General features: G+C 46.2%; 4 protein-coding genes across 5 annotated transcripts; 3 read left to right on the top strand and 1 right to left on the bottom strand.

The window, feature by feature from the left end:
* Positions 1 to 6,140: 6,140 nt before the first annotated feature.
* Positions 6,141 to 38,401, bottom strand: GALNT12 (polypeptide N-acetylgalactosaminyltransferase 12). The gene is made up of 10 exons (XM_068974419.1): positions 38,037 to 38,401; positions 27,595 to 27,764; positions 22,049 to 22,238; positions 18,913 to 19,098; positions 17,605 to 17,722; positions 15,711 to 15,887; positions 13,540 to 13,671; positions 10,498 to 10,611; positions 8,537 to 8,683; positions 6,141 to 6,481 (listed from the first exon to the last, which is right to left on the bottom strand). The coding sequence occupies exons 1-10, from the start codon at positions 38,399 to 38,401 to the stop codon at positions 6,341 to 6,343; spliced, it is 1,740 nt and encodes a 579-aa protein (XP_068830520.1). The 3' UTR covers positions 6,141 to 6,340.
* A 16,521-nt stretch (positions 38,402 to 54,922) lies between these two features.
* ANKS6 (ankyrin repeat and sterile alpha motif domain containing 6) lies at positions 54,923 to 103,660 on the top strand. The gene is made up of 15 exons (XM_068974604.1): positions 54,923 to 55,269; positions 61,383 to 61,873; positions 66,583 to 66,627; positions 67,314 to 67,518; positions 68,280 to 68,386; positions 70,022 to 70,170; positions 71,470 to 71,668; positions 72,471 to 72,520; positions 75,417 to 75,620; positions 76,642 to 76,795; positions 79,361 to 79,530; positions 88,553 to 88,736; positions 93,761 to 93,828; positions 96,156 to 96,272; positions 103,446 to 103,660. Exons 1-15 carry the CDS (start codon positions 54,923 to 54,925, stop codon positions 103,548 to 103,550), a joined length of 2,595 nt encoding a protein of 864 aa, XP_068830705.1. The 3' UTR covers positions 103,551 to 103,660.
* A 38,281-nt stretch (positions 103,661 to 141,941) lies between these two features.
* Positions 141,942 to 509,299, top strand: GABBR2 (gamma-aminobutyric acid type B receptor subunit 2). The gene is made up of 19 exons (XM_068974355.1): positions 141,942 to 142,262; positions 263,827 to 263,964; positions 294,895 to 295,065; positions 331,941 to 332,042; positions 344,808 to 344,873; positions 360,630 to 360,830; positions 375,964 to 376,200; positions 412,400 to 412,460; positions 427,518 to 427,598; positions 431,225 to 431,375; positions 433,841 to 433,973; positions 450,179 to 450,286; positions 457,111 to 457,233; positions 497,941 to 498,051; positions 500,702 to 500,926; positions 502,730 to 502,912; positions 503,290 to 503,419; positions 506,316 to 506,433; positions 509,134 to 509,299. The coding sequence occupies exons 1-19, from the start codon at positions 141,942 to 141,944 to the stop codon at positions 509,297 to 509,299; spliced, it is 2,826 nt and encodes a 941-aa protein (XP_068830456.1).
* Positions 509,300 to 533,142: 23,843 nt separating this feature from the next.
* Positions 533,143 to 575,632, top strand: TBC1D2 (TBC1 domain family member 2). 2 transcript variants are annotated; one of them, XM_068974455.1, is made up of 13 exons: positions 533,143 to 533,517; positions 536,159 to 536,300; positions 540,613 to 540,760; positions 546,275 to 546,408; positions 550,277 to 550,473; positions 558,408 to 558,782; positions 563,299 to 563,409; positions 565,057 to 565,250; positions 566,580 to 567,056; positions 571,275 to 571,395; positions 573,730 to 573,915; positions 574,672 to 574,760; positions 575,372 to 575,632. In XM_068974455.1, the coding sequence occupies exons 1-13, from the start codon at positions 533,143 to 533,145 to the stop codon at positions 575,577 to 575,579; spliced, it is 2,757 nt and encodes a 918-aa protein (XP_068830556.1). In that variant the 3' UTR covers positions 575,580 to 575,632. The 2 variants fall into 2 exon arrangements, with proteins under 2 accessions (XP_068830556.1, XP_068830557.1); XM_068974456.1 differs by lacking the exon at positions 575,372 to 575,632 and having other exon boundaries at positions 574,639 to 574,764.
* The last annotated feature ends 1,084 nt before the right edge of the window (positions 575,633 to 576,716 follow it).

The raw sequence follows: 576,716 nt of genomic DNA, 5'->3' as shown, positions 1-576,716 counted from the left end.
TACAGGAATGAACAAAATAAAGCTCTTGAAAACGAAACTCTGAAGTTATATATAAGTGAGAAATTTGATGTGTGGTGCATTGACTCTCACAAATATTAGGAGACTGTAAAAGGCTAATATTTCCAACTCTACTTGCTAAATAAACATTGTGGCTATGATACAAGAAACCATGCAGCAAAGTCTGTAGAAGTTTTTATCAAGATAGGAAACTAACTTTCCTTTAAAATTTAATTTAGCAAAGCCAATATTTGAAGATACAAGGTTTAAGAGTACCAATTTTACACTTTAAGAAAAACACACCCAGGCCAAATTTAGAACACTGATTACTATATAGAATGAAAAGTACTGACAAAGAAAATGCTGTCCCTAACTTGCTATGTGATCTCATGCAAAGCCCTTCCCTCATGGGCCTCGTTCCCTACTCCATCAGGTACACTGGGCACAGAATGATCTCTGGGTGCCATCCAGGTCTGCATCCCATGGACCCAAGACAGGAGGATTTTTTTAGACCAACAGACATGTCCACAACTAAGGCATTGTATTTCCTGAGCTGACACCCCCACCTAGTGTGCGCGTGAGAACAGACACCAGTGACCAGCCAACCAGGACCTTCTTATTCTCTCTTGAATAACTTGCTACTTAAAATTTGATCCACAGACCAACAGCACTGGCATCATCTTGGTGCTTGTGAGAAATGCAGAATCTCAAAGTCCATCCCAGACCTACTGAATCTGAACCTACCTTTTGACAAGATGCCAAGGGATTCCCAGAAACATGAAATTTTGAAAAGCACTCCTTTAATAGGAGGAGAAAAGGGAAGCTAGTCAGGACAGGAAATTTAACTTTAATATACATTCAGAATTGACCCATATAAATAAAACAGATCCTTCCCAACTGACACTTAAGAAGACTATCATGCAATGAAGGTTTAGGTTCTTGGGAATTTTTACAAGTTTTCAAAAACAAACCTCCTGGAATGGTAAGTAAGCATCTGATATGGGCATCCCTGAACCAGAGTTTCAAATGCACTTGCACTGTCTACATTGTTATTAATGGAATAATCATACTGATGAGTCTCTGCTTCCAGAAATTCAAAATTCAAAACTCAACCATTCTGAGCTCCCAGAGGCCATCTCAGGTCCTAACCACATGGCCGATCATGACATGACAGCTGATTTCTTCAAAGCCAGCAGGACAATCTCTCAGCAGGTGACCTCTAGAAGCTGAGGTTCTCAGTCCTACAACCTCAAGGACTTGAATTCTGCCAACAAACTGTGTTTGGAAGAAGAGCCCCAGTCCTGGCTGAGACAGCAGCCCTGGTCAACACTTTTGATTTCATCCAGTGAGACCCAGAGCAGAGAACTCAGCTAAGCCATGCCCAGACTATAACCTACAGGAACAGGGAGACAATAAATTAAGCTGTTTTAAGCCACTCAGCTTGTGGCAATCCATTACATGGCAATAGAAAACTAACACAGATTTTGGTACCTGGAAGTGAGATGTACTATAATAAACACCTAAAATGTAGGAGCAGCTTTAGAACAGGGCAGTAGGAGGAAGCTGGAGGAATTCTGCAGGACAGGATAAGTAATAAGTAAGTAAAGTCGCTCAGTTGTGTCCGACTCTTTGCGACCCCATGGACTGTAGCCTACCAGGCATCTCCCTCCATGGGATTCTCCAGGCAAGAGTACTGGAGTGGGTTGCCATTTCCTTCTCCAGGGGATCTTCCCGACCCAGGGATCGAACCCGGGCCTCCCGTATTCCAGGCAGACGCTTTAACCTCTGAGCCACAGAAAGCTTAAATTTCCTTGATGAGATTGTTAGTAGAAATATAAATGTTGAGGACATTGCTGCTGAAGGTTATGAAGGAAGTGAGAAACATGTTACTAGAAAGTGGGGAAAGAGCCTTATTATATAGTGGCAGAAAGTTTAGCAGATTGTCTCTGGCAGTTATGAAGAATTTTTGAGATGAACCTGATTAGATAGCTAAGGGAACCTAGTTCTGTAGCTAAGGAGATCTCCAAGAAGCGCTGAAGATGCTGCCTGGTTTCTTCCTGCTGCTTATGGTAAAGTGCAAGAGGAGAGAGAGAGACGGGAAGTCATAACACAAAAATTAAGCAGGACTGAATTATTTAGGAAAATTTTCAGCCTCTCCAGTTGGCAAAAGATGCTAAAAGTCAGAATGGCTGCTGAAAATGTGGCACAGAGAAAAGGCTGAGTATGTGACTGTATAATCTTTCGTTAAGACCTCAGACACATCAAAAGGTCACAGTCACACAAAGGACCTTTCTAAGAGATCAAGAGTATGTGCACGTCATGGATCTTCTCGACTAAACTGGGGGCATCCAGGAAGCTTAAGGTCATTATCGCTCAGCCAGCTAAATAGGAGGCCAAGAGGAAAAGGGGATTTATTTGAAACGATCTGTGGATGTGGCTTCTGTCAAGTGGAGTGAAAAGCAGTGAATCCATGCGACTCACCAAGTTCTTGGGGATTATCTCAGCAGAAATACTGCCAGCTTGGACCAAACGGAAGAGAGGAAAAGAAAATAGAAAGAGACGGCTGGACACCCAAAATTCTACTGGCAAGAAACAGGCTCAGAAAACTACTCCACTGCAGATGTGTTACTTGTCATAAAATAGGAAGGATGACAAGAAGGTGGAACCACATCCCCAGAAGAAAGAGCCAAGAGCCCCCAAGGATTATTCCCAGGTCTTGAAACTGAATCAAGAAAAGTCAAACACGTACCTGATTTCAAAACCATTATGGACCTGTGTTTCCTTTTGACTTTCATTTCCTTTTTTTGAGCCAGAACATCTATAAACATTATCCTATTCCTTCCCATCACTGTATGTCAGGAGTGTTGGGGTGGATAAATGGCCTCTTCAGTGTAACAAGTCCGTAGATGGAGAGCAATTGTGTCCCAGTAGCTGCATACGCTGAAATGATACCCAAGAGCCACACCAGGACCTGAACCTGATTTAGACTTTAGACTTTTTTCTGATGAGATTTAGATTTAGATGATAGAAATATGGACTTTGAAGTCATACTGTAATAAGTCATACTGGAAACCTTGGGAGGGAATGAATGTATTTTGCATGTAGAAGGGATGTGAATTATTGGGGACAATGTGAACTGCTAAAACTGTACGGTAACACATTTAATGTTTTAAGTTGCTAAGTTACAAAGGTGTCAAAGCAACTATTAAAAGTATATTCAAATAATTAAAAAAACTAAAATTAAAGAACTAAAGGAAAACATGCTAACAATAAGTCAGTATTTAGGAAATCTCAACACAGTAACAGACACTACCAAAAAGAACCAAATGGATATTCAGATTTGAAAAATAATTGAAATAAAATAACTACATAAGCTCAAGAGCAGTTTTGAGTTGGCAGAAGAAATCAATGAATTTAAAGACAGAAATTACCCAATTTGAAGAACAGACGGGCAGAAAAAATGTTTGAAGAAATAATGGCTAAAAACTTCCCAAATTTATTTTTTAAAACATTACTTTCCAAGCTCAATGAATTCTAAGTACAATAAATACAAACCACATTTAGACATATCTTAAACTGCTGAAAGACAAGGAGAAAATCTTAAAAGCAGCAAGAGAAAAATGACTCATCACATACAGATAGCAAAATGATTAATGGATGATCTCTCATCCAAAACAGTGGTGACATCCCAAATTCATAGCGCTGAAAGAAAAAAACCTGTCGGCTAGCATTCTATATCCAGGTAAACTATCTTTCAAAAATTGAAATCAGAATAAAATCATTCCCAAATAAACAAAAACAGAGAATTTATTGCTAACATATCTATCCTAGATGAAATACCAGGGAGAGGCCTTATACTGAAAGAAAATTGTACCAGAAGGTTACTCAGATTTATAGGAAGAAATGAAGAGCATGGAGTATGGCACATTATGTGGGTAAACATTAAAGACTGTGTGTATTTTGTACATATATATTTTTTCTTTTTTTTGGTCTTACTAAAACAATAGGCAAACCACTCTGTTAATGAGTTTATAATAGCATAAGCTCCATAATAGCACAAGGGAGGAGATAAGAGCAATACTGCTACAAATTTGCTAAATTTTATGGGAATTAACATAATATTAAGAGTGAAGAAGACTGCAATAAATCCAGGAAGCATAATGTAATCCCTTAGGGCAAGCACTAAAAATGTAACTTAAAAATATAACTGAGAACTTAACAGAGGACATTGTTCTCCCTATTATGCAAATGAGAAAATGAGTGCTAGCAGGTGAAACAACCTACCCCCACTGGGGCTGGCCCCCAGAATCCTGACTCCACACACCAGGACTAGAGGCCAATCCACACCTTCCAGTGGGGCAGGCGGAGACCTACCCAGGCTGAGACTCCTCATCCATTAGACAAGGCAACTATCCTAAAAACATTAAAAACTGTTTTCCAGTCTGTGAAAATAGTTTTCTTGACACTCTGAATATTTTCATTAGGTCTTCCACCCTAAAAATTACCAAGTAGGAGCTGCTGGCAAGAGTAAGAGGGATGACTTCAAGCAAAGCTAATTACCATCAGTGCCCAGTGAGCACACACACAAACACTTGTGTAGCCTCCCAGCACTCATGATGAGTTTGACTGGCATTCATTTTCTGTCTGCCTGAACTGTCTTCCTATACCTTGGGAGGGGTTGACTCTTCAGTGGAGCTCGGACTGACACTGCAGGAAGCGGGGGAGGGGATGCAGGGCAAGACTTCTCACCTCCATTACAGGCTGAGAGGGCATCTCCCCTGTTTTATAAGTTACCCCAGTGGAGAGGGAAGCTTTGGCTCCACAGCATTATTACATTTACAGGAGAACTGAGCTGTGCTGGGAGGAGCTCATCCTGTATTCCTGCCTGCTGAGGAGCTATTTAATCCTGTAAAGATAAAATAACTAAATTATTTAATACTTATTTTTTAATAAACTCCTACTGATATTTATTGTGCTTCACATTTTATAAAGTGCATTTGTGAAAATGGAAATTTAATGAATTCGTACTGTATGCCAGGGACTAAGCTAAGTCCTAACCTGTTCTATGTTATTTAGTCCTTGCAACTACTGCACAAGCTTGCTTTCATTATTCTCATTTCACAGATGAAGTGAAGTTCAGAGTGGTTTAAGATGCATCAGATTGATCCAAGTCAGGTCAGCTGGATTTGTTCCTGGTTAACTGGTAAACTGGATCTCTCAGAGGGAAACATGTGAGAAAGAGCCTGAGACAAAAGTTGAAAGTTGATGCTTTTTCATCAGTTGAAGACATGCGTCTTCATCTCTCACATCTGCCTGATTGCAAAAACAAAGATTAGCAATGCTCTTGCTTTTTTAAAAAAAAAATCACTCCTCTTGACTTCATCAGGATGACAAGATCTCAGAATATCAAGAGATCTGAAATTGCTCACAAATCATAATTATGAAGAGAAACTGTAGCAGTTGCTGCAGCACAAAATCCAATATGGATTTCAATGACCAATTATTATTAATGAACAAATTTGAAAACTGAATTTCACAAACAGCATTAAATTTCTCCCTGACACTAATGGGTGATAAAAATAAAAAATGATATAAACATGTTTTAAAGTCATCCTGGTGGCTGCTAAAAGTAGCCATCCATACCGCGGTTAGGCATTGCCAGAAGCCCACTCTGTGTGGTAGAAGTTCATATTAGCCTACTATGTCAAACTGTTCCCTTGAAATTTCAGCTTTGGTTAGTTCTCTTTGGCTAACATAAACTTTAACAGCAGTTTTGACTACGGCAGCAACACATAACCAAGGAGCATTCTTAAATAAATGTAGATTATCTCAAGGACCTGAAGGAATCAATATGTTCCCAGTGTCCACACACTTATACTGAGAAAAATCTAACCCAAAGTTAAAGGTATTGTCAGTTTATGCAAAGTACATTACATGAGTCTATTCTCCAAGCAGACATTCATATCTGGGGATCCTTTCAAATATGAAAATAAAATATTTACCTTTTTGCTATGGGGAATAAAAAGACATGACAGTAGAAAATACATCCTGATAGAAAAATAGTTAAAGTTTTTAATTCTTTAAATACCAAGAGTTAACATTTTGTGACTACCCTTTGAAAACAGGGTATTTGCGAACAATTTTGTTTTCAAAATCAATACGAATTGTTATTCACATTTTTACTAAAACCAACATTCCTTTCACAAATCACAAAATGATTTCCTTATAAAAAGAAGAGCAGCCAAGTGTTTGGTGGGTCTGTCTCTGTGCTCAGCTAAGTGTCTGTTAAATACAGTCCAGGGTTTCCCATCTACTCTGACGGGCTCCATCGTAGGGTGACGCTTCACACAATGTGTTCCCTGAAGAACCATTTCTGATGATCCGAGTTGATACAGTCTCGTAAGAGTGGTACAAAACTGTCACTCAAGTCCTTCCTCTCAGCCTGAACGCATTTCTTGGACTGTACATGAAATAGAGAACCATCCTACAAAAGATAATACACATTGCACGTTCAAGAGAATTACAAGCAATTCCTGAGAAAGCATCTTTTCCTTAAAATATGTTAAGTGCTCAGGGTGATTTTTATCATTTCAGAAACACTTATTGAGCAGTAAGTGTCTGCAGGTATGAAGGCAGCCCACGACCGTCTGTGCACACAAAAGAGGCGTGTGGAGGCGTGTGTCACGCTTGCCTGTCCCGGGAGCTCTTCAGGGGGTCCTCGACTCTACCATCAGGGCCGATGGTGCCACCTGCTGGCTGTTCTGAGATCAGTCAGACCCTATATCTCCTCCCTCTTATTCTTTGCAACCCTGTGGACTGTAGCCCATCAGGCTCCTCTGTCGACGGGATTTCCCAGGCCAAAATACTGGAGTGGGTTGCCATCTCCTACTCCAGGGGATCTTCTCAACCCAGAGACTGAATCCGTGCCTCTTGCATCTCCTGAACTGACAGGCGGATTCTTTATTGCTGCGCCACCTGGATCAGGACCCTATCTCACCCCTACTGATGTTCTTTTCCTTCAGAGTGATCAGGTCCAAAGGTCCTTTATTAATCTCTTCTGCTTCCCTTAGGTCTCTGGAGGCCTCTTTCTCCTGTATTTAAGTGGAGAATGAGGGAACTTGGCTTTAGTCCCAGCTCAGACACAGACCAGCTGGGTGAGGAGACAGGTCGCCAGAGAGGAAGTAGGGCCTGCAAACTATGCCAATTTCCAAACCCCAAAGGACAATGACCCTCTCTAAGTCCTCTCCACCTCTTTTTTTCCCCAACTGTTGCTGAGCTAACTTTCCAAGTCTCTCCCCAGTTTCTGGAGTTTATCTTTCCCTCTATCTCTCTCTGTTGTAAGCTCAATAATATTAATCTGGAAAGCCCTTAAAGGTGTTCACGAGTTGCCTTCAGAATGATGTGAAAGTAAACAAATAAGGCATCCTTCCTCACACCCCTCTAAAGAAACTTTCTTAAACTTTCACTGAAATTTAAGATTTTTAAGATAAAATTTTAATGACATTTCAAACCAATTTCGTGATTTCTACCTTGCATTACTCTTTATTGAGGTCTTGCAATGGCTTCCTGTTGGAAGAAAGAAGGGAACAGCAAAACTTTTGGGGTTTACAGAAATATTTTCCCTATTATTTTTTGTATCATATAGCACTGTAATGCCTGGCTTTTCCAGGAAACCTGAGAATTTCATTGCTGATCATAACACTTTCTACAACAAAACATATTCTAACTTATAATTATACTTAGAATTAATTCATTTATAAGTAGTACAGATGGATCTTTCCATCCCTGGGGCCAGGCTGGGAATGAAAGCTCTTCATGGAGATAAAAGTGAACTAATTCTTTCTTTTGAATTATTTTCTTCGGATTTATGTCCTCGAGTGCTTTTTAGTGAGTCACCAGATATGACTGATGGATGAGTCCCACCGTGAGCTTCTTACAAATGTGTAAGAGGTAGTGCCTCTCAGACCTGAAATAACACCCAGTTCCAAACCGGCAGTGACTCTTCTGATGGAGAACCAACTCCATCAGAGAGGTTTCCTTGGTTATTGCGCCACAAGTTAACAATGTAGAGCTTTACAGCCTCCAAAGACTCTTTCTGGCTGCACATCTATTCACTAGAGGTGGATAAGGCTTCGATTATTATCCCCACTTAGAGCTGGGAAAGATGAGCCTTAGACAACAGGAGTGGCTTAAACGTGGGCCTAATCTCATGTCCTTACACTTGGTGGTTTGTTTCATTCATCTGAACCCCAAGTAATCCCCAAATGCACTGGGGACAGCACCTCTTCCTATTCCAGTCAGCCCCAGCTCAAGGTGTAAGGGGGATAGGAAAACTGGCAGGGAGTGGACAGGGAGGAAAGAAGGGAAGTGGTACCGGTGCTGGATGCCGTGGGACGCCTCGGGTTCACTGTGAAGTGCCTGGTCTCCCGTAGGGGCCGCATCCCTGAGACGCACTAGGGACTCACTTCACCTCCACAACCCCCTCTGCAGTCCACGGGATGGCGAGCCACAGAAGGAAGGCGTGAGATGGGCCGCCTACCTCCTGAAGGATGAACTTCTGGTCCTCTGGGGTGGTGTTCTCACACAGATGCATGATGAGGACGTCTGTTCCTTCCACCACTGCCACGCAGCCTTCTGGCTGGTGGGTGTTGTAGCGTATTTCATTCTGGGATGTGTATTCGAAAAACTAGAAATGGAGTAGCCAACATGCACCAGTTAGCCTCTGATGTGCAAAGAGGGCAATCTTTAGAGAGAGGAAGGAGTACCTGGGGTTATCGGGACATGGGTGCTGGGGTCCTCACACCAGCCTGCGTCCCCGGAGCACCCTGTACACCTCTGGAGAGGCGTGTAGCCAGTGTGAATGGAGGGGCCCTTCTCGTTGGCAAGAGCATGAGGTGGGGGATGGCCCAGGTCACCCCGCACCTGCTGTGCCTAACCCCGGGCTGGTGCAGAATGGCAGGAAAGAATATAGACTGGTTCCAGCCCTTGAGGGCTCTCTGTGCCCTTGACCAGCTACTTTCCCTCCTTTTCTTCAGTCCTTTCCTCCTCCTTCCCCCGAAATAGAATGGATGCAACCATGCCTCGGAGACCACAAAGTGCTGTACGCAGCAGACGAAGGACGGCTAATGGGAGGACTTGCTCTGCAGAGCAATGGTTTTCTTACCCTAGGTGCCTAGGGAAAATGCTGATTCAGGGTCCTGGTCCCAAAGAGGAAACGAGGGTTCCCTCTGTCTGAGGTGGGGCCGAAGAAGCTGCACTTTCACACTTCTAACAAGACACGTGGCTGCCCATCTGCCCCGCTCCATCCCCTTGCTTCCAGGAGATTCTGACGCAGGTGACAGGTTCCCAGGGCACATGGAGTAGTGCTTCTCAAATTAATCTCCCTTGAAAACCAGTCAAGACTAGAGGTGGGCTGGGGAGAGATGGGGTGGGTCTGGGAATCTGCATTTCTAAGCTCTCAGGTGATGCTGATGGTACCACCTTTGAAGAGTGCGGTTCTAAAAGGGGTTGAAGAACCTGAAAACCTTAAGGCTGTAGAGGTCTGAATTATGAAAGTTTACTGTTGAACATAATGGGGCCTAATATTCAAAAGGAATCGGAGTGACTCCAGGTTAGAGGAAAATCTGAATGCCCATCCTTCGTCTCCAGTATCTCACACTTTACTTGGGACAGCAGGCTTTGAGTGTCTAGAGCCGACGCTTTGCTCTCTCCTGCATCCTTCCTGGCTCCGCCCGGGCAGTGTGCCTGCCAGGCCAGGGTCCTGCTCCGGTTCTCAGACCTTCCAGGTTTTGCTTCCCTGCCAGCCTGCAGTTTAGCACTTAACCCAGACATATCCACCTGGGCCCTGACTGAGGAAACTGCCCTAAAAATTGTTCTGCAGTGCGGCACTAAATATCAAATCCTATAATTCCATGTAAGATTTAATTCTGAATAAGTCATCTGAAATGCAGATCTGCTTTCCTTCGTTTTTTCTTTCTGACCAAAGATGTTAGCAGCAGGGTTATTTATAATTACAAAAACAGGGAGGAAGGAATTGATTACCTCAACAGTAATTAATACAGTCACACAAAGGACTAGCAAGAGGCTGTTATGGATGATGTTCTCAAAGGATGTCTTAACAACACATGAAAAGTATGATTAAGTAATGGACACGATAGACTATAAAACATGTAGATATTACAACAACCATTTAAAATACATAATCCCAAGGTCATGCATTAAAAAAGATGGGAAGTAAATATATCTTAATTATAATGGTGGTCATTCTGGGTCTTGTCATTTACTACTTGCTTCTACTTTTTATATTTCCTAAATGTTCTATGATGAGTACATATTACCTTTATAACAAGAAATCACATATTAAATGTTTTAAAACCACACAGATTTCCCCTCATCTCCCTCTTTAAAGGCCCACACCGATGATCCCTTGAGCACAGGGCTTCCCGCTGTCCATTGTCCTTCAGCCTGAGAAGGTCAAGCTGTTAAAGCAGCAGCCCCTACCTGGTTCTGACCCATCCCATGACAGCGGTACAGAATGACCTGGTGTCCTGTGATCTCGTGCTCGTTGGGAGGGTTATAGTCAAAGCAGTAATCTTTCAGTCCTTTGTTCTGGAGCTAAGCAAAACATAAAGGTGGCATTTGGTCCAGGTTTATACACAACAGATTCCACCCAGGGCTGTGAAGGCAGGTAAATGGAGTGAGAGCAGTGGCTGCCTGAAGAACCAGACTCAGAGCTAAAAGCCCCTTCCATTTCTAGTTTTAAACGTCTTTCCCGTTCTATACCATAGGCAGGAATCATAACCCCCATGTTTTAAAATTAACTTTTCCTGGAGTATAGTTAATTTACACTGTTGTGTTAGCTTCTGCTGCACAGCAAAGTGAATCAGTTACACATATGCATATATTCAGTCTTTCTTAGTTTCTATTCCCTCATAGGTCATTACAGAGTACTGAGCAGAGTTCCCTGTGCTATATATAGTAGGTTCTTATTAGTTATCTATTTATGTATATATAATAGTATGTATATGTCAATGCCAATCTCCCAATTTATCCTTTACCCTGCTCTCCCTACTTGTAACCACAAGTTTGTTTCCTACATCCGTGACTCTATTTCTATTTTGTAAATAGGTTCATTTATATCATTTTTTTAAGATTCCATATCTAAGTGATACCATATGATTCATACACATTTTAGGAAGATAAATTTGAGGAGCAGAGAGATGAACTCTTTATGGCCCGAGAGCTCACACTGCTTCATGTCTCATTAGTGCAGCCTTATTGCTTTACTAGTCCAACATAGCTGGGTTGTCACCTCACATATGCACCAAGTGTGTGCTCAGTCCTGTCCGACTCTTGCGACCCTAAGGACTAGGCCCGCCAGTCTCCTCTGCCCGTGGAATTTTATAGGCAAGAATACGGGAGTGGGTTGCCATTCCCTACTTCCCGACCCAGGGCTCGAACTGCATTTCTTGGGTCTCCTGCACTGGCAGGTGGGTTCTTTACCACTAAAACCACCTGGGAAGCCCTGTGTACCAAGGAGTTCCTGATATCACATTATCTTCAAAGGATACCCCAGTTAAGAGACCTGGCACTTCTCAGAAGTCCACCACTGTAGATACAAGGACAGTATAATACAGAGCCAATGGTTTGCACACAGGTTATACAACACATAAGTGGAGACACCTGAGCCTTGAATCCAGGACCTCAGACTCCAAGTCCAGTGCGCTATCACTCAATATTCTCTAATCTAAGGTCATCTCTAAGGTACTTTTGGATCTAAATCCCTTTAATTTATTCTAAGAGCAAAAAGCCCTGGAAGGTTCCATGCTCCAACCTCCCTTCCAGGAGCCTCCAGAAAGACACTCAGTTCAGTTCAGTCGCTCAGTCGTGTCTGACTCTTTGTGACCCCATGGACTGCAGCATGCCAGGCCTCCCTGTCTATCACCAGCTCCTGGAGTTTACTCAAACTCATGTCCATTAAGTCGGTGATGCCATCCAAACATTTCGTCCTCTGTCGTCCCCTTCTCCTTCCACCTTAAATTGTTCCTAGCATCAAGTACCTTCCAAATCCCTTTCTGCAGGGTTTAAGGAACCTTCCCTGGTGGCTCAATTGGTAAAGAATCTGCCTGCAATGCAGGAGACCCAGGTTCCATCACTGGGTCAGGAAGATCCCCTGGAGAGAGAAATGGCAACCCACTTCAGTATTCTTGCCTGTAGAATCCCATGGACAGAGGAGCCTAGTGGGCTACACAGTCCATGAGGTTGCAAAGAGTGGACACGACTGACTGACTAACACTTTCACTTTCAAAGAACCTTCACTGGCTTCCGAACTCCACTCTGGCCCTGGCCCTTGTCCACCTCTGTCTAGCTTGGTTCTGGGACTAAGACTCAGCCATACAGAAAGAAGGAATCCATAATCCACTGGCTCATAAAACAGAGACCTCCGTGTTCTTGAGGTCCCTTAACTTTGTGAAGAAACCTGGGAACAGGATAGGTGAATAATCAGGGCATCTTAGGTTTACAAGAACTCAAATGTTATGAAGCCAAGTTGGCACTCTTGACCTCCAAAGGACCTCAACCTCAGATGAGTTCCCTACACTCAAAAGAGTCTGGAAAGAAAGAAAGAAAGAAAAAAACTAAAGAAGAAAAGGGAGAAACCCCTAAAGATTAAAACTTAGATTAATTAAGCTAACTCTATCAAGTTGGTGATAGACTTAACGAATGATTTTGAATGACTTTAGAGCATAGTGTGTTTGACTACACCTCCTTAGTGAAATATATTCTATAAATAAATAGAGCTGCAAAGGAATCTTTAACTTTATTCAGGGTCACACTGTCAGTGGGAGGGTGGAGCAGAGGAAAGGGAAAGCAGAAGAGGCAACATCTTCTCAGTAAATGCAGAATCTCAGGGACAGAGTTCATTATATCACTCTTTCTCTCTGCATTTCTGCATGTTTAAACATTTTTATAATGAAAACGGAAAATACCCTGCTTTGCAGTTATCAAAACTTGCAGAATGGAACACTAGCTCTTCTGATGAACACCACAGAGCACAGGAGGGCTCCCTAAGTTGGTGGAGTTCCAAGCAAAAGCCAAAGGTGCTGGACACTTGAATTGACCTCATCCCACCAATATTTCTTCTAGGTTTTTTGAAATAACAGAAGTGACTCCTCTTCCTTACTATGGCTTTTGTGGATTCCTGAGTTGGGAATTAGTAACTGGTCCAGTTATTGAGATTTGAAGTCATGTGATAAGGAGTTAGTTTAAAAAGACTTGGAAACACCAACTGATCCTCAGTTTCCATCTATAAAACAGAAGGCTGTACTCACCAACTGTGAGATGCTTCCAGTGCTGACATTCTGGACCTGAGGCCCAGACACTCAAGGGGAGACAGAAGGACACTGGATGAGAAGGGGGAGGCATATGAGAGAAGTCAGCGGTCCCCACAAAGGGGCCTTTCTTTTGCAGGGTTGGTCACTCAGGAGACCAGGTCACTCCTGGAGGCCAGAAGCACATTGCCCAGCACAGGCCCACCTCGCTCACCATCCCAAAGAAGCCAGGCCTGTCTTCGGGCACGTGCAGCTCTGGATACACGGTATTCAAGAACCACTTGAAGTCCTTACACCCAAGTCTTGCACGGAGCTGTCTCCTCTCTGTCACGTCCCCAAAGGGCTCCTGAGAAAAGGACAAAATGGTGAGCCCCTGCAAGCCACAGTGCTTCCTATTAAAGACTTTCATTCACCCAGTAAGCCTTTATTGAGCACCTATTGTGTGCAGAGCCTGCACAGGACAGAGAGGATGAGAAATAGACATAGTGGCAGCACCCCAGCAGGAGATACTGTTGCTCAAACAACGACATCCCCGGGTGCTCTTGCTGCAGAGAGCTGTGGCCAGGTGCAGGAAGGAAGGACACAAAGCTGCTGCTGATGGGTCAGGAGCTGAATCCAGGGGCTGCAACAGCATCCCTGGCCCCCTGTGGTCACAGACCAGCGGCATGTCAGTAGCACACGTATGTCATGGTGTTCTGATAGTTTTACCACCAATACCTGGACACTCACTTCTAAACAAAGAAAGCTAAGTATTCTAGAGGTAATTATGAATGAAAACTTTCTTATGTGCCCAATCTATTCAAGTCTAAATATATTCTTCCAATAGTAGGAGCATGCTACAATGATAATGCTACAATGATAAATACTTGTTTTATGGACGAAACCAGTGATTACGAATTTTTGAATAATCAAATAAAGCAAGCACCTATTTAGCACAGCAAATGTACAACCATGAGGGCAATGCTAAGTGCAGAGATAGGACTGTCCCTGTGTTACAAGTTAAAATATTTAACAAAATGATAACAATAAGGAAAAAGTCTGAATAAAATTTCAGGTTTCTCCTTGTTTTCCAGAAGTTCATTTTTCAATGAGAGTCATTGTGACCTCATCTTCAATCAAATCTCCATTTCAACTCTGCCACTGGGCATTCAGACAAAAGGCGCCTGAGTGCCCCTCTTTCTAACATATTATTCTTTGGGAACCCTCAGAAAGAGGGATTGATCTGTGGGTTTTAGAACGGGTGACAGGGAAGAGCGGATATTTCTACCCCGCAGCCTTGGGCAAGACAGAGGAAGCAGTGACCCTGTAGCCCAGAGGCAGAGAAAGGGCACAGTGGAGGTCAAAGTGAGTGTCCACAGGGCTCCGCAGAGCAGAGAGAGTGCCACTGGGGTGGACCCAGTTCTTCCCACATCTGCTACAAGCCCTTGGACAAGTTCCTTAAATCACTCTCTCTCTGAACTTCAGTTTTCTCATCTACAAAATGAAAATCTCCAAGTTACTCGGAAGGACTGCTGTCAAGATGCACAAGAAGCAATTTACATCAAGTGGCCAGGAAAGAGGCCTTGGAGCCAACTTTTTTGTCTTGCCACGTGGCCCCTTAGTTACATGAAGACAGGTCAGTGGGAGCCCCGTCCTGGCATGTGCAGAGGGTGGCCTGTTAGTGGCAGTGGGGCTCTCTGATAAAATGCTATTTTTAACACTAAAATCAATACTTGTGGTGTCTTCACACTTTCATGGTCATTCTCAGACATGAGGGTCCCCCAGCGTGCACATTCCCAGTTGAGGTTACATCTCAGCTCTCGTCCTGAAAGCAAGTGTCCTGTTTACTACTCAGCACCATGGTTTTCAGCCTGTTCCTTACTGTGTTGCTGATTTCACTGTTTAAAATGGCCCCCAAGAGTAGTTAGTGCTATCCAGTGTTCCTAGTACAAGAAGGCTGTGATGTGTTGGAGGGAGAAAAGAGGTGTGTCGGATGAGGTTCACCTGGGTGTGAGCTCAATGCAACCAATCAACAGTATACATTAAATAGATTATTTAAACAGAAGCACACATAAAACCAAGTTATGTGTTGATCAGTTGATGTGTACCTGCAAGAGGTCTACAGTAACCTAATCCTGTATTTCCCCCATGATCAATGGCTAAGTAGTGAGTCCCAAATTCAGTGACTGTGGTTCAGTGACTGTATGGAGCGTTAATTATGGTAAGGAGTGAGAATTAACTGTCTGTTGTTTCTTATAAGTGAAGGAATACAGTTTTCCTCTTGGGTTGTGAGCACCCAATTTCGTCTCTATTTCTGGAACCAGATCTACCACAGTAGGAGGCCAGAATCAGCTGCTTTTGTTTGGATGCGGCCAGAAGGAGTGTGGGTGTACAGGGGGGACTCACCAGGCGGGCCTGGGGATTGCGATGGTAGTAGAGCTCTTTAAATTCATCCATCCACACTTCAGCTGCACGGACACTGTTGGCCAGGGCCTTGTTGCGGGAGTAGGGAGCTTGCCTGGGGAAAACGTGGCCAACGTGCGAACACGGGTGTATCTCCAGGGTCCCCCCGCACTGCCAGATCTGTGCACAGAGTGGGGAGGAGGTGGGGTGATGGGGCTGAGCAGGGAGTGAGCTGCTGGTCCACAATGCCTACAGTAAGGAGGCTGGGCACATAGAGGTCATGGTGAACACTGCCAAGACCTCACCCTCCATGAGGCAGGTGGCCACTTCCCCAGAATAGTCAGGACCCAGGATGCAGTCAAAGAGCAAGAAAGGAGCCCCAAAGACAAATAAGCCATCGGAACCCAGACCCCAGAATCCATGCACGAAGGCTCATGCACTTGACGCCTAGGAGCACCCACAGTAGGCCTCACTGGGAACTCACTTATTTATTAGGTAAAGCACATGCTGATTACCTGGTCTCCTAGCCACAGAAGATAGGAAAGCAGCAAGTAAGAAAAGAGGTTTGGAAGGGGGAAAGGAAGGGCTTCTAGAGGCAGGCAGAGCAGCCTGACACCTAGGGAAGAGGCAGAAAGACTGTTAAAAGCACACCCCAAAACTCAGCACACAGCCCTCTGGAGCCCTTTCATGGACATATGACCAAAGATAGCTGCTGCTGCTGCTAAGTCACGTCAGTTGTGTCCGACTCTGTGCGACCCCATAGACGGCAGCCCACCAGGTTCCTCTGTCCCTGGGATTCTTCAGGCAAGAACACTGGAGTGGGTTGCCATTTCCTTCTCCAATGCATGAAAGTGAAAAGTGCAAGTGAAGTCACTCAGTCGTGTCCGACTCTTCGCGACCCCATGGACTGTAGCCTATCAGGCTCCTCTGTCCATGGGATTTTCCAGGCAAGAGTACTGGATTGGGTTGCCATCTGGTGCTTATAATAGGGGGCAGGTGTGAGTCTTCAGTGGAGGGCCAAAGTGTTATTTATTAATTCTTTAAAGCAGCAGACCATATAAGATATTCTTCAATTTGAAAATTTTCCGTTTAAAAGCACAAACATCGACATAAGGTTTTGATACTTAAAATGCAAGATTCAGTTAACTAGGAAATCTACCAGAATGCTAAAGCTTTCCCAAAGGGGCATCTGTGTATCACACGCAGCAGAATCAATGTATGGGCTTGTTACAAAATGCAGACATCCAGTCCCTACCGTAAGTCTATCAAATCTGACTTTCCAGAGACCGTGCCTATGAATCTGCCTTTTTAACAAGTTTCCCTAACAAATCTTACAGATGTCAAAGTTTGAAAGTCACTGTGCCCAATAAATGGAGAAGAAAATGGCAACCCACTCCAGTATTCTTGCTGGGAGAATCCCATGGACAGAGGAGCCTGGTGGGCTACAGTTCATGGGGTCGCAAAGAGTCGGACACAACTGAAGTGATTTAGCAAGCATGTGCCAAATAAAGAGGCTACTTTATCAAGCAGCCAAGCAAATCAAGGCTCCAAAACATGGGCTCAGGAGGCAGGCGCCTGTGTTTAAGTGCAGTGTCTGTCACGCGCTCTTTGAGTGATCTTGGGCCAGTCACTTCCCCCTCCACCTGCCATCCCACCCCTCAGTACAGTAAAAGAACTAGGTGACTTCCAAGAACTTTAGCAGCCCCAAATCCATCAAATGTGTATTTTAAGAGTATTTACAGGATGAGTGTGCCACTGTATTCTTCCAGGATTATTGGATAAACTGCCAATATAGAGGAAAAGTCTACCAGGCTCTCCTACCAAAGCCATCATTACCAGAGAGGGACAAAAAAAAACAGGTTAAGAACAAGTGGGAACAGAAGACTGGAGTACTTACCCTAAAGGAGAATTCGAGGTTTTCTCCACCCCAAACTTCCATTCCTATATCATAAGACCCCAGGTATTCAAAGTATTTCTTACTCACAGCAAACAGCCCACCAGCCATGGTTGGAGATCTAGAAGCATGTGAACCATAATTCGAGGTAAGCAGCAGGAAGTCATCACAGCTGGTTTTTACCACAAACCTTAAGTCCATTCACTCACATAAGCACACCCCGAGTTCACGCTCTCTGCCTGGAGCTAAGATGGGCCAGCAGCTGGATGTCCCCCACAGCCCCTGCCCCATAGCCCCTGCCCTGGGGAAGCTCATGGATATCTCACTAGGCAACACAGAACTCTGTGGGTGACTAAGGTCAACCCAGGACCCTGTGGAAATACAGAAGCCATGAGATGGGGAGGGAGGCAGGCAGGGCTGAGTTTCTCGGAGGAGGCACAGTCTGCAGAACAAAGGGGAGTTAGCCCAGAAGAGAAATGATTGATTCTCGGACAAGACAGGAGCATGACCACAGGCCTAAGGGTGAGAGAAACCCTTGAACTTCTAGGAGCACAGACAAGAGAGAGAGATGAGCAGTGAGAGACCAAGGTCTGAGAGGACGGCAGGAGCCAGGCTGGGTGGCACTGCCCAGAAAACTCCTTAAGGAAAAGAAACAGGACAACAAAGGATGAATATTGTGTGATTCTACTCATATGAGGTGCATAAAATAGGGAAATCCAGAGATGGTGAGTTAACAGGGGTTGGAGGAGGGGAGGAAAGTGAGGTATTGCTTCATGGGTACAGAGTTTCTAAACAGGACTTCCCAGGTGGGGCAGTGGTAAAGAACCCACCTGCCAAGCAGGAGACCCAGGTTCAATCCCTGGGTTGGGAAGATTCCCCCAGAGAAGGAAATGGTAATCCACTCCAGTATTCTTTCCTGGGAAATCCCATGGACAAAGGAGCCTGGCCGGCTACAGTCTATGGGTCACAAAGCGTCAGACATGACTTAGCAACTAAACAACAACAACACTGGGTGATGGAAAAGTTCTGGAAATGTATAGAGGTGATGGTTGTACAATACTGTGAATGTGTGTGACGCTAGTGAATTGTGCATTTAAAAACGGTTAAAAGGGTAAATTTTATGTTATACATACTTACCAAAATTATTAAAATATAACAATATAAGTCCACATGTATAGCAAAGATTTTTATCAAAAGTAAACAAATACTCTGGAAAATGAAAAGAGAGGCAACAGCTAACCATCCCTCCCGAGGGCCTTCACTGACAAGTTAGCCAGATGCAGTGAGGCACTCAAAGAAGTAGCCCCCGACCTGATGACATCGATGGGGGACCGCATGCGGATCCTCTCCTTTTCAGGAACCACGTGCCACGTGAACACCAGCCGCCAGTCAAAACCGCCGATCTGGGGCTCCCCAGCATTCCCCAGGTACTCGAAGGTGTTCCAGTCAATGACATCAATCACAGGGCACACCACTGCCGACTCCTTTTCATGGATCCTGGAAACAACCAGAACACCCTGACATTCTACCATGTACGGGCAGCAGGAGGACCACCAGGAAGCCTGAGAATTGAGTCTCCTCAGCCTTCCACCGAAAGGAGGAACACCTGTGTGAGAAAGGCCCGCTTCTCTTATTCCAGGTGTCTACAGCCAGCTCAGCCCCGGCAGGTGAACATCATGGGGGTGCTGGGCAGATGCGGGGCAGGCACAAGGATTCTAGCCCTGATATGTAAAGTGCTATAGCTTTAATAGTCTGATTCCGTCTAAAGATATTCTGGTTAAACTTGAATCCTTCTATGAAAGTCACAATGTCAAAATCCAAGCTAACTTTTAAAACAGAAAGCAGACTTTCAGTTTCTCAAGACTATAAGTGATTTCTTCCTGTAATCACAATGAAACATCTTAAAGTCAAGAAGTAATTATTTCCTTATGAACAGAGATGCACCCAGACCAAAGGGTCTGCTTTGGAACTAGCAAATAAATTTTAATCCTGCCCCTTATTTGCTGTGTGACATTAGTGTTGTCATCTAACCACTCAGAGCCTGTTGCCTCTGAAACAATAATACATACTTGGAGGGTTAACGTGGACTCCCTAACAGAACGTTTGTAACAGGCTGGCAGAGAACCTGGAACTACAGCTATACTTTTCTTTTAGTCTTCTTTGTGACTAAATGTTACCTATAGTGGGAAATGTGCTATTTCTTGTTGCAGCCATCAGCCTGTGCATAGGTGTCAGTGATTCTCTCCACAATCACTCTTACAAGCCCAGCCATCTTTCAGCAGGCTTCCAGACTGTGTTTCTTTGCATCTGACAGCACACCAGGAAGCATGAACTGGACCACATGTGAACATTAGATTTCTCTGGATCATATTTTGGGGGCAGTTCTCTAGAATCTGACACCTATAAACCATAAACCTGTGACTTGCACCCAGCGGGTTGGAACCAGGGGTAGTCTAATTTCTACAAGAAAGGGAAAACTAGGGGGAGCCAGTACTGGAATAAAGGATTCTAAATCACGGTTAGAGAATGTGCTGGCCCAGTTGTAGCGGTTACTGGCTAACTGCTTCCTGGCATCTTGGGAGCCAAGGACCAGGGATACCAAACATCCCACAGTCCAGTCCTACACAGCAAAGAATGCTTCTGCCCCAGATATCAACAGCAGCTCATAAGATGCCAGGAGCACAACCTCATTAATGTGACAACCAAGAACATCTTCCACTTTCAAAAGCCCCTAAAGGGAAGGGATTACTGTGCCTGGCTGAGACCACACCTGAGGGACAGTCTACAGTCCAGGGTCTCAACTCTGAGGCATACCCAATTCCCTGGGGAGCTTCTGAAACATTCAGAAGGCCAGGAACCACCCCAGAAATTCGGATCCAAATAGTCTGCTACAGGACCAGGACTTTTTAAAGTTCCCCAGCTATTTCTAATGGGTAACTAGGGGAGAATCCCCCTGACTCCAGGTATGGAACAAGGATGTGATTATGTGGAATGCCACCTCAGTCTCTCCAAAGGGTGGACTGGAATGGAATGGAATTCCAGATGGCATTTATGTATCAGCTGAAGGGGAAAAGCATACACCCCGCCTATGATTTTAGGTAGGACTAGAGGTGGCCCTCTGTAGGCAAAGTGCAGGCAGGAGGGAAGGGTGAACCCATTAGGCCAGATTCCAGAGGGAGCACCCAGCTGTCACTATGTTTTAAGTGATCTCAAGATTCTAGCACTAGCCTGAGGAACCCTGAGTCCTTGCTGCTGTTGAAGCCCACTAGAGCTGAGCGAGGAGAATGAAGCATCGAAGGTCCAGGATGGCAGAAGTGTCACAGCAGAGCCTGGTCTCATGCAGGAAGGAAGGTGAGGGGCTCCCCAGCTCTTCCAAATAGATCTTGGCAACCAAGCACTGGGGGCCAGGGGAAAGTACTTTTCCAAATGCACAAACTCTGATCTTCCAGCCCTCTACCCACTCCCCACAGTGGGGACCAAGCAGAGAACCTGCCCCTCCCTAGACATTCCTCTCGTACCTGGAGGAGCTCAGGGCTTGCGAGCTCAGCTCCTGATGCAGAATCAGTAGGACAGAGAGGGAAACAGGGAAGAGAAGAGAACAAAAGTCAGTCGAGGGTGAGCCGTAAGAGGCTGTGGGACAGCAGGAGAAATGGCGTTGAAGCTGTGGTTGTATTTATGCTTTCATGACTCCATAAAAATAGATATTTATGACTATGGTGGTGGTGGTGGTTTAGTCACTAAGTCGTGTCCGACTCTTGCGACCCCATGGACTATAGCCTGCCGAGCTCCTCTGTCCATGGGATTCTCCAGGCAAGAATACTGGAGTGGGTTGCCATTTCCTTCTCCAGGGGATCTTCCCAACCCAGCAATCAAATCCAGGTCTCCTGCATTGCAGGTAGATTCTTTACCAACAGAGCTACAAGGGAAGCCCATATTTTATGACTATATTATAGGTATAAAGACAAACACAGCTATATTCATTATTGCGATATTCACTTTCCATTCTGATTTTAAAAGAAATTATCACAATTTTGGGGGGGTCCCTTAAAGTTTCACAGGTGGGCCCTAGGCATTGTTGGTACTGGGTGTAATGGATAAGACAGCTGGCTTGAAGGAAATACATCAAAACATATTCTCTAGGAATACAATTCTATGTGACTTTTTTTCTTGGTTGATCATACTAAGTTTTCTATGATAAATGTGTAAAATAAGCAGTAATAAAAGCAAACACTCATCTGGGGCCTCTTATCTACTGGTATGTTCTAAGTGCTGGCTATATATTAACTAACTAACTTAACAGCCTCTACAGCCCCAGGACATCCCCTCCACATGGGAGGACACATCCCCTCCACGCCAGGGGACAGAGGCTTTGGCCAAGGAGCATCCGAGCCCAGCACCCCTACCTCCCATGCCAGTTTGTTGGGGACCCCGCCACCCACAGACGCACCTCTGCAGCAGCGGCTCCAGCCACCCCTCATGGCACTCGCAGTGGCAGTCCAGAAAGGTCAACACGTCACCCTTGGCCACGGAGGCCCCTAGCAGCCGTGCTCGCACCAGGCCCTCCCTCTTGTTGGCGCGGATCAGGCGGACCTTGGGCAACCCCGCCAGCTCGGTGGCCAGGCGCTCCTTCAGGTGTTCTGCAGAGGCAAGCAGGACAACGAGGGTCACACCACACATCCTCAGCTGTGTCCTCACAGGACCTCCCTGTCCTGAAAAGAAGACTAAATAGACACGAGCCTCCTTTGTTCAGCACCAGGGATATCCTCACTGCACCAGGAATCAAGCCTGGAAGGCCCCGGAAGGCTGGGAGGCAGGGATGGAGGATTCTAGAACCACTGAAGAAGGGCTCCCGCTCAAAACACAGGTAGGTAGATCTGTGCTCTTGCAAGGGGTGAATGTGGCATGTGGATCTATCTCAATAAAGCTGTTCCCCCCACCAAAAGGACCTTGACTTGTGAACATTTAAATAAAAGCACAAGAGCCATCCATTCACAATTTTTCCAAAAAATTCTTATATAAATGTTAATATGTAGTACATCATAAAATTTTAATTTACATGGAACTATGTTAACACAGATTTTATTTATAATTACATTAATCCAAATTTTCTCAGAAGCACAATTCAGTTGACACAGTAATAATAATAATGATAATAATAATAGTAATAATAATAATAACACTAAGCCAACATTAGAAGGCTTAGTGTGCTAATTACTACTGTCCAAGTGAGCCACATAACTCACCCTATGAAGTAAGTACTACTGTGTGTGTGTGTGTTCAGTCACTCAGTCACATCCCACACTTTGCGACCCTAAGGACTAGAGCCTGCCAGGCTCCTCTGTCCATGGGATTTTCCAGGCAAGAATGCTGGAGTGGGTGGCCATTTCCTCCTCCAGGGGATCTTCCTGACCCAGGGATCAAACCTGAGTCTCCTGTGTCTCCTGCACTGCAGGTGGATTCTTTACCACTGAGTCACCTGGGAAGCCCCTACTACTACAGTACTACTACTGTACCCATTTTATGGATGAGAACACTGAGGCTAGAGAGGCTAAGTGATGAGCTGGGGTCCCAGACAAGAGAGCGGAGGGGCTGTGATTTGAACCCAAGGACTCAGGCTCGAGTCCACAGCCTTAACACTGCCTCCAGAGCTTTCTCCTACAGTTTCTCATCCTTATTAAACAAATCCAAAATTTGTCAGGAGGACATGCTTACCCCATTTTGCAGAAGAGGAAATGAGTCCTTATGAGCTGAAAGGATGGGCACACAGCTAGAACTGGCCCCTGGACTCCTGATTCCACACACAGGCCCTGGAACTAAAGACGCCAATTCACACCCCTCAGTGGGTCAGGTGGGAACCACTCAGCAAAATAAAAAGGACAGCATCTCCCCACATTGATTAATACATGGGCTTTGTCTCAAAGTCATCCTCAGTCATCAGTGAAGGGGAAAACCTTGTAAAATGTCCTAGGTTGCTTTGTTGTTGGTGAAATGTTTCTCTAAATATTCTTGATACTCAAACAAAACACAAAAACAAACATTCATTGATTGATTTTTCAACCCTAAATATAATTGCGTACAAGTGGATAGCAGGAATAAGGGAGGAGACTTCCCAAGCAAAGCTAATTAGTAGCAGGGCCCAGTGAACATACAGGAAAATGCTGGTGCAGCTCTCCACTACTCATTATGGGTTTGGTCGGCATCAATCTTCTGTCTGCCTGAACTGTCTTATCCCATCCTGGAAGGTGCTGACAGCTCTCATTGGCTCAGGCTGACACTGCAGGAAGGGTGTGAGGAGGGTGCAGGAAGGGTGGGAGGAGAGCGCAGGGCAGGACTTCTTCCTCCAGTACAGGCTGAGGGGAGAATCCTGGTTTATACATCATTACCATGGGGACGGAGAACCTTGGCCCCACAGAACCTTGTATTCACAGGAGAACTGAATTGTGCTGAAGGGGTTCATACCATATTCCTGCCTGCTGAGCAGTGGCTTCGTCCCATAAAAGGAAATAATCTGATGTCTACTTCTGAATGAATACATTTCTGAAAGTTTCAGGCACTTTACAGTTTTTAAAGTATTTCCTAAAAACAGAAGTTATCATTGAACAAGTGCCAGCAATGTCCCAGGTCCTAACAAGCTACCACCTCATTTAATCCTCACAATGACCCTGGAAGGTAAGAACTACTATTATACCATTTTATAGGACTGGAAGCCAAGGTTGAAACTGGTTAAGCTCCGTGCTCAAGGCTATACGGCTGCAAAATGTTGGAGCTGGGATTCTAGGCTATGTGGTGTGACTCAGAACCAGTGTCTACACAGGCATATTTAAAACAACACTGGGAGGAAAGAAAATGGAGACACATCCTACTAATATGCTGGCTGCTACGTGAGGTTCTGTGCTACACGTGATCTCATTCATTCCTCACCACAAATCTCAGATTTAAATATGCTGTGCTAACTCACTGCTGCTGCTAAGTCACTTCAGTCGTGTCCAACTCTGTGCGACCCCAGAGACAGCAGCCCACCAGGCTCCCCCATCCCTGGGATTCTCCAGGCAAGAACACTGGAGTGGGTTGCCATTTCCTTTTCCAATGCATGAAAGTGAAAAGTGAAAATGAAGTCACTCAGTCGTGTCCAATTCTTTGTGACCCCGTGGACTACAGCCCACCAGGCTCCTCCGTCCATGGGATTTTCCAGGCAAGAGTACTGGAGTGGGGTGCCACTGCCTTCTCCGAGTCATGTCCAACTCTTTGTGACTCTATGGACTGTAGCCCACCAGGCTCCTCTGTCAATGGGATTCTCCAGGCAAGAATACTGGAGTGGGTTGCCATGCCCTCCTCCAGGGAATCTTCTGGACCCAGGAATCGAACCTAAGTCTCTTATGTCGCCTGTACTGGCAGGCGGGTTCTTTACCACTAGTGCCCTCCAGGAAGCCCTGATTTAAGTGTAGATGAACCCATTTACAGATGAGAAACCAAGAATCAGAAGACAAGTGACTTGCCCGAGGTGCCGTGACAGGTTATGGTAAAGCTCACCTACAGCCGCAGACCCCGTACCTCAGTGCCTTGTAGACTACAGTAGGCCTCGGCCTCCAGCCCTGCTTGCGTGCTGCCAGGGGGAATGCCAGCTGCCCCCTGACTCACTCTCCCCATGCTTTTCAGCTGAGCACATGGCCACCCACCATAGAGATGATATTCCCAGTCTCCCTCACAAGTAGCTGTCGCCAAGTGACCCTGTTCTACTCAATGGGATGTCAGGGTGACTTCCAAGTGGACTCCCAGTTCCCTGGAAACCCTTCCACTGACAGGAGTAAACAGGAGGTGAAGAGCCAGCCTGGGCCATGCCATCCTTGAGAAAGGGGAAACTCAGGGCAGGAGGAGCCGGGCCCTAACACCACGGAGCTGCCACATTTGCCCTAGTCTATTATCCCAGATTTGCAACAGGAGAGAGAAATTAACTTTTATCTCATGTAAATCACTGTTATTTTGCGTTTCTGTGAGAACAGCACACCTACCAGTCAGGACAGATACACAGGCTCTGAGGTCAGACAGACCAGCCTCAGGGCCTGAAGCGGCAGATAAGCAGCAGATCTACCCTGAAGGGGGTGCCCAGAGGTTGGTGACTGGGTCGGAATCAGCCTCAGCACCACACCCACAGCTTTCCCTGTGGTAAGGCCCTGACATTTCCCCTCACTTAAGCTTATCTGACTACTGCTTCACTGACACCACTAACCCCAGCCAGGCAAGGCCACAGCAGCCCCTCACACATCCTCCTTCCATCCTCACCCCCATCCCTGCTCCCCAACCCCCAGCATCAGTCAGCCTGTCTCAACAGGGCAGCACAGAGAGTCCCCAAGACCTAGCAACCTCACAGCTCTCCCAGCAGCCCTCAGGCAGCTCCCTACAGGCTCCTACTTAAGCTAAATTCCTTCTATTGTCCACCAAGGCCCCACCTGATCTGGCCTCATCCACCCCGAAATCCCATCCCCAGGTCACCCTCCACTGGCTGGTGGTCTGACCCTGAGAATGGCTGCTTGTTTTAGCTTCTGCACCTGCTGCTCCCAGCCCGGGCCCCCTGCCCAGACCTTCACTGGGCTGCCTCCTTCTTCACACTGTTGTTGTTATTCAGTCGTGTTCGACTCTTTGCAATCCCATGAACTGCAGCACACCAGGCTTCCCTGTCCTTCACTGTCCCTGGAGTTTGCAGCTTTTGGCTTTAAAGAGGCCTCCCTGATCTCCATCAGCTAGAGCAGTCCTGGTCCCCAAGCTCTAGGCATTCTCCTATTCCCATTATTCTTTCAGGGCACTTTCTACTCATGCTGTAGTATAGTATCATGTTCCATTATGTAAGCTGTATATTGTATTACGTGATGTATGTGTGATATATATATATATAGTGTTGTATTATGTGATGCATGTGTTATGTTCTTCGCGTGTTTATTGACCATCTCAACCCACAGCTCTAGAATGTGAGTTTTATGAGGGCAGGGATTTATCTTGTTTCCCATAGAATCCCCAGCACCCAGCACATGCTCAAAAAAAGCTTCCTGAATAATAAAGGGCCAGCCTCAGCCTGCACGTGAATTGCTGGATCCCAGGTCACTGGTCAGGCCTGTAGGAACACCGACCATCCTTTCAGTGGAATGTCTCACCCTGGCTTCAGTTCTTCTTCTGTCTGGACTGCCCCTTTTCTATTTCATGTCAAAGTCAGTATCTTAGGCCAAAGCCCTGAGGTTTTTTCAGTTCAAGGAGGGCACCACCACTTACCCGGAGACCCAGGCCGGAAGCCCGAGTGTCCTCCTCGCAGCTTAGCCAGTCTCCAGGCCTGTAGACGCTGCCTCCTGAACACCCTCCTCCCACCTGCCTGCCCTCCCCGCCCCTCCAACCTGGGTCACCTCCACAGCCCCCTCATCTCCCTGCAGAGCTTCCCAGTACCCCATTCTCCACACTCCAGTCCAGAGGGTTTCCCCAAAGAACAGACGGCTCTTGCTTGAAATTCTGCCTTGCTTTCTCCCTCAGGACAAAGCCCCAACTCCTCAGCCTCGCGTCTACGTCCTGCGCCCTCTTCCTGCTCCTTTCCTGCTCCTCCCTGCGGCAGCCAGCTCTCCGTCCTTCCTGAACTACTTGCAGATCCTACACAGTCCACACAGCACTGCAACTCCTTTCCATACCCGGTGCCCTCCACTTGAAACACCCTCCCTCCTCATTTGCAGCCCACAAACTACCCAGCCTTCAAGACTATGGTCAACCACCTGCTCCTGAGCGCCCAGGTGGGTGAGGGTCCCCCCTCTGCCTCCTATAGCACCGAGCGGTAGAGCACTCTGCCATCACGTCTGCATCCCCCTACCCAGCTCCGAGCTCCCTGAGGGCAGGGGCCAGGCCAGGGAGACGCAGGAAGCCCATCCTTCCTGGCCTGTTCTATGCACCCATGTCACACCCGCTTCGCAGGCACAGTCACCAAAGGGCAGGCTCCTCCAACAGCCCAAGTCAGGGGCTCACCTCGATCACTGTAGTCATCTACAAGGATAACTTCTTCTAGCAGGGTGTCTGGGGATGTCTCGAGGACACTGTAAACTGTCCGAAGGAGAGTTGACCAGGCTTCATTATAAAACGCTATGACGACCGACGTCGTGGGCAATTGATCATAATTGTATTTCTTCTCTTTGCACCTGCAAATACAACACAATTTCAGGAATTAGGACCCTACTGGTGACTTGTATACCAGGCCCAGGCTGGTGCTGGGTTTGGAGTGAATGGAACACAGGTCATGGTCTCAGGGCCTCCCTCTGGGAAATGGTAAATAACCTGCTGGGATCTTCCAGAGTCACCCATGATCCAGTAGGAATCCCAACAGATTCTTTAAAAGATTCTAAAATGATACCTACTGAGCTTGACCTGCAGGATGCTGTTTCTAAACTTTAAAGCAATTTTCAGATTTCTGCAACATTCAAACTCAGCAGACTGAGAAAGGAGGGGGTACTGTCAGCTCTCCCCGCCTCACGCCTACCTCTCCCATCTGTCCACACCCTTCCAGCCCCACTGCTGGGCCTCTGCTCAGACCGCATCCTTCCTTTCTTTTTTTAAAAGACTTTGTTTGATGTGGACCATTTCTAAAGTCTTTGCTGAATATGTTCACCCTTTCTTTAAATTGAATAAATTTCATTTTGAAAACCTCACTGTCATTATTTCCACCATTTCTCTTTGGATCTGTGCACATGTGGAACTAAATGTTAGCTTTTCTTTGTTTTAAAAATTAAAAAAAGTCTTTAACTTTAGGTTTCAGAAAAACACATTTTTTTCATGTAGTACAAGCAATTAGTTCTTTCTGATGCTTCTAGTGGGCTATGGCAGCTTTTCTATGCAACCTGTCTAGCACTCAGAGGTATGCTAAATCCAGACATAATTAAGCACTCGCTGTGTATTAAATCATTTAATGACCTCCACAGTCTCAGGAGGTAGGTACTATTACCAGAGAAACACAAATATCACTTATATGTGGAATCTAAAATATGACACAAATGAACTTATTTACAAAACACAAACAGACTCACAGACATAGAAAACAAACTTATGGCTGCCAAAGGGGAAAGCGGGAGAGGGAGGAATGAATTAGGAGTTTGGGATTAGCACATACAAACTACTATAAATAAAGTAGATAAACAACAAGGTCCTAGTATATAGCGCAGGGAACTGTATCCAATATCTGTAATAAACCGAAATGGAGAAGAATAACGAAATCATTTTGATGTACACCAGAAATTAATACAACACTGTAAATCAACTATGCTTCAATTAAAAAAAAAAGATAAACCATCCTTTAAGTGCATTCTCCTTCATGAATTTCAATATATCCTCCTGAATATCTCTAAATTTGCATCCAGGAAAAACATTTCCCTCTTTTTCTGGGCAATAAAAAGCTGTGTATTCTTCAGTTAGACAAAGGCAGACATGTATTACTCAGGGTTTCACTTCTGGAAAGACAAAGAGAGCTCAGAAGCAAATTTACTACTAAATCATAGTAAGCCATCTTTTCCTTAACGTTCTGGTATAATCCATATGCTTTGTGAAGGCAGGGGTAGAGTTGTGCTTTACTCTGTATTTTCTGCATGCTTTGCACTGTATCTAGTAATAATAGTAACATTTATTGAGTGTTTACTATATGATAGGCAGTGTGCTAAACGTTCCACAAGCATTATTCCTTAAAATCTTCTTTAAAGGTCTTCATAAAAACCCTTCTGGATGAGGATACCATAATCTCCACCAGTACAGTATATGTCTATGTATTTTATGGTTATGAATAAATGGGTGTGGCAAATACCTCCTGATCTTTTATGTTTATATTTAGGTTATCACATAAACATCTTTAAAACAATGAAAATTTGCATCCTTTGGAGAACAGGCCAAGAAGGTCCCAGTGGGCACAGGTGTGTTTTATTGGCCCAGAATGCTTTCTCCTTTCTTCACCTTACTGTACTTTGATTTCCCTTTCAGGAACCATGCCTCCTGGACTCTCAAGCTGTATGTTTTGTGCAGGGCTGCACATATACACACATATGGATACATACACAAATATACACATCCCTTTGGGAAGGTTACATGTCCCAGGCCCGGCCAATCAACATTTTCCTGATGACATAAGTTGAGTCCCTATATCCAGAGCCCAGAATAATCTGAATCCAGTTCAAATCCTAGACCTTTCTGTCATAGAAGTCAATATATTTTCTTTTATATGTAAGTCAGTCTGAACTGACTTAAATTAGTCAGTTTAATCAAAAGAACCCTATCTAAAAGAGAACTTTTTTTTTTTTTTAAGTGAATATAGGACTTCCATGAGCTTCCCTGGTAGCTCAGATGGTAAAGAATCTGCCTGCAACACGTGAGATGTGGGTTTGAATCCTGGGTTGAGAAGATTCTCCTGGAGAAGGGAATGGCAACCCACTCCAGTTTCTTGCCTGGAGAATCCTCATAGACAGAGGAGCCTGGCAGGCTACAGTCCATAGGGTTGCAAAGAGTCAGACATTACTGAGTGACTTCATTTTCATTCTTTCACTTTCTTTAGGACTTCCACTCATGGCAGTATGGAAGATTAGGCTTTCCTGGTGGCTCAGATGGTGCCTCTGCCCGGATTTGATCGCTGGGGCAAGAAAATCCCCTGGAGAAGGAAATGGCTACCCACTCCAGTATTCCCGCCTGGAGAATTCCATGAACAGAGGAGCCTGGTGGGATACAGTCCATGGGGTCGAAAAACAGTCAGACACTACTGAGTGACTAACACTTTCACACGTAGTAAAGGACACTTAAAAAATTCTTAATACTTTAAAAAAACTTTTAAATGTATGGATCAGCTTACAGAAAACAAAAGAAGTCCTCAGAGTCCAGGAACAACAAGAAAATATATATATCTGGATATTAGAAGTAGCAGACACAGAACATGAATAAGTATGCTTCTTATGATTAAATAAATAAGAGAACCTCAAATGAAGGACAAAGAAACAAAAATGACAGGAAAATTTAACTCAGTATAGACATCTCACAGTGATGGAGCAAGCCAGGGGACAGTGGAATACTATCTTCAAATGCCAAACTGTCAACCTGGAATTAAATACCCAACCTAACTATTTTTCAAGAACAAGAACAAAACAAGAAAACATTTTCAGATAAGTAAAACTGATTGTCTACAACAATAACTTTGTCTATAGCAAGAAATACATGATATATTTCAGGAAGAAGAAAAGAATTCCAGAAAGATCTCCAAGATACAAAGACCACCATTCAGGAAAGAATGATGGGAAGAAAAAATAAACTTGTGGATAAATGTAAACAAATATTGCATTAAAAAAATGTTTAATGTGTTGATTTAAAAAGCAAGACAGAATTAAAATACTGGAATAAAATGACATACAAACTGGGAAAGAAAGTGATCAATGTTAAAGCATTCCAAGATCCACTGATTAATTTAGATCTTTTGAGTTGAATATATAATTATATACTTTCTTTTTGTTGTTTTTTAATTTTTTAAAAATTTAATTGGAGGCTAATTACTTTACAATATTGTGGCGGTTTTGCCATACATTCACATGAATCAGCCATGGTTGTACATGTATTCCCCATCCTGACCCTCCCTCCCACCTCCTTCTCCATCCCATCTCTCAGGGTCATCCCAGTGCACCAGCCCTGAACACCCTGCCTCATGCATCGAACCTGGAATGGTGATCTATTTCACATATGGTAATATACATGTTTCAATACTATTCTCTCAAGTCACCCCACCCTCACCTTCTCCCACAGAGTCCAACAGTCTGTTCTTTATATCTGTATCTCTTTTACTGTCTTGCATATAGTCATCGTTACCATCTTTCTCAATTCCATATATATGCATTAATATATTGTATTGGTGTTTTTCTGACTTACTTCACTCTGTATAAATAGGCTCCAGTTTCATCCACCTCATGAGAACTGATTCAAATGCATTCTTTTTAATAGCTGAGTAATACTCCATCGTGTATATGTACCACAGCTTTCTTATCCATTTGTCTGCCGATGGACATCTAGGTTGCTTCTGTGTCCTGGCTTTTGTAAACAGTGCTGCGATGAACACTGGGGTACACGTGTCTCTTTCAATTCTGGTTTCCTTGATGTGTATGCCCAGCAGTGGGATTGCTGGGTCATACGGCAGTTCTATTTCCAGCTTTTTAAGGAATCTCCACCCTGTTCTCCATAGTGGCTGTACTAGTTTGCATTCCCACCAACAGTGTAAAAGGGTTCCTTTTTCTCTGCACTCTCTCCAGCATTTATTGTTTGTAGACTTTTTGATAGCAGCCATTCTGATGGCATGAGATGGTATCTCACGTGGTTTTGATTTGCATTTCTCTGATAATAAGTGATGTTGAGCATCTTTTTATGTGTTAGCCATCTGTATGTCTTCTTTGGAGAAATGTCTGTTTAGTTCTTTGGCCCATTTTTTGATTGGGTCGCTTATTTTTCTGGAATTGAGCTGCAGGAGTTACTTGTATATTTTTGAGATTAATTGTCAGTTGTTTCGTTTGCTATTATTTTCTCCCATTCTGACGGCTCTCTTTTCACCTTGCTTATAGTTTCCTTCATTGTGCAAAAGCTTTTAAGTTTAATTAGGTCCCATTTGTTTATTTTTGCTTTTATTTCCAATATTCTGGGAGGTGGGTCATAGAGGATCCTGCTGTGATGTATGCTGAAGAGTGTTTTGCTTATGTTCTCCTCTAGGAGTTGTATAGTTTCTGGTCTTATGTTTAGATCTTTAATCCATTTTGAGTTTGTTTTTGTGTATGGTATTAGAAAGTGTTCTAGTTTCCTTCTTTTACAAGTGGTTGACCAGTTTTCCCAGCACCACCTGTTAAAGAGATTGTCTTTTCCCCATTGTATATTCTTGCCTCCTTTGTCAAAGATAAGGTGTCCATAGGTGTGTGGATTTATCTCTGGGCTTTCTATTTTGTTCCATTGGTCTATATTTCTGTCTTTGTGCCAGTACCATACTGTCTTGATGACTGTGGCTTTGTAGTAGAGCCTGAAGTCAGGCAGCTTGATTCCTCCAGTTCCATTATTCTTTCCCAAGGTTGCTTAGGCTATTTGAGGTTTTTTGCAATTCCATACAAATTGTGAAATTATTTGTTCTAATTCTCTGAAAAATACTGTTGGTAGCTTGATAGGGATTGCACTGAATTTATAGATTGTTTTGGGTAGTATACTCATTTTCACTATACTGATTCTTCCAATCCATAAACATGGTATATTTTTCCATCTATTTGTGTCATCTTTGATTTCCTTCATCAGTGTTTTATAGTTTTATATATACAGGTCTTTTGTTTCTTTAGGTAGATTTTTTCCTAAGTATTTTATTCTTTTCGTTGCAATGGTGAATGGAATTGTTTCCTTAATTTCTCTGTCTTCTCATTGTTAGTGTATAGGAATGCAAGAGATTTCTGTGTGTTAATTTTATATCCTGAAACTTTACTGTATTCATTAATTAGCTCTAGTAATTTTCTGGTGGCATATTTAGGGTTTTCTATGTAGAGAATCATGTCATATGCAAACAGTGAGAGTTTTACTTCTTCTTTTCCAATCTGGATTCCTTTTTTCTTTTTCTGCTCTGATTGCTGTGGCCAAAACTTTCAAAACTATGTTTGTTGAATAGTAGTGGTGAGAGTGGGCATCCTTGTCTTGGTCCTGACTTTAGGGGAAATGCTTTCAATTTTTCACCATTGAGGATAATGTTTGCTGTGGGTTTATCATATATGGCTTTTATTATGTTGAGGTATGTTCCTTCTATACCTGCTTTCTGGAGGGTTTTTATTATAAATGGATGTTGAACTTTCAAATTTACCACTAAAGATTGGAAATAGATAATTTTCAAATCAGTAGAGTGAGAAAAATGGAAGCAGAAGGGGAGGAAAACCTCTATCAATTAAAAAAAGCAGTATAAAAAAGGAAAAAAACATAGAAAAAGCATAATAAGCAGAAAGCATAAATAAGATGGCATAATCAAACACTGAAGTTTCAGTAAGCACTGTAAGTATAAATGGACATAAATATTTAGTTAAAGATTGTCAGTCTGGATTTTTTTTTTCAGTGACAACACAAAATCCAGCAACATGTTGATTAGAGACATGCCTAAAATCTAAGGTCACAGAAGAAGTGAAAGGATAGGAGAAGGCATCATGAAACTTCTAACTAAAAAGAACCTGTTCTATAGGCTTAAAGTACTGATTCAAAGAATGGAACCATACTGACAACCACAAGATGGGTCTAATAAGACCCAGTAAAACAGCCTCAGTTTACAACTTTACTGGGGAAGCAGAGAAACAAAAGTCTAATAAGCTCCACCCCATGTGTGATGTGTTTTTCCAAAGGTATTGTTGTTAAGAGAACAGACAAGCAGGCTATCTCTCGCAAAAAGAGAAATCCCAACTGACTCCCTGCAAGACACAAACTTTATACTTTTGCTGAATTATCTGCTTGGAGCTATGTTGAAACTCTTCACCATCCTAGCACCCAAGTCCTAGTCCTTAAACTCAGACACACACCTGCAACTATAGCATTAATGAGGCTAAAACCAGGGCAAAACATTTGAGAAATGCAAAAACCTGTGTGTATTATTTACACACTTTTCTAACCAGTGGCTCACAACTCATTAGCGATGGCAGAAAACAGCTGATATTCACACGCGTGGCATCTCCATACGTGTGTGGTGGAACTGCACAGCCCCAAGGGTGCCGTTACTGCAACTTTCTATCCTGCTAAAATAACAGGTCAGAATGAAAATGAGAATGACAGATGATTATCTCAAGAACTGATCAATGAAAACGAAAACTTTCTCCACGTATTGGTACATTATTGGCCGCCATCTATTTTGTAAACTGGATGTGATTTCACCACTAGTTTCAACTGCATTTAACTTGTTATCAATCCCCATTTTATCTAATTCTGGTATTCTCCCACACCCTCAAAAACACCCATCCTTCCTCTTCAGAGCGAGAAATTCACAGGCTCTAAGCTTTCAACCCTAGTTACACATAAGCCCCAGCCTCAGCCCAACTCAAAACTCTTCCTAATTTTTCTGGGGACGGTCCCTTACATAACTGTTCAAAGTTTCCCAAGCCCACAGACCTAGCTACCTGATTCCCCACTTTGGCCTGTCACCATCTCAGAGTGAAAATTCCCTCTCTTTGCCAGGCTCAAATAAAACAGTATTTGTGAAAGAGTTTTTCAAACTCTATACTTTCTAAACTACCATGCAAGGACGTCCTGTCATCCTCCTCCTCCTCCTCGATTCAGTGCCATAACTAAAAATAAATAAATAAATAAAAGTGTGAGCTAATCCACTGGCGTGCAAATAATGAGCCTTGCAGAAGGGCGGGGGTCTACGTCAAATCTCGAGGACTTAGAGTCAATACTTCAAAGTTTCTCTAGCAGCTATCAAGGCTTGCAGACACCAGAAGAACCAAGCCAAACAGTCCCATAGTAGCTTCTAACTCTTTGCCTATGATAACAGGTTTATCCCCTGTTGGTTAAAAATGTGTGTGGGCCTTGTATATACTCATGTCTGAGTATGTTCTCACTCACACACCCATATATGTCTTTTTCAAAATCTATTTTGTATACCTGAAAGTCTAGAAGGATACACAGCAAAATGTTAACAGTGGTTCTCCTCAGGGTGGTACGTTAATGGATGATTTTTTATTTTTGCTTCCCTGTATATGAAAAATTTTCTAGAGTGAACATGTATTGTTTGGGTAATTAAAATTAATAGATAAATAACTGCCTCCATCTTGAAAGGGAGGAGGGAATAAAAGATTCTGACTCTGCTCCAGCTCTGTGTTACTTTGGGGGCACAGATTATCCTCTCTAGTAAGACTGGATGCTCCCTCGGCCATTTCTGCTATGACATTCAAGGATCCTAACCACACCTCTGCTTGTTACTAATTATAGTTCCAACCCTCTCCCTACCATGACCCTGACTGAACTTCTAAGCTGCTACTCCAGTTTCTCAGGCTAAAATCTCAAGACCTTATCAGGTCCTCCATGCCTGTATGGAATAAACAAGTGAATCTTCATGAAAGGCCCTGACACTACTGGCTACACCTCAGTTATATCAGAAGGCCTGGCTGGGCTGAGACTAACACAGACGGAGCTCACCTTTCTCTCCAGCTAGGCAAGAATGACCCAACAGGCCTTGTTGCAGGAATTAAAAGGCCAGAGGCCTTCACATTCCTTATCACGCTGGGTTTGGATTAACTTCCCAGGGTCAAAGCAACAGCAGGATCTATAAGCAAATCCTGACAGGACACAGGGCAGCTGTGTCACCATGGAGACGGGATACCATAAACCCCACAATGTTTCAAAGGGATTTCACAATCTCGAATGATAAAGGAAGTCAGAACCTGGAAAAGAAAAACTTTATGACCAATCCCTGGATGACTCTTAAAAGCAACCTCCTGAGGGTACTGTTGGCAGTAAAAACAAGAACTGAGTACATAGTGTGATCCCAGGTATCAGGTGTTTCATCAACTCCTAGCTTGTGTTATTCCTACTCATCCCTTATTTTGTAGACTGGGAAGCTGAGGCTCAAGAGAGGCCAGATAACTTGCTCAACATCACAGAGCTGATGAGCGAAAGAGCCACGGTTTTATCTCATAGGAACTGGGTCTGAACCCTGAGTCTGACCTGAAAGCTTCCCCTAGACCTTGCCTCAGTGAGCACCCTTGGAGTTTCAAGGAGATAAACATGTGTTTAACCATTTGGTTGAAGGGGAGGAACTGCTACCAACCCTAACAAACAAAGCTCTACTCAAAAAGATAAACACTGAAGATGCCTAAGGTAAAAGCATAGGCTATGGCACCCCACTCCAGTACTCTTGCCTGGTAGGCTGCAGTCCATGGGGTCGCTAAGAGTCGGACACGACTGAGTGACTTCACTTTCACTTTTCACTTTCATGCATTGGAGAAGGAAACGGCAGCCCATTCCAGGGTTCTCGCCTGGAGAATCCCAGGGACGGGGGAGCCTGATGGGCTGCCGTCTATGGGGTCGCACAGAGTCGGACACAACTGAAGCGACTTAGCAGCAGCAGCAGATACAAGTAGATCCTGAAAAGCAGCAGAGACAGTGAGGTGCCAACCATCCACACTTTGCCGATGGCTGCAGAGCTGGGTCTCTCCCTGCAGACATCCATGCTCTCTCTGGCCAAGAATCCACAGGGCAGTTCCCTAAAAATCCTGAAATCAGCACAGTGCCCAAGGGGCCAGGAGGGCCACGTCCCTCAAGCCCAGTTAGTCACTTTCCAGCTCTGGGCCCTTGAGTGAGTCATCTGACCTAAGCCTATTTCCACACCTGTAAGCAGGAAGGACAAGGAGCAGGGAAGGGTGGTGCCTGGTGCACACTGGAAGCTGTCTCACTCCCAGAATCTCCTCTCTGACCCCTCTTTTCCACCAAGTCTTTCAGGAGGGGACTCCAGCAGGGACCTGAAAGACCCCTGCCAAAAGAGGAAAGGCGATAGGCCAGGTTCCACCTGCCAGCCTGTTCCCTTTGCGCTGGGCACAACCCCTCCAGCCAACAGCTCCAACAGGAATGAGGCCTCTGACCACATAGGTCCCACAGCTGTGTCACCCACACGAGCAAGCTAGGCTGAACCAGTGCCAGAAGGAGCCCTTCCCACCAGCTGCTCCTCCCTGTCTTCCTATGGTAAAGCTGAGGAATCCAGCTCCCAGAGAGGGGGAAGGAGGCTTGCTGCTTCTGACCTGCCCTTCTTGCTGCCCTGACCTTTCACCTCACCTGCCCGTGGTTCCCTTCACTCCTGGTTCATTTATGGGCCCCGGCGCACACAGGTGCACACAGGTAAGTGAGTGAAGCCTGTCTGAAGCCCACGGGTCCTTAGCTTAGCCAGAGCAGAAGGTTTCAGGAGGAATTAGACTGGGGGTTGGGGGTCCCTTACAACCCAAGAAGGGCGCCCTAAGGGTCTCATATTAAACCTGTCTGCAGATTTGTCGGTTTCCGAGATTTTTTTTAGGGGGGGGAGGTCACTTTTTAAAACTTTCCTGGTACTCACTCGGTATAGAATCTGTCTGCAGTGCAGAAGACCCGAGTTCGATCCCTGGGTCGGGAAGATCCCCTGGAAAAGGAAATGGCAAACCACTCCAGTATCCTTGCCTGGAAAATCCCATAGACAGAGGAGCCTGGTGGGCTGCGGTCCATGGGGTCGAAAAGAGTCGGGTACGCTGAACGACTAATACTTTTAAAACTTTCTTCACTCCCACACCCCTATGAACTTTCACTGCCCACTTGCGAGTGACTCAACAAGACACGAGCTCCCCAGGTCTTTGGCGAGTCGGGTCCTACCCCGCAACTTCCCCGCCGCGAAAACTGAGACGCGGAGACTCAGAGGGCGATGCTCCTCCCGCCACCTGCGGACTCACAGAGGGTTCCAGCGCTCAGGCAGGCGGCGGTGCAACGAGATGCGGTCGCTGAGGTAGATGTTGATCTGGTGTAGCCGCACGCTCTCCTCCTGCAGCCGCAGTTCCTCGCCCTGCAACTGCAGCCGCACTGCCTCGCCGTGGGCGCCCAGAGCGTCCTCGGGCACCGGCGGCCGCGGCAGGACCGGGTCGCGCCGCCCGGAGCGCTGGGTGCGTCGAAGTCCAGGCTCGGCCGCCCGGGCCCCGCGCCGCGCCCGCAGCACCGAGCCCAGCCCGGCGAGTGCTAGCAACACCAACAGGGCCAGCAGCGCCTCCCGGCCGCGCCGCAGCCCTCGCGGGCAGCGTCTCCGCGCTGCACGCCCCAACATACGCCCGCCAGCTCCTGCCAGCGCCTGGCGCGCCCCAGGCGGCGGCGCAGCCCGAGACCCGGATTCCGGAACCGCCACGCCGCCCCGCCCCCTCCCCGCCCCACCTGCGCCCCGCCCCCTTCCCGCCCTGCCCGCCTGCAGAGGAGGCGAATATTTGCAGGGTACGGACCGAGGAGCCTGGTGGGCTACAGTCCACGGGGTCGCGAAGAGTCGGACACGACTGAGTGACTTCACTTGCACTTTTTCACTTTCATGCATTGGAGAAGGAAATGGCAACCCACTCCAGTATTCTTGCCTGGAGAATCCCAGGCACGGAGGAGCCTGGTGGGCTGCCGTCTATGGGGTCGCACAGAGTTGGACAAGACGGACGCGACTTAGCAGCAGCCGCAGCACGCCGGCTAGCTGAGACGCGGACCTTCCTCACCGAACTGTGGGCTTTATTAAAAAGGTATAGACTCAGTTCAGCTCCTGGCACGTCGCAAGTACTCCGTAAGTGTTGGCCGAATGCGCAGTGCTGCTGCTGCTGCTAAGTCGCTTCAGTAGTGTCTGACTCTGTGCGACCCCATAGACGGCAGCCCACTAGGCTCCTCTGTCCCTGGTATTTTCCAGGCAAGAATACTGGAATGGGTTGCCATTTCCTTCAATGCATTAAAGTGAAAAGTGAAAGTGAAGCTGCTCAGCCGTGTCCAACTCTTAGCGACCCCATGGACTGCAGCCTACCAGGCTCCTCCGTCCATGCGATATTCCAGGCCAGAGTACTGGAGTGGGTTGCCATTGCCTTCTCCGATGCGCTGTGCAGGGCGCTACAAATTTCACTGCCATTATCTCCTCTGACCTTTGTGCTGTTCTGTGCTTAGTCGCCCATCGTGTCCGACTCTTTGCGAGCCCATGGACTGTAGCCCACCAGGCTCCTCCATCCATGGGGATTCTCCAGGTAACAATACTGGAATGGGTTGCCACGCTCTCCTCCAGGGGATCTTCCCAACCGAGATTGAACATAGGTCCAATAAGAGAGGATTGGACTACTCCGTTTTACAGATGAGGAGACCCAGGCACAGTGAGGCTAATTGACTCCAGGCTATTTCATTGAGGCCTGCAGGTATACCGACCTAGGACATATTGCTTCCATACCTTGCATAACAAACCCTCCACTGGCTCCCTGTTACTCAATGCCTACTCTGTTTCTTATTCCTCACTTTACAGATGCCTCCAAGAAATTGATCAAAGGAATGAACTATCCCTTAGAAAAACATGCATAGGCACCCATAACCTGATTGCACATATCCCCAGGCCTTCATGTTAAGTACCCTGGGCCTTGGCTCCAGGTTTTCCCTAGGGAGGCTTGCTGGAAATATTTAATAGGGTCTTGGCCACCTCATGCAAAGAGTTGACTCATTGGAAAAGACTCTGATGCTGGGAGGGATTGGGGGCAGGAGGAGAAGGGGACGACAGAGGATGAGATGGCTGGATGGCATCACTGACTCGATGGACGTGAGTCTGAGGGAACTCCGGGAGTTGGTGATGGACAGTCTGGCGTGCTGCGATTCATGGGGTTGCAAAGAGTCAGACCCGACTGAGCGACTGAACTGAAACTATAGTGAGGCATGAGGCTCTCTCCAAGGTGGAAAATTCAAGTGTGGGCCAAATAAACCTAAGTAATCAAAATAAACAATAGTTTTCAAAATCAAAATGAATGCCAAAAGTCCATGATGAACAAAATATCAAAATCTTAAAAGCAAAATCTGACCCTGTGCTTACACGGTTCACCTCACTCACCTCATCCTAATCCCAGCCCAGATTCTATATCTTGATTATTGTGGGGATTACATGGATATATACATATGTAAAAATTCACCAAGTTCTTCTTTAAAACCTGTGCACTAGACCTATGAAAATTATATCTTGGTGTTTAAAAAGAAAAAATAAAGAGATACATGAACAAATAATAAAGGAGACTCCCTAGCCTCCAGGACAAGTGCTGAAGTCCTCAGCTTGACAGGAGAGGCCACCAGAATGTGACTCCAAATTCTGTAAGCCTATCACTGAGGGTAGAGGAGGCATGGTTTCCAGGCCTTTGCACAGGCTGTTTTCTCTGTTGGAAAAGCTTTTTCCCACCTAACAAACTCCTACCCATCCTTCAAGGCCCTGCCAAAAGCCACCTCCTCCATTAAACCTTCAGCAATTCCATAGCTTTTTAAGTAAACGTATTTGAAGTTCACATCATCCTTTTGTATATAAGTCAGAGTTCCACACAAGAAACAAAGCAGTAAGAGATATATTGACATTTATTGCAAGAAACTGGCTTATGCAGTTGTGGAGACTGGTCAAGCAAGTTCAAAATCTGTAGGGCAGGCCATCAGGAAGGACAGGTTGAAACTCTGTGACAGTCCACAAGCAGAATTTATTTTCTAGGGCAATCTCAGGTCTGCTCATCAGGGCTTTAACTGATGAAACCATGCTCACCTAAACAACCTCCTTCCTTAAAGTCAACTGATCATAAATGTTAATCATATCTACAAAATGCCTTCAAGACAACATCTAGATTATTGTTTGATTGAATAACTGAGGATTAAAGCCTAGCCAAGGTGACATGTCAAACCGGCCATGTCTATTAGTTTCCAAGAACTGCCATATCAAAGTACCACAGACTAGGTGGTTAAAAACAACACAGATTAATTCCCTCAGTTCTGGAGGCTAGAGGTCTGTAATCAGTCTTATTAGCAGGGCCACAATCTCCCTGAAGACTCCAGGGGAGAATCTCTTCCACCCTTGTCAGCCATCCTTGGCATTCCTTGACTGCCTTACTCCAATCTCTGCCTCCATACTCATATGACACTCTTCTGATTTTGCCTCTTTGTCCCTTCTACTTATCTTCTAAGGGCACTGGTCATTGGATGTGGGCCACTGTAATAAAGGCAGAATCTGACCTTGTGCTTACACAGTTTACCTCATTCATCTCACCCTAATGCCAGCCCTGATCCTCTATCTTGATTGTAGTGTGATCTTAACTTGATTACATCTGTAAAGATCTTTAGTGGGGAGGGACACAATTCAATGCTCTTGCTACACTGTGCGCTAAGTCACTTCAGTTGTGTCTGACTTTTTACGACCCTATGGATCTTTACGACCCTACAGACTGTAGCCTGAATACTGGAATGGGTTGCCATGCCCTTCTCCAGGGGATGGAACTCACATATCTTATGTCTCCTGCCTTGGCAGGTGCGCTCTTTACCACTAGTGCCACCTGGGAATGGATTGTACTTAATTCACAACCTGACCTTGTAACAAAAAGAATGTAAAGGACTAAGGCTGAGACTTCCCTGGTGGCTCAGATGGTAAAGTGTCTGCCTACAATGCAGGAGACCCAGGTTCGATCACTGGGTCAGGAAGATCCTCTGGAGAAGGGAATGGCAACCACTCCAGTACTCTTGCCTGGAAAATCCCATGGAGGGAGGAGCATGGTAGGCTACAGTCCATGGGGTCCCAAAGAGTCAGATACGACTGAGCGACTTCACTTTCACCTTTCATTAAGGCTGAGGACACTTTATGATCCCAGAACTTGGTTCAGTGTCAGACACATAATAAGTGCTCAATTCATGGCTGACTTTGTGTCTCACACTCACTTCTGCAGGCACCTATTTGAATTTAGTGGGAAAGTATTAATACTTGATGGAGGGCTCAGCCTGGTTAAGTGTAGAGAGAAGTTACTCCCAAAATGTAACAGACATGAATTCTTTAGGTCTTCTTGCTGGAAAGAACTTAGCAAATCTGTTTGGGAGTTTTCAAAATCTGCTCCCAGAAATCCCAGGGGAAAACCACACAGAAAAGTAGAAAGGAGGCTGATTGGGTGGTGCTCCAGTTCTTCTCCCTGAGATGAGAGCCTTGACACTTTATTTGTTTAATCTTTTCAACTTCTTTATTAGATTGCAGCATCCTCCTTCTTAATTACCAGAGAACTTGGTAACCAGGCCAGAGGAAGCATCTTGTTCAGGCCCACTGCTGATCAGTAGCAGAACAGGAAATAGAACAGGATAAAAAGATGTGGCAGAGACTGCTAAATATCTGCCAACATCCAATCTTCTCATTTTCCTTAACAGTAGAATCCTTTTTTTTTTTAATTGCTTATTTTTCTGGACCTATGATCTTCCAAAATAAAGACTAGATTTCCCAGCCTTCCTTGCAGCTAGGCATGGCCAAGTGACTTAAGTGTGCCACTGATGGGCCATAAATGGTGGTGTCAGATGGGGCTTCTGAGTCATGTCCTCAAAGGAAACTTCCTTACCTTTTCTTCTTGCTGGTTGGATTGTGCCTATGAAGATTGGAGCTCAACCAACCTCCTTGGGTCATCCAGTGAAAATGGTGAAACACCATGGCAGGAGTCCAGTTCCTTAACATTGTGGACACTGAACCAGTCGAGATGGCTTCCTTCCAGGCTTTGTTTATGTGAGAGAGAAGGAAACTTCTATAGTACTGAAGCCACTGTTTCTATGGATTTTCTGTCCTAGGCAGTCAAGTCTAATCCTCACTGATACAGAGGATTAGTTGCAAGAGAATTCTTCCCAAATCTGACTCTGATACTATGATGATTTTAAAACCAGGTTGCAGAACTTCCCTGGTGCTCCAGTGGTAGAGAATCTGCCTGTCAATGCAGGAGACATGGGTTTGATACCTAGTCTGGGAGGATTCCGCATGCCGCAGGGCAACTGAGCCTATGCGCCGCAAACCACTGAACCTGCACTCTCGAGGCCTCAAGCCATAGCAAAAGAAGTCCACATGCTCTAGAGCCCAGAGCATGCTCTAGGCCAAGTCCCACGCTCTACAACAAGAGAAGCCACCGCAATAATAAGACCGTGCACCACAAGACTAGCCCCCGGTCACCACACCTAGAGAACGTCCACATGCAGAAACAAGACCCAGTACAGCCAATAAATAAATAAAAATAAACAAACCAAGACTGCAAATTCTTTGAAACTCCCTCCCCTTGAATCAAGGCAGACTTATAAGTGCTTCAACCAATAGAATATGGTAGCAAAGAGGTTAGGTTTATACTAGAAAAGAAGTTAGCAAAAAAGTTAGGTTTAACTTCTTAGGTTAGGGATAAAAGGCCATGAAGTTTCCACCTTGGGAAACTTCATGGGCCCACTGTTCTTGGAGTCTTGAGCTGCCAGGAAAGAAGTATGACTATCCTGATGCCATCATGCTAGAGAGGCCATAGGCAGACACCCATTCAACAGTGTCAGCTGAACCCAACCTTCAGCCACCCCAGCCAGCCCAGGCATCAGACAGGTGAGTGAAGAAGCCATCTTGGAAGTGGATCCTCCTCAGTCATTTCACATCATCTCAGCTGTGTCCCCAGACATCAGACCAGAGAAGTGCTGTCTTCAAACCCCTGACCCACAGAATCCATGAACATAATATTGTCTTACACCATGAAGTTTTGGGATGGTTTGTATCACAACGATAGATAACTGGACCAAATGGGTGATTTTAATCAACATATTTCAACAGGAAATATTATTGAGCATCTGTGATATGCCAGGTACCATGCCAGGGTATAGGCACCCTATAATGAGCACATGTCAATGATAAACAAAGCTGGACACTAGTTAAAGTGGGAAGAACAGATTTGAATCAGTAACACACTATTGCACTAGGAAAGAGGGTCCAGTATGAACTCATTCAACTTTGATTTGCACAGAGGTTCAGTTCAGTTCGGTTCAGTCGCTCAGTCGTGTCTGACTCTTTGCGACCCCATGAATTGCAGCACGCCAGGCTTCCCTGTCCATCACCAACTCCCGGAATTCACTCAGACTCACATCCATCGAGTCCATGATGCCAACAAGCCATCTCACCCTCGGTCGTCCCCTTCTCCTCCTGCCCTCAATCCCTCCCAGCATCAGTCTTTTCCAATGAGTCAACTCTTTGCATGAGGTGGCCAAAGTACTGGAGCTTCAGCTTTAGCATCATTCCTTCCAAAGAAATCCCAGGGTTGATCTCCTTCAGAATGGACTGGTTGGATCTCCTTGCAGTCCAAGGGACTCTCAAGAGTCTTCTCCAACACCACAGTTCAAAAGCATCAATTCTTCGGCACTCAGCCTTCTTCACAGTCCAACTCTCACATCCATGCATGACCACTGGAAAAACCATAGCCTTGACTAGACGGACCTTAGTCGGCAAAGTAATGTCTCTGCTTTTGAATATATTATCTAGGTTGGTCATAACTTTTCTTCCAAGGAATAAGCGTCTTTTAATTTCATGGCTGCAGTCACCATCTGCAGTGATTTTGGAGCCCCCAAAAATAAAGTCTGACACTGTTTCTACTGTTTCCCCATCTATTTCCCATGAAGTGATGGGACCAGATGCCATGATCTTTGTTTTATGAATGTTGAGCTTTAAGCCAACTTTTTCGCTCTCCTCTTTCACTTTCATCAAGAGGCTGGGAGTTTTAAGTAAAGTCGAAGAAGAAAAAAATTACAAAGGATTGGTCAGTGTAAATGATTAGCCCAGACATGTCTGTTGGCTGGCAGTCATCAAAGTCAGATTCTATGCTCCCGCTGTGGCTGGGAAACGAAGGCCCTGTTCTTTCTGACGATTGCATTTTAAAAGAATGGCTTTCAGGTCTTTGAGAAAGATACTCCTGAATTTTAGGAGATATATACACATCTTAAGGGACAGAGAAAGATTTACAACTGTAAGCCCCTTTTAGTAAATGCTGTAAGAAAAGGTGGTCAGGGGCCTCTGGTTAGGTGTTGGACAGAACAAACAGCAAATTCTTTGGATAGCCTTGAGATTTCTCAGGCAGGCACTTAAGGGATCATAGTCTTTTTTTTTTTTTTGCCTGATCTACATGGCATGTAGGATCTTAGTTTCCCTCTTAGGGAATCAAACCTGCTCTCCTTGCAGTGGGAACCTGGAGTCTTAACCACTGGACTGCCAGGGAAGTCCCACGGTCATAGTCTTTGAAACTATGTTAGTGTTTAAGTCTTTTTAATGTGAGGGGAAATGGGTGAATAGAATCATTTGTGTTGAGTCTATAGCTTTCACAGCCCGTGATTGAGCCCTAGTCAAGAAGAGGGTTTGGAGGAACCTGTCTAGAGTTTGGTCATGGAGAGAATCTTTGTCATAAGACAGATACTTTTGACATCATGGTGTTGAGAGTGTGTTGGAATGGATAGATAATAAAAAGATAACTTATTAGAGTTTTGATAAGTAATTTAAAGAAAAATTACAGGGTGCTAAAAGGACTTATACTAGTAGAATCTGGTTTAGGGGTTTAGGAAGGCTTCAGGGATGGGGGGGCCTGGTGGGCTGCCGTCTATGGCATCGCACAGAGTTGGACACGACTGAAGCGACTTAGCAGCAGCAGCAGCTATGAAGAAGTTATGTTTATATGGATACCTGAGTGTTAAAGTGATATGAGAGATTTTAAATCATATATTGGTTAATCTGGAACTCCTTCTGCTGGTGCCCAACTCAGGGAAATTGATAGTCTTATATCTCCTATAGAAAGTTAGAGTGTGTAAATTGGTAAACTAGTCCAAAGTTTTTATCAGATATTCTCTATTTTCAAAGGGATCACAGCCAAAAAGTTAGGAAGCAGAAGTCTGGTCTGATTCTCTCATTTTACACATGGGGAGCCTGAGACACAGAGTGGGGAGATGGTGTCCAACAAGTTGATGGCTCAGGCAGAGTAGAATCTAACTTGCCATCTGCTTCGATTTACAGTCTCTAGTAACTGGGCTCCCTGGAGAGTATGGCTCTTCCATGAGCATCTCCCCCAGGGCTCCAGCGGGGAATGGGGTTTGGAGTGAGCCAGGGAATGCAGCTCCGACCCAGAACTGCTGCTGGTATCAGACTAGTGGGAGGTGACTCCACCCACAATAGAGTCTGCTGGTTGGAAGGCAGGTGTGATAGGAAAGGCTTGGAGCTGTGTCTTTTGGCCTCTGTCCAAACACTCAACACAGTTAAGATCTGTGGTCAGATTAGAAAACAGACAAGGGTTACAACTTGGATTCGTTTACCAGATTGGAATACTTCCCAATAGAGGTTCAGTTGCAAAGAAAAGAGTGATGGAATTAGGCCTTATAAGACCTAGGTTCAAGTCCCGGGTAATGCATACAAGTTGTCGCTTATTGAGCATATATATATATATATATAAAATATTGAGCACCTATATAGATTATATATATATGTATATATATTTTCCCAGGTTGCACTAGTGGTAAAGAACCCGTCTGCTGATGTAGATAAGAGATATGGGTTTGATCCGTGGGTTGGGAAGATGCCCTGGAGGAGGGCATGGCAACCCACTCCAGTATTCTTGCCTAGAGAATCCCATGGGCAGACAAGCCTGGCGGGCTATAGTCTATAGGGTCAAAAAGTGTTGGCCGTGATAGAAAGGACTTAGGCAGGCATGTTTATATATATATGTATCATATTATAAAGTCTATGCATATATATGTATATATAAATTGTTAAACTTTATATAAACTGCTGCTGCTGCTAAGTCGCTTCAATCGTGTCCGACTCTGTGCGACCCCATAGACGGCAGCCCACTAGGCTCCTCTGTCCCTGGGATTTTCCAGGCAAGAATACTGGAGTGGGTTGCCATTTCCTTCTCCAATACATGAAAGTGGAAAGTGAAAGTGAAGCTGCTCAGTCGTGTCCAACTCTTAGCGACCCCATGGACTGCAGCCTACCAAGCTCCTCCGTCCATGGGATTTTCCAGGCAAGAGTACTGGAGTGGGGTGCCATTGCCTTCTCCAATATAAACTGCTAGACCTTATCTATATCTGCATATATATTTATATATAAATGGACTGCTAGACTTTATTTTTCATTTATAATCTCACTTTACCCCCTGACAACCTTGCAAGGTAGTCAGATGAGAAAACTCGGGTTCAGAGAAGTGAGGTAGTTTATCCATGGTCACACAATACACAAGTGGCAGAACAAGGATCTGAATCCGGGTCAAGGACCTAGTTCAGGATTTTCTACCACACACCTCAATGGCAGGCAGCTGTGAGACCACAGGCAACTTAGCCTCGTGGGCAGGGGCACCTCCTCGGGGCCCACTTGCTTGAGCTCAAACCCCAGCCCTATCACAGACTGCTGTGAGGCCTTAGGAAAGTTACTTAACCTCTTTCAACTCAAAGTGCTGACCTTTAAAATGCTGGTGATAATAATAGTACCTGAGTAAAGTGTTTGGAAAGGTGGAAAGAGCTTTTGCAAGAGCAAATGGAAAATGCCTAGTGTTTTGCTACTCAAAGTGTGGTCCTTAGATCAGCAGCACTGGTACCACCTGGGAACTATTAGAACTAAATAGTGTGTTAATAGAGGTAAAGTAACAAGTTACTCTGCTTACCCAGAGTATTATGTAAATATTACTAATGATGATAAGTTGGCACCCATAGAGGGCAATTTCAGTGGGGACCTTAATTCTTCTCATACCTCTTCCCAATTGAGTAGCTTACCCTCTCCTTGGGCTTCTTGTTAGTATGAGGAGCTTATTTGTTCTTTGATTACACCATCTTATTTGCTGCTCAAACAACAGATTTCTGTAGAAGGCACTTTTGATTTGTCATATTAGTTCCCTTCACAGAGGGTCATTATATTTCTTTTAGAGTCTAGTAAGATATATGGTAATGGTAATTCAAACATTAGTGGGAAAAGACAGCTGATACAATCAGTGATCAGGGCAACTTGATAAACATTTGGAAAAATAAAGTTAAATGCCTGCCTCACACCTTGCATGCAAGCTAAGTCTCTTCAGTCTTGTCCGACTCTGTGTGAACCTATGGACTATAGCCTGCCAGGCTTCTGTGCATGAGGATTCTCCAGGCAAGAATACTGGAGTGGACTGCTCTGCCCTCCTCAATGGGATCTTCTGACCCAGGGATCGAACATGCGTCTCTTTTGTCTCCTGCATTGGTAGGTGGGTTCTTTAATACTAGTGCCACCTGGAAAGCCCCAACCTCACACTTTACACCAAAGCAAATTTCAAATGATCTAAGAATGTCAAGGTAAACGAAAAAATAAAATCCAATGATGAAAGTATTGGATGAAAAAACCCAGAGATCATTACGGAAAAGATTTATAAATTTGACTACATAAAATTTTTTAATTCTGTAAGGTCCAAAATAATATAAGCTCAAGAGAAAAGACAAGTCAGATAGGCATATTTGCAGATGACATTTATTCAATATATAAATTAACAGAGAAATAAAAAGAAAAAATAGAAATAAAAATGACCAAAGGATTTGAATAGATAGCTCCCACAAAAAAGAGATCTAAAAAGTCTATAAATGCATCAAAATATCTTCAACTTCTCTACTTAAAAAGCATGCAAACTAAACTTACTCCAAAATAGTTTTTCACCTATCAGATTGGAAAAGATAAAACAGGTTATTAATTCCAGTGTTGTCAAGGATGTGAATAAACAGGCACTCTTATCCAGTTGGTAGGAATGCAAACTGGTATAACCTTTTGGAAAGCAATTAGGCAAGATTTATTTGCAATGTTAGTATTTATATCCTGTTGATTCTGCAATTTCACATCTACCAATTTATTCAACAGAAATAGATTCAGGAAGCTTACAGGAAGCTTATTGGAGTATTGTATGTAAAATCAAAAAGTTGGAAACAACCCAGATATCCACTAGAAGGAGATTATAAAACAAAGTCCTGTACATCCATACAGTGTCATTAACAAGAATGACATTAATTCTAGGTGTTTAACATACAAATGAGCTTAAGCTGCATTGTCAAGTGAAAAAAAGCAAGTTGTCGAGCTGAATGAATAGTATGATCCTGTTTGGGTAAAGTATGTTGATATGAACAAAGGAAAAACTCTAAAGAAATATTCACCAAATCATTAATCATGTCATACTTATTTCTGATCAGTAAGATTCTTTGGCCCTTTCATTTTCATTCCATTTACTATTTTTTCAACAAATATTTATTGATCACCTACTACTTGACAGCCAATGTACTAGATTCAAGGGATATGACGGTAAATACCCAAAGTCATGGAGCTAAAGAAGCCAATATTCTATATTTCTACAACACTGGAATTCTTACAACAAATATTATCATCTTATCAGGAAAAAAAGATATTTTAAGGTAAATCGATATTCTTTAGAGATTATTTCCACACTTCTTACCTCCCTGCTAATCCACTGCACCAATCTCTGGACCCCTGTTCTCTCTTTCCAGCGTTATTTCCTCCCTTTTTTTACAACTACCCAGATCTTATCCAGTCTTTCTGCCCAACTTGTGGTCAAGCTCTCCCATGAAGCTGTCAGTGACACCTCTGAACTCTGACACTTTACTCTGAATTGATGATGAAAGATTACAGTCTGCCCTGTTCCACAAGCATGTGGGATTCCCTGGGGACCATCTTAACACACATAATGTGTGGCACACAGGAGGCACTCAAAGTGGGCTGAACAGGGATTGTGTCTGTGATGCAGGTGCACCACTCAGCTGGCCCTTCAAGAGAACCTGCTTCTGGGAGGACAGCTGACTGAGAACCTCTAGCTGTGACATTCTTCCTGAGGCTACGCTTCCTTTGGCTTCTCCCAGTGACCAAGCATGGTGGGGACACCAGAACCCAGCCATTTCTGTCTGATGCACGAAGCCTTAGCAGACTCCCTTTGCCTGGGCACTCCCCATTAGCCTGTTTGAGTCATCCCCAAAATCTCAGGGCAATATGAAGCTCTTTCTACCCAAGCCTCCTTCCCTCCCACTCTCTTTTCCCCATTATACCTGCATCTTGGTCTGAAGGCACTCCTTCTCTTTCCCGATTCCTTCCACCTTTATCCTATACAAGCATTTCTCCCAGGCAAAAACCATTATGGCATTTGATTCTCAGAGGACCCAGATCAAGATAAGGGTCAGTGAAAAAATCCTAGAAGAGAGTTCATAAATAATAAGACTATAGATATACTTGCAGAAGAGATTTATGTACCAAGATGTGCTGGATCCACTCTTCAAAATCTTTGTGCACACAAATCACCTGGGAATGGTGTTGAAATGGATTCTGGTTCAATAGGTGTCTGGTAGACCCAAGAGCTGTATTTCTAAGAAGCTCCTAGGAGGTACTGATGCTGTTGGTCCAGGGACCAGTGTGAGCAGCAAGGGACTGGATTCTTTATTTGCCCCCTCAGTCTCTCCTCCCTGGGAGGGGCTGACTGTGAGGACCACGTCAGTAGGCTCTGAACCTCTGGCTAACAGTTAGGTTTGGCCAATGAGGAGCACTGGCAAGAGATCAGGGGGCAGGAGGAGGATGAGGCCAGAGGTTTTATTCCTCTGGGGATTGCTTCTGCTGGGTTGCCATAGGACGGCTGCGCCCCTCTATTAGAGACCACAACTCCCATCAGGTACACTTCTCCAGTTTTCTCTCCTGCAGAACTCCAGTAACTGCTCTCTCCCCTCCCCCTGTAGGCCTGGATTGGTAATGGCTCCCTACTGTCATCAGCCTCTGAGTACTGCATCATCCCTTGTGGCTCTTCGTATCTGCCCACATATCTGTAATCAGTCCGTTAGTAAATGGTCCTCATTTCCCCAGCCAAATGTACCATCTGTCACCTGCTGGGACCCTGACTGCTACAAGTGCCATTCAATGCAGATTTTTTTTTAATAACAGCAGAAAACTGGAAACAACCTAATTGTGCATCATTAAAAAATGATTAAATAAATTATGGTACATCTGCTTAATGGTGTTATATGTAACCATTAAAAAGGATGCAATAGATCTATATTCACACGAAAAGATGCCTAAGCCACTAGTTCAGTGAAAAAAAGGGTGGGGGGGATGTTCAAAATAGCACGCATAGTAGGAACCCATTGCTTTAAAAAGTTAAAAAAATTCATCTGTTAAGGCTTGGATTGCAAGTAACCACCACCCTGCTCAAGACAAACCTAACTGATAAGAATTGGGAGATGGTGAGCAGTTCTGGCTCCATCTTTTTCTATCACTTGTCTCTGCTTTTCTGTATAGTGGCTTCACTCTCAGGCAAGACATCTTTAATTGGGGACAGAGCAAGCCCCAGCCTACTTATGACAGCTGAGGACCTCAGCAGAGAGGGTCTTCTTCCCATCTGCTTTGACAAGAAATCCTGGGCTGAAGGAATTGGAATGGGCTTGGACATACAGTAATCACTAAACTACTCAGACTGAGAGTGGAGGAAGGAAGCTCCCCCCAAAAAGAGGGTGTCTCTTTCCTGAGTAGGAGAGGCAAGACAGGTATAAACAACAGAGATCTACCCTAGAGGGAATATTTGTAGTAGACCTTTGTTATCCTTCTTGGCTGCCCAGCATCAAAACCTTCTCCTATGGTGGAGCCTGCCTCCCATTATGCATGCTGAAAATGCCAGAAATGCACTTTCCCAGCTCCCGTTCTGCAAGGCAAAACACACGACCTGGCCAGGCCACTCAGATGCTCCCATCTCTGGCTCGGACTCTGAAGACAGTGACACCAAAAAGGGCCTGTGCAGACTCCATCCCGGTGTAAGATGCAGCTTGACATGATTTGGGGCACTGTTCTTGGTTGTGGAGGCTTCGGGCTGGTTCTCTGCCCCTTGTGGGACCTGTGAACTATGAACAAAACCTCATATTAAATCCCCTTTCTTCTTAAATTATCCAGAGAGTTAATTTCTGCTGCTTGCAATCAAGAAGCTTGATTAATGCCTATAAATAGGTGTGCATGTTAGAATACATATGAAATGCCTTTGTAAAGATAAAATAAATGTGAATATTGGTTACCTGCGGGAAGTAGGACTGGGAAAGTGGAAAAGGGAAAGAAGCTTTTGCTTTCGCTTTATGCCCTTTTGTACTGTTGGAATTTTCTTTTTTGTACCATGTATCTTACTTCTATAAACAACTAGTTAGTAAAGTATAAGAAAAGACACCTTAATAAATAGAATAATACAAGGAAGCAGTTGCTCGGGATTTTCAAGGAACTAAGTCTTCATTAGACATTGAAAAGGAAGTTGTTCTCATCTGTATTGGTGAATGAAGCCAAATCTGGAAATGAGTGACTGTGTACACTCACACCTTGTTTTATTTTGCTTTCCTTTATCGTGCTTCCCAGAGGTGGCATCTTTTATAGAGTGAAGGTTTGTGGCAACCCAGCATGGAGCAGGTCTATGAGCACCATTTTCCCACCAGTATTTGCCTACTTTGCATCACTGTCACATTTTGGTAATTCTTGCAGTATTTCCAACATTTTCATTATGATTTCATCTGTTATGGTGATCTGAGATCAGTGATTTTTGACATTAACTATTGCAAAAAGATTACAACTCACTGAGGGCATAGATGATGCTTAGCACTTTTCGCAATAAAGTATTTTTAAATTAAGGTATTTACATTGTGTTTTCAGACTATGGCACACTTACTACAGTACAGTGTAAACATAACTTTGATATGCACTGGGAAACCAAAAGTCACACAACCCGCCTTTCTGCAACAGCTTGGCACTAAACCCACATTATCTCTGAGATATCACTGTACCACCTCCAAAACTGCCAAAGTGATTGGCTCTCTCCCTGTTAACTCACCTGCTCAAACATGTTCCATGATTATCCATTACTCACAGAATAAATCTCTGGTACTGAAGCATTTTGCAACCCGAGCCCTGTGTACTTTCAAGACGTCCCCTCATTTTACTCTTCACCTAAAAGACTCTCTTCCAGCCCACAGGCCCAGACCCTAAGGGCATTACCACCTTCTTTTGATCTGCCAAAGCCACGACCCTTATTCCTTCCTCACGCCCTCATCCAGTTTTGTTCTGTATTATAATTCTACATACACAACATAGTCCTTTTAACAATAATGTACTAAACACCTACTCAACATCTAGCTTTTTGCTAGACTTTGGGGCCACATCTCACAGTTTATGGAAACCAATTACCCCAGTCAAAATGTTAACCTCTGTTATTGTGATGAATGGGAACGTAGGGTAAAGCAATTTGCTGGCCAGGCTGCTCTTATTAGAAACTTTGTCTTTTCCTCTGCCTGGATTGCACTCTCTCCACATACAATCGTTACTTGATCACTCAGTTCCTTCAGGTCTCTGTGAAAACGTCACCTTTGCAGTGATTTCTTTTCTACCCAATCTATTATAAAACGACATCCCAGCCTTTAGTCCATTTACTTGGATTTTGTTATGTTCTGTTTCTTGTTTAAAAATACATCATAATTTAACATACAAGTTACTTACTTGTTTGCGCCTGTCTCTTTCCACTGTCAGGCCCAGAATCGCAGGTAATTTTATTTTCCATTCCCTGCAGTTTCTCCAGCACCTAAAACAGTGCCTGGCACATAGTAGGCACTTAATAAATACTTCTTGAGATAGAGAACTGGACTAGATGTCAGAAAACCTGGGTCCCAGTCACAGCTTTCCAGCATGACAGTTGTGTGGCCTTTAGCAAGACAAAATGTCTTCAAGCCTTAGTTGTACAGTTGCTAAGTTGTGTCCAACTCTTTGTGACCCCAAGGACTATACCAGGCCAGTCCTCCCTGTCCCTCACTATGTCCAGAGTTTGTCCAAGTTCATGCCCATTGAGTCCTTGATGCCATCCAACCATCTCATCCTCTGTTGCCCTCTTCTCCTTCTGTCTTCAATCTTTCCCAGCATCAGGGTCTTTTCCAATGAGTGGGCTGTTCATATCAGCCTTAGCTACGCCGTAAATTGGAGGTGATAGTCTGGGCCCTTCCCCGTGGCCGACAGCATTGCAGTTAAGGATCAAACAGTGAGTCTCAAACTTTAACGTGCTTTAGAATCACCTAGAGGGCTTAAGATACAAGTGACTGGACTCCATATTCGGTTTCCGATTCAGGAGGTCTGGGTAAGATGAGAAAACTTGCATTTGTAAAATGTCGCAGATGGTGGTGCTTCAAGAACTACTGATGAAGAGACATGAAGGTATAGGAGGTGCTTGTAACCCTAACGCCTGTCCCAGACAAGAACGGCACTGATGGCCGGGCAGGACATTGTGGGAAGACAGAGTGGACCCAACTGTACCTTAACTCAGTCAACGACCATTTAGGAGGCGCCGCGTTAGTGCCGGGTGCCGAGGGTCAGCGGCGCGTGCCACAGGCCTATGAGGCTGTGGTCTCAGACCTCGGCCCAGTTGTCGGGAGCTCGCAGCGTGAGGAGGGCTGGAGAGGCCGCTCCGACCTCCGTACGGGGCAGGAAGTCTCAAGAGCTGCGAGGAGGACCCCAAGCGGGCGCCGAAAACTCAAAGCCGAACTCGCAAGCTCGGCGGCGGACGCTGCCTGGAGCTTCCCGGAACCCGCGGTCCACCCCCGCCCGGTTCCCCGCCCCCGGTGCGGGCTATTGAGGCGCGCTCTCGCCCCGGGCGCGCGCCGGGCACACAGTAGGCGCGCGCCCCGGCGCTCCGCACACGGTCAGCACACAGTAGGCGCGCGGGCCGGCGGAAGTGGGCGCCGGCGTGCGGTATCCGGGGGCGGAGCTGGCGCGGCCCGCCCGGCAGACAGACCCGGGCCGCGGGCCGCGATGGGTGAGGGCGGGTTGCCCCCGGCCTTCCAGCTGCTGCTGCGCGCCTGTGATCAGGGCGACACGGAGACTGCGCGGCGGCTGCTGGAGCCGGGGGCTGCGGAACCCGCGGAGCGCGGCGTGGAGCCCGAGGCGGGCGCGGAGCCGGCGGGGCCCGAGGCGGCTGGGCCCGGGGCGGCGGCCGGAGCGCCGGTGCCCGTGGACTGCTCGGACGAGGCGGGCAACACGGCGCTGCAGTTCGCGGCGGCCGGGGGCCACGAGCCGCTGGTGCGCTTCCTGCTGCGACGCGGCGCCTCGGTCAACAGCCGCAACCACTACGGCTGGAGCGCACTCATGCAGGCGGCCAGGTGAGGGGGTCGGGGGTGCCATGGAGCCTGGGTGGTGTCTAATGACCCCCTGGGCGCGGGTGGGCTCAGGCGGTCGAACCTGCCCGGCGGCCTCCAGCAGACGCTCCGGGAGGGTTAAGAGTGAAGTACTGGTTCGAGAGAGTTGAAACTTTGAGCAGCTAGGGATACGAGCTAGAAGCGGACGCGCTTTTTAATAACGTAAAATCAGAATCCTAAAAGCATCGGCCTTTCAAACACAGAATCTGGAGACAGCAAATAGAATCTTAGCGACTTAGAAGCTCAGTGATGTTCATGGCAGCAAGGGTTTCCCAAAGAACCTACCTACCCACCCTGGCTTGGTGTTGGGGATGCTGCGGTACTCAGATAAAGTCCCCACGGAAGCAGTATGCCAGTGGGCGGGCCAGGCCAAGGAACAGACTTCACGGGGGACAATCTGAGGGAGTTCTTGGAGAGCCGAATTAGTTTCAGGAAGTGAGGGAAGGTTTCAGGTAAGGATGAGGTATATATTGCTGAGACCTAAGGATACCTAAGAGTTGACCTGGTTAGAGGGAATGAAAGATGGGTGATAGGTGCAAAGGTTTGGAAGCTAAAGTGCATTCGTAGGACTGCTAGAACAATGCTGTGGCTGGAGGGGGTTGGGAGTAGTGGGAGATGAGTCTTCTCTGGAGAGAAAGAGGCAGATGCCTGGTGGCAAGGCTGGGAAAAGTGACAGTTCGTAAGGGCACTGGGGAGTAATGGAGTGTTCTAGGAAGAGCAAGAGACAGAATGAGATTTATGTTTGGAAAGATCACTTGTACTGCAGTTTGAGGATGGCTTGGAGGAGTGAGCTAGAATCAGAACGTCTGGTTAGGAAGGGATTGCAGCAACCCAGAAAGAGGTGATGGTGGCCTGGACAAGAGCAGAGATGGCTCTGGGAGAGCAAAGAAATGAGTTTGAGATATATTCAGGAAATAGGATGAACCAGACTTGAAATTCTGGTATAAAGAAACTCTGGGGGGACTTCCCTGGTGGGCCAGTGGGAGGCCCAGGTTCAATCCTTGGTCAGTGAGCCAGTTCCCACATGCCACAACTAAAGATCCTGCGTGCCTCAACTAAGGCCCCGTGCAGCCAAATAAATAAATAATTTTTTTTTTTAAAGAAGATTCTCAGGTATACTGTGAGGTCTCACTCCTGTCAGCCATCTACTTAGATCCTACCCAGTTTCTTGGAGAAATTTCCCAAGGAAGCAACAGAGGTCATTTGTGATTTTGATGAAAGTGAAAGTGAATGTCGCTCAGTCCTGTCCGACTCTTTGCGACCCCATGGACTATACAGTCTGGAATTCTCCAGACCGGAATACTGGAGTGGGTAGCCGTTCTTTTCTTCAGGGGATCTTCCAAACCTAGGGATCGAACCAGGTCTCCCGCATTGCAGGCAGATTCTTTACTGGATGAGCCACCAGGGAAGCACAGGAATACTGGAATGGGTAGCCTATCCCTTCTCCAGAGGATCTTCCTGACCCAGGAATCGAACCGGGGTCTCCTGCATTGCAGGTTGATTCTTTACCAGCTGAGCTATTAGGTAATTTTGATGGATATTGCCAGATTGCTGTCCATGCAGGTGTATTAACTTTCCAATGGCTGCTGTAGCAACTTATTACAAAGCTAGCAGCAACCACATCACTCTGACTCCTGCTTTGTCATCACATTTTCTAACTCCTCTACCTCCCTCTTCTGCTTTTAAAGATCACTTGTGATTCCATTGAGCTCATCTGGATAATAATCTCCCCATCTCAAGGTCAGCTGATTAATTTCCCCTTTCCCACAGAATTTAACAGGTTCTGGGAATTAGGATCTGGACAACTTTGGGGAGCCCATTACTCTGCTGACACAGTAGTGGCACCAGTTTACCCTCCCTGAAACAGTGTCTATGAGTGCCTGTTTTTCTACAATCTCTCCAGCAGAGTATATTATTAAACTTTTGGATTTTTGCGTCTGATGAATGAAGAATATTTCAGTGTGGCTGTGATTTGTACTTGTTAAACTGAGTGAAGTAAAACATCTTTCCATATGTATAAGCCATTTGATTTTCTCAAAGGCATTGAAATCACAACATTCTTACCCATAATCTTCTCATTATGACCCAGTTATATTTTATTTCTGAGTTCATTTCCAAGTGTCACACGGTTGTTCCAATCTAATTTGTATTGCAGGAAAATTTTTATTGTGCATTATTTTCAAATATGTCATTTTCAACTGCTTTGTGATACATCATCCACGGGCAGTACTGTGCTTTGCTTAACCATACATACCTTAGCCCTCGGGCATTTATTTCAGTCTGTAATCACCTAGGGAGCGCCTCCCAGCCGTAACACTCCGCTGCCCATTCGCATGGGTAATGCAGTGTGTTATGCATCTATCAGTCAGGGACCCTTTGTGTTAAGACACCTGATTTCTGGCCCAGCACTCCCTGGGGGTGCCCATAATGTCTTTTGGGCTATGGACCTTACTTCTGAGGTTCCCTGTCTCTTTTTGTGGCCCCATCCACTCTTCCAGGCTTTAAAACTCCAGGTAAGTCCTCATTCCAGTACCTGTCTGTGCCATCCTGTCTCCCTTTCCCCTCTGTCTTAGTCCAGGGCACACATTTATAAGTGGCTTCCTACTGCTCTCTCTTCTTCCAAGTGTGCCTGCTGTAATCCCTCCTCTGTAGAGCTTCCAGATCTTTCTGAAATGACTGTCTGGTTCTGTGTGTCCCGCAGTGGCTCCCTTGATCGGGATGGGCAAGCACATGGCTGCGTGCTGACACATTCCAGTCTTGTGCTTTGCCTCCGTGACAGCAGACGTGCCTCAGCAATGGTGCTCCCGGCAGCCACCACTTTCAACGAAGTGCGCATCTATTTATTGTCACAGCACTCCGTGTTCCAGAGCTCATCATTGGATCAGGACCACCAGAGACCCTGTGCCTGGACTGCATTTGGGTCTCTTGTGAATGTTTCAGCATCAGAGATGGTGTCATTCATGTTTTTTTTTTCCTGTTCTTAAAACAACCTTTATTGAGTACTTATTTTGTGTCAAGCTCTGTGCTAAGTGCTGCAAATTAGTTAGTTCTTTCAGTCTATGTAAAATCTGAGGAAATACTACTGCTGTCTTCCCCATTTTACAGATAAAGAATTAAGGCTCAGAGAAGTTAGTTCACTTGTCCAAGGCCACACAGCTGTGAAGGGATAGAGTCAGATTCACACCTAGGCAGGTGCTCCAGAGCCTGTGCTCCCAGCTATGAGTCCCTTAACTCACTGTTTTCCTCTTGGTATTGGCCACAGGAAGCCACTCACCAAATTTGCTTAACACTAAAGGGACAGGTTGTGTGGTGTTTATTTTGGCTCCAATTTTACCCTCGACTTCCTTACTTTCCTTCTCCTGCCCTTCACTTCTCTGCCTGCCAGCGTGGCAGAGCTGGCCTCTCCACCCAGGGCTCTCTGAGAGTGGGAGTATATGCCAGGTCTTTCAACACAGGTGTTAATTGCTGAAATTAATTGATAATCGTAACAGCTGCTCAGAAAGCCCCAAGCTTCCCTGTCTTCAGTAATTACCTGTTAGAAAGTTAGCATCCCCCAAATTATCTCAGCCTTCATTGAATCATTTTTTATATTTTCAGCCTAATTCTTAGTGGACTCTTGGGCTACTCCTGAATTCAGAAAGCATTCTGAGTGTAGGCATCCTGCTCAGATTTAGGCCTTTCCTTCCTCTGTGAGTTTGTTATACCGGAAGAACTGGAGTTTCAGATCTTAGGGTCTAGGTTCAAGTTTTGACTCAATCGCTTCCAAATTGAGAGATTCTGGATTATTGCTTTCCATTGTAATCTTCAGATTCCTCATTTGTGAAATACATTATTAGCAGTTTATCTCAGGGCTTACTAAGATCTAATAAATAAAAACAGGATAGTATCTTGTTATCTGCTGCTAGATTTTTATCTCATGCTTGATGACTAAATAGTGTAATCTTTTATAGTTGTCTAACCCATTCTTCAGCTATTTCTGTTGCCTGTTTTGACCATCCTCTTTGGTTATGCCAAGTGTTCATTCACCCATTCATTTGACAGAATTGCCTGAGCTCTGCTGGAGTGCAGTCTAATGGGAAGACATAATTATAGAAGGAGGGCCCAGGCACATCAGTAAGGGTAAAGACAGGGGATGGTGGGTTTTCAGGTGAGCTGCACCTGAGCTGATGTGGGGGAAGCCACTCAGAGGATGTGGGATCTGAACCGAGTCCTGCAGCAGGATAAAGGATTTGCTTAGTCAATAAGGACAGGAGGGTCAGAAAGGCAGGATGGCAGAGGCATGGACAGAGAATAATTGCCGAGTGTAGGTGAGCACAGCTGGAGTACAGCGTGGGATTTGGGAAGAAATGAGGTTGACAAAGTTGGCAGTCCTTTCCGGGCAGTGGGATGTGGGGCAGTAGCCATGAGATTTAGGTTTGGAGAATATCATCATGAAGGACGGGCAGGGAGACAGGCTGCGGTTATAGCTCTCTGCCTTTTTGTCAGATTCTGTCCACTCTTGGGAAAGGGGAAGGACAGGCCTGGCCCCTCTGCAGCTAGGGAAGCCAGTTCACCAAGCGCTCCCTCCACACTCTGCAGGTGGGGTGACCCGGTGCTGTTAAGGTTCATGGCCCAGAAGGTATTTGTAAGTTCAGAACATTGTTCAGCCTTGGCTCTGCCTCCACAGGGAGGAGGGAGGAACCTGGGTTTAGATGAGAGACAAAACCGCTTCCGGAAAGGAGGGAGCGCCACAAGGGATTCATTCAAACGCTGCTGCACAGATGCTGGCCTCCTGCCGACATTACCGTCTTGTAAAACCTGGTAGGGGGGTGGGTAGGGGTAGCTTCCAGCTCTGAGCCCAGAAAGAACACACTAGAAAGAGTGTATTTGCGTTTGCAAATGCTGCAAAACAGAATTCTTCTGCCCTCTAGTGGCAGAAGAAGGAAGAGATTTTACTGGGAGTTGTCTGTTTTCCTCTCCTGGTATCAGAGTTGGTGGGTACATTGTCTGTCTCCCCAGTAGGGGAGGTTGCTCAAGTTTCCCTGGAGAGGGTCTGGCCCGGACCAGATTCTCAGCCGCCAGTAAGGGACATTCCAGCCAGCAGAGGGCATCAGGCCTCTGGGGAGAGGTGCCCCAGCCCGCCTCTGCTGACCACAGCTATGCCACTCCTCTTGGCATGGGGTCTGTGGACTTTCTGTGCATGTGTGTTTGGGGCTGGGGAGGGTAGATGTGAGTCAGACGTGGGCCCTGCCCCTGGGGAGTGAGAGCACAGCCAGAGAGGCAGCTTACCCAGCTCTGAAGCAGAATCACATGAACTCTCTGCCATGCGGGAAGCAGCGAGGTGTGGGGCAGCAGGATTCAGACAGACTGGGTTTCTGACCCTGTGGATGTCGCTCACCAGCTGGGTGACCTTGGCACATTGTGTAATGTAAAAATGTTTAAATGATTGCCGTTCTAATAGCTGACATTTATGTAGTGCTTCCTGTGGACAAGCACTGTTCTAGGTGCTTTATGTATATTATGTATTTATATATATTAACTCATTTAATCCTCCACAGCTCTTTTAGTAGACACAGTCATATCCCCACTTTAGAGATGAGGAAGTGAAGGCACAAAGAAGTTAAAGTTCTTTGTCCAGGATATGCAGTGGATGGCAGAGCTGGATTCGAAACTAGACAGGGCAGTGTCTCGCCTTTGTGTTGGTGTAGACACAGGGCCAGCACAGTGCCTAGCACCAGAGGAAGGCCTTTCACTATAAGCAGCTATTACAACGTTAAAAATTAATGATTCAATAATTAATAATTTAACAATGGATGCTCAGTCACTCAGTCATGTCCAACTCTTTGCGACCCCATGTATTACAGCCTGCCAGGCTTCTCTGTCCATGGGGATTCTCCAGGCAAGAATACTAGAGTGGGTTGTCATGCCCTCCTGCAGGGGATCTTTCCAATCCAGGGATAGAACCCAGGTCTCCTGCGTTGCAGGAGTATTCTTTATTGACTGAGCTACCAGGAAGCCCTGACAGTTTATAAGTAAGTGATTGCATGGGCTTCTCCTCATCGGGTGTCTTGCGTCACTAATTGTCCGTCTCCCGGCAGATTTGGGCACGTGAGCGTGGCACATCTTCTTTTGGATCATGGGGCTGATGTCAATGCCCAGAACCGCCTGGGGGCCAGTGTGCTCACCGTGGCCTCTCGGGGTGGACACCTGGGCGTGGTAAAGCTGCTCCTGGAAGCTGGTGCCTTCGTGGACCATCACAAACCCTCAGGCGAGGGGGACAGCGGGGACGAGCTGCTGGACATCACGGCCCTGATGGCTGCCATCCAGCATGGACATGAGGCCGTGGTGCGTCTGCTGCTGGAGTGGGGCGCAGACCCCAACCATGAGGCCCGGACTGTGGGCTGGAGCCCGCTGATGCTGTCAGCACTCATCGGGAAGCTTGGCATGGCTCAGCAGCTAGTGGAGAAGGGGGCCAACCCCGACCATCTCAGCGTGCTAGAGAAGACTGCCTTCGAGGTGGCACTTGACCGCAAACACAGGGACGTGGCCGACTACCTGGACCCGCTGACCACCGTCAGGCCCAAGACAGGTCAGGCTGTGCCACCACCAACCTACCCACTCATCCCACCGTGGCTTCTCAGAGGACCCCGATTTGTGTTTAAACAGTAAAAGCCAAGGGTTGCCCAAACAAAAGGGCCTGCAGAAATCATAGTCCAGCCCGCGGGGCAGGGGAACTTAAAACGTGGCATGCAGGTGCCTGGCCAACCCTCCAGAGAGTGATCTGTAGCTCTCGGAAGAGCCTGGACTCCTGCACAGCAAGGCCTCTCCCTCCTAACCAGTTGATTCTGGTGTAGGAGGTTCTGGGACCCTTCTAGAAAGTGGTCAGCAAACTTTTCTGAGAAGGACCAGATAAACAAATATTGTAGGCTTTGTGGGCCGTACAGTCTGTTGCAACGCCTCAGTTTTGCTAGAGTAGAAGCAGCCTACGTGATATGTCAAGGGTGGGTGGGGCCGTGTTCCAGGAAAACTCTAATTCTAAAAACAGGCGTAGGGGCAGGTTTGGCAACCTCAGCTCTTAGGGCACCGTGCCTAACCTCAGCTGCCAATGACCAGTCCCCAAAGACTAATTCACAGAAAATTCAGCCTACTTTTAAGTTGTGTTTTTTCAGCATCTATTAGTGTGTCCTGTTTCTTTTTTCTTTTTGCCATCTTTCTGGCATATAAAGAGCTGTCTAAGCACTCCTTAGCAAATCTGCCACAGAACATACCATGTTTTAAAACCCCTAATTCATCATGTGTAACAGCGCATGTAATGTAGAGTTGCACAGCCGCAGTGCCCTTTGTCAGTAATGGGTCTGATTTCTGCATCACTCCTGAGACAGCCCGAGCTGTAAGGCCAGGCTGCAGCATGTGAGCATTTAAGGCTGAAAGGTAAAAATTGGAAGAAAAGGTCTTCAGACAAACTGGCTAAAAAGACTTGAAAGTGTTGCAGAGTTTGATGCCATCCAGAGAATACGCAAATAGTCCCGTCAACGAAATTGTAAATCAGCTACACTTCAACTTAAAAAACATTCAGGTGGCCCATTAAAAAAAAAAAAGAAAACCCATCAATCAAAAGATGTTGCAAATTTGAGAAATGCTTATTAGAAATACACTGTCCGGTCAGAAAACTCTGAAATAAACATGTTGTAAAACCACGTAACAACAGAGATGGCAAAAATGAAGAGGACACCAAAACAGAAGGGAAAAAGAAGTAAAGTCTAAGAAAACCTGCCTGAAGCCAGGAGACCTCTTTCCTTTGCACGGATGGGAACAGTGAGGGCCAGAGAGGAGTGGAGGCTGGTCACAGGTCACTCACCTGTTAAAAGCTGTGTGACACTTAAAGGGTGGGTGGGGTTCTGTGGGAAAGCACAGGGATGTGACCCCACCCAGCTCCAGCCTTTGTGGGGCCTCTGGGATCTGGACACGCTTGGAACTCTCTCTTAGCCTCCCTGTGTCTCTTGTGTAGAATGGAGTCAGTGGCAACTACCAGGAGGTCATGAGCAGAAAACAAGCTGGCCTCTGGTGTGTGAGCCCTCTGGCCAGAACATGGCAGTTCAGCATCAGGTCCCGGGCAGAGCTGCAGTTAGAAGTTAGGGCTCCAGTCTCACCCAGGGTGTTTTTCTTGACTCAAGGCCACTGCCCTCGTTTAAAGGCTTTGGGTGGTGTGATTATAGCTGAGATGGGAAAGGGAACTGCCTCCTCCCGTCCCTGCTGTGCCTCCACGCCTGACGGGCAGGCTCTTACCTCCGCCTTGGGGGCGTTCATCCATGTTGCAGGTGAGGGAGGTCAGGCGACTTGCTCAAGGCCTCTGCCCTGGGAGTGGATGGTTGGGGACGTGTGCCCCACCTATGGGTGCTGAGCTGTACCTCTTGTGCAGTTGATTCCTCCTTCCTCAGATTCCTCCAGCTGGGTTTCTGGGCTCTTCACTCCCCACGAGCCTCGTTATGGACTGCCCTGGCACTCTGGGGAAGCAATGCCCTACTCTCTTCAGAATGTGGAGGTGCAGACACAGTGGTGGGTATAGCCAAGGTCACCCTCTACCTGGCTCCACCTGGCCTTGACCGTGCTGGCTGAGGGACCTTGGACCAGTTGCCTCCATCCTCCAAGCTTCCATTCTGTCTCCCATAAGTGAGGGGCAGGAGTAGGAAAGTAGGAGTAGGATGAGGTCATCCCAGCCCAGAGAGAGCACATGAGAAGATGCCGGCAGCTGCTGTCACCCGTTACTGTCACTTCGTAATTGACAGGACCAGGTCACAGTTATGAGCAGACTTCCCTGTCGAGCAGACACAGGTTTGAGGCTCAGCTCTGTCCCTCTAGGACTCCAGTGTCCTCTTTCATAAAACAGCTGTCACGAATGCACTTGCCTTGTGAGGTCCCATGAGCAGTAGGAAGATAATGCTGGTACTACCCTGGAGTACCCCAGAGCCTGGCACATAGAGAGCAGTGAGCGGAAGCCACCAAAATGGATTTGTATTCACCATTCATTCATTCCAGGATTCTGCAAGTATTTGTTGACTGCCAGTGTACCAGGTACCATTCTAGGCACCAGTGAACAAACCAGATCCAACTTCTGCCCTTGAGGATCTTGGCTTCTGGAGGAGAGACAGCAAGAAATAGGAAATAAGCGTGTTAAATAAGTTACATAGTATGGTAGGTGGTAAGTACTGTGGTGAGAAAGAAAACAGGGGCGAGGTGGAGGATTTGGGCGCAGTGGAGGTACTGGGTGGTGCAGGCCACCATATGAAGCAGGGTCATTGGGTGGCCCCCGAGAGGAGCTGGGAGTTCAGCTGCGTTGCAGGAGCTGAGAGAGTGCTCCATTTTCAGGCTCTCAGAGAAGAGCCTTCAGAAGAGCCATGTTACTAATAGTGACAGATTATTAAACAAATAGTATTTGGCCCCAGCTCTTTTTGTGAGGTGCTAGGAAACCCGCTGCCTGCCCTCATCAGGGCCTTGGAGACTCCCAGCTCTCTCCCTCACATTAGCTGCAAGACAGGGTACCTTGAGGCTGTAATCGTCACTGTGACACCCTCCTCACCCCCACTGTGGTCATTCCCTGGGCTGTGGAGGGGTCCCTGGAGTTGCTCTGATATTGATGCAATAATTGGAGCCCAGAGTGAGGAAGGGACCAGCCCAGGGTCAGTGGGCATCGAGCATAGCCACACCAGCCTCCTGAGGTCAGGCTAGACTGTCAGTGATTCGTTTGTACCAGATGGTTGCTTAGCAACAAACACTAGGCCCAGTTGACACATTCTTTTCTGTCGAAGAGTCTTGGCATGAAGGAGGCTGTGGGCTATAGCAAATTAGGCTCTTAAACACTTAAAAGGAATGAGACATATTTTTTAAAATGAAGTTTCATAATAATTTCCTTATAGTATCTCAAAGGCAGAATTAGGCACTTGGTTCCATGGCCCTGTCTATACTTTGCTATAAGTGCCCTGGAGTTAACTAGTACCCTTTCTGGGGTGGGTGCTGGTCACTAGGAAAGATAATAAAAATTGTTGCTTGTGTGGTGGTGGTGATTTAGTCGCTAAGTCGTGTCTGACTCTTGCAGTCCCGTGGACTGTAGCCTGTCAGGCTCCTCTGTCCATGGGATTCTCCAGGCAAGAATATTGGAGTGGGTTGCCATTTCCTTCTCCAGCGGATCTTCCCGACCCAGGAATCAAACCTGGATCTCCTGCATTGCAGGCAGATGATTTACCAACTGAGCTATGAGGGAAGCTGTTTGTATAGAGCTTAAAATTTTCTGGAGTGTTTTCCCATCTATATTATCCACCCCTGCAACCACCACCTGCTCTCCATGTTAGCATGTTGTCTGCATTATCAGTGATGAGGAGACACATTTCTGGAAATAGGTGGATCCGGATATCCTGGCTCCAGACTCCTTGTGCCACCCTGCACCTTCTTCCAGCTGCTGGCGGAGGCTGATCGAGACCAGGGATGTGGTCCAGATATCCCAGGTTTTCTCCTGCAGCTGCTCTATTGTCTGGTATTAGTCAAAGGAAGTCCTGCATTCGCTCTTAACGAGCAAAAAGACTAGTCATGAGAGTGGCTACTTTCTGAACAGGAGGGAGCAGGTTACCCACTAGCTCTAGCTTCAGGGAGGGTGATGTAGAACAGATAAGTAAGGGGCTGGCATTGGGTGGGTGCAGCGAGGCCCAGCATGAAGACATCAGAAGGAAGCATCTGCAGGTCTGGGTCATGGGTGGCCTTCAGAATCACTCAGATGGCTGCTTATTTGGGAAAGAAAGCAAATATTAGCATTGGCAACCATGACCTCCTCTGGATTTAGCTGCCCAGTGTCTTAGGTATTAGAATGAAAACCTGCTCTGGAATTACTTCATGGTTGTACATTTACTTTTTAGAATAAAAGAATCATTGTTTCTTCTTAAAATCTTCATAGGAATACAGATTTTTCCAAGACTATACTTTTCCATTATATCTGAGAAAGGACATTCCAAAATTTGGAATGCCTAAAAAAGACTGCTTTATGAGTTGCAGGATCCGGAAATGGTCTGCTCATTCCTGTTTTCCTGGCCAGATGACCTCCCACAGTCTGTCTCTGAAGCGTTTTCAGACAGTCTGATGATAACCCTTCCAGAAGGGCTGCTGGAGTTAGTCCATTACCTAGGTCTCTGACTAGATTGCTTGTGAAAAGTAAATCATTTTTAAAAGTAGGCTGGGTCGTTACACCCTTGTAACTTTTCTGTTATTTTGCACTTTTCTGTGGTTAACTTTTAAAAATCTTTGTTTACCCAGATGAGGAGAAAAGGCGACCTGATATTTTCCATGCATTAAAAATGGGTAAGCACTTTAGAAAATCTTTGGATATTTAAGAATAACAGTACTGTTTCTCCCAAACTAATACTGATAGTCCTTTTCAAGGCCACCCAGAGTATTTGGGAAAGAAACAGGTGTTTTGTTGTTTCCTGACTCTGGTTTCACCCAGGGAGGTTCAGACCCTGGAGGCTGGTAGTTATGGTGCTTTGCACACAACTTCCAGGTTATTTTCTCAGGCCCCCTCTGCCTCTCCTGCTAGACCCTGTGGCTATGTCCTAACTTTTACTTACCTCTGAAATGCCTGGCTGCCCACCTCCCTACTCCACTCTCTTCGTAATGAAGAGCTATTTAGTCTAGTATTGCCTCTCCTGAAACAGACCTCCACCTCCAGGAAGCCCACCCTGATCCTCACCTCTTAGGGAGACCTGGGCTCTCTTTCTGCATGTGCATTGCCCCTCATCATCACTCTTCTTTTAAGACAGCAATAACACATCTCTCTTTCAGTAAAGCTATTTGCGTGCTTGCCTCCATCCCTCATAGACTGAAGGGTTGGAGAACGGGGGCTACCTCTGACTCATCTTTGTAGCCCCTGCGAGGCGCAGCCACCCAGTACAGAGGCCAGCTCAGCACATTTGTTCTGGGAAGCCACTGGGTAAATCATCCTGCAGTGCCAGGCCCGTGGATCACCAGGACTTCTGCTTCTTTGGCAGGAAACTTCCAGCTGGTCAAAGAGATTGCTGATGAAGACCCCAACCATGTGAACCTGGTTAACGGGGATGGGGCCACCCCACTGATGCTGGCAGCTGTCATGGGACAGCTGCCTCTGGTGCAGCTGCTGGTGGAGAGGCATGCCGACGTGGACAAGCAGGACAGTGCCCACGGCTGGACAGCCCTCATGCAGGCTACCTACCACGGGTCAGCATCAGCCCCACCCCCTCAGCAGGGAGCCTAAGAGGATGCCCCGGGCTGAAATAGGGTGCCTGATGGGTTGCTGGTCCTGAGATGCTACAGATAAGCGCCCCACCCATTGTGAAGATGCTGAGACACTCAAAACGATGCAGGCTTGGTCTGTCCTGCATTCCTACCCTTTGTGTCCAGATTTCCTATTGCCTCGGCAGTGTTACCTGGTGCTTCCGCATCCCTTCTCGTCCAGTCACCCCTCTCCCTTCCTGGACGCCTCCTCCTTGGGGCAGGCTGACCAAGGGGCAGGGATCTGCATATAGCCTTGCGTCTGCTCGGTGGTGATCTGATTCCAAATTAGGGGCTCCGTCCTTGCCCCGCTTCAGGTGATGAGAGCACTCTCCTGTGTCCTCTGAAAGTGGCTTTCTTCCTCATTTGATCCTCTGACTTCCACATCAAAGACTCTGGCCTGCCGGAGGACTTCAGTCAGGTCCCAGTGAGGGGCAGAAGGGGTGGGGTCTGTGTGTGGTCCTGGGAGCCAGTGGTTTTGGGGCAGAGCCTTGTGTTTTCATTCTATTCGTGGAAGGAGCACTCAGGCTTTGATTTCTGTCGTGACTGCCCGCAGGGTAGGGAACAAGGGCCGGGGGACAGCTTTCCGAGCCCTCTCTCACGTGCACAGATGCTGCTGGAGTTAAGGCACCGCTCTTGTTGCCCAGGAGCAAGGCCACACTTTCCCTTTCAGCTGATCTCACTCTGGCTTTTTGTTTCTTCCACAGGAACAAAGAGATTGTCAAATATCTGCTAAACCAAGGAGCTGATGTTACTCTTCGTGCAAAAAATGGGTACACAGCCTTTGACCTAGTGATGCTGCTGAGCGATCCTGGTGGGTTGTTTTAGGAAAAGCGTTTTAAACTTGCTGGGTTTTCTGGCTGGGAATCCAGATCATCCCCTATGTGTAAGTGCTTGCTTATTTAAGGCGGAAGCCACTCTCAAGCCCCTAGAGCTCCCCACACACCCTCAGGCAAGTCTTCACTGCTCCCAGGTGAAGGCCATTGGGGAGAATGGGCGCAGCTGGGACCAGCTAGTCCCCGAGGCCTCTTCTGGCTCCAGCCTTCCAGGAGTCTCCAGGCAGGAAGGCCTTGGCCATCCACACAAATCCTGGAATGGTATCTGTGCCTCTCAGCTAGAAACTGAGTGACTCAGGAGGAAACAGGCCCCTGTGGACAAGGAGAATAGACAAAGCAGTGACCGCCTTGGCTTACTGTGTAGGTGGAAGCTCCAGGTCAAGGGTCTTGTCAACATTACTAACCCCTAGCTTGTACCTGCTAGGACCTCAGACCCTCTGCTACTTTGACAGGCCTTCCTCTGGAACCTGTGACTTTCCATTAGCTAACTCAAGGGGTAAGGGGTCTCTCTACCTGTCATCTCTCTTGGGACCCCCAAGTTTTAGCCCAGAGAGGGAGAAGCTGGGAGGCTTTTCTGACCCACAGCCTCTGAGTCCTGAGCTGGATCCTACCCTGCTGACTTGGGAAGGGGAGGATTCTGACTCTGAGTGGAGAGGCTCCCGCTGCCTCTCTCAGTATGGGGGCAGCAGGCCAAGTGTCCTTCCTCAGCACCAGCACAGCCACCCCCTCACTCTCCCCTCCTGTGGGACCGCCTTGTCACAGATACGTGCTGGTTCCATCTTATCCTCGCAGAGAGGATGTGCCCAGGAGTAACTGACCCTGGCTGGAGAGGTGGGGCCCTCCACCCAGGTCCCATGGTCTCACTCCTTGCATGCAGTGTGGTCTCACTCCTTGTGTGCAGTCTGCCAGGGACCCTGGGCTGCATTGCACACAGGCTTTTCTCCAACAGCTTTATTTCTTCCACTGTGTCTCTTCCTTCCCCCCATTCATCCTGCCTTTCCCAATAAAACAACCTACCCCAGTGGATTTTTTTTCCTAGTGGGTTTTCAAATGAAGTTTTTGCCTGAAATTTTCAGAGACACATGCTGGAGAGAAAAAAAAAAAAGCATATTCATAGTTTGTAGTATTTTCTTCTCCATCCTGCTTGTTGCTTTTTTAATAGCCTAGTTGAGTTAATAATAACTAATACTACTTAATCTTTCTTAAGCACTTACCATATGTTAGGAATTCCCTCAGATCCTTCAGACACCTTTATGTGGTGGGTACTGTCACCCCTTCATTGACCTGCAGTTACACAGCCTGGGAAGAACAGGGGCAGAATTCCAACTTCAGTCATCTGGCTGTAGCGCCTCTACTTTTTAAACACTCCACCCCTCTGTCCTCCTGGTAGGACAGGGCATCTGGTTTTCATTTCTGCTTAAGTGGGTTAAACCCTGCTGCCATGTTTGCCCCTTCTGAAGAGCCAGTGGAGAGGCAGGGGCACCTTGATCCTGGAGTGACGCAGGTGCTGCGGGACTGAGTTCTCAGGCTACTGGGGGGGTCATCTGGAGACCCCTCCCCCCATGGCCCCACAGACATATTTGCAGGTAAAAGGCTGCCTTTTGTGTCCATAGACACGGAACTTGTTCGACTGCTGGCATCTGTCTGCATGCAGGTGAATAAAGACAAAGGCCGGCCCAGCCACCCGCCACCGCTGCCCCACTCGAAGGTCCGACAGCCCTGGAGTGTCCCGGTGCTGCCTGATGACAAAGGCGGGCTCAAGGTTTGCCTTTTCCTGTCTTAAAGAGCATCAGAGAGTCACGCCCGAGCAGGCGAAGCAGGAAGATACTTGCCACTTTCTTATTACCCGGAGCTGCTTTAGGACAGGGTAGCAAGTAGGGTTAACAGTAGGGGCAGGAAGTAAGCTGGAGGTGAGCAATGAGGAACGGCGGTGACCAGGGAAAACAGATGATCGTAACCACTTAGTGGCAGTAGTGGCTCCTTGCAAGTGTGTGGATCCATGTTGCTACATCTTCCCATCGTTTTCAGGAGAAACTAAAAACCCAGATTTTGATGCAGAGCCGCAATTTATAAATGTAGAGAACGGTTAACACTTTTTGCATGATGTAGTGCTGAGCCGGCTAGCCTCAAACACCTCTCCTCCCTGGCCATCTGTCTGTGGCCTGTGCTTCAGTGTGGACAGTATTTGCTGACTGCACATTCTAGGGCCTCTCTGTGGTCCACAGGCCCCCATCAGCTGCTACTGGAAGCCCCAGAACCAAGCTCCAGCTGCTTATTTCTAAACTGCAAGTTGAATGTTTCTCTTTGAATGTCTTATCCTCCCAGCCCCCCTCTGCTTGTTGAAAATCAAAATTATTTTTTCCCTTTTCCTGGCTGGGGTTCCAACACTTCCTCAGATCTGCAGACTTGGCATTCTTCTCATGTCTGTTGCTCACCCAAGGCCCTGGATCCTTCTTCTCAGTGTTGTTTGCATAGATTTCGTTGTGCTTGCCTCGCTGCCATCTCTGTAGACCAGGGCCTCGCAGCCTCCCCTTGGTGCCATGCCAGTAACCTCTGAGCTCTCGTGGGGTTGTGTAGATGCCCTGGGGGTGGCACCTGTCCTCTCTCTAGCTGAAGAGGCATCAGCTGCAGGAGCAGATGGCCCAGGCCTTGGGGTGGACAACCTGATAGCTCTCACATTGTTACTGGAATGGGGGAAGGAGGTTATGCAGTTTGAGATGTTAAGGTGTTTGGTGTTGCCTCTGTGTCCATCTGTCCATCCCTGTTGGACTCTAAGACGTCCAGCAAGTTGACGTCGCTGGGTCTCTGTGTCTCAGACTGTGCAACGTGGAGACTGATGCAGAGCGTTAGCAAGTTGGGTTCCCTGCCACCTCCAGACTATTGGAAAGGCCTCCTGCAGGCTGGGTCAGGAAGGATTTAGAGAGAACTAAGGGTACTGTGGTCGATGGGTAATGCCTGCAGTGGGCCCAGGAGAGGGGAGGGGGGCACGTGTGGAGTGTGGTTGCTCTCCCTGGGCTCCGTGTGGTTGGGGCTTGACCTCTGCTCTGCATTCCCTTGGCAGTCCTGGTGGAACCGAATGTCCAATCGGTTTCGGAAGCTTAAGCTGATGCAGACACTGCCGCGTGGGCTGTCCAGCAACCAGCCATTGCCTTTCTGTGATGAGCCAGAGCCAGCACTGGACTCCACAATGAGGGCGGCACCCCTGGACAAGACCAGCCGCTCTGGGCTCCCCGATGTGGCCCCTGTGACCAAAGACAATGGTGAGGAAAAGTTGCATGTGTGGTAGGATTTCCAGAAGGGCCAAAGCCTGAACCTCGTTGCCCTCTTCCTCCGCCCTTCGTCCCCGCTCCTGGGCTGATTGATGGCAGACAGAAGAGGATGTTGGGGTGTGACACTGGCGCAGAATGGCCGGTTTGGTGGAGACTTAAGGGACAGAAGTTCATCTAAGGGACTGACTGCTAAGGGTAGCATGGGGAGGCTGGCAGCAAGTCCCAGCTTCCTGTCCTGCCTGCACTGTTGAGAAACCTTTGGCCAGTCACTCTCTCCCTTGCCTTCGATAGGCGGTTTTCCTGCTTGCCAAGTGTGACTGGGCTGCACCCACCAGCAGTGTTCTGAAGTGGAGTGAGTTGCTGGGGTTGGAGTGGGGATAGTGAGCGCCCCACCCCTGGAAATATTCAACAGCTTGGATGACTTTGCCAGGGCACTGAGGAAGAGTCCCACACTGGAAAACTGATTAGGTCAGATCCGTTCTAACAGTCCGACTCTCCACACCCAGACTAGTTCCTTGGGTACCATTGTTTGAGACAGACTATTGAGCTCGACATACCACTGTCTGACCCAGCATGACAATGGTTTATAGAAAAGCTGCAGACACACTCTAAGATAGCTTTTAAATGCTTCCCTTCTCTTCAAAGATTGAATACCAATTATTATTAAATATTTAATCACTCAAGAGAGTTGGTTTTCCAGGATGAAGGCTGACCTGGTCACCTGTCCTCATGCTGTGAATTCGTGGTGGTTGGGGGAGGGGGTCATTTCAGGAAACTTCCATTTGTTTCTCAGGTACTGGGAGCACAAGAGGAGAAAAGGAAGATGTGTTATTGACAACCATGGTGAGTGTGGGGCTTTTCTGAAAGCATTTCCGGTCTCTTCCAATCGTTAGTGGATTGACTTATAAGGAGGGATGTGGGCACATTTGGCTTTCTTTGTGGTGGTTACAGATGGGGTCGATGTCAAAATGTGTAGCAATGGGTATATCTCTGGCACCAAGCAATCAGAATAGGTGCCAGTCCTAAATTCTGGGTAAGGCTGTGCTGGTGCTTAGCAGCCGGGGCTAAGCCCTGATTGTGTTATCAGGGAGGCAGCACTGAGTACAGGGGCCGTGTTGGTGTAGGGACTGATGGTGACATTGGACTCACCTTTTTGGTCAGGGAGAGCCAAGGAGAGAGGAGTCAAAGAAGAGAGCATGTTTCCAGCTTGAGAGAGGCCTCAGTGTCTCCATCTGTAAATTAGAGATGTATCAGCTTTAGGTTCAGCTGTGAGTAACAAAATCCCCAAATGATTGGCATGAATTTGACAGGATATTTCTCTCAAGTAAGTGAAGTTCAAGACTGGTTCACTGACCCATAGAATTAGAGACTTAGGTTCCTTTTACCTGTTGGTCTCCCTGGCATGGCTTCTACTACCAAGGTTACCTCTTGGTCTAAGATGGCTGCCAGAGCTCCATCCATTACTGCTTCATTCCAGCTGACAGCAAAGATGACTGGAGAAGAGGTGACCATGGGCACAGGCCAGGAGTCTGTAAAGAAGTTTCCTGGAAATTCACACATCACTTTTTGCTGACATTAAATGGGCCAGAATTTAGTCACATGGCCCATTCACACTGTGTAGAAGTCTTTGTTCCAAGTTGGTCATGTGCTCCTCTATCAGGCATGTCTGTGAAGAAGATATGGAGGATGGATATCAGGCAATAGCTAGCTAGCCTTCTCTTACGTAGGAGATGCTATTCCGCATGGTTGTGGTTTTTAAGTATCATCTCCAGGAAGATCTTAACATAACATCTGACCCAGGGTGAACTCTTATTTATCTGCTGTGTGACCTTGGATGTGTTACCTCACTTCTCTGGGTTTCATTTCTCTTCTCTGAAAGGAGAGTCTTCTGGTTGGTGTCAAGTCCCTTTAACTGTGAGGCCCTAATCTGGAGGCTGGCCAGGAGAGGGCAGTGTTGGAGAGAAGAAGGGAGCAGAGGTGCCCCCAAAGAACTAAGCTGCCCCAGGATCTTTGGGGCCCTGATGGAGTCTGTCTGCTCTGCCCTGCTGTGAGATAGGTATAAATTGGTGTCTGCACACTGACCATGGGGCATACAACATTTGATAATGTTAGTGAATAGCAATAATTGCTTTCAGTATGTAGACAGAAATGCTCTTATTGAATTTTTGGAAGATGCAGTAAAGTATAAAGAAAAAATCGCCCTTGGTCACACATCCAGATATAAGCATGATTGACATTTTGTGGCATATATCATTTGAGTATTTTTCCTAATCATTTTTTTGTATCTATGAATATGATATCATGCTATATATAATAAACAAATACTTAGCACAGCACTAAATATAATGCTTATTAAGTATTGGCTACAGTTTACATATATTCACTCACTTATATCCCAAAAAACCATGCCAGGTCAGGCACTTCTGTTGTTGTTCAGTTGCTAAGTCATGTCTGACTCTGTGACCCCATGGACTGCGACACGCCAGACCTCCCTGTCCCTATTCTTCGCTATCTCCCGGAGTTTGCCCAAGTTCATGTCCATTGAGTCGGTGATGCACTGTTATCTTCCCCCACTGTGTTGAACCTGCTGTTTTAACAGTTTGTCATGAATCTTTTCTGTGTCAGAAACACTCTTTGGCCTCATTGCATCCAATGACTAAATGATGTAACATTCCATCATCTCTTTATCCAAGACTGATCTGCTGGACTTTGGGGTTCCTAGTTTTTGTTTTCACAGCTCTGATGAATTATCCTTATGCCGATGAGGTTGTTGAGGTCCAGAGGGCTCGGCCCTTATTCACAGACTCTCAGAAAAGCAGGACAGTGCCTGGGTGGGAACCCAGGAGGCTCCCCACTTCCCATCTTGTTGCTCTCCTGTCCCACCTCCTTTTGCCCTGTAGAGGGCGGCGGTGTGCCCACCTGCCCGGTGGCAGATGGAGGATGGCCAGGGTGCTCTGCTGAGTAGGCGTTTGCAGCCATCCTCGCGGAGATGCCCGCCTGCCCGGCTCCCGAGGCAGGTTTAGCTGTGGGATGCCCTTCCCTGCAAAGCACCATCTGGCACCAAGTTCAGTGTCTTTTCTTAATTAAAGTTACTGTGGACCGTGTGAAAGCTTTTCCTTGACGATCCACCAGTCATCATGGTGTGGATTTTATACTGACCCCAAATCGCATTTTCAAAATTTAAAATAAAATTGCAGTTAAAAATGTCAGCAGTGGGAGGTGTGGCTAGAGCAGGAAGGAGGTGGTGGGATGGGGGATGGGAGTGTCTGCTTTGCTTGCAGAGAGCCAGCCTGGGCCTGCCAGTGGCCTCATCCCTGCCTCCTGGAACCCCAGCTCTGGCCACACCAGCCTCCTTGCAGTTCTGCACACTGGTCTTGCTCCTCTTGTCTCCAGTCCTTCCTGCATTCCATTCCCTTGGTCTGCAGGGCCCTCTCCCAGCACAGCACACCCAGCACTTACAGGCTCCCCCATGGCTCCCTGCAGCCCCTCCCCCTGTGCTAGTCTTGTTGCTGTGCACAGACCCGAGAGAACCTGAGCGGGTGGAGCAGAGCAGACGAGGGTATCCCTTGCTTGCTGGGAGGAGAGCTGAGGACATCACGTGGGTTTCTGGCTTGGCCGTGGTGGGGGATGGGGTTTGGGGGTGCTGCCATTCTCTGAGAAGCAGGAGAGACCTGGAGTTTTCCTCCCAGAGCTAGGAGCCCTCCTGGGACTTGCCTAACCCACAGCCTGTCTTTTTCAGCTTCGAAATGGAGCCCCCTTCACCAGACTCCCGAGCGACAAGCTGAAGGCAGTCATCCCCCCTTTCTTGCCCCCTTCCAGCTTTGAGCTGTGGAGCTCGGATCGGTCCCGGACATGTCGTAACGGGAAGGCAGACCCCATGAAGACTGTGCTGCCTCAGAGAGCCAGCAGAGGCCACCCCGCAGGTGGAGGGAGCACGGACAGTGTAAGTTGTCCAGTTCACACACTTTGACGTTTCATCTACCACTCTCTGATGTCATGATGGGTTGTAGGCAGAGGGACCTCAGATCCCTTCTGATCTAGGGGGGCTGTAGCTTTTTATTTTCTTTTAAGTGAGTAATACTCCTTTGTCTAATGAAACCCTACAAGTGAATTAAATATGTAAGCAGATTAGAGTGAACGAAAGTGGAAGCCCCTCTCCCTGGAATCCTGGAGCTCTGAGGAACACAGGTTGAAGACCTGATCTAACCCAACATTCCCTTTAATAGATGAAGCAACAGCCCAGAGAATGGAGGTAGTTGCTGAAGGTCACTGAGCCAAGTGGGGTTGAGGATGCTGGGACCAAAAATCAGGTTCTTGGCTCTAATCAGGCTCCACACTACATTATTGCACAAGTTCAGGACCAGACTCAAACACTGGAGACCGCTCTGTGTGCTCCTAGAGTTTTCTTGCAACCAGAGTGTGACTTCTGTCCTTCTGACCTGGTGGCCCTCAGTGTGTTGCTGTGACACACTGAGGCGGTCTCTCTCGATGTGGGATCTGATACCCACACGAGCAGACTGTAGACGGTGGAGACTCAGGGAGGCCCTGAGCCTGCTGCTTTGTGTTGAGTGACTGGAGCCGCTCAGAGCCCCCGTCTCTGTCTGACCCCCTGGTGCTTGCTGCTGCCTTCCTGGACTGTTGTAAATGCCAAATCACTAGTTGGAGACCAAGGCCTTGGTGCCTGGAAGTGTTTAAAATGGACGGAGTGGGTTTATGTTAGTCCACCACATGGGAGGAGGTGGGTGACCTGTGGGAAGTGGTGTCACAGGTGCTTAGCCTGAGCTAATGGTCGGTCGAGTTGTCAGCAGGTAGATGTGCACTCCCATCCCTTGGGGGCCTCCTAGCAGGCTGAGCAAGGATCGGCTAGGATGGGCCAGCTGAACTCCAGGGCCCTCCCCGTCGTGACCTGTGTCAGATGTAATGAACAGCACACTCTAACTGCCATATCCGCCTTATTCTTGCAGACTCTCGTCAGGCCGGTTAAATTTCCATCTCTCTCCAGAAGCCCAGCCTCCCCCGCCAATTCTGGAAACTTCAACCACTCACCTCATTCCTCTGGTGGCTCCAGTGGGGGAGGAGGCATGAGCAGGCATGGTGGGGAGCTGCATAACCGCTCAGGTGGGTACCCAGGCAGCCCACTCCAGGAAGGTAGGAAGATCACTTAGGGTTGAGGGTGTGAACTGCAGACAGTCCTTGAGACCACTGCATGTACACCGTCTTTCTCCTGGATGTGTCTAAAGGATTTTTCAGTGAATTCACAATTCTAAGTTTGTTTTATGCAATTTCTTAGGGCAAGGGGGTGGGGAGTGGTAAGGGAAGAGATAGTCTGTAATGGTCTATTTTGTTAGAAAATTTTGCAAGAAACTAAGAGAAGTGAATAGTGTTTTTGCGGTGTTTAAAATCCTTGAAGGTTAAACCTTAGGTATCTTCTCATCCTGAATGAAGGAACTGAAGCTCAGAGTGGTTGATGGATTTGCCCAGGAGTGCACAGCAAGGAGGTGACAATTAAAACTCAAAGCCGTTTGCCTACCGTTATTTTGGGCTGATGGCATACTTTCCTTCTCTTTAAGTTTACTTGTTTTCAGTCATTACATTTATTTACCATATTCTTTCAGAAAATATTACTGGCCACTTATTAGATATAAGCCAAAGTCTAGGTGATAGAGCATGTAGCAATAAAAAATTCAAAGTCAGTTTTGCAGGAAGTTGTATTCTGGTGCAAACAGATAATTCTGAATAGATGTTTAACTGGGGGCTTTCTAGGTGATGCTAGTGGTAAAGAACCCACCTGCCAGTGCAGAGGATGCAGGAGATGTGTGTTCAGTCCCTGATCCGGGAAGATCCCTTGAGGAAGGAAATGGCATCCTGCTCCAGTGTTCTTGCCTGGCAATTTTTTTTTTTAATCTGAGAATAGTAAATACTGTAAAAAAACACAAACAAAACAGAATATGGAAAAAGGTAATGAGGCTGGTTACAGGATGCTTTCTAGTCTTCTCCTAAGGCATCCAGGATTAACTAAAGCGAGCTTTGCAGGAAGGCACCATGCTTTATGCCATTACATAGGAATGTAATGCATGCTTCTTGTGGGAAAGCTTGAAAACCAGCTAAAGCAAAAGGCAAAAAAAAAGTATAATCTCACCCACTAGGAATCATTGTTAACATTTTGATGTATATCTTGCAAGGTACATTTCGCTTCTTTATGAAAGAAGAATACATTTTTGAGCACTTAGTATGTTCCAGGCACAGTGCCCTTTAAGTGTATTATCTCCTTCAGTCCTCCAGCAACCTGTGAGGTATCCTCCCCAATCTCCAGAAGGGGGAACTGGGGCTCGGGGGAGTTAGATTAATTCAGCCAGTCACACAGCAGCGAAACAGCAGGGCCAGACCCACTTGGAGGCAGGCTGACTTCTGAATATACTCTGCTTTGTAACCTTTTCCCTCTTTGTCCCTGCTTCCATGTTGTAACCACTTTTTTATGCCAATGCACCTGTATCTACAGATTCTTTCATTTTCTAAACTTTTTACTTTATATTGAAGTAGCACTGAAGGAGGGCATGACAATCCACTCCAGTAATCTTTCCTGGAGAATCCCATGGACAGAAGAGCCTGGTGGGCTACAGTCTACAGGGTTGCAAAGAGTTGGACACGACTGAAGTGACTTAGCACATAGCCAGTTAACAATGTTGTGATATGTTCAGGTGGACAGCCATACACATGCGTATATCCATTCTCTCCCAAACTCCCTTCCCATCCAGGCTGCCACATAACATTGAACAGAGTTCCCTGTGGACAGCATCTTTTAAATAAACAAACAGCCTTCCACTCATGTGAGGTGTCACAATTTTAATTAACCAGTTCCCTCTTATTGAACACTGAGGCTGTTCCAGGTTTTTGCTCCTGTAGATCCCACTCTAAGTAATGGCTTGAGAGCACTGGGCTTACACACTTGCTTAGTGATTTGCTTAATGTAAGTGCCTCTGAATCAGGGGGGCAGGGTCAATGTGTTTGCCTGTTTTTGAAGCTTTCCATTTTGCCTTCCAGAACGGCCCTGTTTATACATGTAAAATATTTCCGGCAGTGCCTGACACCTGGTCAGCGCCCTGTAAATCGTAGTTATCAGTGTTCCCCCTCTGATGCCCTCCCTAGCCCTGGATATTATCATTTTCCCCTTTCCCTTCATCACAATTCAAGGTTGCTGGTAGGTCTGGAGAAACAGGGAGGGGGAACGTGGCAATCAGGATTCCATGGAAGCCGAGCCCCTGAGTGTTATGGAGTGAGAAAGCTGTTGACACAACTGTGGGAGCAGCTGGGGATGTGAAGGCTTAGAATGGGGAGCTGGGGAGGGTGTTGGATGGTGCTGGAGGAGCCCCGGTGGGGCAGTGTATGCAGCTGTCAGAGGGCGCTGGGAGGGGCTGCTGTGGTAACCCAGGGCTGGCCTGGTGTCTGGCCTGCTGAAGGCTGACTCAGTTGGCCATCGTGTGGTGGAATGCGAGGACAGACTGGAGCCTCGGTGGCCTGTCCACCTGCCAGTTGTCATACGCGGTCCTGTGGTCAGCCCTGACCCAGAGCCAGGGGATGGTCTGGGCAATGTGGTTTCGGCTCAGCTGGGTCAGCCCCTGACATCCACTGCCCACGCTGCAGTGCTTTGGACCTTGTAAGTCATTCCTATTCCTCTTTCCTCAGGTGGCAGCATAGACAGTGTCCTGTCCCAGATCGCTGCCCAGAGGAAAAAGGCAGCCGGATTATCTGAGCAGAAGCCCAGCCATCGGTCAAGTCCTGTTGGGCCAGCGCCCAGCTCCAGCCCGTCTGAACTCCCAGTCTCCCCGGCAGGCGGCAGTGTTCCTGGTGGCAAGGTGCTTGTTCTGTTTCCGTCTCCTCCTCTGATGCTCTTAGGTCCTGTCCTAGCACTGTTGACACCCTGGGGAGTGCGGGGAAGACCGCTGTCATGGGACAGACTAGACCTTCCATCCGGCTGCCCTCGGGCTTTCCAAGAAGGGTGGTTTCCAAGGTCACACCCCATGCCCTTGGTGCTGTGTGCACTCGTGTTCACCTCCCACCTGATCTCCAAGACACCTCCAGGTGGGATGGCTGCAGAGGTGCGGGGTGCTGCTGGGGTGAGCACCAGGTTTGCAGCCCTGTGCTGGTCATCCAGTCTCACACAACACATGTTTTTGTTCATTGATTTAGAGCAAAAGGGTTCCTAGTGGTTTCAGGAGCAACTGCCTGGGTTCTAATCTCAGCCTCCCATTGTAGCATTTAGAATGGGGCTGGTACCTGGTATACCTGTGTAAGTGTTGGGTGTTACTGTTGACAGTTGCAGCAGTAATCACCCTCCTACCTTATCCTTCCACCAGCCACATCTTTGGAGTATCTGCTCTGTGCTCACTTCCAGCAGTGAGGATCCAGCAGTGAATGAAGGGGTTGGTGACTGTTCTCTTGGTGTCACTACAGACACAGCAATGTGTCTCATGGAGAAGGGAGGATGCTATGGGGCACGTGTCCTTGCCGATTCTGGAGGGCACCAGTGACATCTCAAGATCTGAAGGGAAAGGTGAAAGGGTCAAGGGTGGGATGGGGTGAGACTGTCCCAGGGTGAGGTGATGGCACATGCAGGGCTCCAGAGGTGAATGTGTGGCACAGGAAAGGAGCTATAGGAAGGATGGTGAGCAGGACAGAGCTGAGGACTCCATTAATGAGCCCCAGAGCAGTTACCGGGCTTCGTAGGTGGCCCTAGGGGTAAAGAACCTGCCTGCCAGTGCAGAAGACATAAGAGAAGTGGGTTCCATCCCTAGGAAGATCCCCTGGAGGAGGGCATGACAACCCACTCCAGTTTTCTTGCCTGGAGAATCCCATGGACAAAGGAGCCTGGCAGGCTACAGTCCATCGGGTCGCAAAGAGTCAGACACAGCCGAAGCAACTTAGCATGCAAGCACAGAGTAGTTACCACATTGTTAGCACCTGTGGGGTTTGCAATGGATGAGAAACCCCACATGCCTCAGGGAGTGGAGGTCTCCCAGTGTCTTCAGAATCTGCCCCCTCTACATCCTTAGTCCCTCCACCTGAGTTGACTAATGGAGTAAGCCCCAGAGTGTGGGTCCTAGTCATGAACATGAACTGGCTCCTTTAACAGGTGGTTCCCTGGATTCTCCATAGGGGTGTCATAGCCCATTCCCTCTTCTGAGAGGACCCCAAGTCCAGGCACAACCCCACTTTTCATTTTATTTTCTAGATGTCTTAAGCTTTCTCCCTGGGAAAAGTTAGATCATCTGAAGGCCTCAGCCCTGGACCTTTGCCCAGAAGTGCTTTCAGAGATTAATATCGTAATGGATGTACGAGAAATAGTCTTTGTTTTCTGTCCAACCATTGTTAGTTATACAGCTTTCTTTGTTATTCAAAGTCCCTTATGCAACTGATCCCATATAATTAGTTTCTTTACAGTGTAGCTCCAGAAAAAAAAAATCTCTGTATATGGTAGCATATTTTCTATTATGTTCAAAATTACTTGTGTACTAGGATTTATGAAATTAAGTTCCTTTTAGAATTCAGCGATAGGTACAAAATGTCTATGGATACTTCAATATGTTTTATTTCATCCGATAGTAAAAATTCTGTAATTAGCATATTTCTTTTTTTGCCTTTGCTGCTAGGAAACTTGGCTACTCATTACAGTAAATCTGCTACTCTAGAATTTTGATTTAGTTTTCCTCTTCTCTGTTGTCTAAAATTTTCTGTTTCTATTTGGATGGTCTTATTAGGTGTGTTACATATTGTTAGCTTCCTTTCATTGGTGTTGGAAATAGGGAAGTATCTAAGTTATAAATTATATTAACCATTGCATCACCTGGATGCACCTGTCATATTTAAGATATGTACAAGTGTGTTCTGATGAAAGGAAATTTTGTCAGAAGAAGCATTCAGGAAACAGAAAACTGGAGAAATAATCCAGTTCAATGATCACCTGATATTCCTAGCATAAGAATATGCTGTAAACTTGGGGAGCTACTTAAAAACTCAGATTTCTGGACTCGACGCAGCTTAACTAACTGAGACTCTCAGGGTAGGGTCTGAGGAATCTGTTTTTCTCTTCCGAGAGTATTGCAGCCAGCCCAGCCCAAGTTCTTAGAAATCACTGCCCTAAATCAAAGGACACAGGAGTGGGCTTTCTGTCAAAGGCTCTAGCAGCAGAATGGAGACAGGAAGTGCTTTTCAAAGACTCCCTTAGGAAGAATTAGAAATTAGTATTCAAAATATGAGCCTGATGATTCTGGGTTTTGCACTTTGCTTAAACCAAGCACACTGCAGTGGTAGAATATTTGTAAGGCATGACTTCTGACGTGAAGTGTGCCTTAGCAGATACAGAATGGAGTTGGGGTGGGGCTGGAGTGTGCTGCACTTCCCACATCTCAGAAAGCCCAAAGGCCCCCTGGGAATATCAGCTTTCTGTTCCCACCCAAAAGCACAGTGGTTGAAAACAATGCATTTCTTACGCTTGCACATCTGTGGCTGGGCAGCCTGGTCTGGACTTAGCTAGGCAGTGCTTCTGGACTGAGGGGAATCTCTTACATGTTTGACTGTTGGCTAGGGTGATCAGAACAATGGGTCCATGTGTGTCCACAACGAGTTTGGACATGTTCTCATGGCAACAGTCAAAGGCATTAGTTGAGAACCAATGAAGTTTAAGCAAGTCATCACACCCACTGCAGGAGACCACACAGTTATGTAGCAAAGAGTATAGGTACAGGAAGGGTGGAGATGGTGCCACGACATGATTAACCTGCCACATTGGAGATGAAAGGAATAGTTCAAATATTTCAGAGCACCCCAAATCTTATATGTACCTGCCTCCTCCCCAATAATGTTGCCTACAGGCCTAGAGTATTGTGTTTCTTTGCCCTTGACTGAAATAGAATCTGTTTTGTAGGGATATCCCAGTTGTCTCCTGCTTAATCAGAAGCTTTATTATGGAATGGCTGTCTTTACAGAAAAAGCAGAAGGAAGAATCCATTAATATAGACAGCTTATTGACAAAGTTTTTTAACGTCTAAGAAAGGGACTTCTGTTTCCACTCTGGGATGTAGTTAGCAAGAAGGAACATTAAAGTCTTAGCAGAAGGAAAGGTGTACCCATTTCTAGGCATGGAAACTATCTTGGTCTCTACTATCCTATATGAGATGTCCAATTTTTAACATAAACTATAAGACATGTAAAAAGGCAAGAAACACCAGACTCCCAACAAACAAGGCAGTCATCAGAATCTGATGTAGATGTGAAACAGGTGTTGGAATTATATAACAGGAAGTTTAAAAGAACCACAATTAGTATGCTGAAGGCTCTAGTGGACAATCTGAACAGCATGCAGACTCCTATGAGTAGCAATTTTAGCAGAGAAATGGAAACTATAAGAGCCAAATGGAAATGCTAGAAATAAAAAACACAGAGATGAGGAATGCCTCTGATGGGCTCCTCAGTAGAAAGATTCTTTCCCTGACACAGCCAAGGAAGGAATCAATGAACCTGAAGATAGGGCAATAGAAATTACCCAAACTGAAACATGAAGTAAAAAAGAAATCAAAGCAAAAACAAAAGCTGAGCACCCCAAAGTTGTGAGGTAGTAACAAATGCTCTCATACAGGTAATTGGAACCCCTGAAGAGAGAGAGAGAATGGTGGGGCATAAGGAATATATATATTTTTAATGGTCAAGAATTTCTCCCCCAATTAATTACAGGTGCCAAACCACAGGTCCAGGAAGTTCAGAGATCACTGAATAGGATAAATACTGAAAAAGAGCACTTCGTTAGCATAATTCACCAGGTTAATAGACTGAAGAATAAAATGCAGAAAAAGCACCTGGCAAAATTCAGACTCCATTCATGATCAGAACTTTTGGCAAACTAAGAATTGAAAAGAACTTCCTGGGCCTCATTTGAAATACCTGTACTTAGAATTGTACTTGATGATAAGAGACTGAGTGCTTTTCACCAAAGATCAGGAACGAGGATGTTGCCTCTCTCAACTTTGTACCAAAACCTATCCTATAGCTAGTGTGATAAGGTAAGGAACAGGTTAAAGGCACACAGATTGGAAAGGAAGAAATACAATTATCTCTAGTTCTAGGTGATATGTTTGTCTACTCAGAAAGTGCAGAAAAGTTACACAAACCCTCCTAGGACTAAAAAGTGAGTTCAGCAGGATCTGAGGATACGAGGTCAATATACAAAAGTCAATTGTATTTTTATACAGTAGCAATGAACAATTAGAATAATTAGACTTTTAAAATTTGAAACTGAGAGTATCATTTACAGTACATTAGAAATGTATTATATAAAAATTAAATTATATGAAAATGTATTATGAGAGTGAAATCCTTAGGTATAAATCTAAAAAAGTATGTGCAGAATCTATAGGTTGAAAACCACAAGGCATTGATAAATAAGCTTAAATAAATGGGGCGACAGAAGGCTCAATATTGTTAGGGTATTGGGTTTTTTTGCAGTTTGATCTAGAGATTCAATATAATCCAAATTAAAATCCCAGCTAGCTCTTTTTGTAGAGATCTAGAAAGTGATTCTGAAATTTATTTTAAGATGCAAAGAAAGTATAAGCAAAAGAATTTGAAAAAGAATCATACTATCAATACCTAGTTTTAAGACTTACTGTAAAACAGTATGGTATTAGGGAAGGACATAGGTCACTGGAACAGAAGAGAGAGGCTAAAAATAGACCTAACAAGAATAGTCAACTAAATTTTTTTTCACAATGGTGCAAAGGCAGTTCAACAAAGAACAGGTAGTCTTTTCAACGAATAGTGCTGGAACGATTGAATATGCAAGAAAATGAACCTCTACATATATCTCACAGTGAATTCAGAGATTAACTCAAAATAGATCATAGACTGAAATATAAAATGAAACACTATAAAATTCCTCAGGGAAAATCTGTGTAACTTTGAATTTGGCATGGAGTTTCAGATATAGTACCAAAAGCATGATCCATAAAAGAAAAAATGTTAAATTGGACTTCATAAAAATTCAGATCTTTTGCCCTGCAAGAGACAGCATTAAGAGAATGAAAAGACAAGCCACACACTAGGCAAAATATTTGTAAATCATGTATCTGATAATGGTTTTGTATCCAGAGTAAAGAACTCTCAAAACTCAACAGTAAGTAAACAACCAACAAATTTAAATATGGACAAAATATCTGAACAGTTTGTTCATCAGAGAAGACATATAGATGGCATGTAAACATATGATAAAATGTTCAACATCTTTATTTAGGAAATATTACTTAAGGCCACAATGAAATAGCATTCTACACCTGTTATTAGACTGCCTAAAATTAAAAAAGAAATTAAGTTACAAGAGCTGTGAGAATGTGAAACTATTGGAATTCTCATTCATTGCTGATGGGAATGCAGAAATGATACAGCCACCTTGAAAATGTTTGTTTCTTATAAAACAAAACATACATTGAGCATGTGACCTGTCTCTCTCCTAGATACTTACCCAAACAGATTTTTTTTTAAATTATATTTATACAAAAGTCAGTTTGTGAATGTTTACAGCAGGTTTTCATAAATACCCTAAACTAGAAATGTCTTATAACAGGTAAATAGGTAAACTAACTGTGGGAATACCCATGCAATGGAATATGTGCATGCGTGCTAAGTTGCTTCAGTCATGTCCAACTCTGTGCAACACTATAGACTGTAGCCTACCAGGCTCCTTTGTCCATGGGATTCTCCAGGCAAGAATACTGGAGTGGGCTGCCATACCTGCCTCCATGGAATCGTCCCCACCCAGGAAGTGAACCCATGTCTCCTACGTCTCCTGCATTGGCAAGCAAGTTCTGTACCACTAGCACCACCTGGGCAGCCTGTACAGTGGAATACTACTCAGCAATGGAAAAGAATGCACTATTGACACACGCAGTAACTTAAATGGATCTTAGAAGTGTTATGCTGAGCCAGACAGAAAAGTGTACATATTATTTGATTCCATGTGTATGACAGTTTCTTCAAAATGCAAAATTATAGGAATGGAAAACAGATCAGTTATTTCCATGGATTGGAGTGGGGGAAGAGTTAATGAGAAAGGGACAGCACAAGGGAATTTGGGGGATGATGGAACTGTTCCATATGGTACTCTTGGTAGATACACAACTCTACTTATTTATCAATACCTGAAGAATTGTATGCAGAAGTTATTTTTACTGCATGTGGATTTTAAATCAACCAGGAACTAAGGATGTATGCAGACTGTGACAACAGATCTAGCTGTATTACAAGTGAATGACATACCTACACTGTAGGAGGTGGGCGAAAACATGTCAATGGAGATTGTAAGAGTAAAGACAAAAAGAACTGTACATAAGCATTGTATTCTAGTTGAGTTTTTTTTTTCCTTGTAGGTGCTATAGGCTAGCAATTCTGAAGCTGCTTTACGTGTGTGTGTGTGTGTGTGTGTGTGTATATATGTATGTATATATACACTTTACACATATACTAAGGTTGAACAAATAATGAGCTCAGTTTTTTAACTGTCAGAGATTGAGTCATAGGGGAAATGGTGGAACTAACCCTGTGGATATTGGATTGGCGTCAGAGCTATCAGTATGAATCAGTATGAATGCATGCTTATAAGTATACATGTATACACAGATTGATAGAGGACCAAGTGTGGCTATATGTGTATGCATAGGTTAGTAGACTTCATATATTTCCTTGCTCTGTTCGCTGAGAGGACCTAGAAGGAGTGACATCCCAGTAGGCATGAACAATCTACCATCCAGATTTTAGTATCTAAATACCACCCTCCAGTAAAAGGGACCAGGGCATGACAATAGTATTGGATTATAGCCCAGAGAATAAATATCCACAAGCCCATACTGATCTGAATAAATAAATGGGGGAGAAGGAACAACTCTTCTGGACAGAATTCTAAGTAATAACTGTGGAAAGAATAAAGGAAATAAATCACCATTAGAACATCACGGTAGTAATTGCTCCAGAGAAGATGCACCAGAGAATGTTAAAGTTAACAGACAAACAGGAAAAAAAAAAAAGATGTTTAGCTCAAAATGTCTCCCCAGATATTGACTGATTATAAAGGGAAAAATAGTAACTTCATAATGGAGAGATCTGACAGACCCCACCTTAACTAAATCATCATCACTGATAAGGTATTGGTGCTTTGTACCTGCTGGTGTAATGTGCTGAGAATGGCCCATCACCTCTGTGATGTACCTCAAGATCCATACGTAAATCTAATCATGAGGAAACAGGACAAACCCACCACGAATATCTGACAAATACCTGACCAGGACTTTTCTAAAGTAATGAGGTCATAAAAGACGAGGCAAGACCAAGGAGTTATCACAGGTTGGAGGAGTATAAGAAGACAAAATGGGTCAATGGAGCATGAATCCTGGACCAAAGAAAGAATCAGTGAAACAACTACAGATATTTGAGTACCATCAGCAGTTTAGCTGATGGTTATCATCCCAGAGTTAATTTCTTAGCTCCCATAATTGTAAGTCTAGAAGTACTCACAAACAGAAAACAAACTTAAGGTTATGAAAGGGGGTGGGGAGGGACAAATTAGTATGGGATTAACAGATGTGAACTATTGCATATAAAATAGATAAATAACAAGAATTTACTGAATAAGCAGTAAATCCCTGTGTATAAGCACAGGGAATGATACTCAGTATCTTGTAATAACCTATAATGGAATATAAGCTGCAAGAAAAACCCCACCTGAATCACTAATGCTGTACACCCAAAACTGGCACAACATTGTGAATCAACTATACTTCTATAAAATAAACAAAAGTATTTCAAAATAAAAGGCCATTTTTGTGTGCAACACATAAAAAGGAAAAATAATAAGTCTTCTGTGGGGATGGTTGAAAGTGACTGGTTTAGATGAAGGAACATCCAGAGCAGAATGGGCCTACGGTGTTAATAAGCCACACTTTCATTTAGAGCTGGTCAGTGAGCAGTCATCAGGCTTCCCAGGTGGCGCTAGTGGTAAAGACCCACCTGCCAATGCAGGAGATGCCAGAGAGATGTGGGTTCAAGGACTTGCCCTGGTGGCTCAGACGGTAGAGAATCTGCCTACAATGTGGGAGACCTGGGTTTGACCCCTGGGTTGGATAGATGCCTTGGAGAAGGGAATGGCACCCCACTTGAGTATTCTTGCCTGGAGAATCCCATGGACAGAGGAGCCTGGTGGGCTACAGTCCATCAGGTTGCACACAGTCAGACATGACTGAATCAACTTAGCACGGCACGGCAGTGAGAGGTCAAGGGACTCAGCCAAGGACATGACGCTGGCCGCTATCTGGACAGGACTGCTGCTGCTGCTGCTAAGTTGCGTCAGTCGTGTCCGACTCTGTGCGACCCCAAGACGGCAGCCCACTAGGGTCCTCCGTCCCTGGGATTCTCCAGGCAAGAACACTGGAGTGGGTTGCCATTTCCTTCTCCAATGCATGAAAGTGAAAAGTGAAGGTGAAGTCGCTCAGTCGTGCCCGACTCTTCAGGACCCCATGGACTGCAGCCCACCAGGCTCCTCCATCCATGGAGTGGGGTGCCATTGCCTTCTCCGGACAGGACTAGGACCGGGCTTTTCTGGCTCCTCTTGTGCCACTTTTTCCATCCCCTTCCCTGTCTCTTCTCAGGGGAGGATTTTCCTGAAACTGTTTTGATATTATGGTTTCTGCTTTGCATGTTTTCTATGAAGTAGATTTCATAGTTCTGGTTAGACATCTTGTTGAGTCATATATCACCCGTGTTCCCTATTGTGGGTGTCTGTTTGAATCATGTCTGCCCTCCAGGTGATGGCTTATGTATTTGTCTTACTCTTTTCAGCAGAAACTGGAGACAAGCAAAAGGCCTCCATCTGGAACCTCCACTACCTCCAAAAGCACCTCCCCCACCCTCACGCCTTCTCCTTCTCCCAAGGGGCACGCGGCCGAGTCCTCCGTCTCCTCTTCCTCATCCCACCGGCAGTCCAAGAGTAGTGGGGGCTCCAGCAGTGGCACCATCACTGATGAGGGTGAGTCCCCCTGAAAGGTCCTGAGACCCCACCCTTCCCTCTTGCCAGGGTAACCTCGCAGGTGCCCTTTATTGCTATAGCTATCCTGGGTCAGGTGTTTTTTTTTTCAGTCAAAAATATCTTTCCCTTCCCTGATTATACCTTGCATGTTTGTTTTCACTGAGCTTATATACCTAAAAGGTATACAGTAGTTTCTGAATGTAGGTTGGTTTTGTTTAAATACACAGATATACACCTGTAAAACTGCTTTTCCACCACCCATTATGTACCTTTCCCTGAACCTTGTACAAATCAGAATTCTATCAGTTGCAAGGGATGAAATCTCCATTCAAACTGATTTAAGCAAACAAAACTAAAACACTGATCATCTGTGGGTTCATAATGGAAGTATCTAGGGTGTGCTTCAAACATGTCTAAATCCGTGTGCCTTGGAATGTTTCACTCCCATCTTTCAGGTAGGCTGTCTTCAAGCGGTGGCAGGGATACCCCCTGCAGCTTCATGCTTCTTCCTACTAACCGAGACACCCCAGTAGAAAGTGTGCTACTTTCTTAGCAGCTCCGGCAAAACCCCACGGGTAAAGATCATTGTCCTGTCTTGGCTGTATTGATAATGACTTGGGTTGTTTGCCCATCCTTGATTATCTCTGTGCCCCCAAGGGCAGAGCGTGTCTGCCTTTGGAGCCAGGGTCGGTTAGGGTCAGATTGTGTGCATTGGGAGTGGGAGGGAAGTAGCTCCTTAAAGGAAAATGGAAGTGGATGGAGGGCAAGTAAAAGCAGGAACCTGCGTGAGTGGGGGTGATGAGGAAAGGGAGATGGATCAGGCAGCAGGGAGGGAGTTGGAGGCACTGTAGTGAGATCCCAGGTGTGAAGACGTAAATGATAAAGGAGAGAAGCTCATCCTTTTAAAAACTGCCCTCTGGTGGCTCCTGGGAGCAGGGGTGGGAGACGAGGGAGCAGAGCTTTGATGAGAGAGCAGCAGCAGGGGCCAGGCAGGTGCAATCAGTATGAATCTGACAGGCGAGGAGATTCTCACTGTGTGTGTGGTTTGCAGGCGTCTCACTGCAGCTGCTGGGAGGGCGTGCAGAGCAGATTCTGCCCAGCAAGTGATAAGTTGAAATCAACCGCACAGGCTATGGTCTGTACTGCGTTGATACGTGTACACTACCACTGGCATCCTCTTTATTTGGGACTGCTTTCATTGTTTTGTACTATCAAGTGCGATCATTTATGAAAGCTTCAGAGGCTGGCTAGCAACCCCATTCCTCCCTGTGTTTTCTTTATATATATATATATATAATGATTTTTTTTTTTCGCCACACCACGTGGCTTGTGGGATCTTAATTTCCCAACCAAGGATTGAATCCGGGTCCTCTGCAGTGAAAGCGTGGAGTCCTAACCACTAGACCACCAGAGAATTTCCGTGTGGCATCTTAAGTTCCCCGTCCATGAACTCTCTTGCCTCGGAAGGCCTCAGGAATCTAAACTAGTGGTTCAGTTTGGGATTTGTGCCCCACATATTCCTCCCAAAGAGTTAAGACAGTGGATATCTGATTACTGGTCTGTGCCCACTCTTCTCCCCTCTCATTCATTATTGGAAAAAAGCTTTGCAAAGCCTCGTTGGGATAAAAAAACAGAGGACTTGAGAGCGCATATTTTTTTTTAAGGTTACCTTCTCTGGCTTAGAAAGCCTACTTTTGCTTCCTGGGGTTCCTGGGTCCCGAGGCAGCAAGAGATAAGTTGCCCCTTGTCCTGCGGGCATTAGATTATCACAGATCAGAGCCTGGAGTCCATCACTAAAGAGCCATCCTTGATGATATTTTTGTGGAAAACCTGTAGCCTCGGTGAAGGGTCACATGCGAGCCTTTGCCCTGCTCCTGCTGTGTCCCTCTGTTCACTCCTCCTGAAGGAAATGGTGAGGTGGCGACAATGTCGTGTAAGCTTCACACACACTCTGTGAAGGTGCCTGGGGCAGCCCTGGGAGCTGTAACCTTTGCTGGTGTCCTGGTCATTCATCAGGCTGGGGATTCAGATACATTCTGCATGACAACATCAAATGATTATAGCGCAAGGTGGGATTAAACCTGTGTTACCAGCAAGGCAGGCAGCATCATCGTGGGCTTCACTGAAGAGCGGCACTTGGGCCGGGCTGCAGGGACTGAGCAGATAGTGTGCAGCTGGGCCAGAGCTGATTGTTAAATTTATAGGAAACATATGCTGCTGCTGTTGCTGCTAAGTCGCTTCAGTTGTGTCCGGCTCTGTGCAACCCCATAGATGGCAGCCCACCAGGCTCCTCTGTCCTGGGATTCTCCAGGCAAGAATACTGGAGTGGATTGCCACTTCCTTCTCTAATGCATGCATACATACTAAGTCGCTTCAGTTGTGTCCGGCTCTGTGCAACCCCATAGACGGCAACCCACCAGGCTCCTCTGTCCCTGGGATTCTCCAGGTAAGAATACTGGAGTGGATTGCCATTTCCTTCTCTAATGCATGCATGCATACTAAGTCGCTTCAGTCGTGTCTGACTCTGTGTGACCCTATGGACAGCAGCCCACCAGGCTCCTCTGTCCACGGGACTCTCTAGGCAAGAATACTGGAGTGGGTTGCCATTTTCTTCTTCAAGGAAACATGTAAGCTGGCAACTAAACACAGCTGTTAAAAGTCAAGTTACAACAACAACAAAAATATGTGTTAAAAAAATAGACAAGTCAAATTACATGAACTTATAATTAAGCTGATTATGCTACATGTTAAGGTATGTGGCATTTAAATCAAAATATATTATTTTCTAATCTTTTACTGCATTCTAATATCTGTGCTCTTGAAGTTCTTTATGTCTCTTTTTCCTTCGTGGTGGGAATACTGTGTACTGATGTGTTACTTCTCTGCGTCTTTCCCAGTTCCGTTTCCAGGAACATGACATTGGCAGGTTGAAATCAGCCATGGTGATGTATTTACACCGTGGAAATCAGTAAATACCCACCAGGACTTGAGTTAATGTTTTATTGATCATCTGGATATCATCTAGACAATGTTAATTATGCAGGCTAAACCTTAAAGTGTCATGTCTATAGCTGTTCCAGCACTGAAAATTGAGAAAATAGTCTAAATAGTCTTCCAGGATTTGAAAACTTATCTGATTGAGCACAGTTGCTCACATGAAGTTCCAACATTTGTCTTCGTTGTTTCATTTCATCTCACGTTTTCACCTAAACAGAAGCATCAGCAAGCGTTCATGTAGGAACTCTACTCATTCGCTCTGGCTACAAGAATGATGCAAAAATCAGTGAAGACATTCAGTGAAATGCCTGATAACCAATGAAGGCATTGGCTGTATGGAGTTTATAATATAGAGTATCATGTAATTGATTATCATATATAAATTGTGCACATACAGCCTTACATGAGTAAAATCTGCTGTAAGGTTACGTGTCTACATATATGTGTACATTCCCCCTCCCAGAAAGCCAGCACGCAAATGTGAAGAGAGACTCACGGAGGGAACAGCATTATAGGTGTCATGAGTCTGTAATGGATTATGTGTGGGCTGGGACTCATTTAATCTCATAACACCGTTGCTCATTAGCAGCTCTTCCGTGAAGCTTTTCTGGTCCCCTGGGCTGGTCGGCTGTCCTCTCTGTCCCCTTAGTCATGCCCTTCACCATGTGCTCACCACCTGTGGGAGAGGTGGCAGAGTGGCGTGTGGCACAGGCCTGGTAGCTAAACCACTGGGTTTGAATCCCCACTGTGCTGTGGACTAGTGGTGTGATCTCACCTAAGATATGGTGCCAGCTTTCTGTGACTTCCTCATTGTAGTGGGAGCAGTAACAGGGTCTGCCGCGTGGGGTTGTTAGGAGCAGATGGGTATCCAGTACAGGGTGCCTGATGGCGAGCACGGGGCATCATCCGTCGCCCCCTTCGGTATATCTTCCCAGTCGCGCTGAGTTCCTTTACCACAGGGACCTGTCTGTACTTGCATTCCCAGCAAGTAGTAGGCACAGTAGCCCTTGCTGGATGATGAATGAGTGGACCTCTGGCCACCTAACCTCCAGTCCGCTCTTCTGTAAGCTGCACCCACTGCCCCAGGACCTTTGCACTTGCGGTTCTCTCTGCCTGGATGCTGCTGGTGCTCTTTGCCTTGGTATCTGCACAGCTCACTCCTTCATTTACTGCTAAAATGTCACCTCCTGAGAGACCTTCCCTGACCACCCTCTATAACACAACATTCTCACATCCCCTGTCAACCTGTCCCACCCTGCTCTATTTTTCCTTACCAACCTGTCAGCTTGCTTGTGGTCTGTTTTGGTCCCTGTTGAGTCCCCAGTGCCTAGTCTGGTAAACTCCTTTTGAATGTGTGAATGGATGTTTCTCTAAGCCCCCCAGATGCTGGTCTTGTCTCCTTCCCTGTCTCCCTCCCTGCTCTGATAACTTGATACCCTAGATCTTCTGTTTTCCCCTGGTTTGTGTCCATCTGGCTCTCCTGTTCCACTCAGACCCGCCTTTTCTTCAGGAAGCCCACAGTCTCCAAATGCTTAAACCAAACCTTGACTCTGAGGCCCACCTGCCTGTTCTCTCCAGGTCTTTCTCTGTCTAGCTGAGGGGTGCTAGTCTTAGTGTTTATTCCAAGTGTAGCTAACAGCAGTTGAGAAATCATAATTTAAAATTGTTCTGGGATAGAGTGCAGGGTTTTGGGCCCAGAAGCTAGAACTCGAAGAACTTGGTGCTTGCAGCCATTGGAGAGTCAGCCTAGCCATGAAGCTCCCCACCTCTGTCTTCACAGCCCGATCTGGGGTTTGGGGAATGCTGGGAGCCTGCCCTGAGGGAGGAGTATGACCAGCACGTGGCTTGAGACCCACCTGCAGCCACACCCCAGGAGTGCAGTGCAGATCTGCTTTCTGTGTCGGGGCTTCTTGTAGAATTTCATTTGAAATAAGATTACCACGACTTTATGAAAGTTTGAAGATCACTCTTGAGGCAATTTTACCAAATTCTAAAATATCTTATTTTACATTCTTTCCTTCTTGAAGATGAACTGACTGGAATCCTTAAGAAATTATCACTTGAGAAATATCAGCCCATTTTTGAGGAGCAAGAGGTAAGAATATTCTTTTTGAGTGTCCATTTAAATCTTAGCATAAAACAGTTGTCTAAATATGTAGGTTGTCATTCTTTAAGCCTGGATTGATCTTTTTCATTGAGATGGCTGAAGAAATAGAATTTGTGTTCAGCACATTTGGCTCATTCATAACAGTGAAATCCTGGGGACCTTCTGGCTTGTTGTGTTATAATAAAATTTTGTAATTTTGAGCTCTGCTCTCTGTGGTAAAGTTTGTGTCTGTTCTGTTCTCCTTTAGTTGAAGGGGATTACCTAGCCAGTTTTTAGGTTTAAAGTAGGAAAAAAGCAAAGTTTAATGAATCTGTGTTAAGTATCTGGACATAAAGAGTCTGTATTAGTCTAAGAGAGTTCCTATTTGCTCTCACTCAAAATCCTAAAAGCACTCACAATCACATTTTTAAAAATTACTGTTCTGCAGTTTGGCAGTTTCTCAAAATGTTGAAGAGAATTACCATATGACCCAGTAATGCCACTCCTAGGTAGGTATATACCCACAATAATTGAAAGCATACATTTGCACAGTGTTCACAGCAACACTGTGCATAATAGCCAAAAGGCAGAAATAGCCCAAATGCCCATCAATTGATGAATGAGTAAATAAAATGTGTTATCACTCTACCTTGGAATGTAGCTTGGCCATTAAAAAGAAAGAAGTACTGATACACTCTACAAAACAGATGAGCCTTGAAGACACTGTGCTAAGAGAAAGAAGTTAGTCACGAAGGGCCACATATGGCATGACCCCATTTATATGCAATGTCCAGAATAGGCAGATCTGTAGAGACGGACAGCAGATTAGTGGTTGCCAGGGAATGTGGGGAGGAGAGAATGGGAGTGATTGCTAATGAGTACGGGTTTTCTTTTTGGGGGTGATGAAAATGCTCTAAAATTAAGTGTGGTGACGATCACACAACTCTGTACTAAAAAATCATTGAGTTTTACACTTTAAATGGGTGAATTGTATGGTAGATGAATTACATCTCAATAAGATGTTAAAACTTTTACTGTCAGCGAAATAAAACTTGTCAGTGGGCCCGTTAGCTACCAGGGTACAGTCACTGGCTTAGAACATTCTAGTGCCCAGTTTAGTACATGACAACGGTCACAGTTAATGTAGCATGAGAATCCCTCCTTGACTCCAGCAAGCTTGAGACCCAGTTAAGGAGTATGTTTCGGTTCAAGAAGAAGTCAGGGGTGCCACGACTTTCTTCCTTTTTTTTTGCTTTTCTGCCCCATCCAATCTGTCCTTCTTACCTTCTCGATGCCTTAAACTTCAGTGGCAGTTTTTCTTGTTGTCAAAAAAATCTTTACTGTTTTCAGATGGCTGCATGCTTTTATTTCATGTGTTCCACGCTTTCTGAGGAGCTGGCCACGGGGACCCACACGCAGGCTAGGGGTGGGGTCTCTGCCTCAGGTCTGGGATGGTGGGGGAGGGGAGTGTCCAGTAGGGTCAGGGGGCAGGTGTTTTCCATCAAAACCACGTCACCTGTTCCTTCAGTCTGTCAGTGTCTTGTGATCTGTAAAGCCCAGAAAGATGCAGGGAGCTTATCGTTATCACAGGGGCCCTCTCTGCATCTCAGAGAGAGCATGGTGTTGGGTGCGGGAGCAGACCCTTCCCCACTGACTCAAACTTGGCTCAAGATTTTTTTTTTTTAATCCAGGAAAGTAAAATGAAAATTGAAAGAAAGGGGAGAAACTTCTCCTGGAGCTGAGGCCCCGGCAGGGATGCCAGAAATGTTAGAATTTCTCCAGTAAAAACCAGGGGTCGAACAGCTTTGAGATGCCCATTTTCTGAGCCCGTCTCTGCCTCGGTTCTCCAGTCTTTCTTGCCTTTATTGCTTCTGCTTGTTTCTCTTCTCACTCTGTCTTTCCACAGTCTGCATCTCTTTTGTCCTTGAGGGGTAAACACGGTGAGTACCGCCATATACTCATATTTTCTGTACAGTATCCCATACTGTTCAAAGTGCAGCAACATTGCCATGAACTTTCTATCAGCAGGACTTGGCTTTCTACCATTCTGGTCGCCCAGATTACTGTCTCAGAGACTTCCCTTACTTATTTTGTTTTCAGAGTCTTTCCAGAATGCACTTCTAAATATTCCAGGGTAAGAGCTGAGGAGAGTTTTATTTTTAATGATATTTTCAAATAAACATTCAGGATAAAGCCGGGAATTGAAAGTAGTAAATCATCATTAATTCACTACTAATAAGCACTAATAGCTCATAATCATGATAGTCCGGTTGTGGTTGGGAAAAAAGAGGTGTGGCACCGAGCAGATGGTAGCAAATCCCCCTCTCTCTCCCCAGGTGGATATGGAAGCATTCCTCACACTCACCGACGGTGACTTGAAGGAGCTGGGTATTAAGACAGATGGATCCAGGCAGCAGATTTTGGCAGCAATTTCTGAACTGAATGCAGGCAAGGTATTGTTCCCAGTCTTTTTTTTTTTTTTTTTTCTGTTTCAAACAGCTGAGAGCTTCACTAGGATCCTTGGCCCTGGTGTTCCAAGGACCTTCATGGTCTGATTTTGTCTCCCCCACATGCCTGGTGGAGGCTGGCCCGCTCACACACTTCTCAAGGCCAGTGGGTCACTACCTTCCAGTATGTCTGTTCCTTTTCCAGGCCTCTCTTCTCATAAGATGGTTTCTCTTTAGATCCTGCTTAAATATTCCCTCCAATCATCTCAACCCACAGGGCTGAGTTTTGCCCTATGGAGCACAGTGGAAGTTGATGAAGACAGGCCCCCAAGTCAGGCTGACCCAGCTCCTCCACTTACAGTGACCCTGGGCAAGTCGCACCCCTCTCTGAGCCTAGCTTTCTGCTCTGGAGGGTGGGGGTGATGGGCTGACTGCCAGGACTGAGATGCTCAGCAGAGCACCTGGCACACAGAGATCTGCCAGTCGCTGTTGCCATTGTTGGCATCCTACACTTTTGTCGTCAGCTTTAAAGCTAAAGATTAGCAATGCCCCCACCCAAAGGCACATACGCAAAAAGCAAGCAAAATACAGAAGCGAGGCACCAGTCACTCTGCAGCTGTACAGTTGCTCTTGGGCTGTTCACATTCCTTTGCCTTCTGCCTTTTCTTCTACTGTGGGCTGGATATTTTTTGTCTCTTATTCCATAGCAGCTTACTGAAAAACCCAAACAAAGTTTTTGGCCAAACCAATAAACTTGCTTACATGATGCTTCTTCACACTTTGCCTTACCGCTCCTCACTCGCTGGGCAATAATGGGATGTTACCATTATAAATAGTACCGGAGTGGACTTCTCTGCCTTTATGCTTTTTCTTCTGTTGTCTTGTTCCTCAGGCTGTGTTCCATAACATGAGGTTATGTCAGAGATGGTGACTGTTTTATGGTTCTGCCTATATGTTGCCGGGTAGGCACAAAAATATTGATCAGACCTGTAGTGACAATGGCAAGGGAATATCCATGTAGCATTTTGTCATTCACAGATCACTTCACGTACATTTCCTTAGTTAATTTGGGCGGCCGGTACCCTCACACTTCCCTTGTTCAGCCCAGGAGCAGAGCTGGGGATGGGGAGGGCGGATCTGTATGGAGGCAGCTCCTCCTCCAGCCAGCCCTGCCACCCTTCCCCAACCCAGCCCTGGCCCACTCAGGTTGGGGGCTGGTTTTATTGCCGTTGTTGTCATCACTGTTTTGCTTGTCTGTAGGCTGTGGGGTGGGTTTCCCTGCTAGCTCAGTGGTAAAGAATCTGCCTGCCAATGCAGAAAATGCAGATTCAATCCTTGGGTCAGGAAGATTCCCCTGGAGAAAGAAATGGCAACCCACGCCAGTATTCTTGCCTGGGAAATCCCACGGACAGAGCAGCCTGGCTGGCTACAGTCCATGGCGTCACAAAAGAGTCAGACATGACTTAGAGACTAACCAACAATATCAAGGCTGTGAAGTGGGCCTTCCAAATGTTGTGGTTGGCATTGCTACCCATGTCTGTGAGCCTGAGCGTTTTCCTGCAGGTCTTTGCTGTGTGCTCTTTCTGCTCTGTAAGGTCTCTTCCTTGATTCTGGTCACCTGTTCAGGACACTCACTGCCTCACTTTACAGAGAGGGAAGCAGAGGCTCCGAGAGGGACTGTGAGTCCTGACTCCCAGACCAGCACCATTTCTGCTCTTCTCTTAGACGTGAAGGGCAGGAGATGGGCAGGTCTTGGCTGCTGGGAAGGGTTCATCCAGGGAACAGAAACCTCAGGGTGGCTTACTGTAGGTGGATCACCTGAAGCCAGCACTAAAGTCTTTGGACCATTGATTTATTCATGAAAAAACTGTCCTTTGACTCTCTTCCATGTGTGAGTGCTGAGCATGGAGAATCACTCTGAGCACATCATGTCTAGTCATTAATGTCACCCTCACAGAAGGCCCCTGAAGTTGGTTCCAGTTTACAGATGTGGGAACTGAGGCACAGAGAGGTCAGAGAACTTGCCCATAATCACCCAGTCAGTAAGTGGCAGAGCCAGGATTAGAACCCAGTGTCTGTTTCCTGACCTGTGTGCTGTCCTGTCTTGGTGTAATCCACAAGCACAGGAGAGGCGAATTGTGCTGTGAGAGCTCCCGGTGAGAGGGTGGGGCCTGGTAAGGCAAGGGCCTGGAAGACATCCCCGGAGAAGGGCAGGAGAGCTGCACAGGAGAGGCAAACTGTGCTGTGAGAGCTCCCGGTGAGAGGGTGGGGTCTGGTAAGGCAAGGGCCTGGAAGACATCCCTGGAGAAGGGCAGGAGGGCCGCCATCTGAAGGAAGATAAGAACCACCTGGCCCAGGGGTAGAAGAAGGGTACAGGCGGAGGGAAGCATATGTGCACACGGCCTGCACTGACATGTGTGGTGTATTTAAAGAACTAAAGGAGACTTCCCTGGTGGTCCCTACGACTCCAGGCTTTCACTACAGGAGGCACGGGTTCAGTCGCTAGTCAGGGAACTAAGATCCCACATGCTGTGCAGTGTGGCCAAAAGTTTAAAAAAATTAATTAACGAAAAGAACTAAAGAAGTAGCTGAATCATGGAGCGCAAGGAACCTGGTGTGAGAGGAGGCCAGAGGGGACAGATTGGGGCTCCCAGCGTGGTCGGGGGTAACCCAGTCAAGTACACAGAGGCTTGTGTGAGAGGACAAGGTGGGTGATAGTGAGGAGGCTCTAGCTCAGGAGTTAGGACCCTTCCTTCTTCAGGCCTGCAAGAGCCAGACGTGTGAGCCAAGGAGAGGATGGAGGTGAGGAAAGCCAAGCCTAGACCAGTCAAAAAGGAAGGACAAAAGAGGTTCTATATGGAGGGCCAGTAAGGACCTTAGAGGGCGTGGAAAGACCGGAGCTGGGTGTCACTGGAGCAGGGTCTGAGTCTTGGTAGATGATAACTGCCAGCATTTCTGGAACCTCCCCTCTGCCGTCTGTGGCCATGGCCTCTTTGGTTCAGAATCACAAAAAGAATACACACAGGGTTGGTCTGCAAATCTTAGGCAACTTAATAGTCATCTTCAGAGTGGATGATACGACGTCTTGAGCCCCACTCCAAAGGAGGATATTTTTCTTAAAGTCTGTAGAGACTAGGACATTTTTTATAGTTTTCTCTCAAATCCATTGGCCTCCCCCTTCTCCTTATTTACTAAACAGGGCCCCATCAAGAGAAGCAGAGTAACAGCTGTTGGTGATTGTCATAGTTCAGGCTGCAGAACAAAGTACCTTAGATAGGGTGGCTTATAAATTGAAGTTTAATTCTCACAGTATGGAGACTGGGAGTCCAAGATCAGGGTGCCAGAGTGGTTGAGTTTGGTGAGGCTCCTCTTCCAAGTTGCACGTAGCCACCTTCTCAGTTCCTCATGTGGCCCAAAATAGAAGCAAAATCTCTCTTTCTCTCTTTTCATAGGGACACAGATGGCATCACGGGAGCCCCACCCTTATGACCTCACCTAATTCTAATCACCTTCCATCACTTGAGGGGTTAGGGTTTCAACACAGGACACAAACATTTAACCCATAACAGTGATCTTCCTTGGGGCCCTCAGCTGACCACCTCCCAGCTGAAAGATCCCAGATGCTTCCAACATGCCAAGACGTCCATGTCCTCCCCACAGGCAGTGTCCACCCTGCAAAGTCAAGCAATTCCCCATGGAGATTGGTGCAAAGGGAAGGGGCTGATCTGAACCGATCGCTGTAATAGCCCTGTTATTGGAGGGTCAGCTGTGCCAGACAGAATCCTGTGGAAATGAGGACCATGTGTATCAACTGTATCTGAGAGCAAAGATGTGATTGGGAGAAGCTGAATGTCACAAAAGCAAGTGTATCTTCCCTACTCTAGGTCACCATTGCAAGTCTGTGCTGCTTCTTAGAAAGAGCAAAGTATTTCTCAGACTGAGTGTGGCTTCTAAGAGCTCTTTGTATGCCCGGGGCTGCTTCTCTTCTGGGCTGCACCTGCCTGACCCCGACTCCTGTCTCTTTGATTGCTCCAGGGCATGAGCTTCTCCTAACGTTCATCCTTTTACTTCTGAAACCCAACCTTGGCCAAGAAAGTACCCACTGTGGTTCAAATACTCTGTACGTATCTGAGAACTCAGGACACGTGGGAGAGGATAAGCCCAGCTCTCCTTGCCCCCTCGCCCCCATGTCTTTCTAGCTGTGGTCCACAACACACTGGGGGCTTGTGGAATCAATTTTTTAGTAGTTCATGAGCAGCATTTTAACAAGGGAAATAGAATAGAGTAGAAAATATCAACATTCTCTGCAGGCAAGAACACTAAAGCTTGTTTCAGTTGCATCAATTTACATGGGTTGTGATGTAAAATGTGTTTCTTACATAATCAAAAATGTTTGAATATTTTAGCCAAAAAAAATTTTGTCTTAATGAATATTCACCCAAAACCTGGCTCAGCCATATGAATATTAGCAAAGCAGTGTGGCCCCTCAGCCTGTAAGCCATTTGACTTCCTGATGAACCCACCTCAGTATTCGAGTTACGAATAAGCAGAGTCTGCTTATTAGTTTGTTAGTTTCAAACGAGTGGTATATTGGAGAAGGTTAACCAGAAATGATAGCCGGAGTTTCACCTTTAATTGGTCCTAAGCCATTGCTTCTTTCCATTCCTGTTTTTTTGTGATTATCAAAGCTGTGTATATTCATTGTACTAAATTTATGCAGTACCAGAAAGGGGAAAAGAACTTACGAAGGAATCACAATCTAGCCACCCAGAGGCCAACACTGTTGGTATTTGGGAAGATCACTCTGCAGTGTTTTGTGCTGAGTATTTTTCTTAAAGTGGCTGAGATAAATTTAAATCTATAATTTTATATTCTACTTACTGCATTTAATGTTAAATATATGCAGTTACCCATGTCATTAAGAACTCTTTTTTAATGTAATAAAATAAATTTGCTAGGATGTACTAAAATTATTTTTCTTTAATCCCTACTTGTTGGATATGTAGACTTCCAAACTATTATAAATAGTGCTGCAGTGGGCAACTTCATGTATGAGCCTTTCTAATTATCTCCTCAGAATAGATATAAAAAAAAAAAAGTGAAATTGTGGAGTCAAAAAGTCTAAATCGAGGTACATAGTACTTCATCCTGAAATACCTTCCAGAAAGAGCTACTAAACATCTGCACCAGCTGTGGATATAAGTTCCAGGGGCACCCTTGCCAGCACTGGGTACTATCCATTTGCTTTTTAATTTTTATTAATTTGGTAGGCCAAGAAGTATGCCTTGTGTTAATTTGCATTTCTTTAACTACTAGATAGACTGAACGTGGTTTTTTTTCCTACTTTTAATGGCCATTTGCTTTTTTCTTTTGAGAATTATCTGGATGGTCCTTTGAAGCCAGGGGTTTTTAAAGGGCAATTATCATTATCAGCTTCAATCAGCTGTGGATGCGGGGAGCGATTATGGTTTTCATCATCTACGGCTCACTCCTGAGGTTAGGAGCGCACTGGAACCCTGTCTCACCCTGACCTCATTTCTCAAGCAATTAAGGCTAAGGTGGTCTAATAATAACATGGCTGTCATCCCCTCTATTTATTTTTTAGCCCTCTGCAGTTTGCACAGTGTCACGCCCACTCATTATCTCAGGTTGAGCCACATCACAGCACCAGCATGCAGTGCCTTCCCCCGATTACAGATGTAGAAACTCAGCAGCATGGGCTCACCCCTGGGACAGAGTGAGTGGTGGAGTAGGGATTCAGGGTCCTCTGACCCCACCTCTGATGTTCTGACTTTTGCCCCATAGCCTTTAGGTGTGTGTTGATGGAATCCTGAAGGCACTTTTCCAGGTGTCTGGGATGGATTGTGTGAAGGGAGACTCCTCTTGCCCTTCCGGGTGTCCAGGAGCCTCATCAGCAGTAGAGGTCCCTGCTTGGGGATCTGGAAATGGCAGTCCATGAAATGAAAGAAGAGGAAGGTTAAGGTCTGGTCATGTTTGGCAGAGGTTTTTTACCCCCCCTACTCTTGGCAGGGAATAGTTTCCCAGAGATTATTCACTTTTAATTTGCTTTATTTTTGAAAAAATTTATTGAAGGATACTTGCTTTACAATATTGTGCTGGTTTCTGCCATACGTCATCATGAATCAGCCACAGGCATGCATATGTCCCCTCCCTCTTGAACCTCCCTCCCATCTCCCACCCCATCCCACCCCTCTAGGTTCTCACAGAACACCGGGTTGAGCTCCCTGTGTTATACAGCAAACTCCCACTGGCTGTCTATTTTACTTTAGATCTTGACCACATGTATTTGTTGGTTTAAAAATAAATTTTTTTAATTTACACTGGTGCCCTCTGAGGTCAGGACATGCCAACCTCCTGCTACCCACTCACAGCCCAGTGTCAGCAGCACCCTTTGAGTTACGATTATCATCTTCATTTTATAGAAATTAAGTTGCAGAGAGATGAAGTACCTAGCTCAAGGTAACCCAGCTTGTAAATGGGAGGGGTTGGGATTTGAACCCAGGCTGTTTGATTCCAGTCTCTGTTGTTAATCTCTGTGTATTACAGCCTCTCAGTTATGTGTTCAGTGAAGATGTTCTTTGGACTTAAAGAAATGTCCACATCCCCCCTCTTTTCCCATCTTAAAATGTGTGTGTAAAGGGTGGCAACTAGGAGGGGAATCTGCAAGGATGGGGTGAGAAGTGAATCACTATGGAGACGGACCTGTCATCTTTTGGACAAGGGGGAGTCAAGGCAGTTCAGACTCTTGAGTCTGTATCAGAAAGTTCGGCTCCTGGAAAATTCCCTGGAAATATGATGTCTGGAAATATGATGTCTGGAAATATGCACAGAGCAGGGCAGGGTAGGAGATGTCCTTTCTGGGCCAAATGACCCAGGATAAGTCATGCCTGCTCTCTGGGTTCTGCTGCCCATCCTTCTCTGGGAGATTGGACCTCTGCATCTTGAGGGGCTCTCCAGCCCTGGCATGCTGTGTTTGTGGGTGCTGACTCAGAATGTTTTTATTAAACCCAGTGCTCTTTCAATTAGGTAATTTGTTTTCCCCAAGACGCCCATGGGTTTTTCAAGTATGAGTTAAATGTTAACAGGACTGTGTCAACTGAATTAATGGTTAAAAGATTTAACAAGACTTTCTGTGTCTGTTTTCAATTTCCTCCACAGGGACGCGAGAGACAGATTTTACAGGAAACCATTCACAATTTCCACTCTTCCTTCGAGAGTAGCGCCAGCAACACCAGGGCCCCTGGAAACAATCCCTGTACGTGACCCTCTTCCTTGTGGTCAGCAGCGTGAGCTTTCTGAATCTCAGTATCTTCTTCACATGGCCGATGCTCCTGCCATCATCAAACCTTCCCCATTCCCTGAAACACACTATGCCTTGACACACCACTGTGCCTTAGTCCCGAAACACCCATTTCCCCCTCCCTGCTGTAGTAGTTGGTGATGCTTGTTGCTGTAACAAAAATCCGACACGGTAGAGACTTCTTCTCCCATGAAGTCCAGTCTGGCTGCTTCTGCTTGGCAGAAGCACGTGGTGATTCAGGGACCCTGCTCTTTTCATCTGTGGCTTTGCCGTTCCTGGGAGCTTCCGAGTCTTTGTTTCTGGCTGGCAGAGGGGAAGGGGATGGTGAAGAAGGCATATAACCATTTCTTAGCTGTCTTGCTCTTAACTGCTCACATTCCATTGGTTCCTCCATCTTATGTCCCATCGGCCACTCATAGTCATGTGGCCCCACCTGGATGCAGAGGAGACTGGGAAGTGTAGTCACTGTTCAGGTGGTGGCCTCACAATACAGAACTCTGTACTTAGATGGGGGAACACATATTTGGGGGCAAGATTAGCCACTCTTCCATATCTTCCCTTAGACCTTCTAACATATCCCTAATGGTCCTTAATGTCACCTATCAAATAAATGAAGCCTTTCTCAGCTCCCTTACACAGAACTCACTCCTCCAGCCACTGGGGGCCCTTACTGTTCTGTGTGATGACTCTGCTTTAGCACGTCTCTGCACCTGCTGCAGACAACACACAACAGCTGTTCAGGATGTGTATGTTGAATGCATTTTTCTTTCTTTCAAAGGCAGCCTTTTATATAGGAAAAAGGGGGAGGCCCAAGGTGTCACCTTGAGGAATCTCTTTTCCTTCCTGACCTTCAGTCTCCTTGTCTGTGGTCAGGCAAAACAATGTTCTGATATTACACGCTGCTCACCCCATAGCACTGTAGGGCTTTTCCACTTTGAGTGGGAGCAGAAGACTCTTATATTACATTGTAGAAGGACTTAGGTGCTCACATTTTCTAGGCGAATTTGGAATTTTTCCTCAAGCCACATTCCTCAGGAGGGAATCAGCTAGTGTAGTTTTCTACTGTGTCATATTCTGGGAAAGGGACTTTGACTTTTAGGTCCAACAGATGTCTGAAATGTTTTCAAGCATGTAATTCATTCGACCAACACTTGCTGCATTTCTGCCATGTGCTGGGGGTGCTGAGATGAGTCACATCCAGTCCCCACCCTTGAGGACCCAGACAGTAAGAGAAGATGTGAATGGATGGTCCTGTCCTGAGGGGGAGCACGGACAAGTGGAAAGAGCGTGTGCCCTGGACTCAGGCTCAGGGTTCTGGTCCAGTCCCGTGGCTGGCCAGCTGTGTGGCCAGGATCAGGTAACTTGGCTTCTCCGCTGGTGCTTAGAGCCAGCGTGCATCCAATTCCTGATCTGTAGGACATGCACAGTGGATGGGAGCCTTTGCAGAGCTGTCACCTTTACTGTGATCTCTGCTTGGCTGCATACTGGTCTCCTTAGGAGGTACAGCTTCTCATCTCTCCCTCTTCTGGCCATGAGCGCCCCTTCCCCCTCTACTGGCTGCTAGAGGCAGTCATGACCATGCTTCCTGGAGTCTCATCGTGTTCTCCCTCCCGTCCATTGATCCAGCAGGTGGTATTCCTCCTTCATCCTCTCATCCTCCCACCTGTAGAAGCCAACTTCCCACGTGACTAGAGAAAGAAGTTTTGTTTTAGACATCACTGACAGACGCCTTTATAAGTGTTCCTCGCATCCCAACCTTCTCTAAGGAGACACAATCATTGAGCACCTATTTTGTGCAGCTGCTGGACTCCAGTGTCATCTCTCCTCATCACCAGCCTGGGGGCTGGCATGGTTTAACCTCATCCTGAATGCTGGGGACACAGACACAGAGGAGTGGAGCTGCAGGCCAGTTCCCCAGCCAGGAAGGAACGGAGCTGGCTGAGACCTGCGTCTAGTGGGCTTCTGGGCCCATGCTTTTGCCGACTCTCATAGACTCCTGGGGCTCTCATAGGCACCAGGGATTCTCATGGTTTTAATGTATTCATATCTTCAGAGCCTATCAGTATGTGTGGGGTTGTTTGTCCCTAAAATACGCGTGGACCCCTGAGTTAGGTGCTGTGAGCTTGTGTGTCCGTTCTTCGCTCTTCTCCTGCCCTTTTCATCACTCCTGTGCACAGCTATCACTTGGGTAAGTTTAATGGAATCTGTGTGACACGCAGGAGCTGTGCTGGGGGTCAGCTTTCCACAAATGCACACCTCCAAGGTCTCATCTAGTGACCCCAGACAGTCTGCTCATTCTCATTTGGCAGATGGGAAACAGGCTCACAGCAGCTGCTTCCTTCGTCTTTTTCACTGGACTGGAGGTTCTGAGTCTTTTCCTCCTAGGAAGTTTGTGGACTGGTTGGCGAGAGATCCTTGGCACCCTTTCTGGACCATGGTCACCCACTTCTGGTGGCCCTATGACGTGACCCGTCAGCATTTCTCAAAGTATGTTCCTTGAAACCCTATTTCCATAGAATGTTAACAGGTTTGGTTTTTTTTTTTATAAAAAATAAAGGGAGAGGGAATGTATATGTGACAGTGGGGGTGAGGCTCTGTATTTAATAGGTTAGGCAGATACTGGGTCAGAACCCAGTCACATAATTTTTGCTATATACACCTCAGAATCTTTAGAACGCCACACATGGGAGAATCTCTTCAAGGGGGTCATACTATCATTGTTCAGTAGCTCAGTCATGGCCAACTCTTTGCCACCCAGGCTGCAGCACACCAGGCTTCTCTGTCCTTCACTGTCTCCTGGAGTTTGCTCAAACTCATGTCCATTGAGTCAATATGACTGGTAGCATTTCCCACATGTTTGATCACAGAATGCTGCTTCACAGCACTCTTGCAAGAGTGTCCCTTGAACACTGTCAGGGAGACCCTGCTGTGACTCGGCAGCAGCAGTCATGAGGCCTCACAGCAGCTGGGGGTGGGCCCAGGGGGCACTCAAGGCCCTCAGCTGGGCCAGGGTCTTTGGTAAACTGCCTCTTCCCAGCAGCTCTCTGCTTGGCAGTGGGACATCATGGTGAGGGCATCCTCTGATGGAGAGGATCTGAGCGGGATCCTGCTCAGGGGGTTCTGCATCCAGGGCGTCTCCTGCAGGGTCAGAGCATCATTTCCCAGTGCTGGTACAGTGTGCTGTCTGGCAAGTGCTGCATGTCTGAGCCCTGTCCCCAGTGGCCTGGAGAAGGCTCCCGCCTCCTTGCTTCAGCACTAGACCATTACATGGAGGCCGCAAGTTTTGCAAGAAGACATTTCCTTTTTCATTCACCGTACATTTACTGAGCATTTACCCTGTGCCCATCCTCTGCTTGTGCTTTGCATTCAGAGATGAAAAACACCTCTGCTCTCAAAGAATCCACAGTATCTTAGAGGAGACAAGCACGTAGGTGCCTATGAGGAATCATCATAAAGGTGTGTGCTTTATAAAGGTGAGGACATTGTGGGTGACAGCTCAGGTTGGCTTGGATGCGCCCTGTTTGAAAGACTGGGTCCAAAAGGGTGAGTCAGCACAGCTGGCAGGTGGGGAAGAGAAAGTGCTCCCCAGTTGGGGGGACAGTGTGTGTGAAGGCAGGCAGTGTGACATTTATGGGTTTAACATTGTCTGGGGTATGTTCAGTTCAGTTCAGCTGCTCAGTCGTGTCCGACTCTGCGACCCCATGAATCACAGCACGCCAGGCCTCCCTGTCCATGACCAACTCCCGGAGTTCACTCAGACTCGCGTCCATCGAGTCAGTGATGCCATCCAGCCATCTCGTCCTCTGTCGTCCCCTTCTGCCCCCAATCCCTCCCAGCATCAAAGTCTTCCCAATGAGTCAACTCTTCGCATGAGGTGGCCGAAGTACTGGAGTTTCAGCTTCAGCATCATTCCTTCCAAAGAAATCCCAGGGTTGATACCTGTCATTCCAATTTTTGATTCCTGTGAATGCATAGCACCGAATCTATAGCCAGTCCTGGCACTGGGTTCTGGCTCAGCCTCATCTTAATGGGTGCTGTGTTTCTTCCCCTCCCTGGGCCTCAGTTTCCCTTTTGGTTCCCAGGGGGGAGTGTTCTGAGGGTCAGATGAAGGTGAAGACCCTTTTCACACTATGTGGAGCTCTCCAGATGTGAGAAATCTCCACGATGGTTGCCTATTTGAAATCCTCTCTGTCTGTTAATCCCTCTGCCTACTCCTGCTTGCCCTGGTGTAGTCGGGCCAGGTGGGTGAGGCCGGAAGCAGCAGCATCCAGGCAGAGATAGCCGCAGCTTGGGTGGCTCTGCTGGCATTGGAGCCATGAAGCGGTGAGGGTTGGAGGTGGATCCCCACCCTCCAGCTGTGGCCAACTCTGGCGTTTATGTCACTGGGGTTCCCACCAAGGTGGACAGAAAGCAGCAGGAAGGCCTTCCAGTCTGATTGCAGGAGCTGATCCAGGGCAAAAAGGAAGCAGGAAACCCCTCCAGTTTGTTCTTGCCTCAGAGCTGCCTATGGACACTGCCAAGCAGGCCAGACCCGGGCTAGACAGTTGTGGACATCTACACTGACCTTCCAAGAAAGCACATTTCAAGGGCTTGGGACCCTTCCTAGGAAGATTCTGCAGCCCAGACTGAAGGTGTTGTAAAGCACCACCTGTACTTTTTTCAGGCGAGATAATCAGACGACAGATCCTATTCAGCATATCAAGAGACCTGATTCTTTCCCTGTTGAAGTGAAGTGAAGTGAGCTTGCTCAGTCGTGTCCGACTCTTTGCGACTCCATGGACTTTAGCCCACCAGGCTCTTCCATCCATGGGATTCTCCAGGCAAGGATACTGGAGTGGGTTGCCATTTCCTTCTCCAGGGGAACTTCCCGACCCACGGATTGAACCTGGGTCTCCCGCATTGCATGCAGGCGCTTTACCCTCAGCCACTGAGGAAGCCCCTGTTGAAGTCGATACCAAATTCTGCAGGACCAGCCAGGGACTGAATCTCCTCCCTAGGGGAGGTAGGTGGTAAGTCCCCTTTTCAGCTTCCTTCCCAGGGCCCCTCCTCAGAGTCCTTCCTGCCCAGTAGGTTGAGCCAACTCCCTTCCGTGTAAGGTGCTTCCCAGTTCCCACTGGAACTGCCTCCCTGGGGCTCACGGACACACGGCATGGCCATCTTTTGGGAGACCTTGTTCCCACTGTCCAGGTGGCGGGGACAGGGTTTGACCTCAGCAGAGCCACTGGATCCTCTGATAAGAGACCAAAGTGCTGTTTCGTTTCAGCCCTGTTGTGTGTTCCCATGTTCCTTACCGTCAAACACTTCTTTCTGTTATTGTTTTTTCATACAGGGACTTGATTCTTTGAAGGATTTTTGTTTGCCAAATGTATATGAAATAATGTCTTCTCACTTTGATTTTGCTCATAGAAGCTATAACATGCTGCTCAGATTTCTTCCGTTGAGAACTGTTATGGAGCAAGTACCTATGGTGTGCTGGGCACTTCTGTAGCCTCACCTTCATGGTAATCTCATGAGTCTGCCTTAAAATCCCTTTTCCGCCAATCTGGTGAGTGTGGCACACATATTAACCTCACCAAGGTCACCCTGTAATGGGGGAAGTTTGATTTGAATGCAGGCCTCAGCTCTGAATTTTCCCCATGCTATCTTGCTGACTTTCCACACAGAAATGTTGAACTGGGATAAGCCAAGCCAACCACAAAACAAAACTTTGTTAGTCTTTATAGCTTGTTCACAACTTTTCTAGGAGGAGAGGTGTTTATGAAATACTATAATACTATATACACATACACACATGCACACACACCCATACAGCTTGGAGATTCAGAAATGCTGAGAATCTTCACAAATTGGGGGACTCCCTCATGTCCACCTCCTCTGCTCTCAGTGTCTCATGTTGGCTGTGTTCAGCCCTATAGAGCATTTGGGAAACAGAAAGTTGCACAGGTCCCAGTCCCAAAACAAGTGAAATGAGGCCAATGTCTGTGAGACCCCCAGAGTGGGGAGCAAAGCCTGGGGAGACCATGGGAGTAGGACCAACTCTCCATGAGGAAGAACATTCCAGGGACCAGGGCTACCTAGAAGGGAGAGCATCCCCCAGATGGGCCCCCAGAGGCTGCTCAAGCCCAGGGCAGCTGGAGAGGGAAACTCAGACTTTGGATGCAGATTGGACCAGGCAAGTGTTTGCCAAACGACCCAATGGTGGAGGTGATAGGAAAACAAGTACAAGGCAAAGAGTTTACCTGACTTGAAATATACTCATTTTATGAGGTTGGCCTTATTCCGGACACAAGTTGCCATTACTTTGAAGGGTGGGGATGGTGGTAATGGTAGTTTTAGTTTTACAGGTGTGTGAAATCCAAAATCTGAGAAACATTTTTCTAGCTCACTTCTGAGTCCCAGCCTCCTGAGTCTGTGAAAATCTGTAAAAAGAAGGGGAAGTGGTTCCTCAATAAATATCAAACTTCCATATGACCCAGCAACTCTACTCCTACCCCAAAGAATTGAAAATAGATAGTTGAGCAAAAACCTGTATGCAGATATTCATAGCAGCACAATTCACAATAGCCACAAGGTAGAAATAACCCAAATGGCCATCAATAAATGAATGGATAGGCAAAAGTGGGATTAACCACACAATGCAGTGTTGTTCAGCCATAGAAGTAATGATCCACACTACAACATGGACAAAATTTGAAAAAAGCCAAGTAAAGAAGAAACCAGACATGAAAGACCACAATAGTATGTGATTTCCATTTATATGAAATGTATAGAATTGGTCAATCCATAGAGATGGAAAGCTGAGATTTGGGGACTGAGGAAATGGGGGGGGGGCACTGCTTAATGTGTAGGCAATTTCCTTTTGGGGTCAGGATAAAGCCCTGGAACTAGATAATGGTGATGGGTGTATCAATACAACATTGTGTATGTGCTTAGTGCCACTGAACTGTACACTTTAAGAAATGGTTAAAATAGTAAAATTTTACATATTTTTTGCTGTAATTTTTAAAAAAGGAAGAAAAGGAGAGCTCATGACCTGGCTGGTCTTCCACCCTTCTGTCAGTGTTCACCTTCTTGCCCTTGCTCTTCAGTGTGAAGGACAGGTAACCACCGTAGGGTCTTGCGCCCTCCCCTCCGCCCCCTGCCCCCCTCCACATATGTACACACACCTTTCTGTCCCCTTCATCAGAGGTGTCTAGATGGACTGTAGGTCCCAACCAGAGCCCCGCACAGAAAACAGGCAGAATGAGGTGGGGCTGCCCTTGTCTGGGGTCTGGGGGAAGCGAGCCCCTGGGGAAGGTGGGCCTGCTCCCTGAGGCACTTCGTGCTCCCTTGCCCTCCAGCCTCTTTTCTTGGCCTCATTTCCTATCTCCAACGGCCTCGGGGCTTCTCTGCTTCACTTGTTTGTAGTTCCTTCAACAGAATAATTGTCTCCACTTTCCTCACAATAAGAAACACTCCCTTTGAGTCACAGATGAGCGTTTTCAGAAAAGCTTCAGCACTGGCTTGGACGCTCACTCCACCGACGGGCCCCAGTGCCTCTGATGCCCACTTCCACCACCAGCCTCTGCGCTTCCGGTGACAAGGCCCCTGCCGCCGTCTGCCCAGTTCCACTTTCCCTGCCCTGCCGGGGGTGTCCACCCCCAGACCATTGCCTAAACTAGGCGCTGCAGGCCAGTGTGTACTCAGAGTCTGCGCCTACGGAGGCCGGCCTCTGAGCTGGGGCATTATGAGTGTGAGGCTGTGCGTGTGTGGAGAGGAAGTTAAGCTCTAAAGAAGAACCTAGAACTGGAGACTATACTCCAGAGTTCCTGAAGCTTCTGTAGGTTCGCTTCATTGGTGAGGTGGTTTCAGGGGAAACTAACTTTACTATTCATAAGGGACAGTGGCCGAAAGCCTGAGTCGGAGGGAATCCTCTGGGGGAGTGTCTGTCAGGCCACCTGAGGCGGCAGACTTGCCAGCATGTTGTATACATGGTGGCAGCTTCCTCAGGTAAGCGAAATCTGTGGGATTTTGTTGTTGTTTGCCGCGTGACGCGGCTAGCGGGATCTTAGATTCCCTAACCACACCCTCCCAACCCCCAACCACACCCTCACACCCCTACCGCGGTGAAAGCTGGGAGTCTTAACCGTTGGACAGTCGGGGAAATCCGCTGATGGAGCACTGTCCTAGGCACTGGGGGTGTCCAGAGGGCAAATCAAAGTTTCTTGGCAGAGCTATGATCCACTGGGGTGGTGACAGTCCTGGCTCATAAGGCAGGGCAAGGGTTAACTTCGAGTCCAGTGCTCAGTACTATGCTGGGCACTGGATAAGTGTCTGGGGGTCACCAGCTGTTGTAATCGCTCATTTCCTCTCGCTGTTCCTGGAGGGTCAGGGCCACATGAGCTCTTCCTCACTAACTGAAGTGCAGAGAATGTTTGTGCTCTGCTGGAACTGCAACTCAGCACAGCCACATTAAGGAACCCTGAGCAGCCAGAGGAGCTAGGTTATGGAACTGCAACAGGGCCAGGGATGCACCGTCCAAATGAACTGAAAGAACGATTGGAAAATATTTGTTAATCGCATAGCAAGGGGCTTCCCTGGTGGCTCGGTGTTAAAGAATCCTCCTGCAATGCAGGAGACATGGGATCTATCCCTGGGTCAGGAAGATTCCCTAGAGAAGAAAGCGGCAACCTACTCCAGGATTCTTAGGGCTTCCCAGGTGGCACTAGTGGTAAAGAATCCACTGGCCAATGCATGAGACGCAAGAGACATGGCTTGGATCCCAGGGTGGGGAAGATCCCCTGGAGTAGGAAATGGCACCCCACACCAATATTCTTGCCTGGAAAATTCCACGGGCAGAGGAGCCTGGCAGGCTCTAGTCCATGGGGTTGCAAGACACAGCTTGGTGACTAAACCACCACCACCATTATTGAATAGCAATAAATTTAACCCACATAATTCAGTTTGCAAGCTACAATCGTAAAGAAAGAATTCAGAGTGAAGAAATAATTGGAGGAAAAAAGCATAAGATACAGACTGCATTTTTTTTTTTTTTTGGTAAATAATTTTATTTATTTATATATTGGCTGCGCTTGGTCTTTGTTGCTGCATGGGCTTTTCTCTAGTTGCACAGAGCAGGGGCTGCTGTCTAGTTGCAGGACACGGGCTTCTCAGTGTGCTAGCTTCTGCTGTTGCGGAGCACAGGCTCTACAGCACAGGTTCAATAGCTGTGGTGCACACATTTAGTTGCTCCGTGGGATCTTCCCAGACCACGGATCAAACTCATGTCTCCTCTGTTCTTTAGACCCATGGAATATCTCTTTCTACTTTGATCCACTTCACTTAGCATTCTTGGATCACATTGATTTTTTTCTAATTTATTTTTTAATTGAAGGATAATTGCTTTACAGAATTTTGTTGTTTTCTGTCAAACTGCAACATGAAACAGCCATAGGTGATTTTTTTTTTACTTAAAAAGTTTTAGTTTTATTTTTAAACAATTGCACAAGTCATTAGCAATGAGTATATTTTGATGTACTTGATATAACACACTGACTTTTTACATCCTCTGTTGAGCCCCAAGATTAGATATATCTTTCCCAAGAGCCCTGTGGGGGTTCTAGGATGCACAGAGCCTGGGGCTGTGACCCCTGAGGAGCCTTTCTCCTGAAACGTCCCACCTGGAAAAACCTCCAAATGGGCTCCTGCTGACACTTCCAGTGGGCTTTCCAAGTTTCTTGAATTTTCAAGTAAGTTTATAACTGGAGGCCTATGGGCATGGCACTCTGCTTTATTTGTTTGTTTATTTGAAGTATAGTTGGTTTACAGTGTTGTGTTAGTTTCTGGTATACAGCCAAATGATTCAGTTATTCTTTTTCATATTCTTTTATTGGATATAGTTCCCTGGGATATACAGTAGGACTTTGTGGTTTATCTATTTTATGTATAATAGTTTATATCTGCTAATCCTAAACTCCTAATTTATCCCTCCTTCCCCCTTTCCTCTTTGCAAACCATAAGTTTCTATGTCTGTGAGTCTGTTTTTGTTTTGTAAATAAATCCATTTGTATAATATTTTAGATTCCACATATAAGTGATATCACATGGTATTTTTCTTTCTCTGTCTGATTTACTTCACTTGGTATGAAAATCTCTAGGTCCATCCATGGTGCTGCAAATGGCCTATTTCATTCTTTTTTAATGACTGAGTAATATTCTACTGTATATGTATACACCACATCTTCTTTAGCTATTCATCTGTTGGTGGACATGTAGATTGCTTTCATGTCTTAGCTATTATAAATAGTGCTGCCATGAACATAGGGGTGCGTGTATCATTTTGAATTTGAGTTTTCATCTTTTCTGGATATGTGCCCAGAAGTGGGATTGCTCAGTCATATAGTAGCTCTATTATTAATTTTTAAAGGAACTTCCATGCTGTTTTCCATAGTGGCTATACCAATTACATTCCCACCAACAGTGTAGGAGGGTTCCCTTTTTTCTACACCCTCTCCATCATTTATTATTTGTGGACTTTTAATGATGGCCATTCTCATCAGTGTGAGGTAATATGTCATTGTAGTTTTGATTTGCATAATTTGCAATGTTGAGCATCTTTTCATGTGCCTATTGGCCATCTGTATGTCTTATTTGGAGAAATATCTGTTTAGGTCTTCTGCTCATTTTTTGATTGGGTTGTTTTTTTGTTTATCAGTTGTATAAGCTGTTTGTGTATTTTGGAAATTAAGCCTTTGTTGGTCACATCATTTTCAAATATTTTCTCCCAGTCTGTAAATTGTCTTTTCATTTTGTTTATGGTTTCCTTTGCTGTGCAAAAGCATATAAATTTGATTAGGTCCCATTTGTTCAGTTTTGCTTTTATTTCTATTGCCTTGGGTGATGGACCTAAGAAAACATTGCTGTGATTTATGTCAAAGAATGTTTTGCCTATGTTCTCTAGTAGGAGTTTTATGGTGTCATATCTTATATTCAAATCTTTAAGCCATTTTGAGTTTATTTTTGTCTATGGTATGAGGGAGTATTCTGACTTCACTGGTTTATATGTGGCTGTCCAGCTTTCCCCCACCACTTGCTAAAGAGACCTGTCTTTTTTCCATTGTATATTCTTATCTTCTTTGTCAAAGATTAATTGATTATAGGTGTGTGGGTTTATTTCTGGGCTCTCTGTTCTGTTCCATTTATTCATTTGTTTGCTTTTGTGCCAGTACCACACTGTTTTGATTACTGTAGCTCTGTGGTATTATCTGAAATTTGGGAGTGTTATATCTCTAACTGTGTTCTTTTTCCTCGAGATTGCTTTGGCAATTCTGGGTCTTTTATGGTTCCATATAAATTTTAGGATTATTTGTTCTAGTTCTGTAAAGAAATGTCATGGGTAATTTGATAGAGATCCCATTAAATCTGTAGATTGCTTTGGATAGTAACATAATAATGGAATGACAAGAAAGCATGAGGTAGCAATACTCACATAACAAAATAGACTTTAAAACAAAGGTCATAAAGAAAGAGAAATAAAGACTCTATATAATGATAAAAGGATCTCTATAAGAAGAGCATATTACAGTCATTAACATATGTATACCCAATATAGGAGCTCCTTAATACATAAATACTAACAGACATAAATGGAGAAATTGATGGGAATACAATAATAGTGAGAGACTTAAACACATCACTGACATCAAAGGACAAATCTTCCAGACAGAAAAGCAGTAAGACAACAGATTCTGGGTGATGCAATAGAACAGTTAGGCTTAATTGATATTTTCAGGACATTGTGTCCATAAAAACCAGAGCACACATTCTTTTCAAATGCATATGGAACATTCTCTAGGATAAGCCACATTATAGGAAACAAAACAAGCTTCAACAAATTTAGGGGGATAGAAATCATTTCAGGGATCTTTTCTGACCACAAGAGCATGAAACTAGAAATCAACCACAGAAAGAGAAAAAAATAAATGGTTACATGGAAACTAAACAACATGCTACTAAAAAAATCAGTGAAGTCAAAGTGGAAATTTAAAAATACCTTGAGACAAATGACAATAAAACCTTAGTCCTGCAAAATCTGTGGGATGCAACAAAAACAGTGCTAAGAGGGAAGTTCAGAGTGATACAGGCCTTCCTCAGAAAACAAGAAAAATTTCAAATAAGCAACCTAACGTACCACCTAAAAACTGGAAAAAGAAGAACAAAAGAAACCTAAAGTCAGGTGAAGGAAGGAAATAATAAAGATCAGAGAGGAAATAAACAAAATAGAGATTAAAAATTTAATAAAACCAAGAATTGTTTTATTTTTTTTTAAACAGTAAATAAAATCAACAAACCTTTGGCCAGGCTCACCAAGAAACAATGAGAGAATATGCAAATAAACAAAATAAGAAATGATAGAGGGGAAATCACAACCAATACTGCAGAAATACAAAAATCCCTAAGAGAATACTATAAATAATTATATGCCAACAAATTGGGCAACCTAGAAGGAATGGACAAGTTTCTAAAAACATACAGCCCACCAAAACTTAATCAAGAAGGAATAGATAATTTGAACAGAGTGATAACTAAAAGTAAAATTGAATCTGTAAACAAAAGTCCAGGCCCGGATGGCTTCACTGAGCACTATGCATTACTGATCGTTAATAATACTTGTATGGTGGTTTTCTCACTATGGCTTTGGTTCTCAGAGTGGTCCATGGACCAGGAGCTTTGGCATCCTCTGAGTGCCTGTAAGAAATGCCTTCCTGAGCCAAAGCTGCATCTTCACAAGGTCCCCAGAGAATCCATATATGTGCTGCAGTTTGAGAGAGAGTCCCTCCAAGGCACCTTCTGTGCAACTAATCTCATCACATGTGAATTCCATATCAGCACCATGATGCTGTCACCTCTTACACAGAAGGGGAAACAGGAGCCAGCAAGCAAAATGACCCACCCAAGGCCACAACATGGTTAAAACAGAACTGAGACTCACCCAGGCTTCTCAGCAAACATTTACTGTGGTTTTGTTGTTTAGTTGCTGAGTTCTGTCCAACTCTTTGCAATCCCATGGACTATAGCTTGCCAGACTTCTCTGTCCATGAGACTTCCCAAGCAAGAATACTGGAGTGGGTTGCCATTTCCTTCTCCAGGGGATCTTCCTGACTCAGGGATCAAACCCATATTGATAGGCAGGTTCTTTACCACTGAGCCATCTGGGAAGCCCTACTGTGGTTTTGCTAATTCAATCTTCCCGTCCATCTAGAAGGACCACTATTACTACCCATTTTACAGATGAGGAAAGCGAGGTACAGAGAAGTTAAATAACTTTCCTAAGGATGTCACACCTTGATCTAGATCCCTATATGTATGGAATTGACCACAGGAATCCTAAGTGAGTAGGTGGTCTGATGGGTGGGGCACACTGGCACAGTGGGCCCCACATGAGGTCCAAAGTTATAAAACCTGGGTTTGAGTCCTGATGACACCACTGACAGCTGAGAGGGCAGATTGCCTCATCTCTGAGTCTTTGGTTTTCCCATCTGTGAAATGGAGGAAATAGCAAGTGCTGTCTGGCAAGGCTGTGGTGAGGAGTAAATCAAGTAATAAATGCTGGGGTGCGTTGTAAACTGTAAAGTCCCATGCACAAGCTGCTAGTTAGTGGCTTTATTCTCCGGGGACCCTGGCACAATGGTGGAAGAGGAAGAAGCTCAGAGAATGGAGAAGTTGCAGTAGGTGGAACTTGGAGGTTGTCATGGGAACCAAAGCTCTGAGGCTGATCAAGGCAGGAAATACCATCTGGCTTTAAACACACCAAAAAGCCTCAACTCACACTGGACTTATTTCTGTAAACAGCAGAATTAACATCATCTTATAGCAGCAGCGTCAGCCAGAGCAGTCTGGTGATTGTCTTTTCCCTGATTTCCCTGGTTAGATCTGGACAAGGCACCTCAGGAACTCCTTATGCATCAGCTATCACTTCCTGAGAAAAGTGGACAAGTCACTGAATAAATCTGATTTTAAATGGAGATGCAACATAGCTGGGAGACACCCTCTCACCTCTGCCCAGGCTTTGCAAGCACAGAGGGAAGGCTGGAGGTGGTGCCAAGGGATAACAGGAAGAGACTTGGGACTCCAGTCAGAGCTGATGCTGGAAGGGTGTTTAGAGAGCCTCTTGTTTTCATTCCTCCAAATTATTGGTAATGAATCAGGCATGGAATGGGATGGTGTTTGCCCAAGGTCGCAAAGAACATCAATGACAAAACTGAAACTTGCACCTAAATCTCTCAATTCTTAAATCACTGTTTTTCCACTTTGCCAGTTGCATCTTCCTTTGATATTTGTTCCAGCATCATAGTGCTACTCCCTGGGAAACATTAGGCTTGGGATTTCTCTGATTCCCCACAGACTCTGTGAGATGAGGAGCAGAATGTTTCTTGTGTCCTACACCTCCTAGAGATTTGACACAGGGCGCCATCATTTCTTTGTTATTTTTCTTGCAAGAAACAAGGTTTCTGTAAACCACATGAACCCAAATGAATCAAGATGAAATTTTAAAAACAAGAGGGCTATGCCTTTGAATTTTCGAAATCTATAGGAATATCCTGGTTTCATTGCAGCCCCCATCCAGCAGAAAGAAAAAAGAAAATCTCCTGTGGTTGAGGACTTTTTCATGGGGGCTGCTAGGAATCATTTGAGCAGAGAACACTACTGGGAATCTAGGCCCAGGGTGGTTGCTGCCAGTTGGCTTGCCCTCTCTGAGCCTGTTTTTCCCATATGTACCATAAGGCAGGTTTGATGTGACTTTTCATCTCTGACGTTCTGTGACTTGATAGCGATTTTCTAAGAAAGGAAAGGAGATCCAATATTCCTAAAGCTCTATCACCCTGATGCCTTGTTTATCAGCTGCCCAGTTATCTGAGTTGAGAGACATCAGCACTGGCACTGCAGCTCCTTTCTGGCTAGGTCCTGGGAATTTTCTGTGAATAAGCTTTGGAGGGAAACACTCTGTACAGTCTAAAGGGAAAAAGGCTGCTGCTCTCAACCAAGGCTCCAGGACCTGTAGCCTAAGCTTGCAGGTGACACCAAGGGTACCAATGCCAGAGCACATGCCCATGCTTACGTTTACCTCCAACTCACCCCATCACACCCTCAGCCATCCCCAGACTCTGCCCTCAGATTTCTTGATCCTGTGTCCCACCATGGGGTTGTGGGCAGCTTCATCTCCTAGGAGTGGAGTTTGGGAAGCCTGACTCCTGGGGGATACCCCTGGCCATTTCTGGGTTCTGTTGTGTTCACTGGAAGCTGCATCTCCTGGGGTTCATACTAGCTTTCTGCCCCTTGGGGTAGGTGAGTCCTCCCATCTTTTTTCCACTTAACTGGAGCCATGGGAGCCACTTCATAGCTATCTCAAGGGAGCTCCCAAGCCTTGGCAGCTGGGTTTGGGTTTCCCTGGGGCTGCTGGGGCTGCTAGAGTGCCCAAGCTGCAGAGGATAGATCTGGACAGCACCATCTGCAGTTTGTTTCCATCCTGGTTCTCAAGGCAGGAGAATGGGAACTGTAGCTCCTTCACATTTCCCAGGAGTTAGTGGTTCAGTCTGAAAGAACTGGAGAAATATCTAATGGAAGAGCTAGTCTTCACACCAAATAGCTCCATGTTTCCAGTCCACCTAAGGACAGGAGCAGAGTAATCCTAGCTGCTTGATCCTTGAGAACTGAATCTCTCTGAAGCTCTGAATCTCTCAGTGTTTCCAGCTGTAAAATGGAAATAATAAATTTCCTGTGGTGATTGTGAGAATTAAATAAGAAAGAGTAACTCCAGTGTCTGCTGCTGCTGCTAAGTCGCTTCAGTCATGTCCGACTCTGTGCGACCCCATAGACGGCAGCCCACCAGGCTCCCCCGTCCCTGGGATTCTCCAGGCAAGAACACTGGAGTGGGTTGCCATTTCCTTCTCCAATGCATGAAAGTAAAAAGTGAAAGTGAAGTCACTCAGTCGTGTCTGACTCTTCGCGACCCCATGGACTACAGCCTACCAGGCTCCTCTGCCCATGGGATTTTCCAGGCAAGAGTACTGGAGTGGGTTGCAACTCCAGTGTCTAGGTGCTTTTAAAAAAACTATAAAAGTTGCAAAGCACTTCCACTTCTATTCTCTGATTGACACTTCTTAGGAAAGAGATACACAGTACATCTCATTTTCCAGTGCAGCTCAAAGAAGTATGATGACTTGTGAAAAATCACAAATTAGCTGCTTGTTAGAGTGGGATCTATTGAACATCTAAGTCCAAAGCCTTTTTTGTCTCCCCACAACCGTGAAATATATCACTTTCTAAACCCTTTGAAGAAATTATGGAAATGAAAATAAAATTGGGACAGGTATATTTTGTTGAGACATGACACCTGAGGAAAGTGAGAACTGAGAAATGCAAACTTTCAACTTTGATTTACTTCCTTTTCTTGCCATTTCCTGAGAGGGACCTGATTTGGAAACCAGTTCTGTTACATGCATCTTTCTTCATATTCTGCCTTGCTATTTCTGACTTTGGTGTTGTTCGTGAAGATGATGTCTAGTATGTTCTCTGGAAAGTTAACACCCCAGAAAACAAAGCCTTCTTTAGTGGTGAACACTCAGCCTTGGGAACAGAGCAGAGACTCTCCCTGAGGCAATAGCTCAAAATTGGGCCATGCAGGTAATCTGGAGAAAAGACCAATTTTCTTCCTCTCTCTCTCTGCAGTTATAGGTTTATAGAATTGCAGTATAGGAAACCAAAGGGACATCACCTGCCCAGGGTCAAAGACCTGGTACGTGGGGAGAAATTTTTAATATGATACAAAAAGCAAAGAGCCCTAATTCAAAAATATATATGTGCCCCAATGTCCATAGCATCATTATTTACAATAGCTAAGACATGGAAGCAACATTAAAAAATGCTCGACAGATGAATTGATAAAGATGTGATGCATCTGTATAATGGAGTACTACCCAGCCATAAAGAGAGTGAAATTTTGCCATTTGCAACAACATGGGTGGACATGGAAGGTATCATGATAAGTGAAATAAGTCACCCAGAGAAAGAAAATACTGTATGATATCGATTATATATATCACTTATATGTGGAATCTAAAAAGTGAAAAAAAAGACTAGTGAATATAACAAAAATGAAACAGACTCACAGATGTAGAAAACAAAGTAGTGGTTACCTGGTGAGAAGGAAGGGGAGGCAAGCTAGGGATAGAGGATTAAGATGCACAAACTTCTTTGTATAAAATAAATAAATGACAAGGATATATTCTACAATGCAGGTAATAGAGCCAATATTCTATAATAACTATAAATGGAATATAACCTTTAAAAATTGTGAATCACTATGTTCTACACCTGAAATGTACATATTATTGTGCATCAACTATACCTCAATAAAGAAAGGGGGGATCAAAAAAATAATAGTGGATTTGACTACATGAAAAATTTCTTTTTAAATGAAGGTCACAAAGTTAACAGGAAGAAGATATTTGTCATATTTAAATCTGACAAGGGATTTATGAGAAATATTTGTAAACCAAGAAAAAGCAGTTTCAGAGAGGTAGAATCTTGAATGGTTGACAAAGGTATGAAGAGATGCTCTGCCTCACCAGAGATTGAGAGAAATGCAAATTACAATAGCAAGATTCCATTTCATACTCATCAATTAAAAAAATTAGAAAGGTGAGTAATGCTTAGTGTTGGCAAGCATGTGGGCTGTGTTAAACTGACATAGCCATCAAGACAGTGTTCTGAGAGGTTTTAGAGATGCTGGGTATGTAGCTTATTTAACTTATATGCAAAGTACATCATGTGAAATGCTGGGCTGGATGAAGCACAAGCAATCAAGATTGCTCAGAGAAATATCAATAACCTCAGATGCGCAGATGACACCACCCTTGTGGCAGAAAACGAAGAACTAAAGAGCCCCGTGATGAAAGTGAAAGAGGAGAGTAAAAAAGTTGGCTTAAAGCTCAGCATTCAGAAAACTAGGATCATGGCATCTAGTCCCATCACTTCATGGCAAATAGATGGGGAAACAGTGGCAGACTTTATTTTGGGGGTTCCAAAATCACTGCAGATGGTGACTGCAGTCATGAAATTAAAAGACACTTGCTCCTTGGAAGAAAAGCTATGACCAGCCTAGACAGCACATTATAAAGCAGAGACATTACTTTGCCAACAAAGGTCCGTCTAGTCAAGGCTATGGTTTTTCCAGTAGTCATGTATGGATGTGATAATTGGACTATAAAAAAAGCTGAGCACCAAAGGATTGATGCTTTTGAACTGTGGTGTTGGAGAAGACTCTTGAGAGTCCCTTGGACTGCAAGGAGATCCAACCAGTCCATCCTAAAGGAAATCAGTCCTGAATATTCATTGGAAGGACTGATGCTAAAGCTGAAACTCCAATACTTTGGCCATCTGATGTGAAGAACCGACTCACTGGAAAAGACCCTGATGCTGGGAAAGATTGAAGGCTGGAGGAGAAGGGGACAACAGAGGATGAGATGGTTGGATGGCATCACCAATGTGATGGACATGAGTTTGAGTAGGCTCCGGGAGTTGGCGATGGACAGGAAAGCCTGGCGTGCTGTAGTCCATGGGGTCACAAAGAGTTGGACAAGACTGAGCGACTGAACTGAACTATACTGAAGGTGCCAGCCCCAGATTTGTGTGCCCTGAGATCTGTTCCTGTCTTTCTGCTCTGCTCTGTATCATGGGAGTCTGGTTCCTGCAGGTTATGTTTCTGAGGCTCCTCATCAGCTGACTTCTAGAGAGGCACTGGCAGGAAGCTGAGGGTGGGAGAAAGGGAGAAGACAGGGTATCTCTCTTCCCCTCTCTCTGCCTCAGGTCTTCTGGGGTCAGATCGGGTTAGGATGATTTCAGCTTTACCAGGCAGCCCCTCCTCTCTCTGGCCCTCCAGCTAGGAAAGGCAAAAGTTTCCTGCTCTTGCTCATTCCTAACTGCCTCATTCTCCCCATGTAGCATCTCACCTCTTTCATTCTCTCAGTAACCGATTCCCCGCATTGAGTATTTTAAGTACTCAAGCAGTTCCTATTTCTCTGGTCAGACAGTTCACAGCCCTGTGATCCAGTAGTCCCCACCCCAGGTATATACTTTAGAGTGACTCTCCTGCAGGTGTCTAAGGAGAGATGTACAGGGACATTTACAGAGTGGTATTTGGAAAAATGGAGAATTGGAAGTAGCATGGACACCTGTTGCCAGAGGAACAGATGTTTTATGAGGATAGATAACGTGTGATCTGTGTCAGGCATATTGGTGGAGTGGCCACGTTGGTGTGGGGGGAGGCAGGGGGATTGGGGATAAAGGGAAAACAAAACGGGAGAAGAATGTTGCATGGAATCCATGATGAGTGTCTCAAGGTGAGGAGACAGTCAACTCACCCTCTGCAAATGAAATTTTAAAAATGTACATTATGTCTTGAAAGGATGAGTGAAATAAGAATGTGGTAGTCCAGCTAGAAAGAATAGCATATGAAACAGTGCAGAGGCCTAAAAATGATCCATCTGGGGAACAGCCAGAAGTAGGGTAATCAGTACTGTGCTGGTGGAATCATGGAATGTCAGCTACACCCAAATGATCTTAAAGATCTGTCCAAACTCATGGTACAGATGGGGAAACTGAGGTCCAGAGAGAGGCAGGGACTGGCCCAAAGTCACACTGTAGTAAAACTGGTCCAGAGCCCAAGTTTCCAGACTCCTGTTTGGGGAATTCCCCCTTCTGTCTTCTCCATTAAGTCCTTTGCTCTGTGAGGGACACTGTGCTGGTCCTGGGGAAACAGTTTCTGCCTATTTATGGGAGAGGGACAGACACAGAGTCATATAGTCCTATATGATGTGTGGTGTGCTGGTCTGTGATGCTGGTAGCCACAATGAACCATGTCTCCTGGTATCCATACTGTTTTTATGTCACCCCTGCCACCCGCCTGGAATCTGGGCTGGGTTTGTGACTTCCTTTCCAACATAGTACAATGGAAGAATGACATTGTGCCAGTTCTGAACCTAAAACTTAAGAAGTTTGGGGATTTTGCCCTCTGAAAATCCTGAGCTGCCATATAAAAAGTATAGCTTCCCCGATGAAGACACCATATGCAGAGGCTCCCGAATGCCCACACTCCCTAGCTGACCTGCCAACTGAACATAGCCACATGAGTTACCACTGGCAGGACCAGAAGAACTGCCCAGCTGAGCCCAACCCAGAGAACAATCATAAGCAAACAAAGTGGCTGCTATTTTAAGCTGTAGAATTGTGGAGTAGTTTGTCATGCCAGCAATAGATTACCAGAACATACGGCATCAAGTGAAGTGTGAAATAAAATTGAGAAGGTTATCATAGGTTGAGGGTCAGAGGGAGTAAGAATCAATCTGATCCAGAGGAGTCAGAATGCTGAACAGGGGAATAGGAGAAATGATAGACAATGAAGATGATGAGTTTGGGGTTTCACCAGTGTGTTCCAACAGATGTCTTACTGAGGACCACTATGTGCCAGGCCCTGGGCAGGGACTGAAGAGGAGTCAGAGTAGGATGGACACAGCCTTTATGAAGAGACAGCCTTGAGCATCGGCAGTGATAGTGCAAGGTCAGACATGCTTAGTGCCTGCAGGAGGTTAAGGGTCAAGGGCGAGTTCAGAAGATGGAAGGGTCACTTCCTTGGGGGAAAAACCAGGCATGGCTTCACAGAGAAGATGGGATTTAATTTGGACCCTGAAAACTGGATGCAGTTTAGAGTTGGAGGGAAAAACTTTTCAGGTGGAGAGTTTTGTGTGCACAAGGCACAAAATTGGGCTGTTTGGGCTATTAGGGAAATGGAATTGGCCAATTTGAAAGCAGGTCAGATCATCACAATGAAGAGGGTAGTCCTACCTTCTGTCTTGGGTAAATTTCTCAAATTTATGTGTATGCAGAAATATTTTAGAATTAAAGCGGACCCTAGAAACACTCTGGTTATGTGAGTTAGGAAGAAAATGAAACCCAATGGGTAGAATTTCTCCCGCAATAGTTCACATTATCATCATGGATTGGGAGACAAATAAGTACCTAAGAATAGACACAGAATGTGAATTTTTAATTGATCATGCTGTCATTTTCATGAGCACTTAAAGTGCATACCTGTAGCAAGAAATACTTTTCACAAAAAAGAGATAAAAGAGATATTTGGAAGAGTGTGGCATCTCTTTTCAGGTTCCTTTGATCTTCTGCCCATCAGTTAGGAACTGTGGTCCTGTTGGGGTATCATAGTACAGTGGGTAAGGTATAGTGTAGAAAGCCCTAGAGCAGCGGTCCACACCTTTTTGGCACCAGGGACAGATTTTGTAGAAGACAGTTTTTCCACAAACCAGTGGTGAGGGGAGTGCTTTCAGGATGCTTCAAGCACATTACATTTGTTGTGCACTTTATTTCTAATCTAATGTCTGTGCTGATCTGACAGGAGGTACCAGTCCATAGCCCAGAGGTTGGGGACCCCTGCCCTAGAGGCTCTCAGACCAAGATTAGATTCCTAGCTTTGCTCATTTCTAAATTGCTGAGCACAGGATGAGGGATGTGGTAAATGCCCAAGACGTTTCTTGTTAAAATTGCTCACGATCATTTCCCCTGTTGTAAGAAGAGAAAGTTGGAGCCAAGGAGCTTTCCAAGTGCCAGCATACTGGCAACAGAATGCAGTTCCCATGTCTCTGTCTCTCCTTTGTGACCCCCACTTCCCTTCCCTGCTTTACCTGCTGTTACATGCCAGGGGTGCTGAGATGAGAAAGGTTGAACTCTGTGACTTCTTCTGGGTTGTTCCTTGAGAACCTTCGAAGTGATACAAAGTCCAGTGACCACCCTAGAGACTCACACCCAGCAGAAAATCATGTCCAGAGAAAAACATTCAAGCCACAGGGGAACTTGCCAAAAGAAATGGCAAGGAAAGCAATATGAGAAGCTAGGAAATCAACAGTCCACTTAGTCTTGAAGCTATGGTATGAGGGAGCAGACCAATTGGTCTTAAGTCCAGAATGGCAGCCCATAGTTTGTCTCTTTCCCTATGCTTGGGCAAATTATTCAACCTCGCTAAGATTCCAATGTTCTCTTCTGTAAAATGGGCCAAAAAATACCTTATAAGAATGGTTAATGAGATAATTAAATGAGGTAATATATGCAAAGGGCATTGCACCATCTGTTACATTGAATAGATATTCAGGGGTGTACCCCAAAGCTGTATGTCTATTCATTCCCTTGCAGAGGGGGTCTGTAGTTCCCCCAGATTCCCTTAAGGGTCCCTTGCTATTGTTGTTAGTCACTCAGTTGTCTCCGACTCTTTGTGACCCCATGGACTGTAGCCTGGCAGGTTCCTCTGTCCATGGGATTCTCCAGGCAGGAATACTGGAGTGGGTTGCTATTTCCTTCTCCAAAAGGGTCACTAACTCTCCCCAAATAAGTTTATTTTTGAGACATAAGGGTTTTATTTTGTTTCTATAATAAGATAAAATCTAATATTGGGTAAAAAATCAGAGCATAAATAAAAAGGAAATTGAAAAGGGAAGGCAATAGTAAGCAATAGAATCCAAATGTAGTTTTTTAAAAATCATTTTGTTGTTTGGGTGTATCTTTTTTAATGAACTGAGTCATCTACAGGCTGAATTTCTCAAAATTAAAGTATACGGAGAAAAACAGAACTAAAAGTAATAACAAAACAGAGAGCAAAGTGATCTGAGAAAGGTTTTTTTTTTTTTTTTTTTAATAAAAGGAATACATGCTCATGGTGGAAAAAAAAATCAGTACAGAGGATGTAAGGTGAGAAATAGGTTTCTTTTCACCTCTCCGTTATTTCTCACTCCTGGTCCTATTTGGAGACGAAAATGGCAACCCACTCCAGTATTCTTGTCTGGAAAATCCTATGGACAGAGGAGCCTGGTGGGTTGCCATACATGGTGTCACAAAGAGTGGGACACGACTGAGCAACTAAACAACATTTGGTCCAGTAGCTAGAGGTTGCCACTCTTGACTATAAGAATCTTTTTATTTGTTGTTTTCACATTACAAGTGATATGTCCATCTTTTGAAGGAGAAGATGAAATTTAGAAAATTCCCAGAGGCATCTAATTTGCCAAAAGAGAATGAACTTTGTGTAAAAGGATTAAGTGCTTTCCAAGATCCTGACAAAATAAAGATATCAATCAAACTCCCCAAAGGAAGTCCAGATGGCCATGCAATTGAACTTTATCATGCTCAGCAGCCTGGCTGTCTCTATGCCCTTGAAATATCCAGGAAAACCATCCAACAGAAAGCAGCGTCTCATACATATAGTGACTTCTTTATCATAGTGAGCTAAAATTGGAAAAAAAAATCCTATAAAACTGTTACCTGATGAACAAAGAAGCAGACTATTCCAAACCCATCCTTTAAACATAGACATGGATCCATTTGAAATCAAGGACTCTTTAGGCTTACACACTTGTGCAAGGTGGTATAATATCAGAAAAAGACAGTATCATTAATCACATAAAGTGGATCATCCCAAAGCATTTGACAATGTATGATGCAGTTCCAAATTTTGGAAGCACTTGAAAAAGTATATGCTGGATTTTACTAAAATCATCTGTGAAATTTGAGTGGCTGGACTATTAAGAAATAGGCAGAGAGTAACTAGAATATTATTTAAAGTGGATGCCATCTTTTCTTTGTCCTTTGCTATTTAATATATTATAGAGCTGGGTTGGCAGAGCAGAGGGAGTAACAGATTTCATTAGCAAAAAGCAAATGGAAAGACTCACTGTTGTTCTTCACAGAAGAGGCTTGGAACAAGATGGCGGGGTAGGATGTTCTGCTTCTGCTCATAGTGTGCTCCTGATAACCAGGCTGTAAATCAGATCCTTGAAAAGCAAGGCATATTTACCCAATAGGAAGGGTGTTATTCTTTGATGATCAAGGATTTGTCACTAAATTAGTCCTTTGTGACTTTTCCACTCCCAAGCTATGCCAGCCACAGGAAACAAGACCTCTGTGGCTGACTCCATCCCTCCCTGGCCATCACCTGGCCCTCAGCACCACTACAGAAAAGGATAATCCTCTCCTCTTTGTAAGGAAACTCATGAAAAGCCACACTGGAAGGGCTTCCCCATGCTACCTCCTCTCCTCAGTATAAAAATATGTGCAGAAGTCATCCAGGTAATAGTGAATAACACACATATTCTTTCAACAAACATAGATGTGTGCTTATGGTCTCACACAAGGACGTAGAAAACTAACTGTACAATATAGAGTGATACCATGGAGTCCTTCTAGAATATGCTGAGGTAAAAAGTGAAATACTGTATTTTGTCAAATCCAAGACAGCATCATGTTGGGTATCACCAAGAAAGAAAGAAAGAAAAAAAATACTGCCAATTATAAAATGCCATCAGTGGAAAGGTGCATCCTTATTCCAGAGATGAATAAAAATGTGTGTCTTCGAATGAGTGAAGTGTGGTAATTAACTTTTAAAGAAGTGATAAGTGATATCTCTCAGCATGAGCCAAACCTTGCTACAGAAACTGAGAGAAGGTAGCAGTTATTTCTGCTGGAATGACTGGAGGAGTTCTCATAGGGATGTAATACATTTGATCTGGGCCTTGAAGGATTTTGCCAGTGGGAGAAAGAAGGGGAAAACATTCTGGGTTGAAAGAATAACATGGGCAAAGGTATCGAGGCAGAAAAGGGCAGGCATTTTTACGGACCAACTAATTTATTCTGAGCAACAGAACGCAGAAGATGTGGGGAGGGAGAGCTAGCTACTGAAGGAGGAAACACTGAAACCAGATTGTAAATAGCCCTAGTCCCAGTTCTGGGGATTCATACTCATAGATGATAGAGAACCATAGATTATTTTGAGCTGGGAGAGACTTGATTAGAGCCAAGCTCTGGAAAGGCTAGTCTGGCAGGGTGGATGAATGTTAGGTTGGAGAAGAGTAAGAATCAAGGCAAGGCTACAAGTTAGACTACTGCAACCCACCAGGTTGGGTGGAGAGAAAACTGAGGGGCTGCACATAGGCCCATGAGAGGAAATCAGATTGAAAAGACTGAGGCAGCCATACAGCTGTGAGAATAAAAAATCCACAACCAACACAACATTGTAGGAAAATGTCACAAACACAACACTGAGCCAGACACAAAGAAAGGAAGCCAGACACAAAGGAGGACAAACAGTGATTCTATTTATATGAAGACAAAAAAAGGGCAAACCCAAATATCAGTAACCTCAGATTTGCAGATGATACCACCCTTGTGGCAGAAAGTGAAGAGGAACTAAAGAGCCTCTTGATGAAGGTGAAAGAGGAGAGTGAAAAAACTGACTTAAAACTCAGCATTCAAAAAACGAAGATCATGGCATCCAGTCCCATTACTTCATGGCAAATAGATGGTGAAACAGTGGAAACAGTGACAGACTTTATTTTCTTGGGCTCCAAAATCACTGCAGATGGTGACTGCAGCCATGAAGTTTAAGGATGCTTGCTCCTTGGAAGAAAAGCTATGACAAACCTAGAACACATACTAAAAAGCAGAGACTTTGCTGACATAAGTCCATCTAGTCAAAGCTATGGTTTTTCCAGTAGTCATGTATGGATGTGAGAGTTGGACCATAAAGAAAGCTGAGTGCTGAAGAACTGATGCTTTTGAACTCTGGTGTTGGAGAAGACTCTCAAGAGTCTCTTGGACAGCAAGGAGATCAAATCAGTCAATCTTAAAGGAAATCAGTCCTGAATATTCATTGGAAGGAATGAAACTGAAGCTGAAGCTCCAATACTTTGGCCACCTGATGTGAAGAGCTGACTCATTAGAAAAGAACATGATTTTGGGAAAGATTTAAGGCAGGAGGAAAAGGGGACGACAGAGGACGAAATGGCTGGATGGCATCACCGACTTGGACATGAGCTTGAGCAAACCCTGAGCGATGGTGAAGGACAGGGAAGCCTGGTGTGTTTCAGTCCACGGGGTTGCAAAGAGTCAGACATGACTGAGCGACTCAACAACAACAACAGCAACAAAATCTATAATGTTAAGGGTCAGGACTGTGACTACCCCGAGGGAGGGTAGTGACTAACGGGGCTTCTAGATGCTGGTAATGTTCTGGTTCTTGCTGCTGTTTATATGGGTGTGTTCACTTTATGAAAATTAATTGAGCTGTGCACTTAAGGTTCATGCATTTTTCTATACATATGTTGTTCACTTCAGTCACTCAGTCATGTCTGACTTTTTGTGACACCACGGAATGCAGCACGCCAGGCCTCCCTGTCCATTACCAACTCCTGCAGTTTACTCAAACTCATGTCCATTGAGTTGGTGATGCCATCCAACCATCTCAGCTCTGTTGTCCCCTTCTCCCTCCTTCAATCTTCCCCAGCATCATGGTCTTTTCTAATGAGTCACCTCTTCACATCAGGTGGCCAAAGTATTGGAGCTTCAGCTTCAGCATCAATCCTTACAATGAATGATTTCCTTTAGGATGGACTGGTTGGATCTCCTTGCCGCCCAAGAGACTCTCAAGAGTCTTCTCCAACACCACAGTTCAAAAGCATCAAGTCTTCAGCACTCAGCTTTCTTAATAGTCCAACATTCACATCCATACATGACCACTGGAAAAACCATAGTTTTGACTAGATGGACCTTTGTTGGCAAAGTGATATCTCTGCTTTTTAATATGCTGTCTAGGTTGGTCATAACTTTCCTTCCAAGGAGTAAGTGTCTCTTAATTTCATGGCTGCAGTCACCGTCTGCAGTGATTTTGGAGCCCCCAAAAATAAAGTCTGACACTGTTTCCACTGTTTCCCCATCTATTTCCCATGAAGTGATGGGACCAGATGCCATGATCTTCGTTTTCTGAATGTTGAGCTTTAAGCCAACTTTTTCACTCTCCTCTTTCACTTTCATCAAGAGACTCTTTAGTTCTTCTTCACTTTCTGCCATAAGGGTGGTGTCATCTGCATATCTGAGGTTATCCATATTTCTCCCAGCAATCTTGATTCCAGCTTATGCTTCCTCCAGCCCAGCATTTCTCATGATGTACTCTGCATATAAGTAAGCAGGGCGACAGTATACAGCCTTGATGTACTCCTTTTCCTATTTGGAACCAGCCTGTTGTTCCATGTCCAGTTCTAACTGTTGCTTCCTGACCTGCTTACAGATTTCTCAAGAGGCAGGGCAGGTGGTCTGGCATTTTCATCTCTTTCAGAATTTTCCACAGTTTATTATGATCCACACAGTCAAAGGCTTTGGCATAGTCAATAAAGCAGAAATAGATGTTTTTCTGGAACTCTCTTGCTCTTTCGATGATCCAGTGGATGTTGGCAATTTAATCTCTGGTTCCTCTGCCTTTTCTAAAACCAGCTTGAATATCTGGTAGTTCATAGTTCACATATTGTTGAAGCCTGGCTTGGAGAATTTTGAGCATTACTTTACTAGCATCTGAGATGAGTGCAATTGTGCAGTAGTTTGAGCATTTTTTGGCATTGCCTTCCTTTAGGATTGAAATGAAAACTGACTTTTTCCAGTCCTGTGGCCATTGCTGAGTTTTCCAAATTTGCTGGCATATTGAGTGCAGCACTTTCACAGCATCATCTTTTAGGATTTGGAATAGCTCAACTGGAATTCCATCACCTCTACTAGCTTTGTTCTTAGTGATGCTTTCTAAGGCCCACTTGACTTCACATTCCAGGATGTCTGGCTCTAGGTGAGTGATTATCTGGGTTGTGAAGATCTTTTTTGTACAGTTCTTCTGTGTATTCTTGCTACCTCTTCTTTATATCTTTTGCTTCTGTTAGGTCCATACCATTTCTGTCCTTTATCGAGCCCATCTTTGCATGAAATGTTCCCTCAGTGTCTCTAATTTTCTTGAAGAGATCTCTAGTCTCCCATTCTATTGTTTTCCTCTATTTCTTTGCACTTATCACTGAGGAAGGCTTTCTTATCTCTCCTTGCTATTCTTTGGAACTCTGCTTTCAAATGGGTATATCTTTCCTTTTCTCCTTTGCTTTTTACTTCTCTTCTTTTCACAGCTATTTGTAAGGCCTCCTCAGACAGCCATTTTGCTTTTTTGCATTTCTTTTTCTTGGGGATGGTCTTGCTCCCTGTCTCCTGTACAATGTCATGAACCTCCATCCCTAGTTCATCAGGCACTCTGTCTATCAGATCTAGTCCCCTAAATCTATTTCTCACTTCTACTGTATAATTATAAGGGGTTCGTTTTAGGTCAGACCTGAATGGTCTAGTAGTTTTCCCTACTTTCTTCAATTTCAGTCTGAATTTGGCAATAAGGAGTTCATGATGTGAGCCACAGTCAGCTCCCGGTCTTGTTTTTGCTGACTGTATATGTATGTTGTATTTCAAAACAATTAATGCCCTGCCCCCCTCCCCCCCCCCACACAAATTAGGTCCATGGAAAAAAACATGGAAGTAGAGGTCTAGACAGGAAGAACCTGCTGGAACACACAGGCACTCAATCTCAGAATGAGCTGAGGCTTTGGAAGAACATCACAGACCACGCTAGGGGCTTTGCAGGGTGCACTTGGAGCAAGCAAGGGAGAATGATGAAGGGAAAAACACAGAATTTTCTCACCTCCAAGGCTTGTGACAGGGAAACATTGGACATTTTGGTGGAGAATGACCAGCAAACAGAAATATCAGTACGAGCATGGTTAAGAGCGGATAGATGAAAAGACTCTCGGGGGCACCTAGATGCTTTCAATGAGCCAGGTCCAGATGAAGTGCCTGTGAGGGCCAGGCATGAAACTGTAGATGGGAATCAGAGAGAGCATCTAAGGATCTCTGGGGGATGAAAGGAAGTTAGGGGTTAGGCAGTGGGGGACACAGCAGAGTTTTGATATTCCGAGAGACTAAAAGGGTGACCTCAGCAAAAGGGATTTGGGTGTTGACCTTCAGAAGAGTTTGAGAAGGACTGATTATACAAATGGTGTGTGATCACACAGAGGAGAGGGAGTGGTTCCTAGGACTGGATGTGGGCTCACCAAAAACAAGCCCATAAAGCCGAAATATATGATCACTTGTATTTGAAAAGTTACTAATCTGGCAAGTCAGAGAAATAAGGAGACCATATGCATCAGTTCAGTTCAGTTCAGTCACTCAGTTGTGTCCGACTGTTTGCGACCCCATGAATCGCAGCACGCCAGGCCTCCCTGTCCATCACCAACTCCCGGAGTTCACTCAGACTCACATCCATCAAGTCAGTGATGCCAACAAGCCATCTCATCCTCTGTTGTCCCCTTCTCCTCCTGCCCCCAATCCCTCCCAGCATCAGAGTCTTTTCCAATGAGAACTCTTCTCATTAGGTGGCCAAAGTACTGGAGTTTCAGCTTTAGCATCATTCCTTCCAAAGAAATCCCAGGGTTGATCTCCTTCAGAATGGACTGGTTGGATCTCCTTGCATTCCAAGGGACTCTCAAGAGTCTTCTCCAACACCACAGTTCAAAAGCATCAATTCTTCAGCGCTCAGCTTTCTTCACAGTCCCACTCTCACATCCATACATGACCACAGGAAAAACCATAGCCTTGACTAGACGGACTTTAGTTGGCAAAGTAATGTCTCTGCTTTTGAATACGCTATCTAGGTTGGTCATAACTTTTCTTCCAAGGAGTAAGCGTCTTTTAATTTCATGGCTGCAGTCACCATCTGCAGTGATTTTGGAGCCCCCCAAAATAAAGTCTGACACTGTTTCCACTGTTTCCCCATCTATTTCCCATGAAGTGATGGGACCGGATGCAATGATCTTCGTTTTCTGAATGGATTTCAGCAAAAATTTTAACAAGGTTTTCACAATATTTTGGAGTGCAAGATGGTGAAACACGGGCTGCAGAATTTGGAAATCGGAGGAGTTTTCAGTGGGTTTGGTCACAAGGCTAGGTAGGGCATGGCCCCCAGTGTGAGTAGGATAGAGCATGAGCTCTATCCTTATCATTCTTCTATTTACCATTTTGACCAATGCTTCAGGTTAAAGAAGCAAATCAGATTGTCCAACAGTGATGGCACTAACTGGGAGAAATGATGACTATGAAAGAGAACAGTTCTTTTTTTTTTGACCTATGTTTTTGACTGATCCCACATGCATGTGGGATCTTAGTTTCCCCCACCAGGGATTGAACTTGCAGTGGAAGTGAGGCATCTTAACCACAGGACCACCAGGGAAGTCCTGAAAGAGAACAGTTCTAAGATGCAGAATACCCTCAATAGGTTGGAACAGGGGGGCATAATCGTGCATGGAATGTTTCAAACCTGTTCATAAGTCCCTGAGTTAAACTGCTGATAAACAGGATCAGAGAGATCCCGTTTTATGTTCATTTGAAATAACATAACAACACAGAAAACCAACCTAGGGCTCTTGGGAAGCCACAGGCTTCCTGGTATCCAAGGGGGTGATATGGCCTTAGCCAAGTGAAAGTGACTCTGGACTGTGAAGGCAGCAGGGACAATAGTCCAGAGTCCTGAGCACAGAGGGATGGTCCTGAAATATATATTTTTAAAATTATTTATTTGGCTTAGTTGTGGCATGTGTGATGTATTTCCCTGACTAGCGATTGAACCTAGGCCTCCTACACTGGGAGCCCAGGGTCTTAGGCAACTGGACCAGCAGAGTGGTCCCTCTAGATATCATTTCTGAAGAGAGCCATGGACAGATTGGTGGCCAAGGAAGACTGAGGAATCTGGGCATATTTCTCTTGGAAGACTTAATTTGGAAGGGAATGAGGAGGTACCAAAGTGAGCTGTCCTTGCTCAGGGGCCACCATGGGTGAGAGGGAGCACCATGGACTCCAGCAGCAAGCTGGGACCCAAAATGAATGCTGTGGGAAGGCTATAGCTGGAGCTTAAGAAATAATGTACAAAAATCCCATCAATGAAATAGTGGAGTGGGAGCCTCACAAGGTGTTGCTCTTGCCATCTTCGATGGTATTATTATTACTATTAATATTATTATTAGTTGTTTGCCTGATAAGTGACTAGTACTGTGCATTGTCTTACTTAATGAGGAAGATAATTATATGTGAAGTTCTTGGAAGAGTCCCCTGCATATGTGAGTACTCAATATATATTAGCTGTTTTTATTATTTAATCTTTACAACAACCTTGATGTGAAAGAGGAATAATTTATTCCCTCTTTAGAGGTGAGGAAACTGAAGTTCAGGAAGGTGAGTAACTTCCCAGAATTGTACCACTAATAATTGGTCAGCCTGACTCCAAAACTCGCCATTACCCCTAAGGTTCGGTGAATGGTTGGACCAGACACTTGATAGGATGCTTCCCTGTCTAAGGCTCTGTTCCTAAACTGTGCCTCTTGTCCATCTCTGATCCTCTTTGTAAGGGATCTTAATATTTTTTAAACCTCTAAATGGGAGGAGGTGTCCTGGAGACCTCTCAGTTATGAGCTAAATTTCCTGCCTATCCACGCTTAGGACCTGTCCAGCCGACATGGAGCATGGTGACACCCCCATCCTCCTACTGTTCTCAGACTGTACAAAGAGCAGGTCCTGCTGGTCCCCCCCGCCCCCCTCCTCCAGCCCCTACCCCAGGTTTGGCACTGACTCCTGAAAGGTTTAGCCAGACTGTCTCCAGGCCAGACTCTTTCCCTTGATAAAGGAGAACCAGCTTCATCTCTCCTTCAGTGGGGGATCCTGGCCAAATCATCTTACCTCTTTCTCATGTTGACCATCAGCAGCATTCTTTACTTTTGAAATACTCTTTCCTCCTATAAGTCCTATAAGGGCATCTCCAAGGAGAGGCATGTGGAGGAGAGTCAAATGTAGGAGTCTGGGGTCAGACAGATTGGGCCTGGGCCCTGTTGCTGCCTCTGCTGAGTATCATTAGGCATGTCATTTAATCCATCTGGACCACAGTCTCATAATTTGCAAAACTGGGATCCTAACACCTATTTTTCAGGCAGTCATGAAGATTAAGATGATGCATACCAAGGTGTCTGGCACAGAATAGGTAGGCGTTTAATAAATGGTAGCTATTATTATTACTCGAACTGTGCCACCAGACCACATTTGATGCCTGAAACCCAATTTTATGGTTTAAAAAACATGCCTTGTGAAAAAACAAAAGCAACTTAGATTCATTCAGCTAATAGTTTTTGGACCCATCATTCATAACATCCATTTAAAAGATGGAAATGAAAACAAACAATGTACTTAAAAAAACAGCTGAGCTACTTGATTGAAAGAAACATTTCAATGTAAAGTAAACATGAGTATGAAATATACATGGGAGATATTTAAAAGGTTTTTTTTTGTTTTTAAAGAAAGCTTAAAAGAAGACCTCCCTGTTGCTGGGAGTTAGAACAGAGGCAGGCATGACTGACAGGGTAGACTGAGAACAGGGTATTGGAAACTAGACCCACTTCCCAGGAGAAGGCAGCTGTGGGAATGGAGATGTGAGCAACTGGCACCAGAGTGGCGAGGGCTATCCAGCCCAATATGGAAGGAGGACGGACAGCAGGGGAGGCCTGGTTAGCCTCCTGTTGTCAGGATCCTGCTCAAAGGGATGCAGTGTCAGCGGACACCAATGGACTATGCACGGTCCCCTCAAATCCCCAGAAAGGGAACAGGTATCCTCTTTCAAGTGGGAATTAGGAAGCATCACTACAAACAAAGCTACTGGAGGTGATGGAACCAGTTGAGCTATTTCAAATCCTAAAAGATGATGCTGTGAAAGTGCTGCACTCAATATGTCAGCAAATTTGGAAAACTCAGCAATGGCCACAGGACTGGAAAAAGTCAGTTTTTATTTCAATCCCAAAGGAAGGCAATGCCAAAGAATGCTCAAGCTACCGCACAATGGCACTCATCTCACACACTAGTAAAGTAATGCTCAAAATTCTCCAAGTCAGGCTTCACAATACGTGAAGCGTGAACTTCCAGATGTTCAAGATGGTTTTAGAAAAGGCAGAGCAACCAGAGATTAAATTGCCAACATCCACTGGATCATCGAAAAAGCAAGAGAGTTCCAGAAGAACATCTATTTCTGCTTTATTGACTATGCCAAATCCTTTGACTGTGTGGATCACAATAAACTGTGGAAAATTCTGAGAGAGATGGGAATACTAGGCCACCTGACCTGCCTCTTGAGAAATCTGTATGCAGGTCAGGAAGCAACAGTTAGAACTGGACATGGAACAACAGGATGGTTCCAAACAGGAAAAGGAGTACGTCAGGGCTGTATATTGTCACCCTACTTATTTAACTTATATGCAGAGTACATCATGAGAAATGCTGGGCTGGAGGAAGCATAAGCTGGAATCAAGATTGCCAGGAGAAATATCAATAACCTCAGATATGCAGATGATACCACCCTTATGGCAGAAAGCGAAGAAGAACTAAAGAGCCTCTTGATGAAAGTGAAAGAAGAGAGTGAAAAAGTTGGCTTAAAACTCAACAATCAGAAAACTAAGATCACGGCATCTGGTCCCATCACTTCATGGCAAATAGATGGGAAACAGTGGCTGACTTTATATTTTGGGGCTCCAAAATCACTGCAGATGGTGATTGCATCAGTGAAATTAAAAGATGCTTACTCCTTGGAAGGAAAGTTATGACCAACCTAGACAGTATATTGAAAAGCAGAGACATTACTTTGCCAGCAAAGGTCCATCTAGTTAAGGCTATGGTTTTTCCAGTGGTCATGTATGGATGTGAGAGTTGGACTGTGAAGAAAGCTGAGCGCCATGCATGATACAGGATGCTTGGGGCTGGTGCACTGGGATGACCCAGAGGGATGGTACGGGGAGGGAGGTGGGAGGGGGTTCAGGATGGGGAACACGTGTTACACCTGTGGCAGATTCATGTTGATGTATGGCAAAACCAATACAATATTGTAAAGTAATTAGCCTCCAATTAAAATAAATAAATCTATATTAAAAAAAAGAAAAAGCAGGAAAGAAAAAAAAAGAAAGCTGAGCACCAAAGAACTGATGCTTTTGAACTGTGGTATTGGAGAAGACTCTTGAGAGTCCCTTGGACTGCAAGGAGATCCAGCCAGTCCATCCTAAAGAAGATCAGTCCTGGGTATTCATTGGAAGGACTGATGTTGAAGGTGAAACTCCAATACTTTGGCTACCTGATGTGAAGAGTTGACTCATTGGAAAAGACCCTGATGCTGGGAAACATTGAAGGCAGGAGGAGAAGGGGACAACAGGGGATGAGATGGTTGGATGGCATCACCGACTCAATGGACATGGGTTTGGGTGAACTCCGGGAGTTGGTGATGGACAGGGAGGCCTGGCGTGCTGCGGTTCATGGGGTGGCAAAGCGTCGGACACGACTGAGCGACTGGACTGAATTGAACTGAACTGATCCTCTTTCAACACAGCCCCAACCTCTAAACTCAAGTTTGGAGACTAGCTTCTGGTTCATTTGTGTAGGAAGAGGGCGTGGGAGAAAGGATTGCTCTAGGAGGCAGGATTTGGGGAGGAAGATGAGTATTGAAACCATACAGACCTGGACTGACAGTCATGTTTTATCACTTTCTAAGGATGTGACCCTGAGCATATTGCTTTCTAAAGTCTCTATTGTGTTTCTTGTGCATTTTATTCTCATTAACAATATGAACGATTATTAACCTTGCCACTTCTCACCAGTTCCTCTGCTTGTAGCCTGGTTCTTGCTACCATATGTAGCTTATCGCAATAGCCTCCTCACTGGTCTTCCTGCCTCCTCTCTTCCCCCTACCAGCTTCTCTTCACTGGACAGATCAAATCACATTGCTGATGCACCAGTTCCTTCTGGTTGTTCCCTACTTCATCATGTGCAAACCAGAGTTCTCACAATGCCCAGGTGCTACCTGATCTCACTTGCCTTTGACCTTGGGTACTATATTTTTCCCCTTGCTTACTTCACTCCAGCTCCACTGGCTTCCTGGCAGTTCCTTGAACATGCCAGGCACACTTCTGTCTTGGAGCCTCTGCCCTTGCTGTTCCTCCACCTGGAACACTATTTGCATGTCTGTCTTATTTACCTCCATTACGTCTTTGCTGAAAAGTCATCTCAGTGTCTCCTTCCATGACCTCCCTATTTCTAATTGCAGCCCCACCCTGTCAGTTTCAATCCTCTTTCTCAATTTATTGTTCTCTATAGAACTTTTCATAAACTGGGATACTAAAATATCTTCTTCTTTCTGTTTATTGTCTCTCTTTCTCCACTAGAATGTCAATTTTATGAAGGCAGGGATTTTATTTTATTTTTGCTGGAGAATAATTGCTTTACAATGTTGTGTTAGCTTCTGCTGCACAACAATGTGAATCAACTATAAATATACATATACCCACTCCCTCTTGAGCCTCCCTCCCACCCTCATCCCACCCCTCTAGAACATCACAGGGCACCAAACTGAGCTCCTTGTGTTATATAGCAGCTTCCAATGAACTATCTGTTTTATACATGGTGGTGTATATATGCCCATTCTCCAGAGGCTCAGCAGTAAAGAACCTGACTACCAATGCAGAAGATGCAGGAGATGCAAGTTCAGTCCCTGGGTTGGGAATATCCCCTGGAGGAGGAAGTGGCAATGCAATCCAATAATGTTGCGTAGGAAATCCCATGGACAGAGAAGCCTGGTGGGCTACAGTCCATGGGGTTGCAAAGAGTCAGACACGACTTGGTAAACAACAAAAACAACAACAGTGTGTATATGTCAAGTCTACTCTATCAATTCATTCCACTTTCTTCCCCCACTGTGTCCACAAGTCCCTTCTCTATGTCTGTGAATCTATTCAAGTGCAGAGATTTTAGTTTGGTTTGTTTATTTCTGTATCCTCAGCTTCTAGGACACTGCCCAGCACATAGTAGACACTACAAAACATTGATTGAAGGAATGAATGATTATTATAAAGCAAGAGGGCTGAACTCAAGCTCTAGAAGAACATGGAGTTGAAACTGGTGACCAAGGTTGGAACTCAGACCCAAGGAAGCATGCCAGTGATCCAGTTACCCAGACTGGAACACAGGCCAGAGCAGGATCTGGGAACCAGAGAGATGCCCTGACATCAGAAGTGGGTTATGAGCTCACAGCTTGGCCTGGAGCCAGACTGATGGAGAGTAAGACTGGAGTTCCTTGGGTCAGGGCTGATCCCTGGTGTCTAGAGGTCAGGTCACCTCATAAATGGAGACAGAGAGGTGGAAAGGTAGTTGCCAGGCAGGGCCTTCAATCACTTAGTAAATGTCAAGCAAAGTTGTTCCAGCTTTCAACTTATTCCCAGATGTAGGTGTCAGCAGATACTCCATATTGGCATGGCTTACAAGGAAAACATAAATGACTAAGGGAAAAAAATGAAATGCTCATTCGGAAACCTGAGCTTAGAAGTTGAGGAATGGTAGCTGCTGGAAGCCTATGACTAGCGGCTATCTGTGATGTCAAGATCACATCACAGATATCTTGAGGATTACATTGTCCTCTAGACCACCTTTTTTGGTGGAGATGCCCAAGTGAGCTCTGCCCCTTTCAAACCCCCCAGCTGGGAAAGGCTAAGTGGAGCTTGGGAGGTCGTGTCTGCAGAAGCCTAGAAAGAAGAGTTGGATAGGAAGAATTTGGCCCGGTTTCCCTAGAGCTGTCCAAGTTACTCTCTAGGAGCTGGGCTCAGCTTCTCCTCTCCATCTTCATGATTCCTGGTAATAACCTAGCCTGTGATTCAAGGCTGCCCCAGCCTCACTCCAGAAGATCAAGTCTGTGGACAGCATGTGGTCCAACGTGCCCAAGGAAAGCAAGGTCCAAAACAATTCAGTCAGGGCAGTTCCCTTCCCACAGGGGAGCATGTTTCTGGTCCTAACTTCACTGCACTGATGTATAGAGCTCCTGCTGGCTCTGGGTTCCAATGCTCTCTCAATAGTTCTTTGTACTTCAACACGCTATGAAACCTCCCAAAGTATGGGTCTGTAAAGAGGATGATATCAAAGTTCTTGGTTCCTAGGGCTGTTGTGACGGTTTCATAAATGTAGCAAGTGTTCAGTGAAGGTTAAGTTCTCAACCTTGTTACAAGGTCGTCGGTATTGCCCACAAATGGTTGGTTCAAGGTTTTCTGAAATGATGTTCCCCCCCTTATTGATCACCTCTTGGGATTTTATATTTTAATGACCATGATTCCTATTGTTCAAGCTTGGAGAGGTACAAGGACCCGAGGCTCTAGGTCAGATTACAGGACTGCTAATTAAGGTTAGCCAGTGCAGCTGGCGCGACCTGTCAGACAGAGGGCCAGGTCAAGGGGAGCTTGGATCCACTGTGGCCTGAGGATAGTACTCCGACCTGGACAGGCAAGGGTGGGAGAATTCCAGGGCGGAGCCCCTTTTGGGAATGGGGACATGGGGGAGGTCAAACGCCTGGAGGGGGCGATCGCACACGCAAGGCGAAGACTCCAGACTCCTGAGATTGGCAAAGGAAAGCTCAGACTAGACGGAAAAAGGGGGCTTTCAGCCACACCTTAAAGGCCAGAAACCTCAGCACCAAAGGGCATTCAACCGCCGGCGGTATTTTTGGCCGCTGCTTCGGGCTCAGTCATGGCCCCCCAGACACCAGCGTAGAGCAGGGGAGTGTAGGCTGCAGGTGGCTCTAGGACGCCTCTAGCGCGCTCGCAGACCAGACCTTCCCAGCCAGACCTCCGAGAGGCAGTCCCAAATCATCGTGCAGGTGCTACAGGAAGCGCTCGGCGAAGCGACCGTGGCCACTGCGTGCGCCAGCACGCCTTGCTCGTTCCTTCAGCCGCTGTCCCCCAGAGCTCAGGTCCAGGCGGTCGCGGGGCAGCCAGCGCGGCGGAGGGCCGGGGGCGCGGGTGTGCGTGTGCTGGGAAGGCGGCCTTCCCCGCGGCCGCCGCAGCGCCAGCGCCTCCCCTCCCCCGGTGCGCACGGCTCGTCCCTGTCCCCGGAGGCGGCCCGAGCCGCCGCGGAGCAGCCTCGCCTTCGCCTCCCGCGTTTCCTGCAGCTCGCCCTCCCCCGGCCGGGCTCCAGGGGCTGCTGCCGAACGGCTCGCGGCGGGAGAGCAGCTCAGAGCGCGCACGGGGGCGGGCGGAGGCGGCCGGGTTCGGGGCGGCCGCGCCGGAGAGAGGCGCGCGCGGAGACGCCGGCCCCCCTCTTCGCGTTTGCTCGCTTGCTCCCCGCCTCCCGCACTCTGCTCGCTCCCACCCCTTCCCGGCGTGATTGATCCGTCACGGGCGCCGCCGCTGCCGCTGTCGCTGCCGCCGCGGCCGTTCTGTGCCTAGCCGGAGCCTGAGCCTGAGCCGGAGCGGGGATCGGCGCCATTGCGCGGGCGCCGCGGGGAGATCTTGGCGCGGGGCGGCGGGCCGGGCCAGGCCATGCGGGCCGAGTGAGCCGGCGCCCGCAGCCCGCGGCGCGGCATGGCTTCCCCGCCTAGCTCCGGGCAGCCCGGGCCGCCGCCGCCGCCGCCACCGCCGCCCGCGCGCCTGCTGCTGCTCCTGCTGCTGCCGCTGCTGCTGCCGCTCGCGCCCGGGGCCTGGGGCTGGGCGCGGGGTGCCCCCCGGCCGCCGCCCAGCAGCCCGCCGCTCTCCATCATGGGCCTCATGCCGCTCACCAAGGAGGTGGCCAAGGGCAGTATCGGGCGCGGCGTGCTCCCCGCGGTGGAACTGGCCATCGAGCAGATCCGCAACGAGTCGCTCCTGCGCCCCTACTTCCTCGACCTGCGACTCTACGACACCGAGGTGAGTGTCCGGCTGCCCGCGCCGTCGGGGCTGTGGGGGGAATGGGGGAGGACGTGCTGGACAGAAGCAAGCTTCGGCCCTTGGGCAGAGCCTTCATTGAGGCTGCCGAGGGCACCTCAGGCTGGGGCTCAGTGCTTACCCTCTGGGTCCCGCCGGGCTTGGCTCGCACAGCTGGTGCCAAGATTTGCTGAGCATCTTTCCCCTCTGCGATTGTGTATGTGTGTATGCTTGTGGGATGTGGGATAGAAAACTAGGGTCTCCTTTGCCCAGAGAAAGAGGTGGTAACTGAACCTGCCGAAAGGCCTGCAGTGGTCACCCCTGCCCAAGTCCCGCTGGTGGGGCTGTGGAGTGCTAGGTGGGAAGAACAGGCGCATTGACTATAAACTGGGCCATCAAGGGCTGGAGAGGCCACGGGCCTGCTCGCGGGCCTCAGAAAAGCCGAGGTGAGCTTTTGAGGTCCAGAGGGCTCGGGGACCCAGGGGCTGGAGCGCGCATCAGGGCTGGGCGCCTGGTGCGCGCCAGCATCTTGGAACCCGCACCGGTCCGGCCGGTGTGGGGCCGCCGGCTCTGCAGCGCTGCTTGCTGCCTGCAGGTGCCTGGCCCTGCCTGTGGCCCGAGCGGTTTCCTGAGGAGACCCCTTCCGGTTAGTTGCTCAGAGTGTCCCGAGCAGGTCTCGCCCCGGACGCGCGAGAGTGTGCGGCCGCGCCGCTGCTGGTGGCCGGGCGGCTGCCGGCGCAGTTTCCCGGGGCGCAGACTTGAAGCACGGACTTGGAGCGCAAGTCGGCTTGCCTTCCCGGCCTCTTTCTCTGAGGGGAGCAGAAGAGCCGAGAGATTTCCGTCTTAAGCCCCCTGGTTACACCCTCAGCTTGCATTCCAGCTGTAGCAACAGCGCACATCTCCGCCGGCCCGAGAACTAGGGTGCGCCGAGGGGGCTCAGAGGAGCAATCGCTGGCCGCTTGAGGTCGGGTTTGCGAGTTTTTCCATACTGAGGGAGCTCCTACGCTCCGGCCACAGCGGCTGAGACGCGGCCTGAAGGGGGCAGTGATTTCCTGTGCAGAACGCTCGGTTGGCGCCTCTTCCACCGCGCCAAGCCCGGCCAAGGCAATGGGTTTAATTGACCCGGCTTCCTGGGGCTCCCTGGGCACTTCTGCTCGAGTCCTGGTGTAGAAGGGGAGGGGAGGGTCGTCGTGCCACGCTGATGCGGCACCCTAGGCTCCACTTCCTTCTCTGTGTGACCGCCCACCCCCCCCACCCCGCCGCTTTTGGGTCCCCGGAAAAAGCAGGAATATGGATTGCATCTTATTTCCCGCCTCCCCCCTTCACGGATGAACCAGTCTGCTCTGCGATGTAAATAAAAGGTGAAGGAACGGGTGGCAGTTGGTGGCGGTGCCCGGAGGTTGCTGCAAGCGGAGAGGCTTCCTTTGCCCTGGGAGGATGTAAGCTGGGAGCTGTGCAGAGCCAGCCCCTGTGGAATCATCTCTGAATGACATTCCTGTCTTCTCCAGAACATTTCAAGTTCTCTGGGGGTACTTGTCCGACACACGTAAACAGAGAGGGCAATGCAATTATACCGAGCCATGTCTTCTGGGTACTGTTTCTCTGTTGCTCAATCTTTTTTTTTTTGCAAAGGACACAGGAGAGCGGGTTCTTTGGAGACAAAACCATTTATGGACAGGGCAGCCCTGTTTGTATCATCACCAAATATTGTCAGCTGCATCATGTTTTCACCAATTTATTCCATTCAGAAAGCTTCCCTGAAAGAGACTTCATATTAACTTGTTAGTGGCAGCAAAGGGAAGGGTGCTCAATTTCAGGATGTGGGTTGATGCTTTTATATTGTATTTTCAAGTGTGTCTTGATGACTTTCTGAGTGAGAGGGGGCCTAAAGTCAAGAGGATGAGACAGTCAGAAGGCACTTGAGCTCGAGGGAAGGAGGGCAGAGGGTAATCTCAGCCTCATGGGAGCAGAGACATTTCTAGCCATTTGAAGGGGCACAGGGCATGGGCTTTGGGATGGCTCTGACCTGAGTCTGGTCAGAAACCTAGCATCTTCCCCGTGGGTGACCTTGAGCAAGGGATTTAATCTCTGTAAGCCTAGATTTCCACTTCTGCAAAACTGGGACTGTTATACGTACTCCGTTGGATGGTATTGTGACGCTTAAGGGAGATAACTGGCCGGAATGGAAAATGCCTTGAGCTGGCAGCACAGCGGCCAGTCCTCTGGCATGCTGTAAGCGCTCAATAAATGTTTCCTGCCTTCCTTTCCTTTCTTGCTTTCCCTTTCCTCTGTCCTAGATTCACAAGTAAGACACTGCAACTTTAGATTTGGTAAAATGGTCACCACTAAAATGTTAAGTTTGCTTATTTGTTTTTCCTCATCTCATGAAGAGTCAGTGAAGTTATCACCAGAAAAAAAGAATCTTGGCTTAGAATCAGATAAATATGTTATCTCCTGCCATGAGGTGTCACAGTTGGGAGAACACCCAGGTGATAGAATACTTAATTTTTTCAAGTGGCCCATCTTTATAGAGTAGAGGGACTTTCTTTCTAAAGCCAAAGTAAAGGATCAGGCTGAGTAATTGCAATAAAACCTGAAGGGTGTTTGGGGCTCGTCTTAGAGCGTTTGGACCCTATTTTATTCAGATAGGATGTCTTTATGGATTGAATGTACTCTTTAGTCACTTGTTGACTGTGTCACTTGATGTCTATAGACTTGAACACAGGATGGATGTGGTGAGCACATTGTGGCAGACTTTGCTATCGTTTGCTCTCAGTCAATGGCCAGAAACTATGGGCAGCCAGGACGGACCTCTGTCCACACAGCCTTAGAAGAGATGGAGATTAGCAAGACATGGGTTAATCTGATCATTGGGACCAGCCTGTCTCCATAAAGGAGCGTCCCCCACACACTTATTCAGTTGCCCCTCTGCTGTAATTAGAATAGCAATAAAGGATTCAAAGCCCCACCCAGTGCCATGTGTTTGTAAAAATGAAGCATCCCAGCAGAATCTCTGCTAGGACCTCTCTTCTTTGGTGTACTTCAAATCACTTCAGCAAATACTTCTTTATGTATTCCAAGGAACATTTGAATATATAAAAACACAAGCAAAACAACAGAAAATACAGATAAGAGGAAGCATCAGAAACCACATAGAAAAATGGGCATTATTGAACCCAGAACCTGGGCTCAGATGACTATTGCATTTTTGTGAATTAAGTTGTAGTGCTGAGCTTCTTGGCAGTCAAGGTTAACAAGTAAACCTTGTTAGATTAGATTACTCATGTTTGTTTAAAAGACTCTGAGGGACAGTGTCTTTTTTAAATAAAAGTTTTACAGGTTCAGAAATATTCTTCCTGTGGTTGTTTCTCATGTAGTCATATTAATAAAATTAAATAATAACCAAGGGATGAGTTACAAATATTATTGGCTTTTCTGATTTATTTAAAGTAATATTCATTTTAGAAAAAAAATTATAGAGAAACATGAGAAAACTGCATATAATCCACCTACGCAAAGATAATTGCATCTAATAATTAGCATTATTCCCTTCCAGTTGCTGGTGTTTACTATTTTGTGTACTTGAGATTTCTATGCATCCTTTTATATTTTGTTTCATTCACTTAATATTATAGCATGGTTATTTCTCCATGTCCTCAAATCCTCTTTGCAAAGATGAATTTTAGTGGCTATTTACTATTCTATTCTATTAAGTCATTCCCCTATTGTTGGATTTAATATGTCTTCCCACTTGTTACTATTTTAAATTATTCTGTAATAAACTTAGGGAAAGTTCAGGGAGCCAAAGGAGCATGTTCCAGGTGTGCGCCTCTCAGAAAGTCTACCCCATTGCAGGGATCCAGCTTGGAGAACCTAGTGATTGGTGAGTATGTCCTTTCCTTGAGTGGGTTGCCAAATATCTGTTGTCTCATTCTTTGTGCTTTAGAGTGGACCAAAACAACTGTGGGATGGAGGCCAAGCTTTTCAAGGAGGTCTGAGTACAGCTTAGTAGACATTAATTGAGCACTTACTGCATTTATTACCCACTCCAGTGTTCTTGCCTGGAGAATCCCAGGGACGGGGGAGCCTGGTGGGCTGCCGTCTATGGGGTCACACAGAGTCGGACACAACTGAAGTGACTTAGCAGCAGCAGCAACTGCATTTATTGGTATTGCAGAAAGAAGAGGTAAACCCAGTCCTGGATTCAGGAGAGGAGCTGGTGGATAGGGAAGAACACAGCAAGCATGTGTTTGTCGTTTTCAACGCAAGATAGAAAGTAATCCATCTTGATGTCTGCACATTTCTGTGACTATACTGAAACCCATAGAACTACAGACTTTAATAGAATAAATGTTATGGCATATGAATTATATCTCAGTATAGCTGTTTTTAGAAATAAAGAGAAAATGACGTCTTCTAGGATCAGGCTCACATCTCTGTGGTTATACCCCACTGCCTGGCATGGTACCTGACCCTTAGTAGGTATACTGCTTAGGAACCTCATTACAGGTGACAGAAACCCAACTTTAACAGGCTCATGTGGCTGAAAAATCCTGGAGTGAGCTGTATTCAGGTATGGCTGAATCCAAGAACTTAAATATCTTAAAAATGTCTCCCTCTTTGTCTCTTGGCTCTGATTTCCTTTGTGTTTGGCTTCACCCTCAGTCAGGCTCTCCCCATTTGGCTGTACAGATGGCCCCTAGCAGCTGCAAGTTAACACCCTCCCAGCTTAGAAACTCCAGTAAGAAGAGTGTTTCTTTCCTGACTATTGCAGCAGAAATCCTAAGCTCAGCTCTCATTGGCTTGAGTTGGGTCATGTATCTATCCTCAAACCAATAACATGATATTGGTGGGTCTGGGACATCTATCAGCCTTTCATGCAGGAACAGGATGGTGAGGTCAGCTCCATCCAACCACACTGAATACAGAGTGGAGAAGAGGTGACTCCTCAAAGTACATCAGAGGCTGTTAAAGTCGGGTGGATGCCAGGTGGGTCTGATCACAGATATCTACTTGGGAAATGCTAAGTTCAAGAAAGAAGCAATAGATGCCGGGAGCATTAAGAGAAAGGGAAGACCACATCTAGATCTCCTGGAAGAGAGGAGGTCAAGATGAGTCTGGAAGGGTGAATGTAATGTTTACACAAAGAGGTGTGGGCTCAGGCAGATGGAGGTTGGATCCCAGAAACAATCACCAAGATCAAAGGATAGAGGACACAAAGTGTGAGGTGTGTTTGGGGAGCACTGACCTATTCTGTTTTCAGCTGAGTGCAGGGTTTGTAGAAGGAAAGGCAGACTGGTGGTGGGTGTGGAAGGCCCTGAATGCCGTGTCAGGAAGGTTGGCCTTCATTTTGGAACAGTGAGGCGCCATGGAGATTTTTGAACATGAATGTGACAAGATAAAGGACAGTAGGGATGTAGAGGTGGGAAGGTAGACAGGAGAAGGAGACAGAGAAGCCAGGAAGCTGTTGTAGCAACTGAGGGGTAGGTGCTGGGCCCTGAGCAGAGATGGAGAGGGGATGAGGGTGCTCCGAGGCCTGACTGGGCAAGAGAGGCGGCAAAGGGGAGCTTGAGAGTGGGGGTGTCTGGCAGACCAAACAGTAACTGAAGTTAGTTGCACTGCAGGGGAACGAGGAGAGAGAGTCCCCGAGGGGATGAGGCTGGGCACAAAACCATACCCTTCAGCTCCACTGGCTCCAAACACCTGTCGGATGAGCACCTCATCATGTCAGGAGACTTGGGTCTATATCCCCGTTGGGTACCGTGTACCTGCCTGGTGACCTTAGACAAGCCACTTTGCCTCTATTTCTTCATCTGTAAAATGGGGCAAATATACTAACTGCCTGATAGGATATGGGGATCAAAGAAGACTATCTGGGTAAAGTAATTCAATGCTTGATGTACTATGAGTGCTCAGTAAATATTCACGCCAGTTTTGTCACCAGTCTTATTATTCCTGTACCAAGTGGATATGATGATGTTGACCCCACAGAGCTGAATTAGGAATAAATATAATGGATATGGAATCTCAAAACATGATGTAAAGCCATGTTTCTCTGTCATCACTTTCCGGTGCCATGTTGCTGAAAAGGGTGTTGGAGAAAGAGGATGTGAGTGCGAGATCTTTATTCATGTATATCTCCCAGCGCATCTTCCATATCTGTCTCTTTCTCCCCTGCCGGACTGTAGCTCTGGGAGGGAAGAGCCAGTCTGATGCCCCCGTGTTTTACAGGCAGTGGGCATCAGTGAATGTTTGCTGAACTGAACTATAAGTGAATAAATTAGAATCTGCCTTCTGAGTTAGCTTCCCACAGTATGAATGATTTCTCTGGATACTTCCTCAGAGAAGCTCCACCTCCCCAACACCAATGGACTTACTTAGAAGACCCCATGTATCAGAATTAAGCCGAGCTGCCTCCTGCATGTTCCCACAAGCACTGGCCCCCGAGCTTTCCTGGCGTGAAGGAAATGCCCTTGGTCATGCCATGCCTATTCCCAACCAATTTCTCAGACCTAGCCAGGCACCCAGGAGAAGGTGCGTGGAATAATACACCTTTAGAACTAGATATTGGGCTAAGACTTTTAGCTCACTGCCTATATTTTTAAAGGGCTCTTCTTTATGTGTTTGGCCTCCCCTCTAAGGAAGATCATCAACTTCTTTATGCAGAGCTGTGAGATCTCAACAGGGAAATGAACAAGCTGAAAGTGTAAGACAGGGGTGAAAATAGAAGTGTTAAATAAATTCATTGAGTTTCCCAGGTGGCGCTAGTGGTAAAGAATCTGCCTGCCAAAGCAGGAGATGCGAGTTCAATCCCTGTGTCAGGAAGATCCCTTGGAGGAGGGCATGGCAACCCACTCCAGTATTCTTGCCTGGAGAATCCCATGGACAGAGGAGCCTGGTGGGCTGGTCACAGGGTTGCAAAGAGTCGGACACGACTGAAGCGACTTATCACACACACACACAGAGGATATATAACTTTTGTTAGTCAGGGTGGACTTGGCAGTGCTGCATCAGCAAATCCTGAAATCTGTTTTGCTTGACACAGTCAAATTTATATACTAGCTCAGCCAAATCCAGTGTGGGTCAGAACCTCCTGGGAGGCCCTCCTCCAAGTGAGAACACAGGACTCCAGGCTGCTCTTATACTGTCACTCTCCCATCTTTGGCCTCAAGAAGACGGGGGCAGGAAGAAATCCGTAGGGGAAGGCACACGAGATTTTTGGCCATCTTTACTTGGAAGTGGGGTGTATTATTTCTACTCATATTTCATTGATCCGAAATAGTTGTTGACCAACCTAACTTAAAAGGAGGCTGGGTTATGTAAAGGAGCATGTGGATGTCGTTTGGGGTCCATCAAGAGTTACAGGCCAAGATGGATGTACAGGTCCCAGAGATCTTAACGGTAATACCCGTGAAAGATGAGAGAGGAGGTAGTGAAAGCCTCAGATCACAGTGCTGTTCTGACACCTGTGAAAGTAAAGGGGAAGGAAGGAGAGCTGGGAGAAGAGTTTCAGAAAATCTTGGCCAGCCCATTGGGGTGGGGTGCTCCAGAGCAAAGACTGCCAGTTAGAGGGATCAGTGAAAGTAAAAGTTGCTCAGTTATGTCTGACTCTGTGACTTCATGGAGTGTAGCCCGCCAGGCTCCTCTGTCCATGGGATTCTCCAGGCAAGAATACTGGAGTGACCAGTCTCTTCTCCTGGGGATCTTCCTGACCCAGGGATCAAAGCTAGGTCTCCTGCATTGCAGGCAGATTCTTCACCGTCTGAGCCACCAGGGAAGCCTGAGGGATCACATATCGGAGACCAAAAGAACCAGGCTCTAGAATCCTTGCCCAGCTTGGTCACTGGCTGCAGGCTCCCTGGGAGCCTGTCTTAATTAAACACTACAACAGATCTTGAAGCTACAGCTGGAGGTTTAGCTGAGGGCACTTGTCCTGTAGATTCCCCCTTTAAAGGAGATCTGACTGGCCCACCTAGATGGCTGCCATAGTTCCACCTATTTCTGCTCCATCATAGTAATGCTACATGTTGTGATGGAGAGAGCTTTCTGCCAGGCCCTTTTCTAGGCTCTGGGGTACAGAGATGGATGTGACATGGATCCTGCCCTTGAGGGTCTCACAGCCTAACTGGCGGTCACACAGTGTGACCTGACCATGGTCAGGAGGGGTCAGGGGAGGATGATGGGGAAGGCATACCCCTTCTTGAGGCACCTGTTTGGTCATTCCCCATGTTGTTTGGGGATGAAATGTAAGTGGCTTCTTATTGCTTACTTTTTTGGTTATTTATTTTGGTTCTAGGAAGGTGAGAAAATTAAATGGCATAGTTTGCCCAATGAGCATCGCATTCATCTGCTCCTTTTGTTTATTCTTATTCTCTCTGCTTATGTAACAGTTTGCAATGAGGCTGGTGAGATGCCTTTATCTCTGTACCTTTCCAGGAGCCAGCAGGTGTGCCAGGCTGAAACAACAGGAGTGTGAGCTCCAGTTGGGGTCAGTGGTCTGGGCTTTGGTGCTAGGTTGGTTGCTAAGACCTCGATGGTCTAGATGCTGGTGCTAGGTTAGTTAATAAGTCTTTGCTCTTCTCTATGAATTGCAGCACTGAGGATCTCTGCTCCACTGGAAGCACTCCAAGGGCAGGTACTGGGTGTGTCTGGCTCCCTTGTGTACACCCCCACCCCTCTAGGCAGTATCTCAGGGCCAGGCACAGAGCAGGAGCTCAATAAATATTTATTGAACAAGCAAATAGACCTAAAAGCTTGGAACTCAGTTCTCTGATTCGAAGAGGATTAATGGGTATAGTTTTAACAAATTGAGGAAGTGCTTTTTATGCCAGGCCCTGTGGGGTGAGCTTTCTGCTTGCTCTTTATTCCTTCTTTGGTGCTTTGTGGGACCTGGGAGTTGTGCAGAGGGAAAAGGGTACCTGTCGGATGTTCCAGTAGAAGATTTTGTGCAGAGCTAATGTCAGTCTTTGGAATTTCTAATGCTAATGTCATTTCTTTGGAAGGAATGATGCTGAAGCTGAAACTCCAGTACTTTGGCCACCTCATGCGAAGAGTTGACTCATTGGAAAAGACTCTGATGCTGGGAGGGATTGGGGGCAGGAGGAGAAGGGGATGGCAGAGGATGAGATGGCTGGATGGTATCACTGACTCGATGGGCGTGAGTCTGAGTGAACTCCGGGAGTTGGTGATGGACAGGGAGGCCTGGTGTGCTGCAATTCATGGGGTCGCAGAGTCAGACACGACTGAGCGACTGAACTGAGCTGAAAGTCAGTCTCCTCTCCCCTGACAAACACACACACCATCCTCCAAGGTCCTCTAACATCAAACCTGGGGAAGAAATACTTTCCAGCATCTGAGAAGTATTATGGTTTTAGGAGATTAGTTTATTGGAGCAATACTCTAACTGGCAGTTGGCAGCTGTAGGAATCAGGTTCTGATACCCCATTCCCACCTCCAGGGAGTTATCAGGCCACAGAGACTTGGCTGAGCTCTGGTCCCAGTAGACACTGTAGGAATGAAGCCAAGTCATCAGGCTTGGTGAGCAAGGTAGTCTAGTGGCAAGTCTGAATATAATGAATAAAGAGGTGTTATATTTCAGGTGCCTTGCTCCTGGGCTGGAAGTTTCTGCTCTTTATCCTTCTGTGGTCAGGACTGATTCAGGAACTGGGTAAGCTCAGTCTGGAGGTGACTATTTCTCTGATCTGGTTTTGCTCTGAACCCCAAATCAAATAGCCAAGTTTATTAGAATCATGTGCAAAGTATGAGTAAATTGGTTATGAGCTGATATCTGAGATTGGAGAATTTTTGCTTGAGTCAAGGGCCTGAACATTGTGACATATTTGGCGGCTGATTGGGCTGTTCTTTTCACCCCACTTTCTACTTTTTCAGTCTTTTTTGAACAGTCCACGTTGCTGGAAGGATGAAGTGTCATTGTCATCTAGAAAATTAGTGGTAGATCCAAAGTACTGAGTAAATGGACTCATCTGTCTTCATCAGTGCCCATGTTCCACAGCTGCTGGCTGAAGCAGACCCCTTCTCCTGCCATTTGGCAAGGACATCATCAGTCACCGTTCAGATAAAATCTAGCCAAAGAAGGACTTTGTGGAGTGATGCATTATTGTTGTTCTCATGGTGCAGGCTCAGGAGGTAGCAGAGAGAAAATTATATTTTCACACTCTGTCCATGATCCACTTGACTTTGTTCAGAGGGAACTGATTTTGAAAGCAACAGCTATCCTAATAATAATCACTATATCCAAATCGCTTTGTTTCTGAAACTACCCATTCACTGAAGCTTGTCTGAGAATGCCCAGAATTGTTTCAGGGATTTAACTGGCAGCCAGGGACCTGGAAGCCCACCCCAGGGCATATGATCAGAGTCCATGCAAATGCTTCCACCCAGTGTGTTGACTTTGATAGACTTTGGCTCACCCATCACTCCACAGAGTGTCCTCTCAGGGCCTGACTGACCCTTCTGACCCTCCTTGCTGGACTCTGAATTCTAGAAACATTGGGAAGTCTGGAGAACTTACTTATTGTCATTTGAAAAAGAAAAAGGAGAAGAAAACATTATTTGCAAGTAGGTGAGGAAAGAGAGACTATAACAACAGTAACTCACCTTTATCCTGTGCTTAGCATGTGTCAGTCCTGTGTCAAGTACTTATTTAATTCTCATGCCAATTTGATGCGGTAGGTGCTATTATTGTCTGCATTTTACAGATGAGGCTTAGAGAGGTTAAGTGACTTATTTAACATCACAACCAACCAAGTGGTGAGCTGGGGATTTCAATCCGGATGGTCTGACTTTGATCTCTGCTGCTTAAACTCTAAAGTGAAATAGCATCTTCACATGGGAGCTATCTGCCTCCCATGAAAGCAAGTGGCACGTTTTGTCAGTAGCTGCTGCTTCTCTTTTTTTGATGAATTTCACCCAGCTGCTTGCCTCTCCCTTTAATTCAGCCTCATCCTCACCCATTTCCCTGTCCGCCCCCTCAGTCACACACAGCCAGCGCTGTACTCTCTACTCACTTTAAGTGTGTCTGTCTACACACCTGGCTCACATGGATCCGCTCTCTGCTCCCCTTGCTCCTGCAGAACTTGTCACCTCCTGTGTTTATTTGGGGCATCAGTGTTTGTGTCTACGAGTGTGTGTCTCCTTTTAGACTTAGATCATGTTGAGAGCAGCCGTGAGGCTTCCTTTATGCGTGGAGCTCATACCTGCTAAGCACCTGCTTGGCGCCAGGCGCAGTGCTGGTCACGGGGCATGTGGAGGTGAGTTTAAAACAGTGATGCTCTCAAAGGGAGGCCACCGGGGTTTTGTTACCATGCAGCCTAAGAAGCGTGATGGTGCAGCCTGGGGCAGGTGCAGGGGCTGTCCCCCGGATACCCAGCACACTGGTCAGGTGGCCTCCCTGTTGAACACCCTGTAGGGGCTCATCATCGTTCTGGGAATGGGAACAGAACTCCCTGTGCCCTTGGAAGCCCTGCGGCCTGCCCCGCTCACGCCTAGCTTCCGTCCTGAGAACTCTTCCCTCTGTCTCTCTCTCTGGGCCCAGACATGGGGTATTTTCAAGTTTCTCTGGTGATCGTGCTCAGAGAGTGTGCACGTCACCTTTCCACAGGCTGTTTCCACCGTCTGGAGGGGGCTTTTGCCATCTTTCATCATCTTTTAAATACCAGCACAAGTGTGCTTTCTCTGTCCTCGCTCACTGGGAGAAACCTCTGCCGCAGTTTCTCTGACTCTTGAGCCTTTGTAGTGCTTATCACAGATGCGATTTTATTTTTTTATTATTTTTTTAATTTAATTTTTTAACATTTTACTTTACAATACTGTATTGATTTTGCCATTCATTGACATGAATCTGCCACGGGTGTACGTGAGTTCCCAATCCTGAACCTGCCCTCCCACCTCCCACCCCACATCATCTCTCTGGGTCATCCCAGTGCACCAGCCCCAAGCATCCTGTATCCTGTATTGAACCTAGACTGGCGATTCGTTTCTTACATGATAGTATACATGTTTCAATGCCATTCTCCCTAATCATCCCACTGTCTCCCTCTCCCACAGAGTCCAAAAGTCTGTTCTATACATCTGTGTCTCTTTTGCTGTCTCGCATACAGGGTTATCATTACCATCTTTCTAAATTCCATATATATGTGTTAGTATATCGTATTGGTGTTTTTCTTTCTGGCTTACTTCACTCTGTATAATTGGCTCCAGTTTCATCCACCTCATTAGAACGGATTCAAGTGTATTCTTTTTAATGGCTGAGTAATACTCCATTGTGTAAATGTACCACAGCTTTCTTATCCATTCATCTGCTGATGGACGTCTAGGTTGCTTCCATGTCCTGGCTATTCTAAACAGTGCTGCGATGAACATTGGGGCACACATGTCTCTTTCAATTCTGGTTTCCAGATGCAATTTTAAAGTGCCGGGATGTTTGCTCAGCGTTGGTCCCCCTGTTTTGCAGGGGACTGTGAGCTCGGTCTATTTTGGCTCACCATAGTTCCCCACAGTTTCTAGCACTTGGTGGTGGTTGTGTCAGTCGCTCGGTCGTGCCTGACTCTTTGTGACCCCATGGACTGTAGCCCACAAGGCTCCTCTGTCCATGGGATTCTCCAGGCAAGAGTACTGGGGTGGGTTGCTGTTTCTTTCTCCAGGGGATCTTCCCAGCTCAGGTATCGAACCTGGGTCTCCTGCATTGCAGGCAGATGCTTTACTGCCTGAGCCACCAGGAAGCCCTCTGGTGCGAATATTTATTGAGCCCATGGTAGATGCTCATTAAATATTTGCTGAATGAATGGATGAGTGTCGAAAGATTTATGAGGCCTCATCTGGTTGTTTATAATGGCACCTGTGTGTTTTCCCATATCCGTGTGAATGTGGGGAGGACAGCTGGGCACTGTGGAGAGACCATCGCACATGGCATCAGAAACCTGGGTGTGTGTGCTGGTGCTGCTCACTCCTTGAGCCTTGGTGACCCCATCTGTGAAATGGGGATGGGTTATTTTGAAGGCTATCATAGAACATTCATGTAAAGCATTAAGCACAGGGGGCCACGTTGATAGGCAGTCACTGAATTTTATTATTGTCATTTTATTATAACACGTATGAAAACGTAAAGTGCTGCATAGTCACATAAATACCAGCTCTTGTTTCCATGGAGGACTCTGTGTTTGAGGCTAGCAAAGTAGTGTGTGAGATCTGTCTGAGCATTGCTGAATGAGATTCTAGGTGAAGTGGTTGTTCCCGAATCCCTGTCTATTTCCAGAAGGAGCTGAGCTGCACTGAGAGCTCAGTGGTGAATCTCCTTGGGCCCAGGGTGTGCTGTTGACCCCTGTGGAGTCCTTATAGCTCTGTGTTGTCACTGCTGGCTATTGTCCACTACCAAGCCTGGCTGTGAGCGGGGCCAGTGTGTGAGGACAGGTGTGTCTTCTGTTTTGTATCTGCTGTGTCCCCATACCCAGGGTGCAGCCTGTAGGCCCTCAGCCATATCTGTGAGTGAATGAGTGCCCATGCATCTGAGCACCTAGCACGGCCACTGGCACACTGTAAGTGCTTAGCAAAAGCTTTTTGCATGAATGGCATAAACACAATGTGCAGCATAACCATTTTGGATAAAATCACAACTGCGCCTCTAAAGGAAGCCAAGGGAGAGGACACGATCAGGCATCTGTGAGGAATGGATTGCTCCACCTGCATACTGGGGCTGAAGGCAAGAGAGAAAGATTCTGGGGTTACCGTGGCAGGAGAACGTGTTTCCTTGTAGGTGCCAGAGAGAGATCTTTTAGCTCAAGGGCCAGGTGGTTCAGCAGAAAGGGCTCTGCACTTGGCACGGGTGATCCATCTCTGGTTCTCACTAGGGTGACCTTGAAGTAGTTGTTTAACTTCTTTACACCTTAGTTTTATCATCTGTAAAATGGGAATAATAATACTGCCTGCCCTGCCTGTCCATGGAATTATTGCAGAGATCATTGAAGAGGGAGATGGGGTGGGGGGAGAGATTAATGTGAAAAGGCTTTAAAAAGTTGTAAAGAGTTACAGATATCAAATGTGTCTGAAACTAAGCACAAAGAGTAATTAATTCTGGGTTGTTCTCCCAGGGCTTTTGGATATTTCCAATAACATCTTTATCAAAGACGCAGAGATGTTGTTCACATAGGTGATTCATTCAACTTTCTGTTAAGTAAGGAGAGCAGTGTGAGAGAACAATACTATGGAAGCAGTTAGCCAGGGGGCTGAGGTTTTCTGACCCCAGCAGGCTGTCTTACGGAAAGAAATATCTAGAACAAGAAGTGATTAATATGTCTTCCTGTCATCTGTGAGGTGTCTTCAGAATTCAGCCATTCATTGGCAGGTGTCAGATCTGAAACCATCTGCAGGCAAACTGTTGAACACAGGTCCCAGGCAGGAATTTGGTGGTGTGGGAGTTAGGGCTGTCTGCTGTAAGCAGCAGTTTGGGATCCAGCCAGGAAGGTATGGGGGGTTGCTAGGTTTGGGGACTGGGACAAAGCCTGGCATATCTGATTAAAATGTGAAATGTCTGGACTGTGCCAGTTCATGCAGCCCAGGAGTGGGAGGCTGGGATAAAAGTGAAAGTGTTAGTCGCTCAGTTGTGTCCAGCTCTTTGTGATCCCATGGATTGAGGCCTGTGGCGATCCTATGTCCATGGAATTCTCTGGGCAAGAATACTGGAGTGGGTAGGCAATAGTATTTATTTTCTCCAAAAAGAGCTTTGATTCTTGCCAACAGATGTGTAAGTATTTTGTTGAGACCTCAAGAGTTCTGGGCCAGGCAGTGTAGAGATGATGAGTTTGAGAGATTTGGGGACCCCAGAAGCCCCCCAGCTATGACATCCCCAGCTAAGCCCAATCCTACCTGCTGGAATCCTGTGGACAGTGGGTCTTGAGATGGTCTGATTGACTTTGTTTTGGCCACTCTAGATCCTCAGCAGATTGTGAGGATTCCAGCCTGATTCCACCCTGGTGGCTCCACCATGGACAAAACAAAGTGGCAGGCCCTTACTGAGCCCCTCCTATGCTCCAAGTACTTTGCCAGGTGCCCTCACGTGCACACCAGAGAAGGCAGGGAGTAGTAGAAAGAGTTTGGACTTCCGAGCCCTAGAGGCCCCGATCTGGCTCACAGCCCTGCTGGGTGACCTTGTTGGGGGTCACTTCGCTTGGGGCCTCCCTTCCCTGATGTATAACATGGAAGTTTGATAACAGATGATCAGCGTTGTTTTGAAGACTAAATAAAATGAAAGCATAAGATCTAGTGCCCAGGGGGTGTTTGGCAAACGCCACAGGGTGGAGTATGCACTGGGGATATGACATACTTCTCTTTTGATGTGAGGTGCAGGCAGGAAGTTGCAGAACTGGCCTTTGAGAATTGCTCTGGATTCTGGCTCCTGAGGATAGGGACTTCTGTAGGTTTTAGTTTTATTCCCCTGGGCGACTTACTCCTGCACAGATATAAAGCCAGGTGCTTCTAGTTTGGGAAACCAGGGAGGTGGATATAACTAGAAGAAAGTCCTGTTCTGGTCTGGCTCTGTATTCAGATGATTCTAGAAGCCCCTCTCTTAAGTTAGGAAGTTTCAATGTTGCTGGGGTGGGTGGCTTCATTGTCTAAAGAACAGTGTGGCCCCTGGGAGGGAGAGGAATGAGGCTTTGATCCCTCTCTCTGGGGCTTGAAATTGTTAGGACATGTCTGAGAGGTGGCATAACTTTGAGAAGGGTATGCTGCAGGAAAGGGCAAAAAGAGCTCTGAGGTGAGCTTTACTTAGTGTGGGAGCCCAGGGTATGCAGGTGTCGAGGGGAGGCGACTTGGAGATGGGAACTGATGCTGAAATAGCCCTTCTCCTCTAAGATACCCGGGGGAGGCCCTGGGGATGGTAACTGCAGATACAGTATAAACTGAAGGTGCTCAGTGTTGAGAACTGTAACCCTCAGTTTTGATCTTGGCTCTGGGCAACCTGGCCCAGGGTTGACCCCCTCAGGACCCTGGTCTTAGTGCAGATCACAAGCCTCTGTGGCCAACATGGCAGCTGAGTGAAACTGAGACTGGCAGCTGGGCCTGGCTCAAGGTTTGGGGTCAGGGTGACCTCAAGGTTGCAGATGAAGAAGACACACCAACCTGTCAGCATAAACCACCTGTAGGGCCGGGGTGCACTGAGCAAGGTGCTCCCAGAATGCCTGAGCTGCCCTATCCCTCTCATCTTTGAACATTCAAAGAAATGTTACCTTATTTCTACCCCAGTCTGGTATAGTGTGAAGTGCAGTTTGGTTTCTTATTTTGTTCTGATAATGACCTTATTTAGTCAATATTTGCAACAATTAAACGAGAATTACAGATTGTGTGTAGTGCTAGAGTCTGTAATTTTTTCCAAATGCATCATCTAATAACAACCTGGTAAGAGGAATTCTTCCATTAGCCCCATTTATCGACTGGGAAACTGAGGCTCAGAGTGATGAGCCCACGGTGAGATGGTAAGCAGAGACTTACTAAGTCTGCCAGGCTCTAAGCCCAGTGCCATTTGCATACTCACAGCTGCCGGGCACACTTTGGCCTAGGCAGATGGGCTGTGTGGTTCTGTACTATACTCTGGGTTCATGGGGATCAAGTCAGATGCCAGGGAGCCATCCATCATGGGCAATCCTGAAGGCCCTTGAAGAGAGCTGTGTCTACAGATGCTGTTGGCTTCATGGATGATAAAGTGCTTCCAAATACATCCTCTTAAGCGCCTCAGGAAGGACTGCCAGGGGTGGCCATCCACAGCAGGGAGGCAGATGCTCAGAGAGACTGGAGGTTTGGACCAGAATCCACATGCAGGCCAGTGTTAGCTGGTCATGGGGGAGAGGTGACCTTGTGTTGGACATTGAGCTCCATTTAGGAACAAGAATGATGCACCTGTGGCTGTGGGCATCTGAACATGACTCGAATATATGTAACAGTGTGGGCAACTCACATGTGAACAAGTTACTCTAGTGGAGCACCTGACTCTGGAGCAGGACTCCTTTGCCCTCACTTAGCAACTGTATTAATTTTGGTCAAGCCACTCCCCCTCCTGTGCCCCAGTGTTCTCATCTGTACAGTGGGTGATAATAATAGTACCTATTTCAAAGAATAGTTATAAAAACTAAATTTGCTGAAGACTTCAACCACTGCACAACACATCATAAGGGCCATGAAGTTTTTGTCAAGTAAAACAAAACATTTGAGGCTGATTTGAATACACTCTTCAGTTCAGTTCAGTTCAGTCGCTCAGTCATGTCCAACTCTTTGCAACCCCGTGAATTGCAGCACGCCAGGCCACCCTGTCCATCACCCACTCCCGGAGTTCACTCAGACTCATGTCCATCGAGTCAGTGATGCCATCCAGCCATCTCATCCTCTGTTGTCCCCTTCTCCTCCTGCCCCCAATCCCTCCCAGCATCAGAGTCTTTTCCAATGAGTCAACTCTTCGCACAAGGTGGCCAAAGTACTGGAGTTTCAGCTTCAGTGTCGTTCCCTCCAAAGAAATCCCAGGGCTCATCTCCTTCAGAATGGACTGGTTGGATCTCCTTGTAGTCCAAGGGACTCTCCAGAGTCTTCTCCAACACCACAGTTCAAAAGCATCAATTCTTTGGTGCTCAGCTTTCTTCAGAGTCCAACTCTCACATCCATACATGACCACTGGAAAAACCATAGCCTTGACTAGACAGACCTTTGTTGGCAAAGTAATGTCTCTGCTTTTCAATATGCTATCTAGGTTGGTCACGGAGAAGGCATTGGCACCCCACTGCAGTACTCTTGCCTGGAAACTCCCATGGACGGAGGAGCCTGGTAGGCTACAGTCCATGGGGTCGCTGAGAGTTGGACACGACTCGGTGACTTCACCTTCACTTTTCACTTTCATGCATTGGAGAAGGAAATGGCAACCCACTCCAGTGTTCTTGCCTGGAGAATCCCAGGGATGGTGGAGCCTGGTGGGCTGCCATCTATGGGGTCGCACAGAGTTGGACACGACTGAAGAGACTTAGCAGCAGGTTGGTCATAACTTTTCTTCCAAAGAGTAAGCGTCTTTTAATTTCATGGCTGCAGTCACCATCTGCAATGATTTTGGAGCCCCCCAGAATAAAGTCTGACACTGTTTCCACTGCTTCTCCATCTATTTCCCATGAAGTGATGGGACCTTAGGGAGGTGCAAGTAGAGGCTATAGGAGTGTGAAGGGAAGTGTGTTGAATTCTCACTAGCTACAGCCTGGGAGGGCTTCTCAGCCTGGGAGGTGACTTTGGAGCTGGGCTTGCAGAGGTGGAGATGTGAGAAGAGCCCTGTGGGAGGAGGGAACTACCCTGGCCAAGGTAGAGAGGTGGGACTTTGAGGAGTTAATGCTGAGCCATTCAGGTGTGGCAGGCACATAGGTGACTAGCTGTTAAAGACATTGTGGAGAGAGAGCCAAGATCTGGAAAAACAACCATCTTTGGGCCTGGAGTGTCTGAAAGTGCTGCTGCCAAGTTGCTTCAGTCGTGTCCGACTCCTAGCAACCCCATGGACTGCAGCTTACCAGGCTCCTCCGTCCATGGGATTTGCCAGGCAAGAGTACTGGAGTGGGTTGCCATCGCCTTCTCCGAGTGTCTGAAAGGATAGTTTTAAATCAGTCAGTGCTTATTAAGGGCCTCCTGCAAGGTCCTGGTTTCTGGTACTTGCTTTCAGCCCAGAGGCTTTCTGTGGCTGACACTGGAGGACACACCCCCACGTCACCTGGGAGCTGGACGAGGTCATCTCCAGGAACACAGCAAAGATTAGGTGCAGGGGAAAGGAGGCAGACCGAGCAGAGTTAGTGAATCTTGGCTTTGTTACTTGCTGAGACGTGTCTTTGGGCAAGCCCCTATCCCCCTCCACCTGTTTTTCCTTCTGTACAGTCGGGATGTGGGTTCCTGCCTGGTGGACTGGCTGGAAGTCAAGGATGAGAGGAAGTACCCTCTGAGAACGTTGAATGGGAGTAGGACCCAGCCATGTTTGACACCGATGAGATTCAGGAGCAAGTCTGCCATGAGCCCATTCTAATTTTAACAACCGAAAAATGACTCAGGGTCTGAAGAGGGCCCCAGAGTGATTTCAGAGCTTACTCCAAGTTGGGTCTGTAGGTGGACATAATAGATGCAATCAGCTTTACGTTTCTTTTAATGGCTTTCTTGATGAAAGGAAGCAGAGAGTAGCAGGGAGGGATCCATGCCGAAATAACTGTGGGAAGCTCGGCAGCCAGAAGCCAGGTTGGCAGGCCCGGCCCTGTGATATGAGGGCAGAAGGCTGGTGCTATCATCCCCAAGGCTGTCTGTCAGCCTGATGGGTAGCCAGTCTGGCTGCAGAGGTTTCCCTTTTTGACACGGGGTGAGCCACAGACTGCACTGGTCCTTGAGACCTGTCTTTGTTTGGATATTGGATGTAGGGCAAGGACTGGCACCCTCCCCCAGCCCTAACAGGACAGGCTCTGGGTTTGGAGACAGAAAGTCTCCTTGGTGGCAGGGGCTGGCTGTCGTTTTGAGTCTAGTGATTGAGCAGATTGTCTTGAGAGGATGGGTTCTTGGGTTGCTCATTCACTCAGTCACGTCTGACTCTTTGTGAACCCATGGACTGTCACCCACCAGGCTCCTCTGCCTGTGGAATTTTCCAGGCAAGAATACTGAAGTGGCTTGTCGTTCTCTGCTCCCCGGGATCTTCCCAGCCCAAGGATCGAATCCACGTCTCTTAGGTTTCCAGCTTTGGCAGGCGGGTTCTTTACTACTAGGGCCACCTGGGATACAGAATGGCTTGATCTGTCAGGCTCCAGCCTTTTTCCTGCCTGCCACAGAACACTTCTTCACTGAACAGCAACAGGCCATTCTTAAAACCTATTTGGACAGAAGAGATTCTGAACAGAGCAATAGCGTGGTTTTCTCAAAACCACTGATAAAGGGGTTGATGTATAAAGACTCAACTGGATTTTTACCCAAATGACTCTCTTTGGATGTTTGGAGAAAGACAGTTGTAATGCCTTAGGGGTAACTGAAAGGAGGGAGGAGGGTTGTGTTCAGAATATAAGTATGGCTCTTGCAAGTCTTGACCTCGTGGCCTTTCATGGGAGCTGGACTCTCTGAGCTTCTGTTTCTTTATCTGTAAAGTAGGTAGGGTACCCTTTTCAATCACCCTCCCAGGGTGATTTTTTTTTTTCTTAAATCAGATTATGGCACTGGAGAGCCCTTGAGAAAAGTCAAGATGGGACTGTCTGGGATTGTTAAGCATTTCTGTGAGAGAGCCCTACAGTGGCATTTGCCTGGATGCACGAAGAAGGAAATCATGAAAGCTACAGAAAAAGGAGTATTGCGAAAATAATAGGAACTAAAGTAGGTCTCATTTAGGTTTAAGGAAGAAATAGGGCAGTGGATGTAAAGACTGAGCTATCTATTCTTTTTTTAAAGTCAGAATTTATTTTTTAGGGCAGAAAATGGGCAGTTGGATTCTTTCATCCTGTATGAGTTAGAAGTCAGAATGTCAGAGGAGATGTAGGGCCCCCAGAACAAACAAAGAAATATATCCTGAAAAGATTTTCTTACGTGGCTTGGATGTGTATAAGAAGCTGGCTTAAAAGCTTTCAGATGTTCATATGATATAAATCATGATAATTGACCTAATAGTGTTAGGATCCTAGAGCATGACATTGCCACAACCCCTTCACATTCTGACTCCTTTGGAGAAAAGTCAGGCTAGGAGATGTCTGCAATAGCGTATTTTGGAGGATGACAACAGCCTCTCTGCTCGCTGAAGCTGTTTGCCTTCTCCAGTCCAGCTCTTCTTGTCTAGAGCTCAACAAGATCCTCCAGACACCGGAAATGTGGGAATTCTGGTTATTGTCCGGGTCCCCTGGGAGCAGGCATGAAATTATCCATCAGGACTGCAGCATCATCAGAGTAAACACATTCCATGGGCTCTGTTCTTTATGGGAGTAAATTGTCTACTTTTCATCAAGGTCCTTGGAGATAAGCATTCTTATTGCTCCCATTTTTCAGATGAGAAAACTGAGGCACAGAGAAATTTACTTATCTGCCTAAATTTGCATGGATAGTAACTGACTAATTTAAACCCAGGCACTGTGGTTCTGGGGCTTCCCTGGTGGCTCAGTGGTAAAGAATCTGCCTGCCAATGCAGGAGTCATGGATTCGATTTCTGGGCTGGGAAGATCCCCTGGAGGAAGAAATGTCAACCCACTCTAGCATTCTTGCCTGGTGAATCCCATGGACAGAGGAGTCTGGTGGGCTACAGTCCATGGGATCACAAAGAATCGGACATAACTGAGCGACTGAACATGCACACTGTGGTTCTAGGGCCCACATTTATAGACATTAAGCACTGGTCGTTGTTTCTGGCTATCAAAGGGACCTCAAAAGATCAAGTGGTCCAATTGTCTGCCTGCCTGTCATTATCCCCATATTACAGATGAGAAAGCTGAGGCCCAGTGCCCCTACCCTTCCTGCCTGCTGCTATTGCCAGTTAATATGTGAAATCTTGACTCCAAGTGTGGTAGTATTTGGAGGTGAAACCTTTGGGAAGTGATTAGGTGATTAGGATTTGTGTCTTTTTTTAAAGGAGACTCAGGAGAACTCATTTGCGTTTTCCACCATGTAACGTTATAGCAAAAGATGGCCATCTGCGAAACCGGAATTGGACTCTCACAAGATACCAAATCTGCTGGTGCCTTGATCTTAGACTTCCCAGCCTCTAGAACTGTGACGGACAAGTTTCTGTGGTTTATAAGCCATATAGCTCATGGTGTCTGTTCTAGAAGCTCCAATGGGCTAGACACCAAGAGAAGAAGAGGGCTGATTTGCTAAAGCCACACAGTGAGGTTGCAGGTGAACTGGAATTAGAAGCCTGCTCTTCTTTACAGGAATGATCTTCCCCAGCAGTTTCTGTCTTTGGGGGTTCTTTCCTCCTTTTGAGAGCATGAGAGCCACATCAGCATGTGGCCCAGATGAGGCTCTTCCTTCTCATCCCTGGCATGCTGTCCACTCTTGAACCAGCAAGTCCTCCTTCTGTTGCTGGGCTTACTCTGGCTGCCAGGACCCCTCCCTGGTGTGGCCCTCACCACTGTCCACAGAGGCTGCTTGAGGGGTACAGGTAGGTTGGCAGGAACCTTCACCAGCTATGATTCCAAGGTGGGTGCTCAGAGCATGCTCAGAGGGTGGTCTGAACAATTAGAAAAGGAAGACGAGATCTCTCTGAGTTCTTCAAAAACATGATGGATTGCATTGACTTCACTTACTTTGTTGAGGAAGTTACAAACTGACGAGGTTAGGGGAACTGGGAAACTAGCAAATGTGAACTCCATGAAGGTATTTGACAGAATCTCTTGTGAATTTTCAACCAGATAGAAAAGATGGTCCATTAGATACATCTGTACATTGTGTCTCAAACTCAAGAGGTGTTAATCTGGGAGTAGTCTGGGGTGGGTGTCTACAGCAGGGGTCCCCAACCTCTGGGATCTAATGCCTGATAATCTCATGTGGTGATAATAGAAATAAAGTACACAATAAATGTAATACACTTGAATCATCCCCAAACCATTCCACCACCCCCAGTCTGTGGAAAACTTGTCTTTCCCAGAAGCAGTCCCTGGTACCGAAAAGATTGGGGACTGCTGATTTGCAGGACTCTGTTCTTTGCTTGGGCTTTAAAAAATTTATATATGGTCTAAAACTTATGGTGGTTTGTGCAAAAGTGGTATGCATTCTGAGAAAGCGTGCTTCAGATTTTGAATTTTTATCTTTTCATGGTCTAGCGCAGTGCAGTACTCTCTCGTGATGCTGGGCAGAGGCAGTGAGCAGCAAGCATCCTGCTCAGCCACACGATCACGATGGTGAGAACCGATATACTTGAAACTGTTCTCTACCCAGACAACCATTGTGTTTTACACTTTCACTGTTCAATAAATTACATGAGATATTCAACACTTTTTAAAGAAATAGGCTTTGTGTTAGATGATTTTGTCCAAATCTGTAGGATAAGTGCTCTGAACATTCTTAAGGTAAGCTAGCCTATCATGTTCTTAGATTACATGTATTAAATGCATTTCTTACTTAACAGTATTTTTGGTTTGTTATGGGTTTATCAGGACTTAACCCATTGTAAGTTGAGGAAGAGCTATCATTTTCTATGTATCTGTCTTTAAGAGAAGATATATATTCTTTATTTAATCAATTACTTGAATAAAATCATAGAAGTCTTACAGGTCAAGTTTTGCTAATGATGTCAAGCTAAGAGGATTAGCAAATATTTCAGATGACAGAGCCAGAAAACAAATTTCCTCTTGTCACATTCACACCATTGCTCTAGGATTCCAAGAGTTCTTTTTCAGGGTTCACTACATCAACTGGCTCTTGGGTTCCGACAGCCAGCTGCTTAAGGACAGAACGTAGCTGATGAGGCTTAAAGGGAGTAGGTGTGAAAAGAGACTGAGGCCTTAGTTGACCATGACTCATTATGCTCTCTGAAGGGAGGGAGCAGGAAGCTAGCGGCTGTGCGGATGTAAATGCAGGCCACTGTTAGTCCTGAGTCTGCTGAGAATGAGACCTCTTTCAGGGCATGTGCTGGGAAAGGCAGTGCCGGTAGGACCATGGAAGATACCTATAGTAGAGAAAAGCTCCTGTTAGTGACCTTGGCTTCGACCTTGGCTTTATCTCAGGTTACCCTCCCTCCTCACACTCACCCCCCGTTCTACCGATGGTTATCAAGTAAGACCTCAGGATGCCAGGCACTGCAGTGGGCACTGGTGGACAGTTCCAAACAGGGTGCCTGTCCTCATGAGCTTATGACCCATGTCTTTCTGCTACATGTGTGTAGGTGGTGCCGGGGTCTCTGGGGTGGTGCTGTCAGACTGGCCCTGGGGGAAATCCAGGCATCCCGAGGCAGGCAGAGGTGTGGTCAGGAGCTGAGGTACACACAGGTGAGCCCAGATGGGGCAGCCTGGGGTGGAATGCCTTCTGTTCTGCAGAATAGTTCATTCTGCCTTTGAGTGGGCAGGTGAAGAGTGGTGGTGAGGGAGCAAGTGGCCTTGAGGAAAGGGGAGAATTACATCCTTAGGGCAGGAGATTCAGGCAGAGGCCATCACATGGACAAAATACAGATCTCTAAGGATAGAAGCTTTGGGCTGGGATGAGGTTTTATCTCTTATCACAGATATTGGTTTTACTCTGTGTTTTTGAAAAATGTTATTGTAGAGTATAGCAGAATGTATTTGGTTTTGATCTCTTGGGATAGGTACATTTTCTTGGAATCATAGCCCCCATTCCCAGGATGAGGACAAATGTACTGAGGAATAAACAGAGATCATTGAGTAGCTGAGCAATTTCTGTTTGAGGACTTCAGTCAATATCATGCCAGAGGAGTCCATCTCCACTGCTGGACCTATTCCAGCTGGGAAGAGACAGGCATGCTTTTAAGATCCTTTGCATCTTTTGAAAAGCCATCCTAATGACCGACTTTTGTACTTGGAGAGTTTACATTAAGATTAAAAAAAAAAACTTGTAGTATCTTTATCTTATTATAAAAGTAATTTATGTTTATTGAAGACAATTCAGAAAATGCAAATTAAAAGAAGAAAATTAAAATCACTCATAACCTCACTATCTAATATAATCACTATAGATATCTTGGCATGTATTCTCATTTTTTTAAAAAAACAAAATCAGATTATTTGCTCCTTGTTACCTGCTCTTATTTTCTCTAACTTTATATCATGAAGAGCTTTCTGGGCCATTTCAGAACCTCTACTCCGTATTTCTAAGTGGCTTACCAGTATTCCACTAGGCCATACATGGATAATCTTTTCTTGTTGAAATGTGGATTGTGTGCAGTTTCTTGGTTTGTGTGTGTGTGTGTGTGAGTCTTAACAACATTGCAGCATACAGCCTTGAAACAAAATGTGGGTGCTTCTCTATGATTAGTTCTTTAGACTAGCATTGCCTGAGCCAAAGGGTATGCAAATTTTAAACATTTTAAAACTTGGTTATCTATACCATTTCTGGAAAGCTTACTGTGGACCAGAGTCAGGTGCTTTCATATGCATCATCTCATTTAGTTTCCATAACATGCCTAGGAACTATTATTGTTCCTCTTTTAAGAGGAAACATCGAGTCTTAGTTTTAGTTACTTACCCAAGACCTCAGAGCTAGGACATGAAGGGAATCAAGCCCACTTATCTGGCTGCAGGACTCACAATGGAATCCTGTACTACTTATTACTAAGCGGTCTGTCCTCAGACAGCAGTGGATGGGGGGGTAGGGGGGTGGGGGAGGGAGGCCTTCCCTTGAGCATGTAACTGGGAGATATTACTAAATAAAAAACAAAAACAAAAGCTCTGCCAATTGGGCAGTTGATAAATTGTTATTTTGCACTTCTTTGTTTATCAGAAAGGTTGAATGTATTTCAGTGTTTAATGAGCTCCATTTTAGTGAATTGACTTGTCATACCTGTTGAGTATTTTTATTAATATACATAGCTCTTTCCTACTGAATTGTGAAACTGCTTTTTATATATTATAATTCTTTACCCATCCCCAACCCTAATGTGTGTACTAAATATTTTTCCAGTTTTTTCTCTTGTCTTTTAACATTAAAAAACTCATGTTTCTTTTAACATGAGTTTTTTAAAAATCTCATGTAGCTAAATTGATACCTTTTTAATTTTTGCTTTTGGTGTATACTTAGAACATCCTGCAAATAATCCATGGCTTTATAAATAACCCATTTAGATTTTCTGTTGGTTATACTAATGATTTAATTTTTTAAATATTTAACTCTTTAGTACATTTAACATTTATTTTTTAATAAAGTGAACTTCTAATGATATATTTATTTTCCAAATGGTTAATCCAGTGTTCCAATACTATTTGTTGAAAAATTTATTTCTCTACTTACTTGAAATGACACCTGATATACAGTTGGTCTGTTCCTGAATTTCCAGGTTTCTAGGTTTTACAAGGTGTGTCTAGGTCAGTGCCCCACTATTTAAATCATCTTAGCTTTTTATTAGTCTTTAATATCTGATAAGCTAAGTCCTCTCTATAATGTTAATCGTACTTCTCTTTCCAAGGATTTTCCTATCTATCCTTATCCATTTCTCCTCATGCTAGAACTAAAAATTATTTTCTTGAGTTCTAAAAATAATAATCATGAAGTTGATATTTTGGTTGGAACTTGGCAAACTTAGAGATTGAAGTGTTTGCAGATTCATTTTGCAGGTTCATCTCATTCAAGAAACAAGGTGCATCTTTTCTTTCGTTCTTACCTCTTTTATATCCCTCTCAAAGAATTGGTAGTTATTAATTCATCCCACAAATATTTCTTGAGTAGTTCCGGACATTGTAGTCCTTTTCATATGAATCCTACTCATTTCACTAACTTAACTTCTCAGTGTTTTATGTCTTTGTTACTATTGTAAGCTATATCCTTTTATTTTATAGCGGCTCCCCTTCATCACCATATTTTCTAACTAATTATTGCTGGTAAGTAGAAAGCTTTGATTTGTGAATATTTCATAGCCAGCCACCTACTTGAGCATTCTCCTTAGTCCAAATAGTTCCCCATGGACTTTCCAAGTAGACAGTCATCCTTTTATGCAAGTGACAATACTTACGCTGCTGCTAAGTCGCTTCAGTCGTGTCCGACTCTGCGTGACCCCAGAGACGGCAGCCCACCAGGCTCCCTCGTCCCTGGGATTCTCCAGGCAAGAACGCTGGAGTGGGTTGCCATTTTCTCCAGACAATACTTATACCTCTTCCTTTTTCAATATTTTTATGTGGCTTCTTTGTCCACAGATTGAATTGTCATAAACTGTGAGAGCAGAACCGGGTAGATGTTGTGAGCACAGGCATTCTTGTTTGATGGTGTGTTTCACTGTTGCTGGGCATGCTGGCTGTGGTTTGTGACAGGCTTTGGTGTGTTCTGGAGGTACCTTCTTTCTCACTTTCTAGGAGGGTTGGGCTTTATTGTTTTAAATCAGAAATTTAAGTGAATTTTATTAAATGTGTTTTCAACATCTTCTGTATGAACTGTGCATTTCAAGGAGTTAAAACTTTCAGCAGGCCCAGTGGGTGACTGCATATCTGGAGCTAGACTGTAGACACTTTGTGGGTGGGCTTTGTCCTCAAAATCATCTAAAATCATCCATCTCCAGCTGTATTTAGACCCTATGGAGAAACGACAAGCTAAAACCATTCAATCCTCCACTCTCCCCTTGCAGTCGATGTTCAGTCAATGTGTGTGAGAGTCAGTGGATATACATTCTGTCACTGTTGTGAATTCTAGAAGGGTGTTATAGGGAAGCACTCTCAAAATTCAGAGGTGGGGAGACTGCAGAGCCTCACCTTCCCTTGTGCCCTAATTAGGCACCATCAGTGCGAGGCGGCATTTCATCCAGTTCTCCAGATGAGGTTAGTATCATGTTTGCCTCATCAAGGAACTGAATTACAATGGCATAGATGTTTAAATTGCGGGCCATAAAGTGCTTGTCAAGTACTAATTGTAGTCTTTCCGAGCCCTGGTATTACCAACCTCATGATTATGCCAGCTGCCGGGCTGGCAGGCAGCCTTCTCAGCAAGCACCTTGCAGTAAAGGTGTGGCTGTGATGGGGCAAATTTTGTCTAGGGAATTAGATGTGCTTTCTAAATAAATAAGGGATTCAGGTGTCAGCTGAGGGGCTCTACAATGGTTGGAAGTACCCCCAGAACTGTGCCAGTCCATTTGGCTGAAAACAAGTTGTTCTAAAACTATCTGGTTGAAAACAGTATGATCAAGGTGAAAATTAGGTCCAAAATTATGAGTTGGCAAAAAATGAATCATTCCCTCTTTGCTGGATTTTCACATGTGGGTAGTTTGGGTGCCTTATTCATTTATTCAACAAATAGTAACTATTTACTGTGTGTCAGGTACTGTTGTCAGCAATGGGGGTGCAGCAGTGGACACAACAGAGACTGTCCCAGAGAGCTTGGATGCTGATGCTGGAGATGGAGAGATGTTGCCTAAATTAGCGCACATCTTAGCTAGTGGACCATAAACCACGTCAGATGGTGATAAAGCTAGAAAAGACAAATAAAGCACAGTAAGGGGGTGAGTGATGATGATTTAGTGGCTGGATGAGTTCTGTTTGAAGTTGGTGTCCAGAGAAGGCCTCTGTGAGATAACATTTCAACAGATATTGGACAGAGGGAGACAGAGAGCCTGTGGTGTTGTGTGCTGTCCAGGCCAGTGCCAAAGCAGATGCAGTGGTCCTGAGGCAGTTTCCTTGGGGAATGCATGACCAGCAAGGAGACTGTTGGGGCTGGAGCAAGGTGATGAAGTGCTTTAGGATCAAGCTGGTGAGGGGGAAGGGCTAGATCGCATAGTGTTTGATGGCCGTGGGATGTTCAAGGATTTTGCATAGAGAAATGATGTGATCTGACTTGTGTTTTAGGGCCGTTTTCCAAACTCCATCTTTAGGCATTTTGGGTTCATTTCTGAAAATTTTTTTTGGCAGCACAGACATAGTTGGCTGAAAATGAAAGATACACAGGAAAAGTAGTCAACCACCACCACAGAAAGCAGAAAAAAAATTCTGAAAAATTGACAACAATGCCTGAATACCTATAAGATGTTGTAAACTTGTCTCAGATGCCCTCAGGTTATTAATATGGGAAAAGTCCATAAGCAGGACTCTTCCTTTTGACCAGATTGTTGTCTGGATCAGGTTTTCATCTGTCTGGGACTGGTCAGTGTAGAGTTTGCCAGATCCCTCCCTTTGGTCAGGAGCTTGGGTCTGGAGGCAGACAGGTGCTCAGAATCATCACCTTGAGCTGCAAATAACTGCCACAGATGGCAGGACTCAGGCAATGGTAGTACACTTAGGCTTTACGTGATACAAAGAGCCCTCTTGGTCTTGTTTCATCTTTATTGCTACCCTCACTGTGTTTTATAAGGCCCATAAGTCAGGAGAGGTTGGACTGAGGGCTTATGTTGAGTGAATGACCATCTGAGATCCTGGATCCACCATAGAGGCCTTCTGTATGCCTGGACCTTGGCCACCTCTATAATATAGCCTCTTCTTACAATAGTGTAAAGATCTATTTCTGTTTTTGTTTGTCTGAGTAAATTGGGACTTTCTTTAGGCAGTGTACTAGGGTGATAGGTGAGCTGCCATATAACAGAGGGACCCCAAAATATAGTGTCTTAAATCAGTTAAAATTCTATTTTCCTGTCAACCTATAGTCTGGCTGGTCCAGGCTTAGGACATCTCTGCCTACCAAATAATTAAGGGATTCAAGTTCCTTAACTTTTGCTGTCCCACCATGCCTATAGGATTTGTCCCTATTGCTGTGATTGAACAGGGTCACAGCCACATCTGTGTTACAGTGGGTGGAGGGGGACGAGAAAGTGCAATAATCTAGAGCAAGCATCCTGCCTTAAAGCTGCAGACAGACCAGAAGTTGTAAATATCAATACTGTTCTATCTGTTAGAAATTAGTCACATAGTCATGCCCAGCTACAAGGGAGGATGGTTACATTTGATCTCTAGCTTGATGGTAAATGCCGAGCTTAAATTTAATGATGTGGTATATTAGTTTCCTATGGCTGCTATAAAACATTACCACAAACTTAGTGGCTTGAAACAACACAAATTTATTCTCTTACAGTTCTGAAGGTAAGGAATACAAGATGAGTCTTGTTAAAGTCAAGGTGCTGACAGAGCTGGTTCCTTTGGAGGCTCTGAGAGGAGAACTTTTTTCCTTTTTCAGCTTCTGAAGGTTGCCTGCATTCCTTGGCTCATGGCCATTTCCTTCCTTGCATCACTCAAACTTCTTGAGTCTGTTGTCACGTCTCCTATTACTCATTCTGGTCTCCTGCTTCCTCTTTAAGGACTTTTGTGATGACATCAGGATGATGTGCTTAGATATTGAGTGCCACTCCTTACTACCCTGAAATTCACTGGTTTAACCAATATCTCTTTATAGAAAAGCAAAGGGTGTGCTGACCCTTAAGGATATATACTCTAAGTTTGGACAAGAGAACTTAGAAGGAAGCCCATGGTCAGATCAGTTGCCCACATCTGTTATTGCCAAGTTCTGTACCCTTAATGGACTCCATCACTTGCCCCCACCTTCAGAATCATGGACATTTTGGGGCCGGATGCCTCCTTCCACAGACATGTGGCTCTATAGAGCTAACACTGAGCCTACCACCCAGGGCCACCAGCGCGGCTCCGTCTCCTGGGTTTCCCTGTACTGTCCTCCTCCTGATCACACAGGCTGAAGGCCTTGGCTTCCTCTCTGGCCACTCTCTTCCCTTGATCAGCCCCTCTCTCCATTAGCCTCCACAGTTTCAGATCTCAAGATGTTCACTCCTACCCCTTTCTTGGTAGCCTCGTTGCTTACGGAACTGGACCAGGTCCCCATCCCTGTGGCTGACACACTCTCCACACTTCTCCTGGACCCTCACCCATCTAGTCCTTCCTCCTTCAGGCCTCTACTGTCCACAGAGGCTCCTGCTTTGGTCTCACTGAGTAGAGAACCCTTGCTCTCCCACCTCGTGCTGAGAAATCTCCACTGGGATCCCTGTTTCTATCAGGTGAAAACTCATCTGCTCTCAGTCTTCATGCATTTCCCCAAGATGGGAAGAGGGAAAGGGCCCTGGAGTCTTATCCTCGGCCATAGACCTGCTGTGAGGCTGGGGTAAGACATGTCTCCCTCTAAACCTCAGTTTCCTTCTTCACAAGATGGATGGGTCTGGCCCGCTGAGCTCTCCTCCTAAGAAGTGGTGATTCCTTTCCAACCTGGTTACCTGGCCGGACTCCTGCCAGCCAAAGCTTGGGGAGCCAGAAAGAAAAGAGGGTCTGGAGGGAGCCGAGGCTGGCTCCCTGCATTGTATGCCCACGAGTGGCTCCTTATTGTCTCCCTGGCATGGGGACCCTCTGGCTCAGGGGCTCCCCAGGTTGCCTGTGCACTCCTGAAGGCAGGTTGGACCGCTGGCTCTCAGTCTCTGAGACCATGCTCAGGGAGGGCATCCCAGGGCCCAGCCAGCTGTGAAGGACTGGCAGACTGCCCCGCTGCCCCGTCACCTTTCTTCCTGTCTTGTCTATCATTTACTGTCCAGTGGAGCTGTTTCATCCCCTTCATCTGGCCTGAGCAGTGAATCTGTACTTGGGTGAGTGATGTGCCAGGGGCTATTTCCCCCACTAGGCTGGTATCCTTGGTGCAGGATCTTCTCTTGTTCATTTCTGCTTCCTGCCAAGCCCCCAGTCCCATCCCACCCCATCCCACCAGCCCTCAGGGCCCCTGAATCAGGAACGAACAGGAGAGTGAAGGATCCTAGGGTCCCCAGACATTAATGTGGCTTTCACAGATGAGGGTGCTCTTTCCTCTCAGAATCCCTGTGATTTCTGGGCTGTGTTGATGGGTTTCACCAGCTTGTCAGGCCTGTCGAGGTCACCGAGTCTGGACCTGGAAATCTGGGGGAAGATTGGCTCTACCTTCCATTCAGCAACAAATTACTAGGCTCTTTTTATTTTTATTCCAGGCACCATCCTGGGCACTGGAGGGAACTGCTAAGCAGAGTTTATAAAGCCTTTCTGCTCCCTCCCTAGATGATGACAGAGACCAAAATGATCAACTATCATGAACCTCACAAGGCTGCAGGGTGGACCTATGGTGCCAAAGGATGGAGGATCTGGCTGTTAAGCAAAGTTTATAAACCTTTGTTCCTTCCCAAGAGGATTGATGTGGGGTGTGTGGGTGGCATTTGCAGTGGCCTGTGGGCTCCAAACAGGCTTTCTTGCTACAGAAACTATTACCATTTATCTCCTCAGCAGGCCTTTTTGTGACCTTCAGAGAGAGCAGCTGAAGAATTAGTACTGGGGTCAGACAGGGGCTTGTTGTTCGAGCAGTGCTTTACAGCAAAACCAAAGTGGTGCTGGTGATTACACAAGGGTCCCCTGTTCAGTTATGCCTCATTTGTTCAGGATCTTCAGGACATGAATTGAACTGAGACACTTATTTTCGGGAAGCTAATGTTTCCATATTTAAACACCAGAAACTGTTTTCTTAGAAAATATTGGACATTTTGTATTTCTTTTTAAATACATATTTAAAAATTTTTTAATTAACATATAGTTGATTTACAATATTGTTCTAATTTTTTTGTTTTTAAAAAACATACAGTTTTTTCATGTGTATGTTTATTGTAGCAAAAAAAAACAAGAAAATACTCATAAGGAATAAAAACTTTACCTTAATCTCCTCTCAGAGAGAAGTACTGTTAACATCCCACCTTCTCAGAAATGGCACTTTTAATTTAATCTTTTCTTGATGGTTCAGTATCTTCATTTCAATCTCCAGTTCTCTTCTACTTTTACTCTGGGAAGCTACATGAGGGATGTAGGATTTTTTGTTGCTCCCACACCATGACTCTCGAGTATGAAGAGTGCTGTGTGTAGTTGCTATCTATTTTGTTGTTTTCTCATTCTCTTTGTGCCTGCTGACACTATCCGCTGCTGTATTAAACCTTCTTTGTATTCCTTTGCTTCTCTCCCTGCACCACACCTTCTTGATTCTAAGATGCACAATCCTCCCTTAGCATTTTTATATTGTTGAAACTGGGATGTGTCTTGCCAGCAGGCCGAGGAGTAAGTTCTGATGAAGATTCTTATCGTCTGTGTTTAGATGGAATTTTGTCTATTTCCACCTTAGTTGCAATGGTCACTTATTTTGTTGGAGATCTTACACTTACTTGAATTTTAACTTGCATTTGAATTCCTAAATGATTTCTCATTATGTGTTCCAAAAGATTATGTTATAATGAAGTAATAAAATTATTGTGAATGCAGAAGATTGCCTGTCACATGCCAGGCAAGATGATTAAAGGCAGCAGAAATTGCCTAATCTCTCAGAATACATCTTAGAATTTTCAGAGTTAAGGGAGGTAAATGTGGCCAAATTTTTGTTATGGAGGGATGTCAAGTCCTCCAAATTATTAAAAGCTTGGGACTGTTTTCAAGAGAAACTATCTAGTTTCTTTCATCAGTAGATTGAATTTAATTAAGAAAAAATGGACCTGCAAATAACCAAATAGGGAAATCAGATCAAAGCTTCCTATCCATCAGATTGCCTGAGAATTATTCTTTGAATTGAAAGATGTCAGTGGGGTTAAGGTTATGAAGAGTGGTTCATGAACAGCAGGGTGTCAGCACCATGCTATGCATATCTGACTGAGGCAAGCACTGACTTGGAAGAACCTTGAAAATGAATCTGAAGAAGGCTTAGATTAAAACTTAGTATATTTTGAATAAGAAAGTAGTTTTGGGTGGGAGGGGCAGGGAGGAGAGGGGGAAAAAAAAGAAAGTAGTTTTGAAAAAACTGCTTTTTTTTGTCAATAAAGAACTGTTTCTGTGTTTTCACTTAAAAAAGGAAGGCAGCCTGACACATACTACAACGTGGATCTTGAGGACATTGTGTTATGTGAAATAAGCCAGTCACAAAAAGATGAATACCGTGTCAGTCCACTTATATGAGGCATTTAGAATATCAGATTCAGAGACAGAAAGGAGAATGGTGGTTGCCAGGGAATGGAGAGTTATTGTTTAATGGATATAGAGTTTCAGTTTTGCAAGATGAAAAAGTTTTGGAGACTGATTGCATGACAATGTGAATGTACTTAACAGTACTGAACTATACGCGTAAAAATGGTTATGACAGTGAATTTTATGTTATGTATATTTTATCACAAGTTATAAAATATTTCTGTGTTCTCTCAGTGGGAGTACCACCATCTGCCCAGTTCTATGAACTGGAAACCTTTGCCCTCCTTCTGTGTGCTTCATCCAGTGATCTCTAGACCTTATAGATTTTATCTCCTATTTCTCCAACTATCCCCTACTTACTATCTCTTCCATCACAGTCTAAGTTACCATCATCTTTCCCAGACCACTGCAGTGGCCTCTTTACATCACCTGATGGCCTTTTTTCTGTCCTCAAATCATTTCTCCAGAGTGAACTCTTCAGAAGTCTTGATTGTATCAGGCTCTCTGTTAAAAGCCTTCAGTGATTAGAGAAATACTAATGAAAACTACAGTGAGATGCCACTTTATGTCCACTAGGATGGCTAGAATAATAAAGTCAGATAATAGCAAGTGTTAGTGAGGATGTGCAGAAATTGGAACTCTCATGCACTGCTAATGGTAATGTAAAATGGTGCAGCTGCTTTGGAAAATGGTCTGGCAATTTCTTAAGTTATTAAATGTAGAGTTACCATATGAGCCAGCAATTCCACTCCTAGATATGTACCCAAGAGAAATGAAAACGTATGTCTTCATTGAAACTTGTGCATGAATGTTCAGAGCAGCATTATTTATAATAGCCAGTAAGGTGGAAACCATCCATCAACTGATAAATGGATAAACAAAAGATGGAGTATCCACAAAACAGAATATTATTTGGCCATCAAAAGAAGTGATAAACACAATAGCTTCTAGCCACAGGTAGTTATTTAATTAGAATTTAATTAAAGTAAAAAATGTAGCACTTCAGTAACACTACCACATTTCAAGTATCCTATAGCTATTCGTGGCCAGTAGTTGCCCTGTTAGACTACACAGATATAGAACATTTCCATCATTGCAAAAAGCTCTATAGACAGTACTATACTAAGACCTTGTCGTGACAGTGACTCAGTTTCAAGCATTATGCTTCCAGGATATATAACCATCTTATCTAGTTATACCTCATTTCCTGAAAAAAAAGGGGGGGGAAGGATAAAAATGATGTAGTGATACATGCTACAACATGAGTGAACCTTGTAAATATTATAAGTGAAATAGGGAACTAGTCATAAAAGACCACATAACATGTGATTCCATTTACAGGAAATGTCCAGGATAGGCAGATCTATAGAAACTAGATTAGTGGTTGTTTAAAGCTGAAATTGGGTTCCCTGATAGCTCAGTTGGTAAAGAGTCCGCCTGCAATGCAGGAAACCCTGGTTTGATTGCTGGGTTGGGAAGATCCGCTGGAGAAGGGATAGGCTATCCACTCCAGTATTCTTGGGCTTTCCTTGTGGCTCCGCTGGTAAAGGATCCGCCTGCAGTGTGGGAGACCTGGGTTTGAGAGACCTGGGTTCAATGCCTGGGTTGGGAAGATCCCCTGGAGAAGGGAAGGTTGCCCTCTCTAGTATTCTGGCCTGGAGAATTTTATGGACTGTATAGTCCATGAGGTCGCGTAGAGTTGGACACAACTGAGCGACTTTCACTTCACAAAGCTGAAGTTGGGAGTAGTGGTTTCTAAAGGGTTCAGAGTTTCTTTTTGAGTGTTTAAAAATTGACTATGAAAATGGTTGCACATATGTATGAGTGTAGTAAAAACCATTGAATTGTACACTCTAAGTAGGTGACCTGTAAGGTATCTGAGTTATATCTCAATAAGGCTTGTTTTTGTTTTTTTTTTTTAAGCCTTAAATGATGTCCTACTCCTTATAGGAAAAAAGTCCCAATCCTTCAGTTGGCCCTCGGGGTCTTGCCCGCTGGCCCTCCTCCCTGAGTCCCGTCTTGGCTGGAGAGACTGCGTGCGTGGCATGCTGCCCTTCCTGCAGCGCCTCCTCCTCCACCTCCACCCTCTCACCTGCCTAGTTCTCCTGGATGAGTTCTCCTAATTCTGCCTAGTTCGGATTCTGGCTCAAACATCACCTCCTTGAGGAGGCCTTTCCTGACTCCTTGTAAAAGCTTCCCCAAGCAGGTACATACTCTTTCCTGCGCGTCTGTGCTTCATTGTGTGCCAGCTCCTTGGCCTCTCCCTGCAGCCCCGACTATTCTGTATGTCTTATGTTCTCGGCTCCTAGCAACAATGCTTCATGAGTATTTGTGACGTTATGAACCATTTACATTGTTGGTATTAAAATTTATGGTATTGGGGACTTCCTTGGTGGTCCAGTGGCTAAGACTTTGTGCTCTCAATGCAGGAAGCCTGGGTTTGATTCCCAGTCAGGGAACTAGATCCTGCCTACTGCAACTAAAAGATCATGCATGCCGCCATAAAGGTCAAAGACCTTGCATGCCACAACTAAGACCTGGCACAGCCAAATACAATAATTAAAAAATTAATTCCTTATTTCTAAAATGACTCAATGCAGCTTAAAACACAATATCAGTTAATAGGTATGACTTACAAAGCTATATTAATTAAAAGGTATATTCCATAGAAAGAGCTGGACTGATCAGAGGAACAGAGTAGGAATCCCAGGAGGATGTCTAAATAAGTACAATAATTTCATATATACAAAATGTAGAATAATTGATAAAAACTGAATTATTCTACAAAGTATGTTGTAGAGGATGAGTGTTTCATCACAGTTTAAAGTTGAAATATTAAGACAACCTAATTCAAAAATGGGCAGCCGTTTTTGGGAAAGACTGATAAGTTTGGATATAAAAATTTTAAATGCCTGAAAATCAAAACCACTCTGTAGTGAGTTGGGCTCCCAGGAGACTCTGAGACGTGCATGCAAAAGCCATACTCGGGAGAGTCAAGAGTTAAGAGCAAGGATGGCAGGAGGGGATCACTGTGGTTCACAGGATGCCTCAGCTGACTTCATGGGGAGCACTGGAGCTGGGAGGGCTCTTTAGGGAAGTCCCAGACTGAGGCAGTGGGCCTGGGTCTTTGTTTCCCTGCATCAAACAGTCACTGGCTGTGGGCTGCCCACTGGGATGAGGCAGTTCCTGAGGCTGAGGGCAGGTTCCAGTAAGGGACTCAGTTATAAGCCATTTCCAGAAATCAGGGGATGGGCTTTGAAGACAACAAAGGGGACCTGGGTGGATCCTAAAGAGTCAGGGTAAATATTTACCCTGCATTCAGAGGTCTGCACACAGGAGGTTTACACCACTGAGGTATGCTCTGGAGCAGCACTTGTCAGGGAGGGAGGGAGGCAGGATGGGGCTGGTGGAGAAGTTGAGCTTCCAGGCAGCTGCAGCAAGGCCTCAGCTGATCCTACAGGGAGCTCTGAAGATTGTCCTGAATCAGGACAAGGGTTCCAGGCCTGAATAGCCCCAAATGGAACAGTTACTGGATAAGGGTTGTCCCTGGGAAGGGGACGTAAACTTGGGTGGGGCAACTCACTTTGGCTGCCCTGCAGCGGGTTCAGTTGTGAGGTCAGCAGCCAACACTCCCCACGGCTGGGGGAACACATGCCTGGGTCCTGAAGGGGAGGGTCTGGGAGGTGCATCACAGCACCCACCTTTCCCAGTGCTTCTGCCACCTGCATTCCATCTGTTTGACTATAAGTTCAACCATCTCGAGTGTCTTCTCCAAAGTTCTGTGATCTCTTTTCCTCAGAGACTTCTAAGAGGAAGTTAGTGGCACAGGCTGCAGCCCTCGCCACTACAGCTGGTCTTGGGGAACACTGATACTTATCACCTCTCTTTGTTGCCTATTCTGGATCTGCAGCATCTCTGCTCAGCTCTGTGGCTTCCTAGATGGGGTGACTCTGAGGGCTCTAGACCCCTAGCCACCATGTTCTTTTGAAGCCATGAGTGCCACACTGTCCCTTTATTGTCAAAATTGAGCAAAGAACCACTGAGAGATACCTTGGTGAATCATCTGGGGACGTGATCACTGAGTAGGTCTGTGGATCTGGTGGACTCATTATGATCTGGACCTGGGCCAAAACTTCTTTTATTGGCTATGTGTGTGTGTGTGTGTGTGTGTGTGTGCATGGACTCTCAGTTGTGTCCCGACCCTTTGTGACCCCACAGACTGTAGCCCACCAGGCTCCTCTATGTATGGAATTTTCCAGGCAAGAATACTGGAGTGAATTGTCGTTTCCTACTCCAGGGAATCTTCCTGATTCAGGGATAGAACCCTCATCTCTTGCATCTCCTGCATTGGCAGGCAGATTCTTAACCACTGCATCACCTGAGATTTGGCTGTCCCCCATCAATTTCATTCTAACAGGGCACCATGGTAATCCACTGGGACCTCAGATACTCATATCAACTCAGATCCTGTGTTTAACTATCTTCAAAATGCCTGAGTCTTTCTCTTTCCTAAGTTTGTGTTTACAGGAAATATATTCTGTAGGTTCCTCTGGGGAAAGACTGGGGAGGGTCATTATTATATATCCTTGCTGTGGTGTTTTAGAATCCTTCCTCATGAGAATCCCTAGCTGTTCCTTCAGACAGAGGTTTTCAGGTCTGAAAAATGTCTCAGGTGCATTAACTGGGCAAGACATTGTGATTTGTTTAGTTGGATAGCTGCCTTCCGTCGCCTGATTATCCATTCATTCATTTATTTTTGGATGTATAAATTAAGCAGTTTTCTCACTGGCTGCCCATCTGTCTTTCCCATTAGGTGCACTATGTTTTGTTAACCATCTTCCTAGACCTCTGCAGAGTAGGCCCCTCTGACTGCCACTCTGACCCTGCTGCTCATTTTGATCATTGCAACCACCTTGCTTCTAACAGTCAAGTGCTGCTGTCTACCTCTTATTATTTGGGACCCTGTTGCTCCCATTGCTGTCAGGCAGTCCAGGCTATAGCAGCATTTCCGCCACCAGCTCTGGCCCACAGGGAAGATCTGAGGGCCAGAGCATCTCCACCGTGCTGATCCTCTCCACCAGGGTTCATCCCCTCAGCAGAACACGGTCTCCTGGTGGGTTTCTCAGCCCTAGTAGTATATTCACTCTAGTATTGCTTACTTCTCTAAGCTTTTTGATCCCTTCTTCCACTGTCTTCATAAGAGTTATGGCATTTCTGCTTCATTTAGTGCAGAGCAGGCTTCTAAAAGCCATTGCGTTAATACCTCTTAGGATACTTGCCAGGCTCTTATATCCTGTATCATGGGAGGGTGCCCCCATATCGATAACACTTGCCTTTAACCAGCTTCATGTTCTATCCCGCTTGACGTACCATCCTCAGAATCCAGGTCCATACATAACCTTCTTGCTCCTGTGTTGGCTGGTCCTGTAGCTCAAGCCTTCTCAGGCTCAGGACATCCCCGATTGGGCTATATTGTGATTTGACTCTAGTTTCTGGCCTGACGGTCAGGGAAGGAGATGGGGGAGGAATCTCGAGGAATGAGCATATGTCATACTGTTTCTGCATCATCTTCAAGCAAGGGGACAGCTATAACCCATCACAGGGAGCAGTGGGTCATGATTTCAGGCCTAGAGGGCTTAGGAGAACCTGAGGACTCAACTTTTTGAGTGCACTGACCAGATATTTCCCAAGTCTGATTGTCTCATTCCCCAACCAGAGTCCTGGGTCTGAACCTCAGCCTTTTCTGTGCTTTACTTACAGGAGATATGTCTCTTTCTGTGATGCCAAGGAAGGTGTCTGATTTTCACAGTTCACTTAAATTGGTGATTAATCATTCTCAGCCTTTCTTCCTCAAGCACATTGATTGTACCCAGAAACAGCCATCTGATTCCAAGTTCCTTGTAGTTACTACTTCCCTCATATCTCTCAAATGCCTATGATATTGCTCCCACCAATGTCCCATTCCCATCCACCGTGGAGGAAGGTTAGCAGTTTCACTGCTTCAGCCTGCCATGGACTGTGAATGCTTCAGCTGCCACCAGTGATGGGGCTCTCTGTGCCAGCTCCAAACTCTCACAGTGGCTCTGCTTCCTAGAATGACTTCTGAAGCCAGCTCCTTAGATTGGGTTCCTTGGGAAACTAGGACTTTGAGATTTGCCTCCAGGAATTTTTTTTGGCAAGTGCTCTCAGGAACACTGCCTGCAAAGGAATGAAAGAAGCAGGACTGGGCAGAGGAGAAAGTGGAACTGCAATGCAGTTGCAAAGAAGCCTCCATCAGTTCCCCAGGAAGCTCTGGAGATGTCCTGAAACATGGCAAGGGCCAGCCTTTGGTACTGCCATGCTGGATACAGGCTGCTCCTGGGAGTCTAGGGCAGAATAGTAACTTCTAGCCCAGGGCAATTTGTAGAGAGAGACATCTGTGTGTCACCAGGAGCCAGCCTCCTAGCAGCTGGGCAAATGAGTGTTTTGGTCCTAAAGGGGAGATCTGGGCAGTGCACCGTAACATCCATCATGATAATCAAAGTATCCTAATGTACAAAAGGAAAAATAGTAAAGAGATGAAGACTCCAAGGAATGATGGTCAAAAAACCGTGTAGGCTTAATAATGGCCCCTGAAAGATGCCGATATTCTAATTCCTGGGACCTGTGAATGTTACCATATATGGCAAAGGGAACTTTGAAGATGTAGTTAGTTAAGAATCTTGATATGGGGAGATTACCCTGGATTATGTGGGTGGGCCGGTTGTAATCACAAAATTCCTTAGAAGAAAAAGGCAGGGGACCAGAGTGAGTAATAGCAGATGTGACAGTGGAATCAAGAAGTCTTTAAGTGCTACAAGGAAGGGGCATTGAGCCAGGGAATGCAGGCAGCCTCTGCTGCTGCTGCTGCTAAGTCGCTTCAGTCATATTCGACTCTGTGCGACCCCATAGATGGCAGCCCACCAGGCTCCCCCGTCACTGAAAAAGGCAAGGAAACTGATCTCCTGGAGCCTCCAGAAGGGAACAGCGCTACTGACGTCTTCTCTTCAGTCCCATAAGATTTTGCATGTCTGTCTCGAGAACTATAGAGAATAAATTTATGTTGCTTTGGCCACTGAGTTTGTGGTGATTTGTTATGGCAGCAATAAGAAACGAATTCAGACCTGTACAGGAAATTCACCAAAGAACAAATATAATACAAATGCAGTTAAAAATATATTCCCTAGTTACATTTGTCTCTACTAGCTATCAATGAAATTAAAATTAAAGCAGTAAGATACCACTTTTTATCATATTGGCAGAAATAAAACTTGTTCTTATTGAGGAGGATTAAAGAAATATTCTCGAATAGTGCTGGTGGGAATGTTGTGTAAATAGGTACAACTTTTCTGGAGGGTTACATGAGAATATTTATCAAATGACTTTAATAAAATTTGTTATCTTTCTTGATCTAGAAATTCCATTTCTAAAACTTTATCCTAAGGTAATGATTGGAATATAATCTAAAAATGAAAAACTAATTTAAAATACTCTAAAAGTGAAAAATGGGAACTTCCTAAATATTCAAGAAGAGGGGACTGATTGAATAAATATTGACATATCTGTGCAATACCTCTGTATCCAGTTTTGACATTGAAAAATGTTGACTTATTGTTAAATGAAAGAGGTAGGTCACAAAATAGTATCTATAATGTAATCCAGATTTTATTAAAATATGTATATGAAAATGTCTTAAAAGATGTGTACCATATGCAATTCTATATGGTGGTTATTTCTGGTAAGTTGTAGTTTAATACAGTAAGGGCTGTTGTGACGGTCATGGTCAGAATCATCATTATCATTGAACTGGCTGAGTTGGCCTTTATCCTGAAGCCTGTTTCTAAGAACTGGATGTTAGTCATTTCTGTGATCATGTCTTTCTCATAACCCTTTCCCCTTAAATAGAAACCCTTCCTTGTATCTGAATCCCAGGCTTGGGGCCTTAGTGCCTTGAGAAGTTGCAAATTCAAGAGCACACAGGGTCAGCAGGTAATATAAATGAGTAAAGAGAACAGGGGCAAGGGTAATTGATGCAGTCACACTTCATGTATTACATCTGTCAGACTAGTTTTTTAATTCTGTTAAGAAATACACTTTCTCCATTTTTCTTGGAAACATACTGTCTCTGTGGTTTGTTTTGTTTTCCCACGTTTAATCAAAACATAGGTACAGAAAAATATTTCTTCACCATAAGAAAAACAACATTGCAAGTGCAATGATAAATGTCAGCTGATGCTGTTGGATAAAGATGGGAAGTCATGGAGACACTGTGGAGAGGAAAGCCCTGCCCATCTGAAGGGGCAGTGGCTACTCAGCTTCAGCCAATCACTACCATATGGGAATGTGGCCAAATTGAACAAATTTACTGATTTTTTTTTCAAGAGAAGCAAGAAATTTGGATTCTTTTTTAAAAAAAGTATTGGCTCAGATTTTAAAATTAGCACTATGGGAGCAAATAAAACATTTTAAAGTTGACTATGGCCCAGGAACTATCAGTTTGCAACCTCTGGTCCAGGATCAAAGACCTGGTTACTCTTTCCAATACTCCTTACCCACCCATCCATTAACAGACCTCCCAACTGTTGACTGATTCTTGTCTGGATCTCCCCTTATTTCATGTTTCCATAATCATTTTCATAATCAGTGCTCTGCCCTCTTGCCAGGACACCCTCATTCCTAAATATTCTTGGAAAATGTGTCTCTCCTCTGATAAGGTTTCCTTAAGAATAGATGAAATGAGTTAAGGCATAACTGGTAATTGGCTCACTGTTCTGTGGCAATGGAAAAGTATTCCTTGCCAATAATTTCTCTCAACACATTTTCAGACAAAGCAACATATGGGGTAATTATTTTTAGATCACAAATAATTTGGGTGTTATAATGTCAGTGTACGTAAACCTGGTAAGATTATAGGAAGGTTTTCAAATGAGTTTTGAAACTAGTGACATATAAATTAAATGTTGAAGTGCTTGCCCACTTATTACTCAAAATATCAGCTCTACTATTTTTTTCTCCCTTCATAATAAGACAGCAATGCAGGCTGGGCTTAGCCCAGCGACAGAGCCTGTTGGATGTGAATGCAGCCTCTTGGCCTCTGCTCCCTGGTCCTGCAGTTCGTTTAGAGTTCCCTGTGGTAGTACATGGCCCCACCATCCATCCATTTCTGCAAACTGAAGGCTAGGGGACATCCTGCACACGCCTTCTGCCTCTCTGCCATATCCATCCTAAATATCTCCCAGATCCATTTATTTTCCCTCATCCCTGCTGCTCTCCTATTCCAGGCCACCACCCTCCTGCTCTTTGGCAGCTGCACTGGCCTTCTAACTACCTCCCTGTATCCACTGTCATCCCCTCTTAGTTCATTCCTGACGCTGTAGCCAGATACGATTTTCAGAACTGAAATTTTGTATATTACCTCTTTGCTTGGGACCCACCCAGTGGGTTGCGTTGCTCTTTACATAAAGAGTAAAATCCTTAACATCATTTTAATACTATGTATGGACTACCTTCCATGTGTATTACTACTGTTATCTCTTGTTTGGTCCCCTTGCTTTGGGCTCCAGCATCTGCACTTGTTTCGTATCTTCAAATGTGCCTATAGTTCTCTTGTTATGGACCACTCTCTACATCCTACTTCACCTTATCTAGTGAACCCCACCATGCCTTCGGAGCTCAGTCTGACCCCACTTCCTCAAGGAATCTCCCTTGAGCCGTCCTCCCTTGAGATCAGGTCCTCCTCTTTTTGCTGCATATTCTCTAACCTCCTGTTTTTCTGTGGCACTTATCAGCTTGTAATTATACACATATTTCTATAACTGTTAGACTAACACCTGTTTTAACCACTAGTATATGAGTTCCGTTTTAGCTCCCTGTTGAGTCCCCACTGTCTGGCACAAAGGCGCTCAATAAATATTTGTTGAGTGAATGAATGGTGGTGAAGAGAATACTTCTGCCCCATCATGGGTCCTCAGAGGAGCCTGCACATGAGACAGGTATTTAAATAGATAGTTATACTTGGGGGGAGATGGGCTGTGATGGAGCTGTGTACCAACTGCAGAGGGACCCAGAATGAGGCTCAGCTCTGTTTCCATGGTGCCCAAGTGAAGAGTGGGCAACCAAGAATTGCTTGTCATAGTCATAAGCATCCCTGCCAGGGCTTCACAGGTGACTGTAGTTCTGTGCACATGTTTTGTGGACATGTGAGAAGGATGGTTGTGGGCATGTGAGAAGGATGGTTGCATCTTTAGATGCAAAAACCATTGAAGCCAGTCACTTAATCTCTCCAAGCCTTAGTTTCCTCAGGAGTGAAGTGGGACATTGGGGCACATGTGAAGTGCTGAATACCTGGCACACCGCATGCATTCTGTAATGTTAGAACTAGTTTCTCCATGAACTAGAGGATCCACTGTGTATGGATCCCCATCCCTCTGAAAGATTCTTTTAACTATTTGTGATGCCAAAGACCAAGGTTTTGCATGGTCTTAGCCCAGCGATTGAGACTAAAGGAGACTTGAGTGTGTGTGTGTTTGCATGCACACATGCCGCTACACTGAAAACCTCTGGGGAGGCCCTTTAGGCATGAAAGGGAGGGGCTGTGCTAACCACCACCAGGAGCAGAGGGATGTTATCATATTCTGGTGGCTTTGATTTCATATCCAGAAGAAGTTAGAAGGAGGTGACAGTTGCAGATACCTAATTCTTCCTAGGAAACTCAGAGATTGCATTTCTTTAAATCTTATTCTAATTTAGTTGACCTTTTCAATCAGTGTTTATTGTACATTCTGTTTATGTTTCAATGTTTGTGCCAATATTAGTGTTTTTCAGCCATTTTTTTTTTAAGAAAAAGAGAGTCCTGTTTTATAGGTCAAGAAGGCTAACTAGTTAAAGAAAGGGATGCTGTTGTCTCTGAGCCTGTATCAGAAACCCTGGCTGCAGTTTGGAACAGCTGAAGAGTTTAAAAAAATATGATGCCTGGGGCCACCCACACCAATTAGGTCAATATCTCTGGAAGTGGGCCCCTGGCATTCATTAGTGTTTTTGAAATCTCCCCTGGTGATCTGAATGTGCAACCAGAGTTGAGAGCCACCATTCCTGGGAGCCAGTACTGGAAAGCCTGGTTGTTCAGACCGCAGAGCCTCCCGGTAAGGCCACCTGGTGGCAGCTCTTCTAATTTGCAGTGCCTGAGAGAGGACCAACAGTCTCCAAGTGTGTACTTGGACAAGCAGAGCAAGAATTCCCACTCACCTGGGAAGCGCTGGGAAGAGGCTCTAGTGTGACTGAGGAAGGCTGGTAGGAAATGGGTCCCAGACTGCCTCTGAAGGAGAACAGAGAAGAGGTGGGCGTATGGAAAAGCAGGAGAAAGGTGGCTGCTAGGGGAGGGTAGAAGAGCACAGCTTTACGTCCTGATTCTGTAGCTTGTTGGCAAGATGAGTCACCAAACTCTTGGGTACTCACGTTCTCATCTCTCAAATGAGGTTCATTCTGCTGAAAAGAGCTCTACAAGACAAGTCTGAGGCTGTTCACTCCTTTAGCATTTTAGGTGGATGAGCAGTAGGAAGAGCCTGTGTTGGAACCGAGAGTGCAGGTGTGAGGTCAGAGGGAAGAGCCATGGCTTTCCCTAGTCCTTAGTCTTGGGACTGAAATGACCTGGAATTAACCAGATAAGACTAAGAAGTAGTGATAGACCAGCTGTGGTGTGCCAGGAGTCATTCTAGACCTTTGAGAATAGAGATAATACACATAATGTGACAGTCCTTTGTGCTGTGCTTTGTTGCTCAGTCGTGTCCTACTCTTTGTGACCCCATGGGCTGTAGCCCGCCAGGCTCCTCTGTCCGTGGGGATTCTCCAGGCAAGAATACTGGAGTGAACTGTGGATCTTCCCAACCCAGGGATCAAACCCAGGCCTCCCACATTGCAGGTGGATTCTTTTCCATCTGAGCCACCAGGGGAGCCCAAGCATACTGGCGTGGGTAGTCTATCCCTTCTCCAGGAGATCTTCCTGACTCATGAATTGAACTGGGGTCTCCTGCATTGCAGGTGGATGTATCAGCTGAGCTACCAGGGAAGCCCATGATAATAAACTATTTGACCTTATTTGATGATAGAAACTCACACACCTCCAGTAGACAGAATAGTATAAGGAATCCCCATGTGCTCATCACCCAGCTTCAACAGTTATCACCTTGGGGCCAGTCTTGTTTTATGATTATCCCCATTCACCTCTTCTCCTCACTTACTATTTTGAAGTTAATCTCACATATCAAATCATTTCATTAATAAATATCTTCATTTGTATCTCTAAAAGATAATGATTCTCAATAATTATGATCACACATTTTAAAAAACCAATTCTTTTGTATTCTAAAATATCCAGTTGGTGCTCAAATTTCCAATTGTCTCATAAATGTCATACTTTTTTTGTTTAATTTGAATCAAGTCCACACATTGCAATTTGTTGGTATATCTCTTAAGCATCTTTTAAAAAGAGATGTAGTAAAATATACATAATGTGAAATTTACCATTTTAACCATTTTTAAATATATAGTTCAGAGGCATTAAGTACATTCACATTGTTCTGCTACCATCATGGCCCTCCATCTCTAGATCTTTATCATCATCCCAAACTGAAGCCTTATAGGCGTTAAACAGTAACTCCTCATTCCTCCCTTCCTCCAGCCTCTGGGAACCACATTCTGCTTTCTGTATTTATTAATTTGACTACTGCAGGTACCTCATATTAATGGAATCATACAGTATTGGTCTTTTTGTAGAATCGTGCAGTATTTATCTGTTTGTGACTGGCTTATTTAACTTAGCATAATGCCTCTTGAGAAACCTGTATGCAGGTCAGGAAGCAACAGTTAGAACTGGACATGGAACAACAGACTGGTTCCAAATAGGAAAAGGAGTACTTCAAGGCTGTATATTGTCACCCTACTTATTTAACTTATATGCAGAGTACATCATGAGAAACGCTGGGCTGGAAGAAACACAAGCTGGAATCAAGATTGCCGGGAGAAATATCAATCACCTCAGATATGCAGATGATACCACCCTTAATGGCAGAAAGTGAAGAGGAACTAAAAAGCCTCTAGATGAAAGTGAAAGCGGAGAGTGAAAAAGTTGGCTTAAAGCTCAACATTCAGAAAATGAAGATCATGGCATCCGGTCCCATCACTTCATGGGAAATAGATGGAGAAACAGTGCAAACAGTGTCAGACTTTATTTTTGGGGGCTCCCAAATCACTGGAGATGGTGACTGCAGCCATGAAATTAAAAGACGCTTACTCCTTGAAAGCAAAGTTATGACCAACCTAGAAAGCATATTGAAAAGCAGAGACATTACTTTGCAACAAAGGTCCATCTAGTCAAGGCTATGGTTTTTCCAGTGGTCATGTATGGATGTGAGAGTTGGACTGTGAAGAAAGCTGAGTGCTGAAGACTTGATGCTTTTGAACTGTGGTGTTGGAGAAGACTCATGAGAGTCCCTTGGACTGCAAGGAGATCCAACCAGTCCATTCTGAAGGAGATCAGCCCTGAGATTTCTTTGGAAGGAATGATGCTAAAGCTGAAACTCCAGTACTTTGGCCACCTCATGAGAAGAGTTGACTCATTGGAAAAGACTTTGATGCTGGGAGGGATTTGGGGCAGGAGGAGAAGGGGACAATGGAGGATGAGATGGCTGGATGGCATCACTGACTTGATGGACATGAGTCTGAGTGAACTCCGGGAGTTGGTGATGGACAGAGAGGCCTGGCATGCTGCAATTCATGGGGTCACAAACAGTCAGACACGACTGAGCAACTGAACTGGACTGAACTGAATGTCTAACGTTTATCCATGTTGCAGTGTGTGTCAGACTTTAATTTCTTTGTAAGGCTGAGTAATATTCTCTATTGTATTTATATACCATACTTTATTTATTCATTCATCTATTGATGGACACTTGGATTGCCCACATCTTTTGGCTGTTTTGGCTATCGTGAAGAATACTGCTATGAACATGGGTGTGTAAATATCTCTTCAGTAGCTTTTAACCTGTAGGTACCCCCTTCAACTCTCTCCTTCCTTCCTTTCTCTCACTCTCCTTTTCTCTCCCTTTTTTCTTCTTGCAATTTACTTGTTGATAAAACTGGGTCATTTGTCCTGTAGTGTTCCCCACTATCTGGGATTTTGTTGATGACCTCATTAACTTTTGGGCTGGTGAAGGTATTTTACATTTTGTCATTTATACTGTACTCATTCTGTGCCAGGCACAATTCTCAGTACTTAAAAACGTATGAACTGAATTAACCCTATGCAGTATGTACTGTTCTTTGAACCTCCATTTTAAAGATAGGGAAGCAGGTTAAGTGGGGATTGAATGACTCACCCTCGATCACCCAGTTAGCATGTGCAGAGCAGGATTCTGTGCCAGGCCATCAAGTTGGATTATGCTATATACTGCTATTCAAGCTGAGAGGTTAGTCAATCAAAAAGAGATCATGATTTAGATTCCTGGGGAGACAGGACTTAAACATGTGAAAGAAACTTTAAAAACACACATGATTAAAAAAAAAGAGGTGAAAATTCAAGTTAACAGGAAATGTTACCAGACCACACCTAAATTACCTTCCAAATGAGTAAGGTATAGTGTGAGTATCAGTGGCAAGTAATGGGGGAGAAATCTCTTCATAGCTCTCAGAAGTTAATGTAAACACATGAACCATCTCAAGGTATTTTTTTTAATATTTATTTTTATCTATTTATTTGGCTGCACCAGGTCTTCATTGCAGCATACAGGATCTTCAGTTGTAGCATGCAAACTCTTAGTTGCAGCATGTGGGACCTAGTTTCTTGACCAGGGATGGAAGGCAGGCCCCCTGCATTGGAAGCGCTGAGTCTTAGTCACTGGACCACCAGGAAGTCCCCAACAGGGTGTTTTGTTAACAGAGCTGTGAATACTTGTTGCTAGAGAGCATATCCAGAATAGACAGGCATGCCACTTAGCAGAAATAAAGCCAGGTGAATGGCTGCCTATCTTACCGAGAGCCCCTGATGCCCCATTTCCAAGAGCTTCATGTTTTTGTGGTTGTAAACTTTATAAGTACGTTTGCAACAACACAACACCTTTTTGGAAAGTGGAGAAAATCCTTAATCCCACCACTCCATCAGGTCTGTTTTCCTCAGTCTGTCTGTTCTGGTAGGCGTAAATGTGTACATATTTTTTGGTTGCTGCAGAGCTTTAGAAGTGTCTGAAACCTTAGTCTCGGCTTGTGAACTGAAAAGAGAACATTTTCTTTCTTTTGCTGCTGTTTGTATCCCATTGCTCCAATTAGCTTTGGGCAAAAGTAAAACCCATGTGTTGTTGAGGGTTCTTTTGTGGCCTTGGATTCCCAGAAGACTGGGAAACAAGGTGGAGGCAGGGGGCCGTGATGGAAAAGACTCCGGGTGCCCAAAGGTCCGGAGCGCTATCCTCCTCCTCCGGCCCTGCCACAAACGCTCTGTGGGGCCTTACTGGGTCAAGCTGGGTGACTGCTGGGCCTTTCCAGCTTTGACATTTAAAGATGCTTGGATGCTAAGAAATCACAATTTTTTTTTAAACAGAAATGAAAGCTGCCTTTGTCTCTGAGCTGTAAAGGAGGCTTTAAGGTCATCTTTCTGAAAAAGAGAACACAATCTTTCGCAGGAGAAAAACTGGTCAAATTGAGTCTTCCTGACTGGAGAGTCAAATCAGTTAGATTTAAATCAGATCTGCCCAGCCTTGCCCTGTCGTCACTGAGAGATGAATCAGGAGAAATCTACCTTTGAAACTGACCTGGATTCTGAGACATCCATCACTTTTTAGTGGATCCTTAGGATGTGCACGTTCCTTTGGGCTCTGTGTTTTCTGTGGGTGCCTGCGAATGAGGGAAAATGATAGCCAGCACGACCCATTTAAAAAGAGTCATATTTAGGAAAATGGAAAGCAACTCAGACACCTAAAATGATAACCTAGAAATTGAGGAATGATTAAGATTATCACCAGGTATTAGTTCTGTGGGGTCATCCAAAAGGTAGGATATCAGCCTTGGTAGGATGTAGTCTAGTCCGGCTGGTCTGTGGCGGGATGCCAGACTGGCTGCATCTGAGTGCCCTGGGAGGTGAGGGGTGGGAAATCTTGCTGAAAATTCAGATTCGTAGGCCCCATTCTCAAGAGGTTCATTCTGTGGATCCAGGTGAGGTCTGGGAATCTGGGTATTAAAAGTTCCTCCGTTGATTATGATGCTAACCAAGCTGGGTTTGGTAATTGCTGATCTAGTCCAAACTTATCCTTTTCCGGATAAGGAAATGGAGACACAGAGAAGGGGCAGGGGAGGAATTACCTGGAGGGAGAACTGGGTCTGCAGAGGTGCTCTCAGATGCTTACCATTTTATACCCTGAGAAAATAGCACATATGAAGGTGATGTCAAAACATGGAAGTGCTTTTAAAAATGCTCTTAAATGATAGTAGCACACCCTGGATGACTGTTGTTTAGTCGCTCAGCTGTGTCCGACTCTGCAACCCCATGGACCGCAGCACACGAGGCTCCTCTGTCTGTGGGATTTCCCAGGCAAGAATACTGAAGTGGGTTGCCATTTCCTACTCCGCATATAAATAAAGATAGAATGGGGGAAGGAGATTTAGAGAAATAGTTCTCTATTGGGTATATGACTGTTAGATATCTTCTTTCCTTTTGTTGGGAACTTTTTTGGAGGGAAAAAAAATTTACAAAAATAAATAGCATTTCAAATAAATATCGTTCTTATGTAGGGAAGTTGTACTTGAATAATTGGAATCTTCTTCCCAATGACTAGCCCCCATACCATGGCCAGAATTCACGGTAATGAGGTCAAATATTTTACCACCATTTGGGTAAGAACTTTTACATTTATTTAACTTATGAGCAAAAGATGGGATTAGAGATCTTATTACCCTCTTGTATTTCTTCTCAATGTAATTAACCTAATTCTTCCTCCTGTTGGTGGAGTGAAGAAGGGAAAGTAGGTGGCCTATTCATAAAACTGGCACAGCCAGCACTCCGGGCATCAAGGGGGGTAGGGCACCATCTTATTACATTCCTGCTGGGAAACAGGCATGGCGCCAGGTACGGATTCCATGCAGCCTCCTGGGTCTCTGCTATGCACAGTTGAGGAAGCAGAGTCAGAGGCCTTACAGCACTTGCCAGAATCCCAGAATTACTGCAGGATAGATAGAGCTGAGACCAAACTTGGGGGCCTCTGCTTCCAGAGCCCACTACATCTTCTGAGCTGGTGACCCACATGCTTCCTGGCCTGGGGGAGAATGACTGAGCAGTGAGGAAGAGTTGGAGAAAGAGTATAGCAGGCCTAAGAGATGCTCCTCCGGCATTATCAGGCAAAGTAACATAACAATTATTCAATAACATGACTTGCCAAATCCCAGGTGCTAGATGGTGCTAGAAGGCAGGGATTCCCAACAGGCAGCCCCCCAACCTCTATTTGAGCATTCCTAGCAATGGGGAGCTCAGTTCCTTAAATAAAGCCTTCCCTGGATATGAGCTCTGTAGGACAGGAACTGTGTCTGATTCTTCTTGCCTCCCTAGCACATTGCCTGTGTTTGTTCAATCCATTGAGAGCATATCCTATTACAGGAAGGGTATTGTTCCTTATATTGCAACCAAATATTCTCCCTGCCCCATTTAATCATTGTGCCTGGGGTAGATCATGAGTGATCCCTGGATGGAAAGTCAGGAGACAGAGGTTCTAGTCTTCAAGAATATTACACAATCATTCAGAGCCTGCATTTCCCTATAGATTAAACAACATTGCTGGTATTACTGTTGGCTGAAGGCTTACCTCTGATGCCCTATGAGGCCAGGATGGGTGTGGGGGGCCCCTCTTAAAGATAGTACTCTGAGATCCCTGCCCACCTTGGGACTCTGTGCCAGCCCAGTGCTGGACAGCCTGCTTTAAGGCACCTTGTTATACCTGAGAGATAGTCTTATGTAATATGTAAGTTGACACCTGAGAAAAATGTCATCCAAGAGCAACTGAGCCAGGACTTAGTATGATGTTCTTACAGGTGATTAGCTTTAAGGATTTTGAGGATGTGTCCGTTATCCAAAACTACCTCTAAGTTCAGTGATTCACTGGGGAGACTCTCAAGACTCATCACACACACAGATATGATGTATTACAGTGAAAGAATATAAAACAGAATCAGCAAAGGGAAAAGGCTCATGAGGCAAAGACCAGGGAAACCAGGTGTGAGCTTCCCAGAGCCTCTCCCAGTGGAGTCACATGGGATGCACTTCATTCCCCAGCAGTGACAACACGCGGGGCATGCCATTTACCAGGGAAACTCCCTGGACACGTGTGCCCAGGGTTTTTACTGGGAGCCAGTTGCCTCGGCACCCTCTGCTGAGCATATCCCCCAAATTCTCCAGACTCCCTGAAGATAAGTAGGTGTGCAGCATAAACCATATCTGCATGAAGAATTTTGGGATAGTGAGTTGCTCTTACTAGGAAATGGTGGGAACCCTCCTCAAATTCCAAGTTCTCAGGTACCAGCCAAGGACCGCCCTCATGAGCAGGCCTTTCTAAGGATACAATCTCTGGTCTGTCCTACTAACCTTTTGGCCACCGAGGAAGTATTGCACAGTGGTCCTCCCTGGGGAACCTGGAGCCAGGCTGCCTGGGTTCCCATCTGGCCTGCTGTCTGGGCATTTATACACCTGGGGACCGTTAGAGCCTTGACTCGGCCTCCTGAGCACAGAGGAATCTGCACTGGAGAAAATTCTCAGGAGGAGGTTGATGGCAATGGGAAAGGCTGAAGGCACAGGGTAGCCCTCCAGCAGTCTGACAGCCGTGACGTGATGAAATTGATCCCTTCGTCCACCTTCCTCCCTATACGGTGGGAAGAGACCAGCCCAGCTTCTAGTTCTAGCCATGCCACCAGCTTGCTCAGAAACCTTGAGCTGGCCCCTGCCACTCCTTGGGGCTGGACAAGATGTTCCAGAGTCCCCCAGCTCTGACAAACTGTGCTTCTAGGGGCCTCCCTGGAGCTGAATCTGGGTTAATATGCCGGCAAGTTCTGAGGTCTCCGTGTTAGAACCCAGGGGTCCTTTTAGACTGACCCAGGCAACCCAGACACACTTCAGTTCCCGGCCTCCTTTTCCTCATTCACAGTATTGTCCTTTCTGCTGTTTGCTGCCTACGTCTGTGTCTGTAGCTGTCCAGTGCATCTGTTTTTGGAGGCCATGGGTTATGACTGGGTCAGTGACCATGTGTCTATGACTGCCAGCAACCAGGAACTGCAGCGCAAAAGAACCCATGTTTGGGTGGCCCTTGCACCCTTCTGTCTCTCCTGACCGAGTGCCACATGTAGAGGTCCAGATGGGTCATGTGCTCTATTTCAAGGTGACAGTGCAGCGAGGGATATAAGGCAGGCTGCATTAGATGGGATTTGGGGTCACAAGTGACAGAAACTCAGTTCAAACTGACTTCAGGAGAGAGAAGGAATCAGTTGGGTGGGAACGGAATCATTCCAGGAACAGAATCACACAAGGACTTGGTTCTTCTCTCCCCTCCCTTTTTGATTCTGTGTTGGCTGCATTGTCTTGTGGCTTTTCTCCTCTTGGTGGGAAGACAGCAACCAGCAGCTCTCAGCAACACCAGGAAAAAAACAGATTCTTTTTGCTAACAGAGCAGACAGAAGTCCCCAGATTGAGCCTCAGTGGACCTGTTGGGGTCAGCACCCATCTCTGCCCCTGTCACTGTGGTCATGGGGATACAGTTGGCTCACATGAGCTGAGAGCAGAGGAAGGGTGGAAAGCCCATGGAAAATATGGGCTCTGTTTCCAGGAAGAGGAAGGCATGGGCATTGAGCTGATTCTTTCCCTCTCCCTAAGAAGCTCACAGTCTTGTTGGGGGAAGCAGACACAGAAACATCAAGAGAGGTCCCAACTAAAATAAAGGCAGAATGACATTTTTGCTCTATTAAAATCTTTATATCAGCAAATTTCAAGAACAGAGACAGAGGGAGGAAAGTCTACGACACATGTGGAACTATGATGCCTGTGTTTGTGTGTGTGTGTGTCTATGTGTATGTGATGGGCAGAGCCTAAGTGGGGATTTCCTGTTGAAAATGACCTTTCTCTGTCACTGTCGCTGTCCCACTGATAACCTTTGGGCACTCGCCATGCCCCACCGCCATGCTGCACTGACAGCCTGCCAGGATCTTGCAATAGTAGGTGGATGTATATCCCAGCTCCCTTGACCCCAAAGTCCCCAGTGGACTGAGTTCTGTCACCCGAGGCAGGAACCTGCTTGACAGAGTGCTCTGGATTCCAACTCCTCTTCTGTTTCACTTCTGCTTTTCCTTACTGGTGTTTTTTTGGGGTCATCTCTCAAATAAATATCCTCATCCCAGAGTCTGCTTCTGGAGAAAGCAGCTAAGACAGCCTGGAAGAATAAGTAAGATGTTTATGCATGTTCAGTTGCCTCAGTCATGTCTGACTCTTTGTGACCCCATGAACTGTAACCTGCCCGCTCCTCTGTCCATGGGATTCTCCAGGCAAGAATACTGCAGTGGGTTGCCATTTCCTTCTCCCAGGGAATCTTCTTGACCCAGGGATCAAACCCGCCTCTCCTGTGTCTTCTGCACTGGCAGGTGGATTCTTTACCCACTGAGCCACCTGATGGATGGAGGTGATTAGGATGGAGGGAAGGTAGAAACAACGCAGGAATCACGTGAGGGAAAGTTTGGAGATGGAACAGAGTTCACAGAACATAGAAGAGAGACAGTGGATTCAGTTTGGCCCAAACAGCACTTTCCAAGTCTTTTTGACTGTGATCCATAGTCAGATGTGCATTTTGTAGTGTGATACAGAACATCTACACCTTCACACGCACACACACTCATAGACATATCTAAAACAGAATTTTCACGAAGTGAAAGCTTCCTGTGTGCGATGCACTCTGGCATTTCTTATTCTGTTCTATTTTAAGAAAAATTCCTGGTCAGGACCAGCTAGATCAACTTGGTGTCTCACTTATAAAGTGGGATATGCAGTTTAAAAAACACTAGACTAGAGATAATGGGGTAAGAATCAGAGTAGCGGGTGATAAGGGAGACAGTTAGGTTAGACGAGCCCTCAGAAGAGCTTGAATGTCATGCTGAAACATCTGCACTTGATTGGGAGTGCTGGGAGTCACTGCGGGCTTCTCAGTAAGGATGAGCTTCAGGAAGCTTATGATGATGGTGTAGGGGATGGGCTGAAGAAGCAAGGAGACCGGTGAGGAGCCTGCCTTGTGGTCCAGCTGAGATGCTCCAGGGTCTGCTTAGAGCTGGGTCAAGGGGTGGAGAGGTGGGAGCCAATGGTGGAGGCACCTGGCCTTAGTGCCTAATTGGGCCTGAAGACCAAGGAAAGTAAGAAAGAGACATTGGGGGCTCCAGGCTGGCTCAGTGGATGAGGGTGGGGCCATCACCTTCCTTGGTTCCTGATGAACTATTTATCAGGGCATGAAAGTTTCATTAATGTTATTCCAGTCTGCGAGTCTGGAAATGTCATAAAGAAGTTGTTGACTGGTCAAGCAGCTTGTACTTAATGCATCCAGGAAGCAGAACTGTTCCCAGGGCTGTCGTAGTGGGAAGTAACCGTGCTGCAGCCGCCTTGCTTCTTGATGGATTTCATTCTATGACTCTTCACAGCACCCCTCTTCTCCCCTTGGGTGAGGCCCTCTGGCTCCCCCCAGCTCATCCACCTACTTACTGCACGATTCAGATGGAGCAGCTCGGAGGGCAGTGGGGTGGTACTGCGTTCTTGCCGTTTATTCACAGAACACTTACCTGGCCAGGAGCCCACTGGATGCTGAGGATGCTAATTTGGTCCCTCCCCTTAAGGGGCTCATAGTCTTACTGAGGAACCAGACAGAGAAACACAAAGAGACATATAAAAGTAGCTCAACTAAAGCAAAGGCAGAATGCAGTGTCTGCCTTATTAAAACTGGTGCAAAAATCTTCAGGAACAAAGATAGAGGAAAGAAGGAGAAATAACTTTTTGAACACCAGTGATGTGGCAAGTGCATGCTTGTTGCTTTATTTACATTGGATGATTTGTCTTGCAGGAACTCAGTTGGTGTTGTATGAATCTGTGAGCAGTCCTCCAGTCAAAATTACCTGCGTGTGTAGGGGTATGGTGTATGTGCATGACATGTGGTGTGTGGGAGTGGTGGGCATGGGGTGTGTGTGTGTGTGTGTGCATGATGTTTGTGTGTGGGGTAGAATGCATGGTGTTTATGTGTGTGTTATGTGTATTGTATATGGTACGTGTGTATGTTAGTTACAACACAGATCCTTGGGTCCCATCCCAGACCTACTGATTCAGATTCTCTGTGCAGAGGTGGAGGGGTGTGGAGGGAGCCCAGGAGCCTGCATTTTACAAGGCCGCCAGGTGATTCCTATGTGTGCTAAGGTATGAGACTCTCAGAGGGAGCAGCTGGCAGGGAGAGACTGGCACTGAGTGGGCAGCTAGATCTCAGGAAGGGGCTCCTGGGTCCAGGGAGAGGGTGAGTGGAGGCTCTCCCTGAAGTAGAATGTGGGAAACCAGGAGTTTCTTGGCCCATCAGAAATGGGCCTTGTCTTGGAAACCTTTTCTTCTGTATATGTATGTGTGAGAGAGATAGCTGATGATTAGATATGAGGCTGAAATTTATGCCAGGTTAATGAAGTTTTATTTGTAGGAAAAACAAGGCATGCAGTTTTTTTCCTGAGGGGCGGGGAGGGTAGCACTGCGTCCTGTCCATCCCAAGGCAATGCCAGGCTCCTGGCAGCTGTCAGGTTCATGGGTGTGGCAGTCCAGGTTACCCCAGTCATACAAAGAAGTGACAGGCATCCATATGCCCAGCGGATACTTTGGGCAAATATGACCTGTTTCTGTGGTGGTTGCTGGATGTCTCGGAGCAAGAGGCCCTGCTGGAGAGGATGCTCTCTTGAGATGTCTTAGGCACGGGGCTCCCAGCATTCTCCATCACTGTGCTCCGGGCAGAGCCACACACTCACCTTAGCTGCCTGTGGGTCATCACAGAGTCTTTTGGAAGGAAGAAAGGAAGTACGGGCGAGGGGAGAGGAAGAGCCAGCCCTGCATGGGAAATGGGGCACTGGTTCCTGCCTACCCCCACCAGCCTCCCTGTTCCCCTGGACAAGTCACTTCCTTCTCCAGGTCTTCTTCTCCAGCTTTAACCTGGAGGGTTTGAACTCGATTATCTCTAAGTGCATGCAACCTCAGACATTTTGAGTCAGTGATTAGAATTAGATAGCAAACATTTCTCATTAGTCTAGAACACCCTTTGGATAACTGTAGAGTTATGTATTTTGTTCTGAGTCTCTTTCCAGGTCTTTTCATTTCTTTGTTCCCATTTTGTACCCCTATTTTTAGCTCCTCTTTTTCCCTAACTTTCTTCAAAAAGGATTTGGGAAGACAGACCTGAGTTTGAATCCAGACTGTACCACTTCTGTCTGTGTGATCCCTGGCAGATTCTTTTTTTTTTTTTTTAATTTTCTTTTCTTTTCTTTTATTTATTTATTTTTTTTAATCTTTAATTCTTACATGCGTTCCCAAACATGAAGCCCCCTCCCGCCTCCCTCCCCATAACATCTCTCTGGGTCATCCCCATGCACCAGCCCCAAGCATACTTTATCCTGCGTCAGACATAGACTGGCGATTCGATTCTTACATGATAGTATACATGTTAGAATGTCTGGCAGATTCCTTATAGGTTATCTAAGCCTCAGTTTACTCATATGTCAAACAGGAATAGTAATAATATCTATCCTCTGATTGTTTTGCTATTAAATGAGATATTCAGGTATATGACCTAGTGCAGTTCTGTTCAGTCTCTCATTCATGTCTGACTCTTTGTGACCCCATGGACTGCAGCATGCCAGACTTCCCTGTCCATCACCAACTCCCGGAGCTTGCTCAAAATCATGTCCATTAAGTCGGTGATGCCATCCAACCATCTCATCCTCTGTCATCCCCTTTTCATCCTGCCTTCAATCTTTCCCAGCATCAGGGTCTTTTCTAGTGAGTCAGTTCTTCACATCAGGTGGCCAAAGTATTGAAGTTTCAGCCTCAGCATCAGTCCTTCCAATGAATATTCAGGATTAATTTCCTTTAGTATGGACTGGTTGGATCTCCTTGCAGTCCAAGAGACTCACAAGAGTCTTCTCCAACACCATAGTTCAAAAGCATCAATTCTTCAGCGCTCAGCTTTCTTTATAGTCCAACTCTCACATCCATACATGACTCCTGGAAAACCCATAGCTTTGACTAGATGGGCCTTTGTCAGCAAAGTAATATCTTTGCTTTTTAATATGCAAAGGTTGGTCATAGCTTTTCTTCCAAGGAGCCAATGTCTTTTAATTTCATGGCTGCAATCACCATCTGCAGTGATTTTGGAATCCAGAAAAATAAAGTCTGTCACTGTTTCCATTGTTTCCCCATCTATTTGCCATGAAATGATAGGACCAGATGCCATGATCTTAGTTTTCTGAATGTTGAATTTTAAGCCAACTTGTTCACTCTCCTCTTTCTCTTTCATCAGGAGGCTCTTTAGTTCCTCTTTGCTTTCTGCTCTAAGGGTGGTGTCATATGCATATCTGAACTTATTGATATTTCTCCTGGCAGTCTTGATTCCAGCTTGTGCTTCCTCCAGCCCAGCGTTTCTCATGATGTACTTTGCATAGAAGTTAAATAAGCACGGTGACAATATACAGCCTTCACGTATTCCTTTCCCAATTTGGAACCAGTCTGTTGTTCCATGTCCGGTTCTGAATGTTGCTTCTTGATCGCTATACAGGTTTCGAAGGAGGCAGGTAAGGTGGTCTGGTACTTCCATCTCTTGAAGAATTTTCCACAGTTTGCTGTGATCCGCACAGTCAAAGGCTTTGGCATAGTCAGTAAAGCAGAAATAGATATTTTTCTGGAACTCTCTTGCTTTTTCAATGGCAACCCACTCCAGTGCTCTTGCCTGGCAAATCCCATGGACAGAGGAGCCTGGTAGGCTGCAGTCCATGGGGTCGCTAGGAGTCGGACACGACTTCACTTTCACTTTCAGTTTTCATTTTCATGCATTGGAGAAGGAAATGGCAACCCACTCCAGTGTTCTTGCCTGGAGAATCCCAGGGATGGGGGAGCCTGGTGGGTTGCCGTCTCTGGGGTCGCACAGAGTCGGACACGACTGAAGCGACTTAGCAGCAGCAGCAGCAGCAGTGGATGTTGGCAATTTGATCTCTGGTTCCTCTGCCTTTTCTAAGACCAGCTTGAAGATCTGGAAGTTCATGGTTCATGTATTGCTGAAGCCTGGCTCGGAGAATTTTGAGTGTTACTTTACTAGCATGTGAGATGAGTGCAGTTGTCTGGTAGTTTGAGCCTTCTTTGACATTGCCTTTCTTAGGGATGGGAATGAAAACTGACCTTTTCCAGTCCTGTGGCCACTGCTGAGTTTTCCAAATTTGCTGGCATATTGAGTGCAGCACTTTCACAGCATCATCTTTTAGAATTTGAAATAGCTCAATTGGAATTCCATCACCTCCAGTAGCTTTGTTTGTAGTGATGCTTCCTATCTAGCATATAATAAGTGTATTAGATTTCTGTTATGGCTATTACAAGTTACCACTAATTTGGCTTTTTAACAACACAGATTTATTATCTCACAGTTTTGGGGGTGGGAGATCCAACATGGGTCTTGGTGGGATAAAGTCGAGATGTTGTCAGCAGTGTTGCATTCAGCAAGATACGGGGGAGAATCTCATGGAGACTGCAAGCTCTTGCTTGGCTCATGGTCTGTCCTAAGGCTATGATGGGCACTCGAGTCTCACCCTGCATGGGTCTAATGTTCACTTCTCTGCCTTCCTCTCCCACAAAGTGTTAGTCGCTCAGTTGTGTCTGACTCTTCGCAACTCCATGATCTGTCCATGGAATTCTCCAGGGAAGAATACTGGAGTGGGTTGCCATGCCTACCTCCTGGGGATCTTCATGACCCAGGGATCAAATCCAGGCCTTCTGCATTACAGGTGGATTCTTTACCATCTGGGTACCAGGGATGCCAGAATGCCCAGTTTCAAGGACCCTTGTAATTACAGTGGGTCCACACAGGTGACCCAGGATACTCTCCCTATTTCAAGGTTGGCTGATTAGCAACCTGAATGTCATCTGTTGCTTGATTCTCCTTTGTCATGTAACACAGTCACAGATTCTGGATATTAGGATGCATACATTCTTGGCGGACCATTATTTCTGCTGACCACAGTAAGCCTATGATAATTAGTCATGTTCACGAAAGTCATTACTCTCCTCTTTCCCTTTGGAAATAGGAGTGAGGGGATGCCGGAAAAATGAGGGAGGGGGAAGGCTCTCCAAGCAGCTCAATGCACCTTCCTTTTCCACAGTTGGTGTGTGCAGAACCACTAGGTTAGCCCTTGTGTGTGAAGTTCGTCTTTCTACCAGGCTGCCTGTGGCAGGGGGATTGAACTTACTTACAGTCAGTGAAGAGACCTCAGCAATGTCTGATGGAAGTTTTTAATGATCACAGCTCTTCAAAATTGGGATGGGTCTCCCTTAAAGGGAAGGAACTCCCTGTCTATGGAGGTGTGTAAGCGGAGGTCCAGCAAGCTAGATCAATGTTTCCAAACGTCTCTCACCAGCAGCTTCCCAGAGCCTCACTCCAGACCCACTGTACCAGAGTCTCCGGTAGAGGGCCTGGAACTCTAACTTAAAGGAGACATTGACCCAAAGGATCTTTCACCCCTGAGATGCTTTGCTCCTGAAATTCTTTTTTGCTTTTCAAAAAAAAAAGAATTGTCTGTTTAAATCCCCACTGCTCCTTTGTGAGGGACTGACTTCTCTCCAAGGGTGTGCTTCAATTTCCTGAAAGATCTTGGGGCTGAACCCTGTGCCCACTGTGAAACAACCTGAGGGCCTCCCTTTACAAGTTACAGGCGGCCCTGAGTGTCACGAGAAGGGTTTGGCAGCCCCACGATTCATTTCTCTGACCACGGAGGTAATTTCTGATAGATTCTTGGCCTTTCGTTTTCGCCAAGTACCTTGATGGAGAATTGAAATTGGTTTTCCCTCCCCAGTGCGTCTTTTCACGTGAACTTAAATTGCCGGAATCTCTGGCATAACCTAATATGTTGTCATGCCGCCCACATCATTTGTCACAGTGAAGAAAGGTGGGGAGCACAGGACTGCTTCCTTGGTGAGGTTTGCCACCTCCTCCTTAGAATCATTGCTGGAGCATATTTATGATGCAGACACCCAGGCTCTGGAACACACAGACTCAACATGAGGGGCATCGTGGAGTGTGCAAGGGAATTGGGGCGCTAGTGGTGGCGTGGTGGGCATGTGGCGGCGAGGCTGCAGTCTGCACGTTAAGCACACAGGTGATTTCTAATCCATGCTGGAACCTAAGAACCACCACAGATACTCAGCTATTTATTAGATACTCAGCTAATACTTTAGCTATTTTCTCCCGAAAATAGCTAAAGAGAGGAAACCTTTACCCAGTCTGTAGAAACCATCTTTTACTTCCTGTTCCACTTGTCTCCCTCCTGCAAATACTCATGTACCCACTCTGCTCCAGCCACACTAAGTTTGTCTGCATTCCCCGAACATGACCTGAAGGTCCATGTTGCCTTGCCTTTGCTTAGGCAGTTCCTTCTGCCTGGCCTGTTGCTTTTAAAAAAAATTATTTATTTTTGGCTGTGCTGGCTCTTTGTTTCTCTATGAGGCCTTTCTCTAGTTGCGGTGAACAGGGGCTACTCTTTAGTTGCAGTGCGCAGGCTTTTCACTGCATTGGCTTCTCGTCGCAGCTCACGGGCTCTAGGGCAGGCTCAGTAATTGTGGTACCCGGGCTCAGTTGTCCCATGGTGTGTGGAATCATCCCAGACCAGGGATTGAACCCAGGTCCCTTGCATTGGCAGGCGGATTCTTAACCACTGGACCACCAGAGATGTCCCATCCCTTTTATTTTGATTGTCACATTTGACTTAAAGCCTCAACCTACAGATGCCTCCTTCTGGAAGCTCTCCCTGATTCCACCTCAAGAGGCAGTCACACCTCTTGCCTTTGCGTGTGCTTTTCGCTTTGTTTGAGCTAGCTAAAGCATGACAGTTCACTGAGTTGTGTCATGAGTTCCAGATAGTATTTCTGGCTCTGTCTCCCACACTGTTGTTCTGGGAATTAACTGGGTGACAGTCTCTCTCATTCTCTTCCTCTGCAGGGTCACTCTCTAGATGTGTGTGGAATGGGTCACTCTCTAGATGTGTGCAGGGACCACTCCGCCACTTCTCACCTCCTAAACTTTGTCTGGTGTGCCCTCTCAGCTTCAGTGGCTGTCCTAAAATGCCCTGTGGTTGCTAGAAGCTCTGAACGTGCCATTTCTGTGAATCTTTGATGAAAATAGAGACAGAGAAGTATGCTAATCAGGGAAAGATTGTCTTTATAGAGTACAGCTGATAAGATAATTTCATATTCTGGTTCATTGTTGTATTTCGAGTAAGTTACATTATTCCTTAAAGGAGCTGGGGCCCAATGGCCTCCAGGAAGATTTAGCAGGAGATGTACTCTCAAAAACAGGCTGGGTGTCATAGACCAAGGTTAGACTGAAAGTTAGGGGATCACAGGGAGGCAGATATTTTAGGTCAGTAATAGGAAGGGCTTTGACGGTCAAAGTTGCCAGAAACGAAGAGGCTTCCTCTTGAGATGATAAATTCCCCATCACTTGAGGGGTATTTAAGCAGAAGTTGACTGAACTCTGCTCAGAGGTTTGATAGAGGGTGAGAGGCTTGGCTGTCATACATTGCAGTGTCAGGAGGCACCGATGTCTACACTTTTGATGGGCATAAATGATTAGTTTATTATTATTTTATATTTACTAACAATACTAGTCTATTAGTATTCTAAGGTTGCCATAACAGATGACCACAACCTGGGTGGCCTGAAACAACAGAAATGTGTTTTTTTCACACTTTCAGGGTCTAGAAGTCCAGAATTAAGGTGGCAGCAAAGCCATGCCCTCCCTGAAGGCTCTAGGGGAGAACCCTTCTTTGCCTTTTCTGGTGGTTCCTCGTGTTCTTGGGCTTGTGGCAGTATCACGCCAATCTCTGCCTTCACCTTCGCATGGCCTTCTTCCTCGTGTATCTCTCTCTGTCTTCTCTTAGACACAGAGAAGGACACCAGACACTGGACTTAGGGCCCACTCCAAACCCAGGATGGTCTTACCTCAAGATCCTTCACTAATTACATCCGCAGAGACCCTATTTCCAAATAAGGCCAGATGCTGAGTTTCCAGATAGATGCGAATTTGGGGGAACACTACTTCACCCACAAAAAATATGTGTGAACCATTCCACCAGGAATGTGCTCACCTTCTAATGCCTTGCCCCAGGAAGAGCCATATTCTTGCTGGCTAGGCCTTCACATGGATAGACTGGCGTAATGGGAAGGATGTTTCTATCAAGGGCCCAGTCAGGGGGAGCCAGCTGGGAGGTGAGCTGAGGCTCTTTGCCCATCTCCTGAACACCCCTGAGGCCATCTGTGTCTCCTTCATGGTGATGCTGTCCCCCTAAAGGCCCCACTGCCCTTCTCTGGGCCCCTGTCTCTAGGCCACTCGGCCACACGTGGCAGCTGTGAAAATGCGCCTCAGCCATACCCACGAGTGGCAGACAGAGTCACCGCAACTTCAGCCGCCGCCTTCTGAAATCGGCCACCACTTTTGTGTGGAGACCAGGCCTCCCAGGGACCGCTCGCAGCCAGCACTGGGCTGAGCAGGGACTCTAGAACAGGCCCAGTCACGGGAGACACAGGTCTCCTCTGATGACATCGTGGGTTCAAAGACTCCCCATCGGCCTTGCTGAGCTCCCCTAGAACTGCATTGCCATCCAAGACTCTTCCACTGTCCACGCTTCCCCGAGTGTTCTCTGTCCTGCTCCTGGGGTCAGACCTACACTGTGGTCTCAGGCTCTCCCAACCCCTTTCTCTCTCAGAGGCCTTTCCCCTGTGACAGTCTTAAACATCTAATCCTGTCCTGGCATCTGCTTCTCCGAGGAGTTAGACCAACACAGGCTGGATGCCTTGGCCTCCTCCTCCTGAGGGCCAGTTTGGAGAAGCATTCCTGCCGGTTCCTCAGTTGCCCACAGCAATGACTGGCTCAGCAACTTGCCCTGCATCCACTTTTTCTTGTCTGTCTTGCCTCTTGGCTCCCTTGCAGGAGGGCTGGCCTCTCTACTCTCAGGCAAGCTCTGCTCTTGGGGAAACTAACCCAGATGCAGATTAGGAGGAACCCTCGATTTCGTACAAGAATATTTAAAACATGGACTCATATGCATTTAGACCTGGACCCAGCCTTCTTTTACAGATGGGACAGTGCTGGCTCTGGGGAGACTCAGTCACCATCCCTGACATTTTTTTTTCCTTTTGAGGAAGAGGCAAGGGAAGGGATTGCATGTTCTTTGATTTTCTTCGTCTTGCCAGATTCTAGACTCTCCCCTTTTGTTGAGACTTCCATGGCACCTCTCTTTTCCTTGATCCTCTTCTCTCCCTCCCCCAGGCATTACCTTGGAAAGACCATCTCCTTACCTCTCCTCCTTACAAATCCATTCCCTGTAGTTGGACCCACTGATATTTATTTCCAGGGTCTTTCTTGTTCTAGGATGATTTTAGGTGAGCTTTAAAACCATCTACCTGCTACCGGCTCCTCTCTCCTCTATAGTTTTCCCCAAACTGAAGTTCTCAGCACTTGCTCTCACTGAGATTTTGAGTTTGCTTTTCCACTTCTAGGTAATTTGAGGTCTGGGGAATCTGCATCTTCTATTTTGTTAAAGGTGTGCATATTATGTGTTCTTCTTGTTCCTTACCGTTCCTTGGAGACCATATTGGGAGTTCGGGACTTAAATGGCCTTCATTACCTCATCCCCAAGCTCTCCTTTGCCCCTAACATTTTTGCTGCCCTTTTGTGGTGGCTTTTCACCCCACACTGAGGTCTTCCGACAGTGGCATCTGGAACTGACTTGCACTGGCTCAAAAGAGCTATGGGAACTTCCTGGGAATGTTTGAAGCTGCTGACTTCAAGTTGGTAGCTTGATACAGGCAATGATGGAAGTATTCACAAGGCGGAAATTGTCCACTGCCTCAAGCCAGGCTGTCTGCTACCCTCAGGTGTTTATGAAACGTTGACCAGCACACCACTAGCTGCGCACAGTTGTGTTTCTCCACTGGCCTGTGCACTTTCTGAGACTCTCCAGAGTGCACCGCATTGCTTCATGCATGGAGGCCACAGTGGCGGCTGAGTGAATGAGTGATACCAACTGGGTGTTCCAATTGCTTACCACCCAGTGCAAAACCTCCCAAACTTGGGGGTGAAACAACCATCCTTCCATCACTTTATTATGCTCAGGGACCTTGTGGGTCAGGAAATCACGGGGATGGCTTGTCCTGCCCTGTGATTTGGGAAGACTTGATGTCTGAGCTTAGCTGAGATTGTCAGAGGCCCAACACACAGTGTCTCCATATGGTTTGGTTTCTCACAGCAAGTGGCTGGGTTTTGAGATGGAGCCTCCTGAGAGCCCAAGAAGAAATCCTGAGTGCATGTTTCAAGAGCAGCAGGTTATAGCTATATGGCCTTTATGACCCCATCTTAGAGGTCATATAGCATCACCCTTACCATACTTTGTTGACCAGAATAGTCCCAAGTCTTCTCAAATTTGAGAGGAGGGGACAGAGACACACACACTTCCTCTAAAGGGAGATATGTCTAAGAGTTTTGGAGCCATGTTTTTAAATGGCCACACTGACATTTAGTACCTACTATGTGCCAGATGCTGTATATACATCATCTCTACTGTTTCACAACTATCTTGAAAGTATTGTTATTGTTTCTATTTTGTAGATAAACAGGTTCAGAGAGGTTAAGCAGCTTGCCTAAAGTTACACAGTGATAAATTTATCACTGTGACCCTACTAAGACTTACTTATTAATTCATTTGTGGAGTGTGCGACGACTTTTGTCAGGCTGGAGGTGACAAGGATAAATGAGACCCAGCCTTGCTTCAGTGAGCACGAAAACAAGGTCCGTGTGGCATATATGCGTCCAGCTGACTGTGGTTGGATATGAGCAGTCACTTCATTGTGCCTAAAAGTCAGTCAAGGCCACGTGCACAGAAAGTGCTGAGTAATTGCTCTTGTCCAGGCTAATTCAGCTTTGTAACCTCAAGTCTGAAGTCAGTAGTGTGGAGTACTTTAAATTAGCTGTAAAATTTCAATCCAATTGCTAAACTGCTTAAATTATCAAGTTTGCTCATTGCTAGTTGAATGCATGCATAATTAATTTTTTCCTAAAGTCTGGACTAAAAGCTGCTGAAATCAGGTTTTTTTCTTGAATTAGATTCAGATGTCATAGGGAAGTCTTTGGTTTTATGATGTAACCCATAGCAGCGCACAAGTTTAAAGAATTTTTAGTTGAGCTCTGTGTTGGGGAGGGAGATAAGTTAGAGGGCCCAATATTTTAAAATCAAAATTACATTCTTACTGCTTGAGAGATGAATCTCCATCAATGACAATGACATTGACAATGACAATGACATATGAGTCAGAATACTGCTGTACAATTATCAGGACTGATAGCTCACGTTTGCTAAAATCTAATGTCAGAATGTCAACTCCATGGGGGCAGGGATATTGGTCCAGTCCATTACCTGTTTATCTCCAGTGTGTAGGATAGTTATTGGCACATAATAGGACAGAATAAATATTCGTTGAATTCGTGTATTAGCTATTGTGATCATAGAAGTACCCCTACACGATAGAAACTATCATTTTTCTCATTTTACACATGAGGAAGCTGAGGCTTAGAAAGGTACGTTGTCTCTTCCGGGATCGCACAGCCAGGAAGTGAGAGTCAAGGCTTGAATCCAAATTTCTGGATTCCTTGCCCTGTGTTTCTTGTTTCTTACGTATGTAAGCACCAAAGAAGTTCATGAGATATTTGTGAATCCACTCAATTTGATTTTATGGCTATCACCAATAGTTTTTATATTATTTATTTATTAAAAATTAGTATGCTCAGTTGTGTCTGACTCTTTGTGGTCGCACGGACTGTGACCCACTAGTCTCCTCTCCTCATGGGATTTTCCAGCCAAGAATGCTGGAGTGCGTTGTCATTTCCTTCCCCAAGGGAATCTTCCCGACCCAGGGATTGAACCCGTATCTCTTGTGTCTCCTGCGTTAACAGGTTGATTCTTTACCAGTAGCACCACCTGGGAAGCCCAGTTTTTATATTAACATAGTATTTAACAATGGTTTATGTACTCTACAGCAGTACTGTACGAAAGAACTTTTTGTGATGATGGAACTGTTGTGTATCTGCAGTTTCTAGAATGGTAGCCACTAACCAAATAGGGCTAGTGAGCACTTGAAAAAGGCATACTTCCTCTTTTTCTTTCTCTTTTCTTTAACAAAGGGAGACTTGAGGCCCAAGAGAAAAAAGGACTTCCCAGGGGCTTGCTGTGAGTTAACAGTAGACATGGGCCAGGACCCTAAGGTCCTACTTCCTTCACTGGCTTTTTGCCCTTATTGTGTGGTTCTTGCTGGCTTTAGTTTCCCAATTCCCAATAGTCTCTTGACTTCCCAAATTAATTCCCTTTGTTTCTCTTTCCTCCTTTTGCTGTTTTTGTTTGGATCATTTCTCTGACCCTGTTGCTACTGAGTTAAAGAAGCAAAACACAAAAGGAAGTGGAAATTGAGTCATTCCTGCACTAGCCAGTCACTGAGCCTCTACTCAAACTCCTGCAACCCCTAATAATTCTGCCCATTTAGTTCAGTTCAGTCGCTCAGTCATGTCCGACTCTTTGCACCCCATGAACCACAGCACGCCAGGCCTCCCTGTCCATCACCAACTCCCAGAATCCACCCAAATCCATGTCCATTGAGTCGGTGATGCCATCCAACCATCTCATCCTCTGTCATCCCCTTCTCTTCCTGCCCCCAATCCCTCCCAGCATCAGAGATTTTTCAAATGAGTCAGCTCTTCGCATCAGGTGGCCAAAGTCTTGGAGTTTCAGCTTCAACATTAGTCCTTCCAGTGAACACCCAGGACTGATCTCCTTTAGGATGGACTGGTTGGATCTCTTTGCAGTCCAAGGGACTCTCCAGAGTCTTCTTCAACACCACAGTTCAAAAGCATCAGTTCTTTGGTGCTCAGCTTTCTTTATAGTCCAGCTCTTACATCCATACATGACCACTGGAAAAACCATAGCCTTGACTAGACGGACCTTTGTTGGCAAAGTAATGTCTTTACTTTTTAATATGCTGTCTAGGTTGGTCATAACTTTCCTGCCAAGGAGTAAGCATGTTTTAATTTCATGGCTGCAGTCACCATCTGCAGTGATTTTGGAGCCCCCAAAAATAAAGTCAGCCACTATTTCCACTGTTTCCCCATCTATTTCCCATGAAGTGATGGGACCAGATGCCATGATCTTCGTTTTCTGAATGTTGAGCTTTAAGTCAACTTTTTTACTCTCCTCTTTCACTTTCATCAAGAGGCTTTTTAGTTCCTCTTCACTTTCTGCCATCAAGGGTGGTGTCATCTGCATATCTGAGGTTATTGATATTTCTCCCTGCAATCTTAATTCCAGCTTGTGATTCTTCCAGCCCAGAGTTTCTCATGATGTACTCTGCATATAAGTTAAATAAGCAGGGTGGCAATATACAGCCTCGACGTACTCCTTTTCCTATTTGGAACCAGTCTGTTGTTCCATGTCCAGTTCTAACTGTTGCTTCCTGACCTGCATACAGATTTCTCAAGAGGCAGGTTAGGTGGTCTGGTATTCCCATCTCGTTCAGAATTTTTCACAGTTTATTATGATCCACACAGTCAAAGGCTTTGGCATAGTCAATAAAGCAAAAATAGATGTTTTTCTGGAACACTCTTGCTTTTTTGATGATCCATTAGATGTTGGCAATTTGATCTTTGGTTCCTCTGCCTTTTCTAAAACCAGCTTGAACATCAGGAAGTTCATGGTTCACGTATTGCTGAAGCCTGACTTGGAGAATTTTGAGCATTACTTTACTAGAGTGTGAGATGAGTGCAATTGTGCAGTAGTTTGAGCATTCTTTGGCATTGCCTTTCTTTGGGATTGGAATGAAAACTGACCTTTTCCAGTCCTGTGGCCACTGCTGAGTTTTCCAAATTTGCTGGCATACTGAGTGCAGCAGTTTCACAGCATCATCTTTTAGGATTTGAAAGAGCTCAACTGGAATTCCATCACTTCCACTAGCTTTGTTTGTAGTGATGCTTCCTAAGGCCCACTTGACTTCACATTCCAGGATGTCTGGCTCTAGGTGAGTGTGAGTGATCACACCATTATGATTATCTGGGTCGTGAAGATCTTTTTTGTACAGTTCTCCTGTGTATTCTTGCCACCTCTTCTTAATATCTTCCGGTTCTATGAGGTCCATACCATTTCTGTCCTTTATTGAGCCCATCTTTGCATGAAATATTCCCTTGGTATCTCTGATTTTCTTGAAGAGATCTCTAGTCTTTCCCATTCTGTTGTTTTCCTCTATTTCTTTGCATTGATAACTGAAGAAGGCTTTCTTATCTCTCCTTGCTATTCTTTGGAACTCTGCATTCAAATGGCTATATCTTTCCTTTTCTCCTTTGTTTTTCACTTCTCTTCTTTTCACAGCTATTTGTAAGGCCTCCTCAGACAGCCATTGTGCTTTTTTGCATTTCTTTTTCTTGGGGATGGTCTTGATTCCTGTCTCCTGTACAGTGTCCTGAACCCCTGTCTATAGTTCATCAGTTCATAGTTCATCATTGTGCCCATTACCTGTTGCCCAGTGTCTGCAGCCCCACCTGTCATAATGACATAATTTTACAGATGCAAAAATTGAGACCCAGAAAGATGAGTGTTATGGGGATTTAAGCCAACGTCTGATTTACGATTTGGGCTCATCCTTTCAATGCTTCTCATCTGGCCATCCTTCATGTCTTTTGTTCCAAGATGTCTGGATGCTCTCAGCTGTCAGTAATAGAAAAGCCAGTCAGAGTGGCATAAACCATAAGGAAATCCGTAGGCTCACAGTGAGAAGTCCAGAGTAAGGGGGATATTTGGGGTCAACTCAGCCTGTAACAGAGTCATCTTACCTGTAAGATACAGTAGGCACAATATCTAGGGCCCATGGTACTTTTAAAATGCCACAAAAATACTTTTTTTTTTTTTAAATAGGAAGAAAGAACTTGAAGTTAGAGAAAATGCACTGATATGTGATATTAATAATTCATCTTTATACTAGTACATGGGCTTCCCTGCTGACTCTGTGGTAAAGAAGCTGCCTGCCAGTGCAGGAGATAGACACGGGTTCGGTCCCTGAATCAGGAAGATCCCTTGGAGAATGAAATGGCAACCTACTCCAGGATTCTTGCCTGGGAAATCCTGTGGACGGAGGAGCCTGGTGGGCTACAGTCTGTGGAGTCACAGAAGAGTCAGACACAACTTAGTGACTAAACAACAAAAAGCAATACAGTCATAAAATGTAATTTTTAGCACACACATGTTCACATTTGTTTGTTTATTGGAGAAGGGGCCTAGGAAAGCAAGAATACCTAGGCCCATCCTAGTCATGATGGAGTCTAGTTCTGTAACTGCGGGAAACTTTTCTTCATAGTTCATTGGCCCAAATTTTCCAGCCATGTTCCTTCAGGCATTTGTGTGTTCTAACTGGCGACAGCTGCACCAATCACGATCAGGGAAAAGGGGCCAAACCACAATTTGATTCCACTCATGGGCCAGGATCCCACAAGCAGGGAGCAGGCTGTTACACGTGGGGGAGGAGGGAGCCCAAATGAAGATCAGGGTCTATCAGGAAAGAGAAAGATGAATGCTTAGAGAGGAAATGTCTACTCTGTCCACTTGAAAACTTGGAGTACAGAGGATGTTGAAGCTGTTAGGGGTGTAAGGAAAATAATGGCCATTGCTTTCAGGTTTGGTTTATATGATCTAGTCTTGAGGAAAAGAAAATTGCCTATGATTTACAGAGCTTCTCTCAGTAAATGTGCTCACTCAGCTTAATGATTAGAATCAGCTTGGGTATGAATAAGAGCAAGCAGAAATTCTAGGCTCATCATCTGATCACTTCTAGACTTTTCTGTGAAAATTATGATTCTTTATTAAAATAATAGCATAAACTTGAATACTCTCTATTTTCTCTAAGTAAAAGTGCACATAATTTTGGAGCACATTTGGAAAAGTGTAGATATCAAGCACAAATGAATTGCCTCACTCATCAACCTCAACTTCGTCTTTGCTTAGATGTACTCTTGGTGTTTAGTACCAGGTGTGTATAGAAATGATCTCTTTCTTTACCCAGAATTTGGGATTTACTCTTGATTTTGACTTAGACTTAGTTTCAGATTTGGCAAACAAGTCAACCATGCTCAAGGGGAGAGGAGCTCAGCCCTGTTCTCATAAGATGTGTGTTTTCTTAAGCTGCATGGGGAAGGCTGGGAGAGCTGCAGGTAAGAGAAGTTGGCTGGTGGGGGACCCATACTCTGTCATGCAGCAAATCCTTGCCCTTTTGTCTCAGGGAAAATATCTTGAGGAGTAGTTGGCAGGAAGTGTTGGAGGCAGGGCTATGTGCAAAGGCAAGTTCCACTTTCAGGGCAGTTTGGGTCACACAGAGCAGAGAGTGAGGTGTGATTGCTCAGAGGAAAAGTCAAGTACAGTGGTGTAGCTAATAGAAACACTTTGAAATAGCATTACATGTACTTCTTATATAAAGGAGAAAAAAAGAGAGGTGTTACCACCAAAAGTGGGCAATTTCACAGCAAGCTCAAGTGTTTTGCAGCCCAGAGGTGCCCTGGAGCTGGCCAAACTCCAGCAAATGCTCAGAGAAGGCTCTGGCCTCAGCAAGTGTGATTCAGGGGGAGATTATAGCCAGCAGGCAGCCCAGATAATTAGCTCCCCTTCCTTTGAAAATTTGTGTATCTCTTTATAACATGTCACTTTAGGATACCTGGATAGTAGCAAAAGTCCTAGGTTTGAAGTCAGCCTATGCTTCTAGTTCTTTCTTCTCACAAGCTTCCTGGTCTTCAACCTCCCCATGTGTAAAATCGGGCTAAAATTAAAAGTTTATTCTTGGATTCAAGTGAGATCATTTTAAACACATGTAAGTCATTATTCTTGTATCTCACATCTTATAACTTTTCAAAGCATTTATTCTGATTGCTGTTTGTTAATGGTACTGAGGGAAAGCTATATTTTTCGAAAATTCTCTGTTTGAGAAGCATCCTCATCTGATTAAAAGCCATTTGGCTATGATTCATGGAAACAAAAAGTCTTGAAACAGTTTTTTAGCAGAAAAGTTGGGCTGCCAATGCCCAACCTCAGGCCCGATTGAAGAGGCCAGTTTTAAGACTTCAGGCTCTGCCCGAAGAGCTGAGTGACCTTGGGCAAGTTAACTTCTCAGCTGCAAAGTCAGTTTTTTCCTTGGTGAAATAGAGGGGCTGAACCAGATAGTCTCTGAGGTCCCTTCCAGCTCACTCAGTTTGTGATTTTTGTAGCTGACTGAGCCTCAGGTTGAAGTACTGCTGAGAGTCTCGGAAACCAAGGAGGATGGCCGTGGGGATTCACAGATGGTCAGCCAGCATCTGCATCCCCTTCAAAACATCCTTGATGGGTGCTTACCTGTCATCTGCCCCATGTGGATGTCATCTCCCTGTGACAGGGAGGATACTACTTCATGAAACAGCTTTCCCCTCCTGCCGCTCCAGTTGTTAGTAAGGTATTCACAATGAAACTAACAGACCCACTGTTGGGCACAACTTCCAAAGACCTCTGGAATGCAATAATCCACGTGATCGTTCTAGTTGATTCCAGCAGTAGCCAGAACAGAGGATAAGAGATTGGGGAATAACTTATTCCAACTCTGTCTCATTCATAGCACCTAGACTCGATGGACGCGAGTCTGAGTGAACTCCGGGAGTTGGTGATGGACAGGGAGGCCTGGCGTGCTGCGATTCATGAGGTCACAAAGAGTCGGACACGACTGAGCGACTGAACAGAACTGAACTGAATCCCTTGAGAGGGCCGCCTGTTTCTTGGGTGCCATGTGACTGTTCTTCCCAGTGTCTCTTTCTGGGTCCCAGAGGCTGGCTTCATTCATGTGGTCCAGGTATCCTTCCCAAGGAGGAGTGAGGCTGCTAAGGAAGATGCTGCAGCTTGTTGGCTGCTTGACCTCCAGTGTTCAACAGCGTATTCAAGGAGGAAGCCCGGAATTAGCGTGGGCTGGAAGCATCATGGGCACATCTGAAATCGGGGCCACTGACAAACTGGCCGAAGAGGGGCTGAGCTAACCTGCCTGAAGCCAGACGCCACATCTGCCTCATCTCATATGAGAAAGGGGATTTCAGACTGGGGCACGTTCATGTTTCAGGTCCTCCTTGTCCCCAAGGCAAGATGATCTCAGTGGTGTCTTAAAATTCACTTCCTTGTAACTTCTCTGCTGGCTCAGCTCTCCAGGGGAAACCGGAAAAGTTCCAGTCAGAAGCAAAAATGAATGTTTGTTGACTGAATGCTTGTTTCTCTTCCTTCAGATTTTAAGTCCCTTCATGATAGCTAGAAAAGAGTAGGCAGCTTTGTACAAACAATATGCAAATTGGACTAAAGGCCCTCATGCTTGGTATTTCTTCAGGTAATAAAAATAGCAACAAGTAATTGTCTAGAAATTATAATGAGTGAGGCCTTTCTAAGAACAGGTATTTACATTATTTAACTTAAACCTCATAATCCTAAGACATATTATTGCCTCAGTTGTATGCCTAGGGAAACACAGACACAGAAAGCTTAAGTAACTTGTTCAGCATCACTCAGGTAGCAAGTAGAGCAGGATTTGAAGCCAGGCTTTTAACTACCTCGCTAAGACTTCACCTTGAGCTAAACCAGAGGTCAGACCCACTTCCGTATCCTTTTTAAAAATAATAACTTTATTGAGAGAGAATTCACACACTATATAATTCACCCATTTAAAGCATATAATTCAGTGATTATTAGCACATTCACAGGGTTGAACAGCCATTACCATAATCAGTTTAAGAATATTTTCATCATCCTAAAAAGAAATCCTGTACTCACTGGCAGTCACTCCCTATTTCCCTCCCACCCTCAATTCCCTTAGCCCCTGTCGATTACTAGTCTGCTTTCCCTCTGCACGGATTTTCCTATTCTGGATGGTCCCTATAAATGGAATTACCTTGTATGTGCCCTGTTGTAAATGGGCTCTTTTTATTTAGCATCATTTTCCAGGTTCATTTCCAGGGCTTGGCTGGGCTGCTCCCACTGCCTGCAGTGGCCCTGCCCTGGTTGGCAGGGATGCTCCCTCCACTGTCCTCTCTGAGCCCTGGCTTCCCTGGGTATGGCACGTCCCTGCTCAGGCATGAGATGAAGGTGGACTTGGTGTGAATGTCAAGCACTACGTATCGTGTACTCTTTGGCAAGCCGCTGAAACCTCTCTGAGCCGTAGTTTCTTCATTTGTGAAATGGGTGTAAACCAGTCTCTGCCTCTTGAGTTTGCGGTGAGGATTGAAGGAGATGGTTGCATATATGCATTCCTCCAGAATGATGGGCCATGGGGCCAGTGGAGTATGGATTTGATTGGTCTTGGGCCTGTCTGAGACATTCAGAGGCTCTGAGCCCATAACTGTGCATGAGTCATTGAAGAGGAATGATCCTAACCATCTCTGCCTCTGTGTAGAGCCTTCCAGTGTGCAGGACCCTCCTTACTGAGCCTGCATTCTCTCTGCCTCATGGTCTCTCAGCACAGCGCCTTGGGGCCTGGGCCACATGGGCTCTGAGGACACATTGGGAGGAGGCAGAGGAATCACAGGAGGTGGTGTGGGCATTGGTGGGGTGGTATCTCCCAGACAATCTAGAGTCCTGAGCTGGTGTTGATGGTCTGGGATTTCTTTGCCTGAGTTAGGTGAGTGGAGTGGAATGTGGAGGTGGGTGCAGGGAGGGGTGGTGCGTGCAGAGAGCACAGGTATACTTTTGGATGTGGGTATGCAACATGGCAACTAGGATGCAGGCTAGGCTTCAGCACCTTCTGCAGGGACCTCAGCTGAGGCTTTTGCGTTACCTGACAGTGTGTGCTAGTTCAGGTATAGGCTCCCAACAACGTCCTGGTTCCAGCAAGGGTATTCTTCCTGGGTGGGGAGGCAACCAGCAAAGCCTCAGGAGGCTGGAGGAGGGGTTCCAGGGGCTCTGCCAGCCAGACAACAGGAGAGAGTTTGGGTGTTGCAGAAAACCCCACAAAACATCAAGCTGACCCCTTGTCTCTCACAGCCTCTGATACACATTAGGCAATGGAGGCCCAGAGGGAGAGCCATTCTTGTCAAGGCCCTACAGGAAGTCAGCTCAAGCTGCCTGCCTGTCGGCCCTTGACTCGGGCTCCTAGTCTGGTTGGCCCTTCACCCTCCGTGCATTTGCTGAGGCCCACCCCTCCCCAGCCCGGGCACTGCTGCCATCCGCCATCCTCCTCTGCAGCTGCCCGGCAGCTCCTCATGCCTCCTGTCCCTCCCCCACCAGCGACTCTCTCACTCCACACCCTCTGCCTCCCGCCCTAATTCTGTCTTTGTTGCAGCCACCCACCCACTTTTTGTTTAACATTTCATTTCTTTTCTCCTAGAAGACAGTGTTTGAACAATCAGGATAATTGAAGTTTTTCTCTTTCACAATTCTGACCAAAATATATCAACCTTTCATGGAACGGGGGCAGGATACCAGTGTCCCAGTGGGGATAAAGTTCAAGTTCCCTCTGGACCATCGCAGGCTGAGACAATCAAGGTGAAGGTATCTTTTACTTCCTTTGCTCTGCCTGCACCCTTGTGGTGAGTGCACGTCTGCTGAGACCTGTAGGTACCTGCCTTGCTGCTGCCAGCCTGTCCTTCACACCACACCCATGCTGTTTGCGAGTGAGGACACACCCTACTGGGGCTCCCCACTTCCCAAGGGATAAAGTCCAGCTCCTCCTTAGTTCACAAGTCTTTTGCCATCTCACCTGCCCTGCTGTGACTGCGTTAGCTCTTGCTGTTCCCCCATCATCCCTGACTCTCCAGCCATGGGGAGTTACTTGCAGATCTGTGTGCCAGCTGAGCTGTCTCATGGAGTCAGGGGGTGGGCATGGCCTCTGCAAGTTAGACTGTGCTTTGAATCCTGGCTCAGCCACCTTCCCCAAGAAGCCTGGGAAGTTATAGAACCACTCAGAGCCTCGGGGTCCCCATCTGAAAACTGCATGAGGACTGTGGTAGGCAGAGTCATGGTCCCGTAGGGTGTCTCTGTTCTAATCTCAGACCTGTGAATATGTTACCTTATATGGCAGAAGAGGCTTGGCAGATGTGAGTAAGTTGAGGATCTGGAGATGGAGAGATTATCTTGAATTATTTGGGTGGGTTGGGTATCATCACAAGGGTCCTTTTAAGGGAGACTAGAAAGTTCAAGTAGAGAAGGAAGAGAAGTGAAAGTCAGAGAGAGATCCAAAGATGCTCCGCTGCTAGTGTTGAAGATGGAGGAAGGGGCCGTGAGCAAAGGAGAGCAGGCAGCCTCTAGAAGAAGAGAGGGCAAAGGGATAGATTCTCTCCTTTGAGAGCCTCCAGAAGGGAAGTAGCTCTGCCAGTGCCTTGGTTTTAGCCCAGTGAGACTTATTTTGGATTTCTGACCTCCAGAACAGTGAGAGAATTGTTGTGTTATTTTGAACTACTAAACTTGTGGTAATCTGTTATACCAGCAATAGGAAACTAACAGAAGGACCTACTTCCTAGGTTATTAAGGTTTAGGGAGTTAAGACAGGTGCTTAGAAGAATGTCTGGCACATAAATACTCAGGAGACATCAGTAGTTATTATTGTTGTTGTCATTGTTCCGATCTCTTTTAGAATACTGCTGGTCCACCTGGAGTAGCCCCCTCTGCTCTCCCCTTCTCACCCAGCCTTAGCACTTGACTATTTCATTCACTCTTCCTGATTCTGCTCACATAACACCTCGTCCAGGAAGCCACCACTGACGCTTCTCTCAGCAGGCTGGAGCCTGACCACTGCCTTCTCTTTACCCCCATAGCCTCCTGTGCTGTGCCCTACAGACCCCATCACCTTATGTTGTAATTTTAAGTTCTCACTACGGGGGAAACATCTCACAAAATGCATGAAAATCTCTGCCCACCTTGAGTTTACATTCTGTTCTAGCAAGGAGAGAGAGAGAAGCAAATCAGTAAATTATACAGGCAGAAGATAAGTAACATGGAAGAAAAGAAGGCAGAGAGTGTTGTGGTGATGGGGTAGATGAAGAAATGAACCATGTTGCTCCCTGGGGTAAGAGCTTTCAACACGGAGAGCATAGCAAGTGCAAAGGCCCTGGGGCTTGGTATGCATTGTGGGTTGAATTATGTCCCCTCAAAAGATATGTTGACGTCCTCATCCCCAGTGTCTGTGAATGTGACCTTATTTGGAAGTGTGGTTGTTGCAGATATAATTAATTAAGATGGCACCATACTAGGCTGTGCTCTTAATCCAATGTGACTGGTGTCCTTAGAAGAAGAGGAAAGAAGACACAGGGAGACAGAGACATACGGAGAGAGGGGGGGTGCCATGTGATGACAGAGGCAGGAACTGAAATGATATGTCTATAAGCCAAGACTTGCCAAGGATTGCCAGCTGTCACCAGCAGCTAAGAGAATGGCATTGAACAGATTCTCCCTAGAGCCTTGAAAGAATGTGGCCCTGATAATGGTTTGATTTGGGACTTCCATCTTCTAGTCCTGTGAGGGAATATATTTCTCTTGTCTTAACCCCCTCAAATGTGGTAATTTGTTAGAGCAGCCCTGGGAAGCATGTAGGAACAGTGAGGAGGCCAGCATGGCTAAAGAGTAAAGGAGGTGACATGAGTGTGGATGTAGCTACAAGCAGGTCACAAGAGGTGGGGGGCACTATAGGGGCCTTGACTCCAAGAGAAATGGGGTGCCACGAGAAGATCTGGGGCTGACATATGATCGAGCCTGAGCATCCTTGCTTCTCCAGCAGCTCGCACAGACCATGGCACGTAGCCAGCACCTAACAAACATTTATTCCTTCCTTCCTGTCATAGCCATAGGATCTGGTTTTAGTGGTTATAAAATATATGTGCTGTGGGTGGGGTGAAGGTGGAGTGACTAGGTTCTTGGAATATGGAGCTTGCTTTGATAATGATAATATTTAGGTTGAGAGAAGAATACATTAAAAAAAAAAAAAACCTGGGATGCTTGCAGGCATTTTTTTTCAATGGCAACACATAGTTTTTGTCTTAAAACCTTATAGTCTGTTGTTTTGTATTTTGATTAAGGTTGTGCATTTTTAATGTAAGTCCATATGGTATTGATCTTCAGATTCTTGTTGTGGCTGCTATATCCTATAGATAAGCCTCCATCCCTTCTCTATGAGGCTTTCTGCCCCGGATCTCTTGTAAACACGTTATTTTGGGGAAGCACTGACTTTTGCCTAGTACAGTCTGCCTTCTCTTGGAGGAAATGAAAAAATCATGACAAATGAAAAGCCATTTTTCAAAATGACTTTGTTTCTTGTAGTTTATGCTTCAAAAATGAGGACTGGGCTAATTATTTGGCTCCACATGTAAAGGAGTGCATTTCTAAGGAAGGAGTCCTTAGTAGGCCCACAGAGTCTGATGATAACAGTGGTTGTTCCAGGTTTGATGCATGAGACAGGCTGCTCGGGGCTGGTGGACTGGGATGACCCAGAGGGATGGGATGAGGAAGGAGGTGGGAGGCGGTTCAGGATGGGGAACACATGTACACCTGTGGCAGATTCATGTCAGTGTATGGCAAAACCACTACAATATTGTAAAGTAATTAGCCTCTAATTAAAATAAGTTTATATTTAAAAAAATAAAATAAAAATAAAAATCATTCTCTAAAATGCTCAGCATTTCACAGCATGAGTCTCTGCTTTGCATTTTAGACCCCTCGCAGCTTGCTGGGGCAACGGGTTCATATCCATCCCACAGACGGGAGGACTGAGGCTCAAAGAAGCAGAGTCTCTTTCCTGTGGCCACACAGTAGGATGCAAGTGGTGTCCACATGTGACTGGATATTGAAAGGACTGAAGTTAAATCCACGTCTATGCCCCAACCAGTAACACTGAAGAAGCTGAAGTTGAATGGTTCTATGAAGACCTACAGGACCTTTTAGAACTAACACCAGCAAAAGATGTCCTTTTCATTATAGGGGACTGGAATGCAAAAGTAGGAAGTCAAGAAACACCTGGAGTAACAGGCAAATTTGGCCTTGGAATACGGAATGAAGCAGGGCAAAGACTAATAGAGTTTTGCCAAGAAAATGCACTGGTCATAGCAAACACCCTCTTCCAACAACAGAAGAGAAGACTCTACACATGGACATCACCAGATGGTCAACACCAAAATCAGATTGATTATATTCTTTGCAGCCAAAGATGGAGAAGCTCTATACAGTCAACAAAAACAAGACCAGGAGCTGACTGTGGCTCAGATCATGAACTCCTTATTGCAAAATTCAGACTTAAATTGAAGAAAGTAGGGAAAACCACTAGACCATTCAGGTATGACCTAAATCAAATCCCTTATGATTATACAGTGGAAGTGAGAAATAGATTTAAGGGACTAGATCTGATAGATAGAGTGCCTGATGAACTATGGACAGAGGTTCGTGACATTATACAGGAGACAGGGATCAAGACCATCCCCATGGAAAAGAAATGCAAAAAAGCAAAATGGCTGTCTGAGGAGGCCTTACAAATAGCTGTGAAAAGAAGAGAAGCGAAAAACAAAGGAGAAAAGGAAAGATACAAGCATCTGAATGCAGAGTTCCAAAGAATAGCAAGAAGAGATAAGAAAGCCTTCTTCGGCGATCAATGCAAAGAAATAGAGGAAAACAACAGAATAGGAAAGACTAGAGATCTCTTCAAGAAAATTAGAGACACCGAGGGAACATTTCATGCAAAGATGGGCTTGATAAAGGACAGAAATGGTATGGACCTCATAGAACTGGAAGATATTAAGAAGAGGTGGCAAGAATACACAGAAGAACTATACAAAAAAGATCTTCACGACCAAGATAATCACGATGGTGTGATCACTCACCTAGAGCCAGACATCCTGGAATGTGAAGTCAAGTGGGCCTTAGAAAGCATCACTACAAACAAAGCTAGTGGAGGTGATGGAATTCCAGTAGAGCTATTTCAAATCCTGAAAGATGATGCTGTGAAAGTGCTGCACTCAATATGCCAGCAAATTTGGAAAACTCAGCAGTGGCCACAGGACTGGAAAAGATCAGTTTTCATTCCAATCCCAAAGAAAGGCAATGCCAAAGAATGCTCAAACTACCACACAATTGCACTCATCTCACATGCTAGTAAAGTAATGCTCAAAATTCTCCAAGCCAGGCTTCAGCAATACATGAACCGTGAACTTCCAGATGTTCAAGCTGGTTTTAGAAAAGGCAGAGGAACCAGAGATCAAATTGCCAATATCGGCTGGATCATGGAAAAAGCAAGAGAGTTCCAGAAAAACATCTATTTCTGCTTTATTGACTGTGCCTAAACCTTTGACGGTGTGGATCACAATAAACTGTGGAAAATTCTGAAAGAGATGGGAATACCAGACCACCTAACCTGCCTCTTGAGAAACCTATATGCAGGTCAGGAAGCAATAGTTAGAACTGAACATGGAACAACAGACTGGTTCCAAATAGGAAAAGGAGTACGTCGAGGCTGTATATTGTCACCCTATTTATTTAACTTATATGCAGGGTACATCATGAGAAACGCTGGGCTGGAAGAATCACAAGCTGGAATCGAGATTGCAGGGAGAAATATCAATAATCTCAGATATGCAGATGACACCACCCTTAATGGCAGAAAGTGAAGAGGAACTAACCTCTTGATGAAAGTGAAAGAGAAGAGTGAACAAGTTGACTTAAAGCTCAACATTCAGAAAACGAAGATCATGGCATCTGGTCCCATCACTTCATGGGAAATAGATGGAGAAACAGTGGAAATAGTGTCAGACTATTTTGGGGGGCTCCAAAATCATTGCAGATGGTGACTGCAGCCATGAAATGAAAAGATGCTTACTCCTTGGAAGAAAAGTTATGACCAACCTAGATAGCATATTCAAAAGCAGAGACATTACTTTGCCAACAAATGTCCATCTAGTCAAGGCTATGGTTTTTCCAGTGGTCATGTATGGATGTGAGAGTTGGACTCTGAAGAAAGCTGAGCACCGAAGAATTGATGCTTTTGAACTGTGGTGTTGGAGAAGACTCTGGAGAGTCCCTTAGACTGCAAGGAGATCCAACCAGTTCATTCTGAAGGAGATCTGTCCTGGGATTTCTTTGGAAGGAATGATGCTGAAGCTGAAACTCCATTACTTTGGCCACCTCATGCGAAGAGTTGACTCACTGGAAAAATCTCTGATGCTGGGAGGGATTGGGGGCAGGAAGAGAAGGGGACTACAGAGGATGAGATGGCTGGATGGCATCATTGACTCGATGGACGTGAGTCTCAGTGAACTCCGGGAGTTGGTGATGGACAGGGAGGCCTGGTGTGCTGCGATTCATGGGGTCACAAAGAGTTGGACACGACTGAGCGACTGAACTGAACTGAAGTTAGATAAGATGAGTACTCTCAAGGCAGAAATGGCTGGAGAAACACATAAGGCTGATGCCATGGTAACAAAATAAGAGCTCAGAACTAGAGGGCAGGATGAGGTTACCCTGTAACCAGCTGGGTAACCTCAGCCAACCCACTCAACCTCTCTGAGCCTCCAGGTTTCCTTTCTGAAGTGGGGGAAATTGTCCCCATGCTGCCATCTCTCCAGACTGCATTCCAGGAGATAATAGGGAAAGTGCTTTATAAATTGTCAAGGGCTCTTCATAAGCCAGAGGTAATTGCTGTGCAGATAAGAGCTTTGATTGAAGTGTCCATAATATCCTAATATTAATAACAATAATAGCTTTTCTTCCTTTTACTGAGCCATTACTTTGTGCCCACCACTGTGCTTAGTGCTTCACATGAATTACGATATGTAATTCTAATTATAGTCCTGTAAAGTGGGCAATAATATTAGCACACCTGTTTTGCAGGCCAGGAAACTGAGGCTCAGAGCCATAAGATATTTGAAGCTAATGCTGAGAGTCACACTGCTAGTGAAGTAGAATTTAAACTGGGCTCTGGAGGACTTTAAAAGCTTGTGAACCTCAGCTCCCTCTTTTTGAGGGAAAATGGGTCCTAAGAGAAAGTGGTGCAAGCCATCAATTACAGATGATGAAAACATCTGTAAGAAGGAAGCATTTGGCCCTAGGTCACCCAGAGCCAGTGGCTCAGACAGGATTTGAACTCAATTCTTGCCTCTTCTGCTATTAAGTTAAAATCTGCTCTTTTGCCCCTGCTTGCCCAGGAGAATATCTCTTTTCTCATATCATTTAAAAATTAAGGGCAGACTGGCAAAGAAAAATTGACAACCAAGTATATAATGTGTGATTTTTTAAATTAACCACATGACTTGCAGGATCCTACTTCCCTGACCAGGGATAGAACCTGTGCCCCTGCAGTGGAAGTGCATAGTCAACCACTGGACCACCAGGGAAGTCCCATGTGTGATTTTTAAAATTTTTAAATTTCATTTAATTTTATACTGGAGTATAGTTGATTGTCAGTGTTGTGTTAGTTTCAGGTATATAGCAAAGTGATTCAGTTATGCATATACTTACATCTATTCTTTTTCAAATTCATTTCCCATTTAGGTAGTTACAGAATGTTGAGCAGAATTTGGAATTAAAGAAAATCACAAAAATGCAAATTTTATTTTAAACAATATTATTTTATGAATATTACTTTTTAAGGTGTACAGTAGGAATGCTGTTATGTGGGAGAGGTTCTTCATTTTTCTGAGATACATCACAAAGTGTTAGAGATAAAGTGGTCTTTTGTTTGCAGTCTATACTCAAATAATTCAGGGGGAAAAGCAGAAAAAGAGAGAAGCAAATGTGAAAGGATATTAACAGTTGGTGAATGGACAAAGGCATATTAATGTGTTAATTGTATTATTCTTACAATTTTTCTGTAATTTGACATTTTTTCAATAAAATACAGCAGTGGAGGGAAAATAATTCAAGGGGTGGAGGAAGCATCATTTGCTGAATGCCTTTTGTGGGCCTGGCACTGGCATGGGCTATCTCACTTGTTTCTCACAGCCTGTCTATGAAATAGCTCTTCTTATCCCCATTTGGCAAACAACCCATCAAAGCTCAGAGAAGTTGAGTGACCTTCCCAAGGTCACACAGCAGGTGACTGGTGAGCCACAGGTCTGCATGAAGCCTTTGAAGCATTTAACCAGACCCAAAATGAACCCTCCACCTTCTTCCACTCTTTGTCCTTCCTCCTCTGGCTTTTATACGATGGGCATTCACAGGGAAGTTACTTTTCATATCCCAACAGGAACCTAAGGCTCAGGAAAACACCCTACACTATTCAGCAGGGTCCTCCATCAGAAGCAAGAAAATAGGAACTCCAAGTATCGAAAGCTTCATTCACTGACCAAAGTCCCCACAGGAAGGAGAGTTCTGGAAAAATAAATGTTGACATTTGACACCACAGAGCACCAATTTAAAAAGGCACTTTAAACCAAAATTGACTTCAGAAAAATCAATATTGAAAAATCAGACTTGGATTCCGATGAAATATCAGTCTCTTGATGTTTATTGACTTGGGTAAATGTTGGCATTCTACAGCTCAGAATTAAAATAATGGAATTTTAGAGCTAGACAAGAGTTCAGGGATCATCCTGTTATCTGCTAATATCTCTTTCTAGACTCTGCTTAGCTGGACAATATTTTTATTATGTTTAATTACCCCATTTTAAACTGTATTTACTGTTATAAATCTTCCCCAAATCTTGGTTCCACAGGCACACGTTCTAATAAATATTTTACTTTCCAAGAGGAGAGCCAGAATAGGCTTAAACTGAAGACATCACTTTGCAGAGGAGGAGTCTGGCCTGGGAGTGAGTGGCATGAGGTCCGAACTGGGACTGGAGCTGAGGTTGGAAGGCCGGGCACTCACCCCTGCACCACACTTCCTCCCCTGTCCATTTGTATTCTGAATTCCATCAGGCAGGTCACACAAAAGGGAGTGAGGAATGGATAGCAATGGTTTATTCACCAAAACATCATGGGGAGGTGGGAACCAGGTTAGCTGGATTTCAACTGGAGAAAGAGAGAGAGAGAGGGAGGAGATAGAGAGAGAGAAAGAAATGAGAGGGAGGGAGGGAGGAGTTCTTTTCTTTGAATGGAAGCGTCTTTGTCATGGTTCTAGAATAAGATGCAAAACAGGCCATTAAATTAGAGATACTATTGTTTCATTCTAACATGCTTTCATCTGCTTAATTAAATACTGCACACAAACCCCAACTATTGTGATCAAACAATCCCCACAAAGTCAAGATAACAAAGAGGGCACAAGAGCAGTAATTATGTTGAGTCTGGCTCCCCTTCTGAGGGCCCCTATTATTAAGCCGTTTAGAGGGACCTTGTGGAGCAAAGGTGGATGCCTTTCTCGAGGCTGACACCAGAGAACTGGGGTCACAGGATCAGTTCTCCCCAAGGCCTGACTGCAGTGGGGACAAGGTCTCTGACATGAATAAAAAACACATTTCTAAATGATGGCAAGAACTTTTCAGGAACACTTTGTATATCCCAGGCACGGGGCTAATTAAGACTTTTATGTACCTTTTTTTTCTTTTAGTCCTCATAGACAACCCACTAGGATGGATATCATCCCATTTTATAGGTGAGGAAACCAAGGCTCAAACCACTGAAGGTCATACAGTCTGTAGCTAGTGGAGCCAAACTGGCCAAGTCTCTCTGGCTGTAAGTCCAGGTCTCATGGGGAAATCAGTACTTCAGGGAGGCAGTCAGCACCTCTCATCCTCTCCCCTTCCAACCCGGCACTTGGCCTGCAGGCTCACGATTTGCTAAGTGTGTTCAGCCCTTAAATGCCTTCTCTCCCTTGTGAGGCTGGTCTCTCAGCCTGGACTCCCAACCAAGCCCTCACCCAGGAGCCTAGACAGGGACCCCCATGAGTGATGCTGCTTCCCCGCCAAGCCTACCCCCATTATGATGTGGGTGCTCAGTTTCCTGAAACTTCTTTGGATAGCAGATGATCTGGGTCTCCCATATGCACCAGAAGTAGTGATATCAAAGTAATCTGATCAGAGAATGAAGGCCAAAGAAATCCATTTGGGAACCCGGGGTATCGAATTGTGCATGTAAGCCAAAGAATCGGTCTCCTTTATCTCTCCTCCCGCTGAATCTTGGTATTTCGCATGAACCACAGCAGTGTAATGTACATGCTTTCAGCAAACACGGGGATGTAACTGTGAAATCAGAGAATTTAGAGGGCCATGGGGCCACAAAGCAAGCCGTGTCCCCAGCTCTCCCAAACTTTATTTGCACCCCCTCCTCCAGGCATCCTTAGCCTCTCAATAGAACTCACACTGCCTTTTACTTCCCTGTGCCCGGCCCCATTCACCCTCTGGCCTCTCACCTTCTTCAGGGTGCAACCTGGGTCTTGCTTACCTTGGTTCACCTGGGACCTAGCCCAGAGCTGTGGCCCCACATGTGCTTGGTTTTCAGCATAATTTAGTACTAACACACACACACACACGCACATGCCTGACAGAAATTTGTGGCCAATCATCATAAAGAGAGTTACAGTGCTGAGCTGGGAAGATATTTAAATGCCGCACAGCACCTCCTGATGCTTCTAGATTTGGGTGGTACCTGGGGGAGCCTGAAATGCTTGTGTGTGAAGTGAAATACCCTGTCAGAGTGACTGTGATTTGCAGCTCTGTCTTGTGAGAGCAGAGAAATTGAAAAATGCCTAACGTAGAAACTATTTTTTTTAGTATGTGAATATGCTTGGTCATTTGTTTGTTTATTCTTTCAGCCACTATGTCAAGGATCAATTTTTAAAATTTTAGTTGTGTGGTAAAGGTCAACATACACGTTATCATGTAGCAATCTTTTGTAAAATTTTAGAAAGTACACTTTTTTCACAATTTTCAGTGATTTCTCAGGATTATTGTTTAACAATATTGTTACTTCCTGAATAAAAGGCTTGGAAGAATTAGAATTGTTCTATAAAAGACTAAGTGACCAAATACTTAAGCAGCATCTTCCATAAATGTAATCTGTAGCTAAGTTGGCTAAGAAGACATCTATAATGTGACCCTTGGTATTTATCACTTCCTTTCCAAAGCTTAAAATCATATAGAGTAGCAAAAAAAAAAAACAAAACAAAACAGAAGAGGCAAATCAGAAACTTTAGTTTTAAAATATGGGAACATGAGATGGTTAGATAGCATCATCAACTCAATGGACATGAATTTGAGCAAACTCTGGGAGATAGTGGAGGACAGAAGAGCCTGGCGTGCTGCAGTCCAAAGAGGTCGCAAAGAGTCAGACATAACATAGCAACTGAACCCCAGCATTCACGTGTCAGTAACTCACTTATCCGTGGAGCATGAGCCTAGCACCTAGTTCTCCAGAACGCAGCCTGGAATCTATTAATATCTGCAGGTCTCTTAAAAGCTAGAAAATAAGACTTTTGTTAGACTCACTCAGTTTATGGACAGGAACTCTGCTTAGGGCTTCACTCCATGCCTACTTATATTTGTTTCGTGCACTGTTCTCTCCAGCAAGTTATATTTGGTTTCTAGTCTACAGCAAATCAACCTGTTGAGAGTGGATGACAGGTTGATGGAGGTGGGGAACTGGCAGCAAAAAGTGACAGCTTACCTCCTGACTCAGAGGGTGAGAGAGGGAGACATGTCAGAGAAGGACGAATGGACTGAAAAACACCGGGGGAAATGAAGTTGTAGGGCAGAGTTACACTCACCTCCTGTGTCTTCCGGGAGGAGGGCAGCTTCCTGCTCTCCTGGCAGGTTCACGTGTGATTTCATAATCACATGTTGGATTTGGTAAGTGACATAGCCTTTCTGAGCCTCCGTTTCCTTAGCTGTAAAGTGGAAATCGTCATTTATTGGGTTCCTGTGTGTTCTTCTCTCTTTACCTGTGTCAGTTTATTCAGTTCTCACAGCTGATCATGAAGTGTGCACTGTTTATTAACACCGAGACATGAAAGCACAGATGTAAAGCTGCCCAAGCCCACAGAGCTTGTAAATGGCAGAACCAGATTCCAAGCCAGGCAGCCAGACTCCATGTCACATTTGTGTCCAGGTTGGTTTTCTGGGAGCAGTAATCATGCGTCCCTCACAGAGCTGTGTAGAGGGTTAGCTTAAACCTGCATGATGGTGCCTAGTTTTCACACACATGCCGAGTGGTCTGAATAAGGGATTCAGGCTGTGTACCACACCAGTTGTTTAGGAGAGCAGGGGTCAACAGTGATCATACCTGGAGGGTGAGACTGGAAGCAAGGGGAGAGGGTCAGTTCAGTCGCACAGTCATGTCTGACTCTGTGACGCCATGAACTGCAGCATGCCAGGCTTCCCTGTCAGTCACAAACTCCCAAAGCTTACTTAAACTCATGTCCATCAAGTCGGTGATGCCATCCAAACATGTCCCCTTCTTCTCCCACCTTCAATCTTTCCCAGCATCAGGGTCTTTTCTAGTGAGTCAGTTCCTTGCATCAGGTGGCCAAAGTATTGGAGCTTCAGCTTCAGCATCAGTCCTTCCAATGAATATTCAGGATTGATTTCCTTCAGGATTGACTGGTTGGATCTCCTTGCAATCCAAGAGACTCTCAAGAGTCTTCTCCAACAACACAGTTCAAAACCATCAGTTCTTCAGTGCTCAGCTTTTTTTATAGTCCAGCACTCACATCCATACATGACTACTGGAAAAACCATAGCTTTGACTAGACGGACCTTTGTTAGTAATGTCTTTGCTTTTTAATATGCTGTCTAGGTTGAGGGTAAGAGCTCAATATGCTGTCTAGGGAGAGGGTAGGAGCTCATATCAAGTAATTTCTACTTGATACATTACTGTATTGTTGGAATTTTCTACAAGCATGTATTACCTTAGCAATTTAACACATGCTCATGGCAGGAGGAGCCTGGTAGGCTGCAGTCCATCAGGTTGTGAAGAGTCGGAAACGACTGAGCGATTTCACTTTCACTTTTCACTTCATGCATTGGAGAAGGAAATGGCAACCCACTCCAGTGTTCTTGCCTGGAGAATCCCAGGGACTTGGGAGCCTGGTGGGCTGCCGTCTCTGGGGTCGCACAGAGTCGGACACGACTGAAGCGACTTAGCAGCAGCAGCAGCAGCAGCATGGGGGGAAAGAGAATGAGTTGTAAGTAATAACAACATGTTTAAAACCTGCAGGTGAGTCTAAACGTGTGTACATTTAAAAAATAAATCTATCAAAAAATACTTGAAACTTTGGACATGTAAAGATATACACATGAAAGAGTCAGTGCGGCCTCATGGTCCCACTGTGGATGTTGCCTGTTGCTGTGCTGTGGGCTTGCAGTCACTCCTTGTTTCTCAGAATGCTCACTCCCAGAGCAGCTCTCCATGCCTCTGAGGGCTGTCACTACCGTCCCGTTCATTTGCAGCACAGGTGTGGTGCGCTTCGCTCTGCCTGTGCTTGCGAGGGGCTGGCGACCCAGAGGTGAATGGAACATCTCAGCCTCAGGAGCCCATCAAGGGGGGATTACAGAGGTGGGCCAGCCAGGTTTGGGCTGAATTGAGGGATGAGCCTGGGGGTAAAATTCCTTCTGCGGAGAGATTAGGAAGGAATCCTTGAAGCCCAGAAGGAGAAGGTTTTGATAGAAGAGGCTGCAGGGCAGAGAAGCTCTTCAGGGCCGAGAGAACCACAGAGACCAAGAAGCAGTTTTATTTACCCTGAAAGTCTATTTCTGGGCAATAAAATAACTGAGAACTGGGTTAAAAAGAGTTTACAGTTCTCAGTTTCTGGTCAAGTTCTAGGACTGATCTTTCCTCTCTCCCTCCCATCTTTTTTTTCTTTTCCTATTTTTAGGGTACTGGGGATTTGTTTTAACCAGGTATAGTGGGACATGCAAACAAGGAAATGACTGCCATGAAGTTAATACTTGCAGCCCCCTAGAAACAGGAAGCGCAGCACTTCCTACAGAGCGAAGCACCGTGGTTGGTCAGGAGGCAAAGGCGTGAGGGGAAAACGTAGGCTGGAGCCTTTATTGTGGTTTGCTCTGGGAGGAATAGGTCAGGCAGGATAAATGGCTTGGGATTGAATAACTGCAGGGGCTCTGGGGCTTAGGGCTGTACCTAACCGTCTAGTACCTGTCCCTGATGTGCTGAAGGCAGGGGTACAGTGCCCAGAGCCCAGGAAAGTGGTTGGGGATATGGGCTCTGAACTTCTTGCGTGTTAAAGGTTCCCAGTCTAGTTACTGACTTTCTCTAGGAATTGGCACGTGTTGGGAGGGGCAGGCCCTCCAGGGTATCAGCCAGGCCCCGGATGTCAAAGCATCGGAGTCCAGAACATAAAAGAGATGGTTAATCCTCCTTACTTCTTTCCTTCCTTAGTTCTTTCCTCCTCCCTTCCAACTTTAAAACATATCACAGAATATCTCAAACATACAGAAAAAAATATAGCCACTTATAGCTTATTCCTGTAATTCAGATTTGAAAATGTGACTATTTTCCCTCCAGATCTCACTTGCAAAGAACTAAAGCATTGCCAGCACAGCCAGAGTCACCTCTTTTACCCTCCCCCGTTCCCACTTCCCTCCCCTCTTCCTTCCACAGAAAAACAACTGTCTGGAAGTTGGTTGTATTTTTTCCATCTCTATTTTTATATTTTACTACAGATTTACATGTCCATAAACAATATATAGTATTTTTAAAGCTTTATATAAACACCATACTGTAAATAACAGTTTGTTATCTCATTTTGTTACACTCATTTTAGTTTGTCTTTTAATAGGTGATCTTAATTGGTTTATATTTATTGTGATTGCTGCCATATTTCTGCCATCTTATTTTGGGTGTTCCTTCTGCCATCCCTTTTTTCCCTCTGCTGACTGTGATTATACCGTTAACATTTCAGCATACATTCTGAATTGTATTTCTTTTTCCTCCTAAAATATGAAGCTACTCAGTATCTTTCTCTTCTGAATCAGGCAAAAATTGTAACCATGTCGAACAAACCCCCTAATACCTGCTCTATATTTCTTATTGTTTCAAAGAATGTTGGGTCTACTAATTAAAAAAAAAACACTTAAGTTATTATTTTTGTTGTTTAGTTAATAAGTTAACTTGCCCACACAATTTGCCAACATCTTTGCTAACCATTGTTTTTTATGTTTTGCATCCCGTTCCTTTTTCTGGGTCCATTTTTCTTCTTGGCAAGTTCATTCTTAACAGTAGTCAGTACCTATGTTGGGTGTCAAGGGTGGTCAACTCTCTTAACATTTGGATGTCTTAAAATGTCTGTTCTCCTTTCACTCTTGGGTCATAGTTTAGCACAGCAGAGAATCCTTGGTAAACCATTGTTTACCTTCAGAACTTCGTCTTTTAGATCTGTTGTTGGTGAGAAGTTTGCTGTCCATCTGGTTATCGATTATAAACTCTCATTTCCTGGTAGCTCTTGAGGCCTATGCGTAGAACCAGCTTACTGTCACTTCCATTGTATTCTACTGGCCAAATCAAATCACAAGCCCAGCCCAAATTCAAGAGGTGGGAAGGTAATTTCCATCTTTTGATGGGAGGAACTGCAAAGTCATTTTACAGAGGCCAGAGGCATAGGAACGACTGAATGATTATGGCCGTTTTGCATTCAGCCCATCACTTGTGTCTGCGTCTTTGCCTTGCCCCCCGAGCACCCAGCTTCATGTGGCGGGTGGTGCCTGCAGCAGCAGAGCTTTGTTGCTGTTTTTCCCGTGAGTAGAGGAGGCCGTCCTCTACCTGCTTTGCTTCCAATAGTGAGCTTGACTCTGGTCCCCCTCGACGCTGAATGTGGCTCTGCCCCTGCCTTTTCTGGGGATGCTATGAGTCTCTGTTGTCCTGGGGAATCCACACTGCCACGTTCCTTTGGCCGTTTCACATTCAGAGCCCATCAAGCTTGCATCTTCATCTCCACCTACCACACTGTGGTCTTCTTTTTTTCTAGTTGAGAATTTTATCTTATTTTTGAATAATGTTACATCTCTAAATTTTCTATTTTTGTATTTCAGCTATCACTGCTCTGGGCTTGGTGTGGTGGGGAGGAGGGAACCTCAGGATATGAATTTAATTTGTGATACACCTTGGCTGGGATTCCTATGTTTACTTTCTTCTTAAAATTGTGCTTGTCACTTTCTGCAGGAAACAGATGAGGATGTGACAGCCACATTAGAATGTACATAATTGTGATAGTAAGGACAAAATCTCAGACTCTCAAGGTTAGAAGGAACATTCTTTTCTTTAACCCCTCTAATGCCGGCACCACAGGTGGGCCTCTAGTGCCTGGGTGACTGGTCTGTCACCTCTTCGTCCTGTCTCTGAATAGCTTTGGTTTTTTAAAAAGTCGTTCTCTTTTAGCTGATTCTTGCCTCTTTATAACTTCTATGCCCAAGCCCCCTCCTCTAATTCTGGTTCTGTTTTCTCCCTCTGGAATCAAATAAACCACATCTGTGTGCTCTCTTTTTGAGAATGCGTCAGAGTGTGGAGGCCATAACTGGGCCTCTTCTTGTCCAGGTCAAACAGCTCCAGGATTTGCAGCCTGAACTCGTTGGGTATGATGGCCCATCCTCTCCCCACATGGCTGTCTCCACAGACACTCTGCCCATTCCCCCCGTCTCTCATAGGCAGGGTCTGGACTGAGCCTCAAAGGTGGGTTTAGATGGATCAACCAGAAACCGAGAAACTCTGTTCCCCCATCTCCATGATCTGGGACCTTTTCTCTTCATGTGCATCCGTGAGCTGCCTCGGGAGGTGGACTCCCACGACCCCTTGGTCAGCCATCATTCATCCATTCCTTGGGTGCAGCAGGGATGCAGTGGTGGTGATCAAGACTGCCATGGAGCTTGGAGTCTGGTATGGGAGACAGATGTTGTGTGATCAGGCTGCAGGAGCTAGGTACATGGTGTGCAGGACCCAACCAGGCTTGAAAAGATTTCCCTTAAGGAACTGATGTCTTTGTTTTCTTAACATTTCCAAATCTAGATTCTCAAGAGAGGAAATCTCTGCCTGGCCAGCTCATTGCTCCATCACCTCCAAGGTTATAGGTCAGTGGGAGCTTATAGGTTGGGATTGTATACCTTGTCCAATTAGCTATGGCTGGGTTGTTGAGAACCTATGTATATCATTCATTCATTCATTTATTCATTTATCCATCCATCCATTGATCCACTCCTTGAGTGCACTCAGGATGTAGTCTGCATAGTCTCAAATACAGATTATATAGGTCAGGGATGAGGTAGGGTTGACAGTGGATGAGGTGGCCTTGTGGCTGGAGGGAACATGGCTCATAAGAGGGACTGTGACTGGAATCTTGGGCAGGAGGGCAAGAATGGGGCAAGGTAGCAGAGGCAGTGGCAGTGGCAGTGCCCAGAGCATACAGGATCTTGTAGGCTGTGGGCGAGATTTTGATCTGATTGCAATATTTAACCTGGATTGGTATGGGAGGGGCATGAGAAAGATCACTGTGGCTGCTGGGTAGAGAGTAGCTGGGAGGAATTTGCTGGCGACCCAGTGGTTAGGACTCCTTTCTCTCACCCCAGGTTCAGTCCCTGGTTGGGGAACTAAGATTCTGCAAGCCTCTCGGTGCAGCAAAAAATAAAAATGAAAGAAAATAGATGGGGATGGGAATAACCTTGTAGGGAGCAGCGGGGACTGTGTTGATACTGAAGAAGGTGGAGAGGAATGACTCATTTCAGGGAGACTTGAGCATGGTGGGAAGGTGTGAGAGAGGCTGACGTCAAGGATGTACCTGCATTCGTTTCCTAGGGCTGCTGCACACATCAGTGGCTTGACACAGCAGAACGTAGTCTCTCAGTTTCAGAGGCCAGACGACCAAAATCAAGGGCCATGTGAAAGTTCTAGGGGAAGAGTCATTTCTTCTGGCCTTCCTTGCTCTTCTGGCTCTGGGGACTGTTTGACCCCACATCTGCATTGCTCTAATCTCTGCCTATGCGGTCACATTGCTGCCTCCTCTTCTGTCTCATCTCCCTCTGCCTCATTCATGAGATGTAGGGCCCACCCAGATACTCAAGGATAAGCATCTCCTTGCAAATCCTTAACTTTTCACATCCTTTGCCATATGAGGTAATATTCACTCCTTTACCTTGTAAGGTAACATTCACAGGTTTGACTTAAGACATCTTTTTGCAGCCACCATGCAGCTCATTATATGGTGCTGAAAGATAATGACTAAGCGAGCACCTCCATAGTACTGACTATGGACCAGGCACTGTAGCCTAATTACTTCAGACATAGCAGCTCCTTTAGGCCACGCCACTGCCCTGTAATAAGTACTGTTGTCATTCCCTCTTTCTGGATGAAGACACTGAGGCTCAGAGGTTTTGTAAGAAATGATGCTGTTTCAGTCACAGAGATTCTCTGCTGGTGCGTGTGCAGCCTACACTGGGCCCTGGGCTCCCTGTTTCTGGACAGTGCCCCTGTTTGTGCTAAGAGAGGTGCTTTCCCTGGCCTTCCTGTTCTGGGGCTCACGGCAGTGCAGGTAGATGTGACTCAGGAACTGGTCCACCCCCAGCACCAGTGTGAGGGATGGCATGTTGCGGGTACTCAATGTTATCTATTGGATCAGGAAGGAATGGTTGCCTCTCGAGGGTCAGGAGGTCTAGACTGAGCACTATTCCTGTAACCAACTAGCTGTAGGGCCTCGGGAAAGTCACTTAATCTGTCTAAGCCCTGGTTTTCCATTTGTAGAGTGGGTTTGACCATGTTTGTCCTGGCAGTGTTGCAGGTGACTGTGAGAGTCAAAGGGAAAGTGTGACCTATCTTTGGTGAGTTGGAAAGGGCTTTGTATCAGGAATATCACTAGCATCGTTATTACTGTTGTTGTCAGTACTAATATTTAGTTCAATAATACATGCGTATTCAAGGACTGGCCTTCCACTGAGAGGTTCCAGTCCATGGAGGAGGTGTTTCCAAGTGATGGGCAATCGACAGGCAATTTCTCAGGACCTGTCCCATGCCCAGCCTTCTGCACATTGCCACTGGAGGAATGAAGCTGTGAAAACACAGTCTTCTGTAACAAAAGTAAACAATAGGAGCTTAAAGTGAACTAGTGACCATTGCAGAAAGGGTAAGGAGAATGTTCGACTGCAGACCAAAACCGTGATAACTTTGGAGTCTACGGTCTTCGAATCTCATAGAGCCCCAGCCTCAGATGTCCTGTCCTGCGGAAATAGTTGCTCAGTAAAATACGAAGAATAAATATATATATGGGGTGGGAGGAGCTGAGGTGGGGGGCGAAAGGTGGGGGGTGGGCAGAAAAATTAGTTGGCATTTCAGACTTTAGTGTGCATCTATATTATCAGGGATGTTAATTAAAAACAGACCAGCCCTAGTGATCTGGAATAGGTGGTCTGGAATAGAACTTGACCAGTGGCATTTTAATGAGCCCCTTGCCTGGTTCTGACACAGTTGTCCACTGCCCTGTGCCTGAAGTGGACCTCTGTGCCCCAGCTTCCAGTTGTCAAAACCCAGCCAAACAGAGCTCCTTAGAAATGCACAGAACGCAATGGGACAGCACAAATCTGAACACGAGGTGGTATTTTCAAACAGAACAGGATGTTATTTTTGTGCGTGTCAGTAGGAAGGTTCTTGGGGTTTAGTGAATTCAAGTTGAGTCTGTTGCTCCATACGGCTCTAATTATGGTCCCGGCAGCTCTCAGTGGGAAGTAAAAACCAGAATATTTTTTCTGAAGATCTTGCGTGCTATCCTGGAAGGTCTGTTTTGCAAAATTAATCATCTTTGGGCCAGTTTCTTAACCTGAACCGTTTGGGATTTCTGGGCTGCAGCTAGAGAAAACATGGGTAGGGGAAATAATTTCTTCTTCTGGTCTTTGTTCCCAGTGCGTTGGCTTGTTTAGCTCCACTGTGTGCTGAGGGCAGGGCTGGAATCCGCAACTCGCAGACATGATCTTTGCCCTTGAGGGAGGACCAAAAAAGCAAAGACATAGCTGGAATATGAAGAGGAAAAGAAGTGTAGTTGGGAGGCTTAGTAAGGGTCATGAGAGAATAATACCAACCAAGAGGAAACCGGATGAAAAATCAATTACAAAATTTCCAGGAATAAACTACTCCCTGCAAAGTAATTAGAAATATTAAATTCCTTCTCTCACCTGTGTGAATGAAATGCTGACTATTGAGGAAACACAGTGGAAAAGTTGTTCCAGACCAAATTCTTTGCTTGAGAAGGTCCACTTGGGTCTTGGTTGCAGCAGGCAAGGAGGAAGTTGCTGCAAGAATTATTTATAGCCTTCAGGGATCTTGTTTATCTCCCTGAAACAGGGAATGCCTTGGCCAATGAAATGAGGTGCACTGTCCTAGACAGGCCAGAGGGAGCAGGCTATTTACGTACACACGACCCATTTCTTTCTTAGCCTACACTTGTTAGCAGTCTTATTAGCAACAACAATAACAATAATTCTGGCAGCAGTCCCATGCATTTGCTCAGTCCTGGAGTTTCCTGTGTTTCACCTTAGTCCTTCCCTACAACTTTAGGAGGCAAGTCGAAAAGGAATCACTGCACTGCATCAATGAGGATGCTGAGTCCCAGAGAGGCCACCCAGCTGTACCCAGGACCATATCTGCATACTGTGCCCCCCCTACTTTGTGGAATTCAATGGCTCTTTGGGGGTGTTTAAGAAGGGTAGAAACGGCAGCAGGTATAAGGTAGTTTACTAAAAAAGAAAAGAAACCGTGCATTTCTATAAAAGATTCAGTTCCCTCTCCTCCATGTTTTCCCTCGCCCATTGAATTAATTAACAGTTGAGAATTGTTCCCAAGTGCCTGGACAGGTTTGTTTGTATTTTATTATTATTGCAAGGAGTGTTTCCTAAATGATATTAGAAAGAGCAGTTGTTTAGTAAAATCTTTCTAAAACCAACTCGGCAGCCCAGCGGGGGCCACTCCCTGTAGCTGGATGGGCTTGTGATGGTGTGTTATGGGCAAACACTTTCCAGGTAGTGGGGGAGAGGGAGACCCTGACACTCACAGCCCTGGGCAGATGTGCCTGGGTGTTTGTCCATCCATGAACACACTGGGCATCTCCCGGCTCAGCCTTGGGCCTGGGGACTCCCAGTCCCCAAGGGAGATGTGGACCATCCAGGAAATGCTCACAATGACCAGCCCTTGACCCATACTGGCCTTGACAGAGCTTTCACTGATGTATCAGCATGAGAAAAATAAAGATGAGCTCATGCTGTTATTTTAAAGACCATTCTTTACTTTGAAATGGTGCTCTTCCTTTTCTCCTCCTTCCTTGTTATCACATCCTTTAAAAAATTAAATCGTGGTGATAGATGTTAGGATTTGTTTGCTCATTTTGTTTTGTTCTTTTATTCCTCACTTGAGAAAATAAAATTTGACAACCTCCATTGGCATTCTGATTTGGGGAGTGGTGAACAGAGGAACTGTGTGTTTTATGATAACCAGGAGTCTAGGCACTGCTAGTATTGAAGTGTATGAGATTCGTGGGACACAGGGAGGAAGTGGTGTGTCTGGTTGCTGGGATCAGGAAGGTTTGGGGGCAGAAAGGGACATCTGAGCTGCACCTTAGAAAGCAAGGCTAGAAGGTGCTCATCAGGGAAGGGGCATTGCAGGAGGAGGTGCTGGTGAGCAAAGGCAGGCAGAACTGAGAGGCTCCTGAGAATGCTGCCTGCCAGTTTGAAAGAGAAGTTCAGGCAGGGAGAGCTAGAGAGCAGAGAGACCAGAGAAGGCCAGCTTGGGAGTGTTGAGGGCTGATGTGGGAGGCGGGTGAAGAGCTTGGACTAAGTGCTTTTGGCCATTGACAGCCATGAAATCCTTTGAGCAGAGAGTGAAATGAGCACCTTGTCATATAGGGAGATCATATAGGGAGGTCATATAGGGAGAGGGAAGGTGAGCAGCAGAGGGGAGGGAGCAGGCCTGAAAGCAGCGGGGCCTGCCTGCGGTCAGGGGAAAGATGATGAGGCTGGACAGGAGCACATAGTGTTGGGGGCAGAGAGGCTGGTGCAGTGGTGCAGCCAGTAAACCCTTCAGGACTTGGCGGCTGGCTGGGTGCAAGGGGGTCATGAGAAGCTGGTGGGCGGGGGACCTGTAGAGGCGAGGATTCATGTTAATTCAGACGCAAATCTCAACAGTAATAGTTACTGAGCTCTTCTGTGTATGGAGCACCTGCTGAGCGCTTTACCTATAAGGAAGGCTTCCAGAGAGAAAGCAGTCTTCTCAGGGTCTGAGTCTCTAGCCCGTCTCTTACCTTTCACACCTGCATTCCACCTTCTGGGACATTGGCTGGGTTTGAGGGGAAGGTGTTGAGTGCAGATTTGGACCTGTGGGTCACGCAGGTGAAGACAGGGTCAGGGGCTGAGGGCAGGCAGCAAGGGTGGAGGTCAGGGTTTAGGGTCATCAGTTTCAGGAGGTGGTTGATGCAGTGGGACGGTGGGGGAGATCGCCTGGCAGAGAGAAGTGGGGGCTATCCTGCCACGCAGCCCTCTATGCCTCTCTTCTGAGCTGACTTGGGCATTTGGTTGTGTATTTCCGTAGGAGTCCCTGGAATCACTGAAACGAGAAAAGGGACAATTTTGGGGTCTGCTTAGCCCTGTCTTTTTCTTTTGTTTTTTCCTTGAACTTTTTATCATGGATGATTTCAGAAAAATAGTGGTAGAAAGAGGAGGGCAAACAGCCTCTGTGATGCCATCATCCAGTTTCAGCAACTAGCAAGCATGTGCCTGCTCCCTTCCTGATCACTCTCCTAGTGTTCAGGCACCCCCATTCACGGCCACTTCGGGCCTTTGTCTCTGTCCACCTCCCTGTGGTCTGTGTGAGCCAGACTGCACTGTCGGATCTTCAGCATGCCTCTGCCCATTCCTGTCTCTGCCTTTTACTGTCCTGCCTCATCTTCTACTCCAGAACACCCTCCTGTTTCCCTTCTTCCTCCCTTCAGAAAATCTTCCTGGTGCCAACTTGGGGTGGAGTCACATAGATTGGTTTGTACCCTGCACTTACGTCTGAGCCTCCTTGGGCTGGTCATAGCATGTCTGTGTAGCCTGTACAGACCCATCAGCACCCAGTTTGTACTGTGTGTTAGGGGTCTGGGCCCACAGGCTCCACAGGACAGAGGTGATGCCCATCAGCCTGGCATTCAAGGTGTTACAACTGAATATTTGTGTCCCCCCCCACCCCCAACCAAGATCTATATGTTGAAACCTAATCCCTGATGTGATGGTATTTGGGGGTGGACCTTCAGGAGCTGATTATGTCATGAGGATGGAACCCTCATGATGGGATTGCTGCTGCTGCTAAGTCGCTTCAGTCGTGTCTGACTCTGTGTGACCCCATAGACGGCAGCCCACCAGGCTCCCCCGTCCCTGGGATTCTCCAGGCAAGAACACTGGAGTGGGGTGCCATTTCCTTCTCCAATGCATGAAAGTGAAAAGTGAAAGTGAAATCGCTCAGTCGTGTCCGACTCTTCGAGATGCTATGAACTGCAGCCCACCAGGCTCCTCTGTCCATGGGATTTTCCAGGCAAGAGTACTGGAGTGGGGTGCCATGCCCTTATAAAAGAGACTCTATATCTCCCTTGCCTTTTTGGCCATAGGAAGACACAGTGAGAAGCCTGCAGTCTATGAGCCAGGAAGCAGGTTCTCACCAGATACCGAAACTGCTGGTGCCTTGATCTTGGACTTTCTAGCCTCCAGAACTGTGAGAGATAAATAGAAATAAATATGTGTTGTCTAAGCCACTCAGTCAGTGGTATTTGTTATCGTACCATGGATGGACTATGATACAGGTCATTTGTAATTCAACCCCAGTCAGGTCAAAAGAAAGCCCTGGCAATAGGCAGAAGGGAACTTTCCTGATTAAATGGCAAGGTGAGAACCCAGAGCCTTCCCAGTGGGGTCCCATCAGGTTAGTGCTTTGAGGGGACTCCTGAGGAACTGAGTTTGGAATCCCCAGGTTGGAGTCCTTACCCTCAAGGCCACCAAAGACCCCATTCAGGAGCAACAGCCTCCACATCTCTCATCACTGACCTGACGCCCGAGGGTGCCCATCTCGTCTCATGCCCAGTTTGGCAGCATGGCACAGAGCTCCAGTTCAGTACCAGCCTCAGGAGATACGGCCTGGACATGGTTCTAACCTTCAGGTATGCCCAGTCCCCAGGGCGGCAGAGCCTGCTGTGGCAACTACAGGCTTTTAATAAAAGACAGTGAAATCCGCAGAGGACATGCGGGTGTGCTGTGACCCAACAGAAAATCCTGTCCATCCTGCATGGCCTGGGGCGGGCTCTGAGGCTGAGGAGGTATGTGTGCGTCCATGAGCAGTGGATGAGTTTTTAGGTCCATGCCTCCCCCAGCCATGTGGGAAAACACTCAAGGCACTTGGTGAACATCTGCTGGGCCACGCCCCTGGCTGTCCCTGCCGTGACAGCTGAAAACAACAGTCCACCCTGCTTACCCCAAGGTAGACATTCCACAGAGACCTGTGGTGCACAGGCTTGGGAATTTTTTCTCCTTCTTGCACATGTGAAGTCTTAGTTTTTCAGCAAACACTAATTAAAACTAACATACACAAAGGGGACAACAATACCATGTTTTAATGTATTTATTTCAGCTGACTGCCTCAGCCAGCCTCCTAGTGAAATTCCTTTGCTGTCTCCTGTTGTGCACCGTGTTAACAGTCCATCTCCCTGTGGAATTTTACATTCATTCTGTTTCTAGAGACTGTGGAGAGTGTCGTGTAGGTGTGGTGTCAAGATGGAATACTTTGTACCGCAAAGTAGGTGATGCGTTTCCTGAGCTGTGGAGAATTCAGACAGGCCTGTCTTCCTTCCAATTTGAAAGCCTCCTCCTCCAAGAAGCCTCTTCTAGTTTCTTTAGTCCTGGTCAACTGACCTTCCCCCATCCCCACCTAAGAAGCCTTTAAGCAAGGTAGACAGATGGTATAATCAAAAGTACTAGTTCAGTGCCTGCTTCTTGGAACGATTTATAAATGAATATTCCTCTCCACTCTCCTCCGGTCATTCTTCATTTATCTGAGCATTTTTCTGGAAGTTTCCTTGTCTATGCTATCACCCTAGGTGGCTCAAGGCTACTTGCTGCTCCTTCTCCCTTAGTACTCCCTTCCCTCTCCCCCGACCCCTGGCCTCAAGGGGTCATGGGTAACTGCATAGACCAGCTTCTCTTATGCTTTATGTCCTTGAATTGTTATTTAAACTCTGAGCTTCTGTTCTCAGATCTGTAAAATGGGCTTGCTATGAACATTCGGCTGCTTGAGATGTTTGTGAAGACATTAGGATTTTACCTGGCATGTAGTGAGCCTCAGGGGTTGAGAGCTATTATTATTATTTCTTTTGCTGTTATTGCCACCCTGTGGGGCACTCAGTCTGTGTGTCTTGTCCTTCGTGTATTATGGTCTCAAGGTTCCCCATTTAGAATTAAAACTTAATATGCTCTGTAGTTATACAGAAGAATCCTGCACATTCTTTTGTATATTTTAGAGCAGTGTGAATAGAATCTTGACAGGGTACAGGGAATCCGGGGCCAGCAGGAGGTGGGGTGCGCTTTGTGATCTCAAACAAACCATACTCCTTGGGTTCCCCAACAGTAGAAAGCAGGGCTCAACTCAGAGGACTTCCTGCCATTCCCTAAAGTATGAGGACCTGCAGACTGAGAACTGCATGGGGTGGGTCCCTCTCCACTCCTGGTTGAGGATTTCCTGGAAAGCTTGGAGAGGGGGTCCACTTCTCCCTCTGTGCCTCCTTAAGCCCTACTTTGGGACTCTGGGGAGCAGAGATGCCAGTTTCATTTCTATCATGGGTGGGGATGCCTGGTAAGATGTCTCAAACTCGCTGCTGTGTGGGTAAAGGGCTCCAACCAGCCAGGCAGCCAGTGAAGGATTTGGCAGAACCCAAGGATGGAGACTGGGCATCAGGGTCAGGAAGCCTGGTTGTTATGTCAACAGATTGGCCCAAAGTAGAGAGGGGTGGGTCTCCATATGGTGCCTGTCGTGATCATACCACCCGCTCCTTCCACAGCAGGACTGGGGCTAGGTCAGGCTGGTAGAGGAAGTAGATGGTGGGTTGAGGGGCTTGTGAGGGACTGGAAGGGGCAGGCACTTCCTGGGGTCTCCATTGCTGTTTAATGTGAAGCTTGAGAAGGAAACTCACAAGCCAGGGCCCGCCTCCATGGCTGCATGACTCCTTTCATTGCCCAGCATGGCTCAGCAAATGTTCCCAGAACTCCTGCGTGTGCCATGCATGCCAGGGCTGGCAGGCTCCTGAGGAGAGTACACAGAACAGCTAACACTTATCAGGCATTCAGCAGGTAGCAGGCACTCTTCCAAGGGCTTTGAATTAGCCAGTTTAACCCTCACAACATCTGTATGCAGTAGACATGTTATCCCCATTTACAGGGGAGGAAATGGATGCCCAGAGATTCTAAAGAATCGGTTCAAGGTCAGTAGGCTATTAAATGGGAGATTTGAACCTGGGTACCTCGTTCCAGGGCTGGATGCTTGACCATTATGCTGCAGAGGTGTAGGAGCAGCCCCACCCTTAGAAAGCCACACTTCAGGGGCTGCCCTGGGCTGTTCCACCCCAGAGGATGTTGGGTCAGCCCATGGGAAGGGAGTCTCACCCAGCGAAGGCTTCTGGGAGGAAGCAAGATGCGCTGGGCGTGGCCAGGCGCAGAGAGCGTGGACCCGGCTGTCATGGCAGAAGCCGCGTGCAGCTGAGGAGCTGGGGTCTGCTGCCGGCTGAGGAGAGCATGGGGTCTGGGAGGGGGATCTGGCCCATCTCGCTCAGTGGCTCGCTGTGAGCCCTGGGCAACTTCCTCACCCCACTCTGCTTCCCTTATGGAGAGAAGGTGGAGGGGAGCCGGGTACGGAGGCCTCCAGGCTCTGAGAGCTTGTGAGTCTGCCCTCTAGACACGAGGTCGTTTTGTGCTTCTAGCTAGTCATTATTTCGGTGCATTTTGACTTCTCTTTAGGTTCTTTGTAAAGTATCATTTGAAAAAGGGGTGGTGGCTTCTCTCTATCCTGAGGCTCAGAGAGTAGGGAGGAGTGGATTTCTCTTCCGTTTCACAGATTAGGAAACTGAGGCCCAGTGAGGCCATGAGACCTGTCCTAGGGAAGATATTATTTATCTTCCTGCTTATTTTTTTTTTAAAGCGTGGTAAAATATACATAACATCAAATTTACCATTTTCACTGGTTTTCAGGTGTCCGTTTAGTGGCATTAAGTATGTTCACTGTGCAGCCATCAACACCATCTATCTTCAGAACTTCTCCATCTTCCCAAATGGAAACTCCATGTACATTTAACAGTAATTCCACTTTCCTCCCTCCCTGAGCTCCAGAAAACCACTATTCTACTTTTCCCTTGCTGTGAAGTTGACTCTCTGTGCTGGTGTTCAGTCGCTTCAGGTGTATCCAACTCTTTGTGACCCTATGGACTGCAGCCTGCCAGGGTCCCCGTCCATGGGATTCTCCAGGCAAGAATGCTGGCGTGGGTTGCTTCATCCTTCCCCAGGGGATCTTCCCGACCCAAGGCTTGAACCCCGGTCTCTTATGTCTCCTGCATTGTCAAGTAGTTTTTTTTTTTTTTTTTATCACTGGTGCCATTGCTATGCTGACTGCTCTAGGTACCTCATCTAAGTGAATCATGTAATATTTGTCCTTTTTTTGTCTGGTTTATTTCTCATCCTGCTTGTTTTTTAAAATTTTTGAGAAAACTCCTTTAAATAATTTTTCAAGGTTCAGGAAGGATCTGTTAAAGAAAACAAAGTAAGAATTTCACAGCAAGGCTGCTACTCTGGGAAAAAATAATTATAATTTTTTTCTGCCTGAGAATGAATAAGCCCTGAGAAATCCTCCTATTCTGTTTGCAGGATTTATGAAAGTAATTTTTCTCTGCCCTCGACCTGGGAAAGGGCCCAGGAGGCTGTGACAGGTGTGTGTGGAGCAGTCCTGAGGAGGGGGTGGCGTGCAGGCCACGAGCAACTTTGCCTTACTCTGTATCGGGTGGGAGTCTCGTCATGGTTAGAACTTGGCCCAGTTTTGGGGGGTGGTTCTGGCAGGACTCACTCTAGAGAGAACAAACTACTGTATATAAGAAACCTCACAGAACCTTGGAGCTCGGAGAGGCCAGAGGCTGTCCTGGGATGAGGATCTTGAAGCCAAGAGACAGGAGGGACCCAACCCAAGGTCACCCAGCAAATGGCAAACCAACAAGAGCTCAGTCTTCAGTCTGGGACAGGCTCTGCCCTTGGGTCTGGGTATGAGTAGCAACAGGGGCCCTTCAACATGCATATGCTTCCAGGGACCACAAGTGCTGTCCAGCCTGATTGGGCCTCTGCCACGTGAAGGCGGGAGGCTCACCAGACCTGTTTTATAAGAAGCGAAGGAGGGTTGAGACTTGCCCAATGGTCCCCACCTACAAGTTGGACTAGAGGGTGGGGGCTGGGCCAACCAGAGGCAGCACTCCCAGTGCGCTGCGTCTTCCAGCTCAGCGCTTCTCCCACCTGTGTTCCCATCGCCTCTGTGCTGCTCTGTACCTGGCAGGTCACACCAGATTGGGGTGTGGCCATATAGGGAATTCTCAACCCCTCAGGTTCTGAGATTCTGAGTGGCTGTTTTCATTGGCAAGGTTTGGATTCTTCTGAAGTTCGGAGGGGCGTTTTTCCCAAATCATTAGTTCTTAGTTGCTTTGACCTTCAGATGTACATCAGGGAACAATAGCCAATGGCTGTGGTTTAATGATAATCTTGATTTCTATTAGTGATTCTCCACGGTGCTCTCCGGGGTCAGCTCTCTGCTGTCTCCTCCCCGACAGCTGCCCTCCCAGGTGTCTCCCACACTCCTTCGCTGCCTCTCCATTCTCTGCCTCCCTGTGTCCTGTTTTGGGTGTCAATCATTGCCGAAAGCTCCTAGTTTTCCCACCACCACCCCAAACAGTCTTTTCCCCACTGTGTTTTTCCTTTTAACACTCATCATAGACAGCACATTTTGCTTAGCACTTTATTCTATAAATTTTGCTAGCCTTTTACTTACCCTACTCATTATTCCCCTCTTCCCACACTGGCATGGAGGCTCTCCAGGCGGGGGGCTTCTGCTCCCTGCTGTGTCTTTGCCCTATCACAGTGCCTGACACTAGTGACTGCTCAAATAATTAGGATCCTCTATGACCCACCTCCCAGAGTAATGGAAATAAAAGCAAAAATAAACAAATGGGACCTAATTAAACTTAAAAGCTTCTGCACAATGAAGTAAACTACAAGCAAGGTGAAAAGACAGCCTTCAGAATGGGAGAAAATAATAGCAAATGAAGCAACTGAAAAAGAATTAATCTCAAAAATATACTAACAGCTCATGCAGCTCAATACCAGAAATATAAACGACCCAGTCAAACAATAGGCCAAAGAACTAAACAGACATTTCTCCAAAGAAGACATACAGTTAGCTAACAAACACATGAAAAGATGCTGAACATCACTCATTATCAGAGAAATGCAAATCAAAACCACAATGAGGTACCATCTCATACCGGTCAGAATGGCTGCTATCAAAAAGTCTACAAACAATAAATGCTGGAGAGGGTGCAGAGAAAAGGGAATCCTCTTATACTGTTGGTGGGAATGAAAACTAGTACAGCCACTATGGAGAACAGTGTGCAGATTCCTTAAAAAACTGGAAATAGAACTGCCATACGACCCAGCAATCCCACTGCTGGGTGGGTATACACACTGAGGAAACCAGAATTGAAAGAGACACATGTACCCCAGTGTTCATCGCAGCACTGTTTATAATAGCCAGGACATGGAAGGAACCTAGATGTCCATCAGCAGATGAATGGATAAGAAAGCTGTGGTACATAAACACGATGGAATATTACTCAGCTATTAAAAAGAATGCATTTGAATCAGTTCTAATGAGGTGGATGAAACTGGTGCCTATTATACAGAGTGAAGTAAGTCAGAAAGAAAAATACCAATACAACATATTAACACATATATATGGAATTTAGAAAGATAGTAATGATGACCCTATATGTGAGACTGCAAAAGAGACACAGATATAAAAAACTGACTTTTGGACTCTGTGGGAGAAGGTGAGGGTGGGATGACTTGAGAGAATAGCATTGAGACATGTATATTACCTAATGTGAAATAGATCACCAGTCCAAGTTTGAGGCATGAAACTGGGCACTCAAAGCCAGTGCACTGGGACCGCCCTGAGGGGTGGGATGGGGAGGGAGGTGGGAGGGGGGTTCAGGATGAGGGACACATGTACACCCATGGCTGATTCATGTCAGTGTATGGCAAAAACCACTACAATGTTGTAAAGTAATTAGCCTCTTATTAAAATAAATAAATTAATTTTTTTAAAAAGGTAAATATTCTTATAGAATGAATGAGTGAATGTTCCTGTCACTGTAGGCCACTCTCTTCTACCTTCTCTGTCTAGCTAATTTCTTCTTATGTACAGAGGCTCAGCATAAGTGCCTCCTCCTGCACGAAGCCTACCCTGATTGCTGGTGCTGGATTCAGTGGCCTTTCCTAGGCCCCACACTGTCTGCTATCCCTTTCATGGTGTCATTTTCCAGCCTGTACTCCTTCGCTCCTCTCTCGTCTCCCCTAGCCAGTGAACTCATCGAGGATGTGTTCTAACTGGCTTCCTTTGCCCAGAGCCTGAGCACAGAGCTTGGCTTGTGGAAGGTGCTCAGCAAACGCCTAGTGCATCAGACTGAATCAGAACAGCATTGATGGCTATCCAAGGGCTCTCAGGCATTCGTCCTGTTTAGCACTGGAAGGGCCCTAGGGTTAGGCCTTCCCAGCATCACTTCCCTGTTTTGCAAAGAAGAGAGGTGTAGGGATGTGAGGATTGGACCAGGTTGCCCTCTGAGGGTCTGCACCTCCCCTTGGCCTTCCCAAGGCTGCTGCTCTTGGAGCTTTGCCAGCTCCCCAGGCAAGGGGTCCTGTGAAGGGTCTCCCTCAGAGCGGATTGTACTCTGAAGTACACTGCACTCAGCTGCCCCAAGAGCCACAGGAGCCCCCGCCCCGACCAGGCGGCCTCCTCCTGGAGCCTCCCTGCTCCCCTCTCAACACTCAGAGGCATCTGTTTTGGGGTCTGTCTCTCTAACTAGACTTCAAGTGACACCACACTGCCAGTCTCTAGGCAGGTTGGCGCATCCCATCCCTCGGGGTCTGGGGCAGCCCTATGCAATGCCACCTGGGTGGGCAGTGCTGTGATGGGCTTGGGGGCCACTTAGCAGAAGCTCAGCCCAGGGGGCAGGGAGCAGCACTGGGTTCTGGGGATAGAGACCTGGGAAGGTGGAAGAGGTGGGGCCTGAGAACAGGCTTTTGGGACGGGGAGGGCCATGGTTGCTCGTCAGCAAGGCCCCCCGAAGTCAGCTTCCAAGTGAGGTCAGCCTGTGCCAGGGGTCAGGTGGAGGAGGGGATGGGAGCTGGGGGAGCAGGCCCGAGTAGTGGGCTCTTGGGAAAGTTGCTTCTCAAAAAGGTTTCTGAAGTCGGGTGCTCACAGGAGCCCGCATGGCAGAGAGGTGGAAGGATTTGTGACAGGGCTGAGGGATTGGAAGTTCCCTTGCGTTGGGTGCCCTGGCTGTGATGATATGTGACAGAGACCATCCCTCATCCATCAGGGGAGGGAGTGACCTCCGTGTCCCCAGCTGGAGGACAAGAGAGGCACGTAATTAACTCCAGCTGAGCTGCCGCTGACGCGGGCCGGCTGCCTTGAGGAAGGAGTGTGGCTGGCAGTGACGGGAGCGACAAGCCCACCCTTCCTGCAGTCGCCCTTCATTTCCATTCCGGCACCTGGTGAGTGTCTGAGCATAATCAGGGTCCATGTCAGGCTGCAGACCTCTGAGGAGCCACAGGGACAGCGCTGGCTCTTGTCCCAGGAAGGACTGTCCAGTTTGGGGATGTGCCTCCCCTGGGAAAGACGGTGGAGCCCGCTGCCAGCCAGTGGCTCCCCTGTGTCCAGTCCAGCGCAAGACTCAGTGGTGGTGCCTTCCTCGCTCCTCTGCCCCAGTGTTTGGTGGCCCAGGACTCCCAGGGCCCCTGGAGAAAACTAGGACTTCCCTTTCCCTCTGCGGTTTCCCTTCTTGTAATTCCAAATCTGACCACCTGCCTCTGCGCTTCTGGCTGCCTTGTCTGGGTTCCTGCCGTTTCCACCTGGACCCCTGTGCTGGTTTCATCACCCAGCCCCTTGTCCAGCCTCGCTTCCCTCCAATAAGGTCCTTCAAATGGCAGTCAGAGTTGTCCTCTCCACCTGAGGGTGTCATCACCATCTCAGCTCTGAAGATGTCATTATCAAGTTTTAAGCCCTTTTAAGAACTCCCTGGGGTTTTTCCGTTTGGGAGGATGAAGAAGCTCTGGAGATAGACAGTGGTCATGGTTATACAACATAGTGAGTGCACTTAATGCCGCTGAGTTATCACTTGAAAAATGGTTAAAATCGTTAAGCAACCAAACCAAAAGAAAAACTCCCCAGAGTCCGGCTCAAGGCCCACCATGGCTACCCCAGCCTCCCTTTCCAATTCCACCTCTCCTTTTTTTCATCTACAGAGTGTTCCAACTCAGAATGCCACTTGTTGTTCCCAAGACTTATCCCCACTTCTCCTGTTTCCTTGCCTCTCCTCTTGAAAATCCAGGACTGGATCTATTCTTTACTCAGTGAAATTACCTTTTCTTGAACATCCTTCTGCAGGCCTCTGTCAGCATGCCCATAGTGACAGGCAACCCAGTGCTTTATGAGACATTTTACCCCATCTCTGGACAGCTCAGATTGTAAGAGTTAGGGTTTGGAGTGTGATTCTCTAGATTTGAGTTTTGGCTTCACGATTTACTACTAGTGTGACATTGAGCTTGTCAGTTAAGCTCCCAGAACCTCTGTTTTCACCTCTGTTAATTGGGGACAATATAGGCAAACCTTGGAGATATTGTATATTTGGTTTGAGGACGCCATAATAAAGCAAATGTCACAATAAAGCAAATCACACAAATTTTTTTGTTTCCCGATGTGTATAAAAGTGATGTTTACACTATACCAGAGTCTATTAAGTGTGTCTAAAAAAAAATCACATATCTTAATTTAAATATACTTTATTGCTAAAAAATGCTAACCCTCATCTGAGCTTTCAGTGGGTCAAATCTTTTTGTTGGTAGAGTGTTTGGAATGTCATGAGAATTATCAGAATGTGGCACAAAGACCTGATGTGGGCAAATGTTGTTAGAAAAATGGCACTGATAGATTTCTCAACACAGAGTTGCCACAAACTTTGAATTTGTTAAAAACACATACACACACACGCAACATCTGCAAAGCACAATAAATCGAAGCTCAATAAAGCAAGGTATGTCTGAAATGGTATCCATCTCATAGAGGCATTGCAAATATTAAATGAGATACATTATAAAAAGAAAAGGAGATGATGGCTATGCAGAATCTAGCATAGTGCCCAATACGTAGGTCAGTGCTAAAGAAATGTTAGCTTGATATGTATACACTGAATGAAGATCTGTTGCATAAACCAAAGCACAGACAGTTAGGGCAGGGAGGAACCTGCGAGACTGACTGTGGCAGCTGCTTGTAGTTCCCTAACAGCTAGTTCCCCTCCTCTGCTGGCCAAGTTGTGCCTCGTGTTCCTTGTACTCGGATGGGGCCAAGTCTGGCCAGTGAGTTCCGTTTAATTGCTGGTTGATGCTCTCCAAAGTTTTCCTTTTCCTTCTCTCTTGGCAACAAGCAGCATTGAAGATGGCAGTTGTTCCATAAACTTGGGCCCCTGAGTGACTAGGCTGTGTCAAGCTCCCCCTTGCTAAGAAAGAAACCAAATTTTTCCTGGGATGCTCCATTGAGATTTGGGGGTATTTGTTGCTACAGCAGAGCCTAGCCTCTCCCAACTGATAAACCTGCTCACTCAACCTTCTTGTTTTATAACTGATGCCCAAGTGAAGAGGCGGTCACAGGGGCCTGGGGCCCTCATCAAGCCCACATCCAGTGCCTGACATACCTGGGTTTATTCTCTCTTGGGTGTCTTTCCTCATTGGTCTTCCCCATTACTGAGCCTCCCATTAAGGAGGCAATTAAGGTGACCCGTTTGACCGAGTCCCATTGACATCATGTACTTGTCAAACCCAAGCCTCCAGTCTCCTTAGTTAACGGGCCTCTGGGAGGTGAACCCCCCTGTGGACTCATGTCCTTTCCAGAGTGTGGGGCCAAGTTGCTCATCAAGCCTCACACCTTGACCATTGCTCCCACCTGCCAGCTGGTCACCTTCTTCCCCGTCAGTGCTTTCCCTTCTACCCCAGCTGCCAGAGTCATCTGAGTACAGCACAGCCTCCATCCTGGCATTCCCCTGTTTAAACTTCTGCAGTGACTGCCGCTGCCTGGAGAAGAGAGAGAGTGCACTCTGCCTGGTGTTCACGGCTCCCCAGGGACCAGCCGGACTGGCCCCACTCGTGCATCTGACCCACATGTCTCCTGCCGCCTCCCTTCTCCAGCCTGTGCTCCCGCCCCAGAAGTGAGTACTCACTTCTGTATGTGTTCCCCACTCTGAGACTTCGCTTATGCTGGCACCTAGGCCCAGGCTGCCCTCCCACCACCTCACTCTCTTCCTTATCGTCCAAGGCTCAGCTCAAACGCCACCTCCTCCAAGAAGCCTTGGTGGAATATCTCAGTGTGATTCGACCGTTCCCTTCTTTTTGCATGACTTGTGTCTCTACCATAGTTCCCACTTTTATCCTGCCTTGTGTTGTGGCCTTTTGCTTCGGTCTTCTCTCCCCAGTGAGGCGAGAGCTCCATCATGGCCAAGACTATGTAACCTTTCCTGTGTCCCCATCACCTGTCACAGGATCTGGCTCTAAATCATTATCCCATGAGTGTGAATGGGACGAATGAGTGTTCGAAACCTCCACTGCACCTCTTACGACATTCTGTGAGGTTATTCCCATACCTCCTCTAGACGGTAAGTCCCCTGAGGACAGGGACCATGTCTTACCCTGTATCTAGCCCAGGCCCTCAGCAAATACTGGAGCAGTTGACCCCTCAGAAGAGCACGCTGCAGAGGTGTATGTCAGGTAGAAAGGGGTGGAGAAGGCTTGGCAGCACATAGCTGGAGTGTGGTCCCTCTTCAACAGGTGACCAGCAAGGGCTGACAACGCGTGATATTTGTGCATACCTGCAGCGGGAGCACCCCCAACCCTCCTGACAAGCAGCCCGCATATGCTTTGTGTTCTTGACCCTGACTTTTTAAAATGTCACACCTGCGTTTGTGGGAGTGGGGCGTACTTATTGACAGTTAATTAGAAAACAGAACTGGTATCTACCAGTCTTTGAAAAATATTTTGTAAATTGGGTAATTGGCTTTCCCAGTGCAGAGGAGAGATGTGTGCTGCGACTCCATCATCCTCAAATAACACAGTCTGCAGCCAGCCAGGAATTCTGAGTGACAGCTTCAGGGAGAATACAGAAATGCCAGTATTTCTCAGTATCCAAGATGGACAGTCTGGCTCTCTGGAGACTTATAGAAGCAGATGGTCTGTCCATCACCCTGGGGAAGGAGTGTGAAAAACTCAAGATGGCTGGAGTTAATAAGCTCTTTGGGACAGAGCTACGGCTATGGTTACTTTTATTTCAGGCTGTATCCACCAGCAGGGCTTGTATACGCCATGCAACAGTAATTTTGTCTAGCCAGTACATACTAAACACCTGTCTGGAGCTGGGCCCTTTGTGGGCACAGGAGGGACAGAGGGGATGAAGACCACCCAGTGCAGCAAATCTGAGTTATATCTGGTCATGTTCCTTGAATTTTGGATTGACGTCAGTGTCCTGAATGATAGCACACAAATTTTAACTGCACAGCATAACTTCTTTCTACCTTTTCCCCTAATAATTTTTTTTTTGTCTCCAAATTCTTTTTGCCTTGCTGTAATAATTTCCCAGGTGTGTTGATTTCCTTGCATTTCATCCTTCTTCTAGCAGGTGGTTAAGAATGTTACTGGTCCATGCAGTCTAACTACAGTACAAAACACCCCTGAATTCCAGCGGTTAATGTCGTAAGGTGATTTCTTGCTCATATCATAGTCAAGTGCAGGTCAGAGGGTGTATTGGTTGGGTCCTCTGGGAAGCAGACACCCAGAGTTAGAGGTGCTTTGGGAGGAATGCTCGTGAAAGAAAGAGGGGGAGAGCAGGGAAAGGCCAAGCAAGCCTTCAGAGTGTGGGCAGGTCTGCCATCTCTGAAAGGATAAGGGGAAGGAAGGAGAGGTGGTTACAAAGAGACTCAGGCAATGGTGCATCTCTGAGGAAGTCTCAGCCAGACCAAAGGGGCTCAAGATTGCCCATAGCGGAGTCTTGGGCTGATCCAGAAATGATGGTGAGCATCTGTTTGGCTGCTGTGGGTTGGGATAACCTGCGAAGAGTGAGTCGTGTGCTGCAGGCACTGCTCCCACAGCCTGTCACCTGGGAGGCTGCCCGCCCTGTGATGGTTTCTGTGGCAGCCATGGTGCCCCTCCATGGTGGGCATAAGGATTTGGGGTTGGGAGGTCTAGGTCCTTGGTGTCTTCCCCACTCACACTATGGATGGAAAGAGAGCACAGAGCACCCGTGGGAAGGCTTTCTATGCCAATCCTGGGCATAGCACGCATCCCCTTTGCTCTCATCCCATTGCCCAAAACTCAGTGGTCACACCTAGTTGCAAGGGAGACTGGGGAGTGGACTGTTGCTGTGTGTCCAGGGAGGACAGAATCCCAGCTCTGCTTCTTACTCCCTGTGTAAAGCTTTGCACAAATTACTTACCTCTCTGACCCTCAGTTTCTTCATCTATTAAAATATGGAAAATAACAGGACATGCTTCAAAGTGTTGTTGGGGAGGATTGAGTTAATAAATATTAAAAAATTATAACAGTGTCTGGAACAAAAATGCTTTATAGAGATTGCTGTGCTATTATTACCATTCTTATTTCCAGATTTAATATGTCAGTAAATGTTTCTTGAGTAACTACTCTGTTCAAGGAATTAAATGTCACAGGGACTTACTTGCTTCTCTTAGCACTTAGTGGATGCTCAGGAAATGTTTGAATGAATTAATTTCAATGAAAAAATAATACAGTGTTTTGGATTCTAGTTGGCCATGGTGCCGGACTAATTTCTAAACATGGTTTAACAATAATAAATGTTAATTCCTGTGCTTTGGCTCAGAAAGTCAATCACAGAAGAACAGAAAGAGATGAACTCAAATGATTGAGAAAGCATCTTGGAGTGTGAAAAGCCTACCAGTTTAAAAATGAGTTTCTGTCTATAAAAATAATATGTGCTTTCAAAATTCAAGTAAAACAAGTAAGTACAAAGAGGAGAATTTCTAAAAACTCACTCACCATCTTTAACTTGAGATGACTTCTAGTCCAGACATCTCTCCATGCAGATGTTATAGCAGAAAGATGGACAGAAGCGCTTTTATAAAAAGATCATTATTACATGTTATGTGAAGTTACTGTTAAATTTTATTCATCTGAATTTAACAAGAAAATACGGAAGCGTAAAGCAGAAGGAATTGCTCAACATTAAACAATTTTTCTTCACTATAGAAATTATTTGTTTTTAAAATATATGAGTGTAATAAAAGATTATGAGGAGCAGTGAGGTTAGCCTTGGCTTTTAAACTGGAGTTTTCTGCCTTAGATGGTACCCATTAAAGTCCTTATATGGAAGGAGAGGGAATTAGCAATCTCATCACTTCTTTTCCCTCCTCCACATTCTGAATTTTATGTTACATTATTATCTTTACATTGTTTCATGTTAAATGGGTCCCTCACTCACAGTCACTCCTTTTTATCACAAGCCCTCCTTTCCTGAGATCTATACTTTGATTCTTTTTGTAGGTGGCTGGATTTGTGGCTGGATTTTTAACATCAAGTAGTTCCTTCCTTCCTTCCTCCTATTTTTTTGTTTTTTCTTTCTAAGAACGGTTCATAGGTGTTTTCTTACCAAGATTACGCATGCTGATTTAGTGATTTTCACTGATAGCAAATGCTGTGTGAAATAGGGCCTGTGGTCTGAGGCTGCATTAGTAGAAATCTGTGCTCAGAATGTGGGAGGACACCATTTCATTTGTTTTAGTAATTGTGGCTAGGTATCTTCTAATCAAATCAATAAGGAAAAGACAAGCAATCCAACAGAAAAATAGGCAAAGTCACCAGTCCAAAAGAGGAAGTAGAAACACAAACATGAAAAAGTGACTTATCCTCTTCAATAATCAGGAACATACGCATTGAAATGACATATCAAATACCCATAGGACTGGCAAAAACTAAAGTCAGTGAGGATGTGGAGTAACGAGATATCTCAAATACTGCTGGTGGAGGTGTAAATGGATAAAATCACATTGACAAAATGTGGGAAATACTGTGAACAAGTGATTCCATTTCTGGGTTTATACCCTAGAGAAGCTCTACATATGTGTGACAGGAGACACAGAAATGTTTAGCTGTCTTGTTTACAACAGCAACTAAATAAAACTCTGGAAACAACCCAAGTATCCATCAACAAGGAAATTAACAAATAAACCATGGCATGTTCACACAATGGAATACTACACAGCTGTCAAAATGAATGAACCTCAGCTTTATTCCACAATAGCAATCTCACAAATGTAATGTGACGCTATAAAAGCATGTTTCAGGCATGATTCATTTACATATAGACTTAAAACAAGTGAAATTAAATAATACAGTGTTTGGGAAACATACATATGATAATAAAGAAAACCAAGGAAGGATAAACACAAAATTCATACTAGGGGTTCTTCCTTGTGAAGCGGAATATGGGCAGGGTAGGCACCAGGGGCTTCAGCATAAGCTGGGTGTTGGGCATACTGTATGTTCACATCACTATTTTTCATGCTTTGTATAAGTTATATGTGTATATATATTCTTTCCTATGAGTGAAATATTTCATAATAAATTCTTGTTTAAAATAAAACAGGGCTCTGAAATGACACTGCCGGCTGCAGTCCGTGGGGTTGCTGGGAGTCAGACACGACTGAGCGACTTCATTTTCACTTTTCACTTTCATGCATTGGAGAAGGAAATGGCAACCCACTCCAGTGTTCTTGCCTGGAGAATCCCAGGGACGGGGGAGCCTGGTGGGCTGCCGTCTATGGGGTCACACAGAGTCGGACATGACTGAAGCAACTTAGCAGCAGCAGAGATGTAATTCTTACCATTTTTGACCTGGGGCAAATTTTTAAACTCCTCTGAACCTCCATTTCCTTCTATTTGAGATGGGAGTAATAATAGTACCTACTTTACATAATACTGTGAGGAATGAATAGGATAATTTATATGAAGTTCTTATTACCATGCTTGACACAGAGTGAGTACACAATACACATTAGCTCATGTTGCTTTCCTGCGCAGGGCAGATGGAGATATTTGGGGTGCTTCCCTAGAAATATCTGTCCTCTGAAGGCATTCCTGAGGATGTGCATAGACGAGAAGGATGTGAAATCATATCATTCAGAGATGTTTAGAAGAGCTAAGGGTCTACAGCCATATCACCCTGAACATACCCGATCTCATCTAATCTCGGAAGCCAAGCAGGGTTGGCCCTGATTATTACTTGGATGGGAGAAGAACTTAGAGTCATTTGGCCTGAAAGCATCTCCTGGAGGCAAGCTGGCTGAGTTTAATTATCTGAAGGGCTCTCGTGGGGGTGGAGGACTGCACATGTTCTGTGAGATTCTAGAGCAGGGGTAAGCAAACTGCAGTCAGTGGTCCAAATCCACCTGCTTCCTGCTTTGTAAATAAAAATTTATGGGATTGCACCTGTGTTCATTCATTTACATATTGTCTGTGGCTGCTTTCCTGCTCCAAAGGGTCGAGAAGTTGCAACAGAGACTGTGTAGCCCACAGAGCTGAAAAATTGCCTGGCCACTTACAGGAAAAGTTTGCTGACCTTTGCTCTAGCATGAGAAGCTGGAATGGGGGATGCAAAAGCAGGGTGATTTCAAGACTAGCATAAGAACGTATAAGAAGAGGAGCTGCCCTAAGGCAAAGTAGCTCCCTGGTGAGGTAGTGAGACCCCTGGTACTGGAGGAATGTAAGCAGATGCTGACCACTCCAGGAGCAGGGTGCACAGAGGACGACTTTGTACCGGGGGCATGAGCTGGACACATTAGCTTTTACATTAACTCTGAAATTCTGTGCAGAGTAATTCCCAGTTTCAAATTGGTCATTATTAACTCTGACATTTTCTTGGCGTTTCTACATTTTAACTCTCAGCAACATTTCTTTGAAATTTTTCAGTCAAAAAAATATTTTAATTCTTTAAAAATGAGATTTAAATGAAAATGGATTTTATTCTAGAGTTCTACTTTTTCATTAAAAAAAAATGATTTTCATGGCTTTTGGATCTATTCCCACTTATAGGTGCTGAATTTTAAGAGCTTGTACATGTCCATTATGATTTTTCTGTGACAAGTCCATCTTGGCAGGGGAGGAGAACCCTTTGGAAGTGAAACGGGAAGGGAGTTTGGAGGTAGTGACTATGAGCTCCTGGAGATTTGCAGTCAATGAAAGGCAAGGAGGTGGAAATCCTGACAGAAAGAAGGGAGGGAGGGAGTGGGGTGAGGTTGAGGACCTCCCATGTGCCAGAGCCCGTGTCCAAGAGGCAAGACTGCAGATCAGAGGCTGTAGCTGGTCATTTAGCCTTAAACTATCGCAAGAGAACATGAAGTCTGGTGGACTTAGCTCCCTATCTACCGGTCAGGTGTGCCTGTGCTGACTGTCAGAATACCCTGCAGAGGGGAGTGATGGGGAAAGGAGGGGGAGGGGAGGGGTGAGGGGAGGGGAGGGGCGAGGGGAGGGATCCCTAGTGGGAGAGGAGGGGAAAGTAAGAGAACATGATAAAGTCTGTAGCTTTCTTAGAGGACACAAGAACCCCCTTACAGGGGCTCTGAGAGCAATTCTTCAAAAGCCAGGTTGCTCAAAGACAACATGCCATAAATAATTTCTCAGAATGATGGTTTTGCCCAGTGACCAGCTCACTAAAAGCCATCTGACAGACACCTTAAGTGGGGAATGGAAAAGCTTCAGCGTTTTTCCTGGCTCATGGAGGGGGAGGTCTGGACCCTGCAAGAGCAGGACAGTAATATACAGGCATTAGGGGAACGTCTCCAAGTATAGCATTTAGGAAGAACTGAAATGTGAAATACAGTTGAAATTGACTTTCACTTGCGCCTCAAGGACAATCCTTGAGAAATAGCCATGTGAAGTGTCTGCAAGGAATCCCTTGAGAAACTCAAGTTTAGAGAAATCCCCCAGTGGTTTGGCGAATTGATCATCGGGCAAACTGATGTGCAGTGGATGAACTTTCAGTGAGAGGCTTGTAGTGTGTGCTCAAGTACAGGCTCATCCAGGCTCGCCTGCAGGGCACCCGCCCGCACTTCCCTGAGCCAGAGACATACACAGGCAAGGACCTCTGGGGTCATCTCCTTTGGGGTTTTCAAACCTCTTTTTTGCGGCTCTCCATGAAATCCTCTTTTCAAATTTAAGTATTATATGGCCCCTTGATGCTATATATAGAACAGATAATGGAAAACTGCTGGTTGAAGTGAACGTGAGGCCCCAGAGCCTCTCTCACTGGCCCCCGAACATCTCTGCTGGATCACAGGCCCCTGATGTTCTGAATGTGAAAACCTCCACACTGGTCCAGCCACAGAGACTCAGGTTTGGTCAGCTGGAGAGCCCATCTATTGGGGACACTAACCATGTCAGCTCAGAAGAGACAATATTAGAAATGAGGGGGAGTGACATTAGCCATCAAATGGGACAGGTAGACGCATGTGATTTTTACGTTGTTACTCACTGTGGACGTGCTCTCTCAGGGAGCTGGAGAAGCGCCCGTCTTCCTTCCTTCCCATCTTTCTCTCCTTTTCTTTCTTACTTGGTGCCCAGTAGGGTATTTCTCCCACCTCAGGTCAAGTGTGCTGATCAGGAAGAGGCTTGGGCTCCTAGCACTGCCCTGAGGGGAGTGGTCCTTTCTAGAATGCTGCTGACTTCCCTTCCCTTCACCCACCGAGCTTGAGTTCTTGTCTATTGAGAAAGCTCTGAACTGGGGGTCCTGTAATCCTGAAAGGACAGTGGGCGAGTCTCCTCACCGCTCTAGTCCTCATTGCCTGTATCTGACAGTGAGGGTGTTGTGTTGGCAATGCCTCCACATTTGGATCTTGCACTCCAGTAAAGGCTAAAGAGACTGGGTCCCAGGGGAGCATGGAACAGAAATGTACATAGGTTAGAAAATATGTTATTTTGCCACATTAGGAAATTAAAAACGAAATCCTGCTGCTATCTGCAGTTTTATAAGAGAAACACATTTCAACACTATACAAACCACAAAGGATCTTTAAACTAAGGATAGTGGTCTAAATGGAGTACATTTAACATTAAGGAAAATCTTGCTATATTATTCTTATTTTTCTTATTTTACCTCACTACATTAGTTTTCTACTGATGCTTCAACAAATGTCCACAAATTTAAACACCACAACCACACATTGTCTCACAGTCCATGGTCCATAAGTCCAGGCCTGCATGACTCTGCTGAACCCTCTGCTCAGAGCTTCCCAAGGCCAAATCAAGGTGTTAGCTGGGCTGGGTTCTGGAGGCCCGACTATTCAGGTTATTGGCAGAATTCAACTTCAAGCCAACAACAGCACGTCAAGTACATCTCATGCTTTGAATCTCTGATTACCCCTCTGCTGTCAGCCAAAAAACATCTCTGCTTTTCAGGGCTTGTGTGGATACACTGGGCCACCTGGGTAACACTTTAGGGTCAGCTGATCAGTAACCTTAATCACATCTTCAAAGTCCCATTTGCCACAAAACATAACAGATTCCTGAGAGTAAGACCGTGGATGTCATGGGAGCCAGAATTCTGCCCTCCACACAGCTTGGTGAAAACTGAGTCAGATAAACTTTTGCAGCTCGAATACCTGTGGCCAAATACGCTCAGATTTTTGAGTTGACGTATTCAGAAGGTATCTCTTTGTGAGAAGCCAGGACATCATTATTAATGAAGAGTCTTGCAGGGACTTGGTACTGGGGAAATGTTTGCTGAACAAACAGGTATTAATAAGTTCATTGTAGCTAATATTATTTTAATGCAACTTTGATTATAAATCTTATGGTACTATATCATCGTTGTCATTAGTACAGATTAGAAAGCAAGCTAAAGTCATTATAGGAATGTATTAAAATGGAAAACGATTCAGTAAATCATGTTAGAAACAATTAAAACATGAACTTCTCTGTTATATCTGCTTGTGCTCTGCCCACAAAGGGAAGTGTTTGCTTTCAATCAAGGAACAGGAACAATTATTAGAGGGCCCCAAGAAACAACAAGAATTTCATCTTTCTTCCTCCTGATCTCCCTCCTTCCTTCTTCCTTCCTTCCCATCTTTCTCTCCTTCTCTCTTTCTTGGCAAAAAGAAAAATTAGCTTGGCTAATTTTATGCCTGCTAAGCCACTTCAGTCGTGGCCAACCCTTTGCGACCCTATGGACTGTAGCCTGCCAGGCTCCTCTGTCCATGGGACTCTCCAGGCAAGAATACTGGAGTGGGTTGCCATGCCCTCCTCCAGGGGATCTTCCCACCCAGGGATCTAACCCACATCTCTTAAGTCTTCTGCGTTGGCAGGCAGGTTCTTTACCACTAGTGCCACCTAGGAAGCCAGGTAGCTAAAAAAAATTTAATTAAATTAAAATTTTCAAATTTAATCATTTCCTGAACCTTTCCAGAGTACTGTCCATACTCTAGGCTGATGTTCAGAGTGCTCTTTAACCTTAGCCTAGGCCACTTTGTCCTCATCCTAGGTCTTAAGCACCCAGCCCCCGGAGCCCGCTCAGGCACTCCCCCATATGCCTCTGCCCCAGCACTGAGCCCTGTCCACCCCCTACTGGGGCCACCCGTACCCTTATCTCACTGGACAGTGAGATCTCTGAGGCCAGGAACCACGTTAGACTCATGTTTCTATCCCTGTTGACACCCACTGTGGATCTCGGTCCAGAGTCTCTCAAACAGATGAGGAGAGAGCAACAGATACTACCCCACGCTGGTCCCACTTTACGGTCCCACTTTGAGGGGAAGGCAGGGGCATCGAAGGGAAGAAGGAAGACACAGAATGGACAAGAAGACAACACTAGGGAGCGATATGTGGAAGTAGAAAGAAGGGGAGGAAACAGATGCAGGGAGGAAGTCATTGGGCCCCTCAGGCAACCAGCAGACCCTTCCTGGGTCCTTAGGGAGGCCCCTGGGTAAATCCTGGGGAGACAGAACTGGAAACAGTGACCAAAAGCCTTGTCCTCAGGTGGCTTCTTTTTAATTAAAGGACAGTGAATATACAGACAAACAAAAGTAGAAAAGATGACTTCAGATAATTTTAGGAACTACATCATAGCATTAAATAGGATGGCATGTTAGAGAGTGACTGGAGGTGGGGACTATTTCCGGTAAGGCAACAGTGGAGACTTCCTTGAGGAGGTGACGGCTAAGCTGAGACTTGAATGATGAGGAGTGAGCCATGCTGAGAACCAAGCAAATATTATTCTCATCAAAGTAAAAAGCAAGTGCCAAGGCCCAGAGGCAGGAAGAAATTGCTTTTCCTTTCCAGGATCAAGAAGGAGGCTGGTGAGGCTGTACTTGGTGAGCAAGGGAGAGAGTGGAGGGAAATCAGTTCAGAGTGGGAGGCAGGGCTAGGTCTTGTGGCTTCTTGCATCCATTATGTTAAGGAGGGTGAAGAATATCATACCAAACTATAGTCAGTAATACAAAATAGTTATTAGATAACCCAGTTAGAGCATTTTCTAACAGCCCTGCTTTAGGGTTATCTGATGGGGAGGAGAGTGAAATTTAAGGCCCAGACATCTTACAATTCTCTAAAACTGGTAAGATGTGCTGGTTTTCAGTAATTTCTTTTTCTGTCCCTAAAAGTGATAGCTTTATTGCCCCATGGGACATTAACCAGTTTTGTATCTAATTTAGCAATCTTATTTCTTGTTTTTCCATTCCCTATAAAAAATCTCTATCTCAAATTTTCTTTTGAATCCACTTTGTTGTCCAGCAGATTCCCTTTATTAATGAGTTAAATAAAAGGTTGATGTGTACCCACTATTGATTTTCATGAGAATTATGTTTTTAACCTTTTTGAGAATTATATTCTGATAGGAGTTTGGGTTTTAAGTGCACAGAAAGCAGCAGAGTAAAAAGGACTAATTTATGTTTGACAAAGAAGCCTCAGACTGTGAGGTGATGAACAGGCTTAACTGGGTCTCAAGGGAGCAAGACACCCAGTTCGTAGCCAATCCCTCTGTCCAGGGAGAGACAGCCACTCGACTGGATGAGAGAGGAGGAGGTGGAGAGGAGGGAGGTGGGCTGTGATTGACTCCCAACATCTGACGACATTTGTCCTTGTTCATTTCCATAGCAGGTCACCAGGATCTGCTTTCCTCTCTTACATGTGAGCTCCTTGGCAGGGGCTGTGTCCAAGTTTCTCTGCTTGTTCCGCCCCCAGCCCTGGGCTGAACACAGAGTGGTGCTTGGCAAGTATCTGCTGAATGAATTCTTCCACTTAGATTCACCTCATGCTCCTCCTCCTTTTTTTTATTGTGATAAAATATATATAACATTTAAAAAATGCCACTTTATTTTTAGGTGTACAGTTCAGTGACATCAAGCATATTCACCCTGTTGTGCAGCTATCACCCCCCATCCATTTCTAGAATGTTTCCATCATCCCAAACTGAAACGGAACTCATTAAACACTACCCTCCCCATTTCCCCCTCCTCTAGCCCCTGGTAACTGTCTATCTTTGTGAATTTGACTATTACAGTTACCTCATCTAAGAGGAATCTTACATTTGCCCAGTTGTGTCTGGCTTATTTCACTTAGCATAATGCCTTCAAGTTTCATCCACGTTTTAGCATGTGTCAGAATTCCCTTCCTTTTTTAAGACGGAAGAATACTCCATTGTTTGTGTAAATCACAGTTTGTTCATCCATTCATCTCTTGATGAATATTTGGGTTGTTTACACTTTTCAGCTACTGTAAACAATGCTGCTGTGAACATGGATATACAAATATCTCTTTGAGTCCCTGCTTTCAGTTCTTAGGGGTATATACCCAGAAGCAGAATGCTGGATCCTGTAATAATTCTGTTGAATTCTGTTTTGGAGAACTGCAGTATTGTTTTCTGTAGGAGCTGCACCATTTTATATTCCTACCAGCAATGCACAAAGATTTCAATTTCTCCACATCCTTGCCAATATTTATTGTTTTCTGCTTTTTTGATAATAGCCATCCTGGTGGGTGTGGATTTAGCTTCTTTTAAAATACAGAGGACTGTGATGGGAGAGGCCCAGGCTGAGGAGTTCTGGGGCCCTTTCCTCAGTGTGGTCTGAAGGGAGATAGCTAGGAGCCTAAGGTCCTAGATTTGGAGGGTGCTCAGAGGGAGAAGCAGGAAGAGGGGTACTGAGACCACACCTCACAGTGTTCACAGTGTGGGCTCAAGACTGGCTTCAAGAGAGGCCTCACAACGGGAGAACTGATACCCCGGTTTCCCATGAGGGAGTTCTGTTTGTGTGAATGCACCATAGGGCCCCTGTCCCTGGGGAAAGCTGTTTCTAATTTTGGCTTCTCTTTCTGTGTGTTGCTCCCCAGTGTGACAATGCAAAAGGGTTGAAAGCCTTCTACGATGCAATAAAATATGGGCCGAACCACTTGATGGTGTTTGGAGGAGTCTGTCCATCTGTTACGTCCATCATCGCAGAGTCCCTCCAAGGCTGGAATCTGGTACAGGTAAGGTCTGGGCCACCTTTGGTGGGGGAGCTGTCTTTGACTGGTCACTAGTCTTTCTCAGGGATGGTTCCTTGCCCAAGATGGTTCCTAAATTGCCAGGTTCAGGCCTCCCCTGCTCTTTTCTGGATGATTGCACAGCCTCCCACTGTCCTCACCTCCTGGCCTGATTCTCTGTCCTGTCCTGGCCAACACAGTGGGTCTTTCAAGGGTAGCCCTGACACCATCACTGTGTGTTTGAGATATATCAGTGACTCCCTAGCACGACTTTCAGGGGCATCGACATCCAGCTAGTCCTCCTATCCAGTCTCATCTTCTATCCCTGCCACTCACTCCATGTACAACCCACCTTTCCTTAAGTACACCCAAGACCTTCAGGCCTCAGAGTCCTGCTCTAGCTATTTCCTTAACCAGGTGATCCAGACCTCCTTCCCCCACTGAAATTACTTGGTCTGCTAAGGCTGCCTTTCTCCTTGGTTAAGCCTTTCCTGGCGGTTTTGGCTGTTACTCACTCTTTACACTGGCAAATGTTATACAGACAGATGTTCCACCAGTGAGTATATGGTCTGTTGCAGGTGAAAATCACCGGTGCTAACTCTTATTTGGAATGTGAGAGAAAAATATAAAAAATGCGCACCTAGGATGAGTGGTGGCCCAGGCACATGTTTTATTTCTTTGCTTCATCCATCCATCCACCATCCATTCCTCCATGCAACAAATATAACACAACTTACTATGTGCCTGGAATTTGGGTAGACACTGGGGATATAGTGTTGGACAGGACAGGCATGGTTCCTACCCTTTCAGAGCTTGCATTCTAGGAGGGAGGCAGGCAGTAAGCAAATAAACAAGTAAGTAGTAATAATACTAAGAGCAATACTTGTATAGTATGTATGTTGGACTTGCAACGTATCAGACACCGTTCTGAGCCTGTATTTTCATTACCTCATTTGCTCACTATAACTGCCCTATGCTGTCGGTACTATTAGTATTCCATTTTATGGATAAGGAGACCGAGGCACACAGAGGCTAGATAACTTGCCCAAGGACCCACGACTCATAGGTAATACAGTCAAGATTTAAACTCAGGCAGTTTGACCCTTGAAATAAGATTGGGGTAAGGAAACGGCTAGAATAGAGTTAAACAGGGTGAGGGGATAAACAGCGGCTGTTTCCTCGACAGGAAAGGCCCCTCGGAGGAGCTTAGACTTGAAGGGCGAGAAGGGGTTGGTTGGATGAAGTCAGGATGTAATAGCAAATGCAGACAGCCTGTGAGGGGAACGAACCTGGCTTGCTGGGGGAACAGCCAAGAGGTCACTGGGGCTGGAGTGTGGGAGTGGCGGGTGGGGAGTCAGGGTGGTGAGAATGAGAATGAAGGGGTGGGCAGGAGCCAATCCCCAGGGAGGCCTGGTTTCATTCTGCTCATGGTGATTAAAGTCCTCTGGGAGTCCAGCCCGGGGTGTATGGGGTGCTGAGGGTAGAGCCCCAAGCTGGTGGCCCAGAGGGGAGGGAGGCAGCAGTGGCAGAGCTGTGACAAGGGAAGGGCGGGGTCCCAAGGGAGAGCCACCCACTCAGCCAGCCCTGGGTTCAGGAGGGCTTCTCAGGGGAGGTGACGTGGAACTGGCAGCGAGGGAGGAGAGGGCGTTGGACAGCTGGAGACGTGGAGGAGAGCGCTGCTGCAGAGGAAACTGGGCGGGCAAAAGCGGGAGGTGGGAAGGAACGTGGGCTCGGGGAGCAGTGAGTCATTCACTGTGGCCGGAGCAGGCCACGCTGAATGTGGGCGGATGCAAGCGTGGCGGAGGCCGGGAAAGCAGCTCAGCGTGCTTTGGTGCAAAGCTAGCCACATGATGGGACCCAGCGCGGTTCAGGTGTGCCGAGGGCCCCTGGCTTCCCGGGGGGCACCTGTCTGTGGTGCTGCAGACAGCCTTGAGACCTTAGTGGAGTCAAGAACCTTCTCTGTCCTTGAGCAGGCTCTCCCCAGCTCCCAGGAGCACGCCGGACTCCTGCTGGTTGTGCCAGGTGCTGCCTCTCTGAACCTCAGGCTTCCCCGTGTACAGCAGGGCAGTAAGAAGGTGGGCCTCACAGGGCTGCTGTGTGGGCCAAACTATTAAACAGGGATTAGAACTGTGCCCCGGCATGTCCTCAGCAATAAGGGTTTCTTGCTTTATTGTTGTCGACACCCCTGCCCCGCCTTCTGCTGCTCCCAGAGTTGAATATCCACTTGAATACCCCCACTTCGTAGTGTTCCTTGTCTTTCCTGAAACGTTGTTCCCACCACGTGAAATAGCCCATTCTCCTGTGACCTATATGCCAAGACCGATCCAATCTCAGAGATCCAGATTAAATGCTGCCTCTTCTAGGAAGCCTTTCCTTATTGCACTATCTAAAGTAGCCCCGCTGGAAATTCTTTTCCTCCTTTCCCCTGTTTATTTCTAGCAGAGCATGTACACCGCCCACCCCACCCCAAGCCCCTCTGCCTTCCCTCCTCTTAGAACTTTGCAGATATGGGGACATATTTAGTTGGGCTGTGAATTCCTTGAGGACAGAAAATGGGCCTGCGTTACTCCTGTTTCTTCTGGTGCCTCTCACTTCACAGACCTTATTAGGTGTCTGTTGAATAGAGGGAGGGAGGCTGGGAGGGACGGAAGGATCTGCAGATGGATGTTTTGCCTCGACATGAGAGACCAAGTTCCCTGGAAAAGCCTCATCCAGAGAGGAATCCAGGAGCTTCCTGGCCTTCTCATAGCCTCACTTGGAACTGTCTGCCCCTCAGAATTCTCTAGGGGCTGCAGGAGCAAGCACAGTGTTGCACACTCCTGGCTTGGCAGCTAGTAGCTCTGCGGCCTTAGCATGCACAAGAGGGCCTCTGGCCTAGAGAAGCTGACAAGACAAGAAGCGGGTTATGAGGTGGGGGCTGTGTTTATTGCTTCCCTGATGGCTCCGTGGGTAAAGAATCTGCCTGCAATGCAGGAGACACAGGAAACGCTGATTCGATCCCTGGGTCAGGAAGATCCTCTAGAGGAGGAAATGGCAACCCACTCCAGTATTCTTGCCTGAAAAATCTCATGGTAGAGGAGCCTGGTGGGTCCGTAGGGTTGCAAAGAATCGGATAAGACTGAAACGACTTAGCACTCATACATACAATGCAGAAACAGTATATCTGTGGTATCACAATTTCATGAGTGTGGTGGAATTGGGAAAATTACAGGTTTCTTAGGAGAATGATAATAAAAAAAGATTGAGGAATGTATATGGTTCTACATCACTTCCATATCACATACCATGTTCCATTAATAAATGAATTACACTGTGTGGAGAATAGTCTATCCTGTATCCAGGTGTTTCCTACTAGACTATAAGCTTCTTGGGGGCAGAGGACTCTTGTTTTCTTCATCTCCTAGTTACCAGTGCCTAGCACAAGGCCTGCCTGGTACCAAGTAGGTCCTCACAGAGTGCTAAACTGAACTAAGTGCAGGGAATAGGCTGAGGAGTCTGAAACCCTCCACGGCAAGTTTCTCACAATGTGGACTTGACCATGAAGAGGCCAAGGACTTGGGAGAACAGTGCAGATCCTCGGCCTCCAGCTCAGCAGAAGCCCTCTGCATTGTCCACAGGGTGATTCTCGTCCTTCATCCCCCGCTGCCCTAGGCATCTGCTACCAGACTCTGGGGCAGATCCAGGGCTCCAGCTGTGCATGGGTGAGGGACACCAAGGGGCTAAGAACTGGGCAGTGCCCAGCAATTTGGAGAGTTCCAGGGACCTGAATCACAGGGTGAGCTCAGAATAGACTTCTCCCAGCCTGAGAAGCCAGGCAAGGAGGAGGTAGGAACAAAGATGTGGGTCCCGATGGAGAGTAGCTCTGGAGGATTTCTGCACCTGCTCCTCTTGGAGAACACAGCCCCATTTGCTGTGGATTGGATTCTGGGGGCCCCCTGCCCCCTCCCCCGCCCCCTGAGGCTGAGTTTGAAAAGATGGTGGGTGAGTGAGTCTGCTGTCGCTCAAGGGATTTGATCAATCCCTTAACTTATTCAAAACTGGGCTCTGAAACAGAGTTTCACAAATGGGAAAATGCATGTAATTTGTGTAATTGAAAAGGAGCTCTGACTGCCCTTTGGGGGAACAATGCTTGCTGGACAGAGACAGTCTGGAATGCACAATCAGTTGTTTCTGTTTCCTGGTGCTACAAAAATAGAGATTTGCGCCACAAAGGGGTGAAAATTCACCCTGGTGCTAAAATCAGTCAAATTTAACTTTTGCCTTTTGCTGGGCTTCTTGATTCATGGTTGCTGCATCAAGAGGCTAATATTGTTTAAGTCGTGATGTGAGTCACTGGGAGTGTCAGCTCCTCCAACTAGAGGGGAGGATCTTCGTGGAGTCCAGGGCAGGCAATGTGGGCTCTGTCCCTGTCCTCCTGGTCAGATCCCACTCAGGGTGTGGGCTCAGATCTGGGCCTCACTTCAGTGGAAACCCTCCAGTGCATAGCCTTGGGGGTATCTGGGGAGGGTAGAGTTCTGGCTGTTGGAGAATTGAGCACGTTCAGACTGGATAGCCTGCAGGGCGCTGGGGAGGACAGAGGAGTCCTAGTCGCTCGAGCTGCATGGCTCTTTGAGAGACTTTGCCGGGTTTCTGAGATGTGGGTGGGGAGATGCAGGGGCATGGCTGAAGTGAGAGGGAAGCAGGGCTTCCCTGCAGTCATGCCCTTGCTGCTGGAGGCCTCGGGCATGGAGCAGGCTTCCTGGCTGCGAAGTAGTGAGTTCCCTCTTGCCCAGTTTCCCCGAACATTCTGCTCTCATCCAGTCCTACTGTTAGGGAGATTTAATATCCAGAGTAGGCATACACCAGGTTGCTGCTGTCACACTATATGGTGAGCATCATTTATGAGGGCCAAGGATGTGCTCGTGTTAATGCAAATTTCCAGGCTCCACGCTGAGCAGGTCCAGGTTAAGGGATTCATCACATCCTTCAAGGACTGCGGACCCCACTCTTCATCCCCACTGTCATTTCAGGTGATACAGATGCAGTTGGTTTCTGGGAACTTGCTAGGCCAGGTGATCTCTAAGTCCTGCTTGTTTCCCAAACCTCAGAACACTGACGAGTGCTGCTGGTTCACACAAGTTTAATTTACACAGCCCCGGTTGGAAAGAGGACATGGAGGAGACAGCAGGGGCTGCTGCTGGGGCCAACATCCCAGGACAAAGCCCACAGCCCATGGCGTGGCAAGAAGTTCTCCTTCATCTCGCCCCTCTGTTTGTCACCCACCTGCTCCTTCATCCAGCGGCCACTTGGTCCCTCCGCCTGGCAGAGCTTGCTCATTCTTCCAGATGCAGTTTGGCCGCTTCTTCCCCTGTGAAGCTTCCTGTGCCTTCCCCTGTGCTCCCTTACCTGCATAGTCTTCCCTTGGCGTTTGCTGCCTTGTGGCTGCACCTCCCTCCACCCCCGCCGTCAAGCGGCCGGAGGGCAGGGCCTGGTGTGGTCCTGACTCAGATCTTGAGTGGTCCCTGGAGCTGGATGCCTGACTTCTGCACCTTAGGCTCATCCCTAATGATGAGGGCAGACTTGGACTCAGACTCAGAGGGACCTGAGGGCTTTCCAGCTGCAGCCCTTTGGTAAAAGGATGTGAAGGGACATCTGAAATTATCTCTGGCTTGGCTTTAGCCCATATCTCCCATTTCTGGCCCTGATGCTCTGTAACTGATATGCTTCCTTTGAAAATGTTTTCAGACCTGCTCAGAATCCTTTCCTTGGAGATCTGAAGGTGGCTAGCTTCTGACTCTGCCTTGCACAGTTTTGGAGACATTCTATAAACCTCCCCCCGAGTGTAGTCTGTCCCCCTGAAAGCACGGAGCCTGGGGATGAGTGGGAGGATTTGGAGCTGGGTGGGAAAGATGGAGGCAGGGTAGCTTGAACAAGAGATGGAAGCAAAGCCAGCAAAAATGCAAGAGATGTGGCCAGAGAGGGTTCACACCCTGAGACCAGGACAAAATTCTTTCTAGGGAGTGAGATGATAGTTGCCTCAGCTTGCAGACAGAAATAGTCTCGCTGATGAAAATACAGTCAGGTTCCTGAAGGGATAAAGGGCTGCTCGCTGGAAAACGCAAACACTCTTTCGTCAAGAACCGTATCCCGCAGAGCCTGTCCTTTAAAAGGCAGCTGGAGCAGATTATTAAATTGTAGATGCGTTTCTCCTGGCACTGTCCCAAGCCTCCCCTCAGCAGGCAGCCCACCCTGCCCCTTGGACGGCCCCAACACTCCCTCGAGAACCTTACTGGGCAGGACCATTTCAGTTTGTGTGGTGGGGCAGTCTCCTTGGCAGAGCTCTCGTGAGGGAGTGGAGGTGAGGAGGGCATGTGAACCGGAGAACCCCGACTGTGTAAATGTTGGCACATTTAGGACTTGATTTCTGAAAAATCTGAATCATGCTTGGTTTTGACATTAAAAAAACAAATCTGTGAAAACTCTAAATCAGGCCCTTTGCTATTTACTGAATTCTAGCATAGCTCTAAACTGTTGGTCAATGCCATTTCTGTTATAGGAACAGCAAATTTGTCATCTGACTTGATTTTCTCATGTGATTATCTTATGAAAGCTGTTGGTTGCCTGAGAAATCAAGAGATTGTTTCTTACTTAGCTGTGGTTTGTGGACTTTGATATGTATTCATAGAAAGGGATCAGGTTTTAGCAATCACTGGGTCCAGTCTCCCCACTGTATAGACTGGGAGCAGAGGCCCAGAGTGGGTAGGATCTTAACCAAGTTTTCACAGCAAAGCTAGATCCCATGGCTCATTCTCTAGAGCTTTGTAATTACCCCCTGGTCTTATTTTCTCTTTCTCAGCCTCACTTTTCTCTCTCATGTAAAATGGAAATAGCAAAGTAGCCTCATATGTTCTGTACAGCTGTGAGAATCAATGAAGGTGTTTCCTTTTTTAGCTGAAAGCACCTTTAGAGATTGCGGAACAGTAGCTGCTCTTATGATGTCATGATGTGACAATGTCACAGTGAGAGGGACTCCTCCCAGAAGCAGACCTCTGATGATAGCCCCCATTTTGCGTCAACAGCAAAGGTTATTTACTCTGGCACTGCAGACCCGAAACAAAGGCATAACAGGCAGGATGGGGGTTCTTCAGCAAGACACTCAAGGTGCACATGACCTCTGCTTCTCAGCCCCCTAGGGTCAAAATCCAACAGGCCGGAATCCTGCCACTGCCCAGCCTACGTGACTGCCACGCCCTTGCCCATGGAGTGGGCAATGGACACTGTGGACCTGATTGAAAACCACTTAGGAGCCATAGTGTGCTTAGGCATGGCTAGGAACTTTGCTGCTGCTGCACGGCTCTCTAAGAAAGAGAATGGAGGCCAATAATCCAGGGCGGGTTGGAGCCATTTCTTGGCGCTGGTCTCCAGAGGGGCCATTTAGCACATTAATAATCTATGAGATGCTTCCACCTTCTGGATTCATTAAGAAAAAGAAAGAAAGAAAGGTGGGGGAGGAGAAAGAGAAGAAATATTAAAAACGTGCACTATGGGCTGTATGGAGGGGGGCGGGGAAACCCTGAGGACTGAAGATTACGGATGGCCCTTCATGGCAGTGACATCGGAGGCCTGGTGCAGTAAAGGAAGGTTCTGAGAGCACGTAGAGGGTCGTTTATGAGGGGAGCGAAGGTTTCCAGCTCTTGGTTTACATGCAGATGGGTGGGAGGAAGTATGAGCCCTCAGCCAGGATCCTGGCAGAACCCAATGATAGTCTGTGGGGAAAGGAAAGCGCTCTGTTTCCGTTCATTCATGCTCATATTTACTTATTCATTCCTTTATTTAACAAGTGCAGCGCCTGCTGTGCACTCTCCCAGAGCAGGGCAAATTCCACTACTTAATGTAGCTACCCCAGGACAGGTGGGTATTAGCAGAAGAGCAATTAGGCTTGGTAGCCAGAACAGAGGCCAGGAATCTAGAAGCTCTGGGTCTTTGTCCCTCCTATGTCTCTCACTGACAGTAGGCTTGGGCAAATCTGCAAGCTCCTGGAGCCTCACGGAACTCATCTGTGAAATGGGCTAACTAAACCTGCCCTTCTGGGGCCACTGAGAGCATCAGGTAGGACAGGGAAGGTGGAGCAGGTGATGGCCCTTTTCAGACTGCAGCCCCTATAGATTAAGATTCATATTACCATTACTGATGCTTTGGCATCTGAAATGCCAGCCAGGCCCCAGGCAAGGGGGAACTCCTTGAAAAACTATCACAAACCGGGAAGGTGATTCAGAACAGTGAGATTAAAACAGAGACCCTGCAGGAGAGGCCAAACAAGCCCAAGGCATCTGTAAGCAATGTGCATACCCTCTTTCCTGGTTGAGTTTTCAGAGAAGCAGAAGCGAAGAAGAGCACGATGTTATCGAATGCATGGCAGTTTCCAGTCTATTTCTGCCAACGACCCAACCCATATCTTTCTTGTCCATCTGCTAAAAGATTCAATTCAGGGTTCTGACCCCCATTTTTAATTCAAGACCACGGTATCTAAAGTAATATCAGTTCCCAGCGTGTAACTCCAATGGCTTCATTGTTGATGCGTCTCTCACTGCCTGGAAATATGCTCGGTGTAAATAATTCATTCTAAATAAATAAATTACTCGCACTGCTTATGGTACGGCTGATGCTGCTAGGAAGCAGCACAACTGCACATTATGTTGAGTCGAGTCTGGAATTACAAGTTGACTCTGGAAAGAACTGGAAAGGGAATCAGAAAAGGAAGTCCCTCCAGGGGGACCAGCATGTAAAACAGGGTGACAGGACAAAGCACATGTGTGCTCCATCGTGTCCGACTCTTTGTGACCCCATGGACTGTAGCCCACTAGGTTCCACTGTCCAGGGGACTCTCCAGGCAAGAACGTTGGAATGGGTTGCCATTTCCTTCTCCAACGCATGAAACTGAAAAGTGAAAAGGAAGTTGCTCAGTTGTGTCCAACTCTTTGCGACCCCATGGACTGCAGCCTTCCAGGCTCCTCCATCCATGGGACTTTCCAGGCAAGAGTACTGGAGTGGGGTGCCATTGCCTTCTCCGGATTCAGGCTGAGGATCCGCTTTTGGAATGTCAGAGCGGAAATGCACTTGCAGTAGCGTTCTCAGCTCCTCTGGACATCCCTGCAGTCAGCATCAGGGACCACAGGGCTCTTGTCAAACTGTGCTGCTCGAGCCTTAGTGTGACAGGCTGACCTGGGAGGCTCTTTCAGCCATGGTGGCCAGGAGCCCAGAGGGGACCTGTAGTTCCACACAGGGAACAAAGGAGAGGGCACTGGCTCAACATGAGGACTCCTGGCTGGCCATCCTGGGCCTGCCGTCTTCAGCTGGATGGCTTTATGCAAACCACCTCCCCTTGCTGGAGCCTGAGCATCCTATCTGTGATTGTCTGCTTTCCTCCCAGGAGTGTAGTGACACTCGTGTAGGGCAAAGCCTGGAGTGCTTGGTTGCTCTGAGGCAAAAAAAAAAAACAGGGTTTGTGTTACATTGTGGCACTGACGGCCCCTTCCTAGTCCTGTTTGATAAGATGGGCTTGTGCCCATTTGTACAGATGAGGAAACAGAGGCCCAGAGGGGCTAACGTGCTTGGTCAACTCTTAATAATAGCGGTGTTTTTCTTGGGCTTTGGTCACATGGGCTGGGATTCCCATCCAGGCCCTGGCACTTGTTAGCAGGTGGTCATGGACAGAGAACCCTGGCGTGCTGCAGTCCATGGGGTCGTAAAGAGTCAGACACAACCAAGCGACTGAACTGAGCTGTTTGGCAGATTACTTAGCCTTTCCCATGCTCGGCTCCTCGTTCGAGACCTCGGTGTGCTGACCTGGCTGGTTGTAAGATGACCTGACATGATCCCTGCTCATACTCCTTCAAGGACCAGGGCACCCACACGGCCTCCTGCTCTGACTCCCAGCTAGGGCCAGGGCTGTGGGGTCTGGGCCGGCTCCCTCCTCAGTGCATCCGTTTCTGGGCCCCTATCATCAACAGAGAGGGGTGGGCCAGCTGATGGGCCAGATAACCTTGATAATGTTGTGTCCTGATTCTCTGTATCTCCTGTGGCATAGAGCCATCAGCACCTGCCTTCACTCTGGTAGCTTCCCTCCTGGGCCCTGCATGCAATTCCCTCCCCCAGGGGCTCACAGCCTGGGGCCTGGTTCCCCTTCCATTTCTAAGCAGCTTCCCACTTAGGTGTGGCAGCGTGCCCCAGAGCTCTCCAGGCAGAGAACCCTGCACTACAAGGGGAAGGAAGTGACCCCAGAGAGGTGAGACAGCCTGCATGAGGTCACACCACAAATGGTGACAGAGCTGCGGGGCCAGCATTCTGTTGGGTCCCCCTCTCTTCCTTCCCCGCATGCTGAGGGATAGAGCCTGCTCTCTGCAGCTCCCAGGCCCTTGCCTACGCTGTGTCCACTGCTCATGCCCTCTCGATTCCTCTCTGCACCTGGCGGAGTCCTCTGCATTTTCTGATATTTAGTTCAAGTGCCGTCTCCTTGCAGATCTCTGATCTTCCCCAACCTGCTCCAGCTACAGGAGCTCCTTGCCACCTCTCTTTGCCTTTTCTTCACTTATTTCATCTCTGCCATTTCTTCAGTAGATTGCAGTTCTCTGATGAGGATTGCGTGTTACCCACCGCACTGTGCACCCCTTCTGTGAACTCCTTGAGTCCTGGCTGTACCCAAAGGACCTTGCATAAGACCTGGCGCTTAGTCGGTGCTCAGAAAGCATGAGTGAACACATCTGGGTGGCATGTTACAAAATCAATTTGCAGTACCACTGGTCTACATTTCAATGGCCTTGGCTATGGGGCAGGCACAGTTCTAAACACTGTTCATAAATGAGCTCATTTTCTCCACACATCAACCCCACGAGCTGGACACACTCTCCTCATTTCACAGATGAAGAGACAGAGGCACAGAGAGCTTGAGTGTCTTGCCAAGGGATTGCCGGCATGAAGTAGCTGTGAGCCTGTGCTGGCATCCACTGGTGCACTGCCTCTCACAACTTCATCCAGTCCTCAGGGCAACACTGTGGGGAGGGAAGAGCGGGTGTCATCCTAGTGAGGCGGAATGAGGAAAATGAGATGCAAAGAGCAAGACTTTCCCTGCTTCCTGCTGCGAGCAGACCTCCAGGTGTAGGAGTAGGGGCTCCTTCCGTGTCTCTGGGTTCCTCCTCAGCCCAACTTGCCTGTCAGCAGATGACGACCCAGGCTGGTATGAGTCTCTGTGCAGACCTGTGTTCTCCTTGTAAATCATTCATGATGTGCACGCACACACACACACACACTTTTAGACTTATTACTCATCCAGTAACTTGTTGTATATAAAAAATGAATGGTTCCTTTGAACTCAGAAAATAGATGGACTGGTTGTCATAAAAATCAATAACATGCTAAGTATTTCAAGCATATAGTACTTAGAGCTCTACTCTTGGTGGTTTTGTAATGAATGGCTTGATTTTTTTTAAAATAGAGCATAGCCTACTTTCATTTTGAATTATACAGAAGGCTTTTGCTTGAATCTGTTTACTAAGAAGATTAAATTATTGATTATTTCCCTGATGCCGAGATTGAGCCTTATTCAGTAGGAAGCACTCAACTTAAGGGAAACAATCTGAGGTCAGGTGATTATTGAGACATTATGCCCAGATGCAGATATAGGCATCATTTTCTCAAACTTCCCCCAGCTTCCCACACAAACTGTTACATGGCTTTGCATAACCAAAAGACAGCTCCCTTCTTGTCCTGGGTTTCTTCGAAAACCCCAGGTGCCTTGCTAGAGTAATGGGTGCCCAGACCTTCAGCACAGCAAAGCAGCCCCAGCTCGACCCTGCACCCACACTAGCAAGAAGGGATCTTTGCTCAGTTCTCAGTTTCAACACCACATCTCTGCAAAGCCTTTCTAGGCAGATCACAGCCTCCAATAGACACGTCCATGGCACCTGCCTCTCCCAGCCCTGCAACATCATCGCAGGTTCAGTTCCTGGTTCAGTGTTGAGCCTGCCTGAGCGCTGTCAGCTCCCTTCATGAGGGTGAGGTCACATCTCCTTTGCTGGCACTCCTGGAATCCCAGAGCCAGCGTGTGGCCTGGAATACAGGAAAACCTCCAAGGGCTCCTTGTTTTGTTTTTGTGTGGGAGTTCCTTCTTTCTTAATCTCTCACTTTTAGGAAAGTAACATTGTGAATTCATGGATTTTTAAAAATATATTAAATGGACTGTATTCCAATCAGTTGCAGACATTATTTTTCTAATATAGACATTAAAGCCATTTTCCTTCTCTATTTATATTTCTGATTTTCCTCCAAATTTTCTTTCCAGCTTTTTATTTTGAAAAAGTTCAAACCCATCAAAAAAGTTAAAAGCGAATACAGTGAGCCTCATACACCCTTTATGTAGATTCTCCAGTTGTTTGCATTTTGCCTTATGCAATTTCCCTCTCTCTCTCTCTTCCTCTGCCTGACCCTGCCACTACACTCTTATTTTTCGTTAAAGCACTTGACGATACTTTGCAGAGGCAATATTTCATCCCCAAATATGTCAGCATGAATTTCCTAAGAGCAATTATATTCTCTTATTTAACAATAGTATAATTATCACATCTAAGAAACTAACAGTGATACAGTAATGCTACCTAATATATGGTCTGTATTCAAATTTTCCAACTTGTCCCCAAAATGTCCCTTTTGCCATTTATTTGTCAAGGTAGGTGGGAAGGGATCAAGGGTCCCGCTGGGAGGATGTGTTATGTTTGTTACCATGTGCTGAGTCTCTTTAACCTCGAACATCCCTCCTACTTTGGTGGGAGTTGCGGTGGGGGATGCTTTTGGGATATTGACCTTCTTGAAAATCCCAAGCTAGTTATTTTATAAAATGTCCCACAAGACCAGAATCTGAATTTGTTTCTTCACAGTTAGATTCAGATTAAACAGTGAAGGTGAAGCTACATTTTTTATATCAGTGCAGCGTGTTAGGAGGCCCACGTGTGAACTCTTATCAGTGATGCTAAGTTTGATCACTAGGTTAAAGTGGTATCTGCTACATTTATTGTAACAATACCTTTTCCCCTTAGTACTTTTGATGTAATCTGTGGGGTGAAACTTTGAGACCATGTGAATATCCTGTCCCCCATGATCTTTGGTTTTAGCATCTGTTGATGGCCCTTGCCTGAATCATTGTTAATTATATTGGGGTTGCAAAATGGTCATTTTCTAGTTCTATTTTTCCTTCCACATTTAAGCTGATATTCTTATCTACAGAAGAGTGTTCCCTTTTGACCATTTTTCTCCTTCCTCCTGCCCGCTTCTCTCCCTTCCTCCTTTCTCTGCTGTCAGTCTGGGTGCTTACTATTTTACCTGCCTTAGCCGGAGAAGGCAATGGCACCCCACTCCAGTACTCCTGCCTAGAAAATCCCATGGACGGAGGAGCCTGGAAAGCTGCAGTCCATAGGGTCACTTGAGGGTCGGACATGACTGAGTGACTTCACTTTCACTTTTCACTTTCATGCATTGGAGAAGGAAATGGCAACCCACTCCAGTGTTCTTGCCTGGAGAATCCCAGGGACAGGGGAGCCTGGTGGGCTGCTGTCTGTGGGGTCTCACAGAGTCGGACACGACTGAAGCGACTTAGCAGCAGCAGCAGCAGACTTGGAGTTAGCTATTTCTCCCAACAGCCCTGATTCTTTCTGATGGGGAATCATGTTTGGAAACTAAGACCTGCATGCTAGGCATGCTCATTGCCACTGGGGTTCACTGCTTCTAGGTTTTTTCAGTGAACTCAGGTTCCAACTATAATTTTTAATGTTTTAAACAAAAAAATGTTTAATTTGAATCTGACCATCAGAAGATAATCATGCAAATATAGGACATCCTACAATTCACCTGGCCTGGATTCTTCCAAAAAGTTAATGTTGCAGAAAACAAGAACAGTAGCAGAAGGGCAGAGCACTGGTTTAGATGAGAAGAGACTGAAAAAAATACATAATAATCAAAGGCAAGGCTCATGTGTCGATGGGATCCTGAATGTTTAAAATGTAAAGGGCATATTTGGGAAATTGAAGAAATCTGAACGTGGACTATACATTAGATAATACTGAATTACTGTTCATTTTCATTAGTGTGATAATAATGCTGTAATGATACAGGAGAATGTCATTATGAGGAGATGCATTCTGAACTATTTAGGAGTGAACTGTCAAAATGTCTCTAAGGTAACTTCAAATGTACTGAAAACAGAAATGTATCTGTATGTATACGTATGTCTGTGTGCATATATGTTCATATATATGTATGTATTTATAGAGAAAAAGCAGACATGGGAAATGGTGAGTGGTGAAGGACATATGATATTCATTGTACTGTTTCTTCAACTTTTTTGTAGGTTTGAATATTCTCACAATAAAAAGCTATGAATCTGTGTGGGGTTTGGGGTGGAGAGAGAATATAGCCCTCCTTATTTAGTCAATAAAGATGTGTGCAAAAGTCCCTTTACAGATTTTTCTCCATGTGATTACATTAGCAGCTTTATATACTTTAAAAAAAATTTTTATATACTCTAAAGTGCCTTTATTTTCAGTTTTCAGGGTTTGATGTTTTTCCTATTGATAATTAATTTTATTTTAAAACTATAAACAAATTTTTAGATTAAATTTAAAAAATTAATTTACATTTAATTAAATTAATTTAACTTTCCTGCGATTGATGTTTCCTGTTAGGTGCATTCCAAACTAACCTATCTAGAGTTACTGTTTCTCAGATCCTCTCTTACTAGGCTGTGATTGCAAAATGTGGTTTAAGGCATTTTAAAATATTTATTTCTCTCCTTCATCTGAATAATTGTACCATTTCAGCTTATCCTGCAATAGTTTCTTGGAGAATTCCAGCTAACACACAGTCTTTGTACATATCCAGTTGGATGAGTTCAGTGTCGTTAATTTCAGTTGAATTTGATTACAATTTATTGAATTGCTTCAAAACAGATAGATGTGTGTTTAAGTGCCTTATTTTTGGTGTTATGTTTTAAATTGATTGTATGACCTCTGGGAAAGCGTGTAAAGTGTTTACAACTTTTATATGACTCTATAGTCAAGACTATTCAACAAGCAGAGAATTCTTGGCTCCAATCTAGCATCCCTCTTATTCCATGCCACCTCTGTAGATAACAATTTTTGTTAGTTTCAAACTTATTCTTCTAGTGTTTCTTGTTGCAAATAAGCACAAATGCATGCACGTGTGGGTTTATGTTTCTTTCTCCTTATATAAAAGTGAACACACTATATATATGCTATTTGGCAAGTTGCTTTCTCACTTAATTTTCCTGGAGCTTACTGTTTTATCACTACCTAAAGACATTGCTTATTCTTTTTACAGCTGCATAGCACTTCTTTGTGTGAATATACTATAATTTGTGGGCTTCTCCAGTGGCTCAGCGGTAAAGAATCAGCCTACAGTGCGGGAGCCGCAGGAGACTTGGATTCAACCCCTGGGTCAGGAAAATCCCCTGGAGGAGGGCATAGAAACCCACTCCAGTATTCTTGCCTGGAGAATCCAATGGACAGAGGAGCCTGATGGGCTACAGTCCATAGGGCTGCAAAAAGTTGGACACGACTGAAGCGACTTAGCACGCATGCACTGTAATTTGTATAGCAGGTCCCCTATTGATGGACGTTTAGGTTGTTGCCAACCTGTTGGAATAACCTTGGTCACATGTTTTATTTGTGTGAGTGTAAGCTGGGGATGAATTCCTAGAAGTGGAATTTCTAGGTCAAAGTGAAAGTGCATCTCTAATTTTTCTAGAAAATACAGCTTTATTGAATGAATGAGAATACTAATGAACGAACTTGATTAAGAAGAGCAGAAAGTAAAAGGCTGGTATCTAAATGGAGACTTAAACCAATTAGACTAAATAATTCTCTTTGTGAAAGAGGCTGGCTTAAAACCCTTCTGGCGACGTCTCTAGTCCAGTGATTTTTATTTTCTCGCCTGAAGAGAGAATTTTGCCTTGGTTTGTAAATTAAGCATAGAGTTACAAAATCATGAAATTTGAGAGCTGAACTAAAAATCCACCTGGTGCAGTCTCCTTATTTTAGCAGTAAGGAACCTCAGGCCCAGAAATATAAGAGAATAGAAAGATAAAGACACAAATTTAGTTTGATTCCATCCAATTCAATGAACAGTAGGTGAAATATCTGCTTTGTAATAAGGCAAATTGTCAAATGTAAAACTGTACTACTGAGCGCCCCCAAGATAGCACATGAAAAGCATGGTTGTTCAGACCCCTGAGTGCTTTCTATCTCAACCACCTCTCCTTAAACAGAACTCTCTTAGTTTAAATGGATTTTGTTTCGTGTCTTTTATGTTATTCTGGGGCATTCAAATATAGTCATGATGGTAAGTTGGATCAGGTGGAGGGATTGGCTGGCTGTGTGCATTCTGGCTGATGGTGTGGGTGGGCATGGTTACTGAGTGTAGTCGGAAATTACATAATCATGGCGTTGGTAGCATTCTGTTTTGATTCCAAGTAGGCAGCATGGAGCAGCAAATGAGTTTAGCTCAGCCCAGCTGTGGACTTGTGCTGTGAGCCTGGGCAAGTCCCTCGTCTTCCCTGGTCCTCACTGTGTAAAATGAGGAGTTGGAAAAGTCCAGGATGGCAGATAAATTAATGAATTGGTGCCATTATTTCCCCCATCCTGTGCTAATTGCAGACATAACGAATTGATTGCCACACGCTCTTCACTGGTTTAACCCATCTCTCTCTCCAGCCACTGTCAGCCTGTTAATGATGTCACGTAGGCTCAAGCCTACTTATCATCTCTGGCTTAGATGGTTACTTAGGATTACCAGATAGATTACAGGACACTCAGTTAAATTTGAATTTCAAGTAAATAAAGAATAAGTTTTTAGTACATGTGTGTCCCCAACATTTCTAAATATGGCAACACTCTTAGGCCACTTCTACTTCTACAGATATTTCTCTTTTTTTCTACATAATTAATTTCATCTGAGAGATCCACCCTCTTTTTGGTACTTCTGATAGTGCTCATTTTCCAGTCTCAAGGTAAGAATCTAGCTCATTCTATATTGTTTAAATTCATATTATGGTTTAATGTAGTGGAAAGTGATGAAGATTTGAGTAGGTTTTTATTTCCAAGGGCCATATATTCTTGTAAGACTGCTTAACACACCTGCAACACCATGTTTCCCAGACATCATTTAGCTGCCACTTTCTTGATTTTGCCAAATCTCCATACCACTTGTATTATTAATTTATTTAGTATTTTCCTTTAAATCAACTCAATCTTTTATTTAAATACCATGGATGGAAAATCAGGATCATTTACTAAGAACAAGTATAAAAGTAAATAAAAAGAAAAACACACCTCTTAAGATATAAAATATTAGATTGGGGCTCACCTAAAACCATTGGGTGTGCCACCAATTCACATAAAACATAACACCATCACATGCAAACTCCTTGCTGGTTTGAGAATCCCATCCTTGACCCTGGTGGATGATCCTCAAGATTTCCTTGAATACCTCCAGTGATGGGGAACTCAGTACTTAGCAAGATTGTGATTCATTCTTGAATACCTTATTACTAAATATTTCTTCTTTATTGGTTCATATTAGCCTCCCTGAAACAGTCATAATTTGATCTGAGCTTTCTTATTTTTTTTAACTAATATTAATATTTGTGTGCTTCTTATGTAACAACTTGTTATTACAAATTGTTACATAAGTGCTTGTTATCTTACTGTCTTATGGAGAGAAGTAAGGGTGCAGTTACAGTTCAGTGTGATAGATCTGATGGGCGTGGGGAGGTGCACTTGGCTCGGACTGGAGGTGTAGGGAGGTGTTTAGGAAGCCTTCTTTGTGGGGGAATGAGAGAGAGCCTGGTATGCCTTGGAAAGTAAAAGGCTAGAGAGTGAGGGTGAGAAAGGAGGCTAGAGTGGTAGAAAAAGGTGATGGATGAGCTGACTAGGTGGGTATTGTAACCCTCATGTTCCATTAGCACAAGGACCTACTTCCTGTAGAACATTTTCACAGTTCTCATTTCAAAAAAAGAGCCCTGGAGAGTTGACAGGACTTATTCTTTCCATTTCATAGGTAGGGAGACTGAGGTTTAATGGATTGCTGGTGGGCATGCAGCTTATACTGGAAGAGCTGGGTCTTGACAGTTCCATAGTCACGCTCCTTTCCTTGTGTCCTAGCCCCAGGCTCACTGGTCCCGGATGACCTTCTCTGTCCCCGTGAAGAAGACTTCACATTCTTGGAAAGCACCTTAGAATCTTTTATCTTGATTTAACTTACTCAGTTTCCCCAGGACTGATCATGAAGCAAATCTGAGAGGCCTGGAGTCCAGCATTCTGCTTCTCCTTCCTTGGTTCTGGGAGATGTTGGCTCACAATTGTAAACAGAACCTACAGTGACCCCTTCTTTTAAAGCCCAGTTGTCTGGGCTTTGAGATGCCCAGTGACCTCCACCCTCCTGACCTTTTTGTGGGCTCTCTGTCTTTGTGTCTGTGGGGCAGGTGTTGCAGGGTCCCCTCAGGAGTCTTGGCCTGTCCTGGTCAAGTGATTCCTGAGTAGAGTCCTAGAGCCCAGAGCTTTGCCTGGACTCCCTTGAGATTCTCCAAGGTCACAGGCCCAGCTAACACCATGTTTTTCTCAGCCACAGAAACCAGTGCTTGCTTTCTTCCTCAGCCCCATTCTGTGTGAAAACCATGGTGAGTTCTTGTCCGGAAGGCAAGCATGGAGGCCCCTTGTGATCCTATTGCCTCCTCTGTCCACTTCTTTTTTCTTTTCTCTCATAGCTACAGAGAGGATTGGAGACAGCCCACAAAATGCACACAGACCAGTCAGTGAAATGGGCCTAGCTATCAATCACTTCTCAGCACTCCAAAAGAAGGGAAGGAAACAGTGCTGGAAGAGCTGAGGGATAGCAGGGAAGCCTTCATGGAGGAGGTGGCTGTGAGCAGTCCTGGACAGATGAGTAGGAGCTGGTTCTAAAGAGATGGGAGGATTCAGCAGATGGGAATGCTGTATCTTCTCCCACTGCAAGCATCGAGCTGGGCCCCAGCACACCCTTCCCCCTCCATAGATGTGATGTCAACTTATCGGCTAATTAGAGGTGCTAAATTGACATGAGGAGACATGATTTTTGCAGTGTGGTAATTAAAAGGCAGTTGGCTTCACAGCTGGGATCACACACAAGTGCTTCTTACCCTTAAAGACATCAGCTGAAGGCAAAGTGCAAAGGAACTGAGGAAACCAGAATCTTCTATTGTAATTTGTTAATTTCCTGCGTTTGTCACCTACACAGCTGTAAGGGAGAAGTGAATGAAGCATCTAACCAGAAGTTTAAGAAAAATTAAAGACACGTGTTCTAATTGTGCACAGACAAGCAAAGCAATCATTACTTTTTAAAAATTAACAAGACATTTTAAAAGTGATTTTATTTATTAATTGGCCACGCTGCCTGGCACGTGGGAACTTAGTTCCCTGTCCAAGGATGGAGACTATGCCCCATTCATCGGAAGCATGGAGTCTTAACCACTGGACCACCAAGGAAGTCCTCCAATTAACCGGACATTTTTAAGTTGCTAGGTTAGGATTTAGAATTAGACCCTAATTATGAGTTAGAATTATGTCTCAGCCTGGTAGTAGTCACGTTACCGTAAGCACCCTTCCATTCTCTGAGGTTTCTCACGTTAAAATGGGTAAACTCTCCTCCATTCTGCCCTCATGGGGTTGAGGTATTATTGAAGGAAAGTATTTTGTCAGTTAAAAGGCTTTTCTTAATTGTAAGAAATACCATTCAGTTCTCATAACTTCTCAGTCTGGAAACTGTGATCTAACATTAACAATCATTGATTGGATGCCTGTGCATTCAGACCCTCAGAATAGCCCTAAGGTTGGGGAGGGGGCTTGTCACCCTGGTTCCGAGGGGACAGATCCCCAAAGGTGAAGTAATGTTCCTGTAGTCATGTAGTGAGTGGTGTGGCCGGCATTCAGTCCCAGCCTGTCCAAGCTGGAACTCAGAATTCTTACCCCATGGACCATGCTGCTTTCTCAGCACTGGCTTGGTTGTGCTCTTTCTCTACTTAACTCCAGCTTTTTACTCTAAAGGAGGAAAAAAAGGATTGGAGGAAGTAATATTTGTTTTGCAAACTTCTTTACGTAAAACAATGATGGAAATACTGTAGAGGGGAGTAAAGAAGGAAATAAAAGTCACAGAATGCCACATGGAAAAAAAATGTATCTTAAAGAGCAAAAAATTAAGTTACTTTACAATTTGCACATAAATAAAAGCTTTTCTCTTAAACTGGGTGATCGACAAGTTGATATTGATTTTATTATTACTCCTTGAACTGAACATATATATTTTATATACTTATATATGTAGTTTATAATCCTAATAAAAGTTTAAAAAGAAAAATGTGAAGAATTTGGTCTTCAATAAAATGTCAAATATACATATGAGTTTTGTCTCATATAATTGAATTGCAACATCTCAGGCAAGTGAAGCATAATAAGCCACGGATTTAGTATTGTTGTGTGTTTTTTTCTCTTTTAAGCAAATCTTTTTTTTCTTTTGCTTTCTCTTAAATGGTCCCACTTGCTTTCCCATATTGTACCTAGGTGCCTTCCTAAGAAGCAGCCTTTTTGATGGAGAGATGAACCAGATTTCAAGAAGAAAAGTCCCAACCTAACCTTGAGCCCTAACCTTGCTACTCGCTTACTTGCTCACATGTGACTCTGAGCAAGTCACTTATCTCTCTGAGCTTCAGTTTCCTCATCTATAAAATTAGGGCAATAAAGTCTACTCTGTATCGTGGCGTTTTGTGAAGGTCAAAGTTAGACTAAAGCAGGAAATGAATTTTGGAAGTTGTTCATCACACAGAAGAAGCATAACAGTCTGTGGAATGGAAGCTGGTGATATCAGTCTCCCTGCTTTGCCAGTCACTTGATGTGTGATTACGTGCAAGTGGCTTAACCTCTTTGAGCCTCAGTTGCTTCATCGAAAAATGCAGATCAAAATAATCTCTGTCCCATAAGGTGGCTTTGCACATTCAGTGACAAAGTGAACCCTTCACGTCAAGCCCCCTCACACAATGCTGGCCCCAAGGCAGGTGCTCACTAGGCAATACCTTGAAGAAGGCAAAATATCTGAGTTCAAATCCCAGCTTTGCCCCTTGCTGCTCATGGGGCCTTGGGCACAGCACTCTCCACGAGGAGCAAACTCTATTATGCCCTCCCTGCCTCCAGCAGGAATTGTTGCGAGTCCCCAGATTTTAAGGACATGACAATGGACATGGGTGATAACAACTCAACTGCTGTGCATCTCTGAGTGATTAGCACTAAATGTCATCAATAGGAAGGAGGGTGATTGTCCCCAGGGGGTTCCAGAAGAAGTTTCAAGCCCCAGAGGCAGTCTGCATATGCTGCTCAGCAAATCTTATTGGAGTGGGGCTGCAGAAACTCGCCCAAATGCCAGGCTTTCATTTTCCCTCCTTAACTTGGGAAATGCTTTGTGGCCACCCCACATCACATTAGTCTCACAGGCATCTGTGTTGAGGCACTTTGTGTCCAAACAGTTTTTCGCCAGGGCTTGGGCGCAGCGGTGACCTGGCGCAGATCTGAAGTGGACCCCAGTTCCCAACGCACACAGCCTGGCGCCTTTGTATATGTCCTGGCACTGGCCACAAACAGGGTTTTGTCAGAAGCTTCCTGAGAAAGTTGCATTCCATTCATCTTGGCTGAAAGGAACCCTAGATGACAAATACCTCCCTCATTTAATTACAGAAACAGTCAGCAAACCCATGGAAGAAGATTAAACCAAGTGGAGAAAAGAGCAAGCCTCAATCATCTTCTCCCCTCTGGCATCTGGCCCGCACTTCTCACCTAGGATTTAGCAACCCAGGCTGTTCTTGGTTAGATTTTCCACTTGAAAAATGGTTTATTTCTGCAGACAAGTTAAACCCAGAGGCCCCAAACCAGGTAAAGAAGGAATTACATTTAGAGAAGAATTCATCAGTGGCTGAGAGTTTAATAAAGACCCTGAAATTGGGAGGTGTATTTACATTTTTCATTTAGGCTTGAATCTGCAAAAGAGAAGTGAAACACAATGGCAATTATCAGAATAAATCAGATCAAATGAAACACACACCCACACAAAACTAACCAACTCTTTAATCATTCTCCTCAGTTGTTGGAGAGAGAAGTATAGAGTTGTATGGTATACAGATGAAGGAAACTTTCAAGTCTTTGGTTCAATCCATCATTTTTAGAGATGAGAAAAACAGACACCCACAGAGGGGATGTCTGCTTTGCTCTGCTTTGCTCTCAAAGCCATAGAGACAAGGGTAAGCCTGGTTTTCCAGCTCCCGGAAGTGTCTGTATAGTTGGCTTCACTCTCCTGTTCTCTCTACCTCTGGGCCCTTAATGTGAAAGAGACTCACAGTTCCATACACTAACCCTGAACTTGTACAGAATATTCCACAGCAAGCCAGAACTCAGAGAGAGATGCTGATGGCTGCCTCCTCTTCCACTTTTCTGGTTAAGGGTGTGTCCTCCAGAATTTCCCAGGACCAACCATGCCCACCATAGACACCAGCTATGTTTGAGACACCCTGAAAGCCTTGAAATAAGCAGTTTCTTCCCCGTGCTAGTGGGTCTCAGAAGAGAGAGCAAGCCTTGGGTCATTGCCCCACCTCATCTTGGACTGATGCATCAGAGGTGGTTGAAGAAAGAGAACCAGGACTTCTCTGGTTAAGTGGTTAAGAATCTTCATGCCAGCGCAGAGGACACAGGTTTGATCCCCGGTCTGAAAAGACCCCACATGCTGCGGAGCAGCTAAGCTCATGTACCACAACTACTGAGCCTGTGCTCTAGAAGCTGTGTGCTCCAGCTGCTGGATTCCAAGCGCCTAGAGCCTGTGCTGTGCAACAAGAGAAGTCCCTAGAACGAGAAGCCCGCGCACTGCAACGAGGAGGAGCCCCCACTCTCCACAACCAGATGTGAGAGTGGGACCATAAGGAAGGCTGAGCGCCAAAGAATTGATGCTTTCGATTTGTGGTGCTGGAGAAGACTCTTGATCTCCTTGAACAAGGAGATCAAACCAGTCAATCCTAAAGGAAATAAACCCTGAATATTCATTGGAAGGACTGATGCTGAAGCTTCAATACTTGAGCCACCTGATGTGAAGAGCTGACTCATTAGAAAAGACCCTGATGCTGGGAAAGACTGAGGCCAAGAGGAGAACGGGGTGACAGAGAACAAGATGATTGGATGGTGTCACTGACTCAATGGACATGAGTTTGAGCAAACTCCTGGAGACAGTGAAGGACAGGGAAGCCTGGTGTGCTGGAGTCCATGGGGTTGCAGAGTCATAACAACTACAACTATAAAAGGCCCATGTGCAGCAATGAAGAGCCAGTGCAGTTATAAATAAATTAATTAATTAAAAATTTATTAAAAAATAAAAAGAAAGGCAACCAGATATGAAGTCAAAATTACATTTTCCTGCATTGAACTTGCATGGATTGTGTCGCTTTTCTGGGCCATGGTTTATTTAGCTGTAAAATGGATAGTAAATCCTACCTCAAAGAACTAAGGGACTCTAAGACTTACTGACAGTCTAGATGTTTGGAAGCTTCGCTGATTATAAAGTAGATGGGATATGCTTGAGAAATTTCTACCAAATATTGTCTCTTGGCACTCGGAAACTTGCTGCATAAAATTACAGCTGCCCTGTAAAATAACAGATTTTTCTCTCCCCCACCAACCCCCAGAATCTATTAGGGACCCAGATCCTTCCTTCCTTGGGTAACACTTAGTCATGTCCGACTTTTTGCCACCCTATGAACCGTAGCCCACCAGGCTCCTCTGTCCATAGGATTTCCCAAGCAAGAATACTGTAGTGGGTTGCCATTTCCTTCTTCAGGGGATCTTCCTGACCCAGGGATTGAACCTGGGTCTCCTGCCTTGCAGGCAAATTCATTACCATCCAATCAGAAATTTGGACAACTATGCCTCTAGTCACAGTTGCTGATCTCTGAGGCAATCAAGATGCTTTTTTCCTCTTCATTTTCATTTATCTTTCTCAATTCAAACAGAGCTATAAATTCCTAGACAAAGCTAGATAGAGGGTAGACAGCAGAGCACAAGAAGTTTAAACAGAAATCTCCAAAGTAAAGTTTTATAGGCAGAAAAGAAAATTCCTGGCAGCAATGCAGGACAGAAACTTGGTGTACTGTGTTGACCCAGAGAATCAGGAAATCAGGCACTTGTTAATACCGAACTATGTAAGGGGGGAGCGTACTAGACACCAAAATCTGTGCTCAAACCCTCGTTCCTCAGTTTTCTGAGAAAAAAATACTCAGTTACAATGTAAACAGACAGAAAACAGGGCCATGGGCAATCCATGTATTATCTGTTAATAGGCCACCTCTCAAAATACCTGCCATGCTTTTGAGGATGAGTACATTGAAAATACCTAACATTCAGCCTTTGAAAAAATACTGCAAAAATCACTGAAGACTCACAATACCCAGAAGTAGAGAAAGAGTCCAGCTCTGAAGATAAGCTATTGTAGGATAAAGAAAAAAACTTTAGAAAGACTTTCAGCAGCTTCAGTCATATGCAGGAAAGACATGGTCTCCATGAAACATGAGATAGGATGGAGAAAAAAGGGTTCTGATCATTAAAAAATTACTAGAAAATGGAAGAAGTCAATAACAATAAAAAATATGGCAAGGACAGTAACACCGAAAGTGACTTGAAAAGCAAACCCACTGAATAAAGAACTTGAATGGTGTATCCATACAGCTACTCAACCACATTATGTTCGGGGCACTGCAGAATCAATTATTAATAAAGAGCTACCTTATCCCTGAAAGATAAGCAAAAAGGTAGGAAGTCAGGTAATGCCAAATGGTGGTTAGTATGTGAAGAAATGAGAACCCTGGTGCTCTGTCACCGGGACTGTGGATGATATGGCCCTTTTACCAGAAATTAGTGAAACTGAATTTTCAGGTACCCTCTAATAAGAGATAAAGTAAGATGGTCTTTCAGAATGCAGAGGAGAAGGACCAAGATGTGAAATCACAGAAAAAATACAGATACGGATTTAGGGAATGAAAGACAACATGTAGCTAATCAAGTATTCTAGTGGAGAGGCAAGGATATATATGAATATTAATGTAATATAAATATAATGAATATATAGCATTATATGTTATATATAAATGCTACATTTACATAATGTATTTATACTTATTATATATATGTGTAAATGTTCATATGCATATATATATGTTTTTTTAGTTAAAAGACTTGAGCCTATAGATTGAAAGCCTCCCTGTGTTCCAGATAAAATCAAGAGTGCCACATCCACAACTATTTAAGCAATTTTTTTAAATTCTAAGAATAAAGAAAAAAACCCTTCAGGCATCCAAACAGAGAAAGTCATTTACCTGTAAATGAATAACAATCAAACTATCCTCAGATTTCTCCTCTGTACCACTTTGTAGGTTCAAAGCAGAAAAATGGTAGCCCAAGAATTTTATATCCAGATATATTCTACCATGCGTCAAAGCAACAGAGGGTCATCCTCAGCAAATTTTCAACCCCTCACCCTTCTTCAGAATATGAAAAGATAGTCTAACAGGTTAAGACAAAAAGCAAGATTAATATATCCAGAATGGAGAAGAATGGAGGAGTCTGAAAACCAAAGGGAACAAAAGGAAACAAAAAGGAAACATTTCTTTTTTAAAAAAAGACTGCCAGCAAGATGATGAATGCAATGTCAAGTATTTATTGCAGCAATAAGCATGTATTTTAAAATACATTCATGTCCTCATTTCAAGAAATATACTTAAAAACAATCTTAATGGAATACAAATAAAAGGAGAATCAGAGCTATGACAGGTAAATGCAAGCAAGAAATAAAGGGTTTCAATATTAATATCAAGATATTAATTCAGCATTAATATTGAGCAAGATATTATATGAAACAAACAGCAATAAATGACAAACAGGGTTATTTTATCTTGATAAATATTTTAATCCTCAAATCATTCAGTGATTATCTGGTAAGTACCTGCTGTTTGCAGTAGGGAAGGATATATATACATTGCTGAAAAATAACGATGTAACTGTAACGAGCAGTTATTTTCAAAACAACATAAAATCAAAATGTAAAAAGCAAAAAATTTGAGTAACGTGGAGAAATTGTCAGAGACAATAGAAAAAAGCTCAACATACCTCTCAGTCTTTGATAGGTCAAGTAGACAAAAATACAAAGCATGTGTTAGTAATATAAATGGTTAGTTGGGCTATATCTCTTATGCATCAAAAATCTGATAAAGAATTTTATAGCTTACAACTAGAGACTGCATCTATTTTTCTGGCTACCATGGAACTGTCACAAAAATTGATTATATAATAAGCCACCCAAAAAATATCTCAATAAATTCCAAAAGCAGACACTGTATACACCAAATTCTCAAAACAATGCAATAAAACTAGAAATGATAATGAAACTGTAAAATAAATTTAAAAGTACTCTCTGAAATAATCCTTGGTAGAGATTAACTTGAAACTTCAGTCATAGTCTGTTTAGAAATTGACTTGGCTATGTGAAATGAGGCAGGAGATTGGATCTTTGAATGGGGTCCTGATGCTGACAGGCCACGTGTTGCAGGAACTGGGTGTCTGTGCTGGAGGAGGAAAGCCTGGCACACAGGCAGCTGAGGAAGAAAGAACACAGGTGTTAGAGTCCTTTAGCTCTGCATTCGAATTCTGTTTCTACCTCTTACTAATTTTGATGGGTATCTCGATGTCTTTCCATTTCAGGACCTCAGTCTGCTTATTCAAAACTAGGGCTGTTGAGCTGTACTAGTGATTCTCAACCTTCATTGGGCTCCATAATCACCTTGGGAAGTTTTTAAATAATACTGATACCTGGGCTCTATGCCCAGAGATTCTGATTCACTTGGTTTGGAGTGGGACCAAGTCATCAATATTTTAAAAAATCTCCTCATGTGATTCCAGTGTGTAGCCAGAGTAGAGAGAGAACCCCAGAACTAGATGATTTCTCAGGTTCCTTCAGTTCTGAAGTTCAGCAGTGCTACCCAGCGCCTGCAGCCTTTGCCGGTAGAAGAAAGTTTTAGGAGGCTAAAGCTAGAAGAACAGTGATGCAAAGCAATCTAATCAAAGTGTGCATTATCTCAAATGGTGCAGAAAATGTCAGTGCCAGTTAATATTTTGCACCCAACATGATTTAGACCCGGGGCATATATTGTACTCCAAGCCCATTGTAAACACAATGGGCCATTTATTCACTGAACAGTAACCACTGTAATTACCTACAGGGCAAACATATGAGGTTGTTCAAGCAACAATTAATTGTGGACCTGGAACTAATGGGACAATAATAGCAAAGTATCAACCAGAGTGTGATTCAGAAATCACATCAGAAAACCAATATTTTCCAAATTGTATTAGATAAGCATTTTTGGGGATGCAATTGCACATATACCATCCCAGGTCCTGAAATAGTGTCTCTCTGATTTTTTAATAGCTCCTTCCTACACTGACCTATGGTAACTGGAAGTGTTGTTTTAATCTTGAGAGAAGAATCACAGATACTGGGTCTGAGCAGACTGTAGAGAGCGTCTATTTCTTACATCACTATGGGACCTAAGTATCACCTTCAGGCAGATGTGCTCACTTTGGTTGGTTGTAAGATCCTTGTTGTAAATCTGATGGCAGCCATGGATCCTCTTTTCAGAAAAATGTGTGTGTCTATATGCATATGCATGCCCCACAGGTGTTTTCATACAGGTTTTCAGGAGTTCTCAGACAGTTTGAAGCCACTCTGTGTTCTTTCTGGGCCACGGGCTAGCCTCCATTTGCATGCCTCCAGACACAGGGATCTCACTACTTCTGTCAGCAGGCCTTCCCTTGCTGGACAACTCTGGATGTGAGTGTCCTTATTGTGTCCAGCTGGGATTTCCTCTCTCTGGGTACTCCCTACTGGGGCTTACTCTACCCCCCCCCAAATTTTTTTTAACAGTTGATCTGTCCTTGACCTCAACCAAGCTTGGGATGATGTCCTGTCTCTGTGGGGATCTTAGAAATCGGTTTCTATAGGTGGTCTCTAGCTCCGGTGACAGCTGATGGGTTGTTGTGTGTTCAGCTCCAACAAATGGGACCTGTTGAGGCTGCCAAGTGAACCGAGGAGATCTGGGGACCCTAGGTAGTGGCAATCTACTGCCTGAGCCAGGTCACCAAAGGGACAAGATTGCTACTGCCCTGCTCTGCTGAAGTCTTGGGGGGAAGAAGTGCTTCCTCAGGTCACAGGAAGAGCAGAAAAGCAACTTCAACTGGGGGCTGGGGGTGCCAGGACGTTTCTTCCCAAGATGCTGAAGCTGGACTCTGAGCATATTGAATCTAGAGCTGCTGGAATAGCAAATGCTGGGGGAGAAAGCTGGTGGCAGCAAAGAGAGATCTTGCTTCAGCCATGCCCTCTCTGGATCAAAGATTTAAACGAAACAAAAGAAGGAAGGAAGTACTACTTTTTAAAAAGAGTATTGGGAATTCCCTGGTGGTCCAGTGGTTAGGACTCCCCACTTTCACTACTGAGGGCACAAGTTCAACCCTGGTCAAGGAACTAAGATCCTGAAAGTTGTGCAGCATGGCCAAAAATAAAACAATGTTTAGGTATGCTGAGCACAAAGTTTGGTAAATGAAGCATCCTGATGAAGATTAGACTAGACCAAGTAGCGTTAACAAGTAATGCACAGATATAACTATGGCAGTGGTCACAAAATTCTGGAGCTACCGGTACCCATCAACAACAAAAAAACTATCCAAGAGTTTATTAAATACTTGCTAGACACATGAAAAGCAAAATGATTTGTCAGGGGCCACAGAGTCATATAAAGCCTGACCATCAGCTGGGTCAGCGCTCATCACATGCGGGTACCGAATCTTCCTCCTCCCTCACCAGGCGATGACCTGGGAGGACAGACAGGGGAGGATGACAGACAGGCTAGAAGGCACCATGGAGGAATTCTCGTACAATCTTAGGTTGGGAAAGGTTTTTCTAAATATGACATAAAGCCTGAAAACAGAAAGGAAAAAATTAATAAATGCAGCCACACACGCAAACAACTCTATATGGCAAAAGACATCATGAGAAACATCAAAAGAAAAGGTACAGACTGAGGGTGAATTAGCAACTTATATCACGAAGGGCTAATCTCCTTACTTCTGCTAACCAGTAAGATCGCTTCTGCTAACCAGTAAGGGAAAGACTCAAAGTCCAATTGGAAAACAAGCAAAGGATGTGAATACTTTCCAGAAAGATACTGCAAATTGTTCTTCAACATCAGAGAGATCCTCAACCTCACTCTTAATAAGGTAAATGCAAATCAGAACTACAAGAAGATACCATTTTTCCACCGTCACACTGCAAAGATCAAAAAATTTGATAACCACCTTCTGTGGATGAGGCTGAGGGGAAGAGAAAGCAGAGATCAGAAGAAATGTTATAGAAGAGGTGACATTTATGCTGGGCCCTGTAGGACAGATAATTAAAATCCAATTTAGCAACTCACATGCACTTAAAAGAAAAAGGACTAATAAAAGGAAAGATGGACAGATTTGACTACTGACTGTAAATTAGAATATACACACATGAAATGTAAAAGCAAACAAGCTGGGGTGTTTGCAGCACCTGTAGTAGCTTGAGTTTGAATGCTGTACGTATAACAGTCTTCATTAGATTTGATAAGGAAAGCATTAGAATACCACTCAAAAAATAAATAAGAGACATGAAAAAGCAATTCCTAAAATAGGACTTATGACTAGTAATCAGCCACATAGAAAAAGGTAAATGCAATATGATTCCAGTTTTTCAGTAATAAATCATTAATAAATTAGATAGAAAGATGTTTTATTTCTGTCTGTTGACAAGAATGTGGTAAGATTAATCCTCTGTAGTTATACCTGGCTAGTGGGTGTGCAAATTGATACAATCCTTTTTGGAAATAAGTATGAAGTCTTTATTTTTTTAAATTAATTTCTTTATCTTAATTGAAGGATAATTACTTTACAATATTGTGCTGTTTTTTGCCATACATCGACTTGAATCAGCCACAGGTACACATGTGTGCCCCCCATCCTGAAACCCCCTCCCACTTCCCTCCCTACCCTATCCCTCTGGGTTGTCCCAGAGCACTGGCTTTGGGTGCCCTGCTTCATGAATTGAACTTGCACTGGTTACATATTTTACATATGGCAATATACATGTTTCAGTGCTATTCTCTCAAATCATCCCATGTCTTTAAAAGCTCACATTCTTTCTTTGGGAAAAATTTCACATCCCAGACTCTACCCTATGGAAAAAGCCTGAAATATAGGGGAAAAATGCTAAGCACAAAGGTGCTTGTAGAATAATATGATAATAGTGACAAATTAGAAATAGTCTAAATGTCCCCAAATTAAACACAATTTAGTAAATTACAGTATGTTCAGATGCTAGAATATTATGGAACTATTAAAAATTTACATGATAAAATGTTTGCAAGAAGTTTTAACAGGATGGTTAAATGCTTTTAAGACAATGTTTAATGAGGGAATAAACAAACAGTTAAAATGTGTATATAGAATGATCTCAAGAATCTTTTTTTTAGTTCATTGCCATGCATGGAGAAAGGATCTGAAGGAGGCAGACGACAACATTCTCCTTATTTTGCATTTTTAAAAGCCGCTTCAATTGTAACATGTTACTTTTGCAGTAAGAAGGTTAAAAGTATTTTGCCCCTGTGTTTGTACCTCAAGTGAGAACTAAAGACCTCTGTTCCCTTAGGAAAGATCCTGGGCCTACAGCTATGAGGTACCCCCAGTAAAATGCTGTCTCTTTTGTGTTTTTCAGCTGTCCTTTGCTGCTACCACGCCTGTTTTAGCAGATAAGAAGAAATACCCTTACTTCTTTCGGACGGTCCCATCAGATAACGCGGTGAATCCAGCCATCCTGAAGTTGCTGAAGCACTACCAGTGGAGACGGGTGGGCACGCTGACCCAGGATGTGCAGCGCTTCTCAGAGGTACGCGCCGCTGGGAGGCGCCCCTCACCCACCTCCAGGCAAGGGGCGCGACAGCTCCATCAGGGTGGGCACTGCTCCGGGGCCTTGGAGCTGTTGAGGTATTCGACTGTGCTTGGGGCTGGTGAAGACCTCCAACTCGCACAGCTCAGGAGTGGAACCTTCCCTCCATTGTGCCTTCTGGCTAAATCATGTGGCTTATTCCCTCACCACCCCCGTAGATGTGTTGTTCTTGCTGCAGACCCTAGTGATGATCCAAAATCACGAGGTGCCACCAAGAATGTTTCTCCTGTGAGGAGAATTTGGGGAGAAGCTAGCTTGGAATGAAGATTCCCAAAGTCACTGTGGATTGGATGGGTTTTTTTTAGTTTTTGTTTGTTTTAATGATTTACAAATATACAACTTGGTGTTCTGAGGCTTGCTGTTGTTGCAAGGAAAAGAGAAGTTAAATTACATATAGTTAAAAAAAAAAAAAAGAAAGAAAGAAAGAAAGAAAAGGGCTGCTTTACCCAATTCCTCTAAATCCTCTTTCTCTTCCAAGTCAAGTCCGGCTTTCTGTGTAATGTTCCTCTGCCCAGACCTTTTTCAGTACTTTTAAACCTAATGTCCTCGTACTAGGTAGATGTTTTGCATTTTTCACTTTACAACAGATCTTTGAGATCTTCATTGACTTCATTCTTACTAGTGGGCTATGATGTTGTCAGGTGGATAGATGGTAAATTACTGAATGTTTACAGCTTTTTGGTGTCACAGCCAACACCATTCCACCTAGGCATGCATCTTCACGATAGACTTCTAGAAGTAGAGTTACTGGGACATTTAAAACGTTCAGACAAGCTGATCTCCAGAAAGCCTGTTCTAATTTCTAGTTCCTCCAACCACTTTGAAAATTTCCACACATTTCTTACAGACAGTGGATATTAGCAAATCTTTTAAAAAGCTTTCTCCACTCAGCTGAGTGCAGAATGGTTTCTTACTTTCTTCCCTCATCTCTTTATAGTCCCTACTTTCCTGTCTTCTCCTATGTGTGCTCTTGGTCCTTGGAGCTTCCCCACAAGACGGTACAGTCCAGGTTTGCTTAGGAGCCCAAGAGAAAGAAAGAGAAACAACTGTGAGCAGATCCTCAGGGAAATGTGTTCGGTGGGTGTGCAGCAGACCTCTGTGAGAGTAGTTGGGGAGGACACGCCCCTTCTGCCAGTCGAGGGGTGGCGGGGGGGGAGGTGGAGTGGAGCAGGGCCGGGAACCACCAGACCCGGTTTCCACGCCAGCTCTGCACTTGCCTTTCCGAGGCTCTGCCCCATTTTTCCCTGGGAAGGAGAGGCCACTCCATGCGTTAGCTGTGCGACCTTGGCCAAGTCACCTCACTTCTCTGAGCTGCAGCTTCCATCCCTACAAAATGGGGACAATAACCCTTCCCAAGCCCATCTTGTAGACCTCCTGCCAAAATCAGATGAGTCATGAATTTCAAAGAGCTTTGCAAACTATACAGTTTATGCACCGAGAGGGATATTTTCAGAGGTGCTTGAAAAGCAGAAGTAATCTGTAGTCATCCAAACAAGGCCAGATTTTCCCTGACAAGAATGGTCCTCAGCTTCCCACCTCTGTTTCCCAGTCCCCAGGCAGAGGCACAAAGAGAACTTGACCTCCAGTGGGAGTGACTCACTGCCAAACACTGAAGAGGCTGTTGCTGGAAGCCTGCCCTTTATACAGCAGCCACGAATGTTCTAGAATGAGTGTGAAGCAGATTAATGGTGAGAGTGGGCAGGGCCAGTCCTGTGGCCCCATCCACATGGACTCTGCTGAGACTTGGAGGGACCTGCTTTTTTGCAATGGAGTCTTTGGCTGACATAGCCTGAAGGGCTCTTAGAGACACCTCCCCCAACCTCCCCATTGTACAGAAGGGGAGACTGAGGCTCAGAGAGAGGAATGAACAAAGTTCAGGGCTTTAAAGCATCTCTGAAGTTATGCAAGATTGTTGACAGAGAAGTCAGGACTGAATCCCAGAATCTAGACTCCAGGTCCAGACAGCCCATTGCTCCTTCTTCCTATCCCTAACTACCTGTAGTCACATGAGAACTACCTTTGTGTAGAGAGGTTTGAAAAACCCCAATCTTTGGTTTAAAGAGGATACGTGATCAGCCCCAAGCTTTATAGATTTCCAAACAGCCAGTTGCCCTTTAGGGAGAGGTTATGGTTCCCATTTTACAGATGAGGAAACTGAGGCTCTCAGAGGGCAGGTGCCTTCTTGCCCCAGGGCACTTGCTGGTAAAGAGCCCAGCTGAGGCTGGAAGCCTGACAGACTGTTGGTCAGTGTTTTCTCCATTACTCTGTCCTCACTGGCGTCAGGAAATGTCAGTTCGGTACCACATCTCTGTCCCTGCACAGCTGTGTTAGAGCCTTCAGCCAGGTTTCAGGGCATCTCAGTGGGAAGCCTCTTTTCTAAGGACAGGATGTTGCTTGGTGGTATTGCTGGCAAGAACCCCTTTCGATTTTAATCTCTCAGCCCAGCTGACTCCTCTCTGTGCCCAAGGGCTTTGGCATCCCTCTCCCGATGTCTGGCTGCATCACTGGAGTGCAGGCCCTGGAAACTCTCCAGGAGCTAACAGCTTTTCGTGAGTGCAGAGGAAACTGGAGTCCTTTTATGAAACTGGTCGATCAGCAGCATCAAGCAGTTCTGTTCCGGACTGGTGCACTGGAAGGAATGTCAAATGAAAGCAATCCCGAAGTTAGAGGGAAATGGGGGGAAACCTTAATTAAAACCTTAATCTTCTGAAAGGGGTAGAGGGCTGAGGGTTATCCTACCTTGGAACCAGCTGCTCCTTGGAGCCCCTATCCATGAGATTCAAAGCTAGTGTGCAGTAAGCCAGAGCTGCTCAGGCCTTGGATCAGATATGCCGATCTCTGGGCCCCACTTTGCCAAGCAATGTCTGTGTGACCCCAGGCAGTTCACTTCACCTTGTTGGCTTGGGTGTACCAGATCTAAAGCTGCTGCCAGGACAATCAGGGGTCCATGGGGAACCAGTGGCCAGAAAGATGGCACTTGCTTCAGCTCTACCCTCTCTGGGTCAAAGACTTATATCAGAGGAAAGAAGGAAAGACTTGGTACCAGATCTCTAAGCCCAAATCTACCAAGCAAAAGCTTTGCGGCCCCAGGCAATTCACTATACCTCAGCGAGATCCAGTTTCCCTTGTGTAAAGTAGAGATATTTATCCCCACCTCACAGGCACTGGGAGATGAGAGGGTTAGATGAAAAAACATAAATGAAAAACTTCTGCATAGTTAGAGTTCATTAAATGGACATTCTCACCTCCACTGGTACTTGGGACAAGCCCTAGGAATGCATATCCATTCACTCAAAAAATACGGATGTGGCCTACCATGTGCCAACATCCATGAAGGTACAGAACCTGGGGCATGGAAGGCCAAGGAGGAGTGGACATGGCTTCAAGATCAGTAAGTGTCAGGCCTTCTTCTTTGATTTCTCAGCTCTGGTTTCTCATCAGAATCACCAGGCGGAAGACAAAGGTAAAAGTGGTGATAAAGAGAGTACTGCTGAGAGGGTGGTCCGTGGGACCCGGGATGGAGAGCAGTGGACAGGCAGTGGCCTGTGGGCTTGAAGAAAGTGTAGCTCTGGAAGTCTCTGGAAAGCTTGAGAGTGTAGAGATGAAGGAGCTAGAAGAATGGGAGACTGTGGCAGAGCTGGGGGAGGGATGTAGGGAGTGGGGGGGCCAGGCCCTGGTGATGAATGAATAGCTAAAGCTGAGTGGAGGTAGAGGTCACTAGGGGCAAGGAAATGAGAGACCAGGGTGCTGAGTGGTGTCTGTGTGTACACTGAAGGCATAGGATAGAGGCAGGGATGAGGTGGAGATGAAGGTAGTGAGCAGGGGTGGCTGAGGACCAGCAGATAGCCAGAGGGTTATTTGAGCCTATTCTCCCAGCTCCTGGTCCTTTGGTCTACCAAACCATCTTCACTAAGTTATTCTTTGGATTCCTGATCCCATGATGCTAAACTAACCAGCTTAGTACCATTGAACAGACCACTCAGTCTCTCTCGGCCTCAGTTTCCCCTCTATAAGATAAGGGAGTTGGGTCGATTGACCTCTAAGAGCTCTCCTAGCTCAAGGAGTTTGCAGTGAAGGTTCAGGGTCATTGCCCCTGATCCTGCCACTCCCAGGGGTGTGACCTTGAGAATTACTGAGTTTCTATGCGCCTTAGTTTCTTCCTCTTAAAAAATGGGGATAATAATGGTAACTAACTCTCAGGATGCTTGAGGATTACATGTGTTCTGAAAGTTAAAGTGCTAAGAGGCGTGCCTGACTCATAATAAGCACCATGCAAGAGGTGGCAGTTATTTTTGTTGTCATCTAGAATCTGGCTCCTTAACCCATGGCTGGCCGCCGTTCAGCAGCCCAGACATACGGTGGGGTCTAGTGCCTGCCACTAGCAGCACTCCTCTCTCCTCTGCTCCCTCCAGGCGGGCTTGAAAACTCCTTGCCCAGTCACTGGCTTAGTGATCTCGGCGCTTCCGGGGCTGACCTTCCCATACCAGAGCCTCCCTCAAGAGCTGGGACCCACCGAAGCCCTTGATCTGTCCAAGACCAAAAGGGCACCATCTGCAGAGCTTCCTCTTCAAAGCACCTGCCCTTTCAGCCCTCCATGGCCCTTGGAGCCCTTCCTTGCTTGCCAAGTCACCATCTGCCCCAACCAAAGGGGTCTCTGGTCGCTTTCTCTAAAGTTGCCACTTATATGGCTCGGAGGACATGCTCACAGTGGAGGGTGGGGGCACCCTGTGCTTGTTTTTCGTCTAGGAGCCAACCTTAGTAGAATCATCAGCCTTCCCTGCTGCTCCGAGCAGGGATGAGCTCCTTGGGGTGGCCGCAGAAACCCTTACATACCCTGAGGCCTCCTTCTCTGTCTCACCTCCGGCACTCCCCACTTTGGTCCAACTTCACCTCTGTGCTGGCTTCTCTCTGCAGACTGTCCTCTCCCATACCTGGCTCAACTTTCCTCCCCAGACTGGGTCAGGTGTGCGTCTCTGTGCTCCTCTTCCCTCGGGCTTCTCTCTGTACCAGCTGTGCACAGAGAAATACCTCACCTGCTTCCTTGTCAGTCACCCTCTGCTCCTGGACTGGAGGGCCCCTGTGGACAAGAGCCTTTCTGTCCCCTAACCCTGGCGCATATGTGTTCAGTAAGGATTTCAGTAAATCAATCTCTGTCTACTAGGCCAGATTCTTAGAGGCCAAGGCAGTGGTTTCTTTCTTGGGGTCCAGAGTCTGCTTGCAACTAGGATGGTGAGATGGGGGTGAGGGGGCTGTAGGGAAGTGTCAGTCCCTGCTGTGAGTCACAGGGGCCATCGGGGAGAGGGGAGGTGCCCACAAAGTTGGGAAGCCACATTCCCACAGAGCTCAGCTCAGGTCATTCTGACATCTGTTAACTGAGTTTTGTTTGGATGTGGCATTGTTTGTTGGTGGAGGATTCTTCTAGAGATCTCAGTGGAAGGTTTTGGGCCAGCCACTGGAAGCAGCAGTGACCTGGAACCTGCTCTGTGGTTCTTCTGGGTGGTGTCAGAGTTGGGCATTGGGAATGAGCTCACTATAGTTTGTGTCTGAGTTGTGTTTTTGACTCTCTGGGATGTTTGTTCTGAGTTGTCATCGCTTCAGTATCCGCTTGTACCAGGATCACGTCATCCCAACCCCTAAAGGAGTTCTTGCAGTGTGGCCCTTGACCAGCAGCATTGGCAATGGGAACTTGTTCCCAGCAAATCTGAGGATTCCACCCCGGGCCCCCTGAATCAGACACTTGGGGGTGGGGCTCAGCACCCTAGAGTTGGAGAATCCCGGTATTAGAAGAATGAGAAGCTTTCAACTGAAGCCACTGTGCTTTGAGGCCCACTTTATCAGAAAGTAGGGCCAGACCCAGCTCTGATCTTTGTCCTTGGCCTTCCTCTAGGTTGCAGGGTCACCCACAGACCTGCAGATCTTCTATTATTAGGAGGCCAGAGGGGATTCCTGACAGATCAGATTCTGACCCTGATGGTTCTACTCTGTGCCCCAACTTCTATCTGAAGAACTTGCTCATGCTTTTAGGATATTATCCTGTCCAGAGGTGGCTGCAGTGGCTGAGCCTAAAAGGCAGGCCTCTGAGGGGAATGCCTTGTTTGGGCTTGGAGCTCCACCCTTGGAAGGATAGCCCACACCCTCCCTTCTCTTCTCTAGACCAGGGAGGAGATGGCAGATGCTTCCTCCTGATACTCCCCAGCAGGTCTGCAAAGCCAAGCACCCTCCCATCTCACACACCCCAGCTCTTAGAAGAAAGAAGCTGCCCTGGACCCAGCTCAGAGAGGATGGGTGCTTGCCTGGGGGGCCAGGGTGAGTGCCACACCTGCTGCTCACCAGGGCTGTGATATTAGATAACTATATCTCCACCCAGGCAGTGTGGACCCTGGAACACACGAGTGAGTGAGGGCCCAGAGGAGTTCCTGGAGGTCTCCAGAGGGGGAGGGAGGGCGAATCCTGGCCATTCACTTCACAGCCCTGAACAGGGATACTTCCTGGGGGGTCCTGCACAGTCCCTGGGCCAGGTTCCCAGAGCATGACTGCAGCCCTATGAAGCAGCTGCTGCTCCAGAACCGCTGGGTATGAAAATGTATTTAATAGTTATGACATTATCTACTGCCATTTGCAGGGTACCTACCATATGCAGGTGATGACGTTTAGTTGCCCAGCATGGTCCGTCTCCATTTGGTGGAACAGACTCACTCAGGAGGGATGAAGTCACTTTGCCAAGGCTTCACCAAGCAGGGGCAGGTGTAGGTGTGAACCCAGGTTTTTGCCTCTCCTTCTGGAAAAGAGACGTGGGCCTCGACCAGTACCCCCATCCATCCCACCCAACACCCACCTCAGGAGCAAGGAGGTAGGTGTCCAGAACAAGCAATCCATGTCTCAAGCAGGGCTCCTCACAGTCCCCTGGGGTTTTGCCATGAGATTCTGCGTGTACGTCTTATGATCTTCCCAGACCCCAAATCTCAGTGCCACCCCACCACACCTGCTCCTACCAAGTGTCCCAGGGGAATTTGTCACAGCCTTGGCTGCGCTTGGCTAACAAGGCGGTGCGTCTTGTCATGTGTGGGTCCCCAGAGCTCTTCTGGTAATTCTGGCTGTGGTTCCTCCACCTCCAAGGCCCATCTGCCTGGCTTCGGTAGTGCCAGGGTATGTGAGTGACGGAGTGGAGTTGGAAGGTGTAGGGAAGCTTTGGGACATAGAAGGTAGTTAGGGCTGGACAGTTCAGTATGTAGGGCAAGAAGGGGAGAATGGGCTGAGCGAAAGGATGGTGAAGGCCCCACGTGCTTCCATGTTTGGACTTCACCTGTAGCAGTAGCAGCAGGGAGCAATGGAAGGTTTCAGATCAGGGTGAGAGACGGTTAGCAATCTTGAGAGCTGATTGGGATGAGCAGATAGAGTCTGGGAAACCAGCCAGAAGGTTACTGCAGGGACTCAAAAGAAAAATAATAAGACTGTAGTCACTTTCTTACATAAAACCTTCAAGTTCTGTTTGTTATTAGTTTTTGCTTGTTTTAAAATACTCATATGATGTTTTCTAACCATGATATTGATATGTACTCAACACAGAAAACTTGGAAAACACAGAACAAAAAAGGAAAAGTAAAAATTGGCCTATACTATCATGTAAGAAACGAATCGCCAGTCTGTGTTCGATACAGGATATAGGATGCTTGGAGCTGGTGCACGGGGATGATCCAGAGAGATGATATGGGGTGGGAGGTGGGAGGGGGGTTCAGGATTGGGAACTCAAGTACACCCGTGGCGGATTCATGTCAATGTATGGCAAAACCAATACAGTATTGTAAAGTAAAATAAAGTAAAAAAAAAAAAAATTGGCCATAAGTACCTACAGAAAGGTCAGTGTTAACATCTATAGGCATATGTCCTTAGGCATATGTCCTTAACATTTTTTTCCATACACATGAGTGAACTCGCATTAACAAATACATGCTCTGACTATAGAAACGGCTTCCATAATCTTGCAACCCGGTGGAAACATTTTCCCCAGCCAGCAGATATTCTCCACCACCGTGACTCGTAATGGCCTGGCAGCTCTAGGCCTGGCGACCCTGTGAAATCTCCTCGTCTTTGCCACAGCCTGATGTGTTTGGGGCTGCTCTTCTCCAGTGTTCTTTATCCTTTGATCTGTTCCCTTCCTGTCTTCCAATATGGTTCTGCAAATAGTCTATCCATTGGTGGTCTTCTTAGTCATTTTCCAGAACGTTTAGAGATTTTTAAAAAATCTTTGACATTTTGAGGAATCTCGGATGGTACAGGAAGTGTTCTCTATTGCTGATTTTTAATTTTTTTTTTCCTGATAGCTGGTGAAAAAAATTCTACCCTGTGGATATACTATAATTACTCAAGGAAGCTCCCATTACTAAACGTGGAGATAGACACTTGCCAATTTTTCCTGATTGCAAACAACAATGCAGTAAATCCGTACTTGTATTTTTGTGTGAACATCTCTGATTACTTTTCGAGGATAAATTCCTAGAAATAACGTGTGCACATTTTACAACCTTTTGTACATGTTGCCAAATTGTCCTCCAGAAAGATCATACCAATTTAGTTTCAGAGCAGTATATGAGAGTACTTATTGCCAACATTGTATATTATTCTTTTTTGATCCTTGGCAATTGCTATTTTAATTTGCATTTCTTTGATTACTACTAAAGACGGAATTTCTTTTTTACTAGGAATCGTTCTCATTTCTGTTTCTCCTTTTGTAAATTGGCTGTTAATGTTATTGGCACATATTCCTGTTGGAGTCTTTCTTACTGATTTATAAGTGTTCTTTATAAAGTAAGGATATCAACTGTTTGTCACAGTTGTTACAAGTATCCCATCATGTTTCAAGTGACATTCAATTTTGTTTTTCTATGTTATTTGATAATATTAAAAATTTTAATATTTAATATAGTCAAGTTTAAGAAGACTGTTTTTCCTCACTTTTAAGTTTAGTTTGTCTTGCTCTTTCCACCCCCCAAATTTCCATAAATTCACCTTCATTTTCTTCTTTTCTTCTAATTGGCCCAGAATTTCAGCATGTGGCCTGAGATCAAACCTTTCTTTTTTCTGCCCCCAAAGTCATTCAGTAATTCTCCAGCATTTAATGAATCCATCTTTTCCTGACCCATTTAAAATGCCTATGCTAAATATTATCTTTAGAAAATAACATACTGCTTTTTGCATATAATTTCCAGTTCTACATAGTATAAATATAAGCCACATATGTGATGTTAAATTTTCTAGTTGTTGTTCAGTCACTAAGTCATGTCTGACTCTTTGCGACCCCATGAACTACAGCACGCCAGGCTCCTTTGTCCTCCACTGTCTCCTGGAGTTTGTTCAAATTCATGTCCAATGAGCTGGTGATGCTATTACTATCTAACCATCTCATCCTCTGCTGCCCCCTTCTCCTTTTGCCTTCAGTCTTTCCCAGCATCAGGATCTTTTCCAGTGAGTCAGCTCTTCACATCAGAAGAGCTGAAGTATTAGAGTTTCAGCTTCAGCATTAGTCCTTCGAGTGGATACTCAGGGTTGACTTACTTTAGGATGGACTGGTTTGATCTCCTTGCAGTCCAAGGGACTCTCAAGAGTCTTCTCTAGCACCACAATTTAAAAGCATCATTTCTTTGGTGCTCAGCCTTCTTTAAGGACCAATTCTCACATTCGTACGTGATTACTGGAAAAACCATAGCTTTGGCTATACAGGGCTTTTTTGGCAAAATAATGTCTCTGCTTTTTAATATGCTGTCTTGATTTGTCACAGTTTTCCTTCCAGGGAGCATGTGTCTTTTAATTTCATGGCTTCAGTCACTGTCCACAGTGATTTTGGAGCCCAAGAAAATAAAATTTTCTAGTAGCCACATTTTAAAAAGAAAAAAGAAATCAGAAAAATTAATTTTAATAACACATTTTATTTAATGCTGTACACACCAAACATTATCATTTGAACATGTGTCACTAGCCATTTCAAATGCAGAGGAACCACATGTGGCTAATGGCCACCTATTAACCAGTGCACCTTTAGACTGTTTATGCATTTTTAAAATTTTGCTCCCTTGATCTAACTATCTGTTCTGGAAGTGGCATCCCAGTGTTGTGAATATTCTGCCTTTGATATAATTTTATGTGTAGTCTTGCCTTCTTTTTCACATTGTCTCTATATTTACCCATTAATTTTTGTAAGAGTCTAAAAATGCCATTGGTGTGTTTATTTGAATTTCAGTAAATTCAGAATTAATTTAGGAGACATTTGACATCTTTATAATACTGAGTCTATCTATTCATGAATAACCATTCCACTCAAACTGTTTTAGGTCCTCAGTAAAGCTTTGTCATTTTCTTCATATAGATATTTTTCATTTTATGTTAGGTTTATTTTCAAGTATTCTATATTTATTATTGCTTTGGGGAATGAGATCTAATTTTCTTGACATTTTTAAAAATGGTTCTTGCTAGAATATAGGAAAGCTGTTGATCATGTATTTACATCTTTTGAGTGCCTATATTGAATTCTTATTACTTCTGGTAGTTTTTCCTCTATTAATTTGCACGAGTTTTTAGATAGACAACAATACTATCTGGAGCAAGAGAAAATTTGCTTTCTGTTTTCCAAGGTTACACTATTTTTTTCTTCATAATTTTTCATTGAGGAGGCAGTGTATAATGGTTAGAACAGAGAAACTTCCTGGATTCCAATTCTGACTCAGCCACTTATCAACTTTGTGACCTTGGACAAATCATGTAACTTTTCCATGTTCCTGATAATGGGAATATACTTATATTACCTCAGATATTGTGAATATTAAAATAAATTAATGCATATAGAGCACTTAGGTCTTAGAACAGTGCCCAAAAGAGCACCCAATATATTATGGCTATTATTATTGTTACTTTCTTTGCTTTAGTCACTAAATATTCTAGTGTTACATTTAAAATGGTGATAATAGTGAATATTCTTGTCTCACTCTTGACTGCAGTGAGAATGCTGTTTGTAAAGTATGATGTCTGTTAGAAGAACAGATATTCCTCATCATTTTAAGGGATGCTCTATTTTTATTTATTCAGTGTTTAAGCCAAGATATGCACGCTGGAAAAATCAGATGTATTTTTAGAATCTGTATAAAAACTTACATGGTTTTTTCTTTGCTCTATTAGTGTGGCAGATTGCAGTCATAAGTTTCCTCGTGTTCATTCTGTAATGTGTCATTCATTCAACGCCTCTTTATTGAGTACCCAGCACACATCAAGCATCATTTTAGGCACTGTGGGCACATGGGTGGATGAAGCAATACCCTGCCCTCAAGGAGCTTGCATTCTAGTTGGGGAGACACATGATTTTTTAAAAAATGATTAAGCAAATAAATATATGGCATATCAGATAATGGTAAGTGTTAGGGAGAAGACTGATCTAGGGTAAGAGGAATAGAATATGCCATGGGAGGTGGGGTGAGGTCAAGGACAGCTTCAAAGATAAGGTAGCATTTGAGTAAATATGTGCAGGCAGTGAGGGGCAAGTCATAGGATGTCTGGGAGAACAGGCTTCCAGACTGAGAGAATAGCATATGCGAAGGTCCTGATATGGGAGTGAATCTGATGGTGCTAGAACCACATCATGGAGGCAATTATGGCTTGAACAGAATGAGTGAGGGGAAGGTGGAGCAGTTTTTAGAGGGAAGGGGAGTTGGAGGGCTTCTGGCCCTTACAAGACATTAGTGAGGACTTCAGCTTTTATTTTGAGTCAGTTGAGAAGCTACTAGAGAGTATTTGGGGTTTTATTTTTATTGAGAAGCAATTCACATAACACGTTGCTGCTGCTAAGTTGCTTCAGTCATGTCCGAATCTTTGCGACCCTATGGACTATAGCCCACCAGGCTCCTCTGTCTATGGGATTCTCCAGGCAAGAATACTGGAGTGGGTTGCCATTTCCTTCCCCAGGGGAGCTTCCTGACCCAGGGATCGAACCTAGGTCTCTTACATCTTACCTGCATTGTCAGGTGGGTTCTTTACCACTAGTGCCACCTGGGAAGCCCCTCACAGAATGAGTGAGGAGGAAATGGAGCAGTTTTTAGGGGGAGGAGAGTTGGCGGCGGGGTGGGGGGGGGGGGTTCTGGCCCTTACAAGACATTCAGTTCAGTTCAGTCGCTCAGTCATGTCTGACTCTTTGCGACCCCATGAATCGCAGCACGCCAGGCCTCCCTGTCCATCACCAACTCCTGGAGTTCACTCAGACTCACGTCCATCGAGTCCATGATGCCATCTAGCCATCTCATCCTCCGTCGTCCCCGTCTCCTCCTTCCCCAATCCCTCCCAGCATCAGAGTCATTTCCAATGAGTCAACTCTTCACATGAGGTGGCCAAAGTACTGGAGCTTCGGCTTTAGCATCATTCCTTCCAAAGAAATCCCAGGGCTGATCTCCTTCAGAATGGACTGGTTGGATCTCCTTGCAGTCCAAGGGACTCTCAAGAGTCTTTTCCAACAACACAGTTCGAAAGCATCAATTCTTCGGCGCTCAGCTTTCTTCACAGTCCAACTCTCACATCCATACATGACCACAGGAAAAACCATAGCCTTGACTAGACGGACCTTAGTCGGCAAAGTAATGTCTCTGCTTTTGAATATACTATCTAGGTTGCTCATAACTTTTCTTCCAAGGAGTAAGCGTCTTTTAATTTCATGGCTGCAGTCACCATCTGCAGTGATTTTGGAGCCCCAAAAAATAAAGTCTGACACTGTTTCCACTGTTTCTCCATCTATTTCCCATGAAGTGATGGGACCAGATGCCATGATCTTTGTTTTCTGAATGTTGAGCTTTAGGCCAACTTTTTCACTCTCCACTTTCACTTTCATCAAGAGGCTTTTTAGTTCCTCTTCAATTTCTGCCATAAGGGTGGTGTCATCTGCATATCTGAGGTTATTGATATTTCTCCCAGCAATTTGATTCCAGCTTGTGTTTCTTCCAGTCCAGCATTAGTGAGGATATATCACATAAGATAAAATCCACCATGTTAACCATTTTGTATTATACCAGTAAATAGTTTTGGTATATACACAGGACATTTTCCTCCCTTCAAAAAGAAATTTTATTTCCATTAGCAGTAACTCATTTACTGTAGCAGTAACTCCCTCCCTCCAGCCCCTGACAACAACAAATCTACTTTCTGTATCTATGAAAAGTGAAAGTGTTAGTCATTCAGTCCTGTCTGACTCTTTGTGACCCCATGGACTGTAGCCCACCAGGCTCCTCTGTCCATGGAATTCTTCAGGCAAGAATACTGGAGTGGGTTGCTCTTTCGCTATTTCCTTCCCAGGGAATCTTCCCGACCAAGGGATTGAACATAGGTCTCCCGCATTGCAGGCAGACTCTTTACCAAATGAGCCATTAGGGAAGCCAGAATACTGGTCTGTATCTATGGATTTGCCTATAATAGATTTTTCATATAAATGGAACCATGAGGATGTGAGGAAGGGGAAATAGGTGACCAAAAGGTATAAACTTCCAATTATAAAATAAATGAGTTCTGGGGATGTAATATACAGCATGGTAGCTGTAGTTAACAATAATGTTTTGTATATTTGAAAATCACTGAAGAGAATAGGGCTTCCCTAGTGGCTCAGTGGTAAAAAAAAAAAAAAAAACCTGTCCGCCAATGCAGGAGACGTGGGTTCAATCCCTGGGTCGGGAAGATCCACTGGAGAAGGAAATGGCAACCCACTCCAGTATTCTTGCCTAGGAAATCTCATGGACAGAGCTACAGTGTATGGGGTCACAGAAGAGTCAGACATGACTTAGTGCCTCAACAACAACAAAGAGAATTCAGTTCAGTTCAGTCACTTAGTCCTGTCCAACTCTTTGCAACCTCATGAACCGCAGCACGCCAGGCCTCCGTGTCCATCACCAACTCCCGGAGTCCACCCAAACCCATGTCCATTGAGTTGGTGATGCCCTCCAACCATCTCATCCCCTGTCGTCCCCTTCTCCTCTTGCCCTCAATCTTTCCCAGCATCAGGGTCTTTTCAAATGAGTCAACTCTTCACATCAGATGGCAAAAGTATTGGAGTTTCAGCTTCAACATCAGTCCTTCCAATGAACACCCAGGAATTATCTCCTTTAGGATGGACTGGTTGGATCTCCTTGTAGTCCAAGGGACTCTCAAAAGTCTTCTCCAACACCGTAGTTCAAAAGCATCAATTCTTTGGTGCTCAGCTTTCTTTATAGTCCAACTCTCAACAAAGAGAATAGACCTTAAAAATTCTCATCACAAAAAAAATAGTAACTGTGTGACATGATGGATATTAAGAAGAGTGGCAAGAATACACAAAAGAACTATACAAAAAAGATCTTCATGACCCAGATAACCACGATGGTGTGATCACTCACCTAGAGCCAGACATCTTGGAGTGCAAAGTTAAGTGGGCCTTAGGAAACATCACTACGAACAAAGCTAGTGGAGGTGATGGAATTCCAGCTGAGCTAGTTCAAATCCTAAAAGATGATGCTGTGAAGGTGCTGCACTCAATATGCCAGCAAATTTGGAAAACACAGCAGTGGCCATAGGACTGAAAAGGTCAATTTTCATTCCAGTCCCATAGAAGGGCAATGCCAAAGAACGCTCAAACTACTGCACAATTGCACTCATCTCACACGCTAGTAAAGTAATGCTCAAAATTCTCCAAGCCAGGCTTCAGCAATACGTGAGCTGTGAACTTCCAGATGTTCAAGCCAGTTTTAGAAAAGGCTGAGGAACCAGAGGTCAAATTACCAACATCCGCTGGAACATCGAAAAAGCAAGAGAGTTCCAGAAAAACATCTATTTCTGCTTTATTGACTATGCCAAAGCCTTTGACTGTGTGGATCACAATAAACTGTGGACAATTCTGAGAGAGATGGGAATACCAGACTACCTGACCTGCCTCTTAAGAAACCTGTATGCAGGTCAGGAAGCAACAGTTAGAACTGGACATGGAACAACAGACTGGTTCCAAATAGGAAAAGGAGTATGTCAAGGCTGTATATTGTCACCCTGCTTATTTAACTTCTATGCAGAGTACATCATGAGAAACACTGGGCTGGAAGAAGCACAAGCTGGAATCAAGATTGCCAGGAGAAATATCAATAACCTCAGATATGCAGATGACACCACCCTTATGGCAGAAAGCAAAGAGGAACTAAAGAGTCTCTTGATGAAGGTAAAAGAGGAATGAAAAAGCTGGCTTAAAACTCAACGTTCAAAAAAATGAAGATGATGGCATCCAGTCCCATCACTTCATGGCCAATAGATGGAGATACAATGGAAACAGTGACAGACTTTATTTTCTTGGGGTCTAAAATCACTGCAATGGCACCTCACTCCAGTACTCTTGCCTGGAAAATCCTATGGACAGAGGAGCCTGGTAGGCTGCAGTCCGTGGGTTCGCTGAGGGTCTGACACGACTGAGCAACTTCACTTTCACTTTTCACTTTCATGCATTGGAGAAGGAAATGGCAACCCACTCCAGTGTTCTTGCCTGGAGAGTCCCAGGGACAGGGGAGCCTGGTGGGCTGTCGTCTATGGGGTCGCACAGAGTCGGACATGACTGAAGTGACTTAGCAGCAAATTCACTGCAGATGGTGACTGCTGCCATGAAATTAAGACACTTGCTCCTTGGAAGAAAAGCTATGACCAAACTAGACATCATATTAAAAAAGCAGAGATATTAAGTGCCAACAAAGGTCCATCTAGTCAAAGCTATGGTTTTTCCAGTAGTCATTTGGGATTTGGGAGTTGGATCATAAAGAAAGCTGAGCCCTGAAGAATTGGTGCTTTTAAGCTGTGGTGCTGGAGAAGACTCTTAAGAGTCTCTTAGACTGCAAGGAGATCCAACCAGTCAATCCTAAAGGAAATCAACCTTGAATATTCATTGGAAGAACTGATGCTGAAGTTGAAGCTCCAATACTTTGGCCACCTGATGCAAAGAGCCAACTCATTTGAAAAGACCCTGATGCTGGGAAAGATTGAAGACAGTAGGAGAAGGGAACAACAGAGGATGAGATGGTTGGATGACATCACCGACTCGATGGACATGAGTTTGAGCAAGCTCCGGGAGAACAGGAAAGAACAGTTGAAGAGCAGGGAAGCCTGGCATGCTGCAGTCCATGGGGTTGCAAACAGTTGGACATGACAGAGCAATGGAACAACAACAGCAATGATGGATACTAGCTTACTTTGGTATTCAGGCTTCCCAGGCTGTGGAGTGTTAAAGAATCCACTTGCCAATGCAGGTGATACAAGAGTTGTGGGTTTGATCCCTGGCTTGGGAAGATCCCCTAGATTAGGAAATGGCAACTCCAGTATTCTTGCCTGAGAAGTTCCATGGACAAAGGAGCCTAGTGGGCTCCCATGTATGGGTCTATGTATGGGTTGCAAAGAGTTGGACATGACTGACCACACACACACAGTGATAGTCATCATGCAATATATACATATATGAAGTTATTATATTATATGCCTTAAATTTATATTATGTGATATGTCAAGTATGTCTCAATAAAACTAAGAAAAAAGGGGATGATAAAATACATGGCATTTTGTGTCTGGCTTGTTTGTATATCTTCTTTGAAGAAATGCCTATTCAAATCCTTTGTCTAGTTTTTAACTGGGTCATTGTCTTTTTGCTATTGAGTGTTAGTTCTTTATATATTCTGGATACCAGACCTTTATCAGATGTTTAATTTGCAAATATTTTCTCCTATTCTGTGGGTTGTCATTGTACTTTCTTAATGGCTTCCTTTGCACAAAAACCTTTATTTTGGTGAAGTCTAGTTTATTTGTTTGGTTTTTTTGGTTGCTGTTATTTGTACTTTTGGTGTCATATTTAAGAAGCCATTGTTTAATACAAGATGATGAAGACTTAAACCTATGCTTCCTGTTAAGAGTTTTATAGTTTTAGCTCTTTCATTTAGATCTTTTTGCATTTTGAGTTCATTTTTATATACAGTGTGAGGTAAGGGTCTTTTGTATGAAGCCGTCCAGTTGTCCAAGCACCATCTGTTGAAAAGACTGTTATTTCTCCATTAAATGGTCTTGGCATCCTTGTTGAAAATTAGTTAACCATAGTGGTATGGATTTATTTCTGGACCATTTGAGAACTTTTTAAAAAAAAGAAGGGGATGATCTGATTTACATTTTAAAAGGATCACCCTGGCTGCTGAGTAGAAGGTGGTAGCTTGGAACTAGATAATGAAAACCAACTGGATCCTGGATATTTCTTTTACAGTCGAGCTGGCAAAGTAGATTTCTTGATGGAATATATGCGCAATGTGAAAAATAATGAGTCATCAAGGACAGCACCCAAGTTTTTGATCTGAGCAACCGGAAGGAATAAGTTACAACTTATTAACTTGAAGAAGTATGCAGAGGAGCAAATTGTAGAGAAGGAAATCAACAGGTAGTTTAGATATGCTTATTGGATATTCAGATGGAGATGTGAACTTAAAAACATTTAGGCAGCAACTTAAATGTATCTGGAATTCATGTTTACATTAAACCCTATTGACATTCCTAAAGTAGACTTTTCTTTGTTAGGCTGAACTATTCTTTAATCAATTTAATTATCTAGTTTCCTCTGTAAACACGTGATAATAGTTATATTTTACTCTGATTATGCCATCTTCAATCAGGTTTAGTTGTCAGAGTTGTTCTGGTGTTACCGCATGAATCATAAAGCTTTCCATGTTTTTTAGGTGCTATGGAACAGTTTATAGAATATACAGATTAGCTGCTCTTTGAAAATCAGTGAATCTGTGAAACCATTCAGGATTTGTCCCCCATCCCACCCCTGTTGCAAATTATCTTTTTGGCTTCTTCCATGCTTCTTGATCACTTAAGATTAATGTTTCTTGTGTCGATTTTGGAACTTACATTTTCCAGAGAATAGTAAAGTTGCTTGAGATTTTCAAATTTATTAGTATGTATTTAAGTACAGTTTAATATTTTTTTCTGTCTTTTGTCATATGCTTTCTCATTACAGATGTTTCCCCACTTTTTTCTTGATTGAGCCAGCTGGTTTGCTTCTTACTGATACAACTGGTATTAACATCTTAAATTCAGCGTGCAAAAAATGGCCACATCTGTAATTTTTCCAAATTAAATTAAAACCTGCATCAAGCACTCCACCTGCCAGATTTACTGGGATCAGCCTCTCTCTCTTTCTCAGTGTCACCCTCCTCCAAAATTTTAGCCAGTGACCCAGCTGGGAGAGGCTGTCTTTTGCAGCCACTTAGTGGTGCTGTTGATACTGGTTGAACTGGATGGAGGTCCCTAGACACGCTTCTGGGCATCCCCAAGCGCCTCTCTAGGTTCCTTGTGGAGCCACTCCTAGGATGCAGGAACACTTTGCCAGAGGTGATTTGGTCATTTTCCTCCTGTGGCTCCAGAACCTCTGTTGGCTTCTTCTACTCTGATATCCATACTCCTCAAGAATCAGATTTCTTTTACAGCCCTACCCCTAAATAGTTATATTCCATTTTGCTCATCCTCTTTAAAACGGACACTTTAGCTGCTTCTGGGGGTCCACTTGCTTCCCCTTTAAAGATTTATCCCCCTCCCCAGAGATACACAAGTTTTCCAGACATTTCCTTTGCTGAAGAACATAAAGCAAAAACACAAGTAAAATTTTCAGTTTAAAAACATACCGTTATCTTGGGTTTTTTTGTTTTTTTAACCCAAAGAACCAGCACTTGGGTTTTTATTGGCTTTGATTCTATTTGCCTGCTTTCTAATTTATTTTCTTCTGTTTTTATCTTTATTAATACCATCCTTCTTCATTTATGTTTGTTTTGCCATTCTTTTTCTAACTACTTGATTTGCATATTTATTTTTTACTCTTTTTTAGTTGCTGTCAAGTGTATTTAAGCCAATACATTTGCCTTTGATTACAACTTTAGCCAAAGCCTATATTTTTAGCTAAATAATATGGCATCCTCATTGTAATAAGACTCTTCTATAATTGCATTTTCAGTTTAAAATGTTAGGCATCTACTTCTGTAAGTACTAATATGAAAATACAATATCTATCGTTAGCTACAGAAATCAGCACGTTTATTTACTGTGCATCCCTCACCATCTCTAATTTTGAATTGGTATAGTTTGAGTGTTTATTTGACTTTATTTTTTTATTGAAGTATAGTTGATTTACAGTGTTGTGTTAGTTTCTGGTATACAGCAAAGTGATTCAGTTATATATTTTTTTCTCTTTTTCATACATTATGGTGTATTACAGGATATTAACATAGTTCCCTGTGCTATACAATAGGACCTTGTTGTTAATCCATTCTATATGTAATAGTTTGCGTCTGCTAATCCCAAACTCCCAAGCTAACCTCCCCCTCCCTTGGCAGCCACAAGTCTGTTGTCTATTTTGACTTTATTCTTTTTGTTGCTGTTGTTCAATCGCTAAGTTGTGTCCAACTCTTTGTGACCCCATGGACTATAGCATGCCAGGCTCCTCTGTCCTCCACTATCTCCCAGGGTTTGCTCAAATTCATGTCCATTGAGTCAGTGATGCTGTCTATCCATCTCATCCTCTGCCGCCCCTTTCTCCTTTGGCCTTCAATCTTTCCCAGCAGCAGGGTCTTTTGCAATGAGTTGAGTTTTTGCATTGGGTGAGCCAAGTATTGGAGCTTATGGATAGTCCTTTTCAATAATTATTTAAAATACTGATTTTGTTTGAAAACTGTACTACAATAACTATGATTTTAAGATTTAGATCCATATTTATATGGCTTCAATTTTTATTGACATATCTTTCATGAGTTGTGTCTTGATTTATCTCTCTGTGGCATGCATATATCTTTGAATCATATTTTTCAGGAAGCATGTGGTTTTTCTATCTGCTGATAGACTATCTATACCATAGACTGTGGTCTGTGCTGTTGCATAGACCACAGTCTGTCTCTGTTGCTTCTCCTATGAAGTGTAGATTTCTATGATCATAATACTTTTCCTCAAACCTCTATAGACATTACGTCAATGTTGTAATGAAGTCTGATGTAATCTGATTTGCTCTTCTTGTCAATAAGTTTTTTTTTTCCCCCATGCTAGATGTTTATTGGGTTCTTTCTTAATCTTTGGAATTAAAAAGGAAAGTATGGCTCATGTCAGATGTTTGCCTATTTCGTTTAAAATATGATTACCATTTTTTAATTTGAAGAATGCATGTTCATATTGCAGAAGTTTTCTTCTAGTATATCTTTAATTATATCAGACTCTTTTGTTCTGGTATCTTTTTTAGAAATATCAGTAATTTATGAGTGTGTCTCTGTTGTTTGTTCTCCACATTATTATTTTCTCTCTGGCCATTTTTGTCTTAGTCCTTGTTCTGTCTATTCTGAGAAACCATCTCATTATTGTATTCCACAACATCTATTGGTTTCCTACAGTTCAATTCTGTTCTCTACTGCTTCTAATGCCTCTCAGAATTCTCATAAAGTTATTCGTTTCCTGTCATTATCATCTTCGCTCAACCAGCTTTCTTTTGCTTTCAGTCTCTCCTATTGCATATGCTATTTCTTACATCTTAGAGGCCAGGTTTTCTTTACCTTCCTTGACATGCACAACAGACGATACAGTTTACTCCTGGTTCCTGTAGTGAATCCTTTTAGAGGTGATGTTTCCTCCTCCGTGTGCATTCCTTGCTTGTCTCCTTTATGTTTTAGAAGATTTTCATAGGTTCCATGTGCACTTTAGGTCAGCCCTGACCTGGTATTTGTCCACATCTCCTGGGACCCCATCATTACTTTATCTGGATGCTTTACCTCAGACATTAGTCTGGAAGACTAGGTGATGAAAGTTCACATTACCAACTAGGGACACGCAGCCTGAGGGGTTGGGGGTCATTTTGTGCTGTGCACATTTCTTCTCTACTCTTTTGGCAGAGCTGTTTCCAACATGCCCTGTCTTATCCCTTCTGGTCTCTTCCTTGTTCTTCCATTCTCTGTGTCCATTCTTTGTTTGTCCTAGATCGAATGGTCCAGCCACTCCTAAAGACTGTTGGCTGTGAGACGTGGGCTCCCTGTGTGGCCTCTGCCCGCCTCCTGGGGCCCAACCTCTTCTCTAGCACTCATTCACTAGCCGTCGAAGGCTGTGAGATGGGTCCTGTGGGCACGTCCGCCCTCCTTGCAGCACCATGCTGCTTTCTCAGGAAGGAGAGCTGTGAGTCAGCCTTCAATCTGGCTCCACTGGCACTCTACCCAGCAGAAATTCCTCAAAGTTGGTGGCATACTGATGGCATTCTTTCCTATTTTCCAATGCTGAAGCAGATCTCCCTTATTTTTATACTCCCTTGGTCCTTTCTGTCACTTGCAGAAGGAGGTAGCTTAGGTGGGAGTTGGACATCTGTGCTCAGCTTTACCATCTTTCTCAAAAGTTTCACAGTTAACACTGTTACCCATACTTTGTACTTTGGAATACAGATATATGACAGATCCTGAGCATTTCCTTTTCTGTGGCCCCCTTAGAAAATTCCTTATATATGCTGGCCCGCATCATATCTGGTTTTATATTTTTTCTGAACACTTTTCCTCTCCCTTTCAAATTTCAATTTAGCATCCTCTTGATCAGATGGATAAATGCTCCCAGAAAACATGGTGTTCCAGTCTTAGGGTGGTGAGTGCCAGCCCTTTCCAGGGGCTCATCTTCTGGCTTCATAAGCCATAGCCTGGGCTCCAGCAATATTGATGGCGTTTCCCACATCCTCCTTTCTGTGCCAAAGTTATGACCTTCAAATGGAAACAGAGAAGTAACTGTCCTCCTGCCCCCAAGTCCTCAGTCTCCTTTCTAAGCCTTGTGTTGCGCTAGAGCCATTTTGGATTCCTTCTGGCACACAGGCCCTCCCGTGTGAATCAGCAGACGTGGGCAGCAGGTGGTGGGGGAGAGGGTGGCAGAGGCCCCCATTGCTGCTTGGCCAGCAGCCCCAGGAAGACAGCACATCACACCATTTGCCATATCAAGTCTGGGAACAGCTGCCTGCGTACCCTTGTCAGGGATCCACCAAGCGCCACACATCTGCTCCTTCCGGGGACAGTGCAGAGATTCCTCCCACCATGGATGCCTGTGAATTCCCTTTGGGGTTTTGTGTGGTGTGGAATAGCATTCTCCTGAAGAAAGCCCAAAGTACCTACCCTTCGTGAGAAGATGCACCCATCAGGCTTAAGTTCCAGAGGCACCAGTAGCTCTTTCCTCCCTTCTCCCAACCTCAGTATCACCACTGTTACTGAACACTGCCATTGACTGAAGCTCAGCCATGGAAGATGCAGCGTGTCATCAGTTTATTTTAATCTGTGTAACAATGTTAAGATAAGCTGTGGTTATGCCCCTCTTACGGGTGAGGAAGGTGCTGTGAGAATTCCCTTGTTGGCCTGGGGTGGCCCAGTACGAGGCATAGCCAAGCACTTCCAGTCTGCAGCCAGCTAACTCCAGACTGTGCTCTTTCCTCTCTCCCACTACCTTCGCAGAGGGGAAAATAGAACCGCAGGCCCTTGTTGTGGGTTCAGAGCTGGGGTCTCCTACTGTGGGCCAGTGGGCCAAATCCAGCCCCCTGCCTTATAAATAAAGTTTTATTGGACATAGCCATGACCATTATGTTCTTGTTGTTTATGGTGGCTTTTGCAGTGTAAAGGCCGAGTTGAGTCATTGTGACAGAGACCGTATGGCCTGTACAGCCTAAAATATGTATTATCTGGCCCTTTCCAGAGAACTTTTGCTGACCATGGTTTACATCAGGTCTGTGGATAGACTGGAAGTTAAATCAGATGCTCATTACTTCCCAGCTGTGTGACCTTGGGCAACTGACTTAACATCTCTGAACCTCATTTTACTTACCCATAAACTAGTCATAACAATACCTTTGGGCTTATTCCAACGGTCAAGAGGAGTGAGATGACATGTGTGAGGGACTCTGCGTATGACAGGCACTCAGTAAATATGCGCTGTCATCGTTCTCTCTCTCACCTGCCGCAGCTGTGCAGCCTTCTCCACTTTCGCTCCGCAGCTTCCTTTCCGGAGCATTCTGACATTGCTGCTTGAGAACACTTCATCGTCTCTAATGCCCCACAGCACAAACGAAGCGCAGATGCTTCCTGAGCCTTCTCCTCAGAATCCTGGGCAGCAGGCATAAGTGATGCTCACCTCAGGCAGATGAATGGGGTGTTCTGTTGGTCTCATTCATTCGGTCACTGGTCACTGAGCCAGACCCACATGCTGAAGTCTGGCAGGGCCTCAGCAGGGCTGCACATCCTGTAGGAGCTCTCAGCCTAGGGCCAGTGTGTGTTAGTGTTAGTCACTCAGTAGTGTCCGACTCTTCGTGACCCCATGAACTGTAGCTTGCTGGGCTTCTCTGTCCATGGGGGTCTCCAGGCAAGAACACTGGAGTGGATTGCCATTTCCTACTCCAAGGGGATCTTCCTGACCCAGCATTCAAACCTAGGTCTTCTGCACGGGTTAATAGCCACAACAAAAGCCATAACCATGGTGCATCCAGATTCTGGTCCCCTTTGGAAAATTCCCCTTGCATTTGCAGAGTAGATACCTGTTCCCCAGCATCTGCATGCTGCTCCCAGGAAGATGCATTATAGAAACTGCTTAGCTTAGCACACCTTCAAGCCCCACTCTGGGCTCTTGGCCTGCTCAGCTCTTTGATGCATTGTCCACCCCAGGACGTGGTTGGCTCACCTGACCTGCCACCTCCCTCCCAGGACACATACTCAGCACCTCTCTGGGCTGGGGCTGTCTCCTTGGGCTCTGGGCCAGGGCAAGGGCAGACTGTCTTTTCCAACCTTGGAGGAGCCGTTGACAGCTTAGCTCCTCTCCATCAGTCCATGAGGCCTTGGCATTCTCCTCTAGCCACCTCACTAAAGCCAAGGACATATTGTGATATGTGCTGTTATGGGGGTGTGGGTGACGTGAGGAACTTCCCAGTTCCTCCAGAACTGGGCCAAGAAAATGTAGGCCTCCAAGGGAGGAGCTGAGAACACAGGCATTCAGAAGGGTGAGCACAGCTCATTGGAAAATCCAAAAGGACTTCATGGAGGAGAGGCTATTTGAAGTGGAGCTCAAATAGTGAAGAAGTACTTTGAACAGGACCAGGGGAGTCAACCACTGACTGACAACAGTGGGAGTCAGACCACCCATGTGCCCTGGAAAATGCAGGGAAGGAGCAGCCTTACTGGGGCTGGGAGGAGGGGCTGCTTGACAAGGGCTGTAACTAAGCCAGGGAGCAGGTAGGGAGAGATACTGTGAGCTCTTTCTCCTCCCACCCTCTGACCCCTGCCATGGCCTCCCATTGGCACTTTGACCCCTGCCAGGACCTCCCATTAGCCCTCTGACTCCTGCCAGGACCTCCCATTTGGTCCTCTGACCCCTGTCAGGACTTCGCATTAGCCCTCTGACTCCTGCCAGGACCTCCTATTGTCCAAGCCTACCTTGGTCACTAAAGTCACAGGATGAGGGAGTGCAAGTCCTGCCAAACGGAAAAGTCAAATTCCAGAAATACAGTAGCAGAGAGTAGGCTGGAAAGTGTGGGTGAGGGCAACGGACACATGATATTATACTAGTTGGCTTAGTGTATTGGGAATATGGATAATAAGTATCACTTTTCTCCTTTTCTTAGACTTTCCGTGAAGTTTAGAAATTACTTGGACAAGCTTAAAGTCTTTGAGTCAAAAGGTTACAACTTGTCTGAGCTGGTAGGAGGCCTTGCACAGAAGTACCCTGAAGCAAGCAGCTGTCCTTGAGTTCTCAGCATAAGAGGTGTCATTGTTTAAAAACAGAGAACAAACCACTGGCTTAAGCTGAGCCAAGGTGAATGTGGGTGAACCTGGCCTCAGTCAGGCTCCCTTAAGAACCTGAGACTTGTGCAAGGTTTATTGGGGAATGCTCAGAGGAGGGAATGAGGTGGAGGAAAAAGTTGACACAAAATGAAGTGGTAATAGAGGCCTGAGCCAAGCCCGTGGGGAGGGAGCACTCTGGAGATGGGCTGGCCCTTCAGAGTGTCCCAAATCGAGACAAGAGGCTGGACTGGGCATTGGGTACAGGCTGCCCTGGGGAAAGGGGTGTGACCTTAGACAAGGCTACCCCCTTTAGTTAAGGGCAAATCCCAAGGAGATACACAGATGTGAATTGTCAGTAGCCAACAATATGTGAGTTGTCAGAAGCTGGGAGAATGAAAATTTCCAGGAGTACACTGTAGTATCCATCACCAGGCCCTTGGGAAAAGAGGCATTTAGGCTAAGTTCAGTTCAGTTCAGTTCAGTCACTCAGTCATGTCCTACGCTTTGCTACCCCATGGACTGCAGCACTCTAGGCCTTCCTGTCCATCACCAACTCCCGGAATTTACCCGAACTCATGTCCATTGAGTCGGTGATGCCATCCAACCATCTCATCCTCTGTCGTCCCCTTCTCCCGCCTTCAATCTTTCCCAGCATCAGGGTCTTTTCAAATGGGTCAGCTCTTCACATTTGGTGGCCAAAGTATTGGGGTTTCAGCTTCAACATCAGTCCTTCCAATGAACATTCAGGACTGATTTCCTTTAGGATGGACTGGTTGGATCTCCTTGCAGTCTCAAGAGTCTTCTTCAATACCACAGTTTAAAAGCATCAGTTCTTCAGAGCTCAGCTTTCTTTATAGTCCAACTCTCACATTCATACATGACTACTGGAAAAACCATAGCCTTGACTAGAACCTTTGTGGGCCAAGTAATGTCTCTGCTTTTTAATATGCTGTCTAGATTGGTCATAACTTTCCTGCCAAGGAGTAAGCGTCTTTTAATTTCATGGCTGCAGTCACAATCTGCAGTGATTTTGGAGCCCCCCAAAATAAAATCTGCCACTGTTTCCACTGTTTCCCCATCTATTTCCCATGAAGTGATGGGACCAGATGCCATGATCTTTGTTTTCCAAATGTTAAGCTTTAAACCAACTTTTTCACTCTCCTCTTTCACTTTCATCAAGAGGCTCTTCAGTTCTTCTTCCCTTTCTGCCTTAAGGGTGGTGTCATCTGCATATCTGAGGTTATTGATATTTCTCCTGGCAATCGTGATTCCAGCTTGTGCTTCATCCAGCCCAGCTTTCTCATGATGTACTCTGCATAGAAGTTAAATAAGCAGGGTGACAATATACAGCCTTGACATACTCCTTTTCCTATTTGGAACCAGTCTGTTATTCCATGTCCAATTCTAACTGTTACTTCTTGACCTGCATACAGGTTTCTCAAGAGGCAGGTCAGGTGGTCTGGTAGTCCCATCTCTTTCAGAATTTTCCAGTTTGTTGTGATCCACACAGTCAAAGGCTTTGGCATAGTCAATGAAGCTGAAATAGATGTTTTTCTAGAACTCTCTTGCTTTTTCCATGATCCAGCGGATGTTGGCAATTTGATCTCTTGTTCCTCTGCCTTTTCTCAGATTGCTGAGAGGATGAAATTCACTCCAGGATTATCCTGTTGTGCCCTCTACAGCCTGCTTGCTCTCTGAGGGCTTACAGTGAGGGGTGGGAGAAGAGGGCTGAGAAAGAGTCAGGGGAAGAGAGGCAGGCTCTGGGGAGCCATTGGCCCCTCTGCCATCACTTCCTTCCCCGACCTGCCCCCCACATCTGAACTCCTGGAGGAAGAAGAGAGTCCAGGTAGGCTAAGAAGGAGGGCTTCAAATGCTAGGCTGTAGGATGTCCAGGCAGAACACTGGAGTGGAGGTCAAAGAACCCACCTTGGAATATAGAACTAGAGAGAAAGCTGTGCTTTAAAAGGGCAATGAGGCCCCAGGGTCTGAGAGGAGTCCTTTAAGCTCCACCATGAAGTGAGTGGGTGGGCCTCGGATCCAGGTGCTTCTCCAGCTTATGGAGCTGCATTAGATGGTCTGGTTCCTGCAGGGGTGAACATGTGCCTCCTGGGCCATCCTCGGCAAGTGTCCCGCTCAATAGGGCACAGACTCGAGAATCCCAGACATTCCTTGGGGATCCAGCCATCTTTCCTGCCTGTCCATCTGATGCCTGAATCCCTTCTCTAGCAACCCCACCTCCACTTGCACAACTGCAGTGGTGGGGAGCTCACTCCAGTGTAGGGGAGGCCCTTCCATCCCTAGCTTGCTCTCTTGTTAGAAAGTTCTGCCTCGGCAGGAGCTGAAATCTATTTCCTGGTAGCTTCCCCCACTGATGCTGCCCCTTCCCCCGGCTCCCAGATGTCATGCTCTTCCCCTAGTGTTGGTGACAGCTCCTTGGGACGGGCAAGGGGATGTCTCACAGGCCCGGACTTCCTGTCCACCTGGCTCCCTCCTGTCCCTTCACCCACTCCTCCAGTGACAGGGAGCAGGCATGGGCTCAAGAAACCAGAGAAGGACTCTGTGTTCCACATTCCTTAGTGCTCACAGGTGTGAGTTCTCTAATATTGCTGCTCTATTTTGGTGTCAGAGGTGCACTTTGCATCTTGTTGATTTCCTATAGAGGTTTGTGTTCATCATCTTAACTGGATAATATTCCTGTTTTATTAATATCTAAATGTTTCTGTAAATATTGGTTTGGTCCCAGGAGACCGCTGCAATTAAAGCCATAGGCACTTTGTCACAGGAAAGCAACGCGGTTCTGAAGGCTAATTTCATTTCCAACAAGTCGGTGCAGCCTGACTTCAGGGACCGCCAGCAGAGTGGTGAGTTCCTTGGGGCTGCTGGCAGAGGGAAGATTGCTGGCTGGGGAGTCCAGAATAGGAGGTCATGCCTTATACGAGAAGGGGGCCTGGGCCTGGTCCCCCTTCCTCAGGCAGCCCTGGTCTGGGCCCTGGGGATCTCATGATGGAGGGTTGTAGACTTCAGAACAGCCTCTGTTTAGCCAGGGAGAGTGGCCTTAAGCACAGGACTCTGGAGTTTAGTGGGGATGGCAGTAGGTGGGGGGTGGTCACCGCTATCTGGGAAATGAGGGAAAGTCTCCTGTACTCAGGGGTGATTGAGGATGTGTAGGATTTCAGATTTCCTATTCAAATCATCGCAAACTTTGTGGCTTAAAGTAGTACATCTATTATCTTATGGTATTAGAGCTCAGAAGTTTAAAATCTCTCTCTCTCAGCCAAAATCAAGGTGTCAGCAGCACTGGTTCCTCCTGGCAACTCCGGGAGAATCTGTTTCCTTGCCTTTTTCAGCTTCCAGAAGCCTCGTTTCTGTGGCTCTTGGCCCCATCCTTCATCTTCAAAGCCAGCAGGTGGACTTGTTGGACAACCCCCAGCAGGTGGGAGCTGTTGGAAGGGCTGATGTATCTGGGCAAAGCTCAGGTCACAGGTCCCCTCAACCCTGTGCCTAAGTAATGGGAGGACAGAAACTGTCCCAGGGGACACTATCTGCCCTCAGGTCCCTTGAGTCCCCACAGGGTGCCCACAGAGACCACAGTCCCATCCCCAGGCCTGGTCCTCGCATCAGCAGGCTGTGTCTTCAGGCAGAGGCATGCAGCCCAGCCCCTGGGCATTTGTCGCAGCCCTGCATGACCATCTCAAGATATAGCATAAACCCTCCTGGGCTCAGAATATCTACACAATAGACTAGATGAACAGTGTTCATTTACCCATTCTCTCATTCATCTCACAGCTTTGAGCACCAACTGCATGCAAAGCGTGATGCTGGACCCTGGAAATAAAACGAAGCGCCACCCCTCCCCACTTTGCGGCACTGCCATGGTAGCTGGGGAAGGGATGTGACAGCCTTGGTGCTTGTGGTCAGCTCTGCAAACCAGCACAAAGCCAGTGACCTGAACTCCTGAGCCCTCCACGGAGGCTCACGAGGCTGGTGGCCCCCACAGAGACCCCCATGTCTCATAACACTGCCGCTCATGGTCTGCTGCCTGCTTTCCTGCTCTTGGTAACTCTGGGGAAGTGAGAAAAACCATATTTGGAAGGAACAGATAAGTGGCCATTGAATAAAGGGAAACTGGGGTTCCTTCAGGAAACCTCAGCCTGTGATGTGAGGGTGTAAACAGGACGAGAAGCCTGGGCTTAATTATGGGGGTGTGGTTTGAACCAGCGAGTCACCAGGTCTCAGCAGGCCCCAGGTGTGTTAGTTACTTGGGGCTTCTGTAATGAGTCACCACACACTGAATGGCTGAAAGCAAGAGATATTCATGCTCTTATAGTCTTGGAGGCCAGAGTTCTGAAATGAAGGGATCAGTGAGGCCATGCTCTCCCTGAAGGCTCTCGGAGAGAATCCTTGCTTAGCTCTTCCAGCTTCTGGTGGGCCCAGGTGCTCCTCAGCATGTAGTTGCATCGCTCCCATCCCTGCGTTTGTCTTTACATCACCCTCTCTCTTACACCTCTGCCCAGGTCTCCCTCTGCCTTTCTCGTATAAGGACACTTATCACTGGAGTTAGGGCCCATCCAGGTAATCCAGGATGATCCTTGAATTAATTACATCTACAGAGACCCTTTTTCTAAGTAAGGCCACTTGCATAGGTTCTGATGATTAGGAAGGGACACACCTTTTTGGCCATCACCATCCAACCCACTGGCTCTGCAGTGTGAACGCGCAAATGTCATGCGTGTGCAAGTATCACATATGTGCAGTAGATCCCGTACATGTTCACTTATGTACTTGCCCTTTTCAACAAGTTTCAGTTGTACTGAACTCCACCTATAGGTTATTAAGAGCTAATAGAAATCTGAAAATTAGATGGCTCCATTTTTCAAAAGGAACAGTTTCTTCAGTAGGTGTTCATCAGTTTTAGAAAGGTAGAAATACAGTCACATGGATAACTTCTCTGGAACTGTAAATACATGCCTCGATTCTTTGAAAAACTTCAGAGCTTACAGAGGGCTGCTTTAGCAACTGTAAAATTCAAAAAGGCAAAGAGTGGGGGGATGGCGCAGGTAAGGTATTGAAACTTACTCTCCTAGAACCACAAACATTGATGGTGAAAGAAAAATGCCCTCTTCAGCATCCTGACGAGCTTCTACTTGCACACCTGTGATGACAGGGTGCTCACTATATACCAAAGTCGCCTACTCCACCGTTCGAAAATTCATTTGGCTTTAAAACAAAATCTGCTTTCCTGCCTCATCCATCTATTGGTCCCGTCTCCAACACAGGGGTGGCCTCCGTTCCACGTGACAGTCCTTCAGTGTTTGAAGTCGTCCATCACTTCCTGCCTTAGTGTACTCTTCTCCAGGCTAATCTTTTAATTAGCTTAAATTAATGGTGGTTCTTGGGGAGCTCCAGCCCCAGTAAAAGTGACCTGAATATTCAAAGATCTGAGTGTTTCAAATGCCTGTTTATCCTAATTAGCATCTTAACTACAGCAGTGCCCTCTGCCTCTAACGAGCCACATTTTCGCATGTTCCATATTTTAATGGATTTTACTTGAATGAACTGTTTAATCAAGTGAAGACACATTTCATGAATGAATAGAAGTAAATCTATAATTATACACTTTAGTCAGGTAAGAGGAGTGACATTTCGGCACAATCTAGGGCTATATATAGCGAGTGTATTTGAATGACAAAGTAGGTTACCTCAGCTTCCATAGGAGATCTGGGAATTCGCTTTGCTCTCAAGTTCATTTCGTAACCTAATTAGAATTTTCGAAGAGTTGTAAAGCGCAAGTGGTGCAGACCTGGCTCTCCCCATCTTTACCTGGATTTCTGCCTTTCTGGATGATTCCACAGCTGGTGCAGTGGCCTCCTTACGGAAGGTGTCGGGGGAACTGCGGACCCACAGTGTCCTGGGGTCTTGATAGTCCCCGAGGCCTCACCTCCACTTTCTGCTTCGCTGTTTCCATCAGAGCCCTCCTGGCCTGGGACATGTGGCACGAATGTGAGAAACTGCAGTTGTAACAGTCCTTTGCTGCTCTCTTCCTGTCTCTCTCTCTCATCCCCTTCTCCCTGCCTTCCTTCTCGCCGTTCTGCCTTCTGACGTGGTCAGATCTGCTGGTGCTGCTGGGAGCCAGGAGTAGAAAGATCTGAAGATTAAAGAAGGTCCATAATTGTTGATTGGGGCAGGAGAGAAGGCCCAGGTGTAAAGGAAGATGGTGCCTAGGTGCTAGGTAGCAGTCCAGAAAAGGATGGAGCCCAGAGGCTAGGGAGTGACTGGACAGGAGATGGAATGAAATGAAACAGGAGCCCTGAGTGAAAACCTGAGGTGTAAGAAGGCCTCGCCACACCGGCCTCCTGGCCTCAGGCTCCTTCCACTACCTTGCTGGAGGAAGAGGGGTTCCTGGGCTGCAGTGGGGGCTGTCTAGGGGAAGGGAGTTCATGGGCCCTACCTGTGTGCGGCAGAAGGTTGCAGGCGGACAGGAACCTCCAGGGCATGCAAATGTGGTCCCAGGAACCTGAAGCCGGGACAACAGCCTGACCCCCAAGGCAGTCATTTAGGGTGGAGCACACAATGCCACTATTTCGTAAGCCCAGTCTCTAGGTGATTTCCAGAGAGGGAGAAATCACCTGGGCAACTGGGTGTGTTAGCGGAGAGGTGCAGCCTCAGAGCAGGGAGGGGGCCTGCAGATGGCCTGGACTGTGGCCTGCTCAGAGGTAGTGACAAGCCTCCCTCATAGGACAGGGTGGACCCACTTATGCCTAAAACGGGTCGCATGGACTCAGCCACGCTAAGCCAAGAAATTCTCCCGAAGAGTCTGTTCACCTCTAACTCTTCTGATTCCGTTAGCTTTTCGCCTTTTCCTCTGATCCCCTTCTCCTCCAGCCTGCCCTCACAGGACCAGCTGTGTGTCCCCAGTGCCAAGCCTGTGGATACAGGCTGTGTGCGCAGTTGGAGTGAGGCCATTGTGATGGCTTCATTGGAGTGACAAGTCCCTGTCACCCCTTCTCCCATGGTCCATGAACTAGCTGGGAGGGAAGTTGTGGACTGACCCCTTGGACTCGAGGTTCAGACAGTTGATCTGACCTGATGGCGTGTTCTGCCACTGGCCTGAGCAAGACGGTGCTCCCAGCTCTGAGCTTTCCCCTAAAGCCGCTGACTCTGCCTGGCTCTTCACTTCTTTCAAGATGTTGGATTTCCCTAGGCTTGAAATATGAGTTTAAGTGTTAAAATTCTTGGATTTGGATCTGTGATTCCCAAGGCTGTACTGGAATCCCTGAGGAGTCATTGATATCACCCCTTGTGACCTTTGTACTCCCAACCCCTCTGCCACCATGTCCATGGTCTTTCTTAGAAGATTCTTGGTCCCTATTGTAGCCACACCTCTCTCCTCTGAGCCTGAGCCATTTTGTCATGATCCCTGATAAATGCAACTAGAACTGAGCCCAGCACTCCTGGTGTACTCTGAGGTGGACAGACTGGAGGGTGACTGTCCCTTCCATCGTTCTAGATGAGATGTCTTTTCAAATGTGGATCCCAGTCCTACTCACCCTTTTGGCAACTGCCTTACTTACACCAACACATCCTGGTCTCCTAATCAAGGGGACAATATCCAAGCCATGGAAAGCATTTTTTTTCATATCATTTAATGGATCACTTTAAAGTTATCCTGTCTCGTTTAGGACAGTGGTCCTCACACTGAACATATGTCAGAATCACCTGGAGGGCCGATTAAAACACAGATTGCTGGACCCCACCCCAGAGTGTCTGACCCAGTGGGTCTCAGGTGGGCCCGAGAATTTGCCTTTCTAACAGGTTCTCCTAGGTGATGCTGGTGTTAGTTACTAGGCCAGGGCTGCACTTTAAGAACCACTGCTTTAGGGACAGGCTTTCTGGTATGACTTTGTATCCACAGTCCATACCAGTTCTTAAGGGGAAAAAAATCAACAGCTGTTTCCTCTAAGCCTAGTTTTTATCATCTATTCCTAGAGTCCTGATCCCCTGGTTCTCCCTGCTGCCAAGTGAGTTGGGTTCCTTCCAGATTGCTCCAGTGGCCAGGGCCAGAACTCATTGCTCCAGAAGCAGGGAGAGTTCTTCCCTTAGGCAGCCTCAGCCCTGTGAGCTGGTCCTGAGAACCCAGGCTTTGCGGACTCCCAACCCTTCCTAGTCCTCCTTGTGGCAGCACTCAGGGTCCAACTCACCTCATTGCATTGGCAGCCTGACCCTCCCTTCCAGGTGATGGGCAGCCTTCTTCTCCATCCCCTCCCGGCCCATCAGCACCCATCTCGCTCCCTTACTCCCAGGATGGCCAGGGCCTTTAGCAAATCAGACTCCTGATGGCTGCCTCCGGAGGCCCCATATGCAGATGAGGGCCCAGGTGGACTCCGGCTGTACTTGAGCATGTGTGTATGTGTGAATATATTTTATTTTCTCGAGAATTAAGTGTTACTCCTTTCCAGGAAAAACATATTTCTGCTTTTATAGTGGAGGTGAATAAAAAATAGGATTCACTTTGCTGAAATGCAGTTTATAGCAAGCTGATAAAAGACATTGGCCCCATAAAACAAGAGATACTTGCAGTACCAGAATGGGGAAAAAAATAAAAAAGAAAGGTGTTTTTTCTAACTTAGTAATCTTTGATCAGTGCTTTGAATGATCCTTCCATCTACATGTGAGAGTATGAATTTATTTCCTTGTGAGGTAGATCAATTGCATTATTTCTTTACCATGCTTTGGTTATTTAAAAATACCATTTAGTACTAGTTTTTTTCACTTGTTTTCCCTAAAAATGTCCATTAGAGTAAATACTCCAGCTGAGCAGACTTCTTGGTGCTGAAATTATGGTCAGTGAGTGGCTGATGGCACCAACCGTCTGTTCTGACCTGTTCTGGCTCATAAGCCTCAGGAGCTGTCCACATCTGGCAGGATCCAAAAGAGCCAGCTTGAGACCATTCAGAGAGCACTGGCCAGGGAGTCACACCTCAGCTTCCTCATTTGTGAAATTAGGGGTGAAATGAGATGACCTCTAGGGTGTTTGGGGTTGGTTTGTTTTGAGTTCTGAGCGCCTATAAAATATTTTTTTCTGCTCTCATTCCCACACTTATTTACAGCTCTCAGATAGATATTTACAGATAGATACGCCAAACCAGTGACAGCCTTGATGCTGGGTCTTATACCTGGAAATGATCATTCCAGCTTTTAGGCAACATAAAGAACTTTAGAATTTACAAAGCCATTTCTCATCCTTGGTGTTTTTGCTGGGCCCTGTAAGTTACATGCTGTATAACTCCCATTTTATAGGTGAAAAGACAAATTCAAAAGAGCTCGAGAAGTTTCCTTCAGTTTGGGTGGCGAGGACATGGAGAGCCAGGGCTCAACTGTGCATGCCTTAGGAGTATGTGCACTGGCTGCTTTGCCTTCTGGCAGGGCTAAGTTTGCACACGTTAATGTTGCACATCAATAACTGTCGGTTCACAGCACCCCCATGACACATAGACCTAATAATGGAACCCCACCTGCATCCAAAAAGGATTTGACACAGCAGAAATAAACCATAATGGCAAAGTCAACTTTTTTTTCAACCAACTAGTTCCCAATCTACCATCAAAATAGAGGTAAAAACTAAAGATGGACAAGGTTCACTCTGATTGAGACAGTTTCATTCTTCTTACAAACGTACGCATCATAAAGTATTTCAAGCATTCAGCAGAGTGCAGAACACTAAACACCCGTGGTCTTGCTACCCAGAGTTAGTGTGTTCACGTTTTCCTCTATTGGCATCATATTTCTCTTAAAAAAATGAAATACAGCAGTTCCCACCACAACCCTTTTTGTTCCCCTTCTGTGTGGGGGCTTCCCAGTGACCATCCTGCAACATTCAGGGGCAAATTATTCAAAACATTTTGATATATACATTGGGAGGATCTATCAATTGTTGAGACAAGAAGTACTTTTTTTATCATGGTAAAAAGTATGTAACATAAAATTTACCATTTTAACCACTGTAAAATTTACAGTGCAGGGACGTTAAGTACCTTCATATTGTTGTGCAAGAAGTACCACCAGTTACCCCCGAAACTTTTCATTATCCCAGACAGAAACTTTGTACCCACAACTCCATTGCCCCATTCCCCAACTCTAGAAACCACTACTCCCCTTTATGTTCCTATGCACTTGACTACTCTAAGTGCCTCACCTAAGTGGAATCATACTTTTGTCCTTTTGCATCTGGCTTATTTCACTTCGCATAATGTCTTCATTCATACGGTAGCATGTGTCAAAATTTCATTCCTTTTTAGGCTGAATAATATTCCATTGTCTGTATAAACCACAGTTTGTTTATCTGCTCATCTTTTGATGGACATTGCTTCCAAAAGATGGTTGCTTCCACCTTTTGGCGTAGTGTTGCTATGCATTTGGACACGAGTGTCCAAATACCTCTTTTGAGTCCCTGTTTTCACTTCTTTGGGGTATATACCCAGAAGTAGAATTGCTGGATCATATTGCCATATGATGGGAAATTTTTAGAGTGCACAAATTTCCAGTTTCCAGTTTATCCCCATCCTCATCAACACTTGTAGGGTTTTGGTTTTTGATAAGAGCTATCTTAGTAGGTATAGACAAGATGTGCTTTCAAAGCTCATCTTCAGTTAAAGAGGAAGAGACTGAAATGCTAAGAGGGAAAGGGTCCCTCAGAGATGCAGAGGTCACAAGCAAGTCAGTGACAGAGCAAGACCTGGAACCTGGGTCCCCAAACTCCCATTTGGTTGTTTCTACTAAAACACAGTCTAGTTTCCATGGCTTTCTGTTCAAGTGTATATAGTCATAGACATGGACCACATACAGATTTCAGATTTATTTGTTTTGATCCTAACTTTTTTTTAAATTTGAAAATAGTGTCAACATTTTAAAATGTGCTCATGCTGAGATGTTCAGTGCTGAGATGCTGTGTGTGACTGTAACCCACCAGGCTCCTCTGTCCATAGGATTCTCCAGGCAAGAATACTGGAGTGGCTTGTATGTCCTTCTCTAGGGGATCTTCCTGTTACCACTAGCGCCTCCTGGGAAGCCCTTTAAGATGTGAGGGATCCTACTTTTTTAAAAAAATCTAGAAACTTCCCTGTAGTCCAATAGTTAAGACTCATGCTCCCATTGCAGAGGCATGGGTTCAGCCCCTTGTTGGGGAACTAAGATCCTGCATGCTGTGCAGTGTGGCCAAAAAATAAATAAAAATATAGATTTCTTATTTCTCCCTTCCAAATCGGAAGGTCTGGTGATTCTGGACCAGCATTCTGGCATAGCATGTTTGGAGTTGAGCGGCAAGCGCTGTCTTTAGGTGAAGCATTAGTTTGCCACGCTGTCACCAGCCCTCACCACTCCCTAGTACCCTTGCACACAGACTGCTTCACACACTGGCTAGTTCATATGACACTGGAGCTTGCAGCTCTCTGCTTTAAGCACGTAGATGTTAGTCATTCTGTGTGTCAGCAGATACATCGATATGTTTAGCATCACAGGCTGGTTCCGCAGCCCCTCGCCCTCTCCTCTGTTTTTGCTTTGTCTATCTGAATATCTCAGCTATTTCCTCACCTTAGAAATGAAGTAATATTGCAAATAAATAATGAAAAATATAGAGAAGTATTTGAATAGTCTAATTTGGAGACAGTGTGATGTATTTGCCTAATCTGATTTGGAGATGATATTAAACACCAGCATGAAAGTCCAGCAACTTGCATGCTTGTCTTAATTCTTCCAGGAAATTCCTGGGCAACTTTAGTAAGCCCCTTCCCTGTCTGGCCTCCTTCTGCTTGTGTGTCCTCAGGGGAGGGGAATCTCCAAAGTCCCAGGGGGCAATCTACTTTTTAATGAAGATAAAACCCACTCCTTTTTCATATTGGTGGAGAAAATCACCTCACCCATTTGAGCCACTTCCCAGACCCCTGTGAAGTGGCCCTTCCTATGACTGCTGGCACACCCACCCTCTGCTCTCTTCTTTGCTGGCAGGTGAGAAACGACCTGACTGGGGTTCTGTATGGTGAGGACATCGAGATTTCAGACACCGAGAGCTTCTCCAATGATCCCTGCACCAGTGTCAAAAAGCTGAAGGTAGGTGCAGCTGGCCAGGGCCTGGAGGCCAGACTTATGGCATGCTCCTGGGGTTCACCCAAATCCCTGACTTTGAAGGAGTCTTGAATTCAGGCTGTTTCATTTTGTCCTTGGCATTTGAGATGTGAGGAAAAGCTCCCAGGAGCTGGCTGTCCCTTGCTTGTTGTCCAGCACTGGCCAGAGGCCTGCTTGCCAGGTGCATGGCCGTGTGGAATTGCTGGGTGATTTCGTATCTCTCAGCAGAGCCTGAGAGGCAAGCAGGGCACAACAGACATCACTGGCACCCACTCAAGGACAGGCTAGTGGGGACACTAAAGACTCAGACCTGGCCCCTGCCTTCAGGGAACTTCCTTCCTGCTGTGAAGAGGCTCACAGTGAGAACCTCTCTTGCCCAAACCCACAGCAAGGAAGTAATGTGGTTGGAAGTGAAAGCTCAGGCTCCTGACCCCCTCCAGTGACGCTCACTCCAGGAACAGAAGGGTCAGCTAGATGTTTGCAGTTGTAAGTAGTCCCCAGCTGTCATCTGCGCACTCATTTCCCGACTCCCCACACTCATTTCTCAAACGCCATGTTTGCACCAGACCCTCTCTTGGGTTCACAGCCATCATCAGGCCTGCCTATGTCCTCAGGTGTCTGAAGGCAGATACCTCCCAGGGAAACCAGGAACAGAGGGGCTGGGGAACAAAGGGAGAAAGTGACTCATCCCACCCAGGAGAGGATTCAGACACAGCTGCAGAGAAGGGACAGCCGTGGAGGATGGATAGGGTGGAGACCCGCAAGGTAAAAATCAGAGGGCATGGTGGCCATGCTCACTGTGTATTTGGGATCAGCGGGGATTCCAGGAAGCTGGAGTATCGGGATGGGGACGTGGGAAAGATGCCAAGGCTGGAGATAGAGTTTGGAGCCAGTTTCCAGGAGCCTTGAATGTTGAGCTAAGAAGCTTGGTTTTTTATGCCAGGCAGCGGGGAGCTGCTGGGGGTTGTACATAGGTGCATAGTTAGAGCTGTCACCCTACTCTTCTATTCCCCATGACCACACTGAAAGTAGCCTGGGGCCTCAGTTGCCAACTGCTGACATGTCCCTTCTCTCTTGGCCTGATCCCAGATTATACTGATCAGAGCAGGTGGTAGTTTAGAGCTTATGAAGCCCTCAGTTCACACATGGGGAGACTGAGACACAGAAATGGGGACAAGGAAGCAGAGCACCAGTTGTTTTTCGCCTGCTCAGCAGCAGACACCACATGGGCACGTGATAGTTCAGCCCCAGAAGCCTCTACCGATAAGGAAACGGTAGTAAGGAAGGGCCTGCTGGCAGCCCGGGTGTGTGCTCAGCTCTTCCCCCATAGGCCGTGTGGTCTGAGGGTGCACTCGGGTTGTGTGGGGCCCAGAGCATCCAGAGGGGAGGAGTGCCTGCTCTGCAGGGACCACCTGGGGTGATCGGGATCCTGGTGCTGCGCTGACATTCTCCTGCCACATGCGGTGTCTCCCCAGGGTGGGCACTGGAAAGAGCTTCCTGCACCCGAGAGACCCAGCAGAATTCTGTGGGCTTTAAAATTTAAAGAGCCTTTGCGTGTGGAGCAGACGCACTAGTTGAAAGTCTACGAGAAACTGGGGATAGAACTTGGTGCTCTGCTCATCAGCCAGCCAACACCACCAGAAGCAAGAGTGATCTGAATGCTGATGGAAGTAGCAGCCAGCCTTTCCAGCGCCCTGAGCAAGGGCTAGAGCTCTTGGCTTCACCTGCCCATTCAGCCCTCCCCAGAGCCCTGAGACAGAGGGAATTTTTGTATCCTCATTTCACAAATGGGGAACTTGAGGCTCAACAAGGTTAAGTACTTCACCCCCAGTCACCCAGCTGGAAAGTGGTGCGTTGGAATTCAAACTCGGATGTGGGCAACACCATGGTCCAGCTCCCCCACCGCCCCGCACAGCTGCGGTTCTGAGAGAGGGTTCCAGCATCACAGAAGCCCGGGAGAGCAGAGCCAAGAACAGCACGCTCAGTCTCTTGGCAAAGGCTCCCCTCAACATGGAGTGCTCTTCCCTCACCACCTGCATAGCTACTTCTCTAGTCTTTTCTCAGTTGTCCCCCTTTCCCAGAGGCTTTGCCTAAAATTTAAATCCCGGGCCCTCACACTGCCACTCCCCCTTTCTGTTAATTTCCTCCATTTCACTGATGGATATCTGTAGCTGTTTCCTGGAGCTGCCATAACAAAGCACCGTAAACTGGGTGGCTTAAAACAACAGAATTTTATTCTCTCACATCTCAAGGACAAAAGGCCAGGGTCAAGATGTTGGCAAGCCCATGCTCTGTAGCAGGCTTGGAGACTCTTCTGTACCTTTCTCTAAGCTTCTAGTGTCAACTGGCAATCCTTGGCCTTCCTTGACTTGCAGCTATGAACTCCTTTGCCTAAACCGACATTTCCCCTCTTTCCCTTCACATCATTTTCTTCTTAGGAAACTAATCTTGGAGGATTAAGAGCCTGCCCTGCTCCATTATCACCTTACCTTAACTGATTTCATCTATTTATTAATACAATGATGCTGTTTTCAAATGAGGTCACGTTCTGAGGTATCAGGGGTTAAGACTTCAACATATCTTTGGGAGATGCAGATCACCCCATAACAATATCTGACCTCCTGTTCATTTTCCCCAGTTGTTTTGCCATCTGTCTCTTCCCACTAGGATGAAAGCTCTAGGAAGCAGCAGTTTCTGTATGTCTGGATCACTGTTTTATTTCCCACCACCTGGAACCAAACCTAATTTGCTCGACAAATTTGCTGAGTGGGCATAAACCAAATACCAAATCTGGACAGACAAAGCCAACAGAACACAAGGATAAACTTCTGGAAAGCTCAGAGAAGAAGCAAATATCTGGTGGGGTAAGATAGAGAAGGAAGTACAGCAGACAAGGAAGAAAACTAGTGACTAGCAGAATTAAAATCTGCTTTGGAGGTAGCAGAGAGCAGAGTTAATACCACGAAAAATAACAATCAGTAATATGCAAGACAAACTTGAAATGCTTTCCCAAAGTTCAGAGGAAATGGTCAAAGAGATCAATCTAATGAAAGGAAAGATAAGTTATGGACACTGGAGAAGGGAGATGCTAAAGGAAAACTGGGACAAAATAAACAGAACCAAAATCTAAAACAAAATAGGCGCCTGAGTATCAATAAGCTCAGCTACTACCCAGATCTTGGCTTCTAATACCATTCTCCAGGGAAAGAAACCAGGGATCCTTGGAGAAATGGCTTACCTGGGACTGGGACAGGAAACATACCAAATGATCCTGGAGCGTCCTGTAGTGCCAGAAGGTTGAGGACGTGCTCAAACCACGTCAACAACACACACTTATTTGGTAGGGGGAGCGGTGTCAGAGTTGTTCACCAGCCACCTGAAGTAGCCACTGAAAGAGCTCCCAATGGCCAGAACTGAAACATTTGAGCAGTAAAATAAAAGTAGTATTGGCTTATAACCCAAAGTATAAAACAAAAGCCCATGACTGACTAGGTAAATGGGAGAGAATATACAAATCTTCTGTGCCAAAGAATTCCAAATAATTTGTATAGACATTTGAGGCCCAAGGAAATGGAGCAGAAGTACCCACTTGTTGAGTGTCTTCCTTCCAAAGAGCACAGGATGAAAAGGGGGAAAAGAAGAGTAACTTTAGAGTGGAAGAACCTGACCAATGCTACCTTGGCCAAGTGACCAAGGTCAGCATTTACATGGTAAGTCCTGTTAATAGTATATACCTTTGATATGATCCCCCAAACCTATAAACCCAGTCTAACAATGAGAAAAAACATCAGGTGAATTCTGGTTGAAGGCCATCCTGCAAAATACCTGACCAGTACTCCTCAAAACTTTTTAGGTCTTCAAAACTAAGGAATGCCTGAGCCAAAATGAGTCTACAGAGACATGACAACAATATATAATGTGGTATCCTGAATGGGATCCAGGAGGAGAAAAAGGACACTAGAGGAAAAAAAAAACCTAAGAGTATCTGAATAAAGTATGAGCTTTAGTTAATTATGAATGGATATTGATTTATTAATTATAACGAATGCACTATATTAAAGTAAGATGTTAATAATAGGGGAAACTGGGTGAGAGACATATAGAAATTCTCGATACTTTCTTTGTGATTTTTCCATAAATCTAAAACTATTTTCAAGAAATTTATTTTAAAAAATAAGCAACAAACTTAAGAGGATTCAAGAGAGAACTCCTAGAGTGGACCATACAAAATTGCCAATATTGAACTATTTTCTAACTGCGAAGTCAACAGTTTCTTAAGGAAATGCATAGACTATATATGCAGACTAGCTGGCCTTTCTACATTCTAGCAGAATTGGTGAAAAGAGAGTTATACCCAGACACATTTTGTTAGAAGTTTTGAAATACAAACACAAAAGGGAAAATCTGCAAGTACCTAGGTCAGAAGAGAAAAAAAAAATTGCCCACAAAGGTACAAAACCAGTCTACCTTGACTCGCCTGCAGCATTCAGTCCCGGAAACGACGGAGCAGCTAGGAGACATTTTCCCACACGTGAGGTTCACGTGATGTGCTACTAGCCAGGTGCCCTTGAAGTTAACCTTTGAAGTCCTATGTCAGCCTGCCTTGAACAACAGCTAACTTTATAGCTGAGGTCCTGACAGAAGCAGGTGAGCAGGGATCATGGAAACCGTAGAGAGAGCTAAGTAGTTGTTATACAAGTGTGTGCAGATGCAGAAGTTCATTTTGAAAGCAAATATGAATATACATATAATACAAATAAATACTGTAATAATAGTAATTGAGATATAAAAACCCAAATTCCATTAACAGAGACCAAAATGTGAGTTAAAAAAAAGTCCTGATCTTAATTAGAAGTGGGGTTCAAAAGAGACTATTTTGCTTATGATTTTCATAATTAGAAAAATATAAGTTTAAAGGCTTTGAATAACTTAGTAGCAAATATGTTAATACTATAACATAAGCAGAACCCGAAGCTCCTGAATCACAGAAGATAAAAGCAAAGAAAATCTAGTCCACATATCAAAAACCAAAGCAAACAGGAAAACCAGAAAACAAACTAATAGTGAAAATCAAATATAGTCATTCTGACCAGAAATTCAAATAGGTCAAACTCCCTATGAAGAGGCAAAATCTTTCAGGTTGTGTTTTAAAGAACTAGCTATAGTTATATTTACAACACAGTGACACAGAAAGGTCAAAGTTAAAAGGTCAAGCAAAGGTATAGCAAGCAAACCAAACTGAAGCAAGGATCCAGTGTTCACATTAGAATACAGAGATTTCAAGGTATAGGCATTGACCAGGATTAAGTGGTTTTCTATAGATAAAGGTACAATTCACCCCGAGAATAGCATACTCATGGGCCATTATTGCTCTAAATTACATCTCACTGAACTGTATAAAGAATGGCCTGTTAAAATACCAAGAAGTGACACAGACACAGTAGTATTGGGAGCCACAACATTTTTCTCTCAGTCTTGGACAGATCAGCCATTCAAAAATAAGCAAGAACATAGAGGAACTGAATAATGGGATTAATCAGGCTGATTTAGCAGATATATATCAAAGTTTGTCTAAAAGAAAGTCAGGAAATAAAACCATCTCTGTGAGATGAAGACCCCAGGCCTTTAAGCTCGCTCTGGATGGAGCTGTTTTGATCAGGAATGTTTAATGTAAATGGTCACCAGGCTGGGCTAGGAGGCCACCCCTCACAGGGCCCTGAGTATTTCCGTGGTGCCCACGCTGAAGCACAGGACTGTGTCGGGGAGAACGTCAGGCTCCAGATGTGTCCTCTGTTCATTTTGAAGAACGCATTCCAGGACACAGTACTGCATAGGGCTCTTCTGTCTTGCTGCAGAAAGAGTTCAGAGGCAGAGTGATGGGTAAGGGAAGCGTTTTTAGTACAGGGTGCTGTGAGAGACACAACTGCGCAGGCAAGGGAGTGCTGCGCTGAGAACTTACTGGCCTCTGGTTTCATAATCAAAGGGAAAGTGAGGAGGTGGAGAAGGCCACCTTCTTCCTCGTACTTGAGTAGACCTTAAGCTTCCAACATCACTTCTTTCTCCATGTTGGGGAAGGGAGTTTTCTTGTCCCTGCATAGTCAAACTAGGACTGTTGTGGAGCTATGAAAATGAGCAGGAAGGTGGTAAAATATGCTAAAATATGGTAAATCATCTCAGGTTTCGGTTTAAGACCATCTTTTCTCTATATTTTTGTTTCTAATGTTCACAGAGGAGCATGTCCTAGGAGTCATTAACTTACTTGCCTCACTGAGCAGAATGTGGGTCTTATGCCACCAGTGGGGCACGTCTCATGATTCTGTTGCATTCGTTGCTAAGCAGGACTGCTCTCTTGATGGATCAGTCACTTAGAAGATCTCCCATACTTTTTTCTTTATTTATGACCCGTTAGTGGGATTAACTGTTTAATTGCCTCCTTTGTCCCTTTACGTTGTCCCTATCAATTTCAGGAGCAGCCACCAACCCATCATTCAGGATTCAGACTCCAGGGGAATCTCCCTGTTTTATAAATCAGATGACTGGCAACCTTAATTCCATCTGCAATGTTAACTTCCCCTTGCCATGTCATAGCATGTCCCCAGCTTTCAGAGATTTGAACATGGACATCTTTGGGAAGCCATTACAGGAAGGCCACAGAGACAGGTCTTGAGGAGGACTGTTCCCCACTTTGCTGCATGGGAAAGTCCTAGTGGGAATTACTCTCTACCCCACGGGCCATAAGCCCAGCCAGACTGCCTGGACTTGAGGTTCATACAAGTACCCCAAGGGGACTTGAAGCTACAGAATAAATGTGGTGCATCTTCCCAGCAGGCCAGCTTTTCTCAGAGACATGGGAAGAAAAGCATTATTTTTATCTTCAGGTGAACATAGATATGTTATCAGAATGCTAAATATACATGAATTTTCAAGATAAAATGATAAACTTTAAAGAAATGCCATGCTTCACCAGGGCTGCTGGGGCTGTTCCCTCTTTCACTCCCATCCTCAAGAGTATATGGCTCCTGATTATCTGATTTTAGGGACACTTCTGGGGAAGGAAAAATAGTCTAAGAAAGACTAATTTTAGCTAAATGAAAGAGAATACTCATTCTGGATGTGGAATCAGTCTGTCAGAGTGGGGGGAACTTTGGAAATCATCTAGGCAAACCCTCTTAGGCTTATCCCAGGTCTCATAACCAAAGTGAGGGGACAGGAGCAGGCCTGGGCTTCTGACCCTTTCACCAGTGCGCCCACTGCTCCAGGCCAGGCTGCCTCCCAGCCCACATCATGGCTGGCCTCTAATAGCTCAACCATCTTGTGCTCATTGCACGGCACCCCTTTCTACAACATTGAAGATGATATCTTTTGACTTTTCAGCTACCTAGTGGGTAGAGTAAGCTGTAGAAAGCCAGGAAGCTATTAAACGTGGGCTTAGACAGATGTAAAGGTGTCAGGAGACGTCAGATAACTCACAGGTCAGTGTCAGGGTCAACCTTGACCTTCTAGCAGAACCCCCACACTGCTGTCACAGGGAAGCAAGATGGGTGGCTTTCTGCTTTCCTGCTCTTTTAAATGCACATCAGCTATTTTAATGTCTCAGGATTGCATTTGCCCCTCAAGTCCTTCCACTTCAAAATCCAAGGTACTTGTGTCATTGCAGCAGACTGGGTGTGGAGCCCCAGCAGCCCAGGCCCTGGGGGGCGGGCCTTCTCAGCTTGGGAGGGAATATATAAGGATGAGTGGTCAAATGCTTGGGCTCTGAGGCCAAACTCACCTTGGGTCGAGGCCAAAGTCACCACTGCTTATCCCTGTGACCTGATGTCTTAGGCTGAACTCTCTAGAAACAGAGTCTGAGACCCTTGTGAAAGAGATTTAACGAGAGTGTGCTCAGGAGAACCGGAGAGAAGCGGGGTAGGGCAAGAGGGGAGCTGGGTCAGAATGCCTTCTGGCTGGTGACTGGTTTAACCCAGCCCTGCTGGCTCTCTGACACACAGTCTGCACCACAGAGCTGGTCCCACCTTTCAACAAAGGGGCTAGAGTTTCCTACTGTGTGAGTCAGTCACTGGCTGCTATGGAGGGTGAGGTGCAACATGACCTTCCAGGGCCTGGAAACTCCCCTTGACTGAGGGAGGTTCTCCAGGAAAGGGAGGGACCTGGTGGCAGCCCACCCTCACGGCAACTGGGTTGGTGCTCCAGCCCCCGAGGAGGGGGTCCCATGGGACCACCAGCGAATGCTGTGCCGAGGCTGTGCACTTAAGGCTTTGAGGGTCAGTTTGCACATGAGACTGTCCAGAGTGGGCATATAATAGCACCTACCTCCTAAGGCAATAGCTAGAAAGAGTTCAGGAGCTGTCATTTGTGAGGGTTATACACTAGTGCTTTGAATTGAGTCATGCTTCTTAAGTGTTATTTTTGTGTGTTATTTTGTGTGTGAGCTCCCTTTAAGGGCCCCAGGGGAGAAGGCAATGGCACCCCACTCCAGTACTCTTGCCTGGAGAATCCCATGGACAGAGGAGCCTGGTGGGCTGCAGTCCGTGGGGTCACTGGGAGCCGGACACGACTGAGTGACTTCACTTTCACTTTTCACTTTCATGCATTGGAGAAGGAAATGGCAACCCACTCCAGTGTTCTTGCCTGGAGAATCCCAGGGATGGGGGACCCTGGTGGGCTGCCGTCTATGGGGTCACACAGAGTCAGACACGACTGAAGTGACTTAGCAGCAGCAGCAGCAAGGGTCCCAGAGACAAAGGGCTTCTTTCTAGACAACAGATGAGAGGAGCCAAGAAAAAGGAAAGGAAATCCACCCAAGGATTGGACTGAGCACACCTTCTGGGGCCTCCCACCCCATGGCTGTTCCCTTCCATGTTTGCGCTCCCCTATGAGTTGGCCTGTTGAAGGTATAAACATAGGTCTCCACTACCATCCATGACCTTAGATCTAGCCCTCTAAGAGGAAGCTGTCATTTGTCTGATCACAGGACATCTATGTTCACTCTAGACAGCCCCCTGCAGAGCCAAGCAAAAGTCCATGATGGGGACTTCTGAGACCCTGCCCTCTGCCATGTTCCAGGGTTTCTGACGTCACAGCACTGTTCTGCACGCTCATCCTCAGACATGGTCGTGGCTGTCCTCCCCTACCCTCTGGCAATCCTTCAACTGCCCCCTAAGCCCTTTCACCTGTAGAGAAGAGTGCCTTTATACCCCTGGCAGGAAGGTGGGTGGGTATGGCCAGAAGTGGGTCCTCTGCCAACAAAGCTCTTTCCTTTCTCTGGATTTTAAGGAAACCATACAAGTTATACAACATTGAAAAGTGTGATTCTGGAACTTTTGTGATAGTGTGGGTATGTTAAAATGTTTAAGATTTCCCCCAATCCAAAATCTTTCCCTTCACCCCTGAATCTTCCAACAAACTGCTACTCCAGAAAGAAGAACCAGGTATATCTGTAGTTTTTGTACTCCCAGGAGAACTCCTCTGCCCTGAGAGTACACATATCCCATTTTGAGAACACCTTCAACTCTTTATGCTTCTCAAGGCACCCCCCAAGTATCACTCCAGTCACATTTCCCATTGTCCTCTCCCAACCCTTGATCCAGGCTCCACTTACACCAATTGCTGGCTTGTCCTCTTTTCTCCTGGATTTTGCAGCACCTTGCCCCTTTACTCACCATCTAGAATCAGAGTGGGTGTGAATATCTTCCTGCATCAAGGGCAACCTAGCCCTGGATAGGCTCTTTCTCCAGGGCCCTCTAATGGTCAGGAGGCACCAAGATGAGAGTGCTGGTTTTGGGGTGCTGTGCTGGATTTGGGAAAGCCTTTTGCATCTCTAGGAAGGAGTTAAGTAGATCTGTGATCCCTTGGGTCCCAGGAGAGAACTTCACAGAGGAGAAAGTGGCCCAAGTCTGGTGGGACAGGGATGGTTTCTCTGAGTAGGAGCTCCTGAGCCAAGGCAGGAAGGAAGAGCAGCAGCCCTCCAGGCAAAACGAGTGGGGTGGGAGGGAATGGCATTCTGGATGTGTGAACTTGTATAAAGAAAGAGAGGATGAGTGAGAAGGTGGATGAATGAGTGAGTAAATGAATGAATGAGAGTATGGCAGACAATCTAAGAGAACCTCAGGTGGTTCATTCTCTGGGATGTGGAGGTATAGCAAGAAATGTGATTATTGAAATGAGCAGGAGTGAGTTGGTAAAGAATCTGAGATGTTCTGAGGAGCTCAGAGTTTGATCTGTCAAGGTCTAAGCCATGGAAAGATTTTACACAATCAGATTTGAATTTTGGAATGATTCCCTTATCTGCTTTGTGGAGACTGGATGGATGGGGCAGGACTAAAAGCAGAGAGATCCAGCTGGGAGGCTGTAGTGGTTCACCAAATAGAGAGTGATGGTGGCTCAGCCCAGAGCAATAGGGCTGGAGAGACCAGAGTGATTCAGGAGCTAGTGAGCAGACAGAACCAACAGGCCCTGTTATGGCTAGGATGAGGAGAGGAGAGAACCTCAGGTGGCTCCCAAGTTTCTGATCTTAGGGAGTGGGAGGTTGGCAACACCGTTCTAGAGATAGGCAGTACAGGAGGAGGAAAGAGGCATTTTGGGAATGACGGTGAGTTCACTTGGGACACGTTGAGCTTCAGGTGCCTGGGAGAATCCACATGGAGGTATCCAAGGGACAACTAGAGAAAAGGCGGCTCAGGAGAGAGATTTGGGAGTCTGCAGCTTTCAGAGGGGAGTCGTGGCTGGGGTCATGAATGAGGTTGCCCAGGGAGAGTGATGAGGGGCAGAACTGTATGGAACACCAGCATTAGGGGTAGGCAGAAGGATGAGGGGCTGATTGAGAATCTGAGCAGGAATGACCAGGAGGCAGGAGGGAGCATCGTGGAAGCCAGCACCAGGGGGCAGAGGGAGGTTCATTAATCACGAATCCTACAACCACTGGGTCAGGTAAGGAGTGTTATGCCCATTTCAGACATGAGAAAATCGAGGCTGCAGGAGATTAAGACTCAGGGTCATGCAGCTGGTAAGTGCTGGAGCTGGAATGTCAGCCAAGGTCTCTATGACTCCAGAATCCAATAAGCTGTTTCTACTGTACCACGTTTAGCAACACAGAGCTTGGCACAAAGTAGATGCTTCATAAATGTTTGTTGGATGGATATGGATATGGATAGGTGAATAGTGTTAGCACAAAGAGATTCTATAAAAAATTTAACAAATAAGCAGAAAGACCCTGAAGTGTCCCAGGAGCAAGGCCACAGAACGGAAGCAGCTTAGAACTTTTTATAGCATTGCAGACGTGGTGATGACAAAGGCTTGCCTTCCTTCGACTGGGCTCTGTTAAAGATCTTTTAAAGTCCTTTCAGAGCAAGGGTTTTTTTTTTTTTTTTTTTTTTCGTCTTTCCATTCTTGCTTGCAAACGAAGGATGATTTTAGAATCCAAGCCTTTTTTATTTTGCTAAAGTACATGATGAGTAAAATGGCCTCCCAGTCAGCACTTTCCAATTTTGAAAGATGCTAAAAACTGATCTTTAAAGGGATGTTTCTCTTCTTTATGCATCAAAGAGCCTTGCGGCCTGCTGGGAAGGACGGGATAAATGTCAGGAAGGTAGCGTCACCTGCAGGGCTGAATCTCAGTGCAGAGAGTAGGACTGCAATTGGGAGCAAGCGTGTGGGCTGAGGCCTGGCTGTCCCCTGGAGGCTGCCTGTATATCCTCCTTCTGCCTGTTCTCTATGGGGCAGGGCCCAGCCTGGATCCCGTCCCCTAGAAATCAACCAAGAACCCCTTACCCTGACCCAGGAGAGAACTTCAGGTAGACACTCAGTAAATCTTTGTTGAATGAATAAATGAGTCAAAGGACCTATGGTGGGGCTTCCTAGGTCAACCTAGCAGTAAAGAACCCACCTGCCAACACAGCAGACTTAAGAAATGCAGGTTCGATCCCTAGGTCGAGAAGATCCCCTAGAAAATGAAATGGCAATCCACTCCAGTATTCTTGCCTGGAGAATCCCATGGACAGAGGAGCCTGGTGGCCTGTACAGTCAATGGGGTCACAAAGAATCGGACACAACTGAAGCGACTTAGCATGCAGCACAGGACCTATGGTACAGTATATACCTAATAACCCCATTGAGGTAATAAGATAATAACTATTTATAGAACATTTGAATATAGATTTTCCTTTGAAATAAAAGGAGAAGAATGGGTTGGGAGAAGGTTATAAAAAACTTATTCTATCTGGGTGTTTCCTCTTTGTCAGGAACTATGGTAAGCACTTTATAAGGGTAATCTCATTTAGCCCTCTAAGTAAGCACTGTAAGTAACTTATTCCCATCTTGCAGATGAGGAAATTGAGGCCAAGTTGGCGAAAAGAGCCACTTGACGCCACCCAAGTGGAGCTGAGATGTGAACAAAGCTCAGAACTCGAGGAGACTCAGAAATGCCTTAATTGGGAAGCTCTGTGGACTCCTGGACGGTGGAAAAGCCTAGCATACTGAGGGCTGGGGTGTTGACTGGGAACTTGTTTCTGCTGCCACTACCCTGGGGACCTTGGAAGTTCCTTTCTCTCATCTGGCTTCGGTTTCCCTAAGCATAGAGTGAGGTTGGAAAGCAGACGCTGTATCAGTGTCCCCCAGTGTTTGCCTGCTCTTGCTGGAGGAGAGCAGGGAAGGTGAGGCCCTTCCAAGCCATTCGCTTCGGCCTGCAGCCTGTGGCCTCCTGGGCTGTGCGGATCACGTGCTCACCTCCATATCTGTGTCTTCTGTCCACAGGGCAATGACGTGCGGATCATCCTCGGCCAGTTTGACCAGAATATGGCAGCAAAAGTGTTCTGTTGTGTAAGTAACACTTTGGTTGTGTCCTTTGTGTCTTTGGGGAGGTTCATGAAGCTTCTTCTTGGATTCATTCTTACTCTCTGATTCTTAAATAGCCTCATAGTGTTATGGAAAGATGTGGGGCCTGGCTGCTCGCTGCTCTAAAGCCAACAAACAGACCAGGTTGGTGGAAGGGAAAGTTTGCTTTATTTTGGATGGCGGCAGCTCGGCAGGAGGGTGGATGTCTGTCCAAAGGCCAGCTCCCCACCACTGACAGTCAGTGGGGTTCTTTTATAGACAGACGGAGGAGGCTGCATTCAGAAACAGCATAGTCAGCTCTAACAGTCATCATCAAATTGGTCATCAGAGGTCTGACCTGTGTTATCTTAGTTGATTGGATACAATTAATCTTTAGTTCCAAGGTCTGTTTGTTTCCATTTCTTTGAGGCCATTTCTTAGAATTATGTCGTGGGTACAGTCTGGTGATCCTGTAGTTAACTTCTCCTCCTGGGGTTTCAGTATCTACAAGACAACTCACAGGATATGGCTGAGTATTATCTATAGCCCTTGAGAAGAAACTAAAGGTCCTTGGCTGTGCTTCTTAACTACATTATTATTATATGGTCTCCTTTGACTGCTTTCCTTTGTTTCTGCTTGGTGTCATTTCTCTGATTAAACTTATTCTTTAACCAGAGTTTTCCACAGACAAAAGGCAGGCAGGGGACACGGAGTGGGCAAGGACCATAGGGTCCTGATCCATTTCAACAGGACCAGAGTCCGGGGTGTTGGAAGCAGAAGTGTTATTCTCACTGCTCTTTTCGGGGAGCTAAAACCCCAGGGCTCAGAACAGTTCAGTTGTGGAGAAACCAGGAACCTCAGTTTACTAACCCACTAACGCACTGTCTAACCATTGCCTTTGTGCTGCCAGCTAGTTCTAAGTCTCCTCAACCCAGCCGCGTTTAATGGAGCAGTGCTGTGTGCACCACACAAGGGGAGACACAGGCTTCCAAGGTGGGACAGGGGTGCCTCAAACCCCTTCCTGCCCTGTAAGCAGGGCTCAGTGTCAGGCTTAGCACAAACCATCAACCATTCAGTATTTCCCACCAAATCCTTTTCATTGTCTGGTGTGTGATAGATGACAAAGTACATTTTTAAGCCTTTTCTCATTTAAGCTTTTCAGTAACCAAGTGAAGCTACTATTGTTACCCTTGTTTTATAGATGAGGAACTAGAGGTCCAGAGAGGTGGAAGGGCTTGTCCAAGGGCAGAGCCAAGACTCCATCCCCGTTCACCTGAGTCCCAATCAGATCCTCTTTTCTCCACACGATAGTCTAACCTGAGCACATGTAAGAGTTCTAACACGGGAACTATGTCTTTTTATTTTGATGCCCTGGTTGCCCCTCCTGCACCCCAGGGTCAAGAGAGAAGTCAACAGAGTGAAAGCCTAGTCACATGGGTCATTGTCAACCCAATAAGTTCCTCCTCTTAAAATGAGGTTATTCGAGGTCTCGCCTCTAGTGATGGGCCACAGGCCTCTGTTTTCTTTGACCTTTTTCAGTAACTTGGATGTGATTATAAAAATATGCTTATAGGAATTTTAGAAGTTGATCCAGGAAGATAGATCCAGGGTGCAAAGAACCTTACCAAGCTGGAATGTTTGGTTAAATCTAGGAAGGCTAAATCTAACGCAGGAGACCCAGGTTCGATCCCTGGTTTGGGAAGATCCCCTGGAGGAGGAAATGGCAATCCACTCCAGTATTCTTGCCTGGAGAATCCCATGGACAGAGGAAGCTGGTGGGCTAGTCCATGGGGTCACAAACAGTTGGACGCAACTGTGCGACTCACACACAATACAAGGCTATATTAGAACAAATTGGGCTGCCTGTGTCTGAGGTGGTAGAGGCACAGCTGAGGAGTACTGTGCATTTAGAGCAAAAGTGACTTGGAGTCTCAGGTGACCTCAAGGTTACCGTGAGTAACCAGTGTGAGCACAGCCATCAGGGAGCCGAGGTGGCCATCTGGCTGCACACCCACACCAGGGCGGGTGGTCTCTCTGCTGTCTGCTGGAGAGACCCCACCCAGGGTGTCCTGCTCAGCTCCTGGTGCCCTGTTTTAGAAGAGATGAAGGAACTGAGAAGAGGCCAGGAGTGAGGAGAGAGCAGTGGCTGGAAAACACAGTCACACACGGATGTTTCCTTGTGAAGGCTCAGGAGCAAAGTGGGAACCACCTGATCTCTCAAAATAGAAGGAAGGAGGCAGAAGCTACTGGCTGCCATTTCAGGGACATCTCTTGAGTTTAGCACTTAGTGCTCAACAGTCAGTCTGCCTGGGCTTGGACCCCTGATCTGCAGCTTAGTAACTGAATGTGGGCTTGTTGACACTTTCTGAATCTCAGTTTTCTTATCTGTAACATGGGGATAATAATAACACCTGTCTCATAGGGTTGTTGCAGAGATTAAATGAGCAAAAACACTTTGCATAATGTCGGACATACGGTGAACTCTCCACAGATGTCAGCAATCTTTTTTTGTTTATGTAGGTTTCTGAGGATGGAATGAACCACTGTTGGGCTGGCAAGGTTACTAACTGGTGAACTTTACAAGATTGTGTTAAGCATCCTATGTCTCAGTTAAGGATAACAAGGAGTCTTTCATATGAAAATCTAAGGAGGAGCATGAGAAAAATTGAAAAAACAGAGCAAATTGATTTAATACATTTTACTTCAAACTCATAATACCTAGCATGTTACTATCTAAGGTCCAGAAATGGCCCATTTGAAAAAGGAAAATAATGCTCCAAATTAGAAGACATAAATATTTAGAGAAGAAGATGAATTTTATCCCCACATATCCCCAAAGCCTTGTAAACAACTGGCACACGGTAAGTGATTATTGATCCAATAGGAAAAATAAATCAATAAAAATGACCCAGGAAGATGTCACACTGGGCCCTGGCCATCTCCTGTTTGTACAAAATGTAGACAGACCTCCTGTTCTGATTTGAGCCAAACCCTAAGCCAAGGTGTGGCTGTGATTTCCCTCTGTGCTGGGATTATTTTCCGAGTGGCATTTCCAGCAGTGTGGTTTCCATTTCGGAACAGACGGCGTGGCTGTCTCCCTCTTGAACAAAGCCCCAGGTTGTTTGCCTTCCACAGCACAGGACATCGTCTTACTTCCTCATCCCACTTTCTTCTTCCTCTTAGACTCTGGGCATTTTGAAGTAGCCTTGCTCTTAGAATCTTTGCTGGCAGCTTCATTCATTGAAGTGTTTCTCAGAAGTTTTGTGTTTGGCATTTATTCTGTGTGTCAGATCCTCAGATGGACCTCCCTGTCAGGACTTTCCGTCTTACATGCTTAGGAAGGAGCTCTTCTGGCAGGCATGGAAGATCCCAAGGAGAGTCTGCTCAGTGTCTTCACAATGGATCAAGACTCTGGCATATGGTGGAGGGAGAGGCTGCATAGAGCAGAGATGCAGGGCCTTGCTGCCTGTGTCAGGGTCAGGGTCCAGGTGCAACCAGATGGAGACAGTCGTGTTTTTGCCATCCAGATGCCACATGCATTGCAAACTTTGCAGCATGTTGATACGTGTTCTTGAGATTGGACCTGCCACCAATGGGAGAGCAGATTCCAGCAAATGCAAAAACTCTTTATAGCCCTCTGGCAAAATGTTCACTTTGGCTCCAGCAAAGGATGAGCATGACCTGTCACTTGTCTTCTCTCTGCTTGGTGGTCTGTTCTAAATTCTCAAGCATTCTGACCTGGGTTCTGGTTTTAGTTCTGCCAGCTGTGTGACCTCAGACAGGCCACTGTGCAACTCCAGTCCCCGGCTGCCTCACCCCTAAAGTGGAAGCGATGACCTCTGCCTTATGTGCCTCATTGGATGGTTGAGAGGCTTAAACAAGGTCACCAAAGGATGACCATCATTCCAACTGTGAACTGCGTTACTGATGTGAGGATTTATTGCTATTGTGGTTGTGAAATGCCTGTAAAAGGGAAATGTCCTTCTTGCATGGGGAGGTGAGAAGGCAAAAGCAAACTTAATAAAAAGAGGAAATTGGATTTTTAAATTACCTCATGGCCACCTGTCTGCAGCTAATGAGAACAGAATGGTTCATGGGACTGAAGAACATGAGCTTAGGACTACCCATCATTACCTGGCAGGGCTGTTTGGTGGCCACAGGGTCTGAGACCACATTCCTACTAGAGGCAAAAAAAAAGAAAAGAAAAGAAAACGAAGGTGACCAAGTCAACTGAAAGTGTGTTCAGTCAGTCACTCTACAACCAGTGCCCTTTATACATCAGGCAGTGTGCTCAGCACTGGGGACCCTGGGAAGAGCAGATACCACCCTGCCACCCCACCCCAAAACTCCCTTTTTGGCAAAGGAGACAGACAAAGATACCAGCAGCTTCTTAAAGGTCAGTGTCCCACAATCTCAGCTCTTCTGAAAGTGGGAATGTTGAAATGAAGGCCCGGAGGCTTCTCTGCAGTTGCTGTAGACATTAGATGCTATATTTAAGCCCAGTCTACCTACCTTGCAGGAGAGCCTTTTGGACCCTCACTCAAACCTGTGTACTTTTTTTCTACGCATATGTTTAACAATCCCTGCTTTCCATAGCAATTTAAAAACAGCAGATTCAGAGTGGGGAGAGGGATTTAATGACAGTGAAAGTGACAGCCTAGACCTGACAGCTAGGAAAGAGACAAACCCATCAAAAATGGATCAGAAACTCCAAGAACAACAGTCTGGGGCCATTTGGTATTTGGACCAATCTTCCCTATGTTCAAAAGTATAACTGCCCATAGCCTAAACAATGGCTAATGTTCAGAATAAAGCCTTGAGTTACCAAAAGGAAAATGGGGTGAGAAGGAGCAGCTGAAATGTTCCTGCACAGAGTGTTGGCCACGCATGTACACATATTACCTCATTTATTATTATTGTTATTATTTTATTGAAGTATAGTTGACGTACAGTGTTGTAATAGTTTCTGGTATACAGCAAAGGGATTCAGTTATATATACATTTTTCATATTCTTTTCCATTGTGGTTTATTATAGGATATTGAATATAGTTCCCTGTGCCATACAGTTGGAGCTTGTCGTTTATGTTTTATATATACTAGTTTGTATTTGCTAATCCCAAACTCCTAATTTATCCCTTCCCCCTTTCCCTTTGGGTAACCATAAGTATATTTTCCATGTCTGTGAGTCTGTTTCTGTTTTGTAAGTAAGTTCATTTGTATCATATTTCAGATTCCACATATAAGTGATATCATATGGTATTTTCCTTTGTCTGACATTTCACTTTAGTATGAAATCTCTAGGTCCATCCATATTGTGCAAATGACATTCTTTTATTCATTTTTAGGGCTGAGTAATGTTCCATGTGGTACACATGGTATATATGTACCATATCTTTTTTTTTTCAATGTTGACTCACATCATGATTTTTATATTAATAAAGCTGTGATGTGAGAATTGAAAGTGAAGTTTTATTTATTTATTTATTTTAGTTGGAGGCTAATTACTTTACAATATTGTAGTGATTTTTGCCATACATTGATATGAATCAGCCATAGGTTTACATGTGCTCCCCATCCTGAACTCCCTCTCACCTCCCTCCCCATCCCATCCCTCTGGGTCATCCCAGTGCAGCAGCCCCGAGCACCCTGTCTCATGCATTGAACCTGGAGTGGCGATCTATTTCATATATGATAATATACATGTTTCAATGCTCTTCTCTCAGATCATCCCACCCTTGCCTTCTCCCACACAGTCCAAAAGACTGCTGTATACATCTGTGTCTCTTTTGCTGTCTCACATACAGGGTTATCATTACCATCTTTCTAAATTCCATATATATGTGTTAGTATACTGTATACTGTTTTTCTTTCTGGCTTACTTCACTATGTATAATAGGCTCCAGTTTCATCCACCTCATTGGAACTGATTCAAATGCATTCTTTTAAATGGCTGAGTAATATCCCATTGTGTATATGTGCCACAGCTTTTTTATCCATTCGTCTGCTGATGGACATCTAGGCTGCTTCTGTGTCCTGGCTATTATAAACAGTGCTGTGATGAACATTGGGGTATATGTGTCTCTTTCAATTCTGGTTTCCTTGGTGTGTATGCCCAGCAGTGGGATTGCTGGGTCGTATGGCAGTTCTATTTCCAGTTTTTTAAGGAATCTGCACACTGTTCTCCATAGTGGCTGTACTAGTTTGCATTCCCACCAACAGTGTAAGAGGGTTCCCTTTTCTCCACACCCTCTCCAGCATTTATTGCTTGTAGATTTTTGGATAGCATCCATTCTGACCAGTGTGAGATGGTACCTCATTGTGGTTTTGATTTTCATTTTTCTAGTGATGTGTGATGTTGAACATCTTTTCATGTGTCTGTTAGCCATCTATATGTCTTCTTTGGAGAACTGTCTGTTTAGTTCTTTGGTCCATTTTTTGATTGGATCATTTATTTTTCTGGAATTGAGCTGCAGGAGTTGCTTGTATATTTTTGAGATTAATTCTTTGTCAGTTGCTTTGTTTGCTATTATTTTCTCCCATTCTGAAGGCTGTCTTTTCACCTTGCTTATAGTTTCCTTTGTTGTGCAAAAGCTTTTAAGTTTAATTAGGTCCCATTTGTTAATTTTTGCTTTTATTTTCAATACACTGGGAGGTGGATCATAGAGGATCCTGCTTTGATTTACGTCAGAGAGTGTTTTGCCTATGTTTTCCTCTAGGAGTTTTATAGTTTCTGGTCTTATGTTTAGATCTTTAACCCATTTTGAGTTTATTTTTGTGTATGGTGTTAGAAAATGTTCTAGTTTCATTTTTATACAAGCGGTTGACCAGTTTTCCCAGCACCACTTGTTAAAGAGATTGTCTTTTCTCCATTGTATGTTTTTGCCTCCTTTGTCAAAGATAAGGTGTCCATAGGTGTGTGGATTTATCTCTGGGCTTTCTATTTTGTTCCATTGATCTATATTTCTGTCTTTGTGCTGGTACCATACTGTCCTGATGACTGTGGCTTTGTAGTAGAGCCTGAAGTCAGGCAGGTTGATTCCTCCAGTTCCATTCTTTCTCAAGGTTGCTTTGGCTATTCGAGGTTTTTTTGTATTTCCATACAAATTGTGAAATTATTTGTTCTAGTTCTGTGGAAAATACCATTGGTAGCTTGATAGGGATTGCACTGAATCTATAGATTGCTTTGGGTAGCATACTAATTTTCATTATATTGATTCTTTCAATCCATGAACATGGTATATATCTCCATCTATTTGTGTCCTCTTTGATTTCTTTCATCAGTGTTTTATAATTTTCTATATATAGGTCTTTTGTTTCTTTGGATAGATATATTTATAAGTATTTTATTCTTTTCGTTGCAATGGTGAATGGAATTGTTTCCTCAATTTCTCTTTCTGTTTTCTCATTGTTAGTGTATAGGAATGCAAATGATTTCTGTGTGTTAATTTTATATCCTGCAACTTTACTATACTCATTGATTAGCTCTAGTAATTTTCTGGTGGAGTCTTTAGGGTTTTCTATGTAGAGGATCATGTCATCTGCAAACAGTGAGAGTTTTACTTCTTCTTTTCCAATCTGGATTCTTTTTCTTTCTTTTTCTGCTCTGATTGCTGAGGCTGAAACTTCCAAAACTATGTTAAATAGTAGTGGTGAAAGTGGGCACCCTTGTCTTGTTCCTGACTTTAGGGGAAATGCTTTCAATTTTTTGCCATTGAGGATAATGTTTGCTGTGGGTTTGTCATATATAGCTTTTATTATGTTGAGGTATGTTCCTTCTATTCCTGCTTTCTGGAGAGTTTTTATCATAAATGGATGTTGAATTTTGTCAAAGGCTTTCTCTGCATCTATTAAGATAATTGTATGGTGGTGTATTATTTTGATTGATTTGTGGATATTGAAGAATCTTTGCATCCCTGGGATAAAGCCCACTTGGTCATTATGTATGATCTTTTTAATATGTTGTTGGATTTTGTTTGCTAGAATTTTGCTAAGGATTTTTGCATCTGTGTTCGTCAGTGATATTGGCCTGTAGTTTTCTTTGTTTGTAGCACCTTTTTCTGGTTTTGGTATTAGGATGATGTTGGCCTCATAGAATGAGTTTGGAAGTTTACCTTCCTCTGTAATTTTCTGGAAAAGTTTGAATAGGATAGGTGTTAGCTCTTCTCTAAATTTTTGGTAGAATTCAGCTGTGAAGTCATCTGGTCCTGGGCTTTTGTTTGCTGGAGTATTTCTGATTACAGTTTCCATTTCCATTTTTGTCATAAATGGATGTTGAATTTTGTCAAAGGCTTTCTCTGCATCTATTGAGATAATCATATGGCTTTTATTTTTCAATTTGTTAATGTGTTGTATTGTGTTGATTGATTTGTGGCTATTGAAGAATCCTTGCATCCCAGGGATAAAGCCCACTTAGTAATGATGTATGATCTTTTTAATGTGTTGTTGGATTGTGTTTGCTAGAATTTTGTTAAGGAATTTTGAATCTATGTTCATCAGTGATATTGGCCTGTAGTTTTCTTTTTTGCGGCATCTTTGTCTGGTTTTGGTATTAGAGTGATGGTGGCCTCATAGAATGAGCTTGGAAGTTTAGATTCCCCTGCAATTTTCTGGAAGAGTTTGAGTAGGATAGATGGTAGCTCTTCTCTAAATTTTTGGTAGAATTCAGCTGTAAAGCCGTCTGGCCCTAGGCTTTTGTTTGCTGGAAGATTTCTGATTACAGTTTCAATTTCTGTGCTTGTGATGGGTCTGTTAACATTTTCTATTTCTTCCTGGTTCAGTTTTGGAAAGTTGTACTTTTCTAAGAATTTGTCCATTTCTTCCAAGTTGTCCATTTTATTGGCATATAGTTGCTGATAGTAGTCTCTTATGATCCTTTGTATTTCTGTGTTATCTGTTGCGATTTCTCCATTTTCATTTCTAATTTTGTTGATTTGATTCTTCCCCTTTTGTTTCTTGATGAGTCTGGCTAATGGTTTGTCAATTTTATTTATCTTCTCAAAGAACCAGCTTTTAGCTTTGTTGATTTTTGCTATGGTCTCTTTTGTTTCTTTTGCATTTATTTCTCCCCTAATTTTTTAAGATTTCTTTCCTTCTACTAACCCTGGGGTTCTTCATTTCTTCCTTTTCTAGTTGCTTTAGCTGTAGAGTTAGGTTATTTATTTGACTTTTTTCTTGTTTCTTGAGGTAAGCCTGTATTGCTATGAACCTTCCCCTTAGCATTGCTTTTACAGAGTCCCATAGGTTTTGGGTTGTTGTGTTTTCATTTTCATTCATTTCTATGCATATTTTGATTTCTTTTTTTATTTCTTTTATGATTTGTTGATTATTCAGAAGTGTGTTGTTTAGCCTCCATGTGTTGAAATTTTTAATAGTTTTTTTCCTATAATTGAGATCTAATCTTACTGCTTCCTGGGTGACTCAGGGGTTAGAGCATCTGCCTGCAATGTGGGAGACCTATGTTCGATCTGTGGGTTGGGAAGGTCCCCTGGAGAAGGAAATGGCAACCCACTCCAGTATTCTTGCCTGGAGAATCCCATGGAAGGAGGAGCCTGGTGAGCTATAGTCCATGAGGTCGCAAAGAGTCGGACACGACTGAGTGACTTAACTAACTAACTAATCTTACTGCATTGTGGCCGGAAAAGATGATTGGAATAATTTCCATTTTTTTGAATTTACCAAAGCTAGATTTATGATGTGATGTATCCTGGAGAAGGTTCCATGCACACTTGAGAAAAAGGTGAAATTCATTGTTTTGGGGTGAAATGTCCTGTAGATATCAATTAGGTCTAGCTGGTCCATTGTGTCATTTAAAGTTTGTGTTTCCTTGTTAATTTTCTGTTTAGTTGATCTATCCATAGGTGTGAGCAGGGTATTAAAATCTTCCGCTATTATTGTGTTATTGTTAATTTCCCCTTTCATACTTGTTAGCATTTGCCTTACATATTGCAGTACCCCTATGTTGGGTGCATATATATTTATAATTGTTATATTTTCTTCTTGGTTTGATTCTTTGATCATTATGTACTGTCTTTGTCTCTTTTCACAGCCTTTGTTTTAAAGTCTATTTTATCTGATATGAGTATTGCTACTCCTGCTTTTTTTTGGTCTCCATTTGCATGAAATATCTTTTTCCAGCCCTTCACTTTCAGTCTGTATGTGTCTCTTGTTTTGAGGTTGGTCTCTTGTAGACAGCATATACAGGGGTCTTGTTTTTGTATCCATTCAGCCAGTCTTTGTCTTTTGGTTGGGGCATTCAACCCATTTACATTTAAGGTAATTATTGATAAGTATGGTCGCGTTGCCATTTACTTTGCTGTTTTGGGTTTGAGTTTATACACCCTTTCTGTGTTTCCTATCTAGAGAAGATCCTTTAGCATTTGTTGAGAAGCTGGTTTGGTGGTGCTGAATTCTCTCAGCTTTTGCTTGTCTGTAAAGCTTTTGATTCTTCCTTCATATCTGAATGAGATCCTTGCTGGGTACAGTAATTTGGGTTGTAGGTTTTTCTCTTTCATCACTTTAAGTATGTCCTGCCTTTCCTTCTGGCTGTACCACATCTTTGTTACCCTTTTATCTGTCAGTGGATATTTAGGTTACTTCCGTGTCTTGCCTATTGTAAATAAGTAGTACTGCTATGAACATAAGGGTTCTATGTATCTTTTATTTTATTTATTTGTTTTAAGGTTTAAGTTTTTATTTTATACAAAGAATATAGTTGCTTTGCAATGTTGTGTTAGTTTATGCTGTACAGCAAAGTATTATCAGCTATATATGTATACATATATAGGGGTGCATGTGTCTTTTCAAGTTAGATTTTTCTCCAGATATATGCCCAGGACTGGATCATACCTTACCTGCTTCCTGGGAAATCTGTATGCAGGTCAAGAAGCAACAGTTAGAACTGGACATGGAACAACAGACTGGTTCTAAATTGGGAAAAGAGTAGGTCAAGGCTGTATATTGTCACTCTGCTTATTTAACTTCTATGCAGAGTACATCATGTGAAATACTGGGCTGGATGAAGCACAAGCTGGAATCAAGATTGCCAGGAGAAATATCAATAACCTCAGATACGTAGATGACACCACCCTTATGACAGAAAGTGAAGAGGAGCTAAAGAGCCTCTTGACGAAAGTAAAAGAGGGGAGTGAAAAAGCTGGCTTAAAACTCAACATTCAAAAAACTAAGATCATGGCATCTGGTCTCATCATTTCATGGCAAATAGATGAAGAAACAATGGAAACAGTGACAGACTTTTTTTCTTGGGCTCCAAAATCACTGCAGATGGTGACTGCAGCCATGAAATTAAAAGACACTTGCTTCTTGGAAGAAAAGCTATGACCAACCTAGACAGCATTTAAAAAGCAGAGATATTACTTTGCCGACAAAGGTCCATCTAATCAAAGCCATGGTTTTTCCGGTAGTCATGTATGGATGTGAATGTTGGATCATAAAAAAGCTGAGTGCAGAAGAATTGATGCTTTTGAACCGTGGTGTTGGAGAAGACTCTTGAGAGTCCCTTGGACTGCAAGGAGATTCAACCAGTCCATCCAAAAGGAAATCAGTCCTGAATGTTCATTGGAAGGACTGATGCTGAAGCTGAAACTCCAGTACTTTGGCGACATGATGTGAAGAACTGACTCAGATGAAAAGACCCTGATGCTGGGAAAGACTGAAGACAGAAGAAGAAGGGGATAACAGAGAATGAGATGGTTGGTTGGCATCACCAACTCGATGGACATGAGTTTGAGCAAGCTCCGGGAGTTGATGATATATAGGGAGGCCTGTCATGCTGCAGTCCATGGGGTCGCAAAGAGTCGGACGCAACTGAGCAACTGAACTGAACTGATAACAATTCTATTTGCGTTTTTTTAAGGAGCCTCCATACTATTTTCCATAGTGGCTGTGCCAATTTACATTCATACCAACAGTGTTAGAAAGTTCCATTTTCTCCACATTCTCTCCAGCATTTATTATTTATAGATATTGTAAATATAATGTTGTTTGTATTTTAATGATGACCATTCTAACCATGTGATGTGAAATCTTATTGTCTTGCTTCACATTTCTCTAATAACTAGTGATGTTTAGCATCTTTTCATGTGCCTATTGGCCACTTGTATGTCTTCTTTGGAGAAATGTCTGTTTAGATCTTCTGCCCATTTTTGATTAGGTTGCTTTTATGTTCCTCATTCAATTCCTACACCAACCCAATGAGATGGGCTTTGCCTTCCACAGGCTATAGGTGAGAAAAGCAAGATCCAAGGAGTTATGGGCCAGATTACCCAGATGCTATATGGCACAGAATTGGTTTGACTATGGTTTTCTTTTCCCCAGGAGATCAGTGGAAAAAATTTTATCTTCATCAAAATTGACTAATGTTCTAAACAAAATATGTTGTCATTCAAATGGACTGAGCTTCTGTGGAAAATTCACTCACAAGGAACACCTAGTAGAACAGTGGCAGGTTAAAGAGCTATCACAGCAGATTCCTGGGAGTTTCCTGGATTCCCACTCCATGCTGCTTCCAAATGATCACATGGTCTTTCATCTCAGAGGAATGCAAATCTGTCTTTGTGTCTGATGAAAAGACTTCCTCATGTTGTCTCTCTGTCTATTGACTCTTACTTAGCATCTATTCTTAATATGTGGGGCTATCTTGCCTCACCTTTTAAGACTGAAAAAACTTAATTCCCTGGTGGCCTGGTGGTTTAGGATCCTGGGCTTTCACTGCTATGGCCCCGGTTGAATCCTTGGTTGGGGAACTGAGATCCCACAAGCTGAGCGATGTGGCCAAAATAAGAAAAGACTGAGAAAGCTTCAGAAAAGTTTTATTTTGTTTTGCTGAGAATGGAAGGAAATTAAAACAAAAAAATAGGCTTTGGATCTTGTCCTCTTGACTTAACTGAATGTGTTTGGGCAAATTCCTCAATCTGTAAGGCTCAGTTTCTTTGTCTATAAAATAGAGATAATAGCATACACATCATAGGGTTATTGTGAGAATAAAATAAGATACTGTATATAAATGGCCAAGCACATAATAGGGGTTCAATATATGTGAGTTCCTCTCTGCCAGTGAAAGATGAGAGTTGTGAAGTCTCACATGTTTTGAGTGAGTGAGTGCTAAGTCGCTTCAGTCATGTCTGACTCTGAGACGCTATGGACTGTAGCCCGCCAGGCTCCTCTGTCTATGGGATTTCCCAGGCAAGAATACTGGAGTGGGTTGCCATTTACTGCCCCAGGGGATCTTCCTGACCCAGGGGTTGAACCTGCATCTCCTGTGGCTCCTCAATTGCAGGATTCTTTACTATGAGCACCAAGGAATCTCCCTCACAGGTTTGACCACTGATTAAATAACCTGGAATCATTGGAATGACCCTTTTGTTCAAAGGTTTAGCCCCCAGCCAGGATCTGGGATTATCTTTAGAAAACAAACAAAAAAAAGTTTCTGTGGGCTAAACCCCAGGTGGCTGCCTTCTTTTGTTGAACTGTGGTTTTGTTATGTGATTGTAATATAAGGGCTGTGTTTTTCTACAACAGCTTTGATTGGGGCAACAGTATAATGTAGTTGCTGGGAAAATGACTAGGATCTGAGGCTGCATCATGAAAAGTCCAGTGTCTAGAATGAGGGAGGTGAAAGTTCCGTATCACTGGAGGATTCTAGAGAACAGGCAGTGTGATCATTGACTTGAGATAGTTGAAGAGCTGTTTTATGAAACAATCTCAGTTTACTCTCTGGAGTCTTCACTGAATCAATGAATAGAGGCCATGGAGATGGAATCTGAGCTGAAGTTAAGGAACAAATATTCTAATTCACCTTTACCCCAGATGCTTCACACTGCAGGCTGGGCTTTTTCAGGTGTTGAGAGAATTTTAGAATTGCCTCCTCAGATGCAGGAATGAAAGGAACACTCCTCCAACTCATGGACTTGATAATAACTATTCTGTATCAGACACAACTAATAGGGGCTCTGGCCCACCTTTCTGGGCAGACCTTGGCGTAGCATGCTAGAACCTAAGTGGAGGGCAACCAAAACCTCCCAGGCATCCAGAACCATCCTACAGGCTCCTCTCTTCCATATGCTGTCTTTCTTGTAAGTCAAGGAACATAAAGGGTGTGACATGAATTGTTTTCCCCATGTGTGCTCCTAACATAGGTAACTCCCCTGGAACGAATTGCTGGATTGTTTCAGGCTCACATTTTAAATGTATGCAGTTCATTACAGCACACCTAGAGCACTGCATAACCATCACTGTCTATAGTCACTTCCGGGCATTTTGATTCCTGAGAGGGCTGTGAGCTCTACTCAGAAACTCCATTCTGGACCCAGCTTTGATGGAATGTGACATTCCTACACTTTGGGACTTTCTGGGTGCATATAAGCTATCAAAAATCATGTTTTTCCTGATGTAAAATCACCACAGTAAGAATTAAAGCCAAGTGGGGGTGTATGAGAACAGTCTGACAATTTTTGGCTTAAATGGGAATTAGGCAGTGTGGCTGTGCAGCATAAGAGGAGGAGACCTAGGTTCCAGACTCTGTGACCTTGCAGAAGTGACTTTCCCTCTCTGGTTCCCAATTTCTTCATCTCTAAAATGAGGTTAATAAACTCTGCCCAGACCATCTCAAATGGTGAACATGAAGAACCAATAAGATGGGCGTAAAGCATATAAATATAAGGGACTTTTTTTAGGATCTGGATTTATGCCCACCATGCTTTGGGTAAAGATTCAGAGGGATGTTCAGTTTGCCAAGTGGCATCTTACATAAGTTGCATGCTTACATTAAATTTTCTTGGCCCCCTTGCAAAATTGTTCCCCCTTGAGTTATATTTTAAGATTATGATCCCAGCTTTTCGTAAAAATCTATACAAAAATAGCCTTATGAAATCTGTTTGTTGTGGGGACACTGTTGATACCATGCTAGCTAATTTGACAGTATCCTCCATATGAGGCTTGTTTTTTTCAGGGATTAAAGCCTAGAAAACATTTTGTGTCCTTGAGGGACTGGTGTTTTTTCTCATTAGTGAAAGTGAGAGCTCTGCAATTAATATCATTGCCCTTTTCTCTTGGGTTGCCAGGAAGTTCATTGCCTATAGTGTTGGAACCTTCGGTGGACTCATCTGTCCTCTGTTACCTCCAGTAGTGTTAGTCACTTAGTCATGTCTGACTCTTTGCAAATCTATGGACTGTAGCCCACCAGGCTCCTCTTTCCTTGGGGATTCTCCAGGCAAGAATACTGGAGTAGGTTGCCATTCCCTCCTCCAGGGGATCTTCCTGACCCAGGGATTGAAGCTGGGTCTCCTGCACTGCAGGCGGATTCTTATTTGTTGTTGTTTAGTCGCCAAGTCATGTCCAACCCCATGGGTGCAGCACACCAGGCTCCTCTGTCCATGAAATTCTCCAGGCACAAATACTGGAGTGGGTAGCCATTCCCTTCTCCAGGGGATCTTCCTGACCCAGGAAGATACCACCAATAAGCATATTACCTCCAGTAAGCATATTATAATTTATATTTTCCCAGGCACTTGCATTTTCATTTTTATTCAGTGTTTTATTATTTTAGTATACGTTTCCTATAAACTACTTTGGATACCTTGAGAGATGATGAGGAGGAGACCAAGCAAGTAATGGAAAAATTAACAAATCCTCTGGTATGAGGAAGCCTGAGTCACTCCCCCCACCTCCACCTTTCCCACAGGTTTCAAAGCTTTGAAAAAAATGTTTGTCTCTTGGTGCCTTCATGATCAACCCATCTCTTGCAGGCATATGAGGAGAATATGTATGGGAGCAAATACCAGTGGATCATCCCGGGCTGGTATGAGCCTTCCTGGTGGGAGCAGGTGCACGCAGAAGCCAACTCCTCGCGTTGTCTCCGGAAGCATCTGCTTACTGCCATGGAGGGCTACATTGGTGTGGACTTCGAGCCCCTGAGCTCCAAGCAGATCAAGACCATCTCCGGAAAGGTCAGTGCCATATTGTCCAGTGATGTCAGCAGAAAGCCCCCAGATCTTGTTTTGGCCTTTGCTGTGTGATTTTCAGCAAATCATTTGACCTCTTTGAGCCTCTATTTGTTATTTGTTATAGGAGTATAAATAAATCTTGTATTTGTTAAAGGAGTATATCTGGCTGTCTCCCTCTTCTAGGGAATTGTGGGAATCAAATGAGGTAAGGGTGCTTTCTAAGCACATAACACAGTGTATGTGTAAGGGATGGAGTCCTGGCTGTTATAGCACCAACTGTAGGCATTGACTTTCAGACGAGACCACCATCCCCTGCACCCTCTGACCTGGAATGTCATTTCTCAGTCTAACTGATGCTCCTGTCAGCCTGGAGGAGAAGAATAACCCCTCAAGTAGACTTGGGGAAACAGGTACTGAAGACCAGAAACACTGGTCCAAACCCCAGTTACCAGATATGTGACCTTGAGCTTGAGTTTTCTGAGCTGCTGTTTTTTTTTCATCTGTATCATAGCAGTGCAAATATCCTCCTCTGGGGTCAAAAGGAGGACTGGTTGGCAGGTTGTGCAATGTGGCTGGCATGGCGCCTGGCACCTTATTCTGTCATAGCTGGGAGGCGGACCTTGGCAGTGTGGTTACGTCCTCAGGCCTCCACTAAGGATGTTCCTACTAGGGACAACTAACCCCTGGCCTGCTTTTATCATAGGGCTGTGAGAGAACAGGTAGCTTGGTGTATGTAAAAGTATTTCCAAAGTATACTATTCTCTATCATTGAAAGCATTATCAAGAATCGGAAGGTGATGATGGCAACATCCATCTCTCAGTTCTAACCACCAGCCGAAGTTTAGTACAGCAGGGCACGTGATTCTCTTCTGTCTCCTTTTATCTCAGATTTTTAAATCCTCCACCCACCTTCAATTTCACTTGAAGAATCAGTTTCCTAGTAAAGTAAATATATATATATATATATGTATTTAGTTTTATCCATTATTTATTCTCAATCAGAGCCAATACTACAAGAATGATTTATTGATTTGTCCAAAAATGGCAAATCATTAGGACACATTTTATAAGCAGCTCTTTAAATCATGTGGCACCTGAAAGGGCCTGGAAAAACATTCTGGGTAGAAAATATTGAAAGAAGTATTTTCATGCTTGAGTCAGTGACCATATAAAGTTTGGGGACATGCTGAATAATGAGTAGAAACAACTCATTTTTATTTCAGTAAATGTTATTTTTAAAGGTGTTGAAGTTTGCAGTTTATTAGAAGATTCTTGGGTCCAGGGATACTCTATACTTTAATCTAAAAATAGTATAAAATTTGAGGAAAGTACAAAAACTAAGAAGAAATTTCCATGCAGGCAGACAATATAATAATTAAAATGAGAAACTTAAGGAAGACCAAAGATGAAAATGATTACACATGAGATCTGTGAAGCTAAGTGGGGATAAGGGCTATGAGATGCCCCAAGGGCCACAAATGTCATTCCAAGGAGCCTGAATGCTACCTAGGCATGGATGTAGAAATGCACAGGAATGCATTTTGGGAAGGTCATTTTTTTTTGCAGTGTTTTTTGGAATAAACATTTTGACTTTATATCATCTTCCAAAAAGCATTAGTTGCTCAGTCGTGTCCGACTCTTTGTGACCCCATGGACTATCTGCCACGCTCCTCTGTCCATGGAATTCTCCGGGCAAGAATACTAGAGTGGGTTGCCATGCCCTTCTCCAGGGGATCTTTCCAATCAGGAACTGAACCCAGATATCCAGCATTGCAGGCAGATTCTTTACCATTTGAGCTACCTGGGAATCTTAACACCTCCCAAGTCACTGGCTTTCCTTTTTAATTTTAAATTTTTAAATTTGGGGCCAGTGAGGAGTCTGAGGCTTTCCAGGTGGCACTAGTGGTAAAGAACCCACCTGCCAATGCAGGAGACATAAGAGGGTTTGATCACTGGGTCGGGAAGATCCCGTGGAGGAGGGCATGGCAACCCACTCTAGTATTCTTGCCTGGAGAATCCCATGGACAGAGGAGCCTGGCGGGCTCTAGTCCATAGGGTTGCAGAGAGTCAGACACGACTGAAGCCACTTAGCACACACGGAAAAAAGGTTGACCTCATCCCCATATCACTATACACATGAATGGGCATCTTGGAGCTACTCCTGGGGCTCTTCGCTTCACCGTACAATGTGGGTTACCCACTCCTGGGTCTCCCCAGATGGAGCAATGCCATCAGGAGCAGAGCCAGGCAGCCTTCCTGCTTGGTGCAGCTCTGAAATTGCAGGTGACCCAGTCCTTGTCCCACAGTCATTGAGGCAAGAGACAGCATTTCTTACAATCTTAAGGTTGAAAGATTGAAGTTACACAGGGAAATTTTCAGCCTCTTTGCCTCTGGGATTCTGGGTTTAGGGCTCTCCTGACAGGCTTCCCTGGTAGCTCAGTGGTAAATAATCTGCCTGCCAATGCAGGAGACTCCAGTTTGATCTCTGGATCGAGAAGCTCCCCTGGAGAAAGAAATGGCAACCCACTCCGGTATTCATGCCTGGGAAGTCCCCAGCCTGGTGGGTTACAATCCATGGGGTCAAAAATAACATGACTTAGCGACTAAACAACAACAATGGGTCACGTAGACCAGCCTCCCATCAGACTCTCAGATCCTTCCAGTAGCACAGGACTTAGAACTGATCCCTTAATTTTCCCCACTGGCCCCTCTGGGCCTCCACAGGTCCTGTTGGCAACCGTCATATCCCTGTAGGCATTCCTTGTCCCTCATGGGCCCACCCCTCCAGTTGTAACTCATAGTTCCAGGGCCAGGTCTAAGGGCAGAATTTAAGGGGGTGCCAAGGACCTCAGTGGGAAAATCCACGATGAACAAAATATCAAAATGTTAAATAAAGACAGGATCCACAAGGCCACCATTAGGGTGAACTGATTTGAGCCACATAATTACAGAAACACATCTTGTCTTTATTTAAATTTTTGCTCATCGTGGATTTTTTTTGCATTAGTTTTGATTCTTTTTTTTTTTTTTTAATCTTGATTACTGAGGTTTTGGGCTGCTTCTTCCTTTTGCTTCTGAAGGGAAGGGTTCACTCACCTCCCCTTGGCCCTTGCCCTGCACAGATTGTTTTTGTCAGGCCCCTTCCTGTGCTCAGCCCATTCTCTGTACTTGATCGTGTTGAATGCTCTCTCAACAGGGTGTGGGGCCCAGAGTTGATGAGGCATTGCTATTTGTGGTCTGACCACAAGCCAACTTCCCCAACCAACCCTCAAGACTATATGGCTCAAGAAAGTTCTAGAAAGTCATGAAATAGTTCTTGCATTTGGTTTTGTGGTATATGTGACTGCTGGGGACCTTGGTCAGCATGGCACAGGCTGTTGGGTAAGTACCTGTATTCTGGGATCTGTCAGTATCCATGAAACAAGCAAACACTTACAGAACCAAGTCAGTGGACTCTTCCACCCTCACTGTTTACACATAGAAAAGCCGAGGAGCAGAAAGGGGACTAGCACACCCAGGATCCTTGTAGTGGGTTAAACAGGAACGGTGGCCCCTAAAAGGATATGTCCGGTTCCGAACACTTAGAACTTGTGAACGTGACCTTATTTGGGAAAAGAGTCTTTATGGATGTAATTAATTTAAGGATCTTGTGATGAGATTATCCTGGACTACCTGCAGACATGTGTGCTAAGTTGCTTCAGTCATGTCCAGCTCTGTGCAACTGCGTGGATTGTAGCCCTCGGGCTCCTCTGTCCATGGGATTCTCCAGGCAAGAGTACTAGCGTGGGTTGCCATTTCTCTCCAGGGGATCTTCCCAACCCAAGGATCGAACCTGCATCTCTTATATCTTCTGCACTGGCAGGAAGGTTCTTTTCCACTAGCGCCACTACCTGAAAGTGAAAGTGAAGTTGCTCAGTCTTGTCTGACTCTTTGCAACCCCATGGAGTGTAGCCCACCAGGCTCCTCCGTCCATGGGATTCTCCACACCAGAGTACTGGAGTGGGTTGCCATAATGACAAATATTCTTATAAAGAAAAGGCAGAGGAGGTTTGCTATTTGGAGAAGATCATGTGAAGATGGAGCCAGAGATTGGAATTATAAGACAAGGAACTCCAGGGATTTCTGGCAGCCTCCAGAATCTAGAAGAAAGGCATGGAATGGATTCCCCTTGGAGCTTCCAGAGGGAACCAATGCTGCCAGCACCTTAGTTTCAGTCTTCTGGCCTCTATAACTGTGAGCCAATAAGTTTCTGTTTAAACCACCGAGTTTGTGGAAATTTGTTATGGCTACCCCAGGACACTGATAATGTCACCCAGCAGGTCAGGGACAGATCCAGGGACTGGAAACCAGGACTGCTAAGTTCCCACTCACTGCCCCTTCCCCTCTTCCATGCTTTTCCTCTCAACTTGGGACATGCCTAGGAGCAGAGCACATCCAAGTCGGCCCTTTTTGTGATGTCTTAGTGGGCCCGTTAGTAAGTGGCAGAACAGGACAGCGTAAGTCTAGTAATCAGGATTTAGTGCCAATCCTGGCATAGTCACCAACTAGTCTGCCACCTCAGCTAGATCCTCACTATCCCTGGGCCTCAGTTTCCTCAACTGAAAATGAGAGATTTGGACCATATAACTCCTAGCATCCTTTCACAGTAAAATTATCTGACTCTGTGTAGGTATGATACTGAGTTATTACAGTGAGCTGTGTGATATGGTTATAATGTTAAACTCTGGAACCCCCAGGAGAGAGGTGACCCATGATAAAGTCACAGAATCGGGTGGAATAGCGGGCCCTCCTGGAATGCATTCTCTGCAGTTCCCTCTTCCATACGCCTGTCTCCAGTGCCAAGCTGCCCCAGCTTGTTCATTGGCATCCAGGAGATTTCTGGGAGGAGGAATAACAAGGTCTCCATCCCCGGCACATTCATCAGTCCCTGCCAGTTGGAATTTCCAGCAACAGGACAAGTGCAGACCTTCGGGCTTCCCCGAGCACATTCAGAGCTCAGTTTTCCAGAACCTCCCATAAACAGCCTCTGGATACTTGCTTTGGCTCTCATGTCTCTTTCTCCTTGTTAAAGTTCCCCATCACCACTCTATTCCCCTAAAGTGACTCTGTTGACATTGGTGATTTCCAGTGTCAGCTTTCACTCTTCAATGTCCCATTGGGATTGTTTCCACTGTGAGTATTTATAATTTTGGTATAAAATTCCAGTGATGGCTTAGCCTCTCCAATAAGGACATTCTTCCTTGTTACCATTCTCCTGCTGAGATACACAGAGTTGGGCCAAGGCACCAGATGGAAGTGTTCACAGAACCCTGGAATCAGTGGGAACCTCAGAAGTGGCCCCAACCCTCCACCAAAGGCACAGGCTCTTTCTTTGGAAGACTTCTGTAATGTTTTCCAGCAAGAAACTTCTGTGACCACCCACGACTGTTTATCCAACACAGCAGAACAAAAGGAAACAGAAATCTAATGAGTCCTCAAATTAGAGCAATGACCTGGGGAAAGCTGCACGCATCTCTTTGTCACTGCCATGGGAGCTCCATAACAAAGAACCTGGGGCTTTTAGGAAGCTCTGGGCTCTAGAGAGGATGAGAAGTTGCTATGGAAAAGTAGAGATGCTCCCCAGGGAGTCAAGCTTTATGATGCTGCTGCCTCTGCCCCCACCTTCCCCACAAAGCTCCTGTTACCGGCTGCTTCCTTAGATACTCACGTCCCTGGGAGATGGGCGGTGTGGCAAAGGAACATGGGCTCAGGAGGAACGGTGTGGTGTGGCAGATAGTTGTCCATACAACATCCATAGCCCTTCTTCCTCTTCAGTAGCATAACTCTGATTTTTAACTGGGTATGTTGCCACTCCTCTGAAAATATACATTTCCCAGCCTCCCATGTAGCTAGATAGAGCCAGGATTCTAAGTCTAACCAGTGAGATTTAAGTAGAAGCATTATACAAGACTTCTAAAAGTCTGCTTTAAGATGAGAGCTTACCCTTCTTCTTTCTTCTCCTCTGTATTGGTTGAAATATGGATGAGATGGCTGGAGTTATAGCAGCGATTTTGTCAAGAGGTGACCTTGAGAAGGAAACTTTAGGATAGCGGGGCATAAAGATAAGAGCCTCAGTCTCTGGTTATACTGTGGAGTTGCTGTAGAAGCCCTGCACCACCTACCCATGGACAACTTTTACTTGAGAGAGAAATAAACTATTTCATTTAAGTCACCGATAATTTTTGTCTGTTAGATTATATAACTGAACCTAATCAACAGTGATACAGTGACATTGGGCAAGTCATTTGGCCTTTCTCAAATGGTTTCTGATTATGCTGGAGTAATATGTCTTTTACAGATTTAGAAGGATTACATGAAGTAATACAGAGGAAAATAGCTTGCTAAGTGCCAAGCACACAATAGGTGCTCAACAAACTGTAGTTCTCTTCCTTCATCAGTGCAGCAGCCTTGAGGTCAGGAGAAAGGAGTAATGAGTCAATTTATATGTACAAACCTTTTCTGGTTTGTTGTTGGAATTCTACTGATGGTATAGACTGATTTAGGAAAAACTGATATCTTTGTAATATAGTCTTTCCATCCATTCAATTTCTCTCAGAAATCTTTTGTGTGGAACTTTTGCATGCTTTTTATTTGATTTATTGAAAGGCATTTGATGTATTTTAGTAAGTATATGTGCACAGTACTATTGGGTGCATCCTTAGGGTTGGAATTTCTGAGTCATAGAGAAGGCATATGCTCAGCTATAATAGACACTGCCAAGCAGATTTCTAACGTGGTTGTACCAATTTATACACCCACTGGCAGAGATTGTGAGTTTCATTTGGTTCACACACTCACCAACTTTTGGCATTGTTAGCTTTTCAATTTTAGCCAATCTAGTGGGTGAGTAGTGGCATCTCATTTTTATTTTAATTTGCATTTCTTTGATAAGTAATGAAGTTGTTTTCATATCGTTATTGGCCATTTTGATATTCTCTTTTATAAACTGACTATTCAAGTCTTTTGCCCATTTTTCTACTTGGATTCTCTGCATGTTTCTCACTGATTTGTAAAAGTTCTTTTTGTATTCTGGGTATGAATTCTTAGACAGTTATATTTATTACTTACATCATGTGTATCTTATTTAAGCAACTTTGCCCACCCAAGCTCATGAAGATATTTTTCTATCTTGTCTTTGAGAAGTTTGTTTTACCTTTCACTTTTAGATATAGAAATCACGTGAAACTGATTTTATGTAACATCGGAGGTGGGCTTCTCTGGTGACTCAGACAGTAGAGAATTTGCCTGCAATGTAGGAGACCTGGGTTCGATCCCTGGTTTGGGAAGAACCCCCTGGAGAAGGGAATGGCTACCCACTCCGGTATTCTTGGGGCTTCCCTAGTGGTTCAGACAGTAAAGAATCCGTCTGCAATGCAGGAGAACCAGGTTCCATCCCTGGGTCAGGGAGATCCCGTGGAGAAGGGAGTGGCTGCCCAGTCCAGTATTCTTGCCCAGAGAATTCCATGGACAGAGGTGCCTGGCAGGCTACAGTGCATGGTGTCGCAGAGTCAGACACGACTGAAATGACTTAGCTTCAGTGTGTGGAGATCTATTTCTGGACTTTCCGTTCTCTTCCACTGGTCTATTTGCCTATCCTTTAACCAATACCACACTGCCTTAATAATTGAAGTTTTTTAAGACCTGATGCCTGGTAATGTTAAGTCCCTCATCTTGGTTCTTCAAGAAGATTTTCTTGGATGTCCTTGAAACTGATGTCATGTTTCATTTAGATCTACTCATGTATTTACACTTTTCATTACTTCTCATTTCTCCCTTCATTTCTGTTCTGTTTATGATCATTTTCTTTCTGCCTATAGAACTTCTCTTGATCTTTCTTTTAAAGAAAGAAGACTTTTTTTTTGGTTTTGCTGGAGACACAGTCTCTCAGTTTCCGATTGTCTAAAATTTTCTTTCACCTTTAATATTGAGAGATATATTAATTAGGTGTAGAATTCTAGGTGGTCTGTTATGTTCTTTTAGCACTTTCAGAGGTCATTTCATTGTCTTCTGGCATCCCTTGTTTCTGTTAAATCAGCCACCAGACTAACTGTTGCTCTTTTGAAGATAATGCATCCTTTTTTCGTTTCTCTAACTGCTTTTAACATTTTATCTTTGCTTGACTCTTCAGCAGTTTTATATGCTGTGCTGAAGTACGGTTTTGTTTGGTTTTATCTTGGTTGGAGTTAAAGCATAATGGAACTTCATGAATCAGTGGATTGATATGTATTGGGGAAATTCTAGGAAAATATCCCTTAAATACTGCTTTTACCTTTTTAACCTTTTCTCAAATTTAGGACACCAGTCATACATGTGCTATACATTTTCAACACATTCCATATATCTCTTATGTTTATTGCTTACTTTCTGTCCTTTTTCCCTCCCTGTGCCTCAGGCTGAATATTTACTACCAACATTTCTTCAGTTCACTAACCTACTTTCTGCTGTGTCTAATATACTGTTTCATCCATCTATTGAGTTCTTAGTTTCATTTGTTGTATTAATATTTTAAAATTTTTAGAATTTTAATTTTATTCTTTTTTTTCTTTCTTTGCTCCCTGTTTTCTGGTGATATTCTGTATCTTTTGTCTATTTTCTTGAACATATAAACCTGCTACATTAAAGTCCAGGCCTAATAAATTCAAGATATGAAACACCTATAGATCTGCTTTGTTGCCTATTTTTCTTCTTTCCTTTCTTCCTTCCTTCTTTCCTTCTTTTTTTTTAAGATTTGATCGTATTAGCTAGTATACCTAGTAAGTTTAATTAATTGAATTCGATATGAAAAATGAAAGAAGCTACAGGTGGCATTATCTTTCTTCAGAGAAGATTTTTCTCTTTGAACAAACAGAACAGGGGCAGTTCACTTTATCCAGTCAAGAGCTGAGATGATTCCAGGCTTGGCTTTAGTTTTCATAATATCTGGTCTATTTCGGTCTGACTTTATTCCTATCTGTCCTTTAACGTTCTAGACTAAAATCCTGGGATGTTTACTGGCCCTGGATTCCAACGTTTGTTCCTAATGTCCTGAGACTTTAAACATACCTGCTTGTGTTCTTATCCCCTTACCAGCACTTTTCACTTGGCGTCTCATCCTCCTTGTTTTCTGCAGCTTGTGCTGTGCTTAGTCACTCAAGCATATCCGACTCTTTGTGACCCCATGGACTGTAGCCCGCCAGACTCCTCCGTCCATGGGTATTCATTCTCCAGGCAAGAATACTGGGGTGATCTGCCATGCCATCCTCCTTATGCAGCTTAGTTATCACCAAATATCACAGGTGCAGATGTCAGTGTGCATACTGGTGTCCTGTGGTTCCTCTTCCTCTGAGACCTTGGCCCTATAAGCCTTGCCACCCTGATAACCCTGAACTATAATTTTTTGTCTTCCCATCTTTGAGGGACTGATGAAAACACTGATCCACTGTTTTCTCTTCCTACAACTGGCCTTCCCACTTGCAGATCAACAAATGCCTCCAGGGGAAGCAGCAAAGAATGTTGGACTCTTCTCAAAATATTTCTTTTCCCTCCAGGATCTTGGTTCTTCAAGTCCTAGATGTCCTGGTCACTTTCTGATACCTTTGGATAGCCATATTTATATTTTATTCTGCTTTCCTTAATGTTCTTCATGGGAGCTTTAGTCTCATGTAACCTCTTTCGTCATAGAGTGGATGTCTGAACTGAGACTGTTTTGCTTAAAAGGTGAAGAATATAGCACACTGAGGACAGGGTAAGCATGTCACTGACTTCAGCTCTTTGGGATATGTTATGGATAAGAGGAAGCAGACATGTTCTTTGCAGCTCCACAGAAAGACATAGCAAGCTACAGGGAGATAGGTATGAAGTCTGTATCTGGAAGACTGATCTCATAGACATCAAGCATTCCTTAAGTGGAAGGCTCTCCCTGAAGACACAGTGACTTTCCCAGCACTGAAAGAGGCTGAGAAAGGGCTCAGAAAACAACTGGAAGCTGCTATTGAGAAAATCCAATAATCAGATTGTAATAGGGACATAATCAATGTTAACCAATTTATGTATTCTTGAAGTCTTAAAAGATCTTTTAAAATACAGTTGCCCAAGTTATCCCACAGACATAATAAAACAAAATGTAGGGCCCTGCATTCTCAACAGGCTCCTTGGGTGACCTACGAGCTAGAGTAAAAGAGCCCGTAGACCATGCCCTAGTGTACCTTCCAAAGGAGACTCTGGTTGTAACGTCCCGCAAAGGGTACTAGAGAGAAACTCTGCTGGTTTTGCCGCTCTGTGGGGTTGGGGGGTGGCAGTTGGAGATATAGAAGATGTTTCCCCCTTCTCCTCTCTTCTGTCTGTGAGACCTCCCTCTCCCAAGAAGCAGGACTCAGCTTGGTTCTGTTGGAATGGCAGACCCATAACGTTTAGTCACAGTGTGGGATAGCAAACTTGTGTGGGCTAGCCTGGGAACCTAACCACTATTTATAACATAATTTCTGTATGAAAAGATGTTCCACGTTCCAACAACTGCCTCTCAAAAATATGTGGGGCACAACCTGTCAGTAATTGGGACTCTTCATATAAAACTTGTTTTCTCAGAAACTTTCAGCCTCTCAAGATAAACTTGACCTCAGAGCGTGAGTAATCAATCAGTTTTCAGTGTCTGCTTTACAGCGGAAGACATTCTTCTGCCCTGAATAATCGGAGACCTGCTTTAAGAACAACTGTTAGCTTTTCTCAGACAATTGTGAGAGTGTCTCTTCCTGCTGTCATTGTTTTGCCTGAGGGAGATCGGCGCCGGCTTCACCGGGGAACAGTGATGAATGGGCCCGGACATAGTGTGGCAGCAATGACTTCAGCGTGGTGCCCGCAAAGACAGTGAGAATGAGGTCACCTTTCAGGGCTAAGCTACCCGGGAGTCCCACTCCAAGGACTTTATCCACAGAAGTGAGGTAAACAGGCACATTGCCAGTGTTCTCCAACCTCCTTTTCCCTGGTTGATGAACAGTTTTATGAGATAGAAAAAGATAGGGATTTATAAGAGGTACACCTAAAAAATATATAGGGGCTTGTGTTGGCCCCAGTGTCAAATTGAATAAACAGTCAGATCTTGATCCCCTCTATTATCTACACACATGGAAATATTGCCAATAAACTATATCAAAGAAGTTTAAAAACTACACTCATTTACCTCCTGGTAAGGTAATACTGTGTTCGCTGAAGGTCTGACTCCCCCCACCCGCAACAACTTTAAGAATGTCATAGAAACCTTCAAGGATACCCCAGTGGCATGTCCTGGATAGAGAAGAAGTCTTGAAACGTCATCTGAATGTACTCATTAGGTTGAACAAACAGGACTCAAAGAGACCCCAGCCCTTGGATGCCTTTGCCTGCATCAGAAAAAGCCTTGGAGAGGCAAAGTCTTGGAGAGAAGAGTTAAGAGGCCTCATTCCTTTGATGCTTAAGCAATTAATTAGATAATAGACATTCAGGTAAATTTTTGATACTTTAAAAATAGCCAATAGCTGAATTAATAGCCTGAAATATACCCAAATTTCTTTTTTATTTTTTCTTTTTCTTTTTTTTGTGGCCACGCCGCGCATCTTGTAGGATTTCAGTTCCCCGAGCAGGGATTGAATCCAGGCCCTCTGCAGTGAAAACATGGAATCCCAACCCCTGGACTGCCAAGGAATTCCCCCAAATTACATTTTAAAATCAAGAAAAATATAGCCAAATAGAAAAATAACAAGGATATGTTGAAACAAAGCATTAAAAGTTGTGACTCTCACCATACCAAAATGATATAAAGAGGAAACACACCTCAGAAGTGAAAGTTGCCCATCTATATGTGCAAAGAGATCACTCTTAATAGTTAACCAGAGAAATGCAAATTAAAATGAAAAGAGATGTACATTTTTTTCTTAACTTGAGAAACTGACAATGATTTTTAAAATTGAGGGACTTCCCTGGTGGCCCAGTGGTTAGACTCTGTACTTCCACTTCAGGGGCACAGGTTTGATCCCTGGTTGGAGAACCAAGATCCTGCATGCTGAGCAGCTTAAAAAAGAAAGAAAGAAATGCCTATTGTGGTCCAGGATGCAAGGAAATGGGCACTTTCATATAGAGTGGAATTTTAGCTTTTCATGTTTGGAGAGGATAATTTGGCCCTTTAGATGTGTGAATAGCATTTAAGGTTTTTATACCTTTTGCCTCAGCAATTATATATCTGGGAATTTCTTCTGAAAAAATAATTATCAGTGTGTGTTCAGAAAATTTAGATACAAGGATGCTTTTTTTGCAATCCTGTAATTGGGAAAAATTAGAAAAAAGCCTCAGTGTCCAATAACTGGAAATTAGCTAAGGAAGTAAAAGTAGGCCATTCACACACTGGAGGGCTGTTATCCCCTATCGGCACAAGTGAAGTCTTGGGTCTTTAGGACATCCTGGGTGCGCAGTTGTTCCAGGTGGCCAGGTGAACAACCACCTGTACTATTACTAGCAGTGACTGGAGTTCTTGGGGCACCAACACATCCTGGACACAGGACTGATGCTGTGCGCTCTTCATCTCATGAAACTGTCACAGCCACCTAGACGGGAGGATGCAGAGACCTGTAGGAGACAGGACCCCAGCCCCAGGTCATGTTACCAAACCACTGAGCTGGAACTGGAGGGCAGGTAAGCCTGCTTTCAAATCCTGTGTTTTACCACTGTGCCAGGCTCCTGCCTGGATCACTCACCAGGAGGAGGCTTCTAGATCACCTGGTCCAACCTCTTCACTTTTCAGATGGAGAAACTGATGCTTAGAAAGGGTCTTTGTGGGCATTGTTTTGGGTTCTGTGATCAAGATAACACCCTTGACCCCTTGGAGCTTAATTCTTTGGGTAGATGCATTGCAGGAAGTAAAAGCTGCAATAAAGAAGATAAAACTAGTGGATAGAGATTGCCTGGCAGGAAGAGGTTGTGGAAAGGGTGGGTCAGGGAAGAATCCCTGAGAAACGACACATGTTGACGTTTGTGTGCCGAGAATATCAGGGAAGAGCTGGGGCAGAAGCTTCCTGGCAGAGGAGTCATCTAGTGTAACAGCCCCAAGTGCAAACAAATTTGGTGTGAGTGAAGGAGACCCAACAGGTTCAGGGAAGAGAGAAAGCCTCATAATAGACTATCTCATGCTCCCTGATAAGAAGTGAGCAGACAAGGGACGCCTGTGGAGAGCCAGCCTCCAGGTGGAGGGGTGCAATTACCTATGAGAAGGGGCTTGAGGAGCTGGGCTGAGCTGGGGCTGGGCTGGAGATGGTGCTGTCTTCTTGAAGAACCCTTGGAATTGAAGAACTTCTGCCAGGTATTTTGACTGATGAACAGAACAGTGATGGCTGGACATGATGCATTTCCAAAGGAAATAGATAAATAGATAAAACCTGAGCTATCCAATAGGAGCCAAAATGTTTTTTTTTTTTTTTTTTTTAAGGTGGTGGATTTCTTGCTGGGATACCATTCACATTTGATCAGGCAGATTCCTCATTTGGTTGTCTGGCTGCAGATTCCACATTTGGAGGGGCTTGGTTGTACCCAGGCTCTGCTAACACCTTGAGCCAAGGGTGAGAGACTTGAGATCCAACCTCGGAGTAACCTGGTCTTCAATGGCTCAGCTTCACTACTCCGATACCAGAACTGGCCCCAAACAACTTGGGGTGGTTTTCAAAAGGCAGTTACGACTTCAAAATTCAAACATGTGAGAAGCAGCAAAGATAAAATGAGACCAGTCTAGCTATACACACAGAGACACACACAAACTCATGCTGTGTGACCTTGGCCAAGTCTCTAGACCTCTCTGTGTCTCCTGCTGCAGATTGAGACAGCATGTGTGACCGTCTCTACGGGGCCTTTTCTGGTATAAACTGACAATGAGTTCTGGTTTCTATGTTCGACTTGTCCCCAAGGAGGGTTTATCCAAAGACTAAGCCATGGGCTCTGATGACATTTCTGGCAGAAGAGTTCAGAAGTGATTTGAGAAAAGGCCCGTGAAGAGCTGAGGGTAATGGGTTCCCCTGGAGCGGCATTCATTTGGATCTATAAGCCTCAGGGACTAGCGTAAAAAGGCAGTTTCATTAAATGTGGCCTCAATCAGAATGTTAATATTACCAATGAAATTATTTTATGAAATCCAGCTCAATGGGAGAAAAAAATTTTTTAATGTGAAGTTATTCGCAGACTCTGCTATGTTCTGGAAGATGAAAGGGAAGAGCACAATGTAGAGATCAGAAGGGACCTTACAACTGGACAACTAGGACCTGCCCGGGGCCCCATGCTCTAAGAGGACCTCACTCAAGTTCCACAGGGTTCAAAATCCACAAGGCCACAGGGACCTGCCCACCCGGAGCCTACACCCCTCCCAATCCTGGGCCATGCCATGAATTCCCTGCCCAAATGCCTGGAGCCACATCCAGGATCCAAGGAGCCTCTTCAGGGAGGACTGAGCCTCTGCGTGGTCATGGGACTACTTATGCTAGAAGAAGGTGGACTGGCTTGACTGGCCTGTGGGATGCAGTCAAGTGGGAAGAGAAGGGGGTGGGCCCCGGAGCAAGGTTAGCTTCCCCTGTGCTTCTGTGTCCAGACTGAAGCTCTGAGGGGTCTCAGACTTCTGAATTCAAACCTGGCCTTCCAGCTTGTTAGGAAGGTTTATTTACCTTCCTTTAACCCATTATGACCAAAAGATAGAAAATATTTTATTCAACATTCTGTTTGTTGTCTATAACTTAGTATTTAGACATATGGTGTATGGGCCTCCACTGTTAACTGTAGCTCCAGGCCCAGCTAATGTCAGGAGGAGGCCTGCTCAGGATGCATTTTTCCTTCCACTGGTCTTGGCAGACAGCCAGGGTTCAGATACCAGCCCTGCCACTCACTTGGTCCTAGGAAAGTTAGCTTTCCTGAGTCAATCTTCTCATCTGTAAATGGGGGCAATAATAGCCCCAGTGTACAAGGTTGTTGTGGGGGTTAGATGCGATAGTGCACATTAAGAGCCTAGCACTGTGCCTGGCTCATGATAAGCACTGGGGAGTGTCAGCTCTCAGCACCATATGCTTTGTGTCCCGGCTGGCTGTAACTGGGTGTCCCTGGTCTCCTTGTTTTCCAGACGCCACAGCAGTATGAGAGAGAGTACAACAACAAGCGGTCGGGAGTAGGACCCAGCAAGTTCCACGGGTATGCCTACGACGGCATCTGGGTCATCGCCAAGACGCTCCAGAGGGCTATGGAGACGCTGCATGCCAGCAGCCGGCACCAGCGGATCCAGGACTTCAACTACACGGACCACACGCTGGGCAAGATCATCCTCAATGCCATGAACGAGACCAACTTCTTCGGGGTCACGGTCAGTCCCAGGCCCCCGGGCTCTGCTTTCCTTAGTGCCCTTTGGTGACATACAGGGCAAGAGGCACCGTGTTACAGGCCCTCTGATATATGCTTCATTTTCTCACTTGTTGCAATAACTTCCTGTGGGCTCTGTGATTGCAAGGCTGCTGAAACGGGCATGGCCAGTAATGCTCTCTGATGTGCTGGGAAACTGCCTGTCTATAACTTGTGGATTAGAAAGGCCATAGTGAATTGACACAGAGCAGGTGGAATCCACCAGGCGGTGGGGTGGGGGTGAGTCATCCAGAGTCAGGTTCAAATCCTGGGCATTCACTTTCAAGTTATGGTCTTCAGACTACAGAGTTTTTTCAGCCCCCAAATGGAAATAATACCTACCTGGCAAGGCGGTCATAAACATTATCTGTTACAAATTAAAAACTGCCCTAGCAGTTGGTTGAGCAAGCTGCTTGTTCTGAGTTTTAAGATTCTTGAAATAGCTGGCAAATGGGAATGATAATGGCTGTCTTGTACAGAAGTCAGGAAAATTAGCGATGATGAGAATCACTATTTCTTGAATGCTTATGATGTGCTAGATATGTGCTAAGCATTTATGTAGATTAGCTTGATGATGTATGCCCAGTGCTAGGCACATGCAGACACGGAGGAATGCTAGTGGTTGTTTAGTTAATAATTGTCTCACTGCATCTGTGTGCCATCCCTGGGAAGTGAGTGCTCTTACCACCCCCAATAAAGCTGAGGAGCCTGGAGCTTGGAATATTTAAGTACCACAGCTAATCAGAGGTAGAGTTGGGATTTGAACCTGGTCTAGCTCTTAAACAGAGAAGGCAATGGCACCCCACTCCAGTACTCTTGCCTGGAAAATCCCATGGACGGAGGAGCCTGGTGGGCTGCAGTCCATGGGGTCGCGAAGAGTCGGACACGACTGAGCGACTTCACTTTCACTTTTTACTTTCATGCATTGGAGAAGGAAATGGCAACCCACTCCAGTGTTCTTGCCTGGAGAATCCCAGGGACGGGGGAGCCTGGTGGGCTGCCGTCTATGGGGTCGCACAGAGTCGGACACGACTGAAGCGACTTAGCAGCAGCAGCAGCTAGCTCTTAAAAGCTGCATCACATGACCTTCCGGTCATGAACATAAGTGGTAGTCATTTATGTCTCATGATGATGTATTTGTCAAGGACTGTGCTCCCAGAAAACTAGGGAAATTTGCCTAAAGAGTAGTTTGAAATGGCTAAAGTGCTGCCCGTTGTTCTAATTTAAAAAGGCGTTTAGAGAGTCCGTCTGTCTTGGGCGTATATAAGATGAGCTGACTGGGCTATTTCTTACATGGTCATGTTCCTTTGCGCATGCGCTCAGGCTTGGGTTGTCAGTCTGACAGGCCAGGACTTGTGCAGTGTAGACTATGGTGTGGACTCCAAGGTAAGATGGACTCCTTGTCCTGAAGTCTGTGGTCCAGATGCAGGGGTGAGACCTGGACTCAAATGACATTAAGAGGTTGAAAGTGCTCAGCACCATGGGAGATACTGTGTGAGCCTGGGGGAATTTCTGTGACCTTTGATGAAGAAGTCATGGAAGACTTTGGAAGTGGAATCTTTTGGGTTGTGCCTTAGACCTGCAGACAGGGGCTGGTGGTCCAACTGGATGGAGTGTGGTGAGGTGCATGTACTTTGTTGGGAATATTGAAAGGGAGGGTGGTGAGGCTGGGAAGGTGAGCTGAGGCACAGCTTTGTAGGGAAAGCTAAGGAGGCTGGCCTTATCTTACAGGCCAACAATTTTCCAAGTGTGCCTTGACCAGCAGCACCAGCATCTCCTGGGAGCTGGTTAGAAATGCAAATTCTTGAGCCTAACCCCAGACCCACTGGATCAGAATCTCAGGGTTGGGGCACAGCCATCTGTGGTTTACCAGACCCCCTAATGCACAGTAGAATTTAGAACCACTGCTTTGGGTATTGGGGAGCACTGAGGTTTGCTAAAAAGAAGGAGAGTTCCAAATTCCTAAATAGAGCCCCTCTTGACCTGAGACCTGGACATCTGCTCCCGCAGCTCGGAAGTGAAGGCTCTTGTTAGTTATTGGTAAATGTCATGTCTGCAGTGCATCCTGGACGCAGACTGAAAACTTTTAACAGCTTTCCTCAGCCCAGTGGTTTCAAAAAGTTCTTTTTTTTATCCTCAGAACTTCTAGTTATCAGATTGTACGTGGTCCCTGGTGTGTAATATAAATTAAAGAGGAGATTCTCAGGTGAACGGAAGAAGAGCCCAGAGCCCTTCCAGATCAGCCCCTCCACATCCCACCTCACCTCTCCTGAGACCTCCCCCTCAGAAAGGCTCCACAGAGCACCAAACGCCTCAGAAGTCCTTTCTGTCCATAGAACAAATTCACAGACGAGCCTTAGAGAAGGGTGGAATTCACCCGGGGTCCCACTAGTAGCATTGTGGCAAAGCTGTCTCAATGTATGGGTCCACTTTTTCAGGCCATCTTGTCACACTTTGTTTCCCATTTAAGAGAATGAATTTGTAGTATCCCAAGTTGAAGGGCTGGATAGAGAGCTACAGAATCTAGGAAGCCTCTCCTAATCCTAAAATGCAGCATTTTGTCTAGATGCCTGATGTAGCTTAGGTGGAGATCATTTATAACTACTCCTAAATGCTGCCAAATAATACATGATCCATACTTGATGTGCAATTAGATGAGGCTGCCTGAAAGGCTTTACACAGCTTGAAGATGAGTTTCATTTTGATGGGACATTCCTTGATGCATATTTGTGCCTGGTTTCATTTGTGACTCATGATTCAGCGAGTGTCAGAAGTGAAAGCGATCTTAGAGATCCTCAAATTCAACCCCCTTGGGTTGCAGATGAGTATCTGAGGTACAGATGGGGAGTTTCAAAGTCACACAGAAAGAAGGTTCGATTTAGGCAGGACAGTAGCTCAGATGGGCCTGCCATCACCACACAGGTGCTATCTCTCTCCTCTTGATACAAATCGTCCATTAGTTGAGAAAAAGATTGCAATAGTGAAACAGGTCTTCGGGTTTCCCCCCCCCCATCCCCTTCGTCACATATTAATATGTGCTTGTCACTGGGCTCGAGACAGGTTTCATTAAAATTGTCTTCTGATCAGAGAAAAAAGACCGATTTCTGACAAAATAAAAAGTGTCCCTGTGGTCCAAGGAGACCGCAGAAGGCCAAGTTCAGACATAAATAAAAAGTTGGAAAGGAAGGGAACAGAAGGTAGAAATAAATTGAAGCATTTTCTGTTTGCTGAAGGGTTTTCATTATACAGCACACACGGTATCCATTTTTCCATTCTCAGCCAGACACTTTATTCTGGGTCACCCTCATTCAGCATGTTTACTATACGGAAAATCGTTTAAACACATTAAATTAATTATATCCGTGACTCAATTTCAATTGATTCAGTATGCGTTCTCGCCTGGGAGCCAGGCCTGTGGCTGCCAGTTGGTGTGTTAAAGAGATTTCTTCGGGCATCTCAGGTCGGGACTCTGGCTTAGTCTGGGGCCCTAGTCTCTTTAATTTTCTTAAGAGCTCTCCTCCCAGCCACGCTCCTCTGAGAACACTGGAGAATAGGGCCTGTGTCCCCAACTGCACACTGATGGTCTAGGGCGCCTGCTACCTCTGATTCCCGGAGCCCGCAGTTCCAGTTTCTGGCCCTGTCGTTTCCTCTCTCTGGTCTGCAAATCTCAGAATGCTCTCTCACCTGGAAACCCTTCTTCTAACAAACACTTGATAAAACTCAGGCTCGAACTGGCTGTTAGGTCTCAAAAGCCCAGAGCATTCTGAGAATCCCAATCAGCAGAGTTCCTCTAGGGCAAGGATTCCTAAACTATATACAGGTGGGAATCTCCCAGGGAACATTGTTAAAAATGCAAATGTCCTAGCCCTGCCTCAGAACTTCTGATTCAGTGGCTTTGCAGTAGCACCAGATAATTCCCATTATTAACAAGTAGTCCTGCTGCTGCTAAGTTGCTTCAGTTGTGTCCGACTCTGTGCGACCCCATAGACAGAAGCCCACCAGGCTCCCCCATCCCTGGGATTCTCCAGGCAAGAACACTGGAGTGGGTTGCCATTTCCTTCTCCAAAATATGAAAGTGAAAAATGAAAGTGAAGTCGCTCAGTCGTGTCCGACTCTTCGCGACCCCATGGACTGCAGCCCACCAGGCTCCTCCGTCCATGGGATTTTCCAGGCAAGAGTACTGGAGTGGGTTGCCATTGCCTTCTCCAAACAAGTAGTCCTGGTGAGTCTCAAATAGCGTCGTTGAGAATTGCTTGGGGCTCTGTCAGATGGTGTATTTGTTCCTCCATTCATTTGCTCCTTAGCAGATCCTGTGCTGGGTGCTAGGAGCTGGGAGCACAAAGAAGAAGGATGTGATCTGTGGGTTCCCTACCCAGTGGTAGAGAGATGGTAGATAACAGTTGCCAGTCACTGTCCAAGGTCAGCCCAGACCCTTGGAGCAGGGACTCCATTCTGCTTATGAGAGGAAAAACCAGGAAGCTGTGCTGGGTTTTCCCACAGTTCAGTAAGCAAAACTCCGTGCGTGGGTAACCACAAGGTGCCTGCGCTGCGAGCTCTCCCCGCGCCATGCCCTGGGGAGTGAGGGTGCAATGCCAGGCTCCCTCCTCCCTAGCACTCAGGCCATACACTGTGGTTTAATAGACTCCTCCAAGAAGGCTTTTCTACCAAAGAGACACTGAATTCATCAACAAGCTAAAATCCATAACCCTTCAAAGGCTACTTGGGAACGCGTGCTGAGTTTCCAGGTAAAAAAAAACAAAGCTTAAAATTTTGGGGGGTGATCACGTTTTAACTCCTCCCAGTTTCCAGTTTCTTTCCCCAAAATGGATGATGTTCCAGCCCTCAAAATGGACACATCCTTTGGGTGTGTCAGACCAAGATACCAGGGCTCTAACCAGCAGTATCCCTCCTTTAGTGAATGTTTCTTCTGGCTTATCTTTTGAAATGACACCATATTTATTTCGTGGTGCCTATGACAAAGGCTAAATTCATAGAATCTTATTCTATCCTATCGTGTGCACCAGTTTCTCCAGGGAGTCACTGAGCGCCTTTACCCCAGGCTTGGGTCAGGGCTGTGAAGCTTACAAGAGCACTTGGGCATGGAGAAATTGAAAGGGGCTCTTGGGAATATTTTTGACCATGAGAAGAGGGCCCATTCTTTCTAAACTATTTCCTGTGATCACCTCCTCACTCCCTATGGGTGGACCTCATATAGAAGTGATCACAGCTGCAAAGAGGGTGACCCATGAGTTCCTTCAGATATAATAATAGACCCAATCTTCATCCTTCGCCCAGCCTCTCTCAAACAGCTGCGGGCCTCGACATCTCAATTTAACATCTTGGGAGAGGCCTGCAGCCTTAAGTTCAGGCAGTCACCTCTGATGGCTATTATCACTAATTGATCTCGCCAAGAAGGTTACGAAGACAGCAGGTGGCAGTTTGCAGAGTTCATTGATCTGTTTGTGTTTGTTGCTGAAGAATGGGAATCCAGCCTTCACCAGTGTGCCCCTTAAACTTCAAGTTTTTATGGGAGATTTTTAAAAAATTATCTCTACTAAGACTCGAATATTGACCCCATCCCCAGTCAATATTTTGCCTGAAAAGAGGACATCCTAGAGTAAGCTCAGTTTGGCTGGGATCCCAATCACTAAGTTCTTGGAACCAGGTCGTTAGAGGAAGCTAACCAGCTCCTTGTCCCAGGAAAATGACACACTGTTGACTGAAGCCTCATTTATTTCATTCCCACTGTTGCCTGGCCATGCTGTGACCCTGAAGTTGTACGGTTGATATTTTTTATCAAACAGGAAACTTTACACTACATATACACACACACACACACACACACACACACACACACACAAATGAATTAAACTTTGGGTTGTTCAAGTCTGCCTATCTCTCCTGCCTCTCTGATCTTTGGGGTCCTGGTTTTATTCTCCAATACAGAAGCTTCCCACCAGCCGCCCATTTGTGCCTCATATTTGATGTCATCATTTTGCCTATAGTTTTTTTTTTTTAGGCTGAATTTGAGTGAGACAAGAACTAGAGTACTAGGAACTCCACCCAGAAGCAGAGAAAACCCTACCAACTTAGGATTTGACCCCTTTGGGGGCTGGTCATTCAACCAGTCATGACTCCATCCCCTGGACTTTCCTGATTCCACCTGTTTCGATTTTATCCTCGAAGCAGTCACTGGAGAGCTTGTCAGAAACTCTGCCATGGTCCGAGTGTGATGTGCCAACTGCGTGTCCCAGAAAACGGGACTTGTCCCAGTGACCTCGTGCTAGTTCCCGACGCCACTCAGGGTTTTCCGTTCTCAGGTCTCCCTTTCATGAGTGTTTCTTGGCTGTTGCCCAGGTCAACAGCAAACCCTTCCAGAACTTCCTCTGCACCCCACTTGTCTCCACCCCATCCAGACCCAAGGAGTTCCACTGAAATTGCAGTATACACAAACTTAACATGGGAGCTGGTTTGGGAACCTAATCTCTCTCCCTTTATTCCCTGGCTAAGCAGCCTACCCTCAAACTCACATAAAATGCACCATCTCCCAGGACATGGCAGTGATGAACTATAACAGGAAATGAAGATTTGAAGAGTCAGGCAAAAGGAGGCCACAGTTCAGTCCAGCTCTTAGAACTGTGTGACCTCAGGAAAATTGCTTACCTATCTGTGCCTCAGTTTCCTCATCTATGTAGGAAAATATAACCTACTTCATAGGGTTAATATGAGAAATAACAATGGTGTTTAGTACCCAGTAGTATCATCATCATTACTATTATTATTATTCCCATGCTATTATGATGATTTTTTAAAAGCCCAGTTTATGCAGGTCTAAACCAAGGAATATTCAGAATCAAGTCTAACCATCATTGTCTCTCTACTAAGTGCCAGTCTGTTTCACATATATTATCTCATTTAATTCTCTCAGCAAATCTGTGAACTTGTGTTAAGGTTGTAGGAACCCTTTTGAGTTCTCTACCTGCTGCCACCATTCCCTCTAGGGATTTGATAGTCACCTTAAAGGTGGAAGACATCTGCTCACAGTCCTCCCTTTGTTCCTGCCTTTAGTCGAGCTCCATGCCACTTAGGGTCCCACAGCCCTAGGAATTATCACTCAGTATCATACACAAAAACTAACAGCAGTAGGTGCTATTGGTGCCCCAGCCAGATCCCCGCCCTTTTAGGAGTTAGGTGAGATTTGCCTCTTCCCCAGATATGCAGGCGCGCCTGCCAGTGTCCCCCATGGATGGAAACCTAGCCTGGAGGTGCCTGGGACTCACACCCCTCATCCCAGCAGCCTGCAGCGATGACTGGCCAGTGTGATGGCAACACCAGCGCTTTTCACCTCCAGGGGCTCCCTGGAGGATCAGGCTGAGACTTGCCTCACTTGGAAACACGTCCCACAGAGCTTGGCCTCTTCCCTCTCCCTCTCTCCCTTACAGGTGTCTCCTGAGAACACATGTTTAATGTATCCCTTGCACATGATTCCCTGTTCTAGGCTGTACTTACTTCCAGGGGACCCAATCTGAGACATCTAGGTGTCTTTGTGGGAAATTTAAACATTTTAAAGAGGGAATTTTTACTGTAAGCTACTTGTTAACTGTGCATGAAGTTTAGCACCAAGCCTCTCCCATCACCTCCCCCACACCAGGTAGCCAGTTCCAGACTCCTCTCCCTTATAGTCCGTTGCACCCCGCTCCTATCCCTGCCTCTTGCAGTCTGCCTGTGGGAAAGCTGTATTCATATTTTCCAATGAATTAGCAGCTCCCAGATTTGTGGTAGCCACCATTTTCACCCCTCTGGTCCCCACAGTACTTCACTTACACCTGGAGGAAGCTCAGTAAACACTGGTAACCTTGAGTTAACTTCTTGGGATTGAATCCACACACGATTGAGAAATTCAGTCACACTCTCCTACTCTGCTGCCTTCCAGGCTCCTATAAACTAAAGACTTTTGCTATCCAATAAATAATCAGAACTGACAACAGAAGTATTAACAGGGTCTATAGTTCTTGAATCTGCTGATAGTGATTCCCAAATTACCGCTGTGACATCTGGTGTCACTGTTTCACCCAGGTTGTGGAAATCTCCCTGACACATGTATGTGTGGGGATGGGCATGAAGGGCTCTCACTATTTCCTCTTTGAGGCAGGAGAGAAACCCAGCCTTTACCCCTTCCCGAGTCTTCCCCATCAGCATTTCACTAGGACTCAAATCCCAGAGCCTGAGGAGGGAGGGAGTGGCTCTTGGGCCCTCTGTAACTTCAGACTGTCAGGAGCATTTCCTGGAGGTAATTAATTGCTAGTAATAAACAACAACTATAACAATAATCCTCGATGTGACTGCCCTGTACACAGGGTACATTTATAGTCTCTGTCTCCTTCTTTCCTCAATACAATTACATTTATTAACATCATGCTAATAATAGCTCTCAATTAATGAGCTCCTCCTGCCTCCCAGGCAGCATCCTGAGCGCTGTACACATGTTACTGAATGTGATGTTTAAGACAGCCACCAGCAGGGGATGTATAATTCCCAGTGCCGGGAGTGCTCCTCCCAGTGAGCTGCACCTGCCTCTCTAACTGATGTCACATCTTTGTCCACACATCCGCACGTGCGTCCCTGACACCCGATTCAAAATTGCAGTCCCATCCCTTTCGTTCTTCTTCGCAATAGTTAGCTGACTTCATGTGCACATGTGAATGATTTAGCTAATTAGCAACGATACCATTATTAAAAAAAAAAAAAAAAAAGGCTGAGCAGGCTGAGCAAAGATAAATGATTTACTGAGCATCTTACAAATAGCCAGTGTCACTGCATTCAAAGCTGACCAGTCTGGCTGACTCAGAAGCCCATGTTCTTAACCATTTAGGTGTTCTATTAACTCAACTAGCATTCCCAGCACACCCTATGAGCCAGGCCTGGGCCAGGCAGGAAGAGTAAGATAAAAGACTTGCCCTGCAAGGAACTCACTGTCCAAACAACCATCGTAGATGCTCGGGAGGGAGAGCAGGAACCACTCTCCCCATGTTAATAGGAGAGGGTATTGAGGTCCCCACTCTGCACTGGGTTATTTGTGTGTCCATCTGCCCCTTCCCATTGGACAGTGAGCCTCTGAGCCCCTACCTGGCACTGGGGCCTGTAATCCTCTCTGTATCCCTGTGTAACACTGGCTCTTACTCTATGAAACACGTTTGCTGACAGAATGAATTAGGAAATTGTAGCTCAGCAAGGCAAAGTAGCTATGCTTGGGTCCCACGGTGCATTGCTAGTGAGCCTCTCTCAGATCCACATCCCAGGGCTTCTGATTCTAAATGCAAGTGTCTTCAGATCTGTTCTGGGGGGCTGCTTGGCTGCTCTCCCCCCGTTTATTTAAACACAATTACAAATGACTGCAGATAATGTACAGCACAGGGAAGAAACCTACTCCTTCTGCTGTCAGCTAAATTTGAAAGATCAAAATAATGTGGTTTAGCAATTTGTTTGAATTGATGCCTAGCCTTCCAAAGCTTGAAGGTTTGACTTCCTGAAGTCAGGGCAAAAATAGCTCGTTTCCTTGTGAGAAGCAGTGTGGGGGAGTGTACCATCTTATGAGAACTTCAGCAGAAGCCCTATGTACAGATTCGGTTCAGGTCCCTGCAAGAAACAGACTAAGAGAAGGTTCAGTGACATGGTGGTTGTACTAACATTGTTGTAATAACTGATGTCACGATGATAGAAATGGCTAACAGTGCTGAGTGCTCACTATATGCTTGGTAATCTGCTAGGCCCTTAAATGTAGTATCTCATTTCGTTCTTATAATAACTCCTGTTATGAGCTTGGAAGAAGAACTATGACAAACCTAGACAGTGTATTAAAAAGCAGAAACATCACTTTGCTGACAAAGGTCCGTATAGTCAAACCTATGGTTTTTCCAGTAGTCATGTATGGATGTGAGAGTTGGACCACTCTCACAAACAAGGCTGAGTGTGAAGAATTGATGCTTTCAAACTATAGTGCTGCAGAAGACTCTTGAGAGTCCCTTGGACAGCAAGGATATCAAACCAGGCAATCCTACAGGAAATCAACCTTGAATATTCATTGGAAGGACTGATGCTGAAGCTGAATCTCCAATATTTTGGCCACCTGATGCAAAGAGCTGGCTCTTTGGAAAAGACCCTGACGCTGGGAAAGAGTGAGGGCCAGAGGAGAATGGGGCAACAGAAAATGAGATGGTTGGATGGTATCACTGACTCAATGGACCTCAGTTTGGGTAAACTCTGGGAGACAGTGAAGGACAGGGAAGCATAGTGTACTGCAGTCCACGGGGGTCATAAAGGGTTGGACACAACTTAGCGACTGAACAGCAGCAGCAAAAATCCATGTGTTGAACTCTAATGAGAAGAACCTCAGAATGTGACCTTATTGGGAAATCAGGTCCTTACAGATGTAATTAGTCAAGATGAGGTCATATTGGAGTAGGATAATCCAGTGTAAATAGTGTCCTTATAGAAAGTGGAAATTTGGAGACAGACATACCCACGGGTTAGAACCCCACGAGAAGATGGAGCGGTGCTTCCGTAAGCTAAGAAATGCCGACAACTGCCAGCAAGCTACTGATAGCTGGGGAGCTGAGTCTCCCTCACGGCCCTCGGAAGGAACCAGCGCTGCTAACACTCTCGTCTTGGGCCTCTGGCCTCTGGAACTGTGAGACAAGAAATTTCTTTTAAATCACCCAGTCTGGGGCTGGTGCACTGGGATGACCCAGAGAGATGATATGGGGAGGGTAGTGGGAGGGGGGTTCAGGGTTGGGAACTCATGTACACCTGTGGTGGATTCATGTCAATGTATGGCAAAACCAATACAGTATTATAAAGTAAATAAAGAAATAAATACAATTTAAAAATTAAAAAAAATAAATAAATAAAATGCAAAACTTTTCATCATGGAGGTTATCCCTTAAGAAACACTGTTTACCCATGATATATGTTAAAAATTACCTACGTAATGGAAGAACAGGAACTGATTAATAAAAATATCAGCAATGAGAAAAAAAATTTTTTTTAAATAAATCACCCAGTCTGGGTATTTTGTTAAGGCAGCCCTACCAAACTAATATTCAGTACAACCCCACAGAGTGGAGATATTATTGACTGTTATGATCAGCATTTTTCAGGCAAGAAAACTGAGAGGTTAGTTTACCCAGGATCACAAAGCTTGTGAGAGAGGAGCTGGGTGGCCATAATATTGGAGTTTCAGCTTTAGCATCAGCCCTTCCAATGAACATTCAGGACTTATTTCCTTTAGGATGGACTAGTTGGATCTCCTTGCTGTCCAAGGGACTCTCAAGAATCTTCTCCGACACCACAGTTCAAAAGCATCAATTCTTTGGTGCTCAGCTTTCTTTATAAATAAGAGGCAAGGCTGAAACCAAGACTGTGGTCTTTGATTTCTAGGTGGGCGATGCTCCTTGATACCCAGCTGCTGCTATCTGGGGGATGTTCTACACGTCTCAGTTTGGCCAGATCATCCTAGAAGCAGCACCTTGCCTTTTACTCACTGTGTCCCTGGTTGGGGAGAGGGAGGGTACTTTACTACCCTCTTGTTCATATATATTTACATTTATACACACATACACATTTATTTCTTTATCTGATTACTGAAATATTACATTTCCATTACAGAAAATGTAAATAGCACAAGACAAGCACCAAAGAGAAAATTGAAGTCACCATTACTTCATCATTCAGACAGACCTGCGGGGTCCTGTAAGCACTTAAACACTTCACACTCAGATATCTTCTTTTTTTATTTAATTCTTTCCAACCATTTGTTTTGATCCCTCACATTATAAAGCTTCTTCTATGGCAATGGTTCTCAGTCTCTTTACTTCATCTCTCCTTTTTTAAAAATTATAATCAAATGTATGTAACATAAAACTTACCATTTTAACCATTTGTAAGTATACAATTCAGTGACCCTGAATGTATTCACACTGTTGTGAAACCATCAACGTCCATCTCCAAAATGCTTTCCTTTTTCCAAACAGAAATTCTGTCCTCATTGAATGATAACTCCCCATTCAGTTCAGTTCGGTTCAGTCTCTCAGTCGTGTCCAACTCTTTGCGACCCCATGAATCGCAGCACGCCAGGCCTCCCTGTTCATCACCAACTCCAGGAGTTCACTCAGACTCACATCCATTGACTCGGTGATGCCATCCAGCCATCTCATCCTCTGTTGTCCCCTTCTCCTCCTGCCCCCAATCCCTCCCAGCATCAGAGTCTTTTCCAATGAGTCAACTCTTCGCATGAGGTGGCCAAAGTACTGGAGTTTCAGCTTTAGCATCATTCCCTCCAAAGAAATCCCAGGGCTGATCTCCTTCAGAATGGACTGGTTGGATCTCCTTGCAGTCCAAGGGACTCTCAAGAGTGTTCTCCAACACCACAGTTCAAAAGCATCAATTCTTCGGCGCTCAGCTTTCTTCACAGTCCAACTCTCACATCTATATATGACCACTGGAAAAACCATAACCCTGACTAGACCGACCTTTGTTGGCAAAGTAATGTCTCTGCTTTTCAATATGCTTTCTAGGTTGGTCATAACTTTTCTTCCAAGGAGTAAGCATCTTCTAATTTCATGGCTGCAGTCACCATCTGCAGGATTTTGGAGCCCCAAAAACAAAGTCTGACACTGTTTCCACTGTTTCCCCATCTATTTCCCATGAAATGATGGGACCAGATGCCATGATCTTCGTTTTCAATGTTGAGCTTTAAGCCAACTTTTTCACTCTCCTCTTTCACTCTCATCAAGAAACTTTTTAGTTCCGCTTCACTTTCTGCCATAAGGGTGGTGTCATCTGCATATCTGAGGTTTTTGATGTTTCTCCCAGCAATCTTGATCCCAGCTTGTGTTTCTTCCAGCCCAGCATTTCTCATGATGTACTCTGCATATAAGTTAAATAAGCAGGGTGACAATATACAGCCTTGACGTACTCCTTTTCCTATTTGGAACCAGTCTGTTGTTCCATGTCCAGTTCTAACTGTTGCTTCCTGACCTGCATACAGATTTCTCAAGAGGCAGGTCAGGTGGTCTGGTATTCCCATCTCTTGAAGAATTTTCCACAGTTTATTGTGATCCACACAGTCAAAGGCTTTGGCATAGGTGTGATCATTTTAAAGCTATGATTTGCTATGGGGATATTTATTAGTTATTTGCAAGTGTTTGTCAAGATATCATAAGTGATTTGCTAACTCATTTTAAAGGGAAATTATAGTATTTGCAAGCTATGTCCAACCAAACAGTTATTAGCCCAGCAAACGTTTGGTTGTATTTCCAATACAGAAATCTAAGAATGTACATTTTAAAATGTTGAGAATATAAATAGTGAGCAAACATTTTAAAGTAAGTAATATAGTTAGACATTAGTGGTATCCCCACTATAAAGGAAAATCTTTAGATAAAGATAGACCCAGATCCTGTATGAGAAACAAATCTGAAGAGGTCTGTAATACTAATACACCCCATGCATTTCTCTCTGCATCAGATCAGAATGCCCCCCAGAGTGTGTCAAGGTGTGTTAGCCTGTGAGCTTGCTAAGCAGGAGGGAAGTCATCTATGATCAGGGGAGGACAGCTGACATAAATTTCAGCTGACAAGCTTTGAACGCTAATGGATGCCAGCTCAGCCTGAGTATACTTGAGCAGGGGTTACTCACACACACTTGGATGTAAGCCTCTGTGCCTGCCAAGCTAATGGCCAGCCCTGTGGGAAGAGGGTGAAAGAAGCTGGAAAGATTCCTTTTCTCATGGAATTGCAGTACCATTTCACCCCCTTTCTTCTTTTTTCAGTGGAATTGAAGCTTTCTAGAATTCTTGTTTAAACCAGTGTTTGGTAATGTTATGCTAAAACAATAAAGAATCCTGTTACCAGCAAAAGGGGTTTATATAGGAGCAACAGAGAATTGCAATTCAGGACATGCAACCATGGCAAACCACATGTAAGTCCAGTTCAGCATGGGAGAGGAAACTCTTTTATAGAGAAGGGGAAGTTGGAAGGGGCTATTATAAACAAAAGTCCATTGAAGGAAATGGGGAGTTCAAATTATAGTGGCTTTTTATTGGCTGAGTTGTGATAGTCTCTTGTTGGCAGACCTGTTGCCAGGCAAGGAGAAATCTTCTTTCCTGCTGGTGACAGTAAGCTAGGGTGGCTTCCTGCCAGAGATACAAGGTATGTCTCTTCCTGTTGGGATGTATGGTGAGAGAGGGAATAATATGAGTGATTTGTGTGTGAGAGCTCCCCCTTCTGGCCTCCTGATGACAATTTCTAGTGAAATTTTATTAATTTTCAGGGAGTAGAGACCTGGGGGCTTCCCAGGTGGCTCAGCGGTAAAGAATCTACCTGCCAATGCAGGAGACATGGGTTTGATCCCTGGGTTGGGAAGATCCCCTGCAGAAGGAAATGGCAACCCACTCCAGTATTCTTGCCTGGGAAATCCCATGGGCAGAGGAGCCTGGCTGGCTACAGGCCATGGGGTCACAAAAGAGTCAGACATGACTTAGCGACTAAATGACAATAAAAGAGACCTGGAGTCTAAACACAGCAATGTAGCTTGTGGAGCAGGGAGTGGAGGCAGGCGTAAGGTACGGAAGGGACGGGATGTGGGGAGGTGCCCACTTTTGTCTTCCTTGAGAGGCAATAGTATGAAATGCTTAAGAGCATGGTCTCTGGAGACAGACTTCCTAGGTTCACATCTCTAAAATGGGAAAACACCTTAGTTTGGACTTGCTATGAACAGACTCGGGGACAGAGTCTTACATGTAGAAGGTTTGTGGAAGAATGAGCTTAGGAAATATACTGTAAGGAAGTGAGGGTGGCAGGATTGGGCAGAGCAAGAAGTTGATGTGAAGTTTGCAGCTGAGGCTGCAGCCAGTCCTAGAGGAGTTCTGGCCTGGGATGGCCTCACCACTGTCTAGAGTGAGGCACGGGGCCTGGGCCTCTGGATCTTCTTGTCAGTCAGTCACTGGCCATGGCTGGGCCCAGGAGAGATGTGTCCCTAGGCAAGGCAGTGCCCCATGGTAGTGGCCTCGCTGAGACTCTCAATAGGGCCTACCTTAAAGGGTTGTGGTTTTTTGTTTTTTTTTTAATTTGATGTGGACCATTTTAAAAGTCTTTATTGAATTTCTGGGATTTGGGGAGGGGGTTTGTTTTGGTTTTTTGGCCATGAGGCATGTGTGATCTTAGTTCCCCAACCAGGGATCAACCTGCAACCCCTACATTGGAAGGTGAAGTCTCAACCACTGGACCACCAGGGAAGTCCTGGGTTGTGGGGATTAAAGAGGTTTAGACAGGCAGAATGCCTGGGGCATAGTAAGTGCTAAATTAGTACAAGGATAATGAGCAAGGATCCGTTTGGATACCAATGACACACAGTCCTCTAGACCCTCAAACACCTGTAATTAATTTTCCAGGATATTGGAGTTAGTGGATCCCCATATCACTGCTTCTGTTGCATTATTGCAGCTCTTGCAATCTTTGGTAATTCACATTCTCGTATTCATAGACACAATAGCACAGTCATACACACACACACACACACACACACACACTCCTAAAGGTGTGATTTATGGGTATTCATGTTCATTGCACGTAGAGCGATTTACCAGTCTATTCCACTGGTTTTCAAACTTGCTTTTCAAAGGAGATTGTACATATAAGCCCAATATCATTGTTCCTCATTTAACATTTACATTAACATTAAAATTATACTTAATGTTACTTTATTTTTTGAAATTTGCTCTTTGGAAGACTTTGTGAACCATTCTTTTCTATTTAAAACTCAGCAAACAAACTTCTTCAGGAGTAAAGATGAAGCAAACGCTTAATGGGGAATCTGGCCCAAACCATCATTTCAGCTTAACCTGGTCAGGGCCCTGAGAAGGACTCAAGGGTGGCTGCCTTGGTGGCAGGTCCCTTGACAGTGCCTCAGAGGTGGGGGAGGGGATGATCTTAGCTGGTACTCAAGCCTCCACTCTTAAAAAAAAAAACATTCAGTATAATTGATTGACAATATTATATTAGTTTCAAGTGTACAATATAGTGATTCAATATTTTTACAGATCATGCTCCATTTAAAATTATTATATATAAAATAATGACTGTATTTCCCTGTATTATACAATGTATCCTAATATCTCATTTCAGTTCAGTTCAGTTCGTTTCAGTCGCTCAGTCGTGTCTGACTCTTTGCGACCCCATGAGCTGCAGCACGCCAGGCCTCCCTGTCCATCACCAACTCCTGGAGTTCACCCAAACCCATGTCCATTGAGTCAGTGATGCCATCCAGCCATCTCATCCTGTCATCCCCTTCTCCTCCTGCCCTCAATCTTTCTCAGCATCAGGGTCTTTTCAAATGAATCAGCTCTTCGCATCAGGTGGCTGAAGTTTCAACTTCAGCATCAGTCCTTCCAATGTATATTCAGGACTGATTTCCTTTAGGATGGACTGGTTGTATCTCCTTGCAGTCCAAGGGACTCTCAAGAGTCTTCTCCAACACCACAGTTCAAAAGCATCAATTCTTCGGTGCTCAGCTTTTCACAGTCCAACTCTTACATCCATACATAACCACTGGAAAAACTATAGCTTTAACTAGATGGACCTTTGTTGACAAGGTAGTGTCTCTGCTTTTCAATACGCTATCTAGGTTGGTCATAACTTTCCTTCCAAGGAGTAAGCATCTTTTAATTTCATGGCTGCAATCACCATCTGCAGTGATTTTGAAGCCCAGAAAAATAAAGTCAGCCACTGTTTCCCCATCTAATTGCCATGAAGTGATGGGACCAGATGCCATGATCTTCATTTTCTGAATGTTGAGCTTTAAGCCAACCTTTTCACTCTCCTCTTTCACCTTCATCAAGAGGCTCTTTAGGTCTTCTTCCCTTTCTGCCATAAGGGTGGTGTCATCTGCATATCTGAGGTTATTGATATTTCTCCTGGCAATCTTGATTCCAATTTACTTTATATATATTAGTTTTAATATATATAGTTTAATCCCCTGCCTTTATCTTACTTCTCCCTACTTCCCTTTTCCCACTTTTAACCACTTGCTTATTCTCTGTATCTGTGAGTCTGTTTCTATTTTGTTATATTCATTCGTTTTATTTTCTAGATTCCACATGTAAGTAACAACACAGTGTATTTGTCTGACATTTCACTGAGCGTAATGCCCTCTAGATCCCTCCATGTTGCTGCAGATGGTGGAATTTCCTTTTTTAATGGATGAGTAATAATATTCCATTGTATGTGTCTGTGTATATATATATGTATATATCACACTTTCCTTATCCATTCGTCTGTTGATGATCACTTAGGTTGCTTCCATATGATAGATATGTATCCATCTTGGCTATTGCAAATAATGCTGCTATGAACATTGGGGTGCATGTATATTTTGGGATTACTGTTTTCATTTTCTTATGGTATATACCCAGCCATGGAATTGCCCAATCATATGGTAATTTTTCTATTTTTAGTTTTTTGAGGACCTATACTCTATTTTAATAGCTCTGTTGGATTTTAATGTGTACTGTAAAAGCATAGCTGGTATTTAAGGTAGTGAGATAATGTTTTCTTTTTCTCTTTTAGTTTTTTTTAAAAGGCAGGTAGTTAATAAGAGCACAGATGGCTGAAAATTGTGAAGGTGGCACACGTATGATGAAGGTTTTAGAACTAGTAGCCCCCTTATTGCTTTATCCTCACTTTGTCTTGAAAGGCACTATGGTCATCCTCTTAAAAAGGTTAAGAAATGCATCTTGAAAGAGTAGGAAAGAGAACGAGAGAGAGAACAAGAGGGAGATTGACCAGCAGTTTCACTTTGTTTTCCTTAGCCAGCGTGTACAGTTATCAAAGCAGCAAATAGTGCTGTGCTTGTACACACAAGTTTTTGGTGGTAGGGTTAATAGCCTTTTTCCTTTGATCCCCTTTCACCACATCCGTGTGGTATTAGTGACCAAATGTGTTTGTTCAGGGGGTGGGTGTCCATTAAACAGGCAGGAGCCAAGCTGCTTCAGGTGGAGCTGCCTGTGGTGTCCACTGAAACATGGTCCTGGAACCCAAGCAGCACGATGTGGGAGTCCTCGCGCCAGTCCCTGCTGTGCCGTCCTGCTGATTCCCAAGGAGTTGGCTGGCTTCACAGCAGAGGCTTCTACGACCCACTCCTAGAGGGTGCGGTCTGCCTGAGGTTCACCTCTGTTCTCAGGCCCACAGTTTGGCCTGTATTTGAGTTCCAGCTGACAGTAAAGGAACAAATGCATCATTTTTATGACCACTCGTCTCCAACCTCTTTCACCATCTCCTCAGGGCTTAATGCATAGTAGGTATACAGGAAAGACTGGCTAGCCAGCTGGACAGGTGAGAGGACTGGGCAGACGAGCAGATAGTTGCATGGCCTAGTGGATAAGTGAGTGGATGGATGGCTATGTGGGTAGGTGAATGGATGTAGATGAATGGGTGCTGGAGAAAGAGGGAGCAAGATCAGTAGATGGATTAATGGATGAATGTGTAGGTGACTGGATGAGTAGACATGTGGGTAGGTGGACAGATGGACTGATAAATGGGTAGGTGATAGGTAGGTAGATGAGCAGGTGGGTGGATAGACATAGATGAATGAGCGGGTAAGTTGGTGGGTGGATAGGTGGGTGAGAAGGAGTGAATGAGTGAACAGCAGGCTTAGAAGAGGCATTGGCAGTTCATATGTGTCTGCTTCATTCTAATCAAAGCACATTTTTTTCCAGGAGGATCTTCAGAGGTGATAGCCCTGGTGTCTTGACTCCTTTTCTGTACAAGTCCTGACCTCTCTAGAAAGTGTTCACCACATTTTCTGATGTGAGGTCCCACTTGTCATCGGACTCACACAGAAATCCATGTTTCATCTCAGGCCTTTCTTCTTGACTCACACTTCACCCTTTCAGGGACTGGGCCTCATTAAAGTCTGTCCTCTACCCAGTTACTCTTTGAGGAAGCTCCTTGTTAGGGCATTTCTGCTGTGAAATGTATCACACCAAACCCATGTGAGTGCCATTCGGAATGCTAAAGACTGTTATTAGCAGATTTAGCCTAGAGATGTTTCAGAGTTGTCAGTTCTGATGTTCATAGGATTATATTTTCAAACATCATCACACATCCTCTATGACAGACTTGATTACTGTGATGCACTAGTTTTCTTCCTTTGAGAGATGTTTCAGTTGCAAAAATGATTCTGAAAGCATTTGAGAGAAATGCCAGGCAAAACTGAAGTGACACTCTTTCATTTGGGTGCTTGTTTAGCTTGCAGTGGCAAGAACAAGCACTGGACATGGAGTCCCTGGACCTTGGTTTGCATGCTGTCCCCTCCACGTTAGCAGTGGTAACCTCAAAAAAGTCTCAGATCTTTACATAAAGGTTGGAGGGCTATTCCTGGAAAAGGGAAGAATCAATGAAAAGGCCTTGGGGTGGGGCACCTTTGAGAAAGCAACAGAAAGCCCATGTAACTGGAGCTGAGGGTGGGATGGGATGAGCCTGGGTGTGGGGGAGATAAGTAGGTGGAGAACAGGTCATGTCGTGCCTGTTATCCCAAGATCAGCAGGAACCTGGTTGCTGTTCTTAAGAAGCTTCCCCTGGCCACAGTGGGAAGGAACAGTGGAGAAGGAGACAAGAGCAACTGCAGGGATGCGGTACCAACCACGGCAGCAGAGCACACACAGAGGCAGGTGGATTCAAGGCACGTGTCAGGAGAAAAACCACAGGGCAAGGTTATTGACCAGTTATGGTAGAAAAGAGGGGATGATCAAGTATGTACTCCTCATGCAGTTGCTTCCTATTGTGAACTGAAAGGTTCTCAAATTATATACACTGTGAAGATTATTGCAGTAAATTAAAAAAATTCATGTATAGACTCTATGATATTCTGTACATTTTAACACTAGATAAGCTGAAAATTTGCATGGTGGCCCAGGGGAAACTGGATGGTACCATCGCCCCCCCTAATGCTGCAGAAACAAAACTTGATTACTGTGATGAACTAGTTTTGGTTCCTGAAGTCTTTTAAGTGACATACGTGACTCATATCCTATTGGTTTAAATATTAAAGGAGCCCCTGGGCCAGTGGCCTAGACTTTTAGTCTAGACAGTTGGGCTTGACTTCAAAGGACAGGTTGGGTTTGGAAAATCAGAGATAATTGGAGCAGGGAAGAAAATGTTTTCTGGAAATAAGCACCCAGACTTTTCCATCCCTGTGTGAGGAGTACTATATCTCCTTAGACCTAAAATACTGTACTTCTAGAAAAGGAAGTATTTTGCTCAGGAAGCAATCATGACTTGAGCAAAGACACAGCCAGTTGGAGTGCTCGTGACAACATGGTTTGTTACAGTAGGGGCAGAGGAAACCCTGGAAATAACTTAAATGCCCAGTGGTTGGGCTTAGCTAAATCAACTCTGACACATTTTTCCAGTAGAATTGTTGGCAGCCACTAAACATAGTTGTGATGGGAAAATATCTAATGGCATAGATTGTTTATAATATATTGCTTGGTGACTCAATTTCAAAAAGAGTGGGGCAGATAGGGGAGAAAGGGTGGGAGCAAATGTCAGAGAGGCCTTCAGCGTGTCCTACCCTGGTGTGGGCCTCAATTTTCTGGGCCTAGAAGAACTGACGCCATCTACTTTCTCCTCCATACCAGCCTCTGCTGAGTTGATCCCCACTGGTTGGAGTCTAGTTAACTGAGGGCATGTTATGCAATTTCATCTTGAATATGTATAATAAAAATTACATAGAGTGTTACACACCCTAACACAGGGTATAGGCTAGCTTGAAAAAGTCTTTTGGAGGGCTAATGAGGTCTGGAGGGCTTAGGGTGTATACAGTTAATTACTAATTGTGACTGATCAGCTCTTGTAGCCTCTTAGTGTACATGGATGAAGAGCACAGGATTTTGTATATGTGTATGTATGTATCGTATACATGCACGTATACATGTGTATATTATTACATGCCCACAGTATGTGATAAAACAGTGACCTAGATTCTCTCTTCAGCACACAGGATCTTTGGGAAGCCATATGTAGTGATAGCTAATCCCCATAACCACTGTCAACTCCCCTTCAGTAGTTTGGCAGGGTCCCTGCAGTATGTGCAGGCTCTACAGTGCTTTCTGAGATGTACAAAAAAATTCCCTGTTTGTCCTCAAATCTAGTCATCCTATCAACTAGCTTATAAAGAGCTGCCTCAGTAATCCATGTTTAATGGCCTTAGCCACTAGACAGCTGTCCTGGGAATTAAAGTCTCTTGTGAACAGAGTATCCTGAGGTTCTAAACTCCAGTGTAATGGAAATGAGTCCTGTTTCCCCCACCCCACCCCCACAGGAATGAGATTTGGAGCAGATGTCCAGCTTGGCACCTCCTCCCTGGGCTCTTGCTTCCTACCCGTTTCTATGAGTAGCAGCAACCATGATAGCAGTGGGGTTCATCAGGCGTCCCCTCCTTTGGACGGCTGTGGACCTCAGCTCGGGATGAGTTCTGTGCCTCAGCTCATTTGTGGGGTTGGGGGACGTTGTCTGACATGACCAGAGAAGGGCCTCTCAGATCTCTCAGGCTGCTTGTGATGCTGAAATAGTGTAAGACAAAAGGTTTTCAAAACAGGAACCAAAATTTACTAAATCCCCAAGGTACTGAATGTCCAGGGAGCAAGCCCTGCCTGTGAGGGAGATGTGATTAGTACTGTTTCATAGAGGAGGAAACCAGCGTTCAAGAGCCTGCGTAGCCTGCCCACATTCACACGGTGGGAAGGATGGATGGGGCCAGGTTTCAGGCGTGCTGTCAGCCACCTCCAGTGCCCAGGTTCATTGTGCACCCCTGCCCAGCTCCCTCCGCGGAGTCCTTTGGACCCGAGTTTGCACTAGTGCGCCAGCCATGTTTCTAGAGAACTGTCTCCAGGCGTCACCTCCATTCCCCCCTCCACTTGCCAGTCTCTGCTGACTCTGAAATCCCAAGTACTGCCTCTCTTCCCTCTCCCCTTTGCCACTCATTTATTCTGGCTCTTGCTTGTGCACTCACCACATTATTCTTCCTGAATAAACTATGACCATGTTATTACTTATTAAGAGCTTCCATGCCCCCCTCCACTGCCTACAGGATACAGCCTGGCATTTTAGGTGTCCCACCCCCCACCCCAGGCTCTAACCTGCATTCCCAGCTGTTTCTCCTCTGCCTGTTCTTCACACGGAAGGGGTGCTAGCTGCTCTCTCCCATGGACATCATAATGTTTAACCTTAATGACAGTGCTCATGGGTTGTTTTTTTTCTTCTTCTGTCATCTTTTCAATCATTTATTCATTTAATGAATCATTCTTGAGAACTTATCGCTGGGCCAGCTACTGTGTTGGGAGCTAGGGGTACAGCAGTGAGCCAGGTGAACAGAGACCCTTTAGAGAGCTTACAGTCTAGTGCACGGAGGTGGTCCATATGGACACAGTAAATGGATAAATTATATAGTCGGTTAGAAGGCATGCTTGCTATTCAAACAGAAAAAGAAAAAAGAAACGCGCAGGAGGGAGGAGGATTGGAAATGCCACCAGTGGAGGGGGAGGGGAGGAGGATGGAGAGAGGTGGCCTCACTGGGAAGGTAACATATGAGAAAAGACTTGAAGGAAGGAAGAGAGCGAAATGTGCAATGACTGGGGTAAGAGTGATCCAGGCAATGGGCAGCTGGTGCAAGAGTCTAGGGGGAGCGTGTCTGGAGCACTTGGATCGGCGGGAGGGGAGCTTCTACTTCTGGTCAAGATAGATAATATCCAAGGACCTGGATAGACTCTCCTGCATTAAGCAATTGGGCTTCCCAGATGGTGCTAGTGGTAAAGAACCCACCTGCCAGTGCAGGTAGACATAGGAGACAGAGGTTCAGTCCCTGGGTCGAGAAGACTCCCTGGAGGAGGGCATGGCAAACCACTCCAGTATTCTTGCCTAGAGAATCCCAAGGACAGCAGAGTCCCTAGTGCCGCCAAGAGTCGGACACAATTGAAGCAACTTAGCATGCATGCACACACGCTTAAGCAACAAAAATAACATTCAAATGATGTGAAACAATAGTTTTCTGACATTGGACTATAGATCACAGAGGAGAGTGACCTCTGCAAGAAGGGACACAAAGAGCACAACTTTTATGGTTGCCCAGCCTACTGCCTGGAGAGTTTCCAGGCCACAACATGGGGAGAGGGGGCAGACAAACAGAGCCTGGTTGACGCTTCTCCACACTGAGGAGAGATGAAAATTTTAATTTAGAGAGTCCAAGGAGGCTGGAATTTGCAGGCAGAGCAGTAGAAAGGAGAGAGCTGCACGGAGAGGGAGAGCAGCGGAGATCTACATGCTTTGCTTGCTTGTTTGATCAAAATTACTATTGAGTGCCATCTATTTAAAAAGAGTTTAAAGCAGCTCTCAATAATAGGCATACATACATCACGGCCACTGAAACAGAAGTCAGGATTCTAAAGCTGTACAATGTAAAGACAGAAAATATAGCAAAGACCTAGGCTAGCACTGTGAATTTAATTATGAATTTAAACGAGCTGGATGCCAAGTGACAAAGAGAACTGAACCTCATTTTCTTCATCTATAAAATGGAATTAATGATCTCTGCCCAGCCTACCCCAGGGAGGGGCCACGAAGATCATCAAAGCTATGGGTGAGACTGTTTCATTCAGGACTCTTCTGGTGCAAGTAATTGAAAGCCAGTACTTAACCGAAGACAGCTGTGAGGTTTAGGATGAGGCATCGTCATTTCTCCATCTCTGACTCTGCTTTCTCCGCTCCAGCCTCAGCCTCTGCCCAGTTGCTTCTTCCCATTATCACAGCACCAAGTCGGGGGGTGGTGGGGGTGGAGAAGCCCATTTCCCCAAAAGTGCCAACAAAATCCCTGGAGATCCCTCTTAGCCTTGATTGGCTATCCTGGGTCATGTGCCCATCCCTGAACCAGTCACTGTAGCTAGAGGATAGGCTGTGCTGATTGGCTTGGGCTAAGTCATGTGAATAAACTCCGGGAGTTTGTGTGCTGCAGGCCATGTGGTTACAAAGAGTCAGACACGACTGAGCGACTGAACTGAACTGAAGTCATGCGATCCAGCCCTGCATAGAGTCAGCTTCACAAAACTTCAAGACTGAGAGTAGAGTCTAGAAGATCGCTCTGTTAGTTTTTCTCTCTTTTTCTTTGCTCCCACGGACCCATTTTCTACCTGAGAGGCTGATTTCATAGATCACGCAGGATCTCTTGTCCTTGGGCTTCCGGTTGAATTCGGTCAGTGGAGAACATAGGCAGGAGATTGGAGGGCGGGAGGAGCAAGAGGGGTCAGAGTGCAGCCCCTCTACCACCATCACCACTTTGGGGCTGCGTCTCCTAAAATAGCTGTGCCCTTCCCTCCAGGGCTAAGTCTTCTCTGTGTCTCCTGATCTTACGAAGCTCCGCCGACACTCTTTCTTTGCCTTCGAATAACAGCTCATGCCTTTGCTAGTGTACAGGCACATAAGCTTCCCTTGTCTGCTCCTTTAATCTGCCCCTTGCTCTGTAAGTGATCCTTAATAAAGTCCCTTTTGAACCATCCAGGGTGAATTGTTTCCTCCTGTGACCCTGTATTTATTATCTATTACTTCATACCAAATTATCCCAAAATGTAGTTGCCTGAAGCAACAATAAACTTTTATTATCTCACACAGTTTCTGTGAGTCAGGAATTCAGGAGTGACTTAGCTGGAAGGTTCCAGCCTGGGTCTTTTATGCCTCCTCCTTGAAGCCTTCACAGGCCTTCCTTGAGTGAGTAAGCTAAGGCAGGTGAGGCTGGGACTACAGCCCATTTAGGGCAGAACTGTACTGGGGCAAGAGGGAAAGTAGGAGGTTTCAGAGTTCTGCAGCCCTGAGCTCACACCCCAGGTCTGCGTCTCACAGCTGTGACCCAGGACATGTGACTCACCTGTCTGAGCCTCGTTTTCCTCATCCAAGAAATGGGAAGATGGCAATATCCCCAGGCCTGTGGACCACCTAGTTCGCCCAAACTTGGATCCATTTAATACCAGAGCAGACCATACTTAGCCTGACAAGTGGGACCAGAGCCCAGGAATATGTTTGTTCACTACATAGTCCCTAGAGCCCAGCAAGCCTGGCCCAAGGGAGAAAGGCCCCCAGTACATGATGAGTGAATGAGTGACTGAATGAACAACATTCAAATGAACATACCACAGACCTCTTTGACTCCAGCTGGCTTCTAGTGCCCTTAAGACAAAGTCTGGGTTCTGTTTTATTTTGTTTAACCTCCCTCAGGTACAGGGAACTGGCCCAACTCTGTTTCATTTCTTCATTCACTTTTTCATTCCTTTTTATCCCCATTCTCCACTGCCACCCTCCTTTCTCCACAACAGGCATTCTAATAAATCTAAGTATACCTTTTTTTTGTATGTAGTTTTGCAAAATGTGTATTGTTGTGTGTGTTTTTACTTTATGTAAGTGGTATTGTGTTATATGTTTTCTTCTTACTTTTTTATTAAGTCATATGCATCCATTCATTTTGCTCGTTGTATATCTAATTTGTCACTGATGACTCTCCCCAGGTCACCTCCATCTTGCCCATACAGACACATACAAGCACACACACACAAACGCACACACACTGTAATGTGTGTAATTAGCACTCTTCTGAGTCCCCTATGAGAACTTCTCGAGGCTGTATCCCTAGAGTGGAATTCTGGGTCAGAGGGTGTGTGGACACTTAATTGGACTAAGCAGTGACAGATGCTGCTCAGCTCCTATGACATCCTACCAGTGACACACTAGGTCATTGTCAAGTCCTCACTAATACTTGCGTGATCGTATTTCTAATTTTTGCCATTTCATTTGTATAAAATGACATCAATTTAATTTTGATTTCTAATGATATTGAGCCACCTTTCATGTGCCTCTTTGCTCCGGGTTTCCTCTTTTGTAAATTGCTTGTTTGTGCTTTGCCCATTTTTCTGATGGATTTGCTGCTTGTATGTAGTGTTAATTTTCAGGAGCTGTGTCCAATCTGGATGTTAATATCACCTTTATTGTAGACCTTACAAAATCTTCCATTCTGTCATCTGCCTATTATTGATTTTGTTCAGGGGCCTTTGTCTAACAGAAACAGTCAATTCTGATATAATCAAATTAATCAAATTTTTTAGCTTATCATTTGTCCTTTTGAAGTTTTTTTGTTTGAGAAGTTTTTCCTTGCCCTTAGGCTTTGAAGATATTCTCCTACATTTTCTTCTAATCAAGATTCCTCTCTATATCAAGTTTGTTCCCTCTGTAAGGGGAATTCTTAGCCCAGCTTTCAGATATAAATTTTATCTCTTTATATAATAGGAGAGGTCACAACCAAATTAAGTGGAGGATCCCAGGCTAGAGCCTCAGCAGCCTACCTCCCAGCCCCACACCCTTTCTGAAACACTGGTCCTTGAGTCACCAAGTCCTGACCGTTTTTCCTTTACTATTTCTCCAGTCGGTGCCCTTATTTCTGCTTGGTTACCTCCTGCAGCCCGAGCCCCTGGCGGTCTGCCTGGACTGCTGCAGTACCAGCTGCCTCATTTGAACTCTGTCTCTGGCCCCCAGGCCAGTCTGCAGCCCACCTGGCTTAAAGTGAAGATGCCAACGGATTGCAAACTGCACGTCTCAGACTTTCAGGTCAACTGGTCAGCAGTTTGGTTTTCCTTGTGGAGACTAATCTATTTAACAAAAATAGAACATACAGTAAAGCAAAATTAAATATTCCTAATCATGGGGATGCTTGCATCTGCAAATGATCAGGAAAGAAGGGAGGTTCAGGGTGGGGGCAAAAAGCTTAGAGGAGGCTCCGTGATTCTTGGATTTAGAGCTACACGGCCACTCACCCAGGAACCCAGGCAAGGACCCCACTCGCTAGCCTCGCCAGATCCCCGCTCCAGCTGTGCTGTTGACAAGTGGCACCACCGAATCAAAAAGCCTTTCCTCACTTCTCTGCTTTCCTCACGCCTCACATCCCAGCCACTGCTAGGCCCCGAGGAGTCCACCTCCTTCCCGACTCTTCTCTGTCTGCGTCACCCTCATGTCTCACTTGGAGTCCACGTCAGCTGCTAACTGACTTCCTTGTCTCCAGTCTTGCGATCGTAACCATCCATTTTCCACACAGCAGCCAAGGCAGTTTTCCTTTTTTTTTTTTTCCCCTTTATAGAGATATAACTGACAAATAGGAATGATATATATTTAAGGGGTACAATCTGATGATTTGATGTATGACTACATTGTAAAATGATCACCACAATCAAGGTACTTAACACAGCCATCACATCACAGATTTACCTTTTTCTTATCTTTATTTTTTCTTCTCTTTTTTAGTCATGAGAACACTTAAGATCTACCCCTCTGGCAAGTGTCAAGTGTACAGTACAGTATTATCTGTGTCTTCTCCCAATTTCCACTCACTCTAGGGTTGGCTGTTGGCAGAGCTGACAAGGAGGCTGGGAGACATGGCCGCAGAGTCCCAGGTCCAGCCACACAGAGCCCAGTGGACCAGGGCAGCTTGGATGCTGAGAGACAATAGTAGTAATGGGACAGCCCCTCCCCTAGCTCTTCCTACTCTGATTTGAAGCCCGCCCCCTGCCCTGCTTTAAGAAGAGATTCTCGTCCATCCCTTGAGCCAGTAAAAACTAGGCATTTTGAATTTCTCTTCAGTTTCATATTCCTGAGAAGACTGACCAGGCCACTGTGCTGGAACCAGCTCCTGCAGGCTGCCTAGAGCCAGTTGTTAATGGCTGATTGCTTGAAATCTGCCTTGGTGGGAATATTTACACTATGGAAACTGCCAAACACTACACATCAGCCCCCACCCCAAAAAGCCAGTTTAACAGTTACCGACACATTCTTGACTCCTTCTTCTACCTACCTCCTATTCCACTCTTTCTCCTTTCCCCTAGCCCAAGGCTGCTTGGGACTCACTCTCACCCGACAAAGGGCTAATTTTCTGATCAGTGACTAGTTTTTGAAATGAAGGCAGGGTAGTATGTGGTTAGAAGGTTGAGCTTGAAGTTAAGCATGTGTAGGGTGAGTCTCAGTTCTGCTGCCTCTGGATGTGATCCTAGGCAGCTTTCCTCTCGGGCCCTCAGTTTTCTTATCCTTAAAATGGAGATGATGATAATATTACATAGTTCATTCCATTGAGGTTGTTGTTGAGAATTAATTAATAAAGGAGAACCCCAGGAAAAAAATCTTAGATAACATACACAAGTGTTTTAGTAGAGCTAAAAATAAGTTAAAGATTGTTATCACTGCATGTTCTGCAGAGAAAAACCTGAGAACAGAGATGAAAAGAGACTTGCCCAGCTTCCCTTTCTGGAAAATGGCAGAGCACAGCCCAAACCTACCTCTCAGACCCCTTGTTCATTGCTCTTTCCGTTCTTCTAAGTTGAGGGGGAAATGTGCTTATGCTTGCACAGATCCTTGGCTTTTATTCAGGAAAACTCTAAGCTGTCAGTAAAACTTAATCTATTCCAAGAGGGAGTATTATTTTGTTGGTGATGATGTTGCTATTTTTATCTGTAAAAAATGTGCCTCCTTATAATAGCCTTTCAATAAAGTTTTCCTGTTATTAAAATAATGCATGCTCATTAGAGGATATCAGAAAATATTGGAAAGTAAAAGGACAAAAAAGGCATAATCCCACAACCCAGGAACAGCCAATCAACCTTGAGTATTCATTGGAAGGATTGATGCTGAAGCTCCAATACTTTGGCCACCTGATGTGAAGACCTGACTCATTGGAAGAGACCCTAATGCTGGGAAAGATTGAGGGCAAAAGGAGAAGAGGGCAGCAGAGAATGAATCTGAGCAACCTCTGGGAGATAGTGAAGGTCAGGGAAGCCTGGCGTGCTGCAGTCCATAGGGTCACAAAGAGCTGGACATAGCTTAGCAACTGGACGACAGCCACCTTGCCCACTCCGCTCCATGCTCTTCTTCCCCTCAGCTCCACTGGCTCTGTTTCAGCTCCTCCCACTTCCCAATCTCTTTCCTGCCTCAGGACATTTGTACTTGCAGTTCCTCTTCCCAGGGGGAAACTCTCCCCTCACTCTGAGCTAACTCCTTCAGGTCTCAATGCAAATACCATCTCTCTAGAAGTCCTCCTTGATCCCCAGTCTAATTGGGGTCTTGCAGTTCTCTCTTGTACCACCCTGTTCCTTTCCTTTATATCACTTACAGTAGTTTGTAATTATATATTTATCAGTGTATTTATTGTTTAATGTCTGTAGCTCCCACCAGCCTGCAAGCTCCATGCACTCTAGGGCCACATGAACTTTGCTACTCTTTATCCAGTGCCTGCCTGGCACAACTTTGACATATAGGTGCTCAACAGCGCTGATTGATTGAATGCGTGTATCATAATATTTCATCATGCGTCTGTCTCACTTTGGTGTTTCCATATTTCTTGGATATCTTGTTAATATCTGATAGTTTGCTATTCTAAATAAGCTTGACTCTTGTATCATTACAGGGAGAAAAGAGAATTGGTGCCACATCTCTGGGGCCATCCAGCCAGCCATCTTCTCTTGATCTCCATTGTTCTCCACTTCACTAAACCCTGCCTTAGACCACCACTCCCTCTGTGGCTGGACACCACTTTAACCCTATGGGCCATCTGATCACGATCCTTCAGAAGGATGCCCCTGCATTTAATGGCACCAGCAGAAGGATGGCAGTGGACAGGGCACACTTCCCATCCTGCCCCTCCTTTTAGTTCACTGCAAACCAGCTGCTGAAGACTCAATGGATACATCAAATTTTCCTCAAGACTTAGGTCTATCAAAAGCATTTTTATGTAAGAAGATATCTTAGATAGTATGCAAAATATCCCTTATCTTATAGCCCAAGGGACATGCAAGGAAAAACGGACTATTTTTCACCTTTGCAAAACATGTGGGTAGATATACCCAGTTTCTCGGTATTTCTCTTTTATGCCCTGTCATCCCCTGGGAAACAGAAAACACCTTCTTCTTCAAGCCTACATGATGAGGAGCTCTACTCTTTAAGGAAAATCTGACCAGCAGTATAACCCTCAAATTTTCTCAAAGTCCTTGTTATTCATTTGAGACCAGTGTTGTCCTAGGTAAAGGGCTGGCAGCAGAACAGCCTACAGTGGTCTTGACTCATCCACACAGACAGACAGTGATGGGCTGGCCAGGGTCCCCCAGCACCCTTCAGCTTCCATCTCCTTAGAGATTTTGCTGTCTGTGTGGCATGTCAGGGCAGATCTTGTTTCCCCACAGCATAAATCAAACACTCAGCTGATCATGTTCGCTCACACCTCCCAAAGACAAACACAACTGCCCGGAGACAAGAGTGCAGTTAGAGCCGTATTAAAGACAGAACGCCTTCCCTAAATGCAGTGTGTCTGGCTGAGACTGTGTCCCTCAGTGGGCCCAGAGTTCCGTGAGATTAGGCTGAGCCAAGCAAGTCTTCCCTCTCTGTAGCCTTCAACTCCAGCCTGACGTCAGATAATTTTCCAGGCAGGGTGTCCCTGCCCTTTAATGTAAAATTGAAAGAGATAAAAAAAAATTTTCCAATGTAGGGCTTGGCCTGTGCAATTCATAAACTGTTGTTGGAATAAATTTCATTCATGCTTAGTAGTGAAACGTTAAAGATGAACAGTGAAAACAGAATTAATTTTTCTAAGAGGGCGCCACTGAATCCTACTGACTGCTGAAATCCTTAGTGTACATTTTACTCTCTGCTGATTTTTCTGGGGATTCTCAACTGACATCATGGTGGAATTTTGCAAACTCAGATTATCTGGAGGATTATGAGTTAATCTCTGTGTGCGGCAATTCTGGGTTTTGCTTTTTTCATAATTGTCTTCTTTAGCTCTCACAGACAATCCCGGGAAGTATTTTTCTTCCTATTTTTCAAGTAGGAGAATTCGTGTTCAGAAACATTCAATGACTGTTCAAGGTCACACTGGTGGCTAATTTACTCTTGTCTGGTGAATGCAGAAACTAAAGTCTTTTTTCTGTATGTTATCCTATGTGTTCTGAAGATTCCTCTAAAAAAGAAAATTCAGCTTTACGTGTCCCAATTCAACCTGAACTGTTTGGATCAGCTTTTATGAAACAGATTGCTGTCTTTGACATGAGCAACATCTCTTTCAGGAAGAAGAAAATTTCTTATAAACTATCCACTTGGGGTTTTACCTCCATTATTTTATTTGCATTCCAAATCAGCTCTGTGGTCATTCTTATAAGCTCCTTTGGAAGTTAGAATCCGTTATCAATCAGCATGCAGTCAAGAAAGCAGAAAGCACTTCAGGCATTTCAGAGGTAGATTTAATACAGGGAACTTGCTACAACTTAGTTGGAAGGGATGGAGGAGCAAGTCAGGTAGGCACTGTCACCAGAGATAAGTATTTACAGAAAATGACCAGGCCCCTTGGGCTGCAGGAGGAGTAAGTGGACTGGTTGATGTTGCCACTGCCTCTGAAGTGCCTGAAGTACTTTCTCTTTTCTTGGATGCATGCTGATTGGTAATGGATTCCAACATCCACGGAGCCTTTAAGTGGCCACAGAGCAGACGGGAAATGCAGATAAAATAATGGAGACCCCAGCACTCTGGCCTCTGAGGCTCCTGCCACTGCAATTTCTGTTGCCGCTGGGACCCCACCACTGCTGCTGAGCAGTTAGCCGGAGCCCCGCTACACACACTAACAGTGCGGAGCTGCTGGGGCCCTGGACACCTGCAGTCACTCAGCTCCTGCTGCTGCAACCAAAGAAGGAAAAAAAATTAAAAACGCTTTTCCCTGCTGCACACTTTCTAACCCCCTGTGAATGCTTCTCATTAGCAGAACCTAAATAGACGCCAGCTGGCAGGGGCTTCTGGGAAGTGTGGTTTCTGGGCTGTGGCCCCTGTGACACAGAGGAGGACATAGTAGAGTGAGTGTGGACTGGGAGCCGACAGATTCCAGCCCCCACCCTAGCCGAAGCTACCGACCACCATTGCTTTGGAATGTAATGCGTCACGTGGTTTGGTCTCAGGTCGATGGAATGATCCTCTGTTATAGCCTGGACCGCACGCAACAAAAGCTTAAGGAGAGTCTTAACATTTCTGTGTACATAAAGAATACGCGTGTGGGGAGAAGAGCAGAAAATAATCCCTGATCAAGCTAGGATTTTAGAAACCAAAGCCAGCCCAGCTTCCCTGGCTAAGATGCCAGGCCACCGTGAAACCAGAGTCTGTCTAGTTGCCATGCGGACTTGACTCAGAACCCATCGCCTCTGTTCCCACCGGTTATCCCTCAGGCTCCTTTGGTTTGTGAAAAAGAGATTGTTCCAGTGACCTCTGATGGCAGATGTCTTAGGCCAGGTTACTGGTGAAACAGACTCTGAGACAGAGATTCACATACAGGAGGTTTATCAGGGAGGCTCTCAGGACAAAACCAAAGAAGGGAAGCAGAATCAGGGAGAGGGATGAGCTGAGTTGGGCGCAGCGCAGTCCCGGCCTCAGCCACCCCTGGGGGACCTCTGGAGCCCACGGTCCTTCACAGCTGCCCTGAGCAAGGCGACTCAAACCGCTGTGTGCCTTCACTTTGACCAGTGGATGTAGGCTGCCCTCAGGGAGGGACTTAACCTTAATCATCACCCTTCGAGCAACCCAGCAGCAGCCAAGATGCTAGGGAAATATGTCTGTATCCTGGGGACATCTGGTCACACACCAGGGTGCTCACCACATCCCCTCCCAGAGGACAGAAGTAGAAGGGAAGTGTCTGCTGCCTGGCTACAGTGCTTAGGCACCTTGGTGATGCACTCTGGACTGGTCAGAGGGAGAGTGTGACCACCATCATAGTCTAAGTCACTGTCACTTCACACCTGGATGACCAGATGCCTGAGCCTCCCTCCCATGTCTCTTCTCCCACTTTCTCTCCCAGAACCAGAGCAGTCATCTCAAATCTTAAATCAGATTATATTACTTCTTTGTTTAGGCTCCCCACCCCTGTGGCTGTTCATTGCTCTTAGCATCCCCTTCAGAGCCCAGTTGGGGCCCCCAGACTCTGCCTACCTTACCTTGCTCCCCTGCTGGCCCTTTCTGACCCTTCCCACCTGAGGGCCTCTGCCTCGGCCCTTCCCTTTGCCTGGAGTAGCTGCTTCTTGCCGTGCAGGCCTCAGCTCTTATGTCCCCTCTTCAATGAGGTCTTCCCTGGAAGTGTATTAGTCGCTTAGTCATGTCTGACTCTTTGCGACCCCATGGACTATAGCCCGCCAGGCTCCTCTGTCCATGGCATTCTCCGGCAAGAATACTGGAGTAGATAACCATTCCCTTCTCTAGGGGATCTTCTTGACCCAGGGATCAAACCCAGGTCTCCTGCACTGCAGGCAGATTCTTTACCAACTGAGCCACCAGACTCACTCCACCACCCAGGTACTGCCTTTTGATTTTCTTCACAGCACTCTTCTGTAACTGATGAGACCTCATTCATTTATTGGTGAACATGTTTCGCCTGTCTGTCCTAATCATACGTAAAGGTCTCTGAGAGCAGAAATCAGCACCTAAAAGAGGGCTCGGCCTGGAGCAGGTAAATATTTGTGGAATGTCGTGAGTTGAGCACCTGCTCAGATGGAGGACATCCATCAGGCAGAATTTCATGAACATCAGCTGACTGGCTTGTGGCCTTCCTCACTCATGTCCAGTCTTATCCAGGTGGGCTTGGCTGGGACGGTGGTCCCCATCCAGTCAGCCGTGGTCAAGTTTGCAGGGTTGGCATCAACTGTCAAACCCAGCAGATGCCATGGTCACAACCTTAGGAGAGAATCACATATTGAATCTTCCTCAGAAGGGGGCTTGGCGAGCTTCACCACCCTTCTCTGGTGCAGACCCTCGACATAGCCACTTAACCACCCACATGGCCACGTTACTCACAGTTACCACAGTCACAGAGCTCTCTCCCTTTGATTGAACACACAGTGGCCCATGTAGTTTGGGAGCTCAGTCACTTAGGAGCTGATATTTCTGAGCTGTGGCTTAGGGCCCGACAGTTTACCCCTTTGCCAGCTGAAATCATGTGATGTTGAAAATGTCTTCCCAAAGGTTGGAAAGCTTCTTGGTGCTCAAAATCTTTTTTTATTTCAGCTCTCTGCTATTAAGTGTGTTCAGATAAAAATTACTAGTGCCATTTACTGAATGCCTGTTGAAGACCAGGAGCTGTGCTAGGTCCATAACTCAGGTGCTCAGGGACTTGCCCGAGGGGGCCCTGAACCCAGCTTTGAGATACTCAGATGCTGGCCTCCTTCCACTGCATTACCTGAAAAATTGAGATAGGAGGAGCTCCTGTTTACAAACATAGTTACTGTGAGAAAAATAAAATATGACAGACCTTACTTCCAACATGAACTAACTAGTTTTATCTAAAAAGTAAAGGAGAAAGGAAAAAAAGAAAAAAAAACCAAAAGTGAAAGGAAATTCTTTCTCACTCCCGTCCTGTATTCCACTCCAGTATTATTCCATCCACACATTGAATACCTTTCGATATACTTTTTCATTTAATAAAGATTCTTCAGAATTTGTCCACATTTTATATCCAGAGCTCTTTGGAGTTCTTCAAAGCTTGGCAGAAGATGGGTGAATTAGTTAGATGTCCGCCTTTGCCAAACAAAGAAATGTCCTGTGAACAAGATCTGCATCTTTTCCACCCTTGCAAAGTGGTTTATTTGCATAAAAGTGATCCATTGGAAGATGTTCTCTGTTTTTCAATCATCCCTAGAAATAAAATCACAGCTCCTGTCTCACCTTGCGCTGAAGTGTTTTCACACTCCAGGGAATTGCTTACCGTCACCTGAATATAGAATTCGGTGGGTGTTAGTTTCAAACTGATACTACTCACAGCTGTCTTCGGGATTTCAAAAAGATGTCAAAGTAGCCTTAGAACATGTCTCTCATTGTGACAACAGGTTGAGTGATTCTCTTTGTGCCAAAAGCTTCAGGGCGTCAGACTTTGGATTTCCACCATGGGAAGACATGTACTTTCTGTCACTTTCTCTTGAGAATTGCGTAGAATCCGTGGTATCGTCTGTGCTGCTCCCTGATGATGCAAGCTCATAACTGTGCTCGTAAAGCTGTGTACCTTTAAGATAATTCATTTTCTTAATTTCACGTTAATGGAAAGAATGGAAGAGATTTATTTCTGGATCAGAAACAATATGCTGTGGTAAAGTTGCGCAGGCCTTAAAATCAAACTCGGGTTTGAATCCAGCAGCCTCACTTGCAATGACCTTGGCATAACCTCCTTCAATCTCAGTTTCTTGATCTGTAAAATTAGAATCATACCCCTTTCCACTCAAGCGTGTCATAAACACTCATTGATATAACCTGTGTCCGTTTCCTTGCAGGGTTGCAGAATTTTAGGTGGACCGTAAATAGAGACCACACCCTCTCTTTATGTTCCTGACTGATTTAGCCCAGGATATGGAAGCCGGGTTATCAGCCAGCAAGGCAGATGCAGCAGATGACTCTTGTCTTTAGCTCCTGGGGTCCCTAATGAGGAGTGCTCAGCTGCCTGTGACACTAGTCAGGTCTCACTGGCTCAAGAAGCTTAATTTTGTGCTGCCCCATAGCCCAGTTATAATTGGGGCTGACATCACCACTCATGAAGAACTTACAGAAACATTCTCTGTCCTTAATAAGAAATACAGGCCTGACCCTGGATTCCTGTATCCCTTCTGACCCTTCAGATAAACAGCCTCAGCAAAGACCCGCATCTTTATGGGTGGGGCATGGGAGCAGAGCCAGGGCCAGGCTCCAAGGGCTTCATCTCTTCCTCCATCTTTCCAACCACCCTGGAAGACCTTGTCCTGGGATAACACAGGGCACATGGCTGTTTAATAAATAGTCATGATGATAATGATGGTGCATATCTTGGCCTTAATATACATGTGTTGGTTTCATTCTTTTGTGCTCCTCGTATTATCCAGATAAAGTCACAACCATTCTAAAAACAATTAGTTTAATTTTGCATCTGTGGTTCCTCAGGAGTCTGCTCTTTCTCCAGTAATAATTGCATTCTACAATTAATGAATTTCAGCTGAGATCACTAGTGTTTGGGCTAATAAGGCATTTCTTCTTTGTTCTTGTTTGTTTTGTTTTTAGGGTCAAGTTGTATTCCGGAACGGGGAGAGAATGGGGACCATTAAATTTACTCAATTTCAAGGTAGGCTTTTTTGATGCTTATTCTTTCTAGTTGATGAATTCTATATTCAGAGATGTTGTGTTTATGCAATAAAATATGTCAGAAGAAATGAAAGTACAATGTTCCAGATAAGAGAAGGCAAAGTCAATAGAAAATACTCTGTGAAAACATTAGTTTCAACTTATTTAGAATATTTTTTCTCAACTGCATAATTTCTCAGGGCTATTCAGCCTTTCCACATGACTCAGGCGCATGAATGTATGGGGAGTGGCAGTTAAGTCAGTGCCAGTATGCTGAGGAATCTGGCATTGTTTTAGCTTTTGATTACAGAGATTTTCAAACAGACTCTAAAGTTGAGATAATAGCACAGTGAACCTCATGTACTCATCACCCAGCTTCAACTGTTTTCTCTGTTTTGCCAGTCTTGGTTTATCTTGACTCGCGCCATCCCCCACCCCCCATTTTTTGCTATAATATTTTAAAACAGCTCCCAGACATTATCTCATTTCAATCTATAAATATCACAGTATGCATTTATACTAGATAAGGACTTTTAAAAACATTACCACAGTACTGTTATTGTACCTTAAGCATTTAACAGGTTTTAATATGCTTATTCCAAGTCTACGTTGCTCCTCTAATTATCTTGAAAATGACTCTATAATTGGTTTGTTAGGGAGTCCACTAGAGAAGGGAATGGCAACCCACTCCAGTACTCTTGCCTGGAAAATCGCATGGACAGAGGAGCCTGGTGGGCTGCAGTCCATGGGTTCGCTGAGGGTCTGACACGACTGAGCGACTTCACTTTCACTTTTCACTTTCATGCATTGGAGGAGGAAATGGCAACCCACTCCAGTGTTCTTGCCTGGAGAATCCCAGGGACCGGGGGCCTGGTGGGCTGCTGTCTATGGGGTCGCACAGAGTCGGACACGACTGAAATGACTTAGCAGCAGCAGGGAGTCCACACAAAGTCCACTCATTGCATTTGGCTGATGTGTCTCTTTAAGTCCCTTTTAATCTGTAATCTTCCCCGACACACTATTTGCAGGCCACTTTTGTTTTGTTTTGTTTTAAGAAAACGAATCATTTGTTGGATTTTCCTGCTGTCAGAATCAGAAGGGACCTCAGCAGCCATTCAGACAACTCTCCTCATGTGACGAGGAGGAAATGGAGGCCCATAAGGGCATCTGTGAGGAGCTGGGCCAGGTGTTCTGCCTGGAGGAACCTCGATTCGGCCTTTCATGGTCATTGGTAGGGTTGTTAGGCAGAACCATGAGACAGACCATTCATTAATGCAATGTTTTTCAATATCTGAATGTTTCTGGAAAATCCAGAAATGAGCAGTGCCTTCTGTGTCCACTCATTTTGAGCAGATCCCAGAATCATCTAGGGAAAAGCAAGAAATGAAATCGAGTTATTCAGATCGATTCAGGCAAATCTCAACCAGATTCAGATCAATCAGGTGTTCTCTGGTGCCACCGTTCCATAATGCGACCTTGTAGATTTACCCATTTGTCTTCCCGTGGCGGATAATTGAAACGCATGTCAGCTCTCTGGTGTGCACAAAAGATGTAATTTTAGGCAAACGTAATTATTTTTCCATTTGTTAAGTCTTACTTCGTCATTGGCTGAACAATGTAAGCATCTTGGCAAAGATATACTTTTTTTTTTTTTTTTGAGTGATTGCAACTAAATTCTCTTGTCACATTTCCAGTTCTCAAATTATATCGTTCTGGGAGAATATTTTGTAAAATATTGATTGGCCAATCACAGCTACAAGTGAATGCCAATTTTATTGCCTTTTTTCCCCTGAATGTTAGGATTAGATACCAACTCCAATGACTGGTTTTAGGGATTTGTAAAGAAAGCATTGTAGCAAACAGCAGTTCAGAGGTGAGTTGAAAACCACCTGAGCACAAGTCCAGTGTATAGGCATGTGACTCACCGCTCTGAGTCACATGCCAGTGTCCTCATCTATAAAATAGGGATATGATCCTATCTACCGTCCTGGGATGTGGGAAGAGCTACATGACATGCCATAGAGAAACGTGCATATCTTTCCTGCTCAGCAAGTAGTAGCTATCATGATTAGCTTTTACTCAAAAATTATGATACTTGCCTGGGGCAAATCCACATTTTCTTGGTGTGTTGAAGCCCTCTGGGTGCCACTTTCTCTGCCTATGCAGAGCATGCGTGTGTGCTCAGTTGCTTTAGTCGTATCTGACCCTTTGTGACCCTATGGACCGTAGCCCACCAGGCTCCTCTGTCCATGGGATTCTTCAGGCAAGAATACTGGAGTGGGTTGTCATGCCCTCCTCCAGGGGACTCTTCATGACCCAGCGATCAAACCCATGTCTCCTTATGTCTCCTGCATTGGCAGGCAGGTTCTTTACCACTAGCACCATGTGGGAAGCCCACCTACCTCTGAGATGTTCCCAATACTTAATGACATGTACGGTGTCACATGTGCAGGGCCTTAGAAATAATTTCACCCCACTACTTCATGATATAAATGGAGAAACTGAGGGAAGGGAGGTGTTCCACCCAACTGGCTGGTGGCAGAGCAGGACTAGAGCTCAGCTTTCCCTGAGTGCCAACCTCAGCGTGCTCAGATGCACACCTGTGCCCACGCATCCTCCCTTTGCCACTTTTGCGTCCAGCTTTTATTGACTGTCAGAGCTGGGCCTTGCAGATACTCCTGTTTACATGTTTTTAAAACAGACACTGATTTTGTTGGCAGAGGATATTGTGCTGGGAGCATGTTCACATCAGCACAACAGTTAGTTTTCCAGATTCTGAGGATCTCACATGTGCCTTACTGCCAGGATGGAAAGGCATTGATTTGTTGAGTAGGCTGCCCAAGTTGGAAGGGCTCCTGGTTATCACCTTATTTCAGAGGGGAAACTAAGGCTCAGACATGGGAAGGAACTGGCTTTGGGACAGTGAGTTCATTCCTTCACTTCTCTGGTTCATCTCCAAGAGAGGCTGGCCTACACTGTTTCTGGGACCTTTCTGGAATTTACCCAGAGGGTAGGCCTGACCTCTACCTTGGGGTTACTAGATCCTAAATTGCCTCATGCCATTGACCTCAAAAAAGGCTTCTCAATGAGGTCGCTATGCTGTTTTCTGCGGTGCCCTTCAAGTCCTCCCTCTCCCTGTCTGTCTCTCTCTCCCTCACCTCCTGCCCTCCTTTAGGAGGGGCAGTGGCACAGCAGAGCTGCCTTGCAGATAGCCAGCCCAGCAGTGGGGCTCACTTTGCAGAGACACCCAGGCCGTCTCAGCGCTCGCTGGCAGGATTTTGGAAGTCGGCCCATCCCACCCTCCCTCTGAACACCTTGAAAGATGCTGTTTTTGGCTTCTTGTTTATAAAGTTCCTGGTGCCTTCTAAACCCTTTTATCTGTTGTAGAGGAAACATTTAGTAGGAGGCTGTTACCGTCTTTGTAAAACTCAAACACAAAGTAGTTGGAAATGGGAGGCAGTTTAGGGGAAAAGATGAAAAGGAGAGCCAGGAATCCATGGTCCTGCTTGACTTTTTTATTCCAGAAGTGTAGGGGTTGGTATCGCAAGAACGTGGCACACAGTAGACCCTGGTACAAGTTTATTGAATTAATCTGTAGGCAAAAGACCTGAATTCAAGCCTGTGCTCTGAAGTTTACCGGCGATGTGACCCCGGGGAAGTCACTTCATCTCCCTAAGCCCCAGCTTCCTTCTCTGGAAAATGGATGACGCTAATGCCAACTCTGCCTGTCCCCTGGGGCTGGCTGTGTGAGATCTTGCTCTATAAATTTTGGGTGATAGGAAACTAGTCACATCACTAGCATGCTGCCTCGTTCCTGACTGGCTGTTGGTAAATGTTTACTGAATCGGTGAGTGATTCAGCTCATGGAAATTTGAAAGCATGTTCATTTATTTGTGGTCTCCAGTGGCTTGAGTCTAGGCAGAGTGTCTGACAAACAGCGGTTGGTCTTGACAACAGAAACATAAACCAAAGCTACCTCACAATGATGGCCACTGCTGTCCCAGGCTGGAGAAATGAACTTTTTTTGCAAGCTTAGGAGTGCTGGATAGACAGAACTACCTCTAAAATAATGTGTCAGGGACCTCCTGGTCCCTCTTGAGGGTGAAACATTTTGAATCCAGAGAGAGATTCAAAGCCAAAGCATGACCTTCCTCACCCCTGGCTTCCCTCCATTCACTCCATTTTCAAGACTTCCCAGGGACCTTACCTCCCAACAGGACAATCCTAGAGGGGGCAGGTGTGCCAGATACCATCATTGTCCCACCTGTAGTCCCTGAGCATTCATGGTTCCAATCATCTTATTAAGAGTACCTGTGCTTTTCGCCCTGTGCAAGGAGCGGGGCCAATATCCAGGGAGAGAATGCTTCCAGGGCAGCCCTGAGCTGGGGATGGATGAAGAGTAAAGGATAAATCCCCCAGTGTCCTTCCTCCCTTGGTTGGAAACTCCCAAGAGCTCCAAGGTGTGTCTGCTCTGTCTACAGAGGTCCCCATGGAATTGAGCCTCAGCTGGGCTCTCAGGAACCTGCTCATTAATGCAGCTTACCCTGGCTCCCTTCCCTTCCCTGTCTCACCTCCCCACACTCCTATTAGAGTATTCAAGGATCACCTCCCAAATAAATTACATGCACTCTCTCTTGTCTCAGGCACCCTTCTGAGGGATCCACCCATGGCTGTAGGTAAGGCAGGTATTAGTATCCCCTCACCACACACCTGGGGTGCAGGGGGCCTAACCCCCTTTCAACTCCAAGTTCAGAACCCCTCCCTCCAGGCCATTGCTGACTTGCACCAAATCACGTGTGGATGAGAATGAATACTAGGGAACTGGCGCTTTTTTCCCCCATAAGAGAAGAAAGAATCCATGTTACTAACAAAGTCTAAACATGGCTCAGAATTTGCAGCAGGGAAGGAAGTTGAGTGAAGCCATGATTAGAGCCTTGTTTATGCTGTTCGTGGTGAAACCCCAGCATCTGCTGCTCTAACTCACCACCCCTGCCTTCATTAGGCCTGTTTGTAAGAATTCGGTGAATGACAATCTGCTTGAATTCTGCACTGTTTCTGTGCAGCATAAAGGACTCAGACTTTGGAGTTTTATACTTCAGCACCTGATCTGAAAGAATGGGGTCTTCCACCATCTAACGACATAATTGTCATTCAGAAGGTACCTATGAAATGCAGGCTTGTCCTCCCCATTTGCAAACATTAATTACCATTTGGTCTTCAGGGTAACAGATATGGTTCTATTCAGTGTGCATTTCCTGAGCATCTGCCAGGTGCTTTACCAGCTCCTCTGGGAAAGCCAACTTGAATAAGATACGGCCTCTCCCCACAGGGGCTTCATAATCTCCCTGGCCAAGTGCCAGTGCCTATAAAAGAGGGAATATAATTTCCAAGAACCTACTAGAAAACTTTCGGAGCTAGTTTGACTCCAGTTTGAAACTCAAGGCAGATTTTTAATATCCTTTTCCTTCTGTGAAGTCATGTATCACAGCCCTCTTCACTAAGCCTTGGGTTTGGAAAGAGCAGTTTGTTGGACTGCCTCTCAGCTTGACGTAGTTGAGTGGAGACATAGTCCACTAAACTGCAGGTTACACCTGAAGGGCTGTGGGTCAGCAGAAATGGAAGGACGCACGTGAATATGGGCTCTTTCAGGCTGGAAGTCTGACCCTGACCTTGATGCCTTCCAGTCCTCATGATCCAGGGCTTATTTTTCTTGGAGCTCAAGGAAGATGGCTTGGAAAGACAGAAGTATTTAGCAGACCTTGTCTTTCATTGAGCCATAAACTCTCCGTGTTGAGGGGAACCCTGACTTTCCTTTACAGCACTGTCTCTGCTTGAATGCCTCCAGTGACAGGGAACTTACCTCCTATCATGTGGAAAGTTTCGAAGCAGGCATACCTAATCATTGCTAGCCATGCACTGTGGCTTAATCTTTCTGAGCCATCATTTTAGCACTTATTTTAACACATGACTGACCAGGGGATTTTTGCAGAAACTAACACCTGTGGCTGGCAATCTGTTACGTAAGTGAGAATGGAAATATCTCCTGTGAATAACAGTTGGCTAAGAAAAGGTGTGTTGATACCTCTCTGGTCAATAATGAGTTAAAGCAGTGAAATGAAAGGTTTTCCTTGCTTCAAAGTAATGGTGAGAATCCACTGACACGAGGCTGTGAATGGGCCTGACTCGGTGACTAGCGCAGATGAGAGCCGTGATAGCTACTGGCTTCCTGCTCCTCTCATGGACACTTTTCACAGTGGTCCCCGATTTACCACGTCCAGAACTGCTTGAGCAAGGTGCTGTCTTATTCCTCAGGACACACTTCACACTCCTCATTTCATGGAATGTTGTTATCACTGGTCCATGGAAGCCCCTCTGCTTGTTTGTTTATACCTTTATTTCCCTCATTTATTCTCATCTGCCACTCCTACCTACCCCAAGAAAGGCAAGCATTCTAAATGTTTAATGCATGTATTGTGTTTGTATGTTTCCTTGCAAAATGTGTATTGCTGTTTTGTGTGCACATTTTGACTGCATCGAGGCAACTGGGTGTTTCTTTCTTTTCCCACTCAGCAGTTTGCTTAGGCCGTGGCCCTCACAGGACATAGCCCTCCCCTCCCCTGATGACACCACCTAGATCACCTTCAACTCCCTGCCTCCACACATAGTGAGTGTCCTCGGACATGTCCCCTATGAACGCAGCTGGGCGTTTCTTGAGGACAAATGCCCACGAGCTGAATTGTTGGGTCAGAAGGTGTGTCAACACTGAACACGCCTAAAATTTGCCAGACAGCTCTCAGAAACGTCCCTACCCGTGCAGCTCCTACCAGCATGAGGAATTCCACATCCCTACCTCCCACCCTCAGTTGGTGTTTCCCATCTCATTGTTTGCCAGTCTAAAGATATAAAGTAATATTATGCTCTGGTTCTGAGTATCATTTGTCCCTGATGACTGATGAGTTTGGGCATTTCTTCCTGTGCTTGTCAGCCATTTGTTGTTTACTGTCGGTTCTGATCCTTGGACCACTTTTATTTTGAGGGTGTTGTCTTTTGCTTGTTGATTTGCAAGAGTTCCTCACATAATTTCGATTTCAGCTTCCTACTGGGGCTTTAGGCTTTGCAAACAGCTTCTCCCGTTCGGTCATTTGTCTCTAAGCTTAAAGTCCCTGATGAACGGAAGTTCTTAATTTTGATGTGCTAATTTTCATTCTTTTTTTTTTTTTTTTTGATCCTATGGTTTGGGCTTTTGAAGGTTCTCAATGGTCATTTCCTGGCATCACCACGGCACAGGGGTACTGAGATGGACAAGACATTGCCCTTGCCATCAGGGAACCCTGGTCTAGTAGGGTGCAGACACAGGACCCCCGCCTGAGTGTTACAGATGATAAGGGCATGCAGAGGAAAGTCTGAATCTGCTCCACTTGGCAGATTCCGGGAAAGCTACCTGGGAGAGGCAGCATTCCAGATAAACTCTAAAGGCCTAGCGGGAGTTAGCCAAGAGGAGGTGAGGAAAGGTGCTCTAGATGCAGACGACCCATTGTATCTGCGCATGTTCTCTGTCCCCTCAGGCATTCAGCTTTTGTCTCTGGGACAGTTTGCATAAATCAGTGGACAAGTCTACCCTTGGCAAGATTATTATACTCTGGGGGCATTTGGCTAGTGTCCACTTAGCCTGTTAAAAATCTCAAAACAAATGTCGATGAAGTTAACCTATTAAAAATGTGGCAATGGCGTACCGTTTGTGCTGGAGACGAGTTGAGGGGGAGGGCCAAGGAAGCCCTCTCTGCCTGGTGCTGCTGAGAGGTGCTGCTGAGACCTGCTTGCGCCCCATGGGAGGACAGTGACTGTCGAGGTCCTGTCCACGGGCAGTGCCCAGACTTCGCGGGATGGGGTATGTGCATGCATGCACAATCGCTCAATTGTGTCCGACTCTTTGTGACCGCACGGACTGTAGACTGCCAGGCTCCTCTCTCCATGGGGTGAGTGAGTCAATGAAGTAAAAAATCACTTCCCGAGGGATGGCTGGCCAGCCTGGAGAAAAGCAGAATCAAGACTCAAAATCGCCATGTCCCTGTCTCTGAAGCCTGGTCAGGAGTAGGAGTGGCTATGATGTGTGACCCCAGGCAAAGCCAGGACTGGGAGGGGAAGTCCCAAGGTGCATACTTCAGTTTAGAGTGAGGAAGACCCTTCAGGACAGTTGCAGGATCGTGGAACAAGAGCAGGAGGGCGCAGAGATTTCCACTGTCTAGCCCAGGCAGAGGAGGGCACTTCCCCAGAACTCGTTACTGAGAAGACGGCAAAACCAAGACCCCTTCCAGGGGCCCTATCCTCTAGCCAGAGCTCTTTCCTTTCCCTGAGTCCTACAATGGAGTAATTTTATAGAATCTTTGATTCTCACTGAGCCAAGATTGTCTTTTGTTTTACATATCAGAGTTTTATATTTCTAGATGTTTACAACAACAATTAAACCTTAAAGGACACATATACTTCCCTTGGGCTTCCCAGGTAGCTCAGTGGGTAAAGAATCTGCAGGAGACCCAGGAGATGGGGGTTCAATTTCTGAGTCGGGAAGATCCCCTGGAGGAAGGCATGGCAACCCACTCCAGTATTTTTGCCTGGAGAATCCCATGGACAGAGGAGTCTGGCAGGCTACAAACCATGGGCTCATGAAAAGTCAGACATGACTGAACGACTTGAGCACGCACTCATACTTCCCTCAGTGCAGACCTTGAGTCCGTTGAGGAAGAATGAACCTTTGGTGGGGAGGGGAATAGAGGCCAGGAAGCAGGATGTGGGGTCTCAGCTGCAGCAGGAGGTAGGCGACCCTACATCTGGCCCTCTCACCCGCGGGCTGCAGGCAGGAGGGAGGCAGGATCACTCTGTGACTGAAGCGGTCCCCCAGCTGTCTCATGGATGCTCTCGGGCCCACAGCCAGAGTATTTTCAGACTGGACTTTTTTCGGCAGCCTAATTTTCACCAATAGGACTTATTTTCTTTATGTATCATCCAAATCCAAAGTTTGAAATAAAGAAAAATAAAAAATGCACTTTTCTAGGAAAACACTTTTTTTTTTTTTTTGCACCACAACAAGGAACTGGTATTATCCTACAGGAAAAGGGGCTCTGTGTTTTACAGTATTTTGAGCCTCTGAGAACAGAAAGTGTCAGCATTGCAGGGTTCTTGGTTTTATCCAGCAGTTTTCAACTCTAGATATGCATTAGTCAACTTCAGTTCAGTTCAGTTCAGTCACTCAGTCGTGTCCGACTCTGCGACACTATGAATCGCAGCACGCCAGGCCTCCCTGTCCATCACCAACTCCTGGAGTTCACTCAGACTCGCATCCATCGAGTCAGTGATGCCATCCAGCCATCTCATCCTCGGTCATCCCCTTTTCCTCCTGCCCCTAATCCCTCCCAGCATCAGAGTCTTTTCCAATGAGTCAACTCTTCGCGTAAGGTGGCCAAAGTACTGGAGTTTCAGCTTCAGCATCATTCCCTCCAAAGAAATCCCAAGGCTGATCTCCTTAGTCAACTTAGGGAACTTTTAAAAATACTGCCACCCAGGGTTCACCCTTCAACTCCACCCGACCCTGCCCCACAACTAGAAATTTTAATATAATGGATCCACGTTGGGACCCAGGCATCTGAATTTTCTAGAAACTCCCCAGGTGACTCTAGTGTCTGGCCAGGACTGAGAACTATTGGAACCCCTGCAGTGCACTTTGTGGGTGGAGAAACTGAGCCCCCCCCCAGAAGAGAATGACCTGCCCAGGGTCACACAATAAGTCAGCAGCAACTCCCAGCAGGGCAGGCGGGGCAGGGAAGCGAGCCAGCGGCAGACGCGACACCACAGCCCCTTCCCCCACACCCTGCTCTATTCTCTCCTGGCCCTGTGAGTCCTCTTTCTAGCCTGCCCATAAGTCCCCTGTTCTGCAGGCTGCGCGTCTGTAGAAGTGGTTAATGTTCTTTGCACAACAGAGTGACCAAGGAGCCCAAGAGTTAAAAGTTGAAAGTGGCTGGGCTGTGGGTGAAGGGAGAAACACAGGGGACACCATCCTTCCCCTGAAGAGCCAGGGGAGGTGGGGTTGGCTGGGCCTATGGCAGGGGAGGGGACCCTGTGCTGCCCAGGACCGCCAAAGCGAGACTTGAGGTTCCACTCAGGAACTGACTGGCTGGCAGGAATCACAAGGCCTGGGCACACCAAGGGCATGGCTCCACACAGCTTCTCACATGTCACCCAGTGCCCTGAGCCCACAGCCACTGGAGAGGAGCAGTTCTCGCGGAAGCCTTCCTGGAAGAGGTGAATAGGATTCGGACGTATTGGTTTGCTAGAGGGAGGGAAAAGCCACCTTCCAAGCAGAGAGACCCTTGTGGGAAACAATGGTAGTAAGAAAGCGCCATAGTGTAGTAACAGAGTGTTCAGTTCAGTTCAGTTCAGTCGCTCAGTCGTGTCCGACTCTTTGCCACCCCATGAACTGCAGCACACCAGGCCTCCCTGTCCATCACCAACTCCCAGAGTTCACCCAAACTCATGTCCATCAGTCGGTGATGCCATCCAACCATCTCATCCTCTGTTGTCCCCTTCTCTTCCTGCCCCCAATCCCTCCCAGCATCAGAGTCTTTTCCAATGAGTCAACTCTTCGCATGAGGTGGCCAAAGTACTGGAACTTCAGCTTTAGCATCAGTCCTTCCAAAGAAATCCCAGGACTGATCTCCTTTAGAATGGACTGGTTGGATCTCCTTGCAGTCCAAGGGACTCTCAAGAGTCTTCTCCAGCACCAAAGTTCAAAAGCATCAATTCTTCGGCGCTCAGCTTTCTTCACAGTCCAGCTCTCACATCCATACATGACCACAGGAAAAACCATAGCCTTGACTAGACGGGCCTTTGTTGGCAAAGTAATGTCTCTGCTTTTCAATATGCTATCTAGGTTGGTCATAACTTTCCTTCCAAGGAGTAAGCATCTTTTAATTTCATGGCTGCATTCACCATCTGCAGTGATTTTAGAGCCCCCCAAAATAAAGTCTGACACTGTTTCCACTGTTTCCCCATCTATTTCCCATGAAGTGATGGGACCAGATGCTATGATCTTTGTTTTCTGAATGTTGAGCTTTAAGCCAACTTTTTCACTCTCCACTTTCACTTTCATCAAGAAGCTTTTTAGTTCCTCTTCACTTTCTGCCATAAGGGTGTTGTCATCTGCATATCTGAGGTTATTGATATTTCTCCCAGAAATCTTGATTCCAGCTTGTGCTTCTTCCAGCCCAACATTTCTCATGATGTACTCTGCATATAAGCTAAATAAGCAGGGTGACAATATACAGCCTTGACGTACTCCTTTTCCTATTTGGAACCAGTCTGTTGTTCCATGTCCAGTTCTAACTGTTGCTTCCTGACCTGCATATAGGTTTCTCAAGAGTCAGATCAGGTGGTCTGGTATTCCCATCTCTTGAAGAATTTTCCACAGTTTATTGTGATCCACACAGTGTTCAGGAACCCCACAAATAGTTCACAATTACTTTTGTCATGACTCAAATAGCTACAACTTATTGAACACTTGCTGTGAGTGAGGCCCCAAGCCAGAAACTGCCTCTCATCTCCTCTGTAGCCCTCACGGCCACTGAGAGCTGCCGTTTTACACTTAGAGACCAGCTGCTCACAGGGTGCAGCAGGAAGGGACATAGGACCTGCAATTGGGAAGATTTTGCCCACCCAGGAGAGCTGGGTGAGGTCACAGTCACTAAATTACAAGGTCAGAGATTATGAATTATTTTTTAATCTTTGTAACTTCAGCACAGAGCCTGGCACCCCATCATTTATTGAGTGAATGAAGTGATTAAGGGATTTAATATGCACAGCCTTCAGCACCCAGATGTCCAAGGTCAGCTCGGTCAGGGAAGAGAACTTAGCTAACCTTCCACCACCTGCTCTTTTGAGGGATTCCTCATTATGAAATAGCTGAGGCGGGGCCTGGCGTGCAGTAGGCACTCAATAAGTATGGGCCAAATAACCAGCAGCCCTGGTTGCTCAGTATGCGTAGGAAGATGCTCTGAATTCGGAACTGAGACTCAAGTTCAGGCAACCCCTTAGTCGCTGCCCAGCACGTGGCCCTCAGTGTTCACTTAGCAACTTGAGGCTCCTCCCTCACCTGCACACTGGGGTGAATTACGCCTGATTCAGGGTTTACTGGGAAACTCGATGCAGGAATGTGTGAGGCTCCCCTCCCCCAGCCTCCAAGCAGTGCACCCAGGGAGAGATTACGGTGATTATGGTCGTCGTTGCAGGAAGCTGAGTATTATTTTGGTGCCACAGGATGGATGGTATAGTGGGGAGAGTGAGTCAGAGGGGCGGGCTGTGTGGCTGGGGGCGCGGTGAGGTGCCAGCCACACCACTTTCTGGCTCCTGGTGATTTATTCCAATCAGCCTGCATATTTCATGTGCTGCTTCCCCACACCAAATAAATAAATCAGAGCCTCCTCTGAGCAGTGGGAGCTGATTAGGGCTGAGACTTCAAAAGGCCAGAGCAGGGATGCTCGAGCTCCCAGCAGAGGCTGCTAATGTGACATTTAGGAGCTGGGTGACCCCGGCAAGTGATAGCCGCCTACACAGTATGAGGCCCCCCCACAAGTGGTGGGGAGACCTTTGCAGGGAGAAGGAAGTGACTTTTACAGTCCTATGTTCCACCGCCAGTCAAAGGAATCCAGGCAGAAATGTGGCCAGTGGGATTCCTTGTTTCATTTCCTGAATTTTTATGAGGAACCAGCAGCACACCTGCATCTCTGCAGAGAAATCCACTTAGAGCCAGAGCCCCAGGGGGCAGCGCCCCCGGCCGCGGTCTTGGGATTCCTGCTGCTGTGTCTCTTTATGACCCTTGGGCGTTCTGAGCACCAGGGTCTGCAGCTCTGGGTACCCTCCTGCCCCTCTGTTGGGCAGGTGGGCACTCCTCTTTGTAGTTATCACACTCAGAATGCCCAGGTGGTCCACGGAGTGGGCAGCTCAGGCCCAAAACTGTCACCTCTCAGAGATCCCATTGAGGCAGCCACATGTGGAAACAGTCCTGGGTTTAAGCCTCAACTCTGCTCTTAGGGGGGCCCTGATCAGTGGGGCCCTAGGCAAAGCTGTAACCTGCCTGAGCTTCAGTTTTCTCATCTGTAAAGTGGGACTGAAGCCACTCAACTCCACACAACTGTAAGAACTAAACAAGGAAAGGCACATAAATTTGAATCCCCTTGGCCCTTCCCCGCCGACTCGCCACCCTGTCCCAGCCTGCGCTACTCCGGGGCCCCACTCTCTACTCCTTGCCTTTGTCTCTCTGCCTCTAACCCCACCTTGAATGAACTCTCTGTTCAAGGGGATCCTTGTCCCTGTCTTGGCGGCATGTGGCATGGCTGGCCAGCTCCCTTGTGAAATTGTCCCTTTCCTTGCGCCCACTCTATTCTGGCGTCCTGGCCCCTCTTCCCCAATCTCTTTGCTCCATCTTTGCTCTGCCCACCCCAGAGATCAGTGCTCCCCAGGGTCTGCCCTTGATCTTCTCTTCTCACTTGACACTGTCCCTGGAGGCCTCCTTCCTGCCCCCTGCTCCAACTCCCAGTTTACATGCTAATGACTCCAACTCTCTCCACCCTCAACCCCTGCTCCCCCAGCTCCAGACCCAAGGATGTCTCTATCCCGATGATCCATGGGTACCTCAAGCTCAGCATGTCCAAACTGGAACTTGTCATCTTTCCACCTTCTTTGACCCCTCCTGGGCTCCCCACTGGGAACGGCCCTGAGCCCACTTGCCCCCTCATTTGGTTTGTTCCCCTGTTCCCCATCTTCCCCACCTGCAGATCACCCAGCTGTCCACATTTTACCTGGAGAAAAAAAGACTTGTCCAATCTAAGCCCCACCTCTCCATTCCTCCTGCCACCACCATGGGCAAGTCTTGGTCATGATCTGAGTCTGCCAGCAGAATGGTATCAAAGATGAAGGTAAATTCACATGTATCAGTTGGATGTAAAAAGATACCTGAACAAGTGCGTCTATATGGCGGAACCAGGAAGAGGAATGTATAAAGGAGACCTGGTGCTGGGTGTAACATAGAGCCGTGCGGCCTCTGAAGGATGTGAATTTTGCCTCAGGATGGATTAGTAGGAATATAACATGCGGGATAAAGGAGCGGGTTGTCCTTTCTACCTGCTGCTGACTACTCGTGTGACTTTAGATCATGCCTAAAGGGTATTGGGTCAGTCCTTGGGTCTACACCGTATCAGATAGTGATATTGTGAAGTGTGGTCTAAGTTGGGGCCTGGAAATGGTGGGAAGTAGAAACGATGTTCAGTGATAATGTTCAGTACATGCTAATGACCCCAGCTCTCTCCACCCCCCACCCCTGCTCCCCCAGCTCCAGACCCAAGAATGTCTCCATCCCAATGATGCGTGGGCACTGAGGTTGGAGGGCAGGGGCTTCCCTGGTGGCTCAGTGATAAAGAATCTACCTGCAATGCAGGATACACAGGTTCAATCCCTGGGTTGGGAAGATCCCCCAGAGAAGGAAATGGCAACCTACTCCAGTATTCTTGCCTGGAGAATTCCATGAACAGAGGAGCCTGGTGGGCTACAGTCCATGGGGTCACAAAAGAGTCAGGCGCAACTTAGCAGCTAAATCACAACAAAAGGTGGAGTTCGGGGCTACTGCCAGAGAGATGATGTGTTTTTGTCTTCAAGTCTCTAGAGCTCTCCCGGGGCAGAGGGAGCAGGGGTGGTCTGTGTGGTCCTAGAGGGCAGAGCCAGATGGCAGAGTAAAGTTACAGAGAAAGCATTCGGCTCGATAATGCACAAAAGACTTGGTAACAGGCGGAGAGTCCGCTTTCTTGGTCGGGGGTAGACTCCCTATCCATAGATGTACTGCAGAGGATGAATGACCAGCTGATGAGACCATGCAAGAGAGTGTTTGTGAGTCCACCTGGAAAAGGCAATGGAGGAAAGGAAAAGCCTGCAGGAATATAGCTGGGGCCTGTGGGCGAGCAAGAGCTGAGACAGGAGCACCCAGATCTAACCAGCCACGGTCCCTTGTTCCCCGCAGACAGCCGGGAGGTGAAGGTGGGAGAATACAATGCTGTGGCTGACACCCTGGAGATCATCAACGACACCATTAGGTTCCAAGGTAAGGCAGGTGGGCTTTTCAGAGGGGGTCCTGCTCAGGTCCTCCCAGGCCTGGGCATTGTCTGAGAGTTGGGGACAAGCTCCGAGTCACTGGTTTCATGGGAAAGAGGGAACATCGTCTCTTCTCAGTCCGTGCACTCACTCCCTGAGGACGGGCCACCATCACTCACATGGGAGCTGGGTTCCAGCCCCTGGGACAAGCCACTTGTGTGTTCATGGAGTGCTAGCTCTCACCAAGGCATCTGTGTTTAAACCACTGAGTGACCAGGAGTAATTCTTTCCATGTGTGGCCCAGTTAAATGTTGCTCTAGCTCCCCCTCGGAGAAGACGTGGATGGGCTGGTGATAAGGCCTCTCCACCTGCTGCGCTTCTGGGAAGACCGTTCCCTCTTTTCTGCTGGAGAACTCCTCCTCGGCACCGAGAACCAGATCAGATGCCTCCTCTGTTCAGCCTGCCCTGGTGGCCCCTGCTGAGCTCACGGCGCTGTTCTCTCTGCTCCCAGTCTTTCGTCTCTGTTACTCCCATGGCCGCCGTCCCTTTGCATTGAAATTACTGGGCTATTCGACCATGAGCTCCCTGACTAGATCCTATCTGACTTTAAATTCCCGGCACCAGCCAGGGTCTGGCACATGTTGGGGGCTCAGTGATATGTGATGAAAAAGTAATTCATGATTGATCAAGTCAGTGGATGAGTGGGTGGGTGAATAAATGAGTGAATGGGTGAGGGTATTAGTCAGTGAGGAAGTGGGTGGCTGGATGGGTGGAAGGACAGGTGAGTGGATGGATGGATAGATGGTGGGGGGCTGGTAGATGGCCAGCCTCGTCATGGAGTGGCTGGGGAGGAAGATTGCATACCCACAGCACCAGGGTGCTCTTACTTTGATTCCACTGGGAATGCAAAGAATAGACATCTGGCTTTCTGCACCTGGAGTTCCTTCTTAAATCCAAGGCCACCAGAAAAGGTGATCCCATCAACTGTTTGGTTAGCTTTTGGATCTATGGGATTCCTCCAAGCTCCAGGTGGTCTCAGAGAGGAGGCGTGGTCTTTCCGTTCCTACCTGAGGGATCTGTCACCAAGCCTGTAGTCACATATAACCTCGTGGAGCCACAGAAAAATTCTGAAAGGTGGTTGGGTGAGTCCCGTCATCCCTGTTGTATAGATGAGAAAAAGGCTCAGAAAACCCCAAATTCACACAGCCTGTGAGAGACAAAGCCAGTTCTAACCACGAGAGTCTGATCCCTAAGACAGGACTATTTGCTTCTGGACGCGGGGGATCTGGGTTTGCTGAATACGGATTCTAGGTTTACAAACGGAAAGAAAAATTCAAACAAAAAATAAACTAAAAACACAAAACATAACTGAGAGGGAAAATGTGAGTAAAAAATTTTAACAGCCCAGCCAGGATAGTAGCTGGTTCTAGTTAGGAAGCACGAGGCCAAGGTAACCCTGAGGCAGCAGCTGTTCCTGGCTCACCTCCTGCTTCTCAGAGCTTCCCTGCACCGCCCAAGGATGGCTGACCAGGCTTTGAGCCCAGGGCCGAGTCAGGACGCCTCTGGACGCAGGGCAGAGCCCAGCTCTCCTGTCCTCACCCCACCTGGATTCAGCTCTCATCCAGCCCCCTGGGCCTTACCCACCCACCAGCAATCTAACCCCCTCAAGTCTGTTCTGCCCTTGACTGCCATGTTGCACTGAAAGACACGCCACTCTGAGGCTCACAGAGTCCCCATTGCTCACAGAGAAGGATGGTTCCAAGACCTCCAGGATGGCACCCTGCCCCCACTTCTCTGTCTCCTCTTTCCAGTCTCCGCAACAAGACCACTTACAGTTCTGCAAATGTGCCTTCGCCTGTACTGGGCCCGTTGCCCAGAATGCCCCTTCGTCCGCGTCTTCCTCGCAAACAGCCAACTACTTACCTTCCTCCCAAGACTCGGCTCCCACACCATCTCCTTTCTATAGCCTTTCCTGAGCCCATCGGGCAAGACTGCACTCTGCTCCCTGCCGCCCACTCAGGCCTCCCTGTATCTGGTGCTCTCACACCGCCTGTACCCCACCACCACAGGCAGTTTGCAGAGTGCTTAGAGCACAGGCTTCTGGCAAGGCAGATCTGGGTTCTAATCTGGCCAACTTTGCCACTCACTATCTGTAAAAACCACTTAGCACCTGGAAAACTATTCCCTCACCCCATAAAATGGGAATAATCTTCTCTACCCAGAAGGCTCTTGGATTATGCAGCCCACGCTATGTGGGGGAGAGGGGGTAGAGGAGAGGAGGATGGGAAGTAGCAGGAAAATTTTCCAGGGGTTGAGCTTTTGCGTCTAGAGATAAGAGATGGTGTTACTTCTGTCACCTTGAGTTTGCTTTTGCCTTGACTTTTGGCCCTCGAAGTCGCTCGTGTATTACCTTGCATAGATGTACTTAATGCTTTACATTAATCAAGCCAGAGGATTCTTAGCTGTTTTTGAACCTGACAGCTCCCCTATACTGTTTAGATGGTTCATACTCTTTTTATCCACTGAATGTTTCCAAACACATTTGAACTTGTTAGCAGAGTTTTTAAACACAGGTGTTCAGGGGAGTTCTCAGTCCCTGCAACCCCATCTGCCCATCCTCTGCTTATCTCCTGGGAGTGGAGGCATAACTGAGGCTGGCACAGCCATGGTGGGGTCACCAGGAACCCTAGTGGTTCTCCCAGGTTTGACCGCTTTTGAGCATCTGGCTGATTCCACACATCCCCGCTGGGAGACACACTCCAAAGTTTCACAGTCCCATAGCAGAAACCTGACCTGAAATAGCAACTGAGAAAGGGGGGATTTGTAAGAAACGAGAGGTGGGAAGGTGAGGAGGGGGTGTCCCTGCAGTCTGTTCCTGGTAGAACAGGACAATTTTGCCACCGTCCATAAAGATGAGTTTACTCTGAGGCCCTCGCGGCTCCCCCCAGGTGCCTGGTGTCCCTGAAACATAAGCAGGGCCATCGCTACAGCCGCATGGCACAATGAACCCTACAGTTTCTGTCCAGTCCTGGCACAGCAGGGAGGGAAAGGACTGCCAGTAGCTTCTGCCTCCCGCGGTTAGTGAGTCTTATGAGAGTGGAAAACCAGGAAGAGCTTTTATGAAAAATGACCTTGAGGCAGAAAAATCCACAGCCAGAGCGACTGCATGTCTCATGGAGTTGACAGGCAAGGTATCTGGCCCTTGACACCTCGGTCATGTGTTGGAACAGAATCCCTGAGAGCTCAAGCCGAGTTCCTCACCCTCAGAGGCACCCAGTGGTACCCACTTCCAGCACCCAGCCCTGCCCCTTCCAAACCACTAGTACCTTTTGGGGAATAAATGGTGATGGTTTTTCAACATGGTGGTAGACCAAATCAAATTCTAGTCTTCTAATGGCTAATGGCTATTAAATGCATCCCAAATCCCTTATTGATTCTGTTTTGAGAAAGAAATAAGTCCTGACTTAGGCTCCCTACTGGGCATACTGGCCAGCCACTGGAGTCCGCTCACCCAGGAACACATGCTGCACAGACTGTGTGCACAGGGGGCCAATGTCAAGGACAGCTAGGCAGGGATGCTCTCGGGGTCTGATCTGGGCACTGGCCTCATCTCATGCCTTTTCCTCGATCTTCTAGGGTCTGAACCACCAAAAGACAAGACCATCATCCTGGAGCAGCTTCGTAAGATCTCCCTGCCTCTCTACAGCATCCTCTCCGCCCTTACCATCCTGGGAATGATCATGGCCAGTGCGTTTCTCTTCTTCAACATCAAGAATCGGAATCAGAAGTAAGTCACTCATGCCCTTCTCTTGGATAGTGCTTTCTGGATTGACAAGCCTCATAGACAAAGTGTAGAATCCCCCACACGTCTTTGCCCCACTCCCCAGGGCCTCTAGGCAGCACTGCCAGAGGGGGATCACTGAGCCCAGTCAGGGCACATCCGTACAGCGCATCACGGGCAGGAAGTGACCTCCTTCATCGTCTCAGCTGACCCTGGAATAATGATCCCAGTTCCACAAGACAATGCCAGCTCAGTGCTGGAGGCTGGAGCACCACCCGAGACTGCGCTGCTGTGTGTGGCAGAGCCTGTCCCCTGGGTTTCCCGCACACTTGCCCTTCCCTCTCCGGAGGAGAGCAGCTCACTTTCTGAGTTATTCTGGTAGCCGAGGGGCATGGCCAGCTTCTCTGGTTTCCACAGCAAATCCCTGCACCCTGCTCCCCACCCTGTTGTAGGAGTGCTGAGCAGGGGCCCAGCGTGTGGGCCATCAGGGACACAACCCCGTGCCTACCCCCAGCGGTGCCGTCGTCTTAGGGCCCAGAAGCCACACAGCATAGCCTCCCGGGCTGCAGGACCATGCAAGGAGTCTCAAGAGAAGTTCTTCTCTCTCCCTGCTTGCAGAAGCCGGATTTGGAGGCTCTGGATTTTTTGTTGTTGTTTGGGGGTTTGTTTTGTTTTTTATTTTAGAGGCAGCTGCTTAGGTCAAACCTATTTCCTGAAGAACGAGTTTTATTCTCTGTTGTCTTATTTATCACATACATTGCCTCAAAAGAAAAAAAAATTGAAGCATCTCTCATCTACTCTGTACAAACCTTAAATGATGACCATGCCTGTTAGCACTTGGCGCAAGGTCTGAGCACATAGTCAGCTCTCAATGTTAGATTTCCTTCCTACAAGTTGCAGGAGTTCTCATCACAGCAGCAAGTGGTCCCTGTGATATGACTATGCTGCTTTAATTCCTTAACTGCCCCTTCTTGTCCTCCTGGGGCAGGGGATTTACTCTTTCCAGTAGGCTGGCTTCTGTATAAATTTTTTGACTGGCCTTGCAGATTAAAGAGTCTGCAAAGAAATAGGAAATAAGTATCCCTGTAGTTTCAGAATCCCTCTCTCTTCTCTCTTCCTTAATATCTTTGTGACCCCATGGAGTGCAGCACGCTAGGCTTCCCTGTCCCTCACCATCTCCCAGAGTTTGCTTAAGCTCATGTCCATTGAGTAGGTAATGCCATCCAACCATCTCATCCTCTGCCACTCTCGTCTCCTTTTGCTTTAATGCTACTCATCCTTAAGGTCCGCCCCACCCAGGAAGCCTGCCTGGACTCCTGGCCTCTCCCCTCCCCCGCTTCCTATGGTAATAAGAATGAAGGAGCCTTAGGGGTTCCTGGTGTGCAAAAGGACCTTCAGGGATCCAGCCCCCTCTCAGCTTTGCGTGTGCCCTAGTCAAGGACATCTGTGCTTTAATAGGTGAGGAAACTCAGTGCACTAATTGGATTGCTGGGGGTGCATCTTGAGGGGTTACACAGTTGCTTGCTGGACTCAGAGCTCCTAATTCAAAAGCCCATGAGGGGTCCATAATTTATAGCCAGTCTTTTATCTCTCGACTATTGGTACTTTGACACTGCATTAAAGTGTGGAAGGATAAACAGAACTGCAGAATGCAAAAGAAATGCTCATGGAACAACTGATTACAATTGCAGTCTGCAAAAGAGCACCTGGACCGCGGGGGCACCTGAAAGCCCAGGACATTCTGAACAGAGTGTGCTGGGGGAGCCAGGCACTTCTGAGGGTAAATGGCAGCCGTCTGATGGTTTATCACAGCCTGCTGAAGACAGGGGGAGAGTGAGGGTGGGGATTCCATCATCCACCTCCGACCCGTGGTGCTGAGAGGCGCGTGTATGTGGCCCTGTTTGTGCTCTGGACAGCGTGAGCTTCAGGCAGCCCCAGTGGATGCTGGCTTACCACCTGATGACCACAGTTCTGAGCAGCCCTGAATTCTCACCTATATGCCTCCTAGATCTGGTCCACTCAGCATGGGAGAGTGTGGTATAGCCCAGCACTGTGACAGGTTGCTGAACTTCGATTAGAATTCTCTAGATTTGGCTATCTTCCCAGACCCAGCACCCCCTCCCCGCACCCCCCCCCCAACAAAATGTTGACTTAATGTCTGTGTAAACTAAAAATTCATGGTTGAAGAAGCCAGTGCTACAAGCTATCCCCAGAGAAGTGATAGGTGAACTTGACTGAGAAGACAGGAAAATCAACATCTAGAAATAGGTAGCATTGGGTCCTATAGTGAGGGGGAGACAAGCCCCTTGGAGGTGGCAGCACCTTGGGGAGGGGGCCATGGAGGAAACCAGGGCTTCCATTTTTCTCTCCCCCTCTAGCCTTGGTGACAAGATACACATTCAGGAAATATTTGCTGAAGGAATAGCTACATTAGCAGTTCTGTTAACTGTAGTATCTCTTTCTCTCATCAGGCTGATAAAGATGTCGAGTCCATATATGAACAACCTTATCATCCTGGGAGGAATGCTTTCCTATGCATCCATCTTTCTCTTTGGCCTTGATGGGTCCTTTGTCTCTGAAAAGACTTTCGAAACCCTTTGCACCGTAAGTCATTCTGCACGTTCCAGTGGTTTGTGATATAAGCTTTTCTTTGGTGGCCACGGTCACCAGAAGCACAGATACAACCCAGAATTGCATGAGAATGCATGAACAGCTGGCAGACAACTTGTTCAGCCATTCAAGCAGTTCAACAGGGCAAACATGGTGTAGCTTTCGGACCAGAACAGAATATTGCTTATAAAATTAAGTATTGCTTGTAAAATTAAGATCGTGGATTTAACAGGCCATTGCTAGAAGACAGCCCACTGAGATTGACTGGGTAATCTTGAAAAGCAAGAGAGAAAAATACCCACTCACCCAGAAAAGCATTGTGCCTGGAGTCAGGTTCAGGGCCATATAAGGAATACTTCTGCCCATCAACCTCAACAGCCATCACAGAATGTAAGGGGAGATATCTGCATGGATGACTTCAAGTTGTACGGAAAAGATCATGATCCTTATCCTCTTTTTAATGGCACTGTTTCTCAACACCCCCCTCTTTTTTTTGTTGTTTTTTTGCTAACTGTCCCTCTAAGAAGCCTCTTTAGACTTTCTTTTTCTAATTATCCAGTTATGAAATGTGAATTCCAAAGATACGCTGTATGTCTGTTTATGTGCTGTACACATATATATTCATGCATTCGTCGTGTCCTACTCTTTGCAACCCTATGAAAAGTGAAAGTGAAGTCGCTCAGTCGTGTCCGAATCTTTGCAACCCCGTGAACTGTAGCCTACCAGGCTCCTCCCTCCATGGGACTCTCCAGGCAAGAGTACTGGAGTGGGTTGCCATTGCCTTCTCGAGGGGATCTTCCCGACCCAGGGATCGAACCCAGGCCTCCCACATTCCAATCAGACGCTTTAACCTCTGCGCCACCAGGGAAGCCCATATAGTTTCTACATAAAAGAGTAATATTTATTCACATTCAAGAACCAGAGTTGTCCCCCTTGGGAACTCCTATCACTCCCATTGAGAAAGCATAAATTTAAGGAAGCCCCAAACAGTGTAATTTATTTACTGTATGTTAGCAATGTTGTTTTGAAAATTAACCTGTTTAAAAATGTTGATGCCAAGTCGTTGTTGTTGTTAGTTTTGTTTTTAAATTAATCCTTCTAGCAATTGTGTAGAACTCTCAGTTGAAAGTCTCTTTGGTTACTTTTTAAGATGAGGCTGACCAGCTGGGATTTATTTCTGGACTTTATGGTGATATTTCAAAACTGGGTTAGACGTTTGGGTCTCTCTATTGTCCTAAATGCAGTAATTCATCTAATACTCTGCCTGGAGGACCAGAGCTGGAAGGGACAGTCAAAGGATCAGGGTTGACCAGATTAATCCAAAAGCAACTCTTGTATTAAGGTTATTTTCCTCTAAGGTGTCGAGAGCAGTCTAGGTCCATTTTGGGGGAAGCAGTCCCTTTCATTAATAGATTATATTTGCTGTTCTGTGGTCTCAGTGTTGCCCACTACTGGATGATTATGAAATATAGGTTGGCATCGAGGGATAAACAACTGGAGGACCCCTTAAATGTGCTGCAGGTCACCAGCCACACTTGGACTTTCAGGACCACAGTGGGTCCCTAGATTCTGGGACAGCCCGTGGACTGGAGGGAGGGCCCTGGAGCCCATGATGGTGCTCCCCTGATTCCTGCAGATGATGACGCTGGACTGACTCTGTTAATCACCAGTAATTTCAGCATGAATTGTCTAGCTAGTGAGATGTCCCTGGAATATGTACTTTGAAAGGTTCCACTTGAGAAGTTCACAGTCAAGTCCCCAATACCCTTGGGGTCCCTGGGCTGCTCAGACATCCTTTCTCTCTGGGATGGACCCAGAGGGTAGTCAGACCCCACGTGCTCCAGAGCTCACCTGGTTCAGGCCTCCCACTCAGTTTTTATTCTGCCTCCATTTCACTCTGCCCTTCTGGAGGTTAAGGAGGTGAAGTCAAGAGTCACAAGACCCCCATATGCCTGGCGTCCGACTGCTGGAAGTGTCTGTGGCTGTGGGTTAGTGGTTTGTTCCCTCAGAAGTGTGACCCCTGACACAAGGATGGTGACTGCAGTTTGTGTCTTGCTCACTGGAGATGGTATGAAGCGCATGAGGTCCCCCTTCATTTCTGCATCCGCGTGACTTATGTGCCCTGGGCAGCCCCGCGGGCTCATGGGCACCGTGTGTGTCTGTGGTCGCTTTTCCTGGGCAGTAGTGAGGCCTGAGGAAGGGGCTGCTCCCGAGGCATCCTGAAAAAGCTAAACGAGGAGAGTATTTAGCTCCCCTCTGTCCCTGGGGACGCCCTCCCCAAGTTTGAGGAGACCGTGACAACAGCAGTAATGAAAATGGTTCCCAGGGTCAGTTTGGTGTCTTCTCATTTACACTTCTCTCAGTGACTCCCCAAGAGCTGAGGGGCCCACCTTTATCTCCTAGCTGAGAATCAGGGGGCAGAGCTCCACTTGGTCCCTCCCAGGTCCTTATCACTGGCACCTGCCACCTGGGAACACAGCCACTGGCCTGAGGCCCAATGTTTGGTGCTGAGACCTGAGTCCCAGCCCTCAGGGAGCCGCTCCCCCCCAGAGGGGAGTTCCTGCCACCTCACCTTGCCCACGAGCCAAAGGCTGTCAGAGCACACGTGGTCCCTGGAGTATGCCCCAAATTTCAGATGCCGGGTGACGCAGACTAGGGAGCCTGGTTGAGGACATCCTGCACACCCAGAGGCTTTCTTTTAATGAAGCCTGACATCCCGTTCTGGGAGTCACGCTCATGTGTGTGTAAGGGGAAGGCTGTCCTGGGAAGCCTGGCAAGGCGGTACGAATAAAGCATAAAGTGCCGTACAAATAAGCATTAGCTGGAGCATGAGGGCTCTGAAGATGTTAGGGCCTGGTTCTCCCCACCCCAAGGATTCATTTATTTGCAGTCAGGGCTGCTTCAGAGGCTCTGCACAGGGTAGCCCACATTCACGACTGAGGGGGAAAGGCATAACTACTGTGGATTGGATTGGGTCAGCACAAATGTGTACGTGGTTAGGACCAGGGTCACTTTAATAATCCGCAATATGGCTCAGGAAGGGGAGCCCAAAGCTCTTGAATTTAGAGCCTAAGTGCCAGTCTCAGTGGGTATGATTTGGAAGGTCCTCCACTTGCTGTTCCAGGGGGGCTGGCTCTTTATTTCATGTGGTGCCTTGGACTGCGTTCCTTCTGAACCTAGAAGACACCCCCAGTAAACTCCTACCAAGCGGGGAGACGGAGGTGGAGCAGGGCCCCCTAGGGCAGTGAGCACAGGTCTTCAACAGCCTGAGCTTCACTCCTACCTCGTACACATACTGCCTCCAGACTGTGGAAGTGACTTAGCCCCTCTGAGCCTCAGTTTTGTCGTCTGTGAAATGAGCACAGTAAACCCCCTTGCAGGACTGTGTGTGCTATGCATGCTAAGTTGCTTCAATCGTATCCAACTCTTTATGACCCTATGGACTGTAGCCCACCAGGCTCCTCTGTCCATGGGATTCTCCAGGTAGGAATACCGGAGTGGGTTGCTATGCCCTCCTCCAGGGGATCTTCCCAACCCAGGGATCGAACCCGCGCTTCTTTTGTCTTCTGCATTGGCAGGCGGGTTCTTTACCACTAGTGCCCCCTGGGAAGCCCCATGCAGGACTGTGGTGTGGCCTTCATGAGACGATTCAGAGAAGGCACCTGGAGCATAAGGCAAGTAGGAAGAAGGGGGCGTCATCCTCCCCGTCAGGTACAGTCTCCTGGTGTCCACTCTGCATTCTGCAGGGAATCGTAGAGGGCAGAGGCAGGGTGGCTCAGGAAGCAGCTTCAGATGTGGCCCTATAGAAGGCCACACTCTGTCCCTTCACTCTGCCCCACTGCCGTGTGAGTGCCACGTTTTCCCTTTTAGTTTTCAACATAGAAACTAAACACAGATAAACAGTGAGCGCCCCCTCAGGAAGCAACCTGTGACAGTCACGGGACTGTGCCTCTCTAGGGGCTGTGCCTCTGCTCAGAAGGGCAGTGGGGTGAGTGCCTGTGTGAGCACACGTTCACACACCTGCGTGCACACACACAGACGCACACAGGTACACACAGAGCTAGGGAAGCAGTTACATTCAGTTCCATCCCCCGTTCCCTCTGACCCTTCCTGGCATCTTCCCAGCCTAGTTTCAGCAACTCTTGCTAACAGCTCCAGCTACACCGTGCTGTCTCCCTGGACACTGTGTGGGTAGTGGAGTTGCCATAGCAACGTGGCCCCTGTGGGCACAGAGCTACCTATGAGGAAAGTGCTGGGTGTGGGCCAGAGCCCTGGTGCCAGGGGGATGGAGAGCCCTCACACTCGCTCACGCAGCTCAGCAATCCCAGCCCGTGGCAGCCCAGAGAGTGAGCAGGGCAGGTGGGGAAGAAACAAGGTGCTTGCCTCCCTTGTGGAATCCCGGGCAGAAAGCCCTGCACAGTGTGGAGGGGTAAGAAAGGACTCTGCAGGCGAGGGCAAGAAGACCCAGGTGGGCCTCGGTCAAGTGCGGGTCTCCACAGCTGCAGGGGCGCCCAGAGCATTCCTGGGCGTGGAGGCGCCTGGCAGTGCCATGTGCCCCCCCGCAAGCTTGTGCCCTCATAAACGAGCACTCTCCGCTGTGATTCACCTCGGGCCAGCCGCTAGGTGCAGCCTCTCCTTCAAATCTCCACAGCCACCTCCACGGAAGGTCCACTGTCCCTGCTTCATAAGAGAGAAAGCCGAAGCTCTAATGCATGGCTAGGTGGCGGGGCCGAAATATGGAACCAGCTGTCGGACTACACAGATGTCTGGGACATTTCATTCATTTTTTTAAAGAAATATTTTGATTTTTTTGTTAGCTGGTTCATACCAGGAGAAACTGGTCAACTACATTCTTAGAGATGTGAACAATATGTATGTCAACCAAAATATTTGTCCATTCAGATTTTTTAAACTTGGGGTATACAGTCATCCCTCAGTATTCACTGGGGACTGGTTCCAGGAACCCCCACGGATACCAAAATGTGAGGTTGTCCAAGTCTCTTATGTAAAATGGTGTAATATTTGAATATAACCTATGCAGTCCTCCCATGTACTTTAAATCATCTCTAGGTTACTTATAATACCTAATACAATGCAAATGCTATGTAAATAGTTGTAAATCTAATGTAAATGCTATGTAAATAGTTGCTGGTGTGGCAAATTCAAGTTTTGCTTTTTGGAACTTTCTAGAATTTTTTTTAAAAAATGTTTTCAGTTGGTTCCCTGTTGTTTGAATCCATAGGTGTGGAACACATAGATACGGAGATTGACAATAGTTCACATACTCTAAAATTCACCCTATTAAGGTGTATAATTCAGTTGTTTTAGTGTATTTATTCATTTATTTTTTAATACATCCCCAAAGTAATATCATAGTGCCTGGTGTATAAGGGAATTTCCATTAGACTGCTTGCATTCAAATCCTAACTATACTACCTCCCTGCTGTGTGACTTGAAGCTACTTAACATCTCTGAACTTTAGTCGACTCCTCTGTAAAATGGGCATTCTCATAGGATTGTGAGGGTTAAATGAGACAGTGTATGTAAAGCCTGTCACAGAAGATTCAACAAGCACTAGTCACCATCGTTATGAATGAGTGATGAGACTGTGTCTGGACAACTGTGTTTACCTCTGGACACCTCTAAGAGAGTTACAAATAAAACAGAGCAAACTTGGGATGAAGAAGAGGCTGGAAAACTGAGGCTGATGCTGATTGATTTGGTGTAGGTATGTCCCTGGCAAAACCTCCATCTTCCTATGCCCTTGCTCTGCTTGATCTGGATCAGGGACAGACTCAGGGCCTGCCTAAGTCAAAGCCCAGCTGCTGTTCTTCTGCCACCTTGAGTGCAGAGAGAAGCCTTGAGGCAGGCTGTCAGGGAGGGAAGAATGATGCACGTGAGACCTCCAAGGGCATTTACTTGGACGTGAGTCCCCAGTCATTGCATAAGCCAGTTCAGCCCAGTGCTGCTCTGACGGCAGCACAGAGGAGTGCAGCTCCGCTTTACCTCCCAGCTACCTCCACTTGCTGAGAATCCCGACTCCTTTATTGTTTAACCTTCTATTAAAGTAAATACACACATGCACATTTCATAAGTGTAAAGCTCAGTGAGTTTTCGCAAACTGGATTCAACTGTGAATCTAGATCAACAAACAGGCCCTTAACAGCATCCCAGAAGCCCTTCCTACCCCATTCCAGCTACTGTCTGCACCCTTCTCCTCAGAGTAACCACCATCTTAACTTCTGCCTGCACAGACAGTGCTGCTCAAAGGGCACATAAATCACCTGCAGATCTTGGGGAATTCAGGTGACTGTTAGGTCTGGGGTGGCTGGAGACGCTGCAGCTCAAATAAGCTCTGGGGTGCTGCTGCTGCCTCCACAGACCACAGTTAGAGTAGCAAGGTCAAGATTAGAAACCATGCTTTATTATTGAGTTTGTCAGTGATGCAAAGCAATGGAAGCACCAGAAACCTTGTCCCGTGAGGATCAGTGGGAGGAGGAAAGGGGATCATAGACCTCCACCTCGGAATCTCAGAAGCAGGGCCATCCATCCCATCACAGGACAGAGCGCTGGGTTCCGGGTCCTGGAGCATGCTCTCAGCCATCCATCCTCTCACAGGTGTATGGACGAGCTCTGCATGGGCAGCAACTGGGAAGGGTTGAAATAGTGGGGGGTACAGGTACTGGATTTGGAAGCACAGTGTCCTCTTCCAGCCCTCCTAGAGATGCTGTGCTGTGCTGTGCTAAGTCACTTCAGGCATGTCCAACTCTTTTTCACCCTATGGACTACAGCCCTGCCAGGCTCCTCTGTTCATGGGATTCTCCAGGCAAGAATACTTAAGTGGGTTGCCGTGCCCTCCCCCAAAGGATCTTCCTGACCCCATGTCTCCTGCATTGGCAAGCAATTTCATTACCACTTAGTGCCACCTGGGAAGCCCCCCAGAGATACTAGGATTTTATAACTGACTCAAGACTACCTGGGAACACCCAACTGACCTCCCAGTAAACTGAAGAGTGATAGGAATTAGCGATGTTTTCAAGTGAAAGACCATAAATATCTGTGATTATTTTTTTGCTTGGAGAATTTTTTTTTTTTTTTTTTTGAGACAGTTGAGAGAGAATCTGATGTAAGAATGTGGTTTGGGGACTGTTTCAGCATGTGATCCCATGATTTTGTGACTGGCCACAATAAAGAGCTTTGTGATTTCAGAAGGTGGCTGGAAAGCTAGCCCAGAGGAAGCCCACAAGGTTTGATGGTGGCCTTTCCTGGCTGGTTTAGAGCAACTTAGGGCTGTGGTTACAGGGACTGGTGCTGACAAAATCTGTGTCAACCAGTTAGGACTCTGGGCAGGCTGCAGCCTTCCCACCCCCTGTCTCCTCTGTGCTCTGCCATCCAGGGCCTTTAGTTGTGAAAAGTTCCCTAGACCTCTAGCTTCCAGAGGAGGGGGCTGAGCAGAGTGCCAGGGGCTCTGCAAACCCTCCAGCAAATGTACAGATGCTGTCCCTTCATCCCACACACCCTCACATGCATTACTGCAAGCCCTGATCCTTGTCTTACAATTCATTCATGTATGTGATAGCATTTCCCTGGCACCTACTGTGTGCCAGGCTCTGCAGGCCCACAGGGAGTCCACAGTGCAGATGGGAAGACGTAGTTAAAGAACTCCCATTCAGTGTGTTTTAGGCCCTGATGCAGACAGGCCTACATGAGGGAGTGAGGGCCAGATGCAGAGGGACCAATCAGGGGAAACTTAAAATAGGAGACCCCCTCAGAATGAGCTGCCGTTATTTCTGGAAGTCCTGAAAGATGCCTCCTGTCTGCTCACAAGTTCCCTCGCAGCTGCAGTCCTGATGGCATATCCACCTCCCCTTCTCATTCCATTGGTGGAATGGCTGGAATAAGGACCTCAGTCTGTCTTCTCTGAAGAAGGAATTCAGCAGAGACCAAGACTGTGAAAAGATAAAAGTGTTTATTAGAAGCCCGTATGTGTGGAAGAGCACATGGGTGAACTCAGAGTGTTTTGTGTGCAATAGGGGCGGCTCAGGTTGCTTGTATGGGGTGGGGGGCAGTTTTCCTGTTGCCTCTGGCCAGTCATCACGCTTGTGCCCATATTTGGTCTGACTCAGGGTCCTGACCTGGGGGCACGCGCATCTTTCAGCCAAGATGGCTTCCGGCACAAAGGTTTCTGGGAGGTTGACAGGATACATTAGAGCTGGCGCCTCCTCCTCCTTTTGGCCCGCCCCTAGAGTGAGGGCCTCTTCTGCGCATGCGTCAGGCTGGGCCCTCCCCTTGGCCACGAGAATGAAGATGTTGTGTCCGCTGTCTTTCACCTGATCGGGATCCAGTGCTCCTGCTGGTATCTTATCTTGACGTGTCAGCAGGAGCCCAGGTGCAGCTGCTCCGCCCGGAGCCTAAACTAGTTGCAGCTGCTCAGCCTGGGCCTGTCTATTGCCTGCCTCACTTCTGCTCTTGCCCCCGCACCCACTTATCCACATCTTCAGTCCACAGAGCTGCGTGGAGCCACACATCAACCCCCTCCCCAGCACACCCCAACACCCCCCTGTCTCCACTGCCCGTCTCCATGCGGTGCTTCCAGGAAGCTCCCCCACCTCCAGCCACTGCCAGGGCTGTCGAGGGGCAGGGGAGAAGGGAGCCCGAGTCAAGGCCACCAAGTACAGGTGTGTGTTTTGTGCACTACATAAGGCTGTCGGTGCCAGGAATGGGCAGGCGCTGAGCTCAGACTGTAATCTGCTCTCTGGATCGAGTTCTTCAGCTGGTAGGTCTTATGGAGGTGGGGATCTTTCACAAAAGTTCTCGAGGGGTTCCTGTTGGAAACTCTTCCTCTCAGAGAGAGGGGCGGCTTTCTCTGATTTGCACCAGGGCTCCTAAGATACCCCATTGGCCCTAACTTGAGTCCCAAAGTTCCCTTGTTTGTGCCATGAGCCCTGGAATTATTCCCCCAGAAAGTCTTTGCTGTTGTTGTCTAGTCGCTAAGTAGTATATGACTCTTTTGTGACCTTGTGCACTGTAGCTCGCCAGGATCCTCTATCCATGGGATTTCCCAGGCAAGAATACTGGAATGGGTTGCTGTTTCCTTCTCCAGGGGATCTTCCCAAACCAGGGATTGAAACCATTTCCCCTGCAGGTGGATTCTTTACCACTAAGCCACCGGGGAAGCCCAGAAAGTCTTTGCTGTACTCTAAACCCTGGAAAGATTTTCAGTGCAGATCTTACTTAAAGGACCCCGGGTAAGACAGAGTCTTCTGGAGCATGCTCTTCAGAGGCGCCCTGCGTTTGGAAGCACTGCGAATCTCTCCAGCACCTGCACTCTCCCCAGGAAGACAAGGCAGGCCCTGGAGATCCCAGGCTGAACCCTAGCCTTTCAGCTCCAGGCTATAGCACCTCATGGTAATGGAGGTCTGGGGCTTGCTTTTGGATAGTCTGGGTCTCCCCTGCCTGCCTTCTCACTATTGATCATCTGGGGTGGATGGTCAGAATGAAACAAAAGGCCCTTTTTGCTAACCTTTCTGGACAGCAGGCAAACAGCTAACCACGCCGCCTGCCCCCCACCACCCAGCATCTATTCAGCCAAGACAGCTTCCTCCACCCCCAGACATTGGAAGAACAGAACTGTGGGAGGGGCTCTGTGTCTCTTTCCCTGCTAGTCCCCAAAGAGCACTGAAAGCCCTTCACTCTGCCAGGCAGGCCTTCCCAAAATCAATTGAGCAAGCGTCTGAACACAATTGTTTCAGGTGTAGATTTTTCTTTCCATCTGGAGATGTGCACGGTTTTGTCCTTCTTCATAGTTGAGACTAATGAGCATTGCCTGCCTAAAGGTCCTCTCCCCCATGGTTGCTATCATGGGTGCAGAGGAGCCAGGAAACTTTATGGCTAAGGAGAGAAAAAGGAAGACTGTAACATCAGAATAATTATGTTTCATTAGAATAAATATGTTTAAACTTTGGGTTGATGAATCAGTAGACTTGTTTTAGAAACAGGGGCTTCCTGGGGGACTCAGTGGTAAAGAATCCTCCTGCCAGTGTGAGATACAGGTTTGATCCTTGGATCAGGAGGATCCCCGGGAGTAGGAAATGGCAACCCACTCCAGTATTCTTGCCTGAGAAATCCTATGGACAGAGGAGCCTGGCAGGCTAGTCTGTGCTCAGTTGCTTCAGCTGTGTTCGACTGTTTGTGATCTGAGGGACTAGAGCCTGCCAGGCTCCTCTGTCCATGAGATTTTTATTGGCAACTGGAGTGGGTTGCCATGCCCTCCTCCAGGGGTTGGTGTTGCAAAAGAGTCAGACACAACTTAGCAACTAACAACAACAATTAGAAACAATCATTATAGCCCTTCAGAACCTTCTAGTTTATTTGGCATCATAGAACCACCCAGAAGGAAGATACATGGGATGAAATCAAATAAAACTTCCCCAGTGCAGGAAATGCCTGGTAACACCCTGATACACGGGGTCTTCCAAGGTCTGCTTGAATCCATGGAGTGATGGGGAGCTCACTACCTCACAGATACTTCATTGCGAGGAAGGGACCACTGAGGCCATAAGCTCAGCCTCCTTTGCCATTCAGTGCTCCAGTTCCCTCTGTGGTCTTCCTTTCATGTACTTGCACATTTTTGGTGACAGAGCTCTCATTACCTCCTAAGCGAGCCCACCTAGCCCGATCACCCCCTCAGTGCTGGGTCCAGAGATTTAAAGGTGGGCAGTGTAGGCCCTGCACCATATCACAGGAGAGGCAGGCAGGTAACCAAATAGACATGATCTCAGTGTGACCAGCAGAGCAGAGACATGGGTGAGGACAGAAGTCACAGGGAGGAGGCAGCTGTGACCTCCTTGCAAGACCTGGGAGGGCTTCTTAGTGGGGGTGGCCTGTGAATCCAGGTTTTGGAGGACTCATGAAAATTTGTGAAGGAACTTAGCGGGGATGGCATTCTGAGTGGAGGAAATAGCCAGTGCCAGGCCCCCCGCGTGAGCCGTGTGGTGTGCAGGGACGCTGAAGCAGTGTGGGATTGCTAGGATGTGGAATGCTGTGTGGGGAGGAGCAGAAGCGGTGTGGACGATGGAGGGCACACTCTGCTAAGAAGCTGGAGTTTAACCTGTGGGCTCAATGGGGCAATAAAGGGTTTAAACTCAAGGAGACTTGCTGAGATTTGCTGTGGAGGATTGTTCCTCCTGGGGGGTGTTTGATGGATGAGCAGCAGGTGAGCCGAGGGGCAGGAGGCTCGTGCCATCTTCCCGTCAGCAGTGATAAGGAATAAGTGATAAGTGAAAAGCCAAATCTTGATTAAGAACCTCAGTCCTTTACACACCTTCGTTCATCTCATCCACACAACCACGAAGTTGGATACATTAGTTGCCCCCACTTCACAGATGAGCAAACTGAGGCTCAAAGAGGTTATGTGACCTGCCCAGGTTCACATAGATAGTAAGTGACAGAGGAAAGACTGGAACTTCTGTCAGTCTCCGGAGTCTCCGCTCGTAATGGCTCATCTGGATGACACCACGGGAACAGAGAGGAGGGGTTACTAACAAGAGACGTGGGAGTAAGACTGTCGTCAAAGTCCTGGAAGCAGACGGAGTCCACATGGGTGCTTCACTAGAGAGGCGCAGTGAAGGGACCACCTACAGAGGTGTGGCGGGGAGGGGGGGTTAAGAAGCTGGTATAGAGGGCATCGCAGGAAGCCCTCACCACTCCTGGGCCTGAAGGGGTAAAGAAGGAGGGTCTTCCTTTACCCAGAGAGGCCAGACCACACATGGGGCCCAGCTGCAGCCAGAGCTGGCACAGATGCTGTGGCCACAGCGAGTGCACACCCCATCTTCTCTCTCCTGCCCGCTCCAGTCTCCTGATGGTACCCTCCATCAAGGCAGAGAGCAGACAGCAGAGGAGCTGGTGTGGGGCCCCACCTCTTAGAGCGTGGGAAGGGGAAGGAGAAGCACTTGGGGGCCGAATAGGAAAGTGTGGGGGGAGAGGAGAGGGCTCCTGGGGGACTTCCAGGTCCCTATTTCCAGTGACAGGTGGATAAAGGCACCATCCCTGCCTGAGTCGGCCGGCAGTTGAGCTACTCAGCAGAAGGGCTGATGGGCTCAGCTCTGGCTCCGGAGCGTGAAGCTTTGGTAAACACCTAAGTGTCACCTTGGGCTCCATGATGGTGGCGTATGCAGGTCTGGAGCTCAGAAGAGAGGTAGGAGCTGGGAAAAAGCTAAGGGAATTGTCAGCACAAGGAGAATGGTTGATGCCTGAAGGTGGGAATGATAACCCAGGGACTTTTAGGACACTTTTAGGACAAAGCGGATTCAGGACTGAGCCCCAGGGTCTATTTCCATCTTAAAATGATGGTGGCAGAGTGCAGAGAGAAATTCTACTCCTTTTGCAAAGGCCAAGCCCAGGGGTAACCCTGAGCAGAGGCAGCCCAAGGTGGGTGGCTCTGCTGGTAGGGGTCCCACTCTCCTGCTTTCAGAATATTTCTTCTACTGTTGTTTCATCATTGTCTGAAGAGCTCCAGATTGTCTCCAAAGGGACGTGAATCCCCTGGGATCATCTTGTGGAGGAATATATTACAGCCTTTACTTACTTTATATGTAGAAAAAATGAAAGAAATTGAAGGTGACAGTCGCTCAGTCCTGTCTGACTCTTTGCGATCCTATGGACAGTAGCCCATCGGGCTCCTCTGTCCATGGGATTCTTGAGGCAAGAATACTGGAGTGGGAGGGTTGCCATGCCCTTCTCCAGAGGATCTTCCTGACCCAAGGACGAACGCTGGTCTCCTGCATTGCAAACAGATTCTTTACTGTCTGAGCCACAGCCAGGGAGGCTGTGGAAGAATATATTACAGCCTCTACTTATTTTACGTGTAGAAAAAATGAAAGAAATTAAGCTTTACTAAAATCTAATGGCAGTGGGTGTGTATGGTGGTCTCATGCAGGAACTCTCCTGAGGACGGAGTGGTTGGTCAGCTGTGACACAAGCCAGCCCCAGGGCATTATGTCCAGGGTCCCGGGATGAGCCCCAGCTCAGTGATTCTCTAGGAGGACTCAGCATAGGAGTGTACTCACAGCAGTGATTAATTACAGAGACAGAAGGTGAAGCAAAATCAGCAAAGTGAAAAGGCTCGTGGAATAGTCACGGGGAACCAGGTGCGAGCTTCCCAGAGCCTCTCCCAGTGGAGTCACATTGATGCCCTTAATTCCCCAGCAGTGACTTGTGACAGCCCATGAAGTGTATACCAGGGAACTCAGCAGACACTCAGCGCCCACGGTTCTTACTGGGGGCCAGTCACCTAGGTCTCCTCTTCCAAACACTTACCCAAACTCCAGGCTCTCAGAAGGAAGGCAGATTTGTGGCATAAAACACACTGTTTGCACAAACCGTTCAGGCACAGAGTCACTCTTATCACTGGGCAAATGGTGGGACCCTCCCCAAACCCAGGTTCTCAGACACCAGCTTAAGTGAACCTTGCCAGCAGGTCTTGGGCCCTGTAGGTTCCCTCTTTTCTGCCCAGGATCCTCACCCATTCTTTTCTTCCAGTTTATGGCACCATATTGCAGTTTCCAGATGCCCAGGTAAATGTATATCGTCGAGTTTCAACTAACAACTCATTTGTACTATTATGTCTTAATGAGTTTGGCCCTACAGAGTAGACAAGTGGCCTGAAAATAATGACCCCAGAGAAAGCATAAGTCAAAGCAAATATAATAATGCCGAGCATATTGAAGTAATACTTTAACCCAGAGTATGAGGTCTTTGTCTGCCCACGTTATGAAGAAAAATATTCCATCTCTTACCATCCTTTTAAAAATGTCCTTGTTCTGTATTTATTCATATTTTAAATGGTTTTTGCTGATGGAGGAACATGGTCAAAAACACTTGGAGACCACTGGTCTTCACACAACCACTAGCTCTCAAAGTGTGCTGAAGTCAGCCAGGGAAGTGTTCTCAGGCTGGCCAGCTGCTTGCCCAGGTGTGCTGTGCTGGCAGCTGCCTCCTGGGCAGGGTGGACCCGGCTGGGGTCAGAAGGCTCTCTGCGGGACAGGCAGCAGGATGTGGAGGAGAAAGGGCTGGACTAGGTCAAGGTCTTGAGTTCCAGGCTTAGCTCTGGAGCCAGGTTGCATGGTTGAGAGAAATACCTCAATGCCCTGAGTCTCAATTACTTCATCTACAAAGGGGTTCTCTCACTCAACTGATGACTCCAGAAAAAATCACCCTGGTTTTGGCGGTGGTTGTTTTATTCATTTGTTTTTATCATTATATATTTAGCTTCTGACCTAGCAATCGTTATTGAATGAACAGACGAGTGAAATGATCTCTAAGGTCCTGTGTAACTCCAACAGGCTAGGGATGTGAAATCTTATCGTTGAATAAGCTCAGGTCTAAGTTCCCAATAATTGACTCCTTCCCTATCTCTGTTCTGCTTACTTTTCTTGCATCCTTGTTTTATAATATGGCCATCCTACACCTTCTGTAGAGTACTGTGATTCATTCTTGCCTGTCTGAAATTTTTGAAATTTATTAAAAAAAAAAAAAAAAAGATTGAGTCCTCACCTGTACCGTCATCAGCGTTCACACCTCATGTGTCTGCGTTTCTCACTAGTCGCGTAATGCTGTTGTCTTTCTTTAGGGGGTTGGTCTTTCCATCTCCCTAGCCAGTTCCTATTTTTGCAGATAAAATGGAAAGGGGAAATGTTCTGTCTCTAAGAAGCTGGGAAGACATGTTGCTAAAAGGCAGAGTGAAGGGACTGCATGACGGGAGCATATCTGGGAACCTCCTACACAACTGCCCACAGCCCTGTGCTGGATGGGCCGCTGAGGCCTAGCAAACCTGCTGGGCTCTGGACATGGAGAGCTGACCTGTCCACCCTAGCCGTTTCTCTCTTCCCTAATATACCCACCTTCCTTCTGAGTTCAGCCGAGGCAGGTGGGGGCCTTTCAGAGGTTAACTCAGCTCAGCAGAGCTGAGGAAGAGCAGAGGAAAGACCATAGCTTAGAACCAGGGCTCACAGAGCATACAGCCCTTTTGTCCCTGTGAGTGGGAGGCCCCAGAAAGTAGTGGCACACAGCCCAGGGTTGGCCGTGTTTGGGGGCCCAGGAGATGCGTCTCCTGGGTCTTAGAGGGTGTCTAGGCCAGCCAATGAGGGTGGACTCAGGAGATGCTGGGGCCTGGCCACAATGGCAGTGCAGGTGGAGAGTGGGCACCCAGGATGCCCCCACGACCTAACAGATGGTTACCGGCCACCCCCGCCTGCAGGAATCAGGCTCTCTGCTCTTATCAGGGCTGGTGGTTTCTGGCAGCCACCAGCCTGGGGCCAGGGATCAGGGCACACTTTAGTCCTGGGGATCAGGTGAGAGCCAGATAAAACCTTAGTCCTAAGCAAGGACCCCAGGTCCAAGTGTGGGCTCAGGGACCAAGGCTAGATCCAGGCAGCATCCCTCCTGTCTTTCTCTAAAGGCCTGAAGAGATAGGCCCAAGGTGGGAGTGGGAGGGTCACAGCCCCTCCCCTCTGGCCTTCCACCCCATCACTGAGCATCCTCTCATGACGGCCGGGAGCTGGGCTGGTGCAGCTGCCAGCCAGGTGTCCCCGGGGCCAGTTCTGGCTGAGTCCCGCCCTGCCTAGCAGAGTGGCCGGGTCACTAATACCAGAGAAGGGCCATGCAAGCTTGTTGTCCTGCCCCATCTCAGCCCCCATGGCTCAGCGCCCTCCCCTCCCCACTGTCTACACCCCAGGAGCAAGGAGAACTGTAGAAGAGCTTCCTGGGGCCGCCTGGTCTCCTAGAGACTTGGGTGAGGAGGCAGAGAAATCAGCAATTATGGTCACCTCGAAGGCACGCAAAAGGCCGTCAAGGAAGGAAAGGAGGAAGGGAGGACCGGAAGGCTGGTCTGTGGCCCCTCAGTGGTCCTGGGGACCCTCTGTGGCTCTCTCGGTGACTGGGCTGTGGACCCATGGAAGGCAGAGGTTGAATCTCACATGTCTCTGCACCTAGGGCCCTGGGTCTGGTGAGTGAGCGATAGGACTAAAGGTCTGTCAGATTGACATGTGATGGAAGGACTGCTGATGCTTGTGAAACTCCACCATATGTAAACTAGAGCATCTGCCCCTACCATCCGGAGTCCCACTGTTGGGACACTCTCATAAAAGACAAGGTCCGTCCACCTGGGAGATGTTGACCCTCTGTTTTCTCATGGCCTCTAGGTCAGGACCTGGATTCTCACCGTGGGCTACACCACCGCCTTCGGGGCAATGTTTGCAAAGACATGGAGAGTCCACGCCATCTTCAAAAATGTGAAAATGAAGAAGAAGGTAATGGCTCCTTCTGTCGCAGAGTATTTGCAGTGTTCACCCAGTACCTATTCTTAAAAGACTTCTTAGGCGCCTGCTGTACAGCCAGGCGCTGGGCTGCCTGCTGGGGATTCAAGCTAAACACAACCCTCCCCCACTTCCCAACCCAAACCCCCAACACCTTCAGCCTCCTGGGGAGATCAGACGCTTTACAAATTGTTTACAAGACGGGGTAATAAGGGCTGGTTGGGTGCATATGGGGATGCTGGGGTATAGCACTCAGGGAGGGGTCAGTGTAGTAAGTGAGAACTGGGCCAAGACCTGGAGGCTGAGAGGGAGGCAGAGGCTGACGGGTTACCCATCTCCAAGAGGGAACAGTGTACAGGGAGGTCTGGGTGAGGGAGGGGAGAGTTCAGCTGCTGAGGGGCCCATGGGGACAGGGTACAAGAGGAGGCTGCAGGGGAAGGCAGGAGCCACAGTTAGGAATTTGAACCTGTGGGCAGTGAGAAGCCCTTGAAAGAGGAAAGTGAAGCAGGGAAGGGCCTGATGCAGTGCTGCTATTTTCAGAGAGGCCCTTAGAGGACAGGAGCCCTGCCTTCGTGTGGAAGGAAAGCGTTTGCCACCCGTGTCATTGGCTGTAAACACTGTGTTGATCATGCTCAACCCTTAGGATGCATTCAGAGAGCTTTCCCCACACTGGTCTTTTTTAACTCCTCCGACAGCTGGCACTTATTTTCCCTTACTCCTAGAGAAAAATTCAGGCAAGTCTCCTGACTTAGAAAGTTGTCTGGTCAACGACGAATACATGGGGTCCATCATCACATTCAAAACCCCAAACTGCATTCAGAGGCAGCTTCTCTCCCTCCCCCAGCTTGTTCTGAGCAGTCGGTCACCTGCCCTGGGAGAGGAGCGGCTGTGGATGAGCTAGCTGCCTTTCTGTCTTGCCAGGCTAAGTTTCTTCCCCATCATCCCATCTCCAAGGTTTCTGAACCCTACAGAGTTGGGGCTTCAAGTGGTGGAAGGGGCAGGAAGACCTCACTTGCCAGAAGTGGCATTGACCTTGCTGCTCCTGAGAGGATAAGCGGGCCCTTTAGGCGCTCATGGGCTTCCCTCATGGCTCAGTTGGTAAAGAATCCACCGGCAATGCAGGAGACCCTGGTTCAAGTCTTGGGTTGGGAAGATCCCTGGAGAAGGGAAAGGCTACCCACTCCAGTATTCTGGCCTGGAGAATTCTGTATAGTCCATGGGGTTGCAGAGTTGGACACGACTGAGCGACTTTCACTTTCACCTTAGGCTCTCATGGAGTCCTTCTGTGGGATTTTCAAAGCCCCCATTACTGGGACTTACTCTCCTGCAGCGCCCCCAACATGGGAAAATACTCCCCTGCTTGGCCACTTGTAGCTCCTTCCCCAGGCATGTGGCAGTGCCCCACTCCTGGGCTGGCCTCTCCAGCTTGCCTTGGGCACAGCCCTCCCTCACCTGGAGCCCACACTGCTGCTCAGGAGGCACTTATACATCCTTCACTCCTACACACTCAGGGGTGGAGACTGATCCGGCTGTAGCCGCTTGCCCTCTTCTGCTCCACGCTGGAGCAGCTGACCCGTCATCCTCCCTGGGGTTTCTCAGGCAGGAGTCAGACATAGGCTCACCAGGTCCCCAGGCTGCAGAGAGCCTAGCATTCAAGCCATCTGAGTGTTCTCCTTAAGCCTCCTCCCTCTTGACCTGAGGTCATAGAGGAAGCATATCCCCCATCCTCTCACCTGGAGATGAGGTGAGATAACATCATGACACCACTTCCCAAAAGTCCTCTTCTTGATTCATCTGTATCCCCCATGTCCCCCCCACATACTTCTTAAACCCCTGATATGTGTAAAACCCATTCACAGACATGTCCTTCGACGATCCTACACTGTGACCTCACCCTACTCTGGATCCTGGTGCCTCTTTTCCAGTTCTTCATCCCAAACTTGCATTTGCCATCCTGTTACCTGGGTCATGAGCCCTCGTGCCCGTGCAGACAGCAGCGAGCCCAAGGTGGCGGGGCCAGCAGGCACAGCAGGAGAGCAGGCTTCTACTCCCTGCTTCACCGCTGACCTGCTGTGGGTCCTTTTGGCAAACCTCTTCGTCTCTTCCCTGCTGGGATGAAGGGCTTCCCTGGTGGCTCAGATGGTAGAGAGGCTGCCTGCAATGCCGGAGACCCGGGTTTGATCCCTGGGTCAGGAGGATCCCCGGAGAAGGAAGTGGCAACCCACTCCAGTATTCTTGCCTGGAGAATCCCATGGACAGAGGAGCCTGGTGGACTGCACCCCATGGGGTTGCAAAGAGTCAGACACGACGGAGCAACTAACACACATGCACTTCATCTCTCAGGGCCTCTGCTTCCTGTCTGTGGAATGGGGGTGTGCTGAAATGGTATTGTCTCCTGAGCTGTGATTCTGTCTCTGCCCAGTGGTACCTCTCAGGTGTCAGCCCCACCACCTGCCTCCTCACCACCAGGGCTATTCTAGGAACTGCTCTCCAGATAGGGGAGGGGAGCTGTAGCCTCATTCTCTGTTCCCAGCCCCCCCCCCCTTACTGGACCATCTTGGGAAAACTACAGGCTGCGTTTGGAGGGAGAAAAGAGCTCAGCTTTGCCACCCACTGCCTGTGCTCACCTGGAAGGCCTTGCTCTCACTGGGCCTCAGGAGCATTTGTGACACACCCTTCTGTCTGTAAAATGAGGAGCCTGGCCACCTGGTCCTCCTCAGAGCTGACAATCAGAGCCCATTAGAATCAAATGGGAGCTTTTGAAAACTACAAGAAGTAACCCAGCCCACACTTCCTGGGCTGGAGCTGGCCAGTAGGAGTTACTAGACTTCCCCAAGTTGTACCAATATACAGCCTGAGTTTCTGTCTAGACCAAGGTTACCCAGAGTATAAGTTGTAAAGCAGCATCATTGGCATCACCTGGGAGCTTGTCAGAAATGCAGTTTCTTGGGCCCCACCCCAGCCCTAAGAGCCAGGTTCCTGCAGCCCGGGAATATGTGTTTCCACCTGCCCTCTCAGCGAAGCTGATGCCAGCCAAAGTTTGACAGGCACAGGTGACTTCTGGGGCCCCTCCTGCTCTGTGGGTCTGTCATTTATGAAAAGCCCATCAAGGTTTTGAAGAATCAGTACTGGTTCCTTTCTGTCAATATGTGATTCATGCATATCATTATTGGTAATAAAGAACTAGCGTTTGTTTTCCAATACTCATGTGAGCACTAAGCAAGAGCACTCAGATTGTCTGGCAACAATTGACAGAACATGCCAGGGAAGACTTCAGGAGCTGAGTTGTCTGAAAACTCCGCGGAAGCTGGAGTTGTGATATGGCCACAGCCTGCTATGCTGCCTGGACAAGGGGACTTGCTGCATCCCCCAGGGGTTGGGCAAAGTGAGAGGCAGGCAGGTGTCCAGGGAGGGGGTCTGTCTGAGACACTGTTGAAGGCTTTGAGTACAAGATTCAGTCACCAGTTTAGTCTGTTGAGAAAATTATTTAAGCCAGATGAACACACCTTTCCAATGTGAGACATTTTTTGCTCTAGGCTTTCTAGTTATTCCAGTAACAGCCTTGTGGCACTAAAGCTGAGTATCATTTGTCAGCCAAATTAGAGGTTAAGAGTATAGAAAAGAAATATTTACCTTTCACAGATCAAAATCTCAAGTCAGGAACCAGATCGCTTTGAAAGGGTTGTGGCAGTCACAGGGCAAAACTAGGATTGAATTCTCCATGATTCCAACTTTTTATGGAGCCATAAGGTCAGTTTTTATTGTCATTGTTTGTATTTTCTTGGGTTTTTTTTTTAAGTTCAGACTTTTAAAAAGTGAGCCCCTTAATTTTTTTTACTGACACATATACAAGATTTAATTTGTAAATGCAGGCTAACACTTTTTTTCAGTCTTTTTATCCTTTTCTTCCTTCCCTGGCTCCCACTTCATCTGTCCTCCCTCTACCCACCGTGTCATGCCTTCCCCAAACACACACAAATACAAACTTTACCCCATACGGCTACATTTTTAAAGACATTAAGTGAAACAAAGCCTGCTATAGGAAGTATTGACATGTGGTGACTTAATGCTTCTAAATTCAGTGTTTTTATAGTATGTAACCTTTTTTTTTCCTAAAGATCAATCGTAAAATCTTGAATTGAGAAGCCTCACTACCACCATCTTTATTCTGCCTCTTATTCTTACTAGGACCAAGTTGAAACATTGAGACTAAAGCAGTAACTCAGAGATGAGATCTTCTGTTTTATAGCCAGATGTTTTTTGGAAGACAAAGAACATTTACTACATATATAACTTGATACTGTTGTAAATAATACCATCAGGCTCAGAATTTCATCCAGGTTCAGCTTCAAGAAAATGCCAGGAGGAGTATCTGTCATCTGAGTGATGGCAGGAAGGCAGGGCCACTGGTTGTACAACCCAGGGGCACCATCCACACTCTCTTCCTTCTGGAATGGCATCCCTGGAAGTAGGCAATGAGCTGAGCCTAGTGGAAGACCAGTCTGAATCAAGTCAAAATATCTGAAGTCTTTTGAAGAAATAAAGAAATGCCATTTTTTCAAAAGAATGTGTCAGCCAACTTTTCCTGTAAAAAGTCAGATAGTAAATATGTTCGGCTTTGCAGGCCATACAGTCTCTGTCACAGCCACTTAACTCTGCTGTTGTAGAACCAAAGCAGCCAGAGACAAACACATAAATGCGTGGATGTGACTGTGTTCCAATAAAACTATTTACAAACAGTGGGCCAAATTCATATTCTGCTGATCTGTGCCCTGAAAAACCATGGGGAGTAACATTTAATAATAATAGCTGACATCTACTGATCAGGAACTGTAAACCAGACTATGCTGCTGCTGCTAAGTCGCTTCCGTCGTGTCCGACTCTCCACCAGGCTCCCCCGTCCCTGGGATTCTCCAGGCAAGAACACTGGAGTGGGTTGCCATTTCCTTCTCCAGTGCATGAAAGTGAAAAGTGAAAGTGAAGTCGACCAGACTATGGTAATCTATCAATTTGTGTGGTCATCATCCCCTATTGTGTAGATGAAGAAACTGGCTCAGACGGATTAGGAAATTTACCAAGGACACACAGCTAGTTAGTAAGACTTAAACTCAGATCTGATTCCAGAACTTGATATTTAATTGTTCCTGGGTGCCTTCACTCCCAATCTCTCATTCAGTGAGGACAGAGCACTAGTAACCTCCTAGCCTCAGAGAGAGAACTGAGTTTCATGGCATCAGTGTGCACAGACATAACGGGGGAGAGTTTGTGCAGCTTTTGAAGAGAAAGCTGAACAATAAGGAAGTGAGGGAAGCTGGGTGAGCAAGTAGGGAGCCCCCTTCCAGCCTGCCCTAAGTTCCTCAGGCATTTCTTCCTTTTGCCCCGATTTCTCAAGGCTAACAGGGTGTGACCTGGTTCCCCTGAGGGCAAGGGTCAAGCCAGGTTTCTAAAGCTATCAGGGGTTCCCTGAATGTTTCTGTAAAATCTCAGATGATGGGACCTGGTCAGCGCCCCGCCCCCAGGTCAAGTGATTTTGGTGGATTTGATCCCTCTGGCCTTAACTCAGCAATACTCTCTTGTTCTTTTCACAGTTTAGCAACAGAGGCCTCTTGAGTTTTTATTTCTCCTTTAAGGATGGCTTTAATCATTAAAAGCCAGACCTGGTGATATTTCTTAAGCTTCTACTTCAGTTTTGTTGTCTATTTTTCTGTAGTCTTTTCCAGAACTACTTCATCACATTAGCTTTTATTTGGCGTTGGGGCAGGGGTAGGGGAGGAGGGCGAGGACACATAAACACCCACTGAGTGAAATACCGGTTCGCTTTGCCCCTGACAGCATTTGTCCCCAGGCCAGTCCCCATCAAATGGACATAAAGTGGGGTGGGAATTTCACAGTGTAATAAAGATATCCCCAGCTGCAAAGTGGGACAGGAGTTATATTTCTTCTTTATATATTCCTTCATCTCAATTCAATCCATCAAACTTTTAAAGTACCAACTGCATGCCAGGCCCTGTTAGGTGCTGAAGGTAAACAAATAAATAAAACAGGCTTCCCTTCTGTCTGGAGCTCCCTAGTTTATTGAGGAGGGTAGACTGTATACAACTTAATACAGCACTTGGTCACTGTAGCATCTGGTAGGTGCTATAAATGTTTGAGGGTGTGCTCTCTGGAGTGAGGAGGAGCTTGCAGGCTTTAACTCTTAGTAGCTCTGTTCCACTGAGCAAGTTACGTAGCCCCCAGTGTTAGCCTGTTTCTTCAGCTGAAAAATGGAATAACAGTATCTGCCTTCATATAAGACGATATATATAAAACAATCAACCTCGAGGCAGGCACAGTGTTCACTAAATGGTAGCATTTGTATTCTCCTTCTTGTAGTTACTACTATTACTAGTCATAATAATATGTATTGAACTTAATGCTGTAGGAGTAATTAGTTCTGCTGTGGGAGTTAGGGAGGCTTCATGGAGGAGGTGACAGGGCATCTGAGTCTCTAAGGATTTTAGCACTCTGTCACACAGACGGAGTGTTTTAGACAAAAGAACCAGCACCCATGAAGGCCTGGGGTGAAAAACGACAGCAGAGCCAGAGCCTGTGAGTCATCAAACTTAACTCAGTGTATGTGTGTATCTGGGGTGTAGATAAGCCAAGCTCACGGAAGGCCTTGAATGCCAAGCAAGGGAGCTTGTCTGGATTTACCCCGTGGGTGATGGGGAGCCCGGGGGAATTTTCAGGTGGAGCCATTCACTCACCAGCTGACCCAGCCCCTTGGCTGCTGTTTGCGAGGCCCTCTTACGTCCCTTCTGCCCCGGCCCTCTCTGCAGATCATCAAGGACCAGAAACTGCTCGTGATCGTCGGGGGCATGCTGCTGATTGACCTCTGCATCCTGATCTGCTGGCAGGCTGTAGACCCCCTGAGAAGGACGGTGGAGAGGTACAGCATGGAGGTAAGCGCCCGGCACCAGCCAGGGGGAGGCCGTATGTCTCCCCGGCTGCCCCAGGTGTGCTTCTTGAGAAGAAATCAAGGTGATTACGAGGAACTCATCATAGCTCTGTGTGGACCCACGATCCCTGTCAGGAGCATCTCCTTATTTCTGTTCCTTTCCCTTGAGATCTGTGTTACTCAGGAAGGCCAAATATAAGGTCGTCACTCCTGGGAAAAGATGGTGAGTTTGCCTAGATGTATTACTATATGCGGAATTAAGGAGAAAGTTTGGTTTGTTTAAACCAGTGTATTCTTTACACATTGTAGAAGCCCCCATTTATATGATGCTTCAGTCAAGAAATTACATTGCTTTTTTCATTTCTCCTTTAAAGTGAGTTCCCTCAGGACTGCTGTTAGGGAATAAACACTCTGATAGCTCCTTCTAGTTACTAGAGAATCTTCAAAGTGATGTCTTGTCAAAAAGGAGAACCTTACATAAAAGTACCGTTAAATATATATTTTAGTAGTCTTGCATTTGGCCTTGCTCTTAACTCACATTGGCCTTCCTAGGATGCTCCAGTTAGGGAAGTTCACAATTAAGGAAGTTTGTAGTGATGACTTTCTCTTAGAAGAGTTAAAGATGCCTTTGTTGGAAAGAGCCAGCTTGAAGGCAGTGGCTTTACTATCTGATTTCTCTATAGGTTAGCAGATTCTATTGAGAAAACTGGAGTTTTCTCTAGTGCTCTCACTGCATTATTAGGGAAATCTTTTTGTGGGATTTAGTGTGAATTTTAAAACTAAACTGGAAACAGTCATTTTTATGCATTGAGGACATAGGTGTTTATCCTTCTGGACAAGGTTTTCTAGCAAGTAAGTTGCCCAGCCTCATTTGTCTGGAGACAGGCAGAGGGTTCGCTGAGCCTAGTTAAGAAGTTATACAGTCAGAGCAGTGGCAGAGAATGCCGTTTCCTGACAACATGGATTTAGGGGAAGGATTTAGGGCTGTGTACCTTCATCTCACTGCCTTAAGTGTCCATCCTGGGAGGAAGCAGGACTCCAGACAGGCAGAGCCACACTCTACAGAGGACAGACCTGTGCTGGCTGTGCTCGTGGGCCAAGGGGGCAGGAACTCAGCTGAGGTCCCTCAGGCAGATAGGCTGTGGCTGGAGGGGAGGTGATGTCTGGTCCTCACTTGTCTGCACAATTGACAAAGGAGTGGCCCTGCCCCCAACTCCATCCCAGGGGAATTCACCACCCACCACCAGGATTTGGAAATCCAGACAGGTTGTGAACAGGAGGAAGAGCTGTTATTGGCTAACTGGGCCCCCTGGCTAGGGAGATGATAATCATAAGCAATCATGCCAATAAGAGTAATGATAATGATGCTAGTAGCTAGAGGTGTGTGTTAATTTCACTGAATTGTCACAGTAACTCTGTGGAATAGGTGCTATCCTGAATTCCCATTTTAATGATGAGGAAACAGAAACCCAGAGAGATTATATAAGGCACCTAAGGTGGCTCAGACGGTAAAAGAACTGCCTGCAATGCGGGAGACCCGGTTTCTATCCCTGGGTTGGGAAGATCCCCTAGAAAAGAAAATGGCAACCCACTCCAGTATTATTGCCTGGAGAAGTCCATGGACAGAGGAGCCTGGCAGGCTACAGTTCACGGGGTTGCAAAGAGTCGGAGAGGAATGAGCGACTAACACACGAAGGTCACCTTGCAGTTTGGTGGCAACACCACCAACTATTGCCTTACCCACTTCCCCATCCTGTCTTTCAATGTACAACAGTGCTTTGTAGTTTTCAGGTGTTGTCATAGACTGTTGACTGGTCTGTGAAGTGGGTTGGGCAAAGAAGTGTTTTCACATTCTGCAGATAAAGCCTAAAATTAGGTAACAGAAATAGCAAGGCAGAGCCCGTGGGAAGACCTGGAGCTGGGGCAGGTGAGCAGAGAACAGACCTCGATGGCTTGGTGTTGAGCCCAGCGGCAGCCAGCAAGGCAGGGCACTGCCTCCTTCACTTAGGATTAAGGTGGGGGCTGAGATGCAACAGGGTCCCCAGGATCTGGCTGTGGTGGGAGAGGCTGCAGGGTTAGAGTCAGCCTGAATAAGCTGACTCCAGAAATAAATCCAGGAAACCTGTCCCCTTGGACCATTTACAGGAGATGGATCTTGCGCAGGCCATTAGTGTAAGTGACAGCTTACCATCACTCACACCACCTTCCTTCCTTGTTTTCTGTGGCAAGCACTGCTTCTCTCCATGGCTCTGTGCCTAGAGGCTGAGCCCATTCCAGACCTTCCAGGGAATGGCTCTCAAACGGAGGAGCTGCCGGGTGCCACGGAAGTGCTGCTCTGTGTGGAAGAGCCTGGGAAGGAGGGGTCCCGCAGGTGGCCTCTAGCCTTCTGAAGGGGGTCTGGCCACATCCCCGGATCAAGGCCCCGGTGCCCCGTCTCTGTGTTTCTCTTTAAGTATCTGCTGAGACTTCTCTCCGAAGCTTTCCTGGCTTGATCCTCTTTGCTCCTCTAATTTTAGGGTTGCCCTGTCATTCTGTTGCCATGGCAGCAGAACCTTTGATTTGTCCACCCGCAGTCCTGTCGGTTCATTGTCATTTTCCCACCAAGCATCACCAAGCTGTCGGTTGATTTCCCTCGGACCCTCCTCTGACAGACTCAGCCGGATGACTGAGCAGCGTGCCCAGGGACTGAGGGTCCTAAATTCTCCTCGAGGGGCTGTTTTCCCCAGAACCCCCAGGGAGAGAGAAAGTTTATGCTTGGGGGTGAGGTGATGAAAGACCTCTGTGGTCTGTTCTCTCCTGTCCTCAGACCACACCAGCCCCGGATGCCTTTGGTCTCCCTGGATGCTCTGAACACCTCAGGAGTCCAACTGCAGGCTTGCTCTGTGTTGCACTTTCAAGCCTTTGTCTGTGCTGTCCCCTTCTTCCAGAACCTTTTCTGACAAGTAAATGAACTTCAGTTTCGGGTCCCTGTATTAGCTGATGTGTTCCTGAGCTCCACCAGATTTAAGCCCCTGCTCCTCCCCACTCCTGTCCCCAGCATCTAGGTGTTCCTCTTGGGACACTCAGCATGTCTGGTTCATCGCTGCTGTGTGCAGCTCTGCCCTGCCCACCCCTGCGGGGCTGCCCACATCTGCAGGACAGGGCTTTGTAGATCACCCTCCTGAACCGAGACCTCACCTCCCTGGGAGACAGGGGTGAACACCGTAGTGTGACCTTGAGCTCGTGGGGCCATGGCTAGTGAGGGCAGACAGTACATGTGCAGGTAAGCACAGTCACTTCAGACTGCAGAGATTCTGGTAGCAGCTGGAAGCAAATAAGCAGGGTGACAGGCTCGAGAATAACAGAAGAGTTCTGGAATGACTTGTGGAAGAGGTTCTCTCGGTGCAAGTGTCTGGGAAATGAAACTGATTCTGGAATCCTACGGGGGGCTTCCCAGCTCCACCTTTATTCATTTGTATGTAACAAATATTTGTACAATACTTGTCATGTGCTAGATATTATTCTAAATACATGATTTTTAACAGTTTTAAAAAGTTTGTATACTTATTAGGTTTATAGAAAAATTTAATGGGAAGTATAGAGAGTTCCACGTATGTCCTCCCCCAAACATCATAGTTTCCCCCACTATTAACATCTTGAGTTATGTGGTGTATTTGTTACAATTGATGAACCAATACTGATACATTATTATTCACTAGAGTCCATAGTTAACATAGAATTCACTCTTCATGTTGTACATTCTATGTCCTGTGCTTAGTCGCTCAGTCATGTCTGACTCTTTGCGACCCCATGGACTGAGCCCGCCAGGCTCCTCTGTCCATAGAATTCTCCAGGCAAGAATACTGGAGTGGGTTGCCACGCCCACCTCCAGGGGATCGTCCCAACCCAGGGATGGAGCCCAGGTCTCCCACATTGCAGGTGGATTTTTTACCAGCTGAGCTACCAGGGAAGCCCTGTACATTCTGTAGGCTTTGCCAAATGCACAAAGTTGTGTATCCACCATTACAGTGTTGCACAGAACAGTATCACCGTCTGAAATACCCTCTATGCTTTACCAACCCCTGGCAACCACTGACCTTTCACTGTCTGCATGACTTTGCCTTCTCTAGAATGTCATATAGTTGAAATCACACATGATGTAACATTTTTAAACTGGCTTCTTTCACTTAACAACATGCATTTAAGATTCCTCCGTGTCTTTTCATGATTTGATAGCTCATTTCTTCTTATCACTGAGTAGTATTCTCTTGTATGGATATACCAGTTTATTTGCCCACTGAAGGACATCTTGGTTGCGTCCAAGTTTGGAATAAAGCTGCTATAAGTATTTTTGTGTAGAGTTTTATATGGACATAAGTTTTCAGCTAGTTTGGGTAAACACCTAAAACCAGGATTGCTAGATCATACTCTAAGATCATGTGTAGTTTTGCCAAACAATCAGTGACTTTTGCATTCACATCAGCAACGAGTGCGAGTGTCTGTCACTCCATCCTGGCCAGCATTTGGCGTTGCCAGTATTCTGGGTTTTAGCCATTGTAATACGTGTAGTGGTACTACATTGTTGCTTTAATGTACAATTCCCTAATGACACATGGTGTGGAACATCTTTTTGTATGCTTATTTGCCACTTATATTTTTTCTTTGGTGAGGTATATGTTTAGATCTCTTGTGCACTTTTTAATTAGAGTTTTAAGAATTCTTTGTATATTTTAGTTTTTGTTTGTTGTTATTGTTTTTTGGCCATGTCTCACAGCTTGCAGGATCTTAGTTCCCCAACCAGGGATTGAACCCTGGATTGTAGCAGTGAAACCACCAAGTCCTAATAAGTCGAATAAGTTGAATAAGTATCAGTTCTCTGAGTTTTACTCTTCAGTATATTGTTGGCTATTCTGGGTCTTTGTGTTTCTGTGTAAATTTTAGAATTAGTTTGTTTACATCCACAAAGTAACTTGCTGGGATTTTGTTTGGGATTGTGTTGACTCTATTGAGCATGTTGGATAAAAACTGATATCTTGACAATATTGTGTCTCTGTTCATGAACATGGAATAGCTTTTTATTTTGATCTATGTTGATTTCTTTTGTCAGAATTTTATAATTTCCTCATAAATTTATACATATTCTGTTAGATTTATACCTAAGTATTTTACTTTGTTTTCAGTGCTAATATAAATGGTGTATTTTTAAATTTCAAATCAATTGCTCATTGTATAGGAAAGCAACTGACTTTCGCATCTTACCAAGTCTTTTGAGTCATACATCCTTGCTATAATTGCTTGTTAGTCCCTGGAGTGTTTTCGTTGATTCTTTAGGAATTTCTACATCATCATGTCATCAACAAAAGGGACAATTTTTCCTTCCCAATCCATATACTTTCTGTTTCCTTTCTTGTCTTATTTCTCTGTCAGCTAGCATTCCCAGTACAGTGTTGAACAGGAATGTGAAAAAGGACAGCCTTGCCTGCTTTCTGATCTTAGAGGGAAAGCACCTAGCTTCTCAACATTAAACTTGATGTTAGTTTATTATTTTCTCTAAATGGTTTAAAAATATATACAGTATGGTTCTGCTGTCCAAAGTTGAGGGTGTCTGGGGAGCTGACAGGAAGGACAAATGATGGCACAGGTGGGGCCTGGGCCATTAGAGACCTTGTTTGCTAAGCAGAGGAGTTTAAAATCCAAAATTAAAGACATTTAGTTAGGGAGTGACATGATCAGATTTCCTGGCTGCAGGATGAGAACAGATGAAGGGGTGAGGCCAAAGGACCAAAATGGCTCAGAGACAGTATTTGTAGTGATCCAGGCAGGAGCCGATGGAGATCTAAAGCGGGGCAGTTGCAGTGGGAACAGAGAGAAGTGGGTAGATTTGAGGGACATTACAGAAGCAGATGTGACAGGGTTTGGTGATTGATCAGCTCTAAGGGGGAAGGACAGGGAGGCAGCAAGGGCGGTGCCCGGACTTCTGACTGGGTGGTGGACACTGGACCTCATCACGGAGGTCAGGTGGAGAATGAGGAGCAGTTTCTGGAGGGAACGTGAGGGGTTCCTTTCTGGGAAGAGGCCCTCAGAAGACGATGCAGGGTCCTAGAGCACAGGGGGCAGTACTTCCAGTAGGTAGGGATTTGGGAGAGGGGTGGTCAGCACGCTGAGCATGGGCGATGTGGGGCTGAGTGAGTGTGGCCACTCAGGGAACGGGTCCAGTCAGAGTGAAGACGCCCTGACTGGAGCCCAAGGAGTCACTAAGCAATGATGGAAACAGGAGGAAGTCAGGCAAGGGGACTCTGACCCGGTGATCAGTAAGAAGGGGGTAGCCAGGAGAGAGAGCTCCCCAGAGATGGGGGCAAGGGGGAGAAAGCTGTCCCTGCATGGGAGGTGTTTGAAGAAGGAAGGAGAGGTCTCCAGAGAGAAAGGCTTCCAACCAAGACAAGGACTAACATGCTCCCTCCACCTTGATGGCGTGTCCCAGTCATCTGTGTTCCTGCATGGCACCTCACCCCTTGCATCCTCTGCTTTATGGAGTCTGATGGGAAGATTGGCTGTTTCTGTATTTCAGATGTAGCAGGTGTGGACAAATCTGCCAAATATGTCTTAAAAGATTTTTTAAATATAATTTGTATTCTTGGAAAAAAGGGGGAAACTCTCCTTTTTTGTCTACCTACTCTACTAGTGGTGATGGTGAGTAGGTGTTGGGCATATGCGTGTGGTGTTCAGGGAGAATGTGAACTAGAGAGGGGAACTTGGAGGCAGTCAACCTATAGATGACACAAAGCCTTAGGTGAGAGCACTGGGGCCGGGGCGGGGGGCACATGGATGGGGACAAGAAGGGGACCAAGGACAGACCCTCAGTTACCCCAGTGCTGGGAGATCTGGGAAGTAGGAGGTAAACAGTGAAGGAGACCTAGAAGGAGAAACCATAGAGACAGGAAGAAAATCAGATGAGTCTGGTGTCTAGGAAACCAAATGAAGAAAATGTTTCAAGAAGGAAGTTTTGATGAAGTGTGTCAAATGCTGCTTTTAGATCAAGTAAGATGAAAACCAAGAACTGACACTGTGTATGTGTGTGCATACACACACACCCATGTGGAATTTTTCTTTTAAGGAAAATAATTTGAGATCATTTCCCCCATAGTGAAAGCAGTGTGTAAGGATGGTGTGAAGACAGCCTGTGAAAGCAGTTGTCTGCTTTCTTCCAAGCCTTCCTTCTCTACCAGGCCACCGCCTATGCCTCCACCTGGCTGTTCTGAGGGGGTTCTGAAAGGGAGAGGAGATGACCTCTAAAGGCCGACAGCACTAAAGACCACCAGCGTTGAAGCCCCAGCAGCCCCGCAGGCAGCGTCCCCAAGCTGCCTTGTGTTCCCTGAGCTCCTCTCATCTGCTTCCCAGACAGGTGGCAGCAGAGATGGAATCACGTGCAGGTGGTCACCCACGGGAGCCACGTGTGTGACGTTCACTCATAGAAATGGCAGCAGGCTGGCAGCACGGGCTTCCAGGCAGTCTACCCCAGGAACCACCTAGGCTCTGGGCTCTGTGGCTTTCTGGCCATCCGGACAGTAACTGAGTAAAGGGCACTCTGGGCCAGAGGAGTGTTTCAAACTTCCCTCCAAATTCTGTGCTTTGGCCGTGCTTTCTGGTGGAAGCAGATGGGGGCTTTGGAAGTCATGGGCTGCACTTGGCGCTGAAACTGGTGTCTTATTCCAGTTACGTTTCTATGGAAACAGATATTGGAAGAGGCAAATACATAAGAGTTTTAAATAATTTTAACTCTTATCTTCTGCCTCCCTCTATAGTTGCGCTAAAAAAAAAAAAAAATCCAATCCTAAAGCAGACACTTTCAGAAACATCTGGTATCTTCATAAAGCTTGTCCAAGCTCCATCTCACACTGTTCATTTTGAAATAAGAAATATGAGATGGCCAGGGTGAGGGGTGCGCAGGGCGCACCCTGCTCTGTGGGCTGCCCCTGGGCATCCTGGTGGCCCAAGGCTTCAATGCCAAGGTCACATTCTAGCCAGTGGGTCATCGCTGCCAGCCCTGAACAGCAGGACAGGTCTCTCATCGCAACCATCCATGGGTTCTGGATGGCCCTGCTCAGGCCCCACCCGAGGCAAACCTCATCCCAGCCAGGGTCCTGGGACTCAGCTGGACCTTGGGTGGGTCCACTTGCTGAGAGCACCCCAGCACCCTAACCCCTTCCAAGAGAGGGGCTACACCATCTGACGTCCTGACCCTGTCATTCTGCTGTTTAAATCCTGCCCCCACCATCGACTGGAGGGTGAGCTCACTCCTTAGCAGCTCAGGAGGCCTTCAATGATCTGGCCTCATTTCTGCCCCCTGCCCCACCTCATCTCTCAGCCTCCTCCCTCAGCCCCTCTGCTCAGCTCCCCTTAATATTGGCACTTCTCCAAAATGTCCTACTCTCTCCCTCCATGCCCATGTACCTGCTGTCCTCTGCCCAGGACACCCTCCTTCCCACCCCAATATGCCATCTCCGTGCTAAAAATTCCTACTTGACCTTCAAGAGGCAGTCAGAAGCATCTTCTCCAGGAGCCTTTGGAACAGCAGGCTGCCCTGGATGCACTGTCTGGGCCCCTGCCTCACCCTGCTGGCCCCTCATCTGGTCACAACACTGGTAATTATCTGTCTGTGCACCTGGCCCCTCCTAGTCTGTGACCTCCTCAGAGGCCAAGGCCATCTGCGTGTCCCCAGCACCCACTGGCAGGGCCTAGCTCACAGTAAGTACTCAGTAAATATTTACTGAATAAATTGTTCCCTCCACCTGGAACTCTCTCCCTGTGCCTCCATATGTCCGAATTCACCCCATCTGTCTGGGCCCATTAAGCCGACTTCTCCAAGAAATGTCTTTGCCGAGTTGCAATTTAATTTAATATTACACTCTCACCTTTTATCAAGGGCCCACTTACGAAGCTAAAGCTGCCAATTGAAGAATGATTCAGCATTTTCTATAAGACTGTTGTTCACTGTGTGACTTAATGCCCCAGAGATAAGGATCCACAGGACAGATCCTCACGAAAGTGCCAGGAAATGGGCTGTGCACCCCCGACCCCACCCCCAAACCCACCCCCACCCGGCCTGGGCATGAACTTGCAACTGCCTTCCTTTGATCAAGCAATCCCTACTGAATAAGCCACTCTGTTTTCTGTTTAACCTTGGCTGCCAGAAAGTTGGAGCCAAATTCCACACTCAGCCGTCATAACCATCGTTTCTCGAGTTCCTGAAGGATTATCTCGCCTTCTGAGCGTTTGTCTTTATTTTTAACTGTCCTGTTGTGTTTGGGCTTTTATTGTGTGCTACCTCAGGTCCTTTGGGAGAGGAGACAAGGTGTAAGTTCCAGATTAAGTTACTAACTGAGAACACTAGGCGAGATTTAACTGGAATGATAGCAGACAGACTTCGTAAGGATGCCTACAGACATTCTGGCAGGAATCCCGGCTCAGCTCCAGCTGCCGTCGGCACTGTGGGCCCCGGCTATGGACAGGCCACTCTGCCTGAAACCCACAGCTGGGTTTCTGGAACATCTCTCCTCAGAAAGCGTCTTGGGTCCGTGGGAGACTGCAGTTTGTTGCAGCTTCCTTACTGGCTTCCCTAGTGTCTTCAGGAGCTACCTGGGCTGCTGAGGCCCCTCAGGACACCAAGCTAAGGATGCAGAACCCACTGCACCAGGGGAAGGCCCTGTGGTGCAGATCCTCTGGTCTCTACCTGTCCAGGTGCTCTGCAGGCGGTGGGCTGTGTACTAGGAATTCCCAAGTGCCATGGGGGCAAAACAGCTGGAAAATTATCTGCCATACTGGCATCTTCTGACCACTTAGTAAAGACGTTCCAGTTCTTGAGCAAAGACAGCCTTAAAATACCACCATGTCCATGTTGGCAGAAACATGGGCTGTGGCAACACGGAGACATTGCCTCTGTTTTGTGGGGGAATTCCAACCAGTCCACCTCTTTGTAAATGGTGTGTCACCCGGTCGCTCCCTCATCACTGATGGGCGTCCTATTGTGTGCCACGCTCAGGCTCCCGTGTGGTCTGCACAGTCTAATGGGCAAGATGAGATGCACACAGGATGGGCTGTCATCTTCTCCATGACGCATGTCTCCAGATTCCTGGTTTTGTGTTTGCCTTATGTGCTGAGATACTGGGCTTGCTTTTCTAAAATATGAGCCAGGATTGGGTTTAGATGTAATGTCCCTCAGAGTGTGAAAAGTGAAAGAGAACTGGGTGTGCTAGGTTTTGCCCATCATAGCACTTGTTCATAGACAATCAACCGTAGCCTCCACCTGCAGCATCCTCACCCCCAGGACACAGCTGGTGGGGCACCTTCTAGGATGGTTATTGTGGCAAAGGGAAAGAACGCATGGCAAGAGTTTCCATTCCAGGCTGTCACATGTCACTTCCACTCATATTTCATTCACCCGAACATGTTAATTCTCCATGCCTGGGTTCAGCAGGGCAAGAAAGAGCAGACCTACTATGCACCCAGGAGAGAAAGAAATAGGTATTGATGTTCAGCCTTAATGACTACTGTAGTGCCTCCCATCCACTTCCCATCACTGTCACAGCTGCCCACCCTCCACTAGAATGTGAACTCCATGAGAATAGGGAGCAGGCAAAATTGTGTATTCACTGCTGCATCCCCAGTACCTGCAAATACGCCTGGCACATAGAACGCACTCAATAAATACTAGCTGAACAATTGAATGGAGCCAGTCTTGGGGCAATCTTATTATAAGATCAGTGGGGTCTTCTCTGAGAAGTTCTGTGCTAGTCCTGCACACTCGACTACCAAATCCGGTCCCAGTCCACCACTTCTCCTTCCGCTGAGGTCCAAAGTACCATCATCTCTCATCCCAGAGCGGGCGCTATGAGGCAGAGCTACTTTGCCACACGCTGCACAACAGGGACAGTGAGTCAAGAACCGTCATTGTGTAGGTCACTAAGTTGTTTATGGTTGTTACCACAACTTTCTAAGCAGGCCCGCACCCACTTGTAGCCCTTTCCAAGCCATTCTGCAGGGCAGATATCTTTTTTTTTAGATATAATTCACATGCCATAAAGTTTAGTTTTAAAATATATACTGCAGTGGTTTTCAGTTCAGTTCAGTTCAGTTGCTCAGTCGCGTCCGACTCTTTGCGACCCCATGAATTGCAGCACGCCAGGCCTCCCTGTCCATCACCAACTCCCGGAGTCCACCCAAACCTATGTCCATCAAGTTGATGATGCCATCCAGTACATCCATAAAGTTGTACAACCATCCTCACTATCTACTTCCAGAAAATTTTCATCACCCCTAAAAGAAACCCTAGTCTTTCTACCCATCACCTTGTATTTCTCCTCCTCTCCAGCCCCAGGCAACCACTGATCTACTTCATGCCTCTGTGGATTTGCTGATGCTGGTGGTTTCATACCAATAGAATCATACAATAATATGTGACTTTTCGTATGTTGCTCCTTTGACTTAGCATAATGTTTTTAAGGTTCTTCTATGTTGCAGCCCATATGAGTGCTTCGTTCCTTTTTATGGCTCAGTGCTAGTCCCCTATATGGATATATTACACATTTCATTTGTCCATTTATCAGTTGATGGATATTTGGGTAGTTTCCACTTTTTGACTATTTTGTGTAATGCTGCCATGAGCATTTATGTACAAGTTTTTATGTGACCACATATTTTTATTTCTCTTGGGTATGTAATTGCGTGTGTATGTGAGTATCAGTTCAGTTCAGTGGCCCAGTCATGTCCGACTCTTTGCAACCCCATGGACTGCAGCACACCAGGCCTCCCTGTCCATCACCAACTCCTGGAGCTTGCTCAAACTCAGCTCCATCGAGTCGGTGATACCATCCAACCATCTCATCCTCTGTCATCTCCTTCTCCTCCTGCTTTCAATCTTTCCCAGCATCAGGGACTTTTCTTCACATCAGGTGGCCAAAGTATTGGAGTTTCAGCTTCAGCATCAATCTTTCCAATGAATATTCAGGACTGATTTCCTTTAGGATGGACTGGTTGGATCTCCTTGCAGTCCAAGGGAATCTCAAGAGTCTTCTCCAAAACCACAGTTCAAAAGCATCATTTCCTTGGTGCTCATCTTTCTTTATGGTACAACTTTCACATCCATATGGAAAAACCATAGCTTTGAGTAGACGGACCTTTGTTGGTAAAGTAGTGTCTCTGCTTTTTAATATGCTGTCTAGGTTTTTCATAGCTTTTCTTTCAAGGATAAAGCATCTTTTAATTTCATGGCTGCAGTCATCAACTGCAGTGATGTTGGAGCCCAAGAAAAGAAAGTCTGTAACTGTTTCCATTGGTACCCCATCTATTTGCCAGGAAGTGATGGGACTGGATGCCATAATCTTAGTTTTCTGAATGTTGAGTTTTAAGCCAGCTTTTTTCACTCTCCTCTTTAACTTTCATCAAGAGGCTCTTTAGTTCCTCTTCACTTTCTGCCATAAGGGTGATATCATCTGCATATCTGAGGTTATTAATATTTCTCCTGGCAGTCTTGATTTCAGCTTGTGCTTCATCCAGCCCGGCATTTCTCATGATGTACCCTGCATAGAAGTTAAATAAACAGGGTGACAATATACAGCCTTGACATACTCCTTCCCCAATTTGGAACCATTCCATTTTTCCATGTCTGGTTCTAACTGTTGCTTCTTGACCTGCATACAAATTTCTCAGGAGGCAGGTCAGGTGGTCTGGTATTCCCATCTCTTTCAGAGTTTTCCACAGCTTGTGGGGATCCACACAAAGGCTTTGGCATAGTCAATAAAGCAGAAACAGATGTTTTTCTGGAACTCTCTTGCTTTTTCGATGATCCAGCAGATGTTGGCAATTTGATCTCTGGTTCCTCTGCCTTTTCTAAATCCAGCTTGAACATCTGGAAGTTCTTGGTTCATGTACTGCTGAAGCCTGGTTTGGAGAATTTTGAGCATTACTTTGCTAGCGTGTGAGATGAGTGCAATTGTGTGGTAGTTTGAACATTCTTTGGCATTGCCTTTCTTTGGGATTAGAATGAAAACTGACCTTTTCCAGTCCTGTGGCAACTGGTGAGTTTTCCAAATTTATTGGCATATTGAGTGCAGCATTTTAACAGCATTAACTTTTAGGATATGTAATAGCTCAACTGGAATTCCATCACCTCCACTAGCTTTGTTTGTAGTGATGCTTCCTAAGGCCCACTTTACTTCGCATTCCAGGATGTCTACAGTATCAGTAATCCAAGTCTATGCCCCAAACCACTAATGCCAAAGAAGTTGAAGTTGAACAGTTTTTTCTTTTCATCATAAAGGACTGGAATGCCAAAGTAGGAAGTCAAGAGATAACCTGGAGTAACAGGCAAGTTTGGCCTTGGAGTACAAAATGAAGCAGGGCAAAGGCTAACAGAGTTTTGCCAAGAGAATACACTGGTCATAGCAAACATACTCTTCCAACAACACAAGAGATGACTCTACACATGGACATCACCAGATGGTCAATACAGAAATCAGATTAATTATATTCTTTGCAGCCAAAGATGGAGAAGCTCTATACAGTCAGCAAAAACAAGAATGGGAGCTGACTGGCTCAGATCATGAACTCCTTAGTGCCAAATTCAGACTTAAATTGAAGAAAGTAGGGGAAACCACTAAACCATTTAGATATGACCTAAATCAAATCCCTTATGATTATATACAGTGGAAGTGACAAATAGATTCAAGGGATTAGAATGATAGACAGAGTGCCTGAAGAACTATGCACAGAGGTTTGTGACATTGTACAGGAGGCAGTGATCAAGATGACCCCAAGAAAAAGAAATGGAAAAAAGCAAAATGGTTGTCTGAGGAGGCCTTATAAATAGCTGAGAAAAGAAGAGAAGCTAAAGGCAAAGGAGAAAAGGAAAGATATACCCATCTGAATGCAGAGTTCCAAAGAATAGCAAGGAGAGATAAGAAAGCCTTTGTCAGTGATCAATCAAAGAAATAGAGGAAAACAATAGAATGGGAAAGACTAGAGAGCTCATCAAGAAAATTAGAGATACCAAGGGAACATTTCATGTAAAGATAAGCACAATAAAGGACAGAAACAGTATGGACCTAACAGAAGCAGAAGATATGAAGAGGTGGCAAGAATACACAGAAGAACTATACAAAAAAGATCTTAATGACCCAGATAACCACGATGGGGTGTGTGTGTGTATGTGTATACATATGTATATATGTGTATATACACACACATGTATATATAGAAGTAATATTGTTGTGTCATATGGTAACTCTTTCTAGCATTTTTAGGAATTGCTAGACCATGCCACAGTGGCTGCAGCTTTTTACGTTCCCACCACCAATGCATGAGCTTTCCAGGGTCTCCACATTGTTGCCAACACTTGTTATCTATCTGCATGTTTGATTATAGTCATCCTACCAGGTATGAAGTCATATCTCATTGTGGTTTTGATAAGACTATTGAATGACTAATGACGTTAAGCAACTTTTCATGTGCTTATTGGCCATTTGTATTATCTTCTTAGGAGACATGTCTACCTGGGTCCTTTGCCCATTCCTTGTAACAGAATTATTTATCCTTTAGTTGTTGAGCTGTAAGAGTTATTTACATAAAGGTAGGGTAGATTTGTAGTTTTCAATCCTGGCCATATCACCCCAGAAAAATTCTTTTTCACAGTACTGGTACTTATGCCACACTCCCCATTAATTCTGATTTAATTGGTTTAGAAAGAGGCCTGGACATTGGGATCTTTTAGAAATTGCCATGGGTTCTAGTGTGCAGCCAGGGTTGTAACTTTCTGAACCCAAATCCTCACCAACCTCTAGGAAGGGCTCAGGACTGCACTTTGGATACCAGAGTTAGAAACAGACCCAGGAAAGTACATTTAAGCCTAAAAGAGGAGGGAAGAAAAACCTGAATCCAAGAACCCTGAAGTCCAGACTCCCAGGCCCCCTACCAACCCTCCCTCCAACCCCCAGCTAGAGACCATGATGGGGACAAAGAAAATGCAGACCGAGTTGGAGGAGCGCCACTTGGGAAGGTTCACATGTGCAGACCCCACAGACCTGAATGAGTCCCTCCATGCTCGCATTTTCCTGAAAGTCCTGAATCATCATTTGAACATTTGTTTCCCTCATGGAAGACAGAGAGCAAGGGATAGGAAAGAAGGAAAAACTACCAGATTTCTGTTTTTTTGTAGCATTTTTCATTGCAGTTGAGAGTCAGAGAGTGAGCAAGTTGCAGACCAGAACTTTAGGCAGGCTAAAAAACACCTGGCCTGCAGCTGCAGGAAGCCATCAACCACAGAAACTGACAGGGAAGCAAGGGATAAGGGAACCAGCGTGTCCAGGCACCTCGGCGCCCACAATTCTCTGAAATAGAACCGTCAGCCACTTGGTGGGATGTTCATTATTTCTGCCAGTGTTTGGCTAGGAATGTCTCCCTAAAGAGACAGTGGATTAAACTTCAAATACTGGATCACTTTGACCTTGACATAGGATGGAACACTTAACATGACCCAAAGATGCTCAGTTCAGTTCGGAAGACACTGACACAACATGTGGGTCCCTCCTAAGGGCTCAGGGGACAGTAGCATTGTCATCGTAATTCTCAGTGCCCAGCCCACCCACCCTCTGCCCTTTTCTGGATTGGGGCCCTAACCCCAGGGCCCCATCTGTCCCACATTGGCAAATACACACTGTAATAATGAGTGCCTCACATTTCTACAGCAGGCACGGTTTACAAAGCACCTTGACACTGCTGTTTTGGAGATGGGGAAACAGGCTAAAGAGACGAACTGGCTGGCCTGAGAAGACCTATATCTTGGAAACACACCCAGCCTGGGCCAGGTGGTATTAGATGACTCAGGATCGATTCTGCTGGGATTGGTCTGTTGGTCTGTTCATATGTCCTGCTGCTTTTTGCATTGGTTCTATGTTTTACTTGGTTTTGTTTTAAAGAAACATTCCCTTCATTGATGCTTTGAAAATTATTATAATCCATTGTGCAGAGTGCTGTCTTATAGATATTTAAGTCTCTCATCTGTGATTATCTGGTTGATATTACATTAAGAGTGAAGCACTTGTGAGCAGATGTTCAAACCCAGCAAATTCAGATCTGAGAGCATTGCTTCCAGGTCCAGCCTCATCCTCAGTTGCAGGTCTGCTCAGCCTCCATCCAGGATGCCAGCAAAGCTGCATTGTCTTGACAGTAACCATAGCAAAAGTAATAATAGCAGCAGCTTTTGTTGAGCTCATACTTTGTGCCAGACATTTTCCAAGTGCTTCCTTTTATCAACTCATTTATCATCACAACAACCTCATGAAGTATTACCATTATTATCTATTACCCCAGTCTGCAGGTGAGGAAACTGAGGCACAGAGGGGTTGTTGAATAGCATGGCTACAGTCACACAGCAGGCAAGTACAGTTTTAGCCCACAGCAGTCAAGCAGATGAACCGTGGAGTTAGGCTAAACTTCAGATCCCAGCTCAGCCATTTACTGTGTAAAGTTAGGTAAGGTGGGTTGAATTGTGACCCACAAAAGATATATCAACATCCTTACCCAGGAATGCAATCTTATTTAGAAGAGGGGTCTTTGCAGATACAATTATACTAAAAATCTTAAAATGATATCATCCTGGATTACCCAGATTGGTCCTGAATCCAATTACAGTGTCATTAAAAGAAGCAGAAGAGGAGAGGACACAGAGGAGAAGGCCGTACAAAGATGGAAGCAGAGATAGGAGATGCGGCCGTAAGCCAAGGAATGCTGGGCACACCAGAAGTGAGGAGAGGCCCTGGATTCTCCCCAAGAGCCTCCAGAGGGTGCAGAGCTTTGCCAACACCTTTAGGCTTCTCACTTCCAGAACTGTGCAAGAATAAATTTCTATTCCTTTTAAGCCACCCAGTTTATGGAGATTTCTGTGGCAACCCTAGGAAACTAGTAGAATCAGTGGCAACTTATGAGGGCCACAGTTTCTTCATGCATAATATGGGTCCCACCTCATAAGGCTTTGGGGTTAGGATTAAAAGGGATAGTGTGCCTATAAAGCACACGCATGTGCCCAGCATACTGAAACCAGTCAATGAAGGTGAGATATTAGATGGACGCGTTATCTATCATCTGCTTCTAGCAGCCCTGCCCTGAACCCCCTCAGAGCTAGTCCCTCATCTTACCACTTTCCTGTGTCTGACTCCTTGTCACTGGGCCCCCTGAGCCCAGCCCAGCATGTTCCTGGCTTAGGAATCTCAGAGGACTCAAGTCTGATTCCCAGATGCAGGCTGCAGAGCCCACTTCTCCCTCTGAGCCATTATCACCAGAGCTGTCAGAGGGAGACTGTGAACATCCACATGTGGCCTTTTAATATTTCATCGAAGAAGTCATTTTCCTACATGATTCAGACATAGAAGTCTTGGGGAATTAAATCAAGAAGGTAACTCTGGGCCAGAGTGAAATCTGCCAACAGGTATGTAGGATTTTCCTGCGTCCACTCTGCTCTTTCTTTCTTATCTGCATCCTGCAGCAGAAAGGAAGCTGGCTGACAAGAGATTATATGGTCATACCAATTATTAAATATATATAGCAGCCTTCTGAAAATGCATTCGCATACCAAGGAAATGGAATGCCTTCACCAACCCAGCCTCCTACACTGTGGGCTTTGGAGGAATAACAAGGTAGCTTTAAACACTATGATCCAAGGTTGGATCCGTACTCTGCCACCTTCTGGCTGTGTGACCTTGTGTGAGTGACTCACCATCTCTGAGCCTCAGTGGCCATAAGGAAATATATGCTCCTCCCTTACAGGTTTACCATAAGCACTGACTGGAGTCATGTGTTCAAGGGCCTAGCACTAAGCCTGACACCCAGGAGACCCATCATTGTGACTTTTGTTCCCACCCCCTGACTCAGAATTTTCTGCCTTTATAGGGAAAGTAACATGATGGCTCGGCCTGCCTCCCAGGGAGGTCTTGAGCAGTGCTGCTGTTTATGGAGTAGATTTACACCTTTAAATGCATGATTCTACTTTGAATGCATTTCTGGAGACATTACTTTACTGACAAAGGTCTGTCTAGTCAAAGCTATGATTCTTCCAGTAGTCACATATGGATGTGAGAGTTGGACCATAAAGAAGGCTGAGTGCCGAAGAACTGAACTGTGGTGTTGGAGAAGACACTTGAGAGTCCCTTGGACTGCACAGAGATCAAACCAGTCAATCCTAAAGGAAATCAGTCCTGAATATTCATTGGAAGAACTGATGCTGAAGCTGAAACTCTAATACTCTGGCCACCTGATGGGAAGAACTGACTCATTTGAAAAGACCCTGATGCTGGGAAAGACTGAAGGCAGGAGGAGAAGGAGATGACAGAGGATGAGATGGTTAGATGGCATCACTGACTTGATGGACCTGAGTTTGAGCAAGCTCCGGGAGTTGGTGATGAACAGGGAGGCCTGGTGTGCTGCAGTCCGTGGGGTCACAAAGAGTCCGACATGACTGAGCGACTGAACTGAACTGATGGCCTCTGGACCACACAGGTAGCAAGTGGGGTTCAGAGGCACTCAGCCAGGCTGCCGCTCCCCACAGGCAGGCTCCTTCCATACCCCATGCTGACTCTCCTATGAGATGATGGATGGGAAGCTGCCTCCTAGGGAGCAGAGCTCTGCCCCAGCTTGAGGCCTGTCACTGTGATTATCTCAAGCATCCCCTCGATCATCAGGCATCCTCACGGCCTTTCATCCCCCTGTGTTGTCTTTCCTCTTCTAGGATAAGCCAGTTGGATCAGTCTCATTCAGCGGGTCCATGGCAATCTCTGAACTCAGGCAAGCGTTGTAGAACTGCATCCACACACACATACTCCCCCTCCCCCTCCACATGCCTTTTCATGCGTCCTACCCCCTGCTCCACCCTCATGATCTCATTCCCACATCCAGGAGGCTCTCAGCATAGCCCACCCTCTGTGATGAAGAAGCCCTTGTAAGCTAGGCTAGGAACCATGAGGACACTCGAGAGACATATGCTGTTCATTCATTGGCCATACTCACTGGGCATTCACTGTGCGCCACATGCTGGGGTCACAGCCATGGCTAAGGTATAATCCCTGCTCTTAGGACTCCCCCAGTCCAGGAGGGACAGGTGTATAAATGGAGAATGTCACTGCAGGTGGTAAGTGCTGGGATAGCTTAGCCTCCAGCCCTAGGGGAGCACAGAGGAAGTGGTTAGTCATCCTGCCTTGAGAAATGTTTTATGAAAGAGGAGGTACTTTTTCTTCTAATTCTTGAAAGAACAGTAGGATTCAGACAGAGAAAACAGGAGCTGTGTGAACAGTCTGGCAGTTCCTCAAAAAATTAAAGTTACTATGTAACCCAGTAATTCCATTCCTAGGTATACACTCGAGAGAAATGAAAATGTATATTCAAATACAGCATCATAATGCATAACAGCCAGAAAAGTGGAAACAACCCAGATGTCTATATCAACTGATGAGTGGATAAATAAAATGTGGTATATCCATACAATAGAATATTATTCGGCCATAAATAAGAATGCATGCTACAGCATAGATGAACTTTGAAAATATAATGTTCAGTGAAAGAAACCAGATGCCCAAAGGCCAAATATTGTACAATTCCATCTATATGATATATCCAGAACAGGCAAATCCACAGAGATAGAACCTCGATTAGAGGGATGGGGGATGGGGGATGGGGCAGTGACTGCTAATGGGTATGAGATTTCTGAAGTGGTGAGAATTATCTGAAATTAGATAGTAGATATGGTTAAACAACGTTGTAAACTTTAAAATGTACACTTTAAAATGGTTAAGTAGTGAATTTTTCTGAATTTTACCTCAGTTTTTTTTTTTTTTTTTTTTTCGTTTTTAAAGACAGGACAAGGTCGATGAGGGAATTCCAGAGCAAGGGTAGGAGGAAGGGGAAATGGTCTTGCGGAACAGGAAGCATCCAGTATACCTAGAGTATAATAGCATTGTATTTTTCTACTGTTGCTTCACAGCTTTAGAAGGCTAAAGGATTGTCAGCCCTAATCCCTGCAGTATTCATTAGGGTGCTTTTGGCTACAGTTAATTCAAACTGGAGCACACAGTGGTGGTGGTTTCATTGCTAAGTTGTGTCTGACTCTTTGCGACCCCATGGACTGTAGCCCACCAAGCTTCTCTGTCCATGGGATTCTCCAGGCAAGAATACTGGAGTGGGTTGCCACTTCCTTCTCCAGGGCTCTTCCCAACCCAGGGCTCAAACCCGTAGACCCGCATCTCCTGCATTTCAGGTGGATTCTTTTACCACTGAGCCTAGAGGAAACGTGTCAGTACCCTGGAGAATTACAGAGGTGATGTAGAGTCCAGGCACATTTTGATCTGAGATGAAGTCCCTTTCGCTGTCTCTTTGTCTCTGCCTTCCTCCATATTTGATATGTCATCATACTTGCTTCCCATGTGTTATGGAGCTATGAAAAGAAAGATATGTTTCAACTAGAAAAACCTTAGAAGATTCCCTGGACAACGTGGAATTTTAGTTGAGCTTTACATAATGGACAAAACCTCGAGGAGAAAATATTGGAGGCAGTGGTGTTCCAGGATGAAAATGCATGAGGAGGAAGGTGGAGGGTATGTCTAGGGTAAAGTTCATGAAGCTGTCGCATCTGGCTGCCTGCGGACAGTAAGTGCAGAGCTGAAGGGAGTTTGTACCATAACCTGAAGGCAGTGGGGAGCCAGGAAAGGAATTTCAGCAGCAGAGCAGCGTGAGGGACTCCTGAAAAAGTTCATTCTGGCTCTCAGATAATATTATGGAGATATTACTACTTTCCTTAGGTATAATAATATTGTGGTCACACAGGACTACATGCTGAAGTGTATGGAGCCTGAAATTTACCTTCAAATGGTTTGGGGACAGGGTATATATAGAGAGTGAGCCAGCATATATAGCGAAATGTTAGAAATTTCTGAATCCTGAAGGAGAGTACACAAGTGTTCACTGTACTACTTAGCTTTTCATAACAATATGAGAAAAGCAGAAAAGTGGCAGTGCGGGAGACAGACCTTTCTGAGGGAGGGACAGGCTGGGGAACTGGTGCTCTGAGGTCATGAGAGCCCAAACCCCATGGTCTGCGGCCAAAGGTGGCCCGATGCTGACATGGGCAGAGACCCGAGACACAGGGCTTGGGGCAGGTGGGCATGTAGATGAGGGAGGCACAGACGTCTCATGACTGCAGTTTCCAGCCTGAGGGCCCGGGAGGACCCCAGGGCCAGGAATAGAGCTGCAAGACGGCCAAGGAGGAAGAGACCCTCCAAGGAGGGTCATTTTTGCTCTCTTGGTAATGGATGCTTGCTAATGTGACTAACATAACACACGACTCATAGAATTTCAGAGCTTGAGATGACCTAAGAAATCACCTAAACCAACCCCTCATTTCCCTGATGGAGAAACCGAGGTGTAGACTCACCCCAAGTCCCAAAGCCAGAGAAGTGACTGGGATAAGCTGCCAGTTTACACCCGTCCTCACTGGCTGTTTTCTTTCCCGCCCATTCCCTGAATGCTCTGGGAACCAGACAGGAGAAATGAGGAGGGAACATGAGTTTGCTCTGATCTTCTTAGTGAATCCTTTGAAACATTTTCTGAATTTATATGTTAACTGAGAACTTTTTGTCGTATAGATTGGTGCAGGGTGGTGGAGATGGGATGATTAACAGCAACCGCTGACTCTGAGTCATTCACTTGGGCCAGGTGCTGGTCAGGGGGCTTTACTCCTATCTGTATATTTAATCCTTAATTGTATAAGGAGATCCTGTGTTTAGACCCATTTTACAGATGGCAACAGTGAGGCTGAATAGCTGCTGCAAGGTTTCAGCATTTATAAGTGGCAGGATTGGGACTAGAGTTCAGGCACTCTGGCCTCTGATCTGACATCTTTAATCACCTTACTCTCAACTACAGCACTGGGTGCAGGTTCCCCCATATTCTCAGAGACTGGCTGACTGAGTGATTGATCGGTCAGTTTATTTTGCCAGGGAGAGGGTCTACAGCAAATTCAGGCCCCAGCCTGTTGGTATTTTTGCAGTAAATCAAGGCCTATTTATTACTCATAGAGTATTTTGGGGGTCCATAATAAAGAAATGCAAAACTTAATTTCACTTCCCTGCTACATTGCTAATTCTTTTTTAAATAACCCTCTCTTATCAGCCTCCTGGCAGCTTTTGCATTCCTGTGCATGTTAATTACTTTATTAATTACGTCAATATCTTTGGTTCTGCCCAGCACATCTTGGTGCTTTTTGTTTCGAGCATGCACCCATTTTGCCTTGTTCATTGGCATATACGGGCCCAGTTCCCACTTCTAAAAGGGATTCTTTGAGCCTCGGTAAACTCATGGCTTTCAATTAGTCTCATAGTCATCATTTCTGTTTTCTTCTCAGCCACGTCACTAATCGGGTGCTTTTAACATTGTCCCAAATGGAAGCTATGTTATGTTGTTTCTGACTTTGTTCCTCAATCCTCATTTCCTCTCCAGGTCACAGCTCAGAGAGTCCCACAACCTAACACTGAGTGATAAATAGTAACATGTCCAGGAGGAGGAGTAAGAGGGGTTGAGCCCTGGGGTAGATGGAGGAACAGGTTTGTGAGATGACTGGAAAGTGACCTGGGAACAGGTCTCAGGAAGCCTTGAATGTTAGCTGAGAAGTCCAGACTTTACCCAAGAGCCAGCATCCTCCATGAGTATACATCATGGAATACTAATTCTATTAGGTACCCCCAAATGAAGGGGATTGGGGAGATTTCATGGTCCAAAAGTCTAAGAAATGCCAAAAATGATGAATCTGCCTCTTGGAAAAGTACAATGGGCTTTAGCACGTTAAAGGCTCTGTGAAGTCCTACAGTTTACAATTTTTAACCAGAAGTTTTTAACTTTAATTTTTAATAATAAATATTTAATTAATTTATATTTATATTGGCTATACTAGGTCTTCACTGGGACTCTTGGGCTCAGTGGTTGCAGTATGTGGGATCTTGGTTTCCTGACCAGGGATTGAACCTGGGGCCCCTGTCTTGAGAGCACAGTCTTATCCACTGGACCGCTAGGAAAGTCCCAATAATAAATAATTTACTTATTTATTTTTGGCTGTGCTGGTTCTTTGTTGCTATGTGTGGGCTTTCTCTAGTGGCAGCAAACAGGGGCTATTCTCTAGTTGAGGTATGTGGGTTTCCCATTATGATGGCTTCTCTTGTTGTGGAGCACGGGCTCTAGGGTGCTCGGGCTTCCGTTTTATAGTTGTGGTGGACAGGTTTAGTTGCTCTGTGAATGTGGTATCTTCCCAGACCAGGGATTGAACCCATGTCCCCTGTATTGGCAGGTAGATTCTTAACCAGTGGACCACCAGGGAAGTCCAATAATAAATATTTTAAATCAGCATTTCCAAAACTCCTTTGGCCATGGAACTCCTTTTTCACTTGCAGGATGTAGCATATTTACATCATATATATGAGGAATGTAATTTAGGAAGTACTGGTGGAGGGGACCAGGAACCTTTCTGTGGGTTCTGAATCGGAGAGGGCATGCTTAGATTCAGCTTTACAGAGGTGGCTCTGGCAGTCAGTTGGAATGAGGGGAGACTGGAGAAAGGAGGAGAAAATGATGCAGGCCTGGAACAGTTCAAGCAAGACGTAATAAGGATCTAAAGTGAAGGTTTCAAATGTTTCAATGTTTTCTTTCCATTTTATTTCAAGTTGCACTGTTGTCTTGAAATTGGAAAATCAGTGTTGCTATAATAAATCACAGCACAAGGGTTTTACTCAGGCTTAAAGTCTGAATGAGAAAAGCAGTCTGTGCAGTCTTCCATCTTCCAAGGAAGCAGTTAGCCCTACGGGGTGCTGAGACACAATAGCACCTGTTTCTGCAACTCATCAGAGTTCATCGTGGTTTTCCTATCGGACAGACCCAGATTCAGATTCCGAGCCCACGCTTTTGTGGCTCTGTGACCCTGGGCAAATGGCTGTGCTTCTCTGTCTCTGTTTCCCCTACAATAGAGGGGAACAATAATGCTTTCCTCACAGGACAGCTTCAAGGATTGTGTGAGGGGACGTGTGCAAAGTCCTTATTAGTACAGTGCCTGACACATGATAACATAAGAACAAATAATTGCTCTTTCATATAAGTCACGATAGGCTGGGTGAGGCTACAGTAATAAAGAACCCCTAAATCTTAGCAGGTGAGTGCAACAAAGCTCTACTGCTCACTCCTACAAAGTCCACCTGTGAAGCTGGGTGGTCTCCATAGCAACCATCTCCCATAAGAGAGCTCCATGATCTGAACCCCAACACAAGGAAGCGCACAGGTCTTGCAAACAGCTTTTCTGTGCTTCAGCCCATCAGGGTCAAACATCACATCTGCCCACTGCCCACCAGCCAGAATTAGTCATAGACTCCCACTAACGCACAGGGCCTGAGAACTGTGGGCCTGCGGGTGGGGCATCTGGGGAGCTGTAGCCTCTGCCAGTCCTTCATTCCCTTTGGTCAGTCCACTTACCCACTCTGAGCCTCAGTTTCCTCATCTGTAAAATAGAGCTAACACTGCCTATCTTGCCTTACATTGGAGTGTTTGTTGGAGGAGCACACAGAATTAAGTATGTGAAAAATGCTAAGTCAAAGTTAGAAGTGAGCATATGCTTACTTTGTGCTGTGCCAAAGCCACATCACACTCGTCAGTTCATAGGAAAAACGTATGACATCTCATGCCCGTCTTTAAATCTACATTGCTGTTCTTATTCCCTTAAGTCCACCTCACCTCCGGACTGCCCACTCCTCCTCTTGTTTGAGTCTTTTAAACTGTTTTTCAGTGAGATCATTAAGGCCACTTATAAGTAGCCTTTGGGGGCCTATTTTTTGGAATGGCACACTGGGCAGCCCACCCTGCATGGAAAAGGTGACCCTGGAATGCCATGAGGGGTGACAAGGAGGCCACTAGCATATTTCTGCTGGACAGCTGAGAAAACTCTCAGGGTCCTGCTCCACATGATCCACGGTCCCGCAGATCTCTAAGGAACACTGGGGCAGGGGTGTGGTGTGTGTGTGTGTGTGTGTGTGTGTGTGTGTGTGTGTGTGTGGCTATTCCAAGCATCAGCAGTCCCCCAAATGTGGACACTGACAGTATGGACCGTCAAGCTTCATAGTGTAGCTTGGCTGCAGAATAACCAGGGCTAGCTCAAGGGACAGCCCCAGGTGAGTCGGGCCCTAGGCATGGGGAGGGGACAGCAGTCTTACTCTCTAAGACCCTCCTGGAGCCTTGTGTCTTATCTGGGCCCCAGACCCTGTGGAGACAGTGACAAGATGAAGAGCGGCCAGAAGGGGCAGAGAACAAAAAACTGCGCCACATCAAGAGGGTTGATGTCAACCTGGCAAAGAGGAGGCTCAGAGGGACACTGTCGCTGTCACTGCACTTCAGAGGGGCTGTCCCGGGGTCCAAGAGAGGAGTCATGATCTGCAGGGCCCCAGAGGGAAGAGCCAAGGTCAGCGGGGGCACTTCCGGGGACACAGGCTTCAGCTCAGGATGAAGAAGAACATTCACCTTTCCATCTGCCCCAGAAATTCACCGGGCTTCCAGAGAGGGTAGTGAGCGTCTCATCACCAGAGTTGTGCAAAGAAAGATTGGGCAAGTTTTTGGCAGGGACTGCACACTACAGAAAGGAGGCAAAAGAAGACACTTGAGTGTATCTGAGCCCAGAAGTTGTGTGATTACAAACCAGAATAGCATGACCTCAGAAGACTTCTGTTTGTTGCTTTTGGGTGTGAAAGACACATGGAGCACAGCTTTATAGTTACAGTGAACTGGAGCATCCTGTTCACCTTGGAAACCCCACACTGGTGCAGAGGAGAAAGCTCTGACAGGGAAGAGGAACCTGCCCCAGAAAAGGAGCCCTGCAGAGGAAAGAAGGGTCATGCACACGCTCCCGGCCCGCTGCTGCCCGGGGAGTCCCTCCTATTCTGAAGCAATCTCTGCAACCTTTTGGGGCTCCCAGTACGCTTGCTTCCTTGAATGGCAACAGACAAATGAAATAGATGCATGGTTCTTGCATGTGTTACCAAGGGGGTGTGTCTGTGCTTTTAGCCCTTCATCTCATGCTCTTGCTTGATGCTCAGAACAACTCGCAAAGCAGGTGACTCCAGCACATCCCAAAGGAGAACCTGGGGCTCGGAGTGAGGATGTGATAGACCCGGGCCAGACCCTCACTCAGGGGCAAGGCCAGGGCTGAGCAGGGCCACTCAACTGCCTTGAGGTCTGAGCTCGGGAGGTCTGAAGGCTGGGCAGGCAAGAGGCCTCTCTGGCCAAGGGCTGAGCTGGGCAGCACCCCCTGGAAGCTCCATTCACTTCTGGGGCCACCGATCTTATCCCAGGCCAGGGACAGTTACCCACACATGGAGATCCTTTGGCCTGGGGGGTGCTGGCCTAGAGGTAGGATGTAGGAGGTAAGCTTCAGCGGGTATTCCCAGGCCAGGCTGAAATTACAGGGTGAGTGAACTGCCTTGGGCCAACTAAGGTCCAAAACCAAGTCTAGTTTAGGGCAGGGTTTTCCATCCTTTTTTCACACTGTGATACATGATTCTCATGGGACCTGGGTGGCCCAGTCTGCTTGTGGCTGGAGATGCTTGGCCCCAGCCCTGCACCCCGACATGAGAACACTGTCCTGGGACGTCTGTAATGCATTACTGGCATACCAGGAACAGCCACCACTACAGGTATCTCTGGATTGGCATCTAAAAGCAAAGGTTTGGGAAGTTAGGCAGACCCAGATTCAGTCTCAGCTGTCACTGAATGCCTGTGTAATCCTGAGCCCATGGTTCAGCCTCTCCAAGCCCTATCCAGCACCCCCTAAAATGGGGGGTGTACTGGGGTTCGCTCCCATGGTGACAGTTTAGAGGAAGTGAGACTTAGGCCAGAATCTGGTGCACCGTGAGTAGTTAGCACGTGTCAGGGGACAGGAAGTACAAGTGGTGGAGGGGATCGGGGGGCAGGTAGGGGGAGGAAGTCCACTCTGCCACGAGGCCACAGTCCTCCCCGAAGAGAGGCCAGAAGCACTGGGGCCTTGGAGGGGCAGGCTTGGGGTGAGAAGACCTGGGAAGATTTCAGAGATGGAGGAATGGGGTGAAGGAAGGGCAGCACAGGACAAGGAGATGGCTCAACAAAGGACCAGGAGGGAGATTATGGGACTGGGCCATGGACGAGGCTGGGAGACAGGAGTCAGGGCTGGACAGATATGCCGGGTCTGATCGCAGAGGGTCACCATGCCGGGTTCAGGGTCTGGGTGACTTTGCTGAGGTCTGAGGAGCCGTTGAAGCTCTCTGAACATGGCATTAACTTTGTGTGGAAGATCACTCTGGAAGCAGCACAGAGGGAGAGCTGGGGCAGGGAAGGCGGAGACAGGGGAAGGTAAATGGCACAGGAGAGTGGGGAGGTCCTGGAAAGCGGCCCAGGTTCTGGTCTGACCTGGGCAGGTATGGGGACGGCTCTCAGAGCCAGCAAACCCGGGAGGAAAAGGAATGAAGGCGTAGGGAAAAAGTGATGAGTTCAGGCTGGGAAAGGCTCGGTAGAAGGGGTAGGGGGCTGATCAGCAGGGCGTGAGAGCAGGGAGCTGAGCCAAGGAGTGCCAAGAACCCTGAGAGGACCCAGCCTGGAAATGAGAGTCAGGACCAAACAGTGTCCCCTGCCTTTGGCCATGAGGAGGTGTGGATCCATGGGGAGTCCTGCTCGAGGCAAGAGGTAGGGAATGTGGATGGGGTACAAGGAGCCTTTCAGAAAACTCCACTGGAGGCCAGAGAGAGGGGCCAGACCCCCTGGGAAGCAGAAAGCAGGAAGGAGCTTTGGACCAGGCTGGGGCAGGGCATCAGAGTAACTCACAGGAGAGAAGCCGTCAGGGAGCAGGAAGTGTGGCGGGGAAGGCGGGAGAGAGTGTCCTGCCCTCATCACTTATCAGTCAGTGCAACGGAGAAATTGGGTGGCTGTTGCCTCGTGAAGCTCTTGTTCATTCTCGGGGCTTATATTACAGTGTTTCAGAGTCTTGCTGTACCGCATCAGCATCTGGGGTACACAGGGTTCCCTTCTCTTCTGTCTGCTCTCCTTCCATTGTTCTACTCACCCCTGCCCCACTCCCCCTCCCCTGGCCGAGGCCCGGACATCCAGCTGTGGTGGGCCAGGCCCATCCTAGGACCACAAGGAAGTAGGCTGTTCTCTCAGGGTGGAGGGCATGCAGGCACTCGTGGTCCTCATGCACCCCCTGGGAAACATCGGGGCCCTGGCAGGCTAGAGCATGAGGGTCTAGGAGTCCCGGTCCTGCTGAACAGGGGCGCACGCCAGATTCCAGGCCACCAAGCCAGGCAGTGTGCTTCCTGTCTGGTGTTGCCACTGCAGAATCGCCAAGTGTTGGCACTCAGAGGGGAAGGGCTTGCCTGCCCACAGTGGGCCTGCAGACCTTTCTACTCAACACCGATTCCACACAAACCAGGTGATCATGGGAACAGTTAACCCATAGTTCCACATATTCCAGGGTAGGCTGGGAAGAACTGCCTCCACCCCCAAGGTGAGGGAGCCTAGGGACATCCCAAGCCCACCAGAGATTGTGGCTCTTTCCCAGCTTTCTGGTAGGCCCAGTCCAGCTCCTAGGTCATGGATGCCATCTCTCTTTCATCCCACAGAACCCAGGGCAAGTCTCAGGCCCTTTTGCCAGGTCCCTCAGCGTTCCTCTCTCACCAACCAAACTCGTCCTGCATTTTCGTAGAACTTTATAAAGCTGCACAAGTCTGTTGGGGAGGAACATGGTGGCCCAGCCGCCTGCCTCCTCCTCAGTCCTCTCTGCCAGGAGCCAGCCAATCCCTTTCTTGGCTCCTGCGGTGCCTCTGGCCTCCTCTGAACCCTTGGTGCCCATGGCGCTCACCTTCCCAGAGCCAGCGCTTTCCACCAAAGTCACTGCTCCCTCAAAGGGAACTCTCCTCCAGCTGCTAAGACAGTGGTGATTTCTCCAACAGTGAAGTCCACCTGTCCCCAACCACACCAGTTGCTTTCAACCACCTCTCTCTCTCTCTCCAGTTCTTTTACCAACTTAAGAAAGAACAGCTGTCACACTTGCTTCAAATATGCCCTTAGAATTATAATCCCTTCCAAGCGTTTGTTTGATTCTGTAGTGAATACTGGAGCTGTGCTGGCCAGGATATGGGAGGGTGGAGACAGGCCCAGCTCAGGAGCAGTGACATACACACAGACAGGTCCTGTGCTGCCGAGCCTCTCATTTCCAAAAGAGGCCAGAATCACCTGAGGTTTAAACACTGACTATGAAGTCTGAAAAGGTTAAATGCTGTAGAGGTGAAGTTCAGCACACCTGCAGCCACGCACACTGCCTGAGGGGCACGAGTGTCTCTCTGCCCTAGGGCCGAGGAAGGCTCCCACCCGGGGCCCAGCCATTCCCTGGTGACTCTCTCTTGAGGAGTGTGGGGCCACATCCCTGTCCTCAGCACTGGGTCATCGATTCTTCTGGGGAAGTGCCAGTTTGGGCCCTGGTCTCTCACTACCCAGCACGGTCGGGCCCGCTGAAGTATGTGACGCCCTACCCCTGTGCCGGGAGGGCGCTGCAGACGGTGAAGTAAAGCGGGGCAGTGGCACCATTACCCATTCACAGAGTGCCTTGTGGAAGCCCCCATGCCCTCCCAAGCACCTCTTGGCTTTGCGTTCAGCAGCAACATTTGGGAGTTTTTCTGCTCTGAGCTTGCCCGAGGCCTCAGACAAAGGCCTACAGAGAGCAGGGGCACCCCCGCAGGCCTGTGTCCACAGGAAGGGGAGCAGAACCAAGCCACAGAAGCCGAGCTGCCCCCACCTGCTTTGCAGGACAGAGGTCTGGCTTGGCTTTGCCTCTGACTTCCTCTGTCACCATAAGCAAGTCTCTTGTCTTCTTTGAGCTTCAGTGTCCTCACTTGTAACATGGGTATAAAGTTCCTGGCTCCTGAGGTCAAAATCAAAGAGAGACCTTAATATGAATGCATGTATGAGCTGTGACTAGAAATGTTGGGACCTTTTATTGCACTTGTCAGCCCTTAACTTCCCCAAGATAATTCTCACCTCAGCTATGACTCTCATGACCACAGAATTTCCTGCTAGATTCCAAGGTCAAACCCAGGATACCTCTCTGAACAGGACTAGGCAGGGATGCTGGCCCACTGGCATTCCAACGCTGAGCCCAGGCCCCTTGCCTTCCCCAGCCAGGCCCCAGCCACCTCCCCCACTTCATCTCCCCTCCACAAAGCAGGACTCCAGGCAGGTAGGGCCAGTGAGGATAGGGCGAGCCGCTCTGGGCCCCAGGCACACCTGAGCAAGGGTGCACAGTACCAGCAGGCTGGATAAGTCCAAAAGCCAGAGGTTGGCCCTCAGGCCAGCTCCAGGGCCTGACTTGGCCATGACTGGCGCCTGGGAATGGTACATTCCAATATGTGTTGGCTGGTGAGCAGCCCACGAGGCTGGGCAGCACAGGGCATGGGATCAAGGTCAGGACCTGACCTTGATCTGCGCCTGTGTCTCCAGTCAGTCACCCACCTGCTAGGAGTCCTTTTCTGGGCCTGTTTTTCCATCTGTAAAAAGAATTGGATTAGAACATAATCCCTTTAGTGTTTTAAAAGTGAGGAAGCCTGGGAAGGGAGATTTTGGCTGCCATGGTGACCAGAGACATTCCTGGCATTCAGTGCTGAGAGACCAGAGGTTCTGAGTGCCCTGCACTGAACAGGACAGTCCCTCACGACAAAGGATCACATGGAAATAATTGCCGGAAGTGCCCCCAGAGAGAAACCCTTGTGGGTGATCTCATAGGTCCCTTCTGGATCTGGGATTCTGAAAAAAAATCCACCTAAACTCATAATCAAACAGTCTAAAAAGAAAATCTTACCTTGAAATGACAGCTTAGAGCTTTGCTGCCTCGGAGATGTGGGGCTGCTGCTGTTGAGATAAGCAGCTGGCCCCAGAGAAGTCTGGAAGTTTCCTCCTGGCTCCAGCGCTCTGTGGCTCTCTGCAGTGGGAGATAATGATGATGGTTTACATATAAGGAGCAGGCTTTCCAGTTTCAAAAGCCTGCTAAACATGCTAGTTACCACTTTTGATCACTGTGCCAAACCTGGGAGTTTGCAGACGAGGAAATCACGGCTCAGAAAGGCTTAGAGACGTGTTCACAGTCACACAGCTGGCAAGGGATGGACTTGGGATCTGAGCCCAGTAGCCCCTCTCTCTCTGCCTTGGCTTCCTTGGTGGTACCCCCACCCCACCCCACCCCACCCCACAATCTTCCCCTATAAGAGGCAGTGCTGACTCACATGCCTTCCCAGGACAAGAGAAGCATCTCAAGACTGAAATGCAGCCCAGAAGCATCAGACATGCTCCCACCTCTCCCTGCCACACACACTCAAACTCACATTTTTACACACACCTCCAGGAGAGAAACCTACCAATTTTACCATATATTTCAAAAATCAGCTTTGAAATTAAAATTTTAAAGAGAGACAAAAAGCCAGCTTCTGGGAGCTGGTCAAAAGGTGGAATGAACCCCCTCCTTTAAAGAAGCTCTAGCCAGGTGGGGCTTGGGAAGCTGAGCTACCTACAGCAGTGGCAGCCTAAAAGGTCTGAGACCAGAGCCAAGGGCCCCACAATCACAGGGAATGCACATGGCACCCTTCATGCCCCCCAGCCAGGCTCCTCACCCTCCCTCCCCAGGGTCTGAACATGCAGACATGCAATGACAAGTCTGCCCTTGTGCTTGGCTGTCACTCTGTGTTAGGCGTGTGAGTGACAAAAGGAGTCTGTACTTTTTTTCAATTGAACTATATTTGATTTATAATGTTGTGTTAATTGCTTCTGACAGCAAAGTGATTCAGTTACATGTATATATACATTTTTATATATTCTTTTCCATTGTGGTTTATCATAGGATATTGAATATAGTTCCCTGTGCTACACAGTAGGGCCTTGTTGTTTATCCATCCTATATATTAAAGCTTATATCTGCTAACCCCAACCCCCCACTCAATCCTTCCATCAACCCGCTCCCCCCGTTGCAACCCCCTGTCTCTCTGTTTCATAGATGGGTTCCTTTGTGCCATATTTTAATTCCACATGTAAGTGATATCAGGTGTCACTTGTCCTTCTGACTCACTCCACTTGGTCTGATCATCTCTAGTTGTATCCACGTTGTTGCAAATGGCATCGCTTCCTTTTTTATGGCTGAGTAGTACTTGTGGTGTATATATATGTACCACATTCTTCTTTATCCATTCATCTGTCAGTGGACGTTTAGGTAGTATCCGTGTCTTGGCTATTGTGAATAGTGCTGCTATGACCATAGGGGTGCACGTATCTTTTTGAATTCTACTTTTGTCTGGGTATCAGGACAGGAGAGGGATTGCTGGATCATACGGTAATTCTGTTTTTAGTTTTCTGAGGGGCCTCCACACTGTTCTCCACAGTGGCTGCACCCACTCACATTCCCACCAACAGTGTAGGAGGGTTCCCTTTTCAAGGAGTCTGCATTCTTAACCACAGGCCTGCTAAGCTGAGGACCAGATGTCATCCTGTTGCTTAAGATCCTTTGAGGCCTTGCTGCCCAAAGGCCAGTCCTGGACCAGCAGCATCAAGCATCCCTGGGAGCTACTGAGATTCGCCCCGCCCAGACTACTGAGCCGTCTGCACTTTAACAAGCCCCTGGGGTGGTTTGTGTGCACATTATATAAGGAGTGAGGAGCAGTGCTGGCCCCTCACTTATTACACTCCAGCCACACCAGCCTCCTTTTGGTTCCTAAAACATGCCAAAGTCTTTGCCATTTCAGGTCTTGCCACCTTGCTGTTCCCTTTCCCAGGAATGCTCTCCCCCAAGGGTTTCACTTGACTGGTCTTTCCACCATTCAGGTCTCAGACTAAATGTCACCACTCCAGAAGAGCATTCCCTGACAACCTGATCTGAAGTGGCTCCTCTGGCTAGTAGCCATCAGAACCTTGTAGTTCTCTTCAGGAACACCCCCACCCCTCTACTTGCACCTGTGCCCTGTGGTTCGTCACATTGCTGTGCCCTCCCAGGGATGCACGCTCCAAGAAGGCAAGCATCCTTATACAGCCAGACCCCGGCATCCAGCACAGCGCGCAGTACACAGCAGGCACAGGAGAACTACTGGCCAAGTCGATTCTGAACGAGTGGATGTAGGACAAATACACTTGTGAGGTGTAAGACAAATAGAGTCATCTCTCAGTTACTCAGGCTTACATTAACTATACTGTGTATTAACCCCTGGGCTCATTTGCAGATGGGAAACTGAGGTCAAAGAAAAAGGCGAGGACTTGCCCAAGGTCACCCAGTGAGTCTATAGCAGGACCCAGCCCTTTGACCTTTCAGGCCTCAAGGTTTCAAGCCATGCTCAGACCCTTGCTGGTCCACTTGTGCAGCCTGACAAAGCCGGATGTTTGTAGGGGCCACTGACCTACATTGTGAATAATTGCATCATGCAGAGGGACTCTCAGGCCAGCTGCTCTCCTTTCACTGCACAGATGGGGGAGGCTTTCCCGGGCAGCGTCTGCCTGCCTCCTGCTGAGCAGAGGCCAGACCAAGAGTCAGGTGTGAGCACGTGCAGCCTCCGGCCATCACAGACAGGCGTGGCCACTCTGCTGGGCCCTGCGCCCTGTCAGGCAGAAAGAGCATTTTATCAGCTTGATTTCTCACAGCACCAAAGCACAGCCTTCCCAGAGCTCCGGGGGCTTCAGGGAGGCCCCTGTTGAATGTTTAGCAATTAAGCCATTTCTCCCTGAGCAGTACCTCACAGTGTAGAGAACAGGTTTAGATCCACGGTTTCCTTGGAATATGAGGCAGGGCCGGTTAGGGGACACACACAGAGAAGAAACAACAAACATTGGTTTGGGAATCAGACAAACCTGGATTCAAATCTCAGCTCTGACACTTAATAGCTAGAGATTTAGGGCAAGTTTCTTCACCTCTTGGTGCATGCTTCCTCATGTAAAATGAGGTTAACACCTTGTTAGGCTCTTATGCACCTTCAAAAGATAACATGTATAGAGCTCACAGGTTCACAACTAGCACACTTGTCACTCATGACAAGGCAGCTCTAGGTGTTAGGGTGGCTATTACTGGCTGAGGCCAGCCCATTCCCCTCTGAGGTCATCTCTCATGAAACTGTCCTGATCTTACTAGAATGGAAGCCCCCTGAGGACATGGCTCTCATCAGTCCTGCCTTCCCCATGCCCAGTACAGTTACCTGGAAGATGGCAGTGTAGTACTTAACAGTTATGCAATGAATGAATAAATGATTACTTAGGAAATTGCCCAGGTGAACAACAAGGAAGGAAGTAAAATAAAAAAGAGGAAAAAGCAAGCTGGAAGTTCCTATAGGCCAGTCATCTGGGGAAAGGGAAACAGTCTTAGGCCAGTGGAAATAACACAGTCCACAGCTGTACAGAGAAGTGGGCCTGAAATCCTGGCTCAGGCCCTGACACCAGATCCCAGGGGTCAATGCCCTGTGCTCCCTGGTGCTGCCCTCCACGGCCAGCCCACTAGAAGCAGGGGGAGTGCCACGGTCAGGTACAGCCTGGGCCCTCTGACCCCTCCTTCCCCAGTATCCTGCCATATTCTCCCAACTCTGCTTCACCCACTGCCCCAAAGTGGGGGGTGGGGGTAGAGGGGTAGCTCCTCCAATGTGCCTGAAATCTGGCCTCATTTAAGGCCAGTTGAGTGCCTTCTCAAACAGCACAGAATGCTACTGACAGCTCACCACGTGTGGCCCCACGGAGCCTCAGAAGTAGCTCTATATGCCCAGCAGAGGGTGATCCTCAGCTGCCAGGTGGACCCTCCACACGGTTCTTTGGCGCCCTCTAGTGGCGCTTTGGTGCACGACAATGACACCAAGTAAGCGCTCGGGTAGTGGCCCAGGTTCCCCGCCTTCTACCGTTGCTGGTCGGGAATGTGTGTGTGACTGCTCAGAGCATTCTGAACTCCAGCCCCAGGCACTGTCAGGATGGATCATACAAGAAAGGGCATGGCTCTTATAGTTTGCTTTGAGACTCAATCCAGGGCTCATTTGACTTTGTATTCAGACTCCCTGTCCTCCAGCCCCATGAATACATAAGCTTCATCACTCATAAAACCACCCCAGATCACTGATCTGTGACCAGTGTGCACAGACATGGGGCTGTGTGAGAGAGACACTGATGGCCATCAGGTACATGTGGCTTATTGCTGCGTCAGTGCCGGAATGCTGGGAGATGGAGTAGAACCGTTTCTACCAACCATGACCCTCGAACTCCAGGCAGACCTTGTTTCTTTGCTTCCCTCCCACCTCAGCAGGCAAGAATGTGCTTGCGGTTAATGGGGTGAATGGGGGACTGAGAGACCAGATATAAGAAATTGGATTTCAGGATTTGAAGAGACCAGAGCAGACCAGGATGGAGGGCATGAGGAGAGGGTTACTAACAAGGCAAAGGGTAATGAGGCTGGAATGTCAGTTGCCAAAGGGAAAAGACAGAGCTAGCTGCAGTTCCATGAAAACTACCTATGGGGTCTTTTTAAAAGATACAATTTATTTGGCTGGGCTGGGTCTCAGCTGAGGCAGGCAGGATCTTTGATCTTCATGTGGCACGTGAACTCTTAGTTGCGGCATGTGGGATCTAGTTCCCTGACCAAGGGTCAAACACAGGTGCCCTGCATTGGGAGCATGGAGCCTTCACCACTGGACTACTAGAGAAGCCTCCACCTAGGGGGTCCTAACCATAAGGAACATGTGAATCACCAATGGAAGGCAGTTATTTAGAAAGCCAAGGAGATCTGGAGCAAGGGCGCTTAATACCACCTGAAGTGTAGAGCTGTTCTAGGTTTGCCGATCAAAGGTAAATTCAAGCAGTTTAGGAGGACCAGGCCAAGTTGTGGGGAGAGGCGATACATGCTTCACTTTAGATCTTGCCCTCCTGAGGAAGAGCATGCACACACAGGAGAGAGCTTGATATCAGTGATGGGAGGTATAGGAGAAGTTTTTTGGTTCAATAAAAAAAAGAAATAAAACCTGTGCAGCCATCTCACCAAGAGTGGAAGGAAGGGGCTCTGTCCTTGGGGGTATATAAGCCAAGCAGTTATTGTCAGCTCCCCATGAATGGACTGTTCATTACATTGAACAATGGAGAATGACAGAATCAGTTCTTTCTACCCAGAATCTAAGAGTTCATCATAAATTATCACCTTTCATTGTAGAACAACAGACCCAACCATCATTAATGGGCTTGCTGTTCACGCAAGACTGTAATGGGCCTGTGCTTCTGCATTCTGAGGTCTGCCTAGTTGTCAGACATTGGAGAAAACCCACTTGTGCCACGAGGTCACTGCTGACCTTGGGGCCAAGTCCTTTCCCAGTCTCCCCAATTAAACACTGAAAGGACATCAAGAAGCCCCTGCCACTCTTAGAATCTGGGTCGGTAGCAGAGGAGAGGAAATCTCTAGACCTAGCATCTCTGTGGTCCTGGGGACCACCTTACCCTGGGGTGTTTCCCCACGGCCACCACTGCAGGGGCTAAGCTGAGGCTTTCTGTGGCTTGGGACAATGAAAGGGGACTCATCCTGAGAGCATGCCCTGGATGATCTAGTTACAAAATGGCCTGAGTCCACTGGCCCCATCCCTCCTAGCTCTTCCTGCATCCATGTGGGAGCATCATCTTTCCCCAGGTACCCAGACAATGGCATACCTTGAAGGTCAAATCTAGTGAGCAAGGCTAAGAGAAATAGGGTTTCCATCCTACACCTGACCAAGACCTTTCCCATCCCTGGATCCCACCAACATGCCCCTTCTTCCTTGTGACTGACCCTGGGGGGGGGGGGGTGGTGGTGCCTACTTTTCACCCTCAGAAGTGGGGCTTTATCATGGGCCTTAAAAGGCAACATCCAGAACACAGTTCTCTGATGAGATATCCTCAGTGGGATCTGTGCTGCAGGCAAACAAATTTACAAGGAAATCTTTAGCACAGTAAATTTGTTATTGGTAGTGTGTGGATGTAGCAATTTTGAAACTATTTTGTGTCTGCTATAGAATTGAGAAAATGGGTGAATATCTTGATGTAGCTAGAAACCTGGGATCTCACTGTGGGAGAATAAAAATGCAAATATGGAATGGGGGAGAGTAAGCAAGAAGCAGTGGTATTGGGTTTTATTTATACCTATAGATAGATGATGAAGAGATAGCTAGAGTGATGGTGGGTGGACGGATGGATAGACAGATAGAAAGACAGATAAAAGGGTGTAGAAGTAATGATAGCCCAGGAACAGTGAGCACATCAAGTATCCAGATATGTTTCTAAATACTATTCTCTGCTAAAAAGAACCAGAACTCCTCAGGAAAATGGCTGGTTCCAAGACTAGAGCAAGGAGAATACAAGGAGAGCCTGGAACATCTTGTGCCTAGAAGTAGGAACATGCTCCCAAAAACCTATGAGGACATGTTGAAAAACCATAGGAAGCGGCATGAAGGGGTTTCCTACTGGCCAAATCTGGAAAATTTCAAACCAAATGAATAACAGTAATGGATTATAAGACACTGAATCTAAAAAGAGCATAAGTCTATACTGATATACATGAATGAGTGGCAGGAAAGGAAATATCTTATTAACAGTATATTGCCAAGTACTTACATGGAATGATAGTTAGAAAATCACCATTTTGCAGCCACCAAAGTAATATGACTCAAAATAGGAATCATGAATGGAAGCTGCAACCACTGAGTTAATGTTTGTGGGGGAACAGGATACTCACACAATCTCAAAAGTATCTCCCACAGATTATTTATTAATTACAAGAGGGAAATAAGTACCTCTGAAGTGGAGAGATCTGGTAGACATCATCTTAACCAAATGATCACAAACATCACCAATAATGGGACAAGGTGTCATAAAGTGACCCTGATGTGAAACACCGAGTAGATGAGAACATCACTTACCTAGGATTCCTGCCAAGAATGTATAACTAGAATTTGGTCATGAAAGCACAGACAAACCCAAATGGAAGGACATTCTACAGAATAACCTGGAATCTTCAGAAATGCCAATGACATGAAAGACTGACGTGGACTGAGGTCTCTTTTATATTGAAGTATAGTTTATTTACGGTGCTGTGCCAGTCTCTGCTGTACAGTGAAGTGACTCAGTTCTATGCATACTTTTTAAATGTTCTTTCCCATTATGGTTTATCCTAGCAGATTGGAATATAGTTCTCGGTGCTGTACAACAGGACCTTGTTGTTTATCTATTCTAAATTTAATAGTTTGCATCTCCCAGCCCCAAACTCCCTGTCTATCCCTCTCCCCCTTACCCTCCTCCTTGGCAACCACAAGTCTGGTCTCCATGTCTGTGTGTCTGTTTTGTAGATACATTCATTTGTGCCATATTTTAGATCCCACATGTAAATGATATCATACGGTATTTGTCTTTCTCTTTCTGCCTCATTTCACCAAGAATGGTAATTTCTAGTTGCATCCATGTTGCTGCATTATTTCCTTCTTTTTTATGAGTAGTATTCCACTGTATATATGTATCTTCTTTACCCAATCATCCATCATTGGACATTTAGGTTGTTTCCATGTCTTGGCTATTGTAAATAGTGCTGCTGTGAAAATGAGTGCATGTATCTTTTTGAATGCTCAGGAGTGGGACTGTTGGATCATACAGTAATGCTATTTTTAATTTTCTGAGGGACCACCATACCGTTTTCCATAGTGGATGCACCAATTCACATTCCCAGTGTAGGAGGGTTCCCGTTTCTCTGCACTCTCCCCAGCATTTGTTATTTGTAGACTTTTTAATGATGGTCATACTGATCAGTATAAGGTGGTACCGCATTATAGTTCTGATTTGCATTTCTCTAATAATCAGTGATGTTGAGCATCTTTTCGTGTGCCTGTTGGCCATCTATATGTCTTCTTTGGAGAAATGTCTATTACAGTCTTCTACCAATTTTTTGATTCCGTTTGGAGGTTTTTCGTTGTTTTTGAATCGTACGTATGAACTGTTTATATATTTTGGATATTAAGCCCTTGTTGGTAGCCTCATTTGCAGATATTTTTGCCCATTCCACAGACTGTTTTGGGGTTTTTGTGGTTGCTTCTTTGGGTATTGGCCTGCACCACAGGGCATGCAGGATCTTGACCAAGGATCAAACCTGTGCATCCTGCAGTGAAGTGCAGAGTCTTAACCACTGGATCTCCACAGAATTTCCTGGCTTTTTTTTAATAGCTTCTTTGGCTGTGCAAAAGATTTTAAGCTTAACTAGGTCTTATTTATTTTTGTTTTCATTTCTACTGCCTTGAGAGACTAAGAAAACATTGACATGATTTATGTCAGAGAATGGTTTGCCTATGCTCGCTTCGAGTTTTATGGTGTCGTATCTTATGTTTAAGTCTTAAGCCATTTTGGTTTTTTTGTGTGCATGGTGTGAGGGTGTGTTCTAACTTGATTGTTTTACATACAGCTAACCTTCCCAGCACCACTGCTGAATAGACTGTCTTTTCCTATATTTTTGCCTCCTTTGTCAAAGATTAATGGATTGTAGTTGTATGTGGGTTTATTTTTAGGCTTCCTGAGGTCTTGAGATTGAAGGAGAAAGGGCTGGTTCCAAGGCTGACTACAGACACAATAAGTAAATGCAATACATGGTCCTTGACTGGGTCCTAAAAGGACATTACTGGACCAATCAGTAAAATTAAAAAAATAGGTAGTATACTAGATAATATACTGTATCAATATTACATTTCCTGAATTTGGTAGGTATCTGTGGTTATATAAGAGAATCTTTTTGTTCTTAGGAAATACATGCTATTTAGGGATGAAGAAGGGCCATGATGTCTGAAACTTAACTCTCAAATGGCTCACTAAAAATATATGTACGGTTTATATTTTTTCATTCTCTGGTTGTATTTTTCTCCTCTTACCACCATCTGGCTGATTCTCTCCTGGAGTTTCTCAGTTCACTTTGCTCAGAGAAGGACGCTTGGGTTGAATCCTCTCTACCACCCCTCTGAGGCAGAGCACTGTGCACTAGGAAAGCGCGTAGGTCTCTGACAAGCCTCTGGACTGGCTGCCCGAGTTCAGGGGTCTACCCCTTGTAAAATCAGCTCTGGCCCAGAGTGCGTCATGTGGTACATACCATGGCTGCTACCGCTGCTTCCTCCACGGAGGGGGTGGCAAGAGGATCTCCTTCAAGGGGTTCGGCAGGCCCCATGCTTGGTCTAGCCACCAGACGCTATATTTCCAACTACCCAAATTAATTCCAGAGAAACCTGAAGCCTCCCGCCCTGACTCTGTGCCTCATTCTTGCTTTCACTCTTTTAACACGTTATGGATGGATGCCTGCTCTGGGCCAGGTCTTATGCTATGTACTATGGGCTCAGAAGTGACCCAGTCCCTACTCTCTTCACTCTGATTCAAGTCAGAAAGGCATAAAAAACTCAGATAACTGAAGTTTAGAGCTAATCACAACCAACAAACAGAAAGCAGTCAATGCTGGTTGAGGGCTGAGCCCCATGGAACACAAGAGATGGGGTTCAAAAGGCCTCCTGGATGCTAGTACTGGGTGTAGCTCATGGGATGGAAATGGGCTATGCAACAGGGACCTACCTGTTAGGAGGGTGTCCAGTGCCATCCCTGAGTTTGTTTTCTCTTCACACAGCCGGACCCAGCAGGACGGGACATCTCCATCCGGCCTCTCCTGGAGCACTGTGAGAACACCCACATGACCATCTGGCTTGGCATCGTCTATGCCTATAAGGGGCTTCTCATGGTAGGTGCAGAGCTACAGGCATACTAGGGGAGATGTTTCCCTGGCAGAGCTCCCTCTCCTAGGGGTCTCCGTCAACACAGAAGTAAACAGAACCCCCAGGACTGAGCACTTGCTCTCTGCCACTCTCAGTGCCTGGCACATACCATTTCAATCCCACAGCAACCATATAAGATACGTACAAATAATATCCCCATTTCACTGATGAGGACGTTGAGGCTCGGTTTGCCCAAGGTCACTGAGCTGTTAAGTGGCAGAATAACCCCCAAACCTGTGAGTGTGCCTCCCAGCTGTCACTGTCCTGCTCCTTGACAGCAGTCTGTTGACATCCAATGCATGTTCATATCCCGTGGGAGGTGGGTGGAATCATCTCCATTTGCAGATGCAGAAAGTCAGGCTCAGACATGTTCAAGGGTTTGCTGGCGGCCACCTGGTAACCTCCAAACCCAGTACTCTTTCCACTCCATTCATCTGTTATACAAAGATCACATACCAAGCCCACCTCACAAGACTGTCAAATTTTAAGGTTGGGAAGGACTTGAAAGGGCAGTTCCACCCGACCGTATCCTGGGTTGACCCTTGAATCTTCTCTCCACATCCTGTGCAAAACACACCTGCCCCTGATACCTTCAGGGTCAGGGCACTGGCTACTACACCCTCAGATCCTTCCACAGCAAAATTAAGCCACCATCTGCCTCTGTGGCAGAGAGGAGGTACCCAGACACCCATCCAGGCCTGCTACACATTGCCAAAAGAACCCAGGCAGGTCTGCGGACTTGCCCGGCCTCTGCTTCCTCCCCTCTAGGATGCAGATAGCCATACCCAGCTGTAGGACTGAAGGAACCAGAATGAAGCAGGCGTTCAGCAGTGTGGCTTCCTTCCCTCTCTCAGTATCTGCTTCCTGGGCTTCTGGTTCCCATTCTGATTGGAATTAAAAATAACAACTGAACGGTCTGTGAGATAACACACCCAGAGGAGAGGAAAACAACTACGGTTGTAAAAATACAAATTACAAAATAATTATTAACTTATAATGGATATACCAGCTTATGAAATGCCTTCACATCCATCCTCTCATTTCATCTGGATAGAAGCCCTGTGAGATAGTGTAGGCCCTTGGGATGATGTTAACTGGTTCATGCAGCTGTTGGATGCCCAAACTTCTTCAGTGATAAAGCCAGAGGGAAAGGAACCCTTTGTAGGCTGGCCTCCTGGAGGGGATGGACCCCAGCCGAGGCCCCTGCACCATTCAACAGCTGTGGTCAGCTCTCCCGCCCACACCAGCGTTCTGCCCAGCACCCCATCTGCACTTTCTCTGCAACCTGCCCTCCCCTCAGACAACCCTCAGAGGGGAGGCTAAACCCTCGGCCATCTCTCCTTTCTGTTCACTGTTCTAGTTGTTCGGTTGTTTCTTAGCCTGGGAGACCTGAAACATCAGCATCCCCGTGCTCAATGAAAGCAAGTACATTGGGATGAGCGTACTTCAGAGCACATCCTACTTCAGATCACATTTGACTTCTATCCTGTTCATTTCTGTTGGAAATGTACTGGTCAGGAATAGAGCTTTAAGTGAGGGCTTCCCTGGTGGCTCAAATGGTAAAGAATCTGCCTGCAATGCAGGAGACTTGGGTTCGATCCCTGGACTGGGAAGATCTCCTGGAGAAGGGAATGGCAACCCACCCCAGAATTCTTGCCTGGAGAATCCCATGGACAAAGAAGGCTGGAAGGCTACAGCCCATGGGGTCACAGAGAGTCAGACAGAACTCAGTGACTAACACTTTCACTTTTCAGAACTGCAAGTGATAGAGAACTCACAATAATAGTGGTTTAAGAATAGATAATTTCCCTCTCAGGTAAGCAAAAAGGTGTGGAGGCTCCTAGAATCTCAGCCCTTTGGATCTTGTCTCCCTCACCTTCATCATATAGCTTCCACATCATGGTCTAAGATGACTTTATGGTCTAAGATGACTGCTCAAGCTCCTGCCGTCACATTCCACTCCATCTACTAAGAAGGGGGAAGAGGAACAGCCTTCTCCTCTGAAGACACGTCCCAGAGCGTATACACACCACTTCTGCCTACATGGCACTGTCTTGAACCCTGTCATATGCCATACCTAGCTTCAAGGACAGCTAGGAAATGGAGTCTCACTACTGTGGGTGGCTAGGTGCACTGGAGGATAATAGAAGTCCTAGACACATGAGTTCTGCCTGGTTTAACAGAAGAAAGACTAGCCTGACTGTCTGGAGACACAGTCCACTTTGTCACCACACTGCTCTGTGGCCTTGGGCAAGTCCCATCCTCCTTTCTGGGCCTTTCAGCTCTCTGTAAAGGGAGGGGATGTGGTTGAGACCGTGTCTGAAATTCCTTCCCACTGTGGCCTCCTGGGAATCTGTGTGTAAACCAGTGGTGGAAGTAAAAGGAGAACAGACAGTGTAACACCCCACTCTGCATTTCCTAGGCAGGACTCAACCCAGGGCCACAGGTGGGGACAGACTGGGAGGTCCAGAAGACCTGGCCAGCAGCAATCCCGCTGGTCCTCACTGCAGCGGAGGCAGGAGTAACAGAAAAACCCTCAGCTCAGTAGCTTCTCAGAGCCGGAACGCGTGCCGCCACTTGCTAACAGCCATCTCCCCTCTCTGTTCACTGTTCCAGTTGTTCGGTTGTTTCTTAGCTTGGGAGACCCGCAACGTCAGCATCCCCGCGCTCAACGACAGCAAGTACATCGGGATGAGTGTCTACAACGTGGGGATCATGTGCATCATCGGGGCGGCCGTCTCCTTCCTGACCCGGGACCAGCCAAACGTGCAGTTCTGCATCGTGGCCCTGGTCATCATCTTCTGCAGCACCATCACCCTCTGCCTGGTGTTCGTGCCGAAGGTACGGGGCGGCCGCCGCCAAGCCCCGCCCTCGCCACCCTGGCATCTGGCCTCTGGCCTCTGGCTCTGCCACAAGGGGATTGCTATGCTTCTTCCACTTTCTGAAAGTTTTATGCACTTTAAAAAAAAAATAGTGACCACAATTCACATCACAGAAAGTTTGGAAAATGCAGAAAAGCAAAACCAGACTTTTCAGAAATCTTACATAGTCCTGCTGCCCTAAAATAATCACTGTCAATATTATGGTCTGGTTTTTTTTTACTGTTAGTATTTCTGATTAACAGTCTTTTTTTTTTTTAATGGTTTACGCAGTGACACTTTTTCAGATATAACTACAATTATCGTACACTTTGTAGTTTGCCTTTTTAACTTCTGCCCTTTGTACTGTCCCACAGTTTATAATCGTAATTGAGGGCAGTTACTGTAATTTACTCATCCACTTGATCCTTTATTGCTGAGTATTACAGTTTCTTCCAGATTTTTATATTATAAATGAACTTTTTTTCCTACATAATACATTTTCCGACTGAACTGAACTGAATTATAACCTTAAGGTGGAGTCACAGAAGTAGTACCAGTGGATCAAAAGGAGTAGCCATTTTTAATAACCACTTATATTTTTCATTCATCTGAAGGGCTGACCTGAGAGAAATTTTCCAAACATTATCCTATCTAGCAGTGGGCAGGTGAACCCAAGGCTTTGACCCCTGCACTAGGCTGATCTGTGCAGAGGGAAACCTGACCTTCAAGAATAAGAGGAGCAGGAAACAGAAACAGTTGAGAGGCCACTGACCCAAGTTAGGGGGCATCTGCCTTAGAAAAGGGGGAGAGAGACCACGGAGGTCCCACAGGTCCTGCGGCCTCCTGGGCAAGGCAGTGTCAGCTCTGTTCTAGAACGCCTCTGGCATACACTCCTTCCTTTAGCTGTCAACAGTTTCCCAGGCCCCAGGTTAACACCACAGCTTCTTCGCCTGCACTCTGACTTCCCCTCCACCCTGTAGAAGATGCCAGGTGATTCTAAGCCCAGCTCTTATCGGGTCACTCTGCTTTTTCACCCTCTATAGCTCTTCACTGCATTCCTGGCTCCAGGATCGAGTCCCCAACATGGGACTGCCTTCCAGGACCATCGGATCTCTTTGTCTCTCCCAAAGAACTCTGTCCACCATACAGCTGCCCTTCTCTGTCAGCACCCTGAGCCCCAGGCCTCCCTGTGTTTGCCTTTGCCATTCCTTCTCCCTAGACTTCCTTTATCCTCACCATCCTTCCACAGACCCTCCAGGGATCCGAGCCCAGGCCCAGAGCAGCATGGTGAGCACTGTGGCCTGGTGAAGATCCCCTCTCTGTCCCTGCTCCTTGCCTCTGAACCACGAGGTCCTGGTGCACAGAGGCTGTGGCCATGGTTCTAACAAGCACAAGCTTGCACACTGTCTTCACAGCTGTTGCCTACAACTGTTTTTATTTTCTGTGTGGAGTAAGGCCTAAGGCAGTATGAGGCTCAGTTGGAGTGAGGCTAAGGGGCATTGGGTGGGTTCTGCAGGATGGCTGGGATTCTCATGGAATCAGGGTCAGGAGACTAGACATCTAGGAGCAAGGAAAAGACCCAAGACTTAGCAAGAGGAAGGGCCTGCCCAAGCGCACACACAAAAGGACAGAGAAAGCCTGAGCCTGGGCTCCAGATTCCCAGACTCTGTGGTTCCCAGGGTCCCATGATGCCTCCAGCACAGGAACCCTGGAAGCAGCTGGATGGACATGGGGGAAGTATGGACCCCAGAGTCCTCTTTTCAGCCCTCCTTTGTCTTTTCAGCTCATCACTCTGAGAACAAACCCAGACGCAGCAACTCAGAACAGACGATTCCAGTTCACTCAGAATCAGAAGAAAGAAGATTCTAAAACCTCCACCTCAGTCACCAGCGTGAACCAAGCAAGCACATCCCGCCTAGAGGGCCTGCAGTCAGAAAACCATCGCCTGCGAATGAAGATCACAGAGGTACCTCCCACAGGGCTGGTCGTCAGGGCCCCGTCCTCGCACTTGAGCCCTTCTGCCTTGTGCAGGAACTCTCCGGGCTGCCACTGCCCACCACATCCCCTCCGAGCATCGCCACGTCCTGACGGTGCAGCCCCATCTCCTGTCACTATGGCTGCAACAAGAACTAGGGGAACATAAACTAGACAGAATCTGACAGGAGTTTATTGCCCACCTGGCCCAGGCTATGGGGTCCAGCGATGCCCAAGTCAAGACGTTCTCTGACAGGAGTTCTTAGAGATTTGTGAGCCCCCAGATTATAGCAATGAGTTGGGAAAACTCAGTTTCCTACTTGGGGCCAGGGCAGGAGCTTTCACTCAGCTGGAGCCTGTGTCTTCTAGCTGGACAAAGACTTGGAAGAGGTCACCATGCAGCTGCAGGACACACCAGAAAAGACCACCTACATTAAACAGAACCACTACCAAGAGCTCAATGACATCCTCAACCTGGGGAACTTCACCGAGAGCACAGGTAGGAGGAGGCGGGACCCTGGGTATGAGATATTTTACAGATGAAGACCCTGAGGCTGAGAGGGGCAGTGCGGGGCAGGTCTGAAGTCCCACAAGCCAAGCTGGAGTGTCTGAAACCCATGACTTCTGAGCACAGTTCAGTGTTTGGAGTCCCACCTGGGGATCCCCCTATGCACAGTGCTTCTGTTCCTCAGGCCCCTAGGCTTCAGCTCCACGTGTCCAAAGCATGGCCAGTATTCCCAGTATTCTGATTGGGTGCACACTGTTCTTAGTGAGTAATGTACTCATACTTCTCCCAACATTACAGTTTCAAACACACCTCATCAATGTACGGAAAGGGATAGTCTATAAGATAACATGATGCTCAATCCCACCAACCACTTGAAGAACAACAGTCCATTTTTTGCCTTCATTTAGGCAAAAGTTTTTAAAAGATCACCAGTGTTGCTAAGAGCATACGGAAATGGACATTTTCCTGCAATGTTTTGGAAGTTTAAAGGTCAGGTGTTAAGCTCATTCACTAGCAATTCCCCTAGCAAGAGGCTGCCACTTGGAAACAGTCATACATGGTCAAAGGTATAGACACAGAAAAGACCACCTGCATTAAACAGAACCACTACCAAGATCTCAACGACATCCTCAACCTGGGGAACTTCACCGAGAGTACAGTGCTATCGTAACACTACCTGTAGGCAAGAAAAGCTGGAGTTAACTTACCTGTTTGTCATTTGGGGTGGTTTTATTGATACGATACAGCCCAAACAAGGCACATGATACAGCTGTTAAAAAGTGAGGTGTATCTATTTGTGCAGGGCTTCCCAGGTGGCTCAGTGGTAAAGAATCCGCCTGCCAATGCAGGAGATGTGGGTTTGAACCTTGGGTCAGGAAGATCCCCTGGAAAAGGAAATGGCAACCCACTCCAGTATTCTTGCCTGGAGAACCCCATGAACATAGGAGCCTGGCAGCCTATATAGTCCATGGTGTTGCAGAGTCGGATATGACTCAGTAACCAAACAACAAAAATCTATTTGTGCAGATATGGAATGATCTCTAAGAAAAGTTCAGTGAAGACCAGAATTAAGATATACACAAATGCACACACATGTATGTATATGTGTTTGTATAAGTGCATTTTTTAAACAAGATTTGGTAGAACAAACACCAGATTGTTAACAGTATCCACCTGTGTGAAAGGGACAGTCTGTGAGGACAGTGGGTGAGAAAATTGATTTCATTTCATATACTTCTCTATTCTTTGCATCCTGTCATTAGCATATAGTCATTAATTTTATAAAATCAGTTTGTTTAAGTCAATGAAAAATCTTTAGTTTCTTTTTTATTATATAAGTAGTGATTATATTATTTTATTTTATAAACAATATTATAAAATTCTTATATATTGAGGGTCGATTGTTAAAAGTTTAGACTGAGATAAGTAACAAGGAAATTGGGCACTTCAAATGAGTGGAGAAAAATGAATTATTCAATACATTTCATTGGGATAAATGGGTAGCCACCTGGAAAAGAATAAAGTTAGATCCTTACCTCACAACTTACCCCAAAATAAATTCCAGATGGATAGGAGATTTAAATATAAGAAAGTGACACCATGAATGTAGCAGAAGAAACCATAGGAGAGTTTCTTTTGTAATCTCAGCAGGGGAAGGGGAATCTTTTCAGTTTGATATAAAACAGAGAATCCACAAATGAAAAGGCTAACCAGAACACTGGACAGTACTTCAGCATTAGGCAACAGGGCCATTCTAAACAGAGAAATAATCACCAACACAACACCTAGAACTGTGAACAGTGTGGTACTTCAGAGACCACAATAAGCATACTTATACCATGAGAGCTAAAACAAGAAGGCAGAGCCTTGTTCAACCTCAGCTGGGAGAGTGACTCAGATTTTTGATGCTCTGTGTGTGCTATCAAATGACAGTGAAAGCATCATGGGTATTCAACTCTGGGGTTACAAATAGATGTCAGCAGGTTCACAAATACAGAATCCGTGAATGAAGAGGACTGACTGTGTTCACGTGGATGCAAAATGACATACATATAAGGTTGCCCCCTGCAGCAGAAAAAGAAAACACCCAAGCTCTTTTCCAAACCAAATGAATCCAGATCTCTCAGGTCAAGATCATGTTTTTATATTTCTTTAGTTCTTTCCAGGTGGTTCTGAAGTACTAAGAAGGTTGAGAGCATCATGTTTTGTGGCTACACAGTATTTCTTTGGAGGCCCCATTTGTACATATTAGTAAATAACAAATCCATTATTACTGCACAAATTTGGGTTAGTTCCAACTTTCTGATATTGTAAAGGATGGTGATTTAAACATCTTGTATATATCGTCACACAGATTGTTAACTATTTCTTTGGGATAGTTTCTCAAAGTGGAAATTCTGAGTAAAAGAAACATACTTTTTAAAGTGTTTGATACTTATTGACAGTACCTCCCAGAAAGATGATGACCGTTTATACTCCCACCAACAGTTCACTATTATTATTCTTTTCAGTCTGTGGCAATCTTGGAGTTCTTTTCTCTTTGTCATTACATCCCTAACACACTCAAGAAGAGAACCTTCATATTAGAACCTCTCATTACTAACTTATGTTACCTACATTGGTCAACTTGATTCCCTTTTTTCTTATAGAAAAGGAGGTCCCAGGGCACACCATCCACCTCTCCAGCATGCCGTGTCCATCCCTGGATGGGAGCTTCTAGGCTCCCTGTCTTGGGCTCAAGAGAGCAGCTCAGGGACCAGGGCTTAGAGAACTCGGGGGAGATGGGCTCTTCTGCATTCTCCCTTCTTGGGCAGTATCCTAAAAATGGATACACTGTTGATTTTTTTTAATTAATAGAATTATTGCAATATTGTTGTTCTGCATTCAGATGGGGGAAAGGCCATTTTAAAAAATCACCTCGATCAAAATCCCCAGCTACAGTGGAACACAACAGAGCCCTCTCGAACATGCAAAGATCCTATAGAAGATATAAACTCCCCAGAACAGTAAGTACCTTCTCCTTTGGAATTATTGCCAGAGTACTGCACAAGAGTTTACAATTGGCACCATGTTTTCACATGCATTACTTTATTTGAACTCTGTGGTAACTTCATGATACAGATCAAATTACAATGCTTATTTTACAGATAAGAAGACTAATACTCAAAGAAGCGAGGTGACTTGCCAAAGCTTACCAGTTGCCAAATGCAAGGGATAGGGTTTGAACTTGGGTCTGTCCAATGTCAAATCCCATGTTCTCTTCCTTTGTTGGGCTTCCCAGATGGCTCAGCAGGAGACTCTACCTGCAGTGCAGAAGACACGGGTTTAATCCCTGGGTCAGGAAGATCCCCTGGAGAAGGAAATGGCAACCCACTCCAGTATACTTGCCTGGAGAATCCCATGGACAGAGGAGCCTGGCCGGGCTACAGTTCATGGGGTCGCAAAGAGTGGGACATAACTGAACCAACTGAGCAGGCACACAGCCTTTGTTACATGTAAAATGAATACATTTACTTAACACTAATTTACTGAGACCTCTATGTATCAAGCACAGAAGTGAAGAAAACAAATAAAAATCCTTCCCTTCATGGAGTTTACCTTCTATCTGGCAAGACAATAACTTAACAAAAAAGCAAACCCCTGTATGTTAATGATAGGTGCTTTGGAGAAAAATTAAGACAGTATAATTTTACACAGGGAAGTCAGAGCAGCCTCAGTGAGAATGTGACGTCTAAGCAAAGCCCTGGACATCTCTGGCAGCTTTGTCCCCACTGGTAATTTTTAGTTCTTCCCAGTTTATGGCAGATTAGAAGCAGCAATTAGAAATGTCAACCCTGAAACTTGTTCCATAGGAAGTGACAACACGGGGGGAGGAGCCAGCAAAAGGAGCCCATTCACCAACTGCAGTGTCATTTGGGGCCATGTAGTCACAGAGTTAAGAGCCTCTCAACCCACTTAGCTCCAAGGCCTTGAAGCTGACAGGTCCAGTGTAATCACTGATGGTTACATGGCATTCATCAGTGATCTACCTACGGGTTCCGTGCACTAGAGTGCAAGCACCTTGAAGGTAAGCTGTAAGTCCTTCCGATGTCCCTTGGATTGAACACAGCTCCCAGCACTAAATTAATGAAAAAGCAAACAGGATCCTAGCAGACAGCAGAGCGCGTGGCTCCGACAGTAACAAACAGATCCCACGCTGCTCAGGACGCTCAGGCACAACACCCTTTCCCAGGTCTGGGTCATTCTCCAGCGCCCCACTTTCCTGGACTCTTGCCCACACTGATGACATTATACAAATTCAACGTGAATTTCAAAATGAGGTCTCCAACACACTAATCTCTCATGAGCACTTGGGAGACACCATTCTGGCCAGCAGCTCCTTAGGGAGCGGGGGTAGCACTGCCTCTGGCTCCATGCATCTCAGAACCCCACCAACACCCTGCCTACACACCAGGTGCCCCTGTGAGTTGATTTACCGCCCATAAAGCACGGTCTTTTCAACAGAAGAAGCCCCACCTTCCCCGGTTCTGGCTGTTTCTGTGCCCAGAAGAGCAGGTTCTCTGTACCCTTTCCTCATCTTTATCACGGGAATAGCAGTACTTCTTTTGCCTAGTGGCTTCTGTGAAGGTCCAGGGATCTTCCCACCTGAGTGGCCTGTGGGACACAAGGAGGCCTAAGAGTTCAGGGAATGCAGCTTCCCAGATGCAGTGGAGCATTGTACAAGACGCAGCAGAGCAGGGCATCAGTGGCCTGTGCACACCCCCCAAAGCAGGCTTCACAACAGCTGAGGTGACTCTGCTGCCTACTGGCCATGAGGACTAATGAGAAGGCAGGCAGAAGGGCAGGCAGTGAGCAGGGAGTCTCCACTCCTCCTCTGTCAGCCTGCTTACCCAGCCCCGGGTTTATTTTTTTGACTGCATTTCTTGGAATTTGCCAAGGGTTCTGGGGGCTCAGAGAAGGAAAGAGCTCATTTTCTGGGGGGAAGGGGGAGAGGGTAGTACAAAACAGATGACATTTAAACTGGACCTTAGAGGGAAAGCAGAGGAAGAGCTTTCTAGGCTGGGGAAACAGCACATGCAGAGGCTTGGGAGACTGACCATAAGCAGGGTTTTAGGGGAAACTAGCCACAAGAGGGTAAAATTTTTGGTGGGAGCAGGTAGAAGTTTCACCTGGAGAACCTGGCAAGAAGCAGATCTTGGGGAGCCCTGAATGCCCCATTCCAGTGTTGGAAAGAGTACACTAGTCACCAAAGAAGCCACAGACCAGGAAGGAACCTTTTGGAATTGGCCAGCATCAGGGGCGCCAATGAGCAAGGACAGAGCAGCTGAGAAGCCTTTCAGGGATGGAACCCAAAGCCAAGTCCATTTGCAGACTTGCAAGAGTAGAGAACTGTCTGTGTTTGCACCAAAGCCCTGTTCAAAGGGCAGTCTTGTTCTTAGGAAGCACTGGAAGCTCAAGAAGCCTGCCTCCTCCCTGCTTACTGTCACCGTGGTTATTGCTGGGCAGCAGTTGGCACAGGTAGGCCTGCATTAAACACCTGCCAGATAGGTAAGTGACTGGATGACAGGAAGGTCAGACCCTGGACTGAGAGAGAACTGCACTCCTAACATCAGCCTCTTGGCCCAAGCAAGTCCAGGGGCCTTCCTGGTGAGCACAACCAGCCAGTGTTCACTAACACTCCTCCCTTCTTTCTCTCCCTGCCGCAGCATCCAGCGCCGGCTGTCCCTCCAGCTCCCCATCCTCCACCACGCCTACCTCCCGTCCATTGGAGGCGTGGACGCCAGCTGTGTCAGCCCCTGCGTCAGCCCCACCGCCAGCCCCCGTCACAGACACGTGCCACCCTCTTTCCGAGTTATGGTCTCGGGCCTGTGAGGGTGGGAGGCCTGGGGCCGGGGCCTCCCCCAGGACAGAACCACACAGAGCAGAAGCAGCTGCTGCAGGAGCACTGTCAGCTCTGGCTGTGGAGAAGCTGGCGCCACGGCTGGCCTTGTGGGACTGCTCAGATGGCACGCGGTACACAGGATGGGGGCACTTGGCACCTGACCTCGCGCCTTATTTGTGAAGTTTTTATTCTTTCACAAAGAAGAGGAATGAAAATGACCTCTTCCTTCATGTCTGCAAAGGAAGAGGAGCTAGGATATTTGAAACTTTGAAAAAAAAAAAAAAAAATCCTAGACAAGCAGAAAGTCGCTAGAACTCCAGCTAGAAGTCACGGAGTGGCCCTGAGCAGCCTTGAGAAGAGGCGAAGGCTTCTGGAGAAACCGCCTCTGCCTCTCCACACATGCCACTGGCTGTGGCCCCCCAGGCCAGCCCTTCTCCCCCTGGGGAAGGAGGCAGGCAGGGCAGCCAGGCCTCCAGCGGCCAGTCCAGCCAACCCCAGCCTTCCTGGCACAGGGAGTCTTGCGGGAAGGGGGGCCGGGCACAGCTCTGCGGGCCGAGGGCTGGGGTACCGGAGTAGGCTGACTCACACATTAACACAATAACACCCATTCCGGGACCGTGGGGATTTAGGGCACGTCACTGCAGACACACTCTGCAGCATTCACCCACAGTCGGCTATGTCTTTGTGTTCCTATCAGGTGCTCCCCATAATAAGGGGAGCACCTGAGCTAATCACAGAATGTCCGTTCCCAGCAAACACGATAAAGAAAGATTGTGCACTTTAACCTCTCTCATCAGGGCCCAAGGGCTGGCTGGGGTTTTGTTTTGTTTTTTTCCACTGACTTTGTTTCTGACCAAAGTGAATCAGGGGCATCTGCTAGAGAACATCCCTGTAGTCACGGGGAGAGTGTTGTTAGCTGAGTGCTTCCCTTCCCTTCCAGAAGGTGGCCTTCATCCGGACAAGCTGGTGGGCTCTGCCCTTGTTCGGGGGTGGGTGGGGGGTGATCAATCAGCATACTGATTCTCATTCATAAAATCACTCTTCCCTTTTAAAGGAACCCCAAAGAGCACCGGCCTGGGAGTGAGACAGACCTGGGTTCAGGCCCTTGCTCCACTGCTAACTCCTTCCATGACCTTGGGCAGGTCTCTTGTGTCTCTCTGAGCCTGTTTCCCCTCACAAACAAACTGGGGTTGAAATAACACCCGTCCTGCCTACCTCACAGGGTCGCTCTGAGGATCAAAACTTGATCTTGTCCAGAAAAGCTTCCTACCGATCAGTGAAGCGGCCCTGACCTGTGAGGTATCAGGATGACCATGACCTTCAGCCCTCAGGACAGTCAGGGCTGCGGCCCAGAGAAGCACCCAGCACAGCCCTCTGCCAGGATCCACCCAGCTGGAGAGGGGCTCCCGATGACTTTTGTGACATTCCTAGACAGGTTCATTCTCTGCTGAAGAAAGGCCTGAATGACAATGTCCGGGACGTCTGCACAACTGAGCAGTCGCTCAGCTCCCTAAAGAAACCTAATGGCAGCTTCAACAGGCAGGCAATAATCTCCTCCCAGACCACCGAAGTCAGGAATACAGCGCTGTCACCACCAGGCTTTGACAAAAGGGCCCATGGGAATCTCAACCATCGCCAACATTTCAAAACACCCTATTTCACGTAGCATAGCATTCCCCTCCCCTCCCCCAAAGAGAGGTTATGGAGGAACGTAGCTTTTAGGGGGAAAAAAAATGTTAACACATCACAGGTCAAGTTGAAGTCACTGTCTGTTTAGGCACTAAAAATCGGTGTTGTCACTCACTGTGTATTACAGTATTTACTTGCTTTCTTGATTTCACCAAACCAGATTTAATTTAAAGGATCACATTTAATTTTTCAAGGGGAAAGAGACAATTCGTTGTACATAATGTATACACACACACACAAAAACAATACCTGTAGAAATATTAATCCAGCATAGCAGGAAAAAAAAAACAAAAGTATCGGACAGTCGGAGGTGAGTGTGTGCATCCGTGACCCGTTGTGACTCCTGAGCGTGCACAGTCTTCTAGATTAACCCACACAGTACATTCTCTGTCTTAATGATACTGTAGGTTCACCTGATTTTTTTTCAATTTCCCCACAAATAACAAGACCCACAGAAGTGACTCTAGCTATTTAACGGTTCTGTTCTTTTATATGCAGCAAACACACCATACATTTCCTAAGAGGCTTCAGCCTGAAGGTGTTTTCCAATGAACGTTAGTGCACAAATGCTTTAAATTAGACTGGAACTGCCAGAATCAAATGTAAATGAGGAGTTTCTCGTACCCCTATTGCATGGTATCAATTTTTAATAAATTGTTGCAAATTTGTTTTTATGAATAAAAGGAAAAAAACTGTCTTTAATGCCTACTCTTCCCCAAATGCAGGTCAGATCAGGCCATATCCTTCTGCTCAGAAACCCGGGGGGTAACTCTCGGGGAGTCTGTCCAGCATGTCCCTTCCTTCAGACGCTGCCTCTACAGACAGGAGCAGAGCAGCCCTACTGCCTTCTGGTGCTAGGTCCTGGGGAGGGAACCTGACCTCAGCTGGGCCAGTAAGTCTCTTTCCAAGGCAGAGAAGTTACCCACAGAAGAGAAAAATGAAGCCAGCATAGAGAGAAACAGGATCAAGAGATGTGTCCTGATGGTGGTGTCCAAGCACCGGGTCAGCTGTTTCGGAAGGACAGCAGACCGCTGGTGCTCAGATTGTCAGTTCTCTCAATGAATCACTCTTCTGCCTAGGTTAGTTCAAGTTCAGTTCCCAGCAGTTGCAACCAAAAGGTTCCTGACCAGTTTAGAAGCCTCACTGCCTCCCTGGCCCGGACTCCCTCTCCAGGCCATGACAGCCTGTGAAGATTTGGTCCCAAGCTCCTTCCAGACACATTACCCACCTCCCCCTGGACCCTACAGACTGTCCGCACTTCCTTCACCACACTGGCCCTCAGTCTACAGCTCCATCTCAAGTCCACCCCGTCCTTCAAGGTCTCATCCTAAGTGCCCTCTTAGTTCCCTCAACCGGAAATGTTCTCTTCTGCTGTCTCTCTCCCACCACACTGGGTACAGGATCATGCTGGCCCTTCCTCTCCACCACAGACCACAAGTTCCACAAGGATGGGAGGTACGTCTACTTCTTCCATGTCCCCACCTCCCCCAGCATCAAGCTCTCTCATTGGCTCGGAACAGTCCCTGACGAGGCTCCTGCAGAGTTGAATGTTGCGGCTGAGGCATGTCCATATTAGTTTCCAGGTCTGGAAGACTAAGCAAGGCCAATGTGGCCAAAGCAGGCCAGGGAGGCCTGAAGCCATGTGACTGGTTGAGAGGCCCCAAAATGGGGGGCTGGACCCACAGACTTCACTAGAGGGCTGGATCCAGGCTGGAGTTTCCTAGTGCACAAGATCCTCAGTAGTGAGCCTAAGGATCAGGTCTCCTGAATCCTGGCCGCCTTCTACACAGGCCTCCTCTGCGACACAGGATGGTCAAGGGTGTGGGACAGGCCCAACAAGGTTATCTAAGGTCACTGAATGAGTCATGGTGAAGGCAGGGACAGAACCAGAATCCTGCTTAATCCACCTTCTCTACCTGATCTAGACTCACAGAAATTAGGAGCTAAGAAGAACCTTAGGGGTCAGCTTGTCCAGCCCCTCACTTCACACACGGGCTAAGCTGAGGACCAACGACAGGAGCCAAGGTCAAGCAGACAGTCCTGAGAGGGCAGGCATGGAGCCTGGATTTTCTCACTTTGAGATCCAGCTTCTTCCTCACACTTGACCCAGAACAACCACAGCAGGGAGACACTGCTCCACTACCTCAGGTTATGAGAAGTCTTCCTATTTCCCCACTAAATACAGAATCAACTGAAGAAAACTTGAGCCTTTCCTCCTAACACTTCTGAAAATTCTCACGGGACTGAAGAAAACGCTCATCACCATCATCAGTAGTTCTTCATGCCTTGCTTGGCCTTGGGGAGCAGCTCTGTGGTAACTGAAGTCTAAAGGAAAGGACCCAAGAATGGTGGGCACCTCATTCTTTCATTTAGGGGTCTCTTCCCTGGTGGCTCAGATGGTAAAGCATCTGCCTGCAATGTGGGAGACCCGGGTTCTATCCCTGGGTTGGGAAGATCTCCTGGAGAAGGAAAAGGCAACCCACTCCAGTACTCTTGCCTGGAGAATCCCATGGACGGAGGAGCCTGGTAGGCTACAGTCCATGGGGTCACAAAGAGTCGGACACGACTGAGTGACTTCACTTTCACTTTCTTTCACTTTGACTTTCTTTGGTTATGACTAGCTTGTTTCTGAGGTAAAACTAAAATAAAGACTATTTCCGAGCCTCAAAGAGAAGCATTCCGGAGTTGAAGCACTTTGAGAAAATGCTGGCTGGTAGTCTCATTACCCTGTGCTGTGGAGACGACCCTGGGATGATATGCTCTGAAGGAAGGTGGGAAAGGTTATCTAGAAAACACTGAACCTGGGGCACCAGCCAGAGACCTGACCTTCCAGACTGTTCTCCATGCTCAGCAGTCTCCTCTCTAGAAGAATCCTCATGGGATCTGACTCCAGAGGCTCAGAAGCCAAGGACAGGGAGAGAAGGTGGTGCTGGGTTTAAAAAAAAAAAAGAAGAAAATGCACCAGTAGTCACTGGCTGCTCTGCCTGTCCAGCCCATTCCTGCCCCTCCCCTGGCAACACAGCTCTGTTTGTTACGGAAGGAGAGAGACCTATGGGAGGGACCCTGGAGGAACCATCCTTGCTCCCTTCCCTGGACACAGAAAGAAAGTGAAAGTTGCTCAGTTGTGTCCCAACTCTTTGTGACCCCATGACTATACAGTCCATGGAATTCTTTAGGCCAGAATACTGGAGTGGGTAACCTTTCCCTTCTCCAGAGGATCTTCCCAACCCAGGGATCAAACCCAGGTCTCCCACATTGCAGGCAGATTCTTTACCAGCTGAGCCACAAGGGAAGGCCAATTCCCTGGACACAGAGATTGGCTTAAAGATGTGCTCATTACCTAAGCCCAGCCAATCAGAGCCCTTCCAGGGTTTAGCCAGAGTTTAGTCTCAAATCTTTCCTTACAACTGGAGAGAAATGAAAAAAGAGAAACTGAGCTCTGACATCATCTGGGCTCAAGGATCAGCAATCCCTAAAGACATACTTGCCTTTGAGGCTCTCTGTTGTCTGAAACTTTGAGAATTCTGCCCCCTCTTTTCCCTTAGCTATGAGGAGACATTAGGAAAATATATCCGTTCCCATACCCACCACTAAGCAAGGAGGGCAGGTAAGGGGAGAGGGGGCCTTAGAAGCCTAAGAAGGCTAAGGAAGGCCCAGTGTGGGTCAGGCTGTGTAGCCCAGGAAGGATGTCCTCTGCCTGTGCCCCATCTCCCTGACTGGTTACACCTTACTTGGTCCTGAGCAGTAGGGTCTCTGAGGTTCTGGGCATTAATGATTAACACAGTCTCTTGAAGAGAAAATTAGTCCCTACCCAACCTATAACCCATGCCCTAAACCCCTGCCAAGTCCCATAGCCTCAGTCACGACTGGTCTAAACTCTTATGGGCCTGGGTGGGTCCTGCCTGGACATGACTATTCACCATCTGGTTCCTCCAGGTCCCAATTCCAAGGGCTCCAAACCCCCAGAGGGCATCTACTAAGCCCCTGCTTTTTGTCAGGGCCTGTGCTGGGAACATGGGAGCAGCAGTGAACAGGACACAGGTCTCACAGAGTAACGGGGGAGCAGGTGCATAAAGAAGAAACAAAGACAGACAGCATGTAATAAGCTCAAAGTGGGGAGCTCAGAATGGGCAGCCAGAGGATGCTTCCTGGGGGGTGTAACCTCCCTACAGGTCTGCCTTCCTGGGCATGTGATGGTATAGTTGCTTCCGAGAGTCCAATACTTAGCTTAATGTTCTGTTGTCATTTTGAAACTCTTAATGACTTTTGAACGAGAGGCCCAACATTTTCATTTGTACTGAGTCCCACACATTGTGTAGCCAGTTCTACACCTAGACCTGAAGATGAGAAAGAGCTAGCCAGCAAAAGAGGGAAGTGAGAGTGGGGATGGTGTGGGAACTGGTCGTCCTACTCCTGCAGAATGCACACACTGACTGGGGCTGCTGGGGCTGCCCCTGACGCTCCCCATTTAGGCCGACTGGGTTATCTTATGTTAACCATCTACACTGGAATCCGTGTGGCCTCCAATGCCGGAAGGTTCAGACAGCATTCATCCTATCTATGTACAATGACATGGGTCACAGATGAAAATCTTCAGATCTGGGTGCAGATTTCTACTCCCCAACTCATCTGGCTAAGTAGCTTTGGATAATTCACTCAACCTCTCTGAGCTTCTGGTTCCACATCTGTAAAATGGGCATATCTCACCCAAGGGCTCATGTAGGTGAAAGTGCTTTGTAAGCACTAAGCTGATATTTGTTTTATTCCCAGACAAGAGGAATGTAAAGTGAAGAGCTTCAATCAGTGCAGGGTGCAGCCCACAATCTAACTCCCTAACAACAGAATGCATCTTGGGAAGGACATTCATTGTTAGGGAGACTCTCTTGACAACAGGTGGGGGAGAAAAGTGAGATTCTGAAGACAAGGCTAAAATAGAGACAGGGGAACAATTCTATTTGAAAGGACGAAATTTAGGAGTAGAAGGAAAGAGAAAGGTGAGAGAGGAAGAGGGCAGAGTGGCCAAAAGATCTGGAAGAACAGAAGCATTAAACATTTGATGTCAAGTCATTTTGTTCAGTCACTAAGTCATACCCCACTCTTTGGTCACCCCATGGACTGCAGAATGCCAGGCTCCCCTGTCCTTCGTTTGCTATAAAATAAAATCTCCTCTACCCTTCCCTACACTCTCTCCCACAAAATACCCCTAAATCTTCGGTAAAGTTTACTATACAAGTAGAAGTCTTGGGAGTTTTGGGAGTTTTAGTGGAAATGAAAGAAAGGGACAAATTCTATGTCTGGATGGAAGTCAAAGTAGGGATAAAAGCAGATGCAGAAGGGAAAATAATCTCCCTGCACAAGCAGAAACAGGGAGCCAGAGGTTAGCATAAGTACAAGGTCTGTGGAAATCCACACATGTACCAGAAAGGCACTGACCTTTTCCAGAGTCAGGTATGGTAGGGATGGGAAGTTTGGATTAATCCCCTCTAGATCTCACAAGGCAGTGTAACCCCTGCTGACATCTAGGTTACATAAGTAACAGGGAACATTTTATCCTTTAGAGCCATCTCAAAGATCCTGACTGCAAAGGCAGAAATCCTAGAAAGTAGCTCAGTCGGTCTGCCTGCAGTGCAAGAGACCCAGGTTCGATCCCTAGGTTGGGAAGATCCCCTAGAGAAGGAAATGCCAACCCACTCCAGTATCCTTGCCTGGAAAATCTCATGGACAGAGGAGCCTGGTGGGCTGTAGTCCACGGGGTCACAAAGAGTCAGGCGCGACAGAGTGACTAACACAACACTAACACAGCCAGTAACACTGTGGTCAACTGGATCACAAAATCAAGTCCACACACAAAGCTCTGGTGGGGGTTAAAACTGGAGAAGCCACCAGCCTGCAGACTGGTGGTGGTGAAGAGCTGTCAGTTCGGCAGGCTTTGATTTTGAGCTCATGCTCAAGGTCTCTGCTCTGGTCCACCACACACTAACTGGACAATTAGAGCCCTCCACCAAGAGGAAAAACATTTGCTTTCCCTACATCTGAATTCCAATGCAAAAGACCTAGGGTAGTACTTGAAACCACAGGGATACCTTTTTAAATGCATTAGGTAACTTGCTTTATTATACAGCGAGTTACCTAAATATGTTCAAACTAGATGTAAACTCATGCTTATATCTTCCAAATAAAAGCCAAATAGACTTATGACTTAAATGCACAGAAAATGACAAGACCAATAAAAACATCTTAACAACACAGATTTAAAGGAATAAAAGAGGTTTTGCTGAAAAATAAGTTGCAGCTCTTAACACAAGTACAGTTTACCAACTGTTCCTAGGCATGTCTCTTTGAGTTCAGCCTGCCTGGTGTGATGACTCAATTATCACACTGCTTTTCTTTATTTAAACTACTGTGAAAACTTCATTTATTCAGCACACTGTAATATCACTTGGCCTTCACTCAACTCTAACACATCACTTCTCTATTAAATCCACCTTTGTTTTCTTCCCATGAGCTACTGACAATCGTGGGGCCATACAGATAATACACACAAATCGAATGGTGATTGAGTGCTGATGCTCATTAAGCACTAGGCGAAGGGCTTTGCTAGCATAATCTCACCTAGATCTCACAGGGACCCCAGAGTAGGAACAATTATTGCCACACTTTTGCAGCTAACAGCACTCAGGCACAGGGTGTGAGTGCTGCCCTGTATCACACAGTTGGGATGGAGAGAGGAAATTTGAACACATCAGTCCAATGCCGGAATACACCCTCTTTATACTTTTTAAATAGCCTCGGGGATTCCCTGGTGGCTCAGACGGTAAAGAATCCACCTGCAATGCGGGAGACCTGGGTTCGATCCCTGGGTTCGATCCCTGGGTTGGGACGATCCCCTGGAAAAGGGTATGGCAACCCACTCCAGTCTTCTTGCCTGAAGAATCCCCATGGACAGAAGAGCTTGGCAGGCTACAGTCCATGGAGTCACAAAGAGTCAGGACATGACTGAAGCAACTGAGCACAGCACAACAAACAACCTCAACAGAATTAGCTGGATTCAGATGACCCAGAATATACCTATTTAATTTGTTTTAGATTATCTTAAAATGAAAACACAGGTAAATCTATTTGTGGTTACCTCCCACAAGAAGCCTGCCCTAATTTCACCCACCAGGGGGCAGACACCAGAAGCAAGAAGACGTACAATCCTGCACTTGGCAGAAAGGAGTCCACAAATACAGAAAGTCGAACAAAATTAGATACAGAGAAATATGTACCAAACAAAGGAACAAGAGAAAACCCCAGAAGAATAAGTGAAGTGAAGATAGGCAATCTGCCTGAAAAAGAATTCAGAACAATGATGATCCAAGATCTCAGAAAAAGAATGGAGGTACAAAAAGAAGATACAAAAAGTGTTTAGCAAAAAGCTAGAAGATTTAAAGAACAAACAGACATGAACAATAACTGAAATGAAAAATACACTAGAAGGAATCAATAGCAAAATAAATGGGGCAGAACAAATAAGTGACCTGGGAAACAGACTGATGGAAATCACTGCTGAGGAACAGAATAAAGAAAATAGAATGACAAGAAATAAGGTTAGTCTAAGAAACCTCTGGGACAACATTAAATGCATCAATATTCACATTATAGGGGTCTCAGAAGGGGAAGAAAGAAAGGACCTGAGAAAATATTTGAAGAGATTTTAAAAATGTGAAAAACTCACTGACATGTGAAAAATTCCCTGACAGGGCAAAAGAAACAGTCACCCAAGTCCAGGAAATGCAGAGTCCGAGGCAGGGTAAGCCAAAAAGGAACACAGCAAGACACATAATAATCAACCTGACAAAAATGAAAGACAAACAAAAAAAATATTAAAAGCAACAATGGAAAAGCAACAAATAACATACAAAGGAATTACCATAAGGTTATCTGCGGATTTCTCAGCAGAAATCATGCAGGCCAGTAGGAAGTGGCACAATATATATTTCAAGTGATGAAAGGGAAGAACCTACAACCAAGAATACTCTACACCCAGCAAAGCTCTCATTCAGATTCAACAGAGAAATCAAAAGGTTTACAGACAAGCAAAAGCTAACAGAACTCAGCACCACCAGTCCAGCTCTGCAACAAGTGCTAAAAGAACTTCTCTAACAACCTTTCTAGAAACAAGAGAATTAAAAATGGAAAAGCCCACCAGTAAAAGCAAACATACAGTAAAGATAGGAAATCATGTGCATACAAATATGGTATCAAAGCCAGCATGGTTTTGTACTCTCTCATGAGGAAAGTACAAATGTAGAACATTGGAAATGCAGTTGAAATTAATAGATAACCAACTTAAAACAATCTTGTATATATACAGACTGCTATATCAAAATTTCATATTTTGATATAATATCAAAAATTTCATTTTCGGTTAACTGCAAACCAAAAATCTACAACAGATATACACGCACTCAAAACAAAAGCAATCCAAACACTCCTTGATGGTAAAGGAGTTCCCTGGCAGTCCGGTAGTTAGGACTTGGAGCTTTCACTGTGGGAGCCTGGGTTCAATCTCTGGTTAGGGAACTAAGATCCTGCAAGCCACAAGGGCACAACCAAAAAAATAAAAGAGAAAGAGAGTCATCAGATTACAAGAGAACAAAAGAAAAAGGGAATTAAAAAAAAAAAAAAGCTACAAAAACAAATCCAAAGCATATAACAAAATGGCAACAAGAACAAACATATCAATAATTACCTTAAATGTAAATATAGTAAATGCTCCAACCAGAAGACAGAGACTGGCTGAATGGATACAGAAGCAAGACTCATATATATGCTGTCTACAGGAGACTCACTTCAGATCTAAGGATACAAACAAAGTGAAGGGATACAAAAAGGTATGCCACGCAAATGGAAATGAAAATTGGAGTAGCAATACTCATACCAGACAAAACAGACTTTAAATAAAGTCTGCTATATGAAGGACTTCCCTGGTGGTATAGTGGTTAAGAATCCGCCTTCCAATGCAGGGGACGTGGGTTCAATCCCTGGTTGAGGAACTAAGATCCCATTAGCCACAATGACAGAAGTCCACACACCACCACGAGAGAAGCCCACGTGCGGCAACAAAGACCCAATGCAGCCAGGGAACAAAAACCACAATGAGACACCACCTCACACCAGTCAAAATGGCCATCACTAAAAAGTCTAAAAGTAATAAATGTTGGAGAGGGTGTGGAGAAAAGGGAAGCCTCTCACACTGTTGGGAGGAATGTAAACTGGTGTAGTCATTATAGAAAACAGTCTGGAGATTCCTCAAAAAACTAAAAATAAAGTTGCCATATGATACAGCAATCCCATTCCTGGGCATATACCCAGACAAAACCCTAATTCGAAAAGACACATGCACCCTGTGTTCACAGCAGCACTATTTACAATAGCCAAGGCACGGAACCAAGACACGGAAGCAACCGAAATGTCCATCAACAAATCAATGGATAAAGAAGACGTGTTACATATATAAGCAATGTAATATGACTCAGAAATAAAAAAGAATGAAACAATTTCATTTGCAGCAACATGAATGGACCTAGAAATTATCAAGTTAAGCCAAGGCAGTCAGAAAGACAAATACCATTTGATATCACTTATATGTGGAATCTAAATTACCACACAAATGAACATATCTATGAAACAGAAATTCAGAGAGAACAGACTTGTGATTCCCAAGGGAAGGGAGGTGGAGGAGAGAAGGATTTGGAGTTTGAGATTATTAACAGCAGACGCAAACTAGTAGTACATATAGGATCGATAAGTAAGGTCCTACTGTATAGCACAAGGAAGTATATTTAATATCCTGTGATAAACCAGAATGAAAAATATTAAAAAGAACATATATATATATATGTATAAAACTGAGTCACTCTGCTGTACAGCAGAAGTAAATTCAACACTGTAAATCAAGTATATTTCAATAAAATTAAAAAAAAAAAGAAGAAACCAATGCATTGAACCCCTTCCCTCACAACTTCATGCTACAATGGCTCACCCAATAGGGGGAAATCCATATAACAATTCTACCTAGACTATTTCTTGAAACTAGAGAAAGTGTCTCATGCACATTTATCAAAGCTCAAGCAGTCTGCACTGTATGGGAAGGGAGAAAATCCAGGCCACCCTCTTCCCACTGTTTGTAAAGGTTACTTCGAAGTAAATTCTAACTTAGCACTGGGAAAGAATGGTGGAATGCTACCAGAATTTCTGGATTTGATTTTAGAGCCTCCATTCTGAGTTCAAAGGGCCACCAGATGTGAGGCTGTTATCTTAATGCAGGGCCTATACGAGTTGTGATTTCATGTGATTTCTGCAGAGCAGGCCCAACATGCATGTTCACTCACTAATCACTTCTGACCCCATACATACAGCATGAAGGGTGGTAGAGTGGGGACTGTTGGTCAAAAGTAGAGGAGGTAAGAAAGTGTAGAGTTCATGGAGCAAAAGCCATCGCTTTCCCATGCCCTAGGGAGCAGGGTGGGCATTAGACAAGTTCTCCTACCCCTCTAAGACTAGGGGCACCCAAAGTATTTGTACATACCTTCTCCCCTTCAGCAATAAAGGACTGGCAACACCTTTTACCTGAAAATTTCAGAACCATTGGTCTGTCCAATGCCTAGAGCTGGTGCTGCTGGAGTGTGGAGAAAGGGGCTGGAAAACATGGCCCAGCCTGAGGGCAGGAGGAGGGCCAGGGTGGCCAGCAGCACTCCCATAAAGTGGATTAAAATGGGATATAGGTTTCCCATAGGTTGAATGGACACTGAGGAAGGTTGTGGGGGTTTCAGCTATCTTAAGAGAGGCTGAGGAGAGAGGAGAAGGCTGAGCTTCCAGAGTAGGCTTCTGTATCTCCTTCTGTTCTCAGAGCATCTCAGGGTCCCAGGGTAAACACCTATCATCTTCAAAGAAACTCTTTTCTCAGTAAAATCCTTCCACTTTTCCACATGGCTTTGCAAAAGTGAGATCTTTCTTTCCCCATTCTCTGATGAACCCAATATATGTCAAAGGTGGAAGATAGGACTTGGCAGGACAGACGTCCCTATTTGCTTGGCCTCTTGGAGATCAAAGTTACAAGGTGTGTACAAGGGCTGCCTTACCCTCATACCTGCAGTTCTCGTCATGAGGCTTCTGGACAAGCAGGTCTAGAGGACAGGAACCAGACAGTGAGGCCTAGAAACCATGTCATGTCACAGCTGAAGAAAGATGGCAGCAGTGGGGAAGCCTGGCATGACAACTATTAACTCCTACAGGGAAGTCATCATCTAGCAAAGATGTATCTTACTCCTCATCTCTACAAATGGACAAAGGAGGACAACCTGCAGCCAGTTCAAAGAGACAGTTTCGGTTCAGCAGAGAGCCTCATGAGGAAGTGGCCACTCTCCGGAAGTGTTCAAATAGGGAGGCTGGAGAGAGAATCTCTATATCAGGTGAGAAGTTGGAATGCTTAAGCCCTTTGTTTGGAGATTGCAAACTGATGTCATGCATGTCATATGGGGCAAACAGATGCACTTGCTCTTATTAGTACACTGTTTGCCTTCAGAGTGTTTTGTTGTTGCTATTGGAAACAGAGCTGAGCAGAGGTGCCCCTTTCCACAGATCTTATGTTCTTTAGCTCACCATGGCCAGCACCGCTCCCCACTCTACCCAATATCACAGCCAAGTGTCCACTGACATTTATTACTCTGCCTGCACTACAGGGTTTTCCCTTTGTACTCAACCCACTTAACCCATGTATATTATTACTTGCCTTTTCTCTGCAGGTGAGTGATCAAGTGACTTTAGCTATATTCTATTAACTCTCAACCTTCATTTGAAACAGTAGGATAGAGCTATGTTATCTCAATTCTCCCTCTCTCCCTGTGCTCCCAAAGATTTGCAGCGCATGTGAACAGCACAGAAAAACACCAAATAGCTGTTTGCACTCGGCCCTGGAGCGAGATTCCCAATAACCCAATGGAAAGGAGAAAGGCAGCTCCTGAAATGTGCATGGACTAATGAGTCATGCACTCATTACCATGCACACCACCTCCAGGACAGTGGCCATTTTATGCTTTTCAGTTCAGTTCAGTTGCTCAGTTATGTCTGACTCTTTGCGACCTTATGGACTGCTGCACGCCAGGCCTCCCTATCCATCACCAATTCCCGGAGCCTGCTCAAATTCATGTCCATCAAGTTGGTGATGCCATCCAACCATCTCATCCTCTGTCGTCCCCTTCTCCTCCTGCCTTCAATCTTGCCCAGCATTAGGGTCTTTCCCATTAAGTCAGTTCTTCACATCAAGTGGCCAAAATATTGGAGCTTCAGCTTCAGCATCAGTCCTTCCAATAATATTCAGGACCGATTTCCTTTAGGATTGACTGGTTTTATCTCGTGCAGTCCAAAGGACTCTCAAGAGTCTTCTACAACACCACAGTTCAAAAGCATTTACATTTTTAAAGAAACATTATTCCTCCTTGAAGGAAGACTACCATCTAGTTGACTACCTTTTAAAAGAGTTCAGAGCATCCTGTTAATGACCAGCAATAAATAAAAAAACTATCTTATCTGCTAGACTGGAATAAAAATTAGATATTTTTGGACAATGATCTGGATCAAATGAATGTTGAGAGTCCTACTAGCTCAAAAAACCTATGATTCCTAAAACTCATACTAATAATAGTAGCCAACACTTACTACATGCTCTCTATAGGCCAGACACTGTATAAGCACTTTAGGTGGTTTATCTCACATGTAATAACACTACAGAATAGGTATTAAGATTATCCTTAGTTATAACTGAATCACTTTGCTGTATACTTGAAACTAACTCAACATTGTAAATTAACTGTACTTCAAACAAAAAAAAATACTTTTTAATTTCTTAAAAAAAGATTATCCTCAGATATACAGAAGAAGAAACTCAGGCACAGAGAGGTTAAGTAACTTGTCCAAAGTCACACATCTAGTGATGATAGGGCCAGAATTTAAATCCAGACAGTCTAACTCCAGAGATGCTAAAGAAGAAATGATGACAGTGCCACCAAGATTTGATAGTTAATTTCCCATAGAAATTTCTTTTCCCTACCCATTAACTGATGCGGCTACATTTCAAGCCCACCAAGAACACAAAACACAAGAGGTTCAGATTTTCTGGTTTACAAATCTGTGAAAATTAAACAAAAAATACTCTCACACATCATTTGATTCTTTAAAATATAAAACAATTAAAAAGGAAAGTTTCCTTGGAACTGAAGTTCCTTCTCCAGATTCTGGTTTACATTCACAATTCGAAAGGGAATATAAAATAAAACTGTTCAATGTCAGGTCATTTCTTTTAAGAGTCTACAACTAAATGCTGTGCATTGTGTGCTGGACACATGGAACTGAGTTTGCAGTATGTTCAATCATGCAAAATTTGATCGATGTAGTGGACATTTGTTATGTTACAGTGACCCTGCCAGGTAGCTGGGAAGCCTATCTTAACTTCTGAGATCATGTGACATTATGAAGTATACATGCAAAACTAAACATTGTCTCTCTGTCTGCCTACTTCAATATTTTAATAGGAAAACTGTCAGTGAGAATCCTATTTGAAAATGACTTGCGTGTTTAAATAAAACTAAAAAATAAATTTAAATAAAATTCCCTTAAAATTATGTATTTGGGAAAACTAGACAGCTACATGCAAAAAGAACCAAACTGGAATACTTTCTCACACCATGCACAAGAATAAATTCAAAATGGATTAAAGACTTAAAAAAACATAGGCAGTATGCTCTTTGACATCAATCTTGGCAGCATTTTTTTTTTTTGACGTCTCCTTAGGCAAGGGAAACAAAACCAAAGTAAACAAATGAGACTACCTCAAACCAAGAAACTTTTGCACAGTGAAGGACACTATAAACAAAACAAAAAGGGTGCCAACTGAATGAAAGAAAATATTTACAAGCAACTTATATGATAAGGGGTTAAGATTCAAAATACACAAATAACTCATACAACTCAATATTTTTTTAAAAAGCAATCTAATTAATAAACGGGCAGCAGAGATCTGAACATTCTTCCAAATAAGACAGACAGATGGCCAACAAGCATATGAAAAGATGCCCAATATCATAATCATCACGGAAACACAAATTAAAATCACAATGAGCTATTACCTCACCCATAGGAATGGCTATTATCAAAAAGATAAAAAATAGTAAGTGTTGGTAAAGTTGTGCAGAAGAGAGAACCCTCATGCACTGCTGGTGAGAATGTAAATTGGTGCAGCCACTATGGCAAACAGTAAGGAGATTCCTCAAAAAATTAAAAAGAACTATCATACAATCCGGCAAACACTAATTTGAAAAAAATACGTGCACCTCTATGCTCACTGCAGCATTATTTATAATAGCTAAGATATGAAAGCAAGCTAACTGCCCATCAACAGATGAACGGATAAAAAAGATCTAGCAGATACACACAATGGAATATTACATAGCCACAAAAAGAATGAAATCTTGCCGTTAGTGACACAGATAAAGCTAAGCCATTATGCTAAGTAAAAAAGAGTCAGACAGAGAAAGTATACACTGTATGATTTCACTTATATGCAGAATCTAAAAAAAGAAAAGTGGGACTTCCCTGACAATCCAGTGGTTAAGTCTCCTAGCTTCCACTACAGGGGGCACAGGTTTGATCCATGGTTAGGGAACTAAGATCCTTCATGCCAGGTGGTGTGGCCAAAAAAATAAACTAAATAAAACAAATTAACAAATATAACAAAACAGAAACAGGGTTTTTGAAACAGATGCAAAGAACAAACGGGTGGTTGCGAGAGAAGAGGGGGTTGAGGGAGGAGAGAAATAGGTGAGGGAGATTAAGAGGTACAAACTTCCAGTTGCAAAATAAATGAGTCACAAGAATGCAATGTACAGTCTGGGGGATATAATCAATAATTACTTAATCTTTGTATGGGGACAGAGTATAAATAGATTTATTGCAGTGATCATTTTGAAATGTACTGAAATATCAAATCCTACGTTGTGTTTAAGAAACTAACAGTGTCTTAAGTCAATTATACTTCAAAAACAAACAAACTCATAAAGAGAGATTAGATTAATGGTTATCAGAGGTAGGGTATGGGAGGGAATGGATGAAGGAAGTCAAAGGTACAAAATTCCAGTTATAAGATAAATAGGTACTAGGGATAAAATGTCCATGATGAAGATAATTAATACTGCTGTATGTATGTTATATATCAAAGTTAAGAGAGTAAATCCTGAATATTTTTCCATTAAATTTTCTATTTAATTCTGTAACTACATGAGATAATGGATGTTCCTAAACTTATTGTGATAATCACTTCATGATGTATGTAACTCAAATCATTATGCTATACACCTTAAATTTATTGTGCTATAAGTCAATTATATCTCAGTAACACTGAAAGAACAAAATCATAATGTATTTAAAAATAAAAACTGTCAAATAAACATTAATTCTTTGGGCTTATTATCAATTGAAAATATTACTCAAAAATAAATGTTAGACATTATATGATGACATTTTCCTGACCGGAAATTCTAAAATTTTTAAATCATATTTTAAATAAGATTGTACTCCTTCCTTAATAAGAGAACTGAAATTGTCCCAAAGTATTAATAAGTAAAAAAACTCAATACTGAAGGCAACTCCAAATTACTTAAGAAAAAATGTTCATTAGTGCATGTAATAAACCCTTATATTTTATACAAAGAAATACATGATTTTGTTAATAGAAAATCCGTTTCTCTATCCTTCACTAAAAAACAGGCTGAAGGAATATGTAAAATATATATGTTTTAAAGATGTCAAATTATTAACCGTCCTGTCTAGGATATATTGTGGGGAAAAGGGAACATTATTTAGTACCTCTTTTAAGCCCTTTGGGGCTTCCCTTGTGGCTCAGCTGGTAGAATCCACCTGCAATGTGGGAGACCTGGGTAGGATCCCTGGGTTGGGAAGATCCCCTGGGGAAGGGAAAGTCTACCCACCCCAGTATTCTGGCCTAGAGAATTCCATGGACTGTACAGTCCATGGGGTCACAAAGAGTTGGACACCACTGAGCGACTTTTACTTCACTTTAAGCCCTTTAGCAAAAGAGCCTGTTCAGTTCAGTTGCTCAGTCGTGTCCGACTCTTTGCAACCCTATGGACTGCAGCACGCCAGGCCTCCCTGTCCATCATCAACTCCCGGAGTTTACTCAAATTCATGTCCATTGAGCCGGTGATGCCATCCAACCATCTCATCCTCTGTCATCCCTTTCTCCTCTTGCCTTCAATCTTTCCCAGCATCAGGGTCTTTTCAAATGAGTCAGGTCTTCGCATCAGGTGGCCAAAGTATTGGAGTTTCAGCTTCAACATCAGTCCTTCCAATGAATATTCAGGACTGATTTCCTTTAGGATGGACTGTAGGATGGACTGGTTGGATCTCCTTGCTGTCCAAGGGACTCTCAAGATGCTTCTCCAACACCACAGTTCAAACGCATCAGCTTTCTTCACTGTCCAACTCTCACATCCATACATGACTACTGGAAAAACCATAGCCTTGACTAGATGGACCTTTGTTGGCAAAGTAATATCTCTGCTTTTTAATATGGTGTCTAGGTTGGTCATAACTTATCTTTCAAGGAGCAAGTGTCTTTTAATTTCATGGCTGCAATCACCATCTGCAGTGATTTTGGAGCCCCCCAAAATAAAGTCTGTCACTGTTTCCATTGTTTCCCCATCTATTTGCCATGAAGTGATGGGACTATTTGCCATGATCTTGGTTTTCTGAATGTTGAGTTTTAAGCCAACTTTTTCAGAGCCTGGAACGCCTAATATACCCCAGGACAGTACACCACAAAGGCCACAAGGTGTCGCTTTCTGACAACCTCTAGCTTTGCAGCAGACACTATTCTTCAAAGGGAAGGATGTTACTAAATTTTGAAGGGGAAGAAGAGGAAGGATGTTACTATATTTTGATGCAATAACCAGACGTGCATCCACTAGAACACACAGCAATTAATGCATCCAGATTAACAGAAGTTTCCCTCTAATATCCCTAAACCTAAAACTTAAATTTATTTTTACCGTCTTCATCTTCTTTTCCCCTGGAGCAACCCAGAGCATGTTTTTTTGTTTTTTGCAACTTGAGGGATCCAAGTTCCTTGACCTGGGGATGGAACTAACGCCCACTGCAGTGGAAGCACAGAAGCCCAACCACTGGCCCATCATGAAATTCCCACCATGAGCATGTTAACATTACTGCAGATTAGGGATACCAACCCCCAAATTTTCCATAGTTACTTTTTAGTCTTCACACTCAATGGGATGCCCTGAGGAGGAATTGTTATCCTTATTTTACTGATGAGGAAACCAAAACCCAGAGAGTTTATAATGGGCCAATGAAAATTCCAGTGACGAGGTTTCCCGACACACACCACCCCAGCTGGGGCCTGTAACCCTGCCTTTCCTCCATCCCTCCACGTGGAAGTGTTTGGGAGTAGGGTTCCACTGTTCAGCTTTTTAGAAACTAAAAAATACTTTATATTAAACTGATATGAATTTTCAGCTATTTATGTTTATAAAATAAAGTTTCAGTGGGTTTTCATGGCTGCTCTAATTCATTATGTACTGTGCCTGTGATGGGTTTCCAAAGAAACTCTCTGTTGTTCAGGGAATATATTAGTTTGCTAGGGTTGCCCTAAAGAAACACTGGGCTTTAAACAACAGAAATTAATTTTCTTACAATTATGGAGGCTAGAAATCCACCACCAAGGTGTCGACAGGGCTGGTTTCTTTTGAGGCCACTCTTCTTGGTTGGTAGACGGCTGTCTTCCCCAGATCTTAGCACGCGTGCATGTGTGGGTGTGTATGTGTGTGTCAATCTCTTCTTATAAAGACATGAGTCAAACTGGAGTAGGGCCCACCTTACTGACTTCATTTTACCTTAATTATCTCTTTAAAGGCCCTATCTCCAAATACTGTTGCATTCTGAGATACTGGGGTTGGAACTTCAACATATGAATTTAAGGGTGACAATTCAACCTGTAACAGGATTAAAAAGTTGAGAAACGTGCAATACCCCTTCCAACTCTTTACCCACAAGAATGGCAGTGCTTTAGTCTATGTCCCAAGATCACACGAGTAATAATTATTGGCGCTAGAATTCAAATACTGGAAGTCCATATGACACCAGTGACTAAGCATTCAAGCTGAATATTGATAAGCACAGTTTTTATTGTCTTTAACTTCCTCCACCAAATAGTTCATAATGGCAGCTACTTTCCTTTTTACCCAATAGCTAGTTAGAAAATTTGTTTTTACTTCCAAGAGATTAGATTGTTTCGTTAACTTTGTTATTATTTTCAAATTTTCATGACAAGGTATTTGAGGGCACGAAATCTTTCTAGGTAACAAAAATGTCTTTTTGACATGGAGCATAATATAAAAAAACTAAGTAATCCCAATTGATTCAACCTTATCATTGCATTCTGATCTCCGTATCTTTGATTTTTTGTGGCTATTTTCCAGCAAATCTCACAAAGGCTAAAAGCTGTGTGCTAAAATCTCCAATGGTAATTGTAGTATTTCCAAGTTTTAAATGGTGTGAATTCTACTATATAATCTACCATCCTGTCTGTGGTTTACTGCCTTTTGCCTCGAGGTCTTCTTTACTGAGTTTTAATTATAGTTAACATTTACTGTGTCCCACCCTCTGTGCTTGTAGTTTCACACAAATTACTTTAAAACCAAAGTAACTCTAGCAATATTGATTATGTGGATCCAGATTTATGGAAATTGGATTTTATACAGTATTGAAGAAAAATACAGATTCATGTTGATGTATGGCAAAACCAATACAATACTGTAAAGTAATTAACCTCCAATGAAAATAAATAAATTTATATTAAAAATAAATAAGCAGGGTGACAATACAAAAAGAAAAATACGGTAATCCAAATCCTGAAAGATAACGCTATGAAAGCGCTGCACTCAATATGCCAACAAATTTGGAAAACTCAGCAATGGCCACAGGACTGGAAAAGGTCAGTTTTCATTCCAATCCCAAAGAAAGGCAATGCCAAAGAATGCTCAAACTACCTCACAATGGCACTCATCTCACACGCTAGTAAAGTAACACTCAAAATTCTCCAAACCAGGCTTCAGCAATACATGAACCGTGAAATTCAAGATGTTCAAGCTGGTTTTAGAAAAGGCAGAGGAACCAGAGATCAAATTGCAAACATCTGCTGGATCATGGAAAAAGCAAGAGAGTTCCAGAAAAACATCTATTTCTGCTTTATTGACTATGCCAAAGCCTTTGACTGTGTGGATCACCACAAGCTGTGGAAAATTCTGAAAGAGATGGGAATACCAGACCACCTGACCTGCCCCTTGAGAAATCTGTATGCAGGTCAGGAAGCAACAGTTAGAACTGGACATGGAACAACAGACTGGTTCCAAATAGGAAAAGGAGTACGTCAGGGCTGTATATTGTCACCCTGCTTATTTAACTTATACGCAGAGTACATCATGAGAAATGCTGGGCTGGAGGAAGCACAAGCTGGAATCCAGATTGCTGGGAGTAATATCAATAACCTCAGATATGCAGATGACACCACCCTTATGGCAGAAAGTGAAGAAGAACTAAAGAGCCTCTTGATGAAAGTGAAAGAGGAGAGTGAAAAAGTTGGCTTAAAGCTCAACATTCAGAAAACTAAGACCATGGCATTCGGTCCCATCACTTCATGGGAAATAGATGGGGAAACAGTGGAAACAGTGTCAGCCTTTATTTTTCTGGGCTCCAAAATCACTGCAGATGGTGACTACAGCTATGAAATTAAAAGACACTTACTCCTTGGAAGGAAAGTTATGACCAACCTAAACAGCATATTCAAAAGCAGAGACATTACTTTGCCAACGAAGGTCTGTCTAGTCAAGGCTATGGTTTTTCCAGTGGTCACATATGGATATCAGAGTGGACTATAAACAAAACAGAGCGCCGAAGAATTGATGCTTTTGAACTTTGGTGCTGGAGAAGACTCTTGAGAGTCCCTTGGACTGCAAGGAGATCCAACCAGTCCATCCTAAAGGAGATCAGTCCTGGGTGTTCATTGGAAGAATTGATGTTGAAGCTGAAACTCCAATACTTTGGCCACCTGATGTGAAAAGTTGACCCATCTGAAAAGACTCTGATGCTGGGAAAGATTGAGGGCAGGAGGAGAAAGGGACGACAGAGGATGAGATGGCTGGATGGCATCACCAACTCGATGGACATGAGTTTGGGTGAACTCCAGGAGTTGGTGATGGACAGGGAGGCCTGGCATGTTGTGGTTCATGGGGTCACAAAGAGTCGGACACAACTGAGTGACTAAACTGAACTGAATCAGAAAAGAAGGGAAATCTGTTCTAACCTGGCAGTGCTAGTCCTTGTAGGCAGTGGCACAAGCCATGTAAGGGTCCCTGGAGGAATACCCTCTGGAGCAACCTCTACCAACACTGGTAATGGGACCTAAGCCTGATACCCAACTGGAAGGAATTACTAACCATACCAGGAACCAACTCATAGAAAGGTACACCTGAACTAAATTTGGATTTTATTGCTTTCATTCCCCCCTTTGGCTGGAACAACAGTGTAATTAACATATCACTGATTTTGTAACTGAAAATTTGGTCCTCCTTCCCAATGCAGACTGAGGATAATGAGAAGGTTCTGAGGATAAAGGAAAACGAAATTTACTGATTTGACAGCAAATGAGGACATTAGCAGACTAACTTCCTGAAAATTACCGTCCTGCCTTCTGGGGAGAACCAAGAGTATTTAAGGAAAGTCTTGAGACTGGGGTTAAAAGGAACAAGCAAAACTAGCAAGAAGACCCGCCAGCATTAATCAGTAACAAGGAATGCAAACTTAGTTCCCAGCAATGCAAGGGGAAGACAGGAAAAACAGTTTTAGAAATCATCTATCAAAACAGTTTTAACCGTGCGGCCCTTTTACAGTTCGGAGGATGTTACTTCTTGATTAGTTTATTAAGAGACATTACCCCGTATACTAGTGACCTGGGAAATACTGTTATTATAAATTATAATTTCTGCAGTGAGCCTCTATTTAAAAAAATTACTGTACTGGCAAAGACAATCTCAGTCTCTGAGCATAATTTACCCGGAAAAATGAGAATTTTGTTAAGGACTGCAGAGAAAGAGGAGCTAAGAAAGGGCTAGGGCACCGTGATGGCTCGAAAGAGGTGGACAGAAATGGGCTCTACAGCCCAAATGGAGGGATGCGCTTAAGGCAGGAGGGAAGGGGAAAAACTTAAGGTCAAGTGGTAGAATGAGACATGAAGTTGAGCGAGTTAGTCAGGGCCTAGGTACACATTTGTCTGTGTACACAATTTGCTGAGTCCAACCCTCGTCAGGCACCGGGTTCTGTCAGGGCAGCAGCCAGACCCATGTAACGCAAGCAGACAGAAAAGGAGGCTGGGACGGAGGGGGGAAAGGCCGCCGCGGTCAGGAGTGAGTCACGAATAAACAGCCTACGAGCCCCACACGCCGTGAGCAGTGCCGGATGTGGCGACACTGAGCAGAGCGTCCCTTTCAGCCAATGGCCGCGCGGTCCGCCGTCCGACGGTGACCGGAGCGGTACCTGGGGAGAAAAGGCGGGAGGCCCAAGAGCGCGAGAAAGGACCACCCCTCCACGTCATTACGCGAGTTACCAGAGCAGTGTATCGGAGGGCCCGCGTCTCTTTCAGTTTCCCTTCGGCGGGTTAACTAATTCAGAGACACCACGCCTTCAACCTGTGGACCGCCTCAGGCCGGAAGCTGCCCCCAGTAAAGATGGCGGACAGGCAACGAGGAAAAGCCTGAAGTAGGCGGGAAAGGAGGAGCCGGCAGAGGGCGTGCCGGGGCGTGTCGTGAAGGCCGAGGCCCGAATGGGCGTGGCCATCCGTCCCTACTGGGCTTTCGATCTATGAGGCTCACAAGCTGCAGCCAACCGAGTCCCTCCGTCGTCTCCTGGAGGCGGGTCACCACTGGCCCCGCCCCCGTCGGATCACTCCCTCTTGGAAGGTTATCACCTGAGTTTTCAAGATTTGACTTGGGTTGGGCCACTAACCTCCAGTCCCTCTGCGATGGAGGGCGCGCAGGAGAACACCGCGGAGTCTGGTTCCTCCGTCCAGTGGTCCGAAGAGCCTGCTGGCTTGGCCAAGGTCCCCGAGGTGTCGCTTTCTGAGGAGTCGGAGGGCTGCACCCGGCCCCTGGAGGCGGCCCCCCCAAAACTCTGTGGATATTTAAGTAAGTTTGGTGGCAAGGGGCCCATCCGGGGCTGGAAGTCCCGCTGGTTCTTCTTCGACGAGAGGAAATGTCACCTGTATTATTCGCGGACCGCGCAGGATGCGAATCCGTTGGACAGCATCGACCTCTCCAGTGCGGTCTTTGACTGCAAGGCGGACGCCGAGGAGGGGACTTTCGAAATCAAGACTCCCAACCGGATAATTACCTTGAAGGTAAATGGAGCACTTTTTTCCCTTTTTGGCCGGGATGGGATCCCAGGGCACCGCCGAGCACAGGTGGGTGGTCACAATAAACTTATCATAATCACCGACCCCGATCACCTCAGTGAACCCTGGGTGCCCAGGGTTTTGTGCTTTTCAAAGCACATTCACACCCATTTCCTCATTAGGTTCCTGCAGTAAAGGCCGGGATGATGGACCTATATTACGGATCAAAAAACTGAGTCATAAAGGGGTAAAGGGACTGGTTTGAGTCACACCACTAAAAAGTAGTGTAGCCCACACTTGGAATCTCATAGCTTTCCTACCTCTCACTACCCTATCAAAACTTTTAGGATACAGTCCATTGGGTTCCAAAACAGTGAGACAAGACTTAACCAGCTTAACAACAAAAAACTAGGCAGTTACCATAACTTTCTTACTTAGGGCTGAAGTACAGTCAAGATATGAGCTTTGCAATCCTCTTTCAAGGCCTGGATTCTGAATTACTTTTCTTGATGTTGTAGCCAAGGGGAGTGAATGCTGAGAAAATATTGGCAGAGATTGGGAGATAAATACTTAGGTTCCACTGATCAACCTACATTGGTCATTGAAGCATATCCAAACCTGTTTTCTCATCAGTAAGTTCTGTTTTATTATCATATTTAACTGGAAAAGCCTGAAGCATTGCAAAGACCATGTGCTTTGAAATCAGACAGGCTTGGATTCAAATTCTGCATCAGCTACTTACTATCTGTGTGGCTCTGGGCAAGTTAACCTCTTAGTACCTAGATAGTTTGTGAGACTAAAACAAGGTATGTAAGCACCTGGCACATCACAGGCCCCTACAAGTTACTGAATTAATCTCAGCCTAGACTACTGCTGGCATCTAGTGGGGGTACAATACATATTTGTTGACTGAACACACAAACTGACAGAACCAAGGTCAGAAAGTTCTTGTCAAGTGAAAATGCCTAGAACTTAACTAGAAAGAAAGATTGGTGTGGGCTAAGAGTTCTGGAATTCCCACTCAGAGAGCAGTGTGCCAGTGGACTGCTTCCCTCCCACCCCCACTTCCAGCCAATGGAGAATCTATTGAGCCCCCTGGATATAGCTCACAGCTTTTAGTTGCACTTTAATGACTAGGCCAGTCTTGTGATCAGGCTGCAGTGGCGGGTGGGGGAGAGTCCATCGGGAGAAAACGATGGCCGAGCTGGGGCATCGGGGAAGGAGACTTATGCAGGTAGCTATGGATATGAGAGAGGAGTCAAGGATGGCTTTTGTAACTGGCTGACTGCCTGGTTGGGCCAGTCACTGACGGGAGGGAACCCCAGATGAGGAAACAACAGGACATGCAGTCTATGTCCCCTTGATAGAGTCTTAAGTTTCAAGAGGAGAAGGGCCGTGTGGGCTCACCAGTGTCTCCATTGCCTACCACAGTCCCTGACACATACCATAGATGCTCAATATACACATATCCAGAGAATTAATAAAATGGGATGTTTGGGTGTGAGAGGGAGTTTGTGAGCACAAGGTCATGGTGAAGCCCTGAAAGAAGCTGAGGTCTCTCAGGGAAAGCGCTGATATATAGAAAGAGAAAGGTAGGCAGCGTTTTATCTGATTTGATTCCTCCATGGCAGGCTGAGGGCCCCTTTCATGGACCCCCCCCAGCCTTCCGCACACCTCACCAGTGGCCCTCTTGAGAAGAGGGCTTGCCCTGGTTGCTTGCTCATATTCTCACATAGCCTTGACTGTGGTCATCTCTGTGAGGCTCACCTTCTAATCCTAGCGAGCTGCCCAGTTTCTGCAGCCCATCTGATCCCAGGCCCTCTCTCTGTAAGTCACAATCTCCTGGCCATAAATTATAACAGGTCTCTGGCTTAGAAGCGGGAGACCTGGGTTCTGGGACCAGCTCTACCACCACCTGCCTGGGCCACCTCACAGCTTTAGTTTCTCCAAGTTTCTCCATTTATAGAAGGGGCCAAGCACTCCTGCCCTGCTTCCCCAGTGGAGGATTAGGCAACGTAATGGATGTGAGAGTAGGTGGGTGGACCATCCAGTACCAGGGGACTGATGACCAGCGTCAGGCATACCTTGTGTGGGCTGCCTGGAGGCGCCACTGTATTGTTGTTGAGTGCATATGACTTTCCAGGTCCCAGTCATATCATCCTCAGAAAGGAGGGATTCTCCTCATTCCACAAAGTTGACTAGGACACTGAGATGTCTCACGAGAAGGTAGTGATGCTACCCAGGCCCCAGCCAAGTCAGAATTTCAAAGCTCTCTCACTCTCTCTCAACGCCTCCAAACTCTTTTAACCAGTGAGCACATTTTGAGCTCCTGCTGCATGTCAGGAACTCTGCTGGACACTTTCCTTCCCTCATTTCACCCTCATAACCACCTTATGGACCGAGTGTTATCATCACCATAGCACAGATGGTTAAGATATCTCTGAGTGGAAGATCAGAGCCTGGTTATCGTCTATGACCAAGGAGCATGTGGTGTTTCAAAGATGGGCACCTATCCACAGTGGCAGTGTTTTGTTTTGTTTTCTCAGGAAGGAGAGAGTTGCCAGACTAACCATGACCTTCTCACATCCCTCACCCAGTCCCACCGGGTGGACACAGGGCCTTGCCAACTAACCCTTGTGCTTCTCAGGCTGCCACCAAGCAAGTGATGCTGTACTGGCTGCAGCAGCTGCAGATGAAGCGCTGGGAGTTCCACAACAGCCTACCTGCACCTCCTGCTGCCCCCGACGCTGCCCTGGCTGGGAATGGGCCTGCCCTGCGCCTTGAGCTAGGTATCCAACAGGCTTGCCTTCTACTCACACACCCAGGGCTTTTGGTGACCAAGCCTCTACCCACCTGTTGGGAGTGAATGGGAGGAGTCCTCTGCTAAAGAAGCAGAGAGCCAGGGATGTGACTCAGGATCAGCTAGGGCAACAGTATAGCATCCATGGCAAGAACAGGCTCTGAGGCCATGCTGGCTGGCTTTAAATCCTCATCCTGTGCAGTCTTAGGCAAGTTGCTTAGCCTTTCTGAGCTTTGATTTCCTTCCCTGTAAAATGAGGTTAATAAACTATACCTACTTCTTAGGGTTATTATAAGGATTAAATGAATCTACACAGCTTAAGTGGTTGGAATGATGTCTGAGCATTGTCAGAGTTCAGTAGACGTCAGCTAATATTATGATGATGGCAATTTCACAAGAAATTTCACAACCTGTGAGGAAGGTTAATGAGAAAATGCAGTTATTATTGTTGCTTCTGACATAAATGCTTCTGTGCTGTGAGTCGAGTAGATCTGTGATCTTATCCCATGTTTCTGTAGGGCAGAACCTTCACCCCCAGGTGACCCATAAGAACCCAAATCGTAAAACATCTCAGCATGGAGGAGTCCTGGAGTTCATACCCTGCCACACCCATATTGCAGCCAGGACTGTGACTGGCAGGTTTTAGAACTGAGACAAAAAACCACCCATAAGGCTGTAGCGTGTCTAACATGCTTCACTATCAGTTGACAGGGACCCCCGTGGGCGAAGGCGGGACCTGTGGCCAGCCGCCTCCTAGACCCTGGTACTCAGATGCATTACAGACCGAGCTCATCTGCCTTTATCCTCCCCACTTTTCCTTCCCCCAGCAAATGGCCTTCATTTACCATTTGCCCCTTCATTTACTTCATTTACAAAATTGCCCCTTCCTGAATCTCAGATAGCCAGTCCAGTCGGTCGCCCAGGCCGGCAATATCTGCTTTCTGGCCTGCACGTCAGATCCAGGCCCTCACTGCTATTGCCTTGGGTCAGGCCTCCACTTTTAGCTGGGCAACCACAGCAGCCTCCTCTCCGGTGTCCGCGTGTCCCAGCCTGCCGCCGCAGACCCGACCTCTTCGCTGCAGCCCAAGCGAACTTTCTCAAATGAGAGCCTGAGCCCCACCCCCTTCCATGGCTGCCCTCCATGTCCCAGGCCCAGCTTTTTAGCACCAGATTCAGGCCTTGTCCTTCTTGGTCTCACCTCTGCCTGTGCGCCCAGTGCCCACCTTGTGCTGTGTACTTCAGCAGCACCAGAGGCGTCCCTGCCTATTTTTGTCCACCTGACACATTCCTGCTTACATTCTCCGGCCATGTTCCACTGTCATCTCCTTGCTAACTTCCTCTTGGCAGCTTTCCAGGACTTTGCCAGCTGGATTCTGTGAGCCCTCAACGCTTTTTGCAGACAGTTAACATTATGTTCTAATCACAATGTGACTAGTGTCAGTCTCTGCCCTCTACCTTCCAAAGGTGGGTTCCATGTCTCTGTCACATGTATCCTCAGTACCTGATGCCCTGCCAGGCACATTGGGTATCTACTGAATGAATGTATTCACTGAGTGAATACATTGAATTTTATCATTATGTGAGAAAAGGAATATATAGCCCTTAGCATAATGCCAGGTACATAGTGAATGCTCAGTGCTTGAGAACTGTCCTAATAATGCAGTTACCGAATGTGTCTGTACACTCTGTCATGGTAAATGCTTCTTTTTAATGGTTTATGAGAATCATTCATCATTTCCCCAGAGAACCTTCTGTGTGTTTCATGCTTCTAAGCACTTTCTTTGGGGAAGGGTGTGTTTGCTTTTGCTTCTGCACTTCTCACCCTCCACTCCCATCTCTGGGAGACCCAATAGCCCTGACTATGCCAGAACCTGTGGCTGAATGACACAGTTGCCAGATCAGCCTTAGACTAGAAGTACCAAGGAAGCCTTCCGTTGACAGGATTCCCAAGTATCCAAAGAACCAGGTTATCAGAAGAATGCCTTTGGTTCAGCACACTCAGTGGGCCTCTTCTGGGCCTGCCCCTGCAGTGGCTGTGGGAGGAGGGGAGTGGTTGCCTTAATGACCAGGCGCCAGTCTCCTGTGGGGGACCGGGGACCAGAGGGTTGGGGGGTGGGGTGGGGGTAAGATGCAGGAAGCCAGGATGTAGGCTTCTCCTCTGAAGCCTTTCTCATAGCAGTCTCCACCCTCCTGGTCACAGGGGCCCTGAGGAACCTTCCCCAGAAAGACATTTCCGGAGCCTTGAACAAGTTGGCAGACCCCAGATCAGCCGTCTAGAGCAGACTGCCCCACCTCTCCAGCCTCCACCCTTCCTGGGAGGAAGCGGAGGCATGCTTCTAGGGGAGCAAAAACCAACAGACTCGCATCTGACTTTGAGTCACGGACACCTCATCTTCTATAAAAGTGTCTAATCATGTCCTTGAGCAATCTGCAAGGCATGTTTTCCACAACTTTTAAGTGTTTACACCTTTATTTTATAGTTGCCCTAAACACTGGTCTCTATAAGATCCATGGAGGATCAAGGGGGTATCAGCAGATCTATAATAATAATAAGTAGGACACAGTTTACAAAGGACTTTTATGTATATCATCATAGAAATACCTATACCACTTACTGACTCTGTTCTCACATTACATGCCTTAAGTTCCCTAATCCTCACAGAGATCTTCGGTGGGTAGTTATTCCCATTTTGCAGAAGAGGAAACTGAGGCTCGAAGGGGTCAAGAGACCTGTCCAAGGTCACACAGCAAGAAAATGTCACCACTGAAATTTGAACCCTAGTCTTCAGACTCACACACACCCCCTGACACCCCTCAGGCTGTGGGGGCAACTGGTCGTGTGTTCAGGGCCCTTTGGGGAAGCAGCGACCTTCTGGCTAGGCAATTTTATTGTGCTGATTTCTTCAGACTTGTGATGTGGTAGCCCCTACAGTTCAGGCAAAAGGAGAATTACAAGTAAGTGCTACTGAAAGCTTTTTGTGTGGGCACCTCCCTGAGGGCATGTACACCTCCTTCTCTAGGCCAGAGAGGGCCCCAGAGACCCCAGATCAGAGCCTTGGGTTATATCCGTTCTGTTTTCTATGGGGGCATCTGTCTGGAACTGAACCTGTAAAACAGTCTATGCCAAGCCCTCAGCCCTTCAGAGGTGTGCCTGTGTTTTATATGTTTTTGCACCCATGCCCTCTGTGTAGATGTAGTGCAAAAATAAATTTTCTCTACCCCTGCAATCTTTTACTCTCTCAGTGAGAGGGCTCCAAACGAAGAGTGTCTGCTATCCTGTCATCCTCAGGGGCTGCCTGATCAGGGTCCTGCCACCCCTCCCGTGGCCTTAGTTCTCTCCCACTTCTGTAACACTCAAAACTGACCTCGAAATATTTTGCCTCCCTCTCTCTTATACTTCAAATAATGCTTCCTTAGCCTTGAAACCTTCCTTACTATTAAACATTTTGGAGGAAGCAGAACATTTTGGAAACATGGAAAACTAGAAGAAAAAGTAACCAGAAGCCTAGCACCCAGAGACAGCCAGTGTTAATGTTATGTCATGGACTCCTGCCTGCCTTTTATTTAAATATCTCTCTGATCATATAATAATACAAAAGGCCCTACTTAGATTTTTGGCACTCAGTATTGTGTCCCTAAAATGTCCCTGTTATAAAATCTCATTATTAACATCTGCTTTTGATGACTATATATTTTCTGTTTATAAAAAGAATCCATGTTTACTGTAGAAAATTTGGTGAGATAGGGGGAGAAGTAAACTATAATGAGCATAACCTGCCCACTTCTAACCCCATCATGCAGTTCTGCCCTCTGTTAAGATTGTAGAGTGTACTTCTTTGAGACTTTTTCTGGACAGTTGAGATCATACTAGAATCCCAACTTTTCCACTTTATATCCCATGGATGTTCCCCATATTCCTAAGCATTCTTCATTAGCATTGTTCTCAATGGTTGAGTGATAGTCCATTGCCTAAAGGCATCATGATGTATTTAACCTCTCCCCAGTGCCAGGATGAGCCTTCTGGCTCATAAAGCTTTGTCAGCATTTCTGACAACTTCTGTGGGATGGATTCTCAGATAGAAATATCTGCAGTTCCGCAAATTTTTAAGGGGGTTTTCAGGAAGGTTGTCCTAGCAAAACCTTTGGCGAAAAGCCTCTCTCTGGCTGCTGTTAACCTGAAGGGAAGCCTTGCTGTGCAGCTCATAGACTCTCACTTGCTCCCAGTCATAGCACTGCCCAGCTTGTCTTCCTAAGTGCAGTGACTTAGAGCATGAATGATTTCCCTTTTCTTTTTTCCCCAGAGCAAGAGGAGGAGGAGCAGGAGGCGTTCCTGTGTCCTGTGAAAACGCCCACTGAGCTTGTGGGCGTGGGAGCTGCCTGGCAGCCAGTCCATGCCAAGCCCTCGGCCCTTCAGAATATTTCCCTCAAGCACCTGGGAACTGAAATACAGTAAGTGCCACGCAGCTGAGGGGCCTGCCAAACTGCAGGCATCCCCTCCTTCAGAGCTTACAGCGATCTGGTATGACTCCCCTGTGGGGAGGTGGACCTGGGTTGGGGGCTAGGCTCTTTATTTTCAATTCATGACATCATTACTTTAAAATACTACATTTGTTCTGATTTTTAAAATAGTACACATTCTCTGTAAGAAATTAGAAACACCCAGAAAGGTATAAATTTTAAAATTACCCATAGTCCTTTTACCCGGGAAGCATTCTTAGCATCTCCTTCCTCACATTGTCCATTTACATATACATATTGTTGTTGTTTAGTTGCTCAGTTTCAGTTCAGTTCAGTCACTCAGTCGTGTCTGACTGTTTGTGACCCCACGAATCGCAGCACGCCAGGCCTCCCTGTCCATCACCAACTCCCGGAGTTCACTCAGACTCACGTCCATCGAGTCCATGATGCCATCCAGCCATCTCATCCTCGGTCATCCCCTTCTCCTCCTGCCCCCAGTCCCTCCCAGCATCACAGTCTTTTCCAATGAGTCAACTCTTCGCATGAGGTGGCCAAAGTACTGGAGCTTCAGCTTTAGCATCATTCCTTCCAAAGAAATCCCAGGGTTGATCTCCTTCGGAATGGACTGGTTGGATCTCCTTGCAGTCCAAGGGACTCTCAAGAGTCTTCTCCAACACCACGGTTCAAACGCATCAATTCTTCGGCGCTCAGCCCTCTTCACAGTCCAACTCTCACATCCATACATGACCACAGGAAAAACCATAGCCTTGACTAGATGGACCTTAGTCAGCAAAGTAATGTCTCTGCTTTTGAATATACTGTCTAGGTTGGTCATAACTTTTCTTCCAAGGAGTAAGCGTCTTTTAATTTCATGGCTGCAGTCACCATCTGCAGTGATTCTGGAACCCCAAAAAATAAAGTCTGACACTGTTTCTACTGTTTCCCCATCTATTTCCCATGAAGTATTGGGACCAGATGCCATGATCTTTGTTTTCTGAATGTTGAGCTTTAAGCCAACTTTTTCGCTCTCCTCTTTCACTTTGATCAAGAAGTTGCTCAGTGGTGTCCAACTCTCTTGCAACCCCTAGATACTGTAGCCCACCAGGCTCCTCTGTCCATGGGATTTTTTCAGGCAGGAATACTGGAGTGGGTTGCCATTTCCTTCCCCAGGGTATCTTCCCAACCCAGGGACAGAACTCTTATCTCCTATATTGGCAGGCAGATTCTTTACCGCTGAGCTCCAGGGAAACCCATACATATGCACATAATTGAGATCTATTCAGTGGAACGGAGGGATGGCTTCATAGTTTTCTACAAATGTCAAATGCATCATTATTCCCTTTTCGCATGTGTAATTTGCTATATGTTGATTATGTCTCAGCTTCTTTTTCATTTACTCATGTGTGGTATATATAATTTATATTTCCTACTGGCAGGCTTTGTTTTAAACAGCTTATAAGAAGATAGCACTATAGCCTGGCTCTCAGACCACACTGCCTGCATTTGTATCCTGGCCCCACCAGTCATAGGCTGTTCCACCCTTGGCAAGATGTTTGATTTCTCTGTGCTTCACTCAGATTGTTAGTAAATGTAAATGCAGTAATGTTTGCCTCGTGTGTGTGTGTTTGGGGCAAGAAGAAGTTTAAAGGTAAACTGCCTTAGAATTGTGCTTAGGTATCAGTGAGCACTTAAATAGTGAATATTATCTGCTGCTTTTATTGTTGTTCTAATTGAAGGGATGGAAGCTTTGGGGAATTAAGATGATCCTGTTTGGGTGCTTGTTTTCTCTGTGGACGTTAGATGAGCTGGGGCCTCTTAGAAAGCAGAATAGATTGTTTGCTGGACTTGAATTAGAGACCCTGGTTCTGTGTGACTCAAACATAGCATTCCTCTCTGTCGGCTTCAGTGTTTGAATTTGCTTGGGTAACTAGTAGGGGAGTGGTGCTGTTCCCAGGAGAGAAACAGATTTTAGGGAAAATAACAATGAGTGTCCTTTAGGGCCTGCTGGCTAGAGATGGAACTACCCCCACAGGCATTTGGATGGAAAGGCTTAGAACTCAGGAGAGAGATCTGATCTGGCGAGAGAGACTTGGGGGTATATGGCATGATTGAGCCCCCCCAGGATGAGTGGACAAGGAGGGTGCCCTGCAGAGGATCTTCCCTTGGGTGAAGCAGGAGGAAGCTGGGTATGGGGGTTGAGCGTGCTATGGGGAGAGAGGGCCTGAGGAGCCCAAACACCCAGCCAGTGTGTGTCCAGAGTGGTCTTGCGAAGATCAAACCAGGATCATGCCTACTGACAGCCACCAAACAACAGAAGCGGAACCAAGAACATGCAAAAAAGGAAGTTTCCGAGGATCACTCAGTTACTTGAAATAACCCACAGAAAATGTGAAATGGTGTTGCAAGTGCCCTGTCTGCCCACAGCCCAGAAAGACCCTTGTGTCCTGCACGCCCTTGTCTGACTGGGCTTGGTGTTTGCTCTTGGCAATGCCATGAGCCCCGATCATACTCGAGGAAGGACACTGTGCTGGGTGTTTTACACTCTCACTGAGGCGTCTGGACAAACCTGCAAAGTGGCATCTAATGGTTAAGTTCTCAGACATGGGTTAGACATGCACATCTGTGGCTCAGTTCCACCACTTGCTCACTCTGTGGCTTTGATTCCTTAACCTTTCCAAGTCTCAATTCTTCCTGTCTAGTGGAGGTTATAACAGGACTTACCTCACTGGGCTCCTGTGAGGAGTAAATGAGTTGAATGTGTGTAGGTGAGGATGAGATGAGTGAATTCCTAGTATTTATCTTGGATCTGGTCCATGCAAGGGCCAGGTCATTGTTGGTTGTGGATATATCCCTCATCTCATTGCACATGAGAAAACCCAGGCTCAGAGAGGATAAATGACCTGCCCAGGGTTATCTGTCCTTCCAGAACAAGGCTTTATGACCACTGCTCCCATGCTCAACTAGACCTTTCAGACCTAGTTAAACCTACACAGAAAATGATCCACAAACTGCTCTAAGCAAAGTCAATAGAGTGGAGATGCCTCTTCTAAGCACAGTAGTTTGGCTGGGTTGTGGCCACGTGGTCTGTGACAGTAGTTAGTGAGCCGCCTGTCCCCACCAGAGACATGCTTAGAATGATCTTTACTGAGCGAAATTGGGGTTTCTATGCCTTCCAGGAGTGACTACTTGTGAGGCCTTGGACATGGTGGGGAGGCTGCAGTCCCTGGGCAAGGAAAAGTACAGTCACCCCACCAGACCGTGCCTCTGGCTACAGGGATGTTCCCCAGGGTCTCCGCCAAATCATGTGTGAGAGTGATGTGATGGGGCTCAGTACAAGACCAGCACAGAGTGAGAGTCAGTGATAGTGCTCCTCTAGGATCTATCCCCGGGTTGCGAAGATCCCTTGTAGAAGGGAATGGCTACCCACTCCAGTATTCTTGCCTGGAGAATTGCATGGACGGAAGAGCCTGACGGGCTATATAGTTCATGGGGTTGCAAAGAGTCAGACACAACTGAGCAACTAATACTTTCAAAGTAAGAACTAGGAAGAGGAAATGTCTAGCCCAAGGAGTCAAGGGTACCTTATTCAAGTTCAGGTGTTTAGGAGTGCTGAGTTCTAATTTCTTCTCTGTTCTTAATTTAATTGATTAATTTTACCTTCCATCAGTAAGCTGTACTTCCAATAAGAGAACAATCTCATTCTTTTCCTATTCTGGACCCAACTATACCAAAAAACTGGATTTTGTTTTAAAAACAAGTTTAAGATCAAATGATAGTCCTTTGAAAAGGTTAACAAAATTGATGAACATTTATCTAGAAAGACCAAGAAAATCAAAGACTCAAATGAGTAAAGTCAGAAACAAGAGAGGGGTATATTACTACCAACCTTACAAAAATAAAAAGGTTTATTAGGAAATACCATAAACAATTCTATGCTAACAAATTAGATAACTCAGATGAAATGGACAAATACCAAGTAAATCAAATTAGTAAAACTGACTCAAAAAATAGAAAATCCAAGACCTATAACAAGTAAAGAGATTGAATTAGTTATCAAAAACTTACACACACAGGACCATCTTATTTTATAGCTCAGTATGCATATATGTAATTCACAGAAGAAAACCCTTTCTAAGTGGGGTGCATTCTGATATTTTCTGTTCCATTTTTTAGATGTTTATCATGATAGCAAACTGATTTTTCAGTCTACCATGGGCTTCCCTGGTGCTCAAATGGTAAAGAATCTGCCAGTGATGCAGGAAACCCGGGTTCGATCCCTGGGTCGGGAAGATGCCCTGGAGAAGGAAATGGCAATCCCACTCCAGTATTCCAGTATTCTTGTCCCATGGACAGAGGAGCCTGGAGAGCTACAGTCCACGGGATCCAAAGAGTCAGACACAAGTGAGCAGCTTGCACAATGGTTCATATCCTGTTTAAAAAACATGGACGTAGTGAACTCTTCAGTCATTTTTTTCTTCCTCGTTTATATTTTGGAATATATCTGCTTTTATCGCTTTGCAAAGGGAAAATAAACTCAGTTAAACTGCCTTTTCATCCATTTCAACTCACTGTGAATTTCTCTGTGGTCTGTAGTGCCCGGTCAGCTTTTGGTGATACCGAGTTCCTTCCTGCAAAGCAAACATCTGATGAGGGAACTTCCCTGGTTAAGACTCCGCCTTCCAATGCAGGGAGCGCAGGTTTGATACCTGGTTGGGGAGCTAAGATCCCACATGCGTAGTGGCCAAAAAACCAAAACAAAGCAGAAACAATACTGTAACAAATTGAATAAAGACTTTTAAAAAAATGGCCCACATTAAAAAAAAATCTGTTGAGTCTGCACTCTGGGTGCATGTGACCCAGTGCCAGGTACCCACAGGCATACAGGTAGGTTAGTGCCCAGTTCTTGAAGAAAAGACACCATTACTTAGGCTGGGCAAGTGCTTGGTCAAAGGGAGGCCCATCCCTGATGTGCAGTAAGCTCTTTGGAGGCTGTGAGGTGATCAGTGAAGGCTGCCCAGAGAACAGGTCTGAGCAGGGAAAGAAAGCAAAAGGGAGCAGGAGGCCGGAAGTTGTTTAGAACTTCTCAGCAGAAGTCAGAAGCCACTAGTGCTTTTTAAGCCAGGTCGTTATAAGACCAGGTGATGGTTTCAGGAAAGTTAATCTGACAAGTCTATTTCAGTGAACAAAGCAGACAAACACCCCTGACCCTCATGGAGCTTACATTCCAGCTGTGGAGCTGGAAGCAGAGGAGTCAAGCTTGTGCTGCTTACAAGGAATGTTATGTACGGAAGGTGACGTGTATGATGAAAAAGGGGAAAGGAGAAGGATGAGGGTATTGGGAGAGGCTCAGATGGGATGCATCCTGCAGGGAGCCTGGAGTCAGGCAGGCTGATCAGGCTGTGATCGGGGTTGGGGACATAGCCTGAGCACCAGCAGTGGCAGTGGGGAGGGCAGCGGGCAGCACAGCAGGGCCATCAGCCTCGCGACCCTCTATTTTCCTTTCAGAAACACAATGTGCAGCATCCGGGGCAACAAGCAGACCCAAGGAGCAGGCCACAGACCCCCCGGAGAAGATTCTCCACTGAGCGAGGAGACGCAGAGAGAGGAGCAGCTCTCTCCCCCTGGCCCTGGCACCCCAGGTGAGCTCTGCCCAGGCCCGAGCTGCCTTCAGAGACTAAGTGGGTGTCCTCTGTCTTCCCCTAAACCAGCGTCCCTGCTTTTGTGTCAAAGATGGAACGCTCCAGATCCGTCCTTCTGGGCTTCCATGGGTCTATCAGCAGTAACGATTCTTTTTTTTTTTTCTTCTTAATTGAATTTATTTAGCTGTGCTGAATCTCCTTTGCGGCAGGCAGGATCTTTAGGTGCAGCATGCAAACTGTTGGTTGCGAAATGTGGGATCTAATTCCCCAACCAGCGATTGAACCTGGGTCCCCTGTATTGGGAATGCAAGGCCTTGGAGACTGGACCACCAGGGAAGTCCCCCCCTTTTATTTTTAAATTGTGCTAAAAATACATAACAAAATTTACCACTTTAACCAATTTTAAGTGTAGGGTACTTGCACATTTCTTGTGCTACCATCACTTTCCATCACTACCATCCATTTCCAGAACACCTTTCATTTTCCCAAACTGAAACACCAAGCAATGATTCTTGAAGTAATAAAGGAAAATATCTCTCACTTTTTCTCTTCCTTTTTTTTTTTTAAATTTGTAAGGAAAGGATATGAAAATGCTTTTCTGGGATGATGAAAATCAGATCAGCCTGAAGAAGCAGAACAAGTGACTTCAAAGTATTCTTTCCTACCATGATATGGCACTTTATTATTTGTTTTTCAAAATATGAATGACCCATCAGGGTGGGTTGGCATCTTTGAAATGGGCATTCATACCCTTAGGACATATTTTAACTTGGAAACAATTGGGAAAAAACTAGCTAAGTCTTATGGTAGAGAGAACCCCTGGGCTGCACAGAAGTGACTTTAGAAAAAGCACTGCTGTGGAGCACTGTCTGGTGAACCAACAGCCCAAGAAAAAATCAGTACTATATCGAATCAATAGCAGGTTCTTTGTGCCAGGGCTACTCTAAACGTTTTTCCTTTTTGCGGTGGGGGGTGTGGGGGGAGCAGGGGGCTGGTGGTCACAGTTTCATTAAGATATCCAAGAACTTTCAGGTGTACCAGCTGAATTTAGAAAAGACAGAAGAACCAGTGATCAAATTGCCAGTAATTCACATACCATGCAATTCACTCCTTTGAAGCATACAATCCAGTGGCTTTCAGTATGTTCACAGAGTTGTTCAACCCATCACCATAATCTATTTTAAAACTTTTCTTTTTTCTTATTTTATTTACTTGGCTGTGCCAGGTTTTAGTTGCAGCATGCAGACTCTTTTAGTTGCAGCTTATGAATTCTTGAGTTGTGGCATGTGGAATATGGTTCCCTAACCAAAGATTGAACCCAGGGCCCCTGAATTGAGAAATCCTTAAAACATTTTTATTACTCTCAGCAGGAACCCTGTACTGCTCAGTCATCAGTCTCAGTCTCCATCTTCCTCCAGCTCTAGGCAAACATTAATCTTCTTTCTGCCTCTATAGATTTACCTTTTCTGGACATTGCATAGAAATGGAATCTACCACATGTAGTCCTTTGTGATGGGTGTCTTTTACTAAAGCAGAATCTTTTCAAGTTTCATCCACATGCACAAAAGGCTTTACACTCCATTAATCCGTTTAGTCTTTACCACGACCTGAGCAGTAAATACTGTTGTTCCCCTCATTTAATAACTGAGTGGACTGGGGACGGATGTGTGGAGTGACTGGCTCATGGCTGCACAGTGAGTACAGAATAAGATTCAGGCCCAACAATCAGGCCCCATACTGCTGCCTGAAGCCTCATTTCTAAGTTTTGCCTTTGCAATCTACCTCTTTATTGTCATGAAACCTTGTCCCCACAAGCAAAATCTGATACACAAAGCAGATAAAAGCAGAACTGGGAGTCTAGGCTCTCTCAGAGCCTCTCCCTAGTCAGCCTTTGATGCACTCCCATGAAATCCTAGGGCACTGATTGAAAACCACTGTCTTAAGCCTGGTTTTCCTCAACTGTAAGATAGGCACAGTGATGCTACGCTGCCTGCCCTCGGGGCTGCTGGACAGCAGTGTTATTAGAGGGCAGCAGGGCTCCAGGGAGCCTCCCTGCTCTCTTAGACCCCATGGCAAGAGAGAGAAGCGTTGCATTCATCTGAGCACTGCAGGCTGCTTTGTACCTGGCCCAGCCAGATTTCTTTTGGGCTTCCATGGCAACCCTGGCTTCCCTGGTGGCTCAGTGGTAAAGAATCGGCCTACAAAGCAGGAGATGAGGGTTCGATCCCTGGGTTGGGAAGATCCCCTGGAGAAAGAAATGGCAGCCCACTCCAGTATTCTTGCCTGGGAAATCACTGGACAGAGGAGCCTGGCAAGCTACAATCCATGGGTTCACAAAGAGTCGAACACGACCAAGTGACTCAGCAACAACAATCAGGTTTAAGTCTGGAATAAGATCATTCTGTTCCTACCTTCAACAAGGCCAAGGAGTTGTTTTTTATCTGTTTCAGACCATCTGGTTGTCCCTTGGCCTGGCCCCTGAAGAAAGTTGCTAAAGCCATCCAGCTCATTGTGCGAGTCCTATCTGCCCTCTCCCCTGGGATCTCATACCTCATCCTTAGTTTTAACATCATAGTCCTAAAAGGACTAGGTATGACTCACTAAGATGTACTATTGGGGGAAGATAAATGAGTAAATTGAGTTAGAAAATTTAGATGGCTCAAGAAAAAAATCCTACACTGTACCAAAGTGGGCAGCAAATGTGGCTCTGAGCTTTTCAACAGCCAAGGCAAAGAGGGAAATGTAAGCAGTTAGATATTTTTCAGTGTCCATAAGACTATAAACACATATTTTCTTGAAAGAAGCAAAGATTTTTCTGGCGCTGAGAGCTGAGAAGAATTTCTATTGGGGCCTCATAACAGACATGGTGTATGCCATGCATTCAAAATTCTGAAGATCTCTTGACCTTGAGACCATTACATGGTCCTGCATGCAGGCGGATGGCAGAGCCCTAAAGCACAGGCTGGAAGTAGGGTGGGACAAGGTCTGGGCAAGTGATTTTTCAAACACTAGATTTTATTTAAGAATAAAATTTAGCACGGGTCAGCAAACATTTTCTGCAAAGAGCCAGAATAGCAAATATTTGAGTCATTGTAGGCCATGCAGTCTCTATGGCAAGTACTCAACTCTGCCTTTGTGGTGGGAGAGCAGTGCAGACAATACACACATAAATGAGCAGGGCTGAGTTCCAATAAAACTTTATTTACAAAAGCAGGCCAGGGCCTGATTTGGCCTATGGGCCATTGGTTGCTGACCCAGGCTCCAGAGGAAATAAAAGGATATAGCCTCGAGACATTCAGCTATGGAAAGTATGTCTCTCCTAATTTAGCTTGTAATTAGATTCAAATGAAGGTTTCCATTACTCACTGGGACAAGAAGGTAGAATATGGATATTCTGTGCTCCTATCAGTGGACAGATCTGTGTGCTTTGAAAATCGCCCAGAGTGTAGAGGAGGAATCCTGAAATAAGAAAAAGTACATCCAGCTTGGGCTGTGCCTGAGGAGATGGCCACCTGGCAGACACCAGCAGGGTCATAGGAGGTAGCACCTGCAGGTTGAGATCGGAGAGTAGGGAACAGGCACGGTTTGGAGGATGGGCTGGATGAGCCAGCCAGCACAATGTAAACAATGTTGATTTAGTTTCTTGATTCTCAGAATGTGATCCCTGCACAAGTTGTATTAGTATCCCCTAGAAGCGGTTAAAAATGCAAATTCTCAAGCCCTTCCCTAGGCCTATTGATGGAAAAACTGTGGGAGTTGGGTCTCCAATCTACATTTTACCAGGCCTTCCAGGGCTTCTGCGGCAACCCCAAGGTTGAGAACTACTGAGCCCGCTGATCACAACCTCTGTGTTTCTCCTTTTGAGCAGGGAAGGATCCAGCGAATTCTCAGAAGCCTACACCCAAGTCCTCTCTGACCACCAGTCTCATTCAGAAAGCCAAGAGCCAGAGCAACACCTTCCCGCTCTTCAGCGAAGGGCTCATGCGGAACCGAACTGCCCAGGAGAAAGTACTGGCCTTGGAGCAGCAGGTTCTGATGCTCACCAAGGAGCTAAAGGCTCAGAAGGTGAGCTCTGGCCCCAAAGAGGCCCCAGGCTCTGGTGCTCCCCTCTGGGCCTGGTGCCCCTGGACAAGTCAGATATGATGTGTTCGCTAGTCTAGGTCTTTAAAAGGCCAAACTGCAGGTGGCTGGGAATGTTATGCCGTTAATCAGTCAGGGACATGCTGTCACTCAGACTAGGTGACCGAAGGCCACCAAGAACAGGGTCTCTCAGATCTCCCCTGGGAGACTGTGCATGACCTGACCGCGCACCTGTAGAGGGACAGTGTTTGGAGGAGAGTGATCTGCATGCAAGGTCCTGGGAGGGCCCACCGAAGGAACTGGGGGATCTTTGAGCTGGCAGCTGGGAACTGAGTACAGATTTCTGAAGGACTGTCATGGGACAGAAAAAGCAGACAGGTCTGTGTGTGTGGTCCGAGGGCTAAGCACAGAGGACTGTGCTTAGGGCTAAGCACGGAGGACAGGGAGGAAGATTCAAGCATTTTAGAGAGAGAAGTTAATTCTAGCAGTTAAAAGAAAGAGCTACATGGTCATTGTAGAAAACAGGTCACAAACATACGCAGATGTGCAAATCCTTCAAAAATCCTACCACCCAGAGAGTAAATCAGGTTCATGTCTGGCAGTGACCTCATGAAGTAGTCAGGGTCACGTGGCAGAGCAGCGATGGGGGATGCAGCAGGGGCCGTAGGCTCTCTTTAGCACAATAAGAGTGACTCCACCAGCACAGTGGCTACCAAAAGTCCTGAGCTCAGGGCCCGTGGTGCTCTAGAGATGGGCCCCACTGAGGTCCCAGGCTCCTTTTCCTCTGAGAGGAAGGCCTGCACTCTCATGCTTGAGCCTTGGCTAGGAAAACCCAACACGAAAGTTATTAGAAACCCTGAGTCTCTTTCTGCTTTGCTTCTGCTCTTGCTCCGGGGGCGGTGAAGAGTATATTGTATTTACTTCTAAATAGTCTCTCCTTTCTTCGTTTCTTCTTTTCCTTTCTTCGTTTCTTCTTTTCCTTTCTGTTCTGTTTTTGGAGAACACAGTCCAGAAAAGCACTCTCCCTACCTTGTTTTTGCCCCTTCTCTGCCTTTCTCACCCCTGAACAGTTATTTTGGGAACCAACAGAGCCTTCATACCTGGCAGGTCGCTCGCTCAGTCGCTCAGTCGTGTCCGACTCTTTGCGACCCGGTGGACTGTAGCCCACCAAGCTCCTCTGTCCATGGGATTCTCCAGGCAAGAGTACTGGAGTGGGTTGCCATTTCCTTCTCCAGGGGATCGTCCCGACCCAGGGATCAAACCCAGGTTTCCCGCATTGGAGGCAGACGCTTTAACCTCTGAGCCACCAGGGAAGCCCACCTAGCAGGTCAGGGGTTACATTTAATGAAGCAGCAGGTGACTAGAGTCCTCAAAGGAGGAAACTCATCCATTCCTGTGTTCTCTACTCATTTGTTTATTCACCCAGCCTTCTCTGAGGCCCTGTTACAGACATGGTGTTCTAGGCGCTGGAGAACAGTGAGAAAAGACACAGCCCTTACAGCACCCAAATATATCCTTACAGCACATGAAGTCTCCTCTGATGCCACCTAGCAGCCCAGCCATCACTCTTGCCTCCCGTCACCTTTGTGTTCCCATCGTGAGGGTGTGTTCCCATTGTGAGTGTCGTGAGGCCACTCCTGAGAACCAAGGGCATTAAGCTGAGCTGTAGCAGTTTCCTGATTCCTGGACCAGGACAGCTGAAGTCCCAAACCTGACCTGGAGAGGAAGAGAAATGTAGAATGCAGACACTTCCTCTCCTTTCTGTGCATCTTCTCCCTTCTTTCTAGGAAGTGTGGGTGGCCTTTCCTCTTAGGGCGTTAGTTATTGTCAAGTGAAGTGAAGAAGCCCTGAGAGACCTAGTGGTTGCCCCTAGAGGTTGTGCAACCCTGGAGGATTCTTCGATCCTCAGTAAATGAGGCCAGCTCTTGGACTTTAGTAAGGGCCTCCCAGGCTGTTGACAGCTCCTCTACAGTCAGCCTGAAAACATCAGGGAGAAGTTGTTCAAGCATTAGAGAATTGGGACTTTCTTACACGTGCACTTTCCTGGGACAGAGAGTGGGAAGAGACTGTCTTGGGGCTGAGGTTTGCCTTAGGGAATGAGTGAATCGCCTGCTCTCCGACCCATCTCCCAAATGCACTTCAGTGAGCGATTCAACACACAGGCCATTAAATAAGACGGTCCTGGCCCTGAGCAAGTTCCCTAACCTCTCTCAGCCTCCACTTCCTCCTCTGTAAATGGAGCTATCATCAAATAGAGCTATCATCATGTTTTACTGAAAAGGCCTGTGTCAAGACTCACAAAACTCAGTACCTGGCACCCAGCAGCTGCCCCAGACATGCAGGTGTGGTCATTGTGGCTGTGACTTCGGCATTCCCTGCCCTCCCTGTTGACTCCTTCCCGCACACACCCCGAGGGCCTCTGGGAATTCTACTTGTGGGACAGAGGCTGTCCTTACCTTTATTCCACATTTGGAACAGGGACCCCAGTTTTACCAACTCTGGGGTTTTGCGCTCAACCCAAATACCAAAACCAAAGAGAAGAAGGAGAAGAGGTAGACTCTTGACCCAGAGATGAGACAGAGGAGGCTGGCACCATCATGGGGTGCCCAGTGGTACCCCAGGCACTCAGAAATGCTGGTCAGAGAGCAACTCTCCATCTGAGACCATCTAAGTCTAATTCTTCAGCTGCAGAAAGAGCCCACTGGACTTCCTGCGCCTGGCGCTATAAGATACCCACTTGTGTCTCTTCAGTGGGAAGATACCACCTTCCTGCCTTAGGCAGTAAAAGGACCCAGGAACTGGGGGTCTTGTCCTGGCTCAGTCAGCCAGGCAGACACTGCCAATAGCTTTGGCAATTGTTAAAGAGATTGTATCTCAAGCTCTGTTGGCTGCTCTGGAGGGCACAGAGGTACTCTGGGGACTCCACTGCCCGGTACATGCAGAAAATGTGAGCACAAGTCACTGCTGGTGTGCAGAGTGGCCCCAGCACTGTGCTGGCTGGCGCCCTCCGTGTACTGTCTCCTTAACTTACAGCAGTTATCCTCGCCTTTCCTGACAGACACCAGAGTCCTGGGAGGTTCTGCATGCCCATGACCTCCTGGGCACCAAACCAGGGATTAGGCTCTGGAGTCTGCCTCCAGAGCTTCTGCCCTTTTCAGTGCACCCTGTTCAAGGGGCTCAGAGGAGGTGGGTGACTTGCTCACAGTCACACAGCTGAAAGAGCCAGGCCTTGGGCACTGGTATCCTTCCCCAAGCCCAGGACTCCTCACAGCCCAGCCGCCTCCTCTATAGTGTCACAGGATAGCCCCATGTCAGTCACAAGCACCGCAACTGCTCTTCAGGAGAAATGAACGTACTTCCTGTGATTCCAATACCCATGAGACCATTACCCATCCTAGGCGCCTGCAGTGCTGGCCCCAGAGGAGGTCTGGACTCTGGGAGGTGTCCAGAGTTTACCAGGCAGCTTTGGCCCGGTGAATCAGGCTTTCAGAGTCGACAGCCTTGCACCCAACCTGAAGGCTGTCTGCTCCACCAGATGGAAGGCTGACCTTTGTGGTAATTTTGGCCATCTGTTGGTCCCTAGGCAGGACAAACTCCTCCTGGGCCCTGCCTAGGGCCAGCTTAGCGCACTCAGGATTACTTGGTGAAGGTGTGTAACTCACTTAGGACACTTGGTTGGAGCAAAGTGCAAGCTTTCACTTCCCGGAACTGCAGCCAGAGACTTAAGAATACAGGTCCTGGGGTCACAGAGGGAGGGTTGAGAGGGCCCTTCAGCACTGAGAGATTGAGAGGAGGATTTCAGCATGGGGAAGGACGCTTGCCACACTTTCTCTCATCCCTTCGGTGCCTCTTGGTGGCATAGGACCATTATCTATTTTACACACAAGAAAGCTGAGATTCCATTCTCTGAAACACCCACATTAGATCCACCTTCATGGATCTGGAATGGGAACCAAGGCCTCTATAACTCTGAACCCAATGCTCCTTTACCTGCTCACAGCTGGCCCTGAGCCCCTTAGGGGTAAGAGGATGCCCAGTCCAATGCTCTTCCCACACACACTGTTGGACCCACCTACCTTGATTTTAGTGAGTGATGAAGGTATCAACTCGTTCGTAAGATAAATGATTTATTGACTTTTAAAATACTTACTAAAATGACAACTGATTACCAATTGTTAAAATCTAAGGTGGGCCAAACAATGATTCGATTAAGAAATACTAAAAGTATCACTCAGCCAGCTCTTCTAAGCTTCGGTCCTAAGGCCTTGCTGGGGATTGTGGGAACTGGAAACAAGCCAGGTGTCCATCCTCGGGGATGGGATGAAGGGTATTGTGTGCTCCAAACAAAGAATACTCTTAAACTGTTGCAAATGAGTGTTGTTCGATAATGACTGACTTGGAGAGCTGCTTTCACGTGTTGTAAGGACAAAAGCAGCTTCAAAATGGGATGTTCTAGCTTTTCTTTTTGTTTTTAGTATTTCTGTTTGATGTATATATGTGTTTTGGTGACTGCCTTATTTCACCTGGCATAAAGTTCTCAAAGGTCATCCATGTTGTAACATGTAATAGGATTTCCTTCCTTTTTAAGAGCGAACAATATTCCATTGTATGCCACATTTCATTTATCCATGCACCACCAATAGACACTTGGGTTGTTTCCACCTATTGGGTTTTGTGAATAATGCTGCTATGAATATGGGTTATTTCTATTTTTAAAGAAATCAAAAGAAGCATTTCTATGCAAAACCCATTAACTACACATCATGGAGAAGTCAAAGGTCTTAGGATTGGAGTTGGGAGCCCTCTGCTCTTGCTGCAGTTTCCCCACTCATGGGAATCCGCCAGGTCCCTTTAGTTCTCTGCTTTCTTGAGCTTCAGTCTCCCCATGTGACAGTGGGGTGACTAGACCAGGTGGTCTCCCGGGGCCGGCCAGCCTCCAGGTTTCCCAAATCCATGATCCATTCCTGCTCCTCCTCTCACTTTCTGCTCTGGCTCCACTATCTCCGGGTCCCTTTCTTCCTGTCTCATTCTGGTGCCCAGATCCTGGGATGAGAGGACAGACTCCTGGCCTGGTGTTTTGGTCTTGGATTTTGAGAGCCAGATGTGGGAAGGGGGAGACAGCTGATGCAATGAAATGGCCTCAGAATTGACTCTGCCAAACCTGGGGGGCAGATACCCACCCAATTCTGAGGCTAGGACAAGTCCAAACAGTGGCTTGCGTGGGGTTAATTCACCAGGCAGTTTACCCAGGGTAGCCTCCAAATCTCAGCTGAAGCAGAAAATGGTCTGGGCTCCTCAGTTACCGGCAGCCACAGGAATGCTAATCTCTCTTTGCACAGCCCTGGGAAGCTGAGTTCTAAAAATTCCTAACATTCCAGTTTGGTTTGCAGCCGCCCTCCCCACCCACCTTCCCGGCACACCCAGGACCTGCAGCTCCATACCTGTTCTTTCACTCCACTGAGCCTTTGCTTAAGCATTTGGCTCAGCCCCATCTGCAAAGTCCTCCCAATCCTCAGCTCCCTCCATCTGCCCCATGTCTCCCACCTGCTGCTTGACCATCTCTGGCCCTCCTCATTCTTCAGGATCAGTTTAAGCTGCTCCACCTTTCTATGAAGTGTACTGGTCGCCCCGCCCCCTGGCACCCCTGCCTCCACTCCAGATGAAAGTCATTGCCCGCTGCTCTGTGCCTCAACAGACACCCCTGCTTCCGTCTCTCACAGTAAATCGCTCCACGGCAGTGGTTCACCTTTGCTCCCACCAGCCTTTGTGGCCCTTGAGGGTGGGAACAGTGACTGGTCCCTCTCTGGGTCCCAGGGCCTGGCATGGGACCTGGCACTGAGTGAGCACTTGATACAGGTTAGATGGATGGATAGAAGAGAGAGAACCAGAGAAGGGACAGTCACTAGTACCAAGGTTTCAGAAGTTGTATGCTAACTTGATCTTATCATTAGCTTCTCAAATGAAGTTATGATTTGGGGCAGTTCTCCTCCAAAATGGAATTGTTCTTAGCAAACCACCCTATCCAGCCAATGATTTATTTTAATGCTTTGGCATACATACAGTTAATGTGTCTCCAGGGAACCACATTTTTCCAGATGAGACTGGCATGGAGCATGGCAGTGTGACCTAAAGACCCCACCTGCAGGTCTGAGGTTCACATGAGACTGGCTGCTGAGCTGCCTGATTTCTGATATCCTGGTCCTGGCCCCAGATGAATTCATATCCCTGCTTTGGGGCAGAACAGGTCCCCAGTGCTGGGAAGGTTGGAAGCTCAGAGGTGCAGGTAACCAAACCTTGAATGCTCAGTTCATGTGAATGAATCAGGTGGCCCTGCCAAGAACTAAATCAAGGTCTGTTGCTTCTGAACTCCCTGCTGCTGCCTTGCCCCAGCCTCACAGGCATCGTTTGGTAGGCAGAGGCATGGACAGAGATGGACTGAATGAAGCCCCAGGTGTTGTGGCTTGGTGTGAGGATTGCCAGCATGTTTCCTCTCTAATGCCGCCTCAACTCGATTGGTAGTGACTGCATGGATGCCATGTTCAGAGGCCTCAGCTAGGGTTAGCAGGAAGGAATACTGAGATTGATTATGAACGTCTGCCTCAGGAGAGAGAGGGAAGAGCCATGCCGAAGTGCCACACCGCTGCCACTCCACCTTCAATACTGACCAAACACAGGCGGCTCAGTGGCTGAATGACTTGGCATTAAATTCCACTCTGCTGGGCCTCCATTTGTTCATTTCTGAAACAGACATGTATTAGTGTACGGGCAGAAGCCTTAAAGTATTGTGGCCTATAACATATTGGAACTTAATTTCTCTCTGACATCGAAGAATCCAGAATGAAGTGCGCAGTTCTGAGCTGGCAGGACAACTGTGTCATCTTCAACACGCAAGTTCTGCTTGTGAGCCCAGCGTGGCTACTTCAATTCTTGTCATTTCCCAGGCAGAAGGAAAGGGAACTGGGCCAGGGCAGTGTGTGTGCAGTGGTTTGGAAGGTATGACCCAGAAGCTGCCCACAGCATTTCTCATATCCCATTTAGGCAGAATAATCACTTGGCCACATCTAGCTGTGAGCTTGGCTGGGCGATGCGATCCTTTGCTGGGGATCCACGTGTCTAACTAAAACTCTCTTTTTTTTTAATATTTATTATTTTTTTTTGATGGCTTCCCTGGTGGCTCAGATGGTAAAGAATATGCCTTCAGTGTGGGAGACTCGGGTTTGATCCCTGGGTTGGGAAGATCTCCTGGAGAAGGGGATGGCAACCCACTCCAGTATTCCTCTCTGGGGTTGCAAAGAGTCGGACACGACTGAGCACACACACACTCGCACGCGCACGTACATTAATTTTTTTCACTTGGCTGCGCCAGATCTTAGTTGCAGCTTGCAGGATCTTGGATCTTTGTTGTGGCTTGCTGGATCTTTAGCTGCAGCTCGCAGGATCTAGTTCCCTGACCAGGGATCAAACCTCCATTGGGAGCTCAGAGTCTTAGCCATTGCACCAGCAGGGAAGTCCCTAAAGCTCTTTTAAACAGAAAGAGAGGATGTGGGTGCTAGAATGAAATATCCCAGGAGATGATGGTCTTCTCAGGTTGTTCTAGTGGTAAAGAACCTGCCTGCCAGTGCAGGAAATATAAAAGACACGGGTTCGATCCCTGTGTCGGGATGATCCCCTGGAGGAGGGCACGGCAGTCCACTCCAGTACTCTTGCCTGGAGAATCCCATGGACTGAGGAGCCTGGCAGGCTGCAGTCCAGAGGGTCGCACAGTGTCAGACACAACTGAAGTGACTTGGCATGCATGCAGGAGATGATGCCCATCACCTCCCAGGGCTTTTAGGAGAATTGATGACGGCGTACGCCTTGCCTCTGGCACCTCACAGGCCTTCCCCGAGTTCACTGGGTGCTTCTCCTTTCCTGCACAGGAGCTGGTGAAGATCCTGCACAAGGCACTGGAGGCAGCCCAGCAGGAGAAGAGGGTGTCCAGTGCATACCTGGCAGCGGCCCAGGACAAGGACCGGCTGGAGCTGGTGCGTCACAAAGTGCGGCAGATTGCGGAGTTGGGCCGGCGAGTGGAGGCCCTGGAGCGGGAGCGGGAGAGCCTGGCGCAGACAGCAAGCCTGCGGGAGCAGGAGATACGGGAACTGCAGCAGCACGTGCAGCTGCTCCTGGACAAGAATCAGGCCAAGCAGGAGGTCATCTGCAAGCTCTCCGAGAAGGTCACCCAGGACTTCATGAAGGCCCCAGAGGAGGCCGACAGGGACTTCCTGAGCCAACAGGAGAAGATGGAGCACCTAAAGGTAGGTAGGGGCCCTGGGCCCTTGGGGAGGACAACGATCTTGACCCCAGGGGTTTTCTAGGTAGAACTGGGATGATCCTTAATACTGGAGAATTTGTATTTGAAACAGATGTTGGTGGAAGTGTTGCTCCCTCCCTCACTTTCTTAACGAGAGGACCCAATGCAGCTTGACGTTTTCATGATACCCTAAACTGAAAAGTGAATGTATCTCTAAATTATCAGAGCAGAGATGGAAAGGCCCAAGATGGAGTCAGAACTCCTAAGCACTCTGGGGCTGGCCTGGTCAGCTTCCTTCAGTGCCACATTGGTGTCCTTGGAAGCCACCGAGGTGTCCAGTGGCCCTCTTCAGCAGTCCTGCACACAAGTGGTGGCCTGTGCTGCTGTGACTTGGTCATGATGATGATAATAATCGGTACCCCTACATACAGATTGTTTATGGTGAGGCGTCCACCATCCTAAGTGCTCTTTCTATATCACTTCATTTAATCCTCGCACCAGCCCTGGAAGGCAGCCACTTACGTGCTCCCCACATACAGATGAGGATGCCAGGGCTGTGAAAGGTGAAGTTACTTGCCCAGGGCTATGTGTGGAGGAAGTGAGGGGACTGGACCCGGGTTCCAGCTCCCTTCTCTGACCATTCTGTCTGCTTTGCTGCCTTCCCAGTGCTTCTAGCCACCACTGTCATCCCTTTCTCACCCTCGTGCAGGCCGTGGCTCTCACCCATCTCCCAGGGACCAGTTACCACTCAGGAAGTGAGGACTTTATTATAGGTGTGATGCCTGCCACAGGCTGCAACCTCCTCCCTGGAGGGTGGTGACAGGAGCTGGGGACAGGTGCTTTCAGCCCCCACCGTCCCTATAGGCAGCCATATAGCCCCAGTCAGTCCTGCCCCAACCCTGGCACTCACAGCCACATAAATATACTTCAGGTTACCATGGGAATCCCAAACCGCTATATCAACGAACTGCTATTGGTGGGGATCGGGGTGAGGGGGTGGGTGGCAGGGGTAGGAAGGGGAAAAGAAAAAAGAAATAAAGAAATTCAGGAGCTTTTGAGAAACCAGTGGGCAGTGTGGTGCAGCAGCCGCTCCCCAAGCTCTGAAGTCAGGCAGACTGCTTCTTGCTAGCTGTGTGACCTTGGGCAAGTTATCTCGCCTTTATATGACACGGCCTAGCCAGTCCTACAGTTGTTAGGAGGTTAAAAAATGACACAAAACCCAAATTTCTTTCCCTTTCTTTTTCAGAAGGAAAAAGCACATAACTAGTCTCTGAACCTTTTCCCTTATTTGGTCTAAAATCAGAAATGCTTTTGAGTTCAAAAGGAAAACAAAATCTTTCAAATGCAGATGTAGCTAGGTTGTTAGAAAGCTCTGAAGTGAAAGTTGCTCAGTCGTGTCCAACTCTTTTTGACCCCATGGACTGTACAGTCCATGGAATTCTCTAGGCCAGAATATTGGAGTGGGTAACCTTTCCCTTCTCCAGGGGTCTTCCCCACCCAGGCATCAAACCCAGGTCTCCGGAATTGCAGGTGGATTCTTTACCAGCTGAGCCATAAGGGAAGCCCTGAATCCCTCACAAAGTGGTGAAAATCGCTTCCATCAGATTGCTTTCCTACTCTGCTCTGCCTGCTAAGTGTCTTTCTCCTTGTTGTGCCCATTCTGCTGGAACCCGCTGTTGAAAACCCAGAGAAGCAGCATGGGGGTGAGAGAAATGGACTTGTGCAAGCATGGACTCACCTAGGAGACTGAATGTGCCCCTGAATGTGCATGTCCAGGAATTTGTCAGTGAGCTCAGAGATGAAGAGACTCTGGGTACAATTCACATCACCCATGCTGACATTGACGGCTGCTCCCCCAAGGTTGTTAGAAAGCCATCAGTCCTTCAGCTGACACCGTGGAGGTGTTCTGTGCTAGAAAGAGTTGTACGTACTAGACTCCCTTAATTTTAGCCTCTGGGTCTCTGATCCAGGAGAAAATAGAAGACCCATCAAAACTCCGCTGTCTGCAGGTTTGGGGACAGAACGTGTTCACATCTCCTGCTTGCCCTTGTGGTTGAGGATGCTCAGCTTTGAGGAAATCCCCCCCTGTCCAAACTGTCAGTGTGAGAACAGAATCACTGACCACTTGAATACAGAGCTTGGCTGGCAGGGCCAGCCACGTCCTGGAGAGGAGGAAGCACTGATCCAGGGTCACACAGCAGAAGTGGCAGGGCCACCGCCAGACCCTGGCTCTCCCCGTGTCCCATCTGCTCCCGCCCCACTAGCACCAGGGCCGGTCCCTGGCTCCCTGGTCCCTGTGAGAGCAGGTGGGCAGACGCTTCTTCCCTGTCCCCTCTCTCCAGTTGTGTTTTCCTCATTTGCTTCCCTGGTGACAGTCACGTGGCTTTTCTCTTCTCTGAGGTCTCTCTTTTTCCTTCCTACAGTTCTGAGCCAAGAAGAACACTCAGGGTAGGGCAGTGAGTGAATGGGAAGGCACTGCCCGGACGCCACCCCCGGACGCCACCAGGCCCACAGCTGCTCACGGGGCACTCGTCCCTGCCCTCCTTGTCTGGGCTGCAAGCAGGGCACCCTGTGCACCACGTCCCAAGCCTTGGAGAGCCCCTGGACGTGAACTGGAGCTTCTGGGCTGGGAGGGATCTAATGGAGAGGGTCAGGATGGCCTGTCAGCCGTGCACAAGTGACCCATCCCCGTTGTTGAAGTGCCACAGGCAAGGTGTGCTGTTGTTAATCAGGGCCTGAAGGAGATGGGTGGCATTTCAGGGGGTTCCGAGGAGCTCCAGTACCGTAGTCTTTTATGTCTCAGCAGCACAGAAAGAATTCAACGAGACGCAAAGCGACAGATAAAGAGTGATCTATTGAAATAGGACACTTGTGAGGCTTACAAGAGGCCAGGTGAGAGAGTGCTGTGCTCGAGAGCTTACTGAGCTACAGTTTTATAATCAAAAGAAAAGTAGGGACAGGGAGAAGACCTTCTTTGTCTTTCTTTAGTAGACATCCTGCTTCCATCATCAGCTTCTCCAGGTTGAGCAGGGGAGTTTTCTTGTCCTTCCATGGTCAAGCTAGGTCCACAAATTATTGTTTTTTATGTGAGCAGAGAATGTGTCCTCCCTTACTCAGCTCACTGGGCAGGATGTGGTCTCAGGCCACCGTTGTTTTATTACCTGGGGCATGTCTAGTGCTTCTATTGCATGGATTGGTTGCTAAGCAAGCCTGCTTGGTTTTGTGGTTAAGCAAACCTTCTTTTTCAAGTAATCATTAACTTACAAGGGTCTGCGATGATTTTTCTATTTATAATCCCCTAGTGGGATTTGCTATTTTTTTATTTGTTTATTTTTAATTGAAGGATGATTGTTTTACAATATTGGTTTGATTTCTGCCATACATCAGTACGAATCAGCCATAGGTGAACATATGTCCCCTCCCTGTTAAAGCTCCCTCGCGCCTCCCACCCTTTCCCACCCCTCTAGGTTGTTACAGAGCCCCAGTGTGAGTTCCCTGAGTAACACATTATTTAATCACCTACTATGTCCCTTCACTCTGCCCCTATCAGTCCTATCTAGTCACACCTGCAGCAGTCTCTCACACTCACCTACAGCCAGCCCGGTACAATTTTTTGAATGCAAGAGAAAGGGATTGAGTTTCAGCTAGTAAATGCCCTGGAATCAACGTGAGCATGTGTTGTCCACTGCTTCTGCAGAGTCCTTCCAAGCAGAATAAAGATGGAGCCGTGGCGGTGGTGGCTGTGGTCACTCTTTCAGGCTCCTGCTTAACCCTCCTCAGTGGGTGGTCAGCTTCTCCTTGCCCCAGGCGGGAGGATTCATGCTCCCTCCACTGGACAGCTTGCAAAAAGGAGAACTCTAGGCTTAGAGATAGGCCTCACAGATTTATTCATAAGAGAGGCAAACCAAAAACATCTAAGGCTCAAATGAAAAAACAGCAACAGGAGAAGGATTATATCTAAGTTATGGTAAACTCACTTCCTAGAATAGTCATCGGACGTCAAAAATCATCTTTAGGAAGCTTCTGTAGAAACACAGAAAAATATTTACAAAGTGACACTAAGTAGAAAATTCTCACCCAGAATTGCTCAAAATGATCACCAATATGTGACAAAATATGTTCATTTAAAAAACAAACACTACTGGAATGGTTCTGTTTTGCTCCTTGTAGCAGTGTACACATTAGCTCACTTAGTCTCAGCTGCCAGGTGAGTTTGGTGAAACTTGCCCCTTTTGCAGAAGAGGAAACAGAGTCAGAGTGACTCAGTGGGCCTCCCATCCAGGAAATCAGAGCCAGGATTTGAACTCTAGGCTTAATGCTCTCTCTACCATATCACACTGGTATCAAGATTAGAGAAGGGGACTATCAATATTGTTTTTTTCTTTCAGAGTTCCTTTTCTATTTGCCAATATTGGGAATTATTGGAAATTTCTGAAGGAAGTGTTGGCAGCACGTCTGAGAGTGAGGACCAGGGAGATGGTTCTGGTGCAGCCCATTAAATGCTTTGCTCTCTTCTTCAGGATGACATGGAAGCATACCGGACCCAGAACCGCTTTCTCAACTCTGAGATCCACCAGGTCACAAAGATCTGGAGGAAGGTGGCTGAGAAGGAGAAGGCCCTCCTGATGAAGGTGAGGGCGGAGCCCAGGTCTGGCCATCTCAGTCTCCAGCCACCCTTCCAGTCCACTCACCCCCTCACCACTGTCTCACTCTCTCCTCTTGACCCAACTGCTCACCCTCTGGACTGTGCCCTTCGTGAACTTCATCCGCATGTCAGAGATCTGTGCTCTGCTGACTGCTGCTTCTGATCACAGGGGTAAGAGGAGGAGGCAGGCAGCCGCTGTTGTCCTACCTCCCCACTTTGTAGCAAGCCCTGGCCCTCCTCTAAAGTAACTGCCCAGGGATTTAAAGGGCCAGCACCCTTCCCCCCCACCCCCTGCCAACTTCATACTTCTTTTCCCCCTTTTTGGGAGCCAGGTATTAACTATGTATCCCAAAACAACTGCACATGTGGGGGAAATTAGAAAGTGACCACACGTGCCCAGGGAAAGGCGCAGAAAAGACCTAAGAACTCAAGTTTATACCTTGCTTTTTATCCTTGAGGTATAAACAATCAGAACAAACACAGCAAACCCTAGAGTAAGAGGGAGAATCTGATTCCCAGAGTTACCACTGTCAGTTTTAATAACATAGTAGCTATTTTACAGGCAAAAGCAAATTTATTCGGGACTAACCAGAGGAATTGCAACTTGGGATCCATGAACCGTGGTGAACCACAGGCAAATTCAAGGAACAGGGAAGGGAAACTTGCTTTTTATAGGGAAAAGGGAAGGGTTAGGAGGGACTGTGATAACCAGAAAGTCCACTAGAGGTATGGAGGTTTCTCATTGGTTGGACTACTGAAGTCTTTGCTTTTCCTGCTGGAGACTGAAGTGGAGGCACCGTCCCATCAGAGATGTAGGTGTACACTTCTTCCTGCTTGGAGCAATTAGTGCTGCGGGTGACAGGACCTGAGAGGTCCCCATACAGGCCTGACCGGACTCTCTTCTTCGCTGAGCTTTCTTTAATTAATTCTACCCCACCTTATTAGGTTCAGATGTTCCATTTTCAACAAAATATCATGAGGCTTACAAAGAAACAGGAAGATATGGGGGCAGGCAGATGGGGAATGTGCAGTGTGTGCCCCACGAGGTGGGAGAGAGGTGGTGTGCTGGAGGAGCAGAAAAAGCCCCCCAGGTGACATTAGAAGGCACAAGGGCAGTGTCCAGAGCTCCACGTCCATCCCCTGGGCACTGCTTGGGTATAGCCCGTACAGGGAGCTTGCTCTGGGCCAAGTGCCCTGCAAGGGCTTTAGATACCTTGGCTCATCTGAGTCACACAAGAATTCTGAGGCAGACTCTATTATCCCCAGTGTTCAGATGAAGACGTTAAAGCACAGAGAGGTTAAGTAATTTTGCTGTGGGTCACCCAGCCTGTAGCTGCTGAACTAGCATGGGACTGCAGGCCATGCAAGAGCCTGTGCTGCCCCTGCCCACCTCTCCCCTCTTGTTTCTGAATCTGGCTCCAGCCCTGGGCCTGGTTCTCTTGCCTGGAGCCCTTTCTGCCTTACTGTAAACTCTTGGGTTCGGGGCTCCTCTCCTTTTCTTCATATGAATGGCTGGGGCCGGGAGGATGGGAGATGAGAGCTGGAAGAAGGGCTGGACTGCCTAAAGCTGTTCAGGCCTCTGGCCCAAGCCCAACCAGGTGGCCTGACCATCCCCCACCTCTCCCTCCCACAGTGCGCCTACCTCCAAGCCCAGAACTGTCGGGTGGAGAGCAAGTACCTGGCAGGGCTGCGGAGGCTGCAGGAGGCCTTGGGGGTGGAGGCCGGCGAGTGCTCAGAGCTCCTGAGGCAGCTCATCCAGGAGGCACTGCAGTGGGAAGCCAGCGAGGCCTCGGCCGACAGCATCGTGCTCAGCCCCAGCACTGTCAGGTGAGCCCAGAGCAGGGCTGGGTCTGCAGGCCCCGGGTGCCGCCAGCCACCCTGCTGCCAGTGCTGCTGACCGGGTGTGAGCGCTGCCCATCCCTTACCTCCTTGTACCTTCAGACGGATGAGCATGTGGTTGGGATGAACCCCATTTTACAGCCGAGAGGCGTGGCAGGCCCCTGCTCAAGACCACACAGCACATTAGTGTAGCTAACATGGGCCTGCTTCCCGAATTCTGTTTTTTTCCTGCTACCCAGACTGTCTCCAGAGGTGTTTGTCAGAGAGGGGAGGAGGGGACACAAGCCACCTGCCTCCTCTGAGCCAAGCCTTTGCTGAGGACAGTGGACCCGGGCAGTTAAACAGAATGGGTTGTGGCTGGGGTCAAAGGTCCCTAGAGGCTGGGTGGTCCAGTGGCTGGCACCCAAGCTTTGGAGGCGGACTTGGCTTTCTCATTGTGTAACCTTGGACAAGTCACTTTACCTTTCTGAGCCTCCTACTCAGCCTCCCTAAGACGTAGGCTAAGATCACCAGCTTCGCAGGATCGTGAGGATTAAATGAGATAGCACAGGCAGAGCACATAATAGGGGCAAATGAGTGCTGACTGGTGAAAGGCTGCGTGGAATGGGTCTCCACTGCTCGGTCCTGCAGTGGCGCTGCCTGCTCCCCATCTGGCCTTGGGCTTCCTGGCTGTGGAAGTGTGGCTGTCCAATGGTAGTACAGGCCTCCTCGGACCTAAGGCTTCATGGAGTAATAAGAGGGTTCTTTCTTTTTTTAATACTTATTTGTTTGGCTGCATCAGGTCTTGGTTGCAGCATGCAGGATCTTTGTTGCATTATGCAGGATCTTGCATTGTGTCTCCAGACTCTAGTTGTAGCGCTCATGCCCCAGAGCACACAGGCTTCATTAGCCACAGCGCATAGGCTTAGTTGTTCCACAGCCTGTGGGATCTTAGTTTCCCAAGCAGGGATTGAACCCACGTGCCCTGCATTACAAGGCAAGTTCTTAACCACTGGACCACCAGGGAAGTCCCGAGGGTCCTTTATATTTGCACAGAATGAATGAGCATATCTCTTTTAGCACTTGCTGTCTAGTCTTGCCCCCAGCAGTTTACATCTGAGGATCTCACTGGGTCTTCATGAGGCAGTGCAGGAGCCCCTGTACCCACTGTACAGAGTAAACTGAGGTCCAGAGCACTGAAGTGACCTGCCTGGAGTCACATGGCCAACTTACAATAAAGCCCCGCAGGCTCCCTGCCCAGGCCCCACCCTCTCCTCACTGCCCCTTATCTGGGGAAGGGCCTTGCAGAGTGTTGCTGACACGGACTTTTGCTGGCAGTGAGTACGACGAGTACGGCTTCCTGACGGTGCCCAACTATGAGGTGGAGGACCTGAGGCTGCTGGCCAAGATCCAGGCACTGGAAGTGCACTCCCACCACCTGCTGGCCCATGAGGCCGTGGAGCGGCCACTGCGGGAGCGCTGGGCCACCCTGGGCGAGCTGGCCCCCTCAGCAGAACTGAAGCAGCTGCTGCGGGCGGGCGTGCCCCACGAGCACCGGCCGCGTGTTTGGAGGTGGCTGATCCACCTCCGCGTCCAGCACCTGCAGGCCCCTGGCTGCTACCAGGCACTGCTGAGCCAGGGCCAGGCCTGCAAGCACCCTGCTGCCCGCCAGATCGAGCTGGACCTGAACCGGACCTTCCCCAACAACAAGCACTTCACCTGTCCCACCTCCAGCTTCCCTGACAAGCTCCGCCGGGTGCTGCTGGCCTTCTCCTGGCAGAACCCCACCATTGGCTACTGCCAGGGCCTAAACAGGTAAGCTACACAGCCTCGACCTTCCAGGGCACCTCTCTGTCCCTTTGGAGCCACCCAAGAAGCCAGGGAGGTCAACCAGATGGGCACAAGCAGGCGAATGAACACATTGAAGACAGAGTTGGGCCAGAGCCCGAGGCTCCTCGTCCCGTCCCCTCCCCTGTGACATGTCCTCAGGGTGGTGCCGCTCCCACAGAGATCACACGAGGGGGCCACTGGCATCGTGTAGCCCACTGCCGGCTCACGTAGTACTGCACAGCTGCCTGGGTCAGGGGTCATTGCTTTAAACAAAATCCACTCGGAGGAGCCCTAGGAAGATAGAATTTGTAACTGTGACAGAGGAAGCTCCCGAAAGTCGGGAAGGAAGTAGGGCTGGGGGCAGATGGCCGTTGCAAGCCGAGGCCACTGCTGCCTCTAGCGGGGCCACAGCACGACCCCAGGGGGTGCCATTCGTGCCGCATCCAAGGAGATGCTGTTCTCTGAGACTGTACAGCCCTCCATGGAGCTCTCTGACCTCTCATAATACATGGCTGCTTCTTTCTCTCTCAGCAGACCAGCCCCACTGTCATTCTGTGGATATTTCCGGCCCATCCAGACTGTCAGAATAGAGACCTTAGCCCCTGAGTCAAGGCTTTCAGCAACCCACTTGTCGACACCCTCATGTTGCAGGCCTAAATTCCCGAAGGAAGGAGTCTGGCCCAGCCTGGATTAATTTTTACTTCTGGTTCAACAGCAGGAGACAAGGGATGGTAGGGTGGGGCTGGGATGGGGTGACTTGGTAGGGCTGGGACTCGGCCCAACTCTGTCTTCAACATGTCCTTTCGACTGCTTGTCTCCATCTGTTTGACCTCTCTGACTTCTTGGGAGGCTCCAAAGAGATAGAGAGAGGTGCCTTTCCAGTACTATGGGGAGCTCTCAAGGCTGTCCCCAAGAGGTGGCCTAATCGCAAATATTTCCCAAAGCAAGTTTTGGTTCAACTTAATTTAAACACATATATACTCAGACAAAATTTACATAAGCCATTCATATATAAGCTCTTTTTTTCAGAATAGGAAGTATATGGCGTTTACTTAACACAGAATAAATATTCAGAGTGTCCCTACTCAAATTGGAATGGTTCCTAAACGTAGCCGTTTTTAATACCTTTTTCCCAGCTCAAATTGGGTGAAGCTGAGCATTTGTTGTTTAGTTGCTAAGTCACATCCCACTCTTTGCGACCCAATGGCCTGAAGCCCACCAGGCTCCTCTGTCCATGGGATTTCCCAGGCAAGAATACTGGAATGGGTTGCCACTTCCTTTTCCATGGGATCTTCTCGACCCAGGAATCAAACCTGCATTTCCTGCATTGGCAGGCGAATTCTTTACCACTGAGCCATCAGGGAAGCCCTGTACATGTACAGTTTCTGGGAATTCAGAGTTAAACCTGAACAGCAATGCCTCTCAGTCTATGCCTCTTTGAAAATTTGTTCAGATTTCACACTACTATAAACATCTTCTATAAGGGATGTCCATAGAAATTTATACATTTATTCATTCAGCAGCTGAGCAGAAACGTGCACACTTATCTGTTTGAACATGTTAAAATTCAGAAAGGACAAAACTTTTTAATCCTCTTTAAGATGAGATCTGAAGGGAACTGAAAGTTATGAGATTAGTATGAATGATTTGTACATTTCACACAAAGGTCAGGTAGGAGCTAAGACTTAAGGAGAGCTTCCTGGATGCCAGGTACATACCTGATGTCATCTAATCCTCAGGAAAGCCGTGAGAGGTGGGCATTGGTGCCCACATTGCCCAGCTGACACAACAGAGTGTCTGAGAAGCTAAGGAACCTGACCTGGGCCTCACTATGCATAGGGGCTAAGCCATCTGCTAACCCTGGTCTCCAGCCCCTAGACCTGGTCCTTCCTACCGTGTGCCCACACACTCACAAGCTCACAAGGGGAGCTATAGTGGAGAGTGTGCTGAGAGCTCTCAGAAACTTTTTTTCCTGATCAGATATTACTTTTTTGAGAGCAAGAATGGGGTTAGCCACATATGAGTTTTGGAGTCTAATCTATGCTGAAGGAGCAGGGGGAAATTCCCATAGCAAGACAATGTCTAGAGGTAAGCCTTGTGGAAGGCTTGTAGAAGGAAAGAAGCTTCTCCCAGAGTGCAAAGAGACTGCACAGAGGCTGCTGAGGGCTGTAGAGGAACAGCTGAGGTATTTCTTTACTTCTTTCTTTGAATGCTGTATTTGTTGGCATTTAGGAAGATATTCATACTATTGCTTTAAATAGAAGGTTATTTGTACAGTCCAGGGGATCCCAAAGAGTTGGGCATGACTGAGTGCGCATGCACACACACACACGCACACATGCACACACACACACGCACACTCACACACATTTGTAATAGAGCCTGTTGAAATGTGGAGAGTGCACTGTATTCTTTCAAAGGCCCTTCAAACCCAGCCCCTTTCACTTGTCTGAGTGCTGCCATCCAGTGGCAGCCATTAGAACTGCATGTGTGGTGTCCCAAGAGGACAGAACCTGCTTTTATGCAACAAATCCAGCCTGTTTAGAGCAAGACAGATATCATAGTAATGATTTAATACTAATTCACAGCAAAATTTTAAAATTCATTTCTCTCTAATATATAAGTAGAGTTATTTAAAGTATAAACAGTTTTTTCTTTCCCACATCACCCTCCTTTGCAGACCTTCTCAGGCCTGAATGTATTCAGCTGGAGTCTGGCTGTAGCCCCAAGAGGTTGATAGGCCCCTAATGAATGCCAGCAGCCTCTCATCACTAACCATTTTTTCCCAACCAGTTTTAAGTGTACAACTCAATGATCTGGAGTAAATTCATGGAGTTGTGTGGCTACCACCACAATTCAGCTTTAGAGCATTTCCATCACCCCTAAAAGACATCTTGTACCAATTCATAGTCACTCTCCATTCCCACTTGCAGCCCTGGACGAGAAATCTTCCTTCTGTTTCTGTGAGTGCTCTTGTTGTGGACATTTCATATGCCAGTCATATGATGTGTGGTCATTTGCATCGAGCTTCTTCCCCTTAGCATGTTCTTGAGGTTCCTCCTTGCCGTAGCATATGTTTTGTTCTTTTTTTACTGAACTACGTTCCACTGCACAGATGTGCCATACTTTGAGTATCCACTAACCAGCTGATGGGCATTTGGATTGTCTCTACCTTTTGGCTATTATGAATAATGCCACGAACATTCCTGGGCGATGTATTCTCAGATTCACCCTGGGGACTTCCCGGCGATCCAGTGGTTAAGACTCTGTGCTTCCACTGCAGGGGACACAGGCTCGATCCTTGGTCAGGAACTAAGATCCTGAATGCTGTTTGGCATGGCCAAAAAGCCAAAAAAAAAAAAAAAGGATGCACCCTGGATGAAATCTGCCAGGGAAGGAGAGAAAATCGTGCTTCTTCCAGGCAGACATCCCTGCTCAGCACTGTGGGGTTTTCTTCTTTTTTATCCATGATCTCTAGAGCATCGTGATAACTCTGGGGGAGAGGGGAAGCAAAGGAGGAAAGGAACTCTGAGTACTGAGCACCTGGTGGGTGCCAGACAGTGACCAAGATGCTGTGTGTCTGTCGCCTTCGTGTCTCAGGCCTGGAAGGGGGATATTGTTAACCCCAGTTCACGCACGCTAAGTCACTTCAGTCGCGTCAGACTCTTCGCGACCCCATGGATTGCAGCCCACCAGGCTCCTCCATCCATAGAATTCTCCAGGCAAGAATACTGGGGTGGGTTGCCATGCCCTCCTCCAGGGGAGCTTCCCAACCCAAGGATCGAACCCGCGTCTCATGTCTGCCACGTTGGCAGGTGGGTTCTTTACCACTAGCACCACTTGGGAAGCCCATTAGGCACTGTGCTAGGCAGTTAGTGTGTATTTACTCCATTCGTCCTTGAAACAGTCCTGGGATTATTGTGAGGCTGAGGCTCAGAGAGGTTAAGGGCCTTGCTCACAGTCACCCAGCAAGGGAGCTTACAGGACCGGCATTCATACCCAGGCAACAGGACTCCAGAGGCCCTGCTCTAAGATGATCCCCATTGCTCCATAAAGCTCCTAGGTAGTCCTCTTCAAAAGCATGTTCGTCTCGCCCCAGTTCCCAGGAACACCAGCCTGGTCAGGGAGTGTGGTGGGGAGGACACGCCCCAGGGAGTCACACCTGCCACGGGTCACTCCAGGCCTCCTTTCCTCCCACTCCAGACTGGCGGCCATCGCTCTGCTGGTCCTGGATGAGGAGGAGAGTGCCTTCTGGTGTCTGGTGGCCATTGTGGAGACCATCATGCCCGCTGACTACTACAGCAAGACGCTCTTGGCATCCCAGGTGAGCCGGTCAGGGAGAGGATTGGGGGCCACGCAGGTTGGTACCACTGAATTGTTCCTAAGAGCCAATGAATTTCTGAATCTCCATTTCTCCCTCTGTACAGTGGGCCAATAAACCCTGCTCTGGGACTGCTGTGATATTCCAGTGAGCTGATAGCCCTGAGAATTGTCAGGGCCCTGCCCACACCATAGGTTGTTGTTACTCCAGTGAGGACATTGTGTTATGAGAGACAGCAGATATCCTAGGGAAGGGAGGAGGAGGAAATCTAGTGCCACTTGGTGTTTGCCAGCTGAGAGTTTCATAAGAGAGGTCAGGTAACAAGGAAGCTGGGACTTGGGAGGGCGGGATGACTGGGGTGCTTCACAGGCTCCCATAATCACCAGTAAGAACCAGCTGCCTCTGTCCTTTCACAGCCCCTGCACTGCCCTCTGAGCACAGGCCAGCCCTGGGGTCAGGCAGAGCTAGGGTCAGAACCGGCCCCTCGGAAAACAGCCTTGTGCCCTTGGCAGGTGGCATCACCTCTCCGAACCTCAGGCCTGCCTGCTTCTGAATGGGCGTGGCACTGCTTCCTGGGATTGTTGAGAGGTGCAAATGCGAGACCGTCTTACACCTCCTCCCTCCAGCCTCTCCCTCCTCACCCCTTGTCCTGTTCTTGCTGCATCGGTGCCTCTGCTTGATGAAGAGACAGATGCTACTCAGAGGGAGCCTTCTCACTCCCCGTCGAAACCTGCCAAGCCATTACCTGCACCTCCCCCGCCCCCCATCCTGTTCCCCTTTCCTACTTCAAGCACCCGACACCGTTTTCTCTTTCTGGGTGGAGAGGTGAGGAGAGAGATCAGGGATGAAGATAAAGACTTAGGAGTCATCAGGAAATAGGTGGTGAATCAGGTGAGGATTGTGTTTTGCTGTGTGGCAGGGAGGCCCAACTTAATAGTGCCTTTTTTGGTAGTCTCCAGGGATTTTTTTGATGATGGCTGTTCAGCAGTTAGTTGTGATTTTGTTGTTTTCATAACAAGGGGTGAGTTCACTTCCTTCTACTCCTCCAACTTGAGCTAATCTCTCCTGCTGCTGCTAAGTCACTTCAGTCTTGTCCAACTCTGTGCGACCCCATAGACGGCAGCCCACCAGGCTCCCCTGTCCCTGGGATTCTCCAGGCAAGAACACTGGAGTGGGTTGCCATTTCCTTCTCCAATGCATGAAAGTGAAAAGTGAAAGTGAAGTCGCTCAGTCGTGTCTGACTCTTAGCAACCCTGTGGACTGCAGCCTACCAGGCTCCTCCGTCCATGGGATTTTCCAGGCAAGAGTACTGGAGTGGGGTGCCGTTGAGTGGCTTAAATGGAGGATTATTTTTCACAGATAGTGAGAAAGCTAAAGGCTCTTTCTGGCTGTCCTGATCACAGGATGGCCACACCATCTCTGATCATGTATTTTCTCAAATACAGAAAATTTCAAATGTACAAAAACAGAAAGTGTAATGAACCTCCACGTATTCATTACCTAGTTTCAATAATTATCAACACCGGGAGGCTAGTACTATTCCCACCTATACTCACACCATTCCCCCTACTTTGATGACCTTGAAGTAAATCTCAGACATCAACAGTCCATCCATGCATCCTTCAGCGGGTTCAGTGGCATCTTAGATTTAGTGAGTTACCCTAGGCTTTGAGCTCCACAGCGGACCTGGAGTTCAGGGTGAGGAAGGAAGGAAGAGGATGTTCACCACAGCTGAGAGCTAAGTCTGGAAGAAGACTTAAACGGGGAGAAGGCTGAGAAACCAACAGTTCCAAGAAAGAAAGAGCAAGAGGACCCTAAAATGAGCTCATCACTGAGATAGGAGCATCCACAGAACAACCATATCCTAGGGCAGGGAAGGAGCCAGTGCTGGGAGTGATCAACCAGGTCCAGTGAAACAAGGACAGAGGCATGACAGTGACCACGCTCAGCAGCAGCACCTCCGGGCCCCACGACCTTGCCCTGAGCATCTGGTGCATCAGACCCAAAATAGGTGCAAAGTCGTGGTTGTGGTGTCAACCGATCCAAGCCTCAGCTCCTGCTTGGCTTGGCATTCAGGATAAAGGGGCCCAAACTCCATGGGCTAAGAACTTCTGATCTACAGAGACCTCTGCATCAGAGCTCCAACCTGGAAGGCTGTTCACCTATGGAGTGACGTGTCTCCCTGTCAGGCTGGGCACCAGCCCGTCCGGACACTCTGTGCCCCAAGACAGGGCAGGACCCACTGGGAGCAGCCCCAGGGCTGGGTGTGACAGGTAGACGGGAAGCAGGCAGCCCCTCCTGCATGGTGGCAGCCAACAGGTCCTCTCTTGGCTGCAGGTGGACCAGCGGGTGCTACAGGACCTCCTCTTGGAGAAACTGCCCAGGCTGATGGCCCACCTGGGGCAGCGCCACGTGGACCTGTCCTTCATCACCTTCAACTGGTTCCTTGTGGTCTTTGCAGACAGTCTCATCAGCAACATCCTCCTCCAGGTCTGGGACGCCTTCCTCTACGAGGGTATCAAGGTAGGGCACTGCAGAAGGTGAGCGGGAGGGTCCTGAGCAAGTCCCTGCCTCCTCTGAGTCTTGACTCTGCCCCTGGCTGATGGGAGGATGGAGCCCACCCAGTGGGGCTCTGGGGGACCTCTCTAGGGAGCCTGGCTTCATCAGCTCAAGTGCTCTGCACCCCTGAGAGGAAGTGGCGCTTTTGCCTCTGAAGACCATGCTAGAGCTGGGAGGATTCCCTTCCCCTGGACAGGGGGCTCCAGCCTGCCCAGAAGGCACACCACTGCTGCCTCCCCCTCCTCCTGTTCAGACAGAGCCCTAGACGGGGCGGCTTCTCCCAGCTCTGCCCTCTTCCTTGCGAGGAAACCCTTGGCAGGCCCTCCCCTGGCCTCCGCCACATTTCCCCATGGTGGTGGACCTCACAGTTCACCAAGCACCCTCAGCTCCATCTCTCCACGCAATTCCTGCTAGCACCCCAGGTAAAGACAGGGTTGCCCTCATTAGATCCAACAGAGGCAACACCTTGCCCAGGCTCCCAGGACAGTCAGGCTCCCAATCCCGACTGCCAGCTGAGCTCCCCGTGCGGTTTCCAGCCACCCCCACCTTGGCTTTGCCCCACGTTTCTTCCAAGCCTCCCATCTCTGTAGCCTGTCCAGGGCTGTCCACACCGCCTGGGGGTGTGGGTTCAGGGGCTTCCCTGCCCTGGCTCCCTATCCCCACCCTGAACCCCACTCTGCCCCCCAGGTGGTGTTCCGCTATGCCTTGGCCATCTTCAAGTACAATGAGGAGGCACTCCTGAGGCTACAGGATAGCCTGGAAATCTACCAGTACCTGCATTTCTTCACCAAGACCATCTGTGACAGCCGGTGAGACCCGCTCCTGCCCCCGCCCCTCCACCCCCCCAACATGTGCGAGCCCAGGACACAGAGCAGAGAGGAGGCTGCTGTTCCAGTGCAGGTTCATTAGCAACACTGACCTTCCATCACAGCTTAGAAATCTTTAGGGACATCCCACTGCCTCAGAATCTGTCCCCTTAACATGGCATTCAAGGACAGCACGCAGTTTCATGCCCACCTTCTCCAGCCCCCAACACCCATGCCCTAGGATCCTGCCCAACAGAGCTATCTGAGTTCCCAGGACAGCCTCCATCTCTGGGCTTCTGGCCCTGCAGGTTCTTCTGCTTAGAATGCCTCCCTGCACTCCCACCAGCACCGTGTTTGTCTCGCCCACCTGTGCTTTTTCCTCAAAACTCAGCTCACACTCCCCTCCTCCAGGAAGCCTTCCCTGACCAACTTGCTCTTCCAAGGTTAGAGGTCCCTCAGCCCTAAGTTTCCTCCTGCCTCAGTACTTATCACTTCAGGTGGAAACTGTCTTCTCAGTCACTGTTTCCTCTCAGGAAAGGGCCTCGGCTGCCTGAGCGGAGTGAACACAGGGGTGCCCAGGATGCCTGCTGACTCTGACTCTGCTTTCTCCCCAGGAAGCTGATGCACATCGCCTTCAACGACATGAACCCCTTTCCCATGAAACAGCTGCGCCAGCTGCGGGCAGCCCACCGGGAGCGGCTGGAGGCCGAGCTGAATGAACTGGAGCAGCTCAAGGCCGAGTACCTGGAGACCCGGGCAGCCCAGGGCCCCTCAGTGCCCGAGGGTTGCCCCAGCGAGGATGAGGGGGAGGCAGAGCCCTGACATGGCTGCCTGCCCTCCCCAAGCCCTTTCTCGCCCTGGGCTGGCAGGCCCAGAGAAGGACAGCCATGCAGCAATATGTGACCCTGGGCAAGTCCCTTCTCCTCTCTGGGACTCAGTCTCCCCATTGAAACGTTGGCTTCTGAAGCCACTGGTTGGGTTTTCTCCTCATGAGCACACCCAGGATGCACCCCTTCTCATTTCCTCCGCAGAGCACTTTAGCACCCAGACAAGCAAGACTGCTGTCTTTAATAGGGTTAACCTTGAACATTCTCTAAGCTTTATCTGTGTATAACAGTGTAAATACTGGAAATAGTTCACAAGCTCTGGAACCTAAACAGTTCTCAGTAACTGGTTGTTCCTGGGTGGGCCTGGGGCTCCAGGATGTCGCACCACCAGGGCCTTCTCAGCCTAGGACGTCTGTTGCTGCTGTTTCTCATGGTGTCTCTGCAGGGCCAGTCCTGGTTCCCAGAGGAGCTGGGTCCATATGCATTTACAGCTCCTGTCTTTTTGGGCGACAGCATCTCTCAAATACTGGTTGGGCTTCCCACCTACCTGAGCCTTGCATCTGCCCTCTCCTTTCTCCTCATAGCCCATCTGGGGTGTTGGGGGGTTTCTAGGGAAACCCCTGTCCACCACCAAGAGAAACTTGGTGCGAGGATTGAACAGAGAGCCCTGATTAGCTGCCCAAAGTCTGATCTCCCACCACCAACTTCATAGTGAGGGGCAAGAAGAGTCACCTCTTTGAAAACTGGGTGGTTGGGAGAGAGAGAAAAAGGTGGTGAGACAGACAGAGCCTGCAGCCAGGTCAGGGCTCACTTGTGCAGAACTCAGCTCCAGTTCTGGGCTCTTCCAGGCCCTTCCTCAGCAGACAGGCTTCCCCCATCCCCCTCCGTGCAGGGGGTTGAGGCTGCACAAGTGATGTGAGCAGCTCATTCCTCAGCAAAGCCTGTGACTGTCTGCCAGGCTAGCCTTGGGCTCAGCAATCTTTGCTATGAGGGCCTAGGGTAGGGCTTCTCACAGAAAAGCCTCCTACTCTGATCCAAGGTTCTTTTCGAGGCTTGGGAGGGAGGCCACGCCCATTGCTGGGGACAGGGACAGGCCCTTCTCTCACCCACCAGTGTGAACTTGGAGGGGTTG

The sequence above is a fragment of the Capricornis sumatraensis genome, chromosome 6 (assembly GCF_032405125.1).
Source record: "Capricornis sumatraensis isolate serow.1 chromosome 6, serow.2, whole genome shotgun sequence".
NCBI classification, from domain to species: Eukaryota; Metazoa; Chordata; class Mammalia; order Artiodactyla; family Bovidae; genus Capricornis; species Capricornis sumatraensis.
Note: the sequence above shows the minus strand (reverse complement) of the source record. Positions and strands in the feature narration are given on the sequence as shown.

Bases quoted from the DNA above. Each gene is read 5' to 3' on its own strand.
- GALNT12 (XM_068974419.1), bottom strand. From the start codon at position 38,401: ATGTTGGGGCGTGCAGCGCGGAGACGCTGCCCGCGAGGGCTGCGGCGC. The intron at 22,239-27,594 runs GTGAGCCCCTGA...TTGCCTCTGCAG, and splicing joins AGATGACTACAGTGATCGAG to AACACCTGAAGGAGCGCCTG. The intron at 15,888-17,604 runs GTAAGTACTCCA...CTCTGTGCACAG, and splicing joins ACCTCGAATTCTCCTTTAGG to ATCTGGCAGTGCGGGGGGAC.
- GABBR2 (XM_068974355.1), top strand. From the start codon at position 141,942: ATGGCTTCCCCGCCTAGCTCCGGGCAGCCCGGGCCGCCGCCGCCGCCG. The intron at 500,927-502,729 runs GTACGGGGCGGC...TTGTCTTTTCAG, and splicing joins GCCTGGTGTTCGTGCCGAAG to CTCATCACTCTGAGAACAAA. The intron at 503,420-506,315 runs GTAGGAGGAGGC...TTCTGCATTCAG, and splicing joins GAACTTCACCGAGAGCACAG to ATGGGGGAAAGGCCATTTTA.
- TBC1D2 (XM_068974455.1), top strand. From the start codon at position 533,143: ATGGAGGGCGCGCAGGAGAACACCGCGGAGTCTGGTTCCTCCGTCCAG. The intron at 540,761-546,274 runs GTAAGTGCCACG...TTTTCCTTTCAG, and splicing joins CACCTGGGAACTGAAATACA to AAACACAATGTGCAGCATCC. The intron at 571,396-573,729 runs GTGAGCCGGTCA...TCTTGGCTGCAG, and splicing joins AGACGCTCTTGGCATCCCAG to GTGGACCAGCGGGTGCTACA.
- ANKS6 (XM_068974604.1), top strand. From the start codon at position 54,923: ATGGGTGAGGGCGGGTTGCCCCCGGCCTTCCAGCTGCTGCTGCGCGCC. The intron at 93,829-96,155 runs GTAAGAATATTC...CTCTCTCCCCAG, and splicing joins CCATTTTTGAGGAGCAAGAG to GTGGATATGGAAGCATTCCT. The intron at 96,273-103,445 runs GTATTGTTCCCA...TTTCCTCCACAG, and splicing joins CTGAACTGAATGCAGGCAAG to GGACGCGAGAGACAGATTTT.